This window comes from Cyrtonyx montezumae, unplaced genomic scaffold, assembly GCF_038088225.1.
Source record: "Cyrtonyx montezumae isolate F1298 unplaced genomic scaffold, pur_monq_1.0 scaffold_7, whole genome shotgun sequence".
Classification (NCBI taxonomy): Eukaryota; Metazoa; Chordata; class Aves; order Galliformes; family Odontophoridae; genus Cyrtonyx; species Cyrtonyx montezumae.
This window is the reverse complement of record NW_027072078.1, coordinates 26,605,119-27,073,479: the sequence shown is the minus strand read 5'-3', so window position 1 is coordinate 27,073,479 and position 468,361 is coordinate 26,605,119. Positions and strand designations below refer to the sequence as shown.

Here is a 468,361-nt window from a genome sequence, read left to right as displayed (position 1 = left end):
CATGAAAAGCAAAAGGCTAAGGTCATTAACCTCAGCATACCCAGACAGCTAGGAAGCTCTTCAACCACACATTTCTGAAGCCTGACTCCCAGCAGAGCACAAGGTCACAAATACAAGAAGCATACCACAGAGCCCTCAAATCCAAGCCTGTTTCTGTTCTTCAACAGGAAGCAAAAAGTCTCCATTTGAACTTGAGCATAAGCCTGTTCTCTTCATTTGAAAGGCTGGGAAAAGAGTTACTATTAAAGCAAAAGAATTCTCACTGGATAGAATTGTTCCTATTCTACAGGCTTTTTAAAAAGGGACCCAGTTTTCTCTGTGTTGCATCAGCACAGAAACAGCAATGGTCTACAACTGTACCACTGTTCATCTGCATTCTTCACACTTTCCTGTTAGTGAAAATTCAAGCTGATTTCCACCGTATCTATAATGGGTATATTTAAGGTGATTCCATCCTTTCTAATCAAAACCTTTCACACGTGATATTTCAAAGTAACACTTCTCCATAACGTGTGGAAAATAATTCCAGGAAGTATTCCATAAATATTTTCTGAAAAAGTCAAGCTACCAAAAGTACATCTTTTTTTTCTCATTAGATCAGTCACCACTTGCACTCAGCTGCACAAAGACAAAGGAAAAAAGTAGTCAAATCAATTCATTAAGTAACATAATTCAGTAATTCAGTTTCACTGCCTGGGATCCAGGCTGACAGCCTTCTCCAGCTCAGGCAGACCTGAGCAATTCTGTGAGGGGGACACAAGGTCAGTGCCACAGGTGATGTTAACAGAGAACAGTACAACGTTGTTTCCACAGTCTGAGGAATTCAAGGGTGGGAAAGAGAAACTAGCAACAACTGCCAGGAACCTATCTTAGGAGTGTTTTCATTCATCGTTTTTCAGTAGAGAAAAACTATTCAGACTAACATGTGGACATGAAATTTTGGTCTCATACCTTCAAATACTTAAAAAAAAATACATAAAAACAATAACAGCGCGTACAACTTTGTATGTGTGCAATTAGAAATAACGTAGCCAGTAACAGATCTTTTCCAAAAGGGCTTAATATTCTACTGGCTGAAGTGTCTGCATATTTAAGTAGAAGTCTCACAATGATTGCAGCTCCATTTTGACAACTGCTTTGCTTACAGACTAGGAAGGTGACCTACGTTTGATCTTATGCATGAACACCGAGCCTGCTTATGTAGCTCTCCCAAGCTGCCTTCCTGTACTTCTCTGCTTCTTGAAGACGGTCTGAAGCTGACAAGATGCCACGTCCCACAATAATAACATCTGAACCTTTTCCACTAATCACTTCCTTGGGGCTTAGGTACCTCTGTCCAAGATCATCACCTGAAACATATAAAATGTTTTTTTAGTTTGCGCAGAACTGTTATCTGCTAAAAACTTTCAAAGGTGCTGGAACACGTTTGTTATTTCAGTTCTCATCCTACACCACTGACTAGAAATCGTCTCCATCTAATGAATCTCTGCCTACTACAGACATCAAAAACTTGACAGAGTTCTCTTTCTGTGGGATTTACCAACTATGACAGATGGAACTGGTATTCAAAGGAACGCTGACTGTGATTGCTGAGATAAGCTTCAGCTTTCTTAAAACAGCTAGAACTCCAAACGTTAAAGTAGAAGCTGCGATTTCACTTCAGGTTTTGTAAGTATTGCAGAGAAACACACCTTCCCTACCTGGATAAGTACTGGACAGACTGCTTAGCAAGTCATGACTTCCATTTCATTGATGCTGCAGGAATATCAGTCTCAGACAGGTTACAGATACACTTCAGTATTTAACTGAATGTTTTCTACCTACCAAGTAGTTGTACATCAAAGCTAATGCCCATCTATAAACATTTCACGTGCCTAAGGACTGTACTTCATGGTATACACAGACTCCAGCACAAGAAGATCTATCTAGCAGATAAGCTGTGTGGGATGCTGGTTGCCCTTCAGAACTCCCAGGAAAGAGATCAGTACATCCAGAAATACACAAGGCAGCCCATAGTAGGGAAACGGCAAACACAGACTCCTTCCCCCAGACATGAGTAACCCAATTCTCTCCAGAACTCACTTTTTTCCACTGAAAGCCAAATCACATTTTACACTATTTACAAACAGATTATAAATATTTCAGGGTAAGTTTTACCTCCAGCTTGCAGCTGTACTCCTGGAGTTAAGTGAATAAATTCTGGTTTCTTACTAACTCTAGATCCAGATATGAATCCAAAAACAAAATCAGTGTTCTCTTCAGCCATCTGTACCTAAAAAGGAGCAAAAAACAGCTTAGATATGCCTAAAATCAACCTTGCCCACCAATCTGTTTCTAATTAACCTGTGTAGGGCAGGGTATGAAATACTGGAGCTAGCAAGTTCTTGCTGTGCTAATATAAAGTCACCCAGCACTGACTCATATCTCACTGATATCGCTGTGCTTTCAGACAAGAATGCAAAAGATACATTTGTTACTGAGTTACAAGTCAAAGTTCACTCAGTCTATTACTTACCACAAATTCACTGCTAACAAAAAACGTGGCTAATGGTAAACCTGGTGTGTCCACTAGAACTCACAGCATGAACTCCCAACATCTTTAGCCCACAGATGATATCTTCAAGTGCCACACTCTCAGATTCCTTAGTTTCCACAGAACAAAAACTTATCACACAGCTAGAGAGACTTCTGGAAGCGTAGATGTTAGCAGCCTCCTGTGTCAGAACACTTCATGAGCTGTTAACCTTCAACAAAATTGCCACCTTACCGCAGCTTTTGTGTATTCCCCAGTTGCAAGAGACCCTTGGGAACTCATCTCGGCAATCAGAAGGCAGCCACGCTGCAGGGGAAGGCCCACTTCCTTCAGTCCTTTCACAACTCCAGAGCCTGGAACCACATGTGCATTAACCACATCCGACCAGGATGCTATTCTGAACACACCGCCTGAGAACACAGACAGAAAGACCGGGGCAAAGCAAAATTAGTCATCAGAAATGTATTAAACAAGAAGTGTGAATTAAACAAAACAAGCAGTGCGATAAACCATTCCAACTTTAAAAGCTTTTTTTCTTTTAACTACTGAAGCTTAACAGCCTTTACAGCCCAGTTTTAGGGGACAAACCTGATGGCTACATAATCACAAAGCACAATCTCCCAGTTTCATGTTTCAGAAATGTTTCTTAGTATCCTACCTTTACTGCCCATACGGTAAGCTACAATTCTACTGTCACAGGTGCAACAGTATACAGATCATAAGGAGCATAGTATCAGAAAAAAGAAAAAAGCAGTGGGCAGTTGCAGTAACAAACAAAAGCCACAAGCAGCAGGCAAGCATACAATAGCAAGCTGCCTCACACGCATCACACACGCCCTTCTCAAGGCAAACAGCCATTCAGAAGTACTTACTGAGCACAAGCATAGATTCATAAACAGATTTAGGTTTTGGAAGGGGCCTCTGGAGGTGACACCCTCTCAGCAGAGCTAACTCCAAAGCTAGATCAGGTTGCTCAGGGCCTTGTCCCCTCAAGGTCGGAGGTCCCACAGTCACTCCTCACAACTTGTTCCAGTGCTGCAGTTACACAGACTGGCAGCAAAAACATGGCACATCAAGGCTGATGATAATCACCTTCATACTGATGTTTCACTGTGTTTCCAATGTCTGCAAATTTCCTGTCTTCAAAAATCAAGAACTCGTGTTGATCTGCAAGCGCTCTCAGCTCCGTCACCACGTCTGGTGTGAAATCATTCAGGATATCTATATGAGTCTTTAGGATACAGATGCTGGGGCCCAGGCTGGCAGCTAACTGCAGCAGTTCTTTGGATCCTGTGACATCCGCAGAAAGGCACAAGTTTGTTTGCTTCTTTTCCATGAGCGTGAGAAGCCTGGCTGCGACAGGATGCACCCCGGGCAGCTCAGCACGAGCCCTGAAGCTCAGCTCTTTACAGACTTTTTTCATTGGAGCAGGCCCATTCTGAGCCCCTGGCTCAAACACATTCCCCTGAATGAAATTCTTCACCTTCTCAACCATCTCCACATCGACTTCTCCCTGCTGCTGAAGAACATCTAGCATCCCGGACAGTGTACACACAGAGTGCAGGTGAATTCCATGTTCTTCTAACCTGGCCTTCCCACCCTGCTCCCTGTCCAGCAGCACTACAGCATCTGTGACTTTTAATCCTTCCTTCCGAAGAACTTCAGCAGTTTCCAGTACACTAGATCCGCTTGTTACCACATCTTCAATGATCAAACATGTTTCTCCTGGATTAATGGTGCCTTCTACCAGCCGTTTGGTACCTTTAAAATACAACATTTCACTGAATTAAGTACAGAAGACCTCAGAATGTATCAAATGCATCCAGATTTTAACCTGAGATGTTAACATAGAGTACACAATATAACTGTACTTGCAGACAAGCATAAGCTGCAGTACAAATGGAACTGAACTTCAGGTTTATAGGAATTCCACACTCATTGTCAGTTTGCAGGGGTAATTTATGCAGTTATTACTGAGTCCAGATATCACAGCTCAATCACTGCCTCATAATTCAATTCATAGTCTGTTACTCCTCCAAGGGGATAACACACTTCACACGATCCATTCTCAAAACCAACATCTTATCGACAGCACATCTTTTAACAATCTTTAAGAAGCCGACTACAGAAATTGAAGTAATATGCCTGCTGTTGGAACAATTTGCAAGAGGAAAACCCCCAAATGCCTTTACCATAACCAACAATAGGCACAAGTCCACGAAAGGGCTCTCAGGGGGCAGCAACAAAGGACGCCTGGCTTTCTGAGGAAGCAGGCAGCAGCAGGAGAACATTACACAGCCACTGTGGTGCTCAGAGCATGACTGCCTCACAAGTGTCAGTGCAGCTTTGCAATCTGTGTGACACCAGAAACCCTGTGCCCGGCAGTTAACTGCTGTCACAATCAACTTGTCCTTCACAAAAATGAAAAGTAAAAGTTCTCATGCCTAGCACACTATCAAAGGAGTACCATTTAGGTTTGACAAACATTCTGTCTGACTGAATGATGTCAGAAGAGAGCTTATTGGACATAGAAACTCAGTTGCCAGGTTTGGATAATACTGTACTCTTCCCCCTTATGAGCACTTTGCCCACACTTCAGCCAAAATCAAGTAAAACTGATTGCTAGGTATAGATCTGATGGCTTCTCACCTGGCTCACCTTGCCCAATGATTGTAGGATACAAAAGTGGCTGAGAGACAACAAAAGAATAAAGATTCTTCTTGAAGTTGTTACGCAAAAAGTTGTTTGGAAGTCAAACATGGCACCAGACCCAGCATATCAGAAACTGTATTACAAATCTGCTTCTAGAAGAGGGCAGTAACCTACAGCAATGGTGTTAAAGGAAAAAAGACACTGTGGGAACAAAGATGAAGCCTGAGACCCTTCATCCTTAGTAGAGCAGGAGCCCAGGTGCAGCTTGGAGAGCCTGGGTTAGGATGTTGTGAGAGGTATGTTTTAGGAGAAAAAGAACTGCTATAACTGAAACAGAGGCACATGTGACAAGACAAGAAGTAACAACACTCATCGTTTGACAGTTTTACCATAGTCTTTTGCTTCCTTTCTTCGTATAAGCATTGGAATCTGATTTTCAGAGCTGATAATGGTGGCCAATGGCAAAGCTGTGTACGGAACTCCACACACGCAGTCATACTGGAGCCCAGCATCTTTTGCTCTCTGAAACAGCAGATCGGAAACCTAAAAAATACATATATTTTAGGAGTCAGAGCAAAGCGACCGTTGCCAAACAATATCTCCACGATCCCTGGGCACCTCCAGGGACGGTGACTCCACCACCTCCCAGGGCAGCCTGTGCCAACGCACCACCACTCTTTCTAAGAAACGTTTCCTGATATCCAACCTGGCACAACTTGAAGCCATCACCTCTCCCCCTATGGCTGCTACCGCAGCAGAGGGTACCCCACCTCGCCACAACCTCCTTTCGAGGGGATCATAGAGAGCCATAAGCTCTCTCCTGAGCTCCCCCTCCCCCAGCCTGAGCAGTCCCATTCCCTCAGCCGCTCCGCTCCGGACGCGCCCCAGAATCACGATGCCCATCTTGCAGCAAGCAGCCCAACCCGGCACCCCGATCCCTCCCACGGTACCAGGCGGAGCAGGGTGGGCCGGGAGGCCAGGCCGCGCAGGTCCACGTAGACAGGCGATGCGATGCCGCTCCGCAGCACGAAGTCTCCGAAGCGCACAGCGCGCGCTTCCAGCAACGCCACCGCCACGCGACCCGCACCGTCCGCCGCCATCTGCCCGCCCAAAGGACGGAAGCGGCGACACCGCGAGGAAGTGCGCATGCGCGGAGGTGCGCCGCCTATTAGTGCCCCCCACGGTTCTGGGGGGGAGTTCTCGAGCGGTCCGGGTGCAGCTCGTTCCCACTCCCAGCACCATCAACCCGCGTCGGGAAATGAAACAGAGCCGCTGTTCTCTGAACGACTGAGTTTAATCCAAAATAAATAAAGAAAATAAAGCCCAGAAACTGCATCGTTAGCACAGTCCGCTCATTGGGAGGGGGCACAGTCCGAAGCCGTGTCCGTAGTGTTGGGTCACGCGTGGCGTAGCGGTGCGCTTCAGGCTGCCCTGCGTGCTGACATCTTAAAGCTGTGGCGTGACTTTGCACCTTGACAACTCTGTGCCGTCAGCTGGGACGTCCCCTTTCCTCCTTCAGCTGGCTGCTGTAAAGCTGACGGGTGTGGAGTGTTACGCTTTGTGTACGAGGTTGAGGTGGCCATGCTCCGTGCAGAGCCACACTCACCTGTCCCACCACTGTGCCACAGCCAACACGCAGCACTGACACAGCACAGGCCAAGCCTGGCTGCACACAGCCTGGTTTTGCAGCCTTGGGAAGCACCATGTTGGGATGGAAGGCAGCCAACGAGCCGCAAAACAAATCCAGGCCTTGTGCTGGACGTTTGTCTCTGGGAGTTTACATAGCCCAGGTCACCTGATGCAGCCCTCAGTTGCAAGGGCATTAAAATACAGTTATATATAGTCACATCGTACCACGCGGTTCTGCATTCAGCCTTTGTGGCATTTGTTACAAGGCCTGCTGAGGACACAGGCTTTGTCTCTTAGTTTCAAAGGAAAATTATTTTAAAGATAAATGTTAATGGAAAATAAAGCCATTTAAAATAAAAAGATGTCAGGACTTGGAGAGCCTGGATTGCTTTAGAGTACTGAAGAATTGTTAAAGCAGTATTTAAGCCTCCAATTTTGATCAAATGGGAAGGGAAGATATAGTAAAGCTTAAATATTCCTTTAACCAATCTGATCTTTTCCCCCTGTAGGCCCACAGTGCCTGTTTTCACAGTTTGAAATGTGAATGCAGGACAAAGCAAAATAAAATGATAAATAACTCCAGATTTCCTGTGAGACGTGAGAATTTGTTTGTACTAGTGCCAAGCAGAAAGAGTGCTGCTTAAAGTGTACCCACGGGCCCAATGAAAGCTGTGGTTTTTATAAACCACACTTCCATAAACATTTTCTTAAAGGCAACACAATCACAGCACAATGAGCCAGCTTTGAAAATGGGAAGAAGCACAAACAGTCCTGCAGCGAGGAAGTACCTGAGGCTGGAGCTAATTAAAGACACCCCTTTAATCTTTTCCTGCAGATATTTCAGCTGCTAAGAAATTGCATACTTCACACTCTTGCTCAGGAGGAGTGTCTGGTCTTACTCTACGAGGTGCTAATGAATTGCTCAGAAAATTAGCTGCTGAATTACAGAGGGAAACTGAAACAGGTCCAGAAGTTTTAGCCCTCCATGAACACATAAGCCTTTCCTCAGCTACCCCCAGGATCAGATCACACACACAGTCTTGTATGCTGCCTCTAACTCTGCGTGGGCACCCAGGCTTACCCACCTTCATATGGCTCCCAGATCTTAAGGTCTGCAGCACTGAACATTGTAACTTGCTGTGCCTGACTGCTCTAGCATCCTGGTAGAGCAAGCACAAAGATAAGGGCTTGGTCTCCAAATGCCATGAAACTGAACTCAGAGGTGGATAAGAAGGGCTAGCAGAGCCCTGGGAATTTGCAATACTTGCAGAGTGTTTCTGTCACTTGCTGGCAGAAACAGCTTTTGCTCCTGAAGATACATCACAGTGCAGTTAGTTGGATGGTGAACAGAATTTGGCTCTTGCCCTTATGAGATATCTCAAGAAAGCCTCTGCTGAGTACACATGGCCAGAATAAGCCCTTTTCCTTAGGAAAAGCTTTAGTAACAAATGACATTTCCTATTGCAGGCACAGCAGTGGCACTCAGCACTGAGACAACATACGCATATGCCAAGGGAAAAAAAATAATCTGATCTTCAGCCTGGAAGGCTGCAGGGTTTTGTAGTGCAGCAGCCAGGGAGGTGTTTCCCCTTCCAGTCCTGCTGCTAGAGAGAAGACTTGGCCAGCCTATGGACTGCTGATCTGTCACTGCAGGCTCCCTGCATTGCTCATACTTAAGGCTGCCTCCATCACTGTAACATCAGTGTGATGATGTTACAACTTGGCTTGCAAGAGAGAATGTTTTAATTGTGGATTTTTTTCTTTTTTTATTACAAATTAGGCTTTGGACATAAAAATATCCTCACGAATGCTTTGGTGATGAGGTGCTAACGGCAGCTGAGAAATATTTACAAGTGTGGAAAGGAAACAAATGACATACTTTAAACACTGAAAACAATTTTCAAGCTGTAAGCACAAAGATGGACTCACCACTTACCAACTGCACTTCGAAAGGCTTTAGATGGACTTTGGGCCAAGCGATTTTGAAGCTAGAAATGGAACAGGATCCTTTATATATATATATTTATATATATGATACAATATATGTATACTGAAAACCTGTGATAGAAAAAAAATTGTCTTCATTAATCATCATCTAGTTTACAGATACTGCAAAAATTGGACACAGCCTTTTCTCAATGCACAGGTTTTGCAAAAGATTTCTGTACAGTGTATATAAAATGCTCTAAAAAAACCCCACACCATCATAGTCCCATTGTGCTTAGTCAGAAACAGCTGTATGCTCCAGTGAATTCAATGCCTCAATCATAGCTCCAAAAGGTACTGCATGTTGACTTGAAGCAGTAGAAAGCCCAAGGATTAACACGGGATTTTATTCTGAGCACTACCATGTAATGAAGAAGTGTCTAAGCCAAGCCACCATAGAAACTGATCCAATACACCTGATCTTGCAGATGAAGTCCTCATTGAAATCATGGGAGACCTGGGCATACAGAGCACACAGAATCCGTCTGTTAACCTGGAGCAGGAATGCAGCGACTTCAGTGAGAGCTGCATTCAGTCCAGTCCTGCAATACACACAAAGGTCAGCCTAGGCTTACTCCTCCACACACTACCCTACTCCTATTCTTTCATACACTCTGAAATCAGTTCAGAAAGATCAAGAGGATTTCTGATAAGGCTGCCTCCCAAAGATTAAGGCAACTGCAGTTTTGGCTCTTGTCTCCAGTTGGTGTTTGCTGCTGCACATTTTGGAGATGCTTACAGGAGGCGCCCACTGAAGAGGGGACCCAGGTACCTGTCACTGTTACCCTACTTGCTTTGGTCCTGAGTAACAGAGGAGGTAATGTGCCCTCTGAACAGATTTGTACCTTCAAATGCCAACACCGAATACAGAAATATGTACAGAAGCTCTGCTTTGGGCCTGCTTGCTCCCTGTGCCATGCCTCAGGACCAGCAGCGCAGTGTCTGAGGAGGTGGGCATTACGTCCCAGGGTTCAGCCTGCTCATCAGGAAACTCTTGACACCAGGGATGGGGTGCACATCATACTGGTGTCTGCGGCGCTCGATGAAGGAAGCCAAGCGGGAGGTATCCAGTGGGATTTTGGAGTAGCTGCCATTGTGTGGCTGCAGCCATGGGTGCTGTAAACAAGTGGCTGCTGTTGGCCTCCTCCTGAAGTCTTCCTGGAGGATAACGTTGATGAAATCCCTGGCAGCGTGGCTCACATCAGAGAAGTACTCAGGGGGGAAGCTGAAATCGACTCTGCACACATTGATACAAGTCTCCTCTTTGCTTTCATCTAGGAAGGGAGAGACACCACTCAGCATCACGTAGGTGAGGACCCCGATGCTCCAGATGTCTGTGCTCAGGGACACAGGGAGGCCCTGGATAACTTCAGGGGCTGCAAATTCTGGGTTTCCAAGGAGGTGGTGGATGTGGTAATGGCCTGTGATTTGAACTGCGTCTTCCAAGTCAATGATCTTGACACGAGGAACTGGGATCCTTAAATCGATGAGCAGATTCTCTGGCTGTTGAAAAGAAAATAATAAAAATGTAATTATGCTTATTGTGCTTATTTTTCTCAAAACAATCTCTACAGCTTAACAGCACTGACAGATTTTTTAATTTTGAGAAAAGACTTGCGTATCTCTGATAGATTCATTTAGATTCCATTTATGTGACACTTGGATGACATAAATGCGTGTAATTTATAGCAGAAGTACTCTTTGTAAAGCAAACGTTGAACTTTTTGCCCACTGCCTCTCCAGATTCACATTTCCATGGATCTATCCTATAGCTCCTCATCCTCATGAATATTCTATGTACACAGTGCACTGCTGTTCAAACTTGCTCTTGTCTTGTGTGATCTGCACTGACAAAATTAACATGTTCTTGAGCAAGATCTTAGGACAAGACATGGCTAGGTCTTAGGCCAAGGCACGGCCAGATGCTGTAGCAGTGCATCTTCTGCTTCCTGCTCAGCAACAGAAGGTGCTTTATTTAGCATGCCTCACTCAGGAGAACTGTAAATAGGTCACAGAAAATTGGCTTCCCACTTTGTTTTTGGGAAGTATCTTACAATCAAATGAAGAATTCATTGCAGTTTCTAACCTAGAAGTGATGTCTATTTTTTGACAGGTCCTATAAATACAGCAGAAAATACAAACAGCCTTACTGAAAGAAACCAGGATAATATAGCACTTTGGGACTAATTCTCACATAATATATTGTACAAAAGGGATCTTTAAATTTTTTTTGTACTAGTAGCAGTTGGCATCAGGAGACTGAAAACACCACTTCATCTGACAGGCCTGGGAGCTAAGGGGCTGAGATTGTCCACTCTGTGGAGCTGGACTGTCCTCTCTACATGATGGTTAAATCCAGCTCTTATTCTCCATTTTTAAACGTCGCTTAAGTCTTCAAACAAATTACAAATTACCTGATACTCCTGGCAACCTGATTCAAAGCTGCAAACTGCAAAATTCAGAGCACTTGATCAAAACTTTGGTCACTAGTTCTGTCTTTCCAGATCACTGGGGTGTTGGTGGGTACAGCAACACAATGCCAAATCCAGGACAGTGCAGTGCCTCCTGTCACATGTACTAACAAAAGGAGGTACGAGCTGTGCTAATCTCACTGAGCACAACATTACAGACTGCAGAGATTCTTCTGAAGCTCTCCCTGGGTGTATCTCCTACCTCTTTCAGGCTCTGCAGCACACGCAGCTTGCTCCTTTTCCCTCCCAGCCCTTCCCACCTCCTGCTCTCTTTCATGTTGCTCTCCCCTTGCTTATCATGTTGTGAGCCCAAACCATGCCCTGGGGATGAATCTTATAACTGTCCTTCACTCAGGAGCTAGGGACTCTTGCCCTTCACCCCCATTAAATCCCTCTTCCAGAAAGCCCTTGAGAACAGAGCAGTGTGTTAAGGGAACAGTGCATCTCTGAAGAAATAGACCTTGCAGGTGACTGAGCCCTTTCTCTGGTCAGCAGGTCTGGAGGGCAGTCCTTATCCATTCAGCATCACCTCTTGGGGCACAATTGTACCTCCTTGCTGCATGCGCAGCTGGGAACTCTCTGTACCAGGACACTGAGTAATAGCATCATTCTCTCCTCTTCTTACCTTTATATCTAAATGAGCCACTCGGCAATTGTGAAGATACTGCAAGGCTTCCATTGTGTCTCTTATGTAGAAAGCTACTTTTTCCTCCATAAGTTCATCATGGTTCATTAGATAATCTAGCAGACGACCGTCATCCATCCTACAAACAAACCAAACCCCACACCTGAAAGATCACACAGAATATGCAGGAACAGCTAATATTTGAAATCAAAACTTTGTGACCTAAAAATGGAGGAAATCAAAATGAGAGATTTGATTAAGATTTAACAATGCCACGAGGTACTGTAGGGCATGGAAGTGATAGAATGATTAATCCTTAATTAAACCTCAGGCCCTTAAAAAATGTAATGACAATCTCAAAGCACACTAAGTTGCTTAAGGACGGATTCAACAGAGGAGATTCCTTTGAAAACAGATCCACTTAATTATTTGGATTCATCAATTTATTTATAGAGATGGTTGCATAATGCAGAAAAAATCACAGATATTTCAGCTAGTGGTGTGTTCTGTGGGAAAGCTAACTCAAAGTTTTCCACCTAGTTTTATTTATTTCTATAAATAAACAATCAAAGAGTCCAAAAATGCTTGATTGGAAATACTGTAACAAAGAAGCAGTTTGGATTTTTGTAGCTATTTTTCCTTATAGGGACAAACATAGACCCAATGCAGCTTTTTTTTTCTTTTCATTAAGAACTATTAGAACAATGTAGGCTCCCGTCCAGCTGAAGTGCATTTGTTCAGATACAGAGAGCAGACGAAACTGCCCAAATAAATCTGATGCTATTCAGTGGGACAAACTAACTGCTGATATAATTATTGAGCTTCCAGAGTAGAAAGTAGTTTTATTTGCACCCCTGAATCTTATTTACTGTAAAGAAAAGGCAGTGGAAAGTCAGCAGAAAGTGGCTATTTCATTTAATGTCACAGTCAGTCAGAAACAGATGACAAAGTCTTTGCACGGGTGAATTTTATCCTTGGTTTTAATAACTCTGTGATTCATACCCATATGCTTTCATTGTAGCTCCATGTACTTACAGTTCCAGAACTAGGATGTAAGAAGTAGGAGACTCGTAGGTATCGTGGATAGTGATGTACTGAGGATGCTGTAAGTGCTGTAACAGAGCTGCCTCGTGGGCTGCTTGCTCTTTCTTTTTCATTTTTTTACTGATGAATTTTACAGCAACGTCTTTCCGGGTAGATTTGTGAACGCATTTCTTTACGATGGAGAATCGTCCCCTGGAAAAAAAAAAAAGTAAGAAAAGAAAAGAAAAACAGAATAATGAATGGGATCCATGAATAAATCATGCTTGTTTTTCAGTGTGATAACAGACTGATTTTCAAAGTGTTATTTGATTCAATGCATTAACATTTCACAAGGAATCAGACTTCTCCCGTTGTTTATAACCTTTTTCAGCACAGAACCACAGTCTCTTACCCTGGGTGTTTGGATTCTTTGGGGATTAGCGAACACCAAGAGCAAACAGAGCACTTTGTGCAGCCGTGCTGATGTCCTCTAACAACATCCCCCGAGTTCAATTTGCTGCCGTTTTCACAGGTTCTATCTTTTTGTTCCTAACCATGGGTCTCCTCTCTCCAGTTGCTTGAATAATGAACCGAAACTTAAGACAACTAAGAGAAAAGCCTTGTCAAACAATGGCTAAGCAATCATTTTTGTCTTGCTGATCCAGGCATACAGTAAGAAATGAGGAGCAAACAGCTGGCAGGAAGGCACTTTGGAATCGCATCCAGGCTGGTACTTGACACCATTCCTGGAAGCAAGAGTACTTAAGAAAGCCATGTGCTGCACTTGGCCTGTTTTTAAGATATCACTATTCTTTCCTACCCTTGCAGACCCAGAAGCACTTATCCCTGATCTCTGGGTGAAGACCTGGCTGCTGTTTGCATGTCCCTTATCAGCTGTCATGCAGCTCTTGCTCACTGTCTACCCCACTCAGCACAGACCTTTGGAATGTGCTTTCAGTCTGTCACATGCCTAAGTCCTTCTGCAAACAGCTTCAGAGGTTAAGCACATCCAGAACCAGCAAGCCATCCTGACTTCAAAAGCTCACATGGAGCCATGGATGTCAGAGCAGATACTAGCAGGTGCTGCTGGATCTGGCTGCCCTGTCATTCAGAGGTTGACATTCAGTCATCCATGTTACAGATGCAATGCTCAAATCACAACTGGTCTTGGGAGACAAGATGTAGTCAACAATTTAGCTGGCCTGTATTTCAATCAGTACTTAGTGAGTTCTTTCTAAAAGGAGCAGTAATTTTCAAGCTTACTACAAAAAAGTGACCTAAATTCCCCATTAAAGAACAAGCCTCAAGCCATTGTTTTGGTATTTCACTGCAGTGATAAGCAGGGTTAATATTACCTCCCAATCTCATGCAGCTCTGTATAAGCGAGATCAAAGTTTTCCTTCCATGAAATAGTGGCACCATCAGCAGCAGAATCTTTGGGAGAAGAAAGCAAACTGAAGAAAGTGTAAAGACAAGGCAGATTCCTGTGGACTATAAACTGCATATTTTAAAATTCTGTGGGGATATGCTAATGGGTTACCCAGAGAAGCTGTGGGTGCCTCATCCCTGGAGGTGCTCAAGGCCAGATTGGATGGAGCCCTGGGCAGCCTGAGCTGGTGGGTGGCAGACAGCCCAAGGCAGGAGGTTAGGACTGGTGGGCTTTCAGGTCCCCTCCAACCCAAGGCATTCTATGATTCTCTGATGTTAATTAAAAACAGAAAAAAATACCACCAAGTGTCCAGTTTCACAGTGCTTTACCACAACTCCATTGTGTTCGACCACCAAAAGCCAGAATTTCCCAGGGGAGGGTGTGGCAAAGTTGACTTTAAATTTGTCCTTGCAATTTTGGGGGGCTGAAAAGGGACCACAGGGACAGTCTCAGAGCACATCTGTGTGTATAATGGAAGGCCACTCACCATACTCTGGAAGCCTCACAAATTCAGATGGGTCACTGGGCAAGCTGATCCCCCAGGGGTTGCTGGCACTCACACGGAACTGATACTGGCAGCCTGGGGAAAGGTCTTCTATGACAAGGTAAGTGTCCAGTGTGGAGGCCACTGACTGCTGCCAGACCTGTGAGCCTGCATTGTGCAGAGGGAGGAAAGGAGAGATGATGGAGACAGAGCACACACACGCACTCTTCCCATGTGGAACCCTGGCAGGTTAAAATCCACTGGATTTTTAAAAGGAAAAGTGGAGGCAGATTTATTTCTGTTAAACCTGAAGGGGACACAGGGAGATGTTTGTTGTCACAGCCTTTTGGTGAAAGGAGGGAGGTAGGAGATGCCCCTCACTTGACTGACAGCAATGGAAAAACTGCAGCCAAGGGGCAAGCTGATCTACCCACTAGACTGTCCAAGGCTGTGCGCTACCAGTGGTATCTTTGGATAGCAAGATAATGCAGGAATGGCAGAATGACCTGCTGACAGCTCTGCTAAGAGAGAAATAATGCAAAAAAGATATGGAGGAGGTAGAAAGCAACTTCCAGGAGAAGCTGAGGAAGGGGATCCATGCAAAGTGCTTGCAGAAGATATTGTGGGTATCATGAAACCTAGAGCGGCTGGGGATTAATACTAATATGACAGTGTGATGCAGCATGCACATTTGCTAACATAAGGTAGAATTTCTGAAGGATGAAGCAGAAAAAACCAAACAAACAGAAGTCACGTTCCTGATTTTATTTTTCTTGCTGCCAGGGAGCACCACGGCATTGCAATGCATTTGTTTTCTGTCCAATTTTTCAGGGAGAAAAGAATGGTTAGGTTTAAGAACGAGAGGATTTGGGAGCTGAGCTTGGAAAGCATGAGGGAATCTGCAGCACTATCCAGATCAAAAAGTTAATGAGAGTGCTTTGTCTTTTCATTGCCAGGAAACATCTACCAAAAGGGTTTGATGGATACCATGCTGGGAAGAAGCAAATGATGAAAGGACACCATAGTGGTGAATATAGTTGAGCTTAACACACTTCACTTGCTTTAACAGAACAGAGGAATCAGAAAATACCATTGTTGGGCTGAATGATAGAAGGGCTTCTTTTGGCCTTCTGCTTTGGGATCTGTGAGTAACAGATAATAGTATCCCAGTGCTGGTAAGGGTGCTCTTGGAACCTGTTGTCCCAGAATTACTTTGTTTTCATTTTCTCAGCCAGTGAGCGCACCTCAAGGCTCTTACCTTCTTCTCTGTACTCCACGGTGTAGCCAGAAATGGTACAATTGCCTGTACTGGATGGAGGCAGCCAGCGAAGGATCACAGAGGTGCAGCTTCTCTCCTGAGCAATGGGGCGATTTGGGGCAGCTGGAACACCTTGGGGAGAGAAAACAAGCACTGAGTTCAGCATCCTGTCAAGCAGCCCTGGTGCTTTATCCTGAACATCAGGTAAATGCTGTCTGTGAAGACCAGATACACTACCTTGCACTTTGATTGTGGCCGAGGTTGATGCTGTTCCATGCTCATTAGTTGCCACACAGGTGTAAATGCCACTGTCCTGAGGCATCACATTGCAAATCTTCAGCATGAGCTCCCCAGAGTCACTGCAGATGCAAGAAGCCCGCATCACAAAGTGTTGCTTTGCTCCCTAATGCTTTTAAATCCCTGTTTCTGTTCTGCCTCATTACAAGCACATGTGCATGCAGATCTTGTTAATTCATTTGAAGAAACATCCCCCAGCCATCTAGAACCAAATACAACCCCTTCATTCATCAGGTTTGGGTCACCAATGAAATCTCAGAGCAGAATGGTCCCAATGGGGCCAGCAGGGCAAATCTGTCTGTTGTGGTCTCAATGGAGATGGGGAAGCAAGGGAAGTGCAAGAGCTGAACATCTGCTGTGCTGGTCCAGAGCTAGACACTGAGACCCCACATATCCAGAAAGATTTTCCCAGGCACAACTTTTTGACCTTGAGAGGAGCCGAGTGTGGTGCATATGTAGCAAGGCCAGCATAGGCTGCACAAGCATCATGCAGATGTACAAGGCAGCCCTGTGGAGCAGGGTGCCCAATGTTTTTGAGAAACTCCAGACCCCTGGAGCAATCCATGGCCAGAAGAGTGGACATCCTACAGCAGCTGGGGAAAATAAATGTCAGTGGGACATTGCTCCTTGGGAAATGAACAGCCTTTGGGCCAATCTGAGAAAATAAACAGCTCTATGCAATCTGGTGAGTTTGCAGCAGGTCTGCAGATAGTCAACTCTTCAAAACTCAGTTTAAGGGAGTTGGCTTGAATTAAAAGACTTTGTTTGTGTAACTGCTGTAGCTGTGCTGGAGGCCCAGCTTAGAGCCAGTAATAAATTCTCCTAATAGCAAAACTAGACTGGTTCTTGACTGCATAAGCCATTGGAAACTGAAAAAGGAAATGGCTGCCGATGTAACTGCATGGACACTGTGGCCTTGGCTGGCCTGACTGTACTGGTTAAGGGACAGAAGAAAAACATCGCCTTCCCCCGCAATCCGGACGCCGATGCCAGCAAGATTTGTAAGGCAGACACTGAGTAGCGAGGCCTCTCCTTGGCAGGCAGCGGCTGCACGGAAAAACAAGCGAGAGGAGAGAGAACGCCAGCGCTGATAGTGAGTGCACAGCCAGGGACTGCACAGGCTAGAGACTGATGTAAAACAGAGCCCCACACAGAAATAGCCTACATCCCAACCCCAGCCAGAGGCCTGAAGGTAAGGCAGTAGCGATCTACTGAGTGATGGCTAAAAAGACAATTTTAAGTGCCCCGGGGAGCTGCACGAGGCTTAATGAAGGAAGCTCTTGATTAGACATCCTTTTTCTTTCTTCTTTTTTTTTTTTATTTTTTTTAACATGTAAAAATGTCTCTCTTAGCATTCATTTTTCACTTTCACAGACTTTGTGCTCCCTGGGTTCATCTCAGCCTGAGCCAGCGGTGCTGAAAAGCTCACATGAAAGATTGCCTCCTGGAGACTTTCTTTTCCATTTGGCCCAAATAGCTTACATAAGCTGCAGAGGAGCATTCAGCACCAGGCTGTTACCTGACCTGAATTCAACTCCAGAACTTTTCAGTTCATCCCCCTGTCTGCTGTAAAGTTGGGCCAGGAACATCCAGACAAGCATTCATCTGTCCAAGCATGGCCAGATGTGGCCTTTCTAGAAGCACATGGAGGCTCCTTGAGAAACAGCTGAGAAAATGCTCAGGAACACTGCATGAGTTACTACCTCAGCCCCAGAGATGAGAAAACTGCCAGTCATGTGGGTATATGTAAATGCATGCTGATGAGAGCTTGCTCTGCTCCACTCCTGTTCCTACCAAAGGTGAACGTGGCATCAAACTCAACCGCCAGAAAAGCAGAGGCAATGTTAGGCAATATATTGAAAACATTGATCGCTTCTGGCTTGCAACAGGCTCAGAGGCCTTGGCCTGCTGGAGCATAGCACAACAGAGCTCAGCTCTGCCAGCACAGCACTTGGTGGACCTGCCCTACATCAGCTTGGGAAGCTACAGAGCTACCTGAGCTCTTACATTTTACCATTTCCAGCTGACATGTAGCTCAGCGGTGTGCCAACATACCATGTCATCTTCAATTAATTGCATCTCTAATGAGCTTTGTCTCCTGGCTAGTGTCATATCTGAGGGCAAGTATGATTGTCATTTGCTGGAATCCAGGAGCAGGACCTTACCAGGATGACACCGTGTACGTGGCCGTGCTGTTATCATTGTCAAGAATGTTTTGATCTGGTCCTTTCCAGGTTATCGTTGGTTTGGGCCGGCCACAGACTTTGCACTGCAGCATCACAGTGTCACCAAGCAGGCAGGTGATATCCACCAACGGCACAAGAAACTCCGGAGCCACTGGAGAAAAACATGGGGGAACACCTTTTAATGTATAGGAAAGGATGTTCTCCCTGTAACTCTGGAGAATGCATTATAGGACCAATTGTGGGAGCTTTTTGTATGAGGGTTTTTGTAGGGAGGCAACAGGGACAGGCTGTGTTGGGTCTGAGTTCTGGCAGGACAGCAAGGCTGGGTGCAGGTGTATGAGTTGGAGGGGAAAGTTTGGGGACACTGCATCATTTCAGACTCCCTGAGCCCGCCAGGACTGCTTCCCCTGCCCAGTGATGGAGAACTGTCTTTGCTGTGACTGCTGATGTGGGGGAAGCATGAGGCTCCCTGGTAACAGATCCCAGCTGCTGGCTCAACCCTCCAGGCAAGTCAGCACACAGCTGTCTTTAACTCACCTTCTTGAATGAAATTTGGGTTGATTATCTGAAAAATACAAAGAAATAATACATATAAAGAAATTATTATTTTTCTGGACTGTTCTAGACAAAGAGACATCTGGTTTTACAAGGAAATGTGGTGTGGCTGACCAGAACTGCAGACACACTGACCAGAGGGTATGAGCAGTCTCTTAACAACTGGCAAACACAGCAAGCTCTGGTGACAACAGAACAAGCCAGTGCATGGTTGGAAAAGAAAACAAAAGCTAGTTTTTATAAGGCTGTAATGCATACTCCATGTCAGCTGTATCACAGGTAGCAGGCACAACAGTAGGGCTGAGGGAGGTGAATCGTGCTTTCTCTTTGCTTAGGTGATGCTCAAGCCATTGACTGCTATCTACCTGGATGTGCTTCGTGCCCCGTGTGCCCAGCTCCAGACCCACCTGCAGCACCATGCACCTGGGCACCTCACCTGAGAGTTGGCCACTAACCAGCTCTGGGGAGCTCCTGCTCAGCTTCAGGGGAAGAAAAAGGTAAAGGGCTAAAACAAAGATACAAGCCTCTTTTCGTATCAGCTCTGCAACATCCCATGGCCTATCATGAGTAAAACGTCACTTGCATCAAAGGGTTGCTGGAAACTTTCTAATTAGCACTTAGGACTGGATGACTCAGAGTTACTTTGTCTAACTAGTTAACTGATCAAGTTAGCAAAGACTTGACAAGCTAACATGGCCTATATATGTCAATCACATTGTGCTAATCCTGGAAGAAAAGGTGGGGGACAGCAAAGACAACAGCAGTAAATTCTTATATGCAACTCTACTCTCTGCCACGTAATGGAGTACCATTGTTTAAGTTTTAGTCTCATTAAAGGGTTTAATTATCTAATAATGCCTCAAATTAATAAATATCAAGCAGCATAAATACCACAGTGGTTTATCTCACCTCAAAATTCTTTGTTCCTATCTATTTCGGGGCAGTTTTGGAAGATGCCAATGAAGCAGTGACCTAATTCATGGTCTGCTAAAGCTGATAGGAATTATTGCAGTGGGCCAGAAAACAGGCCACGAAGCAGAAGCAATAAGCCTTCAAACACGAAGATACATCTTCAAGATGCATGTTTATTCTGGGGAGTTAAAAATAGTTTTCCAAGGTGAGCGGCTCAGGGTGACATCAACAAGGCACTTGAGTACATTCAGATCCATTTCAGTTTCACAGCCCTTTTTCATAGCCCTAGGATAACCTCTGGTACCAGCAATGAGACCTCAGGCTCCATTTAGCTCATCAATACCAGAACAATATGGCACAACACGGACTTGCTGCCCACACAGGGGCATTATTTTCCTTGAAAACATCCTTTCCATTGAGCATTAAGATCTCAAACATTTCACTCCCAGGACCCTGGAAGGTGTCCAGCCCCCTCTGCATCCCTAGAGAGGACTTTCAGGACTATTTCTATAGTCCTCATACAACCAACTCGTTGATGGCCTTTTATGTCCCATCCATCACCCCTGCTGTCTGCCTTTCTCCTGCAACTGTGGCTCAATGGGGACCAGGGCCCCGTGGACAAAAAGAAAACATGGTATAAGAGGGAACTGGATGAAGAAAAACATCTCCCCACCTGTGGGGTGGGAAAGGGGAGACAGTATTCCTGATTAAGTTACAGCTCTCACATAGCACTGCAAAGGAAGAAAAAGTGGTTGCTCTGGATGGAGATTTCCATCTAAAAACCATCACTTGCCATTTGTCCCTAAATGAGACCATCTATTTATCAGATTAGTAACCCGAGGCATCACCTCATTTGCACATAAATCTTAATTTCTGGAATACACATACATCTCCTGTAGCTCTCTCCTGCCTTCCCTGCAGCATGCACTAAATTCCCTTATTACTCACTGAGTTCTGTCCCGGTAGGATTAGAGACTGCGAGAAATAAATGCTCCTAAAACTTTATATTAATTTCATAGCTCTAAAGAAACAATTAGAAGATTCAGCTACAGTGACATATACATTACAGATATATCCATAAATAAATAATACCACATTTAAAATCATTTCACAGGCATGAACACTTATAATAATTGCCTTACCAATTTCTTTTTTCCATTGCCTTAACAATGGAATATCATAGAAGAGAAATCACTGCTCTTAGATGACAGTGGAAGGGTCTCAGGGTAATATTTACATTTCCTTTTAAAAAACTTCAGCTGTTAATTGATAAAATGCTGCCTAACGACACCTTGCAGCCCTGTCTCAGCTTTCACCTCCTATAAGCTTAGACAAAATTAAAGCCTTTTGGCAAATGCCTCCAAAACAATTGAATACATCACTTATTTTTTCCCCACTTTTCCTGAGCTGAAAGGTTAGGCTGCCAACCAAACCCTTCCTATCCAGATCCATGCTTCAACTAAACAGCAGAGGGCATGTTTACTCTGAGGCAAGCAGCTCAGCATTTTGTAAACATTTCTTGTTCACTGAGTTAAAACAAAATATTGACTCATTTGCTTGTGCTGGTAGCAGTCAGCAACATACACCATTCTCCTTCTCTTAAAAAAAAAAAAGAAAAAGCAAACAGGCCAACAAATTAATGACTCTCAAAATAAAAATACGAGCTATAGAAATCAACTGCAATTTGTAGGAAAAGATCTTTACCCCTGTCTTGGTCAACTCTTAATGTGGGGATTTTGGAGGGACACAAGCTTCCCCTCCTTGAAAAAAAATTCACAAGAGAAATTTCTTGACAAGAAGAGCAAATAAGAATCGTCCTACATGTGAGTAGGTGCCACCAAAGGGAAAAGTAACTTAAAAGGAGAATGGTATCTGATGAAATGGTTTGAGGAATGAATGGCATCAGGACTTTCAGCCCCTTTGGTGGGAAGCCATCCATCAGCACAGGTGGGGGGGCTGACTTTGTGACTGACATGAGATACTGATCGTGTCACACAGAATCATAGGTTTGAATTGGAAGGGACCTTTGAAGGTCACCTGGTCCAACTCCCTGCAATGAACAGAAGGACTGTGTCAAAGGCCTTACTGAAGTCCAGGTGGATGACATCAAGTGGCTCTTCCCTTGTCCACTGATGCAGTTGCACCATCACAGAAAATTGCTCACAGAAGCGAGACTACCAGGCTGGTAGTTTCCCAGGTCAGACTTTCCACCTCTCTTAAAAATTGGTGTGTCATTGCCTTTTTTCCAGCCACCAGGGACTTCACCTGACTGCCATGTCTTTTCAAATATTGTTGAGAGTGGCACATGCATCTATCCTCCTCCCCATGCCTTGCTGTGGAGTTGCTAGCCGTGGGGTGTCTCTAGTTTTGAAGGCCACTGTGTGTTCGAGGCACTAAGTTACATAGCACTCTACCACCTACCTGCAGGTGAAGCAGATTACTTCTTCCTCTTTCAAAAGCTGACTGAAATAGCAGTGCTGCCAGCATACTTGGCATCTAATGAGTTGCCCACCCTCCGTCTCAGCATCCCTGTCCTGTAAGGGCAGCAGGACAGGAGCACGGCCGCTCTGAGCTGAGAGAGAGCTTGCTGGGACCTGCACAGGTGTCTTGTGACCTCCCCGACAATATTGAAACTCCACAGGGTGTTATGACACAGAGCTGTGTGACAGTCATGCTGGTGCCGGGACCCCAGCCATGGGTGTGGAGCTGTAGGCTGATTCACAGGGGCATGCACCTTCTTCTCAGAAGGGGAACTGCCTGTCCCTGAGCAATTAGCTATATACATGAAAGAGGACTGTCTGATCTGCTTTAAATACAGGTTACTCCTATCCCTCACGTGGCTATGGCTGCTCCGTGAATGTCTGCTCCTACAGTCCACATGCCCAACAGGTCAGCTTGCACCTTCTGTTTTCTGAAACAATAGGAACTATATTTCATTTCCACTCATATTTGTTCTCACTGCGTATTGAACAGAAACAGCCACAAAGATATATAGATCCTATTCCAAATTACGATGAATGGAAAGTTCTCCAGGGCCAGCACATTCCTCTATAGGCAAAAATACAGCAACAGCATGTTGAAAACAGACACTCAATTTCAGCTTCACGTTCTTAATATGTGAGTTCCCCACATTTCTTTCTGTATTTCCTCTTCAAAGAAAACAAAGTGCTTCAGTAACCTGGAATCTACCGAACAGATATGTTTTACAAATAGCAAGCAAAGGTGGAAGTGAAAGGGACTTCACAGATATTATACCAGCTTTCTAGCTTCTTGAACTGGAAGTAAAATGTACTGATATTTCCAAGTACTTCATATGGATGCTTTGAGTTGAGAGATAGGTCTCTATGTTCTAGCACCAGGTGCACGTTTTCATGTATGACAGGAAGACATCAGCACGTTAGGGGTGACAGACTAAAAGAGAGGCCAGGTGACCCACCCAAGGCTGCAGTAATAGCAACCAACGCCTTCATGACCTGGGCAGGGCTGCGTGCACCTCTGAATGGTGGTGGTTTGGTCAGGACACAGCTCTGTGTCAGCATTCCCACAGCCTGTAGAAGTGTCACGAGCTGAGCCAGGTGTGGAGTATGGAGAGCTGTCTGACTGCAAACAGCGTGAGGCCCTAGGTAAAGATATCTGAGCTTTTCCTCCTATTGAGCAAAGTCAAGACTCAGAAATCCCCTGCAAAAGGAACAGCGATCCTCACCCAGCTCTGTATATCACCACTCTTATCTTAGCTGATTTTCTTTTAGCTCCACAGGGCAATTTCCAACAACCTAAAGCTTATAGAGGTTTATGCGCAGTAAATGGACACTGCCTCATAGCAAATAACATATGCTTCCAGTTACTGCCTGTGATTGGCAAAAGCTCTTTGAAAACACAAAGACACTCCTGAGAATAATGTGGCATTAGTGGTAAGCACCGTTCAGCCTCAGGCACGTCAGCTGGGTCAAAGGCTTTCCTTTAGTACACATCCCCTGCTCAAAGATGTATTTATTGACAGAATCGCAATTAAAATAGAATAGAGCCTTTAAAAGCTTAGGTGGTGCATCCCGAAACACTTCCCCCTCCAGGAGGAAGATCAGCTTCCTTCTGTGGGATGTCTGCAGTACAATCTGGCTAAGAGCAGATTCCCACTATTTAATGACATCACCTGCTAGGAGAAAAAATAAACTTTGTCATTTCTGATCTAGATGATTTAAAGCACCTGCTGTGGTGCAACAGCATTTGCTCCAGTAATTCACAATGCAGGTCTGACGAGCAGCTCAGCACGTGCTGTCAGGACAAGTGTTTTTAATATAGAAAGCTGCTACAGTTTTTTGGTAGTTGACATGCATGCACGATCACTGCGCTGAACGAGGTCACAGGTGGTAGGCAATGAGTGAGGGCAACCTCCAGCTCTGCAAGAACTCGTTCCTCAACTTCCTCCATTGCTGCTATCACAGAGGTGGCCAAAAATCCAGTTCACTGCCTGGTAAAACCAGAGCTGGTGCTCTGTGTGACTCATACTTAATTGGCAGGTATGTCCATGAGCGATGCAGACCCACCAGCTCCCCTTTCAGCAAAGGCATTTCAAAACAGGCATATGTTAATGGAAAAAATAATGACAAGGATGATTGTCTCTACCTCCATGCTAGTATTGGGGTCAAGGTCATCACACTCTGATTCCTCTGAGCTGTTTGTCTCCTTGTTTGGCAGCATGAAGAGGAAGAAAGAGAACAAGAGATTAGAGGAGAGATTGGTTAGACAGGGCAGAGCAGCACAGGAGTTGTGAGCATGGGAATGGGTAACAGGACAGAAAATGTTCCAAATTAAAAACCCAACTCCAAACCAAACCAACAAAACAAGGGAAGCAAAGGCAAAGACGTGCTTTGGCAAAGGAGAGGCAGTGATGCTGCAAGTCATTCTGGCAGCACAGCAGCAGGGAAGCAGCAGAAGAAGCACTGTGACCACCATGCTGCAGCTACTGCTGCCCTGAGGACGGCCCTGGGTGCAAGGGGCAGGTAGCCTGTAGTGGCCTTTGCACATGCCATCTCTGTTTCACTAGGCAGACGTGACAGAAAGCCTCCAGAAAGAAGAACACTTAATCACGGGCTCTCCTAGAAGGGAGTGGATCCATATAGTACATGCTCAAGTGCTTTCCTGAATCAAGGCTGGGCTTTGGTTGTGTCAGAACCACAACAAGCGTTTGCTTGCCTCTGCTGGGAGGGAAGGCCCCCACATTAGTCTTGAGCAGGCCTCATGGTTGGGTTATAGGGATGGATCCTCTGAGTTGGAGCACAGTAGTCAGGTACCCAGAGCAGAAGATGGAGCTTACCCCCACCGTTCTCAAACTTTTCCCTACTGGGAGATCTCAGAGAGAGAGAGACAGACACGGACACACACGGACACATACACAAAACCCTCTCCTGGCAAGACCGAGTCAGCATCTCTCCCCTGTCTGATAAAAGGGAAATAAAAAGGTCGTTAAGACCATCTCCCCTGAGCAAATATCATAAGCATCTCAAGGTTGAGAACCCCTTATTGTAAGCTGAGGGAAAATCGTGGCCTAAGGAAAACTCATCCATGTCAATAAGGCCATCGTTTCGCTCGGTGGCTTTCTCACTGCTGCAGATGCAGCTGCAGATTGAGATAGATCAGAAGGAAATCAGACACTGTTTTCCCAGTGTTAAGAGCAGCTATTTAACTTCATATATAGCTTCTTTTTTTTATTCTGTTTAATGAAGATTACTTACTTGCATGAGGGATGCCAAGAAAAAGAAAATGAAAAACAAAGGCTGAATTTTATCTTGCATGCAAAAATCCTGCTAAAATGGATACTTAAAAAAAAAAAAAGATAACTAAAGTGGGGAAAGAAAAACCCAAAAGCCCAAGTTGCCGCTCCCTCCCTCTCTCAGGAGAGGATGCTATAGGGGGTGAAAAGGATGGGAAGCAAGAGAGCGGCACACAGCTTCCAGATGGCCTTACTCACTTTAACAGAGACTTTGTTCCCCAGAATATCCTTGGATTTACGTGGCCCATTGGCTTCATTTTTGCCACTGCTCTCCTTTTCCGCCCGCTTTCTCATGCGCAGGGTATGCCATGAACATGACTTCCTGTTGTACCAAAAAATGCAGCAATCAAATGGCAAATCATAGTAGGAAGGAAGGATTTGGAAAGGGGAACCAGCATCCATGTTTGCGATTACTGCAATTCCCTAGAAGGTGAAAGCCACTGGCAATATGCCTTTCTCTATTTGAGCAATGAGAGTTGAAGTTAAAAAACAAACCAAACAGTTCTGCAAAGCAGATGTTGTGCCACACTTGCTGTTTAAATGCATGGAACAGGAAAAAAAAAATCCTGTGATGGAAGCAGGCAACTAGATCTTGGTCATCTGGTTTCAGGGATTTTGTCTTGCATTGCCACAAGCAGAAATTTATTTCTGCTACAGGTAAAGGTTGATTTAGACCTCAGTTTTGTTGGTTTAAGCAGTCAAATGAATGCAAATAAATGAGAACCGTTTTTACATGGCAGAGCAAATTAAAAATTTTAAGAAATTCAAGGTATGCTTCTCTACACATTTCAAAGAACATGAATAGCTCAAAAGATAAGAGCTACACCATTAACTTTCCAAGAAATAAGTCATTTCCTAGAATGACAAGTTCTGCTATGCCTCTCAAGACCAAGAATTTCCCATTAGTATAATATTTGATTTTGCCACATTGGAGAGAGAGAATGTCAATCAGTCCATGCTTTTTGGCTCTCATCACAGCAGGCACGATTTGCAGTACATTTTTCACCCCTCATTACTGTGCCTATGACCTTACTCTTGGAAAAAAAATAAAAAAGAACACGTCACCCTTTGTAAGAGCAATGCTGTGTTGACAACAGAAATTGCATGTGAAAGCAGACAAAAAAATTAAGAAAAAAACAAAACACTTCTCAATATGAATTTCGTTTGGTTTAAATAGTGGGCAGCTTGGGGAGGATTTGGGGAGGGTTATGTTGTCCAAAGCAGAAAGCTCTCAAAACAGCAGTGTGATGAGCTGGGATCCAGGTTCAAAGCATCTGCCCACCTTTAAGTCATGCAAATTTGATTTGCATGTTTTAAGCCCAATGTTTGGCACATGTCATGTCTACAGTACCTTGATACATTTTACAAAGCAAGTTGCATGTAATCCAACGACCACCTGCGATGCCAATAAAACGCAGTATGTTAGCAAGGTAGGACTAAAAGGATGCCCCACACAGCTGATGCTCCCCCAAGAACTCTGCAGCCATTTCATATTTCATAAGCTTATTCTGGTTGTATTTCAGCACCTGGTTGACACTGCGCAATAGCTCATTTTTAATAAAGTAAAATGAATGCTCTCCCAACAATTGGCTTCACTGACATAAGACTAAAATGGTTCCTGCTGTGTTTGTGTGCTGTAACAGCTGGCATGAGCAGTTGTGTTTTGGCACAAGGAGCACCAACATTCCCTGCACATCCCAGCTAGTAGGTGCTGCCTGGTATTCGGGCATTTCTGGAGGAGGTCCAAATTAGGTGTGCAGAGCAGGAAGTTATCCAGCACTTCAAGACTGTGACAATGTCCTTTAAGATACCGTTGAGTCAAGGACATGGCTGATGGGACTTCCTGACCCTCACCTATAATGATACCAGCACTATTGCCTCTATCACATATTTTGTGTACGGTACTTGTCAACAGAAGAAACAGTTTTATTACTTATACTAGTGAGTCCATGTGACATGGCAGACTAGATAGGGCTGAAGAGAACACCTGCTCCAGGTCATTTTTTATCCATACGACTTACAGCAGAAAGTCAGTCAAGAATCTTTTTGTTTCAGTGTTGTTTTAGTTCTTTGAATCTGAAAACATGATTTTAAGTGTCTTTAAGTGTGATTGCAGTGAGAAAGAGAGAAGTGCAATGCATGTGCCTTTCAATTCTGGTATGCCTTCCTGGCCCCCATTCGTATGACTCTATCACAGAACTGTATAGCTGCCACGAAACAAAAGTCTTCACCAGGAGCCTGGTGCTGGGAGTGAATGTAAAGGCACATGCTTGCAGAGCCTGGTTATAGGAGGAACCCAGGAATGGCTGTGGCACACATGCAAGAGACGTGCTGAGCAGTTCCTCTGGCTTAACATGCGATTTGTTGTAGCATTCAGCTGTATGCCTGAGATCACTGGCTCATGGGTTGAGTCACCATTATTTCTTGACCAAAATTTCAGCAGAATTCAAATTATTTTTAGTGAAACTGCCACAAAATCTTTCTTCACATTCAATTCTGTGCTTCAAGGCACTTGTGTAAGATAGCAGAATCTGTAGCATACATCATGCATTACCATGTAGTCGTTCTAGATGTTAAAAGAAATCAGTCGGTATTACTTGAAAAGAGGGTTGTACCTTCAGTATTTAATACCAAAAAAAACCACTTTCTTGCATTTCAGACTGACAAATTTCTAAAAATCAAGAAAGAAAAATATATATCCACACATTTGTTAAATAAGCAACAAAAAGTTATAAACAAAACAAAACAAATAACAACAACAAAATCAAATAAAAACAAAACAAAAAAGGGTCAAACTAGTTCTTTTACCTCATTAAAACATGCTCATGGTGAAAATTTATTTTACATATTTAAAATAGTACATTTAAAATTAGTTACATGACAGGTACAATGATGAACATTGCGACTATCCAATATATTGCACAACCTGACTTCATCAATATGAGTTTGTTTCTTTCTTCTTTTTTTAAATAGTGCAAAATACTTTATACAGGAATGTACTTGCATGGGGGTCTTGCAAAACAAAAAAAAATATTTTACAAAAGGAACTGAGAACAGAAAAAAGAAAATAGAACAAAACAAACAGAAATTAAAAAAAAGATACAAGCTGTACAAGAAAATTGCCATAGACAACAAAATCTCTCCTCTTAGAGAAGCGAATCTCAGTCCAACACAGGGCCTGATTATTTTTTTGCCAGATGCTGTTATAACCCATATATAGATTAGTAACTTAATACAACATAAATATAAGTCCAGTCCAAGCAGGTCCATGTTGGTGTAAAATGGTGTAACACAAAATATGTCTTTAACCAACTATGGTTTTATTCCTCTCCAAAGGATAAACAAAACCCCACATAACAAAAATAAGCAGAACCCGAGCTATCCACCATGGCTGCCCGATGCTGCGGATTGACCACTCAGCTTGTTCCAATGGCACTGTAGATAAAAATCAGCAGGAACTCCCTACCATTTGGATTTATTTTTATTTTTATTTTTTTCCTCAAAAAATCCACATAGTGCTCCCAGCGAAGTCAACATGGCACTTACTTGATGCTTCCGTCGCTATTATCTGTAGTGGATTTAGTGAGGGGAGCCAAGATATTGCCAGGGATCCATCCTTCAGCAGCTGGAGAGTGGTCATTTGCGGGCTGGTACACCAGGAACATGTTTTGCTGGTTGATAGCAAGGATCTGAACCACCTCTCCTTGATTCACACAGATCTCGTCCTCCTTCAGTGCATAGTAATCTTTAATCACCACCATGGATGACGTCCCATTGCACCCTCCCAAATCAGTCTGTGAAAATGGACACAACAGAAACGTGGTGAGGAGGTGGCAGTGAGGAACCTGCCTTCTCTGGCAGCAATCACAGCACTTCATTTACAGCCTAATTGCACTGGGAAGAAGATACAAAACACTCGAGTGTTATCATTGGATATTAAGAAACATTTCTTCTCAGAAGGAGTGGGGAGGCACTGGCACAGGCTGCCCAGGGAGGTGGTGGAGTCACTGTCCCTGGAGGTGTTCAAGAGAAACGGAGATGTGGCACTGAGGGATGTGGTCAGTGGGCATGGTGGGGATGGGCTGATGGTGGGTCTTGGTGATCTTAGTGGTCTTTTCCTCCCTTACTGATTCTACAGTTCTATGAAAATTTGTATGCGTAGGCAAGGATTTTAAGGATTAGCATGAATCTGACAGAAACCAGCTTCCTGCTTCCTATGAGATTTCACAGCTATTCCAGCGATATAGTTCATAGCTGTACTGTGGATCAACTACCTGCCCCAAACCAAATGTGGGGAAAAACCTGTGAAGGCTCATGTTAGGAGCCAAAGTAATATGTACACAATTAATATTCTTAAATATAAGTCTTAAAGGAAGGAGGCTTTGGTCAGTGTCAGCCTACAGCCCTGTCCAAACACCACTGGACTGCTACTGACTCTTCTGTGGTTTCTGTGAATTGTGTCTGCTGCAGTGCACACACACCTGAATAACAACCTTCATTTGGCACTCCACAGTCTAAACTATTTAAACCATCAGAGTAGACCTCTTCAGGAATGGGTAGCTAATGGATATTAGAGAAGCTTGGAAATTACTGTTGCCAGTATTGCAAATGGAAATGGAGTTCACCAGGTCTGCAAATACAGTGCCCCAAAAAACTCCGGGTTCAGAGCTCCAGGGACAGGCTCTATCTCAGCTTTCCAGCTGAAGAGCCAACTGCCTGATCACCAGAACTTCCACAGTCTGCATTCAATTTCAAACCACATTTCATGCCACTGCTTCAGTCTGTTGATTGCTGTTGACCTGGTCAGCTGACAGTTAGAGCTAACTTCACAGATAGCCTATGGTATGAGATGCGGGCAATGAGATCATGTTTTATCAGATGAGCTCAGTACCTTGCTCTGTTCATACTTGTCTCCAGGCTGTTCATACCCTGTGCTGCCGTTGGAGGTAGATATCTTCAGGGGTGGGAGAGATGGGTTACGGCTTGTAGCCTTCAAAGGCTTCTCAGACCCTACTGGAACAGAAGAATAGGGTCTGCTGTTGGGCTGAGCGACCCTACCGGCCTGGGGCCTCAGCACTGCTGTGCTGCTTTCTTTGCGTTGGTACTCTATGGGAGACTGAAGCGCTGCAAAAGAGGACAAGAATTAGCTATGTGTTTCCAAGGACATTGCAAAGGGATTTAGAGAGTGCATGGGGTGACTCAATCAGAACAGACACAGTAGTTGCAAAACAGGCGCATGAAATGCCACCCATGGAAGCACAGGGCGCATTCATGGCCAGACAGGATGCAAGCATGTTGTGCTGTACTGTGCGTGAACTGAAGTGTGCACTAAAATATCTGTCATTTACAGCATACATAACTGCATTCATTGTCTTTGAAACTGCACAAAGACCATAAAAATAACCCTGTAATAAAAATAAATGAAAGTTTGAGAGACGCACAGCTTATTTACAGTGATTTTTGTTTATCGTCAGGAAATACAGATCAAGACCCATACGTCTTGTCTATATATTCCCACGAGAGCTTGATTACTAAATTCTCTTCAAGTATGATACACTGGAACTTGGCTTCCTATTGACTTTCTATATTAACTGATTTGGTTCAAAGAAATCACTGGAGATGATCAGCAAGTGAGGAAATATAGATGGTACAATGATATTAATCCCAACAGTGCAAACCTCTCCAGAAAACAGCCACAAGCAACATCTAACAGCTTCATAAGCCTCACAAAAGACTGCTTGTGAGAGAGTACCTTTTGTAGTCACAGACAGAGCTCACACTGGGAAAAGGAAGGATAAAAATGCCAGATGGTGAAAAAATAATGTGATAAGTTTGGAGGAGAGAGAACAAGGGCTATGACTTATGTGGAATGGGAAAGAGATGGATTTACTAGGCTCACACTCCCATCCCCAGATCTATGGGTTTGATTTCTGCATGACACGTGGCTTCAGTGGCTGATTTACAGGCAGTTAATGCTGTCTGCATACACGCACCAGACTAAACCTACTGGAATGCAGAGAGACTGGTCTAGCAGAGGCAGACAGGAGGACACAATGTGACAGCATCAGCCCACCCAGGGAACCACAACAGAAAGAAAGTCTTTCCCAACAAGAGGAAAAGGAAAGACAAACAGAAAGGCTCAGCAGCACACTGTGTTCCCCTTCCAGAGAAAGGCAGGGTTGGTGCAACAAGAAACTACTTGATATCAGAGACCAAGAGACTGAAACAAATTAAGGAGGCCAGATTGCTTTTTTCCTCAAAAGGACAGATGTTTTAACAGAAACCTGTAGCAATCTGAAGGACTCCTGGCTCAAAAGCCCAAGCAGTGACTCAAGTTTATGCCACGGATACAACCCATTTCACTCGCTTACCGTCACTGAAAATGCTTTGGTCCTGCTGCAGACCAGCACCAAGGAGGAGGAAGGTTAGGGAGATGTTTAGTGATTTCAACATTGAAATTTCACGAGTATATGCAGTGGATTAGGCTGCAAGGTCTTTAGCAACAGGACCTGAAGGGGAGTGTCTCTATCTTGAAACAAGTCACCCTATCCAGGGCTTTTAAAAGTTACTTGGTCAAGCATCTGCTTGTGGCTACTAATCCCAGTTCACTAAGACAGGGGTGCCTGGTTCCCACCCCCTGTTTAACATCTGTTAGTATTCTTACAGGCTCCTGGCCAAAAAAATCAACGTCCACATACTTGCTCTCTCAGGAAAAACTCATAGAACATGATAAAAAATGTTACAGATCAATGGCGTTTTTTATTTGAAGTACATCCACCAGTGACATACTTGCTTTACAGCTCGCTTCTTAAAAGCAAAAGGAGAGAACATCACTGTAGCCAATTATTTGGTGCACAGTCTGTTTCTTAAGCTTAGCAGCTTTGGTTATTCCAAAGAAAAACATGGAAAGCTTGAATTTACAGTGTAATTGCACCACATTTCACAGGTTTGAACTGAATATGCAGATACTATGCTTTGCAAACAGTTCTTTATTTGCTAGGGCTTTCCTAAACAGATCAGAAGATCAGATACAGCTTGAGCAAGAACTCACAGGGAATATCTTGTTATTTAGTTTATGCAGCATTGGCTCAGTGCTGGTTTAATATGATTTTAAGACAGAAAACATCCGCTTTAATGAAATGCAAAGCTAAACAACATATTTAAAGATCAGCTGGCCTCAAAGTGATTACATCCTAAAAGCCACTTAAATTGTTCTAGTCTGGACAAGCTCAACTGGATACAATGCCATTTTCTTGGATCTTATTTATATGTTTAAAGCAAATCTTTCAGCTTGTGTTTTAATATAAATCTACTTTTACTTCTATCTTCAGAGATACTGAAGATTACCTTCCTAACCCAACAAATTCCTTGGCTGGAAGACAGGCTACAAGAGGCCTCGAAGATACTACAGTAGAAAAGGGGACTCACTGGATAGAAAACACTGGGAAGATATGAGAGGATAAATTAAAAAGAAAACAGGTAAGAAAGATGTGAAAGGACACAAAACCACTGCAGTAGTGTCAGCAGAGTCCTTACTAGGTTCACAAAACATTTCTGTAGCTGAGCATTACTGTCCCTCATTAAAAGTCAACTGCACTGTCACAACCCCAGCAAGTTTTGGTAGCACCCCGTCAAACTGGGAAACTCAGGCTGTCCATCTCACCAGTCTCTTCAAGGAACCATTTTACAATGACAGCACAAGATCCTTTCAGTTTCAAACCATGAAAATCAAACATCAAGTTTTGGAATCACGTGAAGCACAGTTTGTCCTCTCAACTCAGCCATCATTTTAAAATGACCACAAACAGATTCTGTCTGTAACCTTTTCCCATTTAACATTTGAGAAGTAAAACTATGTTAAATCAAAATTAGAAAACCAAAACCCATAAAAACTCCACACTGAAGGAAAGAGAAGCTTTGTCTGGATGTGAATTGAGACTCTTCAGATTTTGCAACAAAAAAAACCCACAAAACAGAACACCTCAAATGAAACAAGCTAACACACTGTGATAAGCCAAAACATCTTGATTCAAGCTAGCAAGCTTCACCATGGCAATCATTTATTAAGGTTTTATATGTAGAATTCATTTTTAATGTAAGCTCAATTAAAAAAAAACCAACAAAAACCAAGCACGTTTTGAAATGAATAGTGCAAAACAGTTTTGGAGGCTTCCAAAAAAATATTCCCGTTTTGTTGTTTCCAACAACAGACAAAAAGAGATACTATTTTTATTTTTTCCCTCCAGTCCTGGTTCCTTACTAATTGAATTTGATTCCTTTGTATTTTCAAAATCCATTTTTGCTGATCATGTGTGTGCTGTTTGTTTTTGGTTTTCATAGAAACAGGGCTTTAATTTGAAATATGATTTCAAACCACCCCAGATCTCTTCCTAAAGCAAAGCTGACATTTTCAAAGAGCCCTTGATCATGCACAGCTCCTGTGGTTACCAGGAGACCTCTGCGCAGAGCTGGTGCCTATTTGAAGACCAGATAATGGCTTATGAAGCCCCTTGCACGTGTACTCTGTGGGTAGTGCATGACCCAGTCCTTAATGACAGGTAGGCTGGGCTCTCATTTTCTCCATGGGATTTTCCATATGAACAAGAAGTCGCTGAATGTTTTTCTCCTAGAGGGACCAAAGATGCAAAGACTTTGAGTCCCACTTAGTGTCACTATGAGAAACAGTGCACAGACCATGTACGTACCATTTAGGAAATCCCTTTGTGTGTCCAGGACCTGGTTGATGTCCTGTACCCAAGCTTGCTGAATTTCTGGATTAGCTGCCTGTAAAACAACTCTCTCAGATGTTTCCCGGCTCATTAGAGCAAACCTGCAGGGATCATTGTCCACGTTTTCTTCGATCATAAGGTAGTTCATCTGAAACAAGCCAAGGTAAGCATGTGTTACACAGAGCATGACTTCGCATTACTCAAGGATCAGAACAAAACTGTTGTGAAAAGTTCCTGAAAATAACTGAGTCCAATAACAGACTGTCAGGGCATAATCAGAAGAACTTGCCTCATCTAGATTTAGGGATAATAGCTTAATAAAGCTTTGACAAACATACCAGACATCCATCTGCCTTGCCTTGATTTATACTTTCTATTTTAAGGTAATGTAGACTTGACTGATGAGCTAAAATTTTACTATAATCCATAAATAGAGTTAAACTGTTCTTATTAAGATGTTAATAAGGTCTATCATTCCCTCAATTTAAGTGTGTGCTTACATTTCTTATCCTTCATGGAAAGAAATTCTCTGTCTAGTGATAGAAAATTTACATCTTAAATGGGATAGACACTGTACAAGGATAAGCCAAAAAATAAAAGACACTAATGCTCCAATAGATCTTATTCCTAGTGGAAGATACTGTCACTGCATGTGTTTGCTTGACTTGACTATAGTCACAGATACTCCTCCTAGAAATCTCATGGAAGGAAATTTCATCTGATGTCCTGAGGGATACCGTGTCCTTCTGTGCAACTGCACCCTGACTTCTCCTTTGACTTCTCCTGATTAACTCATGTCTACAGCAGTAAGCAAGAAGGCTGGCATAGCTTTTCTGCTTTAGTGGACAGTTCAGGATTAATGTAACTGAAGCTTGACAAGAATGTTAGTTTACAAGATGCTTTAAAAAAGAAAAAGAAAAAAGAGCCTTGACAAAGATAGAAAGCTCTGAAGGCTATGGTCATAACATCCCCCTGGAAGAGGTCCATCTCCTATTGCTGTATCTGTCAAGGTGTAGAGAGGTTCACTCCACATCCAAATGCTGTTCAGCATTTAAACTGTGAGATGGAAGGAATCTCTTCTCTCCCTTCTGTGGGTCCCTGTGGAGTTTGTAGAGCAAACAGGAACTGTTTTGACATGGAGACAAAGGAAGGGGTGGACCGGGAGCTTGGACAGTGCTCGCCCTCTTGTTCTGAGCTGCTGCTCCTCTGGCTGATAACCAAAGCGTACAAGTCAATCCTATACGACTCCAAGAGAAGAACTCATAGGTTCTGCAGGAGTGCAGACTTCCAGCTGCAGTGGGGGAGATGCACGTGGAGCCACGGGGGATCCCTCATTTGCTGTAGTTACTCAATAGGAGAATGAGCTGTTTGCCAAATTGAAGAAAAGAGGGACTGAGAAATTTTCACACAGAGATTTTAAAGCAACTCAGGCAGTGGGAACAGCATTACTTTAATAAGCTGTTTAACTAGAAAAGCAACCCATACCCTCAAGGCAAGCTAATTTTATTGACATTAGAAGAGATTTATTTTTCTCTCTTTATCCACAATATACAATTCAGGAATTGTTTCCTGCAGATGAAAGCCTCATTGTTATATGTACAATAAACTGAAGTAAAAATGATTCATGTTATTTCTATCTCCAAACTGAATCATGATTTAATTCAGCAGCAGGATAAAATCAAAGCTGCTCATCTAAATCAAGATTATTGTTTATTTGTAAACTTTAGGTTTCTCCTTTCTAGCTTGTTACTTGGCTGAAAACTCCACAGAACACTGACTTGCAAACGGATATGCTTTTCAGTAAATACTGCAGCTTCTGTCAGCCAAGAAGATTCCTATTACCTATTATAACAGGCTATATGGTTAATATGCACTATTTTACCTGATGTTCTTCTCTTCTCTTTCATATTAATGTATCATTTAAAATTAAAAGCAAACACAATGCATTCTCTCACATTTTTGTTTTAACTGCACTTTGGGAAGGAAATGAGTTCCAGAATGGTTTTTCAGCTTTGAATGATGAAGACATTCAGATGAACTTGAGACACTGCCCTTTTGCAGCTATAGCAAAGGTTGTTTTACTGAAAGAGGTGGAGCATTCAACCTCAGCTACCATTCCAGAGGTGAATTCTGCCTTTGCTGAACAAACATAGAAACCCTTGAAAAAACAATAAACATGTTTTCCCTGATTACTTTCAGTTCTTCCTTCTAATCCCAATCCCATACTCTGGAAACATTATTTTAAAATTAAATCAATTTCTTAAAGCTTTCTTAATAGTTTAGCTAGCTTTGGAATTCCTTTGCTACATTTTTTATTTCTGTGGGTATTTTTGTTTGGTTTTGAAATAGTTCTATCACATGCAACATTCACATTTGTACCAAGAGTCCCGCCCCATCAGGGTATTTCCAGTAATGTCACATCCAGTGACTTACAGTTAGGCTTAAGATGAGGGTTCTGTTTCCCCCCACCTTTTACGATCACACTTAAAAGCAACTACTATACTTTCCCTAATGCAGGCTTTGTGGCAATATTTGCTAACTCAGACCTATGTGTGACAGAAGACCTGCCCAGTAAATATAAGCACTCGGTGGTTTATTTCAAGACATTGATCTTAAATGGCTTCTGATCTACTGCAAACTAAATGCCAATGTTTTCCGCATCTCCCACTCCATTTCTTACCTTTATGCTTTTCTTGAACATGTAGCCTGGTGTTAAAGATCCTTTCCTAAGCAGCTCGCTGAAGATAACTATTTGTTCAAAGAGAAACACCCTGCGCTCCTTCGGTCGAGACTGAACTCCGGAGTCCTGCTCTGTCACGTAGAAGGTATCCTGCTGCAGCAGCTTGCCCTGGGCTGTCAGCTTGCCCTGAGGAGCAGCCAAGGCATCAACATTACAAACCCCAACACCACACCGTCCCATGAGATATCTTCTATTCTTTGTGCTGCCTGAATTTCCTAAGCAGCACTGAATTTATGTTCGTACATATACCCTCTAATTTATCTTTTAAATCAGTAGAAGGAAAATAATACAAAGTGTTTTTTTGTTTGTTTGTTTTTGTTTTTACTGTCATTGTCAAATCCAAGAGGAAGTTGATGTTTTTTTGTACTTAATTTCAAACACTTCCCACTAAGTGGTTTGCTGTTGTAGTGCCTTGTATTTCCTCTAGTCATGTGTTCTCCTCCTCCCTCAAGCCAGGAATCAGGGTCGCAGCACCTCTGGACATGCAGAACAGGACATATCTGTTTGCTAGAATGTTGTGAGGTCTGCTAGGTCTGCCAAAGACTACACTGTTTCAGTTACAACCCCAATCTGTGGGATTATAACTCACAAGTCCCCTCCTGAACGCGCTAGGTTTGGAGGGAGCTGTTAAGCTGTTCATGCTTTGTGACCTTACTAACAGGCAGAGCAGTCTGGTTCAGTGTTTATTTTGCACTGACAGCACAGATAAGAAGTCTAATTCAGGCTTGCAGAAGCTTTTACAGATCTTGCATTTTGAAGAAACAGCACCTTTATTGTTATAAGTTTAGAATGACAGATATGTCACCTCCACCTTAGAAACCTCACTGAAGTATGCAGCTCACCATTGGAGAAGGACAATCACTAGATAAATAGCTTGAGGTGGGGCTGATTGTGGAGACAGTCACAGAAAGACAAAGCACCTTTCCTAGCTTGGCTGTTATTAAAGCAGAACATACCTCAAAGCCTTGGAGGCGACCCAGGTTCATCATATCATTGCAACGTTTTGGTACAAGGCACATTAACTCAACTGCTTTCTGTTAAGGAAAACAAAGGTTATATTGGTAAAGGGTCCCTGAAAGCAAAGTGTCAAATAATAAACTTCAATAGAGTGATCACTGCTAGATGGTATTCAGGGCAAGGTCCTCACGTACTCAACGTTTATGGTAATGTCTAAAAGAGGACTGTGCATTCATCTTTTACTTCTGTCTTGGTCTAAAGAGAAATGCCACATTTAGAATATCAGCAGGACCTTCAACTATTGTCAAAGACTGTGGTGTGCATTTCTCCATATAAAGGGCCCTTAGATATTGCAGCACCACTATCCAGGCCATGAAAACATACCTCTATTTCAGAGCACTCCAGACCAGCTTTTTCACTGTACCTCAGGAAGTCCTGGAGAAAGCAGAAACGTTTGCATTAAGGCACTTCAGAAAGAAAAAAGAGAAGATGCCAGTTTTAAAAAAGAAGCAGCACATTTATCCAGTGATTTTCCTGTGAAGGAACTTGCTAATATTAATAAATTAATGTTCAGAAGTTACTGAATGTAATACAGATATGGATGTGAAAAAAGCACGTGGATGGTTGCTGAAAACACCACCAAAAAAAAAAGGCAAAGCTAGGATTAGCCCTTGGGAATGCTGACTTGGTCTCTGGCTTAAGCCACAAGACCACAGACACTTGAAGATTTTTTCTTTTCCTTTGGGCATTTTGGAGAACACACTGCTGTCTCTTTACAGGTGTGCAATTACCAAACCATGGGCTGATGGTAGCCTGCTTGAGACTCATTCAAACCAGAGGAGAAACCACCTCCGCACCCTGGTACACCAGGAGATGAGTGAGTATGGTTCAGATATGCATAATTTTCGATATCACCTTGAGACACCTAGAGATGGATTTTCAGAAATGCTAAGTAATTGGCACTGTGGGTAAAGTTGGCAGAAGCCATAGCAGTTAGACTTGGGAAGACAATTTCCATGGACTCCACAGATTTTCAGACTAGAATATTGTGGAAACATTCAGAAGAGAGAGATTCAGAAATGAAAGCTGCAGTGTTTATTAGAAGAGCACCACTCAGGAGCAAAGAACAGCTTTGTTAGCACTCTTTTGTGCATATGTTGTAATTCCAAAGTTGGATTGCGAGTTTTCTCTGAAAATTCAGAGCCTGAAGAGTCCTATTTGAAGTTTACAGAAATATTCCAACAGAAAATAAGAAAAGTCTTCTGATTATGATCACTTACAAACAGCTCCCACAGATGGGGCCCTCCTGCTCTCTGGGTATCTTTCACAGGACTCAACCACTGTATGCCCATATATAAACACTCTTCTTAATCTGATGACGTTATTCTTCAGTTAAAACTAAGGCCAATTCAAAACAACAGTGTCCAAGATATGGTGTAGTCCAAACCACATCTTTCCACTCACCTTGAGAAGGAGCTGATATTTAGTTATTCTCTGAATGGGTTTGATCAGGAAGTCGCTGATGGTCAGCCTTTGGTTTATTTCCTGTTGAACCTCCTAGAAATTGAGGATTGAAAAACAATTGCAAACAAGCACAGAGTAAAGCAGAGAACATGATAAAATGTCGCCGCAGAGACTTACTTCCACAGAAAGCTGATCTGTTCTTAATCTCTTGTTTGCAAAAGCAAATTTCAGAGGATTTAAAAGTCTGGCATGTCCTATCTAGGCAGGGACTGGGTAAAAGTCATGACCAAGCTGGAAGATATTTGAAAGCACAAGATTCCTTCCCCCTTGGAGTTGACCAAGCTGCAAGGTCTGGAGACTGCTCCCTCCACTGCAGCAGGGATTTGCTCACAAACAAGTCCTGCAGAACACGCCTTGTGCCCTTGGGTGAAACAAAACAGCTTTCTGTCTTTAAACAAGCTTCTTTCACATTACTGTCTAAGGTCAAGATATTATATGTGTCTAGCCCCAAAGACTTCTTGAAGCAGACAAAGCTATTGGAAGTTTATGAGGAGCACCATCCAGCTCCAATGACTTTTACCTCCTCCTCTGTAGATTACAGATCAAAAAGTCAGTTTTATTTATTATGGCCAGAATTCAATGCAGTTGTGGCACTCTGAGGATAACAGACAGTACTGGATTAAGTAGTCATTAGAAATTAACAATATGGGAATTTGAGACAAATGGAAGAACATTTTTCCCCACAGCAGAGACTTCAGCAGCACTCACAATATCAACATCATCTAGAGTTTGTTTTAGACTAACCTCACAGCTTACGGCATAGTCTACTAGGGCTCACAGCTGTAGGCAGCAATAATGTATAATGAGCTTACCTCAAAATATGCCTCATACTCAGCTACTATATATTCAGATCGTGGCTTGTTTTGGCAGTACACCACATACATGTGTAATCGCCGCTCCTGTGAAAGCAAGATGCACAGCAGCCTGGTGAGATACTGGCTGCTATTCTGTTCTGCCTTTAAAAGCTGGTAGAAAATTGCCTAGATGTTCTGCTTGGTCACCTTTTGGTTTAATCAAAGATTTGCTGACATGGGAATGTAAAACAGCAACTGGTTCTGTTCTCCACTTCTGCCCCTTCAACAAGGGGAGGCTTCCTTGGGGGGCAACCACTTAATAAAGAAATCAATTTCTCCCCCAAAATAAGAAGTGTACAAGAAGCTGATGATAAATGGTTGGGGGTAATCCAGCTGCTCACTGAAGATGCGTAACTATAGGTTACTTTATATTTATATCAAGTTTTGAATATTAACGCATCAAGCTGACAGAAGCAGATGTTTCTGGACAGGAGTCATCACACCCTAAATAATGAGTAGACCAAAAGATAATGTAACCAGATAAGACTTACATGTTTAATAAAAAGCTGTGCCAAACGGTCATGCTCCTGAAGACATTTTTCCAGTTCAGCCAGGAAAAAGCTGAAAGGATATCAACATTTCCAACATTTCAGAAGACTGTTTTAGGTCACCCCAGCAGCAAAACAGTCATCCATCAGTAATATACCAATGCAATTTTAGCTATGACATTCAATAATAAATGAAAAGAGAAGCCTGGCTCAGCCCTGGGTGGTGCCATTTCTAAAACAGTGGAAGAGAGCTCTGAAATATGGAGGCCTTGTCTTGCAATTTATACACTCTTCTTTACCGTTGCACATACAGAGGTTCCAATGTTCATAAACTGCCATTGATGATCTAACTGCATTCTCCCCTGAGAACTTAAACAGTAGAACTCTTCTGTGTATCTCAACATCTGTGAAAACCCAACTGACAATTTACAAGGAGTTCTCAGTTGCATGAGCAGATATGGAGCACTGGTTAACATGGAAGAGAAACAGAAGTTTCCACTTGAATAAAAAAATCAATATTGGCACGCTCTGTTTTGCAACATTTCTCAGTGTACTACTGTTTATTTATAACCACAGCCCCTGTGTTGACCTGAACCTTTGGTAGGTGCCTGCTTAAATGCTTAGAAGTGACAAAAAGGCAGCCCAACCAAATTTTAGAAACACTGTTGTTTTTCTAACTAGTAAGTAAACTGACAATCTCTATTTCCATGATATTCCCTTTTCACTGCAGTATTTCACCCCTGAATGCCTCCATAGATTTGCTACAGTAGTCAAATGCAGAACATACACCAGCAATGTTCTGGTCCCAAGAAATCTCAGAACCGTCTTTTTGAAAAAGATGCACGTTGAACAGCTGTCCCAGCTACATGTCCCTATCACTGCCATCAGCTACAGCTACTTCCATAACTCAGTCTTGTATGGAAGTTAAATTCATCTGCATTTTAAACAGTCATCTCGACCTAGATATGCAGAACCAAAAATAGGGACTCTATGTGTTATAGAAAACTTGTATCATCACACTTAAACAATGAATGGCACTGGTAAAAATATTCTGTTGCTGACATAAACGTAACATTTTGTGGATATTTTTCTGATATTTTTTGTTTTATGCTTGCAAGAGCTATTGTCAGAAGCAGACCATGTAAGAGGCACCCAAGGGATGCATGATGACAAGGACACTGTGATTTCTTGGTGAGGGAAATGTCCAGAGAAGAAGGAAAGACTGTGAAGTGAAGTGTTTAGGAAGTCATGCCTTGAATGACCTGCTACTGTTCAATTAAAGGCAACCTAAATCTATGGATACCACGCACCCCACACCTTCATGAACAAGTGGTTAGAAAGGAGCTTAAAAACGAACCAAACCAACAACTTACTCTTTGTGCCAGTCATAGATCTGGTGAATATTGCCAAACACAATCTTGTCCTTCCCTTTCATATCTTCAGAAACTCCTTTTTCTTCTATTCTCTTCATGAAGCCCTTTAGGATTAACGATCAGTGATTAGCAAAGGGTTCACACAAAGGGGGAGCATAATTGCACTCATTTTGTTCAAGGAAGTAAAAAATGCATGTCTTTTTTCTTTGAACGTCTATATCTGAATATCTGCAATAGTTTTACAAACCTTTATTAGATGTCATTGAAGACAAGTGCAATTAGAAGATAAAAATTAAACAAAAGAAGTTTATCATGCCCTTAGTTAGGTTTGCTGGTAAGAGGCAGAAGCCAGACTGTGCACAGACAGAATTCTTCTATTCACCATCATGAGTATTTTGTGGGAGCACAAGCCATGCAGCAAGTTTATAGAGTCACATGAATAGGATTTCTCACACCTCTTCAGAGTTTCTTTATAAGCCTTTTGAGCACTATAGCCTTCTCAGCTCTGCCAGTGGAGCATGATGTAAACAGAAGATAACACAAAGTTCTTCAAGTTTGGAAGCTATTGAAAACCGTATTAGATGGGCTGATAATTCTCCTTGGACTAGTGAATGCCAGAAGCATTCCCAAAAGCCTACTTCAATCAAGTGCCTCCAGTGCTAAGTCCTTGCTGGGAATCAAACCAGATCATACATGTGGGTTGTCTCTGGAAGGTGATCCCTAGGGATCAGCCAGGCCTTTACAAGTTGAAGCTTATAAAGTCATAACTGTTTCTGAAAAATAAGGAAAAAAAAAACCCAAAAAAAACCAACCTGAGCTCTCTTAACAGTAATCCATTAGCCACACACACACACCTCAGAACAGACCCAAACCCAGCCTTTGGGAAGGCACTCAAACACAGGATCGTAGTCCACGTGCAAACTCAAGTATGTGTTACCATTATAAAATACTAATTTGAAGTGAGGCTTACTGCATGACAGCAAGAACGGAACAAAATCAATGCAAGGGGCATAAATTATTCCCCACCACTGCTCTCAGGGCTGCTCTACAGCAGGAAGTGTTTGTCACAAGCAGGGTGGCCAAGAAAAACCTTTGCACACTCGAGTTGAAACCTAAAATACAACATTTGTTAGATGGAAACAAAAATAGTTTCCAAAGGCATTTCTTCTTGTTTCTGTCAACATGCGAAGGGGACCATGGAAGCAAAATAAAGCAGTTTGCTTCTCATGCTGTATTTTTTGTTTTTGCCACTTTTCAGCAGGCTGTTTGTTAGTGGGAAAACATTTTGCACAGCAGGGTGTGCTTCAGCTCACCTCCACCACAGTTCCCAGGTCTTTGACGTAGTCTTTTTCAGTCTGGACCAGTTCATTTAAGACAAACCTAAATTAAAACAGAACGTACATCTATTTGACCATACTCCTGGACGTTTCAGTTTGCTCCTTACCACATCTCACCTCCCAGCAAATATCCACCAGCAATCCCAAGAGACACAACCCAACTTACTTTTAGCTCAATGGAATGAAAACAAGAAATGTTACGTTTCAGGCCAGAGTAGTTTCAGTGCTCTTATCTAGAGCATCTCTCCTTTATTCCCTCTTTCATACCAGGTCCACTGGCACAAACAGGTGCCTATGCTTTAAATTACCCCTCCCTGCCCTCCTTTCCTCTGTGCAGTTGGCAATGGGGACATTTTCCAACACATTTTGAAGCAAGAATGAAAGGATTTCTTGCCCCAGTTCGGTTTTCATTTAGAAGTTTCAAACATTTGGAAAACAAATCCCCCCTCTTGCCTTAAAACAGAGCTTAATCTGTCAGACTCCGTAAACTGTGTGGGTGTCCATTGATTTACACTTATCTGATAATCCTGGGTAGGAGAGTTGGCTAATAAAGCACACAAACAGCACTAAACTCTTTTTTATGTCAAACTGCCTAATCACATCATGTTCTTTTGAGGACAGTTTCAAAAGTTACAGCTTGCTGCAGACAGTTTTCCTCTCAATTACGCCAATACATGGTGTTGGCACATGACAAATAAACTCCATCTGTGCCTGAGCTCGCTCTGGCAGCAGCAAGGCTAACAAGATAGAGGAGTGCTTTTATGTCTAATATCTCTCCCCTCACATCAATCAGCAGGCCGGCTCACTTGAAGTGATAGGGCTAAGGGTGAACAGTGCAAAGATAAAAGCAAATAAAAAAAGCAAACCACTGGCTGGCTTTTGGCTCCAGCATGACAGCAGCCAAGGTGTCCCCTGCTTGGATGGAGCAGAGGAGATGCTTGGACATGCAGTAGGGAGAGGTCAAGCAGCTTCTTCTTCATGTAGGAGTGAAATGTAGTCCCCTGGGCAGAGGCCAGAGCTGGCAGCAGCAATGCCAGATGCTTGTGCTCTCTGCAGAGTCCTGCCAAACTGCATGCCCTGGTAGTTAACACGAACAGGGCAAAAGACTGCTCTTTGGCAAGGCAGCAGCATGCAGCCTGGAAGAGAATAGCCCATTCCTCTGACTGTAAGGGTACAGCTGGGCAAAGCCTGCCCTAAGAATGAAGGCAGGGGTAGCACCCAGTGCTGCAATGATAGGTGGGCACGTGTGAATCAAAGCTTGCTGTGTCAACCAGGTGGCTGCCAGGTGAACACACTAAACCTCGTCTGTTTCCCCAAAGCTCCTCTGGCATGGGACTCTAAAGGCAGTCACAGATTTCAGGTTTCTAAGATGTATGCTGCCATAATGTTGAGTTCACTCAACTAACCTGATAACACAGAGCGAGGCCAGGCAGGCAGTTGTGTGCTGCCTACACAACAGTAGTTAAAGTGGCAATAAATACAACAAGGGTAGAGCACACTCACTTCTGAAGAAGTTTCAGCATCTGGATATCTTGGTAACCCACATTAAATGTGCAGTGACCAACACTACTCGGTAAGAGCAGTGGACAGTAGGTGGTAGGTTGATGGTTGGACTCAATGACCTTAGGGGTCCTTTCCAACCTTAGTGATTCTGTGATTCTATTAAGACCACTGCCTTGCTGTTCACAGAAATGCAGCAATCAGGGCTGTTGGCTTCCTAGCACCAGGGCTAACTGCTGACACACGTTGCCAGAGGTAGAAAATTACTGCCCATGCCTGTGCAAGGATTCAATTGCTTTTTTTGTGGGAAATGGGGGGGGGGGTCACAACTTGAGTCTGGAGCTGCCTAATATGGTTACAGAATTAAACACAGTGAGAGACAGAGATCTAGAGCACAGACTGGGTAGCTGGAGAGGAAACAGATGCCTTGTGCTGAAAGCCACCAGCAGGTGCTCCCAAACATCCTGGCATCCTGGAAATCTGGATGGAGGCAGCCGCTAATTACATGAAACACGCTGCCAGTCTCCTTGCCAGAAGCCATGCGAGTCAGACACGTTCCCATGCTTACAGTGCACTGACAGTAGCAAGGTCTCTGCTCTAAAACACAACCTGCAGTTAGCTGTTGGTTATCTCACGAATAAACGGTCACCAGAAAAAAAAAAAGAAAGTACTTGAAATAGCATCTGTCAGCTTGCACATAAAGGTATGCCACACTAAACGCTGATGGCACAAGTATTATTTTTGTTGTATTTATGGAAATGTATAGATAATTTTCAAAAATCAACCTTCTTAAGCTGTTATCCTTTCTTTCCTCTCCCATCACCAGGAACACAAGAGTTTCATTTCCCATATGAAATCTTCTCTTTGAAAGCATGTTCCCACCACAAATGCCTCTGAATGCTGCCCTTTCCTTTGTTAGGGCAAAAGATCATTATCTCATTCAGAATATCCTCATGGGGCTCTCTGCACCCTTCCTTGAAGGTCAACAACTTATCCCCCTTTGTGAGCTGATTTCACCTCTGGCAACTCTGTAATTGTTAAGTCAAACACCTCAGTAATTCTACGTATTACTGCCCAGAGGCTCCTACAGTAACATTTATTTGCTACCTGGGGTAAAAACCGTGCATTTTAAAGAAGGAAAATGAGCTTCCTGGGTACAAAAAAAATGCTTTTCTAAAGTACTTTTGCAGGCTAAGAAGAAACAGAAGAACACAGTTTTATTCCCAGTTCCCACTGGCTCACTGACTACAAAGTATTCTTTCCATGCAGCTACGTGTCCTCCTTGGGTGCATATTTCAGAAATAAGAACCAGCAAAACAACTTACATCCTTCCTCTCATTGCTTTGGCTTTTTGTTCCTCTTCGAGGTTTCTTGGGGGAGTTGAAGGTGTCATTCCTTCATTCAAGCAGCCCGTGGTATCTTTTAGGCTTCCTCGGTAAGATCCTCCTTCAAGGGTCTAAAAAACCCCCCAGAATGATAGAAAAAGACGTTATCCATGAAATTCAGCATCAGTGTTACCATCTGTTTCAAGACAATTCTGCAGTCAACAAAGCAGTTTAAAACCAAGCACAGCATTCAGCAATACTTTCCCATAGTACTTAATGAGACACAACCAAATTGGTTTTGATATAAACCCTTCTCCCCCAAACAAAGCATTAAACCAAAGATGATGTCCTTTAGCCAGAGGGCGTCAAAAAATGTTCCAGTTACACAGAACAAGAAAACTCTTGCAAATTCTCTTAAAACAACCTGGAAACATCCCAGTGAGACAGCCAGACCCAAGGTTAGGCTACACGTGGTCAGTCTTTCTCTGCCAAAGACTGAGTAAGAATTCCTAGTAGCAAAGTAAGACACAAAGTGAAACAAACAGATGGGTACACAGTAACATTCCACAACCATTAAAGTTTCCCCCAAATCCCTGGAAAGTAATTGCAGTTGACCCAACAGCACACATGGGAGGGAGAGAAAAAAAAAATCCCCTGAAAATACATATAAGTGGGATAATGTAATACTTCAAATTGTTTCAGTCCCTTGATGGACTGAAACTATTTTGAGTAAATTTTCTGGGAATGTCCTTCTCAGTTTCCCATGCACCAAAGAGATCCTTTGTCACTAACTCTAATCAAGCACCCTATGAACACAGACTACCTTCACGAACTGACACCTCAATCAAGGAGGATGCCAAAACCCTCTGAAATTACTCACTAGATAAAGTGGCTTGTACAGTTCAGTGATCAGTGGTATCTCTTTGTAGTGTTCCTTTGGCCCTCTCCATCTTTCCACTACACAGAAAGAAATAAACCTTTGTAGGCACATCATAACTCTGCTTTCATCCTGATTTGTTGAACAAGTGAAACTTCCTAACAGCAAGCATTTATCTAATTTTAGAGGTCCTGGGACATGTAGAGAAAGGAATAGCTTTTACATTAACATTTTAAACTGTTTGGGGGAAAACTTAAGAGAAGCCAATATATGAAACAGGATATTATTCCTCATCCAACAGACGTGGGGATCACACATGTAGAGTGCACAGTACAAAACCAGCGTAAATAAAAGCAGAGCAGATGAAGATGGAAAGCAAGGAAACCAGAGGCAGATTGTAAAGCCCTTCCTTAGAGTCATGTTGTTTTCACAGTGCTAAACTTACCAGCTTACTTTTGACCAACTGTTCTATTGCACTGACAAGATCCGCAGCAGTTGGGACATCGGAGGAGCTCTGCCGAGCAGCTAGCAAAGAAGAGGACTGCAAGACACCAGGTTGCAAAGGAAAAGTTAGCAGGATGAGAAGGGAACAGGAAACCAGTGGTCAGTGAAGCAGCTTCTGAGATGGGAGAATGCAAAAGGGGAGCAGGAGGGTTAGAGAGCCACATGCATGGTCAAGAGTTTTGCTTATCAACGAGCACAGAATTGACAAGCCTGGCTGCACATCCCTTTGTAGCATTTCCAAGGCCAGGAACCAGGGAGTGGCACCAAAGAACTGAAGTTCATTTGCAACCAGCTTACAGTACTCTGAATGTCTGTTGGCTCCTCCTTCCGTGGACATCTATGGTCTTACAGTCTCCAGAAAACTGATCTTCTTACTGACGATGTAAGAAATTACCCCCGCCCCCATACATCCATATTGAATAAATGCAATAAGTGAAGTTACACATGGAATTACAGGTAATAGAGATAAAATCATGCCTCCTTCCTTCCCCAAAGATCAATTGCAACTCCACATGAACTCCTCAGATGACATCTTGCACTGCAACTTCATCCATCCAAAATCTGTATATTTTCTCTTCTAGTATTGGAGAGAAAATGCCCTTGCATATCTCATCCATCCTAGGTACTTAGTGCACTCTTTGGAGATGCTGACTTATCCCCACTGACATCAGTTTCACTGCTATATTTCTGCCACAGCTATTCGATTTCAGGTGCCTGACATCATGTAATATTTTTGGACACTCCCACATTCAGATTGAGAGTTGCCAGTTGTACAAACCCTGTGAAATGCCAAGACATCACCATGGTGATGCCAAAAACTTCCCTATGCCCAGTGAAGGTGGTATCCTTGCAAAGTGCTCAGTTTCAGCTTCAGGTTTGTGCTCTATATGGGGTGCCCTCTTCACCCCTTGGTCTTTGTCCTAAGAAATCTCAGTCTGAAGAACAGTACTCATATGACAGCTGTGGGAATTGGTATTTGTTAATATTTTTTATCTCACCTGTACGTATGTTTATTCTGAACTAACTACTAGCACTGACTAAAACTCTAAATCATTTGATAATCAGCGTTTAGCAGACAGCCACAGACTAAACATGGCTAATTCTTTAAAAAATCTGCATTGCGATTATGAAAACGCTGATTCATCTCACAGCTACGTCTTCTGGAGAGCACCTATTTCAGCAAAGTCATCAGACAGGTGCCAACAAACAAGAGATTAAATAGTGCTGGGGAATAAGTGGAAAGGTGATGGCAGGAATTAGGCAGCTGGCCATCTCTTCCAGCAGCCCTTTGATGAGTGACACAGCCCCAGGACACAGAGAAAAGGCAAAGGAGACTAATTTCAAGCAGAAGCCTCATGAAAGAGCAGGAAAGTGAACAGCTTGTCCCTTGAAGTCTCATCTTTCACTCAAATAATAAACCTAATCAACAGTTCTAATTACAACAACAACAAAAATTACAGGTAATCAGGCTGGTAATTGAGGAATTAGGCTGGTAAATGCAGGAAACTCATACAAATGGAAAAGCTCAGACAGCAGGTTTCACCTTCAATGCAAAGGACACATCTAGGATCAGAAAGGCTGAGAGCAGAGATACTGGACAAACGTATTGACTATAACTGCCCAATATCACCCTTCTTGCTGGAGGGGTCCAACTTGAGGGGGCACTGAGTAGCTGCTGCTCTCACTTATTTTAATTGAAATTGCTCAATATCTCTGAAAAGTAAATAGTGGCAGGATTTTAATGGGAGCATGGGAACATCTACTGCCTAAGAATCTGTTGGGATAAAGTAAAACACTTCTGTGACTGACAAAAGAGCCTGGTTTGTGTAGGACAAATTGAAAAATGGCACTTCAATTTCCTGGTGAATACATTATAAATTTCTAATATGAAGATATATGGTCATTTTTGGTTACATGCCTCCAAGAGCAGCAAGGCATTGTCACTGCTGTCTTGCTTATGGGCACTGTGGATGTCCCATCCTGCCACTGCTTCTTCCCCAAACCACAGGCCGTACATACAAACAGTAGTAACAGGATACAACCAGTATCTATGACCAAATGAAAACAGTTAATGAGCTTTTGACTCCAGAATGGCTCAGACATCACTCACTCAGTGTTTCAGTGCCAGGGAGTTAGGGACATAAGGAGAATAAGAAGAAAAAGGGAACACTAAAGGGTCTCAGATGCATTTTACTCTATTTCATCCTCTCTTCTAGGACTGAGTGAAGATACAGGATGCCAAAATACTCCATAAAGCTCTGACATCTGGAGAGGAAAACGATTTAGTTCCACAAGACTGGCGCTGTCAGAAATGTTTTTACGGAATAGTGAAATGACACGGCGTGTTATAAACCAAAAGTAATGACCAGAACAAGAGCAGGGTTTTGCTGCTTTGTTTTGTCTTGCTTTTTTTAAATAACAACCCTCCAAACATGTATCTAAATGCCCCCAAGAGCAAGCCAGGAGCTCTTGTGCTGGGCACGAATCCACAGAGCAGTGCTCAGAGGGCAGCAGTCTGTGCCTCCAGCTGCTTCCTTCTGGCTTCACTGCCACCACGATGTCATAACATTTCCTGACAGATTAACAGTGAGCCCTGAGCCCTTTCCTCCACCACTCTGCTCTTCAAGTCCTAAAGATGCTTGCTCTAAACTCCTGCCTGAGTTTAGAACATTCTGGGTTGTTTTGTTTTAGTTGGTTTTTCTTTTTTCTTTTTTTTAAACATTTTATTAATCTCCCCTATCTTTGCTTCTTGGCATGCAGCAATTACAATCAGAGGATAGAGATACAGAAGTGGCAGTGCTAAAAACAGATGCCAGCAGGAAAGCAGGAAGCAGCTAGATGGGGGGATGGATTTTTGCAAGGGATACACCAGCACTGGGAATGGGAAAAGAACACGTGCAGATGGGACCTGAGCTATCTGAGAAACACTTTCATAACCAAGTTCACAGATTCTCAGCTCAAGTACAAAGCAGTAATTGACGGACTCTGAACAACTGCACCATCTAGATAACAAATTCCTGATGTAACACCCTACAGACTCCAACTAACATCTGAGAACTATGGCTGGCAACATGGCACTCGGAGACCACGGCCCTCTGCATCCCTGAGAGAAACTTCAGGTCCCTTCTGAACTAACTGGAGCTGACACACCTGCCACATAACCCAGAAATGCCAAATGCTAGGACAGGGTGGGATTTCCCACCTGAAAGCTTTAAAGCAATTGAGAGCCAAGGGTGTACGGTGGGATAATCACAGAGAAGGGTTAGGGTTAGGGTTGTGCAGAGCAGGAGTTATCTAGCTCTTGGTAAAAAAGGAATTTTGGATGCAGGAAGACTCCATCCATCATCTGTCCTATTCCTCTGGCTCAGGTTGCCATCAAATACCACTTCTGCGGTGACTGCCAGCCACTAGCAACATGATTATATGATTCTATTGACACTTCTGAAACCCATGTGGGGAACACACATCATCAGCCTGAGAGGAATTTCTGACCCCACACAAAACAAACATACAACACCTGTCATAAAGAGAGATAGCAAGGCTAAACTGCTCATCAAGCACAATTTGTAAATCCAGAAAGGTATCAGGTTATGATTCACACATTGGTGTCTGTTGTAACCACGCACCTCAGCCCAGACACTGGAAGAACTCTGTGAAATGACTATGAGACAGCTATGTGAAAAATACTTTAAGAAAATGTTTAAGAACAGCAAATTGATACAGAAAGGGAGGTCTTACCATTTCATCTTGGGTTGGGTCATTGTCAAAAATCTTCATAGGAGGAGGAAGAGGTGTGTGAGACTCTTCGTCTGGCTCATCTTCTCCCCAACCCTTCTTGCTCTTCTAAGAAAAATGAAATAAAATTAAAGACAAGGAGGGGTTTCCTTTTATCTTTTTAGATATTTGAGCCCTACTACCAGGCTTTGAGTCTGCTAGTAATACTAAAATTACCTCAGTATGGCAGTGGAAAGAGTTACAGGTAAAACCAAGCATCATAAAAGAGAAGCAATAAAGACATGTGGTTTTGCCTGTTAATCGTGATACACCGGTGTTACAGAAAACATAGGTACTGCATCACATAAGCAGCTAAGGCAGTTACATCTGTCTGCATGACGACAGAAAAGCATTTTCTAATTTAAATGAGAACAGCTCAATAGACAGTTTTCAAAATGTGTTGCTCTGTTTGCTTTCAGATCGTATTCTCTCTATTTTCTGCCTCTGATTCCACATTCACTTTATCAGGAAAGAGACATTCACACCTGCAGACAAACTGCAGCTACAAATATGCAGCTGGTTTAGCAGAAATTAGCTGTTTCCCTGTGTGTTCTCTTTCAATAAGGAATTACACTGCCATGGCAGGAGAAAGGTGATGTGAACCTCAGCAAGGAGTGATAACAGCTGCTCAGAAATAGCTTTGTTTCTGTCCTTGGCAGATTTCAAACAGGCTATTAAAAAAAAAAACTTGTTAAATTATGACAGTATATGCAGGCTCTGAAATGTTCCCCATAAATTACATTGTTCTTTGGAAGACAATGCTTTGCAACACAGCTTTAATTGATTTAATTTTTCATATGACTCGCTGTGACTTCCAAACCCTAAGCGAGATGCATTTGCTTAAGCATGATTCACCCCCCCACCAACTATCAGAGGTTGTCTCCTGTAAGAAACACCAACACCCACCTCATCCGCGCTGTCTCCCTGAGGAGTGGTTTCATCTCCGGTCTTTGGCGAGCCAAGGTCAAAGCTCTTCCTGCCATCTCGCACCTTCTTTTGCTTCTTGATGTTGCTCTCAGCCTTCCCGCTGTTCAGCCGGCGCACGGGGCTCGTCAGCCATTTCTTCAGCGTGTTGGTGGAGCGCTTGGGGCCGGGAGAGCTCTGGATGGAGTTGAGGGATGGCTGGGGCTGTAAGTTGGCCACCGAATCGGACTTGCCCCCATTTTCATTGGAAGAGACTGAATATGCCTCTGCAAGAAAACAGTGCACATGAGAGATTAAACCAGCTCCTTTTCTACTTTCTAGCACACATCAAACACTTGGCACTCCTCAACATGAAAATGCAAGACGCCTCGATGGAAAATTTTGTGACCTCTGAACATTGTGTAATCTTCGCTGCACGCCAGAGAGGAATATGCCATGCGCAAGCATCTTTTACAATCTTACACACTTTGCTCATCTCCTACCATGCTGTTTGTCCTTACGAAAGGTCACAGGCAGTACAGTTACCCAGCTTTTGATGAGAGCCTGAATTTCATGTTCACTGCCGAATTTCTCAGCTTCTTCCCACAGATTTCATTGTGAATTGCCAGGAAGAAGCTAAGCACAAAGAGCAGATTACTACAAGAGAGCTGACAGCCACCAACACATTGTCAGGTCATGATGCCTTAAATGTTTCTCAGCCTTTGCCAGACCTCAGTAACATTACTGTTGGTTTGACTGCGTATTAACTTTTGAAGGTAATTTGAAGCACCTTGAAATTATCTGCTTTGCCCTTTGAAAGCAATTTGCTAGAAGACTTTACACCTTCTCTAGAACTATGAAATTGTAATGAACAATTACAAAAGATGACAAATTGTTCAAACCAAAGGAAACACCCAAGGAGATACAAGGCAAGCTTTAAATTAAAAAGATTTTCATTGTATCCTAAGACGGAGACCCTGCTGAACCATATCCAGCTGCAATTATAAATACACATGTTCAGACTCACACCTTGGAAATGGAACAACCTCCCTCACTCCCCCAAAGCAACAGACCAAGGATGTGCCAGTATCAATAAGTCTGTAGAAACAAAGCAAACAAGTTGCTGGAACATTTCTCAATTGCCCTTTAGGAACAAGTGTCCTGCTCTCACCTTCCTGAAACTGTGGCAAAAGCAACTCCCTCCCCAGGAGCAACCGGGGACCAAGATGTTTTATCTCATAGAGCTCAAGAAGAAATCACTATTTATTTATTTTCAAAGAATTCTGTCATACTCCCATAAAGAACGTTTCATACCATACATAGGAAAGCAGCCATCTGACATTACTGCACTTTTTTAGATGTTTATCTCTGAGTCTCCTAACCACCCCAGCAGAAAGCAAAAACTTAAGTAACATCACACAAACATAGCCTTGTGCACCCAGATACTGTCTGTGCAACAACAAACACCACTGTGGATATTGGGTAAAGCACATATGGAGGGAGATCTGCCCTCCCAGAGAACACTCACCTATCTCGATTTATTAACAGCTGCATACCCAGCAGAGATCGCAGCCTACCTTGTAAAGACATGCAGTTCCAAGACATGACAACCAGACAGCCTCATTCAAACCAGTAATTATTACGTACCTGGGATCAAAAGTCAGGTTTTTAGAATATTTGGAAATAACTGCATCCAACTAGAGTAAATCAAAGTTCATTTCCCAGAGAGCAGAAGATCCACCTCATGTGTCTTCTGACAATGGGAGGAGCCCAGGTGGAGCTGCTCAGATCTTTCTGGTCCACTGGTTTCAGATATTCCTCCATCAGGGCAAAGCAGGAGTCTTATCTCAAAAAGGCCTGCTTTCAGCCAGCTGCTGCTGATATTTTGTGAATGTATAATAGCGTTAAATCAACGAGTGCAAGATAATATTCATCTGTGGGCAGCTTATCTTCCATTCAATGGGCTTCAGATAGCCTCCTGGGCTGGGCTCCACGTGATGCTCAGGCTGTTTCTCAGCATACCTTGTGTCAGCACAATTCAGGCTCTCATGACGGTGATTCTGATTGCTTGGGCACCTCATAGAGTGTGAGCACCTTCTCCCTCCCCTCTGTACAGCCAGAAGGTCCTGCTGCAACAGGGAGCTGTGCCACAGGCATGGGAAGAGAAGTGCTGGAAGAGCTCAGGAGGTGGAGTCACAGTACCTGGAGGTGTTCAAGAAATGTTGAGATCTGGCACTGAGGGAAATGGTTAGTGGGCATGGTGGGGATAGGCTGACAGTTGGGCTAGATGATCTTAGAGGTCCTTTCGATCCTTAATGACTTTCTGATTCTACTGTTCACTCTGCAGGCTTTCACTTTCAGGGATGTAATTTGGGGAAGGCATGTGTAACACAGACTTTGCTGGAGAGTGGGCTTAGGTGAGAGGTGGAGTGAAAACAAGGATAAGCTCTCTTCTATATCTCAGTTAATTCATGTACAGAGAGGCTTTTACTACAGCTTGAAAGCAGCATAGCCCAAACTACAACCTTGAGCCAAAGGCACCTTGTCAATTTACCCTTTATTAATGGAAGGGAGCTGATAGGAGGTGAAAAAGAGTGGCCCAACCCCACCAGCCCAAGGACAGTCAGAAACTCTACACTGCCATCCAAGAGAAGGCAGTAGTGAGGCAAAAACATCCCAAGTCCCAGAGCTGACCATCAGACTACTGTCCTCATTTGTAGAAATTTTGTCTGAAGTTTAACTTAGAGCCAGTAAAGCTCTCCAAACTGATCACCAGGCTTCCAGCCCAGCAAGTGGAGAATACAGCCAGCCCAAAAGTTTCAGGAAGGAAAGCTACGGGTAGTGAGCAGAGTTACACAGTGCAACAAACCTACTTGAAGGAGGCTTGGGACTTTCCTGCTCAAGGTCATGGCATTGGTAATGGAAAAGGCTATTTACCAGGAATGGCCTGTTTTCCATAGCCCTAGGACCAGGCATAGTTTACTAAATCTCAGTTGTGCCATGCTGCACATGACCCTGGCAGATATCAAGTCTCCTTCATTATCCCTGACTGCTGCAGCACCCCAGCTCACCACTGTAAGGGATCTGGGAGGGACACCTGGGCTGGGTTGGCCATGCAGCAGTTCAAAGCTGTACATGCAGACTGCCCCAGTTTTATCTTCTTTCTGGACATCACTGTGCTCTCTGGGTGGAGGAGTGACAGGGAAACAGAATGGAAAGGATGTGTGTCTGCTCCCCCAGACAACATGAGAGCCTCTAGTATTGGGTGGCTTTGCTCTACTCAGCACCCAAGACCTGTACAAAGTGCTCTCACCTCAGTGTCATATTCCCCACCATGTCCAAACATGTACTGTCCAAAAAGCACACCTGGAGTCCACAGACAATACTCATAATATTTTTTTTTAAAGGAACTGCCAATCTGGCCATGTTCTTAAGCAAGTCACACTTGTCATTTGCCTTTCTTCCTGAGAATTATTTTTTTACACATATTACAGGTCATCCTGACACAGTCATAAAGGCGAGAGTAGAGCAGAAGAAAGAGCAGAGCTCCTTTAATGACAGACAGAGAAATGCAACACACAAGATCTGCCAGGAAAGACTTTTGGGATGACCTCCAAAACCCTGCTTGAGCTGCACTGCTTCCGTGACACGTACAGCTACAAACACATTTATCACAACACGTGGTAGGAGGTGGAGATCCAAACACTGAGAGGATCAAGCAGAACATGTTACCGTGCTCTACTTGCAAAGCACTAGTACACATGTGCTCTGCAAAGCTGTCTGGAAGTAGGCTGTGCTCAAGAAGAGCCAGAGAGCACTTTGAGTGTGACACAGCAGCTCATTGTCGGTCAGCAGACGAGTGTGGCTAGATGGACTTCCTGACCAACCCAGTCATTCAGTGAGGAGAAATGACAGTTTCCAAAACACCCTTAAGCAAATCTCCAAGAAACTTTTGGCAATATGGCAGATACACAGCCAGGGCAAAGAGCTTTAACATTCAGAGCTGTTGCACCGCCAGAGTCATGAAATCCTTGCTGTTGTTGCTGCAGTGAGGAGACGGCTACAAAAGCACAGCTCTTTTAGTTGGAAAATGGAAGGTTCCAGCTCTGCAACGCTGGGGGAAAAGAAAAACAAAAATCTCACAGACGCGTTTCAGCAGCATGGCTGCATTCCCACTTGAGCCAGTAAGAATTGCTGTTGGAACTGAACTCCAAGATGTTTTATTTTTGCCTCCCCATTCCCCACAGCACACAGAGGAGCAGAGGTCTGACCTGGATAACACAGCATTGGATCCATCTGCAGAACCTGAGTCTGTCACGGGGACTGGGAAAGGCTTCTCAGAGTGATTTAGAAGAAATACACCAGACTTCTCTTTTTGATCCATACTAACTCAGACCACATATGATAGGTAAGTATGCTTTGATAACCACACGTTAATACAGAACAGGGCTATGAAGATGCATAACTATGCCAGGACACACTCCTGCTTGATCTGAGGTGAATCGTTACATGGGACCAGTGGATTTAGGCATAGCTCCAATTCTCACCCCCAAAAAACAGACGGAGAGAAAGGCATTTTTTCACAAGAGAGAAGATGAGCCAGAATGGGACCTTGGTAATTCTATTAGCATGTACATTTAAATAAACTTTTCTTTTTTCACAGAAATAATGAATGAAAGCCAATAATGACAATCTGACCGATGAGCATATAAATTCACTGTACACTGCTCCACTATGCAGAGCCCATTTTCCATATTCAGCGGTTGCTGTAAAATAACATTTATGACAAAGATAGAATTGAATCATATGTGGGTGAAAGACTAACTTGGTCCTTTCTCAAGCTACTGTTTCTGAAGGACAGGAATCTCTGAAGCAGAAAATCTTGGAAAGAGAGAGGCATCCAGACTCTCCCTACGCACAAGCACAGCCCCAGTGTTAGTATTACGCACTAAACAAACAAGGATCATCCAAGCCATCAAAACGCACCCTCCCTACCCTGTCCAAGAGTAGCTCTTGCACCCTAGAGGCTGTAGGCTCCAGTTCATATCTCAAGGCCTCACTAGGCTTTATGTGCTCCCTGGGGTTCTGTCACCTCCTGTTTGCTCCAGTGATAAAGGGGTAAAGCTCTACTCAGCAAAGATGGCAGAAGGAGCAACGAGCACTGTTTCTTTCTTCTCTTCTGTGCTTTTGTATTCAATGTCCAAAACATGCTCAGAGAAACATTTTTATTGGCACAAGTCAGGGTTACAAAACTTTGTGGCTTAGGCAGATGACAGGACAGATCCCAGTTTTAGCGTTAGAACCTATTCTGCATGTAAAATCTGGCATGGATTTGCTAAAACATTGGGAGCAATATCTGAATGATTCAAAGTCACTTTGCAGCTATTCCTCAAGTGACAACATTAAACACTGGCTCATGACAAATGTAAATAAGGAACCTGACAAGTTTTAATGTCAGCAGATAAACTGCCTCCTCAGGCGCCGTGTCTGTTACCAGCTCCCAAGTGAACATGAGGAAATTTTCAGTGCCCTCACTGGACAAAGATAAAGGATAACTAGTACAAAAAGTCCTTTAGATTAGAAGCGTGTTTAACTTGCACAATGAAATTGAACAACTCTCCTGCAGTCCTCCTGGTTCTCACCTGTGCCCCATCCTGCTTGCATCCCACTGCATGCAATGAGGGAGAAAGACGCCTTGAAATGCTGCTATTGAAATCTCAATGCAAATTCCACTCTGAATTCAGATGTTCTCCCTGTCTTTATAAGTGCCTGGAAAGGAGCAGCCTTGGGAAGCTTCAGCAAAATCTTCTGTTTGTATCTTGGAGCATCACTTGAAGCTTCAGTTTGGAAGTAATGCCCCAAAGCACAAATCAATCTGGCAGGACTCTCACAGTTCCATTTATGTGGATGAAACTGCTTCAGTCCAAATTTAAAGAGAGATATGGAGTTAAATATTTCATGCAAATGTTTCTAGTCCAACAGAGAAAGAAACCTACATTGCTAAAAGCAGACGTACTTGACAAACTTTCCAGTCACTGTAATGTGAGAACTCAAATTTTGACTTTTGGGTTCGCTGCCAAACATGCAAAGGAGACTAACTTCCAAAATTAACTGGAAAAAATAAATTAATCACACAACATTCAGAACGCAACTGTTTCTTTATTCAATAACTGATAGTTCTTGGAAATGGGCAAGAAGAGCCATATGACAAAGAAGATGTTCTGCAGAATTCCCTGTAGTCTTGCTGTAATGAAAGAAGGATGTTCCTGGGAGGGTCACATTTGACTTAGAACCATTGAGAAAAGAGAGCTGATATAAAGGTTTTAATACTTTGATAACGCAGCACCAAAGCTTCCCAATCATTGCTTCCAGGCAGGAGATGAAGTAGAGGACAGCAGGCACTCACCTAGCTGGGGCAATGCAGAGTGGGAACGCACCCACTGTGGCAGACTCTCTCTTCCCATTAACTACAGAGGGAGCCCGAGTAAATTATACCCTTGACTAAATTTAGTTATTGTGAATCCCCTTCCCACATCTGAGTATGTTTCATACCAGGCCAATCTCGCAGCAGGAAATGATTAGCTGAAGTTAAGCATCTGACAATTCTGTTTAATGAGCAATAACTCATGGCAGGCCGCCATTAGCTCCAGTTGAATAGCTTTTATTTTTAGCTGGTGTTGCTCAGATGAGGCTTTCATCCAGCATGTGCTGGGAAAGCTGACATCCCAAAGTAGACTCCAGGTCTTGGTTGTGCCAGCCGGAGCGTCAGGGCTCGAGAGTGCTGGTTCCTGGAGGTCAGCAAAAAGTCACTGCAGTTCTGGGAAAGTTTCAAAGGGTGGGAGAAGGCCCAAAGCCTGGAGATGCAGTACAGAGGCGCACGGTCTCAAGAGACCTTGCAAGAGAAGTTCCTGAAACCCTGAGAGCGTGCAGAATGAGAGAGCTGGGCTGCTGGGAGAGAAGCTGCACAAGGGTAAGGCACAGTGCTGAAGCCCGCTGCATGGAAATATGACTTCATTGCTGTCCAAGAGTGCTGGCAAGAAGAACCCATCACAGTATGGTTCCATGTGGACTTAAAGCTATTACCAGAGACAACTTTAGGGAAGGCACTGGGAGAAGAGGAAAAGGGGTTCTTAGATGTATACAGGGCAGGACCTTGCTTCCTACAGATATAGCGCATCTATGGTGGGAGGTTTCTTTCCATCTATCAGCATTCCCTTATGACCCCTCACGTAAGCTGCTCTGAGCTCACAATAAGAATAACAAGAGGAGATCACACACAGGGTGAATCCACTCATCTACTGGGGAGATGCTCCCAGCCAGCTCCTGTCCCCAAATACCATGAGATAAGTGTGCTGCCGACCAACCTTGAGTCCTTCAAGGGACCTTTGTTATCTCCCCAGGCATAGCAACACCCTTCTAGAATATACTGTTACTAAATGAAGGAGTGCAGAAAAGCTCCAAACAAGAGCAATTGCTCCACACAACAGCTTGAGGACAAACACAGAAGGTCTACACACTCAGATTCATTCACCCATTCTCTTGGCTGGGGCTTGAACCCAGCACACTTCCTAATCTGGCCCAGCAACACATTTGCAGGGAATGCACACGGGAACAGTCTTCTGATAATGCCTCACAGCTGGGTGGGTGGACTTCTGAAGGTAAGAGGCATGCATCTTGCTTTAGCAAAAAAAAGGAAATAAAAAGTCAAGAGTAACAAGATCCAGATAGGGCACGCTTTTTTTGTCTTGTTTTGTTTTTTGAACAAACCAACGTTTATTTCAATTTAGTCAAACAACTCGTTGAAGCGCTTCTAAGTTCTTCTACTTTACATTTTGTATTTACACTGTCCTCATTCTGTGACAAAAATAACGTAATCCCAAACCCTGAAGTTTCCAGAGTAAGTGTCACTAGCAGCAAAGGAACAGGACTCCAAACACAAAGCAAAATCCTCCTTGATATATTTTGGCAGGAGACATATGCAGGTTTAAAAAAAATAAAAATATAAGAGGTTGTAACCCTGAACTTTTATGGAAACCTGTATGGAGTGATGAGGGGGAAAACGTCATGATTAAAGCTAAACAAGAACAGCATTTGCTGGCCTTTGCAAGTACACTGTTACTTTTAGCATAAGGAACTGTGAAATGCTTGGACACCCACACAGAAGCAGACTTTTTAACTTTGATCTAAGCAATGTTGCTCTGCTGAGAAGGCTAAGGGTACCAGAAATGGTGAATACTGTCTTTTATCCTAGTGGTGGGCACAAAACCAAAATTTATTGCACGTGGTTTCCAAGCAGCTGTTAATACAACACAGGCCTTATTCTTTTGTAAAGCATCAGGGTTGGCTTCATTCAGCAGCTCCCAAATTGAGCTACTGTAAGAACGTTTTCACATTTAATGAAGTCATTTCTCAGTGGAATGACATCATTGGACTGGATGATCTTAGAGGTCTTTTCAAACCTTAATGATTAAGGGCAGCTCTGCTTTAAGCTCGAAGCCAGCAGCCTCTATGCAAGGTGAACCACCACTGCAATTTGGGGGAGAGAGGATGACATCTGAATGTCTAATTTATATCTTCCTACCTCAAAGGAAACCATAGCTATGTTCCCAAACCAAATCCTATTGGAAACAACTGAAGGGTATCTGTGACAAAATAAATTGGAATTGGAAAACAAAAAGCAAGAACAGAACCCAAAGCTTTTTGGGGTAGGAAGAAAAACTGCATGTTGAGAAAGAAGGAATTGGTCATTAGACTTTCCAGGCACACAGAGGGCTCAGAAAGCACAGAAAACAAGCAGAAAAAAGCAAACACAACTGTGTGCATCTTAGCGTCAGCTTCTTTTGCCAAATGCAGTAGCTTCCAACATTCAGCAGCTGTCTCTTGCTTTCTAGTGGTGTGGAGTTCTCTTTGGTACTTGGAGGCTGTCAGGAGCTCCGGGCAAAGAGAAAGTCTTTGTCCATTTACCAACCAATTCCAAAGGCGCTGATCTTGAACAACTTTACTAAGCAAGAATGACACAGATGTCTAGGAAAGGGGGCTTTTCTCTTAGTAAAGTTGTGGTAGGTGCAGTGGAAACCCAAGGCAATCTACATGCTTGTCAAATTGTGCCTAGGTAAGAACAGAGTCCTCCATGAACGTCTCTCATTTGTTCCCTCTTAAATTATTCAGGCTCTGACAGCCCCTGAAAAGAAAAGAATGGAACAAGGATAAGTTGTGAGTGGTGCAGGCAAGAGCAGACACCACGAAACCACCAAGAACAATGAGGTTGGGGTGCTGGACGACAGACACATGGCAGCTTCAGCCTCCACAGCTGCTGCCCGAAGCAGCTTCTTGCACACCCTTCTCCTCCAGAAATACCAGCGGAAAATGCAAGCTCACAGCAAAGGTACTAGTTGGGATGGACTGAGAGAAGTAATGAATGAAGTAAATGCAAACAGTGGTTGGGAAATAAAACACACAGATAAGAACTGCTGGTGCTTGCGATGCTTGGCTCTTTGAACACGGCACAGGAAAATGGCTAAGCAGCTCGGAGACTTTTAAGTGCACACTCAGGACTGTCAGACTTTGGGAAGCTTTGGCTCACTCAGCTTAAGCAGGAATGCAGAACATCACTTGCTGCCCCATGTAACAGCCCATGCGATCTGTGTCCCAGTTGTCAGCAGGGAAGGGAGCAGGCCTGGAAGGAACCTTCCCCGCAGCACCAGTCAGCACATTTATCATCTATCAGTGCTGAAATCACTGCTACGCTGCATCTGCGTCAGCAGGAAAGATGGGATGGGAAATTGAGCTCTCAGAGACATCTGGTGCTCAGGGCAGGAGAGCTCTGTAACGCTCTGCAGAGCTCTCAGCCCTCTGAGGCTGTGCCTTGACCCAGCCACCAGCATCCCCAGTACAGCTGCTCCTGAGGAATTAGGTGATTTGGGTTTCTGGAGGGCCACAAGGAACATCCTGTGGTTTCCCGGCACCTGCGTCATTACTCCTTAACCAACAAGCTCTGCATGGGAAAAGAAAAACCTGAAGTCCAGCTTAGCAGAGAGCTCCACTATAACTGCATCGCTTGTATCTCTACTGCATTGCTGTCTAATCACAAGTAGCTGCAGAACTGTTCTATCAAGCAAGAGAGATCACCGTTACAAACCCTCTCTTCACAGCTACATCACTATTGCTGAGCAGAACTTCCTTTAAGCAACATCCTTCACAACAGCTAGGAAAAATAAATACTTTTATTTGAACACAACAACAAGGGTAGGCTGGTTGAGCAGCAGAGGCTCTTTGACACAGAAAACACTTTGTTGAGTTGGGTAATCATTGACTGCAATGCACAATGCCCCATCACAGGCATCCACCCACCCGATAGTTTGCTATCTGCAGGACAAATGAGTGCAGTGACTATTCAGCAAACATCAATCTTTAGGTGTTCATCTGCAGCTTGCTTTGCTCAAGGCCCTTCTCAGGCATGCTGCCAGCTCAGATGTTACAGCACTGCTCCCAGCAGCTCCAGCCCTCCTCACATAGACTGGGGATGCTCGAGCCTGAGTGAGCTCAGTGACACTGAGACAGAGCCAGGGAAGATGCTGCTGTCTGCACAGAACCTGGCAGGGCTGTGCTCTGCTGTCATGGAGCTGAAGTCACTGCTAGAACACTCAAAGTGCTTGCCTCCTTCCTGCCTACAGCTATGATTTTCCTTTTGCTGCCCTCCTAAGGATCCCTGTTGATTAATACTCATTCTATTTCCTAAGGAAATCTATTCAGCCTCCACATACTACAGCTGAGAGCAACGTTTGAGCATCATGTTGGTCCTCAGGGTTCAAACTCTACAGAAAGTATAATGAATAGCAGTCTGGAGGCACTTCAATAGTATTAGCTGTGAATCATCTTTTTTTACGCTGTACCACTCAGATACATTTGGATCTAAAAGACATTTGCATTTCTAATTAAAACAGATTACCATTAGTAATGAAAGAATGTTTTAAATCAGAATCCTTAGGCCATAAAAGTTAATTGCACAATGCTAAAACTGGATTTCAAAAATATACATATTATACCCCCTGCAGGATTAATTAGGCAACATGTCTTCAAAAGAGTTCTCAAAAGTGTATTTATTCAGCATGTGGTTAAATTATATGGGGTTGTGCAACCCTTCCCATAGCCTGCCTTGGAGCTGAGGCCATGGGGTGCTCAGTGTGGGAAGGGGCTGCACAAAGCCCGGTGCAACAGGACACTCATGCAATGCTGGGCTCTGTACCTGGGTGCTGCCTGCACCCTAACACAGCACTGCTGCTCCCACACTGGTTTTAGCCATTTAACTCCAGCACTGCTGAGCAATGCCTGAATGGGTAAGTGCAGAGTGTGCTACCTTAAACACACATGGCCCATGAAAAGGCCAAAGTCAACTCACAGACAGAACTCCATAAGCTCTAAGTGGTGCCCATTAGAAAGATGCTCATCTTGGTATCAGTTCCCCAACTGGCCTCAAGAAAGTTTCAGGGAATTCACTGAATGTCTGCTGTTGGATGGGTTAGGAAGTACCGCACATCTTAGAGATGCAAAAAACAGCTGTTCATTAAAGTTGCATGTATTTTGAAGGAAGGAGGGAAACACACATACACAGCATCGGACTGTGCAGCTGCAGCTTGGGGTTTGCCATTCCCTGCTCTCCTTGCATGCTCAGAGCTGCTTACTCCGTATGACATCTCAGCTCAGAAAAATGCCCAGGATCACAATGGCAGGGATACCTCCAGACAAACTCTAGTTCCAGGCAAAGAGTCCATCTCTTTCATAAATGTTTAATTCAGCACTGCCGTGTGCTAAAGAACAGGGGATTTTTGCTCAGAACTGATGTACAGAATCTACTTGTGTTTCCCTACATACAGGGCATTACATTTCCACATTTGATTTGCAGTCTCCAAACACAAAGACAAAAACCTTCACTTGAAACCACCTCCCAGCTCCTCAGGATTACATTCGCTCAAGGTTTATCTGCAGAAGTGGCTCCCAGGCTTCAGCCCTTAATGCAGCATGGAAAATAATGTTACAAGGCTCCAAAACTTCAAAGGAACACCTCTGAAGCTGCATCATGGCCAATGCTGGCTGCAGCACACTGAGCCATCAAGTGCACTGGGGTGCAAAAGGAGCAGTCAAATAGTAACTACCAAGTCCTTATGTGACAACGTGCAAAATGGGAGACGTATTTGCCTGTTTTTTTTTTCAAAAAGTACTAAACAACCAGAGTTCCCATCTAGTAGAAGAGTAATTGTTGCACTGGAAACTGCTGGGAGGTGAGGGAGTGAGAAACCAGAGCTGCACAGGGCTTTCTGCAATGTGATATTATGCACATTGCATTAGCGAAAAGCCAATGACATATATATAAACTGAACCGTATTTAATGGCTCTCTCCCCATCAAAGAGAAGCCGTTCTATTATTAACTGCTGTAATTCAGTTTACAGGTTCCATTTCTCACGTCATTAGGACTCCACAAGTGAAATTTTCATATTTCATCCTAACTATCTGCAAGGAACCCAGCTGATGTGTGCAGTTTCTACAACCTCAGTCTGACGAGGACAACCCAGGGCAGAGGCTGAGGGCAGGGCAGTGGCACATCTGACAGGAGAGATGGGATGCACTAACTGCCTTTCATCCCAGGGTTCTGTTGTCTTTCGGGATAATCAGCCACACCAAACATGAATTAAAAGCTAACAGGTTGGGTTTGGGTTTGTGGTTCTACCATGGCTAAGAATGTTGGCCAAGGGAGACATTTTTGAGCACATCACCTTCGGTATTTTCTAATAATTCTTTACAAGTCCTCAGGTCCCACTTATTACCTTCACCCAGAAAGCAGCCTGATGTACATTTGTAGTTATTTTATAAGTATTTCTACACCATGCTTCACCACGTGATGCAACATTTGCAATTGAACCATTCCGCAATAGCAACCGATAGGCAGTGGCTCAACTGGCAGAGAGCTGGAGCTCCTTACCCAACAGAAAACCATTCCTGAAGCACCCTGCTGCACTCACTGACTACTCAACCAATTCATCTCTTCTGAGAATAAACCATAACTTTTGTCAAAGATCAAAATGTTTTCACAAAGCCTGTTAACAGACAAGAACTACACTGAAATGTGGCTCTGCTGTGCTCGAGTAGTATGGTATCAGTGATATTTTTAGACTCAAATGTTTTGAGTTTTCTAACTTCAACATGACAAATTAGTTTTCCTAATACATACAAAAGTTTTAACAAGGTGTGTGCTGAAACACAGCAGTTTGGGAAAAACAAAACAAAACACACCAAAATCCTTCTGGGGTCATGTGAAATTATTGCCCTTTTTGTTTCACTTCAAAATGGATAGATTTTATTTCAGCATCCGTGCATTGAATTCCCAAACAATACATCTCCCTGGCTCTTATTTTATAGAAAAGCAGCATGCTAAATCACCCCACGTTCTCTGAATTAAGCAGGGAGTTACCCAAAGCTATATTTTCCACTATTATCTGCTCTTACTTTCCCTTGGAATAAAGTCTCCCTTCTCCAGGCTTCTGACAAGATGAATAAAGCCTTGTGAGTTCCTGTATGTTTCTTGGCATGAATGGAAAATTAAGGAGCTCTGCCTGAATAAAAGCAAACCCCATGTTTCTTTAAGGCTGGACAAATTTATCAAAGTTTAAAACAATGCAGCAATCTGAATAATAAGTATCTCCCCACGCACCCAGCCCCAGAGCTGTGAAAGCTGATCTTGCTGTCTACTTACACAAGTTAAAATCTGAAAGTTTCTGCACAACTGCTGTTACATCCTGTATATAATCACATCTCAAAAGATAAGGCTGCACAGTCAGCCTGAAAATGGAGACATGAAGCCAGGGGATGAGAAGCTACTTCATCATGCCCAGAGAGTTAGAGAGATCCAGCTGCGTATCGAATTGGCAAAGAAGACAAATAACAACTAACACTTGGATTGCTTGGGTCTTGGGAACCAGCAGACACTTGGTTCATAGGTTCATTAGGTTGGAAAGGACCTACAAGATCATCTAGTCCAACCATCCTCCTATTACCATCCCTACCCACTGAACTACTAAATCAAATCCCTTAGCACCTCATCTAAACGCTTGAACAGTGCTAGGGATGGTGCCTCAACCACCTCCCTAGGCAGGCCATTCCAGTGCCTGACCACTCTTTCAGAGAAAAAATGTTTCCTCAGGTCTAATCTAAATCTTCCCCAGCGCAACTTGTGGCCATTCTCTCTCGTCCTGTCATTATTTATCAGGGAGAAGAGGCCCACCCCCTCCTCACCACAACCCCCCTTCAGGAAGTGGTAGAGTGCAATAAGGTCTCCTCTGAGCCTCCTTTTCTCCAGACTAAAGCATCCTTGGTAAAGCATCCTGAAAGCTGGAACCGATGTGGGGGACATCAGGGTTACAGAAAGTGTCAGGAAGTGAGCAGAGGAGCCCTGCGCACCAGCCCTGTGAAAATCTCAAACCTCCTCTGCTCTTTGATGCTTCACATGTAGCACAGAGCCACAGAAAACAGACCTGAGCAAACCCATAAGTGATGCCCCTACCTTAAAACACCTCTTAGTTAAAATATTGTTAGATCTTATCTGTTCCTAAGTTGTCCTAAAAAGGGTTTACTGCTTCCCAGTACTGAACACTGCAGCAGCCAGCTGTGCTTGCTGTTCCATTGCTCGTGTTCAGAGACAGTTTATCAGCCCCAAGACTTCTGCTGAAATCTTCACAGGTTCTCATTGCCTCATTCAAGGGGAGGACACACACAGTTTACTTCAGCAGACCAACATGGGGACTGCTGGGAACTTTGCACATGCTTAGCACAGGACACTGCAGGCAGGGTGCAAGGCAGGCATAGGAAAGCACAGCTCCACACTGGTTCTGGGATTTTTGCTAGCAGCATTCACCTAGCCATGCTTATCCCTGTTGCCTGAAGGAGCATCATTTCCATCAGACCTTGTGTCCCTTTCTGCCACAACCAACTCCAGCTCCTGACTCAGCCTGCAGAGGTGGGAGAACACAGGGCTTAAGGTTTAAGGGCCTAACACAGAGCTGCTCCTGCCACGGGTTCACTGGTTTTCTCTTAATAGAGCTGGAAGGAGACATTAACAGCTCTCCCAAACCTCACAGAGCCATTTTCTTGTGAACCTGCCAGGAGGAGTAGTCGAGCCCAAGGCTGGCGCCCACGGAGAGCCAGTACACTTGATCCTCTTGACTTTACAGAGATGCAGCTAATGAGCAACACAGCAGCTTAACCCACAGAACATATTTGGTGAAGGTAACAGTTTCCTTGTATTTCTCATTCAGGAAGGACCAGGAAACAAAGCAAGCTTTGGTTGACACCCTCAGCTTTACTATTGTTTTCTCCTCTGCCTCATTTTTGACAGAACTGCTTTGGCTGTACATTCCATTGCTCTTTCTACAGTGTAACCATGGCTCAGGCTGAAACACTAAATAAAATATGTTCAAATTAGGAAATGTTACAGGCTTGGACATACTACTGCAGAGCGCTCCCTTGCTACCATGCAGCACTAAGGTACCAGTTTCCTTAGCAAAGCCTGCAGCTTGCTCTAACACAATGTCAGCACCTTCTATAAAAAGCACCATCAGATCTCACTTTTTACCTAATGAAGAAATGACTTTCATTAAGATGCTGCTGACAGCCCTTGAAATTCTGCCAGTTTGCCCAACTTCCAGTTAAGGCTCTGTTTCTGACCAGTGAGAAGAGATGCTCAAAGGCGGCTGGCGGAGCTCCCTTTGCTGTGCGTTACAAGAAGGACAGTAAGAAATCAAGAAGGGGAAAAGAAAGGAGAGAAAGAAACAGGGCAGTAACACAAAGAATGTGCAAGGAAGAGCCAAACTCCACCCAGTGCCAGCCCTGCACGGCCACATTGCAGAGCTGTGTGCTGACGGGAGTGTGGGGCAATGGCATTGAACTGTGCCCTCTGCTCCATGGTTAAAGGTAACCAAGCTGTGACCTTGTGACAGGCAGAGCATGCAGCTGAGCACTTGCCCCAAAACAGGCATTTCTCAAAGCAGGAGTCCCTCTGCTTTCCCTCCGTTCCCACATCACAACCATTTTAATGGAGCCTCAGACCAGAAACACACAGATAACTGAGGAGATGGTGTTAAAAGAAACATGGAATTATTTTAAACCATAGATCCTTGGCTGATTCATGAGGAAAACTCAGTGATTGTCTCCAGTTATCAGGATGCCATCAGAATCTGAACCCTTCCATCAGCCTGTTTTCAAGCCAGTTCTGCAGAGCTAAGGGGCATCCCATTACACGAAGTCATTACTTTAGGTTTGTGCATTTAGGAAATACTGCAAGAAGCCTTGCTTGGCCACTCCTGGCTGATCGAGGCCATTGGCCTGGAGGCTGTGCAAGGCTACTGCTCTTAGCTCCCCCTTTTTATGGCTGAGAGCAAGTGACAGACTCCTGCTCTGAGGCACTCCTATATTAGGATTCATATTTCTCCATACTGCAGGACAGAGAAGTAGTCCTTATTTAGTTCATGTAGGGGACTATCTGGGTCAGAGCAAAACCAGTTCTAAGTGTCATTCGCTTTCCCTGTATGGATCCCAATAGCTCTATACACAGGCAGAGCTGACACAAGCAAACTCACCAATAGGCACAAAAGCAGGAACAGGGTCACTGCTGCTGCAAAAGACAGGAGGTGATTTATACAATAGTTTGAGTTGTTGCCCAAAATCCTTCAGAGAATTGACCACTTACACAAAATGTATTTATCTAATACTATACTCAGGACTTCTGTTTTGCTGGGTTTTTTTTCTTCAGTACAGCATTACTGTTGCTACTTAGGAGACGAAGCATCCACATCACTTCCGAACTCCACAACACAAAAAGCATTAGTCTCTGTTTATAGATGCTCAATTCCTCTCACCAAAAGTTTTTACTGTTGCAACAAAACCTACTTGGCTGGTGCAAGGATCAAGATACATTAGGCATCTGTCACAGGAAAAAGGAGAGGCAAAGGGAAGATCATTGATGGGGCAGCAGGGAGAACTACTCCAAGGTAATATATATCCATATATCCATCTTAACACAATCAGAAGTGACCTCTTCCTACTACAAGTCTGAGATCAGTGATAAATCCTAGAGAAGATGTATCTCCCCCAAAAGCAAAGATGAACACTGATGATGCAGGATACACAAAGCTTCAAGGCCAGGTTGCCACTTCAGGGCATCTCCCAATTGAATGGTAGCAGCCGCCAACAATAACACACTGATGTTACTACCTGGGACAAGAAAATCCCTTCCCAAGTATAGGGTTTGGTACTGCTTGTGCTTCGGGAGCACTTCCACTACTGGACCACATCTGGCTTTCTGTGAAGGTGCAACAGGTAGCTTTTTACATTTTCTGCCCATTCCAAGTTGACTATCAAGGTCACAAAAGAAAGAAAGCGACCAGAGCCACAAAACACCTTTTGTTACTGACCCTTAAACCAGAACTGCAAACACAGTCAACATTTCAAAAGGAGAAAAGAGACAGCTGTTTCCCCTCCCCCTCTGCCTGGCTTTCTAGGTGGTTTAGCTCTACAATCTTTCTGCAAGCAGCCCTATGGAGGCCACCAGGTTATGTGTGTCTTCTTATGTCCCTTGAAGTCACCCCAGACTGAAAAAGATCATCTCACAAACTCACATTTTGGCTCTTCTCTCGCTTGCTTTAGGTCAAGAACTGGGTATCAGTGCTTCTGCATTGCAAATGCATGTCTCCTGAAATCAGTAAGCCCATCCTCACCTAGGGATTCAGTCATGAACGAAAGCCTGAATTTAAAAGCTTCAGTCTTTAAGAGAAACAACAACCACCAACGAAAGATGCAAGTTCTGTCGGGGACACGGATGCTTGGCCACTCAGAGATACCACACTGATATGCCATTAAAAAGCTTGTGCTACGCAGAACAAGTTCCAGAGCCATATCACAGCATGAAGGCTGCAGGCTTGAGAAGCCTTTACCCAGCCCGTCTCAGCTGGGATATTCCTTGCAAAAATCAGTCCTCCTTTTATTTTCACAAGGCACTCTCACCACCACGCCATTCCCACATCTCCACGAGAAGCCCTCAGCCTCTGCCCAAGTGTCCCCAGCCCTTCCCACATCACCATTCACAGATCTGTCGACTGTGAGAAACAGATGTTCCCGAAGCGCACTACTCTACCCGAGCCCAAGAAAGGCTGGAAGGGGGGGGGGGGGGGGGGGGGGGGAAGAGAAGGAGAAGAAGGGGCGGGGGAAGCAGGGAGAAGAAATCTCATTTAAGCAAATATTTCTGCCTGCCCCGCTGACCTTACAGTCCCTGGGTGTTTCCTACCAGCCACGATAACACGGATCCCGTCAACTTCAGCCCTCTCCCTCCCGATGCCTCGGCCCCGTTGCCTGCCGAGGGGGTTCCGTCTGCCCCAGGGGGGTCCGTCTGCCCCGGGACGGGGGTCCCGGCCGCTCCTCCGCCCTTTTCCTCCACTCCCTCCCGGGGTTCAGGGGAGGCTTCCGAGAGTCCCACATAGCTCCCGACCCCCGTGGTCAGCCGCTCTTCCTGCCCTCAGCCCCCATCCCCACCGACCTTTGCAGGAGCAGCAGCAGCACTTCGCCAAGAGCCATCCTACACCGGAGCGGGCTGGATAGCCGCGCCTGCCCGCTTTCATGCTGCCTTCGGGCTGCTCATGGCAAGAAGCCACCGGCCCGCTTGGAGGAAAAAAACAAAAACAACCCTCAAAGCCGAATAATACGGGAAAGGGAACGACGCTAAGCGGCCGAGCAGCCCGAGGAACCGCCGCTGTCCCCGCGGAGCCCGGCGCGCACCTCCGGGGGCGGAGCGGGGCCGCCCCAGCCCTGCCCTTATGCAACGGGGCGGCGGCGGGCGGAGCGCCGGCAGCCGGAGGGGCTGGAGCCGCGGGGATGGAGCGAGGAGCTGCCTCGGAGGAAGTCTGCTGAAGCTCTGATAGGTTAGCGAGGTTTTAAAAGGCAAAACTTATTTTGCTATTTATTTATTTATTTTTAATTCACAACTTTTTTTTTGTTTTTACTTTTTTTTTTTTTTTTTTTCCTCCCCGCCATTCTTTCAGCTTGAGCATCAGACAGCGAAAGCTTTTTACAGCTGCCTGGATGCGTTAGCCAGCCCCGTGAGTCCAACAGCTCTGCCACTGGCCCTGCCTGAAGCACCACAGCCCTTCTGCTCAGGGTGAGAGTCTGAGACACGGACTAAACCGAGATAAACACACACGGCTTTCCTTTCAGCAGGTGCCAGCCTGTCATGTTAGGGTTTCCCACCTAAAGTATGGAAAACTGGAGGTGCCAGAAGTGAACCTTGCTGGAGGCAGCTGGTGGGAGAGCTTGGGCAGGATGTCAAAGTGGCAGCATCATTGGTTTTGCACATTTGATTGAAGGATGAGCAAAACCAACATGCTCCCAGGCACACATGTGGGAATTATTCTTTGCAGCCCCACTGGAAGCGCTAGTAACCTCAGAACACACCTGGAGCATACATGCCCTTGAGCAACAAGCTGCTGATCTGCATGTGAGAATGAAGCGAGCCTTCACTCTGTGTTCACTGCAGGTTGTGTCTTTCTTTGACTTGGGACTTTGCCTGTCTGGGAGATGCATGGGCACTGGTGCCTGCAGCAGGCAGATAATATGTCTCACTGGAAATAGTGGCCGCAGCAGTAAGTGGAGAAGGAAGATGTGGATGGGGAATCTAAAATGGCCCCCTGCCCTTTTGCACCTCTTCCTTTCCCAAAGGCCTTCAATTCTCCACCCTCTGCTTCATACCACATCTCTCTCATACTCTGCTTTTCATGCCACATCCTGCCTTCTGGGCTGCTGCGTCCCACCTTGACTCAGCCTGCTTTGAGCACACAAAATAATGGGGTAATGTGCCCTTCAGTGGCATCTCAGTGTGCTCCTGATCATGCCCTGTGTCTTTCTGCATGGGGATCTTGTCTCTGAGGCAGAAGCCATCCCTCATGGGGGTCTTCACAGTGCTAAGCACAGCAGAACCCTGCTCTTGGCAGTCTTTAAAAACCTTCTAAAACAAACCTTTTAGATTCCTTGTTTAAGTAACTAGGAGACGCCCCAAAAGTAGCATTTCAGCCCCAAGCCCCTTGTCAGAGCTGACTGCTGTCAGGACACAGCATCTCACATGGGTAAAGCAACCCCAAGTGTACAGCATCCCATGTGGGTGCAGCATCCCACAAGGATTCAGCATCCCATGTGAGTAAAGAACCCCACAAGGGTAGAGCAACCTGTGTGGGTGAAGTATCCCACGAGAGCTCAGCATCCCACAGCAGCACTGAGATTTCACCAACACCAGCCGGCTCCCACTGAACAGCATGGATATGGGAGGTTTGAGGGGTTCACAGGGACATCTAGTGGTAAGCCCTAGCCAAACCCCAGCGTTGCTTGTGGGAGCCAAGAAGTTAATTTCTGGCTTTGCTCAAAGAATGTTTGAGCCATCAGACGAAAAAGAGCACATCTTAAAGATATGGTGCGCATGATACCAAAAGCACACAGCAATAAAACAGTTCTTAGAGGTGAGGGTTCAGTGAAAGAGTACTTATGGGCAAAGTTTGTAGTCCTGTAATTGCAGCCAAACTCTAAAACCTAATTAAGGTTTAATTTCAGCTCTGAAAACAACAGTTTGCTTAATTACAACAGAATTGAATTCATTATTCTGGGGTGAAGCAGGCTCTTTTTTTTTTTTCTTTCCCAACACTAGCAATGCTATGAAGGTTATATCTGAAAAGCTACTCTTTTCAAAAATATATATCCATTTGTGTATTTACTGATGAATATATACAATAAATACAAAGAAACGACAAATAAGAGATGACTGAAAGACATTCTTAATAATCACGTCGTATCAATTAGCTCCTATAAAACAGAAGAGACATGCTTTGCCCACAGCTCAGCTGCAGCCTTGACTGAGGATGACATCTGCTTTCAGTATGAGCAGGACCTGCGCTGAGCCTGCAGCTTGGTGTTTGGGAAGTAGCAGATCACATGGGGAAAAATAAAGCTGCACAGTTCACTTGGCCCAAATGAGGGGTGAGGAGACTCTTGCCTGAGACTAGGAAGGGTCCTTAACCTCACTTCCTACGTTCACATTGTAATTTTAATGTTACTTTTGGACAGGATGCAATAATATGTGGCTGAATGGCCTCTGCGTCCCCCTGTCAAGTAGAACTTTCCCACCCTTGCTCTAAACTAAGCCTGAGTCTCAAAAATTCTTTGGGGAAACACCTCCTGGCACCAAGCTCCAAACACAACTGCTGTTATCTGCAGTGGAGTGACTGTGAAGATGTTTGGGTCCTGACTGGCCCCATATAGAGCCGAGACCAACAGCACTACATACGTGCAGCACAGAGGACGGAAGGCAAGTCAGGATGATGAGGCAATGAATTCTGTCTGCTCTTGAATATGGCTTCAGAAATTCCCCACGATTGAGATGCTTCCATATGAAATTTCAGAGAATCCACAGAAGTGACTTTTGCTACATAAATTCTGCTAATACTTTCACCTAGTCCTCTCAAGGGAATTATATAGAAATACGCTCACCTGGATTGCCCTTGAGGTCTGTAATGCAGAACAGCAGTGACAACATTTCTGCCATAGTGACAGCTGCTGCTTCTTTCCCTCCATCACACAGAGAAACAAATAACGTAATGGCTATCAGGAGCATCTATCTGTTGGTTATTCAAGACCATCCCACACTGTGCTTGGGGGTGTAAAGTGATCCCTGCAGAAAACCCATCCCAGTGGGCACCGCTATCAGGGAGCAGAATGCATTATGGCTGATTTATTTTTTTAATCTAATGAAGCTCAGGTATTATTTACTCATTTCTTTTAAAATAACAGGGAAACAAGTATCGAAAAGGAATAAGTCACAGATGGCAAAATGGAGAGGGAAACACAGTTTGAAAAACGCTATGTAAATATGTAATGTAACCTGCCAAGACATACTCAGTACAAGAACATGTATGAAATATAGGTTATTTAAGAAGGAGACACTGCATGACTCCTTTTGTTACCAATTCTCCCACTAAAATTTCTGAATGACTGGGGAATAATGACCATTTTGTGCTTTCATTCTCTCTGCATGCAATAAAAAGATACTGGCAATTCGTGTTCCCTGAAAAGTGGTCTGAAACAGAGATGATGCATCCTACACTGAGTATCAAGAAGAGTTTTTTATGGTTTGATGTGTATTCAAACAAGTGTGTCAGAATATGGCTCTAATGTTATTGCCTTTTGGATTTAGTATTAAAAAAGCACCTCAATCAGCATGTCCTGTCTCCAAATGCTACTCACAAAACCAGGTAAATGTGAACAACTGGAAGGAAGGCAGATTGGCAGAGTGAAGCAGTCCTTGCTCAACTAGCACATTTCAGTACATTATTCTTGGCTCTGGCTCCAGCTATTTTCAACAGCAGTAAACATTCATTAGATTAAATCAAATGAACCACGTTCTTTAAAAATAGTCAGGGCTTCATTGTGCCAGTTGGAAAAAACAACAACTTTATTGGGTATTAAAACAGATCAAATAAATTAAAAATAAATAAATAAATGGAATCATATTCCCTCCTGGCTCAAGGGAGCACAGCTCCAAGGAGAGGTTTTTGGCTCCTCGGTGCAGCTCAGTGGTAGGTAAAAAAAGAACATTCTCAACTAGCTAAAACAAACAAATTAAAAAGAAATATGGACAGCCTAGCACAAACTCCACGTTGAACTGCAATGCAGGCATATGTTCAGCAAATGTTACGATACGTCACTCCTTATGCTTCTGCTGGAGACAACAGCATGGGAATGGTTTATGACAACTTAGAAGAGTTGCGTGACCAACGAGCATCTTGGCCCATCTACTCTACTGGGAAGCATTGTAGACCAGTCTGCTCTGCCAGGTGCTCAGACATGAGAAGGGCCTCACCTGTACATTACACAGAACCCACCTCTGCTGAGCATCACAAGTTCCCCCCCACTGACAGCAACATAACTCTGTCCTAACTTACAACTCATTCTTTTTTTTTTTTTTCTCTAAAAGAGGGAGAACTCAAGGCATGAAGACAAGCTGCTCAGGGGCTTATCTGCCAAAGTATCTTAAAAAGCTCAGTGAGTAAACAGCACCAGGCAGATAGCTGCAGAACAGATTTCAGAATTAAACACATATACTCACTTTCTTGCAACTCTGGCTGTTTCAAGAGAACTTGAAACATCTGGAGATGTTCAAGAGTCATGGAGATGTGGCACTGAGGGATATATGGTTAGTGGGCATGGTGGTTGATGCTTAGACTTTGTGGTCTTGGAGCTCTTTTCCAACCTTAGTGATTCTATGATTCTGTGAACTTAGAGTTATCCCTAGATATTCATGTAGATACAGCCTAAGAGACTGTTACCTAATCTCAGAAGAACAGATCTGCAGAACAGTTGGACCTTGAGACTAACTTTGACTCTCAGATATCCCAGGACAGACTCCTGCATTGTCCACTTGCTCTGGCTTGCTGGTCACAGGACCAGTTCCACTACATACATCATACTTCCTAAATAGATTCTGCCAGAGAGCTGCTTAAGAAAACAGTCAGCAGGCAGTGTGCGGCCCTCTTCCTCCAACACCTCAATGCAGGCTCTACTGCTCAGGAAAGGGAGCGTCCTTCTGGCAAAGACTTGCAGGTAGGATTCCTCCAACCTGCCAGCAGAACCACCAGAGGAGCTGCAGATGCCTCCCCTCACAAACCAGTTTGATGTATGGGCTCCAATAAGTGGAGCCATGTGCTGTCTCCTGGCAGTACTGTCACACAGTTTCTGAAGAACTAGGCTGGATGGTGGACACATCCAGAAAAAGCTCCTGGTGAGAATAAAAACCACCACACAAAACCTTAAGCAAAAAATAATGAAATAAGATTTTTAAGCAGCTTTTGTGCTCATTTCCTGAAGCACTTATCTCCATTAAAGCAGAGATATATATTGTTGGGAGTTACAGCAATAACCAGAGATGGAAGACACAAAGCACTAAAACACTGCTCTTTGGACGTGTTTTGGCTCCTCTCGCTCTGTGTTGGGGCTCAGTGGAGAAATCATGAGCCTATCTCAGCCCATCATGGTCTGCTTTCCAAGACAAACAGGAGCCTCACCCACTGGAGCACAACAAAGGTGAGTTGTTCCATCAACTACAGACTACTGGTGTAACAGAAGTATTCCTGACTGGCCTGCCCCAACTTGCCTGAGGTTGTTCTATTTGAATGCTGGAAACCACAACTAATTTCTCTTTAAATGACATTTCTCCTTCCTTATAGAAACTCTTTTTGTTTGTTCCTTTATGTTTTTGATTTCTTTCATTTTGTTTCTGGTAGAAGACTATTCAGTCAACTTTCCTGAGAAGTTTTGCAGTGAGCTAAAAGCTTTGTTCATCATTCATCCTCCCATCCAGTATCCAATACAATTATGACTCAAGGTAAACAAAAAGAAAAATTAAAGAACTGGCACACACCATTTGCTAATTTGAGAAGAACCTCTCTCTGTTTGGCCTGTCTGGAAGAACTGAATTGGAATTTGAAATAAAATTCAATGTCAGTACTGAAAAATCCTTTATTTTCTTGGGCTGAATTATTGTATTAAATATATTTTCTTCTTTCCTTTGTTTTAGGGTACAAAGGGAATGTAGAAGAATTCTTACCAGGCAATGTTTAGGATGGCAGGACTTTCTGGTTTATAGTACCAGATCTAAGATGAGCATAAAATAATCTGTAAAGCTGTTATTAGAATGTACAGAGGGTATAAATAAAAAGAACACAAATAATAGGCAGCCTATGGAGAGGAGAATTAAAAAACTAGGTTTAAAGCTATTTTTATCAGTTTGTGGATTGACTGGCTTGAAAACAACCTTTCTGTTTGTATCAATGCAGAGTATCCTCTGCTCACAGAATAGCAATGACTGTTTCTAGGATGCTAGCTGTCTGGCAGGTAGGATTTCTGCTGATGTCCTGTGCAGAAATGCTGCTCTGGGGGATGTCAGTGAGTGAGTGTCAGTCCGAAAGCTGAACTTCTACACATCAGCATTTCCAGTCACTGCAAGAAGGAAAAACCCGTTGTCTGTCTGTGAGAGGGATAAGTACATGGTGTCTTGGAGCAGTTTGTAATTCCTACATTCAGCTGACTTCTGGGTGTGTAACAGCTCCACATTACATGATCGTTCCATGAGCACTCTGAATCTGAGTGCCAGCTGCCCTGCCAAAACCCATTGTTGCCTTTTCTGTCTCTCCCAGGTGCTACGCCTTTCCCTGTGCCAATAGAAATGTTTGTGCAGCTTCACAGTGAATCTGAGCCACACAAGGATCCAGGTTAAAATTAGCCTAAGATGGAAAGAAAAAAAAAAGTTAACTTTAACCCAGATCAGCTCCTTGATCTGCCTTGGTTCTCTGGTTGTTATTAGGAGGAATTTACTGCAAGAGCCTCAGGGTACATGACGGATGCATCACCTGTGCTGTCTCTTAGTTTTAGTGCTCCCACTCACCGTGGCAGATGCTGACTGCTCAGGCAGGCATGGTGTACATGTCTGATGCTCCAAGAGATTCAGTCTCCCTATGTGAGACAAAATAGCTGCTTCCACCCAGAGGGTTATCTTTCACTCTGCAGGGAGGAGCGCCAGCCCCCAGTGCTGCTGATCTCAGGCCCATCTGTGGTGTGCCTGCATGTCCTTTTGCAAGTTTTATGATGGCTGATAAGAAGTAGAAAGTGCGCTTTTGCATTTTGGCATGCAGAAAGACACTTCTTTGCATGTAAGGATAGGTTACAGCAGACTGACCACTGCATAGCTTCCAGGTGAAGTCAATGTGTGAAGCAGTTCTCCTGTGATGCAGCAGCATGTCTGCGTACCACAACTACAGCAGATTTGTCTGGGCAGATGTGCAATGGCCATGAAGACCACTGAGGTGAAGAGTGCCCTTCTCCTGCCATCTAAGCTCTTTCACAGCTTAGAATGGCCTTCCTTTGCAGCAAGAGCAGTTGGATTCCTTCACACTGCATGGAACTTAATTTGTATTTCGCAGTCAGTGGAAGGAAAAATGTTCTTAAGTCACTGAGTAAGAGTCCTGTAGAGTTAATAAATTCGTCAGTGCTTTTCTGAAGAATGACATTTGGCTCTTAAGGCTGGATTCTGTTCTCTGATACCTAAATGCAATTCCCATAGATTTCCAAGGAAACTGGTTATACGTTCCTTGGCAAAATGCAACTGTTAACTTAAAAACCTGAAGATATGTGAAATCTGCAGAAAAAGTACAGAGCTGGGTACAGTCTGAAAGGAGTATAAGACCTAAAATACCTAAAAATACTTTTATAAACTATCTATGAATAAGAAGTACCTTGAGTTGAGAGATTTCAGTCTTCCTCCCTAATCTAGAAAATAGAATAATGCCTTTGAAATATGAACACTGGATTCTACTATCTAACTTTTGATCTCTTTGGCTTGCAAAAGCAAAGGGCAACAAAAATGTTTAATTTAGCATCAGACAGCTAAAAGTTCTTGGTGAGAAACATGGAGCACCAGGCCTACTTCATGAATGTGGTGGTCATCAGCAAATACGAGCTAAAAATGGTGCTGCTGAAGAGATAGAATCACAGTTGCCTTTTTTATGAGCAAATCTCGGATAGAGTGTTACTACTGCTTCTGTTGGACTGCACACCTTTACAGAGACTAGAAGCTATCCCAATCTTTACTGCAGTGTGTGAGCAACTTTCACAAATGGACTTTGCCCACCTTAAAGAAAAGAAAAAATCAATTCTGGAGTTCAAGCAAGGCAGCATTTGCAAGAGGAGGTAATATCTTTTACTAGGCTAATTAATATGAATGGGAAAATTACACTCGCATTTACATAAATAACCTTCTGGCACTGACTGTGAGATCCATCACAGTGACAATAATATTAACTCTACTTTCTAGAATTTGGGATTAATCTGAAGCAAATCTGACATGGATTTGGGATATTCTTGCAAAATGTGTGACCTGGGAATAACTGCTCTGACAAAATGCTTGTGTAAATGACAGGAGAATCAGGCTTCTTGTGTCAGTATCAATACATCAAATCTGTGCAGCGTGCTGAAGCAGATATACAGAAACATAATTTCAATTACTTGAAATACATTATTTAATGCACATGTGCTTTGAGTTTCAGTTTGCCTAGCTGTGCCTCAGACTGGTCAGGGAAAAGGGATTTTTAGCAGAGCTAATTCACTTCAAAACATGCTTGTAAAATATTTGTTTAAGATTAGCAACGGAAGGACCAGCCCAGCAGTGTGCAGGCCTTGCAAGGTGTAAATACTGCATTGAAAAATAATCCCTTTAACTGTCTGGAAGCTGAAAGAATCAGAAGGCAATACTTTTGGGAAGTCTGAAATGAGATTTGCCCTCATCATTAGTGTGTTCATTACTTCAATTCTCACAGGCTACAGGCTCAGCCTTTGAGTCGATGCTCTAGAAGGCACATCTACACTGATGTTGTGCCAGTATGAAGGCAGAACCAGCAGTCTTTATTTTTCCCTCCTGCTTAAATTTTAAACAAGCAACCAGGGAGTAGCACATTCAGCAAGGCAGAGGAGGGACATAATAATGAATGGTGGCTCATTGAAGCTGGTTAGGCAAACAACCCAGATCCCACTCTTCCCCCACAGTCCCAGATGGATTACAGCCCAACGTCCCTCTGTGAATCTGCTAAATTTAGTCCAGCCCCAGAGGAAACACAAGACACAAGCCGTCCACATGCTCCCGTCGCTCTTTCAGCAGAGGCGGTCGATGACCTTCCTGTTGGCTCAGTGGGCCAAGAGCTCCAGAACAACTCCCCTCTTCCCACTGCACTGCATGGATCTCCAGACACACAACTAAATGCAGAGGAAATAGATTCTGCTCAAGGAGCTATTTTTATACCCTTTCTGCAGGCTGCTTGTTTTTCACTACTGGTGCAGAGACGTGGAGATATTATGGCTGCTGGCTTCAGGTCACAGCTAGCACAAACCTCATGTTGCAAACCAAACTCGACTCCACCTTCTTGCTAGGGTAATAGGTGTCCCCACTCTTGGATAACTGTATGATACCCAATATGACCTCGTTACCTGAAGCTCAGTGGTACACAGCAGGAGCCTGGGTCCTTTCTCAGTGCAACTACTGCTCAGACTCAATCAGTGCTTCACATGGAGTCCCTTTCAAAGGCCCCACTCTCTGCTCTGACCCTGCTCAAGTAAGAGAAGGCAGAGCACAGATGTTTTATGAAAGGACACATGCTGGGATCACAGGGAGAACTGGGGAACGGGCAGGACAGGCTTTTCCTTGCACAGGGTCTTGCTGATGGGAGATTTCTCTGTTTTTCCCCAGGCAATATGGATGCTGCACAGCCCAGATCACCCCCAGAAAGGTCCTGCTTAATGAACCAAAAGTATAGGGTTTATTTAGTAGAACTATATTTGTCCTTTGTGATGTCCCAAAAGCTGGGACTTCAATATGCGAACAACAAAAAATTAAATGTTTCCTTTCCAACACATCTTTGAAATCAAGGTGGCAAAATGGGACTATTGCAGTCTCACCTGTCCATGTACACCCAGTTGAACTACTCCCAGGTTGCTCCCTCTCAGATGGGTCATCTGGCAGGAGAAGGCTGTGCATCTCCCCACACCCTCAAACTTCATCTAAGAATCTAGTTCATCCTTTACATCTGCGAGCATGCAGACAGGGAAGGAGGTTTTTGCATGGCCCAGCACTTGGAAAGACAGCTGGGAAGCCAGGCAGGAGATCCAGGAGGCCACGGAGAATTTCTGACCCCTGTTATCCCCAGAGGCTGTGGGAGGAAATGTGGTGCTGAGTCTGGGAGGGACTCAGAAAAGTAGCTTTCCCTCTCTCCCTTCTCTACAGCTCCAGCTCTCGATGGAAAGGCCCAGTGTGCCCAGCCTAATGAGCATCCCACCCTGGACTAGCCAAGCCACTATCTCTATATAACACAAACGCTGCAGTAAGTAACAGTACTCCCTTCCAAAAACTGCCTCACCAAGAAGCCAACAAACATATCTACAGGAAACAAATGACTCTTCATCCTGAGAAGGAAGATAATTCTTTTGGACATAGCCATCTCATGAGCAGCACCCAGTGCAGTGCTGACAGGAGCTGTGTGGCAGCGATACACTGTGGCCATCTCCTCCTGCAGAGAGCAGTGCCTAACCCTCTGAAACATGAACATTTCTATCTTCCTACAGACCCACACGGAGTTGAGTTCCTGCACTTCACTTCTGCTGATGCTTTCTCTGCTTTCCCTGCTAGCTTTTCTTGTTTTTCAGTCGGCTGACTGATTTGGTTCTAAAAACAGAATGATTTCTTATCCTGATAGGCAGCAATTCTATCCCATACTCAGTCAGAGTCTAGCACACTGGTGCCAGCATATTAATGAAGAGGTACAAGTGATCGATAAACTACCTGCTACCAGGAAACCCAATTTTCTGAAAGCCTCCTAGCCAAATTAGGCACAGGTCCCAGAGGTGCTGTAAGCTGTGCATTAGAGCACTGAGCATGAGTTGCACAATAATAAAGCTGTCATATTGCAACCAGAAGGGAGTGCCAGCTCAGGTGCCCTGACCTTTATGCAATATCAGCTACTGAATTTCATCCAGCTTAATGCTGTACTCTGCCTGTTTGCTGTACTCCCTGAGCTGCTCCTGGTACACACACAGTGAGGGTGACCTGTGACAGGGATGGCAGAAAGAGCAGAAAAAGCAGATGGATGGGTCCCATATTAATAAGCAGAATCAGGCCCAACATACACTGATGTATGCAAACACCTAACCCTTCTGATACGACTTTTGTGACTCAGAAGGTGTGCGTTATAGCTCTGTCTGTATCACTGCTGAATTTCCCCCGTTTCTCTACCAGACCAGGTGCTGAATTCTTTGGCATTCCTGATGAGCTCAGCTGACTGAGGCATTTTAAATCCCACCCCCGCTTTGAACTTTCTCAGTACAAAATACAGCAAGGCCACTGTACAGTGAAACTTGGGGTTAAAGTGACTGGGGATTAGGTGGATAAAGTTTTACCCCCTGTCAGAAGGGGAAGCAAAGGCAAAGTAAGCAAGAAAATTTGCAGGCCTTCTCTCTTTTAAACAAACACTCCTGTGTTTAAAATAATAAAAATCCACTGAACAAAAGCAAAGCAAATTCCCCTAAAATAGCCTTTCCTGTTTTATCACAGCATCATCTAAATTGTACTTCTCCAGAAAAATAACGTTTCAGGTAGAGCACTGGAGGACTTTGGCTTTGATTAGATAACAGAGCAGCTGAAGCAATAAGTGCAATTGACTTCACTGGTACCTGATATGTCCTAAACAAATCGACATGATTGAACTTAGCTTTAGATATCTAGCAATGCCATACCCTCCACCTCCCAAAATAAAAAAGAAGTGAAGAAATGAAAACACCACATAATTCTATCATGGTTTTATGCATAAAAAGCATAGAGTAGGCAAAAAGTAGAAGCAAAAAAAAAAGAAAAAGCAAAAAGTAGAGAGTGATAAGGTCTTCCCTGAGTCTCTTCTTCTCCAGACTAAATAATCCTAGCTCCCTCAGCTGCTCCTCATAAGGCTTGCACTCCAGACCCCCTCACCATCCGGATAACGGAATCCAGGAGAAAGTGTTAAGAATGGACAATCTATAGGTATCTGACTTCTACTATGGGATGACTATGAGGTAAGAGATAGTACAGAATCCAAGGATCAAAAGATATTAGTAGATTTGGGAGTGACGTATCACCAACCTTTCTAGCACCTGAGCACCCACTGCCCACTAAGGGAGAAAGGTTTGATTTGGTGGGAAGAAGCTGTGAATAGCCATGACAGTGAAGCCAAACAGCCATCCTCTGGAGACACAGGAGAGAAAAATACAAACAAACAAAAAAACCCAACCAAACATAAAGAAAAGGCAGCCTGATTGAAATAGTAAAGCAGTCTGGAGTTCTTCCATCCTTCTATTTCCATTCCTTTCACAACTGCACAGAGTCACACCCATCTTTGTCTTATAATTATTATTTTTTCCAGGTATGTTATGGTAGAGCAGTAGTCCAAGGCTGGGTCCTGGCAGCACATGGTGCTGGCCCACAGAGGGCTCCTGTGTTACACTATGCAGGTTGGCTGACTGGTTTCCAGCTGCTCTATCATAATTGAAAAGGAGTGAAAATGCAGTAAGAGCACTCCTGATGGGATTTTTCTACATAAATCATGTCCTGAACTTGTAGCATGGAAACATGAGGCTTCAAATGCCAGCAGGAGAGGCTCATGTGACCTCTCTTGAAGGACCACAATTAAACTGTGACTCTGAATGTCCCTGTTGGAACAGTACTGGGAACAGAGGCGAGAGTTTGTTTTTTTATTTAAATACCGCATATTTATATTGACACTGGGAACCTGAACATTGATTGTTTAATGGAAACCCCTGCTTATGCGCCAGTTAAATTAACTGCTACCTAATAAAATCTTTCCTCTAGTTTGAAGCCTTACAAACAGTTTAATCAACTGCTCTTAATTAAGGCTTTCAAAAACAAAAACAATTTCACAGCCTGTACAAGGACAACTAAAGGTTTAAAGTGGTGCACTAAAACTTCTGAATCGTCCTCACACAGCTCTCACGAGAAATCAGGAATCATTACTATAGAATACATTTTGCAACAAAGATTGTTTAAAGCACAACAGAGAAAGTGCATGAGCCAATGTAGATCACAATTTAATGTTCAACAGGAACAGGGACACCATAAAAGCAGCCTGGATTCTTTTCCCCTATTAAAATCCACGATGCTCCTAAAAACCAAGACATGGGAAGAAACAGTTACGTTTTTCCCTACATACTCTTCTGGGATCAGGGTCTGGAGGAAAGAGACTTCCAGACCCAGCAAGAGCTGCATTACCCTCACTGCCTTTGCATGCTAACTCATTTATTCATCTACTGTTATCCACAAGGAATGGTCACAAAAATGCAGGTTTCAGGGTAACTTTCATTGGTACTATTCTTCTCACAGGACTCTATTCATCCATTCCTCTGCTTCTTTCTTTTACAGCCCAGCCTAAAATCACCCCCACCAGCTACAGGCTCTCTCTGGCCATGGAATCAGGTAGGTTCTCTAAATGGAGAACCTGTCCCCTGAGCAGCACCCAAATCACTGTTCCTCCTGCCCAAAGTCTAATGGTACCACAGCTGATGCACTCAGGCCAATAGGATCCAGCTGGGAAGTTGCTCACCCTGCTAACAGACATCTTGTGAGGTCTATATTCCCTCTTCAGTTGGAAGACACCCAACTATTGCTTAATTTGCTGTTGCAAGGACCCACCAGTGCCACCAAAGCCCTGCTGTTAAGCGGCCATCTGCCTGAGCAGCAAGATATTTGTGTAGAATCTTAAAACGGTATGTTCCTCATCTCCTCCAGAGAGATGGACCATACACAAGCATCCCACAGGCAGGATCTGGTTTGAGGCCCTGAATGGGATCCCTTTGCATATCATCAGCTTAAATCTAGTGGCATAAAGCCCTGCTGTTTTAACATCTTTTTTCATTGGTGATAGAAATTGCTTAGAATTTCTGTAAGAACTAGCCTTTGAATTACACTGAGACTTTGATTTTACAGCAACAATGCTGAGTGAATGGACAAGAGTTGTAAGATCAAAGTTTCGTCTAGAGATTTCATGGGCCAAGGACAAATACAGAATCACTCAGTTGAAGCTAGTAGACTGATACTAGGAATATGCCAGTGTGCTTAATGAATATTGACTAGCTCATTAGGTTCCTTTCCATCCGTGCAGATTTCTCTCTTAATTTGAAATTTATAGTTTAATACCTTAGAGCTCAATTACAGAGTAAAAGAGACAGGAATAAAAGTCACAGTTTTCCTGTAATTAGCCCCATGAGATAACTCAAACAGAGCTCCATTCCTGGTGCCACAGGTCTTTCTTTCTCCTTTCAAGGGAATGCCAGTAAGGAAAAAAAAAAACCATAAATTTTCAAACACAGTAACAGAGGCTGCAGACCAGTTCTTTTTACTCAGTCATTCCTAAGATATTTACGTAAGGTGAATCCCAGAAACCTGTTTGCCCTTTTACACAAGGGTAATTGCAAACACTGTCAGATCATTGGAAAGCAAGAACAGGCAGGACTCTATGGGACTCGGAGCTGTAGTCAAGTCAGGAAACAACCAAGTGTGTTTCCTCTACAGGAACACAGACAGAAATGGGAGGTTGGGAGACTGGTCCTTGACATCTTTACTGAACAACTACAGGATAAATCTGCAAAGACACTTCATTATAAAACATAGGAAGCATACTATTTGGGGTCTGTTCTCTTAAATTGGCACCAACTTTTTCCTTTTGTAATATTTTATGTTAGTTACTATTTTTAAAGAAATAGAGGGAAAGGAAAAAAAAAAGGAAGAGAGCCAGAGGATATGTAAAGTCATGAACTTTGATTTTGTATTTCCAGTGGCTTTCATGGATAGCGTTCTGTTCAGCTGTTGATGGTCCAGCTACTTCTTTTCTCTCTCATTTTAGGGATTGTAGGTACCCTTCTTTGAGCCTGTGTTCACAAGTCTGTTTTATGTTTACAGTCCACTGTAATTTATTCAGGACAAAACATTAATTTATCATTTTTCACCAAGAAGATGCAACTATTTGTCAAAACATAGTACGGTTACATCATAGCTGGCAAATTTTACCATTTGGAATGCTGAGTTTTAAGTACAGATATTTTGTATTCTTGAAATTGCAGTGTTTGTAAAGCAAAGAATTGTATGTTTTGGTAACTGCAAGAAAAATCCAGCTATTCCACAGCTGTATGTCTTTACATATTTGAAACACATGTGGGAAGACTACTTGATGTTCACATAAGATGTGTCAGCCTTCGCCCTGCATTGTAGAGAAAGGCCACATATTTTGGAAGTTTAGACCAAGGGGTTCATAATCCAGACCATGCCAAAAGATACTGGAAACAGAGATGGACGTAAGTTTCAATAGCCAGAAGCTATGTATGATGCTAATCCTTGCAGCACCTTATGAGACTGGCAGGCTCCAGAGGCTAGTGCATTTTCCTCTTTACACTTACTCCCCTTTCTTTATTCCAAGCATCTGTTTATTCAGTTTAAACAATTTCCTGTTCTCCTAGTGGAGGGACAGCTGATTAGACACAGAAGAACCTATTTGCTGTACTCCATCCAAAACTGTGAGCTGGACAGTTATTTTTGTAATTTCTAGCAGCACTTCTGGAGATCCCATTAGTGCTGAAGCTCCCTGACACAGGTTTGGTATGTGCAGGAGGAAAACTGAGGCTGCAGCGGAAGGAGACGGGAGGAAGTAAAGGCCATGAATGCATGGCTGGACCAGCCTCAATCTGACTGCACCTGACAGGAGAAGGAGCACATGGGCCATCACCTGATGCCTGCCCTGCCCTGCCTCCATCCTCCTTGGGACTGCCTGCTTCCCTGCACCCCATGTCCTGATGCCACAGCCCGAACCCAGCAGACATGTTCCTGTGCTTCTTGTGAGTCACGCCTTGCCAGGCTCTGCCTGGCTGAAATTCAGCTTTACCTGTTTACTCAGGGCTATAATCTGCAGGGAGGTGCGGCAGCGGATCTCAGAGCTCTGCCTGGCCTTTGGAGAAGCCAAGGGCCAGGCCAGACTCCAGGTGTGGCAGGTCTAAGTGATGTGGGACAGGCTGGAGTTTGCACCTCAGGCAGTGGGGACAGCCAGCATTCCCTCTCCTCCCTCATGTCCTTTTTTAAGGCAAATTGATTCTGGGCCCTTTGCAATGATCTGTTTGTTCCCTGTTCCCTGCCTGCAGGGAACTGAGAACACTGTTTCAATGCTTTTTCTCAAAACAAGCAAAACCACCAAGCTTAACTTGTCCAAACGAAGAAGGATCAAGTTCTACTTCCCCTAATGCAGAGGGAAAAAAAAATAAACAATTTTATAAAGCCAGTTGAGGCTGCAGGTTTGAGGCAGGGAGTGGAATACTAGGAGCCGTTCCCCTTGCCCTAATTGTGGCAGGAACACAGCCCTAAGGGGACCTGCTCTGGCCACCCTGAATGGAGCAGGTTCCACTCCAGCAACATGGGGCACCTCCTGCATCTGGCTGCATGGATGTGGTGCATGGGACACACAACACTTGGAACATGACACCAACTGAATAGGCCGCAGATACCACCAGAGACAAACAGTATTTCACCATTCAATGCAGGCATTTGTAGGAGAGGGCAGGTCGTTTCCCTGCAAACTTCTTTACCTCTTGCACTGCACCATTACACTCACCATCTCCAGTTTGCCAGTCAGCCTGGTGTAAAAGTACTCACTGGTGGCTTGTTTGCAATCATAAGTGGGCAGTGAGGGTATAGTAAATGACCATGGATTAATATTCACTGTGGAATTCATAAAATAACATATCCACAACTTAGGGCATCTTGTGTGTATAAACAGTGTTCTTTTCCCCCCATGTTGGCTTTTTTTCCTCCATCTCAGCTTTTAGGCACTGAAAGCAATCCTTGTGTCTTATTTTCACCCTACATCTCAAAACAGTAACAACTGCCACACAGCAAAAGACACAGACATACAAACACTGATTCATGGGATGGAGCTGGGCTGGCGCTGTGCTGACTCACAGAGACCCAGTAACAAAACTCACTCACAATTACACAGTCCTTTGCCCACGCTGACTGCCAAAGCAGCCCAAGCAGCTTACATGATACAAGAGGGGAAATCCAAAACAATCCGAAAACACCTGTCCGGCTGTCGCCTACCTTTTCCTGAAGGGAAGAAGCAATCCATCTCCACGCTGCTGCGGGAATGGGATATGCAGAGAGCGCTGCTGGGGACCAGGCCCTCCTGCGGTGGGCTCCGCTCTGTGGTCCGCACCAAGCACCAGCCCGGCCTTTCGCTTGGTCTCTCCAGGAGCTCCACTGTCTGCCCCACCTGAATGCTCAGCTCACTGCTGTGACCCGCCGTGAAGTCCTGGAGCACCACGGTTAGTTCACACCCTCCAGACAGCTGCCCAGATTCAAGGGAAAAGTGAAAAAAAACAACAGAGTAGGAATAGGAGTTAGAGAGGGCATAACGAAAGCAATCATCTTTGCATCATATTTACACTGGCAAAGGCAGGCTTTGTGCTCCTTAGAAGCCAAGTTAATCATTTCTTTTGCCAAAGTTCAACACGTTGTGACCCTTGTTTCCTTTACTCATTCTGTTGGGCTTGAGTAAGAAATCAAAGCTACCCACCCCATAGCCTCTCAAACGCCACAATCTTCTAGCTGGGGGTGCCCATCAGAAGCTTTGTTTTCTGTCTTTAGTTTCTGGGGTGCCTTTCCAGCCTGGCTATAGCTCAGCCAACAGCTTTGGCACTGCGCCTCATGGCAGAACAAATCCAGCTCCCTCTCACACCACAAGCCAAACACATTCCCACATGCCACCACACGGTGAGGTTACAGCTACCACTTCTTGCAAGACAAAAAACATTGCCCTCTTCTTCCCAAACTTGGGAGATTAGGGAAATCTGATCAGAATAGCTCCTCCCACGCTGTCTGATGGAAAACAGAGGTGTAAATATATAAACGTAGAATGACTGATTATATGCTGACTTCCAGGATTTGTATCTAAGAATAAATGTATCATTTTACATCCGTACTGAGTGCTGGCAACCTGCTGCTTTCCTTCTGCCTCACACCCTGTGATATGAAAGGAACGATACTGGTCTCCATTTAACCTTGGTCTCTATTTAACCAGAGACTGGATAAAAACGTTTGTGTGTACAGCAGAACAAAGCAGAAAAAGCGACTGCACAAGCAGCATAGTTAACAAAGCTTGTTTTCTTACAGATTTGGATCTCAGGGTTGGATTTGCAGGTGTCTGAACAGGTGTGAGCACAAATCTGGATTGCTTGCTGCCTTCCTATCATTAGGGGACCTTGTCTGGGTCCTTCTCTGTGTGCTGTCTGCTTCCAGGAACATACAGGATCCTTTGAACTCCTCATTCCAATATAAAAATTGATTGAATTAGCTCACTGATTCAAATGTTATCAAGCAGCAAACGAGCTGATTCAAAGCCCTGTAATATCACAAACCTCATTTGCTTGGAATATGAAGCTAAAGAAAGGTGCGTTATAAAATGCTTTTAAATAAACCACTTGCAAATCCATCTGAGCCGGGAGAAATGCTGTACAATACCTAATATGAACTCAATGAGAAGTGGGATCTGCTCATCAGCTGGAATGGGTGGGCCCCTTAGGAGTGCAAACCCATTTCTACAAACATCACTCTTGAGCTGTACAACCTGAGTCCCTTACTGTGGGCCAGGCAGTCTCAAATGGACACTCTCATGGGAACAACACTCTTCCCCCACTCGGTGACACTGTGGTTTGTGTGTCTCACGAGGCAGGCATGAAAGAAATCCCGTTCACAGTTGTGATAGACACAATTACAGAAAGGGGACAGTGGACAAGGACTGGTTCTCACCTGTCCTGTGTCTCTGCCGTAGACGAAATGCTAGATTGGAGGAAGAAGAAGGAAATATTTCTCTGAAAGATTATTTGTAAATAGAAAAAAAAAAAAAAAGAAAACAAACAAACCCCAACAAACCATGGCAGCCGTTGGAGGCCATTCAGCAGAGTGCTACCATTAATCCTGGCAGAAAGAGCTCAATGAGGATGGAACATACAAGAGATTAATCTGGCACCTAGCTATGCAGTTTATCAACAAACCCATCATTCATTGCACTGGCATGCTCTCCTTGTAACTGGAATACACACAGCTATTGGAAGAATAAGATACTGATATAATATTTGCTAAGGTTTCTTTGCTATGGGATAATCTGAAAATTGCAGTTATTTTCTGGTCCAATATGGGACTTGATGTAGTATGGTATGAGATATTTAAGACACAAGAAAAATCCTTAAAGAACACTGACAAATCTTACGAGATGTCATGAATTTTAACTTATTTCTTTCACAATCCTTGCCAAATAATTTTATCTTTCCTCCATGTAAAACATTCGTGGTATTTTCTCGGAAAATAATCTATTCTCTCTTTCTTTTAGGGAGAAACATGAACAAATGCTGTTTGCACCTACTTCCAAGAGACAAACTGCAAGCACTGCCGTGCCCTACACTGAAGTACCACTAGGTGTCCGTGTTTGCCATCACACCGCTAACTCATTTGCTGCAAGGAATTCACTCCCGCTTGGCTTTAGGAGGGGCTCGCTGGGTGCGACGCTCAGCAGCCGGGCAAGCAGCAGCAAGATCAGATGGTGGGAGCCCTCAATCCATCGTTCACAACCGTAAGGGCAGAGGATGTTCCGGAGCAGTCAAAAGCATTTTTTTTTTCTTTTTAACCTGGGGGCCCCTGCCAGTCCCTCACCAAATAGCTTAACACCTGAGACACAGTGGATGCCTCTACGCGAGCAACACCTGTAAGCAATATCCCAGAGGAGGCAGCTGTGCTCCATGACCTGCAGGTGCCAACTAGCTCCTGGTTTTCCCCATCTCATTAAAAGTAGCTATGTAACGTGATGAGAACTGGAAGTGATCAGCCCCTCTAGCAGACTCTGGTCAGCTCGTGGCTGGGAGAGTGATGACATACATAAAATGGTTTATTTGTAGGGAAAGACAGTAACTTTGGCAGGAGGAGTTAAGCAGGGACCCTTTATGGATGTGGTTAGCTCAGGTAGGGGCCCACAGATGATTTTTAGGTGTTAGCCATAAAGAACAGAAAGGAAATTTCTTCCTTTTGCAAAGGACTTCCAGGTATTCACTGTGCCTATTCTGTGTCTTATATACCACCACACCACCAAGGACATGTACTGACCAAATTAGCCCACAGCAAAGCAATCTCTCTAGAAAGACTGTGCTACACTAAAATGTATACAATTAATCAGCCATTTAGGAATAATGCAAATAGACCTGCTTCTTGATGACAGAAATCCTTTCACCTATGAAGTGTTCCCCATACTATTAGTGGCTTAATTTATTCTTGGAGAGTAACTTCTCAGCCTCAGAGAAGGACATCACGGTTCTCTCTCCCTCTGAGCATGCAACAGACGGGCTGCTGCCTTCTCACATGGATTGCATTTAGTTTGGAAAAAGAAAGAAAAAAGAGAATGCCCTTACAGTTGTACTTCATAGGTAAATGGTTTCATATTTTAACATGTAATATTCACTATTACCATTCCTGTGATAATATCCACCATTCAAACCATTGTCTGGATACATTTAAAACCCAGACAGCAGTCTGTCTGTGTGCTATACAGCCAAATCCACAAGACGTTAAAATAAAAACAATGATGCAGCAGGTCTTTGCAGAGCACAAGGCAGAAGTGAAAGATCTGACACTGGGACAAATGGAATGGATGACACAGAAAGCAATGGTTTGAAAATCACTAAGAAAAGGAAATGCAGAACCAAATAGTGAAATGCTGGAAAGAATCACTCAACAGAATCATAGAATTATTAAGGTTGGAAAAGATCTCTAAGATAATCTAGTCTAACCACCCACCTACCACCCGTACTGCCCACTGACCACATCCCTCAGTGCCACATATCCACAGTTGAACAGCTCCACGGATAGTGACTCTCCCACCTCCCTGGGTAGCCTCCCTGGGTGCCAGTACATCACCATCCCTTCTGAGAATAAATTTTTCATAATATGTAGAAGCAGGAGGGCTCCAAGCAGCCCACAGTGAATGTGTAGTGTGTTCTGAGTACCACTAGCATGAGCCTCAGCCTGCTCCCATGCTGCAGTGATGGCTGCTTCCAGACACCAGCAAACCATCTCCCATCCTCTGCAATCACTTGTGCCTGGGCTAGGGAACATCATGACCCATGCAGCGTGTAAATGTTTTCATCAGGATGTGCTAAAACAGATCAAATCTGTTTTAGAAAACAGCCCTGTTCTATGTCACCAGTGTGGGCAGGGGCTTGCTCACCCTCCTACTGAATGTTACCCTGTCTACTGCACAACATTGCTCCCAAAACTCTAAACATCGATGGGACTCTTCTATGTAACACACTGACCCTGGTAAGTGAGTTTTGTTGTGATCTATATGAGACCTTTTTCTTTTGGGAGCACCCAAGTGAGTGCTTGTCAGCTTTGGGATGGTGAAATGCGCGTCACCAAAAGGTCGCAGACATGGACATGTCCTGCTGGGGGGATATCCAGGCTGCTCCAGTGATCAGCAGGCACCAGTTAGTGCAGAATGACCATGTGATGGTATTTCCATCATGTGTGCATGGCCACCACTGCATCTGTTCAGTTTTCAGCCATCAAGCCAGAGGAAGCAAGGCTGAATACCAGAAGCACATTTATCATTATAGTATAGACAGAAAAGACCTACCAGGTCACAGGTTGTCCTTCCTTCCTGCTAAAATAGATGTAAACTAGAACTAATCCACTTTGGTTTAAAAGAAAGGGGGAATTTATAGCTCTCTGACAGCGTAAGCAGGGGTTTGGAAGATGGTCCCATGAGAAGCATGCTTAGAACACTACTTAAATGGGCGAATTGAAATGGATCTCACATTGATTCTGAAACACAAGTCCAAGCTCAGGGAGACTGAGAACTGGCAATAGAGATACTGTATGTAGTTCTTGTGCTAGTGTACCCCAGCAAATGTAGCAGCATGTCAGTGGTTGTTTCTACAAGGCAACAGAAAACTGGTGTATGTGATCTTCCCTTCTGTGACACAGAGCCATAATTAAGGTTTTAGTCTTTTTGTAATTAAGGTATTAAGTTTGTTACAGAGGCTCACAGACCACAGTGACATGTGAGGGCACATAACAGAGAGGACCTGGCTATCTGTAGTGCTCCAAGGGAGCTGGGCACAGCCAAGGCTTCAGTGCTGCCAGCTGCTCCATGACAGCCCTGGGCAGACACTTCTCATATCTGCCTGTCATTTGTCTGCCTAAGGGCTCGAAAATGCTAAAGATGCTCTGTCAGTATGCAACACACAACTACCCTCTCGTGCGATATTAAGCTATTTTAAAAGACATTATAATGCCTAGCTCCACTCTATACTAAATTATCCAATTATTTTTAAAATTGCTGTATCAAATCTTTTCTGTATATGAATCTTTTTCCTTTTTCTGCTCCTCAAACACTTCCATTTCCTCTTCAATATGTTTTCTACTCACAACCACAGAATCAGCAGTGCACAGCACCTGAAGATGGAAGTAAGAACCAACACATTTCAGGTGGGCACGAAGTTATTTATCCCAAGCCAACATTTGATTTTCATTCAAAGAACCAGCAACAGAGAATGATTCTATCAGGGTCAGAAGAGCTGCTGAGAGTATTTAAGTATTTTAAAATATGCCAGCATCATTGTAGAAACCCACATTCACTGGTTATTTACATATATTCAATAGCACACAGAGCTCTGCTCGGTTCAAACAAAGCGTTCTGTGTAGTGCTGCTCTGTGCCCTAATATAAATTGCTAGTTTGCTGTTGCTTGTAGGCTTTCTGCCCATCTGGTTCTGGATGACAGCCAGTTTTGGACAGAAGCATTTAGTCACCATAAACAGCCAGTTTCAAGAGAGTGAGAGCAGCAGAGGGAGAAAGAATGGGATTTGCATCCTTATCAAGATATTACAAGACGTGAATAGGACCACTTAGACGCCAATCCTGTCTGCGCTGAAATAAACCCAGAGCTGTCACTCTCAGTGGGGGACAGGCACTAAAAATTTGAATCCCTCATCGAGTTCTTTGTGAAAATTTCTCTAATTCCATAGAGATTATTTTTTTTTTTGCTAGTAAGGGATAGGGACATTAAATACAGAAGAAGCTTTTAAGGAATTTTGATACTGAAGAATGCCTTCAGTTTTATAATGCCATAGCAGAGCCTGTTTGGAGTGCGAACACCTATGCTCCTACCTCTAAAGGTACTGCACCTCTGAGGGATGCTGAGCTGAGAGCTCAGGCACTTTTGGTGACTAATTCATTGCACTGGTACAGAGGTGTTTCTATGGGGATAGAATGTATTTCAGAAGCTGTGAGCTCCTGAATAATCCATAATGGCTGGCAAAATTGCTTCAGATTGAGCTCATTTCAGAAGTTTGGTGGTGAATACTTGGCTCATCTCCTAGTCTTTCTTGGTCCTCGGGCCCCTATACCCATCTGCACTTAAGCTGGAGATGGGGCTTCCTACCCTTTGTTCTGTCTGACCAGATGAAGGAGATTGCTTCCCGAGCTTCATGGGGAGGTTTCTTTGAATTTAAGCCTTTAGTCAGACACATGGTGGGGCTGATGGTGACAGCCTGTGGCCCAAATGTACCAGCTTTGCTCCTCTTAGTGAGGAGATAAAAAAAGGCATCTGGATGCTCAGCGTTCTATAAATCAAGATACAGTATGTTATTCCACAGAAGAAAGAAGAGACAGAGATGGCACCTGGGACATATAAATATGCTAACAGAAAGGAAATCTGGTGTTACGGTTTCAAATAGCACAAATCTTTTCTGTCCAGCAGATCTTACTGGATTCCCTACTAGATGACTGTATTCCTGTTGTGCTGGACTTTGGAACTCTGGCATATACTGACATGTGCTGAACAGCTTGAATGGAGCTGACTGCATAATTTCTGGAGCCTTATTTTTCCAGAAATTAAGACTACAGCAAGCCAAAACTAAACAGCACATGCACCATAAAAAGTACTTTTGAAGATAAAGGAGTCCAGACTCCATTTCACCCAACAAACTGAAGCACAGCATCAGCCCGTGTTTGACCTTTTAAGATTGTAGGTTTTCTCATGGCACTTGGCTTAGAGAGCTGATTCTCTTCCCTGGAGAAGCATAAAATAGAACAGATACTGTCTGTGTTTCCTCAGTGAAACAGTCAGCATGACTAGTTCCACACCCATTTGCAACCAGTGTTGCAGAGGGTGAGAAGGGCAGATGGCCTAAATACCCCAAGGTTAAGCCCCACCTGTCAACTCTTACAGCCACAAGATGTTCTAAACTCATCTAGGGTTAATAAAAACACAAGAAGAGTCTGAGATCAGGGAGTAAATACTAGTTGCTGGGGTATTTCTTTTGTCTGTCCAACTCACTCTGAGCAAAGCAGACAATTTTGACCCATGAAGTAAAAAGTTTCAGTCAACAAACAATTCATTAGGGATCAACTTCCAAGACCCTGCTAACAAGTACACTGTATGGCTGAAGAGTGGGTAAAAATGTGAGTGCTCAACAAAGGAAAATGCACAAGCCTGCAATGATGCTTGGTAGCATCACAGGAAACCACAAACACTCCTCCTTCAGGGACATTAGCTCTGCAAAATGGCTAAGGATCGGAACAGAGAAACCAAAAACACAATGAAGGATTTAAAGCTTTTTTTTTGTCCAAATGGTTAAATTCAGAGAACAGATGTTTTATATAAAATGACTTTAATTGGAAGGGATAATTCAAACAATGCCTAAGCAATATGGTCCTGTAAGTCTGACTCCCCTCTGCCTTTGCTGGAGTGGCCAGCTTGGCATCCCTTGCCTTTTCCGAGTCGTTTCCTTTTCACAGATTTAATAGCTGCTATTTTTCATCTTTATTGTGAGTCCCTAGTTCCCATTACTATAAGCCAGAGCCTTAGGCCACAAATTAACTCAAAGGTGGATTTAGATAAGTTGTGCTTAATAATTTTCAGTAGGTTGGTCAAATACACCATGGAGGCAAAAGCAGATCTGAGATTACGGATAATTCTTCCAGAGGAATGATGATAGTAAGTAGTGTCTACTCAAAGCTGCCCTGGGAAGGCCTGGTCCTGCATAGCACGTCTTTGTGGCTGTTTTCCCCTTGCACTGAGAGTTAATAATGCTTCTGGTCAATTGAAATCATGCTTTGAGAGGCCTGGCCCCTGGCTAAGTGAGGTGGTTGCAGTTATCTGGCAGCAGCTGGAGGCAGGCAGGCAACCCCTCAGACTGCTTTTCCTCTCTCCCAGGCTGCTCCTTATAATGCCCATAGTTTATGGCTGTTATATTAGCACCTTGTCCTAACAATACGATCCAGCTCGGTGTTGCCATTAATCATCATGTAAAAACACACAACTGCTGCTGGAAATAGAGTGCAGGAACAAGTGCCATATGAAGCAGTACCCACTCTGAGCAGGAGAGTTTGCAAAGGGGTTGCATGCTCACACCCTCAGTCAGTGCTTGGTACTGTGGAAAGAAGATCTCGAAGGATGTGATTACTTGTGTTCGAGTCCTCCCTGCTGCTCACCACATCCACTGCACCCACAGAGCCTTTTCAGCATTGTTGCATCATTTTCAGCTATCACGACAGGCTGCAGCTTGAGTTTGAGCAGTTAAATCCTGGGGCTTTCATTCTGCTCTCCATAATACTGCTATTTACTCGAGGTGACCTCATTTGCCAAGTGATGTAAGAGGGTGCATGATCGAGCCTGGCACGTCTAAGCAGATGTTTTCAGTGGACACAGAAACAGCATTATGAAACAAAAATATTGCCTAAATCCTGAGGACCACAAGAGATTACAATGGCTTTTATGCAGATCAGCTTACCTAAAACTGCGTTGAAAGGGCTTTGGCTGCACTCATATGCTTCCCTTTTTAAAATGAAAGGCTGTTGCATCTACTACTGTAACATGACTCCCAAAGGAACTGCAGCTGCAGGTTTGGAATTGAATCGGTTTTAGTCTCTCTGATAGAGTTACTGGAATGCTCCCAGAGGACACTCCTCACATAACACTCTTCCCCTTTAAAGCACAATAACAAAAAGTGATCGCACCCTTTTTTTGTTTTGTTTTAGTTTCCAACAAGGTAATAAATTCTACTGCATACAAGAGTGTAAATTCAAAGAGTTCGACAGTCGATCTGACTTGCTTTGTTTTAGCTGAAAGGAAATACTCAGTGACTTTGCCATTTACATTTGCTGTCTTCTCACGTTATCATGCAGGTCTAAGTATGGATCAATGAAGTCCAGCACAAACAAGGAGAAGATTGAGGGGAGCCTAAAAGAACTTGCTATACTCACTTATCAAAGGTTGATCTGAATAATACAGCCTATTGATAAGCACAATCCCAGCTCCTGCTTTGTTTCTTTCACTGAAGACACATCACATCAAATACTCCACCCCAATTCAATCTGAGGCAAATTTGGAGTTGGAGAACTCTAAAACAAAGAAATAAATGATAAACTTCTGCTGTGCCTTTCTTAAACTCCATATACTGCTACTCTTTGAACCCACAGCATGTCTTCCATACATGTGTGCGCACTATTAACATTATATTAATTGAAACCACTTAAACTGAATAGCCAGCAAGACACTTCTTTGGCTGACTATCTCCTATTCCAGTCATAAAATTATGTTCTCTTAATAAATTCCATTTCACTAATTCATTATTTCTTCATCTACGCTGTAAGATTCTTGGCATAAGCATCTGTTTCCTTTCATAAAACACAAGCACATTTTGGACAAGAATGATAATGATAAATAATAAGTAAGCAATTTCCTCAATCCAAGGCAATACAGTAGCAGAGCTGTCTGCCCAAACCTCATTAACCCCTATCCAACCTGAAGAAATGACAGCTGAAATGCTCTGGTCACCAGAATGAGTCCTAAATGGAGAGAAAACATGCTTGAACTAAGAGAATGAACCTAGATTTCACTGCAAGAAATATGATTTTGCTGTGGCATCACCACTTAAAACACTGTAATTATGAGCTGGTGGCTCTTTTGATGATAAATTTCCAGAAAAAAATGATGAAAATATAATGTAAAACATCCTTCTTTCATTCTCAGAGCTTGCACACAAGGCCTTAGTGAGTAGTGACCCTATTAAGAACGTGTACATAATTTATCACAGTCTGCTCTGTTTCCTTCTCTCCTCCTGATTCCTCATCTATCCCTCCAGCAAAATAGGGTCTCTTTATCACACTGCTCCATACTGTACCGTAACTAATGTCTGGACTGATACCTAGTCACAGTAAATGAATGTGCCTCTGTCCAGTATCAAAGGTATTCACAAGGTGTAGATGCATGGAGAAAAAAACAAACACTGAAAACCTGAAAAATCTAAATTATCACATGGCAGTTTTGTTGCAGAGAGCCTGGTCACATCTCATTGGTAACAATGACAAGGGCAAAAGGAACATCTCCAAAACTAAGCCCTACATTTCACTATGCCTTGATTTCCCTAGCAGTGATAGTAAGAACTCTGAGTCTTATTGCAAGAATGTCTATAAAGCCTTTTTCTCAACTTCCAGCCACGAAGTGCCCAAATAATGTTAAATGATGCTACGGTGACTTCATATCACACAAAATAACTCTTTCTGTCAGGTTGTTATATCTGAAATATCCAGAACAGAGTAAGAAAAACCTTTAGAGGAGCACACAGCATTTTCCAAACCGATGCCAAAGAGCTTTACAGTTCTTTGTAGGCACTTCTGGAGTATTTACACATTCTCACCATAATGGCAATAATACCAATCTATGTAAACCTTATTTCCCTCATAGGAAGGAAAATTTCTTCTTCTTCAGAAACAAAAGGCTTATCACTGAGCTTTATTCTGCCTCCTTGAACCTTGGTAGCCCTTTTCAATCATCCATCTCTATTAGGATGCCATGCATAACCAATTGTATGCTTATCTTAATTCCTTGGCTACTTGGAAAATTACAATCTCAGATTGCTCTGCCTTACAAAGATTTCTACAAATCTCTGGCTACATACACTTGATTTCTATTTGAGCAGTAACTGTCATTTACATTGGCTGCCTCCATTTTCCTTTTCTGATCACCTGATGTCATTTTACGACATGCTTTTTCTCAGCTTTAATTCCACTTTACAACGCAGTGTAATTTGTATCATCAATGTATTCTAGGCTTTTCTTAGAACTGTGATATGAATTTTTTACTTTAATGCATGTTTTTTAGCAATTATCACACATTACTAAATAGCTAAGATGCACAACAGTTATGAATTCATATTTTAGCCAGTGTTACAAAAGCAGCCTCAGCCACTGACACAGAGCAATTACTTCACTGACTGAAAGTCTACCATAGCCACATCATCCAGGTACTTGATTTTGATTGCTCACATGAACAGTTCAGCACAAATAACTGCTTTCTCCACTAAAACAAGTTTCCTGTGAAAAGCCTGTGTCTTTAAGAAACTGTTAAAACATTTTTTTTAATTACTAGAAAGGGGAAGGTAGACAATGGAGCACTGAATGACAAGAAAAAGGGGGTTGATCTCACTTTACAAAAAAGAAAATGTTGCTCGACAACAACACCAAACACAAAAGCATCGCAGTAAAAAATTGGCAGGAAAACAGTCCTTTCAAAAATGGGTTACAGCTTGTAGCTGTACATCTACAGATGTGGCATGATAAATGCAGCTTTGGCTTTCCCTTTTCATAGAAGTCTTTCTAGGAAGCTGCCTGGGTAAACACTAACAAATCCTGTACTACTAAGCAAAGCAAATACACTGAAGGAAGTTGGTGCAACTCCATGCTAAAGGTATAATCCTGGTCTCTGCACTTTCTCAAGGGATACCCGAAGGGTTTGCAGAGCAGCACCAACTGACTGAATGTTTCTTAACCAGGTTTCTCTGTGACCACCCTCTACAGCTTCACCTGTTCACTGCATGAACCTGCCACAGATCAGGACAACCACCCCAGGACTCCAGTCACACTTTGTGAGCTCTCCCCCAGAGCTGTTTTGAATCAGGCATGGAAAATGTAAAAGCTGACATACCTTCCCCTCTGGCAGTTCAACAGGTGTGTGCTCTGCTAACTAACCCTGTCTCCGTGCCACTGCCACCTTGACGTCATTGTTACTGGGCTGACAAAAGGTTTCCATGGCAAACCAGAAAGCTGATCTGTTATCTCCCCTTCTGGAGGAAACCAAAATGCCCTCTCTCCTGTGTTCCGCTAGAACCACCCATCTTTTTTTTGGCACGCAGCACAGTGGGTGCATCAAAACATTGTGATTGAGTACAGCTGTTTGTTGCCTCTTCCCCAAATCAGAGCAGAGGGGGCCTTGATAGAAAGGACAACAGATAATACTGGACGAGGACAAACTTTGAAGCGATGAAAAAAAAAAACTCACCAAACAACCCACTATAAAATCACTTGATTCCCCTTTTGGCTGTAATTTATTACCTCTACTAGCAGGCATGGCCCATAATAGTTAGCAGATGTCTGAAACATCTCATTTTGAACCTTGACTAAGATTAAAAAGATTTCATACTGTTTAAATAGCAGCTGCAGAATGAAATAAGGTTTCCTTCCTAACGTGACAGCAATGTTCATCCTAGCCTTAAACAAGGAGGACTGTTTTATACTCTGTAAATGTTGAGGAAACTAAATTTCTGTGCACAGGCACCCACACATTATAAATTCTACATGCCTTTAATTTGCAGCAACTGATGTGAAATAACCTCGGCAGAACAGACTGGGCCAGCAGCCTGAATGCTTCATGGGATGTTGTGACAATTTACCTTGGGCCGACAGCTCGCTGTAGGCAGGAGATTGGCAGAGCTCAGCCATGAGCAGGAGGTCAGCAAAGCCACTGGGCTAAATGTCGTGATTAACATCATTACTGTTGCACCAGGGAGAGCCTGGCAGTCCTGAGAGGGCTGCAGCCTGGCTGTGGAAGCAGAACTGAAATAACATAAAGGAGCGATGCAGTATGTGTAATAACAGCCATACATCCTCACCAGCCCTCCTGCCATGCTGCCTCCTTGCAAAGCACACTCTCCCATGCGTGAGCACTGGTGCAGCTTTGATTTCATGGCACCATCCCCGTGGAGCCTTCAGGCCCGCTGATTCCCCTTCCTCTTGTTCCTACGCTAATTAAACTTCAGCCAAAGGCTAACCAATTAACTGAAACAGATGGCTGAGCCTCTGATTGAGGAAGTTAACACACAAACTGCTTGTTTAAAAACTGGTTTACATCTCAAAATGAATTACTGCTCCCTTTCAGGCTGTCTGTGTTTCCTCTTTGCCTGGCAGAGGGGATAATTTCTGAGATTTTTGTGAATTTCTCACGCTTGCAGGTTCTGGATGGGCACAAACAGATATCTTAGATGAAAGAGACTTTGAAGGATCTGCTGCAGTGAACGAAGATGGCCCTGGCCCTTATGCATCTGGTTTGAGTTAATATTTTTATCCCCTTAGAACACACAAGATTTTTTCCTAAGCCTGGATTTTACTGGTACACATGTTTCTTCCGATTTTAGTAACATAAGGTTGCAATATCACGCTCTCGAGCAGATGTGCTTTTGGAGCCCATCCCAAGGAGCACTGCTCACCTTCAGCGAAGGCAAACTCTAAGCTGGCTGTGTGCTGTTGTCTTTGGGAAAGACAAGATGTCTTCCTTTGGACTCCTGCTCACACTGTTTTAAATCCTGCTGCATGACCGCTGGTTACAAGTAGCATGGCATGTGATGCTAATGGTGTTATTACTGAATATGAAAATACCTAAGGCTTTTGAAAACATAATCAACATATTTTATTCATTGTCCCAGCAATGTTCACAACTCTAAGACCTTAAAACCACCACAGGACATAAAAATATACCCTTAACCTCAAGCCAGTGCAAACTCCATTTCTATTAGGCGATGTGCAGCATATGCTTAACGTTAGGGGCATGTGCCTAATAGGCTTATGAAACAAGCCCTGTTTTATGATTCAGCATGAGCAATTTCCAGCTCTGTATTCATCTTCCTTACAACTGCCTTACACGCCTGGGATGGGAGCACTGGGCTCTCTGATGAACATGATGCCCATCTCCAGCACAAGAAGGATGCAGGGCTGTTGGAGCTGGTCCAGAGGAGGTCCATGAAGATGCTCAGAGGGCTGGAGCACCTCTCCTATGAAGACTGGCTGAGGGAGTTGGGTTTGTTTAGCCTGGGGAAAAGAAGGCTCCATGGAGGCCTCCCTGCGACCTTACAGTACTTGTGGGGAGCTTTCATATAGGAGGGGGAACCAACTTTTTACATGGTCTGATAGTGATAGGATAAGGGGGCATGGCTTTAAATTCACAGAGATTTAGGTTAAATGTAAAGCAAAAATTATTTACTCAGATTGAGGCACTGTCACAGGCTGACCAGAGAGCTGTGTGTCCCCCATCCTTGGAGGCACTCAGGGCCACGTTGATTAGATCTGGTGGGTGGCAACCAGCCCACAGCGGGAGGGGTTGGGACTGGGCAGGCTGTATGATTCTATGATAGGCTATCAAGGCTAATTAAACAGCCTAACTGTTCAGCATTTATACTATACAAACTATATGCAGGCATAAAATACCCGAATCTGTTTTTTCCTACAGATTTACGCTCACTTTGTGGCTCTCAGCAGGTGCCAACAGGCGGGACGTGGAGAGCGCATTGCCTGCACATATTTTTATTTAATTACCAACATTTTCAGAAATTTGCTCTGAGCAAAGTCATTAATCTTCAGTAATTTCTTTGAGCCACAGTTTCATGAGGCTGGAACCCCTCTCTGAAGTGGCAGCAGCATCGCCTGAGAGGGATTTTTTTTTCCCCCACAAGGCAGTTGTCATGGCAACATGCTAGGGAGGGGAGAGCACCAGCAATAACTGAGCATCAAAGAATTGGACATGCAGGGAAAATTCAGCACTAGATTCCATATTAGAGCCACAGGGTCTCCAAACTGCAGATTTTAAAGCTCAGGAAGACTGGATATTATTATAAGCTCTCTTGGGGATGGCTGTATTCCAGTAATGCATTATCACTGATCTGTTCCCATTATAATCCATCCATTTCACTGAAAATGACATGTTTGTGGGGCAGTGGAAAAGCAATCTGAAAGGGAACAATTGCACATCTCTGCTTTTGGGAGAGAAAAGAGAAAGAGGGAGGAAGAAAAAAAGGTTATAATCAAAACTATATTTCAACAGCAAGCCTGGATGTTGTAAAAATAATAATGGTCTTGGCTGGCTGCTTGTTGTGAAATAATGAACCTCCTGCACCTTTATAATATTATTGCAGGCATTCTATAGAGCACCCTAATAAAAATGGATGGCTAACTAAATGAGAAAAGGCTGCTGCGTTGTTTTATGAGGCAATAATCCAGTTCCAGAACACATAAATTGTAAACCCCAAACCAGTGAGTTTATACCAAGAACCCAGCACAACTTTATTGATATTGTTACCGTGTTGCTCTTGTATATGGTGCTACAGATGTGCTTTCAAAATAATTAAAATTTTAAAGTTAGCAGTGGAGCATTATATAATTATGTCTCTAGAGTGCTATGTGCCCTAAACTATTATGAACTCTCATATAAGGAAGGTGGTTTCTTATATTCACAGGGATTGGTTTGCCACTTAAAGATGGGAACACACAGATAGGGAAGTTAAAATAACCTCTCAGAAGGCCACTGCCTGGTACACAGATGATCTTGGTTTTAACTCCAGCTCTGCATCTTCTCCAGTGCTGCAGCCAGGCTCCTATGGATTTAGGCTGTGTGGTCAGTCTCCAGCTACACTGGAAGCTTTTCCTAAGGTTTGAGCATGTATGAAGTTCCTCAGCCCTGCTGATTCCTCCAGCAATGTACACGTCCAGAAATGCACGTGTTCACACTACTACATTTCTCCTAATTGCCACAGTTTCTGGGAACGCTTTCCCAACCCTTATGCTGATCTTCATGAACCCCACAGAAAACATATTTGAGATCAGGAGCCTTCTGCCAACTCAGCTGACAATTATCCAATGGGTACAAAAGTTATGAGAAGAAAGAGCATGAACACATGTGGAAAATATGAATGCAAGCTTTGTTTCCTTAGAAAACTAAGTTTAAAACTATCCTATCGCAGAGGAAAGGACAAATTTATTCAGGATATCTCTACAAACTTGCCTGTCCTATAATAATTCTATTTATATTTCCATCTCTCAAGTAGCCAGATTTCAAGCTATGTAATATGTAGTGTTTATTTTCTATTATTCTGCTTTGTTCATAAAAATATCATCTGGCCCAAAACAAACATTCATGAAAGTCTATCACTGAGCCACTATTTCATCTATTAGCTGAACTATAACCTCTTCAAAAAATACCACAATAGTTTAATTTTATTTCCTTTATATAGATGCTAGCTGGCATGACTTATATGAACCAGATTAAATCCATTGATAACTCTTGTTTAGTAGTTTCACTGCTATTCCTGGAGTCAATATTCAGATCCACAGTTCAGTTTGTTAACTGAAATGAGATGCTGCAGATTTTGACAACTAAAATCTCTTTACCAAGTCATAAGTGAAGTCTGATCCTCATACTGGATTCATTCTTAGGTCAGAAGATTTCTGAAGGCTTCTCAGGATCTTTTGTGTTATTTGTAACTCACTAAGGAATACAGGTGCCCATTGCTATCTCGTTAGAAAGCACATCAGACAATTCTCCCAAGATAGGAGACTCTGCTATGGAAACTCAAACAGAAATTGGAAAGCAGATCCCTAAAGGATGTGCTGGCACACCCTATTTGGGCACAAATCCCTCCTCCCATTCCTTCTGGAGAGGACTAAATGCTCACATTACATTAATACCTTTAAAAGGTGTCTTGAAAGAGAGGTCAAGGAGTACCTGTACCTGACAGCTGAATTGTACTTTAATTTTCCCCTTCAATCCTACAGGCTGAAAATGAATCACAGTGGACACAGTCTGAAGTTGCTCAATACAAGTATGCACGTGCAAGCATAGGTGTGTGCCTGTCTGCTTGCACACTGCAGTCAAGTTTTGCTAAGGCTTCCTTTTTCTGAGACCTGTTAGAAACAGCCTTCACAGCCTATGGGATAGGACTGTGCCACCAGTGATTGCTCAGCACAAGTCTCTCAAGAGTTCTCTTTATACTTTTAGGATAAGCAATTTCCACATACACACTAACATAGCTCTCCCTATGCTTATGAGTCAAGATGAACAATGACAGCTTATTTTATTATATCAGTTTTTGATTCAGTATTTGGCTTTATGGTGACCAATTGCATGTGTATTTGGAGATTCAAAGATGCTGCTTTCCCAGACTGCTCTTAGCTGCCTCTGCAGTAAGAACAAAGCATGATCATGGATGATTTGGCATTTGATTAATAGCTGTTCAGATTGCTTTGGCAGTTTTAGCATACGTTAATTGGGTTAACAAGGTAGTAAGTGCTCCACGGTGTTATGAATGTGCCGTAAAATGAAAAGCTCGGCTGTCAAATGCATTCATTGCTTGTGCTTGGTCATTTGCTTGCCATGAGCCTCCTCTAAAAGTCAGTATTCCAGCAGTTTCTCCTCTCCCATGAAAGACATGAGCACAGCAGCACAAACCCTACCTTCAAGTGTCACCATTTCAAACTGAGTGATTCACTATTTATTGCTCTGCCTCTTCCTTTTGCTTTTCCTTTTCCTTTATTTAAATTCTCATTCAACAATGAACTTTAAGTTAACATTGATTCCTGCTGTATTGAAGTCAATAAGATAAACCACATATTTTTGCCTGATAACAGTTTATGACAAAAAACAATTATTTTCTGCAGGTACAACTGGCTCACACCAGCCCAAGTAACTGCATCTGTCATTGTATCCAGGCAAATCACTGGATGAAATTGTAAAGAAGGGGTGGATTTGAAACACCTCATTGTTCAGCATCAGTGAACAAAGTTCCTGGCAACAGGGAAGTTGAACCTTACGTTCTAGACACAGCAGGAAATGGAGGATAAGAAATTTCTTCAAAACAAGTAGTGATGGAGCGAACAAGTGCACAGCTTGCAACAGACAGTGAAATAATACCCGTAGGAGAGATCAGGTAAGGAAATGGTCACTCAGTCAAGAGCTTGTTTGCTTAATGGAAAGTGGAAAGGTGTCTAAAGAAGATGACTTTTTTCCAAGGAGCAGTTCTGACTGTAAATGGTAGCAACTGTTCACACAATTAACACTCTTCAATGGAAAAAGGAGTGACAGCAGGAAGGAAATATTTAATCTTTAGATCTGAAAACATGACTCCTCTTAGCTTGACTTAAAGATTAGTGTTGGCTCAAAGCCAGGATCAGGCTCATAAAAGTCTCCAGTTTCCAGGGCAAAGGTTCAAAGCAATAATCTGCTTGAGGGGGGGAGAAAAAATCAGGTCCCACTAAGTGTCAGTCTCCATGTACTGGCTTCTGCCTGGACACATAACTGGTTTTAAAAGGGGAAGTGAGAAGACACAGATGTGATTGGCAGCAGGAACTCACACAGTTCAGATGTACCCCTTCATATAACACTTTTATGTGAGTGAGTTGTTGATTTACTACATTGCAATCGACCAAAAGAGAAAGTGTCCATCTTTCTGCACCAAAAAGATAACAGAGACCAGTCACATAAAGGAAACATGCCACCCCTGCACCTGCTCCTGGAATTACCACTTGCTTTAGTACACTGCTTAGATCCTGGGTCTGGTTTCAGCCTGCCAATGCAAAAAAATTAACTCAGCATATGGCTCACAACTTAGCAAACAAGGCACGTTAGGTTTATGTCCCACTAATCTCAAAGGACAATAAATACATGCGCAGCACTGAGCTTATATTGAGCTGAATCAAGGCTCCCACTCCCTCTCTCTGCCTGCTGCTCTTCAGTTAGGTACAAGACTGAACAGTTTGGCCACCTACCCCACGTGGTGAGCAGAGGATGTGTCATTCAAGCTCCACATGCAGCTGCTGCTCCCAGTGTTTTCTTCCCTCCTGCTCAGCCACCACAGCCCATGTAGCACACAGCTGGGCTGTGCTGGGGAATGGCTGCAGCCAGGGAGTCTAACACTCCTAACCCTCTTGGCTCAAGCAGTTTAAAGGAATGCATACAATTTATTTAATCCTAAAATCCATCTTATTGTAGGAGTTAATGGTCGGATAATGCTGTGTATAACATTCCAAACATGGCCCTATAAATAAGAAAGTATTTAAGTAGAAGACTTTGCAGTAAATGTTCAATTCCACTTCCAAGTTTCTCTTCATTAAAAAACAAGCCAATGTATTAATCTTCACTGCTGTGTATTTTAACAATGTGGAAAACAGATTCTAAGAGCTTCTGAGCACCCCAAGCTGCTTCTGCATTTGGAAAAGAAAGAAGAAATAACTTTAAATCCCCTTTTAAAAGTCTTATCCTTCCTTTGCACATCCTCATTCCTGCAGCACGTTTCATTTGTAACCTGGCACTCAGCCCCTCAGAGGCTTTTTCCCAACTCAAATACACTTTCAGGAAAAAAACAAGGTCCGTGCTACACTTACGAACTGCTGGTTCAAACTCCAAAGTGTCAGACCAAGCTTTCTTATGAACATAAGCCGCCTGAAAAAAAAAGGAGGAAATGGCAAACATTCCTCTCAGGCCCTTTGGGGAACAGCAGCTGGCACTCCCCAGCAAACCTATTGGCACAACTGACTTGCTCTTCATACATAAGTGCAGATCAGTGCTTGACTTCAGCTCCATCTCAGGCAGTTAAGACAAGGCATTTCATCTTCAAACTTCAATGCAGACTTTTAAAAATGCTCACATTTTGTTGTCTTTCATTGGCTACCTCTTCTGCTGGCTTGTTAACCTTGCTTATAGTTGCTTCACTGTTCTTTTAAACAGCTGCTCAGGCCCAGTCAGAGAAAGCTAAATCATTCCTTAATAAAATGAGGTTTTAAACAAAATTTGCCTTACTCGCTGCTAGAACAGAATGCTTAACAAAATTGCTGAGCTGAAATCCCAGCCTGGAATGACAACGATTTTGGGAAAATGTATATTTGTGTCCAGAAATGATTCTGTGGTACAATTAGCTTTTTAATGGATACTGAAAACAGGAACCATAACATTTCTTGAGAAGATGACTTTAATGCTTCCACATGGGACAATCATCTCATTCTTCCTGAAACAGTCTGGATTCCTCTCGCAAAACAAAAGTGCACATGCCTGTCTGTAAAGATATGTCCCGACTCAACTTTAGATAATGAAAATGGGTAAATTTGGACAACTAACTAAGACACATCTGAAGGCAGGGATGACAAGATGCATGTCACCACAAAGATATATGGAAATTCTCTGGAAACAGTGAGTGAGACTTCTCCTTTTAGTGATGATGGCATAGAGGTAAAAACTCTTCCTCAGTCTGCCATCATTCAGGACTCATTTCATATTTCACTGCAAACGGCTGCCATGATTTTGTTTCATTTTGTTCAATCCTATAAATGTCCCCTTGGGACATTCAGAATTACTCCTTTATTGTTCCCCATCAAAGCTCATATTAAGGTTATAAAATCACTTCTTTTGCTAGGCTTGTTTCCTCCTCTACAGCACAAAGCAATGTAGGAAAGGAGACCCAATCTGTCGAGATTAAAGATAAAAGCTAGAAAAGGGTTCTAGCTCTTATGGTGGTACCTTATATTGTTTTTCATGAGAGGAATTGTCTCCATTAATGGTGATGATGAATCACTGTATTTTGGGACATTAACATCCCTTATGGTTGTTACAGAAATGAAAGTAGACCATTAAAATGGTCTCCTACAGCCTTATCAACCATTCATCCTGTTGAGTCACTTAACCTAAGTGTTTACATAGGGATAGGATGCCCAGAAGAATTCCTTGGGGTATCTGGGAATTTATTAGGTACAGGATTAAGAAAGGCAAAAGAAAGCCCTCATTCGTTAAGACTAATTTTAGCAGTTTTATTATTCCTATCAATAAAAACACCAGGCTTGTGGATGAGCTATGGAAATAGCCTTGTTTTAGATCTGCACCCTGAAATATATATCCTGGCTCTCCTCTCATTCAGCAATGCTTCTCCCTCTCACATCAACTGCAGACTGGGCACCAGCAGACGGAAAATGAACTGTATATTTGCTTAGAAGACATCTGCTTTGGCCAGCTTTTACTAGACTATTTTCATTCATTTATCATTCACCACAATTGAAAGTGTTCAAAGACTGGAGGGCCAGTCACGATACTACTGATCCAAAACTCCAACTGCCAACGAGTTCCTGAAGGGCTGGATGCAGTGTGGAACTATGTGATGCTCAGGGCCAGGTATACACATCTGGTGTACCGTGAGGTGCTTTTGTTGGCTCAGTGGAACAAAATTCACTCACATTTCTTCCTGTTTTCTTCCATTTCTTCAAATGTCTTACCTTTTCTGCCTTGCATCTCTGACCTTAGCAGCTGCCTAGCCTGGTGCAACAGCTCTCATCATCTCCTTTTTGCCTTTTTGCAGCACCACATAATTAATTGCATTTCAGCTTCAACAGTGTTATCTTTTTTGTGGATAAGGGTTTCCAAATGCTCATGAATAACACATGGCAATCACAGAAGGAGAGGGTTGTAAAGGAGCAATTTGATGAGCTTGAGAAAGCGTAGGCTTTTCAAGTCACTCCTCAGTCCTGAACTTTCTATCCCAGAAAACAAAAGACCTGAAGGGTTGTTTCATACCCTGCTGCAGCCTGGTTCACACCCTCGGGCTTTTTGGGTGCTGCAGGATAGCAGGTCAGGCTGCTGGTTGCCTTGGGGCACTGGCAGTTTGTACGGCAGAGGATGCATGGTGCAGAGGGGTGAAGGCAAAAGACACCAGCTGCACAATGCTTTTCCCATTTTATGTAGAGCAGCAGATACAGAAGGTGGTTCTTTGCCCTTCTCACTGCATTATCTGCAGCAAGCCAGAAAGCTGATCTTTCTCTGCATGTGTTTCAATTTACTTTCTTCTCTCCCTGTCGTTTTTACATTTCTAACTGGTGATTTAGCAACTCCAGTTTTAAAAGAACATCACAAGCTCTTGTTAAGGAAAGCGTTTCTCCCCTTGGGTAGACCCCTTGCTGTCCTCCTCTATTGACTCCTCAAGATCACACAGCAAGTATCAACACTGGAAAACTTTTAGAAGTAATAATGTAAGCCCGAGATCTGTGGGGCACAGCTGGTTCCCACCCTCAATTCTTCCTGCAGCCTTGGCAAGCTGAGAAGGTTCAGCACCTCAAGAGACTGTGCCCTCAAGACATGACAACAAACCCAACCGCCTCTTGTGAAAATAAATAGCAACCAGCCGGCAGGCAGCTTTTCTCCACAAGAGTGGAAAATACGCATGTGTGGTCCAGCCATGTTCTTTCAATAATTGTTTATTTGCAAGTATGGCCAGGAAACGATTCTGTAGTGTCAGGAAAAATGAACCCAGGGAGAAAGGGGGCTGTAGGGTTGTGCCATACATTTCACACCCCTCTGTTTCTCTCCCACACGCACACTTGAGGAGGTTTGATTTTGATTGTTAATAGTTTTTAAATTAACGCAAGATCCAAAGAGAAAATAAAGTTGGTCTGAATAGCAGCAGCACTATAATTGTAAACCAAGGCACAGGGGAAGCTTTGGATGTCCTTCTTATTTGTAGGTTGTCTGTAGCAAGGGATGCATGCAATTTTTTTGAACAGCTTCCTATGAGCTGCTGCACGCCAGCACAACCCTCCACTCTTGAACAAAAGATGTTCTTACAAATGTTGGTTGTGATCTGCTTTCCCCGACTCAATCTCTTATGAAGACAAAGGCATTTTGCAACAATTCATATGTCCTCCTCCTTCACAAACAGTTTTGTTTCCAATATCAAACCTCATGCTGATATTAACTTTGAACTTAGACTAGCTCCAGTGTTCTCTAATGTCTTTGATCCAGGAACTCTACCAGGGTTACACAGAAACCTGTTTATGACACTGATTTCTGATCCCACACAGTGTTTTCTTCCTTTCTAGACAGTTATTCTATGTTGTCCCTATAAGACCTTCATAACTGGAACTCTTCCTTTCCAAGGAACTTTGTAAATTCCTTGAACAAACCCGGCACTCTACAGCTAATAAGCATTAACCATACAAAAATGATGGATTCTAGAAGGAAAAAAAAATAATCCATGCCAACAAAAAAACCCCTTAGTGTTCCTCAAGAGGGATATATTTAATGTTGTACAGCCAAGTCAAACAAACTTGCTGTAACTATCAGAATGAAACCTCAGAAAAACAACAGCACGGGACAAATAAATATGAACTCAATTTCTTGGAAGAACAGGAGGAGAATGATCAGGTTTAGATGAAGAACAACTTCTTTCTTAATGACAACATTAAGGCAGAAATTGAGTTGAAGTAAAAAAAAAATAAAGTCTTCTCCTTTAAATAGGCTCCGAATCCTGTTTGCTCCCTTGTTTCTAAGCCTACCACTTTCTATAATCTAGTACCTGGCCAAGAATGGCTGGAGATAGCCCTGAAATACCAGTAGACACTTCCCATTCTTCATAAGTTCTCATTTTTTGGGGACTATGTAATCTATTCACGATAATGTATTCTTTTTAGAACCTCTTAGACAGTAAGTCTCAGCAAGTGCCAGTGCATCATCACTAGATGTGAATCTCAAGGCAGCCTAAGGGATCATCTCACCTGTCCTGGGCCATAGCTCAGTACCGGCATTTTATGCCGTGTGAAAATAAAAATGAAAAGTATTTATTCATGAGGAGAAAGGAAAGGAGTTAGTAAATAACTTACAGGTTACTGAATCTCAGTTTTGAGAAACAATAATAAAGAAATGGCCTTTAATAACTCACAGTTCAGCTTTCACTCTCATTAGCATACATTTAGAAGAGAAAACATATTTTTGTTTATCCACTACAGACAGAATCTTTCTGGAGAGCTATACTACTTTCAGTTAACATGAAGCAATTGCAACCATTCCCCTCTTCGTCAAAGATTAGGTCACATCCATAAGCTTCTCTGCCATTTGAATTCAGTTTGTAATAGAATATATATGGTAAATAAATCTTGTTTCTTTGAAAATCACAGTTGTCAGAAAACAACTGGTCTCACTTTAGAGCTGAAAAATGGAATATGCTTTAATTGTTCTCTGGAAATCAATAATTTATTTGAATACTTCTCTTTTAAAATATACTAAACTTGTATCTGTGGCCTTTGAAAGATATACAGGGATTCTGCAGAACTTCCTTCTCTTACTTTGCTTCTGTCGCAGCAAACTGATTCATTTAAACATCACCCAACTGAATCTGGATCTATATCTGTCATTATTTAAAATTACAAATTAAAAATATGGGGGAGGTATTAAGGATATATATGCTGGTTCTGCACCGAAGGAAACAAACCCATGAGTGCAGTCACTGTTAATACACCACTGGAATAGACTTCTTTGGGGGACATAATTGCATCCAAGCATTTTTAGAGCAGAGGTCCCACTGAAGAGCAAGGCACTTTCAGAAACACCAACTAAGATATTTAAAATGCATAGTAAATTTCATGGATGCATTTTATGAAGTTATTTCCTGGGAATATCAGTTAGTAAGCAATAAGATTTCAGTTCCCATGGACACTACAAATGTTCCAAGTTTCCAGGTGTTTATTCATTTTTGTCCATGAAATGAAACTACAGACTGTTCCAGAGTCAGCAGGCTCTCCATAGGCAAATCTCTGTAGGCAGTGTTTTTTCCTTTTGTTTTCAAAGCACATTAGAAATAATTACATTGGATTAAAGTTTATTTAATATCATATAATTAAAAATCTGACGCTACTCATTTCATTTTAAATGTCTTTTGAGGGGAAAAAGAATGAATCCCCTGTAAAGCTTTATTCTTTCCTTTGTTTTGGCTTTGCAGTACTTCCACAGCAATGAAGCCATGGTTGATGAAACACACATCTCTGGGAAATTTCTTGCTAACATTCGGCTACTGGATTAAGAAATGGGGTCTGAGATTGATGAATTGTGCCATCATTTCAGTTGGTTATGGGGAAAGTTGTATGGCCACTCAGCACAAAAAGAAAAGGATTATCACAAATCACTGTGTGATTTGGACTTAAGATAAAGTTTCCTGAGCAAGATGAGAAATATGCACAGATTTCACATCATGTGTTAAGGAGCTGTGCACGTTTTTCTTTGTTTTTCAAGAGAATCTGTACATCTCTTCTAGGAAAACTCTTTGAAACAAGACAGCCTGCCTTTAGAGCTCCCTCCACCCTCAGCTCCCCGAGCACTTGCTGACAACAACAGAAAACAAATGTTCCTACCCTCAGCAGCACTTGGACCCCTGACAGGTCACTTCTCCGAGGTAAACCTCTTGATCATCAACTTGTTACTTTTAGAAATGAGTGATGGAAAAGATAGATAATACATAATTCAAGCTAGGATCAGACCTGGCTGAAAACCATGTTTGGAAAGAATTACATTTTCCCTTGCTTTGAAATCTGGCTCTAATCCCAAATGCTTTTTTTTTTTTTTTTTTTTTCAGAGTTCGCAGAGAAACCAAAAGGCCAAAGGGCTCCAGGTCTGTCCTGGGAGGTCTATGTTGTGGGGACTGCCAGTGCCAATAGCTGTGCTAAAAGAGCTGTACTACATACGTTAGAAATCCATAAAAAAGAGCTGTTGACTGACTCCACGTGTAGATGATGAGTGGGTAAATTCCTGCAAAGCTCCAAGTCACAGTGATTGGCACATAGACAAAAAGGCAATGCGAGATATATCACTTAAGTCCTCAAACCAGAGATTAAGTTATCCCAAAGCAGGGTTTAGGCCTGGCCCTGTAGAGCAAGAATTCAGAGACAACTTCCAAAGCCTAAGGAAATATGAAGAAGTTAACACTGGAGAGATGTCAGCTCCTGGCTGAACAATTTATTTCCTTGATAAACATTTTGCTCCTACACAACAATCTCTTACAAAGAATTAAGGACTACAGTTGGTGAGCACTCAGGAAGGCTAATTATAACGCCGAATTGCTTTATCTCAGGACTTCCCTTGCTATCACATTCCCTCTATTCCACAAATAAGGGCAGCAAGAACTCAGTGTGATAACAGCAGCAATGCTGCACACTGTGAGAACAATAGAGGTATATCCTCTGGGGCCATAACTCACTCCTCTTTTCTTCATCACACCTTTGCAGGAAAAAAATCACTTAACAGTCAGCAGTCACTTTCTGTTACATTAATTTTACTTGTGGTACTGTGATTCATCAACCACTATAATGAAGCAGCACTCCAGACAATGCACTACTGAATTCAGGAATGTCACTTGCCTGGATAGGATCACTGCAGAATAACCACTATACATAAAGTGAGACCAAATCAATCCCTTCCTTTCCCCTTCAGAAATTCTCAATTGTTAAATTGAGCCCAATTTACTGGGAGTAAAATACGTGGTTCAGGGGAAGAAACCTCTGCAAGTCAATGCCCAGCCTTGCCTGTCAGACAGCTCTGTATGTATCACCTTTTAATGGGCTCCAGAAAAGAAGATTTCTGAAGAAATACTCTAAATGCTGTATTTAAGTGACTATCTGCTTTACTACCCAGCTCCATATTCCCATGACCATGCTTTTCCTTGGCTCTGTGATGGCCAGGATTTCTATCACACCTTCTAACCTCCTTCCATCAACTGCAGCATACAGCAGCCATTAACCACACTGACAGCATGATGTGCCACTGAGGGGCAATTTGTATTCAGCCCCACTGCTCAAGTTCTGTAAAGGTTTCAGTCCACTGTGATACCTCCTTTCATCCAAGCTGAGCTGAGCAATTCTAACCCATTGGGATAGCCTCTCTGCTGCAGCAGGAGGGTGTCTCTTGCCCAGGAACCTGCTATAACTCAGTGCTGAACTGCTTGTTTTATTTTTAATCTGCTTGATATGTCAGTTCCCTTGCTGAGAAACTAAGTAGAAATAAAATTGTCAACTCAGTGAGAGTGCTCTTGTTAGCAGAATTAATTAGTGTCTGCATTTGCCTTATGGTATTGTTTTAATTTCTCTGCTTCTTCAGTCCCCCCTTCTGAACATGTGAATCTCTCTCATTTCTGTTCAACATCTGGATTTTCTCTATTTGACAAAATAATGTTTTATATTGGCATATATTTTTTTTAGATGTGTTTTCCTTATGGTGGTGTTCTCATTTCAAGACTTCAAGGGATTTTTTTTAAAGGAGTATTATTATTTCACTATTTTATGGCAAATGTTTTCATTTATTTGAGATTAAATAAGAGAAGAAAGAATTTATAAACTTTCTACTCACCTTACCATACTTCACTTCTTCACAAGGTGCCTGGTTAGAGAGGGACCTTTAGCTTTTCCACTTTAGATTTAGACACTCTCACAACTTAAATCTAGAATCAATTTATGCTAGGAAGCAATGATTAACTTCTTATTGCAAATGTTGAAAGTGGTAACTAACAAACCTAGTGATTTCCGCAATATTCTTTTTGTGGGGACAGAACAAAAGAGGTTTCCTTCTCTGCTGAATGAGGGGGCATTTCTGTTTGGTATCTTCTTATTTATTTTTAAGTCAGCACACATTAACACGAGGCGTGTTTGCTGGAACTGTCGCCCATTGCTGGTGGTTATGGATTGGCTGTTGGACTAGACTACCTTAGTGGTCTTTTCCACCCCTAATTATTTTATGATTCTATGACTCTATGTTGGCGTACAGCTCTACAGAACTCAAGCCCAAAGCGATCAGTAGCATTAAAGAAGAGTGGAGGGGATCAAGTTACTCCTTGTAACTGTATGACTTAGAAAGGAAACTTCTAATGTACTGAGAATTAATGTCTCTACTGGCACATACTGTGACCCTTAGAAATGAAGGATTTTAAGGACAGAAGAGAGCCCGGATAGTTGTGCCCTAGCTTCCTTTGTAACAAACAATCTGAATCAGTACTTCCTTCATCAGATCCTAATTTCTCTTTCAGCAATGATATTAAAAGGAGAAAGCTGTTTTGCCTTGATTTGAAGCCCTTAAAGAAAAGAAAATCCACTTGTAGATGGCTTGTTCCAACAAGGCTTCACTCAATAAGCTCCCCTCATACTAATTACCTCCAATCAGAAAAATGTTTATTCTCAGTTTTTATATAATGCAGAAGAGGTCAAGATCTTCATCTCATGACTTCTGAAAGATGAACTGAGTCCAGTGTCTAATTGAAGAGATAAAAGTAGATCATGTATATTTATTTTTAGAGAGTAAAAACTTTTCAGTTCACATCTCACTGCTTTTTTCTATATCCAAAAGCAACAGGGAGAAACAACAGCTCTCCTCAGTGTACTGCAAAAGCCAACAAAAAAGGACCTATCAGAAGATGGACCAGTATCACCAGGAACAGCCAATAGATCAATGGCCTTAACAAATGAGGGTGCTCTGCATGCTAACATTTTCTTTATTCAGTTCCCCACTGCTTTGAACCCAAATACAAACATTGAAATCCTGTCTACTGTGATCTGAATAGGGCAAGGATCTTTCCTGAAGGAATGGTTTTTAGATAGCACATTGAAGAGGGCTTGCTGTATAGAACGAAAGCTGTCTGGTCTGTCTTCCGGAAGAAGATGAAGAAATTTTGCATAGGAGGTTCCCTTGAACCTGACACAGGTGCTCAATGAAAATTACACTTGCATTATTTGTTATCTACTGATTCTTTAACACTGTCACATTCATGAACCAACTTTTTCCATCTGTATAATACTTTCCCAAAGGAAAATCCAAATAATTGCTTTTCAAGCTATGAGATATTTTAGGTTACAAATTATATACAGAAAAACTCACAATATTTTATATGTTCTCTCTTTCTTTCCTTTCACAAAGGTGCAGACCTCCAGATCAGATGGTATTTAATGAAAACAAAATGTTAGATCTCAGGGATAACTGCTTTATATATATATGTGTAGATAAAAAAACAAACAAAAAATATATATATGAAGGACTAAGATCCAGATTTAATAAGGTATTTAGGTAATTAAAAAATAGAGGATTATTTATTATTATTTATTATTATTTTGAATAGATGTGGACATTTTCTTTTAATTTGAAGACATTTTCTTTTAATTTGTCACATATAATCAACTGATCACTTCCTGTAGCCAGGAGAACTGGAATATTTAAAGAATTGGTAACAGTGTTGGAGTTAGACACATAATTAAGAATAATTTCTAAGAGGAGCTTGAAGCCATAAGTTTTACTGTGTATTATCTACAATATAAAAAAGCTGCTCTGCATTCTCATCTGTATCCTGCATGGCATTCTGTTACAAACATAATGTTTGGAAGAATTCTTCATAATCCAAACAGATAAATAAGCAATGCAGTGTGCCCTCAGATGCAATTTGTGATGGCATCCACAACATGCATGACACATTCTATGCTGTAGAATTAGGACCCAGCTCTTCTGGCCTCCAGTGAAGTGCACCAAACGATCCCCCAGTAAACGTTGCACTACTTCCAGCTGTCTTCAAAGAAAGCAAAACCCTTGCTGAATTTACAGTAGTGTTATCTCATACCCACTTAACAACAAAAACCTCCTGCCTTGTTAAGAGTTTGTAATGCAAAGGGAAAGCTTTGCTCTAGGGCTGCTCCTTGATGAGACAGGAGACAGAAATCATTGCTCACAGTCCAGGCACTGGCTCTCAAATAGTTTGAAAGAAATACATGTGGCTTGAGGCTCAGGGAGTGTCATTAAGCAGAACTGGTACTTGAACTCAGGAATAGGATTTTTTTTGTTCAAAATGTTTCTTGACATCCTCTTCTCTGAGCATTCAGCTCTTGCTTTAGGTAATTCTCAGACACAAAAGCAAAATTTATGGAAGTGAAAATGTGTCAGCTAAATCTTTGGATTATTTAGCCTTCAGGGGGGATATCAATTCAGGTAAATACCAATTCTTGGATTTTGCTTCAGAATTGTTTCTGGCACTGATTTAATACCTAGGTGTTCCTAGTGCAAGATTACTCTGCTCCCAGCCTGGCACACTGCTAGCACTGCCAGGCTTGTTGCCTGTGCTTGTCAATGAGGCTCTGAACAGCTGGGCCTTGTTAAAGGTAGGGAGGAGCTTGCTTTCTTCTGGCTCCTCTGGATGCAGATCTCACTGGGGCACTCGGGGCAGTCACTCAGAGCCTGATTTAGAACTTCTGGGAATAACAACCCTGGAGTTCAAGAGACAGGAAAACTGCTGCTATCAGAACCACACAGGTTAATTACAGTGTATGTTATAAAAACCTGTGTCTGTACTGAGAGTGAAGGCAGGATGCCTCCGTGCCATTTCAATGGGAAGTATGAACACAACTCCCTCTGTCATTAACTGGGGTAACACTGTGAAGAAAACTGTGAGAATGGTCAAGTGATGTGGAGAGTTTGCTTTCCTTGGAGCAAAGGCCTGGCAAAGCAGCACTCTAGGGACTGTTCTCTACAGCTATTCTCCACAGCTTGCTGGCATTAGCATCTGTGACAGTAAGAAAACTGCTACAGAAATTGCTGCTTCTCTGTTGGAGGATGCTACACTAGTTGCTCAGATTCAACAAAGCACACGCATTCATACTTAAGCTTTAAGTATACACTAGAATTTGCTTCTACTCAGTAAATGTACATACAGACACATGAATACAAATAGACTTAAGTCAGCAAGTGAACTGATCCATCTTAAAAAGTAAGATGACCCTTGGGCTGATTTAGCCTTTCTCCTGCGGTAACAAATTCTTGCCTGTGTGATTTGTTTCCCAATTTATCCTACACGCCTTAGCCTTTCAGTTCAGACAAGGTCATTGTGTAGGAATTCCTACAACCCTTTCCAGTCTTGCATCCTGGAAGTAGCTGTTGCCATGATGGGCTGTCTTTCAAGGTACAGCCCAGGTACCTGGCGTTGTTGGCACTACATATCTTGTCTGCAGCTACAGCACTCTGTGAAGAGTGACTTACCCAGACCTTGCCTGTCCACTGTAACTCATGCAACTGAGTCAAAGGTGTCAAGGCAAACCAACAAAATTAAGCATGAGCTCAAGTACTCTCTTAAGCCAGGGCCTTTCTCAGGAATGATAAATGTGAAAAACATGGAAAAGCAGGGTGAGTCCACGTGGACTAGAGACGTAAGAAAGTATTTCTTCTGCATCAGACAAAGTATTTGCATGCATTATGGTGTCCTTTGGAGTAATACTTTTCTAATACACATTACTAGTCAAAAACAAAGAAACAAAAAGAAGCAACAACATGAGAACATGCTTCTAAGATAAATAAGTTAAATACAACAGGTAATTTATTTGCAGGTAACTCATTTAACTCCTATTGACTCCCCTGAGTTCAGCTTTCAAAATAACCTCTGCACAGAACATTTGTGAACTTTATGACCATGAACATGAATTCTGAGTTTGAGAAGATACCCTTCTGCCCTGTGAAAATGGTAGTGTAAATAAAGTGCTGACAAAGAGAGAAATCCAAAATGATTCTGTAGAATTCATCCTTCTGTAAACTCAATATAGTTTCAATGCAACAAAGGAAGAGAATATAGACATTCTCTTACCGCATTTGACAAGCTTCATCATCATATCTGAAGTAAGCTCTTACTAACAGCCCATTTACTCCAGCTACCAGCTGCTAATTCAGCTGAAGGCCACAGCTGGAAGTATCAGGGTGAAAATTCAAGTCAGGCATCCTAATGGAGCTGAAAATCTGGACGTAGATCATCTGACAAATAAAATGCCAACCACATACATGCCAACAGCATGCAGCATTCCAACAGAATATCATGTGTCCTGGGGCCATCCGTATGTTCCACCATATGTCTGTGAGGATGGGATCCAAAAATCACAGTCTCTGGAAAGGGTAGGTCTCCCAGACTCTCAAAGTACCAGCCAGGATCCCAATTTTGCTATATTAATTGGTGTGTAAGCACCTGTATTCCCTCCAATAAAGTAGTGATTATAGATTAGAGGGTAAACATGGAACACAACCATTTGCTGATTCAGAAGATAGATACCACAAGGCAAGTTTTACTAAGGAAGAAAAGGTTGCTCTGGGCTGTATTTCTTCAGAGCCAATTTAACCTCTGTGCATTAACCACAAAGAACTGTAGCAACAGAGATGTTACCATGTAAAACAGCAGTATTGATGAGCATCTAGAAAGAGACTGGATTTTAACAGCCTGGCCTCAGGGAAGACAATTTTTGACTCACTCAGTAGAAGACAGGTTGCTATATTATGTCTTCTATTTGATTTTTCACTTACATGTTTTGTAAGACAATTAACTGCAGCGTATTTTCATTTTCCAGTCCTACCTTATCGCTGTCCACTGTATTCTGTGATGTCCTGGATGCAATGGAAATGGTGTCAGGTTGACTGCTTCCATCTCCTTGGCTGTCTGCATCATCTACTCCATCTCTGCAAAAGATATAACAGGGAAACGACTGTGCTTACTTAACGCACCACCTTGCAATGTGCACAGCTTTCTAGGTGGGTCTGAAAAGAGCCGTGCCAGGGTAGGGTTTGTGCTAAAATTACCTTGCTGATACAGCCCATGTTGCTGTGTAACTTGTAATTTAGAATGATGTCACCTTCAGCCATAGGGTTGGGATTAGCATGTAATCACAACGTTTGTTGCTGGAAACAGGCTAGTGGTTCCTTGCATATTTACATCGCAGAAAATACTGGTGTACAGAAATAGCTCTGTAATGAGGGTGTCAGGCAGAATTTTACCTTGAATTAGATTTCTGTTTTCACCATAACCACGTGGCACAAGCCATGTGTGGCACAGAAGAAAGGGGCATTTCTCTTGTCTCACAGGAACTAATTTTTCAGGAATTTAATAGAAGATATCCAAACAAATGTAAGTAATGACAGTATAGAGCTTCACCAGCCTAGGTCAGGATCTCCCTAGTGGCCTTGCTTTCTCCCTCTTTGGATTCTTCAGTAACACAGCCCACAGCTAGTGGTTGAACGATAACATTTGATGAGGAAGGGGAGATGCTGAAATTACAATTGGCTTTTGGGAACACCATCCTGACAACAAAAGAACCGTGCATTTGACATAATTTTTATTTTATTTGGTATTCAAAGAGGCTGACCAAAACAATGTAGGATTTCTTCCCAGGCTGAAATGAGTTGCATATTTGATGCCAAAACACAGATTCTCCACTCTAGTAATAGACTATCACAACTAGCTATGATTTTGATTGTCAAACAGTTTAAAATACCAGATAGGAAAAAAAATTCTGTTAACACTCAGATCTGAAAAAGTTCTACTTTGGGATAGAAATATAACCTTAGACTCTGAAGAATTTTTTTCCATTCATTTCTCTCTAATACTTTAGAGTACAAAGTACCATGCTAAGGATACTACAGAAAAGCTACTTATGCCAAAACATAAAACAAGCAAAGGTGGTGAAAACTACAGCTTTTAACTACAGTAAGAAAATGCAAATGAACCCAGTCAAAAGCCCACAAACACTACATTGCTATTGGTTGAGAAATATCTAGTGACTTCATGTTGTATAGAATGATTGAGGTTACCTTCTACTGTTGTTTCGCTGCTTTGCTGGTGTCTTGGGGAGCTGAATTGGCTCTTTCAGAGCTCCTTTCAGATGGATAATCCTTTCCTGGATGACTTCTCGGATATTTTTGATCCATTCCTGTTTTGTTTCGATACTGGATGCCTAAAGTTCCACAAGGCAGAAAGACAGACACTTCATCACATTCCCAGTATGTCACCTCCTCTGAAGAATGCTGGTTGGCTGATGAAAGTGCACAATTAACTTTCTCCTCTCTGCTGTATTGCTCAAGCTACTGGAATACCTAGGAACCCCAGGAGAACTGAGGGTATTTTACCAGACCTACTTGGCAAGCAACAGCAAAGAAGCTAAGCTCTGGATAAATATATTTAATGCTAGTAATACAGCATGCTCTGTGGAGGGAAATAGGTTATCAGTGCACAACTGGGATTTCCTCAGACTAAATAACTACAACATGATTTTTTTGTTACAAACTCACTTGACTGAAATGGCTTTCAGCTTTGGAGGGTTGAGGAAATTATTGACTGTTGATATGCCCAGCAGCAAAGGACTAAGGAGAATTATATCTCCTAGTCCAACATCCTGAAATGTACCTTGCATTACTGTGCAGCTGCTCAACCTGGACTGCAAGAGATGGTATTTCAGCAAGGCTGCATAACTGCACAGTCTTGATTCATACTGTGGCCTTGGAACCAAATTGCTCCTGACTCAGGCTTGACCACGCTGACAGACATGGAAGCAATGCAAATATGAGGAGAGGATAAACTGACCTTCCACTTTAGGGCTCCTGAGGCCTCAACTAGTAGCTCTGAAGGCAAAGAAGACAAGTGAGAAAATACTTACTTTTAGCACTGTTTTATTGTCTGAGGATGGTGTTCGTCCAGACCACAAGGCAAATTTACAGGGATCTCCTTCAACATGTTCAGTCACTCCCAGTTCTGAGGTCTAGTGTGGAAGAAAGATAATGAAAGATTTAATACAGTTTAAGCCTCAGGAATTGAGAAAACTTTACGTTTATAGGGACAAGCAGGGAATACAGTTATGGATCAGAAGATAGAAGACACAGAAAACCATCGGGGGTGCAAGGAAGAATGAGTGGTTTGACTGATCCTTTTTGCATTTCCCACCCATCCATTACATTTCACTGTTCTAAATCCTTCCAGGCTCACCCACCAGTCCCAAGGTCAGCCCTTTCAGTTGGCACGAACATCCCCACTCAACGTGGGGACACAAATGCCATCCCCCAGACTCTACCCCTTCCTACAAGAAATGCAACAACCACATTATTTCTCTGCAGCCATACCTACCAGTAACTTGTTCTTGTAAACATATTTTGTGTGTCCTGAAGAATCTTTGATCTCTTTGCTAAACACCAAAGAGATTTCAAAGAGAAACAAATGCCTCTCACGACCTTTCCGAATGAGAGACTTGGGATCCCACACTTGGAAGGAATCTTGAAGAATCAGCTCTCCCTGGACATCTAGATTCTCATCAAACCCTAAATAGAGCACACAAAGCACACTGGTTAACAGTTAACATAGTATTTGTTCTTGGTGTCAGTAATGCTCAGAAACACCAGAGCAAGGAAGACTTGCAGTAAAAGGGTCTTTCTCTTCTTTAAGCATATTCAGAAAAGACATTTATGGGCATCTCCTGCCCCAGTGGAGGTTTTTTTTTTGTTTGTTTTTTTTTTTTTGCTTTTGTCTGTCTACAGCCACAACATACTTATTTCACCAGAAGCTCTTTTTTTACTATCACATGGTACTATTCATCTCAAGGGGACAGATTACTCAAGAGCTATACTAGAAAACCAGACTCCACAGTGAAAATCATCCTCAATGCATTCTTATCCATGCTGGGTCAATTTGCTCCCAAGCAATTGCAATCACCTGAACTTCCTGTGTTATTTAGGTACTGGCACCTTCCCCTTTTTTGTTTTAGTACTTTTCTTGCCTCCTGTTTCTGACCCAAGCTAGGCAGGAAATGATTTTTCCTTGCCAAGAAGGTGCTTGAGAGACAATAAAGCATCTCCATCGTTATTAAAATGTTCAAATTTCAGAAATATTCCACGTATAAAAAGTCAGTGAAAACTGAACTTTTGGGCAACTTTTTTTTCCTGTAATTTTAAAATGCTTTATGATAGCTTATTTTATTTTATTTTTATTTCTTAATCTTTGGGCTGATTGCACCAATATTTTGAAACACAAGATGCTTTGCCTCAGAAAACCAGAGCTTTTTCTTTTGAAATATTGAGATAGTATTTAGAAATCGTAGAATCATTAAGGTTGGAAAAGACCTCTAAGAACATCTAGTCCTACCATCCACCAGCTTGCAATACTGCCCACTAAATCATGTCCTTAGTGCCACATTTCTACAGTTCTTGAGCACATCCAGGGACAATGACTCCATCACCTCTCTGAACAGACTGTTCCAGTGCAATGTTTTAATCATTATGATGTGATAGTAATTACAGCCATGAGTAGCTAAATAGTTTCAGAAGGTATTTTTGTATCAGTATGTAGGAAAATTTTCAGCAAGTAAATATGTATGCTTATATACGCTTGTATATGTAGGAGCTACCTGAAAGTGACAATCAGCCAACAGTACTGCTACAGTCAACCTGTGCTGACTTTCTAAACAAAGTACAAGAAGTCTTCATTCACTCCTAAGGCCCTTTTCTGCCCCAGGCACCCATCTGTACCTTCCAGCATGCTGACGTGCATTGCATCATTGGCCTTCTTGGGGACACTGAGCATCACCTCCAGACCATCCTTGAGTTCCCCTTTGCCTTCCTCACAGCAGGTAAGCAATTCCTAAGAAGCAATGCAGAACACCTGTAAGCAAACTGACCAACATGATGGATTTATCTCAGACCATGTTTTTTGGCATGTAAACAGCAATATCTCATCCATGTCACTAACTGTGACAGAAGAAAGGTGGACTGCACCCACTGTGGATGCTTGTAGATCAAGTGGGACTGGCTAGGAAGCAAGACAGCATAAGGTGTTCTCAAATGGGAGCTCCCTCAGTGGGTTTCTGAGCAGTTATCCAACTGGGAGCAGGCCTCCAGAAGTCCTTCAGCACAGTGCAGGCTGCACTGTGCCCAGGGTGGGTCAGCTCCTTCTGGAAAGAGGTTCTGAGGAACTCTGTCTGTGCAGTGTAGGCTTGCTGAGGTACTCATAAGGCTGTGGTAAGCCCATCATTGCAATGGTAAGCCCGTCATTGCAATAAGCTGGTGTGCAGCACAGATTTGTCAGTGCATTGGAAGTTTGCTCATTTAGAGCTGTGAGCTACTCTGCATGACCTGATTTGGGCAGCTAACTAAGTTACCTTCAGAAGGAGCTGGTATTTTGTGATCCTCTGGACAGGCTTGATTAAATAAGAAGAGATGGAGTTGGCCAGACCATGCCTTTGCTGAATTTCCTAGAGGAGATAAAAACACCAATCAATCATGGAAAATTGTTAACCCCCGGTGAGACAGAACCACCTCTAACTTCAGTCCTGTATCTCTGCATTTCTGTGTATAGCTTTCTAACTCTCTTGCAGCTCACATGCAAATAACAGTGTGGTTCCAGAGAGGCTGACAACAAGCTATGGTGTTCCCTGCAGACATTCCTACTGCAGAAACCCTCTGCACGTTGAGCTGAGGCTACGCTGAGTGAGCTACACAGGCTTTAATTTATATATGACTTACATGTCATGTCAATTGGTTTCTCTTAGCTATGAGGGCTGAAAGCAGAGTTATAACGTTCAATTAAAACAAGGAGACGTTAAATTAAATTGCACAAGTTGGGTGCAATTTAGCTGTCTAAACATAAGTATCTAGTGCCATCCAAGAGCCCTGGGGTAGCTGAAATATCCACATGAGAGCAGCAGGGCTGACAGTGCTGACAGACCTATGATGCTCTGAGATGGCAGCTGGGGTCAGGAGAGATCCTTATGATACCTCTGATAGCACTGAATATTTCTGAATCTCAGCCAAAATGTCTGTTTTGATCACTGTGATGTGCTCGTGAACTTCTGGTGTCAGTGATAGCCAGTGAGGTCCAGCAAAAGGCCCAACTGCTTCCCTCCAGCTAGTTCCACTCTGAGCTCCTGAAAATCCCACAAGTTACTATTGCACACATTTAGGCATCTAAAAGATGCCCTGATTCCTCATGCCCTACAGGGGCAGGTTCTGTGCTGAAGCAGAACAGGCTAGGATTCCCTGTCCTCTGTCAGGCTCAATGCATGCCTCCCCTCCTCCTGATACTATGGGAAAAAATAAGAATTGTCTGCAGCTAGAGGTTAAATTTTAGTTTGGAAGGTTTATAGTTTATAAGTCAAGACCTGTAGGGAGGGATAATAGCCATCTTTATCTCAGAATAAAGCTATAGGATAAACTAGGCAAGTTCCCAGCTCTAGCAGCACTGTTGCTAATTTTCTTTACAGTTTCAAGTCTTTGCTCTTTATCTTTGCTCCTTCCTCTAATGAGCTAGCCCTTCCAATGAGCCCTGAGGCCAAACCTTTTCCATGGACTTCACAAGTTCAATCAGACTACTGGACTGCTTATTTTCATCTCAACCATGACTTTATGTGATGGTTTAAGCAATCTGAGGGGTTATTCAAGAAGGCTTCCTGCTAAGGGGTATTAACTCTCTCATCTTCAGGGTGTTCTGGGTAATTCCATATTTGGAGGAAAGAAAGAAAAAAACAGCCAGATATTTTTTTTGTCCCCTGTCCTACTACTTGTTCAGTGCCACCTAAGGTGAAGATCAGAAGGACCTGCCATTACTTTGCACTTAAGTCACTCAGTCTGAGAGCCTAAAGGAGTTTTTGGCAACAAAACCTGCTTTCCCTTTTCACACAGGCACTACAGGGTAGCCCAGTACACTTCCCACCAGAGAAAGGAAAACACCTCTTGTGAAACAGCAGATGCTAACAATGAATACACACTCTTAAGCAACATCAGGAAGGTTTCTAGCCCGTACATAGTGCTGGAGGGGAAAATATTGGCAAAAGAAACACCTCTACACCCCTAAGGATGCTCACTCCTCCATCACTTCTCCACCAGTACAGACTATTCAACAGGCTCAAGCGCCATCTCCTGGAAAAGCCATTTATGTTCAATTCTGCTTAAAATGGTAATAAGGAAAAAAGAAAAAAAAAAAAAAACAACCAAAAAAAAGGACAAAAAGAAACATGTGTTCGTCACTTCTCTTCTGGCTCATGTGAGCTCTCTTGGTGTTTAATTGAAATGCTCTGATCACTGGCACAGACTAAACCCAGAGGAGCTGATTCATGTCAGCTGCCAGATGCATTACAGGTTGGATCCTGCTGAGAGGTTACAGTTGTAGAAGGATTTTCAGTGCTTTGGAAGAAAAATGAAAGATGTGAGGTGTTTCCTTTTTTCTTCCTTTCTTCCTTCCTTCCTTCCTTTCTTCTTTCCAACCCCCCCTTCAGAAAAACAATTACCTAAAGCTATAAGCTAACAGATAAGCAAAGCAAAATGGATAAGGCTCCAAAAATCAGAGGGAAAGCAGTCTATAAAACCAGGATTGAAGCCTGAAAATGTTTATCACCAGGTACAGCGCTTGTAAGGGAGACAGTCTAATTGCAAGCAATGAAATCCTTTACCAGCACGACAAAGCAAACATTTATGGGAGTGTGTAAGATTTGTAGAAGTGGAGGACAGGATCTTGTTTTGGATTTCTGGTCATAAAATATAATGGGATTTGCTTTTCATTTTACCACTATACCCGGAAGCAGAGAGTATATCTAAACCAGATCTTTAGAACTGATTTGGTCTGAAAAATGCATGAAAGCTCCCATGAGAATGCTGGACTCCACTAAAAGTGCCTTGCCACGTTGATGAAGATCACACATCACACTACAGCCCATCAGTTTTCACAGCATGCGGTATCTGCAGCAGAATGGAAAATCCAAATGCCAAGGCACCAAAAGGAATCTGTTGCTCAGATGTAAAGAGAAGGTGTTTCAGCTGTGGTATGTGTGCAGAAGGAAAATGGCAATAACTGCTTACATCAAAGAAAGTCCCTGCATGTTCCAGGATGAGCTGGCTGGAGTCAGGCTTGTTTTTGCAGTAGGTGACATACATCTGAAATTTATCTGCCTGTGAAAACAAACATCAATGGAAAAGCAAGATGAGGTATTTTTCTACTCTCAGTCTCTCATTAAAGCTCTTCAGGACAAGTACAATTGATAAGCCCCCACCTCTAAAGCAACGTGAGAATTATGAGTTAAGACTTAGCAGCAGTTCATACCTTACCTGAGCAGCTCTGAGGGAATGAGGTGCAACATATATCAGCGACAGGAAGATATTTTTTTAAAACATTTGTAACTGAGGGAAGCCTAAAACTTTAATTCAGTTGAAAAATAACTTCTAAGAGCTCTGATAAGGCTACACAGCTAACATCCAAAATTCAGAAGGTCTCAAATCCCAGCCATGAAGTGTTGGCTCTATCACCTACCAGCGTGAAAGCCCTGAGCAAGGGCTCACCCAGCTCAAGCTGGCTGGAGCTAACACTTCTGAATTCAGACTGTCTCAGATCTGTGACGCCTGGATCAAACTTGCCTTTCTTACCTGGGTTCAGACTTTAATGGCTCAAACTTTATGTTGTGCTAAGAGTGTTTTGCATTTCATTTCCTAATTTATTTATTTTTAAGAGGAAACTAAAAGCATCTGTGTAGTTCTGCCTTAGTGCAGTTTTGTATTACTCAGTGTGGGTCTAAGTGAGAGACAGGCAGGCAGAGGGGGATGGACGGACCCCTCTGATTAGTAGAGCATTTTCCATACCAAGTATCTAAATAACAAGACCTTGCAATTAGGCAGGCAGTGTAGTATATCTATAAGAACATATAGCACTGAACTATATTGCTGCTGAGATGATGTGGTGCTATCTTAAAAGTGAAGATTTTGCACAGAATTATATGTAAGTGTTTCCATCTTTCACAAATATATAACTTCTTCATTGCAAATAATATTTCTGAATCCATTTCATCAGTATTTGTGCCATGTTTTCAAATTAAAAGCCCATTTGAAATCACCTAAGCCTGATCATTTTTTGGTAAATGAAAAGGGTCTTCATTTGATGGCAATGACTTCAAAAATATTATTTCCCAGCTTTACAACACAAATAAAACCAGTAGAGAAAACATGCAGATGGCTGACTTGTCTGGCAAACTTCTTGAAAAGAGAATGGTTTTCATACAGATAAAATACTATAACCTCCTATGCTCATGAAGACTCTTGACATCAAGATTTCAAAGCTCTGTTGGAAATTCTCCTGGCAGTGGGTAATGGAATGAGAGAGTACAGTAGCTCTATGGTTTGACACTAATTTCTGAAGGAAAATGATGATAAAAGATGATGTTCATGTCTCTGTAAAGGTCTCAAGCATGACTAAAATTCCCTAATGAGAGTAGATTATGATTTATTCCTTTCAGGGCCCTTTGCAAAGGAATGAATGTCACCCCTAAATACACATTTGGTTTGACAAAATCCTTCTAAACTGGTTGTTGAATCAGCAGAGATAGGCACTGTGCTGGACAGTACAGGATGAGGAACAGGGCTCCAGAAAGCCTTCACACTACTGCTCAGGAGAAGAGTTAAGGAAGGGGAGAGTGAAGGAGGAAGTAGTTCTTGTTACCAATTAGCCCTTATCACCAAGGATAACCTTTGTACTGGTTCTCAGCTTGTTTCTGCCTGTGCCAGAGGAATTAATTTGAATAAATAAGGAGAAGCATCAGGCTCATTACCCAGGTGACAAAGCAGTGACCCACATCTTCAGGCAGTTGCTCGTATTTCTCAAGTTCTTTCAGGAAAATGCTGAAAAAAGAAGACACCAATGTCATTAGTTACAATCAAATACCCAGGAGAAGCAAAATGACCAATGAGATCAGTGTTAATGATTAGTAGTTGTATCTTGATTTTGAGGCTAATTGAGTGAGCTGCCAGTGGAGAACTGTGTCCTTAGCAAGCCTCATTTTGCTATTTGAGCACAACTGTGCCCAGCTCAACTACAATGAAAATTTAACAGTCCTTAATAGAAGTCATTGTGCCTAGGAGTGCAAACTGATTTTCAAGAACCAGACAGTGAATCTTCAAAAAGATTACTCTACGTGCTTGTGCATAGGAAACAATAAAAGTTAGATGCATCCACCAAGAGGACCTTATTTCATCAACTGTAAAGCTGAAGGCCTGCTGCCTCAGTGTCCTATTCTTCAAAGCACACGTACAGTGCCATGAGATGGAAAGTAATTACAGGACTACAAAGCATTGGTGTGATACAACTTCAACATCGTTAATCGACTATAAGTTTAAACAAAGATGCAATTCATTTTTGTAAAATAAATAAAACAAGACATCAAACATTATTTTGGAAATCTGGATCAATTACTTTACATTCTGGTGTGCATTCTACTGAAGGCATTCACAGCAGACAACACATAGATGTATGAGTATACACATGCCTTTAGTTTCCTTAGTCAGTAAACATCAACAGAAATGTTAGGAAAACTTACTTGTTATGGAAGTCATATATCTCCTGAATATTACCAAAGATGATGTGTTCTTTATTAAGGATCCCAGCAGGTATTTCTTCCACTCCACTTGTCATTTCCCATAGGTAAGTCTGGAAAACATCAGCAATTCTTAGTTTTGAGAATAAATGTAGTGAAAAAGAATAGATCTTGTTTTGCTGCCAAAGGCATGGGCTGACAAGGGAACTATGCACTTGAGATTAAACAAATAAGTTAAAAAAAAAACCAAAAACAGATGTTCCAGTGTCACAAAAAGCTCTTCAGAGAAATTCAAAGTGCTAACACTGAGAAGTTACCTGAGAAAAAGCAAAAACATGTCAATAGCACCTGTCCTTGCTGTCTGACCAATGTTGTCCAAGAACTGCAGGCAGAAATAATTGAAAGATAAACTGGATTTGCCACTTCAGTAGCATTAGACACATAAAAATCTATTTCAAACTTCAGGAACGTGACAGCTGACAGATTTCACTAAAAAACACTGCCTTTTGCCCTGGACATCACAGTCTCCTTCAGAACAACCCTGCTGAAGAGCTAGGTAAGGTATTTGACAGTGCAAATACAGCTCTTCCTCAAGATGACTTGAGGCCATCTATAGCTTGAGATGATCTAAAGTAAGAGATCTGAATTTTTAAGGAAATGCTGTATGACTAAAAAGGCCTAGAATCCACCAAATTCCAGGTCAATGCACAAACTGCTCTTTATTGACTTCCAGGACATTGCTCTTAGTCACTGCAGGATGAGTACAGCTTTGCAATTAAAGGCACATTCAGGTCTCCCCAGTGGAGCAGACTGTAGAGATATACATGGGGAGCACATGGCATAGTTCTGCCATGGGGTGACAGGCTCCATCCACTCCCACTCAGCTCCCACCACCAGTAGGACATGACCCTGTGGTCAGACACCAATGGTGGGTACCCTCATACCAAAAAAGGATACCATGCCCTTCCTAAATATACTGGGGACTGTAACTTACCTCTAAACATTCATGTAAGTCCCTGACATAAGCTTTTTCTGTCTGAAGAAGCTCAGCCATAATGAATCTGGAAAAAGAAAGTATTTCAGGTGTTTTGTGCATTAAAGGCAGTATAATAAAAACCTAACATCTTCCTATTGTCTTTATGAATCAATGGACTTCTACTCTAAACCTTCAGCTGCTTCACTTTGCACCTTCCAGTTCAACAAAAAAATATCACTTAATACTCTAGTCCCTTGTAGGGTTATTTCTTAAACAACTTGTCTGCATAAAATTCTATTCAGTTGTATTTTTGGAACTCTGAGGAGTGATTTACTGTCTACTTGCCAAGCTTTAATAGTCAGCTGATTCTCAGTAATTTTTTTCCAAGAGAAAAGACTTGAGATTCCTCAAGAAGACTTGCAACTTCACTCATATGCAACGATAAGTCACCCTGACACTTGAATTTCAGTAGCAGTACTGATAGGGTCAGCAGACAACTAATTGAGGAGGCTACAACAGCTTGATATCTAAACCAATGAGAAGTCCAGCAAACATATTTGTAGTGCCTCACGCTGAGCATCTCAAAGTTCAAATACTCAATGTTTTGAAAGTGTTCCATGGAAGCACCTGTTTGTACTGTTGTCTTCTAAAGGAGAAATGGTTTCTCATCAAGGTTGTTTGCAGTATTGACTACTTCAGAGAGATGAGAAAGTTCAGACATACAAACACTTTCCAGAATATTCTTGCACAAAAATTAAGACAAAATTCTGTAAAAATCAAAGTGCTTCTAGGAAAGTGCAACAAGCACATTCCTAATATTTGCACCTACAGTTCTCTTAATTACACAACCACTCAAATTTGAACCTAAACTTCAGCTGAAATCTTGGGTGACTGAAACCCAGTTAATTCCACTGTGCGTCAGTGGAGTTTAAACAATACTTAGACTCATAAAAACCTTTTTTTTTAGATCCTGTTCATTTGAACTGTCACAAATAGCCCGATAGAAATCATGTCATTTAAATATCTCAGTGACATCAGGCTCCGATCAAAGTGCATATCTCGCTCCTTTCCCTTTCTGAAAATAACCTCTGATTAAAACCAAACGAAATTCAAACTGCATGTTCAGAAATTCTCTTGCCTACAAATCACAGCTTTAGCTCTATAATTGTACATATATCTCAGCAGCTCCACAGCTGGAAGGAGTTACAGGTCTGTCAGCCCATTCTGGTCATGCAGATATCATAGAATCACTTTTAGACAATGTGTTGTGGCACTCTCAGAGAGTTTTGGGACATACTCTTTCTTTCTGGCCGACTTTCTTTTCTCTTCATTGACTTCATGATTTGCATCTCGCAGCTTTACCTCCCGGTCTGAAAGACTTGCTGGAATAATATCTAGTTCGAGGTCCTTGTTATCCTAGAAAAAATAGCACAGCAGATCATAAGTCCATTGTAATCCTGTTGTGTAAAATGCAGCATGGTCATGAGATTAAATGCGTAAGAAGGGATAAAAGTAAGATAAAAACACTGGTGTAAGAAAGAAGGCCATTCAAAGAAGTTTTAAACCAGTATGAGAGGGCAAAAGATGAGAAGGTGGGAGAGAAATCTTAAAAAACAAAGCAAAACATTGTGAAATTTCTAATAAATTCTATCCAGGAATCAACACTGATGACAAACATCTACCTTTTACCTTACTCCTTTTACATCTGAAGTAATTGCCTAGCACGAGACCCCACAGATAGTCTGATAAGGTAGGGAGCTACACAAGAATAGCCCATAGGGACAATTCTGACTACTAAAGGGCTTCTGCCATGGAAATACCTTACCAGGAAGTGGTCAGTAACTTTGTGTAAACCAGAGACTTAACAAGGAACAGTACATTTATCTTCAGGGTATGAGGGAACTTATTCTTCTTTGATATTACTTTGAGGATGATTGAGCAACAGTTTTATACATGTTTGTGGCCAGGAAATAACAGGAGGTTCTTATTTTTGTTAGCCTTATATAACTTGATTTCAGTGATACAGCAGAGGTTAGAGATGAGGTTGGTGACCATTTTTTTTTATTTAGTTAAAACATGAGAGAATGGAATCTTACTGTCAAAGCCTGGGTCTAATTCAACATAATAGCATGGAAGTAATATTTATGGCTTATGCTAAAAGTAATACAGACTTCTATTCAAATAATATGTTCCTCCCTCCTTCACAGTGGCTGGATGGTCTCCTGAAGAACTGTGCCACCAGTTGTTCAGAAATTCTCTCTGATCTTCATCTGTCTCCTCCTCCTATCACTGATATGTCACAAAAAACTTCTTCCTCATCATAAAGAGCAGTCCTGATGCTGACTAGATTTTAAGTGGTTCTAATAGACACACAACAATTTACTGTATTCATTTCATAACCTTCTCTTCTCTTCCTTCTGTGACTTTCAGATTTGGTATGAAACCTCAGGAGGACACGGACTTACAGTACCTCTGTATTGATTCCAAGGGCTTTTTCCAGGGAGTAGCGGTATTTCCCCATCCTGAGAGAGAAGTCACGGTAGCGTTTGTCAACGGTGGTGACCCACTTCCTGATTTCAGTGGCGTGTATATGTCCTTTTTCTACAAAGCTGTCAGCCAGCTGGATGAGGAGCTTCACTTTCTCCTTTGTTTGCTGCCCAAAATACAGTCCTCAGTTATGTTACAATATCATTATTTCCTTTACTTTTAATTCACACAGCAATCAGAAAGAGCTCACAATTTTATATATGTTATTAAGCAGCATTTGTACTTCAGATTATGCAGAATCAGATGCTTTAAACGTTGCCCAATAAAACATGAAAGGAGTGACATTTTTATAAGGACACTTGTGTAGATGCAGGAGATATAGAATGTCAAGTCATTTGAAACCATACACATAAACACATAGGAGAAACATGTTGGAAGTTAGAAACATCTCATAACCAAAACACCAAAAAAGTTTTTGTGAGCCTTGGGGTAGAAGACAGGATTTTAAAATTGCACCTCTTAAAACACACCACGTTACTTAGAATCCATTCCTAGGTGGTTCTGCAGACCTGTGCAGGCAGGTCATTAATACACAGTGCATCAGGCCAGGAAGGAACTCTGAATCACTATTCTCTGCATCAGAAACTTAGTTCAGGTTGGAGCATTACAAAGTAAAAGATACCTAAACTCCAAACCATACACTGAGCCCCCAGACCTTTCAAAGGTCTTTTCTATTCCATTAGATCTGATTGCCTCCTAGTCATCACGCCCTTCCATGCTGAGGAACTTTGTGCAAACCTGGCACAACAGGTAGTTACTCATTTTGGCATAGATTCCAAATCTATTGAAGGTGCCTGAACAATATGTTTAAGCCAAATGAAGTGCAAAATGTTTATAGAAAGAGTTATCAACTGTATGGATTGAACTCCATCTGTAACTCACATGTTAATCCTCAAAAGTGAAACGAGAATCAGTTGGATCCCTAGAAACAGTGGTGTGCTGCTCTTCAGATAAAGTTTTCCTTTTGCCAGATGTGAGACATGCTGTCAAATGCTTGATGTTACCAGCAATCCAGCCCCAAATGGACAAGTACATGTCAGACCTGTGTTTTCCTGATTTTAGTTTTGTGTTTGAAACTTCACAGAAATTTCAGTGGCAAAATAAGCTAACAGGAGAACCAGAGACCACCCTAACAAATATGTAAGTCGTTAAGCAAAGCTAGGTATGGGGGAGTAAAAATCTGACTTCCTGTTATATGAAAGGATGTCTCATTCCCAAAAGCTACTAGTGTTTCTGCTATCCAAACATTTGTTTTGGCCAGAAAGGTACTGGGATCAGGAAGGCTTTGAGAATATCATCATCTGGGATTGACTTGCATTTACCAGGTTGCATGTGGCCCTGGAAAAATTTTAAGTCAGCAGACAAAGAGTGATTTATTGCAGCCCAAGGGAGTAGGACTAGATATGTCAGTGGAAGAAACAGCCAGTAACGGTCAGTAGGGATCAAGATATAAAACTTAATTCCAGGTTACACCATGAGTAGAAATAGTTTGGAAGCTCCAGGACACAATGGAATTAGTCTGATCCATCTTAAATGGTAATTGGAATGACTGTAGATATTCTGATAGTTAGAGAAGTTCTGTTTAAGAAATGTTGCATGGGGTCTGTCTGGTTAAATTAATTTCAGTCCACTGCTATTTATCTCCTTTTTTCACAAATGTGCAAACTCAGGAAAAACAAAGGGGACAAGAAGAACATAAAGTCTATGTATCAAACCCGTGCAAGCATGGACAGCCTAATGAGGAATTTAAGGATTACAGAAGATCAATTTCAGAACACAGTGAAATGAAGCTACACGATACTGAAGCTGCAGTCCTAATGCAGCCTGACTCTGCAGTTTAGATCCTTATCAGTGACTGTTAATACCTCTGTGGGTTCACTGTCTGTGAATTACCTATGGTTTGAATTAATTTGTCTGAAGCAAGACCAATCACTATTCTTCTGTAAACCCCATCAGATTTCTCAGAATTGTTCCATATAAATTAATAGATTCTTGGTAATGCAGCTTTGTATTATGCTCACCCTGGAGTTTACAAACCCATTTATTTAAAGTACTTCACTGAGATCAGTAAAATAAGATAAATGATCGTCTGTGATAAGTCCAGCTGGAATTAATGAAACAAATGGTGGTTGTGATGACAGAATCAGAGAGCAGTTGATATTGGAAGGGACCTCTGGGTCCATCTGGTCCAATCCCTTCTCATGTGGAGTCAACTGGTACAGGCTGCCCAGGACCATGGCCCGGTGACTTCTGCAGACCACCAAGGAGAAGTCACAACCTAACTGGGCAAGCTGTGCCAGTACTCAGTCACTCCCACAGAAGTGCTTCCTGATGGTCAGAAGGAAACTCTAATGTTCCAGAGGCCCCTGCCTCTTGTTCTATCCCTGGGCACCTCTGAAAAGAGCCTGGCTCTGTCATCTTTGCATCCTCCCTTCAGGCATTTATATGATATGATGAGAGCCCCCTGAGCCTCTCCAGGCTTAGAGAACAAAAAAGGGAATCCAAGATGACCATGGATATGGTCAATTAGGCACCCAATATCATTCCTGTAAGATTTTCTGAGGACAGAATATGGCTGTGTTCCATTATGATGCTGTGCTGTGTATTCAAATGGAGTTTCACTTTGTTCTGATCAGAACAATATGCTCCATAACCAGTACAGACCAAGAGGGAGACAACCTCAGCTTTGTACCTGTGCCATGCTAAAAATGAAAGGCGACAGTTGACAAAAGGCATTTGTCACTGGGCTAGGAGTTTCAGAATGAAAATACAAAATCAAGTGAATATTATCACAAAGATCTAAGGCATTGAAAAGGTCATAAACATAGCTAGGGAAGAGATCACAATGACTAATGTCATTCTTTACCTTCGCAGGCACTCTGAATTCCCCATATTCCTTCAGGAGTTCCTGAGTTTCTTCTGCTGATTCCCCTGTGGAGTTGTGAGTAGAGAGGTAATATTCACCTGTCTCTTGGATCCAGTCCAGGGCCTGTGAATGTCAAAAGGAAAAAGGAAAAGAAAAAATGCAAAACAAATAATATTTATATTTCAAGAACTAATCCTCCAAGAAAATAATCTGCCAAATAAAGGATATCAGAACAATGAGCCATAATATTGTGTGTAGTACAATGCTTTCTAGGAAGATATAAAAAGAACACAATTAAAGCAGATGGAAAGGACACAAAAGGTGATGTTTCCTAGGAGAAAAAGGAGCGTAGGGAATTCTATCTTCAGAAAGAAAAATCTGAAGAGAGAAAAGGCAGTGTTCTCATTCAATCAGAGCTCAGTAAAATATATTTGTTCTCATATTTATTTTCAAACAGATGTATACATCCCAAAATGAATATGCCCTGGCAAAAATACTGAGGTCTGTTGCTAAGCTTTGGAATTTTCTTCAGTTGTTTTAAGAATGTATATTTGCCATATATTAAAAAGGAATGACTTATAAATACAACTTGAGATTGCAACAGGAACCCCACAGAGGCATGACATGGATACAAGGCATATTTACACACTGCCAGCACAGAAAGGCAGTGGGGTTTTTACCTGCTTGGCACTGCGCTCAAAGACAACGTACTGCTGGCACTGATCTAACCTCCGCTTCTTCAGGGTCCAGAAGTGAAGCACACGGTTCTCCCTCTGTAGCAACTCACTCAGGATGGCTGTAGGGCAGAAGAAATGCATGATTAGCAGTTCTGTGGATGCATACAGAAATAAGCCATAAAAAAGCTGAACTTAACTCGCCCTGCCTGGACTGGGCTCCCAAGAACAGAGCCCCTGAGATCATATGCATTACAACAAGCATTGATTCAAACAAATTTAAAAAGTGATCATAAAAAGGTGGTATTGCAGGGTTACCTGGTATAGGAGGAGATGCTAGTGTGGCATCCACTAGAGGGGGCATAGGCTCACACAGTCGGAGCAGCAGCCACACACTATTTTGTATTGAAACAATAAGTCCAGCTCACAGTCCCTTACAGTGAGATATTACGAGCATTTACAGCACCTTGTAAATAATCTCTCTTTCTTGTAGCCCTCCCTGAGTATGCTGATCAGTTCTCTGTATAAATAGCTCAGGCCAAATAAAACTATTTTTGTTCTATATTGATGACTTAGCTCGAGACTCACCGTAAGTATTCTATTCAACAGTGCTTTTATTCTGAACTAAAGCGTCTACTTCAAAGATTTTCTGTGGATAGGCTCACTAAGCAAGAGAGTTACACATCTGGCTTACAAAAAGACTAATATACACACTGCTTTCTAAATATGTGAATAATTCCAAACAAGCTCAGTGAGGAATACTCAAGCTTACATCAAGAGCATAGACAAGGACTCGCCGAAGAAGTGTTAAAATAATTTTCCCACGATTTTCAGCTGTAGGGAATGAAAGTTCACAGCAACTACAAAAAATATTTGACACAGTAATAGGGGAAAAATGGACCAGAGTCAGAATAACACTGCAGGACTGGTATTAATAGAAAGGAAGAAAAATAATGCTTTCAGTAGCACCATTTTCATCTTCTGTATGGAACTAAGGTTCCCATCCCTCCCACATATTATAATGGCTGCACTGTTATTAACCTGTCTCTTCCTGCAGCTTGTAAGCCAGCCAATAATAATAATAAAATGCTTTAGTTCTGTGAATTTGCTTTGCTCACTCTTATCAGTACCTTACAGCATTGCTAGGCATAGATTAACAAATGTTGAATTAAGCAGAGAAGTGGAAACTCTTCAAACATCTCAGATGTATAGTTTGATTGTAAACAGTGCTCTTTTGACCAAAGGAAACTGTTCACAGATAGATGGTGTGATGTGGTAGGGCAATTTTGGGGATGAAATCCTATAGCCAAATAAGCTTGAGGGTCTTTGTTTTTTCTTCAGCGCTCAGAGGTAATGGGTTGCATCCAGACCTTGTGTTTGATATGTGCTTGTTTGTTTGCTCATTTTAAGTATTAATGCAAAACAGTGTCTGATCATCTCAGAGAAGCACCTGCATAATCACTGAATCATAAAATCATTAAAGTTGGAAAAGATCACTAAGATCATCCAGTCCAGCCATCATCCCATTCATGCCCATTGACCACATCCCTCAGTACCACAGCCACACAGCCCTTGAATGCCTCCAGGAACAGTGACTCCACCGCCTTCCTGGGCAACCTGTGCCAGTACCTCACCACTCTTTCTAAGAAGATATTTCCCTAGTATCCAACCTGAACCTCCCTTGTGCAACTTAAACCTGTTACCTCCCATGGGATAACAGGGGATGGTAAACCATCACTCTCACAGTCTCTCCTGACAAGAGAAGCCAGAGAAAGCCCATGTTTCAAAGCCCTTTCCTTTATTCCAGACCAACTTGGAACTTAGCAGAAGGAGAAGCAAAGAAAACCTCTAATGTTGTTATGCATCATTGCACCAACCTTTCACCTGCTGCTCAGGCCCCCGTGTATGGCTTGCAACTCCAGGCATGCTGACATTGTTCCTGTGGATGTACTTGAGAAATACCTCAGCGTTCCTTCGTGCCAGTGTGCAGGCCTAAGGAAAACAGCCCCCACCAATAAGGGTTAGTAGAGAGAAGCCAAGAAAGCAAAAGAGACTCAAGCTCTCTGCCTGTTTTGCAGGGAGATGTACTTCTCTTTCAAATGGGAAAAGAGGAGCTTCAGCTAAGAGTCAACAGATTCAGCTAAGAAACTTACAGCCTCACGAATGTATTAAAATACATGAGTCATTTCAGATTCAGCAGCTGATTTTATATCTTAAGGCAAATTAAAGACAATAATCAAGCACCTGGTTTTAAAGAGCAAGTGCCTCCATACATTTTCAAACTAACCAGATCTAACACCTCTCTCCAAAAGAGCATTCATTGCTTACAAAAGTGCAGTCTAAAGGAACTGTTTCTTAAGCCAGAGGAGTTTAATGTTGTGTATCAGTTTAGCGGAAGGTGTGAGGCTGCCTGTCAGTTGGCTTATCAGAGTGCTGGTTCTGCTGTTCTTACAAAGCTGCACCTGGAAGGCAGGAGAAAATCTGTCTCCAATCCAGTGCTGCCCTACAGATGGAGGACAGAATTTGAAATTCTGGATGATTTACATAATCCAGCACAAAAATCCTGTCATTTATAATGCAATGTTGAGAATAAATGCTTTGAACCAACATAATAAATAGCATCCTCCAAGTGCAATGCAAATATCACTAATTAGTCCTGATGACATGTCTCAGAGATAAACATTGATGATAATGCTTATCACCACTATTATAACAGTGTGAAATTAGGCTAGGGCTCAGACAGACAGCCAGTAACTGAACTGGAATTATGCCTCAGAGCTTCCTCTCAAACTCACCAACAGTGCTCTAAATTGACTACCTAATGGGGAGATTTTCTGATTTATTGTGGAACTAAGCTGAAACCTTGAGAAATGCCTCCTTCTGCTCCAGATGCTTGCTGATCAGAGGGATGACGTGGTCTATCTCAGCGGCTGGTCCAAGTTTATCTCGACCTCCACACCAGTCTTCATCACGTCTGTATTCTTGCTCCAGGCTCTCTAATACACTGCACACCTGAAGCATACCCAGAGCACAACAGTTCAGTTATCCACAATCCTAACAAGGAGAAACACAGTCAGTAAAAGTCTATGAACCAAAAAAATTTCAGACCTAAATATTTTAGACTACTGGCCATGTCATGGAGGGTAACAGGGTATGAAGCAGGCCCTGGACAGAATGATCTAGTAGTTATTCTTGCCCACAGTGATCTCTACTGTTTGGGATGTAATTCATCTGGTTTAGAGGTGATAAATCCTTCTGTTCCAAAGGAGAAAGGAGGGAAGAAGTTGAAGCAAGGCAGGGTTCAGTCTGGCCCCAGTGGATCATTCAGAAAACAATCCCTATTCCTGAAGGGTGTTTTAGGTCTGTTTAAATTCCACCAAGTCTAGGAACTTAGCACCCGCTTAAAGAAAAACACATGCTTAAATATTTTCCTGAAACAACTCCGAAGCTGGAACTAATTCTGTTCAGCTGCATGTTAGCTGCACCCTATACAGCTTTTGTGAAGACTTATGGATACCAGTAGACATTAAATCAGTGTCATAACCCAGGTGGATGCAGATGTTCCACTGCTCAGGGCTTACAAGAGGATCTTCTATCTTGGTAGAATAATGGGAACAAGGCAGATAAACAAGTGCAGTCTGAAAGCTGTTTGCTGCAGGCTTGGACGAGGCACTGCAGATCCTGAGAGCAACTCTCTGTGCCCAGTGCAAACACAGGAAAAACAGCACAAGTTCTCCAGCACATTCAGAACTTCTCTCTTTGCAGGCCGTCCCTATGCACTTCACTTTTGGAGTTAGTAAAGATCCAGTCAGTTATTGCTGGGTGTCCAGCTAACCATGTTCACCCTTTTCTTGCTCATTCCTGCAATCTTTATATGAACACAAGTTATAATTCAGAGGATCCCACATGCTTAAGAGCGTAGTTTGGAAGAGACTCTGGGATCACCCAATTCTCCCCACTATCACAGGCCATTTTCATATAACACCACACCTGAACACATAAAGATCCATGTTAAGACTGGGGAACTGTGATGAACTGATGCCTGCTGCCTGCTGCCAGGCACGTGACGATCTGAAATCAGCTTATTGCTTGGATGCAAACTAGCCCTCACCCCCAAACCCTTACTTGAGATCAAATGCCTCACATCATTTAGGCACAGAAAAGCAGTTCCATTTAATGTCTTGGTTCTCGAGAACTTCAGTATTCACTTCAGTAATAAAGAGAGAAATTGGACTATCTAACAGAGAGATCTTCATCATTTATAACAAAAGCATAGTGCTCTTAGGGAGGATGGGTGTGAAGAAGTTTGGTTGGTTGGGACAGTCTCTCTGGCCACTCTTCTAGCTGCATTTCTAGGCACGAAGAAAACTTAGGATCCAATGAATTACTACCATCCGGTCAGGGATCAGACTGCTAAGGGACACAGATCATGGAGCCTGAGAGAAAGCAGCAAGTTTATGGGCACTCAAGACTGAATGATCTTTGCCCCAACCATTTGCAGAACAGACACAACTCATCAATGAACTGGTGGGCACTGCAGTATGCTTATCTATGACTTGGAAATAGGAAGAGAGACCAAACTGATAAATCACTGGCTCTGCATATTTTGGCCAGCACATTTGACTGTCTAAAGCACTAATGAATCCCTTAATGGTTTTCATTTCTCACAATCTTCCAACAGCTATAATTCTTTTCAATCCTGAGTGCATCAGGGACTGTAAATCTATTTGAAACCCTTCACAGGGAAAGACATTCATTATAAGGAATGAATTAATTTTAAGCACCCTTAAAAATGCATTAAACAAATGACACCAAAAAGTGGCCCAAGGATATTTTCCAGCATTGATGTTAAGGAAAAATTATCTTGGTCCTCAATGACATATTTAGCTGTGTTAAAAAAACTTTCCAAATCTGTCTGTCTAATTGAGGAACAAACTGTGTGCTGATAACAATAGAAATTCTAATGAAAACCACTGCTGCTTTTCATAAAACCACAGGTTCCTGCAGTGTCCATGCTAACACAGTCTGCCCAGCTGCAGTAAATTATAATCAGCAAGGCTAGCTGAGTATCCATGCTACGACACTAATTCTCACTTCTGACTACAGTAAAGTTGCATTGGTTTATGCAACACATAAATAATCTTATCATATCAGCAGCCAATTGGAATGTGTTTTAGAGTTCATTGATGCCTGGAATGAAGTAAAGTTGAGTTGAGTCCGCATGCAATGGTTACTGCTGTAATTACCTGTACTGCAGATGGATTTAAGAGAAATCACTTCATATCTTGGCATCTTTTTTAGCATGGTGGTGTCTTACTACTAATGAAAAGAATGGCTGTTGCAGCTCACAAAATAACAAGTGATTAATGGCAAACAGTGCTCAAGGAAATGATGATTTACGTTCCCTAAAATGAACTCTGATGCCATGAGGACTTGAAACTGAAATGGTAGGACTTCAGAAATCCTTCTCTTTGGAAAGTGGATAAAAAAAATTAAATTAAAAAACAAACACCTTCAAAAAATATATGGCTTCCATATAGTTTCAATGAAAACTTCAAGATGAAAATTACTGTACACTTCAATTTGTCTTTTTGAAACATGATTTTGACCAGTTCAACCTTCAGTTTCCCTGTCTGGATGAGCACTGCTATGCCACTGGAGTAAATGTCATTTCAGCTCATTTTGCTAATGCTGTGATATCCCTGCCAGCAGAAGACGCTCTGCACTTAGGATCAGAGTAGAAAACACAAATCCACCACCACTGCCATGTGGGAGTGCACTCCTGTTGGTATTTGTTGGCTGGGGGTACCTGAGGACCACTCAGTTGACAGAAAGGTCCTAGACTTACTATGAGATAGGCACAGCTCTGCTCACCTGCTCAGAGGTTTTGTAGAAGGCCACTGAGGCATTGACCAACTTGAGTCTGTCCTCCATCTTCAGCATCAGCTGCTGCCAGTGCAGGGCCACCTTTTCAGCACATTCTCTGATGGCATCAGCATCGTAATGCCCAGCTTGCAGCAGCACTTCAGCTTTCTGCTGCACCTGCAGGGCACTCTGGTGCGTCTTCTGTAAGGAAGTGGCATGAAAGAGGGACTGTGCATGACGAGAGGAGAGAGAGGTTGTACAGATGTGCCAGATTTATGGTAGAAAGGTGAAGTGAGGTGTGAGCATGGAGATGTGAGAGAGTGAAACATTTTCGGTTATCTCCAGTTAACAGTAAAGTTCTGCTAAGCATTTTAGTATCAGTTATTCATGTACATTTGCAACGTTATTAAAGCTTGGCACAAGCAAGCACTGGCAGAGATGGGTTAGCTGCACTGGCCACCCAATGCCTCAAGGGCAACAGCCTGGGTTAGGATGGGAATCCTATCCCTTCAGACAGCACCAATGCAGGCAGTGACTGTGCTGAGCTCCCACCTCGCCTGTGCTCAGTGCTGGCTGCATCACACACAGGCTGCAGGCACAAAAGCAAACCCCAGTGAGCTGCCTAATTCTAGGCCTAATCACCCAGGTTTGACTGTTGCCAGGCAGTCTGCTGGCATGAGCAGCAAGACTTAGAAGCAGGACTGAGTGATCTGTCCCATTCCCCAGTGTGCATCAGCACCTCTCAGTTAACCAAATGGTGGTTTCAGCTTCCTTCATAGGTTGCCGAGGGGAAAATATCCTCCAGCCCTTCCTAGCCCCCAAGTAACTGCATTCAGGTTTAGTCCAGTATTTGATTTTAATCTTCTGAACAGAAGCATTGAAATCTCCCTAAGTCTCCTCTGTTCTGCATCTCAGTTGTAACTGCTGCTGACAAATTCTCATGTGATACATTTATGATCTAATCCTTGAACCTTGAAAGAAGCTTGAAATCATCTGGTAATACACTGGTGAATTATGCAGTGTAAGGAAGGCTATTAGCAAAAAAAAGGATTAATACTTGGCAGAAATATTTAGGGAGATGTTCAAGAACAACTGGTTAAATTTAATATCCAGCTGCTTTGCTGATGTTGGAGTCGTAATACTTGTTTTAAATAGACTTTAAAGGATTTTAACGGAAAATCAATTCCACATCTAGCATGCCTTTAGAGGACTGCCTGCCCTGTGTGCTTTGCTGATCACTTCCCCATATTGAGCTTTGAGCAGTTTAAATATTTAATCTGGTGTTTTCTCCTTTTGTAAACTTATTTTTGTGCTGTAGCTCACTTCTCCCTCTGTGATCTGCAATCCCCAGCAGACCCAAGCCCTTCCCCAGCAGCAGTAAACTATGATATTACAACTGGAGGGTGTATTGTCCCCCACCACTGCCTGGCAGTGGCTGCTGGGATGAGGTCAGCATGGCATGGTACCCATCTGCTCATACAGCACTGATAGGAAACCCCCTCCTTTTTCCCTTTGGAGCTGCTATAGCTGCTCCTTCCTGACTTTGAGTGGAGTTGGATAAAAGTGGGTACTTACTAGCTACATTATAATGTATATTGACTGTTTTGAAATTTATCAGTAGACATAAAGAATCTTTATTTTCTGGTCACCTCTTATCTCCACTGTGGGAATATTCATAGTTTTAAGTTTGGTTTAGTTTTGATTCAGTTTTTCAAACCACAGAAGGGATTTGCCAATCTATTCCTCACTTTGTAACAGAAAGATGGGGATGCATATATACCGTGCTAAGCAGAAGCAGTGTGCCCTCTCACAGTTAACTACAGCAAGCACACCTTGCAGATGTAGAGCATGTTCACAAAGGCCAAGTTATATAAAGTGCTAACCCAAACCATGAGCGCTATGGGCATGGTGATGATGGGTGGACAGTTGGACTAGATGACCTTACAGGTCTTTTCCAACCTGAATGATTCTGCAATTCACTTTAGCCCCTTGCTGAGGGGAGTTAAATCATTTTCCACTATTTTCTCATCCAAAGCAAGGCAGCTCAGAGAAGGTGCTGCTCCTCCTGCCATGTCCCTACACCATGAGTGAGACAATTGGTTTTCAAGGGCCAGTTTGAAGACGGCAAGCAGAGCCATGAGCTCAGCTCAGCACTTCCTAAGAACTGCCCTTCGTGCCTCATCCTTAAAGTGTTTGAGGATGGAGGAGTTTAAATGAACATCAAAAACAGTTGAATCAATCAACATCCAGAAACAAGAGCATTATCCACTATCGAAGATACTCATAAATGGAAACTCTAAAATGATTAGCAAATCTTGGATATGGAAAGAGAATGACTCCATGAACTTATCCTGCGTTCAGATCACTTTGTGAATTTTAATGTTAATACTTTTTGCCAAAGAAATTATCAGACAAATGTGTGAGTGTCATTTTCATGAATGGAGAGGCTACCTGATAGCAGAAAAAATACTGCAGATGATTTATTTCACTCTTAACCTCTGGTTGCATTATGATATAAATGCAAAGTCAATTTTCTGAAATTTTTATCCCTCCCCTCCCTCAAGCAAGTCACGACTGATCCCCAAGAGATAACCTTTTGCATGCTGTTCACCTGGGAAGAAGAAACCAAATTAATTTGCTCGTGTTACCTCTATGGCCAGCTGAAATTGCTCATGCTCTCGCTGGAGCTGCTCAGCCTCAGAGAGGGAGCTTGCATTGACGAGGCTTGCATTCAGCATTGATTCACCATTCCGGATCCAGCCAAGCACCTGTAAAGAAAGGATGTGCATAAGGGAAGGATGCTTCAGTACAAAGATTTCTGTTGTCACCTGTCAGACAATGCCTCAGACCAAGTAGCAAAAAGATGTTTTGCCCAACATTGTCTCAAGCTGAATCAGTGAGCAGAAATAAATCCCAGGATAAGGACTTAATGACAGAAACTGTTGGAGGGAAAGTTCTTACTGCAGAAGCTATTAATAAGGAACCAAGACTCCAAAAGTATTTACATGTGGATATTCAGATGGCAAAAAACACTCATCTTCAACATCTTATCATAAAAAATGACTACTCCTCTATGCAAATACTCCATAGCAAAGCCATAAAGCATAATCAAGGAAGCTTGAAATTAAACATTAAGATCTTTAAGGTCCCTTCCAACCTTAGGATATGATTGTATGGTATGATTCTATGATATTTTCAAATTTCTACACAGAGTTATGGACTTTGCTGGGTCATGCTGCAGCTCTCTTCTGCTCCACTTGTTTGTATTTCTTTCATGCAGAAGTCAGAGCTTGGGGAGTGAGGTGAAGATGCAGTTGGTTTTATCTAACACATACTTAAGATGCAGTTGGAGTTTCCACCTGCATTCAAGAGCTAGGAAAAAACTCCACGTCCTGCATTTTATATTTTGTCAAAGGGCTTTACTTCAGAGACATTCAGATTATCTGTACACATGAAATGCATGCTGTTTTGACTAAAGAATCACATTCCAAATGCATGTAATTAATCTATCAAGCTTGTATTTATCCATTTATTTAAACAGCAGCATTTTCTGATATTTTAAGACGTGCTTATGAAAAATTAGTATCCAGAGTGCACATGCAAGATCTTCGCTGTGTTGGCTCAAAGCCTATTTTCTACCTGTGTAGGTGTCAAATTATTCCAATGAAGCCAGCAAGTTGCTGAATTCAATTCACAGACGCACAAGAAATCCTGACTGCCCATGCACTGCCCTAAATTTAGCTTGTGATTTACAAAGCTCCAAAATCGACTTTGCTGCAATATTCTACATAGTAATTTCCCTTTTGTGCCATCATTTTCACTGACTGACCCATTAAATTGTCTGTAAGAAATAGGGATTTTCTGTTTTGGTTTTTATCCCTACATCATGCATCACCCTACTCAGTTCCCTGTGGGGCAGGAAAATGAGTTTTCCCTCGGAGAAATAAAGAGGAACCATCAACACGTGTAGCTGACCCTGATTTGTAGGAAATTACATCTGCTCACTACAACAGTGTGGAAGATTTCATTTGTCAGCTTTCTTTCTTTCATCAGCAGGTATTATTGTTCCTGTGGGAAATGCAAGAAAGATTTAGAGGAAAAGAAAACGGGTTATCATATGGCAATCTTTCTTGGCTGGCAGTTTGTATACTTCATCAGACAAGAAAGCTACATTAATGGCTACTTCATGGCACCAAAAGCTAAAGTTAAAAAAGATGGCTATATCTGGGAAAGACTTGAGGTGAGTATGTCATAAAGCAATGCATCATTTCACGTTTGATATATTGTGTTACATCGTGGCTAGGGCCACTTAAGCTGTAGAAAATACCAAGTCTGCATGTTAAAAATGAAGTAAATTAATCCATTTTATTTTTTGCCCCCAAATAATACAGTCAGGGTATGCTAGGGCCCCCTGGGCAACAGCTTTCATTTGGGTGGACATTTTCACATCCTGCTGAATCCTCCAGTTTCCAGGAACTTTTTGATATATTAAATTGGGGAGAAGCGAGTTTTCCTTCCTGCCTTCTGCCATCCTTTGGGCACACCCACCTGGAAACAAATCTAATGCCAAAAGAATAACAATGGATAGATAAAAGGCACATGAAAAGATTTCCAAATACACTTGTAAAAAACAACCTGGAGAATAAGAGTAGTGTGATACTGTGACAGTATCTGGGATTACATTGTGTGATGTTCAACAAAGAAAAGAAAAAAAACAACCAAAGATGAAAAGTGAGGGGCTTTGGAAGCCAAATAGCTGCAAGCACAGCACTAGAGAGCTAGTTTTTGAAACTGATCTCCACAACTTCATTATACTATTACTTTTATTTAAGACATCCAAGCTCTGTAGTTTCTGTCAGAAATGAGTAGGATCCAAGTGAGGGGAAATCAGTCTTGGGATGAATCTTTCTTAATAATGAGTTTGTGAATCACTGGTCTATACTACTTCCACGCTATAGCAGTTCACAGAACATCTCACTCTGTACTGTTCTTCTTTTACAGCCCCAGACTTCAACTCATTGTCCAGGCATTCAAACCTTGGGTGCCTATGATTTAAAGCAGAAACCCTCCTAAATGAAACTTAAATAGATAGAGACAGTTAAAAGACTTTGTATTTCCACGAGTCATTATATCAAAATGCAAACACATGTACACTTAACAGCCTTGACCGATTTTACTGTGTCAGCAGAATGTAAGCACAGCTACAGTAGGTGTCTGGTGGCAACCAAATCTCAGATGATTTGCAAGAGTGAGTGCAATTTGGTAATGAGATCACCCATCATCTCAGATGCAATAAAATGAAAGTGAAGGAAATTTGGACCAGACTGGAGATGAATTGCAAGCCAAAATCAATATATTTCCCAATTTTACTAAATGGTTGGGAATATGACTCATCTCCAGGAAACCAAATAGATAGAGCACAGATATATTTTACCTTGGCTCTTTTTAAGGGAAACCATAGCTGCGGTAATTTATAGGTTAATAAACAAAGGAGTCCTTATTACTCAGCTGAACAAATACAATGATTCTTCACAATTGGCTTGCTGAAAGGTCACACAGAAATAAAAGTTCTGATGGTCCCAAGCTATGTTAAGAAAATACTAATTCAAGGCAGCTGTTTGTTCTCTCACAGCATTAGATATTTCAATCCTAAAACCATTTCCTTTGGTTAGATTTTGGTTTGCAGCATAGGAAAGCTCAGAAGACAGATATTTGATAGCAAGGCAAGTAACATGGGGAACAGAGAGTGCTGCATTGCATTGCATAGCAACGTGAGCATCACAGAGCTGACTGACCCTTGTGTCATCCTGGTCAATGGGGTTAGTGGGATGCGGTCAGCTACATGTATTGCTCCTCTCTACATTCTGTCTAAAGTTCAAAGGGCTCTACACAGTCACAGATCTACTGCACAGAACTCTAAGCTGAGCTACTGAAGTAGTGTCCAAGAAACTTTGGGAACCCTTGGAAAAAAGTGATTCTCAGCACATTATCGTTGTGATTATGAATAACATGGAGGAGCTCTTTTTCAGAAGAAAGCTGCACTCTGTAGATCTGTGAAGCATTATGAGGGGAGTCTCTAGAATTATCAGAAACACAAATCAACCACATTTTCAAAATCAAAATTCAGGAGAGTCTTGTGCAAGTTCCATTTTTGGTTGCAAAATATTAAATCAAAGTGAACTATGAAAGTAAATGTGTGCACCGATGTTGGTGCTCCCAGCTAAAAAGCTTGGAAGCTGTCTAGGAGAGGAGGATGTTTTGCCAGCAATGATAGAAACAATCCAGATAAAGCATCCCTCAACAATTCATTTTTGAAGAAGGACTAACTGCGATCGCCGTTAGGGAGCACTCAGTATATTCCTTATCTTTTCCCACCCATTTCTACTGGTGAAATGGAAACCTGAATATACCAGGTGTCTGGAAAAATCTTCCAGATTTTTCTAATGAAACTAAGATCATATTACAATCCAGACATAAGCACTACACTGAAGCATAAAGTCACCTCTGAAGCAGGAAATGTAGTGTAATACTGAAACGTGAGGCACTCAGTTAAAATATCAAGGGAAACACAGGAAGCAGAACATGACTACCATCAATAGAATGAAATCAGGAAGAAAGGGAATCTTACAGCACTAAGATGGTTAAAAAAATACTAGGACAGAGACCTCAGATAGAAGCTTTTATCTCTCCCAGACAATGTTAAAGATTCCTTAAGGCCAACAGATATGTAGCAATAAACAAAAAGGTGAAACTACTGTAATTCTTTGCTTTGAAGTTACTGCTCAGTTATCCTCTGTTCTGGGCCAATTCTCCACACAAATTTCAGCCTGGATCCCAGGTCAAGTCATTTATTTCCAGAACACAGTTTGAGACATTCTCCAGTTGGGAAGCTAAGGGGTCTGCTCTGTACAGAATTCCTATAATTGCTCACAGAGCCACACATACTCACACTACGTGGAACAGCCCTTCCTTATTTGTAAAGGATCATGCTGTAATTTGTCAGCAAATCAAGTACTGCTAAGGAAAGAGGGATTAAGATCATCCACCTAAAGCTATGTGATTTGGCAGATACTGTTTTATCATGTACTGCAATGACTGAAAACCCATTTAAGAACCCAAAGCACAGTTAAAAGCACTCACCTGCTTGACCTCAGCCTGTAGGTGCCGGAGCTGTAGGCACTGCTCTAACCTCTTGTGAGTTTGGTCAGCATTAAGCTCCAGCTCATGCTGTTTCTCATGAAGGAATTCCAGCAGCTCTTGAACCTGTGTTGCAAGATCAATATCCTTTTCACAGATCAGCTCAATGCCTACAATAGAACAACACACACAGAGAGATCATTGCACTTATTTGCAATTCTATTCATTGTACAAACCAAAATGATTTCCCACCTAAAACACTGATTTGTTGCACTGCTTGCAAATCTCTCAGTAACACTTTCCTCAGTGAGCTCACTCCCAGGGAGTTTTTTGGCTTGTCCAGTTTCCCATTCTGTACCATTATATTTTCTTACAAAGTAGTGTTTTTCTTGTGATAATTGCTCATCTCACTCATCAGAATCTGAATAGTAGAACATGATTCACCATAGCCTTGCCCAAACATCAAATTTAATTTAAAAATGCAGAAACAACCTCCCTTCTTCCATTAAACCATTAACTTACACTTCACAAATACAAATTGAAAAGAGGAAAAAAGAAGTGGAAGAAAACAGAAAAGTGAAATTAAATAAATTCTAATTGCCAGATACAATGCCATGATTGCGTGGAACTCCACAGAGCAAACATCTCCATCTAGGCACTTAGGGGCATCATTAGCAACAATTAGCAACATCCTATAGTTCATTCAGAATTACTCCACAAAGTGACATCAATCCATTCCTCATATACCAGAGAGAAAAGGTGGTTCAGTAACAGACTTCCTACTCTTTGTATTTTGCATGAAAAAGATGAACACCTGCATGACCTGGTCTGAATTTCATAGCTGAACCTGATTTGATCAGGCGGTTGTAACAGAGACCTCCTGAGGTCCCCTCCCATCTCCTGAATTTTCCTATGGCCCTGTGGGTCTTGTGTGCAATGATTACATGAAACACAATGCAGACCATCACATCTTCCTTCTTTATCACAAGAGTATGATAACATTGTTGGGTACATTACAAGTATAATTGTGAAAGCTTGGCCTGGAGGAGTTATGATGCCATCCTGTCTTACTGTAATCCCTGTAATTATAAACTAATAAAGACCTGACTCTTCCCTTATTGAGGTCAACTGGAATTTTGCCATTGGCCTCAATACGGAGAGAATCAGCGACCTAATATGAAAATAATCAGATTGCAGTAATGCTGAAAAAACACCACGCTTTTATCCATTTGAATTCATGGAATAATAGGACATTAAACAAGAATTGTGCTACTTAGAAGCTGCTGTACAGAAGGCAGGACATTGTTTTTATACCAGATTTAGAAAGATGCCTTTTCTTCCCCCTTCATCCTCAGAGGATTCCATTCTCCTTCACAACAGTATCCACAGAGGACGGTACACAAAATAAATATGACCTTATGATTGACCCTATCCTCTTTTTCCTGATTTCTGGTTTTATCAGAAAAAAGGCACACAGGAATGCAAGCAATTGGCTTATTCCGTTTCCGAGCCAAAACCAAACAGTTTCTTCATTACCAAATAAAGTGGAATGGCCTCTGGCTTCCCATTTAAGATCTGGAAATCTAATATACACTTCCATTCTTAGGAGTGAAGTTTCTTTCAAAAGCCAGACACCAAGCATTGTTACTACAATTAGCTTGCATATGGTTCTGTATCCTCAGGACATGACTAGCTTCCTGTATGCTTGACTTCACCACACCTTTCTGATATTAAAAGCACAGTTTTCCTTCATGCATACTCAGCTGGTCTGGTTTTGATTGTGCTAACTCATCAGCAGCAACCAGCGAGCTGCCTGGGATGCTATCCAAGGGCAGCCTGCACTCCCCATGATGAATGGTCTGCCCTTTCGTGCTTGTCATGTGTCACACAGATTTATTCTGCAATGCCAGTGCACGCAGTGAGAGCACTTATTCTTCTCAAAGATTGGTTTGCAAATTGGAAACCTTTGCTTTCAGAATAATTTCATACATAAAATCTTTACATTAACTTTTGATGGACAGGAAAGCACAGACGACTTTTTGATAAACGGAACTTGGCTACCATTCTTTTTTTTTTTAAATAATGCCTTGGACCATGCAGCAGATATCAGTGAAGGATAACAAATTGAAAATATTAAAAAAAATAATTACAAAGAAGAGCACCCACATTGGCCAACATCCTGCAAGACACACACTAATTACTGCTGAGCTATTTGCAATATGAGATACTCTTCAGCGTTAAGGAAGAGGTATTGCTCTCTGATCTGTACAAAGCCCTTTTGGAGCTGCTTTGAAGCAGCTCATAGGATGAACTGTTACAAGCCTGGAACACAACAGTGCAGCATCCTCTTCTTGCAGTATTTATTTTCTGTTCTGTAAGTGCCATCACAAGAAAATGAAACAGAATTCTGTTTCGCTTTTAAGCAATGCAGTGCTAGGAAATGACACAATTAATCAGCAACTAGAATCAGAGAATATCTCAAGTTGGATGGGACCCATACAGATCAAATGAGTTCAAGAGTGTAACTACTTTCAGTACCTAGAATACGAACAACTGAGGGATGTACCACTGATGTGGATGTGTCATCACTGCAGCTTGGGTCAAGGTGTTAAATCACTGTTGAATCGTGGTCCTAAACTCTGAAAAATGCCCAGACTGCCTCTTTTGGAAACATCAGATCACTTTAAATGTATCAAGCTGGACATTCAGCAATTATGGAGAACACACTTTTGCCCACAGATCCCCTTTGATAGGGGTATCCTTTAATATCACTACTAGAGCTGCAATCAGCCTGGAAAAAGAGCATATAGTTCCATTGGAATGAAAAGTAATGGGTCACTTAGAAGTCGGTCTTCTTGGTAACACTGTTACAACATTCCCTTAACACAAACTCCTTACCCAAATTACACTGATGCTAGTAAGACATGAACACAATTTGAAAGTACTACAAAATTACAGAAGATGTCACATGACTCCCAGATCTTACATGGTCCCAAACAAAACCAAACATTTATTTGAAGAGTAATTATTCTTATGATGAAAATGGGTTAATCCAAAGCAGGATCACCCACACATGCTGCACTAGTGGAAGGAATCACAGAATCTAACTCTGTGCTTAATGGCATTTTGGAAATTGTGGATTTGCAGAGATGCAGTGTGTACACGGATACCCTGAATATCTGCACACAGTCTGACATGTGCATTACAGGACAATTGGATATACTGCAGCCAACACACAGTATTCACATGGACTTCCAGACACTCCACAGCTTGCTAAGAATCAAGTCTGCTCCAAGTCTGCATCACACATGCAAAGAAACATGGGCAGGTGTCTATAACCTTCTTCTACCTGCGCAAGATTTCCAAATGAAAAAGGTATTATGCATGGAAAAACCTGAATGTAATTCTATCTGACAGACCTGCTGGTTTAAGGACCTGCAAGACAAACTCCAGAATGATCAAAATTGAATCAGGTTCCTGCATGACATGTTAAAAATAGTAAAGCTGAAAGAGAGCTATGGGGAAAGAAAGAAACCCTGGGGGGCAATTAAGAGTGGATAGTTAGGTGGGATGTCCCTGAAAAAACCTTTTTTCTGCTTTTATCTTCTCTGGCTGTAGTTGAATTTTGATGGTAGCAGTGGTGACACCGTACAATGGGAAGCAGCAATAGTGGTTGATTGCCCAGAACCCCTGCAAGTTTGCAGTTCTGGCAGTAAGAACAATCATCTCTTATGCACTGAATGACTGTGATATAGGACTCAGTAAGAGGGAGTAAAACTAAATGAATTTTTTATGGACTATAGCTATCCTTTATTAAAATAAGAAACAGTAGGCTCCCAAGAGAAATCTCTCCCCCTTATTTTGCCATTCTCCCAGCATTTAGCATTCTGTGCATGGCAGATGTGACCATTACCTTTGATTAACTAGAGTTACTCTGCATCCCTATGAGGCTTCCATTTCCTTGCCTTTGGGAGCAATGGATTTTTATTGGGTAGGCTTTATAGAAAGAGATCTCAGATTATCTTATGAAAACATTCTAAAAATCACTTCATTTAGTTGCTGATCTTTTGTCTGTAATCCAAAAGAAATTTTTTCTAACTTCTTGATAAACACAGAATTACTAAGTTTTGTTGTTGTTTTTTTTCCCTAAAGAGCAGTCTCTGAGACTTCTGACTCAGGATATACTCTTTTCCTCCCATGGGTTACTACTCACATTAGGATGCTTCCAGGATGTAGCAACAGTGCATAGTAACTGAGGTATTAGGACCAATTCACTACCCTGGAAAGCAAGGGAGCTGAAGCACAGGACCAGACACAGTGTGGGCAGATCTCATACCAGCTCACACACATGGTTCACACAACACACCCACTTGTCTGGTTCACAATGCATTCTCATAGCAATCCTTCAGCCTCTCTTGTACAGATTGCCAATCAGGATGAATACTGCCAATTTGTTATTTTTTAATTTTTTTTTAAAGCTGAGTGCCTAGGGGTAAAATGTTTGCCAAGGAATAAAACCATAAAATCTTATTCTTTATTTTTTGTTTTTTGAAAGTGCATGCAAGGAGAGAAAGGACAGAATTACTCTTGCTTTGCACTTCTTTTTCCAGATGTTTAAGAAAGTTAAAACACTTTGCAAATAACTTTTACTTCTGGACTTCACGAAGTGATTAATCTGAATTATGATACTCTTTTTCCAAGCACAAAATGCAAGGATACAAAAATCCTGATTCATAGGATGCCTTAGAAATAGGATCCTACTGCTTAGAAGGGTAGATGAACCAGACTCCCTGTCAACGTGAATCAAGTCTGTCACTTAAGAGCACATGCCAAAGACTTTTTGCATCCAAGTGGCTATCTTTAACTTTCAAATGCACGTTGAAAAGGAAAATTCCAGTATGCTTTATCATGTTCCCTTTTTACACACAAAATAATTCCAATTATTGCTGGCTGGAAACAGGAATATGGTTTCATGATAAATTTCAAGGCTTTCATGTCTAGATTCTCTCCCATAGTGCTTTTGGTTAACAAGTTTCTCTCTCCCTCCACCTCTTTCTCTTCCTTGCCATCTATATAAGAATGGATCACAAACTCCGCTGGTTTGCAGCTGCATAAAACTTTCTGAATGAAACTTAAAATTCAGCTTTACTTCCATACTGAATTTCCATTTTAAAGAAACAGTGATTTCTGATGTATGATCCTGAATCAAATAATCTAATAATCAAATCAAATAATCCAAACTTATGGAGCAGTTCTGGCTGTGGAGAAGGGCTATAGAACAGACTGAATGATGTTAAAAGTTGATGTACTTTGTATGTACTGGAGTAGTATTGAAATGTGTTTTTGTTCTTGGTGGTGTTTTCTTCCCTTTTGTTTTGTTCCCTCTCATATAAAATAGAGAACAAATTGTTCCACTCACCTGAAGCCTGGACCTCCATGATGTACTGGTGTAAATCTTGCCCTTGCTGGATGACTTCAAAAGTCATGTTGTTCATGGCCAACTTCCTCTCAGTGTGACGCTGCAAACGTTGCTCAGCCAGAGTAAGGTCCTCAGTATTGAAATCATTCATTTGTCTCAGCAGATCCTCATTCCAGGCATCTAACTCTGCTGTAACCTTCATGAGCAGAAGATAGACATCATATTCATCATATTCAAGACCAAAGAAAAAAATCACATTCAAACCATGCACTAATAATGGAAGCACTTCACATTGTGACGGTGATCCAGAAACCCCTGAATGTCAATATTCTGGATTCTGCCCACTAATGGTTACAGTCCTCATTTTGCCTAGCCAAGGATCCATGAAAAGATTATCAGTCCAACATAAAACATGACAAAATCTTTTTCCCTTGCACAGACAACAGGACACTGTAAAGGAAGACACACTGTATTCGTATGGATGGTGGATAAATGCTTCTGAATAAATTCAAATTTAAATGAAGAAACAGTAGTGACAGAATTGCAAAAATACTGTGAAACCTGTGTCCCCATAATCTCAAAATGGGCAGGATCTTTCTTAAAACATTCTGCATGTTACATACTGCAGATGGAAATATTTATAATTGAAGATATTTATTCCATTTTTTTCTCCATAGAATTTAAATTATAAGCTGCTTCTATTAAGCTCTAAAACACAGATGACTAATACATTTGCAGAATTATTATTGACCTAATACACTGTGAACAGTATCTACCTGTTGTTCACATCATGAGACCTAAAATTTTATTATGAAATTGGTGAGTTAATCCCCACAGTATTCCTATGTTGTGCTTTCAAGGATTTGAAGTTTTTTTAAGGGTCTTTCTGTTAGACAGAGTAGGAATAGGCCCCATATAAATTTGTTTTGTAGATCTCAAAAATTTCACACTGGGGAATGAATATAAATAACAGACATTTACAGATGGGCAAAGCACAGCACAAAAACATCACTCTCAAGGGCTGGGTGAATCACCAGGAGCATCACAAAGGGGAACTAGCTCTTGATGAAGATCTATATTACCCACCAATAACTCATGGCAACATGCAAAATATTCTGCAGCTTTCCCTACACCCTAATACAAACAGGCAGTCTGATGATTCTAACAGTCCATATACTTCTGTGTTTTACATTTTAAGCCACAGTTACCCAACCAATAGCAAAGTCCTGCTCTGGTTTTGCCTATTCAATTAACACAATTAACCTGCTCAAACAGTCCAGTCTTCTTCATACCAGAATCTGCTATTGCAGACAAAAAGGAAAGTGCTGGTGGCAACAAACCAAGACAAGGGAAGTGGAAAATAAATCATATATGCCTGAATTCTGATTCATAGGTCAATTTGTCAAAGCTAGATGGAGGAGAGCTAAACCCAGATATTTAGATTCACTCTTTGGCATGTTACAATACAGTGAGAGGTTTTCTGTTTCTCATAAAAGAGCTCTTGAGTGCCCGTGTGCAGTGAGATGTTTCGTTTCCTCATAGACAAGGTTCAATGTTTTCCATTTGGTTTTCTTTTCCAGAAAACATAACAATAAATCCAGTGCAGGCACTGGAAGGGAACCCAGAAGGACCAGCTCTCAGCCCCTCTTATTAGGATGAATGGAAGAGCACAGCTTTGCATTAGAAGGGGAAATATAAGCTCAGGTTTTCAGTTCTTTTTTGAGAGAATCAAAAAAGCATATTTACTGAACCAAGAACCTGGGATCTCAGCTGCAGGGTGAAAGGCAGAGTATGAACGCCCGGAGGAGACTCTATTCAGCTACTTCCCATCACCCATTCCACTCCATAAACTTTAAATAATAACCATCTCTACAGTCCCTTTGGCCCCATTCCTGACTCCAACAGCCTCTGACTCATTTACACGCTATAACTGGAGTCCCTGAACTGTGGGAGCTTCTTGTCAGATTTAACAGCTGTGGAGAAATGGTTGGAGTAGATGCTGGAGAACAGTTTTACTTAATGTATTTATGTTAGATACTTGATTAATTGTGAACTGAAAGACAGAATCACAGAATGGCTTGGGTTGGAATGGACCTCAAAAATCATGCAGTTCGAACCCCCCATGGGCAGGGCTGCCAACCACTAAATCAGGAACTAGAGCAAGTAGTCCACAGCTCCATCTGACTGAGGTGGCCTTCATCTTGTTTCAAACTAAAAAGTGCAGTGAATTTAGACTAAGTACAGGTTCCTACAATCATAGCAGTAACACACTTCTGTGCAAAGCCTCTTCCACTTTGTAGTATTTAATACAAAGACAAAGCCTATAAGTAATTCAAAGGATTTTTTTTTAATTGAGTGAGCCGTTAAAAATTTGAATTCAGTACATTGACTGTCAGGCTACAAGACAACAATTTGAAATTATGCGGGGATTTGCAATTTCCCAGTTCCTTATAAACATTCCCATGAATGTTGACTCAAGAAAATGTCTAAAAGCATTTGTAAGTATAGAAACATAGAATCACTAAGGTTGAAAAAGATCTTAGAGATCATCTAGTCCAACTATCAACCCATCCCCACTATTCCCACTAGCCACGATCCTCAGTGACACATCAACTTGATTCTTGAACACCCACAGGGACGGTGACTTCCCCATCTCCCTGACAGCCTGCTCCAATGTTTCACCACTGTTTCTGACAGGAAATTTTTTCCTAATATTCTACCCAAAGTTGAGAGTAGATATTAAAACAGTCAAAAAACATGCTTCATTAGTAAGCTCTTACAGCCATGCTACAATATGGGAATTCTGATCAAAACAATCTCTCTATTCTGTGTATGAACCATCTCTTCACATCATCTTAACATCATCTTCGGGCCAGGAAAACATGAGTCCTTTGGAAGGCCAAACTGCTAGGAAAGTTGAGGATGGGCATACAAAGGAATCAACAAATGGTCCTACCCACACCTTCAAGTATGCTGAGAGCCAGCAGCCCAGCACAAGTGACTTGGTTAAGTCTCTCTGCTCTGATGCCATTTCTCTTAGCAAGTTTTCCATGTGCTGTGCAAGGGACACAGCAGCACTACTTTTATTCCCCTGTTCAAATTGGTGGTTCCAATTAAACAGTGAAGGACAGCACTGTCAATCAGGACACAAGCAGACACAATCATGGGGATGTAAGGCTAGATCCAAAGGTTCCATTTGTTTTTGTCCAGGCCAGGAACTGGGGCTGAAATTGCACCTGAGTGTCTCTGGACAGTTGGACGGGCCCAGCAGGGATAGTTGGTCCAGTGCCAGTACCCCAGGGCCAAGGAGCACAGCCAGTAACAGTGGGAAGAAGGGAGGAAGGAGGGAAGTCAGTGGGAGCTGAGAAAGGAGTGATAATTACCCCATGTGCTGGGTTAGGAGAAGAGAGGAAGGAGTCAGACGCAGCAAGAGGTGGAACATAACCAAGTTCCTCAGGCAAAGCTTTTGTACAGGAAGGTTGGGTACATTGCTCTGAATAACCAAGACAAACAGATGGCTGGAAGGGAATCTAAAGCACACAAAGGCAAAGAAGCAACAGCCAAGCTGTGATAACAACCCAGGTTTCCTGAATCCCAATCTGGTGCCCTATCCCAGAGACCGTGCTGCTTTGCAGATCTCATTAAGACACTTCCTTTCTTATAGTTGCAGCCAGTGCCTCAAAATCCCAGCAGTTTCTGTATTTCAAACTGGATCATTTGGTAATGGTCCTAGTCTGAATTTGAGTGCCTAACTAGTTTGACTGGGATATAGAGAAAATTATTTGTTTTTCTTTAGGAAGGGGCTGTAACAAAGTAGTTCTGTTAACCACACATGTATATTTTTCAAGTCTAAAATATGACCTTGGATGCTCTCACAGAAGGAGTCAGGCATTGACATCTACAGTGAAATTTAGTACAGTTTCATCTGATGTAGTCCCATCTCCTAAATTGTGGTAAGAGCCAATTATATCAAACCAGTGTCAAGAATTGTCTCAGAAATGAGGCTCCCTTGGTCTTGAACATGTTTAATTCCCTTTTGACCCAGAATAATGTCTCATCTGAGTTTATTCTGTTCATCTACAGGATTTTTGGTGGGAAGAAATGACAGCACTTCTTATGTTTATTCCTTTTTCTTCACAGTGTTTGTGATTCTAAACAGACCTTAACATCCTTCACATGACCTGGAAGAATATGAACCCTGGTAAGAGAGAAGCTCTCAACTTCACTCTGCTGTGGGTTGAGAGAGAAATAGTACCAAGGCAGAAGGGTCACAAGGCAGCAACAGTGGAAGTGCTCAAGCCTGCATTAGTAAAAGCAGCAGATTGATCCCAGATTTACTGGATGTATCCAAGCACTCACACTTCTCCAGGGAAATCTTCACGCACACTTTTCACTGTCAACCACGTTCTGGAAGGAACCACACACCTTCCTTGCAGGTTGTAAGGTTGGTGGACAAGAAGCAGGTTCAAAGTATCAAAGGAAGTAAGTTAAGTATCAAAGGAAGTAAGTTAAGTATCCTAAGTGTTAATGAGAGGGAAAGGCACAACAAACCTATATATTGAAAATGAGCCTAGAAAGCACAATCCATCTTCACCTGCAATAGATGCTCCTGCTATAATGATAACAGGAGGAGAGAAATGATGCAGGTAGCAAACCTAAGCTAGCATTCAGTGAGCTACCCAATATATCCATATTAGAGCAGTAGGGACTGCACAAAAGTTTCCATCAGCATGTGAGCAAATACTGGGCTTGTGCTGAGCTCCACTATCACAAGATTATAACAGATATACAGACTGCATCAGCCAGGTCTGTCTTTCTTGCAGACACAGCAACCACAGTCTATAGTCTAGACCACATACTCTGTGACAGGCATCCTCCTAAAGCAGCAACTTAACATACCCAAACTCCTACTTCAGCATTGCTGCTTTTGCTGCTTCCTGGATTTATCAAGTTGCAGCACTGGCAGATAATAAAACTGTGGGGAGAGATTTTCATCTTCAGTGCTGGATAAAGAGTAAATGCTATAGAGAAGTGGGAGGCAGGTTAAACAGAACAGCAGTAACGATAACAGAAGCAGCCTCACCATCACACTCCTACACTGCAGCATGCTTGTGGATTAAGCCAAAGAGTCCATCCAAGCTAAAGCAGCTGCTGTGAAGGCAATTGTACATCAGCAATGATTTCATATCTAAATCCTATCTATTTCTTGATGTCTCTGTTGAAATTTTCTATAAAATGGTGCTAGTGAGCCTTGAATGTTGTTTGGTTGGTCTAAACTCGGTGTTTAACACCTAAAGTTATCCTGCTTAAAGCCAACCAGAATTTTTTGTTTGCTAATTGAAGGAGGTGGAGAAGGAAATGACAAATCAAGAGAAAATAAATGTTATATGGTGAATGAATCATATAGGAGCTGGTATTTTGAAGTATGGACTGGGAAAGGGCATATGAGGAGGAGGAAAAGAAAGTTCTACCCTTGGAGCAATAATTATCAACACAAAGAAAGTGGGTTTGCAAGAGGAATCTGCAAAATAGTAAAGATGGTTGAGAAGAACAAGCAAATGTAGGAAGCAGGTTGCAAGAGAAGTGATGGTGTAAGTAGGAGGAGGAGCAAAGGTGAGAAGAGTGGGTAGAACATGGGGATGAGGCAGGATGGGAAGAATAGTCACAGAAGCACAGGGCAGATCTCAGCATCAAGGAAGGGGAATATCCACCTCTCTCCAAGAATAAAAATGTTGGGAGCCATACATTTGGAATGAGGAGAGAGAGAGGGTGGATGAGATGGGAGGTAAGGGAATCCAGAGATAGGAAAAAAAGAAATTAAAAAAATGTAATTTTGCCTCCAAGATTCTAAGGGAAGGTCTGAGAGTGCAGAAAAAAAAAGAGGTTATAATGGAGTAATGAAGTAGAGAAGACCAGATCTCTAGGGCACATACCACAGTTCAAGTACCACTCATGCCAGGAGTGACAGCATTCTGCTCTGCTTTGGAGTTCAGAGCAAGCTGGGAGAGCAGAAGTCTGGATATGACAGCAGAAATGGATCTACGAGCAGACTAAAGCTGCAGGTTTATGGTAGAGGAGATGTAGGTAGGAAAGGGGAATGAGATTGTCACTTCTACAAATCACACATGCAGAAAGTTTGCTGTTCCTCCTCCTCAGGTCTTGGTTTGGGTTGATGCTGTACAGTGTGACAATACTGTCACCCATTCCTTCTGACACGTGGCAGAGATACCACACTGGCTTAGTGGGGACCTGAGCTACTGAAGAGTGAAGAGACTGTCATAGTGATGATTCTGCTCCAGTGCTTTTGGTTTCTGAATCCACAAAATATAAAGAGAAGCAGGAATAAAAGGTACCCAGGATACTTTAGTGCCTTACTTTCCTTAAAACGAAATGACATGCAGTTTTAAACCTATACATATAAAAAAAGAAAAACATATCCTCAGTGTGAGTCATTATAAGATTCCAGCTTATGAACAGTAGAGTCTGAAAATTTTTATTACTGTTCTTTTTCTTACAAGTGTACCTCAAGATCTCTTCAGCTCTTATTTCTAACAAAGAAGTTCACATCTGAGTGCCAGCTATAAGTCAGTGAGGGGCTATAAAGCATCTTGTACCTCCTACCAGGCAGCTAATTCACTTGAAAGATTCTGCTAATGTTATAAATCTGGAATGGAAGGCTCAAGTGAGTTGTAAATAACCGTGAATCAAACTACTGTCTGTAAGCTGGCTCCTGCTCCCTTCTAAATTCATGCTCAGGGATGTATGTGAAAAGCCAGAAGAGCCAGCAAGTGCACTGAGGGCTGAAAAATTTAATTAGCAGGTGAAATGGAGCCAAAGTGATGGAATGGTGGAAAATTATTTAACCAACAGGTGAAGATTTTAGTGATCGTAGTGCTTTTTGTAAGATTAAAAGCATATCAGATCAAATTTATATTGTATAACAGGGATGCCCAGAACCCCTTCCAGGACTATGTTTGGCCCAGAAAGTACACTGCTCTACCACTACAGGAGGCCGGCTCTGCCTAGCACTGCACAGACCCATTATAGGAAATGGAACATGATAAAGGAAGGAGCTGGGCAGCTCTGGGAACGGAGAAGTTTTCTTGGAGGTAATCAACAATTGTGGCCAGGCGGATATGAGCTGAGATCATTCCTGTTCTTGGTTTGAGTTTTATAGTGGCCTATAGATGAATTTGATCACCTCCGTAGAAAAGATAAAAAGAAAACATATGCTGAAAGCTGTGGTCTACGCTCTGAATGGCATTCATTGTGTTAGGGGTTGCAATTCAGTGCATTGTACCATTCACTTCTTTTGCAGCTATCCAGATCTTCCCTAATTATTAGCATTCACTCAGGTTATGGTTAATAAGCCTTCAAATGACTATTTTTAAAGCATGGGACAAAGAATACTTAACAGATTTCAGTGGGGCTACATTTCTGGGATATTACTATGCTCCATATACCTGATGTGCTCAGCGCAGTGCTAGCAGTACTGTTGAAGCCTGCCAGCTATTGTCCCTTGAGTCTTACACCCTACTTCCTCGCAATGGATCAGCTACCACATTCACACTGCATGAAATCTCCTGAGTTACTTGGTTGGCTGCACGGACTCAGCTGTAGTATACATCACATAGAAAGTCCAATCATATAATCCTAATGATCCCATCTTGTCTTAAAAAGCGCAATGACTTGGTAAAGGAATAAAACGTATCAGGCATCAAAGTTAGATACGTTTCCTAAATAAAGAATAGGTTGTCACTTTATGGTTTTAAAACTTAAGGCAGAATAACCTCCCACAGGGATAGCAGGGCTCTCTCATGTTTCTGTTATGCTGGTTTCCAGGTGTTGTCATAGTTAGGATTTCATACTTTAGCCCAGGAACCTAGAGTGTAAATATCAGTCAATATAATGAGATTAAGGCAAAAAAGAAAAGGCAGCACATGCTATGTGCCTGTGGGTTTGTATCCAAATTAATATCTGCCAAACCTGCCTTGATTCAAGTATAGCACAAAAGCTGCCTAGGCGATTCAGAAGTCCTTAGAAGTCCTAAATGAACACAGCTGGTCTTCTCTATGAAAGGCAGGTGGCTTCTCTTTACATAAAACACTTTTCCTGAAGACAAAATGAAACAATTGTTGGCAGATTTCACTGAAGTACAGAGAAAGCCAATGATGCTTAAGTAGATGGAAGTGTGTGTTGCTGGTGAAGTGGCTTTAATCCTGTAGTTTGTCTGGACTCCAAACCTCTGTCAGGAAGAAAAGATTATGGAAAGGCTCATAACCTAGGGTGGCTACAAAGCAGATTGGTGTGGTGCAAGTCTAGGAAGGAGTGCCAAAGGAAAGGGTTATGTGGTCCATGGCATGGACTACAATATCTGGGGAGATCATTATGAGCAGAAAAGTCTGCAAAGAACAAATGTTATTCAGGCACAATTTAAATGAAAAATAAAAAGGCCAAGCACTCCATTGCCATTTGCAACTTTGAAAAATTCCCTAATACTTTCAGTTTACATTATCTATTAAAAAGAAGAAAGAGAGAAGTTAGTAAGGAAAATGAATGCAAGAAAACATTTGATACAAAAACTGAATGGAAAGGGACAACGTAGGATGCAGCTATTCTGAGACTGAGCTTTAACTTGTAGTCTTCCTAAACCTGCTAGAAGGAGATGGGCTCCCACTTGCATCCCACTGGTTTCCAACAGAGTAATGCAAGTTTTTGCTCTCACCGGTGTTCCCAGGGAAGGGTCCTCATCACGAGGGCTTCCCAGGAGCTCAAGAACCTGAGAACTAAGAGTGAGAACAAAGAATCAGAGGGGAAATAGGAAATCCTTTGATTAACAAGATAGAAACAGCACAGAGAATGAAAGCATTCAGATTTGGGAGGAGGAGAGAAGAAAATGAGACAGCTGTACCAGAATCACCTGCCTCTGGTTTGCTATCAGACCAAGATCTGCTGGCTAATTTTCAGAAACTCAGTGGAATTTCCATTTCAAAATCCAGGTCAAACAAGAACTTTGTTTTGGAAGCACAACCCACATAGCAAAACACTCTGTGCAACACAGACAGCCAGGCTGGGAGATCCTGGCTCAAAAATCCAACCTCCTCAGTCACTCTTCTTAAAAATGGATGCTGATAACTAAGACCATCTGATAGATAAGCATGCTGAGAAGAGCCTCCACTATAACAGCACTGTGCTTTGGGCCCACTTTTTGCAGATGCACTGTGTGTGTGCAGGAAAGTGAGAGATTAGCACATTTGCAGGTAAGAGAGATTTTGATAGGGATATGCTCAATATGGCACCCACCGCACTTTGGACAGATGGAAGGGGGCTTAACTAGACTAGGAAAGCAGAAACTCATTTGAGAATCATACTGGTACACATCATTTCACTGTTCTTAATCTATGCTGGATCTAGGCTATTATAGAAAATTAAAACCTAAATACATTTCCAGTCACAGCTCGCTCAAGCTACTTGCCTTTAGTAGAAAAGGTATTTAATTTCCTGATTTAAATTTCATCATCTTTTTCCCTTACAAGCTTAGAATACTCAACCATCAGAAATACTATCTGCTTTTTAATTATGGGAATGAAAACATCTTTTTGCTTCTTGCTAGCAAAGCATGAGGTAATTTTCTTAATGTTGATAAGTTTCCCATTGACTTGGAGTCTTTATTATACATCTGAGGTAACTGACAGCAATCCACTTTCTAAGGATCAGTACTGAGTCAATTTTAGCCAATTCAGCTATTTGAAATGTACAGCGTAAATGTGTCATTTAATGTATTATTTCAAATTACCTTTCTTTTTATTATCCACTAAACTTTTTTGTTGTATAAGCAATAAATGTACTCATAAAATTTAAGACACTGACATGAATATGATATTTTTTACTTTATGTTCAGTTTTAAATTTAATAATTATTTTAAAATAAAAATATTTTCCCCCTCAGAAGAGATAGCTTTCTAAAGAAGATCATCTGCACATAAACTCCCTATGAAACATGTTCTCAGATTTCCTTGTAATATTAACCCTACAAAGGGAATTCAGATGTTCTGTTGAATAAAAAATAGCAGATCTACAATGACAACTAAGTGATGATTTTCTTCAAGCCCTTTCTAAATTATCTGCTTTGTGAAGATTCTGAAGTGCATTTCCAGTTTTAAATGTCTTTATATATCACTGACACTCCAAATGTGCAGGATTAATTCCAAAACAAAACAGAGGGATCCACACTGCATTCCCATCTCTGGCCTGATATGCAGTTGGTTAGGACCAGCCACATCATCTGATCATAGAATCATTATGGTTGGAAAAAACTCTAAGATCATCTTGTCTAACCATGCCCACTACCCATGTCCCTCATCTGATGATTCAGCTGCCCCAGCAGTAAAGCAATCCATGGTGGCAGAGGTCTTAGCAACCTTTGGTTGAAAGACAATGGTCAAAGGAAAAAAAAAATTGAAAACAGAGATTTTGTCTTCTTTTTTTTTTTTTAAATCTTTACATAAGTCAGCGTAATTTTTGTTGTGTGTCTACAATATGCACTGAAACACAGACAGTCTGGTATCTTATGAATAATTCATCACTCACATAGGTTCACTTTATTCTGCCCTATATATTTCTGGGTGTACAGAAGCACTGTTTTTCACGTTTTGCTTCATTTTTGAAAACACAGGTGTCATTTATACATATGTACATGTATATATTCATATAATTCGTATCTTTATAATCAAAATCTTAATTATTGACCATTTTCCACACTACTGTATCAACATATTTCTATTTAAATACAAGTGATACCAGATATTGCAGTGAATGTAGCAGCCGTAGGGCAACAAATGCACACACAGCAATATTAGCTGATCTGAAATGCACACATTTATAGATACACACACATACTCACAAAGGATACAGTCTACCACTATCAGGAAGTCCGTATACAACTACTGAGTAAAACAGTGTTGATTAAATTATTCTAATTTACACTAATAACAAGTGTTGTACAAGTTTTCACCTAACAGCACTCTACAAGAGGAAAGCTCATCTACTCCGATTTATATCTCTCACATCCAAATATAGATCAAAACACCCAAAATTCCCTGTGCTCAGCTCTTTATTCCACTATAATTCATCCTGCCATATCTTCAAATAAACAAAAAGCGTAACAGAGCATACAAAGGCTCCCATTAATTATCAGTATCCACCATGAGACTGCCTACAGATTTACAAACAATACCTTCAGGAATATCTCATCATAAACTACCTAAAGTGCCCCATGACCTGAAAGGAGACCAGTGACACAGGTAGGAAGAACACACCTCAAAAGTGCTGACATGTGGCTTTTGTGGATTTTGTGCATAAGTTAATTTACGTGCTGCTTTTCTGCACCACATCCTATCAGAATGACAGCAAGTAGTTAATGAGATTGGCTAGCCTCTTTAAAGTTACTCTGTTCAAGAATATCTCAATTATGAGAGCCTTGATGAGTTTTCCTTCCAGTGCTTTTGATTCCAAATCAGCAGTAAAGAACAGAACTGAAAGACCTTATTACACAAGTACATACAAGCTTCACTCAAGCTTCTTTTGCAGAGAATCCTACTCTTAGCTTCAACATGCTAAATTTAAATCCTGGTTTTAACAGTCTCCTCCACACTGGACAGTGGAGCACATCCAGACAACTCAGGGTATATCCTACCACCAGAAGTTTACACAGATCCCCTTTCCCTTGCTCTCCTTTTCCCATGTCTTGCAGCCAGATCTTACCTCGATGGTGTACTGCTCAAAAATCCGGAGCTGAAGAAAGATATCTAGCTTAATCTTCCTCTCATGGAAGAGCTCTTCCATCTGTACCTGGGCCTCGTCGAGCTGCTGAAGTACAGATTCAATGTGGCTGATGGAGCTATTGTGCGGGGTCTTATTGTTGGAAACAGCGGAGTCCCTGTGGCAAGGCAGAGAGCATGGTTAAAGCTGAGCTTCAAGGCAGGTAAAAGAGCAAGAAGTACACACTTGTGATCTTGTGTGCTGCTGAGAAGCGAGCTCAGGCACAAAGGGCTGAGGGAAGGTGTATGCAATGCTCCTCTCTTCTACTATTCTACTGTGGCTCCTGAACTCTGCACAAAACTTGAACAAGGGGAGTGTCCTTTCTTGTGTTGGGATGCTGTGACCTGACACACTTGTGAGGGGTCAGAGGGAAGAGAGGGACAGAATGGCACATCCACCTCAACAGTTCTCTTAAGGAGTCTGGCTGGCAATCCCATTCAGTCCTAGAGAGAGTGACCTGCTCTAGCCTACACTCACACTGCCCAGAGGCACCAAGCTGAGCTGCTATTGAGCTCCCCGGACTGTTAAGTGTTAATTTTGTGCATTTGCTTCAGTTAGGTTAAATTAATCAGAATTACCAGCGTCTTAGACTAAGGAGATAGGGATTCCTTAATTTCCTCTGGGTTACTTTGTATTGCAATAGACTCAGAACACAGTGCAAAAACTCCGTGGTACAATGATGTCCTTCACTTTTCTTTCCGCTAAGGTAAGCAAAATGAGTGTGCCTGTGAGAGGTCAGACAGTGCTCCAAGTACACTTCCCATAAATAGGGAAAAGAAGGGAGCAAGCCCTTTAAATGGTGGGCTGGGTACCAAGGAGCAGTTCGCTGTACCTGAAACAAGTCTTAGCATGGGCACAGGATAATCCTGACAGTTTCTTTTCTATTTGTGCTCTCCCATATGATAAAGGCTTTGCCTAAAGACTGTTATCTTTTCAGAAAATTTATTTAAGTGAATGTTTTATGGATACAGGTCTTGTGTTGACACGAAGAGCTGAAATTTATCCTTAATGTACCACTGAAGGTCCCCAAATATTAACAAGTCCCAGAAGTAAAGTCTGACGCCAGACTTGGCTTTGGAGCTTCAGCAAAACCGATATTCAGATGCAGTAAATTTCTCTGTCCAACCTGATCAAAGTCACATGATGACAGCTTCATATTTAAATCAAATTCCACCAGATACCCTACCAGTGCACATGTCTTTCCAACAGTGTAATTGGATTGAGTGTATAGGGCAGTAGGCCTTACCATCACCACCTATCGTTAGTCCATAGTTCTGCCATGGTGGTGAACTTGGGACAACTACAAATTCACCAGCACATACTGGACTATCAGTGCCTCAAACCATACCAGGAACAGGTTGACAATAATGGAGGCCAAGCCAAATGTCAGGTGATGCTGCTAGGTCACCATGCTGCCTCATGGAGCCCAAATGCAGCTGTGGCTGACAAGTAAAAGTACCTATTAAGTCTGTCCATTGTCAAACAGTGTTAATGTTCCTAGTTTTCTGGGGTTTTTATTTCCCATTTCTGGACTGAATTCTCCATCCATATACACCTAGCAAAATGGGCAATTTTCTCCATAAATCACACAAAATGATTGTGCTTCACTCTTTGCACATTACCATCGTGTATGGTTAGATCAAAACAACATGTAATCAACTTAAACTTAATTGAACATTGTCAGGAGGAGTAATTGAGAAAAAGAACAAGCATTTGCCTGAACATCTGAAGCCTAAGAGTACAATTAAAAATACAGAATGCTAATAACTGCTTAATTATGTGCTCTTTCTATGTGCTCTTGTTCCTCAAATGCTTAATACTTAATGAAATGAAGTTCAGATGCTCCAGTATTATTCTGAAGCAAGAATTACTATCTACTTTTGCCTGTAAGGGAATATTACAACAATATTATTCTCCTCAGCTCTTACAGTCTCTGTCCCACTGTGTCAGTCCTGAGTTTTCACCTTCTTGGTGAAACTTGGTGAGACTTCCTTCACCTTTCAGCTGTACAGAGAAAGGATGGATGAAGATAACAAGGAGAGATTTTAAAACTACAGCTTAATGTGAGGCACATTCAATCATGCTCTGCTTACTCCAGTCAGCACCTGTCTTCTATAAAAGGACAAGAAATAAGCCTTTATTCAAATGCAGAATTATTACTATTCATACAATATCTAAATGACTCAATGAATTATTCAAGAATGGCAGATATTAGATCTCACATGAGATCTAAATGCACACTTGGTTCTTCTATAAATCCTTAAACATCTCACTCTTCAAACCAAACCACACTTGCATTTCAGTGGCTGATGCAACACAAAACATGAAATGTAATAATCTGGTATCTTTTCATAATCTCCTCAGATAAGGTTTTGAGGTCCCTATATGGTGCAGTTTGAGAAAGATTTCCTTCTGGCAAAAGAAATTTCTGAGATTGGATGCTTCCACCACATGATCTGTTGTCCTGACTGGCAATAAGAAATCCTGGGAAAGAATTTATGACAGATACTTAGTATTCTTTGAAAGGATACAAATAAGGGTTCAAAATGATGAAAAATTACTGAAGAAAAAAAAAAAAAACAACCAAAAAACAACAACAAAAAAAAACTTTGGGCAACATACAGTCAGGATTTGTCCATTGCTGTTGAGTGTGTTCAGAAGGAACACTGTGCTCCTGAAAACACTTCGAGCACTCTAACAGGGAGAAAGCTCAGTGACATGCCCATTCTCAAAAGCTCACATACTGAGCTACCATAAGGAAAGAAGATCCATAACATTTCCTCACCTTATTGTTGCCCCTAAGGTTCCTGTTCTTTCACACCTCACTGGGGCAAGACGCTGTTCTGATCTTTGCAGGTGTGCAGAGCTATTGCCCTCAGCAGCACTTCTGGAAATGCAGTTCAGAAGATTTTCTTCGCGTTAACTTCTGAGAATGGTGTTCATCTCAGAGCAATAACAAAGAGCGAGAAAAGTGTTTTCATGTTATGTGCAGTGTTGCAAGAGCCAGGCTTGTTACACTGCTGATAGGTATTGTCTCCTGATTCAGTCATTGAAGGCCCTGAATATCCCCTGCAAAGAGCAGTCCAGGTGTTGCATTTAACTGGTCTGGGCAGCTGAGCATTTCCTGAGCTATCTAAGAAGACACAGAGTGCTATTACACCACTGATCTTCTCTAAACCAATCTCTGTGCTCTCAGAGATAAGGACAAGACACGGAAACTTCTTCAAGGTCTGATCACTTTAATTCATTTTAACCTGTGCTGTGACATGCTTGATACGAGCAGTGTATTTCATGCTCCTCACTGTTGTAGTGTTCGCAGTCTTCAGCAGTTCTTCACTGAAGGTACTGGGTGACCCACACACTGAAACACAATGCTGTGTTAAGAGAAGATCACAGCAAATCCAATTTTTCCTCCTTTCTTTGTATTCTTTACATTTGCCAGCAGCCACAAAAACTGTGTGAGTGGGCGCATGCATAGGTGGTTTTATGTTTTCTCATGCAGTTCTGTTTCACTTCTTGAAAGCCCATGGAAGGCCACACTGTTAGATGCTCGGATCAGAGACCATCTTGACCAGACAGCTCTGCAATGTGTGCTTGCAGGGCTACTTGATTTCTGACAACAGCTGTATGTTTCCCTCTGTGTTTGGCCTTAACTTGATCTGAAGTAGAGAAGCACTCTGCACAAAGATGTCCTTCCTGCTCCACCTTGCTCACTGCTCAGCGTACAAGCCAGATCTCAACAATGTCATTTCTTGGCTACATACTGGTATCTTAAAACCCATGTGTTGGCATTTCACAATGTTTAAGCAAGATACCAGTTCCAAAAAAAGTCTCAAAACTGAGACCACTCCTGCTTTTTTCAAAGACTGAAGCTAAGAATTTTTACATGGAAATAAATGATCTCAGTCATACCCTATTCACCTCTTTATTTGCATGACCTTGCAGCTACTACAGCAGCTTTTCTCCAACAAATGCTGTTCATACCGATGCTCTGCTGACTGTTCAGCCCTGAAATTTACCCTGACCACTGTACAACTCCACATTTTACTTTCCCACTGACTCAAGTGCAGGCAAAATCCTTTAGGCCAATCTGATGGGATGCACCAGGACAGAGGCACTTTCTGCAATCCCAAAACTCCATCTGACGGACTTTATACAGGGTCCTTTTCATGGTCTTCTCCACCTGTGTTCATGCTGGAACATTATACTAATAGGTAGGAGGAGCAACAAGAGAATATTTTTGCTCAGTATTTCACCATCATTGCTATGATTTCTTAGAGATGTCTTAAACTTTGCAAGAAAGCCATGCAGACCTTTGGTTACCCTGGTATAGGCAGTCATATGTACGTTCCCTTCAGTCCCCTCCATCTGGCACCGTACTAACTAAGCACAGCATGTTTCCTTCATACTTTTTTAATCAGCAAAGATGCACGGATGGATGAAGCCTAACTTGTTCTTCCCCTGTCTCTTTCTTTCCAGTTCTGGATTCAGGAAGCTAAACCACTCTTTTCTCTCATTCCATTCTGTGACATTCAGCAAGATGAGGCATTTACACTGTCTGTTTCTCCTTGTGGAGAGTATAGAGGAAAGCTCATCACATAGCTGTAGTAGAAGACCCAATGGCTCCTGGAGGGCTCTTAAGAGAGATGCTCCACCAGCTCATATTATTACCCAGGTTGCAGTAAGCACCTTTGGCTTTTCCTATTGCGTCTCTGCACTTCTCATGTGAGATCCAAAGGCATCAGACTGGGGAAGCTGAGACATGACCCTGTGACAGTCACAGGTCAAATGCACAAGACTCATTACATTTGGTGCAGAACGTACGTTCTGTATGCACACAAAGTATAGACATTATGTAGAGGTAGATGAGAGCAATCTATGACAATATGAAGATCTTAAGAACAGAAGATTTCATGGTTTGGGGCTCAGTAATGTCATTAGAAGGCAGGAAAACTCCACTGCTGCTAATGAACTTAAAGCCATAGTAAATCACTGTGAATGAGAACAAGCGAGAGAGCCCTCAGAACTACAGCTTAGGGGTAGGCTTCCTAAACTCCCTGCAGACATAAGTTCTACTACAGATACAGACTGAGAAATTCAAAAGCTCCAATTTCCCTGAATCAGTCACTTTGTGTATTTCAAATCAGATAAAACAAGCTGTTTTAATTCATAATGCAAGCAGAGCTGGCAGCAAAGACCCTCCCTGACAGTATGAACAAATCCCACATGGACAAAGATAAATAGAAGGGTGCTGCATGCAAAATGAGAAAGTGAAGACTGTTAGACATGTGCGTGCTTTATTAAGAGGAATACACTTCTTTTATACCAGGAGTAACCATATAAATCACAAGGCCCCAGCTCACAACCATTTAACAACCTTCTATAAATATCCACTAAAAATATTCACCTGAAATGCATTTGTTTCAATTCACTTTGCTGTGCCTATAAATAATCTCCCTGTCAAGCAGCAGCCCACGCTGATGCACAGACTACTCTAATCAGTCCACACAAATCACTCAGTGCAATTTCAATACATTACTCAAAAGAAATTGAAGAATAATAAATAAGCAAGGAATGAACAGACTCTCCCTATTAATCCTAAACCTACATTTCCACATTTATGCACATCTAAGCCACAGCATACAGCAGATTTTCTGCCACCTGTCCTCCAGGTGGGTGCTTACCTGAGCTGTTGGATTAGATCTTCCCCTTCCTTAATAACATTGAGGGTAGCATCCAAGGTGGCTGTTTGCTGCTGCTGAAACTGCTTGATAAGCTCCTGAACTGCATCCACAGAGTCAGCACAGACATCCTCTAAGAGCTCCTTCTGCAGATCTTCCATCCATGTCCACAGCTGGGAAGGAGGGGAGGGAAATATAAATCAGAGAGGGATTGAGATTTAACCCTCTAATTCCAGATCAGAAAGCATTAACTAGGGCTGCATACTTCACAAGGAAACTGATCTGAAGTTTTTTAAGATAAAAATATTATTAGATTTTATTTGGTGCAAACTCATTTTAAGCAATGAAGTAAAATAAATATAATAACAGGGTGTTGTTTTTTTTTTTCCAAAAAATGAATACGACTCAGTCCAATGAGTCTAATGTTAGACTAATCTAATGTTATCCTTCTTATTAACTCTTCAGACAAGTAATAAATTGCAGCATCCTACAGCTGTGATAGCCTAACCGTTCAGGAGCTGTGTGCCATCAGCTCCTATTAATTTCATGAGCAGTTAAAGCCTGTTGCAGGACCAAGACCTAAAATATTTGTTATGTCTGTACGGTACAGACTGAAGTATAGCTGTACTTGCTCAGCTATGCCTTCCCAGGCACAAGGTTAAGTATTCTGTTTTGTTTTGTTTTCTCTTCCTTTCCCCTCCAAATGTAGCTCAGACTCTGCTCTGAGTTTTGGAAAGACAAGGCACAGGAGACAGCAATTTTACCCACACAGATCCATTCATTCTCAACAGCCTTGACTACAAATTTCAAAACAACAACAAAAAATCATTTGAGTAAGTGCTTAGCTGAGAAATTCCAGCCAGCTGTTCATCAGAGATGGGGCAGCGGCAGGCAAGCCCCAGCCTCCCGTTGGCTGTGAAGCCTCAAAGCGAGTGGAGGTTTCCCCTTTAAGCTTGCTCTGAAAATGAGTGTAAAATTGCACCAACTGAGCAGGCAATCTGCCAACAAATCCTAATGACTCCACCAGAGTGACTATTTTCTGTGCCATGCCTGCCCCATTAACCCAAATGCTGCTGGTACATTCTGCACGGTAGTGGGGAAGCACAGGAGCAGGACCCAACATCACTGCTTTGGGAAATGTCAAGGGACGCAGCACTGCTGAGCCGAGGAGCAGCAAAGCAATTTGCCTCCAAGGGACTGAGAGGTACAGATGGAGCAGACGACAGACGTTGTGTGGGGGTGGCAAAGGAACTGGTAAAAAATGTCTCTGTTCAGAACGAGATGCACTGGATCCCCATCCTACGGGATTTCTTCAGAGACTGTGAATTCTGTGTCCACACAAAACAGGAGGAGGAGAAAGATGCTCTGAGTCCCAGCTGACCAGGCTTCTCCCAGCAAGGGCCAAACCTAAAGCTATCACCCCAGTCTAAAGCTAAATAATCAACATCAGAACCTGTCCCAGCACTGCTGGTGGTACCAGAAAATGGAAAGTGTGGTTCCCCATGCTCTGTCCCTACCTCTGCTCACAACTCCTTGCTGGACAGTCTCACACCACTTCCAAAAACATGTTTTAAAACATCTACTTAATTAATTTGAAAGCTTTTCAGTTAGCTTTTCAGTTTTGAGTATTTAGGGTGAACCCTTCTGTTTATAGTTGTATGACCATAATTACTAAACTACTGCTGGCCTAAAATGGAATGCCTTTGCTCAGTTTATTTACATATTTTCACTGTCTCAGAGGAAAGGCATGATATAAAAAGGCAAATATTAATACAAGAAGCAAATGCAATTAGGTAGTCAGGCTTGTGTAATAGGTGAAAAGAGTGAAAACACAATGAAAGAACCAAAAGGAGAAATTTTCCATTTGTGAGTTCCAGTTGCTGAGCTTTGGGAAGCCACCAGAAAGGAAAATGCATGAATGCCTTTATCTCTGAGTCACAGTCAGAATCATCCTGGTTTCGAGCTGATCCCTGCTTCCACTCAAACAGCAGGGACAGCTGGACTATAACAGGGAAGGAGCAGGTTTGGGGGAATATTAATTTTCTTTGCTTATCAGATCTTCAAGTAATAGAGCACTCTGTACATACAGAAGTGAAAAATGGTTATGTGTATAAATCATTCTTCTGTTTTGAAAAGCCGCTCATTTTTTATTTTTTTTTTGCCTTCTTCATCTTTTTTTTTTTTTTTCCGCTTGAGATAACAAAATAAAGCTCAGGGAATTTCCTTTACACAACTGAAAAGTGAAATCAAGAACTTGCTCCACTCTCAGCAATCTGCAGGTTTCTTGAAATGACCACGTAAGAAGCAGCAGGGAAGAAATTTTCCAGTCCCCCTCTAGGACTTCAGAGGAAAACCCTTCTTTTCGGAAGTGTCTCAACCAAAAGGATTTGGACTTTGAAGATCCTCTGTCATATTTTGAGTATGCTTCTGACTCAAAGCAGTTTTGGAACACTTAATAACTGCACTGCACTCACCTGGAACTGAAACACTTATGAATGTTTGAGAGTACTCAAATATAGGAACTCATATTAACTTCAGATGCTCCCATAAATGACCTCAGATTGTAAGGATTTGCATAATAAAAGCTATCAGAATCTAGGTCATCCTTGACTCAGAGGCCTTTAATCCTTTAGACTCTGCCAATCCCTGGGAAATCCTAATACAAAGAATCAGTCAATATTAATAAGATTAGGAAGATCTTTCAGGAGCAATTTACAATAGGAACCTGATTCAAAAACCTCCCAGGTTATGTGCTATAACTAACAGCACCTGAAATAAATTACCACCAAACTCATTTGTGAATGCCACAGAAGTAGAAGATGAACTCCATGTTATCACAGCACCAAAGTCAGAAGAGCAGTTAATCACGAACCAGAAATCACATCCTGGCTTGTTGCTGTTAGTCACAACTCAGAAAATCAGTCCCTTTTATGGCTTGGTCTTAAATTCCAATGCAACTATTCCAATTATTTTTTAAATCCTCACCAATACAATCCCAAATTATCAGACACCTCCTCTTAAACAGCTTAGACTGAATGTGAAGTTCACATTTTTGTTGAAAATTGATACCTGACAGGATAACTCTTATGTCATACTTCCAAAATTTGACCTTTCATCTTTTCCTCTTTCCTCCGTATTATTTGCACGAGCAGAATGTGTGAGCACCAGCCCATTCCCATACATGTTCCAACCTACTCCAATTCACTTGATCCTGTAATGGATTTGTGTGTAGGCACATGCAGACATTTCAAATACCAGCACAGCATTGCCACACTCGGCAGTAGTGACTTTTACTAAGCTTGACAATGATGCACATGTCCAGAACAGATCATTTCTGCACTGCACTGCTTAACACATCCAAAAACACAGAATCCTGCAAAATAATGAAGAAAAACTCAAAAAAACCCATATTTTTCAAATTGATTTGTGCTTTGGTACAGCTAATTGGATGCAGAAATACTTATGTATTAACGGTAGACCCTGAACTAAGTTCATCAGAGGCATAGAGAGATCCAGCCACAAATTTGACTGATACAAAATAAGTTAGTCTACAAAGTTGATACTTGTCAACTACACTAAGGTAAATATCTAGCCCTAAAATGACCATGCTGAAGAGTCTCCAGAATGGAGGCTTGATTTACTGGAGTAACCATGGCTTTAAACAAGAAAAACTGTTCTCTTATTACATGACCACTGGAAAAGAAGAGTGAAAGCCCCCACTTTTAGGGAAGCATCTGGCACTTCTCTTATGCAATGTAGCAACTTCTTTGTCTTCCTTGGCGATGAAACATGGGCAGTTTCCCTCCACCCAAGAGACAATTAGCTCTTTATTCTCAGCCATTTCGTCTGATGCAATACCCTTCATTTTACTCAAGTACTTAATGAGACCACTTACTGGAGGTTTGAAGGACATCTGTGCCTGTTACCTAGAAATTAATGCTTCTCATTTAGAGCAAGGGACCACTTAAAGGAAAAAAAAAATCTAAAACCAAGAGAGATTGCTGAAAAAATCTTGTCTGCATGTTTGGAATAACTATTAAGCACCTAGCGTTTGTATGCTGCTATTTGCAAATGCTGCTGATGAGTTTTAATCCCCTCTCAAAACAATTTACAAACAGTGCATAACAAGCGAAAAGCAAAGAAACGGTCGGTTCAATCCATGAGAACTACAACTGTGCAACATTCTTGCTGCTTCTTCCAAACAAGGGCGTTAATGGAAACAAGCAGCTTTCCAGGGTTTATGCTCTATTCCTTTGCACCATCAGGGGAGTGCCAAGAGTTACAGAGTGTGCCACAAAAGGATGTTCAAGTCAACTCAGAAAAGTGAATGTTCATCATGGGAACCACAGCTAGAGCAGGACAGGAAATAATTCTGTGAAATACCGGACCCCCTTTCCTCATCTGACTTGCACTGCTGCCACTCCATGAGTCCTCATGAGCGCGCACAGCTCCAAAGGCATGTTGAGAAAAATAAAATTGAGCTCTTCCAGAGATGTCATTGGTGCTATTTTCCTCTCCTTTAGGTGAGGCTTCTATAAAGCTATTCTGAGCAGCAACATCTGGAGTCACTGTCCCTTGTGGTTTTCAAGAAAAGGATAGATAAGGCGCTGAGAGACATGGTTTAGTGGGTATGGTGGGGATGAGTTGATGGTTGGACGAGGTCACCTTAGTGGTCTTTTCCCACCTTAATGATTCTATGATTTAGTATGTTCACAACATTCAGAACGATGTCACATAGACCCTAGGAAATGACATAGCTTTGCAAAACAGATTCTGTTTCAGATATAGGTACAGGTTGAATTATGGCAGGACTTCAGAATGTGCTTATGTTTAAGCACTTGTTGTGAACCTGGTTTCACTGTATGGCTTTAGGCTTTTTCTACTTTGAGATCTCCCCACCACCATGGTGGAGACAATAAAATTTTTCAGTGTGATTTTCAGCAGTCAATAATTATTCACATTCATAACGCATTCAGGGCTACTTAAGATGAAGAAAGTGATGGTTGATATAAATTGAGAATGTATTTCAACAACATTTTCTTAAGTCACAAGGGCACATGCAAGGTCTGATGGAACGTCAATGGAAACAAGTAAAACAATATATGTAATGATGAGCAGTAATGTGACCACACACCACCAGAGAGGCGTCACATGATGGCAGCACACTTAATAAAACGTGACAAGAAAGGAGATGACCAAATGCTACACATGAAATGCTGCAGTATGTGACTTCCATGGTAAGATGTAGCTGATGAGACACCCTGCTGCAAGACATAATGTCAGATATCACCAAGCTGGTTGGGAAGAAGTGGTGAGTGGAAAGAAAGGGAATATTCTATGAAGAAAAAAAAGTCTGATCTTTTTCTAACCTCTTTCTGGATTTCTCCCCTCATCCTCGCCAATTTCTTGACATTCATCCTTGCCTGGGCTACATCTGGTACTTCTGTATGCTAACACATTTTAATTAGTAACCTTGCCTATGGCAAAAGGATTTGCAATGCCTAAACATCTGATCCTTTTTCCAAGTTCTGCATGGACCAGATTGATATAGCACAAAATAATCTCCTCTCAAGGGAAACACAATTTGGGTAGCTATGCTTATATCAGGGAGCATGTAGATCTTCAGCCCAAGGTCACGTAAATGTAGTTCACGGCCTATTTGCTCTAGGAGAGGAGTCTGTTTATTACAGAAGAATCATTTGTACATGTTTTATCCTTCTACTACCATCATGAATTGCAAAATCTTGTTCACCTAGTATAATTTTAATGTTACTTGTAATTATGAATCTGGATGTAATTAGCTACAGTAATTGTACTAAGCAAATCAAATTTTGCACATCATCGCATTGATATATGCTTGGAGAAGTTCTTCCTACATCAAAAGATTTATTCAGACTTACATCCATGTAATACAGTATAATTTGGTGCAGGAGGAGCTTTCCATAGCTGCAAACTATGCTCTACAAATTCAGTAGAATACTTAAGCAAATACATGTAGCATTAAGTTTTCCTTTAAATTTATCTCAAATGGGAGTTGCACTACATCTTCCCTTTGTGCATTTTCTCACTGCATCACTTGCAGTCTTAGCACTGATTTGAGCTCTTTGTGCAACTTTTTTTGCTCTACACTCTAGAAACATGAGAAATAAATCACTTGTGACAATTCTGAATCATTCCCCAACTTCCTAAGGATTAAACAAACTGTGTGACCTTTTTCTAATCAAACAGCACTATTGAATCCATCAGCCTGAAACACTATATCAACATCAACCATTTAAAACTAGTATTATAGACTTCATTGCACATGGACACTTAACGGGCAACAGAACATGTTTTTTGAGTGATGAGTGAATTACAGGAGTGACTCTGAAAGGCTTAGATGAAGAGTACCCAATACACAAACTGTCACAGGCACCGGCTGCCCACTCTGTTGCTTTTGCGTACAACAGCAAAAGCTGGAAGCCATGATGGAAGTGGGAGAAGCTTGTCTTTTGCAATTTAAGGCAATCAGGAAAATAGGCTATATAAGACTAATGAAAAGGTTCTTTATAAGAGTGTGCACCTGCTATTCAATGCCTTTATAAAATGCCCTTCTATCTGCTACATGAATCACTGTTAACTGGAGAGCAAAGCATACAGAATGAAGCCACGTGAAGCACATACAAGGATTCTCTAAAACAGGTAACTGATTTGTGTGAAGCAATCAGCTAAAATATTGGTGACTGGCCTGAAAAATATGGATGTCAACATGCAACTGAAGTGCAGACTGTCTTGGAGAACAACAGGTTGGCCATGAGCCAGCAGTGTTTCCCTGTTGCCAAGACCAATGGTATCCTGGGGTGCATTTAGAAGACTATGTCCAGTAGGTTGAGGGCGGTGATCCTTCCCCTCTACTCTGACCTTGTAAGGTCACATCTGGAGTACTAGTCCAGTTCTGGGCTCCTCAGTTTGAGAAATACAGAGATCTCCTAGAGGAAGTTCAACAAAGGGCCATAATGATGACTGGAGACCTGGAACATCTCTTTCAGGAGGATAGGATGAGAGACCTCGGGCTGTTCAGCCTGGAGAAGAGAAGGTTGATGGGGGATCTCATAAACGCTTATAGATATCCAAGAGGTGAGAGACAAGTGGAAGGGGCCAGGCACTTTTCAGTGTCGTCCAGTGGCACAACAAGGGGCAATGGGTACAAAGTGGAGCATAGGAAGTTGTAAATGAAGATGAGGAAAAACTTCTTTACTGCAAGGATGACAGAGCATTGGAACTGGATGTCCAGAGAGGTTGAAAAGTATCCCCTGGTGATATTCAAGAACCACCTGGAGGCTTTCCTGTGTAATCTACTGTAGGGAACCTGCTTAGTAGGTGGTTGGACTGGATATTCTCCAGAGGTCCCTTCCAACTTGTCCTTTGTGTATCTGCTTGAGCTCTGCTGCAGCTTGTGCTTCCTAGATTTGGTCTGTGTGGCTGCATTAGTAAGCATTTAATACTCATTACCTTGATTGTACCTCACAACTTTTCTTTTCTAAAGGAAGATCACAGATGGCAGATTTTTATTCAATAGCAGTTTGGCCATGCTCCAAACTCCTCTGCTCGAGAGCGCAATGTGCTGCCAGGATACCAAAGCTCTCTCCATTCTCAGCTTCTTAATCCTGCATGAAGAAACCTGGCTTCTAGACAACAAATGGACAAGAAAGAGGGGCACCCTGCCCCACCCCAGCTATCCTGGTTCTTTGAACTCAGAGCTCTACTAGCATTACAGACTAGATTTAACCCTACAAAGAAACCACACACGAAGTAATGACTGGTGATTGTGTTTTGGTCCAAGTCACAGACTGTGCTTAGGAGCTGGGAGAGGAATTTGCTCCTACTTCTTGCTTCATGGCAGTTGACTGGTAATAACCCAGAGTCGACTTTCATAGTTCTCACAAAAACAATTTTTCATTATGTTAGCAGAGCCCTCTCTGTAGCCTCAGTTATCAGAATCATAATGGTAAACTGGCAAGTAAAGGAACACATCTATCTTCTCTGAGGGATCTGCCTTCCAGGCCAAGGACAACACATGTACATAGATGTTACCAGTATGAGACCAAACTTCACTGATTCACCTCCGAGCTCCTAAGAGGTATAAATTTAAGGTTTGATGTTTCTCAGCCCTACAGTGAGAGGAGGAACAGATATTTGCACAGTCTGCTCTTGTATGCTACTTTAGAAACTTCAGCTAGGATTTTCATGCCATTGAAAATGGAAAAAAAATATGAAGCTTTTCAGCAAGATGTGTTCCTCGTTCTAACCATGAAAAGTGCTGGGATGTGAGATGCTCAGTCTATGTATATTATACATGCAGACAGCTTGTTTGGGTCATTTTAGCATTTTATGCTTCCATTGTTTCAAAATCTGCCCCTAAAATGAGAAAAGCACCAAAATCATTGACAAGGACGGCAGTTCAGGAATGAAGTATACAAGACAAAAGCTTCATAGGAGCCATGCTCATAGAATTAGACCTTTGCAGAGCTTCTATAAGTTTCCAGCATGTGGAACTGCTAAACTGATTATCTTCTTCATCACAAGTCTATACTAGCTGATGGACAGTTGCTCTAAAATGTCAATATTAACAGTTAAATTAAAAAAAACAAAACACCACACATTTATTAAGTTCAGAAAAATTAACTGTGAATCCTGGGTCAATTTACAATGAATGTCAGGATTATACAGTGTACTCCAGAGCCACTGTCACATTTGCTCCTTGATTAACTTTGATTCATTCTGCCAACTCTTCTGACTAGTCAGCTGCCCAGTGAGCTTCCTGCTTCCTGCCATGACACAAGAGACAAACCCAGTTAAAATTAGTGACCTGCATGAAAATAATAACCTAATCGTGATATTCGACCAAAGCAGAGATAATTTAATTTCACAACCCTTGATTATAAAGTAAAATTAGGTTCACAGTGCTTGCAGTAAAACACTTCCTAACTGATGGTGTAAACCTACTTCCATAACTCACTTGAGTAACCCTACCGATATCTATGGGTGACCAACGTGACCTGCTGAACACAAATAATGCAGGTCTATATAGGACAATTTCTGTTGGACAATTTCTTGTCCAGGCCTCTCTTCTCAGTTTCTCATGGTCTTATCAGACAAGCTGTTCAGAGTGAAACTTTCCATGCCAGGTGTCTGCTTTAGGCTGAACTTGATGAATTCTGAGGTCAAAGATCCAGAATGAGAGGAAGGGGTAAGAAAGAGTAATTTTGCCTGTGTTGAATAGGATTCTTGTTTCTGCTTGCATGAGATGCTCCAGGCACTCCACACTTTTAAGCAAGGGTTTGAAATTTTGCAGGGTTACCCTTTTTTTGTCAAGAAAAGTATTATGTCATCCCTGTGAAAATTTGCCTAAATTTGGTCACTAAAAGAACCTTGCCAAATTCCAGCTGGGACATGTTCAGTAAGAACCTGCTAAGACCTTGGCAGTTCAACTTTTTCAACGTTAAGTATTTCCTGACTGTGCTTATCTCCCAATTTAGTGAGCCAGGTAGCCCTGGCAGGCTCCACGTGGAACTGCAAGCACTGAGCTCCTCTTGTACTGCTCCTCTGACCTACCAAGGGTTAATAACACACAGAACCTCAACCTGCTTCTCCTTCCTCTTGTGCTGTTAGCTGCTCTCCTGCAGGGCTTGAGGTGGGGACCTGAAACCCACTATAAAATCAGAAATTTAGCAGTAATAAGACATGCATTTCCTACCCTGAAGAGCTATGAGGGTTTTGCAGGACTGCTTTGTAGTTCAGGTGAGATCCATGTTCTCTAAATTGATTTAAATCAAAATGCTGACATTGTCCTTTTGTGTCTACATCCTTATACTTGGAATGACAATGTATCCCTCAGAACCATAAGTATAAAACTGTGAGATCAATGTAAAATATTAAGATTCAGACAAAGAATTACAAGATATTATCATTTGCATTGTGTATTAGGGTGTGGTCTTATCACATCTGCACATCTATCACCAGGAGGCTCAAAAACTATTCCCTACAACATCAAGTATCCTACCACTAATTGATTCAGATGTGAAATAAGAACCTGAATTCAATCATTCTTAATCCTGAGAGACACAATTCAGGTACAAGTCTGTTGAATGCATTTATCCCACTGACAATAATTTATAACTTTACCCTGCCATACAGATAATTGGATTTGATCCTCAAGGTAGCAAGTTTCTGCGCACACTGAAAGGAATGCCTTGGCCCAAAAAAAGAAAGAAAATATTGACTGTAAACTAAGAGAACTTAATGAGTACCGCAGGACAGCAGGATGCAACATCTCCTATAGAAATGACACTGTGAAATGTACATCACTCATGAGTTTTGATACTAACAGTCACTAAGGGGATAGCTCTAAATCTGTGTCACTGTTTTTGCCATATCAGAAAGCCATCATTTCAGCCTTTTGTATGTATTCTTATAGTAAGGCCAATTTAAAAAAAACAAACAAAAAAAACACAATCAAAACAACCCTGAATTAATGGTATGCTTAATTGATAGTTATTTTCATATTCCTTCAGCTGAATGTCACTGCTTATGGGATGTCTAGATTTAAATTTAACTTGGTACCGCATACTGCCCTGAAGAAATTCTAGCAAGGAAGATTTCAGAAAGAAACATTTATTTGGCAATGGGACTTTTCAAAAATGGGAAAAGCTGCAAGTTTCTCAGATGCCTGGAATGCTGGTTGTCACATGTGGAGATGCAGAGGTGGGCAGAGTACAGGGGAAAGTGTGAGATGTTCACAGTCCATGCTGTCAGCTACATCTGGGAACTACTGCGTCACAAGTGTAACTCATCAGTGCAAGGAAGACATGTTTGCTGCAGGAAGATATTTAGAATATTTTCATACAGACCATGTCAGTAAGACTGATTTTTTCTACTTAACTCTCCCTTTCATCGGTTCTGTCTCAGTAGATTAATATATCAAGAAATAATGGGAATTTGGGAAACTCGGATGAAAAATACAACTAGTCTGTTGTTTCTTGCATTTTTGCCAAAAAACACTAAACTGACTGTTTATTCATTTCCAAGGACATAAGAGAAACAGTTGCAAATCGTTTAAGGAATGCTTTCTTTAAGAATTACAAATGTTAAAATGAATGATGAAATGAATAATGGTTATTATTAAGTAATTAATAACACCTTGTTGAATAATACCAAATGTCAGGTGTTAAACACACTAGCGTGCCAACCAAACTGCTCTCTCCTTGCCTCAGGACACTCCCAGGTGAAGGGTTTAGATGAGCAGAGTTCAGTGCAGTATCAGACTCAGATAGGAGGGCAAGGTTAATCAGGGAGGCGTGTGTTGGCACTCCAACCCGAACGCCTCCTGGTAAAACAGCAGCGATGGATCTCAGATGTTCCTCTATTTTACTGCTGCAGCAAAAGGATTTCTTGCCTTGACATCTGCTAGAATTTAAATCCAAACTCTTCCTTTAACTCAACTATAAACTGTCATTGACTCAAAGGGAACTTCGCTTGATACATCCTACTTTTAAAACTGGAATCTAACGCTGTCTAAAATGTTATCTAATACAGTGGATTAATTTTTATGCAGTTTCAAAAAATGAGCACAGATGATGTAGATGTTGCCTGTACAAGTGAATAGAGCAAGAACCTGCACCCTGTCCAGCCCAGCCCTGCAGTCTGGGAGTTCTCACCATGGCTGAGCACATTTCTTAGCCAGAGCCCAGGGAGAAATAAGTGAGCTCAACTGGTGTGAAGCAGAAAAAGAATATAATACTATCAGAGGAAAGGTGGAAAAGGAAGGGTGTTTGTATTTCTTCATTTTTGAGGAATTCTAGTATCTGTTTTCCATGTTGAAGGGTGACAATGACATTGGTTAAATCGCCATTTTACGATCTACATGATGGTCCAAGAAATGAGTCATTTCTACAACAGCCAATTTATTGCAAAAAAGACAAACACAGATTCAAATATGTGCTAAGACTCTCTTGTCATAATGGTTTGCCCTTTTCGCTAGGTCTCCCCAGCAGACTTCAATGACTTCACTGTGTCAGTGGGGATCCCCACAGCTGGCAGACAAATACTAAAACCACAGCAATCCCCTCACTTATAATTTTTGGCAAAAAAAAACAAAACTGAAGTATTGGACTGTGTGACTCTCACTAGTGCTTTCAAGATGCAGAAATGCATCACTGAAGGAGGCAGGTAGTGACAGACAATGAAATACGGTGAGTATGCCAAAAGCCACAGTGTTTGGTCTCCCCTTGAGTGGAAGTAACATGGGGGTGAAATGTGAAAACTTCCTTTTTTCTTGCAGAGCTACTGTACATCCTCCAACACTAGAGGGAGGAGCTGCTGGAAAGTGCAATAACTTTTGCAGCCTCTTTGCACCCAACCCAGCAGCTGCCATCAGGCCTGGTGAATGCAGATCGCTGGGTCCAGGCTGACTTTGCTCATGCTCCACTTTTATGCCACAGTTTGCCCATCTGTCTCTCTGTAGTGAAAGAGCTTAGGCACCCAGAGGAGTCTGTTCACTCCAGAACTCCCTAAATGACTGCAAATATTGGGTTTTCCAAAGAGGCATCACAATGTCCATCTGTTTCATGGATGAACAACAATATGGCAGAGATTTAGGGTTCAGTCTCAGTACCTAGTAAACAGCTCTGATGTTGTAACAGAAGACTAGATTTCTAACAATTAAAAAATATTGGCATTTTTGTACATCTGTATTTTTATACACCAGAATGGGGCTCATTGAAATGAGGTGAGCACAGCTGGCTAGTTCCATTCTGGTTGAAGAACAGCAGAGGTGAGTTTACTGCACCACAATCCAAAACCATATAGAGAAACTCTAATTCCCAAATCCACATTAGGGAACTCAGTACCAGTAATCATCAGAAGTTGTTTAAATGATAGAAAACATAACATTAATAGCTTCCTGGAGTCATGTCTATTTTAGTGTTACAAGTCATCAGCTGCACAGGTGAAGCAAGGTTAATCACAGTAGGAAACTGTTACGAAATAATTTGACTGAGGAAATAACTAATTAAGTTTCCCCTGTGGCAAACCAGTGTAGTTGCAAGAGTGTGAGCTACCCAGGAAACAATAGCACTATTCACAGGCTTAAAGTAACTCATTTTTTTGGTACACTACTGAAGCAGAACAATCATTCTAAGATGCTATGAGAATGAAAACCTTCATGTATCAGTAGCCATATAGGCATAGTGTTGCTTTCTGTCCCTTCACCAATCACTACCGAACCACCATGTTTATCCAGTATTTTTGTTCCTGAGGATCATGGAACATTTAAATCATATGAGTTTGCAGAGCAGAGGTGCTGAACATGTTAATGATGAACACTCTACAAGAACAAGGAAAAGAAGCAGATTTTTGAAGCACTCCCAGATACACCCATTCTAACGACACCAGCCATTCTAATGACATTGGTCATTAGTAGGGTATACTGGGGAGTGCTTCTAAAATTGATCATTAAAATGACAGAAGACATTGACATTAACAACGCTGGTCATTAGAATGGGTGTATCTGGACTTTAAGATATTATTCAAAACACACACTAGAAACACATGTGCATACACCCTCTATTCAAGGGGGCTCCCCAAAACACTGCAGCTGGCTATATGCAACTTGTTTGTAACTTGTAAATCAACAAGCAAAGGGTAAAGCTTTCAGATTTTGAGAGCATCTTTCTGATTTAATGTACTGCTGCAAACAGATGCTACAGGGCATGAAAACAACCATTCTAACTAATTCCTTCTCAGCAGAAAGCCTGTCTTTAAAAGTCAGTCATCACTGATTGGCCTTTGGTCTGCAGAAAAATGTGAAGTATGCTTTAATTACATCCCCAGTGGCCTCCCTTTTGACGGCCTGTCCACTGTATCTCTGTCGAGACAGCCTTATCTCTTGGTATTTTTCAATTACACTAAACTGCGTTTTATTCAGGTCCTCACTGATTCACTGTATTAGTATGTGGTAGTTTGCTCTTTACCCATAATTTTGAAAAGTGAAATCTGTCTCATTAAAAAATGTAAGACTTCCAGTAACACTTAATAATAATGGTTACATTAATTAATATTACATTTAAATGGAATCTCTCTGAGGATACATATCACACTGTGTGCAGTGTGAGTATGTGCAGTATGAATATCAACTGATGTTCATATAAGCAAATTCTTGCTTTGTAACAATACATTCTAGCTACGAATTAAGCACCATTTGATGTTTGTTATTCTGCTCTTTTATTTTATTGTAATATACCGTTCATCTTTTTTCATTCACTTTTTTTTCTTTCTGTTTAAAGCAGCTAATCATATGCATCAAGCAAACCACTGGGAATATGGCATGACAAAGACACCTTTTCTGTCACCTGGCTTTTTATTTTGTGCCCAGAGTCAGCCACAGTGCAAAACAGAAAAATTCCCTCATGCACATCTTACCTCTTTGGTGTGGGTATGGAAGGAGACTGACATGTCCAAGAGAAGCTTCCTCTGTTCCACCCTCCGGACGAAGTCCTGAATCCTTACTTCCAGATGCCGTGCTGCTTTATAGATCTCTTCAGGGTCACATTCCCCAGTCTGAGCCAACTGCTCTGCAGCCTCTAAAAGCTTGTCGGCATTGGTGTATGTATTCTACCAGCAAACAAAGCAAGAAATAGAGTATGAGTAATACAACTGTGGCAAGTAAACCCCTTACTTTCAAAGGCTCGAGAGCAAGCGATTACTAGAGCTTTAAAACAATAGTAATAATTCCTGCTGGTGTTGACATCTGTGGAAGGAGAATGTATAAAGTAACAGAGACTATATGCCATGAGTAGGCATGAAATAAGTTCTTGTTTGAAACACGCTATTCCAGCCCAGTCCTTCGAGGCACAGCAACAGGACTGTGCACTTGTTTATTTCCAAGTACCCTGGAATTTATCAAAGATAATGTAACAAAGTGAGGTAGTCTCACCTCCTCAGAAGCCTCACATGATACTTGGCTACAAGCTCCTTGCAAAGGTCTCCCAACCATTACCACAGTACAGTACGAAATCACCTTAGCCAGAGATACCTCAGCCTCAAAAAGCATTTCTCTTTCAGTGGCTTTTGTGAAATAACTTGCAAGACTTTCTTCAAGATCGTTCTATGTTTTCCCACTTGTCTGTTGTTCTGTATCATATTTTTAAATGGATTAAGTCTGTTTGATTACCTTGCAGCTGGCACAGAATTTTAGGGGTTGGAAGAGACCACTAGGTATCTTCTAGTCCAACCCCCAACACATGTGCAATGCTCAGATTGCTTTGAGGGGTATCATTTCCATGCTGTGTGAGCCATGTACCTGCCCTCTATTACATAAGAATTTGAACACTTCACCATTCTCCATAGGTTTACCTCATAGCTTCTGCCTTTGCAATACGAGACCTACCACCCCTAATTTACAGAGTGAAATGAAGAATGCTGAAGCCACGTGATGTACCCAAGAATGCTAGACTGGAGGAAGCGGAATTCTGTTGCATCAAACTTAGCTCAGCTTTGAGAGCACCTGATCAACCCTTCCCTCCCTCTTTCATGTTTGTTGAAAACACCACTGAATACACCCGTGCATCTCAAGAACTTCAATGGAAACATAACAAGAGCGCAGATCTTCAACTTGTTCAGAGACATATATTAAACACAGTCAGCTCTTGCTGTCACCAGAAAGCCTTCTTCAATCCAACTGAGGTCAATAGCTCTATGGTGGTTAATACTTAGTAAGGAGAGACAAAGATATCAGCTTAAGGTAGTTTCCAGTACTGGGTGGGATCTTCAGCAGTGCTCAGCCTTGCCCTCCAACTGCTCCCACTGGGAGTTTAAATCTCCCCTTCAGTTGAAGCAGAATTTTAGCCCTTTTCTTTCTGAAATCCTACTGAGAACTCTCCTTAATTTAAAAAGGCATTAACTTGAAATCTATACTTAAAATAAATTTCAGAACTGTGGACACACATATACTTCTGAGCATTAAAGGAACACTGTCAAACATAAAAGCCATAAATCAAGTCCTGTTGTTCTTACTGGGATAACACCTTGCTGCAGTCAATAGCTGTTACTCAAGAAAATATTGAATACAAAAATGGAATGCTGGCCTCCAAGTGTTTAATGGGGAGAAATATTTCCAGTTATAAAAAGCAGAAAGAAAACAGCTCATTCACTGTTCATTTTCCTAGTTTCTGAGGGCTGACTATAAATACGTGGTATTTGCATTTCTCCTTTTGGACTGTGAAGAATATATTCTAGACAGTTTTGTTACCAACAGTAAATTTTTATTCCCTCTCTTTTAGGTCACTGCTATAATGGCTAGGTTGTTAACAGTGGCAAAACTTTATGTTTTAATAACCATTTTTGGAAACCTCTTTAGCTGAGAATTTGTAAAAAAATTTCCATTTAATATAATCTGAGTTAAGGTCCAGTTTCACTTAACAGCATCCTTTCTGAATGATCCCCTTCCAGTAATATTTGGAACAAATGCCAAAGCTTGCACTATTTGTCAAAGTCTACTCTACTTTTGGCTTTTTCACACATTACCACCACAACAGCTTAAACATCAGTTCAGTTTCCCTAGGGAGAAAGCTGTCCCTTGCTCTTCTGTATAACATTTAGTTTTCTTTTAGACAAATTCTCTCTCTTATGATACACAGACACCAAATGAATCAGTGGTCCTGCAGTAGTTCCTTTGTATTACACAATGTTCTCCAAATGCAAAGGGCTTTTTCTGCCAGGAAGGTGGCTGGATATGGATGGAGATACATGCTGTATTTCCCCAGGGCACTGGAAGGCATTGTTTACATATGTCACTGTGTCTGCAAAACATTCATACCTAATTTTGGCCAAGATTGCTATAGTCACAAACACTCCTGTTGTAGACTAGAAGTCTGAATACAACACATTTGATGTTTCTTGGAATCTTAGCCCACCTCCTTTCCTGTCTTCTTCCACTGAGTTCCCAGCTAAGTCTCTGGGTTTTAAAAACAGGTGTAGTTTACTATAGAAAAACCTCTAATGATTTCATTCCTGCCCTTCCACAAGGAAAGCTTGGTGCTGAGTGATTTCCAGCTCAGCGATACAGATTCAAGAGGTTTAGATACACTTCAGATAAACAGTCACATCTGGGAGTTAACCACAGTCGCCTTGACTTTCAGAACCTGATGTACTCATGAAAGTACTGTCATCTACTGTCAGATGAGATATAAAAGTGGAATATGCCAAATAAGTTAGAGGTTAGTTATTTGGTAAGAGCATGCTCTATTTTTGTTTGTTTTGCTCCTTTGTTTCAAGCGCACGTAAATCCTATCAGAAGTTGTTATGCATATAAAATATTTTAGCATACATCTAATTCCTTACAAGAGCTGTATACAAACCACAATGAACTTGAGAGCTTCATCCTAGTTTGTAGGATAATTCTGCACTGCTTGCCTGCTTTGTGCTTTCACGTTTTTTTCACCCTCGGCTGCCTATGTTGCTAGACCTTCAGGTCTCAGAATGGAAACAGCTATAGCATGTGATATTTGAATTTATTTTAGATAGAACTGGGTTGCTTTAATCTCTCTTCTGCTTCTTGCAAATAAAAAAAAACCACAACTATGGGAAAGAAACAGACTAACAAAACCTGTCCACAATCCTGACTGCAATTCAGAGATGTTTGTCGGCCTCCAGCTCATTGATTTCAGATGGGAAAGGAGACAAAAAATGGTGATGGGCTCAGAACAGAGTTCCAGAGCTTATACCTCTGTTTGGTGCACATAGAAGAGCAAGTTGCACTCCAACCCACAGACACTACAGCATGACTCACATTCACAAAATGATCATTATGGATCTAATTCTGCATTCCTTCTATATCCTTATAAACTATTGTTATTCTTAATTATTAAGTTCATTCACTGCTATCAGATTCTCTGCTCACGCCACTATGTTAAAAGTTGCTCCAGTTTTCTGTTTAGGATGATGTCAGTGACAAGCTTTTGTTGGAGAATCAGATCTTTAGTAATCTGATATTCTAAAACTAAACTGAATGACCACTGTGAAGCATTCCTTTGATAAATAAATCTGGATTTAGGGAAGCATCCATCTTCGTCAAAATCCTTCCTCCCTCAAGAGGGCAAAGGCTAAGTGCATATGGTGATCTAATGTAAGATGTGATTTTATTCGGTTTGAATTTCATATAATCAAATAAAGACCTATATTTTTCCTTGTTTTCTATTGTTCTAATTCAAAACAGGCTTACCAGGAACCACAGTTACAGAAATTAAAGGCAGAATATCCCTCTGAGGTCGTGTAGCCACTTGCTTTATTGGTACAGGGCTGTTTTCTACTGTACACTAGAATGGATACTGTAGACTTCTTTTCAAAACCACCCTGATTAATGAGGTTTCCATCAAATGTAGCACACTGGTATTTCCTTAAACATGGCAAATGATCTAAATCTTCTTTTATTATAACTCTACCCCAGTTCTTCTTGCACTGCCCTTCCTAAACTCTGAGTTCTTCAAGTACATATTTTCCTTGGGTAAACACTTAAGACCATCTCTACCTTTAAATGAGTGAATATTAATCATGTGTATTTAGACAGTTTACCAAACAAGTGTCTCAGTTAAGTTTATGAATGCAAACATGTACAAGTCTGTGTCCAGATATCAACACATTTACAATTTCAACATTACTTCTTTTTCACAGAACTGCAGACTAACTGCCAATGCACATGGAGAACCAGACCACCTAGAAAGCCACCTACACTTCCACACACCAGCACAGCATAGAAACTCCAAATCTCCATCCTTGCAGCTGTTGCAAAATCCTTCTGCTTTTTATATCATGTTGTGGGATCAAGGCAATTTGACACTGCTTTAAATGATTTTTCTTCAAACGTTTTCTGGCTGAGCACCTGCACCTGCTGATCCATCTTTACTTTCTGCATCGATATTTGAAGCTTAGCTCCTATCAGGAACAATTACAGATCTGGGAGAAGTGAAGTTTGCTTCCATTTTAGATGGCTAGGAGGCCAGATCTAATACCACATTGATGCTAATTACTACTTTTCTCCTCCAGTAGTTCAGTTCTTTCAAGAGATTATCTAAACATAAGGGATTTTTCAGCATGAATGGGAAAGAACCCGTTCCCAGAAAGCAACCAAGTAAATATCACACACCATTCTCACTAACCAACATCAAGAATCAGATATTTTTCCTTGTATTATTACTTTTTATTTATGATTTTCCCTGAGAGTACACATACAAACTGAGATGAACTACTTGAATTCAAAATAATGATATCAACCCATTACATCAAATGCTGAAACATAGATAGGAGGTCTAAAAACTACATTACACCTTTAAATAAATAAGATTAGAATTAAGAGCTGGAAATATATCAGCCACAAGAATTCTTCTGTGTCCTACTACATATTAAGGGCTTACGTTAGATTAAAAAAAATTGTTGCTTATGGTATATTTTAATCACATTAACTATTCATCCTAATCAGGCGTGCAGTCACACATCAGGTATAGAAAGTTATTACCACAATCACACTAATGCATTCCGATGTGATCTCAACTATTACTCAATGAAATGCAAGTGAAGCACATAGCAAAATAGCATTTTAAATGCCACTGAATATCACACATCATATCCAGTCTTAGTAAGCGTGCAAAGCCAACGGTTATACCTCTCTTTGGCACTTAATATAAAAAGGTTGTTTATTTGATATGAAAGCTCATTTTGTGCTGATAGAGGCATGAAAAGGAAATACAACAGATAGGTATGAAAATACCAGCAATATCCTTAGGAATATTTTTCTCCTTTCCTGCCAACCTACTGATCTTCTGGAAGAACCATATCTGAACTGCATATTAAAGTAAGATGATGAAATACTCCCTTTGCTGTTTCAATATTTTATAGATTGAAGGAAGAGGAACAAGGGAACAAGGGAAGATATCTGACATCTATGATTATTGGCCAGATTTTGCCTTAGCATTTGATCCTTGGTTATATCCAGAGAAAAAAGCTTGATCCCTTTGAGATCATTCCTGCACAGGCACAGGTTCGTGGAAGTGTGGAACCACAGAACAGCAGAACAATGAAGGCAATGTAACAAACATGATACTGAAAACTTGTTCTGGGGTCGGACATGAAAACAATCTGGTTTTAAGGACAAAATCCAATAATATCTGATATTATTTAGCATTATGCAGCATCGTGAGGGTACCTGGAGAACAGTATTATCACTGTGAAATGACTTAATAATTGAGTAATTAGGGGAGCAGATGAATGAGAGCTGCTGAAGTGACCACAAAATAACAGAGGCTTTGAGGCAGGCTCAACAGGGGTGAGGAAAACATTTTCTTCTGCAGGGATGAAAAGAAAGCTGAGGAAGACAAACTGTCAGTAGCAAAATGTGGTGTTTTGAAAGCTATTCTGCTGATAAACACCATCAGTAAGCCCAAATGGTCCATAGCAAAGCCCCATTACTTCTGTATGATACCAGTTAAAAGGGAAGGAGAGCAGAGAAAAGACACACGTGGCACTCAGAGGTGAGCAGCGAGCTGAGAGGGTGCAGGATTGTCTTCCATACCAGCAGCTCAGCTCGTGACTTTTCTGAGCCCTGCAGACACGAGTGCAATCACGACAGCTTAATCAAGTCCTGCCTGTCTTCTGAGTTGAAATAACTTCAGGCATTCTAGGTTTAATATCGTGTTCACAATTTGGAGATTTCAAAGAAACAGTGACGACAGTATTAAATGGCTTAAGACTGTCAGCAGCACTGGGAAAAGTCAGCACCAAATACAACTGGCAGCGCTGCTGTCATGAAAACAGAGGCAGAAATAAAGCTTAGAGGGGACATGAATTCAGTAAACTGCCTGGCTTTTTTCTATCACCTTGGTTTTATGAAACCTGCTTTAAATAAGACACCAAGGCATTTCCTCCCCCAGAGCCAGTGCCCATGTTTCAGCTGTGCCTCTCTTTCCACTGATGTAGAGATCAGTTGTAACCCATCTTTCCTGAAGCACACCTTGGGCAAGGTGGGGCTGTTTATAGAGCACAGTGATGTTTAACATGAGAAAAATCAGCAAAACTTGAATTCTTGAATTCTCCAGAGCTTTCTGCTTACAAGTTCCTAAAGAACCAAATATGGAGACCAGGCAGGCTGGACACAGCACGGTCTTGTACAAGCATCACCTAACAACTCTAATTTTTCTTTTACCACTTTCATCTGTTAATAAGTGACAAACATATTACTACATGCAACAGAAGCTGTTGCAAAAAGGTGCAGGTATTCATCACAGGACCTGAAGCTTTGCAGCAAACTCAATTTTTCCATAAGTTAAAGGTTACTCCTGCAAAGCAAATTGATATTTCTGAAGAACACGGACAAGAAAAACATGCAGAAGGATGTGCCACAGCCTTTCTGCTGCATCCCTGCACTGCAACTGCCTCAGGAGGGATGCAGAGATCTAATGAAAGATTTGCTGCTGCTTCCTTATAATACAGGTTAACTCCTTACAGGCTGCACTGCTTGGGTGGGAGAGGGGTGGAGGTTGATCTCAGGGAGGGCAATGCACCCCATGATTTTGCTGAGCTGATGCCATTGTTATGGTTTTATGATTTTTGTTGTATTATTGATATTATTCCATATTCCATATAATAATTCCATAATTATGCCATACTCCAGCACTGCCTACATTCTCCCTAGACCCAGAAAGAAGTAAGGAGTCCATTGGAGCTACCCTGGGTCTGTTCTGCTTGCACAGGCAAATCTGGCTTGTAGCAAAGATGCTTTTAACATTTGGTCTTTTGACCCGTAGGAAACCTCACACTTTCGGTACGCTGCCTTCTGGAGACAGAACATGATGAGAAGAAAATGTCAGCACCTCTGTTTTGTTGACAATTTGGACATTTCCATTTGGCAGGAGGGGAAAGCTCCCCACAAACAGGTCTGGTAACACAGCACCTGCCCATCACTCAGATAACCTCCATCTCCCTTCCCTGCTCTGTGGGCCTCAGCTGATTTGATGGCAAATGCCCCTCTACTATCTACAAGAACAAGGCAGCCTTCCCAGTTTCAATCACCACTGAGGGAACTTTCAAATTCATGTTCCAGCTCAGTGTCCTTAGGAGTGGGTCAGAGAGACAGTCCCTCTGGATTCAGAATCTCATGTCAACATTAATTCAGCTCTCCATCATGGTTTACACATCTGAGTTTGTTTCAAGTGAGTAGAAACCATTCTCTGAATCTTAGTAGATTTATAAACCCTTTTTCACCACTGTTATTTCCATGATGCAGATTGTCTGTACAGCTCACCCATCAAATTAGTTCCACAGAGGTGATACGAGAGCAAAACAGACACAGGGCGTTGTCTTCCCTAAAACTTTCAAAGATTAAAATCTTTCACTACCTCGGACATACATTCATACACTTTAGAATAGCTTCAGACAGGGACTAACATTTTTCATGCTGATTAGAGAGAATTCATAGGGGGTGAATTTCAAAAATGTGTTCTACTGCATGAAATTCAATTCTGGTTATCTATAATCAGAACAGAGATTTAGAAGTACAACATTTCTGATTTCTGACTCTTATTTACAGGCCACACACGATTTGAGCTAAATATATTTTAATAATGACTTACAACGAGAGATTTGGTGCAGAACTGTATCCCCACCAGAAATCTCAATGCTATAAAACTGTATTGATTTCTGGTATGTAGCAGATCTCCAGGAACTGCAGTAATATGAAATACTGCCTCTACAATCAACATCTGCCAATTTATTTTTACTATTAAAAATTCGGCCAAATCCTGAAATCTTTCTAGTATATTCTTTATTTAATGTTTCCAAACCATTCCCTCTCCCCATCCAATCCCCCTTCCTCTAAAAATCAAGCCCCCAGATGATGAGATGGGCCATGATATGAGACAAAAATAAAGAGCAGAGAGTTATCTTTTGATCTCTCTTTTCCTGCTCTCCTGGAGCCCCAGTATTGTACCAGATCCCAAGGAGCAGGACTTGGGCACCCACTCCCACCCTGAATGCCAAGCAGGGCCATGCAGAAGCTCACCCCTCCCCTCATCATTCCTAGTCCTGCATAATCTCCTTATTTCATGTCCGTGTCCTAGCACACAAATCAGATTCTGCTCTGTGCTCTGATATGCCATCTCTTGTCCCACATTTACATGCTGCTGTAGGAAAACTAAATTTGCAGTAGTTAAATGACCCAGTGACCCAGTTATCAGCCACAGAGGGGTATGCACACACCACTGAGCTGGCTGACACTTCTGCACTGGCACGACTGCGCAGCCCAGGCTGTGCTGGGGGATTCCTCCTCTCCTGATGGCAGTAATGGCATCACAGAATCATTTGAGTGAAAAGAGACCCTTAAAGGCCACCTGTTCCAACCCCCTGCAATAAACAGAGACACCTACAGCTACATCAGGTGCTCAGAGCCCCATCCAGCCTGACCTTGGATATCTCCAAGGGACAGGGCATCTACCACTTGTTCCTGTGCTTCACTAAAATTGTAAGAAATGAAACTGTACAAAACCTCTCTCCCCTCATACCATCTATTTCTAAGTCAATACAATGTGCACTGCACTCTACTTTGGTGTGTGGGCATTGACAGACCCCAATTCTGGTCCCGGCCATGGGAAAAACAAACATCAAAAAGCTCTCAGGTTGACACATGTAACATGATGGCTGTGCTTTCAGTTTCCTGGTAGGAATGAGTCATAAACACCCTTTCATACCGTACAGAGCTAATATCACACTGGGGGAGGCAAAAGCAGGCTCTGTTCTCTCTTCTCTGCTTAGCTCCAAATTGCACTCATGTCACGGGGAGTTACTGATGCTGCTTGGAAAAAACAATCTTGATGCACTGAACAAAACACTCTAATAACGCAGGCTGCTTGCTAATAGAGCGTGCACTCATTGTTCTGTAGCACATACTGGTTTCTACTGTGTCAGCTGCATGCTAATGCAGGCAACCATGCCAGGCAGACACGTGCACACATCCACTGACAGGTCAGGAACACCTCCCGTCTCTGTTCCTCTGGCTTTTCACAAATTCTGCAATTTCTCTCTCCCAGCCGAGATCCATTTGAAATGCAGTGACATGACAAGTTTGATTCTGCTTGCTTTTCTCATGTCAATCTCAGAGTTTTCCTCCCTCCCTCAGTAAAGGCTGAGGCACAAGAAGAACCTGGGTTTTTGTATGTGGCTGTGCTCTGAAGCAGACCCTAAACAAAGAAGCCCAAGTGCCTCAAAACGTGTGTCGTTTTCATAGTTACAAAAACCAGTGCTTTCTTGGGGCTTGGCTACACAAAGCCAGACCTCACAGACTGCAGTTAAGGAGGGGAATATTATTAACTTAATTACATGCACTGAACCAACAGGTGAATTATTTCTATATGCATTAGGATTTTTGTCTCTATTCACACACGTTATTCTTAAGGCTTCTGTAAACCCACCAATGTCACCTTACTCATATACAGGAGAAACCTAGATCTTTACTTTATTGCAGGGCAACAAATTATAAAAATAGTTTTATATGCAATAACATGTTGGTAATATACTGAGATAAAACATTTGGAATGGTCCCATAATGCAACTGTTGTTTTTAGACAACCTGAATACTTGATATGAGGAATATGAAGACATTAAGGATTTAGTAAGTACACTAGGTGATACAAGCCCATTAGTACTGCCAAATTCTTTTGTAAGCATGACTCTAAAGGATTTGTAACTTTGGGGAGTTGTACAACAATCTCCTTTTAGCAAGAAAGGCACGGTAGGGGGCAGCCCAGCTGATGCTTGTTGATAAATTAACAGGTTGCCCATGGAGGAGGTAGAGTTATCATTTCAAGAAGCATGTAGATGTGGTGCATAGTGACATGGTTTAGGGGGCAGTTTCTCTGAAACTTGCAATGTGACATTGCTCTAAATCCTGTGATCCGTCAGTCCTGGTTAGTCTCTGTCCAGAATATTTGCACGGTGATAATGAACACCTACCACTTGGTCTTAATAATTACTTTGCTTTGTTACTGAATTCAAATCTCTTTAATATTGACTTAACCTAAATGAAATTTCCATTACCAAATACCTGCAAAGCATTGTACTTGTGGTGAGCTGCAGCTGCTGTGGCTAATGCCATGCTGTTCTCCCTAAGATGCAGCTGGCTGGCCCACGGGGTCTCACCTTAAATCCCCACCACTACTAATGGCTACAAGAAATGGATATGAGAGTTCTAGTCTGCCTTCACTACAAATGAGACTTGGACATCGCTGCAATTAATCTTCCTGAATCAATAGGTAGAGTTCGATAGCCCACTGGCCTGCCAATAAGAAGAACGCATGGAAAAATTGTCAGAGTGGATCCAGAGCCTTCAGGTGACACTGCTTTTCACCAGCATACACAGTTCAGTCAGATCAGCAGTGGTTTCTTAAGTGTGTGCACTTCAAAGAAATTTCCTGTACTAGATAGCTGCTGTTTCAGCTGTTAGCTTATTCAGTTGAGGCATCGGTAAAATACTGAAAGTATCTTTAGTTTTTATGTTGTATAATGCATCGGTGTTCATTTCTTCCATTGTTACCTGAACAAATTCCAGAACTCTTCAGGAAATTTTGGCTTCCTCTTCTGATTCTAAATGATATGAATTCAAAACCTCAGAACTCCCCCACACAACTGAAATTTAATTTTATAGAGCCTCTAGAACTAAAAAAGATATGTTTTTCAAACAGCTTCATTGTTCTGCCAGTCTGCTATGGGAACAGCAGTTTGCCTTTATAGGCAAACGAAAAGTATGTATTTTCAAGATACAAGATACAAGAATAAACCTACCCAAATAAATCAGCCATAGGAAGTTCGCTCCTGGCATCTGTCAATAACAGATTGTTACCAGTCCTTGAGATTTTGCAGATAGTTTAAGGAAAAGATCCACTTGTCGGGTGATTTTGGAAGAGAAGAAATAAGTAAGGAAATCATCTCTAGCTTGAGGAGCAATACACTGCAATGCAAAATCAGAGCCACGCCATACAAAGCACAGCTCTCAAGCGATTGCCAGGAAGATCTCCGTGCCACTACAGCATTCTCTAAAAACAGTTCCCCCTTATTACTAGACTGTGAAGTGCCAGCAGTCACCCATTCAATTGCACTATCCCAGTCCTGAGTCACCAGAACCCACTAGGCTTCATGCAAGTTATGCTATTGCTTCCATGTTGAACTATCTGGCTCTAAGTATGCTGTTAGAAGTTCTGAGATCCATACATGCCCACCCACATGACCCCCCCACCCCAGACAACCCGTATAGTGGTCCAATTGCTGCCTATGGCTGCCAGCCACAAGGCATAGCAAGTTCTGGAGCCACAAGTTCAGCGCTGCCGCTCCATGGCACGTACTGCGTCGTCATCTGCTGCCAGTGGGCACTTTTTTCTCTTTGTGCAGAAATGAATACATTTGCATAAATGGAGCGAACAGGAAACCACACATTATTGCTTCAGAACTTGCTAATGACTGTGCAAACGATGAAAAAGATATATACGGGGCTGTCTTTTTGTTGCCTGTCTCAGTGTTTTGCTTTTTAGCATAACATCTGGCACTATCGAAACCACAGTTATACTGCTAACTTCAAACACAGTTCTTACTAAAATTCACTGCTTTCTCCCTGTCTCAGCCTAATATTTGATCTACATTTTATTTTGGTTGCCCAAATCGAAGGGAAAAATCCAGCATGTCTGGTGAGGCATTCCACCCAACAACCAGGTAGGTCACAATATTTATAATAATAATTAAAAAAAAGATAATAATAATAAAAAAACCCACTCTGGGACAATGCTCCCTAAGTGCTCATTATCAGCCTGAGCTCCTAATTTATGCCTAGCTGGTTTACATTAGTACTGAACTTCATGCCAAACTTCAGAACAATGACATCCAACAGAGCTGGAATTTGTAAGGGAAAGCACTAGGTTTTTATCCTGAAGGCCAAACAAGTAGCTGTTTGCAATTCAGCATTGGCCCAACTATTCCATTACCTCACCTGGTTTTAAAGCAGTTCAAGAAAAATTATGTTCAGCTGTGAGATCACAGAATATCTTTTTTTTTTTTTTTTATTCCTGCAATGAATATTCTCACTGAATCCACTGGATATTTCACGTGACAAATAATATAAACATACTTATTCAACATGGTTATATGTAAGAGTCTTTTTATCTCCAAGAGCTTTTAGAAAGCTCTGAATTGACAGCATCTTATGAACAGTTAAATGGAGAAAGGGGAGACTCGAGATGGGGACACCAGAGCACAAATTGCTTCTCAGATGAAGAATATTCCTCATTTTCTCTGTAGGTGCTTGAGGCTGGGCTGGATGGGGCTTTGGGCAACCTGATCTGTTGGGTGGCCATTCTGTGATCCTATGATTTCGATTTCCAGTAGAGGATACAGACCATTGGCATTCAAAGTCTCTTCTGAAAATCTTCCCTTATAGGAAATACATTTATCTCCTCAAGAAGAATTGAAGAAAGAGACGATTCTTAAAGGAACTATACATAGTTACATGAGATCCACTTCGATGGTTCAAAGCCTGTATTCAGGTGTTTAATCATCATCCAAAGGTTCTCTTGGAGGAAGGCAGGCACAGCTATCCAAGAACAGGAATGTACCTAAACTGAAGCTGTTTCAGCTGTGAGGCCAGAGCCAAGAGCTGCTTCTGGTTGCACAGATAAGCTCCATGCACTTTGATGTTCAGCCCAGCCTTCAGTCTACTTTCTCAGCGTTTCATAATGAGGGACAGCTCCATATATTTTGAACTGAGGTTGTTCAGAACATGTACTATGTCACACAACGGAGTTGCAGAATTTACCTTGTAAACATCAGTACCTTTGGTTACACGTGAAAAATAAATCAACTACTGCATGCAACATGCAGACGGGTACTAAATACAAAACCCCACAGGCGGAGCCGAAGGCTTTTACGATGCACAGCGAGTGCCATCTGCAGGCTGCAGCACGTAGTGATGGGCCTCCTCCCGCAGGAGTACACGATGAACTGCCCTATTAAAAAGCTGCTAAATGCAAAAGGACCACAGAACCCCTTGCTGAGAACCGTTCACTTCCCAAAGTGCTCAGCACTGAAGTAGAGCATGGGAATAACAGGAGCAGTTTCCCCATTGGCTTTCCACGTTCTCTGCCTGCAAAAACACTGTGATGCTCTCAGTAAGCAGAGATGAAGCCCCTGTAACCTCTGGCTGTTAGGAGTGTCAGGAGGGAGAACGATCTGCAGCCCCTCTTTCACGTACACAGAAGAGGAGAAGGGTTTTCCATCATACACAGCTCGAATCAATAGTGCTAAAGTGTTGAGAGTTTGGGGGTGCACCCCAATAATACAATTTTCCCACTGTAAAGCACGCTGATTTTCAGAAACAAAGCGCTGAATAAGGAAAAGCTTGAGAAGCTAAAATGAAGTTATCTTTGGATTTACAGCCATAACTGGACAAACTATGTCTGTTTGATTTGCACAAAGCAATCCCAGACAATCTGTAATTGCAGGAGGAAGAGTGTTTATTTGGTTGCTATCTTGATACCTTCCTCATCAGCAATGTCCAGCTGTTCAGTTTCCCTGTGCAGGAGTCACACTGCCCATGGCTGGTGTGTCTGGGGTACAGCCCGAGAACAGCATCAGCACTGGCAGAGAAGCACTCACAGGTATATATACGAGACACAAACCTCTCTCCCAGAAGCTCCAGCTTCCTAATACAAGTGGAAACCTTTGCCATCTGTGCCTTCCACGTAGAACAAACAGAGTAAAGAATTTGCCAGTGTGTTGTCTAAGCAGCAGTTCTGACAGAAAGGGACCCCACATTATGTTTCCTATTGCCCACTCTGAAATCACTGACATTTTCCAAGCGCAGCTCTGTGCCGCAAGGTGATCTATTTGGGCCATGCCTGATTGGATCATTACATCCAGATTTATAAATCTGTGAAGATTCTAATCAGACACAGAGGGAATACATTCCACCTCTCCATCTAGTGCCTTGACAGGTCAGTCAATCAGCGCATTTCTCAGCACAGCAATCCCAGATACACTTCTCCTCTTTGCATGTAGCATTCAAAAACATGAACTTCTTGCCCGTGGTTGCAAATCTCATGAAAACTCATGAAAATTGCTTCTAGTCTGACCTTTGCAAATGTCTTCCTCAAACAGCAGGAGATAAGAGCAAATACATCAGAGCCAAAAGGTAGATGTTGGAGAATAAATTTGTACTGTACGACAGACTGGGTTGTTTCTTTTTTTCAGAGAAGTGCCAGAAGCAAGAACACTTGTACTGTCAGTCTCACCAGGTATGTCAGCATTACACTTTTTAAAAAACCACCTGTTCCTGTTCTCATTATCAATACAAGGCAGTAATTAATATGTAGATGAGGGGAATGGGTATACTCTTCAGTGTTTTGTTTGAGGATGTGTGCTCTGTTACTTGGCTCTGTCACAAATAAATGATGCCAGTTACCTACCTCGGCTAGGGCAAAGGTATTTGCTACCTCAAGGAGAAAAAAAAAGTAAAATTGTACTGAAGTTATAGTGAACTAATTACAGAGCAGCTCTAAGGAGTTAAGCATTAGGAGGGAGGGAATTAGGAAGAGTAAAAATTGGTCACAGTCAGAGTGGGGAGGAGATTTATTCCCCAACCACAAAATCAACCTCCCTAGAGGCTTCTGCAGGAGAAGACCAGGTGTGATAAATTTATGACCTTCCCTCTTACCCTTGCTATTATTCTTTTGAAAGCAAAGACTATTATTTTCTCAAGTCCTTGACCTGGGATAAAGCCTGACATTCCTTTCACTTCCCCCGTGCTCATGTCCCCAGGTCCATTCGCCAGCATCACATTCCAGTGTCACAGTGCAGACAGGCTTCATGAATTAGCAACGGCATTCTGGTGGTGAGAATGCATGGGAGGAAGGGCCCAGGAACTATTTCAGTCAAAGCTGGGAAAGGTAGCCAAGCTAGACTTCTGTCAGTTATTTTTAATTAGCAAGTATCATAGATTTCATACTCAGAGCACAGAACAGTTTACAATTGTTCAAGCAGAGCAACAATGCTTTGTAAAAGCGAGATGATCACAGAAGTGGAGAAATCAAATTCAGAGGGACCTAAAAGGGAATCTGTACTCACATAATTTTTCTCCCTCTCCATCTTCCTCCCAAACACCCACCTCCATTGGAACCCATGGCTTCACATGCAATGAACTGAAATTGTATGTCCTTTACTCCACTCAGAATTTGGTTATATGAAGTGAATGGAAATATATCCAAAGTTATTAACAGGTAAACTGTCTGAGATATTTTATGAGCATGATTAACAGGAGGGATCACAAAACTTCCAGGTGGAGTAATTCCTTTCTGCCTTACCCTAGTACCTATACAGAGATGTATCTCTAAATAACATCAACTAGTGGAGCAAACCCTTACTCAGCTGCTTCTCATCGCAGCTTACATATACAGCTTGCTCTCATTGTCAAGACCACTTTATCTTCTGTCTTTCCTCACCTGTTCTACATTTGTTTCCTATATCTCCAGGGAGATACTACTCAAGAAAGAGGAAAAAAAATAAAAGCAAACTGATCCAGTAATGTGAGAAAGAACTATAGCTGTGATGCTAATACATCATAGACTGAAATTCACAGCACATTAATACCACAAGGGATCAGCTAAGATCACCTAATTTCAGTTCCTGCATATTACTAGTCCTTCATTTTCATTCAGTTGCCCTTAGCATTGGAACTAATAATGGCTATCTAATTCACATCCTCTGGAAAGGCACCTAGTATTTTTTCAGAATGAAACTTCTCACTAACTCACATTTTTTGGATGGCCCCTTTAAGACCGTGTTTTGCAACCTCCAAAGGAACGCACATATTAATAAATGTGAAAAAAGCAGTCCTAGAAATTTCAAATCTATTGTCAGGAGTCTGAAAGACACAGGAGGCCCCAGAACATTTTAAAGATCTGCCAATGTAGAACTGCTGCTTTCAGACTGTATGATTTGTCAATGGTATGTAAAGACATCTCATGGCAGCTGAAAGGTATGCCAGCCAATGAACGTGAGTATTCCATTGATAGTTGAACATCTAATTAAAAGAAAGATGTTGGCAAACTGAATGGCTTCAAAGAAGTAGTTAACAAAGGAGTGTTTAATAAGAACATATTAGCAGATTTAAATATGGTTAACTTGGCTAAGGGGCACTTAAGGGAGGTACGCTAACCCTCAACAGATTATTCAGGGCTGTTATTTCATCTCCTTCGTTGGCATTTACCTCCTTAAGGGAGATAAACAAGACATAGGGGATATACACAGTGGTTTTATATATATGTATGTATGTATAAATTGAACGTAGGGAGAGGAAAAATAATAATAATCTTGCCAGTAGCTGCTGTCAGGCAGTGAAATACCTTCCCTTAGAGTGCAGTGAAAGAGCTATGTCTCTGTTGCTGGAACATCTAAAACTAAACTAGGCCAACACATGGGAAAGTTACTGCAGAAAAACAAAACTAAAGTCTAATAAATTTTTGTCTTACGCCATAGTGAACAATGTAAGCAGAAACCTGCCTGAGTGCACCAGGAAGGCAAAGCATTTATCCTATGTAAAGCAGAGCTTATCAATCAGAGTTTTATCTGAAATATCCAATACAGAGGTACCCTCACTGGAGACCAATTTCTCGTAGATGTTGCTTCAGCCTAAGATAAAAAGTGTAATGTGATCTGACAGGGAGTGCTGAGAATGGATAATGTCTGGTCATAAGCCAAGCAAAAAAAAAAAAAAGAAGAAAAAAGTAAAAAGAAAAAAGAAAGAAGAAAAAAGGAAGAAACTAAAAAAAGAAAAAGAAATTAATTAGCCCCTGGAAGAAATTATCAAGGTCTCCCTTTCATTTAATTCTGTGCATAAAAACTGGATGTATGTTTAAAGTTCAGCTACAAGCATGATTCAAGAAGGAGTTATGGGCTTTAGGGAAGGAATTTTGCCTCCATGCCAAAATATAATAATAACTGTAACATAATAATCCTGTACTACTAATAATAACTACCTGTAATGATTGCCCTTCTAATTCTGAAGCAAATAAAAAAACCTCCTACACGATGCACTGTACTTGCACAGACCCACTGTGGTGATTTTCCAACACTAACTCCTGCTGCTACCAACCACGCTCTCACAGTGCGCATGCAAACCTTCAGAGCTGTGACACGGGATCCAGGTCAGCTCCAGATGTTTGAAAACAGCAGCACAAATTTACGAAGCTCCCAAAATATTGGTTGATTTTTTGTTTGTTTGTTTCTTTCTGAATGTATTTCAGACTCTTACCTGTGCTACCTCTTCAAAGTCATCGTGTCTTTTCTGCAGCGCGCGTGCTCTGTGCAGCGACTTCCCCACTCCTGTGTGTTTACTCAGGAAGGCTTCCCCATGATTTTCAATCCAGTCTAGTACCTGCCAAAAGAGAAGAACATCCAATTACCTGCCCTGTCTCAGCAGCACAGAGCAACCCTTGGGATGAGGATGAGGCAAATGCAGAGACATTGCCTTATGTTTGCTGGGGGCAAGCAGACAGAGATCTGTCAGTGTCCCTTATGACCAAGCAGAAGATAAATTTTCATAGATGTTGCTAGATTATTGGATCCTTGCTATTAAATTTGTTTTGAAGTGTAGTTCAGCTATTTGAGCCAGACAGGCATTAAATATTTACTTTCCCATAAATGAATTTTGGGGAATGGAAGTCAGAAATCTGAAATCTTCTATGGAAAGCTAACTCTTCTTAAAAGCTCTTTGGTAACCTGAAAAACAGTGGTGGCTGATTTCACATAAATAGCAGATTCCAACAGTTTGAATGAGTCTAAAAGCACGATGAAGGGACCAATTGAAATTGATTCTGATTTCAGGGGAAAATATCAAAGTAATCAGAAAGAAAAGGTTAAGAATCCTTCACTGCAGGCCATAACACACAGACAGAATGAACCTTTACCAGGTTTTCAGCTCAAAGTGTAACCGAACCTTATGGAAAAGTGGCGAACCTGATATACCAAGAGTTAAAGATTTTCTCTTAAAATAGATCAACTGTATGAGTGTCATCCATTTGGAGCTCCTTCTCACAATGACACTAGCACAATTCTGTTATTATAGCCATCAACATTCAGATTAAATCTGTTCAGGGTCTGCTACAAGCTGCAAAACCTCAAAAATTGAGCTTGGTGCTATTGTCTTGGGGAACTACAAAACGAGATCTCTACACTTACTCTTTCTCTTTTCAATATACAGAGAGTAACAAGAGCTGAAAGAGCTTTCCTGCAATATGTTCTTGACTAGAAATGTGTATGTTACTTATAATAACAGTAATTACTGGAGGTTAGCCTTCCAGCATTTGTGTTGCTAAAAGTCTGCAAATAATTCCATTAACATCTTCTTTCCTCTTAATTTATCTATTAAAAAAGGAACTGGATCAAAACTCAATTTTGAAGAAAAGTCTTCTAATGAGGGCTCATTTTCTAAATATGACTTTAAAAATTGCAAATGGGTTTAATTTAAATGTTACTTGATATGAAGCAAGTTTGCAGTATGTATGCTTTCCATTCATTAATATTTACTAGCCTCAATTCTACATTGATTCTGCTGTAATTCTACAGCAAATTATTATAAAAAGCTTTTCACACTCATAGAATTTAAATACCGATCATACAACAGTTAAATGTTCATCCCATCCAGTGTTACATCATGTTGTTTTAGTCACTGTGAGATGACTGTTGACATAGATTGCTGCTTTTATGTTGTTGTTCCAGTACATACTGCAATTCAAAACAAGATATACAACATGTGATGTTCACTTCAAACAAAGATGAAAACAAAAGCAATGAATCTAGACCAGAGTTCTGCTCCAAATATGGGTGCTCTACAGAAAACAAACAATCAGAAGTGCTAGTGCATTAATCCACAGAAAATAAACCTCTGTCCCAGCTCTCATCCAGGAACAGACTGTCTCGTGTTGCATTAGGGCATTTATCTCTTGCTACCTGATACAGAAGGGCACCATCTGGTGATGCACCAAATACTTCCTGTAACATGAAGGCTGCCCTCTGAAGGCTTCTGTGCAAGTATTGATTAGGTTTGCAAATCATTTAGCTTATGAGATTAGATACAAGATACTCATTTGAGGTGATAAAATCACACATCTATTTCATAAATCAACGCTAGGTGAGAAGACAACATAAAAATCTATGAATTGTCTACTAATGACACTGCCTGTAACAGGCTGCTTGATCACATTCTTCCTTTGTAGTTCCTGTAAGTGCCCTGTGTCAGATTTCCCAGCCTCTACCTGCTCTTAAAAAATTCTGATTCAAATTGCTCCATAAACTTTACCTCTGCCACAATTCCCACAAGAAAGCAAACCATGCCTTCTTAAAGAATAAATTGCTTAACAGTATTTTCTGTGGCTCTGAAACCAACAATAGCATATTTGATCACCCCAGTCTTCGGTGCATGATAGCCCTAACAAACCAGTCCTCAGCATTAAAGCATTCACTGCCTATTAAGCTCACAACAACTTGCAAACATGGGGGAACATTACATCTATGCTTCCATCATAAGAGACACATAAAGTTTGCATTAAATTAACTGTTGAGACACAGAATAACAGGCAAAGCAACAGCAAGAACATAAATCAGGTACAAGAATAAGACAGGTACAGCAGCCCTTACTTCCCAGTAAAAACAATGAGAAATGTTGAGTAATTCGTCTACAGCAAATGCAGGAACAACTCTGAAAGGTCATAATTAAACCTGAAATCACCAGAAGGAGTAAACATCTACTTGTCAGTGGATTTGGAGGCATTCTTTCTAACCCCAAAGAAAAGAAATGTTTTTAGAAATAGAATAACTGTGCAATAATTCAAGGTAAATGTTAACAATTTAATTTAAAGCAAGGACTATGTAACTTACTCAACTGCCAAAAACTGATGTCTTGAGATACAATTAGCCATTGAAGTTACAGTGGTTTAGTTCAAATCATTTAGATACTCCTTAAAAACAGCTTGAAGAAGCTCTTAAAAATTCACTTGAGTGTTTTCCAAATTACATCTTCAAATTTCACAATTGCTCTTTATTACTAAGCTATTTTATTCTTGAAACATCTAGAAAATTGGTAATTTGATGGAATTAAGGTTCTGTGCTCCAGATAGGTCCATCGTAAGAGGTGTTTCTTGAATTTTGCAACTCCAGCATATATCAACTTTCTTCCCAGTATACATTTACTACTGTACTTCCACTACTCTGAAAGCTGCTTGGGGCAAAGGCCAGGCCCTCCTTCCTACTTTGTAGCTCCTAGCAGAGCAAAGCCAGATCCTGCACAACTGCAGGACACACAGGTTGATCACTGCCAGGTCACGCTTCCCATGCAGGAGAGCATTTTCCAATCCAGACTGCAGTCCATCAGATAATACTACTTAATGAAAACATGCTAGTTACAAGTCCAAGACACAACTCTGAGCAAGCTGCCAGACTGATGTTTTCTTACAGGATTGGAGGACAATACAATATTTCAACTCCCACCATGGCAAATTCCCATCCCATGCTTTACTGATCCAATTGCTCTTGGTGACTGGGGTAGTTTCTGCTTTTCTGCTGTTACTCTAGGCTGAATTGCCCTGGGAATAAATAAGTTGCTCTGTTTCCTCTGATGTATCAAGAAAATAAGCTGCAAACACAGGCCACCAAGAAAATTAAGGAAAACTCCTGCACAATTACAAGCAGGCTGATTGTGCTAGCTGGAGGAAGAATAGCTGTAAGTGTCTCTTTATGAATAATCTGTGTAACTGCAAAAAGAAAAAGAGCAGCAATTCAGATAGGTTTCATCAGAGCACAGCACTGGAAGCCCACGCTTAGAAGAGGAACTCTTCCAGAGGTCTCTCCATGCTCCATTTTCTTGATGATCAAACTCTTGCCTATGTGAATTCTAAGACCCATAACACACCTAGACTGGCAAAGTAAATATTGCCCCAGTGAGGTCATAGAAAAGTGTGCTGGAGAGTCCATTTGCAGGGGATCATGGTAGTTTCTATTGGATGAAGTAGGAAAACATGAGAAGAAAGAAGGAAGGATGATTTTAAAGAAAGACGGTTGAAGAGGCAATCAGGCAATAATTAAACAAAGCTCTGGGATGATAATTGCTCTTCCTTTAGGCTAATTTGTATGATGGGAATATGGTGAGATGATTGCATTAGTGCAGTTAAGGTCAATTCTTTTAATAGCTTAAAAGGCTAATTTGATTTTTAAATAAAAAATGAGATGGGCACTATTTTTAAAGGGCAGACAGTTCAATGAAGCTCTTTGAAAATGCAATCTCTTCCTGTAGGTATCTTCCTTAATCAGTAAACGTGAAAACTAAGAAGCCTCTCATAACTTCATTTAACTTTAATTTAAAAAACCTTGGAATCCAGTTCTCAGGTGACAAGTGGTATGACTTCCAGTTCAATGTTGCACCAGGAGGGGTTTATATGGGATTTAGGAAGGTTTTCTTCACAGAGAGGGTGACCACACGAGGAAGTGGACATGGCACTATGAGACATGACTTAGTGATAGGACTCAGTAGATTATGTTTACGGTTGGATTTGATGATCTTGAAGGTATTTTCCAATCCAGATGATTCTATAACTCTTTCCCAGCAAGACCTTAAGCTCTGCTCACATTTTGCATAAAACAACATGTAATGAATTTGCTACTTAAAGGAACCATGTAGGTTCTTAAAATTAGCTGAAAACCTGTGGTTCTACATTCTTGCAAACTGTATTTCTTTTAGCAACAATAAATGAAAATGAAATAAGAAAGACTTGGAGAAGAACAAAGAGATTTGTTCAAATATACCAGCCACTGAACCCTGCCCTGTGCCTACAGGAAGGTGAGAAACTTCAGCTGGTGATTAGATCCACATGAATAAGATGCAGTGTGTTGTAGTAGCAGCAGTTGGACACCACAAATTCTGTACTTGACCCAGGCCCCTTTTGAACAGTTTAATTGCTCCTGAGTAAGAGGACCCACTGAAGAAGTGCCTTGGCTAAGAGAATGATTAATCTTCATTACTTTAAGTCCCACTGTTGTTGCCATAGTGAGTCAAACTGTGTTACTCTGAAAACAGAAAATAAATGATACCATCACCCACTTCAAAGAGTTAGGATTCAGATTTTGATCTCACCTAAAAAGGTACCAATTTGGTGTAACTCAGAGTGTTAGATCAAATCTTTCATACCTCTAGCAAGTCTGCAATAAATTACAAAGCAATTCCAATGAAGTATACCAAATTTATCCCACCTTATTTCAAATAGGTGTGTAAATATTGCCTAACATTAATCACTTATGTCTTAAATATGCCAGTGAAAGGAAGCTCAACAGTATCGAGTTGCCACTTTAATGCTTGCTCATTCTAGAGGATTCTGGTGTGATACCAGGAAACTATATAGCGCTTCAAAATCTATGTTTTTTATAGCATCTCCACCATTTCCACTTAAGAATCCAACCTCACCTTTATCTTTTCTGTAGCTACTATTACGAAGACTTCTGTAGCATACTATATATCACTAAATGGATTTATGAGCATATGACTCAAAAGTATGCATGTTCTCAGGATACTCTCAATCTACTCCCTTTTTGGTAGGCAAAAGGAAAGGGCCTCCAAGAGATAAAACACTCGCTTGCTGGGGAGACCACTGCATCTCTAGGTGGAGGCAGTAGCCATTGTGTGACTGCCAATTTCTATCCACTGCAATCATGTCTGTTTGCAGATAACATCATTCAACAAAGGCCAGAACGGGCAGCCCAAGCCCTGGCCTCCTACCAGGCCCTCCAGGAGAATTTTGTGGCAGCAAAAGCACCAGCGAAGAAAGAACAAACAGTGAGAATCAGAAGAAAATTAAAAATAAAAAAATCTCCCCAGCCCACAACAACTCATGGAGACTTAATATATTCTAATCCTCTTTAATGACTAAAATGCACACCAAGTCTGATTTCAATTAAAACACAGTTTCTATGTTGTATTCTAAATCATAGCTGAAAATAGATTTCTTTTCCCTCCTATCCCGGCCCTGTCACAGCAGGGTAATGTCAAGTAAAGGTCTAGCTGAGAAAATACACCAAAATACAAAGGAACTTATCCTCTGGCTTTTCCTGCCATTATTAATGGCTCATAATAGAACCCAAAACAAAAGTCAGCCATTCTCACTTGTGGTTTTTACACCCTAATTAAAAGAGAGATCCTTTTTTTTCCACTTCATTATAATGTAACGTTGGTGGTACAGTATTTTAAAAAAAATTATTTTTAAGAAATGGTATGAAGTCCAATCATACCTTATCTTTAAACCAGAATAATCATCTTTAGCTTCCACAATATAATTTTTAATTTCAGAGATATCTGAATCTGACCCTAAGATGCAGATCCCACCATAATCCCTGGCAAAATTTCAGCTGTCTTTGGTGAACATGGATAAAAATCCCCTCTTTATAAGAGGTGTTAAGCAGGGTCTAATTACGTGTCCAGCAGAAATTGAGCCCCCAGACATACACCGGAATACCATGTTCTATGTCCCATTCATGAATAAATTCAGTTCCTATGACAGCCTGTTACAGGCTGCATAAGCTAATGTGGATGAGTGCACTCTTAATGTACAGATATAGCTCTGCTAATGTAGTTTTGTTGCAGTGGAGGGGAGCTGTACCTTATTATCATCACTCTTTTTGGCTAATCATGTTGAATTATTTGAGAGCTTCCATAAATAAGCAAAAAGCAACAAGGATTTCATATCAAAAGTAGACTGGAATTCAAGTGATTTGGTTCAATGCCCAGCACTGCAGTTCAGCAAATGAGTCAACTTCCCTGCCTCCATCCTCATTTGTAAAATGACATTAACCACACTTGCAGTCAAAACAAGCAAGGCTGACGGAGAAAGCGCTTAGAGTGAAAGCTGCCTTTATTTTAAATTTCTGCAGCCTCTAGCAATATGTGGCTCTATATCTGGTTGGGATTCTAGGGACCTTTTCCAAAACCTGAACATACTAAAATATCACAAAGGGTAAACAACATAATGGCTGCTGTACACAAGTAGACAGTCAATTTAAAACCAGAGCTTTAAAATAAGCTGAAAATTGCTCCAAATTCACTGTAGCATAAAAGCCTAATTGCTAAGCATGTATCTAGAAAACCTGAAAGACCATAGCTTGACCTGTTTATATGTCTGTAACTAATTCATCTTTACAAACTAACATGGCCAGCTAACCAGCTTATTCGGTATTTAATTCAGCTCAGATGGTCATACACATTATCTCTTTCAGATTGACTTGAGACCTAATTGGCTCATCCCACTATCACACAAATCAAGCAATCTGAGGTTTGGGAGTTTTGTTTATTTTTTTAAAGAAAAGATGTAATTGAGTTGACAGACCTACACTGATTTATGTGCACTTAGGACAGGACAACAAATACAAATTTTGATACTTCCTCAGTCTTTTCTCAAGGAAAGTCTCAAAATGCTGCAACAAACAACCTCCCTTGAAGTCACAGAATGGCTTAGGTTGGAAGGGACCTCAAAGATCATTTAGTTCTCTTCCATTTTACCTTTCCTTTCCTTTTCACCATAGCTCTGTGTGGTGAAGGACACCATGCCTGGGTGTCTTTAAAAAGCCAGAAAATGAATGCAGCTGCTGTTAAGTACATTTTTTTAATCACTGTCTGCTTTTCTCCTTTAATTGTAGTTATTCCAAATACCACCACATAATTAAAGAAGTCTTTTCAAGAAGAAAAGCCATGCAGTCCCTCTTACCCTTGGAGGGAAAAGCAACCTTACAGACCTATCAGTATTCCTCTGCTGCACAGAGCAACTAAATTAAGAAGGAGAATGAAATGCAGAGCCAATTTCAACATTTAAAAAACTTACCCTATTCCCTTGTCTGCATTCGGCCAAAAAAAAGAAGTCCCCATGAAATCAGATTGTAGGTGTTTTTATGAGCTTCCTGGACTTTATGTGGAAGGTTTAGCTCTGCACAATTTCTCATTTTAAAAACACAAATCTAACCCCTGTGGTTAAAAAAAATTGAAAATACTAATTTGCCAAAAGCAAGACAACTGTGTTCTGCTCTTTATAATGGTGGCAGTCTTGCACAGCACAGCTGATACTACTGAATGCACTTGAGTAAATTATACAACTGAATGTGCAACCACATATGCAAAAATGCAGAAAGGTACCAGAAAGTTCTCAATATGCAAAAAGTCATCTCCAGGCTCCTCATTTCTTCCAGAACCCACAGCTACTCTATGCTCACAAGCCCATCAGGAAACAGCACTGTAGGATCTGCTCAGACAGAACAGGGCAGTCCCTGCAGCATGATCTCTTGTTCCCCAACTTCTTCTGCACTGGAAAATTCTATGGGAAAAGTAACTCTTTGTGACTGTCATCTTCTTAGCAGCTCCTAATGTAGGAATTCATTGTGAAAGGGTTCAAAACTTAACAGGGTAAATGTAGATATCCTAAATATAATTAATGATGCAATGGGCTGAGCACCAGCAAGACTACTCTTAACTTTTCTACAAGTTACTTGTTGCTGCAGGTCCTAGCTTGCAATAGTGTTATTCTTCTATTTCCATCTCACTCTCACCCCCAAAGGATACAACAGCCACAAATACTCCTGCCTGCTCCCCTGCACTGACATAGCTGCTCACTTCAGGAGGTGAGCAGGGTCCTCACGCAGCTGCTTCAGATTAACTCCTTATCATTTCACAGGCTTACATGGCAAAAAACTTTTTTTTAGTCACTGCTTTCTAGAGATGACCATTATGTATTTGTACAGTTCACCTAAAACCTTTCATATCTATAAACATACTCTGACGGTTTAAAACTGATAAGTATTTGGAGAAGTGAGAATGCAACATGTTCAGGAGGTTGGAACCAGATGGTCTTGGAGGTCCCATCCAATCCAAGCCATTCTATGATACGATTCTGTGATATGATTTGTGTCATTCATGCAGAGGAGACAGTTTATCCTAGCCCTAGTAATTAGGGAGGTGCAGTGTTTATCATGTGCCTCTTTTGGGAACTGCACTGTCAGTTCAGAGCTCTGGCACAGCTGGCTGGCTTTAGGCTGGGCACTCTGAGAGGAGTACTTGCCCATTTCCTCTGGTCATCAGTTGAGGTCATGCAGCCTTCACTAAATCCGGTCACCTAGGCTGCAAGTACTCCAAAATGGAGTGGAAATACGCATGCTTCTCTTACCCCAAGGAAAGTCTTTGTTTGACTTAACATAGCTTTCCTTTGGTAAAGTTCCCATTCATCAAATGAATCCCACTTATCTTTCATTTTCTTGATTAAATGTTTTACTTGATAAAATTTGGCAACTGCCTCTCTAAAAACATTCCAAGTAAGAGAACAATAGACAGGCAAATGAAGAACTAATGTTTCTTCCTTGATGCCTGGCTTGTTGCTAATGTTCCCAGAACACTTTTTAAGGAAATAAAAAAGAAGAAAAGAAAGAAAAAATCATCAGGTTAAAAGAAAAAAAATACTTGTTGTATTCTTTAAATGCTGAACTTCTTTTAGAGCAAGTTTTCAAAGCTGTGTGTGGGTGGAGAAGCTATAAATAACGACATATGTGCATGTTCCTTCTGTGCAAGACACTGAAAATGTGCTCTGCATCAGCATAGAACGAAGCTGCTTTGCTCTGCATGAGGCTTCTCAAGGCTGGTGCAATGATGTTGCTGTTGCTTTTTGTGAGTCTTTTCTCCAACACTCAGAAAGCATACCTGGCACTTCGCTGTAACATGATGAATTTGCAACACAACTAATCAGATGCCAGTTTCTTATCAAGGGTAATATACAGAAATATCTTCTTAGGCCAGAGAGAAGGTTTTGTTTGTTGCTGCCTGTAGCACTCATCGGAACACCAGCTCTTCTCCTCCTAAATCTTCTATCAATAGCTAAATGTACTTTCCCCAGGTGTCCAAGTTTTACTTCACATTTACCCTCTCAGACCAGTTTCACTGGGAATGACCACCAGGTCAAGCAGAGCTGGGCCAAGCTACAGCCATAAGACTGGTTCCCCCCATCTGTGCTGTTTGCTTAGATGTAGTCAAAGCTTCATGAAATAACAGCCCCTAGAGAGGAAGAGAGACAAACTCTCCCAGAGGAGAGGGCTCTGGAGGAAGCTCAGTCACAAGAGGGCACGGGAGATATCACCAAGAGATTTTTCAAGACAGAAATCCCTATCAGAGCAGTTCAGCTGCTGGTCTCCATGTCTCATAAGTGCCAACAGACAAGACAACATCCTGCTATCAAAAACCTTTCACATGTTGAGTTCGTGGTACTTACAAGATGTTGTGACATAGTGCATCAGAGAATTTCTCAAATCCTCAATTATTTAATGTTGTAGTAACTCTGTGAGCACACTTAGCACCAGACTCACAGAAAATCAGCATTTGCAGCCCTGATAGTTAGTTGAAACACCTGCAGGACCCAGCTGATCTGGATTTTTGATAGGAAGCTCTGATTTATATATATATATATATAATCTGTAATAATCTATATAATCTGTAATAATTTTATATATATATAAAATATATATAAAATATATATATATATAATTCTGGTGTTGACAGAAGTCATTAATGACAGCTATTATCACAGCTAATTGCTCAGTTTGGCTCATTGTGGGGGGGGAGAAGCATCCGACTCTGAAGAGAAATGTTCACAACTGAAAGAGTAGTGCTTCATTCTTGTGAAGTATCCTTGCATACACTTGCTTATTGATTTTTTTCCTTGGTGGGACTGTCTAAAATGTAAGAGGTCCCCAAGAATTACAGCAAGTACATAGGAGAGATGAAAGGAGTGCTGTGAACTCCTTAGAAAAATACACTGACCTCAATGTTGTAAACAGAGCAGTTAGTTTTAACTCTGCCAGTGACAGATGTGCCTACAGGCTTCAAGAGAAGAAACAAAAGAGAGAATGGATAAAGACTCAAATCAGGACTGCTATCCACACTTCCATCCCCAGTCTTTTTGATGGCCCCTTTCATTGCCTCTGTTCCCTCGTCTGTGAAACAGAGAAAGAAATCCACTGATGTAAAATACTTTCTCAGACTGAGATAATGATACTATTACTGCTATTGCTAAGAATTCAGTGAGAGCCTCTAAAAGCTCAGGAGAACAAGACAAACCCTGAACACATTTTCTACATGTTTTTCAGCTCCAGCTGCAACCAGAGCATAAATGTTAGTGTAGGCATAAGTGTAACAGTATTATGGTAAGCACGCAGGCACCTACCTTGGGTAACAGCTGATCTACTCAACAGAAAAGAGGCAGCCTACAAGACTGGCCTCTAATTTCAGTGCTCTGGGTCATCATTTGGAGCCAGTAATGCTGTTTTACACAGAAACTACACTAATAATTTAGATGTGAATTAAGAGAGTACTATCTGCAGCTTGATAGCATCAACCCAACTAAACTGTTTCTAGTTTAAAAAGATGTCTAAAGACAATTAAAAATTAGTAAGGACTGATAAAGTAAGGATGAGCTTTACAACAGAGTAGTCTTAAATGCAAGCACTATGCTCCAGGCCCAGTGCTGACACTTCTCACTGCACCAAGTGTCACCATGTTTCACCATGACAAAAAATGCTGATTGATCAGAATATTGAATGAAGCACTTCTTTAGGTTATTGTCAGGATGAAATGATTTAATCAAATTCATTTAACAGGGCTCATAATCACAGCACACAGCAAGGCAATTTTAGTAAGGGAACAAATTTCAGGAGAGCAAATGGATCTTGGTATGTAGTAACAGAAAAATGCAACAGGTGGTACAGTACTACAGAACCCTCAGATACCCCTAACAGGGTCAGAGCTCCTTGAGCTCCCTAAGCATCATGCCAGCCTCCAGGGGGCTCAAGGAGCCTGATCTGAGACTATAGGCAAAATATGGAAGTGCAAACCATGGGAGAAAAGAAAATAAGGGAGGACTAGGATGAATGAGAGTGTCCTGTAGGCCAGGAGTGGCTGTTCTTCATCCTGGCAGTTCCCAGCTATCAAGGGCATGAAAGGCAGAGCAGAACTGAAATAAAAAGCCCAGGCTGTTTGCACGGCTGTGTAACCTACCCATTACCAGATGGCTGATTTCCTCTACAGGTCAAAGCAGAAATGGATCTCCCAAGGGTTTTGAAGGGTGAAGGGCCAGTGACCTTGCAGATGGATCAAAGGAGGCCATGGATAAGACAATAAGGAGCTGTTTGTGAGTAGATGAACAAATGGATTCTGAATCCTCAATCTCCTGACAAACTAGTTGAGATGATGTGAAAATAAAATATGATATATGCGGCATCAGGTCTGTACTTAGGAAAAGTCCTTTAATCAGGGAGCAACCTTGAGCTGCTCAAGAGAGAAAAGTAGCCTAAAAGGACTCCAGGAATGAGACTCGTAGGCAATGTGAAGGACGGTGGCATTCCTTGAGAGCACTTTTTCATAATGAAAATATCACTTTCCCCACAACTAAAGTTTTCTGTGAAAAAAACTATTTTTTTTTCTTATATTTTTTAGTCCTAGCTTTACAGCTCCCAGTGTATGACATCTGCTTAACCTGACGCTTCTAGATTCCTGGCAACTCACACACTTTGAAAAACCTGAGGCAGCAAGCAAGCAAGCAGGAGCAACACCCCAAATACAGTTTTGATTTTTTGAAGTTACTTTATGCTGTAGGGAAAAAAAAAGAAAAGTTTGTTTTGTGATATTTTTTCTTCTAAGTTTTCGTCCTGATTTGGAAAGGAAACTATCTCAAGGTCAAAATGTTTGTGTGACTGAAGCCAAGAATAAAAGTAATTTTCCCAATCCTTCAACACATAACTCATCCAAAAAACTCCAAAGGCAGGAAAGAAGAAACAAGAACTATCAGACCAAAGGGAGGAGAACTATAAAAGACCCATGGACAGTCCTGAAATATGTTTGTATTACATGATTCCACATTTGAAGGACATTTTTCTTAAAAGAGAATCATAGCATAACATAAAAGAATGCTTACAATGGTAATAGTATGCAGGAGTTTGGGTCAACGTCTAAAAGTGCCTGGGGGTCACCCCTGCCTAGGCAATAGCTTCCAGAACTGTAATCCAAAGATGACAACTTTAGAAAACAAACAAGAGATTTTGTTTTAAGAGCTCTCTCTGAGGAATATGAAACAAAAGAAGTTGCTTAAAAGCCTCCTGTGAGCTAAAACATTGTGTTCTGTCTTAAACAGTGCACAACCTGTGTTCCAAGGACAGAAATACCAGAACTTTTCAGTCACATTAGTTAGGCAGGGAAGCTGCTGAAGCAAGGCACAGCAACACTGTCTGGGATGGTTCAGTCTGGGCAAGAAGAGGATAGGGAGATGCTTTATCACTCTTTACAATGCCCTGAAAGGACGTTGAATTGTAGTTGGGGTCTCCCAGGTAACAGTGACAGGACAACCAGAGATGCTCTTAAGTTGTGCCAGGGGGGTTCAGGTTGGATATTAGGAAAAATCTCTTCTCAGAAAGACAGGTGATACACTGACACAACTGCCCAGGGAGGTGGGGGAGTCACCATCCCTGGAGGTATTCAAGAAAAGGGTGGATGTGGCACTGAGGAGCCCCAGGCACAGGTTGATTGCTGGACTAGATGATCTTAGTATTCTTTCTGACCTCAGTGATTCTATGAAGCAGAGAGAATAACAAAGCAAAGAGCTCTGAGAGCATACAGGACAGAGAGAGGGGAAGCAGCTTGTGCCATGGTTAGGTAGAGCTGCTGGAAGGAGCGGAGTGGAGGTAGCAGGAATGACTGAGCTGGAGAAGAGCAGCTAGCAGAAACAGATCATGGTGCCAGATTACCTCAGTCTACCTTGCTACTCATAATCTCAAATCATGAGTGCAGTTCATTGGCAGAGGCAGAAAGTTGCTAGCTGGCTAAACAGCTGCTCCATGCAGGAAAACACAGTTAGAGAGTCGCTTTAGGAACTACCTATCATTACTATCTTTGTTATCTGGCTATTTTTTTTTTCTTACTTAAATGAAAATACCTTTTGTTGGTCAGCAGTCAAAAACAGTATGAATGAGGATTGATCACTCTGAGTGATGGGCTGGATCATGGAAGAGCTGGGAGACCATGTGAGGAGGTAACTGGGAGGGACAATCACAGGAAACAAATGGAGTAGAAAAGAATTCCTATTTTAGACTCCTAAACCAATGCCCAAAATAGCATATTTATTTCTCAGCATAACAGATCCTTATTTCATTTTTATTTCGTTTTTACATAGTCCAAATAAATCCTGTAAGAGAGTCTCATAAGGGGTAACGTGGAGTAGAAATGACTTTGAAGATTTAGAGCAGGGATTTGTGAATCAGACATCCTGACATGAGAAGCTCTAGCCATGAAGCTTTCAGTGACCTTTGGCAAGTCGCTTAACACCAACCTTTGAAAAGACTCATAATCCTGAGATGAAAGAAATCACAATAAGCAAGAAGTACTACTGTTATTGTTACTTCTTAAAGATGCAGGGGAAAAAGCCTCTGGCATTCCAGCTTACGTTCACTCAAAGACCTTATTTTTCTGTGCCCTTAGTGACAATTTCTCATTCTAGGAAAAAAAGAAAAAAGAAAAAAAAAAAACATTTCTGGAGAAAATTCTCTTTCTCTTCTTTCACCACTGCAGCCATACTATTTTTGTGGGCCTAATCAGTAACAGACAAGTCTGATTTTTTCTCCTCTTTCGCTATGAGAATGAAAGCCAACAATGCCTTTCAAAAACAATAAACTAAACATTGTATTTTCAGGGATGTTGACACACAAACAATACTAGGATAGAAATAAACAAGAGGATACGCTATATAAAGAGGAAAATTCTGCCTAAGAGCAGCAAATTTTAGCACAGGGGCTGGCTTCTAAAGTTCACTATAGGATCAGAAAGGCACTGAGATGTGTGACACATCGGCAGGAGGTGCTCAGAACCATACAGGACTGGGATCCTACATCTTAATCCATCTCACTCAACATCAGGCAATACATTGAAGGACAGTCTGAGCAGTCTACTTTCTCATTATTTTCCCTGACAGTGACAGTAAGAGAGGGAATTATCCAACATACAATTCAGATCCTAGACAGACTGAGTCATTCTCTGAAGATGCCAGTGTCTCTCCACTACTATAAAAGGAGACTATGCATTAGGCACTTGACTTGTGTAATTCAGTTTCAATCTTGAAGACAGGCAGGATAAATCCAGACAACAGATAGTTGCCTCTACATCCAGAGAGTCAACTGTATCATTTTATCACCTTTTCCACTTCTGCATACAACAAATGACATCCTCTTCATTCCCTGTGAGATCGATTCAAAGCCTGCAGGAATCAGTAGGATTTCCAAGAGGTTTCCCTGAGGTTTCTAAACTCTCAGTAAGAACCCAAAAATTTCCAGTTGAGAAAGCAGCAAAACAGACCCATCTATAATGATCAGGTCTTGAAGGAGAGACAGTATCCCAAACAAGAAAAACACCTATCATCATTTTTTTTTTATTATTATTTTCCAGTTCCTCTTCTCACTTTGGTAGGTTCAGAGATCAAGCTGGCTGGTTCGGATTTCTTCAGATCCTATTTCCCAAGACAGCTGTGGAGCTCATCAAAGCGTTCCTGCACTGTTCTTACATCAATGCTAAGTAAACTTCAGTTAGTAACTGAAGCTGGCCCCTGAAGTTTGATATCCCTAGCACTGCTGCACTGCGTGGAAATTAAAAAGTGATCATTATTATTTTTTAATCAGTGGCTCTTCAAAAGCACAAAGAACAATTGTCTGCTTGGCTTAATAACTATACAGAGGAGGAAAGATAAAAGGTTGATTCCAGATAATTTCAAGTTATACTTTAAATCAAATTATGCAGAGGATACAGTACTGTTAATCAACAAGCCTTAAGGAATTTCCTGAATAAATATCATTAAATGAAAATATAACAATTTAAACCTATAGTTCTTTGTGAAGATTTTTGGCACAAGAAGTACTAGATAATAATGATCTATATTTAAAAAGGATTGTCAGAAGCTCAGAACAGAACTTTCTCTCTCTCTCTCATGTGAGTTTGAAGCATTTAAAGCGATTAACTTCTTAGGCTGGTAGCCTGAGACATCTCTGAGGTATTCCTACACCAGACTCTGATCAGTGATTAAAGGGGGTAAGTCTGACTAACAGGGCAGAAACATGAACCCTTGTGTTACTTAAATGGTTGTGTCATTATTAATTCATTTTGTACTATCTGCAGGATACTAATTGGCACAAACATAACACCATTTTACTTTCAGCATCAGTGTTGGTTGCCTGTCGATCCTTTTCAGAAGATGAGTGGGGCCACAAATCCCGTCGCCGCTTAGACTTGAGCTCACAGAGCCTGAAAAGATGCCAATTCCTTTGGCAGGAATAAAAGAATGAAATGAAAATTGCTCTAAAGAAGCTGTTGCCAAGATGTTTTATTGCATGTGACAAAGAGGGGATGGAAACAAACAAACAAAAATCCTTTCACTACAGACTTACTGTCCTTTACTGCATCAATAATAAACCAAAGTAGCACTAAATGAGAGGTGCTTAGGGACATAATATGGGTTTGTAAGCATGTGCCACGTGCACACCTTACTAAGCTAGACCTGTAGAAACATGTAGACAGAAGCTTTACTGTCATCTATCAGAACTCTGTGGTGAAAATCTTTATATCAGGTAATTATCCAGGTGTGGACACGCTGGCCTCAATTGTTGCTGGAATGACAGGGTTATTCAGCATAAAAACAGAGGTATTTGTTCCCTCAGTGATGGATAAAAGATTGTTTTCTCTCCTGATACTTCCCCATTGAGATAAGGTTGCCAAGTTGTTTTACCACTACTGGCTCCTGAGTTCCTATCTCATTAATATTTTGAGACAACACAACCAGAGTTAAAACCTCTACTCACTTATCAAGTACTCCTTCAACCATGAGGGTGGTAATGGTAAGGGCTCATGTACCTTCTATGCTCCAAGAAAGTACACCAGTAATACTTTGACAGTTTAAACATAAGAGTGAAATATATTAAGTGCGTTTAATTACCTGATAAATTTACCAAAGGAGCTGTGAAAATTATCTGGAATGCTTTGAATTTTAATGTTTTAATTACTTATCTGTCAGTGGTAGGTAGCTATTTGTGGATTAAATCCACTCCGGTTGCACACAGAGCATGTGTATTTCTGCAGTCACGTGGCTGAAAATACAATCTTGACTTGATCATAATGTTCTTTTTTCTCTGTTATTTTTTGCAAATTAATCTCTTGTTTTACAAGATGCAGTGAAGGCACATACTGTAAACAAAAGATGAAAGGAGACACACAGTCTGATTTCTTCCGCCTTTGAGAGAAACTATGACTAGATGAAAACTACAGAATTTTAGAGAACTCTTCATTCCCTTTTAAAGTAATCAAAACAACTGAGTGTATTTGTGCATGTGCGGGAGATATACAGAGCTAATCCTCTGCAATCTTGTGTGAAAGCTAAATGAATCATGAACTACTTCAAATATCCTAGCAGTCTTCTGTAAACAGACTATATAGATCCCATGGATCACATGAATTGTTCACCATCCTGATAGTATATGGAAGCAGATAGATATTGGCAGGACATTTTTCTCCATACAAGCAATGTCAGGATCAGAGCATGGTCTGGTTTCTCAGCCAGTAAAAGCCAGACACGTTACAAGTTAAAGTGCTTGGTTATGAAGAGAGACAGCCTTTCCTCTGCAATACTTCACAGTCTCCCACAGCAATGGCAGCTGGTACATGTAACGATATCAGTGTGGCCACATGGCCTTTTTTATCCATCATCAGAGGCAGATAGCCACACGAGGAAACAAAAGCTGTGTTTATTAATGTCTCTGGGCATGAAGCCAACAGGACACAGATCCACAGATTCAGAGAAACCCAGGTGAACTTGGCACTGGTCTATCTTGACCTCTTTTAATAACAGAAAGGATTTGAGCTATCACTACAGCTGTTATGGTGAAAGTCCTAGCTTTCTTAGTAAGTAGTTACCCACTTGGCAGTAGGGGTTTACTAGTGACTGACGTCTCATGGTTTACCACTGGTGTTCAGTGGGCATGAGGAGCCTGCTCCATTTTTTCATCCCAGCTAATTCAAGGCATTGTTCAAAGCTTGGAAACTTCACCAGCACTGACAGGACCTCTACATCCACCTATTTCCAGATCTTCCTTTACAGGCAACGGCCACAAACAAAGCAAAGCAAGAAGGGGGCAGCATCAGCAGTGATCCTGAGAGAATTGTGAATCTATAGAGAAAAAGGCTGGTTGTGTCAGTCTGAGTGTCAGTGTGCATGCATGCACAGACGGATGCAAAGACTGAGGATTTACGTGAGAAGGAAGGAAGCCTGAAGAATGAGAGCTGCAGTTTGACTATTCTGCCACCAAAGTGCTTTAAAATTCCAAGATCAAGGCATGCACAGACCATTTCAATAATGCATCTGATGGGTCTCCATTTTCCTTCTACTTTAATAGGTATGCTTTGGGCTGTACAGCACCATTTGGGTGAGTTTATGAAGTGACAGAATTCAGGCAAAATTCTTGCCCATATTAAACCAAGGGGATAAGAAAAGGCAATGGGGTGAAGAACAATGTTATAAACTTACTTCAGCTATTTCTAAGGCTGCTCAGTAACATCTGCTGTTCACGAGGGCAAAAGGAACATATTCAAAGTGGAGAGATGAAGATGGGGAAAATCAGGATGTAACAGGGAGTGAGGCAAAATCGGGGATGGCATAAGAATAATTCCAGTTCTCAAGAGGAATTGAAATGGTGTAAATATGCTGGTAAGTGGCCTGCAATTAGAACAGCAGAGACTGACAAAAAAAAAAAAAAAAGCTGACACAGATGGGCCAAAATAATATTTATCAATTACAGAATAACAGTATGGATGTCAAAGAGACCTCTTTCCTCCCTTCCAGGGCACAGTCTCAGTGCCTCCTCCCACTTTTGATCGAGAGATCAAACAGTGCTGCTGGTCATCCCTATCTGAAATGATACAAAATGAGAAGTTCTCATGAAATGCATGAAATGAGAACTTCGAATAAAGCAACTGAAGCAATTAAGTACTTTACACACACTTGGCAGTCCCACATTTTTTATAATGATCCCAAATACTTTTGGTGTTAAGAGTTGTTAGTTAGTTGGCACCTGCATAGAGCTTCTTAACTGCTCTCAAATTATCTTATCTCTTCTCTTTGTTGAGTGAATGGTGCTCCATTTCCTACGAATGCTGAAAAGAAGTTTCACTCCACTTATTTACTTTCCTTCTTTAAAATGTTACATATTCATAAAATCACTGTTCTTAGCATACCATTATTTGCCTTCATTCACTTGTATAAACTGACATCATTGTATTAAAATATAGATTTAGTAGCAAATCATCTTGGAAAATGTCTGATGGTATTAGGTAGTAATTAGTAACATTTTATAGCATAAAATTTCTTATATTCTTATATTGTATCATAACTTGGCAATCCACTATGTTTATTTAAAGTTTTGTTTCTCTACAACATGACTTTCATTATGAAATGGCTGTAAAGATGCGTGGCTTTCCATCTCAGAATGAAAATAACTTTTTTTTTCTTAATTCATAGTTTTCCGTGCTTTGTCCAGTTCAAACTTAAACCAAATTAGAGTATTTCCTTGTCAGTAGGAAACTATCCCAGATCACTGCCATGACCTGACAGCAATGCATGCAGCACGTACTCCTGCCTTGCAAGTGGTGTAGAAGACACTGAGGATGAAGTGGCAGAGTCACCATCCCTGGATGTATTCAAGAACCATGGAGATGTGGCACTGGGGATACAGGCTGGGGTTGGACCAAATCCTAGTGCTCCTTTCCAACTTTTCTGATGCTATGATCCTAAGTGAACAAACCGCACTTAAAGCAGCTTAATTCAGTCCAGAATAAATACACTTGGCCTACATAAAGCTTTCATCCAGTTACCTAGTTTTGCAAGACCTCCCTATGATGACGTGGTAAAGTTTCAGTGTGATAGCATGCATAATTTTGAGCTGGGTAGTAAGGAAAGAGGATCGTCTTAGAGAAAGTGTATTGTATCATTACTGGACTAGAAGACAGCAAACTCTAACAAACCCAGGACTCTCCTAGCAGGATTTGTTTTCCCACATCTTTTTCTTCATAGATTTGAACCCAGAAGAAGCTAAGCACCTTTAGGATACTAAATTTTTACATGGCAGTAAATGATTATGGATAAGTGTTATGGTTAGTGACCATTTGCTAATCAACAGCTTCACCTGCAAGCTAATGAGTATTTTAGAAAGTAAGCATAATAGGAATTGCACATTAGAAGTGATTACTTAAAAAAAAAACCAAAACAAACAAAAAAAAACAACAAAGGCCAACAGACTCAGAGATATCTTCCTCCTCCTCTTGGAATTTCCACATTTCTGTTTAATAATTTCATTTATGATTTACAAAGCATTTATCTTGAATAGTACAGCTGTTTGGTGAATAGAATGATTCATCTCTTCGTCTCTACTTTCTAAGTAGGATGAAGAGATGTAAGTGTGTGCTGGGACAGAAACATGTCTGTCATCAAGTTGTTGCTTCCCAGATAATAACTACACATTAAGAGAAAAATTTGGAAAGACTGCTGCCAACAGAACTCATACAGAGAGTGATGCTCTCTGAAGTGATTATACTCCACTAACACTTACTACTTGCTTTTTTCCTTTCAGAGAAAGTTGCATTACACACAGAAGACATTACTCCTTTTGAAACCAGTGACACAGACTCATTGCCCTGCATAAGTGGGAATTTAAAGTCAGAATGGGTTTCTTGAATGAACTGCATAAGCATTTCTACTCATTTTGAAAGATATAAGAAAGTTTGGATGGAATGATTGAACAAAAGTCTAAATCACCCTAGAAGATGAAGACAAAGCTAATAAAGATTCCCATCAACATTATATATTACAATTCGGAATGTAAAGACATCAGAATTTACAATATCTTGCTTTTAGAGATTTTAACCCCAAAACTGTATTAAAACAATATTTGAAAGTTTATAGAGAGTATTCTAGTTGAATTCCAATTATGTGCTCTACTTAATATATGGCTTAAGAATTCCATTACCTTGTAGCGTTGGCTGATACATAATGAAGTTGCTTAAATTAAGCATCTGTTACACAAAATCTCAGTCTAAATTATATATACATATGACATGAATATTTGTGTGGTTTTATAGGGAAAAACTGAGCAGGTAGAAGTTCTGCAAGCTTCAAGTCTACCAAATAAATGGTCACACACATGTGTGTGTGACTGTGCTGATGCACTTCAACCACAGCCACAAACATACACATTACATACAAGTTGCCTGTCTCCCCCTCTTGCCAGTTCTTGTCTATTCTGCATGCAACAGCTCTGTTGTTCTGTCTCTCCCTTGGTGTTTCACTGGGAGGAAGGCAAAGACAAAGCACCCCAGGGACATTAGAATGCTCCATAAACACAATTAGAGCATTCAGCCTCTTCATTTAAAGCAAGTACCATATTGCTACCAACATCTGTTTCAGGCTGTACAGGGGCCCATAAACAAACCACACCCTTCTGAACCAGTAGCATCTGTTGATTGTGTTTGCATATTTAGCAGCTACAACAAAGGCATCTCATACTTACTATCAGTTATGCTGCTGTGTATGTTCAGATGGGTTCCTTTGGGAGGCAAATGTTATTTACCTGCAGATGGAGTTCTTAGAGGTGAGCCTGTATGGTATGAGCTGTTTCTGTGCAGTGGGCTCTGTACATTTGAGGGGTGCAGTTCATTTGGGCCCACTGGCTAATAGCGCAGGTACCTGACCTGCATAAATAGTAATAATGCAAAGGCCATCCAAGCACCGCCACTGTAAGATCTGTATCGGTATTCCTTCCGCACAGAAAGATGAAACACACTGCAGTTCAATTGCTTTTTACACTTGAAATCCTTCTTTTTCTATTAAGCACTGCTTTCTCAGGAACAGTAGAGCACCTGCAGCCAACTGTTCGCTTGTGAAAAATTAACCACTGAAAATAGTGTCACATTCCTGTAGGGAACAGACTGATCGATAATCAGCAGACTGACTAATGGTTTCCCATGTGAAACTGAGAGGTGCATCAGTATTTCAACACAGATAGAGCAATGTGTAAAATCTGGCTAGAGGTAATACCCTCCAGATAAGTCACAGAACTACGTTTACAGCTGCAAAGAAAGGATCATTCTTTATTTCCTTTAGTAACAGTGTTACCTGCTGAACATCCTGCTGGAAAACACAGAGCTGCAGCCTTTGGTGCAGCCGGACCTTTCGGTGCTGCCAAATGCTCTCCAGGCGCCGCTGGTGATGCAGGACCTCATGTACCACATCCAGCACTTGGTGCACAGCCTTGGAGTAGTTTGCAGTAGCAGTGAGGGATTCTGAATTCCCAGGGCTCAAGGGACGCTGCAGGACATCCAGCAAGGCTTTTCCATCCTGGCTCACCTGAGTGAAGAAACAAGCCTCCTTCACTGTGCTGAAATTTCAACATTCAAGAGCTGACAAAAAAAAAAAAAACCTAGCTGATTCTTTTTCCCCTGCGTCTCTTCCTTATTTAAGTCAAAAAATAAGAAAGCCCTCATTACATCCCTATTTGACTTACACTTGCATATGTAGTGCTGCCTTTGCTTCCTTGTGGGGCTGCTGTGTCACTCACCAGGACCACGGTACTGCTCTGCTGGGACCATGCAGACACAGTGATCCCAAGACAATGCTACGTTCTGACACACGGGCACTAAGAATTCCTGACATGCACCAGCTGATGACAGGTGGTATTTGCAATAGAGACCTATTTACGTGAGGAAGTGGCATTTTAAGAAAACCACAGATGGCAGAGTCATTCATATTCTGTATGATAAGGGAGAGTCCTTTCATCTAGGATTACTAAGTAGGAATATACATTCTGAGGTGTGACATTCTGATTCTGTATCTCATTCAGTGGTACTGAAAAATAAATGAGGATAGGATGGTGACTCTTCTGTTCCTCAGGAGTGCTCAGAGGCATCTATAGCCTCCAGTTTCAATAGGCTACAAAGCCTCTGGGCAAATGGAAAGTCCTCTGCACATGTGCAACCTTTTTTTTGTGCATACTGAAACACATTTGCAGATGCAAAGGCATTCGGGCACTAAAAAAACCAGAATGGCAGATTATTTTTTTTAATGCCAGATTATACCTAAAAAAAACAACCAAACAAAACAACTCCACCCTAACAAAAACACTATTAACAAGTGCATGCTTGCATAGGTTCTCTAAAAAACGTCACCTTGAAATGTTTTTCAGCTAAAGATTGCAAACTTCAAATATTTTGTTCAACAGCAACATTAAATAAAGACAGTACTGGAATCCCTCTCTTTTCTCAGCCAGCTCTCCTCCTTTCCCTTAGAAACAAACTGCAGAGAAAAGACAAGTTTTCCTGGAAATGCGTTTTCATTTCTATGCAATCACAGCTACCAACCTGGCTAGAGAATAGTTTGAAGAATGCTTTCCATCCAGCTTGAACACTGATCATTTTCAAACTGATCTCAAGGATTTTCTAGTCTAATATCTCCATATTATGAGTTGCTTGTTCAAATGTAGCAAATGCTACATTGTAGAATCCTAAACCTGAGTCTTTTGGCAAGCCACGCCATGTCCCAGGCTGATACAGCAGTAGATGTGTGGTGCAATTGCAGAGAAATGAAGAGAGCCTCTGAGAATTCGACTGGCAGAACTGGGAGTCAACTCTCATCACATTAGGTTACTATTAGGTGGGCTTACACAAATCCTTGGAGATTTTTAAAAATATTCAGGGTAATTCAGAATTAGATCAGGAAATAAATGGAGAGCCTGCAGGGAGAGGATTTCCATACTCAGATTTGGTTGCTGCCAAAAACCAGCTGGTGCAATCTGCACAGCCTGAAGCCTGCTGGGGTCATGGAGGAAGCAGTCACAGCCACAGCAGTGCACAGTGGGAATATGGGGGGGGGATTTTAGCAGGGAACACTGAGGCACAGGTGTTTCCCTGGCAACCTGGTGGAGGTGGCAATGGCTGCTAGGAAGGAAGCAGCAGCATCTAGGCAGGGAAGGAGGCACGGCAGGCTGCATCTTATTTTATCTATGAGAAGATAATTAGCAACAATCTAGTCACTGGGAATAGGAAATCAAGGCTATGCACAGATGTGGGAGCAGCTTATAAGATGTGAAACTCACTCTTTCCACTGACTAACTTTGCCATGTGAATTCACTGCAGGCCTGATCCCACCATTTGGGGTCTCAGTTCGTCTGAATCTAGTATTTGTTCCTGTTGTCTGTCCAAAAAGCCTCAGAGATTACAAGATTTTTCTCTGACATGCAACCTTGCAGTCACTCTCTGCACAGAGATAAGTGCCAGATATCAAATGCCTGAGTTCTGTTAATAATCATTAACTTATAGGAAAGGCTATTACAAACATTCTCCTGTTCTGCAACTTACAAGCTTGTCCTGTCACAATGAAGGCAATCTGCAGTAAACATATGTCAAGCAGCACAGGGATAGACAACTAGTGATGCTCAATATTTCCAAAGACTTCATACGTATTTCAGGACTTCATATCTTTACATTTTACAGAAAGGAAGGGAACAGCTGCACAAATGGAGGAACTATCCGCTCTGCATTTCTTGTAATTTCTGCTTTTCCTTTTGAACTGAAAAAAATAATCACAAAATCTCTTTTCATGTGAATATTCTGGAGTTTTCAAGGACTGCACAAGGTCACAAGCGTCAAGAGCCCAGTGTAGTTGCACTTACATCTCACAACAAATTTTTAGGAGGTGTAGCAAAAGCCTTAAACTTAATGGACTTGCAGCCAGTTCTACCCAAAGTAAAAGAAAGAGCATCACTTCATTTTCAGAAGAAGGAAGAAGACGTGTTCTGTCAACAGCCCTGCTTGGTGTTAACTGCAAGCAGAAGGAATTGCTTGGCTGTGGGTCGCATATCGAGCCCAGAATCTCCACCTTCAATATTTCTGAGCTTCACTTAGAGTCAAAAAAGGAAGGAGGTGAATAATTATGGCTACAGCCACAGTAAAAAGGAAAACAAAGAATTTCCCTAAGATTCCTCAGGCATCTCTTCTTAAATTTCTGCAGAATATCTAAGATACTTCCTTATACTCTATAACAGAACAGAAAAAAAAACTCTATATCCAAATTCAAATGCTTATTCCAATGAACATCCATTTTATTACAAATATCTTACTATTACAGAAATAGAAACAGATTTTCAATGACTGCAGGAAAAGAAAGGAAAGTGAAAGCTACAATTTTCAGCCCAAATTAGAGAGATCCTAGAAAAGAAACATTAATTTCTATGGGCAAGAGACAATGTCTAGATGCGAGAAACGAGCACGTGGTTAGGAGGCAGGACTCATAAGTCTAATCCAAGCTTTTCAGCTCTCTATGTAACTGTGGGCAAAGGAATGAACATTTCTGAAATAACAGACTGCAACCTTTCTGGCAGTTCTACAGAATGCCTAAAAACGTGCTTATTAGTGAAATAATGTAAAAATGCTTTAAACAGCTGTGCCTATGACAATTTATAGCTTTCTGAGGAAGCATCAGCAAAAGCAATATGCATATTAAAGGATGCTTTTGTAATGCGTTTTCAATAATTCTCATTTCACAAAAGCTAAGACTGAGGCTGCTAAGCTAATGCGAGTTTCAAACAATATTATTTGTCAGAGATACTTTAAAGTGCAGTCAGAGAGCCCTAGTTTCTGACTAGACATGTGCATAAAATTTACAGTACCAACCAGAGGCCAATAGGAATGTTCTGTGTTTGCTCACATAACCTGCTGTTCCTGAAAAGATCAAGTACCGAATGAGAAATTGCACTTCATGATTGCAACCCAGAATTGCTTTTTCTAATGATTAACATCCAAATCATTTATGCTGTTTAGAAAACAGATACTACTATTTAACATCATTTACATTCTTCATCTTTTCTTTATGGGGGTTTGTCCCTGAGATTGTCCTGGTGTGCCTTGCAAGCAGATTGCTGAGAGTCTCCAGACCGAAGTAGATAGTTCTGATTTCTTTGAAAGAGTTGCAATAGGGGAAACCAACACACATTTACTATTACTTTATTATTATTATTATTATTTTTAGAAAAGCTAACTTCCCAAATGTTGTCAAGTACCTGTTTGGACTTAACAGACACTCACATTCTCCTCTGTGAAGCACATACCTCTGTGTAAGCCTGTGTTACTTGTTCATACAGGGACTGATGATGATGGATAGCCAGCTCCAGGTCTTGCATTTCTGAGGGGAGGCCTCCTTCACTGCACATTTTACACCAGGCATCCACACCTGAAAGGAACTGAATTACAGAAACAATGAGCAACAGCAACACAGAAAGACACCAGCTTTAGAAAACAGTAGAATGCCACAGAAAATTGCAGCCTGAACCAAAGAAAACATAAGAGTTATAAAGGGGTCCTTTTGGACACCTTGGAAAAGCATATTCCTTTTACATCCTGAAGAGCATCTCTATCCATAGGAATGTTTTCTTTTAACTTTGAATTAAAAAAAAAAAAAAGCTTCTTTAACTAGGCTCAGAAAACACCCATTCTAAGAGTCTTTGCATGTCAAGCAGGGAGTCTGCAACATTTGGAAAAAATCCACATCAGTGTGAAGCACAGGAGGATCCAGCTGTATTTGCCATCATCTCAGTCGTCAAACATCCCTTGGTCACTCACCTGTACTTAACTCTAATTTGGGCAATAGAAAACCCCCATTAAAATCAATGCTGACATTCATTTCAGTGAGAAGCAGACAGTCTTTACTCAAGCAGCTCCCAGCCCACGGCCAGCTCAGTGGGATTGCTAATAGGATACCAAGGCTTTAACCTCTGGGTCACACATTTGGTACTGGCCCAGGTCAGCAGTGATCAGATACTATTACCATCTGATGGCTGTTAAGCAGCCAATTCAAAATGAGCTCATGGTCTCAGTCCAGTTCCTGGTGGGCAGAGATCCACAAAAAGGGAGAAAAAAAGGCACTGTCACAGCAATTGATATGGTTTAGCACCTTGGTTGGAAGCCTTAACAGAGAGCCAGAAATTGAGCAGGCTTGGGGAGCAGAGGGATGGAAAAAAATTTCCACTCTTAAAAGCCTCCAAAGCAGTGTTGATGCTCTTTAGCAGAACAAACTGGGAAAGGTGCTGCCTATTCTGTAAAAGAAAGGTGGAATTTAGTCTCTAAGGTTCCCATCCTCTTTTTCCTTTAAGCAGGGCCTATTCCAATGACACCGTCACTACCGTGCTCGTATTTAATCTGTACTAACTGCCTGATGCCACATCATTACTACTAATTCATGTTTTCTCTTCCTCCATCTTTCTGCTAAACCAGGCTGCCATACTTCAGGGCTACTTAGAGAAAATGAACAGTTTATTATAAAACAGATACAGTGCCTCATGGGATGAACTTGTAACACCACAACACTAAACTGTGATCACAGCTTTATGTGCTCCTCTAGTGCTCGCCAGTGGCTTTTTAGTAAAGCACTCCTCATAGCGTGAAGAGCTATGAGATTCAAAGTAAGGAATTTCAATTCCACTTGGGCATCAGCACCCTTTTTTATTAGCAATGTAATGCTATTCACTATGCGGCTGCGTGATCAAGGCTATAAAGTGTTTGCATTGCAAATACAGGGATTCAATGATAAAGTCCTAAGCATTCATACCTACAAGGTGCAAACCTACCAGTGAGAACTAGGTTTCCTAGGAGACTAGAGGCAAGGACAGCAGGTTCTCTTGTGTTAATCTGACTCCTGATCTGTGAGATTCAGACTCCTGGTCTGTCTCTTCAGATGAAATTCCCAAACACCTCTCCATAAAGCTGAAGTTGTCATCATTTTTGCTGAGCTAGTGGAATTCACATCATTTCCTAGTCAGTTTTAAGGGCACGGAGCTGAGGCCAATCCCTTCTGGGGCTGTTACATGAACCTCTTGGTTGACATGGTGAACAAAGGACCTCTACACCTTATGGATCTGTGTTTCTACTGCCAGAATCACACGGTTACAGCTCTTATCTGAATAGCTGAATTCTGTCCATTTTTATATAAGCTCCTACAGTCTTGTTACACCTATGTTGCCATACTCCCAGAGCATGCTTTCTGTGAAGATTCTATGCACATCATCGCATTTCTGCTTGGTTGTCTCACATCTATCTTTCTTCTGTATATCTATTGTACACAGACAATGTAATAGCAGTATCTAGAACAGCAGTCCCACTACTAACATAGCGGATGTCTTCTCTTTTAAGGAGCTGTAAGAAATGCAGCCTGTGTGTGGAGTTCCTGAAGGGAGACTAAGTTATGTTTTAAGGATTTCTGACAAGTATTACTTCATACCATTAGACTATCAATCTGGGTATTTTGTTTAAAAACAAACAAACAAGCAGCTATGTTCATATTTATTGTCACTTACTGTGGTGGAACCAAGCAACTTTATTCTGTATAACTCTTCATGCTAGAAACATATTCATGTGATAAAATCATTGTTTGAGTTCAAAAAAAGACACTTTTACAGTTATGACTGTGAGGTTGGAACAGAAACAAGGACCAATATAATTGAAGTTAATTGCTTAAATTTCTAGTTAGCCCATAGCCTTGAATAGCTCCTACTGGGAGCATAAAAGCTGAAATGACAGACTCCAATAATTGTACAGATGTTTCAAGACCTGAAGAAAGATTAAGAAAAATCTCTCCCAAAAATAAAAACTTTCCTAAGATACCTTTGTGCCTCTAACTTAATTAAGTAACTTTAAGGTAACAGCCCACAATTACTACTGGCTCATAATCTGTCACAAATGCTCTATTAGTCCCAGTACTAGTGGATTCTTAGGCCACTTCTCACTGACTCTCCTCCATGACTCCTATTCTGAGTCACATGGAAGCTCTAAAATCCAGCTCTGACATTTTGTAGTCAAAAAATCATATTTTGTTTTTGGAGGGGTGCAGGGTATGAGACTAACTGCATATTTCCTGACACTCTTTCTAGAACTTCCTTTCCCTATTTAACGCTGAAGTTACCCTGCATCTTAAAGATGGCAGCTGTCTTTTTCTTTCCTTCCTTTCCCCAATTCTTCCTGCCTTTTTTTCCTTTTCCTCACTTTTCCATTTCCTTCCCTCAACCAGCAGAGTGCTGAGGGATCCAGGCAGAGATGAGCACACTAGTGTTTCTGGTTATGAACAGAGCTAATACGAATGGCCACAGGTCAGATTTCAGAAAATCACCATAAGTATATAGTGTATGCACTCAACACCTACCCCTTTAAATAGTAATTCTGCTTGTGCACTTCTGAGAGTAGACTCTGATCCAGAATTAAATGGTTTACATCTCTCAGCTGATTTAAGATATTAATTTGTTTGTTCTGACAGGATCTGTAGAGTGAGTACCTTATTGATACTTCAGCACACATTCAGAGATTACAGCCAAGAAAGAAAGGACACCTGGTATGCTTGCTTCCCTCATTTGACAGTCAATGGGCCAAAACTTCCTCTGGTGCAACTCAGAATAGTTCTCCCAGAATCAAAAGAATTAAAAAGCCTGTAACAGGTTGCCCAGAGAGGTTGTGGATGCCCCATCCCTGGAAATATTCAAGGCAAAACTGGACGTGGCTCTGGACAGCCTGGTCTAGAAATTAGGGACCCTGCCCACAGCAGGAGGGTTGAAACAAGATCATCTTCAAAGTCCTTTTCAACTTAGGCCATTCCATGATTCTATGAAAATAATGCTGAGATAAGGCATGTTTTCCTATATTCCCTTGCAACTTAGAATAGCCTCAGATATACCAAAATATACAAGCAGGTTCTACTTTACACTAGAACCTATCTCCATGCTAGGATGAGAAGAATAAATAACAAATATTTGTAGCAGGCAGCATTAAGGGATATGTGGATAACTTCACTAAGTATCCTGAGTGGTGCCTTCACCTGAACACAGCAAATGTTTGGAACTTAGTTTACGAACTTTTGATCAAGCACACATGCTGAAGGAAGCTTGACTGGAGGCTATGTTAGCAAGATTCATATTTTCTTTCCTTACTTTCTCTTCTTATTTTTTTTTCTGCCTCATTTTTTTTGTCTTTTTTTTTTTTATAATGGTCAGATATGTATAAAATGTATTTGAATAAATTAAGGAGGACACATGCATAAACTAAAACACACAGGCAGAGAATAAGGAAAATAAAGAAACAAAGCAAAAACCAAGCTTTGATACAGGAACTCATTCAGCCAAGTTCAATTCCACATGCCACATGTATCTGCTATGAGAGCTGGGAAAGCAATGTGATTCTGAGGCATGTGAAGACAGATGTAAGGTTCAATTCCCTGCACAGTTGACTCAGCCTTTCATCTTTCCAAGACAGACAAATCGTATTCTGTGCAGTGTGCTGTGTGGGGTCTTTAGGAAGAGACCTTGAAAAACAAGTTATTTCCTGCTCAGCTTGCATATTATGAGATCGGAGAACTTTTCATAAATCTCTATCCCAAGCCAAGAATTTCCTTGCTGGCTGTGGTGTGCCAAAGGCTGAAAGATTATGATCCTACAAGACTTGCTTCCTGTTGGCATCACAGAGAACTTCAATCACTAGGAAGCACTGAATAAAGAGATGGTAGCAGCTTATCATGCTGGAGAAGGAAAGAATCTGCATAGCAGACTGGTATGAGGCATGCTGTGGGAAAACTGGTTGGATCTGCATTGAGACTTCCATTACCAACAGAACAAAGGGAGCGAAAATCAAGATTTGATCTGCAGCAGAGGAAGCTGTGGCTTTATCTACATCTTTGCTTCAGAGATTTAAACCTTATTTATTATAAATTGAGGAAACCCTGATTTTAATTATAAAGCAAAACCAACACAAAAACCACAACCTTTAGTGGTGCCTATAATAAAGGATCACATTGGGAATGAATGCTCAATAGATCACAGGCTGAGTTATAAACCAAATCTCAACCACTTCACTTTTTAGTCATTTGATCTCTGTATGGTATAAGTTATTAGAGTGCAAGACATTGGTTTACACTACCAGATTAACTGAAGCAAGAACAACACTTTAGTCTTGGCTAATGGACACAGTGACTCCCACTTCTCGTTTTTTCCCCAACAGTCTGAGCATGTAGTCTTCAGATCAGCACTTATCTCTCGCTGAGTTGTCTCTTATTTCAAGAGAAGAGCAACTGCTGTTCAGAATTAGCAAATTCCCCTGTCTGCTTAATAATGAGAGACTGGCCACTGTCAGGCAGCACAAATATATTTTTTCTATAAAAGTTCCTTTCACAGAATTGCCAAGGAAGAACTATTTTTTTTTCAGACACATCCATTCAATTGTATAGAAAACAAAAGAGCCAAAGCTGAAAGTAACATTAGTCTATTTTTTTTTGGCTGAGGCAAAATATCCACTCTGCCAGTGTTCAAAGAGTAAGATGACAAAAAATCTCACCTCCTGCTGACAGGCAGCTCAGTACAGCTATTTGTTTTATTGTCTTTCATCCTATAAAACACCTTAGCAACTCCTCATAAATTGCAAATAAGATTGACACTTCAGAAAAACATGGGACTGCTCAAAAAAAAAAAAAAAAAACAACCAACAACAAGTACCATGCCAAACAAACAATAACTAATTCATTCATAAATCTTAAACCATTCTCTCTCTGTATATAGACTGGATATAATTTTTTTTTTTGCGAACATAAAATGTTTGGTGAAGATCAATACAAAGTCTGCACCTAAACTTTACAGTGCCCACTGTACAGAGGTGAAAGTACGTGAACCAGAGATCTTGTTAGGATACCAGGCCCATCAGTGCCTGTGCCTACATCATTAGGTGCCCGGTAAGGTGGGTAATTGCTCCATGCTATGGCCTGTTTTAGTAGAAGGAAAAGAAAAAAACAAAGAAAAATCCAAGATGATCATTTGATTAGAATCAAATAAAAGAAATTCTTCACAGTTTAAGCTAAACATTTCCATATGTGTATTCTTTCTTATGAGGCATAATTTCTGGCTTAAAAGTAGTCAGCCACTTGCAACGTGGGCATTATATGAATATCAGGCACAGACACTTAGCTTTAACAGAAGCTATTTGGAAAAAACAAGTGCACAACAGCATGAAGAGAGCTCCCAAAGCAGTATGTTTAAATGGGAAATGAATACAATCAGCAACATATCATTTTGGAGGCTGTGGATGACACTGCCAGTCTTGGATGGACTGTTGTACCACACAACTGTACGGTCCTGTTTTGGCACTTCTAGCTTAGAGTCAATGAAAGTTGGACTGCATGGGCAACGTTTTCCTAGCAATGGCATTATCATAGCAGCTGTAGAACAGAGGATCACCTCTGCTGGTGGGAATTTTTATAAGAATGGCATGCAGGCTCTTGTACATAGCTGGTGAAAATGCATAGTTAATGGTAGTGACTACATTGCCCAATAGTTTTTTGTTACTGAGAATTTGCTCTATCAAATGCTATTATTGTGCTCTTTGTTGTAGCTTCCATGGAAATAAAGAGGAAGCATTACAGAGCAATCCACATACATGTGAATGCTGATATTTAGTGTTTGCCTGACCATCGTATTCTTGACTTTATCCAAAATACCGATTAAAAAAATTAGGCAATAGAAATAAGGCAGCATGTTATTGCATAAACACAATTCAGTAATCATTAGATTCCTTCTCATCAGTAAGGCCTGAAAGTTTCTTATCCACTCAAGGAATGCATGCTAATTTCTATGGGGGATATGCTGTTCTTTGTGTTTGAGACACTACTCCAGTAAGAACAAGAATCAGCCTAACTGCAAATAAGCAAAAAAACATCAGGTAGTAACTGCAGCATCACTGTTATCAAGTTGGCAGCAGTTCTCCTTGGAAATCACAAAAGTAGCTCACCTGTTCGGCTTTCTGGTGAAAGACAGCAGACATGGCTAAGATGGTGCTGCGTTCATCCAGAGCTGCAGCAAAACTCTTCCATTCTTGATCCAGCTGTGTAGAAATTTGTTTAATTTGCTGGGAAGCATAATGACCTGCCTCAGAAAGCCTGGATGCAACAGACATGATCCGATTGATGTTGACATAGGCGTTCTGAAAATTAGAAAGCATACATGAACAAAGAGCAGGAAGAACCGTGACCACCCTCTGCCTTCATCACAAATTCCAAACACCATCAGGTGGAGCAAAGCTGAGCAGTTTGAGAGTAATCAACCATCCTTTTAAATATGCACGAATAGCAGTCATACTACCTTCCACTCTACAAACGCATCTCACAGGAATTTTTTTGGAATATCTGTGCCATTATCTACCACTTTGTTATCTCTTTCTCCTCTTATTTAGTTTGTTTGTTTCCATATGTGTTTATGTAAACTCATTTGCCATACACAAGCCATTTACTCATCTGTTAGGGTTTACTCATTGCTTCTTGATATTTCTATTGAATTACTCCATATTTTTCAAAGCTAAGTCCACATACTTATAAAGGAAATGTTTGCTTTCTGTCCTGTGAAGACTCTCTAACAATCCTTTCTTGACACACAGCATCAACAAACAGAAAAGGCTGTAGAGAATTTAAAGGAGCCCATAAAGATATTCTATAGAAAAATAAGTTTCCATGGAAATTACTGTCTTTCTCAAAAATTTCATTTGGTTAGAAGCTGTCAGACTAATTTTAAAGAAATAAACTTTTATTTTCTTTCCTCCCTGCACAGTTAGAAGAAAACTGATGAAAGTTATTCTGGAATTTAAAAAACTACCGTGATTTTATTATGGTTGGTGGTCAAAATTCCAAACACCTCTAACTGCAACTTTAATAAACATTTAAGCCTTTATCTCAGAAAGTCTTCTTGATTGAGGCTGAGCCAAACAATGTTATAAGTTAACAGGTCAGTAATTACGGTGAAAAACAGTGTAGTGACAGTACAATTGCAAAAACCTAAAGATGTGGAGCATTGTCATGTTTGAAGAAAAGAAGAAGTTGAAATCAGTAAGCTTTGATTTTGTCAAAAATAGTAGGCTTCTTCCTTTTCTTTTTTTTGCTTTTCCCTGCAGAATTATCTCAGGTGTTGCAATGCAGTGGGAATCATCCAATAGGAGAACAACAACTTTAAATTCCTTGGTTCTCTGTAGTTACAGCATATGGATGCACTAACTAACTAGTAGAAGGATAGAGGTAAGCTTAGCTGAAATACAGCAGATGTTCCTAGAGTCTGCTTTTTAAGTTCGGGAGATTTCTTCATCGTTATGTCTGTTTGTTATATGTATATACTGAGATGAAGATTTTCATTGAAAATTTCATTTTCCTAGATGAGGCTTTTTCATGGTAGAGTGCCAATCTGTCATGTAGCCAACCCACCAATCCCACTGCTCATCCAACAAAATGCAAGGAGCTGTGTGGCATCACCTGCTCACACCTCTGTTCTCAGTGCACCAAGTGGAACTGGCTTAGGAAACAGAGGCTTCAAAGCTTTCTCCATTGCTTCTGAGTGATGAATGTATCCAAGTGCAGACTATCAAATGTGATATGCTCTTCCATACAGTTCCAATTGGTAGTGCCAAGTGGATACCACCTGCTCTGTGACACAGGTACCCCTTTCTTCCATTTCTGGAAGAAAGAAGATTTTCTCTCTCATATCTCAGTGATTCAGTGAAACTGAAATGGGGCTTGGACACACAATACTGGTCCAAGGTCTCAAAGGAACCAAAGGTACAAGAAAGACCTACCTAAAAATCTGGAATAGCACATCCTACCAGACTTTATGTTTCTTATCTCAGTACACTGTCACCATTACTGGGGAAAGTGGGGACAAGATTGTGAAGGGGATTTGGTCTGCTTCAAAGCTCTCAAGAATACAGTTTTGGAGGGGAAAAAAAAGCAAAAAAAAAAAACATTTAACAGACCACAATCCACAAAAAAATACACTTATTCATGGAGTAGAGTAAAATTGTAAGCCAGTTGCTTCCATCTTTATCTGCCAATATGTCATGTTCCGAGTAAAATGGAACAAAAAATCTACAATGCCAAAATTTAACTGTTGACATTTCACAGAGTTAAAACTTCCTTTCCCTCTGGTTTGTTCATCTCTAAAAACTGAATGGAGAACTTCTGTATTACAGTTACATAGATCTTTTGATCCTGAAAGAGAGCAAATTCAATAGAGTAACCAATGACTGTGACTTTATTTTTCCTTTTGGTTGGAAAAATCCACAACTAGCAGATTCATAGAGAGTTTCACTTTAAATATAACCTAAAGCCTAAGTCCAAGCTTTTTTTTTTCTTTTTTTTCTCCCTGCTGTTTTTCTTCATAGAATACTAGTGTCCCCAAAGAGTACTGCAAGGGATCACTGATTTATGGCTATACAGAATAATAATAGGTGAACTATGAGAAAACTAATATATTAATGTCTAAAAGCAAGGGCAAAAGCACTACAGTTGACGTTCTGATGTACTGAAACTGGGGTACAAACAAGTTTTGGCTAATCTTTATTATTGAGAAAACATGATTTTGCACGTATTTGCAGTTTCCAAAAGCAGTCACCATCTTAAAAGTTAAATTTTCATTCACTTCTTTCAACTGTGAAATTTAGGACAACAGAGGGGACTTTTTGCTCCTAAAGAACACTTGCCAGACAAACACAAGAAAAGAAACATTCCTTCACATGTGCATCAGTATCGTAATATGCATGAGTACTTCTGTTAGGTTAGGGAGGCCAGATGCAATGCCTTTCAAGAGCAGAATACCTCATTTTGTCCATAAAATCTTAGCTCACTCCTGTGAGCTAACCAAGGCCTTGATTCTTATAATTATTGTCTAAAACATAGCTGTTCCTTCCAGTGTTTGTTATCACTCAAGTCCCTAACTCTTGCTAGGATGACAGCCTTTGACAAAAAGCACTGACAGTAGTGGTGATTCAGTTGTGAAATGATCTCCTACAGGGCAGCAAAACACTAATTCAGACCTGATCATCTAAAGGGCATGCTGAGACTTTCCCTCTTAATTAAGTTCTCCAGCTCTTGCTGGAGCCATGCTTTCTTCTATTACGTGTATGTAGAGAACACCTTACACTATAGAAAGAAAAATGAGCAGTGAGAAGCATTAAATTTGCAAGAATCTTGGCTGTGTTTGTCTCCTTCCCTAGAGATATGGTTGAAACACCGCAATGGCAGAGTGAACATGGGGTTTTGCAGATTAATTGAAGGCAAAATTCAATCGTTGAAGAGGAAAAAGAAAGTTCTCACTGTGTTACCATCAGTTTAGAAACCATCTGCGAAGTCAACCTAACAGATAAATCCAAAGCAAAATGTTTCATCTATAAAATAATCTCATGAGATATCTTGAAGACCTTTAAGTTTCTATAAGAAGACCAATTACATTTAGCATGTTGCAGAATAACACTGGATGGCATTTTAGCTCAGCCTACATACAGGAAGATATTGTTCTTTTAATATCAACTACAGGATTTTTTTTCAAAAGACCTTATTAGCCTTTACAAAGTAATTGTAATTTATATGAAATATATCGTGATTTTCTTAAGATGATATGCATCTCCATCTTGTGTCAGACAACTAATTCCTTGACAGCCAGATGGGCAGTGCTGCCAACACTGAGCAGTACTATATTTATGTATGCACCATGGAAAGTGATAATTCACTCTTTAAAGAGGTTAACAGATCCAGGCATAAAACAGTCCTGGCAAAGGAAATACGAGCAACCTCAGTTACAAGAAGTGATACGTATGCCATCTATCCAAGTACAGAGCTATGATCAGTTTGGTAAGAGAAAAGCTCCAGTGCTTCAGTATAACTCAATCAAATTGACTAGATTAATGTGATTCTTCACAAAATAGTGGAGCTAAATATTCATCTTCATGAGAAGAAGTATTGCTTCAGTGTAAATATTATACAGCTGTGATAAAGACCAACATAATTTATTTTGAAACTGAAGTGAAAACAAGCATTGCCTTGAATTACAGGAAGAATATCTATGGTCTTTATTTGAAAGAAAAATACCACACTACAGTTTATTACCTCAAATATATGACTTTTCCACATTCCACATGCCATATTGTTCACTTAAAAGGAAGAATTATTACTGGTTAAAGTAAAATTGTTTTTCCATGAAGGAGCTTTGGTCTATAAGGAAGAGCACATGACAAAAGACATGACCAAATAAACACCACGGGAACTGAGAAAAGCATTGTAACTACTGTTAGTTATGACAGGCCTAAAGAGCATCAGGCACTTACAGAAAGAAAAACAAAATACCTTAAAGATCCAAGATCTGATCCAACTTCTGCTGAAGTCTGTACATTTTTTTCCCCTACAAAACATGCAGCCATCCTCACCTACATGTTCCTCTTCCATATCCTCTCTCAATATCAATTTTAATATATTGAGGGGAAAAAAAGCCAAAACCAAAACAAAAACATCACACAACCCAAAACCTCACAGCCAAGAATGGTATTTTAAGATCTTGTTCGCCATCTAACAGTTGCTGAGACTGACATGTCTGCTTAGAAAAGATCCAGTTAAATTATAAAGCAAATCCTACTAAAATTACAATTATGCAGCAAAACTCCAGAGAAAAAACAAATAGAGTAATCTAGTTTGCCTTGAAGACTCGGAAATCGTAAGATCTATATTTAAAAAGATGCAGTGTCACTTAATCAGGCTTAAAATGCTGTTATTCTTAAACCAATCTCTACATCTTGAGCCTCAAGCACAGTAGCTAAATATTTGTATTGTAATTAGCATGGGAAAGCTAAAAGGCTCATCAGGTATCAATGTTTGTGTTTATTAAAAACCCATTTACTCTTAAATTTTCAGACTTTAGTGGATCAATTTTCCATATCTGGGATGGCAAACAGGTCTGAGGGATACAACACCTATGTTATCATTTATAGTAATGGAACAGGAAAGGTTTCTTGGCATTTTCTCTTTGCAGTCTATGAAAGGAAGAGAGTGAGAAATAATTATAAATGCAAATGAATACACACTTAGTATTCAATTTTCCTGAGCTATTGTTTTCCATCTCACACATTCAGCATTATGTTATTTAATCTCAATCCTTAAACTTAGAAGTATTTATCAGTGGGTAATTTAACACAAGAAGCTTCCAGATGTGTGAAAGCAGTGTACACAAACGTCAGGAGCAGAGATTTTGGAAACAGACACTAGGTCAAAGAACTGCACACCTAGCACAGTGACCAAAGTGCTTCTTAATGCCCTGTGTAAATATCAAATTGGCACATACACCCTGGCCGCTATCTAAGTCTCCAGCAGAGATCAAACAGTGGCAGAAACTGAACCAAAAATGACAGCTGAATAAGAGTTTTGCAGCACTGACTGCATGAGTATGTATTTGTAACATCGCTGACACTATAAAACCATAGTAAAACAAACAAACAATCTTCCTTAAAAAAATTACAGCTGGCTGTGGTCATTGTTTCCTGAAAATCTCTTGGTCATCAGCAAGCCTTTCCTTTGTTGTTACTTCATTGTTGCCCAGCAAACAGTCCTGATGCATATTTCCAGCCTCACTTCCCCGTCAACCAAAGTACAGCTCAGAATCCTGTGTAGGCTTCAGGCATTTAAGATCCTACCACCACCCACAAGAATCACCACCCAAACTCCTCTGTATTTGCTTTGCTCAAGTAAGCCCTAGTCCTAAGTTTGTTGTTGACCATGGCTGGCTCTTGTCTTGAACTACTACAGGGGCTTTATCCTTACTACATTTTGTCTTCCCATATGCTCACAAAGCCCCCATGCATGCCAAGAGATACAGCTATTCTCTGTCACAGGAGCTGGGCTACGGTTAGGAAAGGGTTGCTTTATTTTCAATCTCTTCTTGCTCTTTTTGCATGCTTTCCCTCAGTCAAGTTGACTAGTATGCAGCCCAACACCCTCATGCAGCAAGCTGACATCTCCTGCATGTTAACATGTTCACAATGCTGATTTCTGGGGACAACAAGAGTAGCTGATTTTTTTTTAGCAAGTAATTTACTCCATTTAAAAGCCAGCAATACCAATGACAGCAGAACTACACTGACATAAGAACAGCAGCTCTAGTTCAGTTCAGGTAGATGCAGCTTAAGGTCATATCCCAGACTGATATAGCCACCCTCATGTCTGCTATTCCAGAAGCAGGACACAACCTTCAGCAAGACAGCAGCCCTCTTTAATTCCACAAGGCAGTGCCATCAGGCTGTAGAATCCAACTCACCTGGCAGCCCGTGCAACCTGGGAATTGAAATCCCCTCTGGAAAGGCCACTGGGCAGACATCACTGACACTGTGACCCTTGCCTTTCAGCAAGAGGTTCCTGCACACACTCGTATGTTTCAGCCCAATTAATTAATGCAGAATGGGGTGCCATCCTTCACTTAAATTTAGAGGGTGAAAGTTGAGGGTGCCCAGTACTGACGCACTTCCACATGAATGTTGTGTGTGTAAGACGTGAAGACAATCTTCTTTGCAGTATCACTCATGCTAACCACATGAAACATTTATGCAGTTAACACCAGAGATGGAGCAAAATGGGAGGTACGACACCTGTCCCACTATTCCTCCACAGCAGAAAATAGTTCTAGGCAACAGTATAAGACACATGTTTGGCAGTGGTGAGAGAGCACTGCTAGGAGCCAGGGCCACTGAGAGGTCCCTAGACTCAGCAGGTTCTTTGCAAGCTCTTTGCAAATGTCTCACTTAACAGCGTTTTGCAATCCCAGAAGTTCACCTGGGGACTAACTGAAGAATGAAGAAAATTTGTTTTTCTTCCATTAGGTGGCACCCTCCCTGTCACCCATTATTATTTGATTAACCTTAATTATCTCTTTCCAAGCTTGACTGCAAGTTATTTTTAGAAAATAGTGCTAAGCAGCACCACAAAAGGATAAAGGGAGGTCTTCCAGCTCGACACTTCTGAAATGCTTTCTGAAGGCTTACAACTGAGTTTACATCTATCATAATCCAAATGATTTTTAATGTATTAACCTCCAGGACACATTTATTTGTTAGGATACAGCAAACAGCAGCATTATACAGATGCCACGCTACTCTGCTTTTTGCTGGATGGCAACATTATGGCAATCTTATCAAGTGCTAAAGTAGTGCTCATCACTGTGTTGTATGACTGAAGCAGGGTGTGTGTGCACATTTATAAAACCCACCACAACAATCAAAACATCAATAACTTTTGTCCAGAACAAATACTTTATGCAGTTAAGAATACAAAAAAGAGCACAGCACTTATAAAAAGATAATTACAATTTTTTTAAAATAACAATTAAAAAAAAACCTAAGGTAGGATGAATGGTATTGAAAAGGAATAACTGAGTAACTACAGAAACAGCCAAAATCTCACAGTGGCTACAACTGACAGCTTGATTAGTGCCTTTTTCAAGGTTTTGAGAAGTACCTTAGCAGGGTGTGGGAGAAAAAGCATAAATTATTCAAGGACTACATACAGATCTCGTTAATATCCAGTCATAGAAATGTCACAAACTTAGAAAGTAATGGTATTTGCTCTCCAAAATGTAAACAAATGCCACAGGACATGCTGATCTTAAGTCAAGGAAATAATCATGTCGGTATCTGGGTGAACAGAGCAACACTTCTTCCACAGCCCAGCCTGACTTCCTCTGCTTCACCTCTCATGGGTCCCTTGCACTCTTTGGAATGCTCCTGCACAGATCACACACAGCCCCACTGATCAGAGTATGCCCCCAAACTCACCATTGAATTCATGGCAAAGTGATTGTGCTGCGTCTGTAGGTCAAGGGCATGTTGGTAGCTCACACCAATCTCCGTGTGACTCTGCAGGAACAATTCTTTGTTGTGGCTGATCCAGTCAAACATCTAGAAGCATTCACAGAAAAAAAGTATTAGAGAGGCATGAAAAAAATCTGAGACTGTGCAGAATATAAAACCTCACAGTTCTGAGACAGATTTATATGTAACATGAAAAATAAACACCTCACCAACTCATCTATGTTGCTCCATAGAATCAAAGTTTGGAAAAGACATTAAGATCATCCAGTCAAACTGTCAACTCATCCCTACCCCGCACACTAACTATATTCTGCAGTACCACATCTACATGTTTCTTGAACACATCCAGGGATGGTAACTCCACCACCTCCCTGGGCAGCCTGTTCTAATGCATTACCACTCTTCCTGAGAAAAACATTTTCCCTAATATTCAACCTGAACCTCCCCTGGTGCAACTTGAGGCCACCATCTCTCTTCCTATCACTGTTACCTGTGGCCAAACCCCATCTCACTCCTTTCAGGGAGTTGTAGAGCAATAAGGACTCCTCTGTGTTTTTTCTTCTCCAGACTGAATAATCACAGTTCTTTCAGCCACTCCCCATAAGACTTGTGCTCCAGACCCCTCACCAGCTGTTTCCCTACTTGGGATATACTCCAACACCTCAGTGTCTTTCTGTTGTGACTGACCCCAAACCAAACACAATATTCGAGGTGTGGCCTCACCAATGCAAAGTACAGAGGTGCGGCCATGTCCCTGCTCCCACTGACTGCACTATTGGTGATACAAGCCAGCATGCTGTTGACCTCCCTGACCACCTGGGCACACTGCTGGCTCATGTTCTACTGGCTGTTAATTAACACTCCCTGCTCCTTTTCCACCACACAGCTTTCTAGCCACTCTGCCCAAGCCTGTAGCAACATATGGGGTTGCTATGACCAGAGTGCAGAACTCAGCACTAGTTCTTGTTGAACCTCATACAACTGGCCTCAGTCCATCAATCCAGCCTGCCAAGATCCCTCTTGAAGAGCTTTCCTACATTCAGGCAGATCCACGCTTCCTCCCAGCCTGGTATTGTATGGAGGGAGGGACTGAGGGAGCACTCAATCCCCTCATCCAGATCATAAATAGATATTAAACAGGGATCCAACTTCATCATTCTGAGCACTGAGCTCTACTATATCAGAACACTCCTTAAAATCCAGGACCATCCCACCATTCTCTTATTTCTTGTGTATCCCTTCAGAAATGTTCCTTATCAAGACAAGCTGCTCAAGCAATGGCATCATTCAAATTATCACAATACAAAAAAGGAAGCATAATTCATAAAGCATGTTCCTGAGTAAAATGATGCATGAGTCTTTTCCTATATATAAGAGTAATTGCATATATAGAAAGATGGCAACAGAGAGACTTAAACATTGCTTCATTTACAGAGAATCTTAACAGTTCATAAAGTACCCCAAATCCAGAAATGGACCAAAAATGTCAAAATGTTATTGATGGGATTTTCTCACCCCGTTTTCTTTAGTCTATACATAAAATTTTCCAAATGTTGTATCCAAATAGCAAGTTGACTTCCTACTCTTACATTTCCTAGATCTTTCCAGTTCTAGTGCCAAAAAGCACTCTATCTTCCACTTATTATTTTTGGGATGAAGAGGAAATAAGTGTATTTTATTAATATCTATTGAGTACACATTTCAACTTCTTCCACTTCTAAATGTATTTCCAAGGAAAATGGATAGTTCAGTACTTGACAGAAATATGCTGAATAAAGCTGATGAAGCTCATTCCTTATTTTGTAGTACTTCAGTGTAACACTTCTATCTCTTGCATGTTCACTAGTTATAAGCTGCCACAAGTCAGCTTGGAGATGGTGTATTTGTGCTTTGACTTCTGTGTTGAGATTCAAAATTTTCCAAGTAGGAAACTTTCATTCTTTATGCCTCACTATAGCTTACAGGCATTATAATCTTGAAATAAATATTTTCTGTTACAGAACTCCTTCAAACTTCATTCACTCGTGTTGCCTCCATCTCCATCCCAGCAAACTGGTGACCTGTCCATTGATATGAACTCTGACACACACACACAAAAGCAAACAAACACCCACTACCTATTAATCATTAAAATTCATTAATATAGAGGCGGTGCAGGTCTGGTCAATACAGTCTCAGATGTTATAGAAAGTGGTCTAGGGTGAAAAGGCAAGAGATGCATGTTTTAAGCAGCCATCAAAAGACCAGTCTAGATCTTTGTTATAACATCAGTGTGTTCTCCAGTCAGTAGCTGTTTTTACCTTCAGCACTGAATAATAGATTCTGACCTCTGACAGCTGAAGAGCACTGCTCTGGCACTGCACATTGCAATAGCTTCTCAGGGTCCATTATCCTTTCCCAAAAGAGAAGGTGATCCCAAGAGCAGAGAAAAGGCCTCCGTGTTGGTCACCTTAGACTCCCGAAATTCTGTGCTGAGCACTCGATTCAGCACAGCAGGGTATTGCTCTGTGTATGGGATTTGCAGCAATAACATTGAATAACCCTTTCATTAGGAGGAAAATAATTGGATTCCTTTTCTTTGCTTATATTAAGTTCTAATAAGAAGAAACAAAACAATAACAACAACAAAAACCACATAAAACAATTTGCTGCATTTGTGGTCTTTAAAAAAAGAAGGGCCATAAATTAAGAACTGTGGTGCTAAGGAATTTATTCCCCAACAAGATTTTACATCTCTATGTCAAAACAAACACAGACTCCTTGCAATATGTATATTTCAATCTGAATATTTTTTTAATGTTTTAAACAATCTGAAGATGTACAGGGAGAAGGAAATTGGCAGCAATCCACAGAAAATAAACAGTAAACCTAATATTTTATGCTTAGACAGGCCAAATCAGGAACTTTTTAGAGCAAGTAATTCAGACTAAGTACCTATTATTCTGTGGATAAGGAGCATTTCCTCCATCTTATCTATGCACATTTTACTGGATGAGAAGGTAGGTTATTTTAAACCATGCCTTTGCTCTTTAAAGTGCAATAATAGATTATAGAGGAAAAAAGACAGTTTAAAAGATGGTTAATAATTTTGTCTTGATTAGTCAACAAAACACACACTAGCAGTTGAAGATCATAGAATCATTAAAGTTGGAAGAGACCATAGAGATCACAAAGTCCAGCCATCAACCCATCCCCACCATGGCCACTAACCATGCCTCTCAGTGCCACATCTCCACAGTTCTTGAACACCTCCAGGGATCGTGACTCCACCACCTCCCTGGGCAGCCTGTGCCAATGCATTACCAAAGATTCCATACCAGCTTCCAAAACAGTAAGCTTTCTAAACTCCTATTCCTGGGCAGCAGCAGATTTTTGGAAGAGACTTCAGTTTAGACTTTGAATCTTTCTGCCATATTCTTCAAAGAAAAAAAAAAAGAAGGAAACATTTGGGTTTCAGCTAGCCTATGTCTGTAGCAAATTGTCACCCATCAGTGTTGTCTGGAGTCTCTCCTTTTAACTGTTGCAAACTTCTCTGACTTGAAAGCTCAGAGAGTAAGAGTTGCTTCACGTGGTTTGAAGCAGGATAACCAGGAATGAGTGCAGAAGTGTCAACTCATAATTGCCTAGAGTTAATGAGTCTTTGCTCAGTAAAAACTGATAAACTGGTATCTCTGCATGGCTTAGCCCAGTGCCCCAAACCAGAACAGCTTAGGCATGGTACTACTTTGATTTGTCTATTGTTTTTGTTGCCAGGGCTTGCTCATTCAGAAACTTTAAGCATTTCTGTTTAATGCTCATTGAATTGTAGAAATTTTTCAAGTACCCTGAAGAATGAATTGGGTTTTCTTTATTGTCCATCTACAGCAACAAGGAAAACTTTGTGCTCTCATTCCTCTAATCATTCCTGTGCATTCATGATAAGTACCTCACAGTCCCACAGACCGCAAGATTTACTTAACAAACATGGGATTTAAATAAGTAAATAATGAGGTTGTTTGCTTGTGAGATCTAACAATTGTGTTTTCAAATTTTTCTCTTCAACCACAAAGACTATAAATGGACTTAAAATGAGTTTCTCATGATAATAAAACTGGAAGCTGAAGATCTGTGAATATAGCAGATGCTGCAAGACTCGCAGTGAAGCTATGGGAGCTGGTAATGCATGGCTGGTGGTTTCAATAGGGGCCTGAAAACATCATCTGGCCTGCCCATATTACTAGCAGTATTTCCGGAAAGCTTTCTAGTTAAACTTGCCTTCCACGTGAAAAACACTGATGCTTCCTGTGTTCCTGAATTAAGTGAGTTGGTCAGTTTGCTTAATTAAAGCATGTCATTAAGAAAGTGAGTGTGGCAAAGACCCAGCAACTGCTATTTTACTCAACTCTGCAGACTGCTCTAGTATCAAGGGCCTAATGGGTTCCTGGAAATATGTTCAACATCCTTTGATAAGTCAGTTTAGCTGCCAAAGGAATGAGTTTTTAATGTAGTAAACAGCAGAATCCAGAGAATGTGCCCTGCAGGATCAGTTTAGACTAGACACAGCGTCTCAGCTACCTGATGTTTTCCATGTCATTATAATGTTGCTAAACATCATTATCAATGGATTTCAACCCATTCATTTAAAAATGCCTCTTACAAATCTAGCTAACTGACCACCGTGAAATTAATAGATCTTTAGTTATTCCTTTGACCAGGCTCTGAGCATCATAATCCAGCTGTGTAAGTCCCTGCTCATTGCTGGGGAGTTGGACTAGATGGCCTTTAAAAGGTCCCTTCCAACTCAAAAAATTTTATGACTTGCTTCCTAGTTGAAGTGGTACAGACTGCCAGTAAGCTATTTCTTCTCTTAAGTCTGCTAATCATTTCTACAGTCATGAATTCACACTAAACAGTAACACAGAACCACTTAAGTCATGCATACCAATGGTCTTCAATGTCTCCCTGCCTGGCAGTTCTCTGCACTGCTGTAGATAACCTGGAGACCCATTAAGCTGTTGGAGTTTTCCAGTAACTGAATAGCTGAGAGCAGGGCTTAAGCACACTTAAAACAGAAGATAAACTTTCAGTGTGATTATCTCTTGCAATCCCTGTCTCTACATAAAGGAATAAAGAATGCATATGCTGACAAATGTTAAATGCTACAAAGAACACCACCTTTTATTTGACTCAGTAATGAGAGAGTCAGAAGAGCCAAGAATGGTCCAGAGGGTCTTCTTCTAAGCTTTACTTAAAGAATCTATCCCAGCCATCATTAATGATTATACATGAACCAGTAATTATTACACACATAGTCTTGGGGCCACTTCCTCTGAGGGTCAGGAAATGAGATTCTATCTCTAGCTTCAGTTGTGATGGTGTTCTTCACCTCATGTTTTGTCATCAGGTTGATGAGTTACTAGAAAGTCCAGGTTAAGTGTTAGACCAAACAGCAGGTCTCCAGCTGATCATGAACAAGTCCCATAGAGACAGAAGGGGACCACATACTTCCCCTGGATTTGTAACATCTGGCAGTCTAGTGAGAAGTGTGAGACCAGCTGTTTGAGAACAGAAGAAACATACGGATGCAGAACAGCATGTCTGCAGATTGTGTGCTGTCCTGCTCTACCTCCTGTAAAAAGAGATTTATTATATTTCAAATAATAAGCTCTGCTCTCCAGCTTTTGCCAGAGCTCACCAAGGAGCATTTGTGTTGGACTGCATAACTATGGGGCAGAACACCATAGGATGGTGCTCTCGTCACCCATCTGGCAGCACACTCTGTACCAAGCAGCACTGATGCAAAGAATACAGCCCTCATGCCGAAAAGACTGCAAGTGAACCACATGTAGTTATTAAAGAAATTGTTCATATCCATTAGAAAATATCCCAAATCTATCTAACACTACAATACAACTGGAAATACATATGTAATTATGACCCTGCTTGCAGCAAATCATCTTCTGCAGTTCTGAGCCATAAATCTAAAATTCAGATGGGTAAGGGCAGAACGATAACCACTATAACCACACCATTAGAAGGACATAGGGTACAGATCAAGAATAGGGTCCAAAGGGACATTCAAATCCAGCCCAATTACTGCTATTTGCAGATAACCACAGTATGCAACTTCACAAAGGGATGAAGCTCCACCTGAAAAAAAATGAGTGAAGTATCACACCTCAGCTACTTGTGCAAGAAAGAGAATCAGAAATCTTCTGCCTGCATTACTGAGCTCTTTCAATGCTTTTAGACTCAAGATTAGTTCATACATGTTTGTTTTTATGTCAACATAATTCTTTAAGTTATAAAATTATCCTCCCGTGCATTAAACCTTTTCCAGTGTGAACAAGGAAGGGTAGTACTCCCCCCAGATTTTGTTCATTGTAAATAGAATGAACAAAACCCACTCTTTTAGCCTTTCCTCAGAAGATACACATACTCTCACTGCATTTGTCCTAGTTGATGATCATCTTCCAATCCAAGGCAAGGTACTAATAGGATGTCATTTTCCACCAGAAATAGTTCAGCTGGTGCCATCTAGGCTTACCTCTGTGGTGCTTCTGGCCTCAGCTTGAGAAAAGAAAATCAACAGCTACTGAATCAACATCAGTACCTCCTGCAATGCCTGGCTATCTTTTATTCTTGGTCACCTCCTGCATAAATATTGTCTAAGAACAACTCAACAACTTGAGAACAACTCAAGTTATGTTAAAATCACAAGAGCAAATTCAAGAGCACTCAAATAAAGTACAAGCAGAGTTTAATAAACTCCAGCCAGTCTCATATGTAAAACAACAGGCATAAAAATATTCTCACGCTATGCTACCATATGCTGCTAACAAAGAAAAAAGACATGTTGCTAATCTTAAAAAATAAAAATGCCTGTATTTAAGTAAAAGACAGATGATTAACTGCACGCCACATGAAAACCAAATAACATACTCCACTATAACAACGCTTTTTGATCTTTTTCCAGTTTGCAAAAACTGTAAAGTTTTTCAATGCAAACGTTTAGCCAATCAATAGGTTCGCCAATTGCTCAGGTGAGCAATAAATCCATTTTATTGAATATGAACTACTAAGAAATTTCATATCCACTGTCCACAAGTGAGAAACTACTGGAGATTAGCCTGCATTGGTTATTAGAGAAGCATCCATATATGAGTTCATGTTAATTTTGGATTTTCAGAATTACTCAGCCAGTCTTAAATTGATTAATCTACAACAGAAAGTGGAAAGTTCCATTCCAAGGCTGTTTAAGGCTAAGCAAGTTCATTTTCATATTCTTCCACAATATAAACAAAATAACAACACAAACAGAGAACAGAAACTGACAATCACTGTTTTGAGGTTTGCAAAGTTTCCAACTACAGGGTCTATGCCTATACCATTAAGTGAATTAAAGCATTCACAGCAACTCAACTAAAGATAAATCAGGTCATATTCTTTGTGTCCTTTTCAATTGCATTTAACCAGTATTTGAAGAAAAAAGCACCATACAACATATGTCTGGCACATGCACAACCTATAATGGCACAGAAGGGGATAGTCCTGTAAAGGTTCAACTGATTACCTTAGTAAAAGGCAATTAATCAAAAACATTCCTAAATAACTCCAAACTAGAATCTTACAGTTCAGTCAGAACACGCCATACCTAGGCCTCCCATGCATCTGGAAAAGGCTAAGAATCATGCAGCATTAGGAGAGACATAAGTCTTCCTCTGTAAAAGAGTCAGCAGTCCTACAGACTATCACATTTACCTAGAAGAAAGATAAAGCTGAGATGAAATAGGACTTCTGGCCCATGGGCAGGGTTTAGAGAGGCCCAGGTGAAGCTGGTTAGGGCCATTAATGACCATTAGTGATGTACAGCTGGTGAGGAGAGGGGCCATTAGGAGAATGGGATGTTCCTTAGCAGGACTATGCTGGCAAAGAATAATTTTTGGAGGATTTCTGATGAAGCTCTTCATGAAAGCTACTTCAGCAAACAAAAAAAAATTCCATCTACTACAATCTTCATTAAAAAAAAGTCTTGATTAAATTAAAATGCCTGTAGGTTTAAAATAGCACTCAGCATACATCTAAGTACTTTGCTAAATCAGTGTCTAAACACAAAGTTGTGCTCATCTCTTGTTTACAGGCAGTGAAGGACAACCCAGTATATCTGCTGGATCTTTCTCATCTACATATGTTTGGCATGGTGGCAACCAGGGCACACTGGTGTCCTGCCAATGGAGCCAATTTACACCAGAGACCTACAGCTGTAGGTGTGTAACCTCAACACTGCACGAATGCAGTTTTTCCGTTTTATCTGTATGTGTGATTCACAGATCACAGTAAGCTTAAGCTACAGCACATTAAATTATTCCAGACAATAGGCACAACTGTCATCCCACTAGAAAATTAGTAGGACGTGTGATGTGACAAATGGCACTGTACTAATGACAGAGCACCATTTCTAACACTCATGCTGAATTTTCCTACCAAACACCAGAGTAAGAGATGCGTATTCTTCTCCTGACAGATACCAAGTCATGGTCATGCACAAAGTAAGGCATGAGATTCCTATAATGCTGACAAGAGAAGCAATAATTTTATTTCTGAAGATGGGAGAAAATTACAGATACTGAAGATGTAAATATGACTAATCTAGGTGTTTATCATGCATCCACGTGTAGGGTGAATAACTAAAGAAATGAATTCAGATGGAATAGTATGGAGGTTGGTATATTTCCATATGGCTTTATATGGATGGTACATAGACTACTGAAAAAGAAAAGGAAGGCTCACCTTTACGATGGTCAAGGCGTACTGATGACTCCACTAGGGAGGAATCTCCAACAAGAGAACCTTCCCCACTGGTGGTCAGCCCTTAAATGGGGTCTGGGAGAGGTGGAGCCAGACTTCCCATCACACAGGTACATTACCTTCACCTGTGGCCCTGTGGCTGACTCAATACTTGTCTCAGGTGATCAATCAGTGGTTCAGGCTGTGATTCAACAGTTCCCTTACACCATGTGTTTGCTTTACTTTTTTGAACAACTGTGCCTTTCCATCACACTTAGAGGCATCAAATGCCTGGGCATTCTTGGAAACAATTTTCTGTTTCTTGGAATTGAAACTGCCTTTCCCAGGCATACATCATCTGCAGAAAATGGCTTGCTACCTGGTGCAAGTTAATGCACTAGCCAGACAGAAAATGTAATACCAAAAAAGAAAAATAAACAGCACTCAGATGAACAGAAAAAAAAAAAAACAGTACAGATGATGAAGAGATCAGAGTGGGTCCTCCAGATGAAGAAATCTTCCTCTCTGTGTTCTACATCTGGGAAATGCTTAATAAACATCACTCAGCTGAAAAAGCTGTACGAGTTGAGTGACTTTATAGGCTCTGGTTCTATTTCCTGCATCATGTGTGACATTCCTGTGACACCAAATAGCTGCCACTACAAACAAAACAGCCAGACAGAAGTTTACTGCTTTGCATCAGAAGTGTGGCATTTCCCTCACAGAAGTACCCGTGTCTAAGCCCCAGAGATACAGCTGTGGGGAAATTATAGTTTTAACTCCCAACAAGCCATTAAAGGTTGGGTTGGAGCTGGCACCTCTGTGCAGGGTGTAGAGGTTTCGTGGGCTTGCCTGTGCCCATGTTTGGCTGTGCAGAAGGGCAGGAGGAGGCTGTGAGATGCCCCCAGCTGGGAAAACCCCTTCAGAGCAGAGCCCAACTGTCACATCAAAATGTGAACCAGAGAAACACCTGGGGAAGAAAATGGGAACAGCTGATGGCTGGAGACACTCTGCGCAGGGAGTCCCCATGGCACAGGAGACAGGGATATATGAGGTGACCTGTGCTGGGGCAGGAACACAGCAGAAGAGTGTTAAGAATCAAAAGTGTAACTAATAGTGGAGAAAGAAACTTGTGCAGACATCATCACTGACCTCCTTAGCTCCCTGCCACATCACCACAAGTATTTTGATGACATATTATAAACCATGAGGTGGGGGTGGGTGGCGAGTTGGACTAGATGATCTAAAGTAGTTCTTTCCAACATTAATGATTCTAGAAACAAAGAAAATTGAGATTGTTTGTGTTCTACTTTGGCCTACTGACACTATTACAGTGATCAAATATTTGTGTTGATTACAAATAAAGTAAGCAAAACTTCTCAAGTTGAGACTGTTTTGCTTGCAACTACTTTTCAGTGCCTGTGTAAGAAGGCATCCAGCACTGGGATGCCAATTGATATGGAGTGGCCTTGCAATACAAGAAAACATTTCTGAATTTGTTTCCATAATGTGTATGTTTACAAGAAAATCCAGAGCAACCTAGTTTAAAATGATGCTTATGCTGCTGGAAACTATCCACAGACCATGGTCCTGATTTCACCTCTTCAGTCATCACCAACCCTGACGATGCAGCCTCTTGACTGCACACCCACCACCATATGTTGCCTACAAATAGATATGCTGTCTAATGTAAGGTATACTTTCAAGACCCCAAGTTCTGCCAAGCTTGGCTATTTAAAGAATTTTATCCAGGCCAGAAAGATATTCATTTAAGAAAAATCACATATGTACATCTAAAAGATGCTGCACGATAGTCTGTTAACCTCATGCACAGTGTAATTGGATTATTTCCTGACAGCTAGGCTCCTAACCTTCTTGAAGTTCAAAGTAGTAAAAAAGAAAGCTGCTTTTTGGGTTATTTTGCCCATATATGCTGGCTTCTTCCCTTTTTCTCTATGTAGGCTTCCTCACCCTTTAGAGCATTATGATTTTCTTGCTTTCATTAGTTAAAAAATAACTTCTTGGTTATAATATCCTATACTCATACTTAGAAATGAGTTTTAAGTCTGTACTCTGTGCCAAATCTCTTTCGCTTGCCATACTGATCAGGGGAGCATTCCTGTGCCTCCCAGTGGCGCCAACTTAGAGAAGCTGAAAAAGCCTCAAAATGCTCTATATCAAAATTGGCAACAGAAATTAAAGAGGAAATTTGTGCAAATGCAAAAAAAAAAAAAAATCTATCAGAACATACTGCCTCCAATTATTTTTGGATCCATTCTAATGTTCATGGAGGAAGCAAGAGGAATAGCAACTGCATATCCAATGTCAGCAGCAGGAAACTACAAATAGTACAGCACACCATGTTCCAGTTCCAGCAGCAGCAGCTTCAGAGCTGTTTCCTTACAGTGAAGCACGGCCGAGGTGACTGCTGCCAGAGTTAGGAAACAAGGCAGGAAATACGCCATCACTCAGCTAATGTTCTGCTCTCTTGTTCTGAAAGGTCACAGTCGTGCTGGATAACCCACTGCAAGTTGGATAGTAAGTGCTATTGACTGCTACAACTGTGTTATAGGGTGCACTTAGCATGAAGGAAATGTGCAAGCCTTCCTCCCTTCCTCATCCCCAGTTGTACAGTGGAGTTGTTATTGTTTTTACATTCTCATCAAAAAGATCAGGTTTATTTCCAAGTGCTGTGAAGGCAGCATATTCAGCTGCTTGCAAAGAAAATAATAATAACACAGATTTCATGGCACAAGGCAGGATGAATTAACACAAAAAGATGGAAAGCACTGAAATATCTACTTTATACATCAGATCAGGACTCCCACTTTAGGACAGCACTCCTGTGTGACAGAAGGGAAGGCAGTTAACACCTGAGTTTGAAAATTCCCTATTTTCTGCTTTGAACCTTGCATTCTTTGTACTTTCACTGTGCATTTCTAAAGCAGATCCAGCTCAACAGTAATCAGACTCAGGCAGATGACTGCCCCTCTCAATGGGCAGCTGTCCTTATCTAAAAAATCAGCACCACCAATGCCTTCAAAACATTCTTATGCACTTTGCTTGTGGAGGCTGAACTCAATCTAGTCATGGAAGTGTTATGTAAGGAAGGTTGTATCCTCTGATCTGTCAAACCAGCTACAGACTCACTGCAGCAGAGGCAGGCTCCAAAAGGAGTCCTGTCCCTTCCTCCACAAGGAAGGAAATGATGGTTGCAACGTTCACCATTGGAACAACTTCCACTGGGAAGACTGCTGATGAATATTTATCTAATTACCTCTGCTGCTCTGCTCAGCAGGCAAGGCAATCCCACACCTCCTCAAACCATATGGCTAAAATGGGTTGGTAGCTGCTTTCAGTTGTAGGAGCCGCACGACGCAGTTGGTGCGTACTTGTGAATTTGTCCTGTTGTTATTAACTTTGTCCCCAGACTTTCTGCTGGTGGATGGAAGGGCAGAAAAGCAAATGTTCATAGTGCATTTGGTATACAGAAGAAGACCCCCTGTGGCCTTTCCTGATAAAAAAGAAAATAGCAGGATAGAACACTGACACTGTGAAAGGGCTGGAAACTCCTTTGGAACATTGCTAATAGAGAAGACATTTTGATTTTACAATCCAATTAGCATAAATGAGTTCTGTTTGTGCTTTGAGGGAAGTTAAAAACTTCTATAATGATGTCCTGATCTTGCAAAATCTGTTCTTTCCTACAGATACCAAGGACAGGATCTTATTAAGTGTGACCAGCAGTGGTCAAAGTAATGAACAGTTCCCACAGAGCTCCCCATGATCACTTCCCACTCCAGCAATTCTTTGCTTTAGATTGGGGGCAACAAATTGAGGATGGCATTAGCAACCTGCCAGAAGTCTACCTCATATTATACAGAGCAGATGTCAGCTAGCTACATCTTTAATTCAGAGCTATAGCCTGCAAAGATTGCAAGTCCCAGCATGCAGGTTTCTCAACAAAGATATATAGGCTATACAGGATTCATCTTTCTTTTATAAGGTCTTTGAAAATAGTTTACCCTGAAGAGATATTTCCCCATAGTTCCCCAGTAATTCCTCTGTGTCCATGACTTGGTGAGAGTGAGTGCAGATTTTATACAGCTTAGTTACATCCTTAGTTACTAAAGAGGAAAGCATCAATCCCACTCTGAAATGCCTTTAGCACATGACATCCATGCTCACAGCATTGCATGGGACTGTCAGTGCACACTCGGCATGCAACCACCCCTTGTTATTTTTCTGTTTCTTTAAAAAAATCTGAAATCAGGCAAGTCTGCTGGTTTGGGACTGTCCATGAGCCTAAGCCCTATTCTGCTCTTCACACACACACACAATTAAAACAAACAAATGGAAAAGATATATTCAGAGCATCATGCTGCTTATTCAGCTGCATCAGAGCACCTAATTGTGGCTTATCCAAGACAGAAAGCACTGAGGCACTTCAAGACAGAGCTGGAGCAGTACTCAGTAGCAAGGATTCGATTATTTTAAAATGCAAAACAAAAAACAACAACAAACAAACAAACAAACAAACACACCTAAAACCCAGAAAGAACATATGAAATATATGATAGGGGATGCATCTGAAAAAGCACACTGAAAATTAATGAAAAACTACTGTCATGAGAGTTACGGCTGCACACTTTCAATGCTCACCTGTTGTACTTAAGCCAACTTTTTATCTAAAATATGTGATATAATTAAATAGAAGTGATTAGAGTTAGCGTAGGTTGATTTGGGGGAACACAAAATTTTAAGAATTGATATACAGGCTCTCCCTTTGATATGAATTTTGTGTGTTGGTCCTTTGTCCTCATTAGAGGATGTTATTAGAAATATTTTACACAAAACATCATCAATGAAGAAACATATTGCCAGTAATATACTAAAGCAATTCAAAGCATGTGTGGATCTATATCTGTATTCAGAAGGAATGTTCCCATAGCTTTACATCTGCAAGAGCATTTTTTCAACTGCAAAGCTGCATTTCTTTGCTGTAAACAACCAACACTGTAGCCAGATTCAGTATGTTTCTGTGGAGGAGTATCACATTCTCAGGCGTATCAGGGTGCCCAAAGTGTTGCAAACTTACATAACTGGAATATTGCAGAGGGCACCAGCACAGACAGCTGGAATTAGGGTCCCAGTTCTGAAAGTGGGTGGCAAAGCTGCTAATCCAGACATCAACAATGATGGTGCCAGAGAAGGGGCAAACAAAGGTGGCTATACAGATGCCACAGTAGTACAGAAGGACACAGCTCCTTCGAAAACACAGACTTGCTGCATGTCTACTGGTAGAACTCTTAGAGAGACAATGAGAGTCTTCCATAAAAATAAGACTCCCTGTGCTTTACATCACTGGGCCTCTTCTCTGCTTCCTTAGCAGACCCAAGGAGACCACAAAACACTCTCAGGTCAGGGGATGAATATAAAACTAGCCTGAAAATGAATGACTTCACCTGATGAATAGGGAAGCAACTGCTTTGGACTGAGAGGGCTGGGTATCAACAACAAAACAAGCTCTTGTGATCTCTGAGAACTCTTTTTTCTGGGGCTTATAGGTAAGAGATTTCATTTGTGCTTATCTTGATCACTCTTCTAACAATGCTCTCTGCATGAACATGCATCTTTACAAACACAGACCTCAGGTTTGTGCCTCTCTGAGGCAGCATCTGTACCCCAAGCCATCATCATTTGTCTGAACAGGCATTCAGAATAGGCTAAGAATGAAAGTATTATGTTCCAATGGGCCTTACATAGAACCTCAGTCAAGTGTTTCTGCAGAAGACACTAAGCTTATCAACTTCTTTCATTAAGAAAGTCTTAGGGAGCTTACCTCAGGTCTAACAACACTCCCCATGTTCAAAATCTCCTGGAAAGCTCCTTACTGTGAAGCTCACTTACTGTGCTGTTGTGATATCCATGAAGTAAGTACTTAGATGGAAAATCCAGGGCACGTCGAGTTCTGTACACCAGCACGGTGTTCATGTAACTTCAATGAAATCTAAATCCTACACAAAAATCCGTGTCTAATCCATGCTTATTATACCAGCATGATTATTACTGTTAACAGTTAAATACTGTTCATTCAATAACAAATCCTTTCCCAGTGAAACAGCACAGGGGCATATATATTTCTCCTTGGTGTGAAACGCTAAGGACATGCTCTCGTTATTATCCTGATTCTGATTTCTTCCCCTAATACGCCTTCTCCTCAGTCCTAATTAACCACCTCCCAGAACTCACTTTGCATTAATTCCACATGACAGCTCCCTACGTCAGCTTCTCAGTACTTTCCTCATTGGTTTCCCAATCTCACTCCCTGGGACACATCTCCTTTTCAGTAATTTCTAAACCAACATTTCACGCAAAATCTTTGAGGTAATTGTGCATAGGGCACATAGAAAAGATAAAAAAAGCAGGTGCTTCCAGCAGTGAAATGAGAGGTGAAATGGTCCTTCACTAAGTGGATTGTATGTCAGTTCAAGTAGTTATGTCCCATGTGCTGTGCCTTTTTGCATTACACAAACACAAGGGTTAATGTGACAAGGTATAAATAGGAAAGTTCTACCATCTACTTATGGATCAATTCAGAGTGTTTAGACACTGCTCAAGAGGGAAAAGAAGAGATGAAAGGCTATGAGGAAGGAGGTGAAAATGTTGCTGATCTTTCTAATCTTTCTAATGCTGCTCTTCCATAAAGTCAGCTAAGATACATTTCTTAGAAATACTTTCCCAAACAGCATCACTTGACTAAAGGAGCAGTTACAATTCCTCTGCTTAATGGACTGCAATAAAATAAACTGCATCCTATTAGCTAGAAGGATCATATCATCAGATTTGTAATGCATTTTATTACAGAACATGCACCATCAGAATTTTAGAGAGCAACAAAAAGGGAAGTAATGTATGAAACAGTTAATGTGGATATGTATCATGCAATCACAAACACACTTCTCTCAAGCAGCAAAATATCCATGTTGCTTTCTTACTAAGACCTCTCTTTACCTAAACCAATGGACAGTTTCCACATTTTGCATCCTGTTTTTCCATCAAAATTATCTTGCAACTTTTTAGACAACAAGCAGCTTATTCAGCTTATTCTTTCTGAGAAAGGTAAACTTTTAGTAGATGCAATAGTCCAATAATGGTGTAAGCATGATTCAAATACTCACTGAGTAGATCAGACACTCATTGATTAGTCTCTCTTGTTGACTTCACCATGGAGCTAAAGGTTCTCTGTGTTTTTCTAGGCTAACTCTGTACAGTGTTAGAAGTTTGACTCTGAACCAGGAATTTTATCTGGTGCTTCAGATTAACTGCAAATGAATATCCTGCTAGGCAATCTCTCCTCCTTCAGGAACCAAATGCCCCATTATTTATTTGACAACATAAAGACTGAGTCAAATAGAGATAATCTGGTAGAGCAGCTCTTACTAGTTCTCTCATTTATGAAGATCAGTCAGAGGAAAAGACCTGAAGCAGCACTGCATGTGAGGAAGGAGTGATGCAGATCCATGGTGCCCATGATCTCACTGCCCATATCTGCATGGTGATGGGAAGCAGAAGAGTCGGTATGCCTATTATTTCACCTTACCCTTTTTGCTTAGTCCTCTCCACTCTCCCAATTGTCTTTTACCACAAGAAACTCACAATTTTATCACATTCTAACCACTCTGATGCTCAATAAAAACTTTCCGTTCTCCCAGATTGGTCACAAATTCTGCAAAATGGGGGCAACATTTGTGGTGCAACACACAAGGCGGAGGTTTTCAAAGGAAGATTTAGTATGGATGAGGCAGAAGGTTTTGAGTGCAAGCCCGCTGCTTTGCTGCCCACTGAAGACTTGATGCGGCCAGTGGCTTGCCACTAGACTTTCCACAAAGCTGGTCCTCTCCAAACAAAATGTTTCTCTCACCACAAACTTCCAGTAAAATTCACTCGTTGCATTTTCCATCCACCACTGTCATTTTTTGGAGTTTGTGTTGTGGATTAAGTGGGATGGCAGGAAGGAGAAGAGGAGATGGGGTACACATGACCATGCAGGTTCTCCTCTGGCTCTCATTAGAGGCTGACCCCAATCAGAAAGGACGGCCTGCTCTTTCTTTGGTCTAGTGTTACAGGCTTGCCATATAGCTGAAGACAATGTTGTATATATTTAATGTGCACAACACTGATTACATCAAGGTAACTGTTTTTCATTCACATACATGCAGGGGTAGTAAAATTGATATGGAACAAACCCAAAATGATGGGGAAATTCCTAAAAAAGTCAATTTGGGTGCCTGTTACAAATGATTTCCAGAAGGGCTGGAAAGTGCAGAATGTAGGGATAATTTTTGTCTTTTTTTTGGTATTTATTCAAGCACAAAACATGTGGACTCTTGCCTGAATTCTTCTCCCTGTCCAAATTTCAACCAAGCAATTAACATTTCTCAGATAGTTACAATAGTTGGATTTACGTTCATTGTGGTTTTTTGTTTTATACAGTAATCAGTTTGGACTGGACTACATTTATTCATGTTACTGATTGCTAAAATATTTTCCTTGTTACCCAGTAAAAACACAGTGAAGGCTCAGTTCTAGTTTCAAAATTATGTACAAATATATATATGTACGTATATTAGTTGGTGAGGAATGAATTTGTTAAGCAGCGAGGGTCGGGGCTGCACTCGCAGCTGAAATGTGTTATTTATCAGCAGATCTTCACAGTCAGCACAGCACAGCATGTGAACTTCCTTGCACCACTCTGTCAGAGCTCCCCATGGCTGACCTGCCTGCTGGCTTGAGCTCCAGGGAGCTCCCAGCCTCCAGCTGGTGATTCCATCTCCCTGCTGCCTGTGCCTGTGGTGCAGGCAAAATTCAGCTTTGCCCTTCCTTCTGCCCCAGCACAGGATAAGAAAATGCCAAAGGTCTCTCTCTCTCCCAATGGCTTGAGTGTGAGAAGCCCAGAGTGTGACTGCTGCTGCCAACTCCTTTTATTTACCAATAGACCTTCTGTAAGCTGTAATATCTGTAGTTTGTATAATCCATTTGTGCAGCCAGTGACTGTCACCCATAAAAATTCCTACAGAGAGGCTCTACAGAGAAAAACGTGAACTAATTTGCTTTGAACATCGTGGTTTAAAAACGAGCCTACATGAACATGCTGTGTGTTTTTCCATCTTGTGCCCTCTCCCCCACACTACGTTTTTTTTATTCCATATTATTTTTATAATTTTTTTTCAGGCAATGAGGACAGCTGAAATTTTTAAAATCAGAGGTGTCCAGAAAATGGAAAGTCGTTGTCCATTTTCACCTTATCAGGACTGGTTGCCTAAAATATCACCCAATGAGTATACAGGATATTTTAAAAGACCCTAAAACCTTATTTTATATTCATAATTTTATGTTGAAGTTTGGGCTTTTATGGGGTATTAGAGCTGTCATTTGATTAGCACTAAATGACATATTCAGGCTGTAAGGTAAGAGCTGTGCCTCACCCCTGGAGACGAAGACCATCCTGGCTTTGCAACTGCACTGAACAGTAGAGGGTAGAGTTCAAGTAATGTAACAGAGGTACCAGGAAACTTTAAAATTCAATACAGACAGATCGTGGTGGATATTTATATAGTGGAGGCAGCCCTCAGCCTGGATTTTGACCAGAACTTTTATGAGACGTGTACTTTCCAGTCTTAGATGGTCAGACTACTTCAAAGAGATCTCCAAAAGGAGAACAAGTACATTAATATTTTACCTACTTACCAGTCTACCTATGTGAAGTGAAAAGTAAAAGGGTCTGAAGCCTTCTCTGCAAGAATGTTTGGGAGAATTTCACAAACTGAGATGTTAAAAACACTGATTTGAGAGCACAAAGCAACAGCAGAAGTAGACAAGGAAAGATGAAGAGAGCTATTAAGAAAGGCCAAAGTAAGATTGTGTGTTTAGATACGAGAGGTAGGTGAATGAGAAGTATCTACAAGATCAAAATGCCAGTTTTGTCAACTGGGAATTGCTCGAGACAGCTAGTATGAAAAAGGCAGGAATCATGTTCTTACCCAGTTGCTGATTTACCTAAACCTTACATTTATCCTCACAATAACACATGAAGAACCCAGCTGCCACACTGCTCAGGCTTGTATCACGCTACCCATTTGTCCTTGTTCAGGAGACAGAAAGGGAAAAGTATTTTGGAAACTTCAACAATATAGAGTGGTGTTGGGCAACAAGAACTTCTTGAAAACTGATTCTACCTGAGAGTTTTCAGCTGAAAAGGTTAATATTAGTAAGTCATCATTAGTAAAAACAAAAACTTCTGTTAGCAAGCACTCATCATCTGAAAAATCCCAAAGGAACTGAAAATCCAAGCTGACTGAACTGCAGCCCCCACTGGAAAGGACAGCTGAGTTCTGAGCAATCTGATTACAGCAAGTCATGTCCAAGGAAATGGGAGAGGAAAAAGAAACTGTAGCATTTCGAAGATAAACTGCTCTTATGCATTCTTGAGTTCTACTACAGTGATTCTGATTTTGAAGAGACTCATCTGAATTCAAGGTTCTCCCAATAGGAGGGCTGATTACACACTGATGGAGCCTTTTCAGCCATTGAATCCATTTGAGATATTTAGTAGATGCTTTGAAAACCAGTGTCCTCTGCTTTTCTCTGTGGTACCGAGGATTGCATTTGCTTCCACAATGTGTTTATCCCTGACATTTAAAAATATTAATTTGCAAATAATATTAATATAAATAGTTTAAAAAAATACTCTGTGGAATTCCTCATCAGATGACATATGCATTTATTTTGCTGTCCCTCCTGGGCCTAGACAGACACAGCAGTGAAATGACTAGCTCGTACATTAAGTGAAGATGTAGAGACTGGTCTTGTGATGGATGTACAGACTAGATAAACAAGAGTCCAAGAGCTCAACACCTTCTACTAAGAATATCCTAGTTCTGTGGTCTAGAATTTCAAATGTGCAGTGAGGACTTCTCCCAAACCACCTAATGAGATGCCAAATACTTCTGTGTTAAGGAGACTGCCAAGATTCCAGCATGACATAGTTTTCTAAAATAAATTCACTGAAATTGGTACCTGCAAATGCTTCCAGTGGCAAAGAGCAGAAGAACAGCAGTAGTAGGAAGATTAGTTTATTGTGCGTTGCTGAAATTTGAAGGGGTTGTTGTGCATGAAACCTTGTTAGAGAACTCTGTTTTTCATTCATTCCTCCCAGCAAAAGCGACAACTATTTTGCTTGTAGCTAACTTCCCTATCTGCTACATGTTCCCAAATGAGTATCTTCTAAGGAGAGAGGGAATAGGGAGGTAGTTGCCAGTATACTTCACACTTGTTGAACTACAGCTTCCTAAAGCCATGTTACTCACCAGTGCTTCTGCTGCTTTATGTTCCTCCGTGTAGTGTATTTCATTTTGCAACAATTTATGTGCTTTCCAGGCTGATACACCACATTACAAATATCTAAGAATTACAAAATCACATTGCAATCTCTATGGAATAATTTAATGTTAAATAGTATTCAAAGAAGGTCTTAAGTTGGTGCCCAGGAGTCTTGCCCACTGATTCAGTGTCAGGTACAAAATGAAATGCCATCCTTAAGTGCTGTTTAATGCAAAACAGCCACAGTGAGTTTCGCACCCTGCTATAATTCCAGAATGTTTTCTCTTGGTCTGTTTATGTGTTCAGTGCAAACACATTCTCAGATCTGTGGTGGAAACTAAGTGGCTATGTCCTTGGTGCTCAGTTCCATTGCTAAAGATTTTACCAGTTGCAAATCCTGATGCGACTTCCTAAGAAAGGGAAACTTAACATGTAGTTTGGGGTACCAATTAGGTGGATTTAAATGGCAAATTTCCTACATACTCACGAAAAGTGCAAATAATAATCATAACGAATCAAGCCTTAATATCATCCTTCATTAGGTGTTGTGACGTGTATATTCATAAATATATTCATAAGTTTAATAACAGAAACTTAAAAAATACTGATTATTGTGCTAATGTGTACAAAATGTACCCATTGTGACACCAAAAAAAAAAAAAGCAGATTAATTTTCATCAAAAGTGATATAGGTGGGTTATTTGTGGATGTCATTATGCCTGCTACATCCAACAATTAGTTCAGTCAATTTGTTTCATGAGTCATACGAAGCACATCTGCTGGCAACATGAGATTTACACCTGCGATCAATACCTCATGTGGCTAATTACAGAAAAAAAATGTTCCCAGTGCCATTGTGATAATATAAGTAAAAGTAAGAAGAAACCAGAATTGTCCCTACCTTCTCAGCATCTTGTTCAAAAAGGCGGAGTTGAAAGCACTGGTCCAGTTTCAACTTGCGGACATGCCACATCTGATGCAAGTGCTGCCGGGTAGAATGCAGCTTGTCTAAAAGGCTGGTGATCTTTGGCACAAGACTTTGAAAATCCGCACTTCCAGGAATGCAGTTCCTACCGGAAAAGCCATCACTGCACCTTATACATTGCAATAACCTCTGACCTTCACGGTCCAGTTCTTCCACAGGAGCTTTAATCACTTTTTTCTTAAGCTGTGTGTGCTCATCAATCAGCCTCCTGGAGCCCTCAACATCAACTGGAAACTCCTTCCTAGCCAACATTTCCTGGAGGTCCTCCAGCCTTGATAATAAATGGATGGCGCTGTTGAAAAATTCTTCCAAGGAGACACGCAGCTCTATCCATTCATCGTGGTTGTAATCCAAGGACCCTTCAAACTCATCTGTCAGTTGTGATGGATCTACAAGTTTTGCCAGGCCTTCAACAGACACCATACTTGTCTAAGGAAGAGAAAATGACAGCATTTGAATTAGTAACTCTGACCAGAAATAATGGGGTAATCCATAAATAGCATGAGAGGATTATTTTCCTCATCAATACATAATTGCAATAGCACTGTAAAAGATGCTTTTATGGTTAACTTTGGAGAATTGACAGATTGAAAATGTTTCTATTAATGACACAGATTGTTTTTGTTTATTCAAAGACATGGTATTTACTGGAGTGATGTCTGTCCTTTTAAACCAATCTGTATGTCAAAAATATATCTTGAGAATACTTCTGTCATAGATTACTTTAACTCAGTTGAATACTGCTGACTTTTTACCATCTCATTTGAATATGTGGCTGTGGTTATTTATTAAACAGGTAAATGGTATTACAGATACCATACTACATGGCATTCAGGCTAGTGGCTGTACTGCAGCAAACATTTTAGGCACTTAAACTAAAGCAGGTATTGTGAACTGCCAAAACACACAGTCCTCTGTCTTTTTTTCTCTTCCAGATTGTTCCAGTTTGCTTTTTGCCACAGGCTGAGCTCTTTCACATTAGTAATTTCTAATTCAATTAAGCCAAAATCAATGCAAAAGTGAAATGTCACTGAAGTATTAACAATTAGAATTTATTACTAATAGAAAGATCGGCTCATGAATCCATGAATCATACACAGTCACTGAGAGATGGTTTTAATTCATTTAGACTCAGTAATCAGAGATTAAGAAATGTACTGGGTGCTTGGAAAACAACTTTCAGTTTAAGGACCCAACAACTTATGGATGTTCCCTTTTATTTTAGACTCTTTCTTTTTTTTTTTTTTTTCTGAAATATGAGCATAAAGGTTCAAATGTTGCTATATACTTTCTGTGCTGTCATTTAACACCCAAGTTGGTAGCCCTTAAAGAACTGCAGTATTCACCAATGGCTGCACATCTACTCTCACAAAATCAGGCCTCTAAGGAATGTCAAAGTTTGTGCTCTTCAGAGGCGGATGCATCCAATAATCACAGAAATCTTGTAAATGTCATCTAGAAAGAAAAATACATAATGTCTGTCCATTATCCTGAACTATGTCCAAAATAACAGACTTCCCTCTGGTTTTGAGTTAATAATAGGCTTTTCTTCCAATTTTTTATCCATTTGAAAATATCAGGCATTCTGCAATGTATTAAGATGGGAATTCTACTGAATATATTCTCAATAGAAAGATTATTTTAAAATGTTGTTTTCAGTATCCTTTGATTTGGTGAAGAAGAAAGAGCCAAACTATGGGAAAGTAAACATGCAGCTTCAGAGGAATCTCAAAATTCTAAACCTCTGGACACTAATCTCTTGAAAAGAATTAAACTTAGATTTTAACTGCCTAACAAGAAAAAGTATTGTCTTTGTGGCTAGTACCTGTGCATGGTCCCTGCAGTTGTTCAAGTTAATGCAAGTGTGGCTCTTATCATGCTCAGAGATTGTCATGATAATATAGCAAAAAGGATTTTCATTAGGAGACTTTTGTAGCAAATTTCTTCACTCGGATTTGTTTCTCAAAGGAGATTCTCACAAAAACAGCCTTAGTTAAGCAAGTATGTGGTTAAGACAAGGTAGAGACAAAGTAGACACAACTCAGGCATCACCCATCTTTCTTTTAAAATTCACTTTAAGGAGCACTGCCCACTATTAAAGTCCTTTTGGCAGGAGAAATAAAAGAATCTTGAAAGCTCCTCTGGGTTAATGCTAACTAAGCTGCCTGACCTATTCTTAAAAATGGCAGAACATTCTAGAATCTGCATAGATGAACCAAACTTTGTCCTTTTTCTCTTATTTTTCTGAGTGTGATGAACTGCAGGGCATGTGGCTCTCTCCAGACTGTAACACAAAATCGTTCTGCCAGAGGTTCACAACACAATATCCAGATCATTAACCTCCACCAAGGGCCATACTCTGTCCTGGCTCAGGCATAATGCTTCCATTAAGCTCAAAAGCAGAATTTGGCTATAAAACAGACACTGGCAACCATTTAGTTTGTAGACAGGGTGATTCAACAGAGACCTCCATTGACTTCCACTGCAGCCTGCTCCTGCTGACTACCTAGTATTTGATCAGAGCTGTGGGAAAGCACTAGGAAGGTTTGGAGAAAAGAGGGTGCATGTGTGCTGCCCAACATAAATCAAATAAATGTGAGTCATATTAACCTGTGATGCTTATTTGATATTCACAGTTCTTATATAGAGAGCAGGAGGTGCCCCCAGAGCATACTCAACCACAGTAACCCTTTAAAACAGAAGCTTGTGGATAGTGGAGGCTGTATTGCAGTGGATCTACAGGACTGAGTTTCAGAGCTGCACACAGAGTCTGAAATTAGTGGATTGCTGAGTAAGAGAGCCAAATAGACACTTGTTTATCAGCAAAATTATAAAAAAATCAACAATGCTATTAATTAATGGCTGGGCATGATTGACATACGAGCATTTCACATACCTGAGCTTTTGCTACTATTTGGGTAAAAAGCTGAAGTTCACAGAATGCTAAAAAGCACTAAGAGAATATAGCAGGTTTGTCTTCATCAGTGGCAAAATGAGTAAAAGTCCCTTTAATTATGTAGTGTTGTATATTGGTTACCTATCAGAGAGCCCGCCTGAGGCAACTTATCATTAAAAGAATTGTTTTTGTTAGCTCTGAATTGTAAATCTCAATTAAATTAAAGTGGTGGCAATATATAGACAAATTTAATCTTAATGTGTTTTATTAAGAGAGACATTAAGTGAAGTTGCAAAGAGGTCAACTAACAAGCTCATATCCATACATTACCAACTAGAGAACTTTAGCATTTTGATTCATTTGTTTCTTGTTCGTTTGGAGTTTTTTGTTTGTTTATTGCTTTTTTTAAATCTAAAATAAACAAAGGAAAGACTGAATGCAACACCATCAAAAATAAATCTCACGAAAAACCCTCACCAATGTGAACCATGCATGGGAACACCACCAAGGTGAAGCAAGCATTCCACTCCACAAGCGTGCTCTGAAGGCAACCTGGTGTCAGGGCACACACCTTTGGGAAGCGGTCCTCAGGTATCATTTTTTCTCTCAAGGACAAGGCTTGAGAAATCTTTTCCCTGCAGAACATTTTTTTTATCAGGAATAATGCTTTGCCTCACGTGGCTCTTACCTCAAAGATGAACTTGGAACTGCCGAAGTTCGTTTTCTGCTTCTGCCAGAAATTATCAGGTTTTATAATCAGGGCAACATGAATCTCGGCAGGAAAGGCTTCTTGAAGGGTCTTTAGGAGAGGCTTGATCAAATCCCATTTTGATCCACGCATATCAATTATAACAGTGAATCCTCGTTTACAGACATCTTCACTGTAGAAATAAAAGTATGTCAAAATAATTAATATTGAGGGCAATCACACTGAGGTTTAACTTTTGTTGCTATCATTCAGTGCTGCAGAGCAAAGTAAGGGATGATATACTTCAAAATAAAAGGCAAAATAGTACAGCATTGAGGTTATATCAATTTCAAGAGTTTGGCCAAAACCTAATCTATATGAAGTCAAATGTATACTTTACAGTTAAATCTCTTATTTCCTAAGAACAGGTAATTCAAATTTTCATTGAAATAACTTATAGTTTCACACAATCAAAACTACAATCAAATCTATCTATATAGTACCTGAATATATGTATACAACAGATTCTGCTTTCAACCTGTTGAATTTAATTCACAATCAAAGCCAACAAGCAGGATCCTGTGCCTTAACGTTGCTGGCCACTCGTACATTTGGGTGCTTTCATTTTCAGAGGCCCCACAAAGGGCTTTTTAAAAGCGTGCAATTTCCAGAAAAGTGCCTGGCAATCATTCCCAGAAAGGAAGGTCCTTGTGACTCATTGTTAAAATTGAGGCCCTTTTCCCTCCTGATCGATCTTCCAAATGTTGCTGGGCTATTTAAGTCTGCAGTCTTAATCTGCCAGCCTGTGCTCCTCACTTCTCAAACATTAAAGATGGCTGTCTAGCCTCATCCTTAGTGATGCGTATGGAACAAGAGCACCACAGCACTAGCTTGCCATGTGCCCTCCCTTTTTATTCACAAGAGAGGGGAAAGGATGAAAGAACATGTTGATTCAAGTCAAATCTGGGCAGCCTTCTGAATAGTTTTTCCAGGGACATATTACTGCTTCTCAGAAAAAGGGATATGGCTCAGAAGCATCATCCTGCATCTGCAGCATCCAAACACTAGATTAGAATCAGGAAGTGCTGACTCCTCTGACTGCCCAGCCAGTACACCTACTTTGCATGGCACCAAACTCAGAGAGCCAAGGTATCTCCCGTGGGCACAGGGAAATCACATAAAATATGAACTCTCAAACCTCAGCAATGTTATTGGGATGTTAATGCCTAAAATTCACGGCCAAAGCACTAAAAATGACAGAATGGCCTAATTGCTGATGTTATATATATATATATTTAAAGATGGAATAAAGGTCACAGCCACAAGGAGATGATGCTGAAAGAAAAGAATTGTAGAAAGAAGAAAGGATTATTTAAATGAAAGAGAAACATGGCAGAACATGAATCTATTTTGTATAATGACTGTAACAGAGAGGTACAGAACAGAAGTATCTCTTTAGTACATGAGTAAAGCACACTTGGCCTTTCTGCAAACTGGCCATCATTACAAACAGCTTCATAAAGGCATAAGTAGACATAAAGGCATATGTAAGATACTTAAAAATAGAAAATGTTGATAAGGGTATCATTAGAGAGAATCCAAAATATACTCAAGACAGATATTATTAAGCACGTTTATAATGCAGAGTCATAATATGCTGTTTAGCCTCCACATGAAGACTCTCAACGCACACACACATTTTCACTACATTCTGTCTGTCTGAATCCTTAAAACGCTTTCTGCTGGTAAGATCTAAGTGACACATATCTCACTAAAAAACTCTGTAAAGCTCTCTAAATCAAAGATGGAGTATTTTTCATAGGAGGCACACTAGATTAACAAATATAACTTACAAACAAAAGCCCTTGGTGAGCTCACTGAGATGTAAAGAAGTTTGTGCACAGACTGCCCCAGAGCAAAGGGTTTTTTGCTGTGTTAAGGGAAGCCCCTAACTTGTACAGCCTCCATTCAGTGTCAGGAAGAAGCCAGCAAGCTTGGTCTTCACCTTACTGGAACACTTAGGGCATGCTGCATACAACACTCTGTGCAAAGAAACATAAGGCAGACCTGGCACCTCCAAGCACTGTTAGGAATATAGATCTTTTTATTCTCATTTTACCTAGTGCTGAAAGGTTGGTCATCTGATCCTGCCATAACTAATGCCAAAAAATGCTGTCAAAGAAGCTTTGTTGGTGTTGCTACTGCCTCTTGCCCTTTGGAACTACAGCTGAGACAAAGAATCAAATCAGAAAGGACCTGAATAGGGGTTCTGTGTTGCTTTTTTCTTGCAGAGCTTTATGGGGTCTTCAGCAACTTCTGCCAATTCACTGAACCTTATTATATTGAATGACTGATTTTTCTTTAAACATTTGACACAGAGACCCAGCAGCCAAACAAAGAAGAAGGAGATAAGTGTTTAAGTATTTATTTAGATAGTAAGCTCTTTAGGGCAGAAATAGTCTACCATGGTGTGTTTTTCTAAGGAGTTTGCCTCCAGGTACCTACACAGACTTCAGCTGCTTAGCATTAATTCAAAAAATATACATATTTTTTGAGAAACTATACATGCAAATCCAAATGATTTTATAAAATATTTAAAAACAGTTTGTAAAAGCAAAGCTGAATGTGGATTTGAAAGTACAAAAGGCTTACAGAAACGTGGGAACATCTTGTATTTAAAAGAAAAACACACTGAAAATGACAATATTTAAGTCATAGTATCCCAATACCAACAGCCATTGACAGGGTTCTAAAACAAGCCTCATTAGTAGACAACAAAACACCCATAAATTCTGGAGAGTCGGAGTAATCTGTGAACATTTGTCATCCTTGACAGACAGTCATTTTTCATCAGTTACCTCAATATGTAGAGGAAATGACCCTAGGTTCCTTTTGAATAGTCTAGCCATGCTTATTAAATTTATTGTTTAAAAGCAACAACTCAAACCCTCCCCAGTTCAGCCATTGATTGGGAAAAGCATCAACAGCAGTCAAACTTCCTTTGCATTGTCCAAGCAAGGCATGCTTTATCCCCGACTCTCAGGAGGCTACAGCAATTCACATATCTATTACGCACAAGCAATCATTTCAGGATGGCAATTAATGTTGATTGTGGTGCTTAATTTTTTCCGGTATCGGTATTTGACCAGAAACTGGAGAAAACACTCAGATCAAGGTATTTGGGCAATCCATCAGCCTTTTGGCTGTGCTCATCTGGACTTGATTTGCAGCAGTGAGCACAAAATATCTGACAGTTGATGAGTCTTTTCTGTTGCCACACTGCTTTTAAACAAAGACTGAGACTACCTTCCAAGTTTACTAAAAATATCTGCGAATATTTGTAAAATCAATACTTATGTCTTCGGGGTTGTTTTTTTGTTTTGTTTTGTTTTGTTTTGTTTTAAGGAATAAATCCAAAAGCCAAAAGCAGATGTGATAATTTCGTCAAAATAAACCCCTCTATTTTGATTTCTAGGGTGCTTTCAGAAGGTTATTTTCTCAAATTTCCTCTTTAATTCAGGCACACTCTAAATTGTATTTTCTTTGGCAAGAGCTGGCTTGCTGGGTACCAAACAATATTGAGCACTTCACGCTTTCTGATTAATCTTTGAAAAAACTATCATTGATTATATGTATTTTTCATTCTTACAATTTGGCCAAAGCTTCTGGCATTTAGAAGCTTCAGCACTTGATTAGCTGAAATAACACACTATCTCCATTCCCATTTTGCAGTCATGAGTTAATGAAAAAGCAACACATTTAGCATGCCTCTTGGGCCACTGAAACCACAGATCTGACATATATGGCATCTCATTCAGAATATGATTTGTTAACAGTGAGAGCAAGATCTCCTTCAAGGAGGGTCAGTGTAACCTTGTCAGGAGACACTCCGAGCATTACAAGTAGCTCAACAAGCATCAATCTGTAAATACAAAATCTACAGGAGCATAATTATTTCTGAGATTGCCATTCTGTTGACAAATGTGGCTGTAATCAGTCAATTGATTCACTGTCTGAGGGTGGAAAAGGAAGAAGAAGAGAAAAATTAGTATGTGGCAGCCTCTCAAAGGCCTCATCTCGTACTGTGACCAAACTAACTCTCATGACTAGTTTCTATATGCCAAGGATCACTTTAGTAACCAAAGTGTTAACATGTTTCATCTACTGCAATTATTTATCCATCTTGTTAGAGGTTTGCTTACACAGCTTGAAAATGAAGCTGGTTGGGGATGTTTATAGTGTTATTTAATGGCTTTAATAGTTCGGTTCTTCACTACCAAATTGAGCCTGAAGATCATCTTGACAGAAGAAATAGTTATCTGCTTTGATAATATGCTTTCCAGTGCATTTGGAGGACAAGGTAGTCCTTTCTTATAGACATATTTATGAAGCACTCTGGAACCTGCATTACTTATTAAAATATTTGACATTTAATACTTCTCAACAAATTGTACTGTGCTCATCATTCCAATTATCATTCCAATTATCATTCTAATTAGTTCTTGTACACTCTCACTGCTGGTGTTGCCACCTGCATTCCCCAGTAGCTGCAGCAGTCCACCTGCCCACAGATCCCAGGACCCCTGCTGATCCTCACATCATCTCACGTGCTGGTGAATCAGCCACCAGTGGGGAAAGGCACATCCCGAGAGCATCGTTACTCTGGAATAAGAATTGGAGGAAAGCTCCCACCAGAGAAGTTCAGCTACCTATAAGTCTGTAGGTAGACAGACTTCAGCCTAAATTTTTCCTTTTACATTTTCTTCCTTAGTTTCACAATGCTTTGTTGTAACTAGGAAAGAAACAGTCATCCAGCCTTCATTTTCAATTAATCCTTTGTTCCTTACTGTGACCTAAATTTGTTTCTTCTCTTGTAGCTTTGAAAAGGAAATATTCATTCTCTTTTTTAAAAAAAAAGAGAAAGAAAGAAACCCAAGCCAGTTTCATGCTGGCTGGAGCTGGACATGAAGCAGCGACATAGTGAAATTTTAGTGACATCTTGTAAAGAGACTTGGAGATGGTGAGGTCCAGTCAGAGACTAAAACTCCTGTCTTTGGTTTCCAGCCATTGCTCTTAGGAGACATGAGGTGTGACTGCAAATGGCACTGGAATACAGATGCCTGGGCTGCACAATGTCCACATTCAACCCCTCATTTTGGCCACTTGTCAACAAAAGGGAACAGAAAAGCAGAAAAAAAATATTTAAGCAGAAGCTTACTGGTGCCAGAAAGGATGCTTCTGCTATTCTCAAGAAAGTAGCTCATTCTGGAATTTTTATTTTTCCTTCTAAAGGTACAGTTCTGAAGTCAGAATGATTCTTCGGTAAAATACTGTAAGCTGGGAAGCACTCAGACACACCTTGATGTAAGAAAACCTTTTCTCAATATTTAACCATGATCACATGAGATCCTCAGTATCTACGAGAGGTGCAGGTCCTACGTCAGGAGAACCTGTCAGAATTCAGCAGAGTCACCTTGTGTTGTCTACTATCCAGGCAAAAAACAAAAATTTAGATCTCTGTCATTATAGACTAGGCCAGATCTCTGCAGGCATTCATCTTCTTATTTAATTGAGCAAATAAATATTATTTGAGAAGTTTACTGTCTTTATTCAAATAGCAAAGATACAAAACACAGCTGTGTCCAAGAATGCATGATTGCAGCTATTACAGCCAAAGCTGGAGGATGAGTATTACGATTTTTCACATTCCTATTAACTTTCTGCTGGTAAAGGATGCCTGCATACCAACCCATTTTTACCCTCTTCCCCTTTTGTTCTTGCATATCTACTATATTTGGATCAATATTTGGCAGGTCTTCCATGAAACAGCTGCTGAGATAAATATGAAATTAATCAAGGCTTTGTTTTTGTTGATGCTGGGCAACATTTAAAGATTTGTTAGTACAACAAAGAAATATTTGAACAGTAAGTACTACTCAACTCTCTCTTGAGCCTTTAAAGTCTTATATTTGGGATTAGTTAGCAGAAACAAAACAAAACAAAAAAAATTATTTACTGGATGAAAATGATATGTCATTTGCTGGGAAAAAAAAATTAGTTTTGTTGAAATATAAACACACCACTCTTTAAGAGGTTTGGGCAAACAGACCTATTTAAGAATATGTTTGGAGATTCAAATTAATTGGATTCCAGGTGAGAAGTAAATATGGAGTTGTGCACAGTACAGCCAAACTAGTCAGATTTAAACAAAAACAAAAACAAAAACAAAAACAACTTTATGCCTGTATTTCAGGTACTTTCATAGTTGAGATAAGGAGACCATAAAGTGCACTTCATGTGCAGTCACTGTAGCATTTATTCTACAACACTGCCAGATTTTTATATAAGGTAAGGTAAGATATACTCAAACTGGGTAATGACTGCTCAGGGCTTATCAACCTAAGTTCCTGATTTATCATTTCAAGACATCAGTTACTTAAAAAGTGAGTTAAAGGAGAGCAGCAGCAGCTCCAGGAATTTGTCACCATAGTAAAACATTGTTACTCCAGAATGGAAAGAATCCAGATTGCAATTACATACATTTCCTTGAAACACGTGGAAGGCAGTTACCCACAGTGGAAAGACCCCTTATAGTATAAATAAGCCTGCAACCATGTTTGATTCCTGCATATTTTATCCAAAGAATGATTAATGTAGATTTAGACAACAGACAGCAGCACCTGGTGAAATCCAATATATGGCCACATACAGACAACATGCCAAGTTCTGTATTGAAGTCAGCAGATATAAGCACTCTGGGAATAACATACTTGATCCAGGGCTCAATTGAGCTCACAGATGAGTACAGGAAAGAAAGCTCTTCAAAGATACTAAAATCACTGTCTCTAAGTAGTATTGATATTTCTTGCAGTAACGCACTCATCAGACATCATATGCTGCTCCTGGCACTATGGGAGAGCAACATACATCCATGTAGTGAAGAGCTGTGATTGAAGGAATGAGGGTGAGGTGAGAAAATACACTTGGTTCCAAAATAAGATGTTTCATTAAGGTTGTATGTTCTCATGAAAGTGTGTACTTAAAACCTGTAACAGGGTTTTATATTCTGTTTGGGTCTTTTCAGGTGAAAAGTGTTTAGTTTTCATTTTGTTCCACAGCTTCCATACAGACCTTAAATAGAAAAAAAAAATTCCTCAAAACAAGATATCTTTGTCAATCAAATATTTTTGGAGGCATTTTATGTTGAGAAATTTCTGATGTTTTGGGATTTTGTTTTCTCTTTTAAAATCTTCACTTCTGAAGAGCAGACAGATTCTTCCACAAATAACTATCTAGCTTCTACCTACTTGCAGAGTGCAGAGTTCAGCCTGTGAGCTGCCTAGCAGAAGTGATACAGCCATTGCTCGAGTGTTAAAAGATTCTGGACAGAGTCCATGAACTTATTTTACTTAAGGGCACATGCTGAACTCAGGTGCATCCCTTAGGAGGAGAGGTTGAATACTAGAGCCCAGAAACTTTGTGGTCCCTGCAATGAGTCTGTTTTGCAAGTACACAATGTGAGAATTGGAGTACTCTTTGGAAACGTACAGTTAAAAGTTGACTTCTCCATTTTCCCCAGGTTGCACAATGGGGAGTTACCATGACCAATAAATCTAGTGGCACTCATTTCTTTTGAGCTCCACCCGCATACTAACAAAGGAAATCTTTGTAGTCACAATGATTTATACCAAAATAGTTCACTTATCAGATAGATACTTCCTGCTGTGCCAGACTGGGTGAGGATTGGGTGCAAGGGGTATTACGTGCAGTAGGGTTTGCTCTGAGGCTGCAGGATCAACCTGTGTGAAAAGCTATGCTTGTAAAACCAAAACGTGTGCGCTACTCTACTCAGCAGACTTTATTCATTCTTTCCAATAACTACGAGGACACAGAGAAGAAAAAATCAATTTTGCAGAGCTCTCAAGAGGCAGTGGATACTGATGTGTTATTTACAGCCCAATTTCAAACCATCTAGCTCAGGTCTGATTTTTTCTGAGTCCTTTAGTAAGAAGGACCAAGCCTTGCTGATGAAACTACTTGACATGAGGTATCACTTATTATTTGAGTGGTGACATAAATAGATAAAAATGACGCTAACTGAGCACAAACAAGTTGATAGCTCAGTATTTCAAAAGGAGTAGAGCACCCGAAAGACACTGCTGGCCCCTAGAATGAGAAAGCAGCATCCAAAAATCTTCTGGAAACCTCAGAAGAATCCAACAGCTGAATAATGAAGCCAAAAGTTAGCAGTGTGTTTTGGCAATGTGGACTAAAAGACCTCATCTTAATTTCTGAGCTAACAGTCAGCCATCTTCACAAGAGCAGATGAGGTATTCCCTTCATTTCTCAGGCCTCACTGCAGGATGTTGTGTGCCATAGATGCCTACATGCTTTTCCCAAAACTTTGCAGTCCATCACAATAAAGCACTTTCTTGTCCTGATGGGAACTCCCGTGTTGGCATCTCAGCAGCACAGTCTTAAGGCTGCTCCCTGCAGTCTTCTATGAAAATGCTCCTTATAATCCTGAATTTCCACCATAACCACTAATCATTTCTGTTCTCCATCAATATCTCTTCCCATCAGTAATCATTAATAACTGAACAACTGTTTCATCATCTAAAGCAGGTTCAGATAAATGTTCTGAAAAGTAAGTGCTCCATTTTAGCTGCCTGCCCCTTTCCAACTATTAGCTATATTGCTTCTCTGTCAAAAGCAGAATAAAACTCCACAGGCAAATCCATCAACAAGTGCCACATGTAAATTTGCATCATCTCACTCACATCAAGAACTGCATACCCCATCCAACGACTTTCCTGCTGCCAGACCTGAAAATTGTATTGACAAATTAATGTATACCAGGTTAGGAATGATGGGAATCTACTAGTCAGAAAAAAAATTTATCGTAGACATCAGCCAGACCATGAAAATAAAGAGCGCAGAGTAGATTCATGGAGCACTGCAACTACAGATATCTGTCCTAATAGTGACTGGCTCACATGTGCAAAAGATGCATCAAAAATATGTCACAAGCCACTTTTGCCCCACCAAACTAATGGTTTCCCTACCTGTACATTAAGCCAGAGCAATATAGCATCATATGTAAGAATGGGCCTAATATAGCAGGTTTCTGTAGCAAGATGCACTGACACTGTCACAGTCTCTGGGCAACAAGTGCTTTAAAAAAGAACAGATATCATTTCACAGCCACTCCACAAGTCTGTAGCTGATGCTCACAGGGACATAACACCAACTAAAAGAAAAGCCTACCTAGTGTAACTCAAAGACATTAAGAAAAGACAAAGAACTTCAAGTAGCTTCCTTTCAATTATTGCTTCACTGTTCATTCCTTTTTAATATCTTGTGAGAGAACTGCAGTCCTCAGCGTGAGGTCCTAGTTTTGGGTTGACTGCCACCTGCTAGTTTTTCTATGTTGTAGCTTACCTCAGCTATTTCAACAGTAACATGTGTGTATTTTTCCTTTACTGAGAAAAATGAATTATCTTGTTGAATAATATCTACCATATTTTCAGGCACAGATAGGATAAATAATTGCAGGAGAATTATAAGCTGAAAATAGTCATGGCAGCTTCATGGTTAATTCACAGAAGCTTCAGAGAGAGCACTTAATAATCTTAGCATGTGCTGATTTGTCCACACTGGGCTATATTCTTCATTACACGTGTGCTGATTTTATATAGGGGGTATTTATTACTTTATACATATGCTTATCTAATTGCACTGAATACACATGCTTTATTAAACTCACAAATGAGCACGTTTTTGAGTCTATGTGAAAGTAGAGCCCTTCATATTTTATTTATAAAGTGAGACAATAGAACTGCATTGACATAGAACAGCCATTTAATTCAGAGGATTTAAGGTTGTCCCACAGATTTTGCTATTTTTGCCAGAATCAAAGCTTTTGGTTTTTTAATTAGATTTCCAGCCCATCTGCTTGCAAAGATAGCCTTGACAATATAAACTAATGCACATTTGTCTTGCTGAGTCTGCAGCCAGTGGAAAGAAACAATGAGCCTAGAACAGTGAACTTGTCCCCTCCATCTTACCGGGGTGTTAAATAAAAAGCCAGTTGTGAATGTCTAAATATCAGGATTTTTAACTATCTCCTTGCTGTTCATTTTGCCACCTAACCTGTGGATAAAATGTTTGTCAAAGCCCTAAATTATTCGTGTAACCTTGCATTCATTTCGATGACTGTGCTGTCTGTCAATTAGGACCAGGCAAGTACCTGGCCAAATCTATAAGATTTCAATTATAATAAGCTATTATTTATTTATTTATGTGAGTGTAAATTGATCACAGCACATCAGAGAGCTAGTACTAGAAGCCTAGAGTGGAAAAGTTTGCAACCCCACAATTATTTTGGATTTGATATAGAACTCACAGGAGCAATAGCCTAATAAAGAGTTTTAAATGCTTTATGTTATAACTAGGGAAAACAGATTAAAAGATGTCTGTTGCTATGACTTGCTTTACAAACAGAATGCAAAACAAAGCTCACATAGTCTCTGACATTTTCCTGCCATTTGTAAGTAATAAGAATGTTATGCTGGGCACCTAAAAGAATTACACTGCCAATTCATAGCACATTAAAATCACCCACAAAATTAACAACTCTTAAAATAACTATTTCTACATTTTCTGCAATTACTGGTTCTTAACTCAAATAACTGTTGCAGTCCTCCTTGATGTTATCTATCTTAAAATCACTGATGATGCGTTTTTATGTCAGTCATGCAAGTTTATATTGGTTATTGATATCAGAAAATAAAGAGGAAAGATTGACACACTTTACAATAGTGGGTGCTGCCTGCACTGTCTTACTGTGAGGTTGCTGCATGGATGCAGCCATATCCTGGTGCTGTGTTTTTAAAGGATGGCAGTGCTCAGTGACTGCAACTCTTTAATCTTATGAACTGTCTGATAAAAATATCTTCCATCTGGCTCCTGTTTGTTTAGCTTTCAAGTTTGTTTCACAATATAAGGAGCTTGATTAAGCAATTAAGATGGTGCATGAAGCACATGCTTATACTTGTTGGATACAGATAGAGTTACGTGTACACTTGACTGATTTGCTGGAGGAGGACCATGATCCTTAAACAAGAACTAGGAAAGGACATGTGAAGTAGAAGCCTGCAGGCCAGGCAGGCCTTTTCCTGCTTCGGTTGACCTCTTGAATCTCTTTTCAAGGTTACTGTAGTGAATTAAGAGATTGATATCTGCCTTCTATTTGTGGGTAACATCAGATACAGTGAATGCACATTTCCACCTTAATGATTTCCTTCATATGTCCCCGATGATTTACATAATGCATAAATGTCTTTGTTCTGTAATAAGATGTTCTTTGAAGTAGGAGAGTTATGAAAAAGTCTTATGGAAAAGTGAATGGCTGCATAGACAGAGTAGTATTCTGCTACAGTCTTCTGTTTTGTGATAAATTTCTTGATTGAGTCTGTTTGCAGAGCAGATGTGTATTTGGACACTGCTGAAGTCATCTGTAGCCTGGAATAAAGCACAGATGACACCCTACAGTTTTTGCAGAGGCATCTATAAGTTAGGAAGAACTAACAGCTTGATAAATCAATTCAGATCACTGATAAAATGGCCAGATATTTTAATTTGTTTCCAACTACCTTAAATACACCAAAAACATCCTGTTACTTCACCCTTTGCTCTTCATTCTACCCCATCTAACTAACACAATTTATCATTAGCTTTGTTAGAACTTGACCAACATTTGAATTTATCTCAGACAAAAAGTAAGAAGCCTATACATTAACTTTCAGACTGGAAGAGTAACCTACTTTATTGCAGTACTGTCATAACCAGTTACATCATATTTCGTCCTGAAAGATCTCAAAAGAGTTTTGCTATGGTTAATTAGATGTTAAATGAACCAGTATCTAATATTACCCTTTAAAATATTTCACACAACAACAAAAGCAGAAGGAACTTCTTTTTTTTTCTATTGGACTTAGATGAAGAACAAAAAACAACCCAGAATATCTTTGACAGTTTCCTTTGCAATGGAACTTAATTGTTAGCCAAGAAAATGAGAAAAAGGAAAAAAAAAAAAAACCAAGGACTATTGTGCCAAAAATGTTCACAGGTGCAGGAATTAGGCATTTAACAGAATCTCTAATTACACATCTGATTTTGGGCATTTTTTCATGGCAGCATGAATGTAGTTAAAGATCTTTTGTGCACATATGTCCTCCCACAAAAAATAAAATAAAATAAAGTAAAGGCAAAAATGAGTTTTCATTCGTAAAAACAGATTTAAGTCAATTACATATTAGTGGGCAAAGCAAGTGTTACAACTTGGACTTCAGCTTCTGGAAAGACTGGCTTAACACCAGTTTTATATGTATAAAAATGGAGATGAAGACAACTTTGCAATGGTACTGCATCTAATGTATTTATTTGATTTATATTGCTCCACTTACTATACTTTAGTGAAGCAGGTCTACTTTAAATTGCCAATGCCACTGGAATGTAGAAAGTAGGTATTTATAAAGAGAAAAATCAGCATTTCATTCACTACGAGAAATATTTCCAAGCCTGGTGTCAAAGTTTGATCAGGTGGATCCCCAAGTGGCCTCTTTCTCAAAGGTACTGAGTTGATTTTACCTAATGAAAATGTGTGCCATATTCCTATAATTGGTAGTGCCCTACAAGTCATCAGAAAAGTGTTACCAATGCTAATATAACACAGATGCAATTTAACAGTCCATAAAACTACAGAGATGAAGTTTTCTATAGAATTCATTCCTAAATGAAAACCCCAGGAAACGTTTTCAGCTGATCCTATTTTCCTGTCACCTACCATACACCATCTGACACCACAAAATCGCTGGGGAGGCTGTTCTGCAACTTAAGAAGAAACTGAGATTTCCAGTAAGCCTGGTAAGTGTGAGGTGATATAGCAATTGGGGTCTGCCCTGAGAAGAAAGCAACCCTGAGGAAAGATCACATACTGCCAGTGTATTTGATTCCTAGTCTAACAGTTCATTAACAAAGCAGAACTTCCAGACGTCCTTCCTACGGGTAAGATTGTTCATTACTTTCCTACATACCTGCTCTTTAATTGGATGTTGGAATGGACTGGCAGCTCCTTCCCATGAGTCTCCAGTGAGAAGCAAAACCTAAACTAGTCTGTGATCCCAGAGTTGTTTGCTTCTCCAGATGCAGTTTCTGAACTAAATTACAAATGTTGTAAAAAAACGGGAAAATGGAGAAATAAGGAGACAAAACCACGAAATGGGATGTAATTAATCACTACTGGAAGAGGTCTATTCTGTCTTGACAATGGAGTTAAAAAGTCTTCAAGAAAAAGTACATACTGCATACTTGATTAATATTTAGACTAACAGTTCATTAACAAGGCAGCATATCCAGCCATTCATTCTATGTCTGAAGATCATCTATTAGCTTATCAGGTACTCACTTTTCATTTAGATTTTGTTTTGGTCTTCCCCTAGATCCACTGAATGGCAAAATATTACATTTATAAAGAGGAGCTTTTATAAAGTGCTTTTCCTAAGGTCAGACGACATGGTATATGGCCAATCTATTATGCAGTACTCCCAATGCAGTAATGGGAAATGCAGCTTTAAAGAGAAATGAGAGGTCTTATCAGTGTTTACTACTAAACAGATCTGTATTTTTGCCTCATGTAGCATAACTATGATAAAAGAAACTCTATCTTCAAGGAGTGAAAATATCAGCTAGTTCAGTTTCCAAAATTTTGTGAGGTTCCTACTTCATGGGCTGGTACGTTCAAATTTATGCAGTTAAGAGGAGAAGATAACTTAAAGTCAGAAGTAAAACTCGGGAAACTCTGACTGTATCTTTCCCCTGAAGTTCCAGGATGGCACCCACCTCAGTGCAAATGTGACCTAAATGGGTGGCCTAAATCAAACCTGAGGATCTCATCTGATTACCTTCTACAAAGATCACAAAAGACATAAGCAGAGCTGCTAAAACACACCATCTTCAGTTGGAGGTCTAAGCGGAGCTACTAAGGCTACTGAAAAGGAAATACAACTTTAGTCTCAAATTAAGACTGACACACAGTAGAAAAACAGTGGAAGGGAAAAGGGACATTGCAGAGGACTTTGGTATAAGGCTGTCAAATGCTGCATCACATAAGACTGGGATAGAAGAGACCTATTTAATCATCCTAGGTGGGGATGTTGTAGGTACTTTGTCAAGAAAACATACTAATCAATACCACGAGTCTACCTTTATTGCAGCTAATCCTTCACTAGCATTAAATTCACACACAAATCAAGAGGAATGGCAGGGAATCAGTTTAGATCTACAGTTCATGTTAAAATAGTTTAATGAACATTTGAAAGTATGGAATGGAAAAATCTCCTTTCATTATTACCAATGGTATGATTCTGGATATCTTTTTCATGTGACATACAGTGGGTAAGTAGATGAAATAATATGTACAGTAAGCCCACCTGGAGTTCTCCAAGGGAAAAGCCTTTTGTTCCTAGTAGGATGTGATGTTCGCCTGTGGAGCTGCTTAATCATAGAACGGTTTAGGTTGGTAAAGATCTTTAAAGACCATAGAGTTCCAACCCACCTGCTGAGAGCAGGGACATCTTCCACTAGATTTGGTTGCTCAACGCCCCATCCAACCTGGCCTTGAACACTTATTTAATACCATTCAAGAGCCCTTCAGTGCTCATTCTCAAGATGTAACAAAGTATTGAAAATTGTTTTGTCTATCATTCTTCAGGACCACAAAGCTTTTAAATTGTTTGGCAGAACACTAATAATCTGAACTGGCGTTCCAAAGTATCACAGCCTCATGTATTTATTGTCCCAGATGAGGGTTGCTTATAACAAATATTGCTCAAGAATTGCTCATCTTGTCACAATCATGCTTTACTATGTCACTGTAGGAATTACTGCTGATTGGTTGAATTTAATGTATTGCAATCAGTTTGCAGCATCAGTTTGATTCAGTGTATATTTTAAAATGCCAGAAAGTTGTTGCTAAACGTCCCACCAATCACCTTATTAATACTATGCCAACACATTTTTTATTTGTTTTCCTTACACTAATACATGTAATATCTTCTTGGCTCCTTTAACCTGGTTAGGACTAGGGGAGATAAAAAGGTTGATGTTTAGTGGTCAAAGGTTTTTAATGAATAGGTCTTTCAATCTGAATTTCAAAGAAATATTTATTTGATCCTCAATGACAACATCAATAGCAGAAGCATCTGGACAGCCAGATGCTCAAATAAATAAATTAAAACTGAAGCTTAACTAACCTTTTTATTGAAAGACTAAGAGATTATCTTCTTGTACTCCCATGGGAAACAGGGTAAAAGAGGAGATCTGCATCATATCCGCATCACATACACACTGAAGTAGTGCACAGAAAATGCATATGAAAGCAGATTATATTTATTTGCCTAGTGATGAACTGCTGCTGCTGTTACAACTTTCAGAGAGATGCACTTATTCTACGTAGCTAATACTTCACTTCGATCTCTACTCAATGGCTTTAACAGAAAGGATCATTCAGAGATGTCCCTTGTAAAAGCTACATTGGCTCTGTAGTAGGACCCTATTTTAGTTTGCTTGCACTGCAGTGGGGACATGGGGCTATGCGGAAGAGCAAGGAAGTGTGAGAGGCTTCTGTGAATGCAGCTGCAGAAGAAGGGAAAGTTGTTCTGGTGGTTTGGCTTTTTGTAGAAAAGTACCATAAAGGAACCTGCTAAGATTACATCACTGGAAAATTCTCCAGAGGCTAAGGTTTTTCTTTAAAGTTAGACAAAAAATAAACGCTTGTGTACACAGGCAGGGAAGCCAATGCTTTCTTCCTAATAGTAGAAAAGTATACTGTGGCAAATATTGTAGACCAGACAATATGTGCTGAGCCAAAAGCAGGTTTGAATTACACTTCTCTACCTTTCTGGGGGCAGGGGGAGAACTTTCTGTAATTATTTTCTCACGTATGGTTTTACTCTGGATTAAAGTTAATCGAAGAAGCCCAGCAGCCTCACACCGCATAGTTACAATTATATTTTGCTGCATACAGTGTTACAGAATCCATAGGGAGCTCCAGAGCAGTGCCAGGATCCACAAGGAAAACATTAAACTCAACAGACTGACTTGGTTAGGAGCACCTTGTGGAAAAGGAGGAGAAACCATTGATGAGATTTACAACTCTTACCAAACTCTTGGATACTGATTCCCTTTGGAAACAGCAGAACATCTCAACCTCTGAGACAAATTTTGCCAGTCTCAACCCACAATTTCCATGCTGTAAGAGCATCAGCCTGCTCAATACCACATGCTACAATGAACTGGTCATTGTTCCATTTTAGTATGATCTGATTTTCTAAGATCATAAACTAGCATGCACTTTCAGGAGCACTGGAACTGCCAAGCTCCTGGTGGTGGCTTGAGCATTGACTTTCTAATGACTAATAATTTCCCTCTTCTAGAGTTATTGGGCTCCAGAGATATCCCCTCTACCTTCATTCACTAAGAAGGGGTGAAGTCCTAATTAATGTCCATTCTTCCCTCTCAGTGGACACTAATTAGGTCTCTTTTCCTTGACCCAGCAGTCTAATCTCATTAAACTTGTAAGAATTTAATTTTCTTGAGACTCTTCTCTGACAGATTTGGTTTAAACAGTGACTGGCAGACAGCATGTTTGCATAAGCTTTGTATCATTTGGAGACAAGGCTGAAAATACATTCCTGAAAGCACACTGTCAGTCATCCTCAAGCTGTGCATTATGGTATCCAGGTGCTGAGGAGCATCCACAACATCTCCATCCATCCCATGAGGATAAGGACAAAACAGCCTGGCTCTGCTTCTCTGTCTCCCATTTTTTGCACAAAGAATTGCATCCATTCTCCATGGGACTTTACAAGAGCTTTCCACTGACATTAAAACATCTTTGGCAATATTTGTGTTACAAAGCAGATTGTAAAGCACAGAGGCGGTTTTCCTGCTCCTAAAGATATCTATGAAGAAGGTGGCATGAAAGACTTGCAAATTATAATAATTTCTGAGAGTGAAAAGGATGTAGCACATACTGAAGTTACTGATGAGTAACACAAGCACCCATGCTGGAATGAGACAAACCCATTTTATAGTCTCTGTAAAAGCTGTAGGAAAGAGATCACCAAAAAGAAAAGTTAGGATTGGCTGAACTGCTGCATATTCTGCTGACAGCTTCACCAGGGAACCGCAGGGAAGGGAACCGGTGCAGCTCTGCTGCCAGCATGTCGCTCCCACAAAAGGTCTCTGTCTGCTAATTTTAGCAGTTTTGAATTACTGCTCGCATTGACGCAGAGCTGTTTTCTTCATGGAGCCTCCAGTCTCTCTGCCTGCACCTCTCTCAGTGCTGCAGATCTGGTGGTTAAGAAGCTCTTGAGGAGTACACAACAGCCTTAAATCAGCACTAGTGTGGGGAAGGGGCTGGGCACTGAAGCGTGCTGCAGGTACCCCAAACTGCTTGTCAGCAGTGGAAGAAGACAATGGAGAAAATGATGATCTGTTCAAAATTACAGCAGGCTGTTCAAAATTACAGCCTCCTCAGCAGTGAGTTATATCCCAGCTTACAAGAGGTCTTCTCACTTGTCTCCATCATCTCTGTTCCCTCCTCTAAGAAGCAAACATCGGTATGATCAACATGCAAAAAACATTTAGCAAGGAGAAACAATACTGATCTAATCCCCAGATTGAGGGCTTGGATGGAGCTCAAAAAGCACAGCAAGGCAGCACAGCTCTACGTGAGGCAGCTCAGGGCTGGAATTGGGCTCAGACCCTGCTGGTGTCACTGGGTCGCAGTGACTACAGACTTAGGGGCTGGAAGCATCTCAGTGTGCACAGGTAGGGCAGCACTTGCCACACAGACAGCTGTGAAAAGCTTGGTCTTCACCTGGTTTGGGTTCAGACAGTTCAAAGGAAATGTGCTGCTTAAAATGTGCTCTCATTAAGGGGGTTGTACATGGTGAAGGGCCTTTTCTGAGAGAGTGAAGTCAGGTGTGGTGATGCTGTGGAGCTGCAGCCCATGGGCTTTCCATTTCTAGCTCAGCAATCATGGGAAGATGGGGACAGAGGAGAAGGGCTTGCTGCTGTCCTTCTGACTCCTCTGAACCAACAGTTTGAATGTGCTGCCTGCAGGGAGGGCCAGACCAATAGCACCAAAATGCACTGGACCCAAACCAGCTAGAGATGCTTGCTTTGCCATTTGGGAAGAGCACAAAGTAAAACATTGACCTTTTACTTCATGGGATTTGTTCCCCTTGGAGCCTGATCTGCTGACTCGGCTGAGGAAGGCATGACTGAGCTCCCACTGAGCTGGAAAAGCAGCATGGCACTGGGAAAAGGAGCTTCTCTTCCAGATTCATGCATTGGTTTGTATGTTAAACATAGCCAGCAGGGCTAACCTCTGCAATCCAAAATCTTCAAATCAGCAAGCTGCTGAAGAATCTTTATGTTGGAGATGTCAGATAGACCAGAAAGAACCCAACATGCCTCTGCATTCTCAGCAGGAGCCTGCATGGCTGGCAGTAAGAGGGAGGTGGACACCCCCCTCCCACTTTTTCCAATTGCTCTGGAAATAATTCAGAGACAATAATGAGGGATTCCTTGATATTATCTGTTTTCAATTGCAGGTTTACAGTCAAAAAATAAGCAGATGATGAAAATGCTTAAAAACACAATGGCAAGTTGAAATCCTACTTTCTCTTTATGTGGTAATCAGTAATTTCAATTATTTATTGAAATACAATTAATATAAACCAAAATGAGGCTAGCTACTATATAAAAATACAGAAGTGTTGTAAACATTAGTGTGAAAGAAGTAACAGGTTTTAAGATCTCCAAAATTTGTAGAGGATTTTCTATGTCCATTGAAGCATTTTATTTATTTTTTTTTCTGAATAAAGGATCCAGTCTTGAAATAGCATTAACTTATTTTTTTTAATTATTCAGTCACTCAAATTATGTTCTGAAACAAGGCAATATAACTGCCACAGATTTGTCTCAATATTAGCATTATGTTACTCTTATTCGCAAGATATTTCCATCAGAAGAATAAGAGATTCTTCTGCTAGACTGAATGGAATGTATTGGATGATCTCTGGTACAAGTGATAAGCAGAGCTCAGCTTGCCCTGCCTTTTATTAATCTTCAGAAGAAAGATGCTATGTGAGCTGTGCAATTCACAGTACATTACCTACAAAGCTCAGCATCATGCTATTTGGGTTGTTCATCACAAAACCAGTCTGTAAATACTTGTACAGCTATCCAGCTGGAAGGCAGAGCTATTCTCAGCAGCAAACAGAGCTAGAGCCACTCTGAGAGTGGTCCTATCTCCCACAAAAGGCTGAGTAATAGAAGACATTTGCTTTAGATTCGGAGCTTTGAAAGAAAAGTCCTCATGCTATCCAGAAACCAGCAGCAGACAATGAAGGCAGGAAATAGCTTGAAAATTGATATGGAAAGTCCTCATTTGGCAACAGGGACAAAACAACGTCAGAAGAGCTCGAGAGGCTATTATCCCTGTGCTGAAAAACAGGAGCAATAATTCTATTCCCAATACCCCTTCTAACAGGGTCTCCAGTGCTGGAGATGCTACAGGAACATGCTGCAAGCTTCATTTCTTCTGTCGTGGTTTTAACTCATTTGTTTTTGCCCCATTCACTCAGTTTTGCATGATGGATGGATATCACATAACTCTCTACTCTCTTTTTTTAAGTAAAAGCCCCAGCACATCCAACCTTTTCTCATCATGCCTGCTTCTCAGGCTTTGTCTGCTACTGTTGTTGCTCTTTCTGCATTTCTAGAAAGTCCACATTTCTGGTAGCTTTTGGTTACAGGCTGGAGCTGTAGAGACTTACTGCAGAGCATTGACTTCAATTACATTGTCCAGATATCTAGGAATAAAATGTCACACAGTTTTCATCAGGTCATTAACACAGCCAGTAAGAGATCGGAGATTCTCTTTAGAGAACTGACTTTCAGCAAGAGGTAAAGATGTAACTCAGTGCTGAATGTGTAACTTTTGTCCTTATGTGGTCAGTAAGTGGATATGGGTACAAAATAGTGATATGGTCAGAGGCCCTTTCAATGGGCATGGGATGAGATGGCTGGTCACTTCCACAAAAGCTTTCCAGTCACTAACAGATGTGATAAGTACCAGCATCACATACCTATGCCACGTACAATGGAAACTGGATTTGAACTGGCTGTCAAGTGTTGAAAGGCTCTTAAATCCACTAGCATTCATGTCAGCTATATACTCCTAATGAGCTTCTTTCTCCAAAATACTTACCTTTGTAAAAAAAAAACAAAAACAAATTATGTCCGAAGCAAATATTAAACCTCCATTAGCCTGATTCACTTCAGTTCATTTGTTAATGTGCTACTTTTTTTTTTTTATTTTTTTTGCAACTGTACACCAGAATAATTATCTCACACGTGGCACCAGATATTTAGTTACTCAAATTATTATGAATTCCCTGGTGTTATTTTTAAAATACATGAACATTTTTGTAGATCCACAACATCTTCCAGCAAAAACAATCCTCAAAAGCTTCTTTTGTGCTAGGATCATGTCACCAAAATTAGAGCTGTAGGGTTTAATTCCTATCAATGAACAAAATGAGTTTCACACCACTCCTGGCCAGAGGAGCTAATATACACAGTATCACAGGTCATCAGAGAAGAACTTAAAATAAAACCAATAACACTGAGTATTGCCATATTTTGCTAACTTGCGCTGTTCATTTTATAAAGCTCCAATCATTAAACTCATTTTCAGTGGCACTTCTGTTGTTTTACTGATCATAGCACCTTTAATCTGGCTCAGGCAGCTCCAAGAAGCTGTTCAAACACATGGGGCTGCCCCTTGAAAACACTTTGCTACCATTACGAGTCCTGGATGTCCCCCAGAGCTGGGAAATGTTTGAGCTGGTTTTAAACAGAGGACAAATAAAAGTAGATGTCTTTAAAAATACAGGCCTCTGAGGCATCTCGGGTTTCCTGCTCCACGGAGGGCACAGAAGACTGCTTATTTTGGCTCTGAAACAGATTGATGTGTTCAGCCGGAGGATTCACTGTAGCTGACAAAGAGCATTTCCTTCATCGTATTACTTCACCACGCACGGAGATAACTCAAGCTAATAATATTCCTTCTCCTCATTATCCTCCTATATCATATCCATAACTTAATTCTTAATTCCAAAGGGCTCGCAGCAGAGATTGGCTTGGCACTAGTTTCATTTACACACATATAAATCGAAACTTACTCTACAGGAATAGATGGTTCTGCATTGTTCTTAAGGCATAAAATCCTCATCGAGGCCAGAAAATTCCCCCTTAATGAACCAGCTCAGCTTCCCTGATCATAAACATGATGTTACCCTAGATTCAGTCAAGCCCTCCAAATTTCTACATATTGCATCCCACTTAAATTGCATCTAAATGGGAGCAATCCTGATTTGCAAGAAATACAACTTTGCTGATCTAGAAAACATTTGTGAAAATGTAAAACAAGCTAAAAACAGCAGAACAGTAGGGACCTGCCATCCACGGCAATTATCTTCACTTCTAATGAAAAGCATCTTAGTCTCTTAGTAACTAATTGTACTGCAGCAGTTTGGTGAAAAGGACCTCCCGGTATGCCTACAAGAATCAGTGTGCAGCTGCCAAACAGCCAGCCACTCACCTCCCCCTCCTCCTACCCAGGAGCTCTGGATCAGGATCAGAAGTTCCTAGACCTGAAGTCTTACCCCCACACACAGCAGTCCTCAGCTGGGTGAGAAACCCCACTGACTTCGGGCACCCGCCTGCCCGCTGCTCCTAGCTCAATGAAAGCACTCACTATTCTGCTCTAACTCAAACACACATTGCTGCTTTCAGAAAACCCGCATTATTATTCTGTTTCTGAAGAAGGAATTACAGAAAGCTGAATCAGAAGCTTTGAGAACTGCTAGCAGGACCCTGGTTTTACTTACCCAAATCTATCATCATATTTCATCGCCAATCTCATACCTGCACCCAGCTCCCAGCAATGTGCCACCTCTGCCCCTCTATTAAGATATAAAACTGGGGTCAAGCGACAGATAGTATCAATGCAGAGAGCAATTTGTCTCACTCAAAAACCACCATAGTGGGAATAAAGAAAGAATTATTATACTGGTGTCAATAAGATAAATTACGGCCCCTCTTTTTTTTTTTTCATGAAAGAGAATTTCTAGTTTTTCTGCTATCAGAGAATCTCTCCCCCTTTCAGCACTCTGAACATCAGAGTTGTTTCTCCCGACATCATACCCAGAGTCTCAGTTAATGGAACTGCTTGTTCTGGTGGATGACGGATGCAGCTATTCATTACAGCAGTCATCTTGGAATAGATAGGAACTGGGAGCCAATGATATGAATTCAGGCTGTTTCTTGCATTTATTTTTTTCCAAAAAGTAAGTACCTTTGAAAGCTCTGCTGGTTGCCCTTGCTACAATGAACAAAACGTTTAGTTTTCAGTGTTTCCACATGCCGTCCAGGTTACTAAGTACCATGAGCTAAAACTTTGAAGGTCGTGATTGCTTCTTCCTCCCACCACCACGAATTCAGCCGCAGCACCATACATAATAGGACTGGAAGGAAACTGAAGAAGTCACCTGCTGGTTCATCCCCTCTTCCTAAAATTTATGCCCATGCCAAAGGTTAGCATATGGAGTTGTGGGGGGTTTTAACAAGAGGTGAGATGACTTACTTAAGTGCTTTACAGTGGGGCAGCTGAAAGCAGCAAAAGGTACCTAATTCAGTTGTGTGAGCGGGAAACAGAATGGATGCATCTTCCTGCTACTGTCATCTCCATGTGTGAAGAGCAATTAACAGAAAAGTCTGATGTAGTAGAAGGTCATTTTATCTGTGCAACGCTATATCTTTGTATTTGTGGCCATGCGAAGAATGATAAAATGTGGGGGAGCAGTTTCATTACTGGAGCAGCTGAGGGGTGCTGCAAAGCCCTGGAGATGCAGTCAGGGAGTGACCTACTGCTCTCCCAACCTCACAGCATATCTGTAATCTCCCTACAATATGGTTGTAAATAGAGCTGCCCAGAGGAAAAGAGGGAGCAGGAAAAAGGGGAAAGAAAAAGTAAACCAATTCAGTTTATTAGTACAAGCTTGATGAGCAAAAGTCCAAGACAGCAAGAAATGTGTGGCCTGTGGCCTTGTGCAGTCCTGTCAGCAGGAGATGAGCACTGGCAAAGCTGGTAGATGTGGCTTCTTTTGCCCCTAAGTCTTTGATGCCCACTGCAAGCCTTTCTCTTCTGTACCAAAAGCAGAATTTCCTCTGCACATCATGTGTTTAAGAAACTGAGTACACTTCTGAGACACTTACCTCTTGATATCCAGGTATCAACCCCCCTCCCATTTCAGTTGGTAACTTTGCACTCTCTGCCATAACATAAGCATTATTGAATGGGTTATACCCCAGGCTGAAAAAGAAGGAATTCCTGGGTGGCAGAAGGTGCATCATTGCAAATCTGAAGAGCCCTTCTCAGCTCCACATTCACCCTGGGGTGCATCTCACCCAGTGTGATAGTTACTGTGTAAAGATAGAGAATGGGCTTGAAAACAGGAAAAGGATTTTGGATGAGGCTGTGCACAGCACTGTCCTCTCAAAGGCACTAAGCATTGGCTCAGAAACATTTACCTGGGCACTGGGCCCTACAAACTGCCTCCTAAAGCATGCTAAGATAAATACGTGCTGGCAATAGAACTGTGTTCCAGAGTCCCTGGGAAAGTGACAGAGACCTGCTGAAGTAGGGCCATGGGCACTAATGCAGGAAAAGGCACTTTCTAGCAGAGCTGGCTTGCATGTAGAGCCATCTGAGGCAGTTCTCTTTGGAAACTGCCCCTTCAGTCCACCCACTTTCCTTCTCAAGCCTGGAGAAAGCTCAGGAAAGTGCCAGAGCCTTCAAGTATACCTCCCTTTCCCATACTCTAGGAGAGCTGCTCAGAAACATCGGAAATGAGAGCGTCTCCTCGCTACTGCTGTGAGCTGGCTTTCTGAGCCTGAAGGCCAGGTTTGGGAGCACCACCTCTGCTCTTGGGGACGTCTGAATCACTGCTTGCATGATAAAATCCACCAGAGCGTACGCAAGAGGAGTAAGGGAGCACTTTTGTTTCTCTGTCCCAAGAACTGAAGGTACTAAAGGTTAATACTTGGAAATCAGCAACTGCCAAGAACAAGTTCCCCACCCATCCATCCACACTGAGCTTTGAAGTGTTTTCTTTCTAGCTTTACCTTGGCACGCTGGCCAAATAAGTCACAAGTTTCCGAAGGTCTTCCTGTCTTATTCTGTCATGATTGCTCCGGGCTGGGAAGGTCAAGACAGGACCACCTCGTTTATCACGGCCACCTGTGGAAAATAAAGGATTGTTAGAAAATCAGGCAGGAAGCACACGTCAAAAAAACTATGTGCACTGAATTGATAAACATAAATTAAAGCACATTCAAGAGCCTGGGAGCTCTTTGTAGCTTTCATACTTTCCTAATTGAGGAAGACATGCTTGCATTTGCTGGAGCTCCAAAGGAAAGGGAAAAAGAAAAAAAGAAAAAAACAACAAGGAAAATTGTTACTAGCATTTCTTCTACCTTTCACCTAATCCCATCAATCCATCCCAATGCTTCTCCAAGCAGGCAGTGCTATGAAATGCTCCTGTGGGGCTAGTTTGAGGCTGGTCAACAGCAAGAAAGTGAAAGTAGTTAAGTACTGCTCACTGTAACCCAACAGGCTGCATCTGTCATTGCCAGGCAGTTTGTAAAGTCCCATCAGTTGGATGTGGCATACCCCAGTCATGTTTATGCAGTCAGACATTCTAATCTATCTGGCAATTCATTAAAAACTGAAGTTTTGATTAGAAGTTCATGCCCACTATGCTTTCTATTTAGAGACTGCTGGCAATTTGAATGATATTTTTTTTTCCCTTGTGGCTTTCCTGTCTTAAAATCCACTCCTTTAAAACTGCCAGTGTCTGGCTTTTAATGCTGTACAGCAATTCTTAAAAGAGCCATAAAGGAGTGGCCCTACCCTGAAATATTCAAGCACAAACATAGGGGTGAATACAGCTTATTTTATAGCACCTCGTTTTATTCTCTGCTGTGAATAAAGTTGAATAAACTTGAAGTTGAAACCTGGTTCCTCATTCGATGTTTAGTTATTCCCTCATGTATTATCACATGATTTTTTCAGGAAGTGTGTTCTGTCAGACATGTATTTGCATTGTTTTCTAGGAAAAATAGTCATAGCAAATTACAGTTCAGAAATCTGGCACAGAACTTCTAGGACCTTGCAAACAAGCTGTAAAAATGCAGATCAATTTGCACTTTTCAACTGAAAGTTAAATCTCTTTAAGAGAAATAGCACTTCTGAGAAAGGGAAATCACATGCTTCCTCTGAAATAAATTATCTGGCCAAAAAGAAAGGAAAAGCTCTGCAAGGACCTGTGCATGGTGTGTTCCCTCAGACAGGACACAGGACTGATGTATTCCTTGGGGCTGTGACTCCTGGAGGGCTCCTGAACTCCACTGTTCAGTAGGAAGAACCCTAAGAAGCTTTGCTGTCAGAGTAAAATTGGAAAGAAAGCAAATGTGCCTTGGAAGAACACTATCCTAGCTCATCACAGGATGAAGAATTGCTCTGAGGAGAATTTAGATTAGGAGTCAAGGAGGTGCCTCACACTGCAGGATCTCCTGCAGCTGGACATCAAACTGATGAGATATGTGAACATACCGTGAAGCAGTTTTTCAACCTGATTACAAGGCAGAGGTTACTTGTAGATGCAGTTCCCAGCTGACAGCACAGCCCCCATCCATTTTACTCTGAAAATGTCTACTCTGTTGATAGGTACAAACTCACCTTTGAGTTCAACATGCCTCTCTGCACAACCCACATCACACAGGAGCATATATATTGTATATTTTGAGCTCTCGTGCACCCAGAGGTATGTGTGGAGTACAAATCTTGTCCTGCCTAAAGTCCACTGACAGTTTGTGCCTGATGTTTGCCTCTGGCTCAGGGTGGGCAGTGTCCTGGTCTTCTGAATGATTCCTCAAAGTTCCCTTGCTCCTTCCAGTTCTGTCCTAATGGGGCTCTGCTCCCTCAGAGTCCCAGAGCCTCTGTTGAAACAAGCACACCATGAGGGCTAAAAGGATCTAGGGGAATTTGGTCTCATCCTGACTATCCCATCCCTCTGCCACAGAAAAAGAGAATGGGAGAGTAATGTAACAAAGATATGATTTACAAGGAAATAAGCTCATTTTTATTTTCAGGCCTATGTACATGAATTAAAAGTCCTTATTTTAAGCACATTCTCCCTTTGTTGGATTATTTCACACACCATAACAATGTCAAAACCATTATATCATGTATGATGTGACCAACAGAAGAGCAAGCCAGCCTGTGGAATGGCAAACCAATACAGAAACCAAAGTTGGTGGGAAAGATTATTTTGCAGCACAGGAAGCTTTTCAAGGTTTTGAAAACTTTCCCATCATACCAAGATGTAACCAAGGTTTTCAAAAGTTTCCAGATATTCACTGAAGCAGAGACACGAATTTGAATCGCTTCCCAGAAGAACATGCTGCTCACTGCTTAGTCAGGCACCTCATCTTCCTCCAGTCCTGATAATTTAAATATTTCTACAAAAAGTGCTAATAGACAAGATGAAAGAGACAGCCTAGCCTAGAGTTCTAATCCTCTCCTAGGATACAAAGCACCCAAAAAGGGCTATCATCTTCCCACAGCCCTGACTGCTATGATGCTGCCTGTTTGCCTAAGCTTGGTCGTTTCCAAAACTTGGGTTTGGATTCAGGGACTGACTTCAGAGCTGTATTTCCACCAAAGTGAGTTTTTAAAAAAATCTAAATTCTGGAAGTTTGGACAGAAAATGATTTACCTTTCTGCTAACAGTAATGCAAGGAAAGGGAAACAGAGGCCAAAATATTTCTGCGCTGTCTTCGTTTCAGGATAAAACTTCTTTTTTGCCAGTTCATCTGAACTGTCCCGAGGGGAGCAGAATAAATATGCCTCTAGAGTCAGAAGTTACCAGGACAAACTGAAGAAAATGGGTTAATTCTCTTTGGAGGAAGGTTTCATAGTGACCCAGTTGGAGTTTTCTGGATGATGGAAAGATGAATAATTGCCTGAATCGAATCTTTCTAGTCCTGTAGGAAGGCTAAACAAGGAGACAGGAGGCAAACCTCAAGCAATCTGAGGCTTAGAAACAAATGTTTCTCATTTAGTGATAAAAATTACTGCTCTATGCTTTGAGTAATAGGGTGAAATTATTATTACAAGTGCATCGCACATATTAAAATCCTTCACTTATTTCCAATTAGCCACGAGCAAGCCCTAATTTTTATGAATGCTTGCATTATTTACAACTTTCTGAAGAGCCTACATAAAGAAATGTCAGGTTTCTTTCAGAGCCAACCACAGTGTGCTCAATTCACTAGAGGACCTGTAGAGTTCAGCAACTGTGGTTGCTCTTTTAAATACTAATAAAAGGTAGCTTCTCTGTTGTCATTTAAAACTGCAAACTTCATCTTTACCAGACATAGTAAATGGGATATTTACACCATCTAACGTAAAAGAACAATTAAAAGAAGAAATTCTTTTTGCATTGGCTCTAAAGGGGGTCTAACATTTCATATATATATGTCCTCTCCTGTATCATTATCTCCTTTATAACTGAGGGTAATAGTGAAGAGTTGAGAGGGAAGAAATTCACTCCAGACCTCACAGCAACTCATCTGAAGGACCAGGAGTAGAAATGAGGTTTTCTGAACCTTCCACTGTATTAGGGCTTAGTCTTACTTAAGCTAAAAGTACTGAACTAAAACCATAATAGAAAATATCTTTTCTTGCAAGCAACCCACTCACAGGGGCTAATCTTGCTTCAAGTCATCCTTGATTTGCACGCTGATTTTACATACACAGCCTCAAGAAATGGAGGGGAGTAGAGGAGCTCAATTGCTGTAATCAATATGTCCCATCTTCTGCCTCCCACTGGGCTCACAGACATGGGATGCAATAATCAAACATGTCATTATGTTTGCTAATTACAGTTATTAAATGCTAAAACAAACAGCTGATAATTTCTAATTGTTTTTCAAGGTGGGCTTTCATGTTTGTTCTTATTCAGAGAGACAAACAGATGGCCTAGTTATTAGTACTCTGGAAAAAGGAGTCTGAAAAACACATGTTCTACAGGGCAAAAAGTGCACTGAAAACAAATATTTAGCCATATATGTCTTGCATTCCTCCTACAAAATTCTTTGTTGACTGCTTTGCCTGTCAGCAGCATGCATGACCAGTCTTTCCATCTCCCTTTCCTCTAGCTTGTATAGAAACCATCGCTCAATTCAGTATCTGGTCCCCAGAGTAGAATCACTTATTTTTTCTCCACAAATAATACAGGATATACTTCAGTGATGCCATAAGGCACCACGATGAGCATCACTTCTCCACATTAAAAGAAAACATTAAAGAAAACTCAGAAGACCTAAGATCAGGGGTAATACAACAGACAACTTGGGCAATTCTCAGTGACATACTGAAGACTGGTCAAATTTTCACCTGAGAGGGAAGGGTCTCCAGGTGCAAGTCCTCTGCCCCAGCAGCTGCCTGAACAGAGATGTTAATTACCTCAATGGTGAGCCTAAATGCTTCTGCACGTGATTGCTCAGGAAACTGACCTCAGGAAAGGGAAGGTGCTGGCCAACCCAGAGATACTATTGTGCACTGTGGGTATGGGCCTTTCCAAGTCCTGAGAAACATCCATACCCAATAGTACACAAAAAAATGAAATTCTAGCTCTGTAGAATCCTTTTGGGGAATGGAATATATATGCTGTCTTAAATGCAGGCTTCTTGTGCACAACAGATGACTTTACAGAGCTCTGTTGTCAAGCCTCATCACTCTACTCCTATCAAGCATTCCACCTTGATGCTTTTATGATTGCATATTTAAGGCTATTCAAACCCTTTCTTCCATTTGCATGCTCCTTATAAACAGAAATTCACAAGAAGTAATCATTGAAACAGGGAAATACCCACACACAAGTAAAGGCTCCCAAGGACCTTGTCTAAGATCCTACAGCATATCAGCAGTGAAGACAGAAGTAGAACACAGCACCTCTGGCCTCTGTTCAGATGTCTACCACAGTTCAAATGGATGCACTGCTTCATCTGATCCCTGCAGATCATATAATGATCAATCTTGGTGCTGCAGACTCTGCTGGGACCATAAGTGACTTTCCAGAGAAACTGAAATACTCTTCAAAAGTTATTTCAGTCCAAAATACGGTGAAAAAATGAATGATATTGAAGAGAACTAGGAGACAGAACAAGCTCAGCTGATGCCAGGCGCCTCTATAAAATGACAAACAATATGCTCTGGACTTCTAAATCTAATTGACAGACTTCCTAGGAAGAAAAAGTATCAAGGAATTGGTATCCAGTCTTAAAATAATATTTATTTTCCTTTCTCTGCCATAGCTGAGCTCTGAGTGTTGGCTACCAGACCTGCGAACAGAGATCTGCGGTAAAACTTTTCCAGCTTCAAGAGGCACTAATTTATTGTAAAGGGTCTATATAGGATTATCTATATGACCACACTCAAATTCAGATGATTCCAAAGCAGGTGATTACAGTGCAACAGTGAAGGAAATTTAACCTCCCACAACAAATCCCCCCTGGAAATTAACACAGCTGCAATGCAGTCTCCAGGATCTGATCCACTGGCAGGTTGCTCGTTACAGCATCCTATATCCCAAAATCAAGTGCATGAACCAAATCCTAATGGCTAACATCTGCAACATTACATTAATGACTGCAGAAACAAGGCTGTGTGTTCCCACCCGATCTCTCGGCAGAACAGATCAGAGAAGTGGCAGGATGTGGGATGCTCAGCACAGCCACTGGATGAGCCCTTTCCCACCTGATGGATTTGTTCCACCACCATGAAAAGCATGGGTGAATGGATTTGAAGAGACTTGTGGCTTGTAGCATACCTTTTCTTATTAGTACAAGTATTTTGAGGTACTTCTTTCATTTTGAATGTTTACTTGCTAACAAACTAGAGGGAAAACTGACTCATGTCCCACTGAGGGAATTATTACACCAGGAAAGCAAAACTAAGGGCAAATAAAACCATTATAGTAAAGGAAGAACTCCTTTGTGTGGAAGACAAAACTTCCAGAGGAGCTTATTTCTTTCCATGAAAGGTATGTATTTGTTGTGAAGTATTGGGGGGCAGAGTACCATCCTCTTCAGTGCTGCCCCTTACTCATACCTACACAAACCTTGCTTCCTTTCGTCGCAAATACAGAGTAGTTTTAAGATTTTGTCTCCTCTACCACAGACGTGCTAAAGAATATCTACTTTTATTAAAAAAAAAGCAACATAGAATCAAAATAAAATAAACCCCAAATCTGCCAAAAAAAAACCCAACAAACAAACCAAAAAACCCTATTGCAAACCCTGTTGCTCCTGCAGAGAAAGAAAAGGAACAACAGAACCCACAGTCATGTCAGTCATGCTGCTGACAACAGCACAGACTCATGAGCATTGAGCATCATTTTAGTACAGAGTAAGAAACAAAGACAGGCTGCATTCACTCTGATCATAGACTGTTTGTCCTCCTGATTAGAGGTGAGCACAGAGACACAGCAGTGGCAAAGTTTCTGATGTCACAGCAGCAGAGTGAATCATTTAGTGAATGGATTCAACACAGCTGGTCGCTCAGGTTTGCTACATCACAGCAGAGCAGTTCTAAGCAGCTACAGTCAAGTAGAGGTTCCTGCAAGCTAATGGAAGTTCAGGGGAAAGTTCAAGCTATCGGACATAATAATTGCTACTAGGAAGTCTTTTTGCTCTCTGGCTTAAAGAAGAAATTTGACCTAGAGCTGGAAAACACCATCAGACAAAAATGTTTCTGAAACTGCACATTTCAGAAGAGTATTTTCATCTGAATTAGCCCATATTTTCCTTTAAAAAAAAAAATATATATGTGTGTGTCTGTGTATATATATATATATAAACCCAGGCACTTACTAAGACAGTGGAGATACCCAGTTATGAATTTCAGTGATTCTTGTATATTAAAATTGATTCTTAAGGGGCAAGAAAACAACCAACACTTTAAGCCTGTGAAGCAAAGTACTTTAACAGAAATAAGAATGTTTTCAGTGGACACGAGTCTTATCAGTGGGATACAAGTGCACACCCTACTGCAACATGACAAAAGCATTTGGTTGTTATCATATTAATTATCTTAGATGCTACAGTCATCTCCCTGGTTCTTTATATTGATTTATCAACTCCCAAGCTGCATTGCTACATAGGGACATCTCTTACCTGCCTGTGTAAATGAAGAAGAGACCTTTGCTGAGAAATGTTAGGAGCTCACTGTGTCTTTTAGAAGTAGTGAGCTCTGTGAGCTGGAACAGAATGAGATGTATAAAGACCTTGCTTCATGGGTTTAGTTCCTTCCTCTTATTGTTATTTCAGAAGCCCCTATCATCAATATAATTTAAGCTAAACCCATGCGACTGGGTGCAGAGGCTCACGTGCACTGTTTAAGGAGGTGGTCAGGAGCCCAGTGTGTTTGGATGTACTCACAGTGTTATTCACATCTCATAAGTTCTTTTGTGTCTTTTCAGATACGTATTCTGATTGGGTTGATTTTTTGTCTATTTTTGTAACAGCCTTGAACTGTTTTGTGTCTTCCCAAGGCAGCAATCACTACTCTCACCCATGCTATTAGGAAGTACATTAAGGAGAAATATCCCTGCTGTAAGGAAATGGTGGTGAATCTTGGTGACAGCCAGGACAGTAAGCACTCACATTGACTAGACTCTTTCCACAGAAATGATCCGTTGCTACAGTTAAGATATATGGAAAGAATAATGGCAACTAATTCTTCACAGTAGCAAAGTTTTAGCTGTGTATCATCACAAACTGTCTGTGAAATCAGAAATCCCACGGAACTTTTTGATTTCTTCTCTAATCTTAGGGTCCTGATGATGATAGCTATTACAGTCCTTATAGGGAAAAGCTCCTCTTTGTCCTCACAAATGACCTAACCTCTTAAAAAGCAAGAAAAAAACCCACAAAACTAAGCCAAACTGAAAATACAGCCTCAGATCTCATCAAAAGACCTGGAAACTTTACAATCTAAACTTCCTCATTTTCTTCTTCAAATAAATGTCTGCATCAATGCTGCAGAGAATTTTAGATGAAAGGATGATGAACTAAAACCACTAGGAGAATTCAATAGTCAAGAAATGTTATGTATTTCTAACAGCATATTTCCCCTTTTTGGAATTTCCGTCGATTTCAAACTATATCAGGGTATGGTATAAACAAGAAGATGTTTTTCTCTAACAGAATATAGAAGATTTGTTGATGTTTCATTTGAAATTTCCATTCCAGAGGAAACAGAGAACAGAAACTACTAAAATTTGAATCAAAACTTTCTGTGCAAACACAAAATGTTTACATCATTCAAAATTTAAATATTTTGGTTAGTTCCATTCCCAACACAAATTCCAGTGTCCACATATCAGCACTGGGGACCTCCTGAAACCTGGATCTGAACTCTTCCAGCACGAGAGGGCCTCAAGATCTCATTTCTGGTGCTAAGTGACCTGCTGTGATTTGAGACATGGTTTTTGGGAAGGTCAGTGACTTCCCCTCATAACAATCTTAACTTCAGAGCAAATTTTCCCCAGACTCCAGACTCAGAAATAAAACAATCTCAAAGCTTTTCTCTTGGATTCATCCTGCCAGCCTAAATCTAGCAAAACCTAATTGCAAAGTTGTCCTTTCACCCGATCTATTTACAGTGAACTTCTCCCTCAGAAGGACCTTTTGGGAAATTTGTTTTCCCTTCAGGCTCAGACGTCACTGTGTCCCTGTCACCAAATCACCAAACTATTGTGCCCTTCTGTCTTTTGCTGCTGATCCTTTCATGCTCACCCACCCTCTCAGAAAGTGCTGGGAGAGACCCTGCAAAACTCTTCTGGGTAGGATGTAAGGAAAGGGCAAATAATCCCTCTGCATTGATCAAGTAAAAATCTCTTCACAGCCTAACTGTACGAGAAGCTCCAACATGGTAACACGTTCCCCCCTCTTGAGGGTCTCATCCACTTCCTTCTTTGCAGTACTGATAACAGAAAAACTCCTAAGAATATAATCAAGCAGCTGAACAGCATCCCAAGTTTAACCTTCCTTCCAAAGCAGCATCTGTGTTTCCCAGGAAAGGCTGTAGCCACAGCTTCCAAAATACCACTTTCACCACCTCTCACTGAAAAAAAATCCACCAAAATAATCTACAGCCTGTTTTATTTCCTTTCTTCTGTGCTCAACTCCTCCTCAGAATATAAAAATCCGCCTTTGGCTTGTAGCTGGCTCCCTAATGGCTCCCAAAGCCATTCCATTGCTGGAAGCAACACAGTGAACCACACAGGGAAAGCCAAGACTTTATCAGGGTTTAGGCAACAAGCATGCAGCCAAAGCCTCCTCCTGCCCCTGGCCTATTCTGCTGCAACAAGGTCAGTGATGGAAACGATCAAACTGCGATTGCTGGGATGCACTGTGACTGCTCATGCTCTCTTTCTGCTTATGAGAGCTGGAATGGGATTTTCAGGTGCTATGTAGATATACAGACACATGAACTTTGCTCAAGTTCAGTACATCAGGGTCACTGGAAGAAGTCAAGAACCAGTTCCAGGAATGAAATTGCACCATTATCCACCCCTAAATCCTCCCTTGGTGCAGTGATGCTGATGCAAAGCTCTGTGCTTGCCGCTGGCTGAGCCAGCAAGGAGAAAGCACCAGCACTGAGCCTCAAGCATAATTCAGGCTGGGTGAATCTGTGCCCAGCTAGTTAGAGTTGTATTTCAATTCAGAATTTAAGTGCACTTCTGCAAGATTGAGTGTGCCCGTGAGGTCACACAGAGGTGTGGCCAGGTGAAACACAGAGTGCTGCAGCTCTGCCATCCTGAGCTCATTTGTTCTCTGCCATATCAAGATTGAAAAGACAAGGTGGTGAGTTAGAGCAGATGAGAAAAGAAAAAAAAAACAAACACAACCATGCAACTGAGATGTTCAGCAGAATATTTTGTGTGCTGATAAATTCCACTGGTGTAAGGACAAGAGGAACTCTTTGACAACTTCACCTTTCTTGTTAAAATTAACTATAATGTAAAACTCCGAAGAAGACTCAATAAAACTCTGCCTGTCTTCCAAGAAGTCTGACTGCAAATTCAGTGTGCCCACAGACTGCTAACTACAGTGAAGTATATTATAATTTTTTTCTCACAAAGTTCAGCAATTTGATTTTTCTTTATATTTTGACAAACTTTCTGTGCTTAAAGCATATTCTAGGAAGTAATTCCATTTTAATTAAAAAGAACCTAGCTATCAGCTGAAGCACTCAAATTCTTGTCTTCATCTGCTTACAGCAGCCCAGGGACATCTGGAGCAGTTCTTATGCTCTGTGCTGGAGGGTGATGCTGGGGCTATTGTAATATACCAGAGCCTCAGCACATTCTGTCTACAAAGGCTCCAGACACCCGTTGCCCATAGCCATTGCATTTGGAGACTGTGGAGAACAGGTGGAGTCTAGAGAACTGGGCCAGGAACAGGTACATTTTGAGCATAATGAGTCTATGAGGACCTGCATCTGCAGCAGATCATAATAAGACAACCTTGGATTGTGTTGGCACAGCTCGTTCAATCTTTGTCCACACATTCAAGGCAAGTATGGCCCAGAAGAGTGTGTAGTGAGCTGATGGGCTGATGTGAGACTCCCTGGCTCTGAGATGAACTCAGGCACCATAAGAGAAGGGGCTATGCAAACAATCCAGATAAGTTGTTGTTATTAAATACTCCGTCTGAATCCAAGAATTAAATTCCAATATGGTTGTTGCACAGATTTACTTCCCCGGAGCACCCAGTTCATCTTCATGTCACAAGCAGATCTGCAGGTATGCTGTCTTTATGAAGAGATTCCTCTCTTTGGAACAGTGAAAGATAGCAAACAAGGGACAGAAAAGGCTGACTGCTTCACGTTAGCTTTTCTCTTGCATTAGGCAAGATCACTAAAAGCAGGTGGAATGGCTTGCCCTTGGCAAAAATGCTGCCACTGGAAATACCCATTTTTGTACAGCATGACTTGAATGACTTCAAGTTTAAAATTGCTTCAGATGTACTTCTACTGCAAGCTGATTGGGATGGCAAAATAAACACTGGTGATTTGCAGCCCCTGAACTCAGGCTGGATCCCTGACCTGAACCATAATGAAACAGCCTAGGTCTGGGGTGGAGCTGAAAAGCTGCATTTTATATTTATCTGAATATGAAGAAGACCACCACAGGCCACTTTCCAGCTCTCTGGGTGTTACTGGGTATCCCTGTTACACATACAGCACCTCCCCCAACCCCACCCCCTTTTTTTTTTTATCATAAGAGCTAATTTAAGTACTACCATGCAAATGTGAAACTGGCCCCTTGGGCACCATGCAGCAGGCAGCACTTGTACTGGGACAGAAGGAATCGAGAAGGATGTGCTCACCTGATACGAAGGCCACTTTCTCCTTTAGTATAGGAAGGACATCAGCAGCTTTTAAGCCATCATTTCGAAATGAACCTGTCAAAGAGGAAGGCAAGAAAGCCAGTTTAGATGAGAGTACTTTCTCCGAGTTACACAGACATGTTTCTTAAACTATCATTAGCATCAAAAGAAATATGCTTGTGAAACAAAATACAGAGAATAAACGAATCCCACTTCACCAAGTTTGACAATTTCACCACTTCAGAAGTTCTGAAAGGTTAATATATTTGAGGGAGGTATAAAAAGGAGGAGAAACCAATATAACTGCATTTGAATAGGCTTTGGAACAGTCCTAAGAGATTTTTAGGAGCATTTTATGTCAGAAAAGCACTTAGAATTTTAGTGCTGGTTGCTGAATTCTTTCTGTGTTCAAGTAAGCAGGACACTGCATTACAGAAATGAGACTTTTCTATTAACTTACCCTACAACACTGAGGGCTTTGAGCAACATAAAATACCATCCTATCTCTGTATATCTCACAGAGGCGATACACATGGAAACCAAGAGAAAGCCCTGTGATTTTAGAAGATGATCACATCCAGAGCTGCAGGCAGAGAGCTTGCTGCTAATGGCCCCAGTGTTCTGGCTGTGTGCAGGTGAGGCAAGGACAGACACCAATGGGGATGCTGCCACCAGAAGATGTTTTCACCTTTCTCAGTATTCCCCAGGACAAATCAGACCCCTTCAAATCAATTGAAGGGGTCGGAAGGAATTGGAAAACTCAGCCCCCCTTCCAGTCAGGAAACCCACAAAAGCTCCCCAAATTTGCAAATCTTCCCTCAGGATGAGGGATTAAATTCCCAAAGGAATTTAAAAGGAATGGCATCTGATGCAATACCCTGCTCTGGGCAATGTACGTGCTCACTTGAGCAGCAGCTCTGGAACTGCAGACTGGGCCGAGGCCACTTCCTCTGAGATGACCAGCTCCTGACAAAAGCCACACGTTGGCAGCTACATCTCAGACCGTGCTGTTAGGTTTTCCAGTAAGAACTGGGAGAAAGGATATACGAACAGGAAAACCAATGGCTGTAATGGGGGCTACAAAAACAATGGTCACCAGCATCCATCTCCAGCATCCATCTCCAGGAGAGCTCAGAACATCAACAATGCATTACCCGGTACATAAGTTATTACAAACATATTCCTAATAATGCACAGTTTCATCCTAACCCCCAGCTGTTTCTAATACTGTTGTTTTGTTTTCTTGCGTGCTGGATCTGAAGCCATGTCTGCATAGCACCACCTAATTTTTCCACAGAGCTCTGGATATATAGCCACCTAGCCAGTTCATTCCTGGACAATGATGAAGGCCATACTTCGCATCCTGACTGACACTTCTTTCCCGCCCTTACAAGGCTCAAGTCCCTCTGCAGTAGATGAATAGAGAAGAACAGATGGGTGAAGGAAGGGCAGGCTGAACACAGAGCCATCTGGCACTTCATCCATGCAGTGGTTTGCTGGTTCATGATCAACATCAAGGTGGGCGTACACATCTTTCATCTGCAAGTCTAACTGTGCTCTGCAAAGAAGCTTGAGCACTGCAGTCACTTCTTTACCAAAAGAGAACCAGAGGTGCAGAGTCCACGGTGCCATATTCTAGTCACCCCACAGCACTTCACATCTTTGCTACGTCCTGGATTAGCATGCTGTCCCAAAACAAGAAGAAAGCACACCATGCCTGCAGGAGTGGCTGTCAGAAGAATGTATTCTTAGAAACTTGGAAACACTGAAAAATTTAAAAAGTGGATGCTCAGCACGGCTGAGTCATTTTTCAGGGCAGATCAACATTGTAAATGCACAGCTCGTCTCCTAGCAGGGATTCCCTGTGCAGCAGAAGCATCTCACAGTTTTAGGTGAGATGCTGTAATGAGAAGCCAGCTGGGTGAAATGGGAAGCTTAAGGCACATTTCCACATTAAATGCAGCAAACCAATAAAAGAAAATCTTCCTTTTTTCATTGCACAAATGTCCCAGATGGCCCAGGGAACTTGCTGCTGTGGGACACACAGGTCAGCAGCTGAAACGGCTTCCCCAGTGGTCCACAGATCTGCAAACAGCAAACAACTCCAGGGAACTGTAAAGATTAAGAAAACAAACAAGAGTTTTGGAAAGAATATAAGCCTTCAGTCTTTGGACTGAAAGCCAAACTCTGACTCCTAGAGTGAAATATAAATTATCCCAGGAAGGAGCCTCACAGACCTTAGAATTTCTTTCTCTAAGCAGAGGTCGGTGGCCTCTGTTGGAGACACTGTCTTAGGCTACATGGACCCGTGGTCTGATCCAGAGTTGCTCTTCATAGAAAAGCCTTAGCTCTAATCTCAAAAAATGCAGTGTGCTCTTGGCTTCAAATAAAGATCAGCTGCTGGAAATATGGAAATACTTTCTATACTGAAAAACGTATGCGTAGGCTAGAAGAAGGCCTCCTGTCAGAGCTCTGCATGGGGCTTAATCACTTGGCTCCTGCTGCCTTCAGCGGGAGTTGTTCATCCCAAGTCCCATGCAATGTTTCACGAAAGTCAGCCCACATTCTCAGAGCTCTCAGAACAGATATGACTATTTAAAAACTTTGGCATGAAGTTTCTTTAACCAAACAAAACTGAACTCCTTAGGCTAAACTCATCCCTTGAGGAGCTCCTCTGGAGTCCAAGAGGCAACAGTAGGATTAATCTGGTCCATACTGTTTTTCTTCTTCCCTTAATAAAGGCCTCTCCTATACATCTCTTTTTTCTTTTATTTTTTTCTCAGATTTTATCTCCTAGGTTTATCACAGCCTATTTGCCCTCCTATCTCTTTTTCCCCCTCAAAGCCTCAGTGGACTTAATTTTTTGTTTGCAGTACAGTAGCATCTTTCTACAACGTGCAAACAGAAGGGATGTGAGCAGGGAGAGGAAGAACAAAGGAAACTTTATTGTTCCCATTGTAGTCTTTGCAAATGGAGACAGAGAGAATTGACTTGTCCAGTGTCAGACAAAAAGTTCGTGCAGATCTCAGCTCTCATTTCCCCCATGCTTTGCTCACACAACCATCCCTTCATTTCCTGGCTGAGTATCATCCTCCTTTTCCCTTGTTTTAATACCTTTCGCTTCCTTCTCCAGTCTTTCTCCCTCCATTATTCTTTCTTCTCACTTTTCTGCTGCAAATATTTACCTTTTTTTTTTGTATTTGCTAAGCTCTGTTTTACCCCCGCCTTCCCTTCTAGCATGCTATTGTCTGTCTTTCACAGAGCTGAGTCTCTCTGAGCTCCACAAGCCATGTACAGGGGCTTAGCTGAGTGCTGCTGGGGCCTTTGCCACTGGGATTTCATTGGCTGGGGCTCACTGGTTCAGAGGCAGTGAGGCCACAGCATGGCACAAGCATTCTGTTGAATAGAGCAACATGTGCTCAGGACTTGTATTTTAGCACCATCTGGCAGAGATAAATGGGCCTGGACAATCTGCATCTGCCAATCGCTCCTCTGCGGATGACAGCCTGATGATCCTTGATGCAAAGAAAGAACATTTCAGGGCCCTGAGCTCCCCAAGAGCCTGCCAGGCTCCCTGCCTTCCTTCCCCACTGCAGGCAGCAGAGCAATCTGACTTCCCAGAGAAAGACTGAATTGGATTGAACTTAATCTAAAAGCAGCACCAGCTAGAAAGAAAGCAATATTAATTTGCAGAAATCACGAACAACTATTATAGATCATCCCAGAGCTATAAACTTCACCAACAAAGGTTATTATTCTCCCTGTTAACTAATAACCACTAATACCTGGCCTCACAGGAGGCATTGACAGTCCCCAGAGTGACTGCAGGTCAGACTGGACAGTCCTTCGTCATCCAGGCAGACCAGCAAAAACTTAAGACACTGTAGTTATCACCAATGGAAGCATGGCTGGCATTGCCTGTGCTCTTCGGCCCATGCGGAGCAAAAGCTAGAGCTCACTTTCAGCTCTGCTATGGAAATACCAACAATCCCTGGGACCTTCATAGACTTGTGAATGCTCTCTTGTTATATAACTGAAGGGCCATGCAGCAACTGAGCTTGTGCTTAATTAAGTCTACTTATTTCTGCATGTGTGAGTGTGCATAAACACAGCACAGTAGACAGAAAGGCGCGGGAAATGCCTAATAGGAACATTATTGAGGATCCAACCATAAAATCTGATCTCCAGTTCTCCTATTAGGGTTGCGTGGAGTAAATGTTTTATGCTCCCACTGTGCAGATTGACACAGATCCATGCCATAACTTTGCTTTCCAGGTGATCCTCTGACATGTTGCAAGAACCAAACCATGGAAACCAAATAGATGGCCTGCATAGAAAACTAGGTGCCAAACACTTTATCTCAGCTGAGAGAAAAGTTATATTCAATACATTGCTGCATTTATTCTAAAAGGAAAAATGAATGCTGTTTTTATATGTAATATGTAGGCTCAGTCCAAGACTAATATTATTTTCTCCATGTTTCCTTATTCTGTCCTTCCTTCTACTAATTACACACTGTCACTGCTTGCTAGAACATCCTTCTGGTCACGGTCATTGGATAGTGATGCTTTGGGCTTTCTCTTCTTCCACGCTTTGCCAGTGCTTGTCATAGTCCCAGCAGCTTTTCTACCCTCTGTACATCAGCAAGTCGGTCCCTCTGATTTCCCACTGCTTGAGAGCTCGCAAAAGGAGAGCAACTTCAAGTACAGCTCCTCTCCTTTCCCTCCCCTGCCTGCAACAGTGTGAGAGTCAGGGCTGGGTTTCAAGGGAGATTGCTAATTGCTGAGATTGTTATTCCTTCCACGAGGTACTTGGCAGCACCAAGCCTCCCAGCGCAGCCTTTGAATGTCCACACATTTGAACAGTAGCCTCAGCTTGAAAGCATGCCAAAGAATAGGCAAAGCTTCAATAAAGGTACAGCTCCTTGAAGCAAACATGCAAGTTCATTAGCCTCTGTGCACATGTGGTCTCTAATGAGATGAATTTAGTATCTGAGGCCTAAAACACCACACCCTGTGCAACCCACCTAAGCCAACAGCCTTCTCATACATGACACAAAATTGTTCAAAACATCAGAAGGATGTCAAATTAATGCACAGTCTGTGACAGAGGCTGAGCTTCATCTCCATCCATAGGAGACTGTATTCATTTCACTTTAAACAAACACTAACAGAGATGCTTAGGGAACTCAGTGAATCAATCTTTTATGTATTTCCTTTTTATTTTCACCAGGACCCGGGGATCAGACTGAGATCTTTCAGTTCCTAGCCTTAGAAAATAATTAGACATTATAGGTAGCCTTGTAGATAGCACATCTGACTGCTAGTCAAAAGACTTGGCTCTATTTGTACTTCTGCTCCTGAATTGCTTTGTGATCCTTAACAAGCTGTTTTAACTGTGCTAGATCTTGGTTTTCACATCTAAAGAAGGGTGATAATGACTGCCCACGTTAGTAAAGCACAGTCACGTCCAGAGACCTCAAAAATACCTTAAAATCATGAACTAATTTTGTCTCACAAAACCTTTCTGCAGCAGGGAATTATTCCAGTCTGCTTTTATGAATAGGCAAAATGAGGCACTAGTAATAGGAAATACTTGCTCTGGTGAATGCAGAAAGGACTTTTTGGGGAGGAAAGGGAGATGTTAAGAGAACTGGAAAAGATTAAGTCATCCAATACAAATTTTTGTATTTTATTTCTTAAGTGTGTAAAAGACAGATCTTCAGGAGGGAAATAACCATATTCAGCACCTTGAGCTTTTAAGGATTTTAAGAATCTTCCTGTAGGTTGTGGTATACTCCAGTAACCACCCAGATGCAACGGTCTTTTACAGCCTCAGTAAAGAGCTATGGGCCATTTGTAATCTGAAGTAGCATTACAAGCATGGCCATGGTTTCTACCCAAGTCTAGTGAGCATGAATATTTTATTTTCATTTCACTCCCCTCTCAATTACAATTGGATTCCTTATGGAAACATTCCTCAGAATTTTATAATCCTATAAAAAGTTTAAACCTGTATTCAGATTCCTGCAGGAAGGATGCAAGTCCCCCATGAAATTTTAGAGACTGGGTACACAGGGTCTCATCCTCTATTAAATTCTGGGGGTCAGAACAATTTCCTATAGCTAGCACTGGTTTAGTTGACAGGCTGTTTCCAAAAGCTGCAGTAGGGCATCAGCCAGCACCTGTAACTTGTCATCTGTCCCTCCAGAAGCCTTGTTCTCAGGTCCTGGCAGTCCCCAGCCGCCAGTAACTTCCCTGGGACAAAACAATAAAATATCTAATTACGTACAACATTCAGGAGGCACTTTGCTGAAACGCCAGCCATACAAAGGGACCATATGCCAGTGCCTCAAGTGTGCTTTGCAAACATCTGCCTCTCAAGGGGATTTCACGCCAGACTGAAAGAAAGCAACATTAATTAGAGGCCAATTGAGATCCTCGTCCCAAGGCCTGTGACTTCCCTAAAAAATTAAATAATTTACAAAAAAACATCAAACAAACAAAAAGCATTTACATTTGCCCCATGTTTAAAAACAATCTGTATGTTTTCTATTTGAATACACAGCACTGTATTTAATTTTGCTGGCAGGGATCTGCGTGCTCCACCCAAACACACCCATAGGCTGCTGAATTCTACTTTGCCTTCAGCAAGGATCCCTGCCCAAGAGGAACAGTTGTCTTGTGCCAGTGTCAAGGAGGGCTTTTCAACTGGACTTGGAGGCTTATCCAACATTCACAAGCTAACATCTCACTACTAATCAGGCTTCCTTCTCCCCCACCTCACTTCAATCTGATCAGATAGATGTCTTCCTTTGGTCCTTCTTTTTTTTTTTCTGCTAGATTCAGAAGAAAGAAGGGAAGGGAAAGGGAAAGGGAAAGGGGAAGGGAAAGGGAAAGGGAAAGGGAAAGGGAAAGGGAAAGGGAAAGGGAAAGAAGACAGACCAAAATCTGCAACTCAGAGAGGAGTTATTTATTCCCCACACAGTTAGGAATAAATCAAGATCCATGCCCTAAGCCCATGAGAAGGGGCACCCTACTCTTGTCCCTATTTCAGTTTCCCCAACTCTTCTCCTACACAAACCCACGCAGTGCCTGTGGTAACCCTCTCACAGATTGCCTGAGCCTGGCAAAACACCGAGCCACAGAGGTCCCCTTAGGGTCACCTTGGTAGCACCCAAAGTCTAATCAAAACTGTAGCAAACGTTTTGCAGACATCAGCAGGAAGGAGAGGGCAAGGCACTCACAGGGCTAAATAATTCATCCGCCTCTCTTACATACGCTGACATTTTTGACACACATTAAACATTAATGGAAAATGTTTTACGGACGGCTGAGTCCTGTCAGTTGACGCGCCATCTTCTGCTTTCCCACCTGCCCCCGTCCCCTGGTGTGGCATGGAAGGCGGAGCGGTGCCTACCTGGGGCTATGCCCCTGCAGATGGTGGATGGCTGAGGGGCTGGGCTCACCCAACCCTAACCCTGCTGCTGCTGATTGCACCAGCCGCCAGTTACTTAATTAGCGGAGATGAGATGCCATGAAGCATTTCGGAAATGCCTCCCTGATTTCTATAGGCTTCCTAGCTGTGTTTTCTTTGACTTACTATTCTTTCTTTCTCTCAATATATAAATGCTTCTGTTTAATATAACATTTGCCTACTTGTGTTTTTACTTGATCCCTAATGCCAGTGAGGCCCCTTCTGCCCAAATTTCTTTAATACACTACCGTAAATGTTTAAAGCCTTAAAACCTGCACTCTTATTGTAATGTTGAATAGAAAAGGATCAGCAATGGGTTGAAAATGCTGCTTTCCTTTAGTTTTGATCCAGTCTGGATCTCTTCCTGGACGAGCAGTCCTTGGATTTACTGAAAATGGTACTCAACAGAAGGTAGAGTTACAAAGAGCCACAAAGCAGCCTTCAAAGACAAAGGATGCACAGTAAAACTCATCTCACATACCCTATCAGACTGTGAGACTGGACGTTACCAAAAATACGTTCTCCATCCCAAATGTATTTTTCTTCATGGAAGGGGCTAAAATATTTCTAACACAATTCTTGTATAAACTAAACTGGCTTCTTTCCACTAAGAGAAATCTCAGAGCTGCCCTAATAACTTGCTACAGGTTAATGAGATCTGACTGATCTCCAGAGGGTACAAACTGCTGCTCCATCGATGCCCGACAGCTGGAGTCAAATGACCATCCAATACATGACATCCAATACAATTCCCTTAAAACACAGGGAAATAATTTGGAGCCTCCTTCCAGCCCACTGCCAGGTTGCAAATGCAAAAGCCACAGAACTGACGTCTCTTTGTTTATTTTCAACAGAATTGAGGAAAGGGGCTGTAATTAAGGAATGATTCTTTTAACTTTGCAGATTGCAATATAAATGATTTTCCCACACACATCTTTTCTTCTTACAAAGGGATTTTACTGGTTGGTGACTCCCCTGATTCCAATTTCACTGAACAGCACACTCTGCAAAAAGCTAGCAATTCCAAGCAAAAGGAAACTGCCCCATGCCAAGAGTTGGCAGTACTGCATAAAGCTCATTAGAAAGGCCTCCTAAAGGTAGTGAAATTGTACGTTGGTTACAGACTTGATCTATTGCAGCTTTCTGTTCCCTACCAGAATCTTGAAAAAAACACTGAGCAGTAGATCAGCTTGTCTTAGCCCAGCTAAGTCAACAGAAAGACATTCATTACTTTTGGTAGGTTATAGATAAGGTGAAAAGACAGTTCCTTCTTTACCCACACCTCCTACTGCAGGTGAGATTTTCAGTCCTCTTTTTAATCCATATTTGCATTTTGCCCCATTTCACCCTCCATACATATTTCCCTGCTCTCCAGCAAAAACATGCACCCACAAGCACCTTCTCGTACTTAGATCTAGATCTGCTGATAAAAGAACAGATGTTGCCAGACTATAACTTAGTCTAGGCTTTTCCATGAACTTTTCCTGCAAATCCCAGCTCCGCTGCTGGAAAAACTTGTCCATTAAGTTTGTTGTTCAATAACACTTAGGCTCTACCATGATAATACAGCTTTGAATAAATGACAAGTCACAGTAAGAAATCAATTAAACTTTAGGAACAATTACAAAACAAAAATGACAAATTAACTACACAAATGAAAACAAAAAACACACTGATTTTTTTTTTACCCACTTCCAAAGCAAAGGCAGAATGAAAAATGGGCTGGAGAAAAGAGATTCATCATGCTTTGACTTCATTATAATAATAATCAATTTATATTAGCAAGTGCACATTAAGAAGATGTGTTTCCACCCCTCTGCCACAACCAGCTGGTGCAACACGTGCACGTCATTCACGGGAAACAGCAATTGCGCTGATGTCCTTCTCCATCCATCTGATGTTTGCATCCTGCCCTGACTGCAGCTTTGGTCTGGGGCCCAGTCAGCATCATTGATACGGGGCTGCACCAACCATCATGGAAAACAGTTTCTGACTAAAAGTACCTAACGTGGCCAAAGCCAACAGTGGTTGGAGACAACTGAATGTGCAATGGCATCTCCCCTACTTCATGTCAGCTGACTGATGGCAGAGTGTGTGTATCTTGAACAGGGATGTTAGATGAAACATTTATAATGACCATTTATAAGTCTGTGTAAGAAAAGAAGCTAGGAATGGTTTTCCATCCAGAGCTCTTATTCCATAAATATGCTGAGAAAATGCTCGTGAGCCCACAAATCTGTTTTATATCTCATCCAGTTGATCCCAATGCAGGATTTGGCCCAGTCCTCACCAATGGGTTTTGGGGATAATGCCTGAGGCTGATAAGAGAATATCCTCTTGGCAATATCTGCATAAATTTTGGGATCTAGCGAAAAATGTAGCCTTTGCAAATACATCTATTCTCTGCCATTTTCTTGGAAAACCCTATCAAATGCAGCGATATCCATTTATAGAAAGGAGTATATTAACTCCAGAAAGTCAAGATACGTGAGACTCACTACTAATAGAAGCTTCAGTGCAAAGTATTAATGACATCTTGGTGAATAAAAAATGCATATTGCAACATTACAGATAGAAATTTACCATGCAGGAGAAAAGGTATAAAGTACAGTTTTCCAAGTGGTATACTGGCTTTAGTTATGGAGACAAACAACCTTCTCACTGCCATGGACCACTTCTTTGGAAATGGTTTGTGAACTCATACACAGAGAACAAAACAAAGAGATAAATACTCTCTTCTTCCCCTTCACTGAAGAGCTACAGTACTGAGCACACTGCTGCTATAACACTACTGACAATTAAGGATGTGTCACCCTGCGTAGTATCTCTGTCTGCACGTATCTAATCCACCCATTACCATCATCCTCAGCCACCACAACATGATCACGCACAGAAATCCTACATTATGGGAATAAATATCCATTGAAGCCAAAATGGCAAGTCAGCTGAGCACATTAATTGTGCAGATTCTACCCGAGGACAAGAACAATTATGTTTCCAAATCCACTCTAAAACCCGCACTAAAGAATACTTTCTGAAGAGGTCAAGCCCTGATAATAGCTAATACTTTCAAATGAATCTTTGTTTCTGTCCAAATACAAAGAGCTGTTTTAACGTGTCATGTCAGAAGAATGTCTTCTCCAGGAGCAAGACTGCCCACATTTGTATAGATCATCACTAAGTGTTCGGGAAGTCATATGACTCCGTGGCTTTGAAAGACTGCACTTTGATGTCCAACAGACAGATGTCAGCACACAAAAAAAAAAAAAAAGAAAAAAATGTCCAAGCTCTGCACAAGCCAGCATTGATGGACAAAACAGCAGTGAGCTTCTATGCGAGCTCCCTCCTCTCTACTTTGATTGCTAAGTTTTATTTATTTGTTTATTTGCAATCATGTAGCTAGAGAAGTGCCAGAAAGGCGAGGTGCCCTAACCCACAGAAAACTGCACAGCATGACAGTGCAACCACAGTACACCAGCTCAGGAGCTCCATATCCAGCAAAACAGCATACTTGAAGCTGGAACATCATTCAGTCCCATCGTGTCAATTGAGGAGCAGTGCGTTGTAGCTCACACTGCCACTGTCACTGCTGCTCCACGGATAACAGAAGGCTTCTTTCATCAGTGTTTTCAACACAGCACTTTTCACAAGCACTGCTATTCAGTTATAATGATTGTTTTGTTAAGTGTGGTTCTAGTCTGAAAACTGACTCCATAAAAATAGGATCATGGAGTTAATGTTTATTGCAGCTCAATGATTTCCAGATCAAATGCAGTCAGTTTACAAGTAAAAAAGATGTTTGGTTTGTTTTTCCAACTATCAGGTCTACAAACCCATGCTGGGATCTAGAAGTTAAGTTGTCATCTTTTTAGTTTTTACAATTGCCAGGAAAAAAAAAAATAAAAAAATTCTGCTCACCCACTCCTGGAGCTGCTGTGTATCTCCAGCTTCAACAGAGATTATACGGAATAAAAATGAAGTCAACATTTTCAAACCCACTTATCTAATTCTGTGCCTTAGGGCCCCAGGAAAGTAATCTGATTTTAAAAGGTACTGTTCAGCCCTGAAAAAAAGAAGACTCAGAGGAGATCTTATCCACATCTATAAATATCTAAGGAATGGGAGGAAAAGGGATGAGGCCGGACCCTTCTCAGCAGTGTGTGGTGATAGGACAAGGGGAAATGGTCGCAAACTGAAGCATAGGAAGTTCTGCACAAATGTGCGTGCAAGCTTCTTCACAGTGCAGTGATGGAGCACTGGCACAGCTGCACAGAGAGGTGGTGGAGTCTCCTTCCCTGGAGATGTCCAAGATCCGCCTGGATGCCCACCTGTGCAACCTGGGCTAGGGAGCTGCTTTGGCAGGGGGTTGGGCTAGATGATCTCTAGAGGTCCCTTCCAGCCCCTACAATTCTGTGATTCTGTGATTCAAGGACAACTTGACTCAAGTAGTGCTTAAAATCATACTGCATATTTAGGTAGCTAAATAGAACATACCTAACTTTAGGCACCCATTTTTCAAAACTGCTCCTCTTGATTTAGTCAGCAAATTAATCAGATCTGCATGTGATTACACAGACATAGCAGATCATTTCAGCAGGAAGGTGCTATTTTTATATAGACACTTGTCAGAGCAGAATTGCACCAAAATTTACGAGTCCATAAGCCTAGTCTACATTAACTATTTGACAGCTGCAAATTATTGCATCTCTTAGAGACACAGGCAGCTTGTGTACACAGGCATGTGCACACATGTAAATGTACTCCTCAGCTCTCTGTCTGCAAAACCTCAGCATCACAAGGGTTAGCAACTTTCTCTCCAGGTAACTTCAACAAGTCATAACCAGATATCTGAGCCCTGTGCACGAGGGGCATAGGAGCTCCAAAAACCTGCTTTGCTATGGAATGGGTTCTCACAGCATTCTTACAGCACTCTTTGTTGTGCCCCCTATGATTTCCTTAATGTAAAATCTCCTCTCTTCAGGCATGCCTTTGCTTCTCCCCATTTTCTCCCTCCATACAGCTCTTCCATTCTTGGTTCCTGTGCCAGCTGTTCTTAGTTGCTACTGAGTGCACATTTACTGAGCGCAAATGGAGGCAACTGTTTGCCCCCATTAGCCAGTTGCCACGAAGCATTCTCACAGCACAGCAGGGCTGACCACCCTGCAGGGTCTGGGCTTTACCTCCTCCTGCCTCACACCTCTGGGAGTTAATGGGAAAGTGATGGCAACCAAAGAGATAATGCAGAAGAGCTTACAGGAAAAGTGGGCTGAAAATAAAGGCTGGGAACTTGGCCAGCATTTACAGATGTACTGAGTTAACAAGTTTGGAGGAACTTTCCAAAATATTAGCCAGTTTTATATACCCGGCCTTTCAGTGTTGGCTCCACAAGCTGGAGGTGCCTCCTTGCAGGGGCAGCACTGCCAGAGTATCCTTGTAGTGTTGCTCTGGCTCTCTCCCCATCTCCATTCCCCTCCAACAGGGACAAGCAAGCAGGCCTAATTAAATCCCAGTGTTATCATTTTTAGCTAAGTGTAAATGCATTGGTTTGGGAATTATGGTGCCTGGCTTTCATCATGAAGGAGTGCTGTGATCAGTGCAACATCAGGCCAATTACGGCTACGAGATGTTTTTCTGTTCCCTCTTTATGTTTTCAGGTACAAAACAAAGGAAAATGCAGCAGCAAATGCTAAGTGTGCTGAGGATGTTTGCTCCCAAGGAGCTCTTTCCATCACAGAGCCAGTTCCTGGCAGGCAGTTACCCATCCTTTCCCACTCCAGCCCCAGCCAAGGTCTCATCCACAATGAAGAAGTCTGCCTGGAGATTTCAGAAATCTTTTAGATGAGGTTGTTGTTCCAGCAAACAAGCCACAGCTGACTTGCCTTCATAAACAGTCACGGGGACTCTGTAATGAATACAGTGAGAAGGTACGGGGGTACTTGTGGCTCACTCCATCCTCCGGATGATATTTTCCCAGTACGTAGTCACAGCTCGTGCTGTTTGACTCATCCTCATCTGAGAATGCAAACAGTTCCCAACTGGAAATACAGCACTTCTGTCTGCGGGCTTAAAGCTCAGTTTCTCTCGCGATGCTTCAAGCCCAGATGGGTTCTAGAGAGCCAGGAGACATTGTGCTGGGGGAAAGGAGCTGCATATGCCTTCTGTGTGCTTGTCAGAGGAGGAGATGGACCTTGGCAGCAGACCCTGGTGCAGGAGCTGAAGGAGCTGCCCACTGTGCAGATTTGTCCAATGTCTGGGCAATGTTGCCCTGAAGAAAGAACTCATGAAAAGTTAATTCTTATATTCTGCTGCAGAGAAGGACGATGTTTCAAATCCTGACCTCACAGCAATGAGCCCTAAACAATCCTCACTTTCCTTCAGATTTTACTCACTATGGAAAAAGCTGTGTTTTAAAACCAAACCATGCAGTTGTCTGACATGTAATGGGCAAGAAAGTGCTTTGGATGGGAGCTAAAATGGATTCCTCTCAAATACTATTGGCTTTAGACTTTGTATTAAATCCTGTCCTAAGTCATGCCAGGGCAGGCATGAGCAGCCCTCTGCAGTTTTCAGAGAATTGTAGCTATATCCCACCAAAATCATGCTTCATTTCCACACTTCTTTATTATTTCCCTCACGGTTTCTCTTGAAATTATTTTAATTCCTTTTTAGAATAAATAAATCTGCCTTGTGTGCTTGTGTGCACAGTGTCACACCATTACTGACTCAGAATTGAATGCTTGCTATGGGATTCCCCAGGAAAATACTGTTGAGTTCAAGAAAACTCAAATAGCTGAAGGCAGAAGTAGAATTTAGTGAGAAGCTGTAATTATTCCAGACAGCCAGCAGAAATCCAGAAAATTCAAGGCTGAATTATATGTAAAATCAAACCAAGATGGCAAAGGTATGGAAATCTGTGACAATGCATACCAAGAAAGTTGCAAGCAGCCTTCAGGGATACCAGGAAATCAGTGTAAAGCTATGGGTGGGGTGCAGCGCTATGGATAGCTGCAGATTAAATTGATATTGAAAGCCTATTCAGTTTTTTATCTTTCTCTTATTAAATTATTTTAGGATGAGAAAAAGAGGAGCATAAATCTCTCTGCTAAGTGCAGCATGCAGGTATACCACACTAAAGTGGCAATAAAGACATCACGGACATTCCCTTGGCTCTAAGCCTCAAGATGTATATCTCATCCAAACTTTGCTTATAAATTAATTCAGCCCAGAATACATCTACTGCCTCATAAGGACAGAATGTTTCCAACCTTTCAATTACCTGTTCTCCTACAAAAATAAAAGAGATCCCCAAACACTAGTGTGGGTCCCAGCTCCTCTTTGTGACTCATATGAGAGAGCTCTCCGGAAATTAGCACAGATCCCACGCTTGCGCTTTATTCCTCGGAAGGAAGCAGCATTGTCATTCTTGGCGTACCCTCTCCACTGCCTATGAATGAAGCAGCCCTTGTCACAGTGAAGCTAATAAAAGCTGCAGGTGGCCCAACATGTGAGGCCTTCCCCCAGCTCCGTGCAGCTTTGCTCAGAGTCTTGCAGTGCCAGCTCTGATCTCCGGGAAGCTCTGATATTTGCCTTGATGGTCTTGAGATGAGGAAGGATAACAGTTACTTGTGTGAGCCTGAAACATTTGCTTCTGAATCTCGGCCATGGACATACGGTGTGATCAAACACAAATCATCTGCTCTTCCTGCATCTCAGTTCACCCATATGCTGGGGACAGCAGCATTTCCTTACCTCCCTAGAGCAGCCTCAGAGCCTGGAAGCACCATCTTGTCTTTACCGGCCAAGAAAATTTCTTAGCATCAGTGCTAAGTGGGAGTTCTCTCTGCACAGTTTGCTCAAAGAGAAATCAAAAGCCAGAAAGAAAAGATGTAAAGCTATTCTTAAAAGAAAACACGTCCATCTTTAGAAAACTGAGAAAATATTCAAGTGCCACTCATTTGGCACTGCTGCAAAACAAGTCTTGAGTAGTTAACTTGCTGACTGCTTGAACATTGATGGATGCATCCTAACTCACCATCAGGCCACTGGTGGGACATCTCCAGTACATCATGGTTATAGAGAGCCAAGCTGACCTGCTTTGACCCAGTGAGGACCTTCAGGTACACTCACCATCCACTGCCAATTTTTCACTGAGAAGAGTGGAAAATACTGGATGCAGAAGGTAAACCTGCTTTTCTGGTCACCCACACATACCCTAAAAGCAGAAATGTTTGTTTCCCACAGCAACTGCTCACAGAGAATGATGCACTTTGGGAAAAGAGTGTGGGTGAAGGAAGAGCAGCATGGGAAAGCCACATACCTCACTCGTGAGGTCACCACATGGGTTATCACAGGCTCAGGATAAGCCCCTCACCCTTTACTGCTTCCCCTGACAAAACCCAGGACTAAATCAGCCATTTGCTTATCCTCCTCTCTGCAGATATTTGCAGGCATTTTCACTAAACAGTGCTTGTCTCAGGAGTCTGTTTACAAATTCTTCAACTTGTGAGGTTTCAAACATTTCATTAGACACAACATTCCCACCACACCCAGTCAACATGCTTCACAAGTGAGGAGAGGTTCCATGCATGGTCTCTGTGGTGGAAGGAGCATTACAACACAGAGTGGGAGTTAGCCCAGATCTATTCCCTTAAGCTTTTCCTACATTTGACAGTGACCGTACCATTTTTCCAAGCAGTAATAGTTCTGAAAGTTGACAAATTTGAGAATAAAACATGCAACCAAATACTTAATCACCTAGGTGCTGGAGCATGGTTTAGTGGACATGGTGGTGATGAGTTCATGATTGGAATCGATGACCTTAGTGGTTTTGTCCAACCCTAATGATTCTATGATTTTATGACATAATTTCTCAGTCTACAAGCCTGCAAGCTGACAACACAGTTGCAAAGTGGAGCTACACTGTGGGGCAGCAAGCACGGGATTTTGTAAAATATTTTTCTACATTTAAGAACTCTTTGTTACCAAAACTATCACCTTCAGCTCTTAAGACATCTGTCCCAATTCTCTGTGGGATTTTCAGTAAAAGGAGAAGAACATTGTCCTTCATAGGAAAATCTACACATTGAAATCTTTGTTGGTCTCTGCTCAAGTGAGATGCTGAGGTGAAGCAGTACTATCAGCAAATTACCACACACATTTGAGGTGCTTGTCCCCTATGGCTGTGTGGGAGGTGCTGAGCAGGGCATGGAGAGGAAGCTGGTGCTCGTCATTGTATGACATGTAGCTAAAATCAAAGACTGCTTCAGGGAAGAAAGTCTCTCACTGCTACGAGTCCTTCACAATCAAAGAGCCATGTCTAAGGCAAATCCAATATTCCTAAAGAGGAGACATATTAGTTGCACTATAGCTTCCAGTTCCAGGAATATTAGGTTTGATGGAGTCTTTGATTTTAAATTAGATCAGCTAACCAATAATGTATCCAAGGAAATTCATGCTGAAAATTAGGAAAAAATGGCAATGGGCAGCAAAGAAATGTTACATAAATATATTAATAACTAGATGACGTTTGTCTTTCATCCTACCTTTCTGTGAGAGAAACTATGTCCCACACAGAACTTTTGCTAGCTGTTTGTCCAATCTCTTCCTCCAGACAGGGCAAACAACCAAGATCTCAAATGTATCTCCACCACAGTAAGTCCTGGACACACATTTCTCTGCCATGAGAGGGCTGAACTTCAAGACTTTTTTGATGCCCAAACCTGGATATTCTTGTGCTAAAAGCCAGTCAGCAAGTCATAAAGAGACGTGCTCATCTCCAAGCTCTCCAGGCAGATGTATCTGTTTATAGAAGGTTTCTGCTAGAGAACTTGAGTCATCTGGGTAATTATGCATATCATTTTTTTCAGGCTGAATACTTTTCTATTCAAGCCACAGTTACACATTGTTGCTTGAAAACAGGGTAATGCAGCTACTGTACATTCTTCAAACTAGAATATATAGAAATTTAGTGGAATACATAGAACTTCCTAAAAGAACAGATTGCATGACAGCTCAGAAATCACAGGCTTTTCCATCTACAAGCATGGTGGAGTGAAACTAGGCAGCTAATCAATGAAATGGAGGACAATGAGTCAAAAAAAGAGAATGTGAGAAATTAAGGCTCACATAGGTTTTAAAAAATATTATCTTCCTAAATTGAATGCTTCGAAGTCAAAAGAAGAGAGATTTAATGTGGCACAAGCTAAAAGAGTTACATTTTAATACGTATTTCTTCTAATTCTGTCTTCTAAATAGTCAATAATCAGTGGCAGATAAAACTGTAGGACGGTAATTGGAAACTGTGACTAATCCCATGACAGGAAACAAATTCTTATCAATGACTTTTGCAGAGCTCAGTCAAACAGTTGGGAAATTGTTAATCTTGAAAACTCATACAGAAGATTTCAATCTTAAAGAAGGATACAGCAAATACACTTATCTCTAATAAGTCCACACTGTTCGTTTTATTTTGTTTTACATAAAGATAACCATGAATAGGAGATCCAGCCATTTCCTGGTTTTGATTAGTCCATATTCCTGGTAATAGCATTGAGAAGAAAACCCGTTTGTTTGCTTGGCAAACTAAGATAGACAACAACTTCCAAGAAACAATAACAGAGATTTTCTAGCATCTCACAAGCTGAGCTAAAGACAATAACAGAACATTATATAACATGACAGAAAGCCATTTTCAACACAATCCATCGGTGCAGCCAAATCACTCAATTCTGCAAACTACATTGATTGCTCAACATTAATTGGGGCAAATTATGATATAATTTATGACCTTTATCCTTCATAATTACTTATAGAATGAAATTTTGAGATACTAGCCATTAGAATGTTGGAAAAATCTTCAGAATAACTTTTGAGCAGGAGTATCCTTACTTTTTCTTCCACTTTCTCTCTGCTTAGGAACATACTAGTAAATTATCTGTCATTTACTTGGGTCATTGTGATCAGCTGTGCCACAGTCTCAAACTGAAAATTCAAAGCACACTTTCTCTAGTTGCACGGAGAGGACCTTTGTCCTTACCTGTATTACAGACACAGGGCCTGTGCCCCTCTTTTTGCAGAAGGATGACTTGAACCTATTATGAACTTCAGATATCTTTTCAAACAAGACCAATAGCTTCTGCTTATCTTCTATGCACAGAAGAGAAAATTTGACTTGAGCTCAAAAGCAAATTACAAAGAAAGAGAAAACCTCCAGCACTGTAACTTCATAACCAATTATTTCTTCCACAGCCCATTATTACTTTCATATTGTCAATCCTCTTCAGTTAAATGTCCTGAGCTATTTTAAAGCCTATAAGTCACTGCCAATTCAAATGGATGTTGTAAATTCATGCAGATGAGGAAGACATACACCCAAGCCATAATTTTTTACTTCAGGCTACACTTGCTCAAGTTATTTACACCTTTCTCAGATCCAAAATAGACCTGACTGATCCATTTTTTCCATGGTGATCTGAAGACAGGGTGTGGGATTGAAAAACATGTGCTAATATTTGTCAATAAAACCTCATCAAAATTTTCCAGACAAGATAATACTCAAATCTAGAATCTGAAATAAAAGCAAACACTAGCTCAAGCTGAAAATTCAGCATCACATTGTATCATTTTACTCCCGTCTCACATTGTTTCCTTAAACAAAGTATGTGTTGAAGAGAAAAGCTATAGGAGTTGATGTGAATAAAAAGGCTTCAGTTCCTACCCTACCTTCTTGTTTACCAAGTAGCAAATCTTGTCTGAATTTCTCTATGTCACACAAAGATAACTAGCAGCTAAATAGGATGTTGCAAGCAAACATATCATTACTAGGCTGAGACAACACATATACTCCATGCACATAACGCCCTCTGAAAAAGATGGGAAAACTTGACATGGAGTGATTACAGACTCAGGATTAGGTTGTAATATGGCATGCATAAATCAGGGAGGAATTTGGCTCATCATTTATATTTTTGAAGACAACATGTCTTTAAACAGAAACGAACGAAGATATAAACCAGTGATAGGCCCAAATTATATGGTTGTTTTCTCAGAGAAGAATACAAAATGATGTATGTATGCAAAGTGGAAAGATGCCTTTCCACTTCTGTTAGTGCAGCGTGGACAGGCAGAGAAGGATTTGGGAGACATCACATGGCAATACCTCCAAACAACAGTGAAGTGTACAGATAATTAAGCAGCTATAGGTGCAAAATCCTAAAGCTCAGCAGAGCCATTGCCCAGCTTCTATGTATGAAAAGTGCTCCAGTAGCCTCAGCTGAGCCAACCCATAGTGCCAATGGCAGATGTGCAAGAACAACTCTGCTATTTGGAAAGGTATCCTTGAGCCTCCCTGCTCACTGCAGGAGGTTGGGTCTCAAATGGAGATATTTGGGATAGTGAATAAGTAGAACTTAAGCAGCAGTAGCTCAAAGTGGCCCATCCTCCTGCCACATTCCTTCTGGATGAAGATCCTCCTTGCTCTGTCTCTTTAGTTCCCCCTCACCACTATTAACAATGTAGGCTTGGTAGAGAGAGCTGAGTGAGGTGGGGCTGTGTTAGGTGGCCCCATGTACATGGTTCCTTGTGTTACAAGAGAAGCACCACGTTCCTTAACCAAGAAACAATAAGCATCTTTTCCCCTTCTGCATTCCTTATTTGTCAAGTGTTCCTATGAGTAAGGATGGATCTTTTTGTTCTTGCTTATAGCAGCACACCAAAACTAACAAAAAGTGCTATTTATTTCTTTACTTTTTGTGACTGTTTTGAAGGATCACAGATGCTTCTGATAAAAGAGCATGATTTTTAAAGAGATGTCATTTTATGGGCTCTAGTTTCTTAGTGATTGCATGAAGCCTCTTTAAGAGTGGAAAATTCTAGATGACAAGTGATGAGCATGCTCTAAAAACAGCCTCTTCTTAGGAGTCTCTAGTAGGGTGGATGAAATTACATCCTCAAAACTTCTGCTCCCACTGGCAAAATCTCAGCCCCAGAGTTACATCACATACAGCCTTTTGCATCTTATTCCCTTTGCATGTTCCTCCTGCTCCCACTAAGGTGAATAGTTGTCTTTTCTCAGTGCTGCAAGCAGGTCGTGTTTCCATTAAAATCAATCTTTCAGCACGCTTAGGAAGTTCAAACAAGCCCTTGGCTGTAAATCTGAGAGTTTTAACCAGACAGTGATGTTAGCAGTTACTGTCTGTAGGAAATGCTGCAGATTGACCTAACAGTTCCTCTACACAGGAGTCTTACTCCTGTGTGAGTTTGAAAAGTGATGCGTGGAAAAAATGTTCATTGTTCTTAAAAAGGAAAGTCAGTTCCCAAAATAAGATATATCACACTCCACCTTTTCTCTGCCAAACATTCCCATGTACTTAACGACTCCGCTAGGAAAAGAGATTAAACAGAATAGTATAGATCAGATTATCGAATGACAAACTCTTTCAACTTGTAATTTGGAAAGCACAGTGTTCTGGAATCCCACCCCGCGCTTCAAGAACTGGAGTACCAGATGCAACCAGGGCTCTCCAAACCTACCATTAGCAAGAAGCAGGCTTTACAGTGAGATGGTAGTTTTCTTTCACTGTTGAGCATACTGGAGGGGAGTTTTGGTATTAGTCCCAAACAGAAAGCAGCACAGCTGAGCAGAACACAGGGCAGATTTGTCCTTTTCACTTGCCCTGCTGAATGGACCATCAGCAGTTCAGTCTGCGTATCATGAATGTTAAAGTACTGGTTCACACTGGAGTCCTCAATAGACCTGCTGTGGTACCAGGCAGCCTCGTAATTCCCTCCACCGCAAGAAAAACGCAGCATTACAAAAATAAAAATAAATTAAAAAAAAAAAGTCATCCTCTGTCCCCATAAATTTAATGATGATTCAGCCTCTCCATTTCTGCCTCCTCCTTCTGCACTGCTGAATATACACCTGGGACCTGCTCAGCCTCATGTCAGTGCTATCCACTTTATCCCAGTCCCACTCTGGGGAATAGAATCCCTTTGGGTGCTTCTTCACGGAAATTTCTTTAGTAGCTTCTTGCTCTGCACCACCTCACTGATTTCCCAGATCTCTGAATAATTTGTCCACACAGTATTACTTCCCTCACCAATAGAAGCCATAAATCAAAACAGAAGAGCTGCAAGATCTTAAATTCTTGCAATCGATTATTTTTTTTTTTTGCTTGTTGTTTTTCTAAGTAATCTATGCAACAAGTAGCAGGATGTCACAACTGCACTTTTATACAAAGGCTGAGAGAAACTGAGTTTAATCCAAATCTGTGCCAAAAAAATGAACATTTTTTCCCCTATTAGTTTAAAAACAGATCAGTTACTACAAACCTTGGCTTGTTTTCTGTGTGCTACTGTGATCAGTACCAGGTGCCCATCTGACAGGCTCCTTCTCTCCATCTCCTAACCCAGCCTATGGCATCTCTCAGCCCCTGGCCAGTGGCTCAAGGAGGGGTTGCAGCTGGGCAGCACAGCTCCCTGTGTCCAGGTATCTCCTGTCAGCTCTGTCACCACAGAGCAGCACAACAGGGGAACGATACCATGGAAAGGGAAATCATCATTATGAGCCTGGCTGGTTCAACATGGCAAAATGAAATTACCAGAAGGTGGGAAAGTGCTGAATGAAGGAACAGAGAAATGATGCTGAGCAAGAAAATGCTTGCTGTCACCTGAGCTGATTTTCCTACTCTTACGGCTGAAATCCTCTTTGCCATTCAATTACTCTCATGAGATCCTCACACTGATGGGTCCCGAGTAGCAGCATGGCCTATGGAGCCAAAAATTAAAAAATCCCCTATCAGCTTTACTCAAGAAATAAGAGAGCTGGCCAGCACATTGTTATCTGCTAATGGCAGCACCAACCTGGATCATCTCTACGACCTTTCTGTTCAGAAATTCCGCCTGTATTTCAAGGACTAATGCTCACACTTCATCACTGCATCTCACAAACCTTCTCACTTGATTTTGGATCCTCCTTGAAACCTGCAGCCATGAGTTTAAGGAAGGGACACAAACACTCAGAGGATGTTTAATTATCAACAGCTCTTGGAAGCTGTTTGATAATAGCAAGTGCTCTGCAAGAGGGAGCAACACCTCCTGTCTGAGTCTCTAAAGCATGCAGTTCCACCCCCCAAAAGGACATCTGAAAGCTAACAGCAACAGCCTGCGAGCTACATGACTTATGTGAAAACAAACTCACACATCCAATAGTACCCGACAATTACAGCAATGCAGTGAAGCCAGCACAGCCAGCAAACGCCAGAGGTGAGGCTCACAGCTATGCTGAAGTAGCTTTTTTTTATCATGGCTCTCATCCTGAAAGTAAAAATATGCCTCTTGCAGATCAAATCAGCAGCAGTTATTATGGTTTTCTACATCCTATATCTCTGAGAAGAAAATGGTAAAGACCTGCAAGCAACCACAAATTTGTAAGTCACATCAGGTAGATGATGGCTGTTATTCTGGGTTGCTTTACAGATGTTAGAATTAATTACTACAGAATTTCCTTTCATTAAGAAGAGATTTTTTTATAGCTAGATTTCACCAGCTGCAAATAACTGAGACATCATTTATAGCACCAAGATGGCTTTTTAAGGGCTTTCATCACTTCAGAGCATTGGTTTTTCTAACCACTTCAACAAATCTGCAGAATTTATGGCTGAAGTGTGTTTGTATAATGTGATCCCAGGTTCCAAGAAACGGGATCCTAAATAATTCAAAGCTAAACAAGGGCTCATACAAATGCTGGACTGGGAGGTCTTTTTTTCACAGGAGCTTCTGTGAGTCCAATCAGAGTCAAGTTATCATCTATCTCTCCATTCCCAAGAGCTAACACACTGGTAGTAAACATCCAGGTCTGTAGTCCCTGTAAGAGGATGTTAACAGAGCTGAATGCTTTGGTAATGATCCATATTCTGTTAACAAAGATTATACACAAGCACACAGGCTTCAAAGGGCCAACAACTATATCAACAAATGGTTTTAGCTGATATGTGAAAACTGGGCAATTAGTGCAACTTCTCTCGTTAAGAGTCTTCAGATATCAAACAGCTCATGACAGATCCCTGAAAACAATTAGGGTCTTTAAACGTACAAGGTATTACTGACATTTACTGTGTGAAATCATATAGTACCCCGGCATGATCTGGGGAGTTTATGCTAGAAAATACATATGCTCATGCACGTTTCAAACCTGCTCACTAGAGACTACCAGAAACATCATCTTAGATGCAAAATTCCTTTGAAGACAATAGGAATAAGAGTCATACATTTTCTTCTGGTGGTGCATAACACCACAGTTCACTGGAGTTGTCCACTTAAAGCAAGAGAAAAAGAGTGAGACAGGAAGGAAAAGAGACAAACCCTTATCCCCTGATAGAAAGTCAAGATCTGTGCTGCCAGCAGACGGGATGTGATTCCCATTGCGTTTTTGGCCCTCTGTTCAATTTACTTAGGGTTGAAGTAGTGGCATTTCTCCTCCAGCTTTGCAAATCCTGTTCCAGAGGGAAATGTTAACAGTGCTGTTTTTGTTCTAATTTTGAAGGACAACACAGTCAGTAATGTTAAATTTTCTGTGAAAACAGGACTTCTGAGTGTTGATGCTTTAGTAGGCATTTACAATTATAATTTTGAAACAACTGAAATACCTGGAAAAATTAAATTGTGACTCTTGATTTAGGAAAAAAAATAAATTGATGGAGGAACCTGCATTAGATGCAGGATTAAAACTCACAAGGGAAATAAACTGGAAAACCTTGCTCAATTTTTGTTCATCGCAGGTCATCAAACTAAAATGAGAAAAGCAAACTTACAGTGTATTACTAACGGAAGTTACAGAATACAAAGTGGTCTCAAGCTGCTCCCATAGCAGTTTGGAAAAATATGCATTTTTAAAAGGACTGCTTCTTTTGGCAAATTCAGAAGAGTATGGTATAGGGAAGACCACACACACACTTTCTGGACAGTCAATAACTGGACACACTTTTTCTCTGACTTTAAGTAAAACCGATACTTAGTTTGCAAATAAAGGTCATAATTCAGTAATATGTCTCCAGTCAGAGAGGGTATTTAAGCCTGTGCTTAAAAAAACACTGAAGGCAATGGAATGCAAGGACATGATCATAGTCTTTTCTCAATCAGAAGTCCCCTGTCATATGGGAAGAGAAAAAATCCCAAACCGGAGGAGTGCAGAGAAGTCTTTGAAAGAGTACAAAATACTAAACTACAGCTTGAACAAGAAACACAAGGAGTTTGTTGTCATGGCTTGAAAAACATATTTAGCCCATCTGCTAGAGGTGACCACATGGCTTTGGCTGGTACCAGCCCACCACAAAACCATCACACGCTTGCACACATTTGCATTTCAACTTTGAAAAAAACTCAGAAATTACCAGGAGTCCAAATTGGAAGTATCAAAACTGTTACAGGAGTTTTTTCCCTCCCTTTTTTTAATTTTTGATATGCAGCAGGCCCTGAAACAGCTCCACTGACTTGCATGGTGTCTGGCTTTGTCTGAAGCTTTCTCCTATAAATACAAAATCTCCTTAGAATAAATTTGAGATGACTCGGTCAACTTCTTTGTTCACATTTACTCCCTTATAACATAATACTTGCTTCAGAAAAACCTGCCTATTTCACAGTTGTTTTCTCCAGATACAAAATGGAGGAAGCATCAGTCACACACCAGGTGCATCACATCAGAGTCATCCAAAGGAGTCAACATACTCAAAACAGTAGGTATATCCACTTGGAAATCCTTGAGCACTAATAATTGCATTGTACATAATGTGTTGGCCAAGAAAAACACCTTAATTTAAACTGTGAGTAACAATCAAACAGCAGAAGAGTAAGAATTTCTTCTTTTTCCGGTAAGCAGCTTCTCCTCTTGTATCTCCTTACTTTTGGCTTTGCCTGCTCAAGACTTCAAGCATAACTTGTTTGCTTGAGAAGGCAAATGCACCTGCCCACTCCTTCCCACATGCATCCCAATAAAATTTCTAGTGCTACAAACCACCCTGACTTCCTTCTTAAGGGCAGTCAGCAGAGAGTCAGTCTCTCTAAACCTTTCACTTCCCCAGCAGCAAAAATGATGTTTTCAGGAGACATTGTGCCCAATTCTTAGGACAAGAAAGATGGATTCCTTCAAACCAACCTTATTTTGCCCAGGGCAGAGTGCAGGAAGGAGGCAAATGTGAAGCCATACAGGGAAAACACACTCATGACCAATATTTGACTGCAGTCCGGCAGTTGGAGACATCCAGTTTTTTTTTTAACCTTTTGTTCATTGTTTTAGTAATTTTATCTCTTGATGACAGATGAGGCGGATATTGCTAGGAAACTAAATGATTTCTTTGAGTCAGTGTTCTGCAGGGAGGATGAGGGAAACATGCCAGAAATGGAGAGAAATTTCCCGGGGGCAGAAAATGAAAAATTAATGAAATGCTAAGCAACACCAGAGTATGTCAAGTGAAAGAAAAAAAAAAAGGGATAAGAACAATTCAAATCAGACAGTGCTCTGAAGGGCTGGCAATTCGGAAGTGATAGCCTGGAGAAGAACTTGTGTGGTGGAAGCCCTTAATTCACTATGAGAAGCTAAACAGAATGGGGCAAGCTCGTGCTCAGGACACATTTAACTAAGCCTGGCCTTAACACCAGCAAAAGTTACTGGCCATAACTTGAACAAAGAATGACACAGATGTGCAGGAGGGATATCAAGGCAGACAGACCTGTTTTTTGTTGGTGGTGGTGGTGGGGTTTTTTTGTTTGTTTGTTTTTCCAGCAGGGAGACAGAACCAGGATGAATAAGCCAATCTCATTGACAGCAGACAACATGAGAGCAAATGGAGAGAGTGTAGGTATGTGGCAATTTGTCAGGGAAGGAAAAAAGTAACAAACGTGAGCTCATTTTCCTTATCATATACATGGCTGTGGTGACGTCTCCTCATTGACATCTGGCTACTGAAAGGCTGAGCATCAGCATGGAGTCCACATTTGCTGCTCTGCTCAGCAGAGCACTTAGCTCCAGATCCTGGTCTCTAACCTCATCACAGCCTGGAGCTGCCAAACCAGCTCTGCAGTCAGATCCCGCAGCGGCCCCTGGATGCTTGGATTTGTGATGTGAGTCCTGGTATGGAAACAGCTCTCTCTCAGCAGGGAACAGAAGGAGATGACCATGGATTTTGGTCTAATCTCAAGCAGGCACTGAGGCATATGGCTGTGCCTCTCTGGAACGATGCTGTTCTCTTAGATTAGTGAGTGATGCTTCAGCTTGCTAATAATAACACGGGAAGATCAGATGCAGAGACATAAAGAAACAAGAAAATAGGTCACCCTTCTGATACTAGGATAGAGAGGGGATAATGCTGGAAAACAAGTAGCCGGAGGTCTAAAGCTGCATACCTTGATGGTGGTTCAGAATGTTAACCAAGAAAGCATCACCAGTGACAGCAAAAGAAAAATAAATAAATAAAAAAGCTAATGATGGAGAATGGATAGCACATGATTTACAATGGGTAGATAGAGGGCCATATCCTAAAGACTGATGAATTTACAGGGCATGATGGTAGCCTCCAGTCTCCTCTTTTAAAGGGTTAATTTTCCAATGTGAGCTCTTGCCAAAAGGACAAATGTTGAGCACAGCATGTCTGCTGGTATCAGCTCCCCTACCACAGAAGCCAGCAGCTCTGCCATACAGAGACAGGGTGAGGGGAACTGTCAGATGAGAGGAGAGGTGCCAAGGCTCTGTGATGGAAGGTGATAGACAGGTCTCACACTTCTATACCAACTGTTTCAAAACCTGATTTTTCAATCACTTCTAATAATTTATTCTGGATTCAAAATAAATGTGGACAGATGACATGATACCCAGGCAAAACCCGACTCTCCCAGTGGGAGGAGGAATATTCCTGAGGTTAGCAGGAACTCAACATGTAAAGCCAAAGAAAGTAACTTATTTTTTCTGTATAAAGCCATTACATTTTCTTTCTGTGCATCTCCTTCTTCCTGTAAAAGAAAAACACTCATGACTAAGTGAGATTCAATGTAGGTATTTATGTATATATATGAAGTGCAAGGCTGGAAGAATCTTGCTGCCAGAAACCCTGGATGCCTTGGGACTGAAGCTGTGCTGAAATCAACCAAAGCCCCTCATTCATGATTTCTGTGAGCATCTTCCAAAACTTGACAGAGATGTACCACTGAGCCTCTCCTGTAGCTGTGACACAACCTGTGGATTTTAAGTCAGGAATGATACAACATGAAAAATGGTCACATTCCCAACAAACAGATGAGCAGGCTTTTACCCAAAGACAGCATTTCACCAGTTCAGTGAGAATGAACATGCCATTAGTGGCTGTCTATATAGAGCATGGGAGTAAAGTATTGCTTGCCAAGACCCAAGAGGGCAAAAAGCAAGAGGGATAGTTGGGGCCTTTCAAAGGCAGTAGGCAGCAAAAGCATGAGGTAGAAATCTGAATGCCAAATACAAATGCTCAGGTACATCTGCATGGGCTTGTAAGAGCCTGAACTTGGAAGGGGATTTGTGCTAGCATAGCCAGAACTTTTACTGCCTTTATCACAGCCTCAGGTTTTAAAGCACTGGTACAATGGTACAACGGTGAGCAATGAAATCACAGCCTGGATTTGCTCTTGCATCTACAACTGTTTATCTGAATTTTTGGCAGCTTGTCTCCATGAGCTAAGGTTTTCATTGGGCTCTTTGTTTGGTACTGTCGGATCCTCAGCAGCTGCACTCAGCAGCTGTAATTTCACATTGCTTCAGAGAAACCTGGGGAGCTGTTATGATTTATCCCAGCTACGGATCTGGCCTACAGTACAAGAGGGATCTCATCACATGGGAAGCAGCTTTGGTGGGGAGCAAGGCTGTGGAGCCACAGAGTCTGCCATCTGGCCCTGCAGCACAAGGGGATGCTGCTTGCAGAAGGGAGAGGAGGGGAAATCCCCAGTGGGCTGCTACCTGGCTGTGTGATCATACACTATGCCTGTGATCCCTGTGTACTCAAAAGTACATCTGTCCACTGGATAATGCTTTTCTACATTACAGCATTCAATGCATATAGATCAGTGACATCAACAAGATACATTCTCTAGCACAAGTGAGACCTAAATAAAACTCAGCACTTTGCAGTTGAGAATCTGCTTAAAAGGAGAAAAAAGAGCCTTCTTGCTTTTATGTAAAATCCAACATGAAGTGTTGACCAGAGAAGGCTATGAGCTGCTCGGGAAGCAGCATTACAGTGGAGCAGCATGAGAGGCAGAGATGAACCTCAAGGTATCCCGTATAAGACCGGCTTGGATGGACATCATCACAGCTCTCACATTCACTGAGCTATACTCCTAGCTTTTCCCTTTGTCCACTCTTCTGCTTTCCCAAGGTGCACCATTCAGACACGTTACACGGAGTGCCGTACAACCAGTTAGGGCAGCAGATGTGTCGCAGGAAGGAAGGTATTTTCAGGATGCTCTGGGCCAGCTCTTGGGCCAAGTGTGAGAGAGGAAGGGTTGTGTAAGTGCCAGGCTCTCAGGGCAGGAACATCTCCACAATCTGTGGCTGAGCCCAGCCCCTTGCATCCAAGAGATGAGAAACTCCCACTATACAAAGCTCATTGGCAAGGGGAGGAGGGGTACAACTCACAGTGGCTTGCCTCCAGGTACCTTTTCTGCACTTTCAAGTTGGGCAGTTCATCACCCCACGATGCATCCAGGCTTCTGCATGGTCCTAATCTCCCTCGCAGAGCAATGCTGGGGAAAATCCTCTGAAGAAACCTCAGCAAGAATCTGGTTGAGCAGTAAGGGAAACACGAAAGCAATCCCGACAGCTGCCATGCTTGTGGGCTTCCCCATCCCATCACATGGTTACAGACACTGTTGAGGTGGTTTATTTTTGATAAGCAGGTGTGTGTGTGTGACAGGCAATCACTGAAATAGTATTTCAGCCTGTCAGAGCATCTCCTCAAAAGAAAATCTCAACATTACGAGGTTAAGACAATCTGAACGTGAAGCTGAGCCACAACATAAAAGCCATGCTACCTGTCAAAGTCATCAACAGCCTTGTTGATGGGATTTAGCAGAGAACCTCCAAGCCCAGAGTCTGTCAGCTCCATTTCCCATAGCAGATCATGCATTTATCAGCAGAACTCCATTACATGAGACAAAAAAGTTAATTGACCACAGAAGCAAACTTCAGATTTTACCTTCTCCTTTTTTAATTGATGATGAACAGGTAATAAGGAGGAGAAAAGAAAGTTGTGAAACAACAGAAAAAGATAAACCTATGTGAATATTTCTGAGTAAGACAAGGAGCTATCCTTGCTAGAGGACTGCATGTGCCTGACCTGCAGGACTTTCACGACTGCATGCCTAAAACATAACAGGTACATTTCAAACCTTCTGCAGAGAAACAGGCAAACTTGAAAGCCACTGATTAGTATCACTCTAGTATGGAACAGACCACTCACACTATACATATAAAAGTTTTTGTGTGTTGCCAACATCACTAGAATGGTATGGACAGAAAAAGAAGGCGATAAAACTGGGAAATACCAAATGTGCAGTTTCTTTCTGAGTGGCCGTGTTCGCTGCTGTTTTCCCAAGCTGAGAATGGGTGAGCTCTGATGTGGGGTCACAGAGATGCACAGTGCCTGTTGTTGCATCGTGACTCATCAGGCTTAACAGAGGGCATATGGCCACAGAGATCTGCAGAGAGCTGAGCCAGAAATCCCCCTCCCCAGCACTGAAGTCACTGAAAGCTCTTTGTCATTCCCTGAAAATATGAAGGCATATCTCATGTCATTTCAAGATGCATGCCGGTTCCTGCAGAAACCAACATCCTGCATCATCACCCTGATATGCCATACGCACAGAGCTCCTGCACTGCCACCACCAAAAGAATATTCAACCTTTCTGAAGGAGCTAACTTAAAAATTAGCCCTCTAAACCTGCATCAATTGGGTTGGATTAAAAAGGACAGCCTGAAATCACAAGCTCTGTGGCAGCACACTGGAAGCACTGAGCAGCAGGGATAAGGAGGGCATCTGACACTTAACAGATGTCAGCTTTTGTGTTGGTTTTTTTTAAGTCCTCCAAGTCTAGACAGCAGGTCTGACATCCTCCCACCTGGGGACACGTCTGTTTGACAGGCCTTGTGAAGGCAAGCTCTGTTAGATTCCCTGGAGGGAACCAGCTCTTGGGGAAAAGCCTGTGTCCCCAATTTGGTGCCAGTGACACCCTTCTGCAGGCAGCAGGACACCAAGGCAAGAGGAGGGCTAGACTGTGGCACCACTTTAAAGGAACTCCAGTGAAACCAGCTGCAAATACAGAAATGTACAGTAGCATAGGACAAGTGCTCAGTGCTGGGCCACGACACTGGCAGTGAAGCACCTCCTGCACGAGCTGCCCAAAGCAGCACTCTGTAGGTGAGGGCAGGGAAAAAACATGCTGCAAGCCTCCCTCGCTGCTCAGACTCTGAGATATTTAAAAATACTGTCCTAAAATTCTTTGTTCTACAGCATTTGCAGGTCACCTCTCTGATAAACTAGTTTGCAGCTCAACTTTTAACGTCAAAGGAGGCACTGGCGTGCTCCTGGCTAAGTGCCCCAGATCTCTGCCAGCACCCCTAGCTCTGCAGGCTGCAGCCTCGGGCCCTCAGCCAAGCAGCAGCCAAGAAAGTGAAGGTGTTTAAGAGAAGTGGGTCAGACACCCAAAGCTGCTGGCTGGTGTTGCCAGAAGTGCCCTGTTATTTATACAGCACCACAAGGGACTTCGGAGACAAATAGATCATGACAAAGTCCCTTCCTGTGATGTGCAACTCAAACCCTCCGGGATGCTAAATGCCTCCTGCGAGGTGCTAAGTGCCATCAACTCCCACTGACTGTAATGGACAGAAGGATGCTCAACACCTTGAATGACAGCACTTTCAAATTGCACTCCGATCTCCAGCAGTGCATCTACTTATCCAGTTTTAACATAATTAAGTTGCAAATAATAAACATACCACAGAACATACTCTACAAGGGACAGACAAGGACAGGAAAGTCTGTACTTTCATCTACAGCTTCTCCAGTAAAGAGATGTGTTGGGGAGAATGAGCAACTGGGAAAGTCTGAATAGAAAAATGGCTTCATATGAAAGTGCAGTGAAAACATCACACCCAAAGCTGACCTCCTGTAAGCTCTGGGGCATGACACCCTGCTGCCTGAAGCCAGTCTGTTTCATTTTTAGCATTTTCATTACAGCTGCTTAATAAATGTTAGCTCTGTCCTCGGTGATAGAGAACCATCTAGAGAACAGAAACATCTTTCCAAACAGGCAAATGATCCAGGCTGAGGAGATGCAGGGGAGTCGTAGATATTCAGACCACAAATCTGATTCAATTGCTGCCTTCAAGCTCAAAATTTATTTATTTATTTAATAAACGTTTGGTTTCATTCTCCCTGATCTTTTTCTGCAAAGTGTTTGGCTTTTCTTTGTCCTTTTTTTTTTTTTTTTTTTTTAATCTTTACATCTCCAGGTTATTTAAGCTGCTTTCCTGGTGTAAACCCTTGCTCAGGGCATTGCTACAGTTCCATAAATTTTTTACAGGGAGATAGATAGGTTGATCCTTACAATACAGTTTATCGTGCAGGGATTGTAACACTTAAACACAGATAGTCAATGCAATAGCTATGTGGTCTATTTACCAGCACCACTGATGGCTAATAGTGAAGATTATTTGTGTTTTGTGATTTTTGTTTAGTTTTGTTTTTATTTTACCCCAAATTAACTATATTTATGTACAGACAGGAACAGATTATGATGCTTTTCTATTGAATGGTATAGAAGCTGGGGACAGGACCCCTTCCCTGCTCCTGGCTGTAACTCCCCCAGCACATCACACACATGTTGTACACACTGCTCAGCTCCATCATCAGCTGGAGGCAGGAAATGCACTGGGACTTTCACACCCAAGTACACAGCTCTAAAAAGGGACAGGATGACTCTAATTTGCATCCACAGTTTCAAAGATAAATCCCAAAGTACAACAACTACTTCTAGCTCCGGAGACAGTAATATAAATATAGGTGGTATCCTGAAAATAAACCTCTCCCTGGATGGATAGAGACGTGAAGAGTTAGAAGAGAGGTTGGAGTTTATTTACAGGTTGGTGTGAAACAGCAGAAGGCTTTCCAGCCTCGTCATCCTCTGCCTCCCAAAGGAACCATATTATTCTCATCTGTGGGATTTTGTTCCAATGGGGGAAAATAATCAATCAAAGGCACTCAGTTACTCCACTCTAAGATGTCGGTTGGCTTTATGAGGTAATAATAAACATATTCATATTAAATTTTATTCCTGCAAAAGACGAACAGCAGCAGCACATGTAAGAAAAATTGCCCTGACTTAAGTTGAGTGTTTTCTCAATTCACTGACAAAACCAGACTTCCTTTCCATCTTGTGTTTTATATAAGGCTAGACTCAAATGAGGACTGCATTCTGCAGGTGTATTTTTGCTTCCTGCATAATTAAGCCTTTCCCATTTGTGTGCCAGCCACTGAAAAGGAGCAGCCAGGCTGATTACTCGCACTTCTGACTGCTTCTTTGTGGCTGCAAATCAAAGATAGACAGAATATTCTGATTTGCACCTTAAATTCATTTAGAAGGTTCAAAACCAAAAAGAAAGGCTTAGGGCTTCAAAAGCCATACCCAGCATGTGCTGCATTAACCACCACCTCTTCCATGCAATAATCTCAAATTGCTTTGCCTACTCAGCATAGATCAAATTCAGGTTTCTGTTTGTAGCTTGTTAAAGCAAGCTCCTAGTCACCAGCTCAGAGAAAGCAGCGAGGGCACCGTTTAGAAACTCATCCAGATAATGAGAAAGAAAAAAATCAAAGAACATAGCCTGCCTTATAACTGTAGTTTTTAGGGCACTTGCAAAAATCAAGAGAGTTGTGAAAGACAGGCATAAAAAACTGAACGTATGCTTACAGGTGTATGTGTATATATACACACACATTCAATATATATACGTATACATAAACTTCTGTTTGTATACACACATACCTCTTTACATACAAATGTGTACATATGTAAGTATGCATGGTACGAACATGTCAGATTACCTATATAAAAAACACAGCACTGTGAGGAGCTAAGAAAATTTGTGGAGCTGGTGTTGCATGGACATGGCTCAGCTAACCAGTCCTTCAAGGAACCAGTTCCTTTTCAGCTGATGCCATTTGCATCTGTGAAATAATCATTTTTCATTGGGACATGGTCTTGCTGTGTGCTGTTCTGGCTCACTGGATGGCAGTGTGTCTGGATGCCGTGTGTCCATAGCAGGCAGCTTCAACAGCATGACTATTCATCTGCCAGCAGGTTCAGATGTTAAGAGTGATGGAGCTGACAGATTTGGCTTTGCCCTTCCCACCATATCACCTGCTGAATTCCAAGTCCCAAATCCACTTTCCCTTAACATCTCTGCAGAGAATGGAAAATCATTCCGATTTTGTAATAGATTTGCTCCTGCTATGTACCTGAATACACAACCTTATTCTACATCTGTTCCTCAGCATGCAACAAGCAATTGAGCAGCAAAAAGCTCTTTGTCACCTAAATGCCTTTGAATACCTGCAGAGTGGCTCCAGCACCTGATCTGCGCAAAATAGCCATTGGTCTTAGAAGGACTAAGATCATAAAGTTTACATCTAATAGCACATGAATTTCTTTCTGTTATATACAGTAATAATATTCTATAATGAAGGCAGTTGTCCACATGCTGTGCCCTTCTAAATAACTCAGTTTAAATTTATATGAACAGGCATAATATATCCCATCTCCCACTCCACAGAATTATTTCTTTGTCCTTAATATGCTTTCTAGCAATTTTTATTTGGAAATAAAAATGCTTGTGAACCATCATCTCACTTAATTAGGCCCTGAGGACGGCAGATATAGCTCGAGCACTGGCAGACAGTCATATGTCTTCCAAATAAAAACTGCTTGCAGATATAGGAAAGCTGTTTAAGTGGCTTTGGCAAGACACACGAGGTAATGTTTACACTTCTTTGTACACAGATCTGTCCTTAAATGTATTTAGGATTTTTTTCAAGCCTATGAGTTCTACTATTGATTTGGATACTCAGTGTCCCCCTCTGCTACTGTGTAGGTTTTTAAAACACCCTAAAATTCTACAGACCATCAAGTAATACTGTGGGAGGTGAGAGTATAGGGAGAATTAGAGTTGTGTTCCCACCATATAAACCCAACATGTCCAAAACCCCTCTGGAAGATGCCATTTGTGTTTGTGCTGTGCAAAAGCCCTCACTGAGCACCTACTGGGTCATTCAAATCAGAGACTGGGGACTCATGGAACTGCAATATGAACTATGTATCTTTCAGCAATCTCTTTCAGAGATTTTCCCCAAATACACAAGGCTATATTCAGGCACCAAAACAAGCAAATACACAGACTCTCTTTGCTGGTGAGGCAGCAAAGGGCTACATACTCACCAGCATCCAAATAACACTGACAGCATCTTCAACCATTTTTTGGATGCCCCGTTTTTAAGTGGAAAAAGAAGGAAATGATTGTATACATCCACAGAAAGCATGGTGCATTCCCTTCTCAGCTTAAACCAATCCTGACGGTTTCAAATGTTAGCTCCCTGATCACAGACCTCTAAACATGGAAAAAATGCTGAGGAACAAGCTGTTTCCTATTCTCCTATCTTGCTGGTCAAATGTGGTGACAGATGTTTTCAAACCTCCAGCTAGCAGCTATGCTCCTTTTTGAACATATACAGCTCGGCAATGGATTACCCCAGCCATGATTTTTGGAAAAAGAAACAAATCAGAAAATATAAAAAGACACAAAGGTCAATAAATTCTTTTTAGAAGTATCCATCAAGCCACATTTACAGTCATCAAAAGGTTATATTTCTCCAAGAGCATTGGAAACTGAAGCATTTTGTGCTGTGATGTACAAGAAACAGTGAGGATGTTACAAACAAGATGTAGAGCAGGAATCAGTGCTGGCACCTCAGGCCACTCAGGGTCAGGGGACAATGAATCCTCCTTCAATCCCATTCACAACTCTTCACACATCAGACTAAATCTGACCGGTGAGATTGCCAGGAGCAATACCTTGTAAATCACAGCTGCTGTCCAGCTTTTCAACACCCTCAGCAGGAGAGTCTGCACATCCACCTGGGCATCAGCCAGCTACACTCATTGTCCTAAGTGATTGTTTAAATTTTGGTATCTGAATCACAAGACAGGAAAAGGCATAAGCCTCATGAATTAAATAGTGTAACTCTGAATGGTTGGGTCACTTCTAAAATAGTGAGTGAGTCCTCAAGACATCATCTGGTCAACACCACTCTCACAAGTGAATCTTCAAATAAAGCTATCTGAGTTTTCCCCTAAAAATCCACACAAAAATAACTCTAGTTTCAGAAATATTGTCCAAAATGAGTAGTCTCATCCATTCCCTTTTCTTTTCTAGAAGAAAAAATTCTCTCAACTTCAACGCAGAAAAGTCACATCAGTGTCACATGAATGTGAAAATGCTGAAGTCAACATTTAAATACCACACTGTATCTGGCCAAACAATGAGAAGTAATGGTGCAAAACCATTTCCAATCACAAAGTATGAAAACTACAGCAAATAGCTTCATTGTGAGTGTTGACTAGAAAAATAACTTTTCAATGAGTTTTCATTCTTTCACAGTAAGCTTATCTTGCTACTGACTCTCAGCTTCCACAGGATTGTATCAGGTTTGGCTTCTGGTAATTTCTATTTAAACTGCAGTAATGGAATGTTAAATAAAAAAAAAAAACAAAACAGAATGGCATTTGGAATCCTAATACATGTCAACACTCAAGGCTTCTTGTATTGAAATGAGTGTCTTCAGTGTTCTCTGATTTCTGTGTCAAATGCGGGCATCCAGAATGACACAAGAAATGCTTCTTGTAATACTATTGCCTTGAAACATTACTCTTCAAAGGTCCAGTGTAATACAAGGCATGGGTGCAGCTTGTCCTAAATGACATCACGAAGAGATACAATTACATAAGAACCGAACCTCCTCTAAACCCAAATTGGGCTGTATATCATGTCGTGTGATCTCTAGCCACCTTCTATGTAGTGGCAGAAAAAAGGAGAGAATGCAGCAGAGTAGTAGGACAGAGAATGGAAGAGTACTTGATTTTGTACCTGGAAAGAGGAGGGGAGGAAGCTCTAGGGCATATGGCGCTCCTGGACTTGTGCAGCTGCACAAAACCTCTTAGAAGGGCAGACTAGAAACACAGTCTAAGCAAAATAAACACAGTTTCTAGAATCTCCAAGTCTAAGCCCAAGGCATAAGGATGAAAATCCCTGCATTTAAGTAACATTTGGCCTCACCAGTGCAGAGCAGAGGGACAGGATCCCTTCCCTTGACCTGCTGGACACACTGCTTTTGATGAAGCCCAGGACACGGCTGGCTTTCTGGGCTGCGAGGGCACACTGCCGTAATGCATGAGAGTACACTGTATCTGAATATCCAATCATCATTTAAAAATTGAATACTTTTGAGAATATCAACCACGTGCAACACAAACCTGGATTGTTTGTGTTCCTCTGAAAAGAACACCCTGTTTGCCCTTAGTAAGGCTCATATTCTCATTTAAAGAAATATGATCTTAAAAAACTTGCTCTAGCCTTTGATCTCCAGTCATCAGCACAAAAGGCACATGGAGTACTGCTCAGACTTAATTAGCTTACTCCTTTTTATACATGACCTCAGTCACACTCTAATTAATCCATTTATAGTTAAAAATCTATCAGGCAAATCCCATACTTCATTCTTAAGACAACTTCAGAAATGGATCTACTCCTCCTCCTAATTTGTTGCGCTACTGACAACACCCACCCCTCCTTTGGACAGTCCCCCATTCCCACAAAAGGGAAAAAATACACCTCGAAGGAGATACTAAACCCTGAGCACCCAGAAATGGGGCTTCTCAGCACACAGAACAAAAAGGAAAATATCAGCTTCGTTTTGTAAAAAAAGGAGAACCATGAAAAGCTGAACCCCACCTCCAGTAATACACAGAGCCGCAGCTCCACGTTACACAGAGAGCTGTCAAGAGATTTAATTAGGGTACAAAATCCAGCGATTTAAGAATTCTCTCTCCTTAGAACATTCTTAGGGATTTGCTCGGAATTAGAAGATGGTTTAAACATTAAAGGGTTTTTTTCTTCCCTTTAATGAGATCAGCTGCATAGTGGAAAATAAGACTTTATTTATCTAAATATCACATGAAAAACTGAATAATTTAATAACCACTCTCAGCTAAATCCAACTGAATATATTCACAATTGGTGGGTTTTTGTTTTGCATATAAAATCCTTATTTTGTGTTTGAATTCCAAAGCATAAACAATTCTTAGCTTTACAAGCCTTAAAAATAATTAATTAGAATTTTGCTCTTAAAACTGGCTGTAATCCTTGCTAACGATAAAAAACTCATGCAGTTTATACTTAAATTTAACTCTGAAATCCTATGAAGGTTACTTGTTTAGATTAAATCTCTTAATGAATATTCACAACCATAAAATGCAGGGAGTATCCCTCTTTTTTTAAAGCAAACAAACAAACAAACTTTCACCTCATGTAAAGTGTTATGGACCATTCTGCAATTCTGGTCCATTTTAGACAAGAAATAACTTCTGCAGTGTTATCCAAAAACACCTCACTGGTCACTGCAGGTCTAGGAACAGCTCAGCTGTATATTCAGTCAAATGTAACACTATGGAAAACTTTAAAAATTCTACTTTTGGAAAGCAATTATCAAACACTGAACAGCTTAAAATGTAATCCACATCTTTTTGATACTACTTTATCTATCACCTAGGCTGAATTCTGTCTCCCTTGCAAACTCTCATTGTCTAAATGGAAGATCCCTTTAGTTTAGTTTAATTCAGTTCAGTAAACTCATTACAATTCATTTACTCAAGAGTAAGAAAATGATTGAAGTTTCTTTCTTTCTTTCTTTCTTTCTTTCTTTCTTTCTTTCTTTCTTTCTTTCTTTCTTTCTTTCTTTCTTTCTTTCTTTCTTTCTTTCTTTCTTTCTTCTTTCTTTCTTTCTTTCTTTCTTTCTTTCTTTCTTTCTTTCTTTCTTTCTTTCTTTCTTTCTTTCTTTCTTTCTCTCTTTCTTTCTCTCTTTCTCTCTTTCTTTCTTTCTCTCTTTCTTTCTTTCTTTCTTTTCTTTCTTTTCTTTCTTTCTCTCTCTCTCTTTCTTTCTTTCATTAAGAATATTTTTTTTCCCGTCCTGTTACATGGAACTGGTAGAAAGCTGGTATCTAATCATTCAGAAGGACAGGTTGATCAACAATAATCTGTGTAGTTTATAGCTTAGAAATAATATTAAGAGCATTTTAAAACTCTGATTAGAAAAGAAAAATCAAAATTAAAAAAAAAAACTTGCATTCAGTACAAGTAGCTTTCCTTAACTAATATCAAGCTCATTTCACAGTGCAAGATTTCAGTGTTTTATTTCCAATTTTCATCCATAGCAAGCTTGTTATAAAACGTAAGTGGAAAGTAGGTAAAAACAAACAAATGAACAAACAAAAAAATAGTTGTCCACTATTTTCTAAATGGCAATAAAGCCTAAGAATTTTGAAGGCACATTTTTGTGTAACGTATCCTCCTGATGGCAGGACGTGACAGATTTGGTGTAAATTACTTACTTTTGCAAATCAACATGTCTCAGTGTTGATTAAATAATACAAAGCCAAGCCCCATGCTTAAGAAGATAAAAATTTAAACATGAAAACCAAAGCCACTGCTCATGCTATTTACACAGACTAGAAGCACTCATTGGTGTGACGGCATCAGGGACACATCAGCCCACTTTGATGCATCTCCACTCCCAGCATAACTCTGTGTCCACGCGTGATCTCAACAAGTGGAAAATTTGTGCACAGCTGCTGGCATGAACTCTGCTTACCAGTCATTCTTCCTTAGCAGGAAAACACATGCTCATGGTGATACTTATTAAAGCCCTCTAAAGGTTCTGGCCTATTTGTGTGCTACCACTTCAATTGCCTCACAAAAGTATGGTGTGAAATAAATCAGCTTCCCATTTGCAATGTCTGCTTCCTTGATTGTAATATATGGCTGCGTATTGTGGAAAAATGTGAGTGAGGAGGTTTCTGCCTCAATCACCTCCCCCCCTTCAGCTCCAAGTAGCACAGAGAGTGGAAGGAGCTAAAGGCTGTAGTACTGCTGCTTCCTTCCAAGTCAAAGGCGCTCCTTGATCAAATAAAGTGGGAGAAGAAAAAATGATAGAGTAGGCATCTGTAGCAATTAGCATGGTGTTAGCACACAGATCTTTAAAAGATGGGTGTTCCTGGGATACAAGTAAGGAGCTGACACTTTCCTCGCCCTAGTAGAGCACAATCTCAGGATGAACTGAAAATGAGACTACGTAATCAATACTTCACAACCAATCCTAGGTTCTCTTAGCATTTCCATAGCTTTTCATTTTCATCATGCCTGCTTCAGCACCCTGGCTTCTATGTGAATTGAAATTAAAATAAAGCCATCAGTCTCCAGAAAGATACACAATTTTTGTTAGAAAGGTGACAAATCTGTTTCTGTTTCCTGCAAACAATTATGCAGGAAACAGTCTAATTTTCTACAAATGACCCAATGAGGATGCATACGTGTAAAAAGTTACCCATAGGCATATTTGCAGTAGAAAGGCCATGGTTAGCTCTTAGCTGCGGGGTCTTCCAGTGACCCAAGCTATTAGCATTGTTGAAAGCAATAAAAATGATGCTATGAATTCATCATTAGATCTAATATTTTCTAGCGTGCTTTACACCTGGTGATTATATTCTTAATGATGGAGCATCCTTCAGGAGGACAACTTCCTGCACTGCGTGGTGGTGGTGGTCTGTGTCCAGACAAGGGTGGCCTAGACGTGATGGGGACACCAGGCATACCTCTGTCACGGCAGTGGGAATAGTGCTTGTAGAGGAAGATGCTGCATTCTGGTAATACCCCACAAGTGCACAGCATGCACAGATATTTGGCAGGAGCCAGTCAGAGCAGAAGCCAGACAACACTACAGGCTGCCTGAGACTGTTAGGGGACGTTTTCAGGTGCAACTACAGCATTACCATTCTTTCCTTTCCTCTCTGGCTGCTCTCAGCAGATATCTTTATACTTCTTGAAGGCTGAGCACATATATCTGCTGTAGCCCTTCATACTTCAGGACAGGCAAGCTGTAACACTTTCCAACTCTCCTACATAATTCTTAACTAAACCCAGACTGCAACTTGCATGGAAATGTACTCTTTCACTATCGATAAGAGCATGAGAAACAGGAATTTTTATCAATGACTGTCAAGCATGTTTTTCACTTCTATCACCACAGGACCAACATGATACAAACTGAAGACAAGATGGTCCTAGGAAGTCTTGTGTGAGGCTGAGCCTGGAAACCGTTCCCTTTCAGTCACAAGGAGCACAGATCCTGCAGGTACCCGGAGCAGAGGGAGGAGTACATGGCACAGAGAGCTTCAAAGAGACTTCGAAAGGAAACAGCTGGTGTTTCAAACTCCCCTGTGTGTTTGTGAAAAGCTGCATGGAGCATGTAAAAGGAAAGGAAGTATTTGTCCTTTTCAAATGAAAGAAAAAAATAGTTAACATACTGGAAGATGTGACAACATACAGGAAAGAAAAAAGAATTAATCTTACAAAATAGATTGCTTAAATTTGTTTCATTTAAGTGCCTAATGTTCCTAGGGCTCTTCCAATAGACCAGGAGTCAGGAAGGCTCTGTGCTCTGATTAGACACCAAGAAAAGAACTAGGGAATGGAATGTGACCAGGAACTTGTACACGCCTGTACAGCAAAGGAGAACAAAGCTCATTCAAAATCTGGGGAAACTTCATATAGGCGACAGTAGAGGTATGAGAAATGCTGCAATATAATTATATTGTAAATACCTTGAGACACTGGAACTAGAACAGACCAGTTGAATAATTAACAAGAGAAAACACGCATAAGTTAAAAAGTTTTTCTGTAATGTCAAACAAACAGATCTCCTGGCTCAGAACCTAACACCATGGTCAAAATAATTATCAGTGAGCAAAGCAGAATCTATGGTCTGTTAAGGGGACCAAAAGAAACCTTTAAGGGACTATTACCAGCTCAGGGTCAGACCTTGTTAACCCTAGCTACAACAGGAGGGCTGTATGCTGCAAACAAGATCTGAATTTATCTTTCCATCTACTGCTTGTTTACATAAGCAGATTACATAGAGCCTGTTTCTGCTTCCAAACACCCTCACTGATCACTCCATGCCACTGTGGGAAAATTCTAATAAAATAAGCTTGCTCTTCTGCATCAGTACTGCACTTTGGATCCCAGCAGATGAGTCAAAGCCCAGCTCTAATATCTTGTTCAGATAACCTCAACCTCTCTGTCCACTTTGCAGGACACATCTGGGGAAGTTTGGGCTCCTGGTTGCTGCAGGAGCTGGGGAGCAGCCAGCCCCTCCTGCTTCCTCATGAAGCTGCAGCAGATGGCTCTTGCACATAATGTAGCCATTTCTGGGATCTCAGACTCTCAGGTTGCACTTGATGAACACATTCAACTGGATGGAAGTTAACTGCTGTTGAATAACTGGTGCCTGGCATGAATCGGGCTTGGGCTCAGTAGCTCTTCCTTAAACAATTCACAAGCAGGGCAGCAAAGGCCATGGACCATTTCCCATAAGTAATTTGCACACAGACACATACTTTTGGAGGCTAACCTAAGGGCAATCATCACAGACAGGGGCTGTCCAAACCAGGTACCCTCACTGTTGAAGTCCCTACAGCCCAGCTGGGATGAAGCAGAGGGGACAGGGAGAGCAAGATCAGCAGAACAGGTACAAACCAAATCTGCACATAAGCATCCCCCGGGCTTTACTGGTAGGGAGCTCCAGCTCACTGCATTGCTATGGGATAGAGCAACGCATCACCTTACGTGCTGTGCAAACTATGACTCAGGGTAATGCACAGTCAAGCTGAGCTGATCCATCTGCCACTGCCAAGCACTTCCAAAGCTGCTGCTGCCACTGGGGATCTGTCACAGCTGTGCTTTGGGAAGCACAACAAACAACAGGGCGTTCCTGTGCACACCAGCCCAGGCAGCACAACAAAAGCAAGCCAGGTGAGTCCAGATGGCTCAACTTGGAGGATTTAGTTAGAGCCCCAAACTGTCTAAAGGATTAAGAGTTCTTTTCCTACTTACTTGTAAATTTACTACTTTTATTCAAAAGGAAAATTCACGATCCCAAATGTCAAGAAGTTGTGTTCAATTTCCTCCAGGCATTTTGACCTTCTCAACATGAAGGAAGTAACCCTTAAGGAGCCAAGGAAGCAAAGCCGCAGAGAATATATACATTAAAGGGCTCCTGTACATCAGTCAAGACAAAAAGTCTTCATGCTGGGAACCTTTCATCCCTCTCAGAACCAGGGGATATCTCCTCACCTCAATGGATGAGAGTAAAACAGATACTGATATTTTTCCAAAGAATTTACAATCAATAGTGAACCATTTAATAAGTTCAATTTAGATTCCAATATGGAAACTCATACACATCTCTAATTTAAATGATCTTTTAAATTCACTGTATAAAAATAGGAACCTGGTCCTCAGTCCTTCCCTTGTTAGTGAATCAGCATATCTCATGCAGCCAAGTGGGTCTGTAGCACAAGGCAGTAAGGAGCGTCTTGACATTGAGGTGAATTTTGGACAGTTAGTGATTTTCAGCTAAAATTTCCAGAAGTAAATCAATCAGTGACTTTCATTTTGAGCATTGATGAAGATGTCATCTATCAAGCTGGAAGAGAGATTGTATTCATTAACAATTCCTTCCATTTCTGACAAGCAAAGGAGAGATGGGAAATTTCACCATATGGGGATTTCACCATATTATTTTTAGAAACAAAACTAATAACGACAAAAAAAAAGAAATTACAAAAAACTCATCTGTCATGTCAGTTAGGAGTACATCCTAAAACCAAGGAGGAAAATTCATTGCAATTTTATCTAAATTTCACTAGCTCGGCAGCAATTAGCAGAGCACTCCTTTTGTGGTGGTCTGGTGCAAATCCAGACTGGGAACGTTATTATCCACATGCAGCATCTAGCTTCCATGAAACAATTCCCATCCAACCACAGGCTTTGGAATGAGCAGGTGTCCACGTGCTAAAAGCCACTACTGGAAACAGCATCTCTGCTGTCTGATCCAACAGATGAGTAAGGAAGCAAATACGCATAGGCAATGTGCATCTCGTACTCTGTTTGCTCACAACAGGAGCATCTAAGGAAACTGCTGTGTCTTAAAATGGTGGTTAATTTTGGAAAGTGTACCAATGTACTGTGTGAAGGAACATGAAACTATATGTCAGATGCCAACAACTTCCAGTAACTTATTTCCAAATGACTTGGGGATTTCCACAGAGATCACACAGATTTCTCTATCCAGTATTATGCAAAGAGCTCTTTCAGCAGTTGCCACCACCTTTTCATGCTCAGACACACCAAATATTCAAGCTTCCTTGATAGTAGAGAAACACAAGTGCACTGTGTAGGAATAGGATCTTAATGCTAAGGAAAGCTACTTCTTTCTGTTGTGGCAGCATTGCTGCTGCTGCAGTACAGAGAAAGGGAGGTGAAACAACTCCTGCAAGAGATCTGCAGCATCGATTTGTGTTGTTTTTCACCTATTGCAAGAGATGATAAGAGGTAAGAGGGAAAGAAGGATGGTCCTCACTGGCATGAAGTTTTACAAGCATCCTGCCACCTCTTCAGCCAGCTTGTGCATTTCATTGTATTACAAAGTTTAAATGCTATCAGATAGATGTGCCTGGCAATAAATTCAGCCTAAGGCATCCTCTTAAAAAGCCATCATTATGTAAGTGTGTCCTTGCTCATTATAATGAAGGATGGAAAATAAAGTATGCATCACCATAGTGTAATTTGGAATCGATTTCCTATTGGGACACATTTTACAAAGGCTATTCTGCACTTTAGCTTTACCATGGTCTGAGCCAGAACTGTTTTCTCACTTTTGTTCCATGTTATTTTTTACCCAGTTCAAGAGACCATTTCAAAGCAATGCCTTCATTATCACTGCACATTAAAAGCAAAGCAACTGAGGAGTGCTGCTCCTATTCTGGAAGCTCTCCATCATATTTTCAAACATCTTTAAACTAAAAAAGCACATCACTCATTTTATTTTGCTACTCGTCAAAGAAGATCTGGCTGCTAACAGCAAAAAGAGCCACTTGTGAAACATGCCAGTTCCTGGTCTGATCCTGCCAGGAGCTCCAGCATCTCAGCTCCCACTGACATACAGCTTCCTGCAGGAACTGGACCTCGCTGGATCAGCCCCTCCTAAAGAATCAGTTGGTGCTGTTAAATTTCTACTTTCAAAGTCATACATTACCCTTGTCACAACAATATCAATTCTTTATTTAGTTTTTACCTTTTCAGCTACTTCAGATCTGAATTATTTTTGTATACATGCCACTAGATAGGTCTGGATATGCCCAAAATTGATTTAGCGATCTTTATACCCTCCTCCCCCAAACCACTTTTGCACCCTAGTCTGAAAACTTAACAAAGAGGCAAGGAGCACGGATGGAAACTGCACTTCTTACCTTTGATCTTCTGTTGGGTGGAGCCCTTGACTTGCCTGTTACATGCCAATATCCCTTCACAGGCTTGTCAAGTTGGCGTGACATACACACACAGACACGCTCACACCCACATAAGAAGTTATCTTCAGTCAGTGTTAAAAGAAAAATTGAAAAAAAGACTGCCAACCCCGAGGAAATAAAATGCAATTTGATGGCTGCAGTGAGCCACTGCAATAAAGTGACCTGCTACAATACCACACTATGACCTGCAGCAGAAAGCAAATGGCTGATGGGGCACAGCAACTATGGGTGGCTCACAGCCCTCTCTGCTCCCTCCAGATTCTGGCATCGTGGGGCTGGAAAGATGCTGACAACAATTCAGTGTCAATCTCTCCAACATTACAGCCTTTTCTTCAGTCTGTCCTGAGTCCTGTGGCTGCACTGCGCTATGTCAAGTGCACAGTCAGGCTCTCCTTGCTAGATCCTCGCCCATTACGTGCTCCTGCCTCCTGTCCAGCACACTCCATCCCCTTCCTGCAGGACCCTGGGAGGCAGTTCGGCTCCTGGGCACTGCCGAGGCAGGAGCAGTGAGGTCAGACCCCGATTGTGCTTCACATACTATAAAGAAGCTGCAATTCCCATCTTCAAAATTTGCAGAACTCATTAAAAGATTAACAAGTAAATGCCTGGGGTCCAATGAAAATTGGACTTTCTGCTCTTTCTGTTTTTAGAAATCGCAATAGAACTATTATTCTTTCTGTTCTGCAAGATGGAAAGCTCACAAACAGCGTTTGGACTGAAGCAGCTCAAAAAAACAAAAGCAGCCTGACAGCCATACAAAGCCCGTTGGGGTTCAGCACTTGAAATCCTGCCCTATGCTTGAGCTACAGCACCATACTTGGTTTCTTTTGTCTTCTCAAAATAGCAGCTAGCAGGGCTGGGGAAGAATCAGTTCCCAACTAAACCTCATGCAAATTGGAACCACACAAAGGAGGCTGTTAAACTGGAATGGACAACAACAGCGGCACTCTCAGACCTGCATGACGTTTCAAAGGAGAACGACATTAATTAAAACTGTTTTCTCAGTTCATTTATGTTTTTTTCCACTGCGCTTTGTTACTGTAATCACTTGAAACACCGACACTGACCCATTCAACGGTACAGTTTTATTCATCATTGAGATATGCACATAATTAGGTTATTAAAAAAATAATAATCGAGTTTTACCACTGAGATAAAATAACAAATTAGGTTTTGTCTGTAGTTTCAATTTGTCCAATAATGATATTTAAACATATTCGAAATTAAACAGCACAGATGTTAATCAAATAGTGGGTCTGCAGTACCTTTGCATGAGTAATGCTACACGACATAATTAAAAATTCACTTTTATGTAACACTTTCCATCTCTACGGGATCCCAGAACCTACTGGTGAGTATGGCATAACAGACATATTTTGTAACATTTTGCCTTCCTGTGACAACTTCCTTCCACTGACTTCAAATCCTTTCACAAACACTCATCAAGCCTCCAATGCCCTGTGAAGCCACCAAGTGCATGCAGCCACAAGGCCAGGTGAACACTTGGTTTCAGGGTAACTGGTACAGGGGGCCCAATTCAGCAAAGATTTCTAATTAATAAAGAAGCTAATCATATGCTTATGTGCTCTTTAACAGATGTATGCACAGCCACGAGCATCTGGCTGGATGTGGTTAACTGGGAGCCAAGTAAAGCGGTGAGGAGAGAAGGGAGAGCGTGGTCACTTTACATGCTTTGAAGGCAGCTCCTCCCTGTCCTGTATTTGTCAGAATGACTTGAGGTTAGACATGAAATAACCTAATAAATGATTTTATTCATGTTTTATGTGTGGCAATATTAACTGAATACCCTCAGACTGATTGCTGGGTTTCTTTTTGGTTCTGTTTCCCTAATCACAGTGCCTTTAATAACTCTTGCAACTAAGTTGTCTTTCCCTGTATACTTTCAAGTTTTCCAGCTGACAAATTTTCCAGCTGACATTTTCTAGAAGAGAGTGCACATTAAATCAAGGGTAGTTCTCCAAAACGTCCTGTGCTGAGTGTCCTTACCCAAGCAGCACTCAGTGTAAGGGAGAGACATGGCAAAGGAGAAGTTCCCACCCTGGAGCTTCTGAATGGATGCAACAAGTCCTTCCCAATCTGGGACCTCACTGCACAGAGTGAAGCCTACTACAGATAGTCTACGTACACAGAAACCTTCCTCTCTCGGGCATAGGGAAGAACTGGTGAAATGCAATTTGCTTTGACCTATTAAAACCTTCTGTATGGGTACTAATGATTTTGTTTAGAACAATATGAGTTTGTGTTCATGGAAAAGCATTTGTATACACAAGACATTTTTCGCATTGATTGCTCTTTGACACCAAAATGATTCCCTGCTCTCTTCAGAAGCCTGAAAGTCATATTGATTTGCGGATAACAGTAGCCATTGAATTTCTCCTTCTGGGGCATTAACATAACAACTGGACTGATTTCACCTCATGACACAGAGAGCACAGAGGATCCAGTCTAAGGCTTTAGCTGGAATACACTTTTCTTTGTTTCTTCTGTATTAGCACTATAAGATCATATAAAGAAGTCTAGGACATTATGACAGACTGAAAAATCATCATTCTTGTCTTTTAAGAAAATGAGAGCAGAGCCTGGGAAGAAATGACCAATGAAGTCCATAAATATCCCCTGAGAACTGAAACACACCCTCCCTTCTCTCTAGGCTCCATGTTGACAGCAAGCCATGTTATGAAGTATTTATGGTTATTTCAGCCTAAGGTTGGTTTTTTTTTTCCTGTTTTTTTTTTTTTTTAACAAAAAATGGAAATCTGTGGTTAGTTCTTCAACCACAATGAAACTTAACTGAATTCAGAAGACGAACACAGATATTCTGAATTGATACCGCCTATTATTAAGCGCTGGTTTCCAGTTTTGTTTAAATGCCAGTTACCAGGATTCAATTTACCCCCTCTGATGGGGATGTCTGGTATCATTCTGAGATTAATAACTGCAATATATTATGTTAATTGGGCACTAATAAGCTGCACAGTGCTTTTGCTTCCAAACACGAATGGAAATGTCATTTCTTAAATTGAGTGCAGTAATCACCTGTCTGTACCTGCACCACCTCATTTCAGAATCCAAGACTATGAGGCAGCAGCAAAGACTTGCTGCAGATTACAGAGGATGTAAGGAAAACCCAGAAGAGATTTTGATTAAGACGCTTTTCTTTAAAACTCAAACCCGTTTTGGAAAACTAGGAAATCCCCCATGAAGAGTACATTTCATCAAGCTGGCCTCCCGTCAGCAGTCTCCAATGTAATGAACTTTAAGACTGTTGTCCCACATATCATCAATCTTAAAGATGAGGAGTCTCCAGCAGTGAATTTCTCTTCTGTTTAACTCTCAATAGGACCATATTTCATGCAATTAATGTCAGATGCTGCTTGTGCATTTTGATCATTTCATTTATTTACAGCACGAGAAATGATCACAGCCACAAATCCAAGGCATGCTTTGCACTTAAACTGTGGCAGCAAGCCTGCAAGGCTTTATAGGCTTGAGAAGACTCTCAAGGATGAAAGATGATTATACTAGTTACCCTAATTAATGTTTTGTTATTAGTTATGCTAGGGAAAGTAACCTTTACAGATGAACAAGAAGAATTCCCTTCTGTGTCTGAAAGAGAATGTACGCATTTAAAGGCATTTGTACCAGTATAGATCTTGAGCCTAACATGTCACAGCCACTATGCATTTCTCACTTGGGTAAGAAAAAAATGCAAATAAAATCTTTTTCAAGGCTCAATTTGAACCTGTGCAACTGAACCAAACCAAACAAACAGATAAACCAATTGTTATCATTTGCACAAAGTCCAACTGCACTAGCTTGTCTTTGAAGTCATTTCAGATATGTATCAGAAGGAAGGTCTAAAGGACCAGACCTATCACATTCACTTATCACACTGACATCCTTTACAAAATGCCATCAGTTTGTGGGCAAGAAGCCCAGTGGAGGGGCTGAATGCTTTACAGCGATATTTCTAACTTCTTTAAAAAGCTAGAAGGACTTTGCTGAATTGCTGCCTTTCTCAGCTGCCTGATGATTAACACCACTGTATATAACTCCAATTAAAACTATATCAGTCCTTGATGGAAATGTAAAACGTCCACTCCCAGTGACAGCCGTGCTGCCAGCTCATACTAGCTTTGGGCAAGCAGATGACAGCCTCCTTTTTCCATCACTGGTATAAATATTACAGAGGGCCTACCAGCAGGTCTGTGACGTCACATGTTTGCCCTCTCTTACCTACTGTTCTTCACGTGGAGATCAGAAATTTCTGCATTTGAGTCGTTCTACATCTAACACTCCTGTGTAGGATTTTCAGGACAGAAACCTACCAGAAGGAGCTCTGAATGTGCCAAATTTCCTGTTATGTGTTTCCACATTTGAGGTATGGTATCTCCAGCCCTGCCTCAGCAGTAACTTTATCTTGCTTCAAGGCAGAGCAGGAGGTAGGACAGCGATTAACCCACAATCAGAGCACTCTCATTAACTTCACACTGAAGTTAATAACGTGCTTAAAAGCTTTGCCTAACTAAGTCTGTAATGATCACCCAATGTAAATACAGAGACCTCACAGCTCATGTGAAGGGGAACCTGGTGCTAACTGGGAAGAGAAAGATATCAAACTTTTTCCCCAAATCCTTCCTTACTCCAGTAAAGCTGTGCATACTCAGTATTTGAGCAAAGCTGGGGTGTTTCTTCCTAAGCTGGGCTGCACGGTAGCATCGCATTTACAGGAATCTATGTTCTCTGATGCATGAATGTAACTGCTCATTCTTTGCCATACCTGTTGTGCTGCAAGCATGATGCATCTTCATTTACAGATCACACCCATTCGTTAACACCTCTTATCTTGTAGCCAGATATCAAAGACACAAGCTGCCAGGAAAATAATCTGATTTATTATATACCACACTCATTTAGATATCACCACTGAGCTGAAAAACCACAGGGGGGAAGTAATTAGGTTTAGTAAGTAGCAGAGCTTCTAACTGATGATGTAGAGGCATTTTTTTCAACACTCCCTGTATAGAATGTGGCAGAAGAATTAAATAACAGAACTGCTCACCCTCACTAGGCACAAAAATAAATAAAACAAAATCCACAATTCACCAAATGCATGAAATTAAATCAGTGCTTGCTGGCATGTGCTACGAGGGCGTCACTCAGGAGAGCATTTCAATGCATGTGCTTGTATTTAATGAGTTATACAAGACTTAAGAGAAGGTTTAACGTCAAGCATGTGTGTCTGTGCTTCACCACATAGAGGAGGTGCAGAAAACTGAAGGCTGGGCAGCTGAAGCACCCTGGAGGCACTGGGCTTAGAGGAAAGCCAAGCATGCCTTGCCCCTGCAGAGCTGCTCAGTGCTTTTCATGGCTGTTCCGCAATCTGCTTCATAGGAAATACATACATTATTGCACTTTGGTCATTCTTGCCAAACACAGTTTACTGCAGCTATGTGGAGGTTCTCCTGCTACAAGGAAGAGAAGCTGATACCTCATCTCACAATAATTCTTACCCTTTTAAATCAAATTGACTAATGTATATAAATACCCTTTTTATTCATGCCTGTGGACAGGTTAACAGATGTTTCTGACATCCAAACTATAACTGTAAATGATGAGACAGACTAAATTCAGACTAGAGGTGCATGTGAAGCAGGAGAGGAGTTGCCTGTCCTGCGCTGCTCCTCAGCACCTGTAACCATGCCACTCACTGTGGTCACAGGGAGGAGTAGGATGACACCTGAACCTTGAGCTCCAGAAGGATGAGTAGCAACAAAGGACAGTCCCTAACTCCCTTGGGCCCATTCCTGTCTGTGATTAGAGCACACAACAAAAGAAAAAAAAGGGGGGAGGGGCTTCAGTTTCAGCCTTGAAATCAACTGAAAAATTAAATGTATTTTAAAGGATAAGTAAAACATGATTATTTCAGTTTTCTGTCTTGTTGGCTTCTACTCTCAGCAGTGATCCCAATCAATTGTCCTAAAGCAGCAGTGGGGACACAGGAGAGAAGCACCTGCCTCTTTCCTCCAATGGAAGCATCTCTTTGTCCCTCTTGATTTTTTTTCACATCAGTTATATTTGTGAGTTAATTTTGTGCCACTAAAAGATGTTCTATGCAGACGTCCAGAGGAAAAAGGCCCCAGACAGGCACCAGAAGGATGGGCCACCAGGAGGAGCATCTTCAAAAGCAGCTGTTATTCACGGGCCAGTGAAGAAGAGGCAGGGAGATTTCTACTCATTAAGGGGACAGAGAGAGTGGGACCACTGCTGTCCTTCTGCACATGGCACTGGGCAGCACTGAATGAGACAATGCTCAGTCATTAGGGAGCAGGGTGACAAACACGTCTGTCATCCTTCTGTTACTAATTCCAAATGAACTCAATTAAGTTAATTAATTTTTTCAGTGAAGCAAAAATGGCAAGGAAGAGGCTGGAACACTAAATGAGAATAAAAATAAAACATTGCTCCTCTTTCTTCAACCCAAATCTCAATATTGTTTGCTTTCAAATTAAAACGATTTTCAAAACATTAGCTTAGTGGAAGAATGTCAAGAAGTGCTTTTCTCTGTGGCTGCTTCATTTGAACAGTCACACCCACTCTTCTCACTCCAACCAAGTGCAATAAATGCAAAGCAATACACTTTCCTAAAAAAGGGATTGCTGTCATGCTTCCATAATTTCAATTGATTATGAGCACTTCAAAAAATATTAGTTTGAATTTAATTGCTATTGAAGTTTAAAGGAAAAGCTATGTTCTGTGCTTTGGATATAACAGGATATGAGCATACCATTTTTATTAGGACTCTATATTTTTGAGGAAATCTGACTAAAGGCACAATTTTATAAATGAAAATTTCTGTCTCCTGGTTGATTCTTTAAAATCCAATAGGAGGTTAATTCATTAACAGTTCTGTGTGCATTCTTGCAACTATTACAAATTTCTAGTAACTTTCCATTCTTTATGTTTTTTTCGCATTCTCCAGAAGATTAAATAAGAAGAAGACAGCCATAAATGGTACTAAAGCAGATTTATGATAAATCTTAAAAATGATTGGATCCATTTCACTGCTACTTTATCCTTTTTATGTTAATGATTTGATGATTGCATCCAGCAAAACTAAATCAAAAGCGTTTTTTTCCCTTTTGAATCAGTGACAGTACAAGTAAACCAGTGGACAGAAGATACATTCTCCAGAATATTTTCCAAGATATCTGTTATTTCTTACTGATATATTAAGAAGAATCTTGTCAACAGGAACAATGCCTTCTCAATCAAATACAAACCCCAGAGCTTTACCAAGGAACACTGCATATCCCATGCATAGTGCTAATACAAGATCTTTCCTCAGATGAAGGTTTCACTGTACCAGGCCCTGTATCAAACTCAGTTCAAAAAGATACCAAATGCTTTGAGGAACCCTGCAAGATGGTATGAAGTAGGATAAAACTTCATCTCAGAGCAGAAACTGTGACCTCATCTTGAGAGGAGGCTTTGCTTCCACCTTCTAATGAAGTTTTAGAAACTAAAAAAAATTCATCATCTCTGCTCAGTAGCACGTGTTCAAAAGTCAACAGCCTCATCATCGCTGATACTAATTCCACCTTGGGCTTTGCTCCCTCTAGCATCAAACTCCTTACAAGCCTGATATTCTTCTTTTTGGAACATAGTTAACTGGAATTATCTTCCATCAGGGTACAATATAGACAGCCGTGGTAAGAAAGAAAAAGAGGGAAAATGTTTTTTACAGTTTTGCCCCGGATCTCTTATAATGGTCATTGTTCTGAAAAGAGTCCTACAGTGCAGTTAACCACATTTAGGGAAAAAAAAAAAAAAGGTGTAAAAAGACCCTTCCTTTAAAAAGCACCTTCTATTTGATTCTTAGAGGCTCTAAGTTGCCTCTGGAAACTTCAGTGAGTTTATACGGATCACCTAAGCTGCAGATCTAGGTCTTCAGATCCAGTTACTAAAGCTGGAATGTGAATATTCCTTAGTAGAGACTGAGATTCAAAGGTGCTGCCTTGCATTGTAGAAGTTTACCCAGGTGACTCCATCAAATAAATCAGGAAAAGCAGACAGTGTTTACATGGGCACATCTAAACTACAGTGTCTGGGAAATTTTCCCAGCTCCTACTCTGGATGTATATTCTGGCCACATCCCAGTTTCACATCAGGGCAAGTGCTAAGTCCCACTGTCTCCCCTCCAGGGCCTGGTTTTAACGGGAAGAAAACCTCGGTTACTCAGGAAACACTGAGTTATGGTTTGCTCTAACACACTGGATGATGATCAGGACCGTGGGGCAGAGCCAAAGTATTTTGGCACCAATTTCATCGTCTGGGGCTTCAGACTCATGGAAAGTTGAAAAAATTCAGCACCAAGGAAGCTCATGAAGGTTTTTGATGACTCAACCACATCTGCTCACTTATTTTTCAACCTCATCCTCTAGAATGCACACTATTATTGTTATTACTTTAATTATTAAATACCATTCATCTTTATTTAAGGACCAGGCTTTCTAGATGTGGTGGAGGCTTCAGCTTCTCTTTCCACTGAGAAGCTCCCAGGCAGTGGCAGTGAGTAGCCCCATCCTGCACTAGGAAGAACCCAATGGTCCTTTTGTTTCTAATACTTGAGGGATGCAACTGGTGCCAAAGTGCCTGACTTGCAGAGGAAATGGGCCATAACAAGTCCCAGACGCTGCCCATTACAGAGGTCAGCCATCTGTTTCATCCACCATTCGATTCCTTCCTGGCAATTGATGCCCCCATCCACAGTGCGTCTGGTAATAAGCAAAACATTTTGCTAGCAGCCCTTTCATGGTGCCTACCTACAGCCTGATGCTCATTCATGAAAGCTTTCCTGTACATAAACTTAATGGATAAAGCGATCAATACAAATAATATCAGATGTTGTCCAGCTCTTTTCCTTCACTAAGGAAGGTCTGAATCTTAGGGTTTTCTCTGAACTGTTCTCTGTATTCACAGTAACTGAAGACAGTGTGGATATTTAATGTCCGCTACAACATTTCTGACAACTGTGGGGAATTTCTTCGATCTGTTCTACTGACAGACAAAAAGAATTTCACTGGTGAGAACTGCTGTGGTGCTGCAGTGACACAGACCACCAGTGATTCTCTGAGACCAGTGTGTATGGAAGGTGTCAGTTCTCACTTTATACCCAGTGAGGTACCAATCAAGAATTCAGAGTTCTAGTAAGGTTCTCATCAGGATTTCATGCCACTGGTAAAAACGGAACAGGAGCTGAGAGCCACAGGTGTTTTTTTTTGCTGGAGGTTCTGGGTTGTTTTCATCTACTTGTTGCAGAGAAGTACAGATCGTTCACAGTTATTCATGTTATAAAGCACTGTCTCCCATGCTTTATTTCACCACGAATACACTTTCCACAGAGGAAATACAATGAAAAGATGAGATGAGCTATAGAAACCCATGGATATCAGTTTCTCAATACCTGTAAGAGCAACACAAGTGTATGTGATCAAAGACTGCTTTTTGTTGTTGCTTTTTTTTGTTTCTTTGTTTTTCACCCTACTGTGTAAGCACACATCAAAGTCTGGGACAAATGCTAATGAACCATTCCAAATTCATTCACACAAGAGATTCTTACTCCAAAGCTTTCAGTCTGCAATGTACATCAACACTGCAATCACCAGGAGACACTGAGCAGTTCAATTTTCTGTCCCTTGAAAACCAGAACATTTACGGGATCCCACATGGTGTAGGAGCCCAGGGATGCTGGTAGCCAGACGGACTGAGGCATCCCCTCTGTCCCCAGCTACACTGCTGCCCTCCGTTTCCTCTTTGGTGAGCTATTTCACTGCTGTATGACTTGATTAGCCCTAAAAGCTTTTGTTTGTCACCTCCATTTAGGCCGAAAGTTTCTCAAGACAGAAACCACTTCCGACAGAATGATGCTCCAGTCTCGAGCACAACCACAACAACAGAAATAACCAAGTGATGTTTGCCTGTTATGATACATGCTTCTCTGCATTTTAAAGGTTTTCTTCACTAGGACTTAGATTCTGGTTACAAATTACATGCAGAATAGCTTCGAAAATCTACTAAAAATATCTGTTAATTGTGGGGGATCTCCCTCAAGGTGATCCCTACCCAAACCTTGCAGTATAGCGGGGCAACCAAGGTGCCAGCAGCCACATCAAGTAGAGAGGCTGAGAGTTACAATCTGCCTGATTTACAGGACACTAATTGCTTTGTGAAGCAGTAATGACTTCCCCCAGAGGTCATCACGGACACCGTTTATCAGTCTGCTTTGAACAAATCCCATAGTAAACAGGCGGCTGCAATGTCTATTAAGAAAACCAGGAGCCATATGACAAAGCTGGAATATTGCCACTTTGGTTCCAATGGACAGCACACAAAATAACGGGAACTCCAAAAGGCAGATATTCCCAAGAGAATTAACTGCAGAAAATAGAAAGAAGTGTACACAGAGATGGGCAGAGCCCAGCATGGCCTGAGTTGCTTCCTGCATGACACATTTTACACTTCTTTCCCTTTACTGATCTTCGAGCCCAGATTTTACCTTCTTATCTTCTTCTCCTTGTCCATCTAACACATAAGAAAGATTTATAGCATATTACACAGGGTGAATCTGTGAAAAAGCAGTTACCATAGCAACCCAGTGTTTCTTTTCTGTATAAACTCAAAATACTGAAGCGGAGGAAGGCCAGAACACCACATCAGCTTCAAAGTTGCTCTTTGTTCCTATTATGATGTTCTAAAGTAATCAAAATATTTAACTACCATCATGAAATTCTATTAAATACGTCTTTTAAAATCCTTTAAGAAAACACAGCCCTCGTGGTCAACCACTGCCGAGCACCTGAGGGGCCCAAGACAGGAGCTCTTTGCTGCACCTCTAACATATTATTGCAGAAGTGTCTCCAGAGACTACACATGAAGTAGTGTATGAAAGTGCAGTAGGTCAGTATTACAGGTTGCTATTGCAATATTAAGATATTCACAGTCATATTCCTACATGTTCCTCCACTGACTCCCAAAACTGACCTCCAAAGATGAGTCATAGCTGTATTTGCTAAATGCATGAATAAAAGCTCAATTTCTGCAAATCAGCACTGTGTCTTTGCCCTGCTGTTTATCACAAACTATTTTATCTCTGTGTACCTAGGTCCCACTGCCATCTCCATGCTGCTCTTCAGTTTGCTCTTCCCCACCAAACTGCTTCTTAATTAAGGATGTCCTCCTGTTTGCACTGACCAGCAGACCCCCTGGAGTCAGACTGCTTGCTGCAAACCTTGAACCCCTTCATGCCCCTGCAATGTGCCATGGGCTCCACAGATGGACAACATAAGACAAATGGGAAAATATTTCTGCCTAGCGTGTGTAGGATACATGGCTCACACAGTACACTGAGCCTAACAGGTCCAACACAAATAAACAGATGTGCACCAAAGTGGCCTAAACATCTGCTAGGAGCATTTGTCCAGGCCTTTTGATACAGAGCATTTCTTGAAAGAAAAAAAAATCTAGGCAGGAAAAGCATGTTTCCAAGGAAAATCAGATAAACAATAGACCTAAAACATCAGCAAATTCTTTTTTTTTTTTTTTTTTCATATGGGTAACGCTGGCATAAAAGGTTTTCTCCACATGGTGTATTACTCATCTCAGTGCAGGGCTGCTCAAATGAATCATTTTGGATAGGGAACTGAGCTGCTTCAGTGGCCTTCAGCAACATATTCCTCACACCTCTGTTCCTCCATGAAGCATTACTGAAGAGCAGCCACTCTGTGCCAACTCCAACTGTGAGTGGAGCAACTGGGGGAGGCCCAGGCAGCCATCCTAATGGCTGCCCATTCTTCTGTGGCTTTTACTTTTCCCTGTCATGGTGCACTTTTCACGTGACCAAAGCCTGAACTGATAGCCATTGCTGCCTAGCTCCCACATCCTCACGTCCCACTGGGACACCAGAGCAGCTTCAGAGTGTCCTGCACTTGTCCTGATCTCCCTTCCAATTAAATCACTAAGTTTTTTCTTATTAGCGAAGGCTGAATTTCCTGTGGTGCTAGTAGTGTGGAAACACAGTCTGTTTCACAATATTAAAAACACATTTTCCAAGCAGAGTGATGTGGAAATAGAGGGAGAGAGGTGATGTGACACGCACATCCCACTGAAGACTGCTGAGCCTCAAAAAGTCATTCACAAACATAAGGGCACAACCACATCAATTAAGTGGGTTTTGGGCTGTTATGTATATCAAGTAGATATAGTAAATACGTAATTTAGCATGTAAACTGAAAATACACTCTTTTCACCTTCTGAAATGCTCCAGATATGAAGCCCTGTAGTATTTTGTGTATGTATGGGAACCAAAGCTCGGGTGCTTGCTTCTCCAGTAACAAACTGCTGGTCCCAGTGAACTTGCATTAACTCAGTTATTGAGTGAAGGCCCTCTGCTGACCTCACTAACAATAGTATCAGAGCAGAGCTGTTCCTTTTTATTGCGGAACTCCAGTTTAATTTTATTTAGGGAGGCAGTATGATCTCATAGGCAAGGCATCAGGAGCTCTGGGTTGTGTTCTCCTCCATGCCATATGATCACAGGCAAACCATGCAACTGTTCTGCATTTTTCTTATTTTTTTTTTAATCACATGCCACATGCTGGAAATGATCTTTATTAACTGCCTCAGAGTGCTCTGAGATCAATGAATGATAAACCCTAAAGAAACGCTAAGTGTTACCAATGAAGTATGTGATTTTTATATGATTAGAATGATATAAATCAGAGCTAACCACACTGTCACCGACGTAATGCAAAATCAAGCCTCAAGGTAGTCTGAATTGCTAGTAAAGGTCCTGGGAACAACACATGACCCAGTGAAAGCACAGTTTAGTACTCAGCACACAAATGATGTAATGGTATAATAGAATTTGACATGGAAGACAAAGTGCAACAGCACAAAAAAGTGAGTTCATCTTATTTTGTTCATATTGTGTCAATTTCCCTTTCCTTTTATGATTGTGTTCTCTCACAGTCATATTTTACTCCTCTCGGTTCTGGCTAGGCTTTGTCTTGGCCTTATGGCCTCCCCCTCCCTCCCCTTTCTAAATTCATGCTGTGCATGAAATTGTTGTCTACACGTCTCACTCATTTAGGGCAAGATTTACTTTTTTTGGCCTGGTGCTGTACTCCATTGTAGGCTGTCGGTCCTAAGGCAGGGAGATTTAGCATGTGTTTCATAACATATTTCAACCCTTACTTCATGTTTTTATTCTTTGTGATTTCTTTTCCTTTTTATGGAATTTCATCAACAGCACAGGATTGGTACCTAGGTGCTAAAAACAGCTGGTTCAACAGCTCAGGTTAGTACATGTAAATAATAACCCTCCATTGGTTTTGTTCTTTGCAAGTCTGAGCCAGAAACTGAACGCGCACTGTTGGCTCTACCTTGAGCCTTTTAGAGCAGCATCACCCTATCTATTATTAGTATCAAAACTCCTGGCGTTGTAGTGCCTTGGTGCTCTAAGCACTTAAATTACAAAGACATTAAAGAAAACTGGTAGAAACTTTTCTCTACTGACATTTACTAATCTCAGACACTCAAGGTAAGTCCATCAGAAGAAACTCCTGTTGCCATACAGAAACCTCATCGCTCTTAAGGGAAATTGTTCAAAAAACAAAGGATAATTCACCATTTGAAACTAATATTGTCCATAAGGCAGGAAGTAAGATAACATGAGATGCATCTCTGAGCGTCCACTGAATGATGGGCACCCAGTGTCCCCCTAGAAGATTTAGCAGCTGAAATGAAGGGAAGATTATTGTCCCTGGAGGTTTTCAAGAAAAGGCAGATGTTGCACTTAGGGATGCAGTTAGTGGTGATGGTGATGATCTTAGTGGTCTTTTTCAACGTTAATAATTCTATGATCAGGTAAAAGAAATTGCAGCAGTTCTGCCTAGCTGCAATTTGTGAGTAATTCAAGCCAAGCTACCTGTTGCAAACATGGACGAAATTCTTACTATTAGACATACAACTACAATGAGAGACTGCAGATTCAGATCTTTACTGCTGACAAACGAAAACACTTTTTTGAAAGCTATGTTTTTCTCTTAAAAAATGGCAGAATAGATTCTGCCATATCTGTAAATGCGCTCACTTTTATTCTGTTTTCCTTTAAAAGTTGTAGAGCTTTGTGGGATCGATGACAGCTTTTCCTATCTTTCTGGGGAGGGAAAAATAATTGAGAGCTACAGAACAGACATGTCTCCCATCAGTAGTAATCTCAAAAAGCCTGGTGGGATGTGATCTCTGCAAGGGAACTGCCAGGTCCACAGCAGGATTCAGCACAAACTCTACAAGCCAGAGCAGTGTGAAATGCATTAATACAGTCAGCTCAGAGAAGGAAAAAAATAAATAAATAAATAAAAGAAAGGAAACAACCAGGTCTTTTACTCTTGGGTGTGTATCTCACTAGTGCCAGCCTAAACATAGGAGAGAATGAAATACCCTTTGAATGAAAGGGGGTTTAAAATCTCACTGGTTTTCTATTTTGGGTAGCAAGTTAATTCACCAAGATGGAAGAAATGAGCTCCTAGAAAGCTCTGCATATGCAGCCAGGTAGCACCAGGGACAACAAATATAAAATACTTTAAAATATTGCGAGTGAAGTTGTTCTTCTTGGTTTTGAAAAAGAATCAAAAGCATTTCCAGCTTGTCATTGCCAAGTCAAATTTGGCCTATAACAAAAAATCAAACTCTTAATAAAACCATAAAGTGTAGGTATGTTCCCATAACCAAAAATGATTGAGCTGTTACAGCTCAGCAATTTACTGCCCATCCACTGAGTTGCAATAACTATGTGTGCACTTTAAGCCCACTTCAATTCTGAAATAAAATACATTTGCTGGAAACGTGCTTCAGGGGATCTCTGCAGCTGCTTCACGGAGATTTAAACCCGCCACGTTAGTAAACTGAGAGCACACTAACTAGATTAGCTTGTTTTGCCTGATAAACTAGAATTTGTTAAGCCGCAACTATTTGACCACTTCTTACCATGCAAATTCACCGTTACTCCGTTAGCTGAATGACCAGGTGCTCACAGTGACACCAGCTCAAATAATTAAATTGCTGCTGGTTCAGAAAGAAACAGTGAAGACTGACAGTCACAGATAGAATCTCAAAAGCTTTGAGATAGCTGCCCTTCGGGACACGTAGCATAATCAGACACTGAAGCTGGCAGAAGTATAGGATCACGCCAATCATCATTCTTTAGTTTTTTTTTAAACACATACATCTGAAAATTCGTAACAAAGCATGTTTCTGCATATATTTTCAGAAATTATTTGTCTTCTTTGTGGGGTTTATTAATGGCCCTATATGCAAATCTACATGCTAATCACTTCCAAATCATTCCCTGGAATATTATAAGTATGATAAATATTTAATTCCTTGCACTGGCACTACAAGTTGAACACTTTTCTTTTCCTACCATACTATTACAAGGCTATTAGGAAACAGACTGAAATAATTAATTATATTTGGTCATTTTTGGCCATAGCTCCTGCAAGAATAAATCTGCCAAAGTAAAAATGCAAGAAGGTGACAAAGAGCTCTAGGAACTCATTCATTCAGCATTATTGACAACAACAGCATTTCACTCCTTTCTGTCCACATGGAGAAAAGGCTCCCCGTAGATTTCAGAAAACTTTCCTGTGGTCTCAAAGTAGGTAAGTGGAGAAGCCTGGACACTGGGTAAGACATCCATTTATTCAACACCAGTAATCTGAAGGATAATAATTAACCCATTCACAATATATATATAAAGGGATTGGAAGCATAATCAAGATTGTTCCAATGAAATCCCAATGACAAAGCTAGGAGCAGGTGACAGAAGCCCATCACACGTATAAGGGTGAAAGACACGGGGTGGGTGGTTTCTCTCCCAGTGAACACCCAAGAGGTCTGACAGCTAAGTTTTATCATTTGGAAAAACTTGCTCTTATGGGACCAGGACTGGCTGAAAAGCCTCAGACAGCTCCTTCCCAAACCTCTCATGCCCATGGTATCCCAACATTCAGCTGCCTGCCCCTATAACCAGGCTACAAAACTGCTGATTTCTATTCCAGCTCTTATCAATCCAGTGAGCTATAGCTATGCTTACAGTGTTTTTCCCAACACTGTTAATTTGCAGATAATCCAACCATATTTTGATCAAGACAGGGAGAAGAAAATAATAACATAGCACAGCACTTAAGAACACTAATTGCAAATTACTCTTAAATAATACATCAGTCCTCTCTTAATTATGGCATCTTTCACTCTCACAAGAAAAGTTCAGCATCTGCTAATGCATTTTTCTAATTATTAGTATGAAGCTGCAGAGAAAGGGCAGAGTAATGGCTCCTTTCTGTCCTGACCGGCCCTCAGCACAAGTTTCCCTGAATGTCCATAATGTGTTTTTTCCCTTTTCTGGTTTAAAAATTCATTTTTAAGATATATTTCTTGAACCAAGGTTTTTCTCTATGTGATTAGCTCACTCAGAACACTCCCCTTTCTGAAGAAAAGTGTAGAGCAAGAACCAAGGTGTGTGAATATATAACTAAATCATGTATTTTTCATTCATTTCCAAAGGCTTTCAAGGCTGGAACAGCTTAAAGTTCATCTTTCTACATCAAAGTTCATCTTTCTATCATCTTGGTAGAGCATTAGTGTACCAAAATCCTGGCTACTGTTTTCTCCATTTAATTCGCTTTTTTCCTCAGTACTTGTATGACACATTGAAAGATGATGAGGAATAACTAATCTGTGTGCATCCCTGGTTCTACACACACCCATTGCCAGGGATTACAAAAGGGATCTGTGACTCAGCTCTTTAATTTCCCTATGTGAAATATAAGATGGTCATGGCAAATTCTCAGCAGTAGTACTGAAAACAAAGAACGCAGCACATTAGGCTCTGCACCCAGAGCAAATGGTCACCTTTGAAAAATACTGTGGAAAACCATTATCCAAGCACTTTCCATGATGGTCGGCAGTGAAGCTGGAACCTCAGCTCTTCTTGATTTAAGCCTGCTTCTAAGACATCTAATTTGAATTTTTAAGTAAGTCGTGAAATTAGCAACTAGAACTCTTCTTTCTGTTCTGTGGCTTAATGTTTCCACCAGGCTCAAATAAATAACGCTTAGTGCATAGACCTGAAATGCAGCTTAAGGTGCAGTACAGCTTCCAGACCACTGCTACCTTTAAGCAGCACTGTTCTGCTTCAGGACCTCCAGTCAGCTGTAATTAGCTGGTCAGCTCTCTCACCAGTACCCCCCATGACAGTGTCACTAGGAATCCCAATGAGATACCCTTCTCATTCCAGCCAGCTAATCACTTATCTTTCTCTGACAGGCACAAGCCTGAGATTATTGCTCTGAGCAACCAGATTTCTTTACCTTGGAGGAAATCAACATTTCATAATTAAAAGAAAATAAAACCTTAACCACAGTGAAAATTAGCATGGGTCTTTAAAGGGATTTTTCAGCCTGTGCTTCACAGGATATGAATCTTCTGGCTGACAAAAGCAAAGATGGGATTTTAGGTTTTCATCTGGTTCTGGCCTGCAAATCATCTTGAAGTAACCTAATCTAGAGCTGATAAAAGGATAATTTCAATTTGCAGAGGATGTTATGTTCTTCTCTGTTGAGTTCTTCCTTGAATTGAAAGCCTATTCAGGTTTTGCTGGAAAACCAGTGGAACCAAAAAGCCTATTCCAAGGTATAAAAGGTGTGGGAGTTGATGAAGACCTTTCTCCTTTTCAGAAGAAATCAGGGTCTACATTGGTTCCCAAATCCTTCCTTCAGAAAACATCCCTGAGACCAGCGTGTTACCACAGAGCATTTCAGCTTCAGTGTACAGCATGTTTGCTGAAAATGGACTCTGTCATGGTTTCTGTGACAAGCTCTAACAGAAGCTGTAGCCCCAGCAAAGCCACTCTTTCTCACCATCCCCAAATTTTCCTGTCACTAGCAGAGGAAGCCTGACCGTGCATTTCCTCAGAGAATTCAAAATAGGAGACAGCTCTAATGGTTCGAACGTCATACGTAATTAACAGAAAATCTGGCAGATTTTCAGCACGCTGCTACCTGCCTGTGAATATAAAGCAGTTCTGTCTGACAGTCAGCTAAAGCACTGGGACCCCTGCTTGGCTTTGGGGTATTGCCTGGAAGACTTTAACACAATGTTTGCCACAAAGCAGCACTGCACAGCTCACTTGGTCTCGCTCAAAAGACAGGACACCCACATCAGTCTCTGATGACTCAAGTAAAAATCTCACCCCTTCTCCCAGCAGAGCTGTGTGTGATCCTCTACAAGGCTTTTTATCTTAGCAGTGCCCATTCCATTTCTGGCTATTTTCCCTGGCAGCGATGTAGATCCAGGTATTAACAACCAGGCTATTAGCTGGTGCTGCTCAATTGCATTTATAGCTGTTTCCACTGGATTTCCAGTTGTTCCAGACAATGATTTTAACAGTGACAGGCCCAGTCTGGGGTCTATTAACCCCACAGTACCCAGGCAGGTAAAAATGAACTACTTTCCTCTCTTCCCAGCATCTGTAACAGCTGAAGTGTTAAGAGCATACTGTGGGCAATGCTCTTTTTGACAGCATTTGGCACAATTATGCTTTATTAATTTGGAGCTATTATTTTATAGCTTCATTTGTTTCTGCCAGTTTTATTTTCTGAAGAGCGTGGAAAGCGTGAAGGAATAACAGGCTGAGTGAAACTCAGCAGAAGGAGTACAAGTAGTTCTTACTCTCTCCATCACTGCAGAAAGCATAAGTATTCCACCTTGCAGGGGTTCTTTGCCAAAAAGAGGTAAAAAGAAACAGCTCAGTGGTTAACAGAGCATTTGAACCATCACAGACAATGATGGTTCTTTGCAATGGCTCCAAGTGCCATAGCTGAGATTAGACGAGGCACCTCAGCAGCACCGTAAGTGATGGGTCATAAGTGATGGGTCATAAGTGTGGCAAACTGCATCTTCTGGAGACCCATGCATCAAGCCAAACCAGCACTTCTCAGCAGGACAAAACCTGCCCTCCCCAGCTATTAAGCACACAAGCAGGACTTGTGACTAAACCCTGCATGGGCAGACAATCCAATTAGAAGATTCTGCAAGCTTATGCAAACAAAAAAATGAAGACCTGTTTGTATGGGAAGTGTCACAAGGAAGCTACGCTTCCGTACAAGCTCAAGGAGAGTGAATCAGAAGTTCTAAGCATATGAGCCACAAGAGACTGTAAAACACACATCCCTTTGAAATGGTCCAAAGCAGGAAGTATGCTTCTGCTAATGTGACATGTCTTTAGTCCACAGCTCGAGGGTCTAAGCTGAAGAAGCCTCATCACAGTGGGCATCATTACAGCATATTGGACCCTATAGGTCCTGGTGGAACACCTCATATAGAAAGTCCTCCCAGCACACAGTGGGAGAAGGAAACACGGGGAGCAGTAACCACTGTGGGGCCACCCCCTTCATATGGTACAGAATGGGGATGGCTAACTCAACCTCACCCACCACCTCCCTAAACGCTGAGCAGCAGCAAGTGGAACATGGTGCAGGATCCTGCCCTGGGGAATGTTGTTTTTCATGCTGCTCTTCAGCTGAATGCACAAAGTGCTCACATACCACAGTAATGAGTGCAGGATAGAAATGCCTCCAGAGGTAGATTAGATTAGAGAGAGTCAAACAAAAATGCGGTGGCTGAAGGGATAATCAGAGCTCCCCTCTGAAAGGGAAAGGGCAAGTCTCGGCACTTCTCTCTGTCAAATTATATCTAAAAATAAGACTCAGGAGCCAGGTTCAGCCGTGACCACATGACAAGCATTAAATTACTCCACTAAAGGCCTGGTTTGTCCAGAGCAGCCACAGAGCTAAGCTGCTCAGAGGACAGTTATGCTCATGAGTTTTGCTCTGGAGTCCTCCAGCACAGGCAGTGCTCAGGCCCTGACCGAGGTGCCAACTTTTTCTCTTTTCTAAGACTGCTTCCAGCAGCACCAGGCAGCACAGACTCAGTCAGATTCCCTCAGAGTTCACTATCCCATGATTTAAAAATCTCCCCTTTCCTATCCTTCCACTCCAGAATTACCTAGGGAGGCAGAACCCAAACTGTCTGTTCAGCTGAGGCTAAGAAACTTGTTTTATCTCCCTTCAAATGGACTGTAGCAAACACATTTTTTCCTATCTATGTAAGAGCACAAGAAAATCAATGTTACAGCTAATACATCCCTTCATGGGACCAGAGTAATCAGTAGTAGATGTCTGTGCTGCAAAATAATACTTGGCAAACTTGCAGTGCTTTAGGGTCAGCAGAGAGATGTCATTCCTTCCTACATAAAATCATTAACACTGACGCCATGACTATGCTACTCGTAATGCTGGGTAAATATCCCAGGAAGATTAATAATATTTTCATTGAACTCTCTATTTAAAGGAATATAGAAGCACCATTTCATCCCTAAGCTGATAATAGGGGCCACGTGTGGAAACAATAAAATAATAAAAGCGACATGAATAAGCTTTCAACGGAAAAAGCTTTACCCGAGGAAAAGTTTCTACATCAAAGCAGGCAGATAATCTGACAATATTTTCTTCCACAAAACTGGATAAAGTTTCTTAATGATTTAAACAAGATACGGTATTATAATTTGTATTAGTCCCTAGGGAGCTACAACTAAGCTGCAAGGGAACTTTCCCCCCCTTATCTTGGTAGCAAATCTAAGTTAATTGTTAATTTTTCTGTTTTGCATGATCACGGCCAAAAATGTAAACACTTTATTTTCAGTAATCACAACTGCAAACATTAATGAGTTAGTTATAAAAGTAGAAAGGAGTAAGAGCACTCAAGGATCAGACCAGGCTTTCAAGTCAATGAGAGTAGGAGGCTACGTCCTCTCACACTCCTCACAATACTGCTGTGTTCCTTGAGCAAACAATACTCTCAAGTATGAGATGCTAAGGGGAGCGGGATGTCAGGTAGGGCAAGATTCATTCTCAGGAAGGATGGATCTGCTCTTACGAAGTTGAGATGCTCTTTCCTGATGAGAAGAGTTTCAAGGTGCCCCCCCCTCCTACTATTAACTAAGTGTGACTGAATTACTCTATTCCAAGATGCAGCAGAAAGAACTAACAAACTTTCACTGCCTCATTAAAGACGTGATATATGTTTTTTAAGGGTTAAGTATCAGTGATAATATATGTAACCCACAGCTCAACTGCCATCAATTGAGAAGCCTGCCTTGGATCTCTGTTGTGCAGTACCAGCTTCTCCACAATATCTGACACTTACGTCAATAGTGGAGATGTGAGTGGTACAGATATTGCCATTTTAATGGAAGTGAACTAAACAATAATTAAGTCACAAGTGAAGAAACTGCTGATAGAATCAATTATAAATCTGCGACCATTTTGAAGAAGTTCTCAGAACGTTTTCTTTTACATTTGCTCACTCCTCTAGTCCTCACCACAGTTAGTGCTGTGTTCAGCAGAGTACCAGTATGCATGGCAGCTGAGAACAACCCAGCCTTGAAGTTTAGCTCTTCATCTATCTCCTGAGCTTTTCAGGTCTCCAAGACAGTATAACTTAATATCTCCATGTTGAGTATATGTCAAGAAGAGGGGTATGATAATAGTGATTCAGCAAGACAAGAAACTGGCCTGTTAGGACCTGAACCATATCTGCAGAACGAACATGCTGTCATTTAATCCCTTCAAAACTAGAAAGATCTTGGTGGTTCTTTAAGCGTCAATGTTACAGCTTTCCCTTGGTTCTCTGCACATGTATAATCTTTGTCATAATTACATGCATATGTTAGATATTATTTATAATACAATGAATAGAGCTTTCTGTTTAGTCACTACTGCCCTATATGTTTTTGCTGTATAAAGTACAGATATACTTTGCCAATCAAAATCTAATATTTGAAATCCCTATGGTGAAATATACTTCATTATCCTTTTTATCCTTCAAAAGACTTTTCTTTTTCCACAGTGCTCAAAATTCCTTCTTCTGCTTCTTTTTCTTTCCTGACTGCCTAATCCCTTGATCCTGCTGCTTATACTATACTTATCACTAATATATCTGAGTGGCAAGGGAGCCAGGCAACTTAGTGAAAAACTAAATAGCTCTGCTTCAGAACACAGCACACCAATGGTTCAAGCAGGGGCCTTCTACACAACATTCACATTATTTCACAACACTGCAGGTTTCACCCTTTCCCCTTGGAGCAGTAGGGTGACAGCACTCAGCAGGAAGTGCAGAGGAGTTTTAGGAACAGGTGTGGAAGTGGCTTTACATCAGGAAAGTGGTTGTGCATGTTCATTGTATTTGCACCATCTGTCCCATTACTGAGAGAGGAACCAAACTAATACTTTGGATGTGGATCAGAACATCTCCTCTGCAAGAGGCTGATTACATGTAATTACTCTAGTCTTGTATTATAGATATTAAATGTAGTTAAAAAAAAAAAAGCTGTATTGCTGCAAAGTGAGTGGACAACTGGGAACCATATACATCCAAAAAGAGAGCAAAGGCACCAGGCAACAGTACAGGGAGTTGTATAACAGTATAAAGGCAACAGGCATCAGGTAGCAGAGAGTTAGAAGAAGAGGCAATAGTTTTTAGATATATAAAATAAAAAAGGAATCTTGTTTGTCCTGCATCAAGACACATCAACTGCTCTTAGCACCCTACTTTCTCTAACAGACATCTTGGGGACAGCTCAGTCTTCTGAAACACTCTTTTTGAAAGTCCCAGTAGTCTAATAATGATTCAGGGATACATTGCTTTATATCACTAATGCTGTTCACAGCACAACTAACCTATAAAACCAGAACCAGCCTGCTGAAAAGATACTTGAGACAAAAACCATGTCAATGAATTACAGCTGGGTTTGTTTTCTTTCTACCTTCTGTTTCAGACCAATATATTGATGCTGTCTTTACTTTCAATTTTACTCAATCCAAGATCCTAATGCAGAAGTTAAAAATAATGGAAGATTTATTACACTCACTCTTGAAGTAAAGACTGAAAGGAAGGTATTCCCATAGGTGGACTACTGATTAAATGAGAAGCAAGGTTTGTACCACACTGGGAATCACCTCAGAAATCTAGCCACGCTAGCCAAAATGACTCATTTAATCTTAATAAATATCATATCATAAATAAATATATACTAATAAATATTCACATATCATAATTCAGAACAAGAAATAAAAAGTTTGTACATGAGATTTATGCTTCTCTTTCTGGTTCATGTTATAAATGGGATGATTAAATATTTATTCTGCCTACTTAGGTTAAGAATTACACCAATCTGTCTGTAGGTATCTATGTAGAAGCTCTTAAGAAATCTTGTTAATATACCAGAAATTCATTATCGATGCTTCCAGTTTTAAAACTCATTTTTTTCCTTTCTCACTAAAAAAAACACCCTGTCAATACAATTTTTTCCTTCTACCAAAGAGCTATTGATCTTCACAACTGTTGCTGATGGGCTAAATCAAGAGAGATTTCCATTGAGAGAATGTGACACTTTTCTCAGACTTCTCAAATACCTTCAAATGCAGAAGTTCAGTAAAGTGAAGATTAAAGAAGTAGTTTTGGAAGGCTTCAGGTAAGCTCTGCTGATTCACGGTGTTCTTTGACACATTTCAAGGTTGAGAATTAATTATTCAACAAATGAAACTTCATCTCTCTGATATTTTAGTTAACAACATATTCTTTCTGCTAGAGAGAGTGATTATAATAGCTTGGCTTTTCTCATATTGAATCAGCCCAAAAGTACACGTTATTTTCCCAGGAAGACAAAGAGATCAACATTTACATGAAAACAGACCTGAATATTTTAAAATGGCAGGTGATTTGAGAGACATTTAAGAAATCTTGTTCTTAAAATTGTTTATGCCTAAGACTCTGTATATATTCTCAAGTTTTGCATTCCACTGTCATTAGTCATATCATAAAACAGAAGCCACGAGTGATGATTGGATGGGTTGATTATTGGTAGCTGACAACTGTGTGTAAGCAGAGCTGAGCGTGAGCAGCACTATTGTCAACTCCAGTGCTGGTTGATTCACTGAGTTATGTTGTTCTCATCTGAATTTTTCCCCCTCCTTGTGAATTAAGGTGCATCTTCCTCAGTAAAGTGTGGTGAAGCTGAGAGACAAAAGCTGCATATATATTCCTAATGTGTGCTGTTTACTAATTAATGTAGTAAAAAGTTGTATGTACATTTTTGTTTAGAAACATGTTGTAAAGCTCATGAAAAAGCTTCAAATTTCACTTCTGCTGTTTTGGCAGAGAAGATATCATATTAGATTAAAAAATGACAAGTGTGTCATGATTCTCTGTCTGTCTTTGCCAAAAGCCATCAGTAGCCTTGCACAGATGTTCAGAGTGTAACAAAAAGAATTAAGCATTGTGAAAAAAAACTCAACAGTCTCTCACTGCTTTTACCACAGTTTCTGTCAGCAAGACAGCAAAGAGTATCACACCTAAGACTAATTCACATTCACAAACTAAACCCTTCTTTCAGGTAATGCATTGGATGCAAAGTGAATGAGATTTATCTGGCTTTTGTTCCCTGTTATTTCCGAGTGATGGGCAATGAGCTCTAATTCTCCACATCAGATATCAGTATCACAGAGCTAACTGATCTGGAGAGAACACATCTGCAACGATGCTATGGGCCCTCCCCAGTGCTGGAGCAACTTGGGGTCCAGCCTGAGACATCACAGCCCTCCTGTAGAACCTTAAATCAGGTATCTTAAATAAGGTAACTGCTTTTTGTTTTCATCAGTAAGATATATGTAATAAGAAAGACCTAGTCAAAAAGTGCTTTTAAACTCATCCTTAGAAATATTTATGCTTAAAAGTCCACAAACTGGTGTAAGTCAATTACTTTATCAACCCCTCAATGTTGTTACTTAGAGATCTGTAGGAATATTCAAAGCAGCATAGAAGCTTATGTTCTGAAGCAAGAACACACCATTACAAGAACAGGAATTTAGTTAGACCTGTCACTTCATACAGGTTGCACAAACTTCCAATCAGTTCTTGAGAAATGGAGCTAAATACTGTGCTCACATTAGATCGTTCACTTCAAAAAGATTTTTAATCTTTATTGTAATATTACAAGTAATTAAAAGCTTCCCACATCCGCCGGTAAACTACTGAAATTGCTATAATCATTGCTCAAGTGTTATCAGCCTTTTCTGTTTCAACGTATCTGACCAACTTCCAGCTTTCAGACAGAGGATTGTATTAATTAAACAATTATTTAACATAGTATATCTTCATCACAGGTCATTTCTGAGCCATGCTTTCCCTTCAAGTCTTAAGGGTCTGTACAGCTGTGGTCTCAAAGGCAGCACTGCCTAGGAGCACTTGAAGCTCCTTCTTACACATTCAGAGATCTGAGACCATGGTTTATTTTGTCTGGTACACAGAAGTACTGCCAGTGGAAGGCATCCTGGCACAGCTCCATTGCATTGCTGATAGGGCACAAATTGCACTAATCTGCTTGCCAGTACTTTATGGCATCTGTGTTCTTGTCCAAACAAACCTTTCTGCAAGCTAATCCTGGTGATTCATTTCTAACCCCTTGTTCTCACCAGAGAGTTGTTCTGAGAGAAGTCCAAGTGGCTCTCCAGCCTGTTTCAGGCCACCTATCAAAATCCACTCTTTGGAGATACCTGGCTTTATAATCCAGCCACCTTCTTCCCCTACTTCTCTGGTTCAGTGTTTGATCAAGAAAAGAAGCTAAGAAAGTAACAGAAGTTTATTTTACAGAAAATACACTCACATACCTCTCTGTTTTAATTCATTGTGTCAAATGAATCCCAAATTTGGATGCTCCTGAAAGTTGGTAAAACTGTAATTTTTCAGCTGCATATTTTCAATAGCTCCATGCATTGGTATTCCTAATGCACCACAGATTTACAGATTTAGGATGTCAGTACAGAGAAAATAGCATCCTCAAATTCTTCTTTTCAGGCAAACTGTGGTAGTAAGAAAGAAGCAGGACACCTCTCCTGTTGTCAGCTGTAAACAGCCAGAATTCTAAATGTGTCCAAGCAAGCACTATCACCCCAGAGTGTACAGTCACCTCAAGGAAGAATGGACACAACAAACTACCCCAAATAACTAGGATTATGTAGGATTTACCAGTTTTCCCTTGATTGCTTTCTGAACTGTGAATTATGCAAGAGCCTGCACAGAGTACCAGGGTTTCTGCATTACTATGGGAACACAGCACTCAGCAGCCCACCTTCATACAACACCAAAATTCAAAGGTGCCAGCCAAATTCCTGAGCAAAGCAAGGTTTTTGAAAGCCAGCGTGGTATTAGTGTATCGCAAGGAGAACAGAAGGCTATTCTCTTTGAAGAACTTGAGAATGCTCCATATGGTAGACATGCTGCTGACCTCCTGCCTACCCAGTGACATAAAGTTTAAAGAAAAGGCAAAACCCTAGCAGTAGAAAAAGATAAACAGAAACACCTACCTACAGAATAACACAAATATGGGTTACTTAAATGCGTCTGAATACCTGTGATTTGTATCCAGGTAACTAGCACCCAACATTTTGAAACCTTTCTGCCTCGATATTACCCTTTCTCAGATAGGCACACAGACAGCATCCAGATGACTGTCTTCTACCTCAGGGCTGAAGTCAGATGACATTCCTGTTCAAAGAGCTGGATATTTCTTCTTTTCTTTTACTCACAAACTCAAATATCAGAAGCAAAATAAGAGTTTATTTCCCATAACTGGCTGGCCCAAATTTTATGTAATCTAAACCAATAAACAAAGACACTTGCATGGGATTTGGTTTTTCTTAGGCAAGGATATTACTGAGATTCAGTGGGTTTACTTCTGGTTTATTTGGCTATCCCATTTTAATAAGCCAGTTCTTACACAAACATATTTGTCTGTCAAGTGGTAAGATGAGGCATGACAACTAAGTTGCAACAGAGTTGAATTCAGCAGGAGAGGAATTAATTACTTCTCTTTGAACAAAACAAAAGGCAAAAAAAAATCTTCCAAGCATACTTCCAGGATCATCCTGAATCCATCAAGTTACCACTCGGCCAAAAAAACACTGAAGGGGAAGGCAGATGACTGCTGGATAACAATTAGAACACTGTAAAGTAGCTCTCACTGAAATTTAGGAGATGGTTTTGTTACGTTCCCAGCAGTAGTAGGAGCTGCAAGGATCCAAGGAGGCTAGGAGGACCAGCCACAGCTCCAGCCTTCACTGAGGAACCCTGACAAGAGCAATAGGGAAGACACCATTCCTTCATCTGACAGAGACAACACTGATGAATAGAAACAGGCTCAAAAACATAAAAAAGCATGGTGTGGAAACTGGTTTTCTCCTCAAGTACCAAACAAATCTCTGTTACTAGTGAGAAAATATAGCCTAAATACACAAAGTATATGTCACACACGCGTGTCGGCAGAACACTGCTTTATAGCTTACGTAGTTTTTTGCATCCCTTGTGTATTTATAGAAAACATATCCTATCTCCCCTCAGCCTTCATTCTTCTAGAAAAATAAACAAGGCACCTCCTTCAACATCAATGAGATCCTCATATGTATCCTTTCCAATTTTCTGGTCATACTAGTAACTCTTGGCACCTTTCTTGAATACAGATGTCCCAGTTTCTCTATCAATTTCATTAATAACATCTTATGCTGAAGCTGGAAGTGCTGCATTTTACTTCACATTTGTAAGTTACTCATTAAATCATCATAATTCCTTAAGCTCTGGTAATGCCATCATGTGTTTCAGCTCTTCTTTGAAGAGCTCTGGAAATGATGATCATAACGCACAAGTGTTGGACAGGACAAGACAGAAGGAAATAGAAACAGATCGCAGTAACAGTAAAAGTAGATTTTCAAACAGCAAAAAATAAATACAATACAAACTGCAACAATGCAGGTTTTTATAATGAATAAGCAGATAGCTTCAGTCAGTGCCATGCACAAGTACATGAAATGATAGTGATTTATGCTTTTTAAACAAAGAAAATAAATATTTCAATCAGGTTTTTAGGGGAGGGAATATGCGGCTTTATATTGAAAGCCTCATTTTAACTAGGGAAAATTACTGACTGCTGCATGAGGCAGCATTCAGCTTCTTTCCTTTCCTTGAGCAGGGCTCCTGGCTTGCCTTGGGAAGGCCAACCCTGGCAGGACGCCTTTCTGACATCCCTCCCCTGACCAGCTGTAGGTGTATTTACTGATGTTAAGCAGCATGAGATCTGCTCAAGGAAGCAGAGCCCTATGTGAAAAGGCTGCATTGCAAAAAGAAGAAAAGTCTTTAAAGGAAAAGCTACTCAGCATGCAACTCCACACTGAACTTTCATTTTAAATACGAGCATTCTTAAAACCAGAATGCTCGTCTACTTTGTACAGTAATTTTTCCCTCCTCAGCCATATTTCTGTACAGCTTAAATTTTGATATGAACTCCTACAGAAAAAGAAATCCTAGCAATTATAACCCTAGCAATTATGTAGCCATTTTACTAGACAGAAGAAGATTAATTGTTCCTAGTGACAAAAGCACTCTGCCCTGAAAGAAGTAGGAGAATGAACTCCCATCAGGCAACGATGATGAACCCCTTTCCAGGTAATGGAAAACTGAAAACAATGTCAGGCAGCATCTATGGGAAAAAAAGAAAAAAAAAAAAAAAAAGAAAAAACAAAGCAGCAAGACTTAAAGTTCTTAAAGCCTAGCTAAGAAGATTGGCCTGCAAATTACACCAGGAAAAAATCTTTCACAGAGAACTAACACTGTGCCAACATTGAAAAACTGTAATCAGCCAGTTAGAAAAACTATCAAATACAAAGTCCAACATCAGTCTCAGACAGATGAATTTAAAAGTTAATACAGAACACAATTGATAAATACGAATGCGATCAATACCTGAGCATACTTCAAAGGCTGAAATATCCTGTCAAGCAAACATGACTCCACTCAGTAACGAGGTTGCATGTTGCTGAAATCTGGTTTTATTGATATGCACTTATCTTTTTATAAGGAGTTTTATTTAGTGTGGTATGAAACTGATTAAAAATTAGCATGGTAGAGTACTAAGAAAGCGTGCACTGAATGAATTCAGAACTGGCTAACTGACAGAACTCAAAAATATTTGTCAGTGGGGAATCACCAGAGGTTACAGAGGCTTCTTCAGGGATTCTTATTCTTTCACAAACCTCTGAATGTTTTTGTCAGTGCACAGGAGGTAAAAGCCATTCTGCTGCTAATATAATGCCTGAGTGAAACAGTCTGGTGAAGCAGTAGGCAGTGATGAAGACAGAGGAGTCTTGCACTGCAGCAATCTAGCCTGCTTAGGAATCCATTTAGAAACAGGGGTCTGCAAAAGGAAAAGAACGGGAAGAGGAACTAGAAGATTGTGTGAGATTATAATCATTATTGCTAGAGTGAGGCTGAAAGTTTGGAAGTGATGCATAAAATGGCCATCAACAACAAAAAAATATCCAGGTATAGAAAAATATCTTCTTCATAATGAGACTTAAAAACATCAGTTAACAGAGTTTGAGAAAGAAGGTATCTGACTCTTTTACAAGACAGAACTCAGCCATGTATAAAAAACCCTTCAGATAGGAATGACTAAAGAAAGATCTTGACTTGCCATGGGATTGCTATCTTTGTAACAAATGGGATATTTTTCTAGAAAAAAAAATAAGCAAATTGATCTGCCAAGGCTCAGACCTTTAACAACCCTAGCTGAGTAACATACATTCATTTAAAAAGTTGTATAATCAATGTGAAACTCAATAGCTGCATCCTGACATACAGTCATATTCCGTCTCATACTTAATTCAATACACAGCAGCAACACTCAATTGCATGATCCTCTGCACTGGGACAGAAGGAAATCCTCAGTGCTGTACTGGGAACATAGTGCATCAAGAATTCAGGTCTGGAGCCCTTGCCTGGGCAGCATCTTATTAGACTGTAGATGGTGTAAACTTGACAGTTTTAAATTAATCAATTTGGGACACAAAGAGGTAAAAATAAGAGGAATAAAAATATTTGCAGACAGAGATACTCATAATGAAACGCTAAAATAGATGAAAGGAATATGCTTTCAAATTGATGGTATTTTTCATTTGGATAAAGTGCTCATGGTCTTTGCTTGGGTAGAATTAGTATTTCCATATTACAAATAGTACAAGGGGGTGACCAAGGAGTTAGGATGCACTTTTCCTAGGCCCCTCGATTGGGTGCCCTCATCACCTGTTCCCAACTAACATGCTTTTCAAGCCATAGAAATGCGTGCACAAGTCTTATGAGGAACAGCTGAGGGAGCTGGGTTTGTTTAGTCTGGAGAAGGGGAGGCTCAGAGGAGCTCTTACAGCTCTCTACAGCTTCCTGAAGGGAGGTTGTGGTGAGTAGGGTGGGGGGTCAGCTTCTTCTCCCATGTAACTAGCAATAGCATGACAGCAAATGGTCTCAACTTGTGCCAGGGGATATTCAGGTTGGACATTAGGGAAAAGCTCCTCTGAAAGAGCTTTCAGGTGCTGGCACAGGCTGCCCTGAGAAGTGGTGGAGTCGCTGTTCCTGGAGGTGTTCAAGGAACATTTAGATGTTGTACTAAGGGATGTGGCTTAGTGGGGAAATATTGGTGATGGGTGGACGGTTGGACTGTATGACCTTGGAGGTCTTTTCCAACCTTAGTGATTCTATGATTCTATGTGTATGTGCGAAAAGTACACCATGGTGTCTCAGACAGACCACAGGGACAGCTCACAGGTCTGTTCCACATTATCCTCAATTAATTTTGCGTGTAACTTAATAGCATTTTTGTGCAGTTATTGCACAAGAATAACAGAGGGCAACCCAGCTGCATGCTCAGTGTCCCTCAATGACTCATGTTTCATGAAGTCTGTAGTCCAAACCCAAGACATGCAATTGAGTCTTCCCTGAGAGCGGGTCCCCGGTGCACCTCTGGCCATGCAGCCCAACCCCAGAACTGCCAGACAACGAAGCTGCAGAAACCAGACCTCCTGGCTCCTGTCTTCAGTTTCTCTCAACCAGCCCCGAATGACACTTTGTATATATACATAGCTGAAAAATCCACACGCATTTAAGCTGGTAAGTACTATATATGTTGTTACACCAAATATTCAGTGACCTCTTGCTGAATGCATTTTAATTGAAGTAATTATTCACTCAACTCCAGCTGTTAAAACTCCATCCTGATAGGTCTGAAAGCAAATGGCTTTTCAGATTCGTCACTCTAGAGGCGGAAAGTACCTAAAGATCAATATGCAGCTAGTAAGAGGCTTCCCAGAGCTGTCTGATTTTCATGACTTATTTCATCAATTTGTCGATAGTTGTTTCTTTTTTTCCTTTAAAAATAAGGTTCTTATCAATGAGTTCTTATTAGCTAGTAGTATTGAAGAAAAACATAATAAGGGAGTGCATAACTGTTGATTTCCAGTGGGTATTTTCAAACATTTTAACATTCTTCTGTTCTCAAAATATAAATTGAGTTTAAACTTCCAAAGTAGAATCTCTTCCCAAGGAAACACAAAGAACATATTTTTTCTTATCAGTATAAGTCACTATGTTAGAAGCTTGATTTTACCAAAGAAATTGGGAAAGCTTCCATTGATTTGACACAGAAATATTTCATCCTAACCTTAATACTGCCTTAGTGTTTGATGCTTCTCTAGAAATGATATGATGCTACAGAAGAGCATTTTGACCCTTCTGACCTCTGAAAGGGTCTTTTTAGCAATGCTAGAAATTTGTGTATGAGCTTGCTAGCTCACGCTTCCTGAAGAATAAAATAAGTTTTAAGTATCCAAGTTCTGTAATACTGCCCTTGTTGTTTTGTAGTACAAGATGGTCTCCAGAAACAGCCCAGCTGAATGAGAACATCACAGTCATAGTATGGAGAAGTGGATCTTGATGACACAAAAGCTGAATGTCATTTATCTAGATAAAGCATAATGGTATTGCCATAAGCAGGACAAATAGCAGAACTTATTCCTCTTTTTCAAGATCATCTAAGAGCGTAAAAACTTGCCCAAGCAGTTGAAGCAAGTCAAGGTCAGAGTCAGGAAAAGAAACACTTTTAATGCTTCCCAGCCATACATTCTAATTAAATACAATCAACACTAGAATTAACAATGGTCCATTTCTTATGGGTTTGTCTATTGTGGAGGGGTTCCCTTGGGTGTAAGACACATTTTTATCCAACGCTTTCTCTACAGCTCAGGCTTTCAGAATCACCCTTTACAACAGGGCTTCTCTGTGGTCTAATAATAATATAACTCAGTTCATATTCAGCCCTTCCCCACAGGCTTCAAAAATTACAATCTGAAGAACTGGCAATATCTCTCCAACACCACAATGACACGGGTCCTTCAGAAACTGGGCTAAGAAACAAACTGGATACGTTCAGCCACTTACCAATGAATTTTGCAAAACCTTTTCTTAATCTCTTGCTCTATATAGAGATGCTAATTTTGGCACATCCCAGGTATTTCTAACCATGCTAAAGGTTTATCTGAGCTGAATATGCCTTTGTGAATAGTTAAGTAGGCCTATATAAACAACTGAAAATTAAGGCTTTAAGAAAATTTTTGTCTAGCAATTTATATCAGATCCATCACTAGGAGTGATGGTGTTAAAATTCTTGACAGTGTTTGGTAGTCTAGTAACAACAGAAGAATTAAAAGATCTGTTTAGTTATTCAGTCAGGACTCCTAATGTTGTTTACAACACAGAGGAGCTTATGTATACATTAATTACTTACAATTTAAAAAATTCAAACCCACGATATAGCATGAAAGATTTATAATATAAAAACCAAGGCAAAAAGACTGTTAAGGAGAAGGCAGAAAATTAATTGCAAAGACTTATCCAGTTAATAACAGCTTTGCACATAGTACTATCATAGCTATTTTCAAAAGTTAAAGCTGGAAAGTGATTGTAATTATTAGGGAGACCTCAGCTCTGCTTGATTTTGTTAGACCTCTGGCAATTGCACTTTTACAGGTTAATGAAACGAGCAAATTACTCAGTTTCACATTATAAATAAAAATCTGACAATTTAATGCACAGTGAACTCCTTTAGCAGAGCGTTTGTTGTGAAGTGAACTTCCTTGCTAAGAGAACACCCCAAAATGGCTCTGCAAGCAGAGTGCACCTGCTGACTCCCCCTTAGTTAAGCAATTGCTTTTTGTTAGGCTTTAGAAATGTCTGTTAATGATAGTAACTCCTGAATGGTCTTGATATGCACCAAGAATAATTTTGAAGATTATTTCCCCTTTGGCCACAAATAATAGTGATGATTCATGAAAGAAAATGGACATTTGAAGTGAACTCTAAAAGGGGCAGACAGAGCCACTTGCCAAAAGATTTGAGGATGTCACTGAGGTTCCTAGTCCACTTACTGTGGGTTGCAAACCTATCAGCTCTTCTTTCAATTCATGTGCTTCAGGACATACCCAGGTACCACTACTCCCAGGTAACCCTGAATCCTTCCTTAATTTTCTGCAGCCGATACAAAAAAATTCAACTTGTCCCCCACCCAGATGCTGGCACAGAGAACTGAGGATTTACATTTATTCTGAGCTTTCTGAAAGGCACATTTCTTGTCCAAAATCAGAATAACCTTTTCATTTACACATGTAAATTTTCTGCTGGGCTGTTCCATCCACTAGAGTTAGGCTATGCTGCCTTGAGTGCATATTTTGTTTTTCCATTTCCTAGGTTATAAATTCTCTGAGAAAGGGATCATTTTGACATATGCAGCACACGAAGTACTGTGAGAGTTACAAACATTTAACAAATACACAGCAATATCCATAACTCTCAGGTAACCCAAACAGAAGAACCAAGATGGAAATGTTGCTTCTAACAAGCAACTGAGAAAGAGTAGAGCAGAGTACCAAATATCTTATGCTCTATCCCCTGTGCATCTCCAAGCTCACTTTGGCAGAGAAGGACTACTTTTTAGGGGTACTTTTCTGGCACTGGCAGGTTTTGAATGAATATAAAATGAGTGAAAAATATTCCACACTGAAAAAGTATGTGGCACTGAACTGAGATGTCAAATTTTAAAAGCCACATTTGTCAACAGAATTAGACATAAATCTAAAGGTACCTCATCTCAGAGACAGTATGGTATTTCCACAGAGAAAGAATTAAAACATATATAAATCTATTCTAAACATTCAGTTCACCCCTTTGATTTCAGGAGTACAGATTTCCCAAAACAAAGAAATTCTGCAAGATCTGTTTTGTGTACACCAGTGGAAGCAACACATCTGTTAATGCCAAGAGGTTTAGTTAAGCACATTCAGAACAGATTTGCTGCACAATGTTAGGGGCGCTGAACCTGAAAGCAATCTTTGGAGAAGGAATTTATTCTTGTGCTAACCCCAAGCAAGAGTCACCATCTAGCCAATTTAATATCAACAGCGGTAATTTCAACAATATGATATTTAACCACAATGCAAAATGGTTTGGTCTGGAAGCAACACAGTATCAGGATTTGAAAGAATGCATACCCAGCAACATCTGAAGAGTGAAAGATTCAATGGCTTTTTAAAGGGGTTTTGTACAAAGATTTTGCTTGAAATTCCTTAATTGAGGTTGCAAAAGAGCATGCTCAGGAATGAACTCAAATATCATTTCAATTGGCAGCAAATCCCTTCCTCAGAGGACAGTAATGAAGGAAAAGCTCGCAGCTTCAGGGAGCACATGAATGTGATACTACACCACAACCTGTATATATCAATAGACACTTGGGTGCCCTCCAGCACTATACAGTTTTCACGGTGAAATTCTAAAGACATCATCAAAGGAGTGCACAAGGACCACAGATTAACCTTTTTTCTCCTGTAGTTCTTCCCTTGCTCCTCTTTTCCAGCAAATTTGTCTCCCAGAGACAAATTCCATTTGGCTCCTGCTCCCCTGAATGTTTCCAACAACCCCTTGAGTAAATCTTGCTCAGGAAAGCCCAAATCACAGCCCTGAGAAAAAGTTTTTTCTAAGAAACTCTTCATCCTTGGAAACTTTCTTGAGGCTTTGGGAAAGAGAATGACATATCAAAACAGTTCAACCTGTTCAAATTTTGACCCAAACTAAAAATGCCTTTACAAGACTCCTTACGAAACTTAACCTTTTGTCAGTGTATTTATTGTGCCTTATTAGGCTGGATGATTATACTGCTTTGCACATGCCCTAAAATCAAGTTAGCTTTACAATGACTCTCAATGGCAGAAGACTGCAGTCATAAAGAAAAAGAAGTAGATATATAAGCTGATAGAAACCTCTGTTTCTTCACAGCCAACAAAGAATGACGTGAAACGGTTCCACTGAATCGATGGATAATAACATAAGTGGCACCCTGGAATAAAGTAGCACCACTACTTTTGAAAATTAAAAAAAAAAAACAAACAAAAACACGCAAATTAAAAATTAAAAACACAGAAAAATTAAAATCACAGAAAAACACCAAGAAATTTACCCTAAAAGAGATTATTGTTCTGTTTTGCATTGCAGTCCCCATGCTCCTAAAAGTCAAAATATTCCATTCATTGCAACATTGGAGAAACAGTGTATTTCATATCTGAAATTTCCTTCCTTAAGTTCATTGTACTTTGGGAAGGGATATTCTCAAGATGCCGCAGACAAATGAAATTCCTGCTGATGGCAATTAAAAGAGCTATCACCACATCCAGCAAATCAGCAGGGCTTTCTTTCAGTGTCAGCATCTGCTTCTCCTTCAGACATCAGTAAAATAATAAAATTTTGCTGCTGAAGGAGACACTTATACCATCTTTTTATTAGTCGCTGTGTACTATCTGTGGATAGCTTGAATTGTTTCAAGTATTAAATTAAACAGTAGCCTCATGTTCTTACAAAGGATCAGATGAACCTTAGAGCATTAGGAGAGAAAATAATACCTATTCAATGCTTCTGTGGAGTGTCTCGTTCCCTTATCAGCTGTAAGAAACAAATGTACTCGCACAGATAGATCGTAGACTTAGAGCCTCCCAGAGAACCTGATTGTGACTTTAAGCATTCTCATCTATCAGCACAGTTGCTTTGATTTAGCATTATCTTATCCATGATTACACAAATGTAATATCCCTGAATCTCATTCAAACAACAAGCAAAGTTGTTATCAGATAACTCACTCTAAGCAAACCAGTTAATGGAAATGTATCACAACAAAGATGTTGCCCACTTGTTGCATGTTTTGAATAACTTTGGATTCTTCTTTCCTTAATCAATAACCCTTTGTCCATCTCTGCCACTTATGTCTGAAGCTGAAGAGTTACTGTACCACAGACAACATAATTCCTGCCACTCCAATCATTAAGTCCTTTCTTCAAATTTTCCTTTTTCTTTCACTCTCGTGCATGTACATATGTATCACTGAAGTTCACCATAACTGATTCTGTGTCAAGGAAACACTCTTCATTTGTGCCACACACTATAGTTGAAATGCACCAAGAAAGCTTGCTCTCGTGATATATAGCTTGAATAAAACAAACAAATCTCATAACTAAACGTTCACAGAATCACAGAATTGTAGGGACTGGAAGCTCATCCCCCAGCCTGTATTGGTACATGCAGTTAATCCTCCCTAGGTGTATTTCCCCAGGTTCATTAATGCAAACTTTCACAAGGCCATATTTTAACTTTTTTAAAGTCTTCACTTCATTGCAGTTACCAGAAAATAGACAAATATTTGAGCACTGAGGAAAGAACAACTGGAAATAAACTTAAATGCGGTACAATTTCAATAGCACGATCTGTTGACATGAGGGAGCACACTTCAACATTGTCATGAATAGTTTAGATGAGTTGAGTGAGAACATACACTCCACAAACAGAAAGTAATGAAACTGACAATTTACCAAAGCAAATCTAGATGGTTATTTAACTGCATGCTAGCTATAGCTCATCAGGTTTCCATTTCCACAGTGCAAATCAGTCAGCTTCGGCACCAAAACAGCTAAGGCTGGGTCTGCTCAAGATTCAGCATTAGCTACCTCCTTCTGGGCAACAAGCATGTTGGGAACACCACCCTTCAGTGGTGAGGTTACTTTGGTATCATATTGACTGAAGTCACTCAGCAACCCACTGCAGCCCAATCAAGGGGCTTTCCTCATATTAGCACCATTGGAAAGTGTTGGTCTTTCTGAGTAGCCCATCTGGAACTGGGCCCCATCTCCATGTGCTACACAAGCTGTTTGGTGAAAAGGAAGATATCTGTAAAATGCAAGCTCAGTTTAACTTATGCCTCTATAGATAGTTTCATTTTTTGTAATTACTTTTACAGAAGGTTTAAAATGCCAAGGAGTAGATCTAAAATATACATCTGTATCAAGGCCATTGTACCCAAATGTCTATTAAACTAAAGTTTTCCATGTTTCTTCTAGTTCTGGAAAGAAAATTGATGGATATATTGTCTGGTTTGGATGGAATTCTATTACTTTCAACAGACACCTGGGAGGCCTCCATGCAATATATGCATGTAAAAGACTGGAAAGGAGCCCCTGCCATTAAAACTTCGTAGCTCTCCCATTCACCTATAAATGGAACGGAAAGAATTAAGCCACCAGTTGCAAAGCGTGTCTCAGAAGTCCCATTAAGATTGAATTATGGCCCCAGGAAGGTGCATGTTTCTTAAGTATTTGAAACTCTTCTTATCTTTGCAGAAGGTAAAAAGAAATCATTTCTCAAACAGAACTTATGGTGATCTTTCTGCAAGGCTGACTTCTTCAGCATCGGCAGGCCCCAGATACCTTGGCCATCTTTGGAAAGAGATGGAAGATGTCAAAGAACCAAACCAAAACCCTTTCCTAACATCCAGGTAAATGTTTCTAATTGACCCTTTACTGCTGGTGGTGAAGATGTCTTGTCTAGTTTTCTGAAATCCTTATTCCAAAGTGCCATTCAACATACTTGTGGTGAGACAGAGGCTACAGAATTTGTCCCTGTCTCTGACACATTAAATCCAGTATTAAGAGCACAATTACAGTTGAGAAACTGTAGAGCACAAGTATCAAGGGTTGAAGAGACAAAGTATCTTAACTGTTGGAACTTTTAAATCCATCTTAGTCAGAGCTTTCAGATTTTCTTGAAGAACACTGGGCTGGGAGGATGCACTGGGTACCTTCAGGGAACCAATCATTACTTAAGATTTGGAAACTGCAGTGAAATAAACTGGGATTTAGTGCAATGAATTAGGTCTTGTGCAGTCAATATTGTGGCCATGTTGCCAGTGATCACTGGATTGGTAAAGACTTTATCGGACAGTAGAAAGAGTTCTTTCTTCATTTATAAATAGGAAGATTTATAAATGGATAAATAAATAGGAACAGACTTAGGAAGATTGTGGGAAGTGATAATTTTTAGCTCAGACCTGAAGTTTAAACATAGTTGTCTGTTCTCCCCATTCCAAAGCAGATAATACCAGTTTCTGGGACACATAATTCATCATTTGACAATGACACACAAATAAGATTTGAATTAATACAACTAGACACAGTTTGTTTAGTAAACAGACCAGCCTTGAGCATACTGCTCAGGAATCTAGCATGCTGAACTACATGCATGCAAGGTGGTGTGGAACCCAGCCAACCTTGGTGAGATCTGGCTAGTGAGACTGTGAACTTGTGAAGTGTTTCACAGTTTTCAGAGGGGGCTAAAATTCTTCTTGAGGATCCAGCTGGCTGGCAATGCAGAGTCAGCACAGGCTCACCGTGCACAGTATTTCACATGGTAGCACCAATTTTCCTTTGTTTTACTACACACCTTACTGAGCAAAGGGGAACTGGCTCAGAGGGATTCCTCCCTTAATATTTTGAATGAATTGATGCACTTTTACTCTGGAAGCAATGAACTGAGAGGAAATTTGGTGCAAAACCTGTGCTTTACAGCACTGAAAGGAGGAGTAAGAAGGAAGGCAGAGGAGCAGTCACTGGATTCAAACATTTATCTAGGTAAATCCTTTTCTTACAACCCCAACTAGCTCAGTACTCAGCATTTCGAGTTTTCCCAACCATAACCATGGCTCCTCTTGTCTTAAAGAGGCAGAAAAGCATGCAAGGTAACGAGCTGGTAGCAGCCTTGCGCTCTTCTCTGTGCAAACCAGTTTTGGATGCATACAGATGTGCTCTGCCACATCAACACCTGCTCTTAAGTTCCAGATGAGCTTCATTTTCATTCAGATAGACACAGAGTTATGGCATTTTCACATCTTACTTGCCATTTACTCTGAAGTACAACCCACTTCATGTCCTCTCACCCCAGTTCTACTTGTGCTCACCAACATCTCCTTCCAGTTCTTTCATGTGACACTGTATGTTTGGGCTGATGATTACACAGCCAGCTTGTTCCAAGTTTTCTATTCACACGGGTAAAATAAAATGTTATCTATGATTTTAAACCAACAAAGACTGTAAAAGAGATATATGGATTTAGACTAAGAAGGAATAATAAAAAGAAGGTCATTGCTTATTCCTTTATACAAACTACATGAAGAAAATTAGTGTTTTGTTTTTCCTTTGAAACAATTAATGATCAAAAACAATGACCTCATGCTACTAGAAACAAAGACAAGCATTGAGAAATTTATTATAAAAGGACAAAGATACGCTGCAAACAGATTTAAGGGAGAATAAATATAGGCAGAAGGTACTAGATGTTCAAATTTTAAATTACTTCAGGGTGCTCAGAACTTAGCCTTCACCAAATGCTGCAGCAGGGAGCCTGCAAGCTGGGCTCTCACAGGACTCATTATCCTGCACCTGCAGAAATACTAAGTACACCAAGCCAGAAACCATGTCAAACTGAGTTCCTAAGAGGAAAAGCTTCTCCTACAACAGGTGTATGAGATGAATCGAATTAAGATAGAACTGATCTGGTTTTGAGGCAGAAGCCAAAGTACATTGAAACAGGAGAGACAAACTCAAAAGAACAAAGCTTTGTAGAAAGCTTACAAAATCTCTCTGGAATATATTCTATTGTTTTCCGTTGTAAGCATAGTTTTACCCAGGTCCAGAGCAGACAGGTCCTCCAGGTTGCCCTAGGATAGCAGCCTGAGGGCAGTGTTCTGTCACCCAAAGTTTTCAAGAGCATCTAATCCAGGGAAGAAACTGGGACAGCTCCGATCCCCCAACAGCCACCGCTAGCTCCTCATGCCTTGGGGAGCAAGAAGCAGACAAAAGCTTGATTTGCACCATGGGTAAGAAAAATAAGGATTCACATAGAGATCCTTTTTGTATGTCCCCCCTCTGAACAAAGAGGAAAGCACAGTGTGGGCAAAAATCTTCTTTGGCTCAATGTAAGAGTGCTCCAGGGCTAAGAGGAATAACTCACTGGTATTGTAGGCACTGCTCATGTTTAGGGATTCTAACGAAAACTTCAGCCTCAGACTTAACTTAGATGGACTTTGCACTTATAAGGCAAATGTGCAAGAAAATACATTGCCACACACATCAGGAGTTTGAATCTATCGGTAGCCATTGGTACCAACAAAACTTCACTGTTAACACCAGAACTGCAATACAAACAGGCAGCTTACCTTGAACTATTTCAGCATCCAGTTCTGCCCAGCTTTCACATACACAGTTTCTTCTGTCCCCCTGAGAGGGTCAGACCCTTATAACTAAACTCCTTGCAACCAGCCCTGGCTGATGCCCCCTCAGTGTCACCCCTGACAACACTACTCTTGACAAGAACAGCCTATCCCTGCCCTCATGCTGAGACTGCTCCCAGTTCAAACGTTCAGGCTCTGGTGGGCTGGCTGAGGCAATGTTTAGAGTTCAGTGCTAAGGCTGAAAACTTACACAGCACTTTATGCTGTCAAAGCAAAATGTGATCGTTCCAAACTGTGCACTGACATTAGTAAAAATATCAATTAAGGCCAAAAATGCACTTTTACACTGAGCTGCTTGGATTAGATTGTAACCAGCTAAAGGATAAGGAACGCTGCTTGTTTATCTTAATCACATTTTAAAACTCGGGCCTTTGTATTATTCTACCCCTCAGCAGTCATTTCAAGTGAGAGTAGCAATTCCCCAGTGGCTCCAAATGGATTTCTCTGCCAACACATTTCCTTCTTCTGTTCTAATTTTTTTTTTTTACTTTCTCTCATTTCTGTAACTTTCAGGCAAATATTAAAAATTCACACTTTCCCTCAAAAATAGACAAACAAAACATAAAATGTTCAATGTGCAACAAAAAAAGCACAAGACCATTGGCACAACCCAGCACCAAATAAATGCTCATTTGTCTTCAGTTTAGGTCAGTAGGGCAAATTGGTTGGAACCATTTATAATTGCAGGGTGGTGAGATACCATCGTGATATTTGTGCAGTCCTTTAATTATGCATTTTGCTCTAATTTGGCCTTGGAGATCTTACAAGAAATTGAAAGCACTCAGAGCTCTGCAAGTTCCCGGAATGCCTGTTTGAATGTGCTCAAATAAGCCAGAGACTAATTTGTTTTCAAACTCCAAAATTTTATCTCAATGAAGTCTGTGAAATATTACTGCTTGCGATTAAGTTGTGATCAGAGCATTGTGTTGGATGTTTATCAACAAGTCCCATTTGTGTCATCTGGAAATACATATATTTCACATAAGAGAAAACAATGTAAAACTTCAGACCTCTGATACTTCTCATCTGAACTTAACAGACTATAAAACGGAGATTGTATTGCTCCTGATTTTACCGCAAGCATCCCAAAACTTTCCTTTAAACTTGGTTATCAGTATGAACTTCACAAGGAGAGATCCCAGAGGCTTATAGTCTAGAACACAACTATGAAACCCAAGGAAATATGTACTGTTTGCAAACCTAATTTTTAATGCATTAATGAACACAATCAACAACTTGTGAAAGCCTGAGGTTCACAACACTGCATGAGGCTTCCAACTAACAGCATTTATTAAATAATCTCTATCATACATAAGAAAGGAAGGTGAAACCATGTACAGCTAAACAACCTTGTGCCTAGTGATGTCTTTTTGCTGGTAGGAAGATGAGGACTCTATTCAATGTCAGCATATTTACAACTGTAAGCGTATTTTTGAAGTTTTCCATTTTTGGACATCTGATTCTGTTATTATTGTTGGTTTTCTTCTACTATCCAGATACTACTGATGCTTATTGGGTGTAGGCTTAACCAAACTTGCTGCCTGAAGGCACTCGCAACACTTCCCTGGGAAAAAAACTTCAACCATGTAGAGTCCAAAATACAAAATTCAGATTTAGATTTTGAATTCCTTCAAAGATCAGTTCAGTCGCTCTCTGCCACATATGTGTGTCAAAACATACGCTTCCACATTTACTGAATATCAATTTGAGGATTTTTGTTTGTGTTCTCCATTACACACTGCTGACAAAAAGAACTGTTTCTACTTTCTTGCTTCTAAAAGATGAGTCTTTAGGCCTGTTTAGGAATTTCAGTGACAATGAGTAATGAAAATAAGACAGAAGAACCTGGTTACATCCTAAGAATACCTGCCATATTTCATTTGGAAGTTACCTTCTATCAGAGAAAACAACACAGTCTAGAATGAACTGCCAGATCCAGGCAGAGTATATTCTTACAAAAAAGAAAATGAACTGTCTTCTGCTGCCAACCAACACCCTGCAGCAGGGACTGGGAGAACACCACCAGCTTGGGACAGGGAAACACCATGATTCCTGTGCCTTTTTAAAACAGTTCTGTGGCCAGAGCAACAGCCTCCATGTATATACAGACTTCAGAATAGTCGAGCTCTTGGCAGACGTGATCTGGCTGAGTGGCTGTTACCAGCAAGAACAACTCTGCGGCTGTAACTCCACCAGGATCCAATGTTGTTTTTACCGCACACTGACTGTTTAATATTAGTCATTACACACATCTCTGAGGGTTCCTTTTTGTATACAAGAAAAACCAAAAGCCATAAAACAAATAAAAAACAACAACAAAACAACACAATAAGCACTCAAGCATCCCACAGTTTTAAATACCATGACATGGACCTTAAGATCTTGTATAACACTCTGGGTGAGATCTGCTGCCTAACACTGAGATGCTGCTTGAAATCAAAGGACACTCCTCTGCTCCAGGTCTGGCAGACTTTAGGATGCAAAGCTTAAAAAAGAGAGTAATGATAATAATAATAATAATAATAATAATAATAATAATAATAATAATAATAATAATAATAATAATAATAATAATAATAATAATAATAATATCTCCTCTAATTATTTCCTTCATTATGCTCACACTAGCAATTCACAAATGCAGAATTTTATTGACTCTACAGTTTCATTTAATCAAGGAGCAGTTAGCTACTGAGCCTGTAATTTAACCTTTAATGAGTAAAATAGGGAAAGATACCCCATATATATCCATATTAATTTAAATCTATACATTTGAACTCACACCCAGGCCATGCTGGTTAAGTTTCCTCCTCAAACCAAAGCTTCTCCTGAATAAGGCTTTTTGCCTATAATATATGCCAAAATGCCTTCAATTAAAGACATAAATGAGAACAGGGAAAAACAATAATTCACAAAAAAAAAATCTTTAACAGTTTAAAAAAGCAAACAATCTAATTTTGTAATCAACAGCTTTCAATCAGTCCTCCAGTGACATGGGGAGGAAAAGAACCACCCAAGAAAGAAATAGTTTCCCCACACCACAGTGCAGCCCAGGTGCCTCTCAAAAGATTTTTTGTAGAGGCTTAACTCTGTCTTGGAGCAACTGACTCTATTTGTTCTAAATATCCAGCTGAAAATGTGGACAACATAGTATTGCAAAGAGAGTCTCTGATCATGGATGTTAAAAGTCTGATGAGTAATGCTGTTCTGCCTAAAGTATATGTTGTTCCCTTTGCCTCCTTCCTGCTTTATTTTGAGACAGATGTACATAAAATAGTTTTTAAAAATATGGAGATTGTTATCCAATCTAAGAGATTTAATTCAGCATTTATATGGGTTTAAAACGCATGCCAACACTTTCCTTCATTTCAGTGCTTTGGCAAGTATTCACTATTCACAGTTCCAAAGGCTGTCTGATCATTTTAGGATATTTACAGTTGTAGCCAATAAAGACAGTGCTGATTTTAATTAAAACTTTAATTGCTTTCTGAGACAGCAAGAAGCCAGGACCGCATGAAATTGTGACTGGCTCCTTTAAATGACTGTGGGTGTGGATTGCCAGAAGCGTCACTGTCCATCACTTCCTAATGGGTGGGTATAAATAAATGCTAAATCGTCACTCCCAATAACATCAGTGGCAGTTTGATAATTCAGTCTGACTGTAAACAACTTTGTTTCAAGTGAGGAGCAGAATATGGACTGGACAAAGGAAAAAAATCAAACCATTAATGAACTGTTCTACCAGCCGATCACTCCCTTAGGAAACTGTTTTCCAGCACCACAAATGCCAATATATATTTATAGCCAATCTTCAGGCAGGGTGGGACATTTCAGGGCACTGGGAGCCAAGCACCGTCACTTTTTTGTCACCAGTTCAAGCAACACTCAGATCCCTCTGGGAGAAAATGACCTTTGCTGCCTGAGGGCTGTATTGTAGCATTCATGTTCTCCTGATGTTCCAAATTGCTTTCCTTTTTGCTCACACTCAGGAGTCATCGTCTATTTTTTCCATGTGTGCCCACACTGGTGACTGCTTGCATGGAAACCTCCTGTCTTTCTGCAGCCACCCCACGAGGTTCTTCAGCAGCAGCAAGCAGAGCCATGGCCTGAGGCCAGAGAGTCACCCATCCCACTGGGCCACTAGCAACCATCCCCAGGCCCAGCCAGGAGCCATGGGCAGACTGGACAAGTGATAGTGACCCTCAACCAGCTTCTCTGGCACATGTCCGTGCCATAAAGTCACCGGCCTGTCCTGGGGTTGCAGGTCCTGTACACGGTGGCTTCCCATGTGGGGCCAGACACACTACTGCCGCGTGCAGGAAAGTTCTGCACACAAATAGATGACTTCAGCCTTTGGGGCTCTCACAGCAATAAACTGCCTTTTAGCAATATAAATCACTCAGATATCCCACAGGTGATGTCAGCTCCAGAGCAGGCAGCTGGTAAGGTCTCTGACTCAGCATAACCCAAGAAATGGGAGAGCAGCACCCTGTACCCAGGCAGGAACATCTCATGGGCACTGCTGACCAGCCCCACCGCGCCCCACACAAGCACTAAGCTGGACCTTCCCTGCATAGCACGAACAAGAGTGAAATCCAATTTCTTTTTATAGACCTCCTTCAAATCTTACACAGTTTACATATTTAAACAAATTATGTCATTCTGCAAGATTCTATGAAGACTTGGTTCTCTTACTAGTTGTTCCCACTATGTTTTGGAAGACAACAACAACTTGGTTATATCATTAGTATTTTGTGACAATTAGACAAAACATTACAAGGCCTCTCTGTACAAAACATTTTCAGGTTCATCAAACACAACTGTGTGGGCCATGTCAAGAAGTGGCCTTTTTATGTGGTTCTTTATGGCATGGGAGCTGTTAGCCCATCTATAAATGCTTACCAAAGTGTAATTTGCCTCTGTGCTGAAATGTAAATACATTCAATCCCATCTGTGGACAGGCAACACATAAGACTGGCAAGATATAAGCTCCTAACCATCAGCTAATAATAATGTTTAGTTATGGGGAGCTTTCTGTCTCAAAGATGCTTACATTGAGCCAAAAGCTGCTTTATGAAATGGCCTGCCAGATGTTAGTACTGACAGGGTGTGCTAGGTGTGATTATATGGCTACTCCAGGCAAAGGAAAGCCTTGCCCAAGGGCTCCAGGAATGGGCTGTTATCGTCCACAGCAACTGGTGATGACAGTCCCACCCACCTCTCTAAATGATTAAAACCTCCCAATTCCTTCAATTACTGAAAACCTCCTCCTACAACACCTTAAAGCTGTTTGGCCACATTTCCCACAGACTCATCTGTTACCCAGTACTGAATGCCTGCTCAAGCTCCACCTGTATCTTGTTTCAGGTAGATCACTCAGAAATACACACAAAGCCTGTTGACTTGTTGTAACCTACTTTGAGCACCCATATGCAGGTTTTCAACACCCATTTATTCCCTGGTGGAAAAGCTGGAAAACCTACAGTACTTATAGAAACAGCTCACAATGCAACATGAGAAGACCCATGCCAGGAATGATGCTTCCTCAGGAACTGGAGGTTTCCCACAAAGTAAAAATAAAGTACAAATGATTGTTGCACCCTCTCACAGAGAAGCCCTTTGCCATCTGGTCCATTTACTCTAGTCAACATTTATTATCTCAGCCCTCTGAGTGTTACAGCCACTGCAAAAGGTTGCTGCCTGAAGTTATACTGCCTTAGTGATACTGCATGTGGTTAAACACAAAAGAACAAGCTATAAACATCTTATAAAAATAAAAATAAAAAATACAAAAACAAAAAGCCCAACACACTGGTTTGAACCACTTTTCTATGACAGAAAATTTTTACACCTATACAACTCCACCAGTGTCAAAATGTTATTTCTATCAGAGACCATCCATGCTATATGTTTTGGAACACACCAGTCAAAATGAATTCTGGAAGCCAAGTGTATTTGGATGCTTGAATAAAGTGACAGACTAGAAACAGGCTCTGTGCTGGAATTTGGATTGTAAGATGTCAGGTATGTGCCAACGAGCAGTCTTGCAAGAAGCTCTTCAGTGCTAATGTTACTACCCCCTCCTGCTGGGAACCTTCACAGTATTGTTTGATTTCCATGTATGTATTTATTTATTTAAAAGCAACATCATAATCCAAAGAAGGAGGAAGAGGGGTCAGATGAAGGAAAAACGTCTAACTAATGTTCATAAGGACTGAACAGTTATTCTCAAGCTCAAAACCTACTATATTCCATATAATTTTCCATTTATTACCAAGGTCTGTAGTTATATCCCCCATACAGTTAAAATCCCCTTTAGCTTGAGTGATGTTGATGAGTTTACACAAGTTTAACCAAGAACAGGATTTTTTCCCCACTGATAATATCTTTACTCAAATGGCAGAACAGAGCTCTGCCCAAAGCTGGGAGACCCTTGGGGAGCAGTGCTGTATACCCAGTGCCTGTTCTGCCCGCTTAACTTGGTTAATTTTAATGATTACTTCATGGGTGGAACATACCGTACACTGGCCACAGGAATCCAGGAAAAATACCACAGAGACAAATGTTGCTCTCCATTTTCAAATCAAATAGGATATACATCAAGTCAATATTGTATTGCTGCGTTCCAGAGAATTTAAATTAGCCTTCATCAAAAGCTGTTCAGCTGCACAGAGCACATAATAAAATCCATGCTAAGTGACTGATTATCTACCATGCAGACCTCAAACTTTGAGGTATTAAATTGAAAACTCCTTTAATTGCACCTAACCTACTATTCCAACTCTCAGCACTGTAACACAAAGAGAATCTGTGGGAGATCCCCTTAATCAATTCACTCATCAGATTTTTAGGCCATTTGCTGTGGTTTTGGATGTTGCTTTGACAATTACATGAATTTTACACTTCTAAGATATTAAGTGTACACTTGCACTCAAATACAAGTCCTAGGTAATTCAAGGAGAATTCGTCTGTTAAATTCAATGAACTTTCAGAGAAACCATGAAGACCAATAATTTCAAGCTGTATTAGCTAGGTGTCTGTTTTCCTCCTGTGTTTTCATGGAATAGAGCTAAGTACCTTTTTTCCCCTGTAACATTATGGAGAGCTTACTTAATTGTCTTAGGTTATGAATGAACCTACAAATGAGGTAAGTATGTGTGTCAGATTAAAATGCAGCATTATGCGTATCGTACTTTTTTAGTGCATTCCCCAGCTTGAATATATATTCATGACCCAGCAGCACCGTGAGCATCTCTAGGGTGGCTAGATAAGACTCAGTGCTCTTTTGTGGTCCGGCTTTCCTACAGAAATCACTGGTAGGTTTGGCAGTCAGAGAGGCTGAGGAAGACTGACAATGAGGATGTCTGAAAATTCCTTCTCTATATCTTAGAACTGCTTAAAATGACAGCTTGAAAAGCGGTATAAGATTTGCAGTGCATTTTGACTCTTCTTACCATAAAGAGATTTCTTGAGTATTCTGGGACAGTTCCAGTACTATTTTCTAATCATGTCCATCCACTACCATTTCTGATGATAAATTATAGGTGGCTGCTTTTTATTTATATTAAAAACATTTTACCTTCTGCCTTAATATTTTTTTCATATTTAGTTCCCTCAAATTCCCTTAATTTAACCTTAGAAATGCCATGTAACTGTGTCAAAAATGCAAACAAATTTGGCAGATCATAAAATATCATGCAACTCCACCACAGAGAACTACTGGCAACAAGGAGATCAATATCATCTACACAGACTTCTGTTGCAGTTCAAATTAACAGACATATTGTAACCAGCAAGTAAATTTTCCATACTTCCTAATTTATTTGGAAGCTGTATCACATTGAAATTGAAGTACTATGTGATAAAGATGAACTTGTAAATACTTCCTCATGTTTTCAGAGTTAATGCACAACAGCATTATGTCAGCACCAATGCCAAGCAAATATTTGGATTGTTTAATTTCACTGACTACATCTCCATCAAGAAAACAATTTGAAGGAAAATGAAGAGAGAATCTTACAGACCACTGAAGTGCCATACTTTTCTTTCAATTTCAAGACAAGACCAAAGAACAGTAAACTGATTCAATCCCATTACACAGGGACCAGGAAGAAGATGCACAAGTTAAATACTCTACAGAAGTTTGATGCCATTGGTTCTAGCTGTACATTTTGTTGAGGCTGCAAAAGTTTCCTCACTGCTTCTGGTATTCTCATATTCCCATACCAAAACATACATTTTCCATCTGCACAAGCTTAGATGTAAAGAACTATGGCTATGGTCAGCCATGAAAACTAAAGGTATTTCCTAAAGGTAGAACTCTTAGAATGCTGTTCAGGGCACACACAACACAAAAATTACCTGCTTCACAGCTCCAGACATGAGAATAATTACTTCTAGCATGCAATATTCCCCTTAAATAACAGTGGTCCTTATTATTTAAAAGCATTTTGATGATGATAAAATGGTAAATTGATCATACCAAATACCATTAAAGAAAACACAATTCAGGCTGAGATCTAGATCAGCCTCATGCTAGGTTAAAACAACAATGCACCAAGGTTTTGGTTAGCAAGAATCATCTAAGCAGTGATGGGCAGGAGCTGTAGAACTTCAGCACGTCTCAAAGGGAAACATTGCCACTTACAGAAGGACAGAATTCCAAAAGAAATGAGGGCAGGATATTTTGTTTGTTTTTTCCCAAATAAAAATGAGAAAATACTGTAGTTTATATCATTTTATTGTCTGATTATCATATTGTATATTATTGCTTGTATTTCAGAAACAACTACATGCAGTGGGAAGGCGCAGGGTCTATTGAGCTAAAGTGGAATACAAACTCTTTTTTTGCAAATGTGAACTCTGATTATGCAAAAAACAAAACAAACAAACAAAAAGGATAAATGAAACATGAAGTAGAACACAGAGCAGAAGCACACAGTTTAAGAGACTTGCCCACTGTCTTACAGGACATTTATGGTAAGGACAATAACTAAACACAGATTTTCTGTCACATAGTATAAACACATTACCACTCTTGCTCCATAATCCTACGCCTCTACTTTAACTGACAAATTAACCTAAAGCTTGTGCCAAGTAACAGCAGCTGGAGAAAAATACTGGTCCCCAGTTACTACAAAACCTTGTGTCACAAATCTGACAAATAAGTGGTTTATTCTTCAATATGTCAACATCTCTTGTTTATTCCCTCTTCTTCCTGATCTTTAACATCTCCTAAATTGTACGCAGAGGCTGACTTCTGTTCTTCAACATTATTTGTATCCAATAGTGCTTATTCAAACAGTATTTTTAGTTAACATGCAATTTGGATAAGAGCAGCATTCCAAATACAGCATTTATCTTGATTATTTTAAACTAACTATACCCACAGGCTCTAAAATACCAGTTTGGAAACTGTTCTGGGCGCAAGATAATAAGAGATCACTAATTAACTAGGAAGTTTTACAAGATGATCTGATTTAGGCCCTGATTCAGCAAACAAATGACATTAAGTATGAGCAACCCTGTGGAAAACATGTGAAGTAGTCACATAAATCATACAACATTAAGTGCATGCTGAAAGCACCTTGCTGAAATCGGGCCTAATTGAAAAGTCTCGTGTGCTCTTTAACAGCGTGTGCTTCGAGTGCCTGGTGTGCTGTGGTTTCTTCTCCTCCATCAGGCTAAATGGGCTGAGTGAAGAGCCAAGAGCCAGGAATTCCTGCTTCCTTAATCTTGTTTTGAAGCTGTCTGTGTTTTGGACAAGTCAACTGACATGACTGCATCCCCAAATTGTCCCTTGAAAAATGTGTAAGAAGTCCCTACTCAGCAACTTCCTCTACAAAACCACAGTTAGGATAGATTATTTTTTGAAAAGACCAGTTGATTTCCTAGTAAAGTCTTCCAATATAACTTTAACAGTTTTTCTCCTGTTCATAACTAACTTTCCAAAGCCATGTACACTGTGCATGCATTCCTTTCTGTTGTTTTTTTAGGTTTTGTGGTTTCTTTTTTGTTGCGTTCCGTTTTGTTTTTTAAGTTAACAAAAGTCATTTAAGGATCTCAAGGATCCTCTGACATCCAGAGAAACAGTAACTGAGAAGCTTTTTTCCCCATTGCCAAGATCCTGCACAAGAGACTGATGAGGCCATGACCCAAGGCAGCACAGCCTGGGAGCATCATCTCCTCACTTCACCTCCATCAAATCGGCAACATTTACTATGCCTTACAAAATTAAGAGGAGTATGAAAACCAATGGTGCCCTAGGGAGACCTAACATGGAATTTCAGAGTAATGCTGTAGTTCTGTCATAGCTGAGTAGCTTTAGCTGATTCTACTCATCCCACTGATTTTAATGGAAATGCTCAAATACTGGTTTAACTGGACCCTTCAGGATGCATGGTACAGTGGGAATCATCAAGTGGAAAATAGAGAACAACTAAAGCTCATAACACGCATTTCTCTCTTTGTGTGTACCCTGGCGCTTGACACAGTCTGTAGGTAAGGCCATTACTGTGAATTTAACATAAGAGTGAGAAAAAGTGAGAACAGATGAGGAAGAGATAGCTGAAGAAGGATCTGATGTAAAGGATAATGGTCAGAAAAAAAAAAAAAAAAAAACAGGAAACCACCATTATCTTTTTCCTCCACAAATGAAGAATATCACCCTGCTGTTCATACAAGCCCATGGTACAAATTGCATGCCAAAAGGAAGGGAACTTAGGGCAAAGTGAGAGCCAACATGGAAAAGTCAAGCATTGCTCATCGTAATCTGAGACAGCTCCCTCACAGGTACTTTCCTGTCCAGACAAGGACATACATAAAACAAGTCCCCATTACTCCTAATATTAGACATCATTTCTTATGTGACCAATGGCAGTAGGTGTAAAGATAAGCATGTTTAGAAAACAAGAGGATTTAATCACAGACTTTGAAACAAGACATAGCTTTCTTCTTATCCACAACTGACATTTCCAAACACTATTTCTCATACAGATAGAGATTGGATGTTGCAATTTTTCAGTGCATTCTTCCCTTGAACATAATCTGTAAATGATAAAGAATGATAACTCCTGGTACTTTTATAACCAGAAAAGACATTCCAACTACCACAGGTAGAAGAAAGATTTCAGTTAATTTCCTGGAAAAATATTTTTTTTTAAGGGCAAAACTGCTCTCATAAAAATAACCTGCATGTTACAGTTTGATCTTGAGCTTCGTGGGGACCTAGCACTCGCAAAAGAGAGGAGGGAGGAGGAGAGTGCAGGTCACCCTCCCATCGCTGCCTTGAGCCTGACTAGACTTTATTCTAAATTCAGAAATCTGTCGGCTCACTGTCTCACCCGGAGCCACTGGGAGCACAGGCATCTGTGAGCACCTCTATGTGAAGGCAGCTGGGTGACAAGATTTTGCTTCATCACTATATTTAGGGTCTGTTGTAGTCCCTGAACAAACTGCAATTTCATTCATGACTAAAGAAAGCAGGTAGAGCCATGCAAATGTTTGCAGCTCTATAATGGCTGCGTCTCTTTTAATTTTTTAGTGGCTTGTCAAATAACGATTGTTATTAAAACAAAGTGTATTTTGTCACAGCTGCTTGCAACAAAGCCTAATTGGCTGCACAATTACTTGGCCATTGTTAAGCAGGCACAGGAAGCTCAGTGGTGGGGCTGGGTCTGTGTGCCCTCTGGGCTCAGCACCCCACACCCTACTCACCCTGAGGAAAGCACAAGGGCAATGATGGGCTCCTGGTTTAACCAAGAAGAGTCATAAAAAGGGCTTAGCACCATCAGGGAAAATATGCTTCCAGCTGGTTCATTTTTGGTTTAGGTTTTAGAACCATAGAATCAGTAAGGTAGGAAAAGACCTCTAAAAGCTAATCCAACCATCAGCCCATCCCCACCGTGCCCACTAACCATGTCCCTCAGTGCCACATCAACATGTTTCCTGAAAACCTCCAGGGATGGTGACTCCACCACTTCTCTGGACAGTCTGTCCCAATGCCTCACCACTCTTCCAGAGAAGATTTTTCTTAACATCCAACCTTCAGGGGTGTGACAGAAGACACTCTCCAAGTTCAGAAAGTTTTGGGAACAAATGTGACGCTGGAGGAGACTTGGGAAGATGCACTGTCTACAGTCTTCTAAAGCATAAAAATATCAGGAGCTGTCACTTGCATTACCTCAGTCCTAAGGGGAAAAAGGAGTAAAGCCAGGACGCCCTGAGCTACTCTTCAATCCCAGAACAACTTTTTCAGGCAAAACTTTCTTTGCTCATCAGGCTTTCAAGTAGTGATAGCAAAACCCATTCTCCAGTAAAAGGTCCACATAGTCTGCAAGCAGTCTGCAAAAATGAAAGCCAATATTTCTTAGACAAACATGTATCTCTCTGAAAATTTCTCATTACTTCAGTGAATCAGACCCAAAACTAACATATGAAGTATTTAAAAATAATTTTTCTGTATTTTAATTCAACAGGATTTGTCCTTTAAAAATAGTTTCAATTATATTTAGGTTTTAAATTAATTTCCAAAAGGTGCATGTGATATTCTTCTTCATTTAGACTCTGTCAGTGGAAGTATTTCATTACATGATAAAAATCCCCACCAGCCTGTCTGGCCTCAGGGTAGAAGTGACTGGAATGACATCTCTGGATTTTCAGTTGGAGAATTTAATGTGTATGGGCTGCAGCTCCCATCTCTTGTGGCAAGCACACTGCAGGAGGAGGTGGCACAGCAGTATCACGACAGCATGAGGGAAGTTGGGGATCAAGAGGTGGCCAAATCTGCCATGAATTTCATAGAGGCATGGAAAACCCCAAGGTAAAACCACACTGAACAAGAAAAGGAGGAGTGACTGTCTGGTACTTCTGATAGGATTGCATACACAAGTCAATAATTCATAGCAATATACAGAGTCAGATAAACTGCAGCATAAGCTGCTTCAGGAAAAATGGCTGAGGCAATTGCACTAAAACATCAAGACTGACTGTGGGTGCATAGTACTAACAAGGGATTGCTACCAGATCTGCTGGGCTACTAATTCTCTGCCTTAAGATATACATATTCAAACTTGCAAAAACACCTCCTTCACTCTGCACTGATATTGCATGTGAGTGGGATTATTCAGCATCCAAATTATATGCTCAGCAAGATCACCTCCATTTTGATAATTGCCTTATGAATTCATAACATGGCAGTGTGGGGATTTGTATTCCCAGGAACGTCTGCTATCAGGCATCAATCGTTTGTCTGCTGAGGATGTGATGCACCAGTTGATGAGGACAAGCACTCAGCACACTTGCAAGATAAGCAGTGAGAATTAGATTCTTCCAGATTTCACTGGAACATGGTCCAGAGGTTAAAATAAATAGACATGATTTTTTAAGGTATTGTAAATTCCTTTCATAAGGCTTGCAAATGACTTCTCTCCATAAGGTGCACAAGAATCCAGGGTCTGGCATCTATAAAGTGTGAGACCTCAGTTACTCATCACTCCCTTAACCTCAGATACCCTGGCAATTGATATGACTCAGCCACACACTTCCAGTAAGCACTCTGCACAGGGGCTGATATCCTCTGCTCTTTTCCAAAATAGCAGCCACTTGAGTGGGAGCAGTGCTGATGCACACACAGATGTCCCAGGAGAGATGAGGGTTGAGGGGCTGGAAGCTGAGTGCCAGAGGCAAATGTGTCACACCAAGGGAGGAGAATGTGAAGGAGGGAAAGATTTGGACGAGTCACTCCTTCAGAATCACCATAATAATTATCACCAGGTACAGGAACACAAGCAGTAAAGCTGTGCATTCAGGCAATGGTCCCTCACACACTACAGTGAGGGTTGGTGCAGCTATTTCAGTGGTCAGGAATGAATTTTTGGAGACATCTCCCAGTTGTTGCTGTTAACTTCACTTTCATTTGTGGTGCAGATAGGGCTTGTGGTATCCAAAGTATCCCTTTGTGGACAGTGCTCAAATGGTTGGTGCACCTCTACCACAAATGCATGACCTGCGCACCTGTGCATGAAGTACAAACAGCTCCTCCACAACAATCAGCTCACAGTGCAGATCCACCCCTTGCACACCATTTGTTATCATACACACAGCATCAATTGAGGATTCCTCATCACTCGTGAGCAGCCTGATTCCAAATGAAGTAACAACACTTTCCCTTCTACCAGACTCATTTTTCAAGGCTGAAGTCCAGTCTGTTCTCTGTCTTTTAGCTATAGATTGGAAAGTATTCAGCAAAATGATGGTCAGATGGGTGCTTTCCTTTAGCTATATAAAGAGGAAATTCAGATCTTATCTGGTATTCTAGGCATGAAAAACATTCTATTCTAGGAATTACAGGCCCAGCCAGGAAATGCCTGTTGTCACCACATTGCACCCTGTGGCTGCTAAACATGCAGCAGTATGAACAGCCAGGCACAGGTCTCCACCACCCCAAGACACTGCTCTGAGCTCTCAGGAAGTTCACTGTTATTTCTTCTTTCCTTTCATTGTTGTGGGTTTTATTGTACTATACAGGTACAACAAATTCATAACATCAGATTAATTAGAATTTTGCCCACATGTTGCTATAAAAACAACAATATGTCAAGTAGACATGAAACTATCACAGGAGTTGCTGCATTCACAGGCTTACATAGCCTCGAGGGAATTATGTTGCTGTGCATTTTGCTTCCTCTCTCTCAGAGAAAGCTGTGCAATTTGAGATGTTTTTCTGATGGTCTTGCTGCCAACCTAGGTTAAGAGTTGTTCTTCCAAATAATCTCAGCCTTGCTAAAATTGGAACTTTTTCACTGCAGAACCCAAACTTTTGGCTTCTGTGAGACCCGACCTGTTTGGCACATTCTCCCCAACAGAAATGTGCCTTCAATTCACACTCCTAAGGTCTATACATGTGGACCTGATTTGCAGCTTCTCTGAAACTCTATTTCTGAATCTGATCCATTTGTTTAGTGGAAAAGGCCAAGGTTATTACTGCAGGTAACCATGACTCAGAGCTGCAAAGAAACAACGAGCAAGTAGAAGCAATTACTGTCAAGAACCCAGATACGGAGCACATAAAACCAGCACTTTGCCAAACTGCTTAGTCCAAAAATCCTTCAGCAGATGCCTTATGAATACCCTTTTAGAAATCATAATTTGAAAACCATTGGACAGATCAGCAACCAAAAGTTAACATCACTGAAAGCACAAACCATGTGGGTTTTCTTTTTTCTATAAACAAGCAGGGCCATATTCTGTTCTCATTTATAGCTGTGAAGGATCGCTGCGCTCAGCAAACATCCATCCAAGACTTACATTCACAAAAAACTGAAAAATTGATTTTTGTGATATTCGTGTGGCTGAAGCCTTTGTTAGACACAAAAAGACTTCTAATACTACTTCAGCTGTCCTAGGATAGCACTGAAACACAAGAGGAATTTTCTTATGTCTCAGGCTACTGTCACAAGAGCAAGGAGGGCTGAATCAGAGTCAGAAAGTGGAGAGGGCAGCTGGTTTGCAGATGAAAATGGAGATAAATCACCCTGCGGATGGGAGGGAACACAGCAGCCAGTAAATTTCCACTTTCTTGTGCTGTATCTCTTCATTCCATTCTTGGTTACTCAAAAATCCCATCTGAAATCTAACTGCAAGTATACATTATAGATTGGAGATGGACAGAATAAAAAGAGAATAAGTGAACTGCAACATTCAGAAAATGAAGGCATCCTAATCACTTAAATCAGTATTACAAGAAATGCATTAAATTGGCAATGGGCCATCTGGAACAAGCTGAATTAGCTGAATAGCAAAATGTTAATTCTTCAGTTTTGCTTTCTATTTTGCCCAAAGTTTGCAAACACTAACTTCCCTGCTTACAAAGGGAGAAAAAAAAAAAAAAACCTGCTGCAAAAGCTGTGCCATCTCCTTGCTGAAGGTGCCAGATATACAAGACTCACTGCAAGCTGAGGTCAGAAATGGGCTGTACAGCCTCTCAATGTCCATATTCTTCTATGACGCGATTTGCAAACAACTTGACAGCAACTTTGGTAAGCAACTGTTCCAAAGGTGACATGCCACCTGGACATGCCACACTAGTGTCCACTGCCTGGGACAGTGACCTTAACCTATACCTCATGTCATCGAACACGAGCATCTCTCTTTGCACCATCCAGTTGTAGAACATCAGACACTTGATGGCATCAGTACTGTGATAAGTTTGAACCACAGCTGGAGGATCTCAGGTGTCCCTTTTAATCAATACACATTTCCTTCAAAATATCCTTGTAATTCTATTTGCAGTGGTGGTAGCAAATGGTTTAAACACAGAAAGGGTCATTTTAGGTAACTCTACAAAGGATAGTCTCCATTACCCACAAGTTTGAGAATATCCATTGCAGATATCCTTTAAACTTGGTAATGAGCCATACTTAATAGGCTGTTTTTTTTTTTTTGTTGTTGTTGTTGGTTTGTTGTTTTTTGGCTTTTTTTTTTTTAATAAGAAAATTTGAAACAGATTCTCCAAGTAATGAAACAAAGTTGGTGAGCTAAAATTTCACCATGTGGCTGAGTGCTGGCATCACAAGTTTGTGGGGGTGCTCAGGGCCCTGCATCTGTCCCAGGCATCTGGCAAAACGCCGCCGTTCTGTTTCTGCTGCCACATGATGCTTTGGCGTTCATGAAACTGAAACATTTCCTGCTCCTGCCCATCCATTTAACATTTTCTGAATGAAAACCTGACACAAAGATTTTAAGAAGCAGATGGTTACTTTAGGCACCTCAGTTTGTTGCTAGCTGGTGCATAAAGAGCTAGAAGAACCTGAATTATATGTTGCTCATTCTAGCACCTGAATCTCAGGTTAAATGCATCCAACTGAAGGAAAGTTTAACTACAGACTGGAATAAAAACATCAGGGATAATTCCAGACAGAACTGTATCCTATCATCCCTACTATGACATACCCGTAATCTGCCTTTCCTCTAAGCATCCTTTAGACACAGTGAAGATGTAATGGTATTTTACTGAATGTTGCAGCTCTGGTTACCCTGTGCTTAATCAACCATTGCTCTTCTGGGTTTCCCAGATTGCAAAACAAATTGAGCAGCATGTATATGTGCTGGTGCCCTTCGCTGTATCAGAAAGGACTGCCCAAACACATACCACAGGACAGTCAACAAAAATGCATTTGAGTTGATGTTGGTAGCAAGGCTTTAAGAACAGGAAGACAATGCTACCACCTTGCTGCCCTTATATATATATATATATATATATATATATATATAGAGAGAGAGAGAGAGAGAGAGAGAGAGAGAGAGACTTCTACTGCATCCTAAGGATTCATCACTAGTTTTATTTTGTTATCAATATCATCAGTCCTAGAAGATCTTCAGTATTTTTGCAGAATACACATTTTGAAGAAATATAATAGACACCCTCAAGTAGGTAAAAAATACATGCCTCCCACCATCTGATCTGTGGGAAGCAACAGATTACAGCTAGTTTAAAAAAAAAGTTGTGCATAGACTTTATAAACCAAACCTAACAGCAAATCTGAAGGTAAGATCAGCAGTGAAAAATTGTGCCGCTGTATGAATGAATACAGTGAAGCAAGAGGAGTAAAAAAGCTTCCAGCCAGCCCTGCAGCAATGCTACACACTTTTTCCTCGCTACAGAGCCAGAATATCTTTATCCAAATATTTTTGTCTCCCTCATCTAGATTATAACTCCTGCAGAATAAAACTGTGGCCATCAACATAAAAAGATCCCGTGACTGCTGACCTGATTTTTTTTTTTTGTCCCCTAGAAAACAACCAATTAAATGGTATGCACAGGAAACTACTCGCTTTTCCCCAGTGGTGACAAAAATAGCTTCTCTGAGCAAGCACGTCAAAAATAAACACAAGCTGCTCCAATAAAAGAGAAAGTTTGATTTCATAACTCTTCCTTTTGCAAGGAAGCCGTTTGAAGAGAATATTAGGTTAGGCAGGCCTGTAGACAAAGCAGGGGAAGTCCCATGGCAGCAGCACAATAAATGGCAGCACAATTAACATGAGGTCACCACCTCCGTGTTGCTGATCCTTTGTGTGCTTTGAGCCTGGTGTGCTCGGAGCTGCTGGCAGCTGTTCGAGGACAACATATGGTAAAAGAGAAAGGCAGCAGCCAGCAAGGGGTTAAAAACACTAATTTAGGGTTGTTGGGGTATTTTGTGCTTTTAGCAGAACCCCTTTAACTTGTTATTATCTCGCTATCATCTCCTCCAGACCTGCCCAAGAAGACGGCAGGCTGGCACAGGTCTCTGAAATCAATATAAACATGCCAGGTGCTTTCCTTTGCAGTATAGAATAGCTGTCCCTTTCCTGCATTTCTTTCTAAATTGTCACCTGTTCCGAAAACATTTGACAGAAATCCATCATTCAGACTTATCCAAAAACATCATCAACTCAGCACCCAGATTATTTGCTCCAGAGTTATTCTGACTTCTTGGGATTCTACTGAGAATCCAATCTTAAAAAAATGCATATTTGTGAAATCCCAGAACTTTGAATTCCCCCACCCAAAATAGCTAGTAGACCAGCACACTGCTTCACACCCCAATAACAAGCGTATCTCGAACATGAGGCGTGTCATAAACATTATCCTTACAATCTTTTTTAAGCAACAAAAACAAACGTTCCTGAGTCTCATGGCTTTTCTCAAGGCGCTGACAATATATTATTTCCGAATATAAACTCTTCTCAAAGTCCAAACATCGCACGTAATAAAAGATACAACTTTTTTTTGGACCATCTTTTGGCTTACTGCCAAAAAGCATAAAACTATCTTCCTCTTAGGAGCTCTCATTTATTCCTGAGGAGCAGCGTGCACTAGATGGAGCTGATAAATACTTCAAAAGTGAAATAGTCCTTTATTACAAATAGGAAAGTCCTTTTTCATAACAGGAAGAGCAGGAAAAATAGGGGAAAGGAAGAAGTTGTGCTGGAAATTAATTCTTTGGGACATTGCAATACCATTGCGTAGAGCTTCCCTCACACTGCACTTCTGCACCTTCATTAGAGTTCAGTGAGCCTTATGCCAAGGGGCTCAGCGAATAGGAGTGATGTGAAAAGAAAAGCTGCACAGGTTTTCCTAATTACTAAAGCCAGGTCAGCACCCAGGTTAGGGATGCAATTTTATACGGACACTGCACCACTGTAAGCCCTACACTGGACATCTCTGTATGGATGCAGCACTCACCTCTGCCCATGGAGGTAGATTTTGTGCTGGGAGTTGCCTCTTCTGTGCAAAGCACTTTTGACTCCGCAGACTGTGGTTAAGTTATGGAGTGAGTCACTGCTTCATTCAGTAGCACAGTTGCCATTTCCAGTAACATAGCTCCTCTGCTGACAAGGCATCAGCAAACCACTGCGGGTATCTGGCAAAACCCAGAGCTGATGTGTGCTGCACCACAAAGGAGCCTGTAATCGCCAAAATGCTACAGGCTGAGGTCCCCATTGCACTGTAATACATAGCATCAACAGCAAGCACAGCTAGCAAGGAGATTTCTGCAGGCTTGAGACAAAATTGAATCCTTAAAAAGAAAAGAAAAAATACCCTTGCGTTTAACAAACATAAAAACTATTTTGTTTTCTATTACAACTTTGTCTCAGTCTGGTAAAATCTGCTTTACAGCCAGGCCTGGCACTCCTCCTCTGCCTCTCCCATGCACAGGACAGGGAGAGGTTCAAGGCTTTGGAGCTCCTCATTCATTCACAGCTTTCCAAATAAGCCTGCCATTAACTCCCCTTTTCTCTCCCTTGAGTCACACATAAAAGCTGCACAGCCATTAGTAACTATTAACCAAGCTTAATCAAATACTCTAGCCGAGTTTGAATGTTGCTATTCAGTTTGGGATGTTTAAATGTAATTACAGGCAGCAAGACTTTTTGACATGACAAATATTTTTTAATAACATTACCAGAATTGTTAGTTCTGTTTTCTCTGTGAAAGCAAACAGAGCAATTCCAGCTGGAAAGTTAACATTTATCCTTGCAGTAGGCTAAAAAAGACAGACTCTGGCAGCCAAGCAGCAGAGAAAACTGCTTCCACTAACCAAGGGGTGATGGTGTTTACAGGGAGACACTCCTAAGCCAGCTTTTCTATGGTCCGGAGTAGGGAATCATTGAAAAACTGCGTACCAATAGCATATTCCTTTTTCCCACTGTTTGCTGTTGATTTATTTTTTTTCTGATTCTTTCAGAATATCCCCCTTCTCACACACACCCTTCGACTCATATCAGGCTGAGTCTTGATGAAAATCATTTTATCTTTAGAAAGGGAAACACTGCTTTACTCAACAAGGGAAATCTTCCAACAGTGAGATGATAGCCTAACGCTGAGCACAAAGGGATCGAAAGGGGGAAGGTGCATGCTAAAAACCTTTGAGATCAGAGCTGACAACAATAGATTTTTGTTCACTTATGCTCATTGTTTAAATTGTGTTCCACTGCAAGGAGTCTGGGCGCCTTTCAAATGTAAATATTTTACAAGAGAATACCATATGGGAGACACAGCTGTTTGTTTTTATTAGGAAAAAAAAAGATTCCTTTTATTTCACAAAGATTTTTTTTAATTGAAAAAAAAAGCCCTACTCATGGTTATACGCCAACACTTGAATTATCTTAATTCAAATTAATCCCTAAGTAGTTGCAGGAAGCTTTTGAAGTTGGGTTTTTGCAGTTGTTAAGTGCTTAAATAAGTTGTAATGGAAATCAAATGCAAGATGTTTATACATCAGTATTTTCTCATGCTTTATTTAAAAAACAACAACCAACACTCTGACTCCTAACTCGATACTACAGGTGACGTTCAAAGTTCCAAAAGGAGTGACTACATCCAAATAGGTACATAATATCAACTACAAAAAGAACATTACCTGGCCTAAAATCAGATGCCAGCAAAAAAAGGCATCGGAGTAACTAATTCCCTTGCCAAATTAGGCCAGTAGTTTTGTTTACAGGCTACTCAAGTAAGACCTTGTGAATTTTTCTCAAATCCATTGCTGCTTGAGATTATTTGTCAAATAATTTCTTGATGGTGTTTTACTGCAGAAACGATGCTTCTGTGGTGTCTTGAAAGCTCCTTTTGTGTAGTACACTAAGAGCCAGAAGCAGGAAGAGAGCATCTATGTCCATCAGACATAGTATGCTCATGGGTCTCACAAATTCACTTCTGTTTTTCTCAGAATCCCCCCATGCTGTGCATAGTCTGGGCTTTCCTGACCCAGGTTCTCCTCCAGACCTTTCTACAAGCCATCAAGTATCTACACCATAGAGACTAAAACGTGAAATAAGAAGGTAAACAAGAACTAATTAAATTTGGGCAAGCGTTCCCACTTCCTAAGCAGAGAGCAGTATTGGGCAAACACAGGCTGCTCCAGACGGATGGCCCTGTTGTTATTTTGACAGGTTATGTCCATTTCAAACTTCCTGCGGGAGGCCACAAGTCACTTCCAGACTAGACTGAAGGTAGCATATGGTGGAGATTGGCTTAAAATTAATTACATCCTTCGGTATAGCTGACACTCATGGGTCAAGACTGGAAGCCCCCTCCCAAATGAAAGAGGCTTTGGTGTAGCCCCTGCAGGAGAGCACAAAATGCAGGATGCAGTTTGCCCCGTGTTTACATAAGACAAACCCCACTGCTGCTGTTCAACTGTACTTCCAGAAGATGTCTGGGACAGAATTTTCTACCTGGTATGCGCAAATTGTTCCTGCAGGGCTACCACAGCACGAACTTTTCTGAAGGAAAAACCCTTCTCGGGGCAAGGTTGAAACCCAGTTTCTCACACAGCACTCTTCCCATGTTCCCAGTGACACAAACCAGTGTTATATCACACTCTGCACAAAGAAAGCAAAACACACTTCTTCCTAACACAGCATCCTACTAAGAAATGCCTGCAGGTATTTTCAGAGGCAAATGGCGGTGGCTGAGCCTTTCTGTCACACATACTCACTCTGCAAGTATTGATGCTGAATATTAATTTACACTGTCAAGTAATCCACAAATGCTACAGCCTGAATGGCTATTCCACATGAGGGCATGACTTTTATTAGTGAGTTTGTGCTTGAAATTCAGTGATGAGATCCAGCAGATAAAAAGGTTAACAAATAAAAATAAAAAAGGTAAGGACACAAGATTTCTCTTGATAGTTGGCAACAGAGGGGTTACTGACATCTAAATGCATGCTGCAGGCAAGAGCTGACTTTCTGACACTGTGCCCCAGACCATGCTGTTCTTATAATAAAATCATTCAGGCATCAGTTGTGAGGTGGAAGATTACACTGAAATAGTACTCCCCACACAGTATCTTTTTCATTTGCATCATTTACTGCTGGGCATCCAAAAAGAAAGGACAGCTTATGTAAGAGCCTTACCCAGGTCTGGGAATGTTTTTCATTTCTCTTTTGACACAAAATCTTTCTTTCTATAAAGGGAAAAGCTGGACTGTACAAATTCAGACATTTCCTCTTTCTGGTACAAGCATTTTCTAAGAGCAGTTATCACTTTGGCTCCATGTTCAGGCTGAGAAACACAAATAGTCTCATTGATGTTAGTAAAAAAAACTGACATATGTTTAAGGAGGAGGTCTCTAGAACAACTTTATTTGATGGCGAGCCTTGCAAGCACCCACCACTGGTTTGGGCATCGGTGCTCTGTTGCAGTGGTACCAAATTAAGCACAAGGTTTTGAGAGGCATCTGATGGCACAGCAAGCTAACTGGGAGCTAACACCAGTGGCATCTCAGAGCACAGGAGAGGTTCAGACAATAACTAAAGAGAACCACGCAAGCAGCTGCTTTTTGGGTATCAGCCTACTTTGGTGAGCACATTTAGATAGTGGTTCCCCTTAAGGTATAACTCTGTATGCTAACTCCATCTCACTGCTATCTTAAAGATTACATTAGAAGCGTTTATTCAGGTTGAAAAACATCAGTGGAGATTTGCTGAGATTTCTTGACTCATTTTGTTCCCCAGCCCTCTTTGTCAAAGTTAAACTTCAGTTGTGCATGCAAGATTTAGGGGGTGAGAATAGCTTCTGCGTCCTGCTAAGGGAAGAGTCAGCTGAATACACAACTGCTCACTAAGTAAAGTTTTCTTCTTCCTCACAGAAGTCGCCTGTTGACAAATTCTCCTAATCCTGCCATGGACTCACTATGAGTCTTAAAATGCTTCAGAACAAAGCAGAGGCAGCATGAGCATCACCTGCCAGCTGTTAGCACTTTATAATACAATCTGTCTTCACTATAACTTGTACACCTTAGATATTAAGGGGTGAAGTTCCACTGAGCAGGTGAGGACTACCTTATATTTCAGAGATGAACAAGCAGCCCTCACATATGAGGACCCTGAGCCTGCCATAGCAGTAGCAGTACAGCTGCATGTGGCACTACGATCCCAACCTCACCACTGTCTGTGGGTTTTGGATAGGACCCCTTCCTTGCCAAGTTCAGCTATTTGTTACAGTACCTATGAGAAACATTTGGCGAGGAACTAGAAGTTACAGTTTATGTTAACAATAAAGATAAAAATGAACCCAATGAATTTTCAGTATAATTGCTTCAAAATCAGGAGAGGGGAAACTGTTACCACAAATCCAAGTTCTTCAGGATGGCCCCTGTATCCATCTGTACACAACAAGCAATTGAAGACACTACTCCAAAAAAATAATAGTACCTTTTGCATTAGCAATAAATTTGCTACAAAAGATTTTCAGTAAGTCATTAATAATAGCATATTCCCCACTTAGGACTCAAGTGCCATCAAATAAAAATAAGCTGCTGTTGCCAGCTGGGAAACTAACTCCATATGTGTCTGTAGGAGTTACAACAGCACCAGTGTTCAGGTGTAAGGTTTTAATTTGTGCAAGGAAAGACCTATCCCTTCTGGAGGTACCTAATCAACAGGAGCCCAGCCTGGTGCATTGTCACCACTTCCACGAGGCCAAATTGAGAGGATCCAATGACTAAGCTGTAGCTGCTGATGTAGCAAAACAGAGATTTCAAATGGCATTCTGACACATGGCTCAGTAAGAGCTTACACACAATTGTTACCAAAATACTTCAGAGAATACAATGCTCATTCTGTAACCTGAATCTACACAATGCTCTTCGTGTTCACTTGATGATTTGTTAAGTTTGGACACAAGAGCCATAGAAACTAATGAAAAATAAAAGTCTAAATATTCTGATGAATCTGGACCTTCAAATCTTACTAAATTTCACTAGGGACTTAAGAGCCTGAAGTGGAAGTTAGGAGCTCAAATTTGATTCTCAAATTTGGTTGATGGGCAACAGGAATCTCTGTATGTACATGACCTGAGAAAGACTTTAGACCCTCCTTGAGCCTTTTGGTATCACCAAATGATAAATATAATAATCATAATTGTAGCTTTTCTTGCTGTTATTAGCTCATATGGGACCGATCTGAAAGAGCAGGAATGCTTCACAATACAGGAAGAGCATAGGGAGTATATTATGCTAACACATGACACATTTTTGTCAGAGACAGAGCATATTTCACACAAATGACAGAAAGAAGTGAGGCTGGAAAGAGCATTTCCCAGGTGTGCAATATTTTTTGGGTTAGTTCAAACTACAGCTGAGCTAGCTAAGAGAGAAAGAGAGGCTAGGAGGCAACCTCTCACAACACAGTGTAGTACCAAGCCTCCCTTTACTGACAACTAAGAAAATCATAAAGACTTTCTTCCACATCTCCCCAGTGATGTTAAAAATAAAATACTTAAATCACAGCTTTACACATTCCCTCTAATCACAGTAAATGTCACTGAAATATCAGGCAAGATACACACAGAAGAAGGTAGAATCGATTGAGCTTCTTTCCCTAGGCTTGTTTTTAGTTTCACGTGTTGCATACAGTATCAACCTTCTCCTGCCCAGGCAATGTCATGATTAAATGATCTATGATGTCCACTCCTTCCCATCTAACACCTCAAGGACAGGTCTGGTGATGGGGAGTGATGTGCAGCTGATCTAGGGAGACCAGTGAAGCCACAAGCCATCGTCTTTCCTGGCATGAAGCCAGATGGGTTCCCATGACCTCCTGAAATACCACTTGATCAGAACATATTTGCAATAGTAATCACCAGGACACTGCCATTATGCTATGAATATGCTCTGCTCACTGAATATCTCTCTGCTCCCACTGAGTGGGAGCGTGATTTGGGCACTACAGCTATGATGTCAATTTATCATAATTCTTTTGTACTCCCAGTCATCTGTAAAGTTCTCAGGGAAAATAATCCACAGTATAAAATGCAAGATCTGCACAGAGATGCTTTTGCCTTTAGTAATGCGTACTTTGACAGTTTTGGCTTACTGGCAATAGCTTCAGATTCAACATTGTGATTGATAATTTGTCATGTTTTCATCCTCACAAGGTGTAAGAAGACATACAATTCAGCCTTGGCAGTTACAGGTAATCACTCAACAAATCATACCAGTAGCCAAGAACAAACAAGGAACACCATGTCAGTGAATCTAATCCATTACAAGAAGCAAGCAGGGAGTTGTTACACTGAATAGTTTTTACAATAACTTTGGAACAGTACAAGTAAGGACTTTTGACTCCTGTTGAGAGAGGCACCTGTGATAAAGAACTGAAATTTCCAAGAGATCACCACACTGTATGCACACAGGTCCAACAAAATAATAGAAATCTTTGGTCAGAAGTACAAATTTGGAAGGCAATTCAGAAAGTCTGAGAGAGAAACAACAGAAACTGTTACTCATTAAACAAGCAAATACTGGGCTTGGTCGTTCCTAAAAGAGAAGAAAGGGACTTCATCTTCAAATGAACCTCCTCATCCACAACATAAAGTGCTGAGCACCGCAGCACCAGGTATAATGAATCTATCAGACAGCATTAAGTTAAAACAACAGCTCAGATACGAATAAGCCTCTTATAGGAATTCAGTCAAATCCAGACTTATTTGGATTACATGGCACTTTGGGAAATCCAGCAGTAGAGGATCATTTTCCTTCCAATCAAGACCAAGGAATCTGATTTTTTTCTTCTCTTACACACAAAAGGTAAATACACTGGTCTTGTATAAAATTGCTCAAACGTACCAACTCATAGCCAGCCCAGAAGCTTAGTGACTGTGTGTGCCAAGTCAAGCCTGAAAAATGATTCTTGTCTGCAGATCCTGTGGCTGAGAGCACTCAGAAGGCAGATACAGCTTATTTCAGAAAAGGGTATATCTCATTGTTCAGTAAAAGCCTGCTTTGGTCCTGATCCTATAGTTTAGGAGTCAGAAACTAAGCAATAAGGCACAGCACTAATGAGACTTGAAGACTTATTTCAGCCCCATACCATGCACAGCTCTCCTAGCCCTCATTTCCCCTGCTCTGGTTCTAGCAGGGAAAACACTACAGTGCTACATCTTCTGGAAACAAACCAACCCCACTGCACACCAAGATGGGAATATCTCTGACACTAAACTCAGGGAGACACACTCTCAGCTAGTGTAAAACAGCAAAACTCTGCTAACTGCAGTGGAACTGCATGTATTTTGGGGAGCTGAGCATATGGCTGAAATGCCTGGACACTCCAGCAGTGGGCACACACATGTGTAAAGCAGAGCCAAAGCCTTGCATGAGCATAAGCAACAAACATCTTCATTTCCATTTATGTCAGTGGGGGCTACAGAGATTTGGTATGTCTGAAACCAGGCATGTGTTAATGACATGTCCATATATGGATTTAAAGAGATGTCTTTTTAGGATGCTGCATTGAAATATTGGCCTCTTCTCCTCTTAACTGTTAGCACCCAAAAACTCCCTTAGATTGAAGGAAAATATTTCTCTTTTTCTTCATTCTTACAGCAACATAGCATCAAAGGCATCAATTAAATTAGAGTAAAATCAAGTGTTAACAGTGAAAACAGAGGCTCTAAAATTACATTTGGTAACTAAACAACGTTGATGCAAATAAATGAGCAGACTTGACTGAACGTAATTCAACCAGCATTCTCTGTGCTTTTGCTGGTTTATAAAGAAGAACGTGTGGATATTGTGATGAAACTCAGCTTGAAGTCATTAGTTTTCCAAACAAAGACATACCCTGATGTTGTTCTGCAAGTTGTAAATTAGGAGATGGAAAGAATTCCAGACTTTCAGATTCCATCACATATTTTCACAGTCCAGAAGAAAGTTTTGTTATCCTCCTCAGAGGGCTGCTGTGTCTACAGGAACAGCTTTTCTTTTGTTCACCAGTGCTGTTTTCCTATGCTGTGTCATTCAGCCTCATACGACAGGTCTGTATGACTTGAATAGCTATTAAGATGGTAAGATACTGAGATTAAAAGTAGCCACAAGCTTTAGCTCAGATTGGAAGTCCAGTTCAGGTTTTTTTGTTGGTTTTTTTTCTGGTTCATACATTATCAGTAATAGTACAATTCCTTTCAGTTGCAGCCCTGTGTAAACCCATCACTCATAAATTATGCCTCCTCTGTCATTTGGCCAACTCCATTTTCTTCATTGGTGTTGCACAAGTGTTACTGGGAATATTTTCTGAAGACACTGAGTGTGTAAATTTGAAGACAATGAGGTTTTACAGGTGGCTTGGCAAGACATATTCAGATAACAGTAGATTTGATACTGTATAAACTAGGAAAGGTTTCAGCACTTTTGTGAGAGATGTGGTAGGTCCACAGAGTAATGCACTGCAAGAGCTAACTTCCATGGTGTGCAGTGCATAGTGTGCAGCTCTCTAGAGTAAGACTTGTTTATATTATTTCTTTTCAAATAACTGTATTTTAGTCATTGGACTGTCACGTTCAGGAGAACAGGAAAGGAGAGGCGAAAAGCACCATAAAGCAGGTGTAAACAACACCCACATATTTTTGCTTGTGTACCATCGCTCACAGATGCTGCGGCCTTCACTCCAGCTCACGGAGCTCTAACAGTGCAAGAGTTTCATGTCAATACAATTAAACCAGGGCAACTATGCTGATGGAGCTTTGGCTGCAGCATTTATAAGGAGAAGGATAAAATTGCTTATCAGATTTATTCTAGTCTTTACAGGTCAGGATGAGTACAGTTGCACTGATAGAGGTGTACTTGCACAAGAGCTTTCAGCCAGAGGAGCTCTGCTGGACTTGGCAGCGACAATCACATGGCAGAGAGGCTATAACTAGTCTGCAGAGTGACTGAAAGCAGCACATCAGAAAAATACGTGTCAATCTGCACTGACTTTCTGAGCAATGAGCTGTCACCTCCAGGATCAGCTTGTCCTAAGGCTTTGGTAGCAGGAGTGATGGCACAACAAGTATACATGAATGACCCAGAGCTGGTCCCTAGGAACTCAATGCCAGACTTCCCAGGGATCTTGATGGAAACTGAAGTTGGCACAAAGTGCTGCAAGTCATTTAATGATCTTACAATGATGATACTCTGAGCAAATCAACGTTAAGGTTGACTTTCATTTTATAAATTGAATCAAAGATTAAATTCCTTTGTCTTGCAGAAAATATCTGCCTTACAAGACACCATAAGAAGAAGAAATAACTCAAATGCACCTTATAATCTGCTGCATCTATTCTAGGACAATGACTAAAATGTGTTTGTCACATATTTAGCGTGGAGTTATTGGCTCATTTCTTATTATGTAATAGTGACTTATTTTAAATGTCTCCTTAAGCTGCAAAATCTCTGCACTTGCTGTGCTTCAATGTAGAGAAAGGACAACACAATAATACAGTACTTCCTACCCGTGCATAACCCTCAGGGGGAGGAGGACCTGTCGGGGATTGTATAAACCTAAAAGATACTTTGGCTGTTTACAATCAACAGACAATTTGGCCCAAACTGTTGTAGAGCTCAGGATGGGAGAAAAGAACAGCATGTTCCAGCCTAGAAAGCAGGCATAAAGGACAGCAGACCCCTCCTTAGTTGCACTTAGATTAAAACAGATGATATTGGGAGTGTCCTAAACACCCGTACTCACTCTGCTGCTGCTAGGAAATCATATGATTTGTTGGGGTGGATTGCTAATTTTAGATCATCTTATGCTGGAACTTTTTTAGAACAGGATTGTGTCTAGTGGGTTTGACACAGGGCTTTCACAAAAAGCCATGAAAATGTGGACAGAAGCAACCAGCACTGTGCCCCTTTGGGAAATTGTTTTCCCATTCTCATTTCTCACGTTCAAAAGGGCAATGGAATTCATTAAGCCTCGTAGTAAAGGTGAATTCATTGCTCATCTAGCTCTTCCCTTTGTTACCTTGCAAGTCTGTAGCTTTTACTGATAGTGAAATCAAACAACATTTGTCTCACTATTCATTCAGTTGGATCTCCAGAAGTCAAAATACTTTTCCCCGTGATAGAGCACTTCTAATATTTTATATAATATATATAGTAAAATCATTAAAAATAAACTGGACTATACTTACAACTCACAATTTAGAATTAGTTCTACCTATCTGCTCCCTTCCTGTTCCCACCCTCAATAAAAGTCATTTCATTCATCTTTGTTCCCATAAGCACCCCACACATCCATCACTGGTTACTCTGTATTCCTTATTTCCTCAGGTCTGTTCCTAAGACTACCTGTCAGCTACATTGTCAGATGATTCAGGAAACTTCAGTGTTGTGACTTACTAGAAATTGATGAGGGTTAAAATAACTTTTGCTGTTAAAAGCACAGCCAAAAAGAGAGAACATTTTGCTTTGGAGGAAATCCATTTGGATGCATTCGTTCTTAGAAGCCCTAAACAGCTTGATCCAGGACCTGCTAAGAAGAAGCATAATTTCTACTTATAGCAGGATGAAGCAACTTTTCCCTTGGAGATTACATCACTTACATTGGATGTTATGTTTTCCACTCTGATCTCTTTAGTAAAGTCCAAGTGTAGGAGAAACATATTGCTCATTGAAAAGCTGCATAAAGAACGGCTGCAATACAGGGAGAAAAGTACCAAAGGAAATAAAAATCAGTGTAGTCAGTTATTCCCTGATTTACCTTCGCACAACCAGGTTTGAAATGAAAAAGGTGATTTTCAGTACAGGAAAGACAAAACCAATAACATTTTCCTTTGAATGTTAACTGTTAAAAGATCTTCACACACAAACCCCAAAGACAAAACAACTCCAGCACAAAACAAAGAACAAACAACTCGCTGAAACCCAACACTGCCATTACTAAACATTTATTTAAGTTTATAGCATGTGCAAAGAAACAAAACACAGCACAAGCACCACTACGAGGCAAAAAGAAAGTTGCACAAAATAGCATTCAAAAAATCAGGAAATGCCAGAATTAAGGTTGCCCAGGCAACCTTAATTTTACCCCCCATGCATATGTATTTTACAGCACAGTCTTTAAATACACCATAGCATTCCACTTCTCAAATGGTATCACATACAGAGGAAAGCTCCTAATGGCAATACCAACTTGCTATGTTCTGCAGTTGGTGACATTTGCTACAGGGAGGAGGTGGACTCATTTGCAGCCTTTCTTATTTCAATAGTGAATTAATTTTACTAACTTGGAAAGTGAATTTTCAACCATTTTTAAGCCTTAGGAAGTAGATAATTTTCATCCTGTTTTAATGCCTGGTATCAGCATAAAAATGTATATACACACACACAATCTTGTGTAGGCAGTGTAAACTTTGCCCACAATTGTAGCTTCTCATTCTGCTGTTCTGAAGAGATGAACTCATAAAAGCAAATACAGAACTTGTCAGCTTTGCTGGATTCTTTTCTCTCGCAGATGAACAGTTGTCTGGGAAATAAATCAGCCCCTGTGAAACCACAGAAAGAAATACCCTTACCAAAAGGAGCTGAGGATTTGAGGCCACTACAGACAAATAAATACGATTGCAAGAATGGAAGTAAGATACCTCACAATAGCTTCAAGGAGCTAAGAAACCTTTAATAATAATGAACCAAATGAGGGCGTACACTGCTTCCTCTCCAGCATAGGCTGGCAAATACAGAAACTCAAATAGCTGCCACCGTGAAAACATATAATATTGATGATAACTATGCATTTTGTTTCCGACTTGCTTCCTTCCTGTTTTAACAAGGATCTTAGGCATTTCTGAAAAGCTAGTAAGAAAAAACTTACTTGTTTTTATCTTACTGAAACTCCACCACACAGCACATTGATCCAGTGAGTATCAGGACTACTTTCCTGAGAATCAAACGACTGCTCAAAGGACCAGATATGGGAAAGACAAATGACCTACGTGGCTTCTATTCGCCCTGGTAACTGTCCCCGTAATTCCCTGTGAGGTAAGAGTCTGGCTCTCCTCCTGCTGCCCTCAGACAGCATGGACACACAGTGCTTCAGCTGCAAGCAGCTTTAAAACTTCCCAAGTCTGTAGGGATAGATCTAAAAGTAGTCCAGCACAGAACAGAGCCATGTATTTTGGAGCACTGAACCTGCACGGCAGAGACTTGGCTTCACTCTGCAATCTGCCTGCCCCTCCAAGCAAGCCATGTCCCTTCTGTGCACTCCACATCCCCTGCCAGATTTCCTCCTCTCCCTGCTTACACCACAGGCTCTTTGGGGCAGGTTTCTCCTCCAAGTACTTGTCGGTGTCAGTGCACAGCATAGTAAAGTCCTGATCTCAGCTGAGGTCTCTAGGTATCCTTGGAATGCAAATAATAAGTAATAAATTAGTAATGAGAAAAATAGCAACCAACTCTGATTTGTACAAAATAATCCACGGCTTGGATCGTCATGACTTGTGACAGATTCTTTCCTACCCACATTAAATTGATGGCAAAGCTCCCATAAGTCCCAACAGCATCAGAACAGCCTGTATATATTGAAAGCTTTCAAAAGGCCAAGAGTGTCTCTAGTCTGAGTGACATACAGTGTTTCAGCTCCTATGGAAATTTCAAGTCCTCATTAAGTGTGTGATGCAGTCAGTCCTGAGTCACAAGTTACATCCATTTCTGAGCACAGAGGATCCTCAGGGACACAGGCACCTCAGAAGCACTGGATGCTTTATGAGGAGCTTCAGCAACCCTGCCAATAATACTTACAACAAAAATAATATTTTCCATTCTCACATATTGCTAAGTTGTAAACTGTTCCTTAGATACCTGGACACAGAGTTTATGAGAAACATATGTAAAATTCTGACAAGCAAACCTTGTTTATACCTTTACACGGAACAACTACTGAAAGGACCAATCCTCAGACATCTGTTGGGACCTGACAAGTATGCAACATTCCAAAGCCATCTTCAAGCTATGCATTTCAGATGCTGCCTGCTTTCCCTGTGATACATACTGCCCCTGAAAATTCCTTTGCTTTTTTTCCCAGGACAGATAGCACCCTAATGGTTGACTTCAAATGTCACCAGTAACTCAGTAAGAACGCACTGAGTTTTCATGGTAAGAGGAGGGAAAGTTCTCATGTTCAAGAGAATTCCTCATAGGATTACACAGTCTGGTTTAAATCATGAGTGGCTGAGCAGTGCATCTGTGAGATGTTTTGCTGGGATATGATAAAGACCGTTCTTCTAAGCTCAGAGGATGCAAGACTCTGTAAGTTGCCCTACATTTTGAGATCAGCCAGAGGACTCCCTTGTGTCCTCCTTAGGAGATTCATAACATTTCTACTTTCACTCCTGTCACCAAAATAAGGAACAGCCAGCACAGCAAGGACTGTCTGTCCCTAAAACTGTAATTTCTGAATACTTAATACAAGTGAATCTGTTTAAACCAGCTGCAGGATTGTTGTTCTGATTATTTTTTTTCTTTTTATCCTGTGTGTTTCAACATGACAGCATACGGAAGGATCTCAGTCACAGCTATGGTGACTATGTGCTAATAACACGACTCCATCCCTCTCTTACCACTTCCAAAGAGAGGACAGGACAAATAATTGAGTACTTGCTTTCAATTATTTTCTTCTATCTTCACCATCTCATGTCGCCCTTTAGTTAACTTGACCTTTATACTTTTCAGCATAGCAAAAGAATTGCATTCAAAATTGGTTTTGTACTTCTTGTAGCAACGCCTCAGTGTGATTAAGCTGTTTTATATGAACTCTAAGATGACAGAAAGCTGGTGTGCCGTTTAGATACACATACTCCTTGAAAGTATACCAGACAAATACTCCTTTCAGCTCTGTGCTGTTATGCAGTTTTAATCCCCAGAGCAATAAATTTGGCTCTAATATATCACTCAGTACCTTCACTGATAAAAAATGGATTCACTGTAGATTAGCAGTGCTGTGAAGGAATAAAATCTGCTGCTGCAGAGTCTGGATTTACTCAGTAAGTAATCTCCAGCTTCTGAAGTTCACCAAAATGTGTCCCCTTATCTAAAATTAGACCAAAATGACAGTGAGAGTTTCGTTTCCAGTCTTTACACCTCTCTTCCTTTTAGCTACAGCTTCCTAAAAATTGTGTCGCAGAAAAAGGCAACCACTTCAGAAGTGCCAGAAAATTTACATTTTGGGCAACCCAGTCACTCTAAAATTATTATCAGAAGAGTAGCTTTGTATTATGGCATTTTAGAGGATCTAATGCACCATCATTTAGTCCTCTGTACCACACAGCATTATCATCTAGCCCCTACACATGCAGTCTTGACATTCTCCGTCTTTTTAGAGAAACTATTCCTCATTTTACAAGTTGCATTTATTTATTAATGTGCAGGTAAGAAACATCCTGCACAAACAACTGTGGTCCTGAAAGGGCAGAGAGTTGTGCAAATTGGAAGCATTTCTTTTGTTAAAGACAGACAGTAGTAGCATAATAACCCTACTGAATTTAACATACAATTAGAAGGTCTTGGACATTTGATAAGCATGCTATGCAGAGGCCCCTTGCAAGTTGAATCTGTCTAAGTCAGCAGCTGTAAATGCAAATATCTAATGACAGTACTGAACGCACTGTGCTCTGAATACCTCCAAATTACAAAATTGAAGCTTAACACTGATATCAAACTGGAGATAAAACTTTATCATACAGAAAAAGAGAAAAAAAACGCACTTAAAATTATGCACGAGTACAAGGGTGAACAAGTAAAGGAGAAATCTGAAACTGGAGCTTGGAGAATTTCAGCCCTATGAAAAGGTTTTGCAAAATCTTTAGTCTATCAGCTCTTCAGACATGAGATGCTTTTCAGTGATTAACAAACACCCTCCAAACACATCACTGATAGAAAGGAGAGGTGTACTTAGGATACAGACACTCACCTACAAGGAAACAAGGAAAAGAGAGGAGAATCCCAGTGGTCCTGCTTGATAGCGACAAGTCAGACACTTGAGAGGACGGAATATTCCTTTCCCATCACATAAGGATTGATGAAGAGGAAGATCTTAAGTAACTATTTCACCATAGGTCAGGGTCTCAAGGAGTTGTGGCTTTTTTTTAGAGAAGAAAAGCAAGCTCACAGAGGAGTTTGGGCAGCACACTTACACTAATAGACAGCATGAAGGTTTGGTGCTGAAAAACCTGGTTTTCTTGACTGCCTGGAATACACTCATAAGAGTCGCTATTATTTCTGAAATATTTCTGTTCTCCTGGAAATCTAACAAAATAGGCTCAGGCTGTTATTATCTGCACCACTATATCAAGTATGAGAGAGCACCTTACTGCTAGAGACATGCACACAGGCTGCTAAAATTGCCAGATATATTCCCTGTAAGTCTCATTTCCATCAATGCAGACAGCTTTTCTGACCGTCACTCTCCCAGAATCTGTCTGAGGTTGCTGCACTAGTAACAGAGCAGTTACTCCACCTAACACAGCCAGAAGCTTCCTTCTTTCTTGAGGCAACGTGAGGTGGAAGCCTAAGGGTCCTAGATCTACCAGTTTCTCACTGCTTTCCTGGATGCAATCCAACCCATTAACTGGCCAGACATCCCTCTGCAGCTCCATCTGGAGCTCTGTGGAAGCCTTTCACTGTCCTCCTTTACTACTAACTGAAACAGTATCAAATACTCAGTACAAAATACTCAAGCAAATTTTGGATCCCAGGCCCTACATTATATTAAAAGAGGCTGCAGTGGGAGAAAGGAGGTCTTGCAGTAAAGCATCAGAAAATTGGATCCATTTCTGTTCCCCCAACACTGTCAAATCCTTGCATTTCATCCACCTCTTCATGCTCCAGCACCATCTGTAAAACAGAAATGCTAATAATCCCTCACGTCTCACAGCTGTTCTATGAATTAACTCACTAGGGCTTAGCAGTGTTTCAGTACCAATGACAGGAGCTAACAGGACATACACGACATCTTTCCTTTGTCAGGTTATTAATTACTGCACATATTCTCCAGGTCTTTGCAACTCAGGGTGTTTTAAGGCTGAATAAAAAAAAAAAAAGCAAATAACTTCTCCCTGACTATACATCATCCATTTCTCACTTTCTTGGATACAGCAAAACTCATCAATATATAATTTTGCCCTTGCTTTAATGTGTTGCTATATGACAGGCTACCTATTGCTGAACGTGGTCACGTCTCCTCTTGGACTGCTGTTAAACAGCACTAAAATGCAAGATGATGCCAGCCCAAAGTCACCATCTTTCAGTTGCACTGAATAAGCCTGCATGTGCTGAGCGCATGTTTAAATTACATATTTCACTCAGCTTCCTAAAGAGGAGACAAGCAACAGTTTTATAACCAAAGCAGATCTTGAAAATTAAAGCAGTCATGGTACATTCTGCAGATTTTTTTTTTTTTCATGGAATAACCAAAGAGGTTTTCACAAAATTTGTTTTAGACTAAACAGAGTTCTCTCTCACTGTCTGGGCCATACCTCCTTCTGCTGGGATTTAAGGAACACATTAAACAAATACCTACATGGGAAGCATCCAAGGAATAGTTAACTGCTAAGAGAAAGGGATTTGGGATGGTCCTCTTTCTTTTGGGTCAGGAATAACTAAAGCTGGGAAGAGAAATGCTGTTGCCTAATGCAGCATTTCAGCATTTTAAAACCTGGTATTTTTCCAAAAGAAAAAATGGGGCCTTAGCAACTTGGCAGCCTGCAGCTCAGCTACAGATTCCACTGTGCCAGGATGCTCAGCCCCATGGCACAGTGCACGCCTGGCTACCCCAGCCCCATGCACCCTCCTGGGAGGGCATCACCAACCCCACAGCAGCTCACACAGCTTGCTGGCTCTGCAATGGGGACTCTGGAAAAGGTCCAACTTCTGCCACAATTTCAAGCAAAACCAAACCACATCAGCAAAATATACAGCTCCTTGCAAAGCAGGAAATCCAATTAAATAAATTTATCTTATCAGCTTTAATGTAAATCTGACAGCTTGCTATGGTGTGGGGCAAAGTGAGATTTCAAGTGAAGTCAAGTACAATTGGGTTTGTGACCATATGTGGGTTCCTTGCAGCTTTTGCAAGAATAACCTTTGCAGTCAAATTTGAGTCATGCTCTGTTTCCCAGAAATGGTAATCGGAGATTCAAGAAATTGGAAATAAAAAATTAAAAGTATAGAAAGGCCATATTTAACAAATACAAATGAAATAACTACTAGGAGTTTACTATTCCACCTCAGTCAAGTTGCATTATGACTCGCTGTCCCACTGGGGCTGAGCTCTTTCCCCAGCAGGCAATGCTCCCTCAGGCACAGGTGATAGAAACTCAGGAGGGTATAAAATGATTGAGACCAGGAGCTTTAGCATCTCCATCATAAGATGCAAAAGCTACTCCTCTCACCAGACTACCCACAAAGACACCACATTAAATCCCCCACAACACACACAGATAAACAACGCCCAGATGGCACTGGGGAGAGACAGAGAAGCCTCACTGTATGTGCACGCTGTAATTTGGGGAAAACATTCAGACATGAGGGTGCAGAGCTCTGGTACATCAGACAGATGTGCATTTGAATGAGCCTGCAATATTGCTGCTACACTACTGCTTTTAATCTTTGCTAGAACAGCAATGAAAAAAGGGACCAGGCAACTACAGGAAAGGGATTTTTGGTGGTTGGAACAGACCTGGCTGGCTCAATAAATCACTGCTGTTGCTATTCCTCTCTACTGCAGAATGATCTAACCTAACTAAAAGCAATGGCAAAATTCCCATCAACTTCATCACTGGAAGGAGGATTACCAAAAACCACAGCACTAGAGGTGTCAGGAGCCCTGATTCTAACTAACATTTTAATAAATTACCCCCCAGGCCTTGTTGCTTGCCTTTTTTAAGGGTGTTAACTCTTTACAACACTGACATTTTAGTCAGTTATGATTCATGAAAAATAAACTGAGGCAGAAAAGGGTCTGAGACACACCATTTAATACTTGCCAGATCTGCATACATACATCTATGTTCTTCATTACCCTGTTTAGAGAAAACACTTTCCCTTAAAATTTCTCTGCTCAAGGCTGCATGTCTGAGACATTAAGGGAACTGCTCTATCACAGCACCTGATCACTGAGCTAAGCAATAACAGCAGCCATGGACTGCAAAAGTCACAGAAAATTGACCTTCTGTTGCTACCACAGCCTTATTTGGTGAGGAAGCTCAAACATGCCATCATTAATGAATCAGACCAGAAGTATTTCTGTCTCTTGGCTTGTTCAGAGCAGACAAACCTACAGCACATTTATACTGCTTGAGCACCCAGCGCAACACCACAGACTCTGCTCCCATGCCCTGTCTGCGTGGTGAGCTTCGGGATGCTCCAGATGCCCATGAGGGTAAGCTGTTCTGCACCACGTACACCCTAAAACTACAGCCAACATCTTGGCTGGGCACGCTTAATTCCTAGTTCACATTCTTGAATGATTGACTGCAACTGGAAAAGCTGTGTTATCACCCTTTTCCAAAATGGGGTTTTGATTAATAAACAAGTCCAAAAGGAACTTTTGTGTCTACTATTAGGAACTGTGATTTGAATCTTTTAGCCTAAGCTCCATAAAGCATCTGATAATAAAACTCCTTTTCATCATGATGAGGCACAAAAACCTTTTACACGTTGCTTACAAATCACAGTATTTGGTGCCTGTAGAAGCTGGGTTCCTTCAGTTACTCAGCAGAGTTCTTGGGTTGTTCTGTTGGTTTTGTTTTACTGACTGGTGATGCATAGCGTGTTAGTTACTGAAGGCTTAGGGCTATACTGCGAAGTCACCTCTATACATACACTTCAGCAGCCTAGTGAACAAAGTAATGAAGTTGGATGCATTACCTAAAAGTATTCAGATGTCAGCAGTTCTCGTTGGTCTAAAACAAAGAGGATGGATAACCATAAATGCTATAATAGCTAAGGGAACACTCCAGATAAAGCAGAAACTTCAGGAAGATCAAAACGTCTCATGTGAAGCTCAGTGTGAACTGAAACTGATTTGAAACCAAAGATACCAGAAGTTCTTCAGTGTATTTCAGTATCTGTTTTTTAACAACAAATCTCAACAACTTCAGAGGTGACCATAAAAAAAAAATAAAAAAATCAAAAATCACAACTTCTTCCTTAAGTTCCAAACAAATACAAATGATATAAAAAAGCAAGTACTACATAAATTCCATTTCTAGTTCCTCTACGGGTAAAAGCATCTGCTAAGTAATTACTTCATCAAAATACAGCACCAAATATCACTATAACAGCAATGATACCAGAGTACCAAAGGCCAAGGCTACAGCATGCAAAGACTCAAATGCAACCGCCCTGGGCGCAGAAAGAAAGGGAAGAATCTACTCACCCTTAGAAGGCCCCAGGTAGACAAGGATCTCCAGAGAGATACCCCTACCACCACTGTAAGCCCTTGAATGAGGCCTGGGAGGAGCCAGGACCCACCCCTTCTGGTCACACTCATTGCAGCACCTGAGCTCCCCTGGGTTGGCCCTGCCTTCCCACCAGGTGCTCAATCACTGCTTCAAGCCATGACTTAGCATTTCCAGTACAATCATGATTACCAAAGTGATCCTGAAGCTTATGTCCCCTTTATGAAACGTTTACCTCGAACCAAAATGGATGGGTCAAAATTTTGGAGGGCTGAGTAATTTATATGGAGACACACACTTTATTTAATGTCTATATACAGGCAGAGCAGCTTTTCTGATGCTTTGATGGGATACAGAGAGATACGTAAAAGAAAGCACGGTACGTCATGCCACCCTGGCAAGGCTCTCCTCAAGACCACGGCACTCAAATCTGCACATGAAAGTCATGTCAGGGTAGATGGAACTGATACCATTACAGGTTTTTAAGCAAAACATCCAAGCCTGTACGATAGACCATACCGCAATCTTCTGATGCTTTAAGCCATGACCAGGTCAATGTTCTCTTTATAGCTCAGGTCACATTAATGTGACAAGTCAACAAGACACAAGGATGTCTGATTCGTTTTACAGTTGTTTTCCCAGAGTACAACATCCAGTATTTGTCTTAATACTTTCTGTTCACCCTGCAAAAAGGCCACTCTCAAAGGGCAAGGTTGGTGGCTGCTTTGCTTTTGCATCATGCTACCTTTGTGAATGTATTTGAATGTATTATGAATTGTCTTTGTGAATGTCTGTCTGAATCCCCAAAACACACATAAAGCACCAAGGAGTGTAATATAATCTGTCCTGTAGGTACAAAGAAGACCTAAAGTCCAGTTAAAAAGCTGGGACTGTCCAAATAAAAGCAAGTCAGAATGACACCCAAACCCACAGCAGAGTACTAGATTTTCTTGATTGATTTGTTTTTCTAGAGTTGGACAATACATTGGACGAGGAGGTGTGACCATAGTGCAGGGAGAAGGAAAAAAACCACAACCCACTCACTAAACCTCTGGAAACATATTTTCCACAAAGGAAGTAATACATACTTGAATCACCTGTAAGACTTTTAAACACAGATTCACTGTAACATCCAAGTGTCACATGGACAATGTCTTTCAAAAGAAGTACAGTAAGAGGGAGACAAAAATTAAATAACGTATGGATTTTTTTCCCTTCTAATTCTTCACGTTTTATGTTAGAGACAAAAATCCCCCCCAGATTTATGGGAAAAGAGCACTTTCCTTTTAGACATCCTAAATCACATTCAGCAGGCAGATTATGGGCACACAGACCTACTGTGCATGGTACAGAAGAGCAGAACGACTCTGAACTTCATTTTACTCCCTGGTTTGCTTAAGGCAGGAACTTCTGGTGCAAGCACTCACACCTACTGCCTCAGCCTTTCAGGAACCACCAGCAGGCTCCAAAAATTTAAGTTGGTAGCAACAATTCAAAATCTCAGCTGAAAGCCCCTTTTCCAGGTTTTTCCTTTAATTGCTTTGTTTTCAAGCAGTGCAGCACATTGTCCTGCACAACCAGCTGCACATAACGAAAGTCCCAGAGGGACCAGGCTCTGGTGGGCTCATGCACTGGGATCAGAGCACTGAGATGTGTTACCCAAGACAGGAGTTTGACAGCTGCTGAAGGGAAGACAACAAATGCACACGTGAAAACAATTTCAATAAAGTCATAGTAAACCCACTGTAGATGAGCACTGCTCACAGTGACCCACATGAGAGCTGGGATACTGTCCCCAGAGTGATAGAGGCTGTGCTAATCCTGCCTCATGCCTTGTCTCCTTTCTTTCATTTAGATGAGCTTTACTTTTTTAATCATCTGTAATCACTGCAGAAAACATTACAAATTTACACCCATAGGAAAATCAGGTTCTGTTTACTTGTGACATTTTCTTTATTTCTGCTCAAGTTCTGCAATCTGCAAAAAAATAAAAAACTTTATCTCACCTAAACTATAATGAAACATGACAGTAAGTCTGTCAGTCTCATAACCCAGCTCCACATGTATCTGCCTTTCCTCGCCATAAACTTCTGCTCGAGCAGCAGGAATATGGCAGCTGAACCACACACTGGCATATTTGCAATACTACAGCTTTCTGGAGTAGCTTGATGAAGGGATAAAAGACCCATATCCCTTTGTGAAACAAAGGGAGGGACATAAATCCCAAACTGTGTCAGTGGCTAGCAGTACTTTGCACAGTTTTGTGAATAAATACTGCAAGAAAAAAGGAAGGAACAGTTTGCAAACTGCAGCCTTTGTCCCCTGTGACCAACAAACAGCGAGAAAATGGACTGTATTTATGTGGCAAGATGTTGCTTTCCCCCATTCCTGTTATTCCTGTGATATTTTTCCATGGAGGCAGGCTTTTTTCTGTTTTTTCCTTCTTTTTTTTTTATTATCTTCCTTTGAAATTAATCAGTGAGGAAGGGGTGATTTACAATCTATGACCATTTTTGAAATAATTACTTATCTGTATGTCTACTGATTTCCAATAGTGGGTCCAGGACCCCTAAGCACCAAACTCTCAAAATAAAACAAAGAAAACATGCACAAAAAGATTCAGGGAATTATCTGTGCTCTGTTAGCAAGACTCTTGCTTTTATTTCTGCTTCTCGTATATACTACTCACAAATTGCAATCATAGAGGCAGTGACAAATCCAAATATCTTAGAATCTTTCTACAGTTCCTGAAACTATCCTGTGTTCACTGGTGGCATGTCCCCCCCAAAGGCCTCTTCCTCCCACACTGCTAAATCTTTACCCTTTGCATATGCTATTTAGGGTATCAGTTCCCCATGCGTCTTTACTGCTTCAACTTTTAAACCTAGCCCAGCACGTCTACTTTGCCCTTGCCTTTTAAAATATTTATTATTACAAATGATATAACTGCAGGCTTGTAAATGTAATAACGTGCTGAGCTGCTTCTACCATAAAATGACTGTTAAAGACAAGAAGGACAAACAGAAAGCTTCTTTCATCAGGGAGGCTATCTGCCTGCACATTACACTATGGGCTGCCTGGAGAAACTGCTGCAAGCAACCCCAAACAGAAATATAGGCTCTATGTAGGCTCCAGAAGAAGGGCAGTATTTGTCAGCAGGTAAAAGGTCTTCCCCTTGATTTACTCCAGGTGACCAGAAGCATACAGTGTGCTTCAGAAAGACAGAGACATAATTCTGACCTGTCAGCACTCAAACAAAAATAAGACAAATCTGTATTAAAGTGCATCATTATTCAACAAGTGGAGGCATTAACATGCAGACAAGTTGGAGTGAGAGGCAAGCAGCAACTCCATCAGAGAGCACATCAATCACTGCAGCATGAAGAGAGGCGACAGCTCCATTAACTCTGGCACAGACAGCTCATGGGCTTGTTTGTTTGCTTTTTAATACATATCAGCCTTGTTTGGAACTTAAACATTAAGGTTGTGAAAAATCCACTGGTGATGAATGCAGAATGGTTTTGCAGGAGATACTTAACCAACTAGTTGGAGGAGCAGAGCTCAACAAGAAGTTTCCAGCAAAACTTTCTTCTTCCTAAGAAATAAGGCTTTGACTCAGCAAAATTACCAAATGGAGGACATAATTTGTCCTCCAAAAAAAAAAAATCTTACTTTTTTGCTCAGAGAATATAAACCACTCGTCCACTAAACTCCTATTCCACTTTCTGGAGTATATTCAAACAAAACTTTTCAGTACTTAGTTTTTTGTCCAAATTTATAAAATCATTCATTTTTCTTTCTTTTTTTAAGAATGCTGAAGAAGTTTTCCTGAAGCCATCAACAAACATGGACACTTTTCCTGCAAACAGCAAAATGCTCAGGATAAGATGAGGAGACCATCCCACCACGAGGATGCAGAGATAGCATGAAAATAGGCGTGAGAATTGGTAAGTGAAACAGCCTGAATACCATGAAATTGGACTGAAATTCTACAAATGAAAGACAGTTGTTGCAGAAAATAAATGTTTAAGGTTGAAGGTAGCCAGTTTCAGCTTAAACCATGAGTCCTGGTCTCTGGGCAGGTATACAATTTGAAGGAGATGAGGCAGCGCTCCAAATGCCAAGTATTCCCATAAAACAAAATCAAATCATAGGAAAACACATCTGGGTTGCAGTTTTTCCAGTGTTTTCTGTGTTTATCAAGCTCACTTCCAGAAGTGCAAATAAATCATTCATGCACAGAGGTTTTCAAAATGCTGAGGACAGCCTGTAGATTGGATATAGATTGTCTCTGCATAAAAACACACACCAAGTAGGAGGACCTGGTCTGTGAGCACACACTGAGAAGGAAGGAGAAATTGGGGATTTGCCAGATGCAAGTAGCTGAGGCTGGACTCTGCCCCAGCATCACTCAGCCTAACCAGCACCTGAACCACGTAGCAGGATCTCACATCCCATATCCACAGGGGTGCATGACTCCACAGGTGTGCAGCCCCATAGGCTGCACAGATAGAGTCAGCTCTATCCTTGAGCCTGACAGGCCGTTGTGTTGTAGTACAAACACACATGGGCCTGTGTGCACAAGGGAGCGAGCTTTGAGAATGAATCAATTTATTTCTCCCCATATGAATAATGCTTATTGACAAATTCACTGGGTTTAAACAGCTACAACAAAATTAAAAGCAACACAAACAAGCTGATGGGCTGAGATGAAAGACATTGTATTTCTTCTGTGAAGGACAAGCTTATAATGCAGTCGGTGACCCAGAAAAACATGCTGCAACATCTAGGTCTGTTCGTTACAAGTACTGTGAAGTGAACTGAAAGAAGAGAGAAGTCTTTGCCTTAGACAGGGAAGCACTGAGCATTGTGTGAATGCATTTGGAAATAAACACCCCCGTGGGAAAGTCACTTCTCTGGTTGTCATCAGCTTCAGAGCCAGGCAACATGAAGCAGTCACACACCGTCACCAATACAACTGCAACATGCACCAGGTGTAACTATTCAGGGCTGAGGTGGGCAGCAACTTGCAAGGGAGCACCCAGACTGATGAAACCTCATTGTGGAACATGAACACGACATGTGTGGCCACCTCTGACAGTTCCCTGAGGGAGAAGCACATACCCATGCTCTCTGTGGGTCTAACCCTGTTCTCATGCCCACCTGTGTTAAATCAGAGTAATCGAAACTCACACAGTAGAAGCCAACGTGATCCCTGCCAAGCCCAGTGGCAAACACAAACTTGCCCATGATAGCATCACATTGGACTATCAGTTGCGTACTTAAATCTTGAGTACTTACATTCAGATGTTGCAGAAAGCCTAATTATATCCGCCCCTTATCAGCATGTTTAGAGGGCTATGAAAACACTCAGAGCATCTCTCATGTCAAGACCACATGTGTTACTAGTGCATAAACATCTGGAAAACTCTTCTGTTAGACAGAAAATAATGTCAAACAAGGTTCCTTATGGTCACTGGAAGCAAGTGCAGCTTGGGAAAACCCTGAAGTTGCTCTGAATCATCTGTAGGGGAAAAAGCAGCCACTACCTACTTGGGCTGTATCTACAATCCCATGTACTATGCACAGCATCGGACTGCAAACTGATAAGCCAACACCAAGTCTGGGAAAAATCATGTTCATTTCTAGCCTTTTGAGTATTTCATTACTTCCTGTAAAATAAGGCTATTGTATGAGACCAAACCTGGGCAGGTGGCTGAGCTCACCCACAGGTGAAGTAGCTCAGCCTTGGTCAAGGCCTGCTTGGACTACAACAGAGCTGCATCCCACCCCCTCCAATCTGTCTCCTTGTCTGCAGGCAGGCACTCCCTAACCCGGTTGTGTCAAAATGATCCAGGTTGGCTTACTATTTAAAAGCATGGAGGGCTTTCTTTAACCCAGATCATTGTGACTGATTTGGGTTAGAGAAGGATTGCACGTGTGGCTGCGCCTGTAGACACCGACCCCGCAGCAGCAGGGATAGGGCCCAGGCACTCTGGCCTGGCTCGGGCTCAAAGCCTTTGGATTTGGCTCAGCTGCAAGCCAAGCAGCACATCTGGCCCCAGCTGTAGATACTGTTTGGGGAAAAAATGGCATATGAGGTTGAATTCAGTGTCACAGATGAACTACGTACTGTAAAAAGTATGATTCATGGGAAACACGGCTCAGTTTCTATTCCATTATTACAAGAAAAAAAGATGCTAATGCTAATGGCCTTCATTTTCAAACAAGATTATTCAGTTTAGGGTAACAAGGTATGGGTTGTTAATACTACACAGTCATAGATAGCATTTTGCCTATGGAAGAGAAGCTTTGCAGCTCTTTCGGTGTTCTTCCATTTTAAGATTCATCTTCTGGGGCTGGATTGACTGAAGCAAATGTATACTCAGCTCCAGCTCAGGAGGTGACTGAAGCTGCACCACTTACTGTGAGATGCTCTCTCATCTGTAGGGTACCAACAAAGTCTAGCTCCTTCTCTCCCCCAGTACTGATTGCAGTCTTGCATATCAGAGCCCTTTCCAGGCTTCCAGGCATAGATCACTAAAGGATCCGTGCAAATACAATTTTCAGGTCACAGTGTGAGGGAACCTGTTTGTACCCTTCTTTTGTTTTCCTGCCAAAGTCATCAGACCCACAGGACTGTGTCCAGGATCACATTCAAGTCTGTCACAAATACTAAGATTCTGATAATCTTTTCCAGAAGATTCTCACGTAAGCACACCTGATTCCGTCCTGCTCCAGAACTCTCTGCTATGAGTGATGTGTGATCCAGATCACATCTTCCTGCTGGGTAACATCACCACAAAACGAGTAATGATATTTCCTTGTTTCTCAGAAGTTTGGTTAGACTGAATATACTTGGCTTTGTAAAATTCATCCAGATCCAGAAACGAAAGATTATCTTTAGGTGTAAAGTGCTAAGTTATTGTTTTAATTTAGGAACACAGAGACTAGCAATCCAGAGCTTGTCTGGGGATATTTTGAAGGATTAGACTTCTCAGATCCATTCAAGGAAAAAAAGAAGGGAAAAAAAGGAAAAAATATTGTTGGGCATATACTTCAGAATAAAAGCATTTCTCTGACACGCAGCCAAAACCATTTTATCTCTGTAAGCAATCCTTAAACACTGCAGAATGCATTCACTGCTTTCATTACCAAATTATATTTTGAAAGTTCAGCAGGTAATTGAAGTTCCAAATGTCTTAAACTGGTTTGGCAACAGTGAAATTTCTTAATGGACTTGCTGTCCAAGAACTTCAGAGAAAAAAACAAAACAAAACAAAAAAACTAATTGAATGCTAAATATACACCCTAAAATAAGATGGATTAAATTGACAAAAGAAGCTGATTTTTAAAAAGGGAAAACACTTGAAATGAAGAGTAAAGCTCTGCCCAGAAGAGGTTCTGTGATGTTCAAGCTTCAGCTCATATTTGAAACCATAGGGCAAAAAGTCCTCAGAATTTTTCAATGACACTCTGTCAGCCTAAATACGTTCCTATTGAACTCAAGGGCTGTTAATTTCAATGGAAAACTAATTAGGACAAAGCTGTCCCATATATTTTGTACTGTTAACATATTCTTGTTACAAATGGAGGGCTCAAAAACCTTTTTCCTAGATTAAAAAAAAAATTGATTACTTTCCCAACTCATTCAGCAAGAGCACTGACAAGAACAAGGCTAAGCCTGTCCCAACACCCCAGGTCCCCTGCATTTAACCAGCACCGTGAGGCAGAGAGAGAACAGAGTGGAGCAGAGCCTGGCCAGGCAGCTGCCAGCTCCAGAGGTCTAATGAGGACTCTTGCCCTGCCTCCATCAATAGCTTTCGGCAAAGCATTTTCTGCCTCAGTTCCTCACATTTATAAAGTGGTGATGATGACAGTGTTCTGTGTTAATAACCATTGCATGCATTGCTTTAAGTGTTATTATTGTATAGTGCTTCTCATCCACAGCCAATTACCCAATTCACACAGGGAAACTGAGGCATGGAGTGATGCTAATTGCTAATGTCATCCAGCAGGCCACAGCAGAAGTAGGATGTTCATCTCCAGAATTTGCATTATCCACTAAACATATCTACAACCTTGATACCACAAGGTGAAATTTGGCTGGCTGTTTGTCCAGCACCATCAGACATTATGACACTTGTTTTCTCCTGCTAGTATTGCTATTCATGTCCTATCCTGTTGCCATTGTTCCTGCAGAGAAAGCACAACGTTAGATTTGTAAAATCACATTATATGGGATGGCACTGCGATGACAATCACAGGATTATGGTCTCACTGCAGGCTCCAGCAGCAGGAGAAACTGGTGATGATGTGGGCTGCTCACCGGCTAACATGGATAGCTTTAATGACAGCAAGAGGAACACAAACAACAGAACCACAGGCTTTGCTTTTCACAGAAGCAATCTTTTCTTCTAGGATTACTCCAATGCAAAAATCCTCTTTCTGCAATGAGTCAGTTATCGCAGCAAGGGGATAACCAATATTTAAGAAAAACTGAAGAACCTACATTTCTGACACAGAAAATACAAGGTGGATAGAATAGAAAACCTAATAAAAGATGTTAGTTTTTCACATAAGACTCCTTTATCCAAATTATGGTTCCTACTCATAAAGTCACAACCGTTTCCTCTCACAGGCATGCAACACTCATTCTTTTATCACAAGCTTACTGCCGACGCATTTCCATCACAAAAAACATTGTCACTTGTAAACACAACTCCAGGATACAAACAGCTTTATCATGAAATACTGCTGGCTGCACGTAGAGACATTAGAAAGATCAACAGAGTGTCCAGCATACAACACAAACCAGGCTATACCTTAGAAAAGTTATGGATGCAGAAGCTCAAGGGCTCCTAACAGGAAAGTTGGTGCACTATAATTTACTCTGTATGTGAGCTCTGAGAGCTACACACCAAAAAGGAGAAGAGAGCTGATATATGGGGAAGATTGGTTTGCTATGACTTGGGACCAGTCAGCACCAGAACAAGCACCCATTGATTTGAAATATTAAAGACAACCAGAGCCTGCCTTTCCCTTTCTTTGCACACAACAGGTGTTCCCTTATAAGTCTCTTATCAAACAGTGGAAATAAGAAAACTCTGCCTAGCCAACACATGGTGCTTAACAGCTTATAAATTTCTTTAACAACAATAACATCATTTTACAGTCCCTCTCACACTGCAGGACTACAACACACTTTGCCATCTTAAACAATGAACTGTGACATGTGGGACCCACGTGTAGCTGGACAGGAAAAGGTGGGGATGTAAGACGGTTTCCCCTAGGCATGCAAGCTGCAGCGTGGTGCAGGCAAGCCTGCTTGTTCCCAAACTGCTTTGGCAGCAGGATGCCTGAACACGGTTGTCTGCATGTGTTGCTCCTGACACAGAGGTGGTAGATATTTTACCATGCCTAAAGCAAGAGAGGTGATACAGAGTCACTGGAGGTGCTAAGAGCAAGCATCTTCATCTTGAAGCCCTATGGAAGAATCACAAGTACGAATTACCTCTCAGCACTAAAATGAATCAGTTTAGACAGGCAAATTCAGCAAATACTTATTGACACATATCAGCATTAGAAAGCATAATTGTAGATTTGACATCACCTAATCCAAAGCAATACATAACAGCTTTCCCATTTGTTTCTGGAAGGAGAATAAAATCAAGTTACTTCAGCACAGTGGAAATACTGTGTAGGAATTACACAACAGAAACATTGAGACAGTTTCAAGAGACTGAATATGAGTCTTATCTTTACTCCTGCATGCTAAATGCCTCCTGTGATGAGATAAAGTCAGGGCCAGTGCCCACCAGAGTACTTCTTACAGAGTTCCTGCATCCTCTAATGTTAAGAAGAACTGCACAAGGGTGCAATCCAGACTAGATATAAGGAACCAATTCCACGACAGCTTGTGGCTTTCCAAGTCAAGATTGTTCATCATCATTTGGTGTAATAGAGATATATGGTTCTATAACACATGTTTTAAGGTCTTACATAGTACTTACATCTGTAAGTCAATGGCAGAATGTAGGGTGAAACATATTTAAACCACTGCTTAAACTCTTCAGTCATGCAGGGGTTTAAATCACTTTTTACAGATAGCCAAAATAAAAAACGTAATGGCATTTCATAAAAGGAAACAGCCACAACTCCAGACTCCCACCACTTGAAGGGAAACAGGACAGCCAAGAAACTGGAATATTACAGTTTTGCTCTTCTCAGCAACAGATCTGAAACTCCCTCCACCACCAAGACAGCAAAGAAGCAGGACAGAGGAGGAAGAGAATAATTTGTTACTGCCTGATAAGTGATTGATATGCTATCCCTACCAAGCTAGGCAGAGAAGGAGCCTCGAAGCCAGATGCGTTCAGGAAGCAGCCAGGATTGCAGTGGTGAGATGGCCAGCAGGGACAGTCCTGTGGGCTCAGTACAACACGTGTGTGCCCAAGACCAGTTCAAATCAGGTCACAAAATCCAATTCATGAAAATAACCTTTTAAAAATAGATTGCTACAGTTGGCTAACTCGGAAATCTAAGTGCTTCAGGCTGCTGTCTGAGCTAGTCTTCACAGGGTGTCTACGCACAAAAAGAAAAGTAATAACTGGGAAAGATTTAATCCAATTCCTGGAACGGCTCTCATCCTAAGGAAAATACATACATTGACTGCAAAGGGAAAAAAAGGGAGCCAGGAGAAGAGATCCTTTTAGTAGTCATCAGCTGCAGCTGTTAGCATAGTTGCGCAGCAGAGAGAGAGAGAGATAGATAGATAGATAAATAGATAAATGGAGCTTAGTCCTGCTTTGTTCATGTATGCACTTCATGTGCCTGCTAGTTACGCACACCAAATTTGCCCTCTGTGCTATCCCAGTAATGCCAGGATTTTAACTTTAATCTATATAACGTTTCTGTCCTGTCCATTTTAAATTCAGTTACTGTGTGCACACAGGGGTCACTGCACCCCAGGAGCAGGAAAAGAGGGAAAGGGATGATGGACTCTCTCTCTTCCCCCCCTCCCAACAGTAATCTTGCTCAGTTCAACAAGAGAAGCTCATTTGTATTTGAGACTTTTAGAGCCAGGTGTGCTCTTTGCTCAATCTTCCAGACATATATGAAAGAAAAGCTTTTGCTTGGGAACTGCAGCAAGTAAAACAAATGAGAGCTGTGCTCCAGACTGGAGGGTAATGCAGGGGCAACAGCATTTACTGGTGGAGGAGAGAGCTCCCCCAGTGATCCCTGCAGCCCACAGACCCACGGTTGCTGTCTGTGCCATACCTTGTACAGCCTCATTCCCTAGATGTAAGAAATATCAAGGTAACTTCCAAAGATGAAGTTTTCCTTTCTGCTACATACTCCCCATGGATATGCAATATGACTTTATTTCTCATCAGTCTGAAAATTACTCTATGGAGTAGCGCTTATTCACATCTCTTTGTAATTCTCATTCACACTTCACACAGGGAATGCTGCTGCTGCACACAGGTAGTAACTACAATCCAGTTCTGAGTTCCTCAGAAGACCACAGGTATTTATTCCGCTCTGAGAAACTCCACATTAAATGAACTGCTCCGTTTGGAAAAGTAGCATGTAGATTCCACATTCACTAGATGTACAACAAGAGGAAAAAGTATAAGGAAAAATGAGACCAAGGGAAGGAAATCATATACTATGTTTATAGCTCCATTAAAGTGTGCTGCGTGGAACCAGCCAGGAGACACCTCCCCATGCCCCCAAGTAACTAATGCACCCATGGGAGACATCCACAGCACAAACCTCAGGGCAGAGCACTTGGACCTATTGCAAGAGGGAACATGGCACTCGTAAAAGACCAAAAAAAAAAAAGAACAGGATCAGAGCCCTGAATGATTCCTGACAGCATTCGCTTCAAGAAGAGATCTCTGTAAAATATGGAATATATTACCAAACCTGGCTGGAAAGCAAAGCCTTTTTTGGTAGGTGGAACTTTTTAATAGCATGTCATTAAATCACTCTTACATTTAGCATTTAATAGATGTAACTTTCACAGCAGCACACTCATTATGAAAAAAAGCACAAGGGACCATACCAAATAGCAAGCAGAATGGACCCAGCACCCAAGTGCCTCATTTTTTTTAAGCATTTGTGCACCTTGGTGATAAGAAACATCATCTGGATGCCTTAATACATTAAATTAGAAATATTCTTACTCTGCTAACCAGTCCTCTGGCCCTATCCTCACCTGAATCTGTCAGTTGAACATAGGTCAGAATTTCCTCCTGCATAAATTACTGCAGCTCTTTTGCTGTCGCTGGCATTGGGCCATTTTTTGGACCAGATGTGGGTCTGACCTACGTATAGTCAGAGAGCCGGTGTAGTAAGTATCTTAAAACCATTTGACTGGCTAGCGTGGACACAGGTAGGGTGTGTTAATCCTATTTTCAGGACTAAGAGCAAACTGTACAACCTGTCTGAAGTAGGTCACCTGCATCCATATATAGGTGCCTGCATCGAGTGGTTTAAGGAGAGCTGAGTGTTTGCACACCCAGCTGATGTCACTGTCGCTTTAGCTGTGACTTTTGACAATCCTGAGGTAGAAAGGGATTGGTGTGCTTTTCCTGGCCTGTGACCCAGCAATACAAGTTAAAGTCAAGCAGAGTTGTCAGCAAGTGCTCTGTGAGCAGAATGTCGAGTTACACACACAAAAAAAGTGCACTAAGCCCACATAATTTCAAGAAAACCACTTACTATATGGTTGTGCCTGATTATCCCTCTTTCACAAATGAGCTAAGACTTCCCTATTCTACACAGACATTGTCACTATTTAAGTGTTTTGAAAAGTTTTACTAAATCTGTACAATTATCTCCATTATCTGTGCTATTAACTCAATTGTTACACAACACCAAGGGGTGGTGAGGACTGCTCAGGCAGGCAATGCAACTGCTGGTCATCCAAAACATCTCCAGCACTGTTTGCCTTCCCAGGCAGAAGCTGTGGGAAGCTATTATTTGACCCCTAAGTGGGAGTCAACCAGCCTCTGCTTTTGAGCTATTGCAGGTGACCACCAGTAGTCTCAGGCAAAAACACTGCAACGGAGCCAAAGCTGAATCAAGCACTGAAACCAATGCCAGTCACAGCAACCAGGGCCAAGCTGCCAGTTATACCTTACAACTCAATTCACTGATACAGACAAGCAGGCGTTTTGTTTTTTTTCCCCTTTTTAAAATCTCTTCACCTGATAAGGACTGCATGCCAAGAAGCTTTGTTACAGATTCTCATTAACACAGAGATCAGTTTTAATTGATCTGAACCCACCTAACCAATCAGATTTTTCCTCTGCTCAGTTTTAGCACCAGAGGTGTTTTAAACCAGCGTTAGCAACTTTCTTCAGGTCCCCAAATAGTTAAAGACCATTTCTTTAGGAAATTGATAAATAAACTGCAGAAGCAGGCAGATAACAGAGCAGCAGGAACCTGTAAGAGATAGCTGCCCTATTTCACACCCTGGCTAACTTTCAAGCAGGATTGAGCTGAACTGGAGCAAGCTGCTAACCAGAAGATCGCACACCGTGGATGTGAGTCCTTGAAGCTCACAAGAACATTACTATTTCACCCAGCAGGCCTGACTGGTTCCTTCGGACTAAATTTATCTGAATGCCTCAGACTGACTCTATTAGCATCACTCCTGAACTCTGCTTCAGCACAGAAAAGCAGAGCAGGAAAGTTAAATTGCTGTGAACGCAGTGGCAGTCAGACCCAAGGAGACCGGCTCTTCATGACATCTTTCTGTGAACAAGAGGCATTAAATGTGAAGCAGGAGGATTTGGGCTCAGTGTCTCTGCTTCACAGGCAAATGCCTTATCTCTGCAGCATCAGAGCAAGGCAGTCATTTGGTACAATCACAACTGAAAGACTGCAGTGTGACAATAACCATCTTAGATGGTGAGGGGAATCTCCTGCGGGAGAAAGCCCTGCTGGTATTCCTGTACTGTGCAGTACCTTGTATGATCACCTTCCTTACTGTGAGCGTGGTACATGCACAGGCTTGGCCTGTTGCCTCCTTTAGCTATATACACTGCCAGAATCTGATGACATTTTCCTGACATCAGAAATCCTACCTTTGGCTTTCCATCCTGAGAACTACATGCAGCACTAATCAAACCTCTTATTGTCTCATTTCTGTGATTTCCTTTGGCTTCTGACCTTCCCCACACTGACATCACCATTTCCCTTCTACATAGGATGCAAGCTGTGGCTGCTTTCCCAGCAAAGTGCCTTCCAGCTCTGCTCTGAAGTGCTCTGCTTGGAAAACCTTGTTGCTTTCTTCTGTGTATTCCCTATAGTTTTCTTACTTCTCCCCCCCTTACCGCATTGCTCTCAGCCATTCCCTGAGCTCCACATTCAGTGTCAAATTCCCTGATGCCATGGACTTGTCCTTCAGACGCATTTAAAAGCAGAGCAAACTGAAAGACAATCCACTCCACAGCTTCTCCCATAAGTACTTCATGACAGAGACCAAATTTTTGTTCATGTAGCATCTGTTTCAGAAGGAACTAATCAGCAACTGAGACAATAACAGAAATGATCACCAGTAGAGAACCATCATAACACGATGATGATATTATAGGGCCCAAAAGAGATTAGCCCTACCAGAAGATTTAGTATATCCCCTCGCAATTATTCCAGCAGTCTCCTGGCCCTGAAGCCTCAGGAGCTGTGCAGACTGACAGGTTCAGCCTCGAAGGGCGTGCTGAAGCCAGCAGCAACCCACTGAAACTCTGCATCTGGAATTTCCACTAAACCTGTCCTGTGGGAAAAGACAGTAGTAAACAGTGGAAGAGAAACACAGTCCAGACATTTCCACAGAAAGTAAATCTGCTACCACAGAGTACTGAATATTTCTTGTTAGCTATTATTTTTAACCTCTTGCAGATTTATTTTTACTACAATTTAAATGTATCTGTTATATGCCATAACATTAGTATTACGAGACACACTAAAATATCCTAGGCACTTGATGGTATTTTACAAAACAGGGTGTTAAAGCCGGTGAGAACTGTGGATCACCACAACAGCCACCAGAGCAATGACCCCATTACTGCTTTACTTCCTAAACCCTCTTAATGAACAATGAAAATTTAGCCAAAAATCATGGAATTAGTCCCAAAGCTGTTGTGCATTTCCATCTTGCCATTAAATTAGGTGTGAGAAAAATGAATTACTTACATCCAAAGGGATGATGATCTCTGCTACCAGGTTGTAGGTAGGCACAAGCCTTGAGCTCCCAGGGTCCCCACAGACCTCATGCCAAGAGGATTTTTAACATGAGAGCTACCTGGGATTGAAACATACCCTAAGAATTTCCATTCCATCTTTTATTACACTGTTTTAAATCAGTTAAATTTGTCTGAATAAATGTCTCAGGATTTGGCTGTACGGTATATTCTCTATTAGGTCTAATATAAGACAATTAAATACATAAATTATGTCATCATTAATCAGCTTTCCAATGATTAAAAACTGGTGGTTTATTCACAACTAGTCAAACTTCTGCAGAGTTTCTTTCCATCCTTTTGAAAAACACTACCACAAAGCTTTGTTTTCAGTTTGGATGCTATCTGACACAACAGTTTGAAATTAACTTAAAAGACCAATGAAAAACACACACAGCTAATTTTCCTAAGTGCCATGCCAGCATCTCTGGGGGCTGTGTGTTTGCCCACCTTCTCGTACAGCAACATGATTTCCCTCCAGCTAATAAAGCATGCCTCATGTTAGCTAAGGCAAGGAGGCTAGTTAGTGTCCCTCTTCTTTCTTGAATTATATATTCACAGCAAAACTCTAAAGATGATAAAGAGCATGTTAAAATACATGCATACATATATATTATATATATATATATATATACACACACACACATACATACATATTACTTCTTAACCATGTGAGATACAAGCTGATAATCCCTTCAGACCTCCTTTTTCTTCCTCATTGCCCTGTGGTTTATCATGTCCAATTAGCCATCTGCCGTTCCTACCCTGCCATACAAAGCAGCCGCTCTCCTCCCCACAGCCCAGCAGCAGGCCATTGTCCTGACTGACAGACAAGCAGACACCATTGTCCCCAGCAGCCATTGGCTCCCAATGCTGGTCACAATGAGAGCACCCAGATACATTCTGGGAGCCAAGAACTACATTAGTGGCACCAATATTATCAGGGAGCCTTCAGAGGGCTCTTTTTGCAGCATATATTCTATTTTCAGGTAATAAACCAGCAAAGGCCAACTCCCACTCCCCATATCCTGCTGCACCAGGGCATGCTGCCTTTGCTGCCTTACCCAGCGCTCACCTTTCAAAGGAAGGCTCACAATCCCCATGAGGTTGTAACATCTTAGAGTGAAATCTTTCCTTTTATTTTTATTTTGAAGACAAAGCGTATCTTCTGCCACTTCAGCAGAGCTTACTACACACACACAAAAGAGTTGAAAAAACCTGAAAGCCCAAGGAAGTCTACATAACTACCATTTATACAACAAGATTAATTTAATTTCACTCCCAAACAACATTCACTCACCCTTTTTCCCAAGGCCACTTCACTTACAGAAATGACCAGAGCAGCTGGTCTGCCAGTCACTGAGATCTTAAATTGAAGATCATTTCCTCGTATTATTCTCAGCAAAGCATGATGTGACCTTACACTAAAAAACTACAGTCTGCCTAATTACGGCAGTTTTGTTCCATCAGTGAAAATGCAATGCTGGTTCAGATAGTTAAGGTTATGAAAAAGGAATTTCATTTTTAGTTTTAGAGACCATTTGTTGCCTTGAAGTGGGATCATGGCAAATTATGCCTGTGTACCTCAGTCAACATACTGTGTAATATTTGAACAAACAGAAGACAGTCCTAGGTTTTAGTGACAAAGCCACACAATGTTGATAAGAGAAAAAGAACCCCAGTAAGACAAATTACTCTAGGCAGCAGTTAATGAAAGCGAGCAAACAAAAATGAATATTTCTATTTAGAAGTAGAAACAGAATTAGCTTCTAAGCTTTTGGTTAGGAAACAGGAATTACTTAACCTTCAGTTTTTTTACATGGTATTTCACACCCCAGCATAGAACATACATAATTTGGGTATATCAGTTTTACTCTATATCGTTCAAAATAGAATAAATGAAAAGTGACTGAAACTGATGTTATTCCTCAGCAGGCACACACAACTTTTACAATGACTTACAGATGAGAAAAAGCCTTCTCCTGAGTTCGAACACTAGGCTCATTCTGAACCAGATCCGAAATGCAATACAAAAATGTAAATATTTTGCTGAAATATTACTCCAACCCAAAATGAAGTAAATCCTACTTCAACACGCTGCAATCCACACCTTGCACAGGTGACTGACCTGAACCTAGATTTATGACTGCTGCTGCAGTGCCAGGGCCAAGTTCTGTTTTCTGGTCACATCAGTGAAAATTTCCAAACAATTCCTCTAAGTCCTCTCGATCTGTGTGACAGCAACAAGATCCAAGAGATGAGTGGAAAAAAAGAGATTCACGGTACCATGATTTTTCTTTTACAGCCCTCTGCATTCTAGGGTTCTCCCTCCAGATAATTCTATTGGACTTCTGTTTGCCTTCTCTCTTCATACCCTGCTTTCTTTTGCTACACATATATCATAATATTCGCTGTTATTCTTGTCAGAGTTGCTAGGCAAAACTCTCCGGATGGCACAGTCCTTTCAGTTAAACACAGGGCATGTGTGCCACACAAGCCTGTAAAACAGGAGTTGTTTATCCAGAGAAATAATAAAAGCAGAACAGCAATCCAAATCAAACAAAAGCGCGAATACCTCTAAGTTGTTTCATGACTTACTTTAAGTTTCAGTCGTAAAATGTACAGCACTATGGGTTTATAAGGCCTAATACTACATAAGCATTTTCTTTGATGCAACTATGAAGTACTTATAAATACCGCTGAGTACAGCACGGCACATGTCACCATGGAGCAATAAAGCAGCTCTACATCCATAACCAAACTTCCTAGGGACCATAAGGTCACAGCAGCTGGAACAACAAAATACTTCATCTTGAGCCTTCCAGAAGCCCAGAACACCTGTCTGGCCGCAGGAGTCCCCAGAGGGCTCTTAACACAGCAGGGTGTGCTTGCAGAGAGGGAATCTGCAAAAATATAAAATAAAATAAAATAAATCAAAGTTTCTCCAAATGCTAAGCCCTTGTGTTTTCCTAGCCCCTTATTATGTGATGTCACAACATGAAGGTTGGCACAGAGGGGAACAGCAATAGTTACATTTTCCTCTTTGATGGAAAGACTTTGGGATATCACTTTGCATCACTTGGAGCTTTGCCCCAAAAGAAAGCGAAAGGAATGGGCTCTCCTCCCATTCAATAACACCTGCAGGTGCCACATCAAATCTACCTGCAGCACCTGTGGACTTTACTAGTGTCTGTGCTCTGATCTTACTTTCACTATTTCACCCTGCTTTGGGAATCAAAGGCTGTGAGCCTATGCAATTCCCAGCTCTGAACTAGGTGTACACAGCTAGGTGTAATGAACTTTCTTCTCTGGAAGCAAGTCCATATAATAATTAACATCAAATAGAAGAAATATCTTCCTGCTGGACTACAACACAATGCACTCTCAGCCACAAGCTACACATTGCAAACGACTATCAGGTGGCAGCCCCACTACCCTGTTCACAGATCTGAGCAAGGAGGAAGGAGAGTGAAGAAACACTCTTCTGAACGCCTTTTCTGAACTAAATCCCTAATTTAAATCACTCCCTTCCAGGATCAGACAACAGAGACCCTTCTGCTTTTGTCACAAGGTCCCCCAAGTCAGCAGATTCTCCCCCATCTATGATCAGAACTTTCAGAGCTCCCCTTGAAGCCCCATGGAGCAGCAGGGCAGAACCATACAGCTCAATACGGTGACAGGGATTTGGGAGGATCTGGGTCCACAAGTGAAATGATCCAACTGTCCTCTTGTCCACATCAGTCAAATGAAAACGAAAAAAACAACAACAACAAAAGATAATAAGGAAAGAAAGGAACAAACCTCATAATCCTGACAGGGTCAGAGGTCGGAACCTCTGGAGAGCCCTGGGGATTTTAATAAACAGTATCACCTTCAAAAATATTGGAGCTTTCTGAAATGTGCGTACAACCCGACAGCCCTTCTACACCAGAGCATCCTTTATCAACAAGCATCACCACACCTTATGAATTATAAAGTCTCAAGGTGAGGAAGCCATGCGTCACCCAAATGCATCACCCCAGTGACAACTAGACTGAATCAATTTATCTGCTCTGCAAGGAGACACTTGACTCCATCAACCTCGAGGAACACTTCTGTGCAGACATCACTTCAAGCACATCTATTGATCACGCAGCCTGGCCACTGCCAATCATTTTTAAGTTATTTAGTAGCGGAGTTACGAGTCACTTGTGCACAAATGAACAATGCTGGAAGTCTAACAGGCTGGTAGAAGGCTGAAAACAAGTGGAATAACTCATCGCAGTCAAAGGAGATGGAGCAGTATCAATTTTCAGCTCACCCACAGGAAGTATCAATGACAGATTGGGCATCTTCACATCAAATGTAATCAATGTTACTCTTAAGTGCCAGAAAAAATAATTTAGAAAGCAGTACCACTAGCAGATAAGAAGTATTGATGATTAACCCTTCCAGTAATCAGTAGTTCGTTAAGTTGTTCTGACAATGACCTCTATAAATCTTTAATATACAGGAAAAGGATTTTCTTATATGCTGGACCTCTGCTTCCAAACCACACTGCAGAAACTCCTGCAGCTTAGGCACAAAGACAAAGCTTTCCCTCTGTGTCTATAACCGAGGGATATCTGCTATTTGTACAGATACAGAGACCTGCTTTATATTTGAAACAACAGGTATTTGAATTCAGTTCCATGTAACATAAAAGTCTCAGTCACATTTAATATAGACAGCCGAGAGCTCTGGAGAACTTGCTCATATTTCATTATCTGTCACCAAAATAGACATAAGAAACTCAATAAGATATACCTAGGTGCAGATTTAGTTTCTTAGTCTAACATGAGCTCAAACAGAAGTGATAGACCCAATGCAGAAATTGCTGCCTTGATCCATCATCCACTGTTATCCCAGAAATCAGAGCTGGAGGTTGCAATCCTCATTTCTGCCCTCAAAGTCCCTCCGCCTGGTGAAATGTATCCATTACATGGGAGCAATTCTCTAAAAGAACTCTTTGCATATATGCGATGGTAAAAATTAGACTAGCTCTTTGCATCTCTAGGGATGCTTAACTGCATTTCAGCATCAACTACACAGGTGTTAAATCCATGCTTGCCTCAAAGTCATTCCTAGCTCTCACCCAAATATGCTCCAGAACAGGTCTGCCTTTATTACCCTGCGTTAATTTGCTCAGTTTTATGTTCCACGTAGAGTTCAGAGATCTGCTGTTTCAATCGTTAGAATCACTAAGGGACCACTCTGTCCAGTTGTGGGTGCTGCTGGTGCAACAGTCCAGCACAGCACCATTCTCAGCAGCAGCCCTGCTGGTCCCAGAGAGCAGCAATTGATCCTCCTGGCTCAGCACAGACTGTCTGCTTACTAAAAGCTTCCAAGTGAGATATTAGTCCTTTGGAGTCCTTTTTTTTTCTTTCACTGAGAGTAACGAGCTCCTGAATTCACTGCTACTACATGGCAAAGCATGTAGAGTTTATGCATACTAGTGCAAGCTTATGCTGGTGAAGCAGCTACTCTTTAAGCCACATAGGTTTCATGTTTTATTTGCTGCAAATGTTCAAGGGCATGAAAGATACAATGGTTATGCTTGACAAATCCAGAATACAAGTCAGCACACAAGAAGTAAAAGAAAAAAGCTCACACTAAGTGAAAAGACTGCTTAGCTTCTGCAAGTCTTTGCAGCTATGACAAACCAAACTCCATCTCCCTCCCAGTCCTTGTTCAGACACTGATGGGGAAAAGAGGAACAGAAGAGTCAGCGGCATCTGTCTGCAGCTTCCCTCTGAAGCCCCACAGCAGCTGATCTCCTGCCACCCAGTGAGCCCCACACCAGCTCCAGCACAGCCTCAAGAAGCAAACAGTACACAAACAGTGCAGAAAACCAATGTTTATATTTCATGAGCCATGCCTGCTATCACTTGCTTTCCAGTGGTGCTGCTTGGTTACTGTAACAGCTGACAATCAAAACTACGATTTTGCCATGCCACCTTTTACACACACAATGCTATGCTAGCAGTGCAGAAACAAGAATTCTGTGAGCTACTTCACTGAAGCTTTTCAAGGCAGATGAGCCAACCAGCAGGAATGGTCTATGCATACATGCTTTGGCACAAGGATGCGGCACCCTTCCAAACCCATATTTCTGTGCTTTTGTTTCCTCCAGAAACATCAAAGAGACGGAAGCAGGCAGCAGTGCATTTGTGGTTCTGCAGGTGAAATTGCTGGTGAAGGAGGCAGAATGGAAGAAATGCCTAGTCATACGACTCTCTGTGCCTATTCCTGTTTCAGAAATGCTTTCTTCATACAAGCTAGACAGACCTGGCTCTCTCCAAATTCAATTCCATTAACGTGCTTACGCTGAGAAGGCAGTGTCACAGGGAAATGAATTAGCTGGGAAGGAGGAGAGAAAAGGTGGGGAGACCCTTGAGTGGCATGTTTGTGAAAGGAAAATAAGTGCAATTTTTGATTCGTCTGTTTCATTTTTTGAAATGGGCCTTCAGTTGCCCACAGATGCTGATTTTGTGGAGGCTTGGTAAATGAGCTTGTAACCAGGCGAGCTATCAACAGGCAAATACACGATGACTTAATGCCTTATGGGTCACAAGGCACACGTAGCCAGGCTGGGTTACAGCTATCCCCTAGATCAAAGGCTTTTCACATAGATGGGGTGCAGGGAGCTGCTTCAGGATTTAACTATTTTAACTTTAAAGTTTTGGTGATTACCTAATTGCTTGGTTGTTTTTTTTTTCTTGTAACTGGAACTCAAATCACTCTGTAGCTAATGAGCAGGTAAGTGGAAGAAAACAGCTGAAAAGCAAAGTCCTGAGAAACAGCTGTGCCAGTAAGTGTCAGTCTTAGCCCCCCAAGGGTCAATCCCCTTATGAAACAAGCATTTAATCCTTTACAATTTTTAATTAAAAATCTACCAAGAATCCTGTAATGCTTTCTCGAGATTCTGATTCTGCCAGGGGAGTGCTGACCACAAGTTGCTTCAGTTGAGATGTTGATCCCGTGTAAACCCGTATTTCAAAGCTGAGGGCTACCACACCGCGGGTGAGTGATGCAGCACGTCCCCGTCGCCCAGAGCATTTAACTAATCGCTGCATCACTAACGAAGGCCCCCTCCCCACTCCGCCGCAGCCCAGCGACCCTTCTGCTCCACTTCAGCATCCTCTGAAAGCGGAGAGAGGACCGCACTCTCCCATATCCCTGAGACGTTTGGCAAGCTCAGCATCCCCGGGGAGCAGAGAGCGAGCGCTGCCCGAGGCTCCCCCGCCCTGGTCGTCCATCCGAGGGCGGCACGAGGGAGAGGAGCCGAGCCAAGCCGTGCCGGGCAGACAGCTGGCTCCGCGTTCCCGAACCGGCCGGTTCCCGGTTGGCTGCCTCTACTCGGGGCAAAGCCCGGTCAGAGCAGCCTCCCCCGGGGTCCCGTTCCGCGGCTCGCTTCGAGCATCCCCGCGGAGCTTTTGTGCCTGCCTGGGGGCGGGAGCCCAGCCGGTCCCCTCCCGCCCTGGCCGGCGGTGGGAGGGCAGCCCCGTGCGGCGGCTCCGCAGCAGCATCCTCCCGGGGGCGGGAGAGGGCCCGGGCAAGCCAAGCTAAGGGGTTTGCGGCGGACAAAGCGAAAAGACGGGCGGCGAACCCCGCTCACAACCCCCAATCCCCAGCGGCTCCGCAGCCGCCGGTGCCCGCACCGCCACCAGCCCCGCATCCCGCGGCAGAGGCAGGGCCCGGCGCTGCCCCGGCCCCTTCCCCGCGGCTCCCCTACCTGTTCGGAAGAAAGCATCCACCTCCGAGTCGGGGACAGCGCCTTCCTCCGCCGCCCCTTCGGTGGGATTCATGGCTGGGGGAGAGGAGGCGGCGAGCCCGGCGGCTGGTAATATCCAGTGAGTTAGGGAGGAGGAGAGCCGAGACAGAGAGAAAAAGAGGGAGGGAGGGAAGAGAGGAAGGAGGGAGGGATGGAGGCGCGTTTAGCAGCGAGCCCAGCCGAGCAACGCACGGCTCATCCCTTCCGCGCTGCCTGCGGGGCGGCTGCCCCGGGGCTGGGCTGAGCCGCGCTGCCCGCGGGCTGCGCTGGGCTGGGCTGCCCGGGGCGGGGTGCCGAGCCCCGCCGCCGCCTGCCCCCTCCCCTCCGCCCGCTATTGTTCCGCTCCGTGCCCCCCCCCCATCCCCACCGCCGCGCTGCCCCTCGCCGAGCTGCCAGCCCGGCCCGGCCCCAGGCTGCCTCCCCCGCCGCTTCCCTACCGGCGCTTCCTGAGCCGGGCCGGGCACGGAGCCCGCAGGGGCAGCGTCTCCGCGGGGCGCGGTCGCTCCGCGCAGCAGCGCGCACCGGGCGGGCTGGGGCGGGCACAGGTGCGGGCTAGGACGCCCCAGATGGAGCCTTGTTTTGTTGTTGTTGTTGTTTTTATAGCCTGTCCCTGTGCGCTCCGCAGCCATATGTCTGCGCATCACGCTGCCATCTCTCCCCTCCCTCGGCTGAATAATCGCGGGGTACGGCGTTAGGCTGGCAGCTGGGCAGGTAGTCGGGGACTGAAAGTAAGCGCTAGGGTGACTATAGGGAAACCTTTCCTTCCCCCCCCCCCTCCCACTTACTCTTCGTGGGCTGCGGGGCACAATGGCTTTGGAAACGATCAGTGAAACTGCATGTTGTTGCAGGTACACCTCCGTGTTTTACTCTCTACAATCCCGGAGGGCTGTAGGGTACAGAGCAGAAAAGGAGCCTGAGAAAGCAAGACCCTGCTCCCAGCACAGACACTGATTCAGCTATTTAAATGATTTCATTTCTCTTCTGTACCTCCAGTATTTGTAATCTGGGACAACAATTGTTGTCTCGGAAGGAGCACTACGAGGAATGCCCACTTGCACTCTGTCAGCATCTGTGTTAAATATTATTCCCTAAGCCCAGCTATCAAGATTTCAAGCACAGACAAGCACAGATAGACAGAAAGACAGGTATTTGCCATTTGGGCACTTTCCTTTCTTCTCCTGTTCACCTATTTGAAGTCTCAACAGCTCCTCATTCCTCTGCAATCACGTAACAGCACCAAAACCTGCAGCCTGCTTAAGGAGCAGTGCTGCTGTTCCACCTATTCAAAGCACCACTGTAAAGCAGAGGGTTACTCACACAACCTACAGGTCATCTGTTACCTTTGTCACAAGTAAGAGGGAGCAGCTGTTGCAGCCAGCACCCCTTGGGATGTATTCCACTCGAATAACCCATCTTTGCTGCAAAACACTGTCTTTCATCTGGAGACAAAGAATCCCTTAGCCAGCAGGTCCCAACATCCCCAGAACCCTCCTGTCCCCAAAGGGATGTTGCCCAGTAGCCACTCCTTTGTCACTGATGTTTAAGGGTCTTTGTAGCTGCATGGGTTGAAGCAAGGACAAAACATCTCTGGGTCACCCCAGAGGGACTTGCTGGAGCACAGCAGAAAAGCTTAGCATCAGGCTGGTGTGCCTCAGGAAAAAAAAAAAAATGCTCTGAACAGGGGAAATCTCAGAACCAACTGGCTGTGAGTGACACTGCTTGGATCAGATCTCCCCCTGTCTGTAGGTTAGCAGCTGAAGCTGGTGGAGTATCCCAGAGTATTTCAGACTACACAGGAACATGGGTTTCCTTCATTTCATCTCTTCCCAATAGAGGGTAGCAGAAGGCTGGGTTTGGATGTGTGCCCGCTGACTGATGCACTGTACTTGATAAAAGGGCCAAAACTCTCCCTAGAGAAACAAGTATTGAAATGGCATTGACCAGGCAGGCTGAGCACAGGCCTCCCAGCCATATCTTCTGTGACCTTACTCTTTACTACTGGAACTGAAACGGGACAGAAAAGCAGATTGCACTGCAGGCCTGGGGGATGCAAGAACAGAAGCAAACACCCTACAGCCATCTAGCATATAGCTTTCCTCTGGTTGCTTTATTCCTCCCCTGACCTACTGCCCTTTTCCCAACCCTAACTCCATCTGTTTCTAAGTGTAGCCATTTACCTTTTTACACTCACAGATAAAACTGGTCATTTCACACCTAGCTGCAGGAAACATCAACAGTCCATTTTTCAAGCACCAGACTTCTACAGTGAGCACTCACTCTTCCTTTTACTCCACAATACAGAAAAGCTTTACCTCTACCCCTCAACAGAATTGTTTCAAGTTCCATCTCAAGACCCAGTCTCTAAATATTCACAACAGTGACCCTCAAGTCTTGTCCCCAAACTCTTAATGCAGACAGATGTGTAAGCTACAGCCTTGGTAGCTGGGAGGAACTGTTTGGTACAATGCAGTGGGGTTTAGAGTAGTGGTATTCCTCCTCCAGTGGTGTCCTTAGCAGTTAGATAAGATTTACTTACAGCAGGGAACGTTTGACATCATCCAGCAAAGGGAACTAATGATATAAATGACAGAAATCTATATTCCCCTTTCATTATGAACCATGCAGACGTGACCCAATAGTATCAATTGAAGAAATCATATAGGCTACAAAAAAAAAAAATCCTTGTCTGCACAACCCACAACAAAATACATCAGAAAATGCTGAGGGACAGAGAGAAGTTCAATTCAAAAGACCTGGTATCCTGATAGCTACACTGATTCCTTGTTAATGATTAAGCAAGTCAAAGTACTTACACTTAACCATACAAATTACAAATGGATTCTACAAACAAATTATTTTTTCTTTATAGGATAACTTAATTAGAACAAGAATGGTCCCAGATTTCTCACATGCTTTGAAGCAAATGTGAATTTCTACTTCTTAAAGAATAATGGGTTGGAGTGTTTGGGATTTTTGTATCCAGTTTCACTGAAGTACACCTAGCCATACATTTTTTGTTGCCACCTCTGCTGCACTAGGCACAGCATGTTTGTATTTCTGTGCTTGCAGCTCCACTGGCCAGGAAAGCCCTGCACAATTTACTGTTTTTCAGACATAATCATTGAAACAACAGTGCTGCAGCCAGTTTTGTGCACGCCTCTTCTAACACATGACAATGCAGTGTGGGGAGCACACATACCAGTAAGTTTTGGTGCAAACTCAGACATCAAGTGAGCTATTATTTTCATTAATGTTGTGAGCAGAGTGAGGCTGTCACCATAAAATACTATCAACAACTAGGAGCCACCATGACTTCAGTTCAAGTCACAGCAGCAAGTTCATGGTATTTGTTACTCAAAGAAGCTGTTAAATATAGAATGAAATTCTTCCTGCAATGTATAATTCACTTTTTAGATACAGTGCTGAAGGCACCTCCAGTTTCCTCGCAACATGAAACGCACACACACACACAAAAAAACAAAAAACACTGCCCTGTAGAGTTACATAAGCCAAAATTTACTACTTTCATTAACAAACACTGCTTTCATCTTTGCATAGCTCTGCTTGAGAAATATCTGTATCCACACTGAACAAGTTTGCTGTTACAATGTTCTCATTTGAAGCTGCTCAAATAGCAGAAACTGTCACAAAGGCATTTAAGTCCTCTACTTCAGTCAAGTTTTGCAGTAGGACAACTGTAGATGGCACCTAAGATAAAACATGTTTAGCTAAATCTCACAAGCTTGTGAGCTATAGGACAGGAGGAAGAGGAAGTATTTGAGCAAGAAAACAATAGAATTCATTTTTCCAAGACACAGGAACCACAAGAGAAGAAATATGTTCAAAGGCTGTAGGACAGCTGCACTGCTGGGAATTGCAAGATGCTGCAGAGACCATTAGTTGTGCAGAAAGTCCCTCCCTTTCAGTGTCCCAGCACTGTATAAATACAAAGTGTTAATGGGTAGGATCAAAGAAAAACCTGAGCAGCAGAGTAGGAAAGTGTAAGCCTTAAAAGCACCTAAGGCTGCCTCATTAATAAGTTATTTGCAGCTACATACTGGGGTATGTGAGAAAAATTTCTCACACCCTAAGATCTGTTCAGCCCTATGTTTCAGTATTAGAGTTGAAATTACTACACTCCAAAATTGGGCTGAGTCCAGGGTTGGAGAGAATTTCCCATTCATATTCCAGCCTACCAGGAATGCTGTGAGGGAAAATCCACAAGTGGTCAGTGGCATGCAGAGAAGCCTCTTGGGCAGCATGGATGAACTGGAGACATGCTTCATATGTTTAGACTCAAAACACCCACGTATATGCCAAAGATTATTTCTGTGCAGTAGCTAGTGTGCACACTGCAGTTGGCTTTGCAGCACCCCCAGACACATTTACAAATGTCAGTTATCTTGACCCTTTGCTCAGATGTGGAACAGCTGTATGAGCAAGAAAAGAGCAAGATCTAATCCCATGCCAAAGTGCTTGTCCCCATCATCCCTGCTACTGTTATCCTCCAAAGCAGAAGTGGGAATGTCCACACAGTTGGCACCTGATCTCCCACTTGCAGATGTCACCAGTTTCCCTCAACTTGGATAGAAAGCTGAGCATTAATCACTCCTCTGCAGAAACACTACTTCATCTAGAACAGGGATGGCAATTAGCAAGATAATTTTAGAGCTATATAGTAGCTTTAGCACCGTGCCAGTGCAAAGGTTTGCTGGCAGTAGGGGACAAACGAATGGGCTTCTTCCTTAAAATACAGAAGTGCATTTGCCTTTCTGGCCATAAGCACTTAAGCTGGTACATTTTGTTCTAACTAAATTTCCCACAAATTTTTAATCACAACTTTGCAGTTTAGCCAGGTTCTGAATGATACAGATATGTACCTACCAGGAGCTTCTAAACTCCCTGCAACCTCCCAGGCAAGCTCTGCCCATTGCAGAAAGAGTTACAGAGCTAGACCAGAAAAAGGAAGTATTAAATATTGCAGTGTTTTAGGGAGAACTTTAAATGCACATAGCAGCTATTCAGAAAACCAATTTTAAGGTGAAGCATGCATTAAAATTAAACAGTGACTACTTCTTTATTACCACAAGCATTCATTTCAGTGCATTTGTAGGATACTAATTTCACACATGGCTGAACATAAATACTAACCTGTTTTCCATTTCACCAGTACAAATTAGTGTGAGAAAGAGAAGTTTCTCCCTGTTGTTGTGCATGCAAAAACTTAAACAATGTGAGCTCAGTTCTGTTTCTATTAAAAGTCAGAAAAGAAACGTTTGAATCTGAAATTGGATCTATAATTTTGTCACAGTATTTAAGATTTGGATTATTATAAGGAGCCCTAATAAACCTACACTTCATTGGCTAAAACACTCTAAGTATCCTTAGAGCATAACTATTTATGCCTAGTCATTGAATTGTGTCATCACTGACATCCTATCCAAATCCCCTGGACTAGCTCACTACAGAATGCATCGTAACATCCTCATACATCTTGCCTGCAATCTGTACAGACCCTGGAGGTCTGGCTATCCTGTTCAGTGCTACACAGTGTCTATAGCACTGAACACATACATTGTGACATTCCCAACACCAGACTGCACCCAGTGACAGGAATGCCTTCCGAACTGCACAAATGATTAAGGCTACTAATCAAATGAGAGCTTATTTTCTGCTTTTTTTTTTTTTTTTTTTTTTAAGATGAACATGACAGTATTGGTCATGTCTTAAATTTAGATAAGTCTTATCTGCAGAGGCTCATGTGAGTAACTGTCACAAGATATCCTTCAGTCATTTTTTTTAAAACAGAATTAATACTACTGAAGGCTGCAATTAGTAAATTCCTAAGGTCCACTCTGATGCTCTGGACTTATTTCGCCTTTTATACCCACTCCACCAAGCACCAGCTTGGTTGTTTTGGTTTTTTTTTTTCCACTCAATCACATGGGCTCAACACCAGGAGCAGGGGTCAGTCATTCAGTGCCTCCCTGCCTTCTAATAACTACTTTTCAGCAGAGTGCCCTAAAAATCTTGATAAGCAGAACTCCTATTCTGCCACTTTCCCTCAAATCTCTTTACAGCATAGCTTAGAGATACAGCTGGAAAGTTTCCAGATGTTTTCCTTCATTAGCTGTCCTTTTGGTTTTTGCTTTCTTGCCTATTAGCAGGTCTCCTTTCCCTGCTGCCTCTAAACAGGTCACGAGGATGTGGACCAACTCCAGTTTCCTCCTGTCCTGCTCCCTACCAGGAAAGCATGAAGGAGGGGAGGTGTGTGGATACCAGGAGTGCAAAAGAAGTGCATGTGACTGCAGCCAAAGACTCATTAACAAGTAAAATAAAAGATCTGCCCAATCAGAGAAATCCTCCTGCTTCCCAGCTTCCCTGGTCTGAAGCCCAACCTCCCACCTCATTCACAACTATCATACACCCCACGCTTTGCTGCTTCTCATGAAGCTCAGAGACTGGCTTAGCTCTGGACCCCAAACACAGGTCTCTGCTGCCACCACATCTTGCCTGGGGTACCATACACTCACCATACATTAAAAGTCAAGGATGGATTTCCGTGATTCACAGAGAGGCCTCAGCAGACAGGGATGATGAATGCTTATGCTATACTGGCAAATACAGACAAGTATCTGAAGTTGGCAGAACTGGAACAAAACAAGTGTTTTTCACCTTAGAAGAGATGCTTCAGTGGCAGAAGATTCAAGGGGGGCCCTCATTACCACAGAGAGGCTCAAAATCCTTTGTATAATTTGGAGTCTTCATTTAAACTGCCACTTAGTATTTTCAGTTCCACTATCAGTGGGACTAAGACTAAGAGTCAGACAGAAGTGCAACTCTGGTGTTTTTAGATTTAGGAGATAAAGCAAGGATCCTCATAGGAAGTCCAAGGTGATACTACCTCAAAGAAGGTGCACAGCAGTATCTAAAGGCATTATTTTCAAAACAGCACGTTCCTAGCCACAGTGCCACTTCCTCCAAGGAGGACAGTTACATGGCAAAAGCTACTGCTAAAAAGCAATAGAAGAGCTGTCCTCAGAGTAGGCATTTCTGCAGCCAAGCCTGTCAGACTGATAGAAGCTGGTACCAAAATTATCTTCAGGAAAGCTGAGCTATAAAATGTTAAGGACCACACAAGACTCTGAGTATCTTTGAAAACATAATGCCTCACAGCTGCTGGAGCTGGAGTACTCCATTCCTTCAAAGGGTAAACCTTCAGTGGTCATCTGGATCTGTTTAGAAACACTGATATCTGCTAAAAAGGAAGCTCTGTATCACTATGGCTGATACCATGAATCTAGCAGCTTCAACCACTGTACAAAAGTACCAACCATTTTCCTTTCTTTGACTACATAATATCAGCTCTTCTCTGAGCCCTGGTGAACATCTGGAAAAGACCAAATCTGCACTAGACTGTTTTAACAAACTTCATTTCACAGACATCTCTAGACAGCTCACGATCCAGAGGTACAAAGAGCACAAGCTAGAGGCCATGGCTACTGAGATCCAGCATCTTTGGACCAGTTTTCATTGGTCCTGGAAGAACATAGTTTTTAGCTTGCCAAAAGACCAGCAGACCCGCTGTACAAAACATACAGACATTTACAAAGGCCTTCATATGCATTATTCTCTCAGTGATTAGACAAGGCATAACTTGTTCCATCAGGACTTCATTTCTTGAGCTGTCTGGGCAGTATCAGGGAGCTCAGGATACCAAACAAATAACCAGAAAGAGAAAGCTGGCAAACCTCTGTTGTTTCAGTGCAAGGTAAAATTGGGCTAATATCAGTTTTTAACATCCAATAAATTTGCTGTAACACACAGTTTTGGCAAGAGTGACTGAAGCAGTTCTGCCAGAAGTAGGGAGAAAAAATTCAGAATGTGCTGCTTTCAAAACTTGACATTTTGACCCTGTATCTGAAAATGGCATCTTTTGCTTCAAAGAGAGATTTCTTAAAAAATAAAAAATAGATATTTGTTAAAGTCAAGCCAGGCATCCTGAAAGTGAAAAGATGGAGCTCTTATCTAGCTGTGGCTACTGGAAATACTCTAAACCTGTGTCCACATAGCACATGCTCAGCAACGTTCACACTGGTACACCACCAAAGAAAAATACTTCACTCCTGTGCCAAAACCAGAACAACAAATATACATTATGTAGAAACAAATATTGGGAGTAAGGAATCTTAGTTTCATTTCCAAGGTTTCTTTGTGCTATGAATTATGACCTTTCAGAGAACAATTACCCCACTAAATAATAATTAACCTATCTGCAACAGGGCAGTACTATACTCTTACCTACAGTGAAAGGCTAAATTCATTATGGTTCTGTGATATATTTTTAGTTCTACAGCTTAACGACATATGGTCTCAGGGCAAATTTTGCTCCTGTGAGGAGTCTTGGCTAATCCTTTGCACAGAGGTGAATTCCACATTTAAATTTACGAAGATCCAAAATTATAGTGAAGTATTTTTGTGCCCAAGAGGCATGCGTTCCCCTTCCAGCTTCTGGTTACTGCTCTCAGCCAGCACTGCAGGTACTGCCTCTGGGATACAGTTGCATTTGTCCCCATCTGATCATAGGAATGACACTCAAAAAGCAGCCACACCTACTTCAAGTCTAATGTTCTGCAAGTGATAAAAAATATCTGATGGTGAGTCTCTTCAGGGCAAAGCTTTTATCTCAAAGATAAATATCATTATCAGTTATAAAATGAAATGGCACAACATCATAAATGAATTTAAGATTCAAATGTTGATACTGTAAACATGCATGGATTTCCTAGGCAGCAGTGATAAGCACTCCAGTCATAATTATCATTTATGCAGTCAAATACCACTTGAAACCTATGAATTTATATTTATTTCTGCCTAATGGTATTTTAATCCTTTCATTTTAATCTCTTACCAAGGCCAACCTTCCTGCTCTTTCTACATACAAGCATATGCAGAAACTTCGGGGTTGACTCTTCTCCAGTCAATGTAAAGGATAGTTTCACACACTTCCTTCTCCCTCAATGCAAGAGAATCAAATAACTGATTTTGGCAAAGAAGACAAAATCTGTACTAACCAATTTTCCCAATGGCTGTCTTTTTTCCCCTCAGAGTTACTAGACTATTAAGAGGTTTTCTACTATGATCAGTGCAGCTCATTATCCATTTAGATTGTGAAAGTGGTACTAATCTTAGGAAGTTTAGTCAGGAGCAATTTCTCTTACTTGAATTAAATACAACATTAGTTGCATTTTAGTAGTTTCAGGAAGATGCATTATGCAGAAACTCAGTCCTCCACCCATTAACGTGCTCCAGGTTCTATTTTCTTCTGTATCAGCTATTAGACCTTGCACTACCTGTGAAAACACCAGGCTTTTTCATTTGAGGAGTTGCAACTAATTCAGAATTCATCAGTGCACAAGCAGCTTATTTCTTCTTCTCCCAATGCATTTTCATGATTTTCATGCATTTATCATCCACTTTCATTAAATCCTTCCAATCCTCTATGGTTTCTTGTTTAATTTCACCACCTCATCGTTCAATTCATCTTCTAGGTCATTATGAAGCATACTGAAAGGCATATATACTACAAAGTGCTTATGCTTAATATTGAATTGGCTTTTGCTGTGGTGCGTTTAGTGGTGCAAGAAACAAAACTCCAAAAGCATTAGAAGAGAGAAAAATACTCCAACACAGCTCCCTGAAGGAAAGGAAAGCTAGCTGGCTTTTCAACCTTGCCAGGGGCATGAAGCTTTTTTTTTTTTTTCCTCAGGCTCATACCACTTTCTGTGGTTTACAGTATGCTAACAAAACAGCACACACTTAAAATAGAGCTTGATGCTTCCAAACCTTCCGGTGCGTGGGAGCAGAACTCCCCACCGCATCAGCATTGCCTGTGCTTGCTTCAGTCCTCACTGGACCTGGAAAGAGAAGCACGAGGCACTATGCGCTTGCACTTCTTCCTCCTTGCTGGGGAGCTCCTGCCATCTCCTGTGAGTCTGGGTGGGAAAACAAGTGAGAAGAAAGACAGGAGGGAAGGGAACCATCCCCACATTGGAACTATGCCAAGAACCCAGTGAAGTCAGGCACTCCAGTCCTATTCTAATCTTGTAGAAGTGTCAAAGCCCCTGAAAACTGCTTCTAAAAAAATCCCTACAGAACAACTGTATCTGCTGCACCTTGTCAAGGCCCGGAGCATAGCTCCTTGCTATGCTGCAATGCTGTCTGTAGCAGTGTGGGTGGACATTTTTAGACACTAACATCAGGCAGAGCAGCTACTGACTCAGATCTGCTGTGAACTTTCAACTAACGGGAGTCAACTCCATAGTTTCCCCCTTAGGGGAGGGGGGGGGGGGAAGGTTGTCTGCAGCCTCCAAGGAATTTCTGCGCAAAATGGTTTCAGAAACATCCAGCTGAGGCTGCTCAACAGATGTAGCTCTCTGGCTACCATCCCTACACACACAGGCACATGTGCCTTCCAGTGGAAGTTGCATAGAGATCAACAGAAAGACAGATAAAGCTCCATTGAAGTCAACTCCTCACTCATTTTGGAAGTACCCTCAGCTACAGCAAAATTGCCACTGGTTTTCTTCCAGTTTTCAGGCAGAGAAGAACTACACAGGATTTGACTTTTATTTTCAGATTCTGACTCTTTAGAGCAAGACCTTCAATTTCCCTGTGATTAACGCTTTTCTACCTATGATTTAGAAGTCCCATTTCACCACCTTCTTCTTTGCTATAGGGATAAAAGACAATATCTAAACTAAAAGAGCAGTTTGTTTGATCAAACGTAAGTGTGCCACAGTTGTCAGCAGTCATGACAGATTTGATGACCCTGAAGTTCCCTTCCAGTCCTGTGCTCCTCTATGCCTTCCAGATACACTGACTGCAGGGTAGCACTGATTAGGGTCAGTGTGCTGAAAATAAACACAGAGTAGAAGTTTTTCCCCCCCCAAAATGTTCTGCCATTCATATGATTTCAAATACAACCTTATCTTCACATTTAAAGCCTTTGGATGATTTCCATGTACAAGAATGACTGCATGTATTCATGAACACAAATTCTTACACATGCACTCAGTCTCTGGTTCTTGTAACAGTTATGCTCTGGATTTGTAAAATGGGTGCAGGCTCTTCACAGGGTTGTGTCTCTCTCTTTTGTATTTCTGTGAAATGGTTATAGTGATACTTATTTGCCTCAAAGGAACAGCAAAGATCCCTTGGTCCAGTTTATAAGGAGTTCTGAGATGCTCAAAGACTGGTATGGTAAAGAGGAGATAACTGTTTCATAGATTATAAACTTTCTGGTCCCCTCCTGGATTAAAAATAGCTTCAAATTTCTTGAGTTTACACAGAAATAGACAATTACTTATGACAAGGGTGGAATTGGGTTTCCTTTGCTGAAATGTATTAGAACACTAATTAGTGTGTACGCATTTGTTAGCAACTACTGCTCTTCGGAGATCTGAAAACAAACTTCAGTACAATCTTAACAAATGCTACAGCATGGCCTACATGCATCCATCACGTGTTCACTCTGTGTATTACCATAACACTAATTACTTCAAGACTTCATGATGTAATTATAGAAGCATTATGGAGACAAAACAATGTTTCCATGGCTGTATCACCAGGATGCTGTAATACCAGAATGAGACAAGTTAGGGCTCAGGTATGGGGGCAATGCTGGATTGTCAAAGCGAACTGAGAGGAGCCGCTGTGAATTATTGATGAGCGACCCTTAGCGAGAAAATGGATGTGACACCAATGATGGCATGATAGAATATCACTGATTTTGTTTTATTTAATTTGGCTATTTAAATTATGTCAGAAATGAAAGCCATTTATACAACTGTGATTCAGCTTTTTAAATGAGTCAGGTACAATAAATGACAGTGTTTTGACAGATCCATCATGAACTGAGCCATGAGCCTGTTTTCTTTCCTCTAATCATCTTCCAAAGAGATTATGAACCGAATTTCTTGTAAGAAGAGTGATTTCATAAAGGCAGCACTCTGGAGATCAACATTTCTTCCTTTCAGTGACCACCAGAGAAAAGCTCTATTCCTACATTTTTTTTGTCCAGTACTTCTCATTTACGGTACTAGAGCCTGCACTAGGATCAGAGCCTTATCTTGCCTTGCCCTTTCTAGACCATACCTTCGCACAAAGCCCAATTTGGAAGAGTTTGCAGCTCCAACAGCAGAACTCACCAGCAAGTTTCAATCTCAGTATTGCATTTTAAGGAAAAAAAATACACATCCGAAATTCAAAAGCTCCCATTTCCAAATTTGCCTACTTTTTTTCTTTTCAGTTTTATGGTGAAAAAATCCAGTTAATTCCTTCATAATTCTCAGGCCATTTTCTAACCACTCCCCTTCCATTTAAGATTTAGTCTCTCAACCTCAACTACCTCTCAGGATGTGTCACATCTCTACCCTAAATATGCCACCACAATGCATTGCAGGACCCATGGTCTATTTGGAAATTCTAGAGAAATACCCTTCCTGTATATCCCTGAAGTAAAGAGGGCACAGAAGTTGTAACTCAGACCAGTATTCAGGTATACTTACGTTCTCCAGAAACCTTTCTCAAGTGTTCACCCAAAGAACTGATGAAAACAGGCTGCCCAGTAATAGCAATGATGATTTATGGGTTTATTTTTTGACCTGCAGTTAAATCCACTCAAGGAAAATTGATGTGTATTACTGTATATCAGTGCACTGAGCAGAAATTTTAGGATACTTCCTGATTTAAGATGCCTTTCCCCAAACCATTTCCTTCTTGATCTGCCTCCTGCTTAAGACTCATGTGGCTGAACAAAGGGATGCTGAGCCACTGCCACTTCTCAGTCCCATTTGTGTATGCAGAGGATTCAGCATGTGCACGCTGCAGCCCCCCAATTTCCATAGCAACACCAGAAGGGTTTGTTGGCCACAGGTAGAAAACACAAAAGGTTCTAACCCCTCCTACAAGATATTAAAGGAAAGCACCAGATAGGCTAATTATATAGTAAAATTCTTAATAACAGTACAATTTTAAGGCATTTCTTGAAAGAGGAAATCTTTCAGCTATGAATTGTATTACTGTTCAATTTATCCAGCTGTATTTTAAGACAGATCTCTAAGCAAAACTTTCTGCTTCTTATGAAAGCATTATTTTAATAATTGACATGAATCATTAGGGAAATTGCTACAGAAGAGACTACATTACTCTATCCAGATAATTGTTTTTCTGTATATCTGCTTCAGAAATCTCTAACACTGCTGAGAAAAAGAGCAGCCATGGTGCTATTGCTCCCTCTACTGTAAATATTCATTATTTCTTATTGCAAGTGATGCACTACAAATCATTATCAATAATTCAACTAATAAAAAAACCTCAAAATCTTGCTTTCAGAATGATGTAAATGAGTGATTGCGTTCCCTAGTAAGGAAGTGGAAAAAAGTTCCAATTAAATAACTTGTTTTAAAACAAAAACAACCCCATCTTATCTGTAGGTGTTAATTCTAAGTGCAGTCATAGATGAGCATTAGATGTTGAGCTGCATCCATCTGAAAAAAGAAAACAAACATGCAAAGCTTTCTGTGGCTGATCACACTCTTACTTCCAGTGGCAAAATGTATGAAAGAGGGGGAAAATAAGAGAAGCAATGGGAATGCAGCAAGAGGTATTTTGCATTCTGAACAGCCTCCCATTGCAAACATCAGCACCAAGGAACTCAGAATTAATCAGGGAGAGCAGAAAGCAAACAAGAAGCTGATTCATGAGGGGATTCACAGAGCTGAACTCTACGTACGTGGGAAAGCAGCCTGCTGAATAATGTATAGCCGCCCTCAGTACCAGAACACCTTATTTTTCAGCCCAGGAATGAACACGCGCTCCTTGTTGTGATGCTGGGATTACACTATGTCTTCAAACTCTGAT

At 41.2% G+C, this 468,361-nt stretch overlaps 2 protein-coding genes across 5 annotated transcripts; both read right to left on the bottom strand.

The window, feature by feature from the left end:
* Positions 1–635: 635 nt before the first annotated feature.
* Positions 636–6,291, bottom strand: UMPS (uridine monophosphate synthetase). Its single transcript, XM_065750990.1, has 6 exons — positions 6,136–6,291; positions 5,575–5,728; positions 3,626–4,294; positions 2,768–2,943; positions 2,158–2,272; positions 636–1,349 (listed from the first exon to the last, which is right to left on the bottom strand). The coding sequence occupies exons 1-6, from the start codon at positions 6,283–6,285 to the stop codon at positions 1,174–1,176; spliced, it is 1,440 nt and encodes a 479-aa protein (XP_065607062.1). The 5' UTR covers positions 6,286–6,291; the 3' UTR covers positions 636–1,173.
* Positions 6,292–28,633: 22,342 nt separating this feature from the next.
* Positions 28,634–454,623, bottom strand: KALRN (kalirin RhoGEF kinase). Of its 4 annotated transcripts, XM_065750707.1 has the most exons (49): positions 454,400–454,623; positions 306,723–306,797; positions 295,386–295,500; positions 271,062–271,254; positions 267,394–267,906; positions 246,309–246,431; positions 238,476–238,667; positions 231,776–231,907; positions 227,791–228,021; positions 205,791–205,913; positions 187,883–188,074; positions 173,429–173,598; positions 167,688–167,862; positions 155,926–156,121; positions 150,510–150,676; positions 146,018–146,137; positions 143,379–143,597; positions 140,367–140,516; positions 139,382–139,496; positions 137,511–137,626; positions 136,831–136,953; positions 133,888–134,070; positions 132,715–132,833; positions 131,436–131,502; positions 130,445–130,554; positions 129,680–129,749; positions 127,944–128,033; positions 125,252–125,344; positions 124,623–124,734; positions 123,229–123,419; positions 122,765–122,866; positions 121,923–122,065; positions 120,692–120,794; positions 90,198–90,227; positions 88,491–88,737; positions 52,699–52,982; positions 51,757–51,861; positions 46,638–46,768; positions 43,789–43,855; positions 42,476–42,579; positions 41,106–41,175; positions 40,573–40,659; positions 39,701–39,793; positions 38,621–38,671; positions 38,236–38,313; positions 37,220–37,405; positions 34,516–34,687; positions 30,702–30,934; positions 28,634–29,604 (listed from the first exon to the last, which is right to left on the bottom strand). In XM_065750707.1, exons 1-49 carry the CDS (start codon positions 454,470–454,472, stop codon positions 29,353–29,355), a joined length of 7,086 nt encoding a protein of 2,361 aa, XP_065606779.1. In that variant the 5' UTR covers positions 454,473–454,623; the 3' UTR covers positions 28,634–29,352. The 4 variants fall into 4 exon arrangements, with proteins under 4 accessions (XP_065606779.1, XP_065606776.1, XP_065606777.1 ...); XM_065750704.1 differs by lacking the exons at positions 205,791–205,913; positions 227,791–228,021; positions 231,776–231,907; ... (5 more) ...; positions 306,723–306,797; positions 454,400–454,623 and having other exon boundaries at positions 51,757–51,858; positions 187,883–188,004; XM_065750705.1 differs by lacking the exons at positions 90,198–90,227; positions 205,791–205,913; positions 227,791–228,021; ... (6 more) ...; positions 306,723–306,797; positions 454,400–454,623 and having other exon boundaries at positions 187,883–188,004.
* Between the last annotated feature and the right edge of the window lie 13,738 nt (positions 454,624–468,361).

Excerpts from the sequence above, each read along its gene's own strand:
- KALRN (XM_065750707.1), bottom strand. The coding sequence starts at position 454,472 with ATGAATCCCACCGAAGGGGCGGCGGAGGAAGGCGCTGTCCCCGACTCG. Across the intron at positions 128,034-129,679 it reads GTCACTGCTTTGTCACCTGG|GCAGATAAATTTCAGATGTA; the intron begins GTAATGAGCCTG and ends TTGTTTTCACAG. Across the intron at positions 124,735-125,251 it reads AATACCAGCTCCTTCTGAAG|GAATTGCTTACCTGCTGTGA; the intron begins GTAACTTAGTTA and ends ATTGCTTCTTAG.
- UMPS (XM_065750990.1), bottom strand. The coding sequence starts at position 6,285 with ATGGCGGCGGACGGTGCGGGTCGCGTGGCGGTGGCGTTGCTGGAAGCG. Across the intron at positions 2,944-3,625 it reads AGTGAAACATCAGTATGAAG|GCGGTGTGTTCAGAATAGCA; the intron begins GTGATTATCATC and ends CTGTGTTCTCAG. Across the intron at positions 1,350-2,157 it reads AGTACAGCTGCAAGCTGGAG|GTGATGATCTTGGACAGAGG; the intron begins GTAAAACTTACC and ends TATATGTTTCAG.